Raw genomic sequence first — 487,587 nt, forward strand, 5'->3', positions numbered from 1 at the left:
TCTGGTGAACTGGGAATAATTTGAAAAGAACAAAGGAGCCACTTCCAGACTCCACCTCGTCAATACCCCACAACTCTTGCGTATGCAATATGGGTTAGAAGTGGGATTTTTGAGTCTGAATTAAAGGTTTGCACACTCTTCTAGACTTTATGTGTGTCCATAACCAGCAAACAGGAAAAGTGGTTTAATAATCGACCCTACCAGCACTTCCTTCCGATTTTAAGGGGTAATGCTAAGTAAGGGAAACTAATTTCAATTTATCTTGTTTAGCCTAATCAGTCTAAGGGGAAACATGAACAGCCTGATTTTCTTCTCTCCATATGGAATATCGAGTCTTCCCAGAAAGATGTTAATCCTCTGCCAGAGTCCAGCTATTTCAGAGAAAATATATCAATATAATCATTTCAGGGGTTTTAAGATACAGGTTCAGAGGAAGCACTAATTCCAGAATAATGAGAGGCAGCCCTTGGAACAACGAAGGATTTGGAGAAGCAAGGATTCAGAGTTTATGAGTTGTGATACATTTTTTGTTGGCTACAGAGAATTAAAGATATTCCCTGGGGTAAATTTCCCTCTCCCTGAGTGTGTGCTGATAGTAACACTGCAGGAAGGAGGAATTTTGGCTGGGATGTGTCACACAGATAATGTGCAGGATTATAACAGGATAGAAACAGAAACCTCTGGAGCTCCTCCATGAACCACAATTATAAATAAGAAACTGTACTGGGACCCAAAAGGAACGATTGCAATCGCAGCTGAGACTTGAGAGTGAGACAAACTGGGTAATCCATTCAACTGATTCTCCCTTTAAATAGGCAATTTGGTCTAATATGAAGACTGACAGGTCCTGCAGATTAATTGTAGACGTGGGAAGCTAAATGAGCTTGTGCCAACTGCAGGTGTCCTGGGCCTGGTATTACTTCTAATATTAGGATGGTATTTTAAATCTTGATTGGATGAGATTGCTGATCAGGAAAATGCATGCTTTTACTTTTTTCTAACTGCATTTATTTTTTGAGTAGATAATTTAGTCACAAATTTCAAAATTCAAAACACACACAAGGACATAGAATGAAAACTGTCCCTCGGACCCCCGTCCCCCAGCCACCCTTTTTCTATGACCACTCATGTTATCAGTTTCTCACATATCTCATCACAGATGTTTTTTCCTCATATGAACAAATATTTGTTAGTTTCAGCCCTTTTTTGCATAAATGGTCGTATACTACACACACTGCTTGGCATCTTGCTTTAATAATATATGTATCCTAAAAATCATTTCATTTCACCACATAAAAAAGTTCTCCATGAATGTACCATTCTATAGTTCATTGCTTTCAGACTGACTGATGTTTAAGTTGCTTCCAGTCTTTTGCCTTTACAGTTATCATGCTTTAATGCATATTCTTCTATACATGTCATTTTGCACAGTGCAAGTACATCTGTAAAATAAATTCCTAGAAAGGGAAATGCTAGGTCATAGCATAAGTGCATTTGTAATTTTGATAGCTACTGTCAAATAACATTTCATAGAAGTTGTGACAATTTATAGTCCCTCCCTCATTAACATAATGTTATTAAATGTTTTGATATTGCTGGTCTTGTATATGAAAAACAGCATCTCAGTTTGGTTGTAATTTGCATTTCTCTTATTATAAATGAGGTTTGTATCTTTTCATATGTATACTAATACCTGTATGTCTATTGCTGGGACATATTATGCCACCCAGATAAAAAATAAATTTGTATATTATTCTCATTCAGGTTACAGGATCACTTTTCTGGTTATGCAGCCACCATTAGTAGTTTTATGCAGAATGTTGTTCAAATATACAGGATCCCTGGTCCCAAAATATCTGCTTCGGGAGCAAATTTTACAACAAAAATTGTCTATAAGTGGGTGTATTATAAGAATATAAAATTCAACTTTTACCTTGTTTTCACCTTCAAGCAATGGATAGAATGGAACTATGGAAGAGATTACAAAAATTCCACATCAAAATCCCCACCACTCTGAAATGTTAGTAGGTTTGGGTCTATTATTGGAAAATTCCCTCTTGGGACTGGTCTTAATGGACTAGCCATTATGGTGCTATCTCCCGGGTTATCTGCGTCCTAGCAGATAAGACCAAGGGACAGGGAAAAATAAAGTGAAGGAAATAAATTTGATTAATAAATCATACCACTGTCCCATTCCAGCTATGTTTTGTCATAATCACCATGAAGGTCCTACAAATAAAAGACTTGAACATTTCTTTGTTGAAGCCAAGTGAAGAAAAAAAGTAAATCTTGCTTGTTAACTGAATTTTTACAAAAAAAAATATATGATTCATGAAAATAGAAGCTAAAAATCAATGTAATAATATAAATATATAAAAAATAATATAAAATAATGAGATTTCCCACTTATTAAACCAGATCAAGGACTTATGACTTTATGATCCACCAAAAATATTATGTAAAAATGACAATTTCCTTTGACCAAATAGGAGGCAAGTTATGGGTTAATTATGAAAGAATTAATGCTTGAGAACCCAAGAAAAGCTTATGTGGAACTGAACAAGTATAAGAAAAATATAATTTTAACACCCCCAATTTATTTAATATTAAGAAGTTTTATGTGATAAAAGTTTTACCTCTCCAGTCTGGGTCCCCAGTCCTATTCATTCTGATGATAAGCTACTCTTGATCATGGCTGTCATTTTGATTTAATTTACCCAAATTTCTCTGATCACAAGTATACATGGGGTCTGGAAAGCAGCCATCTTTATTTAGAGCTTATCTGGAAAGCACTCATGAGGCTCTCTAAAAAAAAAACAACCCTCAGTTTCCACACCAGAGACCAGCTACAGACACCCTTAAATATTAATTACATCTAATCACACATCTGGATGGCATCTGTAGGTGGAGACAGCTTTGCGGGAGGGGAAAGACTGTTCCACCATGGTTACTGGGAAATCGAATCTATGAAGAAAAACAAATGTTAATGATAATTGACATGCATAAAGCTTAAGTCGGTCTCGAGGTGCCTGGTATCAGGACTGAGTTTTAAAGTACACTGATTTTATCTAACAAAGCCTAACGATAAATGTTTCTATTAACGCGCAAAATATTCAGTAAGCATTTGCTGGTACTATGAGTGGTGGAGATCTCAAAATAAATTTCATTTTTAAAAACCTCAAGTGAAATAAAGAATCAGTCTAATATAATTAAAATAACAAATGGAGAAGTACATAGAAATATTAAGAATCAAACCCTGCTGGGTATGCACAGGAGATTAGGCTGTTTTAAGACTTTACATGGAACGGAATCATATTTGAATATAAAATTTGCCTGGATTTCACTGGGGTCATCCAAACTTTAAAAATTCCATGGAATAAAGAACTAGGTCAAATTGAATAAGAATCAGCTTGGCTTCAGGGGCAGGGAGACTACGTAAATGAACGAGCAATGCTATAATGTGGTTTGAAACGGGTAAGTCTGTCAACATTTCATCGTGGGTCAGACTTGGCCCACATTCAAAAGGCTGAGGTTGTTGATTGGTTAGAATAGCAAAGGAGTGAAACTTGATTTAATGGACAAACGGAAGTAGGAAATTTCTCAAAATAAATTATTAAGACCCCACCACCTAAAAAAAAAAAAAAGAGACCCCACCACCCAAGACTGTGTGTTTAGTTCTGGAGTATGATTTTTTTCCTTTTTTATTAAAGTATAGCTTATTTACAGAAAAGTGCACAAATTAGAAATATACACTTAGATGAGTTATCATGAAAGGAACATATCTATGTAACTACCACTTAGGTCAAGGAATAAAATATGACTACCATCCCTGGAGGCCACCTCATGATCTTTCCAATTTTAGCCTTTGCCTCCTGTGGAAAGACAAACTTCTAACACTGTAGATTAATGTCACCTGGCTTTGTACTTTATAAATGAAATTATACGCATGTATTCTTTTGTATCTGGCTTCGTTTGTTCAATATTATGTTTGTTGAGTTTCCTCCATCTTTCCTCCATGAAACTACAAGAGTTTCATGTTCTTGTAGTTTGTTGATTTCATTTTAGGGTGTAATCTTATCGATAGCACCTCAAATGTGTATAAAGTGAGATTTGCTGAGAATGGTACAATAGCCACTTGTGAGCCTCAGGAGTGCCAGTTCATTTTTGATCTTCCAATCAATAAACTGTCCCACCTGCCGGCACTATGCTTATATATCCACTAGTGCTCAGTGGGTTGTTTTACTCCTCTGGGTCGGGAGTCTAAAATCATAGTCACTGCAGCAGAAATAGGAAAATCTGGCTCTGTTCTAAGAGGCTGTTATTACATATTCAACTATTCCTCTATCTACGGGAAAAGACTTAGCAATTCTAACAATTGCTCAAGAAATCACTGGCAACTTAATTAGAGCATCCAATGTTTATATCAGTAACCCTCACAGGACCCTAATTAATAGTGTAACTTTTATAACTACAGGAAATGTTAATTTTCAGAATAAAGTTAGAGCGTTTGGATAGAAACCACTGAGTGCCAGTAGTGTCATTCTTGAACTCAATGGACTGAGCAAAAAGGGCCTGTTTCAGTGCGTAAATCATCTTAATCTGTATCTTAGGTTAATATAAAATAAAGAGGTTTTGATTTGCATTTCTCTGATAATTAGCAATGTTGAACATCAATGAGATTATCACCTCACACCAGTCAGAATGGCTACCATCAAAAAATCCACAAACAATAAATGCTGGAGAGGGTGTGGAGAGAAGGGAACCCTCCTACACTGTTGGTGGGAATGTAAATTGGTGCAGCCACTATGGAGAACAGTATGGAGGTTCCTTAAGAAACTAAAAATAGATACCATATGATCCTGCAATCCCCCTCCTGGGCATATACCCAGAGAAAAATATGTTCCAAAAGGATACATGCACCCCAATGTTCACTGCAGCATTATTTTTCAATAGCCAGGACATGGAAGCAACCTAAATGTCCATTAACAGAGGAGTAGATAGAGAAGATGTGGTATATATATATATACAATGGAATATTACTCAGCCATTAAAAAGAATGAAATAATGCCATTTGCAGCAACATGGATGGACCTAGAGATTGTCATACTGAGTGAAGTTAGACAGAGAAAGGCAAATATCGTATGACATTGCTTATATGCGGAATCTAAAAAAAAGATAAAAATGAACTTATTTACAAAACAGAAACAGGCTCACAGATTTAGAGAACAAATTTATGGTTACCGGGGGAAGGGTGGGGGAAGGATAGTGAGGGAGTTTGGGATTGACATGTACACACTGCTATATTTGAAATGGATAACCAACAAAGACCTGCTGTATATCACAGGGAACTCTGCTCAATATTATGTAACAAACTAAATGGGAAAAGAATTTGAAAAAGAATAGATACACGTATATGTAAATATATATATATATATATATATATATATGAGGCCATAGAGGTGGATGTTAAATGAGCGCAATGATGAAACAAATAAATCTGACAAATTAGTAGGCAATTTAAAACTTGTGAATGGAGGACCCTAAGCTGCTGAGGAAAATGCCTTCTTGCCTAGCAACTCGCAGCCTTGCTATGTTTGGGCTGGGTACCTATTTTTAGTTGTCTTCTGTTACTGAGCCATGTGAATGCCGCCCCCTTCTTTCATTTAGCTTTGGATAATGGCCAAACACCAGGATTTACTATGCCTTAAATAGTATAGCTCCCATCTGTTCACAATCAATAGGAAAAAAAATGCGATGTGGAATACGCCATCGCCTCTTGGCCATTCTTGCCACATCAGACTGACAGAGGTTTAAGCTATTGGTCATGTGACTTTGCTTTCTTCTTTTTTGAACTTATGGCATTGGTAAACCACCATGAAGGGGGTATGGTATGGCAGTGCTTAATCCAGGTTTTCTCCAGGAACTAAGTTATCTAAGTCATAACAAGGGAAATAAAATAAAAGCATCGGATATTTTTAAGTATTTGTCTTGCACAATATCCTGAGAATGTTTGCATGTAGCTCTTTCGGGCTCTCTCTATTAGAGAATAGAAGAAGACTGCCTCTGTGCCCCAAGTGAGAGAGGAAAAATAGTCATTGGCTATAGTGTAGTCAGCTTCCACTGTATTATGCTAGGGCAAACAATCCAAAAATATATGTGGCTCACGATAACAAAGTCTATTTCTTGTCCATATTGCATGTTGCCTGGAGGTCAGCTGTGGCTCTGCTCTATGTGTCTTCCCTGTTCGAAGTTCTAGAATAAAGGAGCAGCCCCTACCTGGAATATGCCATTATCATGGCAGAGGGAAATGAACAATGACAGAACCTTGAAATGGTTCTTAAATTTTCTGCTCACGCTGGCTTATATCCCCTGGGCTCACATTCTCTTGGCTAAAGGAAGGAATGGCAAGTTGGACAGCCACTGGGCAGGAAGGCTACTGCTCTTCCAAGGAGGAATATCAGGGAGAAGCCTGGTGAACAAGGGTCTGATAGAAAGAGTCACCAATATTTTGGAAAAAAATAATACAATTCACTAGAGCCAACATCACTGTCAGTTAATCATCTTGGGTATAAAAGAAAAAGACTTTATCTCAAGAGGGAGATGCCATGGTGGGAACTATTTGTGGAATTTAACTGGAAAAGATCCTTTCTGATCTAACCTCTCCTTCTGAAACAGGTGATTGACGAGACAGTGAGGATATTTTAACTGATTGAATCTTTAAAACAAGGAGAATGAGCTCACAAGTAGAATCCTGAGAAGCCAGTGAAAGAACAATCAAATTATTAACGTATTTTTACTTGAGAAGAAAATAAAGGAGCTTGGCTGGAAAACGCTTCAGACTGATAACTATCTTTTAGTATGCTCAACCTTTCACTCGTTTCCTTGTTGGAATAACTTTGAAATTAATTTGGACTCTCATAAGAAACAAACACCTGCTCCTCCATTTTTAACAATCCCTTTATATAATACTCCCGTTGACAGAATATTTGCACAACCACAACTTCCGGACTTTACTCTTAGAACTACAAATTCCAGGGAAGAAATTGATCTTATGCTCTCTTTAATCCCAAGTCCCTTGGAAAGGATTCATTCATCCAACCTGATGCCTATGTCTGCTCATAAACCAATCACCAATGCCTAGGGATGGGGAAGGGGTCAGAGTAGTGATAGATAGATAGATAGATAGACAGACAGACAGACAGACAGACAGACAGACAGATAGATAATTTCCATGGACTTATGTGAGTAGCTAGGGAGTGGTAACCCCAAATAAAGCTGAGAAGATAATCCCACAGATGATGAACACAACCACTCCTGCCTGTGGACTCGTGCTTGCCCCTGGCCTTCCAGCTTCCCTCTTGGCTCTTTTTAAAGAACTTTATAAAAATAAGTAAAATATAAAAATGAGGGAACGGTTAAGAAAATAGTGATATATTAATTAGATGGAATATTATGTACTTGTTAAAATGATATACATGAATATGGGTAACATTTCTGTTAAGTGGAAAAACCAGTATACAAAATGATCAAATCACTGTGATGAATATTATTTAAAATTTGATATATAACCCAAATTGAAAGGCAAAAAATCACAAAAAGGGTTATCATTAATATGTTCAATCATAATATATTTAATTATATTGTCCCCTTAAGTGACATTTTGTGAAACATCAAGTCATTAATATGTAGGTTTCAGGTATATTTATATTTGTATATAAAATTTATGTCCACACAAAAACCTGGACACACACGTTTATAGCAGCTTTATTCCTAATTGCTAAAACTTGGACATAATTAAGGTGTCCTTTCAGCAGGTAAATGGATGAACAAAATGTGTTACATTCATAAAATGAAATATTATTTAGCAATATAAAGAACTGAGCTATCTAACCATGAAAAAAAATAGAGGAAACTTAAATGCCTCTTGCTAAGTGAAAGAAACCAATCTGAAAAGGCTACCTACTGTACAATGCCAACTGCATGACATTCTGGAAAAGTCAAAAAGACAAAAGATTAGTGGTAGCCAGTGTTTGAAGTAAGGAGGGAAGGATGAATACGTGGGGCTGAACACAGGGGATGGTGTATAGGGCAGTGAAACTCTTCTGTATGATACTGTAATAGTAGATACATGTCACATTATACACGTGCCAAAATCCATAGACTACACGACACAAACTATGGACTGTAGTTAATAATAATGTAACAATATTGGTTTCTCAGGGAATTCCCTGGCTGTCCAGTGGTTAGGACTCTGAGCTTTCACTGCTGAGGGCACAGGTTCAATTCCTGGTTGAGGAACTAAGATCCCACAAGCCAAGTGGTACATCCAAAAGCAAAAAGCAAACAAAAACAAATAAACAGCAATAAAACCACAATACTGGTTCATCAGTTGTAACAAATGTACCACTAAAGCAAGAACTTAATAGGGGAAACTGTGTGAGAAGGAGGGAAAGGATGTGAGGATATATAGGAATTCTCTGTATTTTCTGCTCAATTTTATGTAAACCTAAACAGCTCTTAAAAATTGAGTTTATTAATTTTTAAAAATGGAATGAAGATAGTTTGACTCATAAGCTCTGAGTCTGTTTCTTAAAAGGTCAGTTAAATGTTTCCCATAGTCCATTTTATACTTTCTTTAATAGACAATATAGTAGTCCCCCCTTATCTGTGGTGTTTAGGGTCCAACCCCTACCAGTGGATGTCTGAAACGAAATATAGTACCAAACATATATGTGTATATATACATATATTATATATATATATACACACACACACACTATTTGTTTGCCCATGATGAAGTTTAATTTATAAATTAGGCACAATAAGAGATTAACAACAATAACTGATAATAAAATAGGACAATTATAACAATATACTATAATAAAAGTAATGTGACTGTGGTCTCTCGCTCTCAGATTATCTTATGGTACAAATCTAATGCCTTTTCCATCTTAACTAAGCACTTACCATACACTGTGGACTTAACTTTTGCAACTTGAGGTACAACAGCAAAACTAGCATGAATTTTTTTTTCCTTGTTCACAGTTTCAAGGATAGCAGATTCATTCCTCCCATGGATCTTAGCTACCTCAGCATACGATTTCTTTTCTTTCCTTATTAAGCAGAGAACTTTCACCTTTTCACTTAAAGGAAGCACTTTATGGCTTCTCTTTGGCATATCCAAATTGCCAGCATCACTACTCTTGTGCTGTAGGGCCAATATTAAGTAAAATAAGGGTGACTTGAACACAATCACTGTGCTACTGCAACTGTAGATCTGATAACTGATAAAGCTACTAAGTGACTAACAGGCAGGATACCCTGGACAAAGGGATGATTCACCTCCCAGGCAGGACAGAGCGGGATGGCACGAGATTTCATCACTACTCAGAAAGGTGCAAATTTAAAAATTCTGAATTGTTTATTTCTGGAATTTTCCATTTAATATTTTTGGATCACAGTTTACCACAGGTAACTGAAACCATGGAAAGTGAAACCGTAGATAAGGTACTACTACTATATTTTTCCCCCAGATTTGTCTGAGCAAATTCTGTAGGGAATGAATAAAGGAGATGTCACTTTGGTCACCAGAGCCTGGATAAGGAGACTCCCCTTGAAAACATCTTGGAAAAAATTAAAAGGAAAGTATACTTTTTGATATGAAGTAATATCAAAATATAAGGTAAAAATTATAACTAAAATTACTATGTAGGAAATGAAAACCTCTTTTGAATTTAACATTAGTTGTACAGAGCTAAGCAAAATCAAACCTGTTAAATGAGTCTGTGGCTGTAAACAGTAGGATTTAATGAAGTATTATCATTGCTGTTCCCTTAAAAAAAAAAAAGTCTTATTTTGGAAGACTCTGTCTTTATTAATGCTGAAATTTGGTCCAAAATCGATATTCTCATGTTTGCTGCTGCTTCTAATTAAAGTGTGGAATTTCTGTTAATCAAATCTGAGTGAATTTCCTCAATTGTAGATTTTCTCACTAACAAGGAGTGTAGGAAGGAGACTTTTATTTCTCTGATTAATGCATTTGGCACCAATAATTTAATATCTTACAGGGACAATCTGAGTGTATTGTTTGCAAAGTTTGCCCTCTCCTCAATTCTAATCTGAAATTCAACTGCTGGAGTAGAAAGGAAAGTTCAGACTGCTTGCATTCTTGGTGATAACTCCCTGAGTGCCTGCAATATGCCTATTCCTATCTTTTCATGTGTATTTATTTGACTTGATCCTTCAGATTCTAAACTCTTCCAGGGCTGTTTCTTATATGCTTTTGTACCTAAGCTTAAGTACCTAAGAACAGTATGTGCTTAATAAATATATGTTATTAATAATGATATTATTCAAACTTTTGAATTCTAAGAAATATACTCCCAAAGTATTTTAAGTGTTGATATTACTATTTAAAGAAATGAATTCTTTGATTCACTGAGGAATCCTGGTATCTTTAGGGCATTGAGTCTTCAGGACACTAGAATCTCTAAGAACTAGTTCCTAAAAATTAAATATTAACTAGGTCATAATCTGTTACATTAACATGTAGAATCAAGAGGCTCAGGAGCAGCAATTAAAATTCCAAGAAATTCATCTTAGAATTGAATTCTTAGATTTAATTCATTTTCGTGTTGATAATGGTATAGTAATGTCACCATTTATTTGCACTTGCTGAGAATCAGACAATGTGCTACTATGTTTGTTACGTGCTATATATTATATAACGATCACTATGAAAAGTTACCTTTAACTTTTAATAGATTCTTCTTTTACTTACAATAAAATCCATGATCTCCTAGACCTTCCTCAATCTCATCTCATGTCACCCTTCCCTTGCTCTTTATTTGTTAGCTAAGTGGCCTTTTTAAGGCTCTTTCTAACTCCTGAGCCTTTGCCCATGCTGTTCCCTGTGCTTTTCTGTTCTTTACTAGCAAACTTCATTCTTTACCTTTCAGTTTACCAGTCATTTCTCTGGAGAGACCTTCACTGACACCTTCCCAAATCTAAATTTGGTCCCCCTTTTTATTCTTTCTCATGCTGTACCCATTCTTGTCCTCTATTATCATTCATTAAAATTTGTGATTATCTGTTTAGTTACATATTTGTATTTAAATACCTATCTCCCTCACTAAGAGGCTCCAAGAGGGCAGGGAACACTCTAATTTGTGAAAGACACTTATTATATTTATTGAGTGAATGAATGAATTCACCAGAAAGGAATTAGAGTTATAGTGTTGAAGCATGGTAATTTCTAAACTGTGATATTAAATTACTTTATTTTATTTGGTGGCTTTTTTCCAGTTTGATCCTGCTGGGTTTTTTTTTTATTATTGAGACATAATTGACTTATAAGTTTAAGATGTACAACATATAGATTTGATCAATTTATATTGCAATATGATTGCCATTGTAGTGACAGTTAGCACCTCTATCATGTCACATAATTATCATTTCCTAGTGATGGGAACAATTAAGATCTAGTCTCTTAGAAAGTTTAATGTATACAGTACAGTTTTGTTGTCTGTAATTACTATTTTGTGCATTAGATCTCTAGGACCTATTTATATACTAGCTTCAGGTACGTACCTTTAAACATCTCTCCCATTCCCCCACCAGCCAGCATCTAGTAACTACCATCCACTCTGTTTTTTCAAATTTGGTTTTTTTGTTTGTTTGTTTTTGTTTTTTGTTTGTTTGTTTTGAGCTCCACATATAAGGGATATCAAACACTATGAGTCTTTCTCTGACTTATCTCACTTAACATAATGTCCTTTAGGTCCATCTACTTTGTCACAAATGGCAGGATTTCCTATTTTCTCATTGCTGAATAGTCTTCCATTGTGAGTGTGTGTGTGTGTATCATATCTTCATTATACATTCATCCACTGATGGACACTTAGGTTGTTTCATTACTTGGCTATTGTGAATAATGCTACAATAAACACAGGAGTGATATAGCTCTTCGACAAATTGTTTTCTTTCCTTTGTATATACACCCAGAAGTGGGATGGCTAGAACTTATAATAGTGGAAATAGCTTAATTTTAAAATAGTTATCCCCAAAATATTACTAAAAAGTTATTATGTGTCTAAATACAATATCCTCTTGCTTTTTTTGTAACTTCGATAAACATTTAAAAAAATAATCCCTTATTTTATGGTTAAAGTGATGATTATTTTCCCACAGAATTAAAAGCCATCTTAACTCTGAAACAACCCTTTGATTTTGTCATAAGGGAGATTGAATAAAATATTCAGAATATCAAACATGGAATACTTCAAAACATCAAGCTTAAAACAGAAAACAGAAATAGCCTTATGGGATCATTTTACCAAAAGCATCCTTTCGTGGATGGTTAGATTTCAGTTAGTTCCAAAAAGCCTTCTCCAAATATCCCTACACTAAGATCTCCAGTTTTCCACACCATTTATAGCACTCATATTTTTCAATTAATTATATATACATAACTTTGAATTGATATTTTGCTGTTTTATTTCTTATCTACCCAAATAGATGTAATGCTTCTTCTAGAAAGTAGAGACTGTTTCTTAAATTTCTTTATACTATCCCCATCACAGTCCAATGTACATGGATTGCATTTGCTAAATAATTCCTAATTATTTTATTGCAATGACGAATCCAATGCAATGACCAGCAAATAGTTTTGACTCTGCTGCTTTCACTATGAGTAGGAGCCATTGCAAAAAAGTTCATGGAGATTGCACAGAAAGGGAGCATTTTCCATCTGAGCTTAATATTTATGGAATGTCCATTATGTCCCAGGGTTTTAATAGATACTTTTCTCATTTGATTCTTCCAAAAACGTGTAAGATTGTTATTTGATATTATTCTGCCATTGGAGAAACAAAGTCTAAGTTAATTTTGAAGACCAGCTAGCTAATAGGAGTTCAAATCTAGATCTATTTGATTGCAAGATAACTCTTTCCACTAACCCATCATACCTTTGGAGAACAGAAGGAACTACACAATGGTGGGTGTGAATTGAAAGAGAGAAAGGAAATAAAAAGGGAAGAAGTAAAGAAGCCTAAGTTTAGAAGTTGAAATGGTGATCTGGAGAGAAAGAAGCTGAGACTTTTCCTCTCACTTCTGCTGAAACTAAAATTACGTGTTCAGCAGATATTACAGTAATTCAAGGAACCAAACAATTGCTGAGACCATGCACCAATTGATGGGGCTGCCTGTGTGCATCTGTTTTACTAGAGACCAGGAAGAAATTCCCACAGTGAGATCCCAGAGATGACAAGGCAGAGTGACATATCAGTGGCACACAAAGATGATGGCTGACCGGCTGGACAGGACACAGGATGGCAATGTTCTCTCCCTCTTGGGCTGTTGTGAACCAAGGGAGGGACTCCCTGAATATTAGGATATCAAAGATAAGAACAGTTCGGAGTTTTCTTTTGTCTTTCATATACCATTCATTGTCTTGAAGCTTTTTAAAAATATTATTTTATATTTCTTTAAAACTTTTTAAACATAGTAGTAAGGCCACAAGAAGATTGTAAGTACCTGTACTATAGTTCAGATATCTTCAGCTCAGGGGAAGAAGAGGAAATTATGCTAGAACAAATGCATAGAAATGATTATTTTTGAATTCACAAGAAGTATGCTAATAAAAATTTCTCTCATATATATGTCATTCCATATGAATAGTGAATATATGAATAAATGAAGCGTGAAGTAAAATTCTGAGAAAGTACAACTATCTGGCAGGAAGGTCTATATTTGCAAAGATGCTAAAATAATCCTAACTTTAAAAAAAATCTAACTCTTAAAAATTATTTGGTAAATATTCTTTCTGAGTTTCAGTGTGAAATTTCAGCAAGATATTTATCTGACTTATTCCAAAAATCATTAGAAGTTTAAAGTGGCAGTTCTCTCTACACACACTGGTTGTGAAATTCTTCAGAACGTACTTTAGAGACCATGATGTCACCACAGATCACCTTCATGATTTCCAATAAGTTGCAAATAATTAAAGTACATTGTTCCTAAAATTCATAAGTCTTTTTGAAATTTTCATTTCTTTCTCTTTAAAAAATTCTTGGTGACTTCAAACTTCTAAAAGTATGTATTGTCTTACAAGACTTTTTCTAAATTGCTATGAGCTATTAGAGTGTGACATTTTGATAATGACTTTTTTATATGGAACTTTGAGCTGGCAGGAAACAAGAAAATGGAGTGGTTGAAGCTGGAGGTACAGAATTTACCTACTTGCTAGAGACTCCAAAGGTCAGGGCCAAAAGGAAACAAGCGTGTCGCCATCCGTAATTCTTCTCACTTCCTGAAGGCCTTGCAGTAATCTGTTGCCACAAAGTGTTCTAAGGAACAATACTTCCGTAAGAGGTTCACTACCAAAATTTGGTGATAAAATAAGTTAGGGAAATGGTTCACATTAGATCCACCCTCATGTAGACCCATGGGGGTCTTTATGCATGTTAGCTTAGTGGAGTCTTCAAAGAGTGCTGAAGTAAAGAAGCTTCTTTGTCTTGTAATGCCTGATGTTTCCTAAACTTATTAGACATTGGAAAACTTTCCTCTTCCAGAGAGAATGTAGTAGTTTCCTTCAGACCTCAGAGTCCAGGGAATAGACTGTGGAAAATTGTTATATAGGGTTTGTATTAGTGGGGTCTGCAGAGAATATGTATGTATGTATGTATGTATACACACACACACACACACACACACACACACACACCCACACACACCCACACACACACACACATGATGGGGGGGTTAGGGTTAGAGAGAGAGAGGGGGGCACTGAGATTTATTATGAGGAAGTGGCTCATGCAATGATGAAGGCTGAGAAGTCTCATGATCTGCAAGTGGGAGACCCCAAAAAGCCAGTGGTGTAATTCACTCAAAGTCCAAAGGCCTGAGAACCAGAGGAGCTGATGATGTAAATCCCAGTCTAAGGGCAGGAGACGATGAGATGTTCCAGTTCAGTCAGTGAGACAGGAAGAAGGGCTGAATTCTTCCTTCCTCCACCTTTGTGTTCTGTTTAGGCCTCCCTGGATTGAATGATGCTCAACCACTTTGGGGAGGGCAGACTACTTTACAGAGTCCAAGGATTCAAATGTTAATCTCATCCAGAAACACCTCACAGATACACCCAGAACAATGTTTATCTAGGCACTCTTGTTGCTTGCCCAAATTGACACAACATTAACCATCACAGGGTTTAATGCAAAGACTACAACATGAACAACCAAAACAGAAATCAGGGCAATAAAAGGTTAAAACCACAATAACACAAACTCCATTTAAAACCCATGTATGGTTCAAATATTTGCATGATGTCGTGTACAAAAACTATTTATACTGTTTGGAAAGAAAACAAGTCCCCCAAATGTGAAAAACTACAAGTTATTCTAAGTGAGCTTATCTTGATTCATTATTAAAAACTGCACTGTCAGCATGAAGCTATGCTGTAGCTTTAATGGGTGCCCCAGCTATGTTTTCATATAGGCATAATTGGGTTTCATAGTATGTGATTTTCATAGGTGCAAAGAGAGACTCATGGTGTAGAGGAGTGTTTTCTTTCCAGGTATCAATTTTGCTCGATTCTACTTATTCTCATCAAGCTTTTGACAAATTTTCACACTAGTGGAAAAACACATAGCACAGTCAGTATCATCTGAGAGGAGTGAGCAAACAATCACTTCAGCTGTCCTACCCCTTCATCATTACAAAGCAAAACGAATTTTGACCTCACCTTTCACACTCTGTTCCACCCTCCACTTCCATGATGTCAGTCAGGCTCTGAACATCCAAACAGATACAATAATTGACATGTGGCTATCCACAGTGACTCTAACAAAGGAGAAAGCCAAGGGAAGTAAGGTATTCTACCTTTAAGACTATGGCCCTAAAGAACCTCTATCATGAAAGTATTTATAAAAAGGTAGATAATTGTTTTTACTTAAATGTGGGTAATTGGGTAATTAATCTAGCTGAAGGGAGAAAAACCTGCAGAAGTGGATGTGTCCATGATAAATGTTTTAACCAATGGAATTTGAAGATCTTTGTGAATGGATAGCCCAAATCTAATCTGTCATGAAACAATCAGATCACACTGATTGAGCTCTAAACATAAAACCAAGTGACCTGGCAGCGTGGGGAATAAGCACCATGGTTTTTGTCTTGCTGCACACTTTGAGGCTGTTCCTTTTTCAGGTAGCACTCAGACTAGATAAGCCAGTATATAAAAGCTAGTATATTTTAGACATAACTCTCCATTGGTTTTTTTTTTTTTATGTTGAGCCTTCTTTTAATGTATTTATTTTTATTTTTGGCTGTGTTGGGTCTTCGTTTCTGTGTGAGGGCTTTCTCTAGTTGTGGCAAGCGGGGGGCCACTCTTCATTGCTGTGCGTGGGCCTCTCACTATCGCAGCCTCTCTTGTTGCGGAGCACAGGCTCCAGACGCTCAGGCTCAGTAGTTGTGGCTCAGGGGCTCTAGAGCACAAGCTAGTAGTTGTGGCTCACGGGCCTAGTTGCTCTGCGGCATGTGGGATCTTCCTAGACCAGGACTCGAACCTGTGTCCCCTTCATTGGCAGGCAGATTCTCAACCACTGTGCCACCAGGGAAGCCCTCTCCATTGGTTTTGACCTTGTTGCTGTTGTTCAATGAAGAGAAAGAGGAGTAAAAAAGGAAGGGAAGAAGTAAAAAGAGGAAGAGAAGGAGGAAAGGAGGAGGAGGGGACGGAGAGAGAGGAGGGTTCCCTTCTGGGAACAAAGTAATAGTAACAAAACCAAGTTTTAATGATTCCACACCATGTTCTAAAAAGAAAGAGTGTTTCTTCTGGAGGCTTATGCTTAAAAAGGGGGAAACATCTTTTCAGAAAACCCAGGAAATCCTTCCTCACATCTCAGTGAGGTCTCATGCCTTTCGGTGAGGACATTTATGTCAGTTCCTCTGTTGCCAAGGAAGCAGTCAGCTTCCTTTGAGGTACCGGGACACTATTGGAGAGATGAGCATATGGGAACAAAATTCTGGGTATTATCATGAAGGAAGGAATCAGGAAAGGGATGCTGGCAACCAGTATTTTCCCCTACTCGATGATTTTCTTAAAAGAGAAATTTTTATTTTGTAATACAGTACTAATTTTATATTCCTTTGTATTGTTAAATTAATTAAACAAGGAGGCCTCTTAGACTGAGGTGTCTCTCATGCTGTGGTGATCCACGAAAACAAACCTCAGTCTAAGCTTGTAAATGCCTCAAAGTCAGAAAGTGAAACCCAAGGACAACCAATTTGAGCTTTGCTCAAATAAACAAAAATTTTAATATGCCTCAGTTTATCTTTTAACAGTTTCATTTCCTTTCATTTTCTTATTTTTTTTTAAAGACTCAGTTGGCTTCAGCTGTGCTAAAGACACACAATCGAGTTTTGCTTGTTTTTTAAAAAATATACTCTAACCAGAGTGTCAAAGAAGGAAGTGTGCAGAGCCAGAAAGATGACTGCAGTGACTGGGGGACAGTCACGACTGCTTAGTCAGATGCTGTCCCCCCCGGACCTGGAGTTTCCCCTTGGTAATGGCAGAGAGTGTGTTCCTGCTGCCCCACCATTCAGTCAGCCTTCTGCTAGTCACAGCACCCTGGTTTTCCTGCTGAACAACCTCTCTCAGTTCTCAGACTGAGGGGTACTTTGGGGCTGACCCCATTCTCAGGCTCTAAGGGCGCACACATAATGCAGACTTGGTCAAAGAACCACCTTCCCCGGGCCGTAGTAATTGGCTTAGGGATAGGCAAAACCCACGTTTTGTCAAAAAGGACCCAAACAAGCAGCACATACATCTTTCCCACTGTACCTGATTACCTGGCTGCATATAGCTTAGAATAACCAGCAGCCATTATGACCACTGTGTAAAGAGCTTCCCTGAATTGAAAGCTAATACAAAAGAAAGCACAGTTAACAGGTTGAGAGAGATGACATCAGGTGAGCCTGATGACATTGTTTGAGCACCTGTATCCAGTTATGCGTGAAGTTAACATTCCTCTGGGCTTTACGGTTTTATGGCCCAAGGCATTGCCTTTATTAAGCTACAGCTGAGCTTCTCTCTTGCAGCAAAATTCACCGATTCACCTTTCCATTGCTAAATTTTGGAGGTAAAAGTTTTATTCCATTACATTTATTTCCTTGTACTTATCCTTTGGCATTTCTTAGCCTTCACTGAATTTGTTTTCCATGACAAAATACCAATTTACAATGAAAGGAGAAATAGACAACTACCTCCTACATGCAGGCTTTCTGGATTTTTGCAGCTAGAAATAATCTCCGCTTCCTTTAAACTCCCATGAGACTTTATTTCTCTAATATTTCACTTTTTTCTAACATTTTTGTTCTTTATTCAACATGTAATGCTTCTTAAGACATAGTCTACATCTGATTCAATTTTGTACCCACACAGCATCTAATGCATTTCCTTTATTAAATTCTTACCTAAAATTGGAAGAATAAACAAATGTAGTCAGTGCAAACACTATCTTAGTACCACTCTAAGCCTTTTGTTGTCTTTTAAAATTCAAATAGGGTTTCTTTTGCATTTTAGGAGTGAAGAATTTTCAGAAACTTGCTTTATGTTGTGGAAAAGAACTAAATGAATCCAATAAGTAAACAAGTACAAAAAGCTAGTTATAAAGTGCTAGCCTTTAATATTATTGTCTTACCAACACTTGATCCCTTAGCTCTGCCTCCAAAACGGCTTTCAAATTACCTCCCAAGCTCCTTTGGAGAGCACAGTCCTGAACTCTGCCGGACAACACTTCCAGGGTAATTTCTAAAGGCAAGAAGAGCAAAGCTATTTGTCCTGGGCAAGCACACGCAAAGTCAGGAGGGGAAAATGAAGGGTAGCAAAGGGCAGCTGACCATTTGGAATGGAATGGAAAACACCAAAAGATATTAAAGTTAGGTTATGAGCAGAAGTCAAAGTCAAGAAATGGTAGAAGCAACTCATATGTTAGGCAGAGGGCACTGCAAAGAACTTTGCTAGTTTCAAAAGGCTCTCCCCAAAGCTCCTCGGGTACTGCCTCTTGGTATCTGATATACACCCAAAGAGAGGAAAACGTATAGACAAATCCCAAACCTCGAAATATGATTCATAAACTAGTTTCTCTTTTACTTTATATTCAAGAAAGCATTTTAAAATTCCAAATATGTACTTTCTATATTACAGACTCTGCAACCATTGTAGTACCTCTTCTTTCCCTCACAACAATCCTGGGAACTTGATGCTATTCTTTTCCTCTTCTTACTAATGAGGAAACTGAAACACAGAGTAGCTGTCACTTCTATAACATCACTTGTCTAGGAAGAGAAGTGAGAATTAGAACCCGAGTCTTTTGACACAAAACCTGTGATGTCCAGGGAGAAAGCTTCTTTCAGCTCACGACAGTGAAGCATATTTCAATATAAATTTAGTATACACTGTTCATGTGTTCTTGAGCTCTTGAAAATAGGAAATGTTAAGAATCAATGTCTGCTTTAAAATTATCACAGTGAGTCATAAGAAAAGTGAGCATAAGGAAATATTTGGGGGAAAGAAAGGGGTTAAATGGCTTTCTCTGTGTTTCATTCCAATCTTCTGATATTAGAGGATTGTGAATAGTTATATATTTCCTTATTCTTTGTCTTCCTCTACATTTTTTTTCTCTGGTGGATTAAAAAGACAGACACTGAGGTGACTAGAAAAGCTAGATGAGATTATGCTGTACTGGACAAACTAGCTTGTTTAGGAAAGACTTAGGTTCCTTTCATTAAAGAAGGCACATTTAGAGAAGAAAGAAGTAGGCATAAAATTGACAACTCAGAGGATGAAATGAGAGAGCAAGCCAACTGTGTTGTGGTATCGCTTTACTTTTTAACAAGGGGGTGTTCTTGAGAAACCTTGAAAAGGACAGAGTTTTACTGAAATAATTCAGAACTGTAATTTATAAGATTTATACTCACTAGAACATAATAGAACTAAATTCTGTTGTGAATTTAGTTCACATCTCTCTTCCTCTACCTGAAAGAACATTTAACACATCTGTCTACCTGACATTTCAAAATTCTGATTTGCCTCGTGAGAAAAACGAAATCTCTCTGACATACCCAATGAGTAAACTGTGTAGGAAGGAGGAAATCTGTCTGCCTCCATGTGGGGGAAAAGACTGAGGATACTGACTGAGGACATGAGGCGGGGGGAAAAGCCCAGATAAAGGAGGGAGAAGTAAAACGATGTAGAAAAGATTTAAAGACATGCGAAAGAGAGGACAATAAAACCAGGATCACCAGTTTGTACTTAAGCTATGCATTGGCTCTCTCTGGCTGATTATTTATCCATATGGGTGGTGTATCTTCCCAACTGGGCTGTGAGCTCCTTTCAACTCCAGCACCTAGCTAAAAGTTTTTCTCTGCCACTAACTGCCAAAAATCTTTGGCTGTCTACTCATCAGAAAGAACAAAATGGAGATTTTTTTTTTTTTTTTAATGTCCAAAGACAAAATCTCTTCCTATTTTGTGAAAACCTTAACTGAAAAGAGAATTATCCCACAAGGGAAAAGGAAGAGAGGTAAGTGCTTTGAGGGAGTTGAGGGAAAGAGCAGAGAGAGGACGAGCTCCTTCTAGCCCAGTGAGCAGAAGAGAACCATACTTTTTTTTTTTTTTTTTTGCGGTACGCGGGCCTCTCACTGTGGTGGCCTCTCCGTTGTGGAGCACAGGCTCTGGACGCGCAGGCTCAGCGGCCATGGCTCACGGGCCCAGACGCTCCGCGGCATGTGTGATCTTCCCGGACTGGGGCACGAACCCGGGTCCCCTGCATCAGCAGGCAGACTCTCAACCACTGCGCCACCAGGGAAGCCCGAGAACCATAAATTTTATGAAGGGCAGGACCTCAAGAAAATGGCAAAGTTTCTTACATGCTAGGTGGCAAGATAGTGAGAGCTCTTTGACCTTCAAGGACCCAGATCTTCCTGGACACCAGCTAGTTGAGCAGTAACCAGTGTAGATCAATGAAAAGTAGGACCTTCAGATGATGGGTTGCCAATACAACATTCAGGGCTGTTGCAGAGTTCTGTTGTAGGGAGAGTTCAAGGTGTATCTAAGGCTACAATTCCCATTAGCCCTGCAGGCTGGGAGATTTGGTTGGATTAAGTTGACTCAAAGGAAACATCTCCTGCACAGATGCATTTTTGGAATAAAAATCATAGCGGCTACATATTTCAAGTGCTTTGAGTCTTTCACGGCATCAAAAAGGAAATATAATTTTATAGTAAAGTTTTTCTTATTGTTTTAAAAAATATAGAAAATTATAATGAGATAAATGAGACATAACTTCACCATCCAGAGATCGCCACTTCAGAATTCTGGTTTGTTATGCGTTCATTCTTTCCATTATCTCTCTGAAAGACCAAAATGTCCTAAATGCTCTTTCATAGAAAATGGAACATTTATATAATTGTAATCTCTGTCATCTATTTCTGCTACATGTTGTATCTTCCTGGTAAAAAACACATTTAAAATTAACTTTGTAACCATATGTAGAACAACTACCTAGAGTTAGCTCTATATATCTAAATAGTTTTAATGCCAACATTTTGTGACTAAAATTTCATCATTCTTGAGGGATTATTTTTCCTAGTCATCATTCTTTTGTTCCATAGCACATCTTCAAGTAGATTACGTAGGCAATGTTGGCAACCAGTTAGTTTTCTAGGAAGCAGCACAGTATGGTGGTTTTTAAAAAATACGCATTGGCCTTAGGTCACACAGCTTAGGCTTTGAATTTCTACAATAAGTGATCTTGTGACTTTAGGATATTTATTTAACATTTCTGAGACATAAAAGTAACTACCTCCTAAGGTAACTGTAAGGATTAGATAAAACCATCTCCTCTGTTAGCCACTGAACTAGACTGGAAACTCATACATTTTCAGTGACTAATAGGCGTTATTAATATTATTCCAGGAGAAACTATTCCACTATAGCCTCTGTTGAAGAGTTAGATCCAGATTTCAAAAGCTCGATCAATGTATTTCACAATTCATAATACATTTTTAATACTGACAAAATATCATACTACATGATATGTTTGATGGTATACCTAAGGCTATACTCTATTTGATTGAGAAAAGGCAAGCATGTCTTCTATTCATCACTGTAATTCAATTTCTAGCCACAGCATTAAGGAAAGAAAAAAAAAAAAGACGTGCATTGGAAAGAAAGAAGTAAAACTGTCTATTTGCAGATGACAGGATATTCTACATATAAAATCCTTAGTAATCTATTAAAAGGCTACTAAGAACTAATAAGTTAGCTTATAGGATACAAGATTAATATACAAAAGAAGCTGCATCTCTATATACTTGCTACAAACAATTGAAAACAAAATTAAAATAGCAATGCTATTTACAATATTAAAAAATATAGGGCCTTAGAGTCTTGGGGCAGACAGGACATAAAAAGTACCAACCCTAAAAGAAAAAAAAAAAGGTTTTTTAACAACCTCTGGAAGTGGAGGAAAGAACTTGATTATTCTATAGCTACAACAGGGAATGCCTTCAAAAACCCTCTCACTGCACTCCTTCCTCTCTTGTACAAGAGTTTGCACTACAGTCAAAATACAAGGCTTTCTCCTGGTGCTGAATGGGTCCTCAGAAGAAAGTATAAGTCCAGGATATGGGCCTTTTAACTTCATGGTCAATCCTCACCTCCACATTTGCTTCTCTGAATTAAAAATATCATCAAGATCAGTTCCTCCTCCCTCAAATCTGGGACAATGCTCTGTAGAGAGAGTGTCCTTGTTCATTCAATCCATATTTACTGGAGGCTACTTTGTGCCTAGGCACTGTGCAAGTGTTGGAGGTATTATCTGAAACAAGATATACCCCTTCTCTCAATTAGGGTATCAGATGAGAAATTAGTCAACGGCAACCATGAAGTATTAGAGAGGAATGAGTAGGATAGGATAAATTGAGAGTATTTAGGAAGAGCATCCAGTCCACCTCTGAGTGGTGGGGATGGGGTATTAGTGATTCCAGAAAGATGATGGGAGGTGGGTAGGCGAAGCAAATGCATCTGAACTGCAGTAGCAAAATATGGCGTGTAAGTGAGCCATTCCTGGTTTCCTGTGTAGATTTTTCTCTGTTAGCATAACAGGGAAATAGCGTATTTGTTATTGAGGAAGGAGTCTCTTCTCATTCCATCTTACCCTAGAAGCTTCAAATCAACACAATTTTAATTTTAACAGTAAAAACCAAAAATTTTCACCAACCATTATTTGGATAAGCCAAAAACATTACATATTTCCCTCCTTAATGACGTCTTTAAAAATTTGATATAAAATAGTGTCTTACTGATGTTTCATTTTTTCTTCTTTCTTTTGTTCCCTTGACCTCCTGTCTTATTAAATATGCATCATTTTGGTGTTTCACAAACTGTTTGCTCAATAGTAAGTGGTAAAACGAACAACAAATACACAAAAGAATATCATAATTGCCCTATGTGACCAGTATCTTCTTAGCATCTCTTTAAGTAAGTAATTATTCTGTCCTTTTTCATAAATGGAAATTCTTTCAAACACAAGTCACTGAGATGTAAGGACATTTATAATGTTTATTACCTATTCCAAACCATGCTTCATCCTCCGAATGATTTCACATCCAATCTTGTTTTAGCACAATTCAAAACCTTTCTGAATTATAATGTCTAGCAGTAAAAACTTCATCTCTAGCTGAAGAAGATAGCTGTTATAAAATTCTCACTATTCTTTACGAGAGGGTGTGCATTAAAGAACATATCTATCCATTGAACATTCATTTATTCTAGGTGCCAAGATTGTGCTGGGAATATGGTGATCAACAAGGTAGACACAATCCTTACTCTCTTGGAACGTACATTCTAGTCAAGAGGAGCAACATTAAATAAATAACTGGATAATAAGTACATATATCCATAAATACATACTTCCATATATGGAATTTTTATCTGAATCTTAACTCCCTATCTCCCGGATGTCTTATCAAGGCAACTAGTACACCTCCTATTTTCTGATCACCAGATCCCACTAGGAGAGTGTCATCAGTGTAGTTGTCCAGCGTGAAACCTGGGGGATGATGACGTAGTCAAGGGACCTCTGGATTATATGTTATGGTGCAGAACCAGAGAGTTGATCTTGCCCTGAGACAAGACAGTAAATTGTCCTGCTTTTCTATCAAATAAAGAAATTGAATACCTTCTGCAGTTTTGTGTTTATAGAGACAATGAAAAACACATCTGGCCAATACATAGATGCATACCAGGTGTCAGGGGCTGTCTTGAGTTGTTCCAGTAATGACGTCACCTTTGAAAAATCAACTGCAGTTGGTGCAATCACCTAATTAAGCTTTTGAGAATCCTTTTTCCAGTATCCATAGAGCTTGTGCATAAATTAAACAGGTGAGTTAAATGGGGGATGTGATTGCAGTCACTACCCTTGCAACCTTCAAGTGTTGGCTGGTAACACTTTTCTCTATGAGTCCTCTAGCCACGTGATGTTGCTTTGGCTCACTTCTTATTACTTTGCTAGGGAGGTTAAGGTCTAGGTCTTTGGGGAGTATTTTGGTTTGTTTGTGTGTTTTGAGGGGTGATTTTCTGCCTTGAAAGCCTGCATGGTAAAGTCAGAGAGTTAATAACATTTGCTGAGTATACGTATTCTAACTCTTCACTCAGGAAGGGGAAAATTAAGTACAGAATGGGTTTGCAGAACCACAGCGCCCCTTGTGACACTGATTAAGAACAGAATTTCTATTTATCCCCTGCCAGTGGACCACAGTGCGCTCTGGGCTAGAATTAGAATGCAACAGTCCCCAGAAAGATCTGGGTATTTCCCTTTTCCTATGATAGTCACTCTGGTAAATAATTGCAGGTCCTTTGGGGAAAAATGAGGAGAAAGAATTAAGCACTTGTGATGGAGGATCCCTCTCTGAGTGTACCCAGACTCCAGTGTTCTAACTCAGGTCTGGAAATTAAGTGAAGAGCCATGATTTTTCTACTGTGATTTAAGTCAAGTCCATTTTCACCATGACAGAAATTACCTGTAGATTAAGTAGGACCTTAGTGTGATACCCAAGTATCCAGTCCAAAAGAGACCATGACTTTTTAGCCAATTCCAAAGATCGCTGTGTGTCCCACTTTCTATGACCATTTCAGCCTTATCATCCACTATGAAAATCACCCACCTTGACTCCGGTGGTTAAGTTGCTACCTGCCTCCTCCACCTTGATAATACTTTATTTCCATTAAATCCTAGGAACCATTTCAATGTCAACATCTCCTACCTTCATTTGTGGCCAAAGAGGAGAGACAATGCATCAGTCAGTGTCTTGATGGAAGAATACTCTTCTCAGGGACCAGTAGGGAGTAGGTAAGCCAATTCTCCTTGATAATGTCATTCTAATATCCCTAGCTCCATAACCTCTCACATACCCTTTATATTATACACAGGAACTTCTAGCATCTCAACTTCATTCAGTATAGTACCTGTCAAGACCAGGATTTAGATAAGCAAGTGAACAAATCATTAGAACATTTCCCACCTATTCAAGCTTATACATCAAACGCAGACTCTCTGATAATTACCCCTACATTGATAAATCATGTCCCTCTTTCTTCCCTGGGCTAGCAACCACACACACACACACACACACACACACACACACACACACACACACACACACACACACACACACACACACACACTTTCCTTCCCCTGGATCTTGCTGATATAATTTTATAATAGCCAAATATTGTATTATGTAGGCATGTGGCTCGTTACTATTAACTAAACTCTAGATCCAATTAATTTTTTCATTAATTTCCTCTTTTTGTTCCTGGGTACAACTAGCTGTCATATCTCCTTGGTCTCCTTTGGTATGTGACGGTTTCTTAACCTTTCCTTGTTTTTTATGACTGTCAGTTTTGAGGAATACCATTCTGGTACTTTACAGAATGCCACTCATTTTGAGTTTGATATTTTGTAGAATTGTAACTTTGGGGAAATAATTCTACAGAGATGAGTGCCCTTCTTATCACATTGTATCAGGAGGTAAAAAGAAATCCACATGACATCACTGGTGACGTTAACCTTCATCACTTGGTTAAGGCGGTATCCACTAGAAGGTTGCTACTTTCCCGTTTCCATATTCTATTCTATGGAAGCAAGTCACTAAGTTCGCTGGGAATTTTAAAGCTAAAACAAGTGGAGTAGATTCAATATATATTTAAAGGAGGGATCCTTGGACTATGCAGGTTGTAAGGAAGGCTGTCTGCAAGGTGGGTAATAAAGCTGACACAGGAGAGAGAAGTTGATGAGAAATGGACAGCATCATGATAGTATTTCCACACCCTGAGGTTCAGAGAAGCCCCCTGCCTTCTGGGGGGCACCACTATTGCACCACTATTGTGCCAGAAAATCTCCCTTTTCACCTAAACTAGTTTAGGTTGGATTTCTATGTGTACAATTAAAAAGATGCCAAGTAACATACTACCTCACTGGATGGCTATGAGAATTAAATGATAAAAAGTATGCAAAGTGAGTGCCTACTGGAGAATGAGACATAGAAATACCGGTAAATGTTGGATATTATTATTATTAACTGATGCAGGTTAGTATTTTGTATCTATTATATTCAAATGTATTATGGAAATAAATTAATGGTCATGAATTTCTTGACAATACTTGAAAATCTGAGATCACATGTTAAGAATATTTATTATGGTAGCATTGGACTCAATGAGAAGTGAAAAGTGTTGCAGCTATAACAAGACCTTGCTGCTTGTTCAATAACTAAGTCATGTTTGTGTTAGAATTAGAGGCAAGAAAAGAGCAGCCTGATATTTGAAGTGCATAATTATCCACATTCTTTTTCCCAGAGGAAAGGGCCATCAGAGCTAAGTCTTTTAGTCAAGAAGTATCTTTGATTCACATATACTATGAGCATCCTTAATGTCCCATGACTATTACCTAGAGCAGTTTTAGCCTTGAAGTGCAGAGAGAGGGGGAAATGCACATTTATATCTTTAGTGCATATCGCTAGTTGATCTGTTATGACATTTATCTGTGGTCATGAAATGAAAGAATAATTTGGGCATTAATGACTTTGATTACTCCCATTTAATTCTCCATTTCATACATTTTTTTCACAATGGGAAAATAACAGGTATCAAAAAGACAAGCTTTTAATAGCTCTTCAATGAAGCCATCATGATATTTCCATTTCTCTTAAAGAACTCAATTATGAATGACTTCACATTCCTAATTTAGTTCTGATTTTCTAAAAGCAAATTTAGTATGAAAGAAGTGCAAGGGAGAGGCAGCCCAGTGTCCAAGTGTCTAAAATGGGCTCTCTCTATGTAATAGAGGCAGAATATGCTCAGTGGTCAGTGTCAATATTGGGAAAATTAGAGATGCTTGGCAGTGTGGCACAGATCATACTGAAGGCATTCCAACTTCAAGTTACCAAGAAGTTTGGTAAGAAAACATCAAGGAGGGAAGAAGGGGCTATCCTGAGCTATCCCCAGACAAAATGGTGAGACAGGCAAAGCCTACATGCCATGGCATCCTACCCCCAGCATCAGCCCCCTCCATCCTTTCTCCAGTTCATGAAACTGGGGACTTCGTGCTTAGACCCATTGTTTCAGATCTAAACATTCACCTCCCTTTACAATCCATTAATGCATCAGCGAACATCTATCGAACAATGAAGAAGATAAAAATACACACATATATAAATTTGCCATAGTTTCAATCCTCCATGAACTTGTGTTTCAGTGGGGGAGGAAAAACAAGTATATAGATAATGAAAGCAAATGGGAGAGGGGTGTAAGAGAAGGACAAAGAACTGCACTGGTGGGATAAAGGAGAACTAGGAAAAGAGGAATAATCAGAAGTGTGGATTAAGAAGGTGTGGTGTCTGGTCAGAATGGCCATCATCAAAAAATCTACAAACATGCTAACACATATATATGGAATCTAAAAAAAAAAATGGTTCTGAAGAACCTAGGGGCAGAACAGGAATAAAGATGCAGATGTAGAGGATGGACTTGAGGACATGGGGAGGGGGAAGGGTAAGCTGGGGCAAAGTGAGAGAGTGGCATGGACATATATACACTACCAAATGTAAAATAGATAGCTAGTGGGAAGCAGCCGCATAGCACAGGGAGATCAGCTTGGTGCTTTCTGACCACGTAGAGGGGTGGGATAGGGAGGGTGGGAGGGAGATGCAAGAGGGAGGAGATACGGGGATATATATATATATATATATATATATATATGTATAGCGGATTCACTTTGTTATAAAGCAGAAACTAACACACCATTGTAAAGCAATTATATTCCCATAAAGTTGTTTAAAAAAATATCCACAAACAATAAATGCTGGAGAGGGTGTGGAGAAAAGGGAACCCTCTTGCACTGTTGGTGGGAATGTAAATTGATACAGTCACTATGGAGAACAGTATGGAGGTTCCTTAAAAAACTAAAAATAGAACTACCATATGACCCAGCAATCCCACTACTGGGCATATACCCTTAAAAGACCATAATTCAAAAAGAGTCATGTACCACAATGTTCATTGTAGCTCTATTTACAATAGCCAGGACATGGAAGCAACCTAAGTGTCCATCGACAGATGAATGGATAAAGAAGATGTGGCACGTATATACAATGGAATATTACTCAGTCATATAAAGAAATGAAATTGAGTTATTTGTAGTGAGGTGGATGGACCTAGAGTCTGTCATACAGAGTGAAGTAAGTCAGAAAGAAAATCAAATACCGTATGCTAACACATATATATGGAATCTAAAAAGAAAAAAAGGTTCTGAAGAACCTAGGGGCAGGACAGGAATAAAGATGCACATGTAGAGAATGGACTTGAGGACACGGAGAGGGGGACGGGTAAGCTGGGACGAAGTGAGAGAGTGGCATGGACATATATATACTACCAAATGTAAAATAGATAGCTAGTGGGAAGCAGCCACATAGCACAGGGAGATCAGCTCTGTGCTTTGTGACCACGTAGAGGGGTGGGATAGGGAGGGTGGGAGGGAGATGCAAGAGGGAGGGGATATGGGGATATATGTATTCGTATAGCTGATTTACTTTGTTATACAGCAGCAACTAACACAACAATGTAAAGCAATTATACTCCAATAAAGATGTTAAAAAAATAAAAATAAAAGGTGTGGTGTGAGAAATGCTGAGTGAAGAGTCCTTAGAAGACCATGTGCAAAGAAGTCAATGAGGAAGATTAAGGAAAAGGTATGGATTTGATGATTTTAATATAACTATAAAATGCAGTTTGAATGAAGTGATTCATCGATTGCATTCATTTATGCATAAACAAATACTAAAAAGGGGAAGAAGCGAATTGCAGTGATCCACATGAAGACATAATACATTTACTATAAGAAGGTCAACATTTCTCTTCTATGTGTTCAGGATTGGAGGCAAAAGAGAAGTATCTCACTTTTTATTGTCAAATGGTTTACATAATTATCAGGCATGTTAAATCAAAAAAGAAAGAAGGGGCTTTAAGAATATGGAAAATGTCCTTTTCCCATAGAGACAGATTATCTACTGGAGGCCTCAGCTGACTGAAGGCTCATTAGAAGACTTTAACGAGTGGCATCACCTTGGAAGTATCTATGGCCCCGAAATCAAGATGAAAAGGCAACAAAGAGGGACTAACTGCTACCCTTAGGCAGGCAAATCAAAGCACCTCTTCCTAAAAAGAGATAGGAAAAATCACTTCTAAGCATCATTATCCTTTTGCTCTTTTCTGAATAACTCAAATCAACCGATATCCCACCACGGGCTTGCTGTCCTTTTTGTTCTATGGGGAAACCTGCCTGTGGTGGATACCTATTATTTCTATCTTGCAAGCATCCCTTATCCCTTCTTCCGCTGACTGGATACTTTATTTCCTTTTGAGAGGTTTCTTCCCCTAGAGGATGCACAAGGCTAGCCAACCAGGCTCCTTTGACAAAGACTGATCTGCTCATCAGAACACAAGGTTTGCTCTCTTTGTAAGATCTCAAACTTTGTCATCTGTGTAGGGCTGGAACTGCACTCTGGACACAGTCTGATGGAGAATGAAGCCAAACCAGAAAGCAATGCTGAGAGCAAGTGAGAGAGAGAGAAACACATTCTAGCTGACGTTGTTAAGCCTCGGATAAGCCCAACGACCCCTTGTACTTCTGAGTTACATGGCCCAGGGAATTTCCTTTTTTTGCCTAAGTTAGTTAGAGTTGAGTTTCTGTCACTTGCTATGAAGAATCCTGGATGCAATATGTTTTTGAACTACACCTTTGGGTAGGAAATCATAGTCTTTACTGTGAAATCAAAATCTGCCCGTCTCATGATTATGCTTAGTATGCATGCTATAGCATGAAGATGTTCAGATAATCATACCCACCTTAAGATTAATTACTGAGAAAGGAAGAAGAAAGACAACCGGGATGAAGACAAAGTATATTTTTCATTTTCTTTCACTACCTACAGAAAGGAATGGGTGAGTTGTGCTGATACTCCAAGGGAAATTCCATTTTGATTTTCCCAATGAATTGCTCATGGAAAATTAGGAAAATGGTGTTGTCATGACAAAGTGGCTCTAGTCCTGGAGAAGACATCTATCGGAGGCACACACTAAAGAAAGAAGGAGTCAAGAAGCTGGAGACTAGCAAGTAAAAGGTCAGACATTAACTAATCAACTATTTTGGGCTAGACATGGCACTAAATTTAAGTGGGGAGGGAAGGAGGAAACTTAAGAGGGAGGACAACTTGGTCCAGATAGACACATACCACTCAGTTCTGTGAAAAAGCACAACTACGTTACTGAGTAGGGTTAGCAAAACCGCATTAATTTGTAACAATGGCAAACGAAAGTAGGCTTACAAAGAATCTGAACTGTGAGATATAAAATACATCCCCAGTGACTGCATTGTTCTTAGAAGATTCCCAGTAAATTCTCTCTGAATGAATGAATAAAAACGAAACACACCACTTTTAATAGAATATACACAATCTAAGCTGTGAATGTTGAGGAAGAAATTAGGGGTAAAATAATGGAGAACAAAATTCATATTTGGCATTTTCCTATTCTGAGCACTCCACAGAGAAAAATCTATTTTTTTTCTGCCCTTATCAGGTAAAGCTATTGATTCAGGGGAATAGGTTATGCGGAAACCATGGAAGTTTCTAGTCAGGCGGACTCTGGGTTCAACACTATCACTCCAGGCAAGAGATGAGTGTCTCTGAACTTCAACGTCCTCTTCTGTCAAATGGGAATAATAATGATTCTCTTACGGGATGGTTGTGAGGGGTGAGTTAAATAAAGACAGGAATTTGACCTAGGAAACTTTTGTAACTCTCATTTTAAGGGAGGAAAATTTTCAAAAGTAGATTATCAGGAATTAAGGTAGAATACACTGAAAATGAATAGCGGGCATAGTTTGTTTGCAGGTGAGGCGGCTCTGAGACCTCGAGGCTGAAAGAGCCTGATGCTCAGGACACCTAGGACGCTTCCTGGCCCGACGTGGCAAGAGGACCGACCCCTCTCTGCGCAGGGTCACCAAATGGCCCGGCTCCAGCTTAGGTGTCAGAATCCGTTCATCTTCAGTTTGCGTCCTTTTCTTTTTGCAATTTAAAGTCGGACTGGAGGCGCAAGGATGGAGGTAAAACGTGCGTTAAAAAAATTACAGTTCAGATTACAAGGACAACAAAATCACCAAGGTCAGGGTAGGTGTCCGTGAACTATGCAAAACCCTGCGGAATGAGGAGTCATAAACGCTCTGAAAAGAATTCTACATTTTAATTTTAGAAGCTCTTTCCAAAGTCCCCTACAGCCTGCCGCTTGCCACCCTTTGGCCCCCTCTCCCGGCTATTGATCATCACCCTCCTTTCCTCTTTTTTCCTTCCAGTAAAAGTAAGTATCCAAAAAACTTTAATTCTTCTCCAGAAGTCCTAAGCCAATTTCGCAGTCGCGGAGCTTTTTCATTGCTTTAACCCAACTTTCTTTCGTTTCTTTGGCGAGTACCTGAAATTAGGGTTGCCCGATAGTCTGGAGCCCTAAATCAGGGAAGCGTGGGGCTTAGTTCCGGCGAAACCCTCTGGTGCCTGTGCGGGAAGCTCATTTTCCCCCCGGGGTGGGGTTCAGACTGCCGGCAGGGACCTAGCAGGACGCTCGCTCAGGTTCCGAGCCCAAGTCCCTGGCGGCGGGGACGTGCGCGCGGCGTGGGTGGGCGCTTTAAGCCCGAGCGGCGGTTTCAGCACTAGCTATTTTTAGCTGCGCGTCGCCCCCCTTCCTCCCGGCCTCCGGCTTGGTAGCCTCCGGCGGGCGGCCGCCGCTCCGCGGCTCCCTCCTGTCTCCCCCCACAGTCACTCGCTCTTGGTAGCGTCCACGCGGGCAGGTCTGGAAACTGAGCATGTCTGGAAGCGCTCGGCGGCCTCGGCGGCAGCGGTGGCAGAGCCAGGCTGCGTCAGGCTGAGCCCGTTCACCGCGCGGCCGCAGGAGCGCAGCGCCGACGCCGCGCCGCCCAGCCCAGCCGAGAGGGGCGCACTAGCCGCCGCGGGGCCCGCCGCCGCTCACCGCAGCCCCCTCCTGGCGACCCGCAAGTAAGTTTGTGAGGCGGCTGGGCGGTGGGGCGACGGCTTGGCGGCCCGGGGAAGCCCACGCTGGCAGGCGGGAGGCACGGCTGGCGCTCCGGAGAACCGGCTGGCCGCTGCCCCAGGTGCCCGGCGCCTCGGCGAGCCTCTTGGCCAGTTTGAAAGTGGTGGCCTCTGGGGTGTTCTAGTGGGGGGCGGGGCGGGGGCGGCAAAGCAGGAAGTCTGAACTGACTCCGGCGGAGGCCGAGGGGGCCGACTGGGGCAGAGGGAAGGACCGCGCAGCGAGAGAGCGGGCTGGTGCGGGATGGGTTTGGGATGCGGGCTCCCGGCAGAGAACAGCCGCAGAGGGAAAGCCGGGTGTCTCCGGGGGACAGGATTGAGAGCGCCGTGTGGGAGGCATAGTAGAGGGTGAGCGTGTCCTGGCCGGAGGGGCGGGAGGGAAGATGGATGGAAAGTGGGGCGCGTGGAAAGCGGATTTGAACCAGCGCTTAGGACGGCGGTGGAGGGGGCCGTGGGCCCCGGGAAACGAGTGGACTCGAATAATTTGGGGAGTCTGTACCAGGTCAGGGTGATATGATGATGGAGAGGGACAGGCTTGGATGGAGGTCTTCGAAGCGAATACGCGAGGCCAAATGTTGGGAACTGGCTGGACAGAGGATGGAGGCAGAAAGTGGCCTGGAAGGGCCAGTAGGAAAATCGCTGAGGGATTTGGGTAAAGGGGAGGAGGGGAGTGGTGCAGAGATCGAGCGGAGGAACGGGGCTGCTGTTGGGGCTCAAAGGCTCAGGAAAGGCTTGGAGGCTACTCTACGTGCGGTCCCCCTGACTAGTGAATTAGTAGCGGTTCTCTGAGGTTTACTTGCACGCCAGGCTCCTCCTTCATCTTCTACCTCGCTTGTTAACAGGGCAGCTCGCTTTAGGCAAGCTTGTAGATTTGGACAGATTAAGCAACCGGGAAGGTAGTCATTTGCAGGGGAGCTGCCAGTGCTTCCCTTGAGTGGTTCCCGGCACCCTCAGGGTGCAATGTAGGGTCTGAATGTGTGTGTTTCAGGGGATGGTGGAGGGTGATTTCTGCTCTAGGCCACAGGAATCCGGGAGGTACGGTGTTTGGGGCCGGGAAGTCAGACAGAAGTCTGCAGTGTGCAACTCGCGGCGGGGCGTGTGAGTATGCGTGTGTGCGCGCCTGTGCGCGTGTTGCCCGCCCGGGGTCGCGTGTGTTGCTGCAGTCTGTCTCCATGACGAGGAGATCCAGGGCTCCACAGGCGGCACGGGGAGGGGATTAAAGGAAACGTGCTTTCCTGCCTCTCTTCTGCCTCCTTTCCCTAGGGTCGCATTCTTTGCTCGTCCAATGATGCTCTTCTCTAACCTCTTCCCCCGACTTCTGCACGTCCCAAACCTGACGCCGGTCTTGTCCTCTGATTCGGTACCCCGGAGGACGCTGCTGTCCCTCCTCTGCCAGAGGGAATCCGAGGAGTCCCGCTGGTTAGAGGGGCTCCCGAATCCACCAGTCTTTCCCTGGGGCGTCACTCCGGGGGTCCTCAGTTCACTCTGCTGCCCCTGCAGGTGACGCAGTGATGTTGCCCCGCGGACCCCAGTGATGGCTCCAAATAGCCAGCACTTACTGGTTCTCGCGAGGTGGGTCTCCCCAGAGTTTCCCACAGGTAATTGTAACTTAAAAAGAAAAAGACCAGGTTAGTAGAAAAAACAAGCCCTGAGGGCAAAAAGCTTTATGCAAAAGCGCCTCTTAGACTAACAAATATTTTACCCACCAACCACAAGAAGGGAAGAAGCTTCTTCAGCGTACGCATCTGAAACTGGAGGGGAGGGGGCGGCAGAGCGGGAGTTGTCACCATGTCCACGGTTTCTTAGACTCCATCCAGCTTGCTATTTCCTGTCCTCCGTGCCATATTTTAAGCGAGACTTTACCAAATACAGGAAATGAGGGTGAAGGAGACTCTGGAAACCTGTGCCATCTGTGGAAGGACTCAGAGAAGGGAGAGCGAGAGCTGTGCTTACTGTCTGCCAGATATCTCAGAGGGCTGGGCTCTGAGATTGTGTGTTCAGACATCAGAAATAATTCTGAACATCCAAATTGCAGGGGGGAGACTCAGATGAAGGGAAGTGAGAAGCTCTGAAAAAGTGATGAGGACCATAGTATGGGGTTGTCTTGCAAGGTGATCACTGACCTGTGGAGGGACACAGCAGAAGAACAGCAAGCTTCTAATGGCCAGGGGCATGTTGTCTTATTCCATAGGACAGTGGCTGGCCCAGTTTCTAGTACAGTAACTATTGAAAAATACCTTTTGAAGTATGGCCATGATTCTGGATATCTGAAAAGTTTGAATACAAAGACATATACTGTCATTTTCTGCTTCTATTACTATGTTTTTTTCATTGATTATTATTAGAACATGTGGTGAAGGTAAAATAAATTATTATCTTACCCATTAATACTGCTCTCCCCAGAGTGCTGCTCAAATAGATATAACCAAATATGTTTGCCTGTTTTTTTTGTTTTGGGAGTCATGGAGGAAGGAGAGTTGGGCAAATTGATTAGGATGTCAAATAAAGGTAGAGTTTAGGCACCTGAAGATCTTTTGCCTGTGTGGAGGTGAAAGCTTCATTTATATAATGCTAAATTCAGTGCAAAATGAGAAAACCCTTCTGTCTCCACTCCTTACCTCGTGCATTTGAAATACAAAGGATTGTACCCTTGGGCTGGTTCTTAGTCCTCTGAAGGCTAGCTTAATAATTTTCCCAGAGGATTGTTCCCTAAATTCAGGTACACTTTAGGAAATAATCAATGGACTCCCTGCAACCCTAAGGTAAAGTCATTAAAAAAAAAAGTGGTGAAATGGTTTGATGAAGCAGAATAATGAGTGAGAGAAATATTAACCAAAACGTAAGAAGAGAAATCACTTTCTCTTGCCCCAGGGTTAGATCTTACTGATAGGCTTAGAACAGTGGTTCTCAACAGGGACAGTTTTGCCCCCCAGGGGACACTGGCAATGTCTGGAGATGTTTTTGGTTGTTACAACTGGGTGGGGAGGGGTGCTACTGGCATCCCGTGAGCAGAGGCCAGGGATGTTGCTAATATTCTACAAGGCATTGGGTTGTCCCCCATAACAAAGAGTTATCCAACCCCACATGTCAGCAGTGCTGAAGATGAGGAACCCTGGCTTAGAGCTAGGTATGATTATAATGAAAAGCGGCTCCTGTCAGGATGCTTTCACGTATTCCTATTGGAAGTCTATCTTGAAAATCAAGAGTAGTTAATATTAAGAGACTTTCTTTGCAAATGGCCCCATATTCAAAAACAGTCGCTTTAAGGAAATTAAAGAGGTTTCCTTTTAGCAGAACTTCTTTTCAGCCTTCAAAAAAAAAAAGTCCTCAAGTAGATTGGGAATGTCTGAAAAGACATATATAGTATGCATAGGAACTGAGTAAACATTTTTTTGATGAAAACAAGTTAAAACTGGTTCTGCCACTGTATTTTTCACTGTACTTGTTTGGTAATTGCTTTTAAAAATACATAGTTTTAAAATTAATATTAATTTAATTTAAATTACAACTAATAAATTCTTCATGTAGTGAGGGATTGAACCGAATCAGGCAAAAATGTTAGCTGAACACTTATTAGAAGCCTCATGAAGTGTTCCAAAATGAAACCTTAGTATTTGTAGACATCTGCCCAGGAAGGTAAGAACCTGTATAATTTTCGTGCATTTAGTTTCAGTTTTAAATCGACAGCAAGGCATGTATTGAGAAGCAAACCTTTCCGACTTGCAGTACAATACACTGCTTGGAGAGGGGAAACAATAGCTTACACTCTTGGATGTAATAAGATCAGGGAAGTGTTCTAAGAACACCTGTGTGCAGGAACTCAGAAGCTTGCTTGATAAAACCTTTGTCATGATCACACTGAGGCCTGGAGAAACTAAACAGATTTAGTTAGTCTCCCTTCCGTCTCCCTCCACCTGCCAGCACTTTTATTGGTGGGTTGGTTTCAGAATTCATTCTAAAGGGATCCTCATTAGGGCTGCTTACTTCCCTTCTTGTTCTAATAACCATTCCCTCCATCCTTGGCCGTCACCATCCCTCAGTCCTTCAGGAATTCATGCAGCAGAAGAGTCTCCTGCTTAGTTTCTGGGGCACCCGGTAACCTCTCCTTTTCTCCTGTGTGTACAAACACAAACAGCTCTTTCCAGCTTCTGAGAGAAACAGAGATTTGCGTCTCTCTTGGAAAAAGGCAGTGGGGAGAGTCCTTGTTTTCCACAGAGGCAACCTCAGTTTCTCTGCTTGCACCCTTGAATGTCTTGTTCAATTGTTTGTTCAGTTGCATATTCTTGATTTTAGGAAGGCTTCCTCTTTCCAAAGACAGAGTGAAAGAACTGAGGAGGATAGAACTTCACTGTGAGCCGCACTGTTGTTGATAGAGGGCACCTCTCATGGGCTGTATGAAGCCTCAAGGATATGATTTGAACCAATGATAATCCTATTTGTAAAGTCAACAAGCATTTGTAAGTTCAACAGTAGCAGGTTCTGTTCTAGACACTGGGACTCTGCATTTGCAATGCTGAGCTGCATTGTGCCTTGCAGCCGGTTTGCAAAACCAAGTTCATTTAGAGTAATATACATATATTTCACGTATGTCTCAAAGTCTATCTATAAAAAGAAATACAGGATGGGTATTTGTTTTCATTAAAGTTGGAGAGGCTATAGAGCCTTATTCTTAAAAATACTTCAGAACACATTGTTGATATGCAGAAGGCAAAAGAAACCATTAGGGGGGAAACAGTTACATGTGTTTCTCTATAGATCAGACAAGGAGGGAGTGAGCAATCTGAGGTGAAAGGGGTCAGTTCTTATCTCCCTTTTCCTTTCTTTAGGACATAGTTATTGATTTTGTTTGACATTTGAGGAAAGAGAGATGATTTCCTTCCCCACAGATACTTGTTGAATGGGTCTGTGCCCTTTTATACTTCTGATAGCCATAGTAGGAGGCAGTGGGCTGGCTGATATGATAGTTAGAGTGAAGCAGAATTTCAAATCAATTTTGTCAATAATGTTTGTGACAAAGGCTCACTTTCAAAAGCTGAGCATACCATGTCACTATTTTGATGAGACTAATATAAAGATTACAGAGCTGAACATCTCTGCTGATTTGGCTACTAGGTACTGCCTATGCTTTAAACTATCAGAGTGCATGTATTGGGAGTGGGGAATGAAATGATATGTCAGCTTCTCTTACCTATGAACAAACTTGCGGGTCACTGTGGCAGGTCAGTTATTGTCCAGCTGGAAGAAGGGTAGTGTCAAGGCTGGGAATTTTATTGAACAGTGTATGCTGTCCTTGCTGAGTTTAAGAACGAGAAAAAGAACAACAAAAGCAGGAATTTGAAATTTATGCTACAGCAGAGGCAAAGAGACTTTCTGCTTTTAATTTCATTTTAGCTTATTATTGTTAAGGACAAGCAGCAGTAATGCATGAAAAAGGTAACCTTGCCTGTGGAAGGTTTTACTTTTGTTCATAAATGCTTGTTCATCTTCAGAAGCAAATAGCCTAGAACGTATCCTGAGGCTTTCAGCCTTCAGTATAAATAGTGTGTCTCTTCTATCTCTAGAATATTCATTATGTGATATCATTCGGAATCTGAATACTGGGCTAAATTGGCTGATGCAGTCCCTTCTAATTTAGGGATTTAGCGTTGTCTCTGTCCTTTTAAAGAAGGTGAAAGAGATATACTGTTTGTCATTGGGAGCACAGTTATGGGTGCTGGAAGCAGCCTCTTTTACACACAGACATGCCTGGTACTTGACATTGGTCTGGGACTCCACTGACCAAAACATAGATCTCAGTCTTCTGGATTATGAAGCCTGATTTTAGCAATTTTGATTGGAACCAGAGCTGCGACCAGGCTTGTGAATCAATTGACGTTTTCGGAAAAGACCAAATGATGAGCCAGAATACTCGCCACCCATTGCCAGGAAAGAGGGACAGCAGTTTAAGGAGGATCAAGAGATTTGCAGGGCTTCCCTGGTGGCGCAGTGGTTGAGAGTCTGCCTGACGATGCAGGGGACGCGGGTTCGTGCCCCGTTCCGGGAAGATCCCACATGCCGCGGAGTGGCTGGGCCCGTGAGCCATGGCCGCCGAGCCTGCGCGTCCGGAGCCTGTGCTCCGCAACGGGAGAGACCATGACAGTGAGAGGCCCGCGTACCGCAAAAAAGAAAAAAAAAAGAGATTTGCAGTCAGATCTGGCACTCTTACTTAGTAGTTCTGTGGCTTTAGATGAGGGTTTTTTTTTTCTTTTTTAACTTCATGGAGCTCCAATTTCCTCATCTTTGAAATGGAGATTTTTTTTTTTTCCCTGTAGAGTTCACTATAGGATTAGAGGAAATATTTTCAAAGCAAAAGTGCGTATTAATAGTGTTGGTGATGGTGGTGCTTATATGTCCTTCTAGTGCTGGAATTTAAATAGTTACTGTCTAGGAAGTGGAAGTAGTGGGGCCATTGGTGAGCAAGATGAGATGGAAAAGGACAATGGGAGTGGATCATAGGAAGGGGTTTTGGAGGTGAAGTAGTCTGATGTCCTCTTTTGACTGATGGGGCCTTGGGGACTCAGGATTATGGTGTGATTTGCCCAAGGTTATGCTGCATCATTTCAGCTGAGTCTATAATTTTTCAAAGTCTCCATCCTAACATTCTCCACCTTAAGAGCACACTTATTTTCTTGGTTAAATCCATGTTTCTTCTGTTTATCTAAAAATGGTTATTCAGCTCAAGAACCTCTCTTTTCAGTTGTTACATTCCAGGTCTTTTATAGGCAACTAAAGAAGGCATCAATGGATCTCTAATTGAATTTGTATAGGAGTTCAACTCAGCTCTTCACTTAAGTGATCAAGATGATCAAGTACATGTTTATGTTTTCCTAATTGGGGTGAACATTAGTAGAGTTTTATCTAAAAACAAAAAAAACGCCACTATGGATAATGTTCTTCAAATAGGTTATTGCTGTTAATGACAAGAAAATTGAAGATTGGCCCTTGTTGATGGTTCTGTTGCTAAATTAATAGTTTGGTTTTTGTTTTAAATCAGTGCTGTTGCCATTGTGGTTTCTTGAAGAGTTTCAGATTCAATGAAAATGTTAAAACCTACATGTGTTGGAAGTACTTTGTGAGTTGTAAAGTATATTATGTCTGTTGTCTTATTTGTAATTTATGGTAAAGATATATTATCAGTTACAGTAATGAAAGACTTAAAATTGAAAGCCAGGACAGAAAAAACATTCCCTTTCGAATCAGACAGACTTGAATTCAAATCTCCATTTTTAAGTCACTAGCTGTGAAAACTTGGACAAATTACTTGACTTTCCAGCTTCTCCTGTCTTTTGCGAATCACACCCACCAGATTACAGGTATGATTCTTGTGATGATTAAGTACGATAAGCAAGTAAAGATCTTAGCATGGTGCCTGGCACCCTTCTTTGTCCTTGTACACTGCTAATTCGCCGTACTTCAGCTACGCCTCTAAAGTAATTATTTATACTTGAATTAGTTCAGAGTTTTTCACTGTGAAGAATCAGAAAACCTGATTTTAAGTGACTTGAGGGGAAGTAAAAAAGAGAGAGAGACTTCATGAATGTGTAACTCAGTAAAATAGGGGAGTATATCTGGCTCCAGGTAGGACCTAATTTAAGGCTCAAACCATGTGACTAGTTCATTGTTAATGGGAGTGAGAATAAAAAGGTTGTTAGTAGTCCAGTTGGAAACTATGCATTAATTTCTTTTAAGTCTTCCAATAGCTTCTTCTTGGACAGAAGCACACAGCCTTGCTAAAACAATAATAAATCCATTATAGATAGCTGTATGTAGAAGAGTTTTGAGCTGCTTCCATAGATTATTTTGTGGGAGGGAATGGAGTGAAGCTGAAATTTCAGTGGAACCTACTAATAGTGGTAAGTCAAAATAAGATAGGCGGTAAAACACAGCAGAACAAAATTCAAAGCTTCAGTTTTGTAATTTATCAGACTTCCTTAACTGAATTAAATAGAAACTGGTTCTGGGCAATTTAAGCAGAAAGGAATTCATCATATGGTCATGAAGTAGTTCATGGAATCGAAGGAAATGCTGAAGAAGAAGACCTTGGAAAGGGTACCCCGCTGTCGGGTTGAGTCAACTCTAACTGTTTTCCGTCATTGTGTCACTGTGCCCAAGACGCAGAATTCTGAGAGAGAAAGAGAGAGTCAGTTCAGAGAAAAAACAGGGCATCTTGACCGGCAGTCCACCAACATTGTGTTTCATGGGCCCAAGGGGCTACCAAGGCATAATCTCTAATCTGCTCCTACCAGAAGGAGGGGAATAGATGATACCGGGCAGGCATACTCAACTCATGTCCACTACATAGATTCGGATGGGAAAAACTTGCTTCAGTGATGATGAATTACTAGAAGGGAAAAAAGGAAAACAAAACGACAGCAACAAATAAAATGAGTGTATTATCTAAACAGAACCCATGTGGGAGGCAAAAATACTTGGTCGGTTTCCTAAGGCTACTCTTACAAATTATCACCCACTGGGTGACTAAAAACAACAGAAATTTATTCTGTCACAGTTCTGGAAGATAGAAGTCTGCAATCAAGGTGTTGACTGGGCCATTCTCTCTTTGAAGGTTCTAGGGGGAGAATCTGTTCCATGCCTTTCTCTTAGCTCCTGGTGCCGCCAGTAATTGTTGGCGTTCCTCTGTTTACAGAGGCATCACTCTAATCTCTGCCTGCATCATCACATGGTGTTCTTTCTCCCCTGTGTTGAATCTGTGTCTCTTCTTTTCTGATAAGAACCCTGGTCATATTGGATTAAGGGCCCATACTGTTCTTGTATGACCTCATCTTAATGTAAGCAATTACATCTATAATGACCCAATTCCAAATGAGGTCACATTCTGATGAGATTCTGGGAAGGACATGAGATTTGGGGAGACACTATCCAACCTAGTACTGATATAATGTGGATAAAATAAACAACAATGCCCGTAGCTAGGTCTAAAGAGTGGGAAGGGGGTACTATCCTTTTATTCTGTTATAAAACTCTATCTGAAGTATCGTGCCTGGTTTAGGCACCCCTTTTCAGATGATCATGTGTCCCCTGGAGAACTAGTGGAAAAACAGTTTGCTTTGTAAGGGCAGTTTTTTGGAACTACGGACCATAAACTTGGCAAAGAGGAGTTCAAGATAAATATGAGCTTCCAGTTGTCGAAAGGAAGAAAGATTGAATCTTTATCGCTCGCTTAAGAGCTAAGACCTATGGCCGGGAATTTCAGAGAAGCCGATTTTCGCTCACTGTAAGCGAGAACAATCTTATGTAAGTGTGGTTCAGGAGTCCCCATCTCTGGAAGCACTCAGCAGGAGCTCGTCATCCATATTTGTTACGGATGATGTAGAAGAGATTTCTGAATATCCAGGGAGCTTAGATGAGATAACTGCCCAACGTTCCATGTTTAAGATTCTCTTCTAGGAACACATAGGCCGTTAGTGATCCCCCAAACATTTATTAAGCATGAAGCGTGGTATTGTATGTTGGTGGAAACAGTAGTAAACATGGCATGCATAGTCTCTGGTTATTACGTAGATAAATATTTCAGTGGTCTACTATGGTAGTGATAGTACATATCCAGGAACCTGTAAAGTATCTGGCACAAAGCACAAGATTAGTAATTACTTGTTGAGTGAATTTGTTGTTTAATCGGAGTCTACTTTACAAATATATGTTCACGTTGTTTACCTGGAGTACTTGACCTGATAGGTATCAGCACGGTCATATTCCTTCATACGATTTCTCCATGGCCTTCTGGCTCTATAGGATTACCTTGTTCATATATCATCCCTCTCTTTGTTTCATTTTTACCATCTTAAAAATAGGGGTGGAGTTGGGGAGTGATTTTCCTCCTTAATCTCTTTCCGCCTCTGGGCTGTCTTTGCCAACAGAGGCAGCCCTGAACCTCTGAAGTTCATGTGTTACTGTGAAGACTGGAGGGGACTTTGGCTAAAGCAGTGTTTCTCAGAGTGGGGGACACTATGACTGATTTTATACGAGATGACTTTGGGTGGTGTATGGATATGTATTGAACTGAATTGAAAGGATTTTGTATTTGTTCTCTTCCAATGTTTCTTATCAAGGCAAGGAGGAAGTTTCAATTTGGTGCTAGTGTTAAACATGTATTCAAGATACTAGTTTTAGCTCCCTTTTTAAGAGTAGGCTTCAGTTGCCAAGCTTTCAAAAGTCCAGTAAAACTATTTTGTTTCCATTCTATTCATTTTTTTATTTTCTTTCATGCTCAGTGCTAGTTTCCATATAAAATAATGACACAAAGCTTCCTTTAAAAATTCATGCAGTTAAATTTTCTAATGGTATGATATTTTTAAAAAATCAAGACGGTAATATATATATAGATGATTGAGACTCGGAAATTTCTATGTCAGAGTTCTCCTGATGATTCATGTGTCTGGACTTTCTTCCTTGCTGTTTCTGGCACTCCTTTGCACTGTGGACACCTGAAAGCAGCTGTTCTGTGTAAGAGTCCTCCCTTTCTGTGTTGGTTCACAAGATACCTGTTGGCCCAGAGAAAGGGAACTTTGTGCATATAAATACGGCTTTGCGTTGCTTATGGTGCCTAGGTACTATGTATTTCTGAACTATCCTTTAAAAGCAACTCAAAATTGCTTTTCTGGCTTTTAAGGTAGATTTGTACATTGATAGAAAATGTTGAATTAATTTTAATTTATGTAATTCTTTCTCCATTGTATTTGTTTTTGTTTTCCTTTCTTTTTGTGATAGGGCCCAGACTTCATAAAGAAGAAGGAGATTTTCTTTTTACAGGTTTTTTTTTTTTTTTTTTTTTACATTTTACTACCTCAGGGAATCAGTTATAATACTGAAGGAATTTTTAAAATTTTCAGCCAGTTTTATACATGAGCATGTTTAAAAAGTCAAAATTTTCTACAAGGCATATGATATAGACTAGTAGTTTCTTCCTCCACTGCTCACTATCTCCAATTCCTTATTCATAGGAAGCAACCACTTTTTTTCTGGTGTTTATTTCTGTATCCCTAAATACATAGAGTTCTAGATCTTGATATTTGCTCTTATCTGGTAACTTCCTAGATTAGAAGATATGGAAGATGAGTATTATTATCTCTTTCACCAACTTCCTTCCATCTTGTTCTTCCTCCATCTTCCCACTCCTCCCAACAGTATTTCTTTCTTTTCTTTTCATTTGTTTATTTTTGATGAAATAAAGTTCAGAAGTTTGGTTTCCATGTAAGGTGGAGAAATTCACAAGAAATCACTCCCACTATCACAATGACAAAAAGCTGGATTTTGTATATTATATAAAGTCATAACTTGTCTTGGGCCCATCAAGAGCTGAGGTCACAAGATAAGCAAGTGAACTGAAGTCCAAAAAAGGACAAGTCCTTCTAAGGAGATATGGGACATGAACCCTTTTACCTGTGCCAGCTCATAGGAAGAAGAAATAATGTACACAAAAGTGAATAAGAAGAGTACACCCATGTTCATAGCAGCATTAGTCACAGTAGACATGGTGTAGAAACAACCCAAGTGTCTATCGATGGATGAATGGATAAACAAAATGTGGCATATACATATACAATAGAATATTATTCAGCCTTAAAAAGGAAGGGAATTCTGACACATGCTGTAACATGGATGAACCTTGAAGACATTATGTAGGTGAAAGAAACCAGTCACAAAAAGACAGATTCTTATATGATTCCACTTTGTAAGGTACCCTGAATAGTCAAACTCATGGAGATGAAAATGTGGTGGCTGGGGCTTCCCTGGTGGTGCAGAGGTTGGGAGTCTGCCTACCGATGCAGGGGACACGGGTTCGTGCCCTGGTCCGGGAGGATCCCACATGCCGCAGAGCGGCTGGGCCTGTGAGCCATGGCCACTGAGCCTGTGTGTCCGGAGCCTGTGCTCCGCAACGGGAGAGGCCACAACAGTGAGAGGCCCACGTACCGCAAAAAAAAAAAAAAAAAAAAAAAAAGTGGTGGCTGTCACGGGCTATAGGGAGGGGGAAATGGGGAGCTCTTGGCTAATGGATACAGAGTTTCAGCTTTACAAGATGAAAAGGTTCTGGAGATGGACGGTGGTGATGGTTGCTCAACAATGTGGATGGACTTAATGCCATTGAACTGTACACTTAAAATGGTAAAGATAATAAATTTTATGTATGTTTTACCACAACTAAAGATAAAAATATTTTAGAAAGCGAATAAGAAGAAAGATTTAAAATCTTTAAAAAATTCTTGAAAGTCAAGTGAGGACTTAGCAGGATACCTGAGAATACCTGGGAGCGTAGATGCAAGGGGAGTCTGCACTCTCTCACAAGTTCTTTCTTTCTTTTTTTTTTTTAATAAATTTATTTATTTATTTTTGGCTGTGTTGCGTCTTCGTTTCTGTGCGAGGGCTTTCTCCAGTTGTGGAGAGCGGGGGCCACTCTTCATCGCGGTGTGCGGGCCTCTCACTGGCACAGCCTCTCCCATTGTGGAGCACAGGCTCCAGACATGCAGGCTCAGTAGTTGTGGCTCATGGGCTTAGTTGCTCTGCGACATGTGGGATCTTCCCAGACCAGGGCTCAAACCCGTGTCCCCTGAATTGGCAGGCAGATTCTCAACCACTGCGCCACCAGGAAGGCCCCCTTTCTTTTTTTTTTAATTGAAGTATAGTTGATTTACAATGTGTGTTAGTTTCTGGTATATAACAAAGTGATTCAGTTATGCATATATATATTCCTTTTCATATTCTTTTCCATTATGATTTATTACAGGATATCGAGTATAGTTCCCTGTGCTATACAGTAGGACCTTGTTTATCTATTTTATATATAGTAATTTGAATTTGCTAATCCCAAACTGCTAATTTATCCCTCTCCCTCCCATGGTAACCATACATTTGTTTTCCATGTCTCTGACTTTGTTTTGTTTTGTAACTAAGTTCATTTGTATCATATTTTAGATTCCACATATAAGTGGACAAGTTCTTTCCCATGGGTCTCTGCTCAGTGCTTACCAGAGAGTTTGGGGGCAAGGAGGTTAACCAGAGAGAGAAACCCCATTGGTTCCACAGGTGTGCACATAGTGAGAGGCTGCCCCTGGAAACAGGTGTAAAATCCCACCTCCAAGCCCAGATTCTTCTCTTACTGGCAAAAGCCTTTTGCCACTGGGGAAGGGGCAGAAACCCCACTGAGCCCAGCATCCTGCCCTGGTACAAAGTGGAGATCTGTAGAAAAGTTGAGGAAAAGCCAGCCTAAGGCCCAGGTTCATAGCACCTAAGAGTGAGGGAAGACCCAGAGAACTCAAACGTTTATGTAGCAGCTGTATTCATAATTGCTAAATATTGGAAACATCGCAGAGGTCCATCAGTTGGGGAATGGATAAACAAATTGTGCTGGTATTCCATAGAATAGAATTCTACAGGGCAATAAAAAGGAATAAAAGGAAAGTGCTGACTTCACCACTGTGCCAGTGTTCACTGAGAGTAACCATCAGGGAGACAGCCATGAATATTTCATGAAAAACATGGCACTTTAGAAAATGCAAAGGTTGGGAAGGAGATCAAGACAATTATGTAGAAAGCAGGAGTGCTTAGAGGGGCTGATTGTGAGGCTAGGAGAGACTTAGAGGTCATAATTTGCTCAGCAAGAAGACAGTCCTATATATGATCTGAGGGTTTTTTTCATTATGATACATAAAATACTATTGATTTATAAACTACTCTCCTTTTGAACCTCAAAGCCCCCTGTAAATACATAAACAGGTTTTTCACTACCCTAAACGTATGTCAAGTTGGTCATAGATTCTTCAAAGTTAAAGCGTCTTTAGAATTCATCTAATATCCTTCTGAACTGGGGTTCTTAACCTGTAGTTCACAGGCATGGATAGAATTCAGCTAGTACACAAACTTGGGTAAGGAAAAATGACATCTTTATTGTTATTAACCTCTAATTGAAATTTAGCATTGTCCTTCATTATAGGTGTAGGTTACCAACCACAGTGGCATCAGCAGTACCTGTGACTATCACCAATGGAAGTCACAGATAATATCATATCCCATTACAGTTGTTGGCAGATATTTAAAAAAATCATCTAAGGAAACACTCCCATTTACCATTGCAACAAAAAGAATAAAATACCTAGAAATAAACCTACCTAAGGCGACAAAAGACCTGTATGCAGAAAACTATAAGACACTCATGAAGGAAATTAAAGACGATACAAACAGATGGAGAGATATACCATGTTCTTGGATTGGAAGAGTCAACATTGTGAAAATGACTATGCTACCCAAAGCAATCTACAGATTCAATGCAATCCCTATTAAACTACCAATGGCATTTTTCACAGAACTAGAACAAAAAATTTCACAATTTGCATGGAAACACAAAAGACCCCAAATAGCCAAAGCAATCTTGAGAAAGAAAAACGGAGCTGGAGGAATCAGGCTCCCAGACTTCAGAGTATACTACAAAGCTACAGTAATCAAGACAGTATGTTACTGGCACAAAAACAGAAATATAGACCAATGGAACAGGATAGAAAGCCCAGAGATAAACCCACGCACATATGGTCACCTTAGTTTTGGTAAAGAAGGCAAGAATATACAATGGAGAAAAGACAGCCTCTTCAATAAGTGGTGCTGGGAAAACTGGACAGCTACATGTAAAACAATGAAATTAGAACACTCCCTAATACCATACATAAAAATAAACTCAAAATGGATTAAAGACCTAAATGTAAGGCCAGACACTCTAAAACTCTTAGAGGAAAACATAGGCAGAACACTCTATGACATAAATCACAGCAAGATCCTTTTTGACCCACCTCCTAGAGAAATGGAAATAAAAACAAAAATAAACAAATGGGACCTAATGAAACTTAAAAGCATTTGCACAGCAAAGGAAACCATAAACAAGACAAAAAAGACAACCCTCAGAATGGGAGAAGATATTTGCAAATGAAGCAACTGACAAAGGATTAATCTCCAGTATTTACAAGCAGCTCATACAGCTCAATATCAAAAGAAAAAACCCAATCCAAAAATGGGCAGAAGACCTAAATAGACATTTCTCCAAAGATATACAGATTGCCAACAAACACATGAAAGGATGCTCAACATCACTAATCATTAGGGAAATGCAAATCAAAACTACAATGAGGTATCACCTCACACCTGTCAGAATCGCCATCATCAAAAAATCTACAAACAATAAATGCTGGAGAGGGTGTGGAGAAAAGGGAACCCTCTTACACTGTCGGTGGGAATGTATATTGATACAGCCACTGTGGAGAACAGTATGGAGGTTCCTTAAAAAACTAAAAATAGAACTACCATATGACCCAGCAATCCCACTACTGGGCATATACCCTGAGAAAACCATAATTCAAAAAGAGTCATGTACCACACTATTCATTGAAACCCTATTTACAATAGCCAGGACATGGAAGCAACCTAAATGTCCATGGACAGATGAATGGATAAAGAAGATGTGGCACATATATACAATGGAATATCACTCAGCCATAAGAAGAAACAAAATTGAGTTATTTGTAGTGAGGTGGATGGACCTAGAGTCTGTCATACAGAGTGAAGTAAGTCAGAAAGAGAAAAGTAAATACCGTATGCTAACACATATATATGGAATCTAAAAAGAAAAAAAACAAAAAAAAAAACAGTTCTGAAGAACCTAGGGACAGGACAGGAATAAAGACGCAGACGTAGAGAATGGACTTGAGGACACAGGGAAGGGGAAGGGGAAGCTGGGACGAAGTGAGGGAGTGGCATGGACGTATATACACTACCAAATGTAAAATAGCTAGCTAGTGGGAAGCAGCCACATAGCACAGGGAGATCAGCTCGGTGCTTTGTGAGAACGTAGAGGGGTGGGATAGGGAGGGTGGGAGGGAGGGAGATGCAAGAGGGAGGAGATATGGGGACATATGTATATGTATAACTGATTCACTTTGTTATAAAGCAGAAACTAACACACCATTGTAAAGCAATTATACTCCAATAAAGATGTTTAAAAAATATCATCTATGCTCATTGCTACTTTGAAAGTTTGGTTATTATTAGATCTGCTGTTAGATCTTTTTATTTAGAGTATTAGAAAAAGAAACACGTATACCATGTCACGAATTCATTCTTTTATAATTTGATAACTGTTTCATTGTATTTCATTTCCTTTGTATTCCTGTGTATCTCATTCTTAGAAGAGGTCATAGGCTTTCACAGACTCCTAGAGGGATTCACAGCATCACAGAAGAACCTGGAACCTCTCTTGGTCTGTCAGCAGTAAATTCCATTCAGCACAGATGGCTTGGTCCAGAAAGCCGGAGCTGTTGAGTGCGTTCCCACACTCTGCACGTGTTCTTGATCTGCCGGATGCCATCTGTGCCATTCCGTAGGGAACAGTGGTTCTAGCAGGTTTTCTGTCAATGGTGAGGGCAATGAGCATGTTTCTGAGCATGTGTAGATTCTCGGTGGCTTCTTTAAGAAGCCTCTCCTATAGTGGGGCCTTAGAAGTAAGGACCTGGTGTCATGCACCTTGCCTATTAGAGGCCTAGGTTTTAGAGCACCATCCCATGTTCATGGCTCTGGGCCTTTGGAATCCTTGGTGGGGAGACACGCAACTCTAACAGAGTCAGTCTTGTGGGTTCCACTTACATGTTTGTGAATTCCAGGAGGACTGATGTCTAACTTCAGAGCCATAGGTCAGGGCTCTTTTTCTAGTATTGATTCAGTTCCCTGGCAGGTAGTGTAAGATTTAAATGAACACATCTCCCTTGCCAAGATTTTTTTTTTTTTTTTTTGCCAAGATTTTTATATTTTTACTTTTATTGTCTTTTAAACTTTATTTTAAATGCTGTCATGCCAGAGCGGACCATTTGGGTGACTTAAATGCCGGTAGTGATATTGGGCAAATGGGCATCCACCTGGACGCCCGAGGAATGGGAGAATTGCTTCCCTGTGGGTTATACTTTGCAGCTAGATACATATCCGTTATGAAGGTAAGTTTTCTACATATCTCAGGATAGCTTTTTTCATTTTTGACAACCCTGACAGGAAGTTTTGCCTCTTTTGGAATAAAATCTGCTTTTGTTTAACTTCTATCACTGACCTAGGTTTGGTCTGTAAAACCTCACAATTAAATTTCCTGAAGTTACTGCAGTGCTCTTACTGTGACCTTCCTGATGTGTTCAAAGAATGCAGATCATTGTGAAATCTGCCAAAGTATATTTTGACTGAAATATACTTTCTGGGAGACATTAATCTTAGGCTGCAATGGAACATTTTTCTAACAAATGTTTGGGATCTTAATATGTGTCAGGCACTCAGCTGAACACAGATGGTATATAAAATAAGGGGCAGAGCAGATGTGTCCCTGCCCCTGTGGGTGTTAGCTGTAGTGTTAGCTGTAGTGCCGGAAGGAACTCGGCACACCAAGTAGGTGGGGTGGGAGGCTGTACAGCAGAGTGAAATGACCCTGCTAAAAGAGGGGCTCCCTAATCGGGGGCCGCATAGGTGGAGCTGCGGGCAGGAATAGGGGCGTGTCCCAAGCAGAGGAAACAGCTTGGCCTTTATGAGGCAATGCAAGGTGATCGGTGTGGCTGAGTCAAGGGTGAGGGTAGGACCAGATGGAGGTGGAAAGGTAAGCTAGCATCAGACATACAGGATTTTCTTGGCCAGGCTGAGGATTTTGGTCTTTGAAACAGAGAGTGACATAATCAACCATTCTTTATTGACACAATGACCCAAAGGTAATGCTGTTTCTTTTCCAAGAGAACAGATACCATTAGCAGAAGCAGAATGCCTTTCAACTTAAGAAAAAAAAGTTGGCTATTTAAATACAGTGGACGTGACACATGCACCATAATACACGTACATTATTACAGATATTCCTTCACCTCCAGTAGCAAGCTTTTGGTATCAGTTTTAAGATTAAATTACTAGTTTCTTTGAGGTTCTGAGCTGAGGGAATTCTAAACCACTCGCCTTTGTCATTTGCCTTTGAAGACTTCTTCGTAAAGTTTCCATTATGAAAGCTATTGTAACATTGTCTTCAGTCTTTAGAAAAAAAGGGCTATTAAAATCACTCAGGTATCTGCTTGCGATTTTAGCTGCCATTGTTTACCTGTTTATTTGGACCTCATTATAAAAGGCTGGAGGTATTATTGTATAATTGAATTGAACTGACTTGCAATTTTTAGGGATGGTTATCTCCGCTACATTTACATTTGTAGACTAATTTTGAATTTTCCATTTGATTAGAAAATATGGCCCATAGTAGTATTGAACACTGGTGTCTATGTGGCCTTCTTAACCACTTCTCTGAATTAAAAATTCTTGCAATATGTAGATCATTTGAGTAAGAATGTAAAACACAGTTTTTATTTCATGTGTATACTTTTTGAAATGGCAACATTTTGTCCAGAAGTTAATTGGAGCAGCTCTGCCTCATTTTAATGTTAGCTACCAGTGGGGATGAATTAGTTACCAGATGATTGTATCATTCTTGTGGAGGCATTGGACATGAACTTCTTCCCTTTAAAGCTGCCAAACCAAGATCTGTGTGTCCCCTTACGTGCGATTTCTGCAACGGTTCACATGAAACTAAGGCAGCATGTGCTGAAACGGCCAGCATCCACCTGTACTTAAGTGGCTCATTATTAATGCCCCAGTTCTTTTTACCTAGTACACAGAAGATCTAGGAGGATACTTATTGGTTCTACACCGTGAAGGACCTTGAAAGGACCTTGAGACAAGGCTATTCAGAGGAGGTGACTAAAGCAGTTACAGAGAATTATTTCTTTGTGTGTTTGGCATCTTTACACATGATGTCAACAAGAGCCTCAGAGCGTAACCATAACATCGAAGGGCTTTGTTCTGTATTTTAGATTCTTCATTTGAAAATGTGCTCCCGTGAAAATGTGTCTTTTATCTGTGCAGCTTTCCTGTGTGGACTGCTCCCACCCCTAGAATCAACGCTTTCAGTCCTGCAGTTGGTGAGGAGCTAGCCTGTCTTCTTTGCTCCTGTTCACCTAGGGTGAGCATGTGACCCAGCCAGCCAAAGGGCCCCCACCTGCAGCCACAGTGATTTGTTCAAGGATGGGTGTGTGATCTCAGCCGGCAGGATGATGAGAGCACTCCCTGGGATTTTGACAGAACACGGAAATGACGCTCTCTTTCTCGTGGGGCTCACAGACTTGCTAGGATTTGTACCTAGAGCTGCTGGTGGCCATCTTTGTTATCAAATGGAGAAAGCCTGCCTGAAAATGAAGCTAGTCCAAGGAAAATAGAAACGAGATGAGATGAAAAGGCACAGTTCAGCCTATTGATCTCCCCACACCCGAAATCAGTGAGATTACCAAGTATTTCAGTTGCATGAGCCCATTTTTTTCACTTCCATTTAAACTAACTTAAGTTAGGTTTTTGTTACTTTTATTTTATTTTAATATTTATTTATTTATTTGGCTGCTCCGGGTCTTAGTTACAGCACGCAGGATCATCATTGCCGTTTGCGGGATCTTTAGTTGTGGCATGTGAATTCTTAGTTGTAGCATGTGGGATCTAGTTCCCCGACCAGGGATCGAACCCGGGCCCCCTGCATTGGGAGCACGGAGTCTTAGCCACTGGACCACCAGAGAAGTCCCGGTTTTTGTTACTTTTAAATAAAATAATTAAAGCATAAAAGCAGCCCATAAACTGGCCCTATACAAAGTGACAGCAGGAAGGGAGAGGTCTGAAGACGTCATCTGGTGTGGAGTGAAGGATTTGAAAATCTCCATTGCCCTGAGCCAGAAAGTTAGTAAGAGAGACCAAAGGATGTGCTAACTTTCCCCTCCTGATGCCATTTCCTTTAAATAGCACTGGATCTTTTAAACTAGATTCTGAGGTAGTAGCATCCTAGTCTTTCTCAAATGTAGAAACGGGAGACTTAGTGTTGCTGTGTATTACAGAAACAAACATTAATGGTGGCTGGCTGATTCCTAGTTACAGCCTTGCCATCTGAAAGACATGGATACATTTATCTGTTGTGCGTTTGCTTTTACCATAAGGCATTCTAAGGTCTATTGTTCAACAAACAAGATATTACAACGCCAGTAATAGTCTCTAACGTGAATAGCAAGGTAAGAAGGACAAGCAGTGACAATAATAAAAGACAAATTATCCTCTAGTTCTAGTAACTCAGCATTTGGACATTAAATAACTAGAAAATATGAGTCAGTCGTTTTGGACGCACAGTTCTGCAACAGCGTCATTCCATTTGGCATCCTAGGTATTGGTTTCTTACAGCCATTTCCTTTTAAAGACAGGTAAGAACAAATACACAGTATGGTAATGAAAAAGAGCGTTTCAAGTGTCCTGTGAACCTAAAGTGGAAAGCAGAAAAGCAGAGGATCTATAATGACATTTCTGATACAAGTTTATGCTAGTGGCTTATTTTTTCATTATTTCTTTCTGAAGAGATACATGAAACATCTATAACTTAGGATTGTTCGTGGCTTAAAGGAGGCTAGGGGAATCAGAGGCATTATTAAGACCTTCATTTTACATTGATGCTTGTCTCATGGATAATAATTTGTGCTAGGAAGGGTTATAACACAAGCCCTTTAGCTAATAATAGAACCTGGTTACTAAGCTATAAGAAGAGGTACTCTGCATATCATAATTCAGTGACCAGAAAACATTGTCTTCCAAGTTAATGGCCTGGATGGTCTCCAAATATGTAAAGAAACATCTTGGTTTAGCTTGCTCTCTTCCATTTAGAAGAGAAAATACAACAAACACCAGTTTTCCATTAGATATCATAGAATATACTGGTCTTTATCATCCCTTGTGCTCCTGCAATAGAAAAAAATAGATTTCTCCTTCCCAGGTAATTTAATGGGGAAAAACATCACATTTTCAAAAGACAAATGCTGCACAAGAGAGAGTAGCGTGAGGGTAATGAAACTCTGTTGTGCTGTGTTTAGTGAACCGATGGCTTAATAAACTATCTCCTTGGTGACAAAAAAACAAGAACTAAAACAGTTCTCACCTTTGTATCCATAGGAGATTGATTAATAAACACAAATTAGCACACACATCTAAATTTGCCTCCAAGTATTCAGTTTGTTATCAGTCATCGTATCTGTAAGTATATATAGCTGAGAGAACAGAGCCCCCTGGGGGCGGTTCCAGCTAGATGGATGCTTTGTAGGCTCACACAGAAAGTCGCTGGAATGCACACTTCAGTGCAGTGGAGTTTCCTGTGCATTTGACTCTCAGTCTGCATGTTCTTCTAACCAAAAGGGGTGAGGTACGAAGCACATCCTGTTGCCCTGGCCGTGCCCGTGTAGAACGCAGAGGCTGCTCGCTGAGACCTATAGCTGCAGCCCAGGGACAGATGGGCCATGCAGACAGATGGGGTTCCTGGGCAATGAAAATTCATTTGCGGCAGGCAGAGTGTATTGGAAGATGAGGAGACTCCTTCGGTTTTGTGAAATTAAGACAGGGAAGAGCTAGGTCTACAGAAGTTCAAGTGGCGACTCTGAATATATGGACCTTGCACTTGGTACCATTGCTGACAGAAAACCTGAGCATTCTCTGCTGTTTTCAGTACAGCCCCTGACACAGGGAAGGGACTGTTCCAGTGCAGAACAGCATAAGTCACAGAGGAGCAGCATCTGGGTGACGAAAGTACAGGGAAAGTCCAGGCGTTTCCTACAGCCCGGCATGAATGAGCATCTGATTGGAGTTGATGTGTAGGAACCCCCCTCTCCAAATACATATTTTTGCATAATATACTTCAGCTAACTGTATAATAAACTGATGGTAGTTTTCATTTTATATTAATTTTGAGGAGTCCCAACTCATTTATTCATTCTTTCATTCAATACGTAAATTGATCGCTTACTCTTTGCCAAACATAGAAAAAAAGTGGTGAATAAATCCAAAGAAATCGCTGCTTTCACAGACATTACATTCTAGTTTGTGGAAACAATCAACAGTTAAGCACGCACATAGGTAAAGGCTTTGAAGAAAAGATATTTGAATAATGTGGATAATATGAAAGAGTATGACAAGTCTGGAGGTTGAGGAACAATAAAAGTACATAGATTAAATATAGGAGGGATCTGAGGACTGGCTCAGGGTAGAGAATTTAGAGAATGGGAAGCAAAGGAGGAAAAAGCAAGGTGCCTGGGGAACAGCAGCCAGTGAGGTAGCAGGAGAACCAGGGAAGCAGTCTTTAGAGAGTGTTTCAGTCATTTGTTAAGCCCAACAGTGACCTGACCCAACTGATGATTTTAGAAGTTTCATCCTAGCTGCCAAGGAGGCAGGATTATCACAGGACAGGGACAGAAGAAGAGAAACCGTTTAGTGGGCGGCTGCACTAATGGATGTGAGAAATAAGGATCGTTTGGACTATGACTATCGTGGTAGAAGTGGTCAAAGAAGCTACATTTGGGATACGCACAAAATATGGTGGAAGGTAGGATACAAAACATGCTCATACACATATGGCCTAGAGTTGGATTCGATATTGGGTGTGAGGGAAGGAGAACTGTCCTATCTGGGTGGTCTTCATTTAGATCAGTGCTACTCAAAGTACTGGGGTGCAGACTTGGTCGTCACTGGTCTGTGACGACATAAGCTTGTCCCAGAATGTAAAGCAGCTGAATTCTTTTGCATAGCTCGGTTTTCTCAAGGCAGGGAGCAGCGCATTGATTTAAATCCTAGCACGAGCTCCTTCTTTTGCCATGGACCAGAAAGAGTTTCCAGACCCGACTCCTCTGTGGCCCTCACTCTGAGGAGCCTTGCTTAGACAGAGTCACCAGTGAAAACCTTTATGACCCGGTTCTCAGGGTTATCCAGGTATGGCCCGTTCTTGAACTGCTGATTTTGTAGTTGTACACGTGTGCTGTGCTGTGGTTGCCAAAGTTAACGGAACTGCACACAGATAAGTTATAAAATACTTTGTGGAGCAATACCTTCTTAAAGTTGTGGTTTCTAGATTTTCATTAGCTTTGTTTGACTTTGTTTTTTTGATTAGTAGGCAAGTGTAAGAAAATAGGCTTAGGAGAGCATTCTTTTAAAATAACAAATTAACTCATATTTATGAAGTAGGGTCACAGGGCAACTGAAGCTATACCATACTTGTTCTTCAAAACTTAGCTTAGCACCATCTTTTAGGCAGCCTTGCAGATCATCTGACCATTCGGATATCTGTCTTTTTTATGTGTTTTCACAGCACTGTGTGGGCTTTACCTTTGTCATAGCGCTATTATAAATCAAGAATGGTTGACTGACTTTTCCCTGCCTCCCCGCAAACTAAGGAAGTAGAAGGAAGGGCTGTGTCTTATAACTCCAGTAGCAAGTAGAATGTGTGGAACGTTGTAGATATCCAATTAAACTGTATACACTATGTAGCATGATCATAGTTTCAGAGAACAAAAGGATACTGTGTACATTGCTGGGCATAAGAGTTAGCATCCAAGTTTGGGGTAGCTACCAAAGCAAAGACTTCTCTAAGCTAACCAAAATTTGAGGTGAATGATATCAGTTGTAGCCTCAAATATATAAAAGAGTTTTTAATAGTTAAATGAGCTTTGCACATTGGACTTGTCAACTATATCTATTAAAAGAGAGCAATTGGCATGAGTGATATCATTTCAGATATAAAGGACACTTCTGTATATATATTATAATAATCTCACTGTAGAGGGAATGACTCATTATACCACAAACAATGTCACAATCAAATTTGAGGTGGTGGGATCTAGCAACAGCAATTTCTCTTTCTTTCTTTGTTAGCTGGAGTTCAGATGTGATGTTTGGCAAAATCCCTTGAAAATCTTAAGGTCTGATTACAGTTTACAAGTGAGCTGGTCATCCCCATCCAGGGACTCTAGGTTTTGTAACCAATCCGAATACTTGGAGCTAAAATTTTTAAACATTTGTCTTCATTCAACAGATTTTTTGAGCATCTAGCGTGTACAAAAAGTACCAGGTGCCGTTAAAGTACTAGGTGCTGTGGGGGAATAGAAAGATGAATCAGACATGGATTTTGTCCTTAAGGAGGAGTAAAATGAGATATCGTCAATCTTTTTGCTGCACATATTTCTAGGTGTTATAAAATAACACAAACTGAACCCCTTTCCCTGGAGAGTAAGTCGTGCTCTCTTGGTGGAGATCACAGAGCCTGAAGGTCTTCTAACCTGACCCTGTCTGCTCTTCCCAGAGCTTGCTCCCCGAGGTGGTGCTTCCATCGGTGCTCGCGATCGTTGTTCCCTTGGGTGTTCCACTCATCAGGAAGATCTCAGCCGTGGCAGCAATTTGCAGAGCCAGTGTTGCTCTCAGTCTCCTGCTGGTTGCTCCAGCCTGCAGCTCTTATAGGGTCTAATGGGTTTAGCATCAATTTGCATTGTACCCCACCCCTTTCATTTCCTTGTTTTGCTCTGAGGCAATCAATGGTTCTATCAACTCTCACTTGACTATAGGTGAGCTGCCTAAGGATATTCTTCCTATTGCTATTCCTAAAAGCACGTATAAAAATGACTTAGTCACTCTCCCAGCTTCAATCGTAAAGTTCCAGGGAAAGTTTCGAACGGGCCATATCGATTCCCTCAACTCTCAGCTAACCACTGTGACTGGAAGGAACAGAGGCTCTTATTGGCTCAGCTCAGGCCACGTGTTCAGGCCTATGCGTAGAAACTGGGAAACCCTCATGGCTTGAGTGAAAAAGAATAATTCCTCAAAACGGGGGGAACTGTTGCCAGAAAAATGGTGAAATGGTTTTGGCAAGTTAAAAAAAACACAAAAAACAAAGATGGCTACCACATTTTCTACTATTTTCATGAATTTCTATACATATGTGTGTGTATTTATATATCACCCTTGCTCGTACATACATACTCACAAACACACACATCACTATTACCATGTATCTTTCTCTTTTTAGTTAATAATAGATGATGATGATTATTATAGATGAGTCCCTGACCCAGGTGGTTTGTAGACATTTTCTCATTTTTTCTTTATGAAAACTCCAGAAGGAAAGTATCATTATTATGTCCATTTTGCAGATGAGTAACCGAGGCAAAGAGAAGTAGCTTGACCATCACCCTCCTCAGTTCCTACCACCAGATAGGAGCCACCTACAAAAGGAGCCTCAGACAGAGCTCTGGTTCTCCCATTAGCTTCTGTGATTGGCTAAACTCTAGTGATGCCCTGGATTGTGTTGATGAGCAGTGGTGAGGCCAGTGTACATATTGTGGACTAAATATAATCTCTGGCTCTCATTCTGTCCTTGGACAGGCAGTGAGTATTTGTCTGCATGGTCCCCAGAGTTGGGTCAAAGACCAAGGCAGGTTCAAGAGGGAAATGATAAAGCCGGGGCAAGAGTAATCTTAGACCTTAGCACTTAATTTCTAACCCGTGCTGGTACAGTTTTCCTAAACCTTGGCTTATGATTTCCATTATTTAGTTTGACGTGACCTGGTAATAGATGCTGTGTTGCCAACTGGTTTGCCCTAAAAACATTATTCTTCACCTGCCAGGCGAGTCCCAGCACACCCTAAACCTGTGATGTTGGCTCCACTCGATGTCATCACCACTCATATTTAGGGGCATTTACTCTGAAACTGCCACCTACTTCATGTGCATTGTCTCATTTAATCCTCATAACAAATTTTAAGAGGTTGATTCCACTGCATTATCCGTACAGCATTCCCAAAGCTGATAACTGCATCTCTCATTTACTGTCAAAGTAAAGTGATTTGCATGATTGCAATATCTTAGGCAAATGGACTCTAAGATATTTTATTTTATTTTGTCTTGGGTTGTATAATTTTATTGTGTCTTAAAGTAGATATATTCTTTTGTCTATTTTGTCTTGAATTACATAATTTTCTTAAGGGGAGGGATACTACCACTTATTAGGTATCTGCTAAATGCTAAGCTAACTGTTTGCATACAGGTTCTTACTTTTACCAATCTTTTGGTTCTGTGTAAATACTCATTGAGAGTGTTTTCTCACAGATATACAAATCTCTGTCCAAGAACACCTTGGGAAAGTAGTAGCGAGAAATCTACAAGGTAAAGGAAATAAACAAAAGTTGGTGAGGGTACTTCATGAATACAGCACAGATGCTTGACATGGAGATCCGATTTTTGATGGCAGGCTGTGGCCCTGGCAGATACATAAAATTTATCACTGCAGGAGGCGGTGATCCTGCAAAGGAATATTGTGAAAAAACCCGGTAGATAAAATCTACCGGCGATAAAATCTTCTCTTATGTGCTCTTCTGCCTTCTCTGTCAGATTTGCTGCTGCTCATCGATGCATATCAAGTAGGGATTAGGAGAGAATAAATCCTGACAATCGGTCATTCATGATGAGTGCTGTCTCCATCTCTATGATACCTATTTTTTATGCAGTGTTTTATAAAGATGAGTGGAATAGAATAGAATAGAGTGGAATTGAGTAGAAAATGATGCAAAGGCGGATAATCAGAACCAGAGCTATACAAAGATGGAATATGCACATAGCTGATTTGATATGGAGTATCAGATGGTATTTATGTTTATTGTTTTATTGAGGGGAGACCCTTCTGGGGGAGAAAATATAACAAAAGCAACTTTGTTTATTGGCAGAAGAATAAGAACCTTACTAATCTGTCCATACTGACATACCTTTCTCTCCCCTCTAGTGACTGTGAAACCCCTGAAAGTCAAAACATGAGAAAAGCATGTTTACCCACATATGTGTGTACTTTGTGTATGTATGTGTTTATATGTGCTACACAGCTTATGTAATCCCACATATATATACACACGTATAATGAATTGGGATAACCTAGGCTATGGTGTGTTAACAATCAACCCCCAAATCTTAGTGGTGTAGACCACAAAAGTGTGTCACTCATGCTGCATGGCCATTGCAAGTCAGCTGCAGCTCTCCTGTACTCAGTCTTACTCTGGAGTCAGGCTGACAGCTCAGCCTATATCTGGAATATTGCTTATCTCATAACAGAGAGAAAAAAATAACATGGCAGACCTTATAATAGATCCAAGAGCTTCTGCCCACATGCGTCAATTCTTCCCACGTGTCATTGGTCAAAGAAAGTCATGCTGAAGCCTGATATCAGCATGGAATGAGTACAGATGATCCTCCTGCAATGATATTTTTGAATGATAATGTAAGTGACTACAATATGATAACCCAATATACTGATACACAAACTAATTCTGTATTTGTTGGGGGAGTATTGGTGTACCGTGAATGCACTATAATCTTCAGAATGTAACTGTACCCACAGGAATTGGTACATCTACTCCTAGGTGTTTTTCCCAGGTGGTTGGGGAGATAGTAATAGATAAGAACAGAACATTGCTTTATGGCTTTAACTTCATTTATCCTCATATTCTCTCCCACTCTCCCCCCCAAAAAATACCCTTTCATATTTCCATTCATTCTATTATTAAGGACATTAAGTCACTATTTCTATATTATAAACTTCACTCTGAATATTTTTCAATCAAATATCTATTGAGAACGTCCTCTGTGCTAGGTACACTACCATGTGCTTGATCACACCTTGATCTCATTCAGAAATGCTGTTTCTTAGTGATTTAAAGCCTGGAGGAAATAGTATTTCATTAAAAAATGTATATTAAGTAAGCATTGTTGTCAGTCAATGAAACTAGAACACAGTCTTGTGGAAAAGACCTGTTGAAGGAGAGTTTACCAAGTGCTTTGGAACATGGAGAAGAGAAAGGTAGATTCTTGGGGAATGGAATCATTACATGGCACTGTAGATGAGATCCGTCCTGTCCTGAGAAAGTTGGATAGGAGTTTGTTAAAAGTCAAGGAAGAAGTGGCGTGAAAGCCTTCTAGGCAAAGTAACTAGCATAAACAAAAGCAGAGACACAGGGGAAAAAATGTAAAACAGTTTTGAAAAATACAAGTAGTTCTTTATAGTTAGGGTATAGAGTTTGGGGAAAGCATAGTTAAGACTGGGTCTATAGATTAAGATAAATGGTGGATTTATTTGATAGAATTTATCATATCTACCTAGAAAGATTAGCCTTTCTGAACCTCTCAGTGTTCTCTCTGGCCCCGATAGTGGAGACTTTTCTGTTATTTTCACTCCCCTTTTCAGTTGAGCAATGTCCCAGTCGAGTCCCAGGGTTTCTTTGCATCCATTACCTTTGATTAATTTGGGCCCCTGATCTTTCCCTTTTTCCATGTCTAAGATTTGCATTTAAGCCTCTTTGTTTTATGGCTTATTCCATTTGCATAGAGTGAGCTTGTCCTAGTGAGTCACCTAAAACATTTCTCTCCTCTAAATTAATTCCGTATGTGGATTTCCATATTTTTGTTCAACATATACAATTTTCCCTTTTATACATGGATCCCTCAGTTAATGTGTTTAGAAAAATGAATTAATGAGTCATTTGCATCATGAAATGCGCCATGAATCATTGTTTTTATGATGTTCTACAAATATTCAACCCAAGGCATGCAATGCCTCATCTGTGGCATAAGGACTGTGTTGTACAGACATTTCAGAGACTGATCAAAATGTAACCTGCTAGGAAAACCATCAGCACTTCAGTTCCTTTTTCATAAAAGGCAGAGGGACAGATATTGAAAAATGACTTCTTCTGATTACCTTTTTGAAGGTAATTGAGTGGGGAACACTATACGTTTGAATTGAGGTGGGGAACACTATACGTTAATGCTGTGCTTTCCACCAGGGAGAAGGAATCTCTTCATACCGTGCCTTTCAGGGTATCTCTGCCGAAACCCTGTTGGATAATTTCTTTTGGATGATTTCATTCTTTTTCCTCACGCTTCTTTTTCTTCTTTATATCTGGGTTAGAGAACGGATAGTTTGGGTTTAGAACCAGAATATTTCAAAATGATTCAAACCCTTATGTTGTAAAGTGTGACAATTTTCGGTCCCAAAATACGAAGTGATAAAAACTCAAGTCATATGAAAGCTGAGATCTAAAGTCAGGATTCTTGACTTTCATTATAGTGTTTGGGCATAACTGTAACATTGCCCCAGATTAGGGATGATGAATGTTACCTGGAGGCAAATGATTTGAGGAAGGAGTGTTTGTTACTGATAGGATGTTGTTTATAAATTTTATAACCACTGTATATTTTAGCTATTACTTATGTATTGATTTCACTACTTAGAAAGTTGAACCATATAATTTGAGTTGAGGTGTCTTCGTGTTATACATATAGAATATCTATTTAAAATTTTCTTGTATTAATTTATTTTTTATGTTTTGGAGGATTGATTTCAGTACTCAATCAGTAGGAATATAAAAATGTAGTCAGGCTTTGAAATATACAGGGGCTGGGAACTCAATCAGATGTTGAACTCCGGGTATAGATCCATCTAGCCATTGTAATGCCATTGTGTAGGGGAGCAAGGGGGTTTGGATTGAACAAACCAGTTGGGGTCCAGATCCCTGCCGTAATGCTCTTCTTACTGAATTTCATCAAATGAAGACACCGTTGATTTTAAATAGTATCCTGTTTTCATGGATGCATTCGAGTGAAACAAGCCCATCTTAGAACCTAGTAATCACAGTCGCTGTGTGATTTGGGGCACGTTAAGTAAGAACCTCTTTGAACTTTAATTTCGTTATCTGTTAAAAGGGTGAATGAATAACAGTAACTTCCTTAGAAAGGTTTAGAAATTTGCAGAGATATTCTAAGAATTACATGAGAGAACATGTACAAATTTTGAGCCTTATTTTAAGGATTCAGTAAGTGCCTCAGTTATTCAAGATAACTTGTTTACATTTCAGGTAAATCTTAGGAAGCAGAAATTAAAATATAGTTTCGGCATATTTTTCTTCTAAGAGAGAACCAAAGTCTCTATCACATGAGAGAATTAAAAGCAGAGTAGACAAACATAAAAATCAACTTTGTTAAATTACTGATGGTAGGGATAAGAAAGAAATAACTAAAGAAGGACCTACCTACATATGGCCAGATTGACATTACGTGGGAATGTTAGCATCGTAACTTTATAAAGAGTTCATGGCCACCTGCTCCTTTTCCCTAGTTTATTGTCTGTCTTCTTTGTCCCAAGTTCTAGAATCATTCTTCGGGCAGACGAAGTTCTGACTATATTCGAATTCAGCAATTTGTTTCTCTATAATATTAAGTTTACTAAATTTCATAGTCGAGGGTGAGCCTATGCCTTAAAGAACATGGAGAATCATTTAGAAACTATGACATAAATATGACAGTATAGTATAACTAGGGGAAAAAAGCTATAGATTGAATATTTTGAGAGAAGAAGGGAAAAAGGAATGCATACCTGTCTTTTCTAAATTAAAAACATGAAAAGGAAAGCCCTAAGTTAGCCTAATACTTTAATTTTCTATACTGACTTCTCTGAATTTGTCTTTGATTTAAGTGTACACATTTCACATCTATAGCGAAAGGAATAAACTTTATTGGATGCTTACTCTGCCATTAACTTGGAAATTTGTGTACATTACTCCCTTACTTCATTCAAGTAAACCTACTGGATAGATTGAAAACCAGGATTCAGTCACTGTGGCATTTTTAGTACTTATGGTTCACCTGCTCAAAACCACAAATATCTATTTAATGAAATATCTTAATATATATTAGAATAAAATCTGTATAATACATAAACTTGTTTTAATTAAAATTTTAACTAAATATTTTAAAACTGGTATATTTTCCCTTTCGATACCTGTCAGGTAAATATATTTGAGTATGTAGCTCACCTTTCATAACTGTAATATCTACTAGTAGTTTAACAAGTATGTATTTCACTTATCTTGGTAAAAACAATGGAAATAAATAGCATTATTTGTCTCTTTTTAGCTGTGCAAATTACTGAAAGATTTTTCTATAATAGTAAGAATCACTACTATAAAATGCCTTATGTGTTTCATTAAATGAAATTGGCTACATTAGTACATATTATTTTTAATTACTTTTTCAGGAAAATTGATTCAGTCAAGTCTTTCTGCTAGTGATTGAAATCCTGATTAAATCTGAGTTGTTTTAAATCACATCCTCTCTAATTTAGTTCTAATCTCTAAATAGTAACAACTTCTTTGGTAACCCAAAATATTTAGTCATCACCGACATGCCTAAATACTTCATGTACTTCTTTTAAAAGGCAAACGACTGGACTTTTTCCATCCTATTTTATATTCTGTGTCTTTTGCTTGAAGACACATTTTCTTGGTTAAGTATTTTGAGTTTGGTCTTTCCTGCTGTCTAAATTCTAAGCCTAGAATTATGCCTGTTTATTAAACTGTAAGAACCAACTTGTTAGTCCCCCAAAATACTGGACTTAATAGTTGTGCATTTTAATTTGAAGAAAGTCAAATGAATCCATAGCCTTTAAAACCTATCAGAACCAGACCCTCTGTTTTCGTTTTCTTTTGAAGAATTCAGACCAGAGCTATCTAGTAGAAATGTAATGTGAGCTATGTATGTAATTTTAAATTTCCTGGTAGTAATATTAAAAAAGTAAAAAGAAACAGGTGAGGGGCTTCCCTGATGGTGCAGTGGTTGAGAGTCCACCTGCCGATGCAGGGGACACGGGTTCGTGCCCCGGTCCGGGAAGATCCCACATGCCACGGAGCGGCTGGGCCTGTGAGCCATGGCCGCTGAGCCTGCGCGTCCGGAGCCTGTGCTCCGCAACGGGAGAGGCCACAACAATGAGAGAGGCCCGTGTACCGCAAAAAAGAAAAAAAAAAAAAAAGATAGCCAGAAGAGTTTATATATATTTCCAGCCTAAGATTCAACATGTGTAAAAGAACATGCTTTCAAATATTATCTACTTCAGAAAGTCAGATTTAGCAAATATACTTTTAAGTGTTAATAGCTCTGGGTAAGGAAACCACTCCAATTAAATAAATTTCAATTTGTTTAGGAGGTAGCTTTAAGTAATTTTTTTCATGATTTCGCTAATAGTTCTTTTTTTCACTATCATAAAGATGATCTTAGATTTATTTACATTTACTGAAGAAATATTCAATTAAAGTAATATTTAATGATTTTTTTAGCTATGTAGATAATAATTTGCAAAGTCTGTTTTTACCTTCAGACATCCCCTCAACACCCATCCTGTTTCCTGCTATGGCTGCTACTCATGTTTTTCTTTTTATCTGCCAGGGAACCACTTGATTTCTCTAAACCCAATATCTATTCTTAGCAGCGACGGTGTCTCAGATTCATTCTTTTCTATATATTTGCTCCATCGCCATTTGTTTAACTATGTCAGTTGGATTTTCCTTCTGTTTTGCTCCTACCTATAACTGATAGAGAGAGGTTTTTATTGCCGTTTCTCACTCGAAGCCACAGTTTGTATTCCAAAGCAAAAACTAAAGGATTTTTTGCTGATCTACTTAAATACCTCAGGAGAGGGTAAAGTATTGTCCAAAGGGCTTAGATTTTAGGAAGCGAAGTGGGTTTTTTCCTACTTTTTAGGCTACCTTCATTGTGTATTTTGCCCCATACCTTCAAAGCTCTTTTTTTTTTTTTCATTAAAATTCAGTATGAACTGATTCTCTAGATTTTGAAGAGCTACTGATACTATTATACAATTTAGTTTTTAAAATTTCCTTGTGCTAAATGTTTCTTCTTTGGGGAATCACAGGAATGATTTTCTTTAATGGCTCCTAAATTGCAATATGAGACATAGGTGTTCAGATTTCATCTTCAAGTGAGATTCAACAATTTCAGATTTACAAAGCACGGATGTATAAATCCTTAAAGTTAATAACTTTATTTCATCTTTACTCATAATAAATTGGGATTTAAAGCTGTGGGAATCCATTATCACTGTGTCTCAGACATACAGCTAGCCTATGACTAGGTCAAGATATTTATTCCAAACAGATGGAAAGCTTTGTTTACAGAAATAGTTGTACATGTTCAGAGTAACTTTAATTGTAATAGCTAAAAACTGGAAAAATCCCAAATGTTCACCAACAAGAGAATGGCTAAACAAATTGTGGTGTATTCATACAATAGAATACTAGTTAGCAGTATAGAGAAAAATGAAGTACTGATACACACTCAAACATGGACGTCTCTACAACTTTATGTTGTGTGAAAGAATAGTATTGTATTGTGGAATATTGTATGATTCGTTTTATGACTTTCTGGGATAGGCAAAACTAATCTGGGTGATAGCAGAAGAGGGGCTGCCTATGGGGGTTGAGAAATGACTACTCTACAAGGGAAAGTGAGAGAACTTTTGGGGATAATAGAGATGTGCTGTAGCTTGATTAGGGTGTTGGGTACAGGGGTGTATACAATTGCTAACACTTATCCAATTGTACACTTAGTATCTGTGCATTTCACTCTAGGTACATTTTATGGAGATTTTCCAAATAGAATGTAGGTATTAACAAATTTGCAGTAGTAAAAGGAAAATGTTAGCCAGCCAAAGGGAAGAGATGTAAAAAGCATCCAAAGATGGAAGGCAGCTGTGCTACCCGCTATACTGCCAACACCTCCCAAAGATGGACAGAGGAGAAGAAGCGCTTGTAGGTTCAGCTTACACAGCAGGATGAGGAGACACTGATCCTATATTTAAATTTACTTAAAAATGGGTATTTTTGTCTTTAGGGTAACATTCAAAACCTTTATCTTTCACGGGCTGGCACCCACTTACCTCTCCAGCCTCATCTTTTATCAGCCTTCTCCCTTTTTTACATTCCTCATCCACCCATAATCTTCCAGTTTCCAAATGTATCTTACTCCCTTTCATTCTGGGCTTTTATACATGCAGTTCCCTCAGTTTCAAGTACTCCTTCCACAAGATTTGTGGCTCAGACTTCTTGGGTCTCATGCTCACTTGCTCCAGGATTTTTTTTTTTTTTCTCGATACGTGGGCCTCTCATTGTCGTGGCCTCTCCCGTTGCGGAGCACAGGCTCCGGACGCGCAGGCTCAGTGGCCATGGCTCACGGGCCCAGCTGCTCGGCAGCTTGTGGGATCTTCCCGGACCGGGGCACGAACCCGTGTCCCCTGCATCGGCAGGTGGACTCTCAACCACTGCACCACCAGGGAAGCCCTAAAGCTCCTTTTTTAATGCTAGAATGCATTTAGAAACTCTCTCGTATGAAATACTGTGTGGTACTGAAAGATCTATACAAAGTAAAATTGAAAGCCAGATAAATGTATTACCAGGAAAATACTTAATATTTACCTGCTTATTACCCTTATTATTTATAAATTATTGGCAAAGAAGAACATCTATATTTCTCAGTTTGATGTAGTCAATATGTGATTTCAATTGTATGACCTGAAAAGCTTTAGAGATCTGGTTACAGAAAGTATTTACAAGATGGTCTCATACAAGAAAGGATTACTTGAATTGATTACTAAACGATGCAATATCTGCTTCTCGTATAAAATCTATTCTCAATCTATTTGGAAATAAAACTATTTTCTTGGCTAGTAAAATGTAAATGTATTCAAGAAATCTCTAATTATTCTGTAATATATTCTTTCTTAAAGCTTATTGGGTTCGTCATCAAGGAAGTCAGTATACTTAATTGGAAAACAAATGATGAGTAACCTCTGGAACTAAAAACTTCAAAATTTAGAATATGTGTATTTTTCCAAAATCTACATGTTCATTTAAATATTTAGCCATGTTCTTTATTCAAAATAATACTCATAAAAATCTATAACTTACAGATATGTGTTAAGTTGAAGTTCTCATAATAAGTGAAACATTTCAGAAAAATAAATAGAAAAATTGTCTTTCTAGTTCCTACCTCCAAGTTGTAAATAATTTCTCTCTCTATATAGATATATAGAATAACTTAGATAGGTAGTCTCTCTCAATGAGAGTTACATGGGAGGTAACCTCTCAACTCTGCATACATTCATTCATTTAGTATTTATTAAGCAACTTACGTGGTAGAGACACTCTTCTGGGCATTGGGGATACAGCAGAAAATAATACCTGCCCTCATGGAACTTACACTTGTGTGCTACTTGTTACTCACTGTACAATGAAACCTTGACATTTGAGAGAGATGCCTAACTTCTTTGAAAGTCTGTACTCACTTAATGCCTACCACTAGAGCATATACCTTACTTATAAATCAGATATATTATAACAAGTCAAGTGCTACAAAACACTGTTGGATTGGCAATGTTGGGTATACTTATCCATTACTGTGCATTAAATTATCCCACAAGTTAATAGTTGTCCATTATCATTCAACAAATCACCCCACAATCTAATAGCTTAAAGATACAATAAATACTTGGCATCTCACACAGTTTCTATGGGTCAAGGCTTTAGAAGCAGCTGAGCTGGATTCTCTGACTGGGTTTGTCACGAGATTGAGTCAGTTTGCCAGACAAGGTTGCAGTCATCTGAAAGCTTGACTTGGGGTGGCTTCCAAGATGTTTCATTCACACAGTGCTAGTGGTTGGCAAGAGGCCTTAGTTCTTTCCCTTCTGGACCTCTCTATGCTTGACTGTCCTCACAATGTGATGCCTGGCTCTGTCAGAGCAAGTAAGTCAAGAAAGCAAGGCAGAAGCCACAAAATAATCTATGACCTTGCCTGAGATGCCATACTGCTTCATTTCCTCAGCATTCTATGAGTTAAAGAGGTCAGCTAGCTCTGTTCTTTGTGGGAGAGGATGCACTGCCAGTCATACTGGAGAATCACTGCCAGTCATACTGGAAGTTGGCTACCACACTGGATATTTATCCAGCTCCCTTCCTGGTTAAATTGCTCTCTGTCTTCATCTATAATGGCTGCTAAAACAATACCATAGACTTGGTGTCTTATAAACAATAGAATGTATATCTCACAGTTCTGGAGGCTGGGAAGTCTAAGATCAAGGCACCAACAGACTCAGTGTTGGGTGAGGTACCACTTCCTGGTTCATAGATGGCACTCTTCTTGCCATGTCCTCACCTGGCAGAAGGGACGAGGGAGCTCTCTGGGGTCTCTTTTATAAGAGCACCAGTTCCATTTGTTATAGATCTGCCCTCATGATCTAATCACCTTCCAAAGGCCCCTACCTCCAAATACCATCACATTAGTAACTAAGTTTCAACACATATAAATTTTGGGAGTGGACACAAGCATTCAGTCTATAATACTCTCAAGCTTGAGTGACTCAGATTGGTACACTGAGATGCACTAAATTTTATGGTGTTACCTGTGAAGAATCAAAATAAAATTGTTTATTTCTTGAAAGCCATTTACAAAGCTTAGATTAATCCATCAACCTGTACAATTTGTTATATAATGTGAATTTGGTTGTCAGCTAACACAGGACTCAATGGGTTGAACTTAAAATTACTCCTTCAGATGTTAATAAAGGGTGCCTACATTGTGTGTAGATCTGGTGTTTCATGGTGATTATCTAGGCAAGACAGTCAGATGTCAGATCACACCAAAATAGAGACTTCTGTTTGAAAGAGCAAATCCTTTGAACTGCATAGACTATTTCAGAGGTATTTTCTTATTTAAAAAAGTGGTCGTTAGAAACATGTGGTAATAAAGAACATCAGAGACCACTAGGCAAGGTGAAATTTAAGAAGGGTATATAGGATCTTCATTTTTTTTTCTTCAGTATACATTTGTATTTCTATGCTAATACTCTGAGTAGTCATGATGCTGTGAAATATTATTTCAAGATGGTGGAATATTGGTCTCTCCCTTGTTAAAAATAATTGCTATTATCGTGACTGCCTTCAAGATTGGTGAAAATTTACTCTCACCTTACATCGTGTTGTCAGAGCTGTAGTTTCATTCTTGAAACTTTTAAAATTCCCTAAGTACATACAGTTTTTTTAAGAAAGTTGTAATTTAAATCCACTGGAAACCAATATAATTAGGGTACAGCATTTTCTGTCTTGCAGTAGTTTTCAGAAACATGCAAATAAAGCATATTGTTTTCTACGGTTGTTTGATTTTCATTTGGGTGTTTTGAATTTAAGGAGATTTTCCTAAATGGGTGACCAATAAGCTCACACCATGTTTTACTGTGGAATTTTTTTTTTCTCTCAGCAAGCACAGTTATGAATTGCTAGATTGGTATTCTGTGATGATGAAGAATCTCTAGTCCAATGTAATTCTTTTTGTTGTTTCCTCTTCCTGGGACAAAATGAATTCTTCCAGTCATATCACAGCCTAAAGATATATTTTTTGTGTGGCAGGAATCCATTGCCAAATTAAATCATAAAGCTTTTTATGGAACTAAAACAGTTAATATGAAGTATAAGACTCACTGCCCTATGCTATTCTCATCCTGGAGCCCTCCATACTAAAAAAGGTGAACTTTTAACATGTAACTCCATGCCTCTGTAGCAGAATTTTTCTGAAAATTGAAGAGGAAATCCATAATGCTATTGCTTTAACAAAAAATTAAAGAAGAGTGTTTTGGTGAACTTTCCAGTGATGTCTCTTGAACCCCGGACTATCTTTCCATAGAACTTGGTTTAATAGGTGTTATGTGGAGAGAAAAAAATTCTGTGATCATACAAATGCAGGAAATTATAAATTTGTAGCGTTAAACAGGCTTCCTTACCATAGGTGGTCACAGAGCACTTGATCATCATCCGTGACCAGAAGGGAATATTTTATACAGTAGGAATCCAAAGTTGCAGGGGGCTCTTTTCCCTTTAGGAGTATGTCATGAGATCAGTATATATGGAACAAATTCTGGGAAACTCATCTTTAGGTATTTCTCATTCATTGCAAACTGAAGTTCACCTTGGTTCTTGATGTTTTGATCAAGGTGTGACCTCTAAACCTGTGTACTGTGGACCACTGTGGAATTTTCACCAGTGCTTCTCCAATTCTAAAGGGAAGGCAGTGATTGATTGTTAATTATTGAAGGAACTGAATATGATATGCCTGAGTCTAAAATTAGGTTTAATTACTTCTGTATGTAAGACACTGAGTGCACTGCGTAAGCTGAAGTTAAATGTACTGAGATTTTGAATTTCCTTTCATAGGCTTTATACCTCAGTAACACTTAAAATATTTTTGGAAAGAATCACCTGGGCTTACTCTGTGCTAAGTGGGCTCAGAGCTTTATGAACATGAACTCTTAAATGATGATGACGTTGTGGCTTAAAGAAGCTCAGTAAGTGGTCCGGAGTCCCACAGCTAGTAACATGGTGAAGCAGGGGCTCAAAACCTGCCCAGCCTGGCTTCACACAAGCTCCTAACTACCTCTGGCAAATACAGGCATGGATATCATATCATATAACTCATATCATATCATATTCAGATCATATCCATACCGTTTCCTCTATCATATCCAGCACAAAGCAAGACATTGGCAGCTGGACATCAAATTAGGACCTAAAGATATTCTGTATGTGTACTTTTAATGGAATTACACATTTTAGAAGCTATTCGCTTTAAAAATTAATATTTATTATGTTACCAGCCTTTGTAAATACTTTCTTGGGCGACTTTTGGAAAGTTTACTTATGGTAAGAACTTGGAGTATACCGAAGGTATATGAATTCATTCTTAGTGTGCATGTGTGCGAGCATGCATGCGTTTGTGTGTATGCATGTATGTTTTTCTTTATGTTTGAAAATACTGAATATGTTAACTTGAAAAAACAATACAGGCATGGATAGAATGTGAGTAATCCGTTGTTTAGTCTCATTAAAGAAAGAGTATCCTGATATATGTGAAAATAATGGGGTCTTAACTGAATTTTAGAAAAGATGATTTAATTAGACTGTAACAGTATAGTCACTCAGAATTATCTCCAGGGGATGACACTGGTTTTAGGGTTAGTGGTTAGAGAGTAAATATCCCTGAAGAATTAGGTTGAGATGATATGAAAGGTACCTTTCTCAGCAAATTGTTTTAAGCATATGAAAGTTTCTTTTAGCAGAGATTTTGTTTTTTTGTAAACTTGTCATCTTGGCATTTCTTGGAGAGGCATTATAGTAGAAAGGGTCTTATGCTTTTTGACTTGCCGTTCTGCCACTTACTAAATCTCCTACCTTGGTCAAGCTTTTGTTGTTGTTGCTGCTTAACCCCTTTGGAGCCTGAGTTTTCTTCCATGTAAAATGGGAAGGATATTATGTATTTCATAGGATTGTTGTAAATATTAAATGAAAGGACTCATACAGCACATACATAACACAAGTAGCCAGTATCAAATAAATGGTATTTTCTTCCCCTTTTCCCTATGCTGGTAATATTTAATAAGTTTGTTATTGAAATTAACTTATGTATTTTTTTAAACACAAGATAAAACATATGAGACTTTCTACATCTGGATAGCATCCTCTTGACATACTGATTTATAGTTGGAGATCTTTAAAGCCTGGCTGAAAATTACTTTTGAAAAATCCTTTTATTTTGATTCTAAGATTCATGTTTTTACTCATTTAACATTTCAGAAACGACGTTCAGAAAAGCTGTTACTAATTCACTAGTGATACTTAAAATCAATGACACCTTAGAATCAAAGAAATACCATAGAAAACATAATGGGTAAGGTAACAAAGAGAAGTATTGCAACTGCTCAAATATGCAAATGTTACTTTCTACATCTCATTAAAAGGAAACCTAAGCTCAAAAGCCCACAGAGCAGTGGGTATAGAAAGGACTTCTGATTCCATTCTATTTAACACTAGTCCTTAATTCCACAAAGAATAACTCCAGATGAGCCAAATTGGAAACAAGAGGCACGTAGAGTAGATCGGAAAAAAACCCTTTTTTTTTATGTATATTATTTTTAAACTTTGATGTGAACTGAAGAAGAATCATGAAATGCATTTCTCAAAGGCCTTTAGAAATGGATAATATGTAGGATAGACCATTTGGAGAGGCAGCTGGTCTTGAAAGGTTGGTGTGACATGATGGTAATTTGTGTCAAATAAAAAGCTGTAGTAAATCTACAGTACATTTGTATCATTGAAGTAACAGGGTGTGTAAAGGAAAATCTGACCATTGGAGAAACATAGACGCCTATATTGGATAATTATATTCTAATGCAAACTTATCTGTTGTTTGGTTATATAAGGGTGGATTTATAAAGTACATGATTCAAAGCTTCTTTTTTTCTGTGTCAGGTATACACAAACGAAGGCTAATAAAAATCGCTAGGGAGGAGTTTAACCACCCAGGATGGGATATCTGAAGAATAATGACGTACATTTTGCCTTGAAGGCTACAATCAATCTTTATTGAAAAGAATGTAGACTAAAGACAGGCAGGACTTTTTGGACAATCCTGCCTCATTACATTTTGCATTTATCTGCCATCTTTCTACCTCTCTTGGTCATTTGAGGGTTATAACCATTTACTTACAGTGATTTTTTATTTTTACAAAAGAAGATAAATGAACCTACAATATTAAATCACATCCTTGTTTCTTTATTTTATTTAGCTCCTTGTAAAGATTCAGTGTTGAACTTCTCTCCCTTCAAAACTTAAGTAAAACATTAGGCTAGGAAAGGGTAGTGGCTTGATGTATTTGTTTTCTTCTTGAAAAGACAGAGTAAAATCTTTTTTTTTTATTTATTGGAGTACAGCTGCTTTACAATATTGTGTTAGTTTATAGTGTACAGCAAAGTGAATCAGCTATATGTATACATATATCACCTCTTTTTTGGATTTCTTTCTCATTTAGGTCACCAGCGAGCACTGAGTAGTTCCCTGTGCTCTAGGTTCTCATTAGTTATCTGTTTTATACACAGTACCAGTAGTGTATATATGTCAATCCCAATCTCCCAATCCATCCTATCCCCCTTCCCCCTTGGTGTCCATATGCTCGTTCTCTACGTCTGTGTCTCTATTTCTGCTTTGTAAATAAGATCATCTATACTAATTTTTCAGATTCCACATATATGCATTAATATACAATATTTTTTTTCTCTAACTTACTTCACTCTCATGACAGTCTCTAGGTCCATCCATGTCTCTACAAATGACCTAATTTCATTCCTTTTTATGGCTGAGTAATATTCCATTGTATGTATATACCACATCTTCTTTATCCATTCCTCTGTTGATGGACATTTAGTTTGCTTCCATGTCCTGGCTATTGTAAATAGTGCTGCAATGAACATTGGGGTGCATATGCCTTTTTGAATTATGGTTTCCTCAGGGTATATGCCCAGTAGTGGGATTGCTGGGTCATATGGTAGTTCTGTTTTTAGTTTTTTAAGGAACCTCCGTCCTGTTCTCCATAGTGGTTGTATCAATTTACATTCCCACCAATAGTGCAAGAGGGTTCCATTTTCTCCACACCTTCTCCAGCATTTGTTGTTTGTAGATTTTTTGATGATGGTCATTCTGACCAGTGTGAAGTGATACCTCATTGTAGTTTTGATTAGCATTTCTCTAATAATTAGTGATGTTGAGCAGCTTTTCATGTGTTTCTTGGCCATTTGTTTGTTTTCTTTGGAGAAATGTCTCTTTAGGTCTTCTGCCCATTTTTGGATTGGGTTGTTTGTTTTTTTTGCTATTGAGCTTCATGAGCTGTTTGTATATTTTGGAGATTAATCCTTTGTCAGTTGCTTCATTTGCAACGATTTTCTCCCATTCTGAGGGTTGTCTTTTTGTCTTGTTTATGGTTTCCTTTTCTGTGCAAAGGCTTTTAAGTTTCATTAGGCCCCATTTGTTTATTTCTGTTTTTATTTTCATTACTCTAGGAGGTGGGTCAAAAAAGATCTTGCTGCTATTTATGTCAAAGAATATTCTGCCTATGTTTTCCTCTAAGAGTTTTATAGTGTCTGGCCTTACATTTAGTTAGGTCTTTAATCCATTTTCAGTTTATTTTTGTGTATGGTGTTAGGGACTGTTCTAATTTCTAATTCTTTTACATGTAGCTGTCCAGTTTTCCTAGCACCACTTATTGAAGAGGGTATCTTTGCTCCATTGTATATTCTGGCCTTCTTTGTCATAGATTAGGTGACCGTAGGTGCGTGGGTTTATCTCTGGGCTTTCTATCCTGTTCCATTGGTCTATATTTCTGTTTTAGTGCCAGTACCATACTGTCTTGATTACTGTTATCTGCAGTATGTTAACTGCAATATGTGACCAAGTTTGCAACATACCTTAGTAGTTTTAATATTAAAGTGTATATATATATATATTTATATACACACACACACACATATATAAATTTTTGAGCAAGTGAACATTCTAAGGTTAAGGTCTGATTTTAAATGTTGATTATATTAATGCATTTTTCATAAAGTCTGACCTTAATGTGTATTTTCCTTTGGCTCATGCCCCCAGATGACCTTCTAGCTAGGACACCATTGGAGCAAGGCAGTTAAAAAATTGAGAACTTCTCTCCCATTACACAGCACAGTGCTTCCGGATATTTCCTATTTGGAGCAGCTGTAGGATCTAACTGACACAGCACGATGCCTCAGAATACCTTTCTGTAGAACTCTCTCTCACTCTTTCTCTCCCCACCCCACTTTTTTCATCTTTTCCAAATAACAAAAAAAGGGAGTTGGAGAGTTTGTATCATTTTTCTAAAAATTAACACTTAGTAAAAACTTTTCTTTTTGCGGCCAGCCACAATAAAGTACATTGACATTCTAAACTTTAATTCCTCATGAAAGAGGATACAAAGGAAAGATTAACAAATAAAATAAACCTGTTGTGTAAGGAATAATATTAAATGTGAAAAGATAAAATTAATATAGTCCAAACAACCTTGACAAGTAATAATGATTACATCATTAAATTCCAATCCCTCTTACATAAATTTTATGAATACTAAGTGTACGTGATACTTAATACACAAAGGCATTGTAAATAAAGACCCAAATTTGAGAATTACAACAAAATTGATAAATTTTAAAAGTATCTATTGTAGAGGGCAGAGAGCAGAAGCAAAAAGAACTACAGTCCTGCAGCCTGTGGAACAAAAACCACAATCACAGAAAGATAGACAAGGTGAAAAGGCAGAGTGCATGTGCCAGATGAAGGAACAAGATAAAACCCCAGAAAAACAACTAAATGAAGTGGAGATAGGCAACCTTCCAGAAAAAGAATTCAGAATAATGATAGTGAAGATGATCCAGGCCCTTGGAAAATTAATTGGAGGCAAAGATCGAGAAGATGCAAGAAATGTTTAACAAAGACCTAGAAAAATTAAAGAACAAACAAACAGAGATGAACAATACAATAACTGAAATGAAAAGTACACTAGAAGAAATCAATAGCAGAATAACTGAGACAGAAGAACGGATAAGTGACCTGGAAGACAGAATGGTGGAATTCACTGCTGCGGAACAGAATAAAGAAAGAAGAATGAAAAGAAATGAAGACAGCCTAGGAGACCTCCGGGACAACATTAAATGCACAACATTCACATTATAGGGGTCCCAGAAGGAGAAGAGAGAGAGAAAGGACCCAAGAAAATATTTGAAGAGATTATAGTCGAAAACTTCCCTAACATGGGAAAGGAAATAGCCACCCAAGTCCAGGAAGCGCAGAGAGTCCCATACAGGATAAACCCAAGGAGAAACATGCTGAGGCACATAGTAATCAAATTGGCAAAAATTAAAGACAAAGAAAAATTATTGAAAGCAGCAAGGGAAAACCAACAAATAATACACAAGAGAACTCCCATAAGATTAACAACTGATTTCTCAGCAGAAGCTCTACAAGCCAGAAGGGAGTGGCATGATATACTTAAAGTGAATGAAAGGGAAGAACCTACAACCAAGATTACTCTACCCGGCAAGGATCTCATTCAGATTCAATGGAGAAATCAAAACCTTTACAGACAAGCAAAAGCTAAGAGAATTCAGCACCACCAAACCAACTCTACAACAAATGATAAAGGAACTTCTCTAAGTGGGAAACACAAGAGAAGAAAAGGACCTACAAAAGCAAACCCAAAACAATTAAGAAAATGGTCATAGGGACATATCGATAATTACCTTAAACATGAATAGATTAAATGCTCCAACCAAAAGACACAGGCTGACTGAATGGATACAAAAACAAGACCCATATATATGCTATCTACAAGAGACCCACTTCAGACCTAGAGACAAATACAGACTGAAAGTGAGGGGATGGAAAAAGATATTCCATGCAAATGGAAATCAAAAGAAACCTGGAGTAGCAATACTCATATAAGATAAAGCAGACTTTAAAATAAAGAATGTTACAAGAGACAAGGAAGGACACTACATAATGATCAAGGGATCAATCCAAGAAGAACATATAACAATTATAAATGTATACGCACCCACCCAACATAGGAGCACCTCAATACATAAGGCAACTGCTAACAGCTGTAAAAGAGGAAATCAACAGTAAGACAGTAATACTGGGGAACTTTAACACCTCACTTACACCAATGGACAGATCATCCAAAATGAAAATTAATAAGGAAACAGAAGCTTTAAATGACACAATAGACCAGATATATTTAATTGATATTTATAGGACATTCCATCCAAAAACAGCAGATTACACTTTCTTCTCAAGTGCGCACGGAACATTCTCCAGGATAGATCACATCTTGGGTCACAAATCAAGCCTCAGTAAAGTTAACAAAATTGAAATCATATCAAGCATGTTTTCTGACCACAATTCTATGAGATTAGAAATGAATTACAGGGAAAAAAACGTGAAAAACACAAACACATGGAGGCTAAACAATAAGTTACTAAATAACCAAGAGATCACTGATTAAATCAGAGGAAATCAAAAAATACCTAGAGACAAATGACAATGAAAACACGATGATCCAAAACCTATGGGATGCAGAAAAGGCAGTTCTAAGAGGGAAGTTTATAGCTATACAAGCCTACCTCAAGAAACAAGAAAAATCTCAAACAATCTAACCTTACACCTAAAGGAACTAGAGAAAGAAGAACAAACAAAACCCAAAGTTAGCAGAAGGAAAGAAATCATAAAGATCAGAGCAGAAATAAATGAAATAGAAACAAAGAAAAAAATAGCAAAGATCAATAAAACTAAGAGCTGGTTCTTTGAGAAGATAAAATTGATAAACCATTAGCCAGACTTATCAAGAAAAAGAGGGAGAGGACTCAAATCACTAAAATTAGAAATGCAGAAGGAGAAGTTACAACAGACACTGTGGAAATACAAAGCATCCTAAGAGACTACTACAAGCAACTCTGTGCCAATAAATTGGAAAACCTAGAAGAAATGGACAAGTTCTTATAAAGGTATAACCTTCCAAGACTGAACCAGGAAGAAATAGAAAATATGAACAGACTAATCACAAGTAATGAAATTGAAACTGTGATTAAAAATCTTCCAACAAACGAAAGTCCAGGACCAGATGGCTTCACAGGTGAATTGTATCAAACATTTAGAGAAGAGCTAACACCCATCCTTCTCAAACTCTTCCAAAAAGTTGCAGAGGAAGGAACACTCCCAAACTCATTCTATAAGGCCACCATCACCCTGATACCAAAACCAGACAAAGGTACTACAAAAAAAGAAAATTACAGACCCATATCACTGATGAATATAGATGCAAAAATCCTCAAAAAAATACTAGCAAACAGAATCCAACGACATATTAAAAGGATCATCCACCGTGATCAAGTGGGATTTATCCCAGGGATGCAAGGATTCTTCAATCTACGCAAATCAATCAATGTGATAGACCATATTAACAACTTGAAGAAGAAAAACCATATGATAATCTCAATAGATGCAGAAAAATCTTTTGACAAAATTCAACACCCATTTATGATAAAAACTCTCCAGAAAGTGGGCATAGAGGGAACCTACCTCAACATAATAAAGGCCATATACAACAAACCCACAGCAAACATCATTCTCAATGGTGAAAAACTGAAAGCATTTCCTCTAAGATCAGGAACAAGACAAGGATGTCCACTCTCACCACTATTATTCAACATAGTTTTGGAAGTTCTAGCCACGGCAGTCAGAGAAGAAAAAGAAATAAAAGCAATCCAAATTGGGAAAGAAGTAAAACTGTCACAGTTTGCAGATGACATGATACTATACATAGAGAATCCTAAAGATGCCACCTGAAAACTACTAGAGCTAATCAATGAATTTGGTAAAGTTGCAGGATACAAAATTAATGCACAGAAATCTCTTGCATTCCTATACACTAATGATGAAAAATCTGAAAGAGAAATTAGGGAAACACTCCCATTTACCACTGCAACAAAAAGAATAAAATACCTCGGAATAAACCTACCTAGGGAGACAAAAGACCTGTATGCAGAAAACTATAAGACACTGATGAAAGAAATTAGGGATGATACCAAGAGATGGAGCGATATACCATGTTCTTGGATTAGAAGAATCAATATTGTGAAAATGACTATTCTACCCAAAGCAATCTACAGATTCAATGCAATCCCTATCAAATTACCAATGGCATATTTTATGGAACTAGAACAAAAAGTCTTAAAATTTGTATGGAGACACAGAAGACCCCTAGTAGCCAAAGCAGTCTTGTGGGAAAAAAAAGCAGCTGGAGCAATCAGACTCCCTGACTTCAGAGTATACTACAAAGCTACAGTAATCAAGACAATATGGTACTGGCACAAAAATAGAAACATAGATCAATGGAACAAGGTAGAAAGCCCAGAGATAAACCCACGCACCTATGGTCAACTAATCTATGACAAAGGAGGCAAGGGTATACAATGGAGAAAAGACAATCTCTTCAGTAAGTGGTGCTGGGAAAACTGGGCAGCTACGTGTAAAAGAATGAAATTAGAACACTCCCTAACAACATACACAAAAATAAACTCAAAATGGATTTGAGACCTAATTGTAAGACTGGACACTCTAAAACTCTTAGAGGAAAACATAGGAAGAACACTCTTTGACATAAATCACAGCAAGATCTTTTTTGATTCACCTCCTAGAGTAATGGAAATAAAACCAAAAATAAACAAATGGGACCGAATGAAACTTCAAAGTTTTTGCACAGCAAAGGAAACTATAAAGAAGATGAAAAGACAACCCTCAGAATGGGAGAAAATATTTGCAAACAAATCAACGGACAAAGGATTAATATCCAAAATATATAAACAGCTCATGCAGCTCAATATTAAAGAAACAGTCCAATCCAAAAATGGGCAGAAGACCTAAACAGACATTTCTCCAAAGACAACATACAGATGGCCAAGAGGCACATGAAAAGCTGCTCAACATCATTAATTATTAGAGAAATGCAAGTCAAAACTACATGAGGTATCACCTCACACCTGTTAGAATGGGCATCATCAGAAAATCTACAAACAACAAATGCTGGAGAGGGTGTGGAGAAAAGGGAACCCTCTTGCACTGTTGGTGGGAATGTAAATTGATACAGTCACTATGGAGAACAGTATGGAGGTTCCTTAAAAAAGTAAAAATAGAATTACCATATGACCCAGCAATCCCACTACTGGGCATATACCCAGAGAAAACCATAATTCAAAAGGACACATGCACCCCAATGTTCATTGCAGCACTGTTTACAATAGCCAGGTCATGGAAGCAACCTAAATGCCCATCGACAGACAAATGGATAAAGAAGATGTGGTACATATATGCAATGGAGTATCACTCAGCCATAAAAAGGAATGAAATTGAGTCATTCGTTGAGACGTGGATGGATCTAGAGACTGTCATACAGAGTGATGTAAGTCAGAAAGAGAAAAACAAATATCGTATATGAACACATATATGTGGAACCTAGAAAAATGGTACAGATGGACCGGTTTGCAGGGCAGAAGTTGAGACACAGATGTAGAGAACCAACGTATGGACACCAAGGGGGAAAAGCCGTGGTGGGGTGGGGATGGTGGTGTGATGAATTGGGCGATTGGGATTGACATGTATATACTGATGTGTATGAAATTGATGACTAATGAGAGCCTGCTGTATAAAAAAATAAAATTCAAAAATTAAAAAAAAGTATTGTTTTGTTGTCAGTGTAAACACACTCAGAAAATGGAAAATATGAAGTAATTGGTTAGGATTTCTTCTCTGTTCCCACCCTAGAACTGATTAACTAAAATCTAGGTGTAAGAAATATTTTTTAAACACTATGTTGTATAATGTTTATTTCAATTATCATTTGTCTCAGTGGTAATCTTTCTGGCCAGTAGTTTTGTTTGTGGGTTTTTCCTTGCTTAGAAATCTTGAACATCTCCTCGGAGCCTCAAAGAAAGTTTTAAATTTTTGTATGGTATTCAAGGCCTTACAGAAACCTAGCTTGTGAGCCACTTCTCCTACCCTTTCACCTTGCTTCCTATGCTCACTGAGCTCTCTGCCTTTCCTCAAATGTGATATAGACTTTCAGTCTGAAATGCCCCCTCATCACTTAACTGCCTAGCAAATTCTGATTACTCTCAAAGCTCAGCTCAAATTTCCCCTCAAGTGAAGTCTTCCTGCATCTTTCTTTCGTCTCCTGGCCAGATTATTTACTTCCTCCTCTGCCTTCCTTTTCTTTCTTTATTCACATCACAAGTGTGGCATATATTACACTGTTATTATAGGATGCTTGCTCTTCTGCTAGTTTCTTAATCTTTTGGAGAGCAGATACAATATATTGTTTATCTTTTCATCACTAGAGCCTGGCATGGTGAAAGAGGTAAATAAATGAATTGGATCACGGATCTTTTTACAGTTGTCAACAGCCATTTAATAAATGAGAGAATATCCAAAATGTCTTTTTCTTTTATATGAGTGTATTAATCTTAATGTTTAAGTGGATGGATTCTTTGAATAGTTGGTATTTCTAGTAGCCTGTATATTCCCAAGGTAATTTACATTGCTCCCACTTTTTTCCATAGCTTAAAGTCCAACCTGTGGGCTTCCTGAAGATTCCTTACAAAATTAATGTAACTAGCTAAAATATATCATAAAATTTTCTTGAAACTTATTACTTTACAGGCTCTTGTTTCCCTAAGATCTTCCAGAAGAAATAATTTAAGGTTGGTGTCTATCCAAAAGCCTTCTGTATAGCTGATGGCATTGAAGTGGAGCCAGAGAAAAAGATAAAGAAGCAGGCTAACTGCTCCTTTGCCAAGGAGCTAGAAGGACAAGCTGAAAAGTGACTTTCTCTTGACTAAAGAAAACCACATTCCACTAAAGGCAGCACATTTTCAGACTGGTGATTGGCCAACTTTATGTCCAGAAGAAAAGCTATTTAATAGAGGAGTGGCCTTTCAGAGAATTAAACTTTTTTGTCTAGGTCTGGACTGTAGAAACAGGGCCTGTCTTGGCCATCCTGAAGTAGGGCAGTTAAAGCTCTTTTGGTCTATAAGAGAAAATCAAACTCCCAGGGAATTTTAAAAGGCCTTTTGCTTGTGAAATATGACAGTTTGCAGAGCCTTTTCTTCTTCCATTTACCCTTTCAATGAGGAGACTTATTTTCCTGACCAAAAAAATGCATTAAGCAGCAGCTGCAGCCATTTCCCCTTAGGCAACATGCTGGGGGAATATTTGAGAGACTAACTCCCCGAAGATAAATGGATTCCTCAGTAGCCTTGGGCAGGGGGAATCAGGGTGAATCCTTTATTTTTATACTCTGGGCACTTCTGTGGATTGGCTGGTTAGCCCAATTTAAAACTCAGCCAAACTCTTTTTTTTTTTTTTTTTTTTAATTATTTTTGCTGTGTTGGGTCTGCATTTCTGTGTGAGGGCTTTCTCTAGTTGTGGCAAGTGGGGGCCACTCTTCATCGCGGCGCCTCTCGTTGTGGAGCACAGGCTCCAGACGCGCAGGCTCAGTAGTTGTGGCTCAGGGTCTTAGTTGCTCCGCGGCATGTGGGATCCTCCCAGACCAGGGCTCACACCTGTGTCCCCTGCATTAGCAGGCAGATTCTCAACCACTGCGCCACCAGGGAAACCCCAACCAAACTCTTGATAAGGAATAGTGTTTCATGTCCCAGTCGTTGAAGTTTTGCAGGGGATCCCTGTGCCTGGTTAAGGTGCTTTTCTCTATTTCCAAGTTTGAGGCAGTTTGAGTGGCGACCTCTTGTGGTCTGGAGTGAGGTTGAGAAGCTGAGCGAAGTTCCTCTTTGTCAGGAAATTGTCTCTCAGGCTGCAGGGCTTGGAGCGATAGTGACTATTATTGAAATGTAATGACGCGGTCATATCGCACATCACATAAAATCCTCTCTCTGAGACTGTACGTAGGTGCTCAAATCTCTCCTCCTCATTTTCTGGGACTCTTCTCTTCCCTGTTCCTCACTTCTTTGCCCTACTCTCCCCACAGATGTTGTCTTCTCTCCTTGCCCACGTCTGCCTTCAGGATCTCCTTGTCATAGACTTAGATTTCTGAAAATATTTGTTTGTACCCTGTACCTCTGATTAGCCGACAACGACAAGATAGCAGAAATCCTCCTCAGAAGGGGAGAAGTGGGAATGGTTATGAAAACTAACATTTTAGCCTATCCCGTGATTCTGCTGCCTTGTGCTACAATGATGCTAATTGGATATGCCCTTTCATTTAGGATTTAGGGCAAAATAGATAATATTTTATCAGCTGAGAATTTACTGAGCATCTACTTCTTTCCACAGGTACTTTCTTGGTGATAATTATGAAATCACTGTGTTTGTAACTCTCATTCTTTCTGTCTCTCTCTCTTTCTTTTTTCTTTCTCTCTTCTCTCCTGTCATCCTTGACAACTGTTTTTACTTGCTTATGGCTTTTGACAACTGGAAGTATTGATTAATAATGCATAAGATTTAGTAACACAAGTCTATAGTACTTCACGTGACAGGAATGAAATTTCTTCAAGTCTAGGATTCATTTTACCTCTTCAGATTATGTGTTGAAAATAATCATTTTTAGGTAAAATGGCCTTTGGAATCACAGTTTACAAAAACAGAGCTTTGTGAACAATTTTATCTGTTGAGAGAAGGACCAGTGGATTTAAATACATCTTTCCCATATTAAATGTTTTGAATTGATAATTCATGTTTCAAAAAGAAAATATAATAGATCTGATAGTTCGATTGTTATTTTTTAGCATATTTTTTTTTCTCCCTCAGTTAATGAAATGAAGTGTTTATAGTGAGGAGGGTCCTCTGGCAGTGGGCCTGTGACCAACAATAGTGTTTGTAGCAGGAGCAGGTGAGAAGCAGAAGTTGGAGGTGAATGCTGAGGTTGTGGGGTGGCGGCCTTGGGAAAGGTACAGATTAACCGAGCAAACCTAGATGTTACTCAGTACAAAGCAGAACCTTTTCCCACTTCTAAATGGCATCAAGACTGCTTTGAAAGGATGTTAGGTGAGCAGTGAGAAGTAAGAGCGATGAGGTAGAAGAGGAAATGAGAGCGCAGCCTCTCCTTCACACGCAGGCTTTCCCCTCAACCAAAGGCAGACCCCAGATTCTACCCCAGAGTTTGTTTGAAATGAGGTTAGAAGTTGCCTTCAGCTTCCGTGACAAGGGTTATATTCTAGAATGATGATTTACGCTACCATTGTGAGATAACCAGCTCTCTAATTGGGAGCTACCAAATATCTCTCGTGCTTGATGTTTAGAGGTTCACATTTTGTTGAGAAGGCCCTAGATTATTACTTGGAAAACAAATTTGTTAGAGTACCTCTGTATACAACTTGATTTATCTTTATTATGCAAATAAAAATTGAGCAATAACAAAACTTTATTTTATGAAGGAACAGTATGTGATACAAGGAAAGGGCCAAAGGCTGTGAGCCGGTATGCCTGAATCCTAGCTTGGCCATCCCCATTCCCAGCGAGAATGGCATCGTTTTTACTCATTTTGTGTATCGAGTTTCAATGTAATATTTTATTTGAAAGAAGGTGTTGTACCGAACAAGAGAAAAAAAGCGTTAGAAATCCCTGCTGATACAGGTGCCGCATCCTGGGTTTGTCCTTGGGTGCAGCGATGATTCCTTTCTGTTTTCAGAGCACCTGGTGCCCTCCGCTGACATCAGCCACCCTCTGCCCCCCATGCTGAGCTCACATGTACTGAGTGATGATCCCCATGGGCCAGACGCTCTGAGTGTTTTACCTGTGGGCTATCTTCATTAGCGGGTAAACTTTTTCTGTAAAGGACCAGATGGTAAATGTTTTAGGCATTTTGGGCCATAAGGGCTCTGTCACATTTACTCATCTCTGCTGATGTAGTGCAAAAGAAGCCATAAGACAGTATGTATTGTGTTTGGATAAAACGCACACAATACAAGGTAAAAGAATTAGAAATATAATCCACATCCTTTAACTTCAAATCTTGTATTTTTTCCATAATTCCTGCTAGCAGAATGGCCCCCTGAAATATAAAGGAAATTTTCTAGGTAAAAACAAAAACGCATTTATCATCTCTAAGTGAATAACAGACCTTTAGGAAAAGAATAAAAGTAATAAAAGACAAAAGAGGAAGGAAACCTTGGAAAGAATTAATTTTTTTTATTTCATAGAAATTCCCCCCCCCAATAGAGCAATGCATTGTCATAATATTGTTTGGTTGACTGTTAACGTATAGTAAGTCCCCTACATACGAACCTTCAAGTTGCGAACTTTCAAAGATGTGAACATGCGTTCGTATGTCCAGTCACGTAAGTTAGTTCGTATGTCTGGCGTACATTGTCACCTGCACACACCCTCTACAAGTGGTTGTGCTTTTGTGTACTTTACAGTACTATATAGAGTACAGTAAGTACAGTATCTTTATTTCAAGCCCAGGACGTCTGGAAGCGAGGGTAAAAGCAGCGGTGATGTAGCTGGTACAGTGCTACCCAGACATCACTGGATCGTTTTTTCAAGAGGGTAGATAGAATTGAATCCAGAAAGGAACCAGAACCTGTGCCATCAGCGTCAGGCGTGAGTGAAATTGCAGCTTGCCCTCCGTCTCCTATTGCTGAGGATCCTTCAGCTCTACCATTTCCCACCTCCTCTCTCTCCTCCAGTCAGTAAGTCTTCTTGCCTGTTCACTCGATGCCAGCCCCTGTATGCCAGCTGTTGTACTATTGTACTTTTCAAGGTACTGTACTGTAAGCTTAGAAATGCTTTCTATATTTTTAGTGTTTGTTTTTTATGTATTATCTGTGTGAAAAGTATTATAAACCTGTTACAGTACAGTACTGTATAGCCAATTGTGTTATTTGGGCACCTAGGCTAACTTTGTTGGACTTAGGAACAAACTGGACTCCCGCATTTGCTCTCGGGACGGAACGCGTTCATATGTAGGGGACTTACTGTATTGTTATGTAACATATCTGCTAATAACGTAAAGAAACATTAGTATCTTTGCTTCATTAATATTCTCTCTGAATCTACACATTTTCCCTTCAGAAGTAATCTGCCTGTGTTTTCCTTTGTTTATTTGCATATTTTTCTTTTTTCTTTGGCCACGTGTGCAGCTTGGTGGATCCCTGACCAGGGATTGAACCTGGGCCACAGCAGTGAAAGCACTGAATCCGAACCACTAGACCACCAGGGAACTCCCTATCTGCATATTTTTCTTACAAAAGACCTACTGCCTGTAGGAGACAGTATGGTATAATGGTGCAATGGTTAAGAGCCCTAGAGCTAGGATCAGATTTCCTGGTTTTGACCTCCAGCTCTGGCATTTACTTTTTTCAAATAACTGCACTTATCTATTCCTTAGTTTTCTCAACTGTACAGTGGGTACAATAATAGTGTCTATGACATAGGGTTGCTGTGAAGATTGTATGAGCTAATACATGACAGCACCCACTGCATATGTGCTGGTCTGTTATCACTCTTGTTATTAATACACATCAACTCTTGAATCACCCTGAAATTTGCCAATCACATTTATTTTTCTTGATTTATATTTTTCACTTGGATCTGAATGTTTTATGAAGTTGTCCATACAGAAAAAACCTCAAAATGTATTTTACATTTACATTTCTATGGAAATATACACAGACTATTTTGATTTTAATTGCTCTGTAAAAATACCGTTTTTTATTGTTTGCTACAACATAAAATTTTCTTTAAAGGTGAAAGCATTTGTATATGAGGGTCTGTAGAAGAATAAGTTTAGATGATGTCATCTGTCACAATTCCTTTGTGTTGCTTATAAAATAAAAGTAGAGAGGAGATGTGTGCACAGCCAGTGGTCATCATCAATGCCATTGACTTTTTAGAGCTTGGGATACCAACTGTGGTAAGTCAGTTGTTTTGGCATCTTTGGAATTATAACAGGTTTGGAGGAATTTTGACTATAACTGCTGATAAGTATAATATTTGGTGAGAATGTGCCATCTTTGTTGACATCCTCTGTCAGGAGTTCAGTTTATCCACATGTCTCCCTCCATCTCTCACCTTTCCAAGCAGCATTCCCAAGGTGAACCAGTCTCACTAATAGAAGAATGTCCTTCTAGTGTGTTGGAAGGAAAATGACAACCACTATTGTGAAGTGCATTTAGATGAGGAACTGGGGTACTTCCTAGGGAAAAGACATCACCCTTTCACTAACAGTTTAACCCAGTAGCAAAGCCGGGAGTCATTTTTCTGGAATGAGTAGCCCAGATAGAGTCTAGACAAAAACATAGTAAAAATTAAAGTATATAGTTTGCCAAAAGGTGGTAAAAGGAAAGAGAAAATGAAGTAGAGCGGGGTAAGGGGAGCTGGCAGGTATTTTAGGGCAATTTAAAATAGAGTGGTCAAGGTAGGCCTTCTTGAGAAAATTGAACAAAGTCTTGAAGGACGAGTGAGCCATGTGAATATCAGGCCAAAGAGCATTCAAGGCATATGGAGCAGCTCATGCAAGGTTGGAACAGGCCTGGAGCGTTAGGAAAGCCAGTGGGGCTGGAGCAGAGTGAGAAGAGGAAAGCAGTAGGGAATCAAGTCAGGAAGGTGGTGGGCCAGAATGAGGGACATCGTGAGAGGTTTATAGGATTTTTAGGAGATAGTGCCATTTTAATTATTTCTCTGCTTGGAACTTTCTATTTTATAAAATAGTGACTATTTTGTAAAAGAAATTAATTTATAATTAATATAGAATACTTTACCATAGAAATCATTACATTATTTTAACTTTTAGGAACATTCATACACATACCCATATAATCATTTCAGTTTCCCATTTATGATGAAAATATTTGCCTATAGTAATTTCAACAATGAAGTGTCCTTTATAAAAGTTTTCTCCTATATCTAACCACCAGATTATTTTTTAATGTGCTATATTCAGTTTCATTGCGGGCCTACATTGATCGACTCACTATTCTCTATATTTTTATGATATATTTAGTTCATTCACATTCGAACTACTTGTGGAGAATAAAAATATAGAGAGCAATTTTATGTCCTCTTAAAAATTATAGCTGGAACCAGAAGGAGGTTACTTCTTGCTCCTGCTCTTTGATTTCATTTTAATTTCAAAACTAATTTCATGCTTTTGAATGTTAAATCACTATAAGGGTTTTCAACTTCCTGTCTTTAATTCTAGCATTATCTTTTATCTACCATGCTAATTTCTTTCCTGATTAATTGGGAGTACAACAGACACCAGCACAGAAATAGCAGAGGTCAGAATGCTTACCAAGTGAGGTTCTGATATAATGCATAATTCATGAAATATATTCACTCGTGTTTTCCACTGTGCTCAGTTGAAAATGTGCCCTGCTAAATGCAGCTCCCCACATTGTTTTAAATGTTGTTGAAATCTACAGATTCCTACCGTTTTTATACTTTTGAGAAAGTCTCTTTTAGTCTTTGTCATTGGCTTTCTTTATAAATGGTTCTTCTAAAAAGAATCCTCTTTGGTTTTGTCCCTCAAGGTTCTCTGAAGTTGGTTACTCAGTGCCAAAGGAATTATAAGTACCAGCTCATAATTCCTTGAGAACCAGTTAGTTCTTAAGTTAATCTCCTGATAAGCAAAGTTGAGTTTATTTCATTATATAATGTAGCTGTTTTTAACCAATATTCTATTATCTTGTGTTTTCAAAGAGAAAATTTATTGCTGTTCTTGCTTTGGGAATCAGGACTCTTTCAGCTGCAAGTGGCAGAAATTCAATTCAAATTAGGTTAATTGAAAAAGGAATGGAAGGACAAAGGATGTAGGGTTGATTCAAACAGTACATCCAGGGCTTCGTGTGGTAGCCTAGGATTCTAGATGTATGTGTGTCTCTCTTACCTTTACTAACTTCTTACTTTGGCATGATTTTTGAGTAACAGGTGGCAACAAAGATGGTCAGCTGCCAGTCCCAGGCCTCACAGTTAACATTTCCAAAGAAAACCATGATTCTCTTCCCCCTAATGTTTATAATTTGTTCAGAAGGGTTACATTTGGCCATTCTCGCCATGTTCATACCCCTGGATAAATTTTCATCCTGAGGGAGGGATGAGAAGCTCTGATTAATATGAGTTGAGTGCCTTACTGAGGTGGGGAAGGTGAAATGGCCTGGTTAAGGGACGGGAGGTTCTCACACAGGAGAAGCAAGTCAAGCAGCGATAACAAACTCCCATGTCCAATTCAGGTCTTTTTGACGCCGAGTGTCAGGCCAAGGGTCTCTCTACTAACAACACTTCTTTAGGTTAGTTACTTAAATTTTAGAACTTCTTCAAAGCGATCTTCTAAATCTCTGGAAACCATAAACAGCTCAGATACAAAGACTCTCAAAATGTAGCAGCATGTTTTTTCCCTCCATTTAAATCACTGTCTCCACCGTTAACTATCCTGGGTATACAGAGCTCCTAGAGAAATATAAGCAAACTACATTGTAGTAAAGTGTGTATTGTGTTTGTGTTCTATCAGGTAGCATTCTTTAAAGTGTTAAAGTACTAAGGGATCAAAGTGCAAGATGTGAATCATAAGATAGCGTCCTGATATGAGTAGTTTGGGGCCCTTTTGAATTTGGGAGGTAGAAGGAGCACTGATGTTTGTAGAGTAGCCTCATTTGTTTCATAATAATAAGGGGTAAGGTTATGATGACATGTTTATTATTTGCTTGTTTTTGCTCTGATCTAGTGAAATCCTCTTTTGGATTAAAAAAATCCCACGTTAAAAATTAAAAATAAATGTAATAAGCAAAGGAGGCACAACTGTTCTCTTGGATGTGTCTGAAAGGCCGCGTAGTGAAACGTAAACACAACCATGCCGGCCTCTGATTGTAGGGGAGATGTTACAGTTCAGTGTTGGTCAGCCTGCTTTCTGAGATTCACATATCAAAAGCGTGACAATTTTGTTTCAGAGCCAAGAATAAAAGATAAAAAAGGAAGAAAGTAATAGGAGAAAAGAAAAGCTCTGAGCAGGAATAGTACTGTAACAGGATTCCTAACCACCTGTCACCCTTTCAGACCAGGACATTGAATGACTCGGGATTATCAAGAGCATATTTCTCATTTCAGAGTCATTATTTAGAAATTTAAATATATCTAATTGAATCAGTGCTCCAGTAGAGCCATTGCTTCTTTTCATTTCTGCTGCCAAAATTCATAACTTCGTCATCTCCAGCCTGGATTACCACTTTGGCCCCCTGGGTACCTGCCTGCTCCATGGTCTGTCCCCTGTAGTTCATGCTCAACTTTGGGGTCAGGGTCACCATTCTCTGGAGTCAAACTAATTGTGCTACTTATCTTTGTAAGACTCATCCATGACACCTTTTCATCTACAAGGAAAAAGCGAAACTTGTTTTTCTACACAAGACCCTTTATATTAGGCGTAGACTCTGGAATCTGGGAGCTGCAATCAAATCCCAGTTCTCCTGCTTATTAGCTGGGTAGCGTAGGTATCAGTTTACGTACCTTCTTTATATCTGAGCCTCCTCATCTATAATGGGGTGATCAAAATAAGATCTGCCTTACAAACTTGTTTTGTAAGGACTAAATGAGAAAAAAGTATGTAACGTATTTACCACAGCAGCTGACATATAGTTAATTTTTTATTGAGGTGCAATTGACATACAATATTATATTAGTTTCAGGTGTACAACATAGTGGTTTGACATTTGTATAATATATGTTGTGAGATAATCACCACAATAAGTCTAGATACCATCTGTCACCATACAAAGTTAATACAATGTTATTGACTATATTCCCCATGCCGTAGTTTATATTCCCATGACTTACTTATTTTATAGCTGGGAGTGTGTACCTCTTAATCCTCTGCATCCATTCCACCCCCCCACCATTCCCCTCCCTTCTGGCATCCACCAGTCTGTTCTCTGTATCTATGAGTTTGGGTTTTGTTTTATTTTGTTTGTTTTGTTTTGTTTTTTAGATTCTACTTATAAGTGAAATCATGCAGTATTTGTCCTTCTCTGATTTATTTCACTTAGCATGATACCCTCAAATTCCACCCCTGTAGTCCAAAATGCCAAGATTTCATTCTTTTTTGTGACAGAGTAGTATTCCATTGTGTGTATTCCACATCTTCTTTATACGTTCATCCATTGATAGACAGGTTGTTTCCATATCTTGGCTATTGTAAATAATGCTGCAGTGAACATAGGGGTGCATATATCTTTTTGAGTTAGTGTTTTCACTTTCTTCAGATAGATACCCAGTAGTGGAATTGCTGGATCATTTGGTAAGTCTATTTTTAATTCTTTGAAGAACCTCCATATTGTGTTCTATGTGTCTTCACCAAGCTATTATCAAAAAAGACAAGAAGTAACAAATGTTGGCAAGGATATGGGGAAAAGGGAACCCTTGTGCACTGTTGGCATATAGTTAGTTCTTAATAAATACTGGCTACACTGTGAATTCTCTCTCTCTTCTTAGCCCCATCCATGGCCATTCCCCTATATCTGCCCTGTGATTTAGCCACGAGCTTCTTGGTTCTTGAATTGCCATTCTGTTTTATATTTCTTGGCCTTTATACATTCTGCTTCCTCTGTTTCCCCCACTAGATTGAATGGTTTAAGCTCAGTAATTATATATCACTTGTCTTTACTGTTCTTAACACAATGCCAGGCACCTTGTTGAAGACTTGTAAGAAATAATGTTGAATGAGAACAGCTGTTCATTCCTCAAAATAAAATTGGCTTCTTCAAGTATTTGCTTTTAGTTTGGCGTTATAGTGGGGTAATGTAGAAGCCTCACTGGAAAAAACTACTTCACGCTAGGGTCCTGGGTATCCAGGTGTTGTGGAATAGGTTCTTTGGGCTAAATCAGTGAATTTTTTTCACAACCCTTTTCAGTCGTCTCTGACCAGACCATCTATTACAACAGACAGAAGCTCGATTTAACATTAGATATTTTGAAAAAGGAAAATATGCTCATTCATGGAATTAAAAGAGAAAAGAAGAAAATCGTTGCACAGGCAGAAGTTTCTCCGGGCGTGTTTTGTTTTCCTGATGCATAGGGTTAAGACTGCTGGGTTTTAAGAATTACTCCTTGATTATGGCTCGTTCTCTCAAGACCCCATCTTTCCTGCATGGGAGAGAACCAGCATGATTCAATATAAGTGCAGGTCACTGCTGTTGAGTTCGTCCAGCTGTGTCATCAAGGTGTGAAGAGCTAGTGGCACTTTAATTTGGATCAGTTTTGAAGCATTCAACCAAAGTGATTGGACCACAGTAAAATACATTAGGAACATTTCTACTACAAAAACGTATAGCTTTTTCTCAGCAACTTTTTCTAAGGACTCAGAAAAAATAATTCTTCTCTGATCTCCAGAAGCTAGTTTTGTTAAGGGGTGACCAGCTAGTTTTGTTAAGGGGTGACCAGCTAGTTTTAAAAATGTAGTTAAGAAGGGAAAAGTATGAAGTGCTAAGAGGAGCTAAGGTTCATTGTAAACATTTCTTAGACTTTGGAGTTGCTCTATTTGCATATTGCAGTGATTCAGTGTTGGTGGGTTGCCCAGAATCACAGAAGTACAATAAATGACTGTCTTGTTCAAGATCTACTCGTTATTTGTTTATGAACTACTACTCCAATATTGTTTGCCCTACTTTATAAATATTTAAGTTGACGTTAACTTTAATCCTCAAGTAAACAAACATTTCATCCAGTGACAAAAAAGAGTAGTATATTCTAATTGTATAATATCGACAAAATATTTTAAAATTAACTTATGCAAATATGGTTGGATGTTTGCCATTTGTTGATTGAAATGAAATATTTGAAAAATTGCTTCAAATGTTTTTCACAATTAAAATTTTTGCTACCATAGATTAATTTGTCATGGAAACACTTATACAAATACATTCTTCTTTATGAATTCATTACAATTACAGAGTCTTAGATGTGTCTTAGAAATAAATTATAAAATTACTTTAAACAGATATTGTATTAGCTTTTTAGTAAAAATAAAATGTAATAAGCGATGGCTTGGAAGTTATTTGTGAGAATTGCAGAAGGAAATTCTGTAAATCTCATTTTGACAGATTTTTTATTCTTTGTAATTTGTGATGGGAAACACTACATAAATATCTTTAATGGTATGCTTTTGGCACCATTTGTTACATTTATCTCTTAGGATAGGGTGTGTGTGTGTGTATGTGTGTGTGTATGTGTGTATGTACATCTACTCTCCTTCCACCCAACTCCCCACACATTAGTTTTTCTTTTTTTCAATAAAATAAGTGATAACATTTTTTGGATTTGGGAATTTATAAAACCAAGTCATGTGTTGAGGAATTGGGAAGCAACTATGGGAGGGTATCAAGGGAAAATGTGGGCTAACACGATAAATTAACAGCTTCAAAATTTGAGCTGTGCATATACTGTTTTAAGAATCTGTTTTTGCTGTATTTCTTCATCTAGTTGGATCTTCTTCCAGTTGGATCTCCACTTTTATAAATATTATTGAAGAAAAGCTGACACTTAAGATCTTGCCATGTATATTTAAGAAACTTGCCATGCTTATCATAATGAATTAATGTTTTACATTCTGGTACAACCTCCTGTCTCACTGCAGACTGGTAACTAACATTTCATCAACTGCAGAGATCCATGAATCATACTGGGGAGTAGCACTACTCGAAGTCACCTCCTGGGTCTTTAATTCATGTCTACTCGATATTTAACACTTTCTACGTGCAACATCAGAGTTTCTGTGCTCTTTCCCATTCTGCAGTGTATTGGAATTAATGTATATCTTGTTTTCTGGATATTACTCAGTCTTCTTATAAAAAAGAAACAATTTACAATACTTATAACGAATTAGATTTTTACTGATTCCTACATAACTTGTTGGTCGGAAGGAATGCATTTATAGTACAAAGGCTGATCATGGGAAAAACTAAGAAAGATAAAATTGGGTTTTGGAGACTTGTACCTTATAATTGAGACTCAGGCCTACTATGTTATGTCTGTAGAGTTTGCATTTCCTTTGGCAACACATTAAATTTTTTTTTAATCAAAATGAAATACGCATGCCATAAAATTCACCCTTTTAAAGTGAACAATTCAGTGTTTTTTTTAATATATTCAAAAAACTATGCAACCATCACTGCTAATTCCAGAACATTTCCATCATTCCCGAAAGAAATTCCATACCTCTTGGCAGTCACTTTCTTCTCCTCCCTCTCTTGGCCCTTGGTAACCATAACCTACTTCCTGTCTCTGTGGATTTGCCTATTCTGGACATTTCCTATCAATTGAATTGTACAATATGTGACCTTTTCTGTCTTTATTCTTTTACTCAGCCTAACGTTTTCAAGGTCCATCTGTGTTGTAGCATGTATCAGTACTTCCTTCCTTTTTATGGCTGAATAGTATTCCATTGTATGGTTGTATGGGTATCCTACATTTTGTTTACCCACTTATCAGTTGATGGACATTTAACTTACTTACACTTTTGGCTATTATGAAAACAGTTCTGTGCACATTTATGTATGTTTTTGTGTGAATACATGCTTTCAACACTTGTATAAATACCTAGGAGTGGAATTGCTGGCTCATGTAGTAACACCACGTTTAAATTTTGGAGTAACTGTCAAACTGTTTTCCACACTTTTACATTCTCATCAGCAAGATACGAGAGCTCCACTTTCTAAACATCCTAGCCAATATTTAAATGTGGTAATTGCCCACATTTTCACTGGGTTCGTTTTCTTTTGTGAATGCTAAAGTCTTGACAGATATACTTGGCAAATATTTCCTCCCACTCTGTGGATTGTCTTTTCACTTTCTTTATAGTGTCATTTGACATGCAAAAGTTTTTCAATTTTGAAAAATTCCAATTTATTTTTGTTTTGCTTGCTTGTGTTTTAGGTGTTACATCTAAAAAAGGTTGCCTAACATCTTTTTTTGTTTGTTTGTTTGTTTGTTTTGCGGTACTCGGGCCTCTCACTGCTGTGGCCTCTCCCGTTGCGGAGCACAGGCTCTGGATGCGCAGGCTCAGCGGCCATGGCTCACGGGCCCAGCTGCTCCACGGCATGTGGGATCTTCCTGGACCGGGGCACGAACCCATGTCCCCTGAATCGGCAGGTGGACTCTCAACCACTGCGCCACCAGGGGAGCCCTGCCTAACATCTTTTTTGAAACATCAGACCTACCTTTCCTGTTTCAGCTCATGTCCTACCCCAAATACATACACACACCCACACACAGACACACACACACCCTTTACGCCTTAGCCATTCCTATTCCTAACCATGTCAGCATGCCATGGTCTCTCTGTGGCCTTGGCGTATGTTTCCTCCCTCACTCAAAGTGCCTCAGTTGGCAGTTTTTAAAAACTCTGGCATGAACTTCTTTAGGAAGCTCACCCAGTTCTGCCTTCCCTTGCCCTGATCCATGGCTTTATATCCGCCACTTTCCTCTTCTAATCCCCAGGCATACAATTGTGTGTTATGTTAATTGCTCATTTTCATCTCTGTCACCCACCCTGCACCTTGAGCTCCTTGAGAGCAGGTCTTTCTTTGATTTCTGGATGTCCCAAACTGAACAGTGGTCTGCAGTAAATGCTGAAAAATATTTGAACGGATGTCTACTGTTGTCCTCAGACTGCCTTCTTTGCCATCCATAATTAAAGGCTGCATGTTGCTTATACTTTTTTCCATGAGAGGACATGACAATTTGGACCTTCAACGTCTCTTCTCCCTCTCTCAGCCCATCATACCCAGTTGGCTATAGTCACTATAGTACTCTATTCACTGAAGTAAAATCAGAGCAAGTAACTTGAGCTAAATGATTCCTGGATTATTTAGGTCCTAATATGATTAAACACTAATTCTCTGGGTCAAGAATTAGAACCAGGTTCAGGGGCTTTGATTTTTCTCTGAAAGAGTGAGTTTTTACCCAGATAATGCAGACTGACAAGATATGAATAGAAAAGTTGACTTGAATACCAATCTCATTTTCCTTAGACCCACTGGCAAGAAGGGAGAGGCGAGGAAGGCTAGTCAAAAAGCAGATTAAAGGATCACAGTTTATGCAGGTGGGGCAAAGTGCAGACTGACAGTGTAGAAAAGGAGCAGGCATTATCTGACGTGTATCCCTTGGATTTCCAAGGATACTGAGGTTTTCACTGTGTGCTGTTGGGAAGAATAGCAATTGAGAGGCGAGCATTCAGCAGCTCCAGTGGCAGAGTCAGAGGCTGGGTGTGTTTCTTCAGGCTGCCCTGAATGATGGCCTATGAGTCGCTCCCTAGGGGAGCAAGGGACCTGGCTCTAGTCATTAAGGGATTGGGTTTCCCAGGCATAACTAACCCACTGATCCCTTTGTAATATATTGCTACCTCACTTTCACATTTCACATGTAAACTTGTGCCTAAATTCAAACTGATGCATTGAAATTGCATCCACCAGCTTTAAATAAGTTAGAGCCCAGGTTTTTGCATTCCCGTCCCCACCACCAGGTGTCATTACTAACTGGATGTGGGGAGGGACGCTGGCAAGGCCCACTACATCGACTTCACCTTCCTCTTCTGAAAGTATTTTATTCTTGTTGAACTCTTCTACAGCTGTTCTTAGGGGATGAAAACCAAATTGGAGGATTTGGGTCACTGTGACAGGTTGAAAAAACTTCCTATTACTTCAGCATAAACATTGGACCAGAATGACTCCGTAATGACCTGGGAGTGTTGACATAAACCAATGGCTTATGCCAGCAAGAGTCATTTCGGCAAAGAGCTTAATTCACATGTTGTTAGGCAAATGTCTATAACACGATGATAAGATATTATAAAGCCTTCATGAATAAAACTGTATTTGTATTTTACAAATGTGTTTAAATTTAACATCAAGAAGCTATGCTTAGTCAGTTTTCTAATTGGGAAATATCTCTGAGTTATAAAGCATGGCTTAAAATATTTAGTTTTGTAATTAACATAGAAGTACAAAGATAATTCATGAATATTCTTGTTGTTTCCTGATGAGATTTTAGTTATGATTTTTTAAGTCCAAAATACCTCTATCAGATAGCATATTTAATGAATAAAAACAGTTTGGAAGAAATTATTACTATAAGAAAATAATTTTATAGTCTAGATGTATTCTGCACATGCTATCGGCTTATTGACTAAAATAAGAAAACTGAAAGTAAGATCTTATGTAAAATGTGACAGTAGCATAAACTGAGAAATACAGAGGGAATAAAAGTAAATGAAGAAAAATTAAAATTTCTTTCTCAATTATTTAATGTGTATTTCAGCTACATATGCCAACATTTGTGGAAATTAGTTTATCATAAAAATCAGAGAATTTTCTAAATATAGACTGTCACTGAAACATAGGACATACCTAGTAGAATATTAAAGACTTGATTTACTAATTTTTCTAAAAATAGGGAAGGAATATATTTATATGTGTGTGTGGAAAGAGAGAGAGAGAAAGAGAGAGACAGAAACAGAGAAAGACAGAAAAAGAGATACAGAGTAAACCAGGTTATTATTAAAGTGTGACTTGTGACCAAGGCATTTTAAATAATTAAATATCTGATAAACAGATTGTTATATACCTAATAACTAGAATACAACAAAATACATTTAATGTTAATATTATATGGAATACAATTTCATATTTGGGGATTTAAAATTTATTAATTTTTCCAAAGAGCATTATAGCACAATTCTAGAATCTTAAAGCGTGTTAACTTAGGTAACAATGGTAATAAATAATAAAGATTATTGGAATAGTGCTTGACATTTTATGAAATATTTCAGGCAGGTGATGTAGTTCAACTTCCTTGTTTTACAGATAGAGACCGATACAAGTTCCTAAGTGTTTCAAAGTTCCAAACATAAATGTTCTTTTGTTAAAAAAAATTTTTATTGGAGTATAGTTGCTTCACAATGTTGTGTGATTGTACAGCAAAGTGAATCAACTATATGTATACATATATCCCCTCTTTTTTGGATTTCCTTCTCATTTAGGTCACCACAGAGCACTGAGTGGAGTTCCCTGTGCTGTACAGTAGGTTCTCATTAATTATCTATTTTATACATAGTATCAATAGTATATAAATGTCAATCCCAATCTCCCAATTCATCCCACCCACCCCTTTCCCCCTTGGTATCCATATGTTGGATATGGATACCATATCTATTTATCTATCTATCTCTACGCCTGTGTCTCTGTTTCTGCTTTGTAAGTATGATTGTCTATACCAGCTTTTTCAGAGTCCACATATATGTGTTAATATATTTGTTTTTATCTTTCCAACTTACTTCACTCTGTATGACAGTCTCTAGGTCCATCCACATCTTTACAAATGACCCAATTTCATTCCTTTTTATGGCTGAGTAATATTCTACCACAGGCCAATATCAGTGATGAACATAGACACAGAAATCCTCAACCAGCATAAATGTTCTTGAAATCATACCTTTTCCATCAAGTTGCAAGGGACAAAATAAAATATTCCTGCAAGGAAGGGAGTGGAAGTATAAAGTCTCAGTTGGAAATTTAGTTAATCACCTTTATCTTATGTTGAAGTATGAACAAAACTCCACATCATGTTTGGCTTTAAGTACTCTCAGAAGCATTTGTATTTCAATATTTAAAATTGTACAGAAAGAAGACATAAAGTTGTAATAACTATCTCAAAAACTAATTTGGCTTTTTATAGCTTTAGGGGAACAAATCCTGATCTCTTCAGTGGGAAATCTCAGAGTTTTCAGTGTAAATTGTTATGTCTGAAATGATTTACAAGTATAATTCATGAAATGTCAATATATCCTGAACCATCCATGCTTTATAACTTGGAGTTCTCTAAAACATTTTTTATTCTTCTTGAAATCTATTCAAAGATTGACTATTTAGAAAGGAAGTATGTGCTTTCTGTTATCATACTGCTTCTCTCTGTCTCTTTCTCTCTTCCTCTTGCTCTCTCTCTTTTAACTTCCTATCCGGTCTTGATCTGACTTTTTAGCAAATAGGGCTGTCAGTACTCTCTGTCCTCTCAAGTTACCCTCATCCTCAAAAGAAGGAATTTACACACAGCATAGAAATAAACAAAAGTGATTGCTTTTATCGGTTTTCTATTAGTTAAAGCTGTTTCTCTTCTTAAAGGGAGATTCATATTTTGGATTTCATGTTTCTCTGTAAGAACAGAGGTACGTTTTCTGTTTCCATGTCAGGAAATTTATTTGAAATCTTGCTATTTGGGAGTTCCCCCCTCATTGCATGTGTTCAGCTGTAGGCATTGACTTTAACTTTAACAAAGGATAAAACAGATACAACAGATAACCAATAATATTCTGGCAAATAGCACATACTGCTATTTAGATATACGTACTGAATAAGCCATACTGGCCTTTTCCTCTGCCTCGAGCACAATAAGTTCATTTCTGTCTCAGAGTCTTTATATGTTATTCTATCTTCCTTCTGATAAAAAAAATTAATTCTTTCTCTGCTAAATGTAATATGTAGGGAATCATAAATTCATCAGTAAAATTCTGAAGAAGGTACTACTTTTCTCCCCATATTATAGACAGAAAAACTGAGAGAGCGTGCTTAGCTTTTGAAGGAGGAATTGAGATAAAGTGCTTAGAACAACGTCTGAAATAGAGTAAGCACTTAATAAATATTAGCTTTTGTGATCTCATATGTAAATCACCTTTTGTGTTTATATGTTCCTTTTCTCAGAGTCGGTTTGTAAGACAATTCTCAGAGCTAATGAAGGAACTTCTGTAAGTCTACAAGCAAAACCTCTTCTGTAGGCAAGCTTAAAACCATTAGTCAGAATATTTTAACTGTTTTCACTGAGTCCTTTTAACCATAGCTCTGAATTTTCATACCATAGCGATTAGCAGCAGTCAACAGATAGGTTGTGATTGGAGCAGCTGTCAGTGGGGGAAAGGAAAGAAAAGCTTCTGATTTAGATGGATCATAATAATGATCTGCCACCCAAGTCACCAATAAATTTTCTTTGTTTTATTCTATTTAAGAAAGCAAAGGTAAGTGTAATACTATAGTTTTACCTGAGCTGCTGAATCCCCTACTTCTATTTTTGATACAACTTTAAAAAAATTCGTAAAAATACATCAGTACTTTAGAAAGGAGATTAAATCATTCCCTTTTATATTTTTTGTACAAATATCACCTCCTTAGATGGGTCTTCCCTGACCACCATATCTAAAATAGTGGCCCCATCACCCACTGGCCCCTTGCCTTGCTTTTCTTTTCTTCATAGCATTTATCATTTCTTGATATTATATATATATATATATATCCCTTTACTATTTTGTTCCTGTAGCTTTTTTCCTATAGTATGATATAGGCCACACGAGGACAGCAGCTCTTTCCTTATTTTCTTGCTATGTTCCTAGCACATAGAACAATGCCTCTCATGTGACAGTCATTTAAATATGGACCAAAGAATCAGTGAATGGATGAATTAATAAAGGATATAAAAGCACCAAGGAACACAGCAGGGAGCAAAGACTTAAACTGCTATAAAGTTATATTGCCTGCTACAATCTTAGAAATCTCAAACTTTTTCTCTTAAAGCCTGTTTTATTCAACCTTTACTGATATTTGCAAAACGTTTGTAGCAAATCTTACTGTAATCTCAAAGATACTTTAGATAAACTTGCATTATCCATACTGCAGAAATAAGCAAACATAAACTGTGAATAAAGATATTAAGTGATAGACCTAAGCTTAGGTAGTTTATCTGACTCAAGAGCATTGAAAATATTCAACTGTTAGGCTGAAAGTTTTGTTCTACATATCCTATAAAAAAGCAGGGAGGGATTCCAGTATTTATGTCATCTATGTGTATATAATCTCTTTTATAACCAGCACCTTTACTTAAAATTATTATCTTGGGACTAAGGTGACTTTTCCCCAAATACATGCTCTCTTGTCTGCAACAACAACAGATACCTTAAATATGATATTTAAATTCAGGTTAATGGGTTTTGCATGAGATTGAGAAATAAATAATATTTAAAATAGTACATCCTTTTAGAAATACCTACGTATTTTTCCATGTTTATTTGATCATCCAGTCTACCTATGCCTACCTATCAACAAATGGTAGTGTTAAAACAAAACTAAAAGAGCTAGGATATATGTCAGGGAAACAAAGATAAGTAAGTTGCTTTTATTTCTCTAGGGGGACTCCAGTGTAGTGGGGGAAGATAGATAGGAACATCAAATATATGCATGCACACATACACATATATTTATTTAGTACTTGCCCCTGATCACCCTCTGCTACCATTCCCCACATGAGCTCTTCTATCTTGACTGCCCAGTGCCACCTGATTGTTAGCTTCCTACTTTTCAAAGGGATTGGAAACTCTGAACTGTCTTAGTCTTAAGTATCACAATTTCCCATTCCTATACCTAAAAATGTTCCTCTATCTATAGCCAACCTCACCTCCTTTTGTCAAGGCTCAGATGAAGTTTTCTATTTTTCTGTACTGGCTTCATCCTTCCATCTATTATTCACCTGATCTCTTCAAGAATTTTCTTCAGTGCTTCTCTTTCCATTTTTTATATATTGTGTTAACTTTCCCCCATCTGCTAGCTCTTTCTCCACAATTTGTAGCCAATATCCAGATTATTTGCCAGCCCACACCAGCATGGCTCCCGAGCTGATCGTGAGCATCCCTTCCCAGCTCTGCTTTCAATAATGCCACATTGGTAGACTGAAATCACCCCCTTGTAGTGGAATTATTTATATGATAAAAATTTGGCAGATGTTCCCCCTCTGTTTTTTAAACATTTACAGGCAATAATAGGGGCTCTTAACTGGCAGCAATTAATTCTGTCTAGAGCTAGGAGGAATGAGTTGGGCAATGTTTCTTACTCTAGGATTTTAAATTAGAAACTATTAAACACATATATTCCTGCAAAGCAGATAGCCCTCACTATCTGGACTCTTGCTATCCAAATATTTGCTATAACATTGTATGAAATTTTCACCCAAAATTTACTATCCAAATAGAAATTCAACTAACAAGTGTATATAGTACAAAAATGGAAGTGTTTTAAGTTGTAGGTAAGTCCACGTAGGAGAATGTATTCTTCCATCGTAGCTTAGCTGTTCTCTTTATAGGGTCATTTCAGGGTCTTCTAAGGAAATGGAAAAGCCTTTGAAGAAAGTTAGTGAGCACAAAAGGTCTAGGAAATCCCACTCATTAGAAGGAACATTGGAAGTGTACTGAGAGGGGTGAACACAAGATATAAGCCTGGTCATGTGTATGTCTCCATCTATAACGCATAGGCTTTTTTCTAGCTTTGAAACATCTATCACAGTGCTATATTATGATTATTGGTTTTGGAAAGCTTCACTGTGTCACTCAAGCATAATATGGTATGTTTGAAAAGCTAGAAATTTGTCTCATGCAGTGTAGATCATCATAATCTTTGAAACCAGGTAGATGCTACTGAAGGTACTACACACCTTTGAAGATCTGAAGAAGAAGATGAAAGAGATTGATCATCTGGTAAGAAGAAGTCAAGTTTCAACGTCAAGCCTAAAATGGTACAAACGATTTTAAAACTATGCAAGACAGCATCATTTGAAGATCACAGAGGAAGCAGCTTCTTGGTAATGAGGTTGTAGCAGTTTTTCCCAGTAAACTACAGAAAACAGTTGACAAAAGGAGCTAACAAATTTTCATAAATACTAATTTTCTTGATAAAATTTGGCATTTTAAAAGGATAAGAAAAAAATATCGGGGCATTAAATATCCAAAGATAAACTGGCATACCTTTTAAGTGAGAATTTAAAGTAATGTTTAAAAGCAAACAATTCAACAAACAACAACCTTATGTATTTGTATAACTCTGAATACCCCAAGGAAATGTTGAAGAGTAAATTGCCTCTTCTATGGTTCTCAAATCATAAAACTTTGGCTGACAAAGGAGGCATTCAGTCATTATTCAAGGAGTCATAATTTCTGACAGTTCATTTCTTAAGGGTATGAATTCTTAGAACAACATAAAGAATTGGGGTTGAGACTTGAGTTAATTTTTATTTAATAGTTGGTGAAGAGGTTGTTGAGTAAGCGCTGCTGTGAAGAAAAAGAATTTGGATGATATGCTAACAAAATCCTCTTTTTGTTTCCATCTCAGAAGTATATCTGAACTATTTTTCCATTGCTAATTCATTTCACCAGTGGTGACATCATCCCTCTGTAAAGGTGACTGTGTACTTCATTGAACCTTCTGTGATACTCTCTGATGTTTAGAGACACTTTCTGTTCAGCTCCAAAAGATGGAAGCTCCTCAGTTTAAGGAAGTCAATCTCTGCAAAATGAAAGTCAAAGGCTATTAGAGAAAAGTCAGTTCTTCTCCAGGCTTATCGAAAGGACTTGTTTAAAGAAATGAATTGATTTGTGATGATGTTAGGTATTTTCAAATAATGTCCAAAAGAAGAAAACATTTGCCTTAGCGAAGAATGACATGCAAATATTTTTCTTGTAATCCGTATCTGAGAAAAATGCCTCACTCTAAGATGTTATATTCCTTAAGAAATAGGTATTGCCTACATGTAGGGGCTGACTAGTGGTTATCAGCAGAGGTCTTAACATTTAACATATCAGCAGAGCAGGTCTTAACATTTAAGATTTCTTCTCTTGGAAGTAGGCTGTTTTTCCTTATATCTATTATTTGAGTCTCTGATATGCAGATGAGTTCACTGTCAAACAAAAGGAAAAACAAAAGAAAAATAAGAAAGAAAAGTCAATAATTTGCATGACCATAATAATAAAGCAACTCAATTAAGATGAATTTAACAGATACTTATTGATTGTTCCTTCTAGATAATAAACCAGGCTAAGTAGTACAAGAATGAAGAAAAAAAAAGATATAATTATTTCTCTTAAGGAAATAGTATGACTCAGATAGGTGCATAACTACTGGATTGCTTTGGCTTTGGTAGTTTTTCTAAAATACCTACAAATATATTTTAAATAAATATTACTATATCTCCTCTCTGGTTGTCTGTCCATTTGTTGTAACACAGGGTGCTCCCCATACCCATGGCTAGAAACTTCAAAGTCCATGTTTCTTAACTAGTTCTTAGGTAGTTAAATAATACCATATTATTAACATGCAATGCTCACCTTTAACAGACAGGTAAACCATAACACTAGTGAAATGTGATAACTATTGCAGTAGAAATACGTATATCATGAGAAGGGTACAAATATGAAGGGGTCATCATTCTACTAGGTTTTAAATAACAGGGCTATTGATATTTGAGCTGCACTTTGCAGGACAAATACATCTTCAGGACCAGGAGGAGAGACATTCCCAGAAGTGGGAACGTAATGACCAGTCTGTTAGTTCTGAAACCTATAGGCATGAAAGTGTTCAGTTTACTCAGGAACGAACGAAGCCCGGTGTTGCCAGGCCTTAGGGGGTGGGCAGGGTTGGGGGAGCTTGAGACGAGGATCAACAAGGTGACCTGAGCTGAACCATAAAGAGCCTTGAAGCCATGCCTGGCAAGTCTTCAGGGGAAAATCAACAACTATATATTACATTCCTAGACTGCATTGTGCTCCCGGGCTGGTTTTCCCCAGTTCTCCTAAGTTAATTCTGAATACTAAAATGCTTATTTTCTGAGACTACAGGAAGATTCGTTAAGTGTGCCTAAGATATTTTTTCACTTGAAAGATTTATTTAGAAAAAAATTCTGCTGCTTTGTTTCTTTCTGTTTTTAATTAAACTGAGTTTTGGCAGTCCTTTCTACTAGGCAATCCACATTAGATTGAACCTTTAGTGACTCATCAAAATGTATTGTAAATTCTAAAAACTTTAGGCAGTTTCGATGTAGCATACTTTTTAAAAGACTTATTTAGTGCTACCCTTGAGTACAATAATGTACACCGGAAAATTTTGAGTTTTGAACTGAGAATTCAGTGTAGTATTTTTGACTAGTTCCAGTGTGTATAGAGTTCTGTGATAGGCCTACAGCAGAGGGTGAAAACAAATTCACTGAACAATGGTAATCAAACATGAGTGAAGACAAGCCAGAAAATAGAGGATAGACAATATGGGAGAAGATCTCAAGGTGGTAGGGAATCATTCGAGGTTTCCTAAACAAGGCATTTGTGTACATAAGTGCTTTGCCTTAATAAAGTTAATTTCTAATATGGATTGAGGGTGAGAGACAAGTTCACAGCCAACACAACCATTTCCGACCAGTGATTTGAAAACTATGTATCAGAGAAGACTAGCGCTCAGGGGAGAGTCTTCAAGTGTTTTCCAGAAAATGACATGTTCCTCATCAAACACTAAACTGTCCAAAGAACATTTTTTTTTAACTCTGTTTTTCAATTAGAATACTGGTGCACCTTAAGATTTTAAATATGCTTTATTATTTATTTGCTGATATGTTTTTAGATGCTTTAAAATATCTGAAAAAAAAGATGGTTAAGACAAAAGATAATAAGAGCTTGAACTTGGGTGGTGGTAGGAGGAAAAAAAAGTAAACAATGACTTGATACTATTAAGTAGTAAAACAACAATAACGACAACAACAACACAAGATCTGGCAACTGTTTAATTAATAAGCAGAAAAATGATTCTGGAAGTCTATGGAATAAAGATCAGATCCATAGGCAGAACTTTGTGAATTATCTACTGGGAAGGTCACATTGGACAAAACTTTGAAGAATTTTGACATAAAAGGAAACGGAGGAATCATGATAGATTAGTAGAGAACAGAGAGGATTAGGAGAGCCTGGATGTTTCAGCGTCCTGGAAGTCAAAGAAAGAGAGTTCAGGACAAGTGAACAGTGAGAGTGGCACCTGACAGAAGGCTATTGGAATTGAATATTGGCTAGTTGACTGGTGATGAGAATATTGGAGCAGAAACCAGAAAGCAAAAGAGGGTGATGAAAAAGAGAAGACAGTGAATGTAGGTAATATTTTGTGGAGTTTGTCAGTAAAGGGAAGAAATAAGAAAAAGGAATAGTTTGAACTCACAACAAGGAAAGAGTTAAAGAATCAGGGACACAGAATAGAACTAGGAAGAGATGGAGTTGGAAGATGTAGGCAACAGAGAAGCTTATGACTACATAATGATTCGAGAGAAGATGAGATCAAAGCGTGAAAGCACAGGTGGAAAAGCCATCCTTATAGTTCGTATAAGAGTAAAATGAATTTTCCTCAGAAAATTCTAACAATGTCTGGTACGGTCATTTATTCTGAAGAAAATAATCTCAAACAGTTTTAAGGGGATCTTTGTTTCGTGTGTTAAATTTATTTAAAAATTACTCTAAGACACATAACCCTTTATTTCTCTGCCTATGATAAGTGCTTCCTATAATTTGAACATAGGGATTATTTTAGAAGTGGGTACTTATGATAATCATAAATATAGCCAAGTCTCTCTGATGAATGCTTTTAGACCAATTACTGACATGCTCAGTTGAATACTAATACCTCCCATGAAATGGCTCTAATACAAGTAAAATGACAGCTGCGCTGCAGCGAAAGAACACATAAAACTTTGCATTAGCTTGTCTCCAAGGTTACCATCCATGCTAATCTGAAGTTTCAACGTGTGGGATTTCTCAACCCTCTGCAAAGACTGTATTTTTGGGCTAGGTATCAGTCGGGTATAAAAACAACTTGGAAGGTAATCAGTGTCTCCTCTTTCTTCTTCTTCTTCCTCATCATTATCATCATCATTACCATTATCATTTTTTCATCTCTTACTATGTGCCAGACAATATTAAGTCCTTTTATGTGTTATTATTTTAATTCTCACCATAATCTTATGAGAAAAAGACTATTAATGCTCCTATTTTAAAAATAAAGAAAACCAAGAGAATGTACTTAATTTTCCTGAGATCATAAGTTACAAGGAGCACAGATGGAAATCATACCCAGATTGTCTGGCATCATCATCTCTGCTTCTGTATTCTCTACTGCTCTTATGTAGAAAATGAGTGCCTTCCATGAAGACCACTCAGCCCATAGTGTGCTGCGGGAGAATGTTTTGCATGAAGGCTAAACTAGAAAGGGGACCTAGTTATGAAGTCATTGTTATTATTCAGGCATGAGAAGACAGTGGACAGAGGTGGTATGAATGGAGAAGAATGGACATGTTCCAAAGATATTTCAAAAGTAGAATCAACCAGGCTTAGGGATTAATTGGTTGTGTGGAACAGTATTTCTGTTTTGAACAATGAATACACTTCAAGAAGTGTATTTGTAAAATCTACCAGGTTTATTGGTACACTAAGGAGCAGTAGTGTCAGAAAGATTAAACTTATACACTGCCTGTAGGAGTGCAAATTGGTACAACTTCTATGAAAGGCAATATACCTGTATCTTTCAGAAGTAAAAATATGCGTCGGTTTGACCCAGAAACCTTACTTCCAGGTATTTATCCACAAATATGTATCTGCGTTGTAATATAGATAGCTGGATAGATAGATAGATAGATTGATAGATATAGATATAGATATACACTGCAGCATTGTTTGTAATTGCAGAATATCAGATGCAAACTGAATCTCCTTCAGTATGAGACAGGCTAATAAGTTAGAGTAAATCCATTCAATGAAATGCTTTATAATCCTTAAAGGCAATGAGGCATCTCTATATGTGAATTGATAAGGAAATATTGTATATAGACATATAATTATGTACATATGTGAAAAAGCAAGGTGCAGAAAAAGTGTGTACATATAATTATGTACATATGTGAAAAAGCAAGGTACAGGAAAAAAGTGTGTATGTAGGCTACCTATAGTAGATAGGTAGAGAGAAAGAGTTTGATATAAGGAGAAATCCATAGGATATCTCTTTAAGGGTAAAGATTAACTTATATTCTCCTGAAGTCCTGGAGGTCCTGAAATTAGTAATACAAATAAGAGAATAAAATAAGAAAAAAAGTTAATGTTCGAACTGTTATTTTTCAGTCATTCAAATCATATTGCTGCTAAGGCATTGCATTTTGTCCACTAGTTTATTAACACCTGGAGAATACTTGATACTTTTATACATAAAAGGCAATTCCTGACCTTTGCAAAATTATGGTCTATTTAAGCAAGTAAAAATAACATATACATGAAAAGTTATGTATACATTTTAATGCTCAATATATTTTAATTGCTAAATTGGATGTAGGTTAGTTCAGAAAGAGGGGAAGAGGGGAGATCAGAGATACCTGAAACTGAGACAAGAATTCACAGGATATGTGGGCCTTGTATTGATTCTTGAAGAATTTGGATACATGCAACTAGAGGGGAAAGAAAACATCAGGCCACGGAGAAGAATCGTAGCTTTGTAGTACAGTCAGGGCTTAGGAATGAGCACAGTAAGCAAAGAAGCTCAACCAGAGGTAGGGAATCTAGGTTTGGAAATATCAGTGTTAGTTTATAGGGGGACCAGAAAGCAAGGAAAAGGCGTTTGATTTGATGTGGTAATAAAGAGGAAACCATTCTGTAAAACTCAAAATATTCTAATATCTTCTTGATCATTCTCTTTGCTAACATTTATTTTGAATCTTTGGCATAAAAATGTTCTTTCTATCCTTAATGCATTTTATTCTTCACTTTATGCCTATTATTTCTTATAATGCCTTTAGTGGAATTAGAGTATATGTGTACCTCATTACCTGCACAATACATCATTTAAACAAAATCCAATGGTCTCACCCAGTTTGAAATTATCCTATAATGTTTAGTATCACCTTTGAGCTCCAAGCTCTCTTTTCTGTAGGCAAAGCAATGTGATTCACTTATGTACACGCAATAGTGTTTATGGTCAAAAACGCTTAATCGTTTTCCTTTCCTATTCCAAGTATTTTTTATAGGTTTACTGTCTTAAGTATGGGATATATAAGAACATACTTTTATTGTATGGTAGATTGCTTAAACGGATATTCATGGAATTTTAACATCTTAAAGATACAAAAGTATCTATTTATGGACTAGGTTATGAAAACACTTCTTTTGCTTAAGTCAAATCACTTTACAAAAATTCTTTAATGCTATATAACTAAATGACAAAGTAATTTCAACTAAATGAATGTATGAGAATATAGTATTCCTTTCAGCTGGATTTGAAGCCTAGAATCTTATTCATGAATAAAATGATTAAAAGAATTATTTTGTTAAAGTATAATCCCAATAATCCACTGTTTTGTTCAAGTATTATTCACTTTTTTTTTTTTTTTTTTTTTTGCGATACGCGGGCCTCTCACTGCTGTGGCCTCTCCCGTTGCGGAGCACAGGCTCCGGACGCGCAGGCTCAGTGGCCATGGCTCATGGGCCTAACCGCTCTGCAGCATGTGGGATCTTCCCGGACCGGGGCATAAACCCATGTCCCCTGCATCGGCAGGCAGACTCTCAACCACTGTGCCACCAGGGAAGCCCTATTCACATTTTTAATGAATCTGCCAAGGGAAGGGTCTTGTATTGAATTCACATGCCATTTTCCCTAACATTGTGCTAAAAGAGTAACCTAAAGAGTACAGTTGTGCATTTGCTTATAACTTACAATCCTGGCTGGGCATTCAGGGAAGGTCAAATCATTCCATATATTTTGAAACATTTCTATAGCCATGAAGACATACTCTTTTTCCCTTTTGACAAAAGGGCAGAATGTGGCTCTTAGTAATGCTAGAATTTTGCCTGAAAGCTATAAATTCATACTTCAGTGTGGAGACTGATACTGGGATTAGTATAAAGATTGTGAATTATCACAATAAACAGAAAATTTAAACTTGCCTGAAGATCATAAAGATATTTCCTCTGGAACGTTTGCACTGATAAGCAATGAATTGTTTAAATGTCACTTAAGAGAATAACAAGCCCACTAACAAGGCCTTTGAAAAACTCTGCATCATAAAAATGCAAACAGAGACTTCCCTGTGGCGCAGTGGTTAAGAATCTGCCTGCCAGTGCAGGGGACACGGGTTTGATCCCTGGTCTGGGAGGATCCCACATGCCGCAGAGCAACTAAGCCTGTGGGCCACAACTACTGAGCCTGCACTCTAGAGCCCGTGCTGCAACTACTGAAGCCTGAGCACCTAGGGCCCGTGCTCTGCAAGAAGAGAAGCCACCGCAATGAGAAGCCCAAGCACTGCAACAAAGAGTAGCGCCTGCTCAACGCGACTAGAGAAAGCCTGCACAGGAAGGAAGACCCAATGCAGCCATAAATAAATAAATAAATAAAATTAAAAAAAAATACAAACATAGCAGGCTTTTTTTGTGTGCATTTTCCAACTCAGTAAACTTTACTGAGTACCTCAAGGTGCATATCCTTGAAGAAATAAGTAAGATAGTTATAAGATGCAAATAAAAATAAAAGATGCCAGAATACCGAAATGAATGTCAGAGTGATTATTGTAATTTTGAGTGGTCACTATGAATTTTTTTGTGTTCAAATATTTTATTTTTATAAACATCTAGGTTTAAAGTCAGAAAAATTCAACTCTTTTTTTTTTTTTTTTACAAATCCACATTTAATATAAGCTTATTAAAATCCAAGTTGATAGTGATTGCAGGTAAAGTACATTAAGAAAAGATTATGCTTTTTAACAATATTGCCAGCACCTTAGGAAATTTTTCTGGACTTTAAGGACTAAAAACAAGACTCTCTCAAAGACAGACTTCCCTGGTGGTGCAGTGGTTAAGAATCCACCTGCCAATGCAGGGGACACGGGTTCGAGCCCTGGTCCGGGAAGACCCCACATGCCGCAGAGCAACTAAGCCCATGCACCACAACTACTGAGCCTGTGCTGTAGAGCCCTCAAGCTACAACTACTGAGTCTGTGTACCACAACTACTGAAGCCTGCGCGCCTAGAGTCTGTGCTCTGCAACAAGCGAAGCCACCAAAACGAGAAGCCTGCACACTGCAAAGAAGAGTAGACCCAGCTCACTGCAACTAGGGGAAGCCCACACGCAGCAACGAAGACCCAATGCAGCCATAAATAAATAGATAGATAGATAGATAGATAGATAGATAGATAGATGAAAAAAACAAGAACAAAAAAAAACTCTCTCAAAGAAAAATGAACCAGACAGAGTTAATTCAAGACTATTGCAATAGGGAAGAGAGACTGAACTCAACTCTGCTGAAACAAAAGTCAGGAAGGTTTTTAAGTGCTGGGATGAGCTAGTAGAAAAATACTGGAAGATATTAGGGGGAGGTTGGTCAATGTGATTAGGCATCTGTCTTTGCTGATTGGTACATATGGAAGTTAGGCTCCTGTCCTCCCACAGAGAGTGGGCAATAGAGTGCTATCTCCCTTTACATTTACATTTCAAAGGGATGGCTCTCAGGTCCTGGAGAAGAACATTCCTGGGTTGTAAAACTGGCCAGAGGCTGGAAGAAGGGCAGAGAGTGAATTTACGATGGCAGTTTTTCTAAGGTGAATGCTCTAAGAAAGGGGATGTCAGCGGCCCACAGTCAAGAAAAAGCCTGTCTAAAGTTTAGTCAGGCTGAATGGAATGATAAGAGGCTGTCTTGGTCGACTCTTCACTTACATTAAGTAGTACCATGTACACTGACAATATTTGACCATTTTTGACCTACAAAAACAACAGTTTCATATGGCTTGATCAAAGATCCTGGATCAAATTTCTTTGCTTGTTATTTCCTAATTTTGCAGAAGCAAACATATCTGGAACTGTGGTCTTTGTTATGCCCTTTCTCACTCTAAAACAGAGTTGGGGATGGTTTTATATGTATTTACATAAATATAGTGTGTATACGTGTGTGTGTTTATCAAAAAGAGGTTAAAGATTAAAGTTGGCAAAAAATGCAAAAATGGATTAGCACTAAAAAAGCAGACCTCAAGGCCTTATATAGTTCTTAAGGAAATATCATAAATTTGTTTCAAAGCTTCCCATAAGTTAAAGCAAGGAAATAAGCAGAAGTTGCAATAATGCACCCCTGTTGTTGAATAGGGTTCAAGCAAACCAGATTGAAGCAAACCAGACATTTAGGACAATGGTTTTCCCGATGTTGAGATCTGGCACATTTTTCCACTGAGTACTTGTGAGGGCAATATTTTTGTGTTGGCTAATGTTTCACCTAATAGCTGATAGCTATTAGCTGATACCTAATAGCTTATATCACAGGCCTGGTTTTTGCTTGTTTACTTATTATTTTCTTCAGTGATGTCCCTCAGTGCAAACTCTTGGCCAAACACCAAAGTATAATTCAGTAAAAGTAATTTAGTTAGATATTAAAATAATAACATCCAGACATACGTTTCTCTAAAGATAGAATTAAGAACATCTAGAAGGATGAATTGTGTCAGACAGTATTACATACTTTTGAGGGGGGAGGAGAGGGGTGGTAACCAAACCCTTGATAAGAATCAGGTAATACAGATTGTGAGAGTTTGCAGTTACCAGTTTGGGGAGCAGAATTTGGGGTTCCCATATCCTTAATAGATGTAAGCCCATATGTGTTAACAATTACCCAAGGGCAGGATGGACTTGAAAGCTTCTTGGACTGTAAGATGCTTTAAGATACGGACTTTCTAGCTGCTTACGCCACAAGCAGGCAGGGTCTATTAAAATTAGAATCCATTAGAATTATGGTACTTTCTCTATTCCCCTATAGCTTCTTGTATGCCTTTGAACGTACACAACGATTTTCAGCATGCATTTTATTTTGTTTTATTTTTTACGTGATGGCATCTGTGTTAGACAGTGAATTCTTTGTGAGCAAAGGCTATGTTTTATTCATCTTTGTGTCCTTAGTACTTAGTTAGGGCCTTGTAAGTAGTGGGGAACAAAAAACATTTTGTTGATTCTAGGAATGACTTAAGAAAACTGAAGAAGTTTGATATTTAAAATTACATATCAAATATGTAAAATTACCAGTGAACAATGGATCAATTCCACTTCCCCTCTGTCCCATGTTGTCACTTTGCAGTAGGTGCAGCATCATAAAATATTGGGGGTAAAGGTCACAGAGTCTCAATCATGATGGCAGACAGCGCTAGTTTTCTCACAAGACCCACTTCCCCCCTCTTCCTTTCTAATAGGCACCTTGGTTTTTGGTTGGACAGATGGCTGCCTGGGATAATGACTGCATTTTCCAGTCTCCCTTAGAATAGGAGTGGTCATGTGGCTACACTCCAGTGAATGAAATGAAAGTAGAAATTTCATGCGTCAATTTTAGGGTGCGTCCTTCTTTCCCTCTTCCTATTTTCTGCTGGCTGGATGCAGACACACTTCCTGGACTCAGCAGCTGCTTGGAGCATGATGGGGAACCACTTGTTGAGATTGATGAGACAACAGAAAAGGAGCCTACATCTCTGGTGTCCGCGGAGTTGCTATATGCACCTTGGACTTGTTAAGACTCAAGATTTGTTTTTGAAACTTGCAGCCAAACCTAGTGGTAGTAGTGTGGGGCATGTTTTCTTTAGAAATCCTTCCCAAATCTCTTGAATGGGTTGGAAGCCCCTCTTCTGTGCTCCCATGTACTCTGTGTAAACCTTTCTTATCCTATTTCATTACAAGTATCTTTTTTACATAAAACTTTTTTTGAGGGCAGGAACAATGTCTTATTCATGTGCCATTTATCTTTATCCCTGAGCTGTACCTAGGACAGACTAAATGCACATAGTGTATGTTCAATGAATGTTTGTTAACACTACTGGATTAATGACCTGAACTAATGAAAGTGCCTAAAATAGTATCATGGAATTGATTGCACCCTCAGAAAACTTGTGGTTCAAGATCCTAGAACACTGTACACAGTATATGCTGCAAAAAAGTGTGTGGAACTGTTTGTTATGTAAAGACACACTGCTTATCTCCCATGTGTTCCTCATTATAAATTTTCATTTGCTCGGATGTAGTAATGAATGATTTTTTATTAAAGCTTTGGATAGGACAACAGTTTGTGCCAAGGAGCTTTTTTTTTTCCAGTATCTGCTACTGACTAATCAAGATGTTGATCTGATCTTTTTATCACAAGTATATAAAACTGATTTAGAAAGCATAATTGATTGACCCTATGGGGAAAAAGTTCAGTGCCTCTAAAAAATATATTCTCTTCCCTCCTTGTATTCTCTACTTCAGGGAATTAACATTTTATTAACCTTTCAATTTATTTTCAAGAAAAAGCATTCAGCTCATCACAAACTTGATTTAATTTTCTTTGGTTTATGACATGTCTTATATTTTAAGAAAAAAATTCATATTTTCTTTTGTGTGACTTATACCATGACAAAACTATTGACCTGGATGAAATAAATCTGTGAAAAGTTATATAGATCAGGTACTAAAGATATCATTTTCTTCCTTTTCTTTCCAGGTCTTCTCAGACTGTGAGTAACTTAGTGGTTTGTGCATCGTTGCGGTAGCCAAGCTAAAATTCCTGGTGGCCTTGTCCGCTTGATCTACTCATTCCCTACTCTGAAACCAAGAGAAGACTGTGCCACAAGAGTCCTCCAGAAATTGCTACAATGTCTGTATCTAATTTATCATGGTAAGTGAATGACTTCCTAACTTTAAATGCAAATACACGTATATCATGAAGCAATATTTTATAAGTTGTATGGTCAGAACTAAAACAGGGAGAGAACTTAAAAATCTGTTTTCAAGAAATTGTTGTCCTATGTTAGGGTGAGGAAGGCAACCTAGAATTAAAAGTTTGGCCCTTTCAGTGGTGTCTGGGGACTCTGGAAGGGGTTCAAGCCTCCCACTGAATCCGCATGATATCCACTGCCTTTCTTTTCAGCACATTCTGGGAGAGAGAGGGATAGGAATATAATATCCTTTCAACATTCATATCCTCTGTGATGTGCCCAGATTCAGGACTAACAAGCTGTAAGCGTGGCTCTAAGGGTAGGATAGACATTTTCTCATCAATACTTTTCTTCAGACTTCCTATTTCAACAGACCTACCCAAATTAAACTGAGTAGAACTCAAATATGGAAGAGAAATTTCCTTTATAGATTGATACCTCTAAACAGCTGGCATTCTGAATAATCTCTGACTTACACTTCATGTTTAAAAGCTGTTCGTGGTTTTAAAAACATGAAGATATTTTTCTGGCAAATAATCAACAACTTTTCCTTGGCAATGAAGAGCAGTACTAGCAGGGATGAATTTTAAGCCATTTTATTGAACCTTGGATTTTTTTCTGTATATAAAGAGCTGAACAAGTGATATTATACAAATTCACGGTATTCAATATGTGAATGTCAGAAAAACCTGGTAATCTTTTCTGTTTCCTTAAGAGCCCATCTTATCCTTGTCTTCAGTTTGTACTGGAACCATAGATAGCATCAGATTAAAGACGAGTTTCTGCAGTGTAATTCCATGCATTTAGTTTTAGTTAAGTAAACAATTTCTTTAGGGCAGAGGATGGAATCATCTGTTTAGATTTAGAGTAGTATTTCTGAGGGACCCATTTTTATGGATGCCTTAGACTATATCCTTGGGTCCCTACTGGGTGCTAAGGATCTCAGTTTGGAAAAAAAAAAATAATTGAAGAAGCTGAAATATATTCTGTAAAAATAAATGAAAAAAAAATTAAGTTATGAATTATTACTGCAAAATGTTTCCTTTTATATTATTATGAAAATAAAATTATCGTTAAAATTTAAAAACTAAACTATTTCTGTAAAACTTGTGAACCCATTCAAACCCCTAAAAGAATTATACGCCTGGCAGACGTGTGTGTTGGAGGTGAATCCTCAAAAGGAAGACTGCATACCAAAGAAGAAAAAGAAAGAGAAGGAGGAAGGGGAGGGGACAGAAGAGGAGAAGAAAGAGGAGGGGGAGGGGGAGGGAGAGGGTTGGGGGAAGAGAAGATGAGTAAGAAGCAGGAGAGGGAGAGGGAGATTAAAACACACGTGATTGCCGTAGCTCAAGGTAGGCTGTGGTGTGGCCTGGTTCACAGAGTGAGGACAAAGCTGACACAGGAACCTGTCCTTGGTTTGTACCTCAATGAACAGATACCTTGATGTGAGTGAACACCACACAAAGAGAAAGATTGTATCTTGTGGTTCCAGTCCAATTGTCCAGCCTGGCTCTTAGAATTTAGTGGATGTTCTATAAACTTGTGCTGTGTGAATGAGTGAAAAAAAATGCAAAGCAGGTAATTCAATGGGAAATTAATGTTTTTACTCGAGAAGAGAATTAAAAGTTAAAAAGTAAAAATTATGAGAGTATCTTATAGATTTCATATATCTTAAATTTGTTAGAATTCTTTCCATGTTAAAGGTTCAGATTTTACAGAGATAATTCTTGGATATTTTCATTCGATGGTATCCTTAATTCTGGCCACAACTGATGTTCCATGTTAGATTTCCACATAGGGAGCTCTTGGTTTGTTTGACCAGTGTCATCCCTTCATACAACTGTGTGCCATTTGGCACTTCCATTCTCCCTCTTAGAATTTGGGCTCCCCACATACCGGCAAGAACGAAGTATAGAAAGGAAATCTAAGATATGCAAAACAAATCATTGATTTATTTCACTTACACCCAGTTTGGAAATCATTAATCTTCTTTCTTCACATTAACCTTTGTAATTCTTCTTTATTTCCTAACATTTCTCATCTACAATTTGGGAAACATTATCTTATAAATATTTGAATACAGATGCATGGTAACTCATCAATTCTCTGTGAGAATTTCTCACAGATCTACATTAATTTAGTGAAATTATTATAGTCTAGGGTCTGGCTCTCTGTTTTGAAATCCAGAAACTAAGATGTGAAAATAGTGACATTGGAAAATAAACTGGGTTGCCAGACTACTAATTTAAATAAAATATGTAGGTAATTTTTAAGTTTGCAGGATGCTTGCTTTGGCCTGACCAGTGCATCCTCTAACTGTTACAGAAAACTATCTGAGAATCTAAATCAGAAGTTTGGCTGATGTCACGTTGTCATGGCAAGGAGAGTTATACGCTTCCAGAGTTCAAAGGAAACAGGATAGGCTGCGCCTGGCAGGATTACCTGTCAATAAGGGATGTATCTGCCACATACCACCATCTGTTTCTCAGGGCAGCTTCTTCATGGCTAGGAGTTAGAGGAACACTGTCAGTGTTTGTCACTCTGATTCTTCTGTTCCATGTCTGCCAGACTCTCCTCAGCTTGGCTTTCTCATTAATGTTAGCACCGCCTTTATAGTCAAAACTTACTTCAATCTGTGAATAGTTTGCTCTGCCTACCATGATTTTGTACATACCTGACCATAACCGTGTGTTGATTTTAAAATTTAACTCTGAGGCTTAATGGGAGAAGGAATGCCTAATTGTGATCCCTACGCATAACCTAGGAATTTAGAAAATATAAGTTAAGATACTTACATTCATATTTACAACTATCCAAGCAATCCTCCCAGCTTTGAAATACCGGTATAAGAAAATTGTCTTTTTACATATTAAAACCAAAAAAACTTCTTGCTCTAGAAGTTATGTGTATGACCCCTGAAAAAGTATAAAATAACTTGGCCCTTTCATGCAGAATCTCAAAAAGAAATACAATCTAGGAAAGTTCCAAATTTCTGGGAAATTATGAAGTGTCAATCAGGTAAGGAGGTTGGTGGGAATTGATTACGAGTCACGCAGGGACACAAAACGGGTGTTTCATGAATCTTTGTCTTTAGTAAACAATTACCAGAGGGAGACAATGATTGAGTTGACGTTGGTTAAGATAGAGACAGAGGGATGTACAGAATCCATTGCAGACGTCCACAGACAGGTGAGAGGTTCGAGGCTATGATCTGAGGGAAAGAATGGTTGCTGGTAGCAGAGATAATTAGCAGGGGACATGAGGAGGTACAAAGAGTTGAGAAAGGATCCTGTGTCTATAGCACAAAGAGGGAAAAGCGATGATGCCGAGAAGCGCTTGGAAGAAATTTCAGTGCTTCCTTTTCTGATAATCATCCTCAATCCCTCCTTTTAAAAATGTTTTTATAAGATGTATATGTACATATATAATATATATAAACATTTTATATGTACATATATGTAATGTTTTAAAATATACACTTTTTGCAACATGCAATCTAAGTAAATATTATCAAGAGTGAACATTTACATGGCATTTACCATGTACTAGGCACTTTATTTTAGATACTTTGTCCATATACTCCTCACAACAACCTTCTTAGGAATGTAATATTGTTATTTGCATTTCCACAAATGGAAAAGTTAGGCGCAGAAAGTTAAGTAATTTGCCCAATATGATACAGCCACTGAGCAGAGAGTTAGGAAATGAAGGCCGCCAGCCATTTAGTGCTCCTAACCACTAAACTACCCCTGTGAAACCAAAAACTCTCGGTGTGAAAACAATATCCCTGCTCTGCGCGTGTGGCTTCAAAGCAAGCGCCCTAGTTCCCATTTCCAACCAGAATGCTTCCCTTAATTTCCTCCAATAGGGATATCCTGGCATCTGTCCTGGAAGGAAGGGAGTGTGCGGACCAGGAACCCTAGCAGGCATCAGCAAGGCAGGATGTGGAATGAGCCCCCTGATTTCTGAGGGGCGGTAAGGAGGTTGTTGCTAGCAGAAACTTAGTTCCAAAATTCCATAAAGTGAGCTAACTACTAAACTACTAAATATACTACTAAATGTAAATCTTAGTTCCACTTGTTATGTTACAGGGTAGAAATTGTCAGGTTTTCAGCGTAATACCAAAGAAGCACACCAGAGAGATGCCAGCTCTTTGCTGTAGTTCAGCTGAAGTGGCTCTTCAAGTGCGCGTCTCATAGAGACCCTCCACTGCTAAATCCAGTACTTTCTGCCTCCCCAGACCATCTTGCACCCTCAGCTTCCATTATTTTAGTGTTACTGTACATATGTAGGTCAGCATTTAGAGAGAGATTCTAGTAGTGGCTCAACTTACTTTGCCAAATGACATCTCTTTGACCCCAAATTATTTTTCATTGTGATATCTGCACACACTTCAGCTTTTGCCCTATGGTGTCTTAAAGACATTATGGCACCTGACAGAGGTGAAGGTAATTCAACTAGAGCCAGGTAGGGGAGGAAGAGGATAGTGGATGAAAGCAAGAAGCCAAACAGGCAGTCAAAATCAGTTGAGCATCTGTAATGTGCCATGTGCTAAACACAGAGCGGTGTTGGTGGAAAGTAGTAACTGCTCTTTTAGGAGCTTATAGTTTGGCTGGGAAGACTAAGTGAGGTTGACCCTTGAACAACGTGGGTTTTAACTGCACAGGTTCGCTTATATGGGAATTTTTTTCAATAAATACAGTTGGCCCTCAGTATCTGCATAGGTGGAAACTGTACTGGACTCGAGCTTGGTGGATTTTGATATCCTTGGCAGGTCCTGGAATCAGTCCCCTGCAGATAGCGAGGGAGATGACTGTAATCAAATAACTGATTTAATGTGATAAGCGCTCTAAGAGGATGTCCAGGGTGTTTTGAAAATCAAAATGGATATTTGTTTTTTCTGCTTGGGAAGAAATGCTTTATTTTTCAGAAATACAAATGCACCTCTTGCATTTGTTTCTAAAAATTAAGAAATATGCTAGTTACAAAGAGTTAAACGCTCTACAATTATAAAGCAGAAATAAAAAATGAACGAAATCCTGTCATTCATAGAAAGCCACTGTTATAAATGTGAGATATATTCTTTTCTACATATACTCACATCTTTTTGCAAAAATGGACTCAAACCATGCATGATAATTTGCCATCTTCTGTTTTCACTGAACAGTTTCTACAGCCATCTCTCTATTTGAAGGGTATAAAGTGACATCATCACGTGTAAAGTCTGGTGACACTGTATGGCAGTACTGTTATTTATTTCAGCCATCCAGATTGGACCTTCTTATGTTTTCTAATTTTTGTTTTTACTATTGTAAATATTGATACTTCTCGTGAGATGAAAAATTTTCAAACATTGCTGGGTCACAAGGTACTGTGCCATTCAGAGTACCTGGCAAGGCCCTATCTTGTTGCAGCTCCTGGAATTGCAGACATCAAGGCTCTGGAGAAAATATGGGATTTCTGAGAAAGTGTCTTGTCAACTCATCTCCTTTTTTATTTTAGAAAAGGACCCATCATGTATGCTAACCCTTTCACCAGATGTTTAACCTCACTAACATTGAAAATGTGCTGATAATTGTCAAAGAAATATTTTCTTATATTTGACGAATAGAATTTTATCAAAAGTCAACAAAATATTCTATCACGCATGCCCATAGGTTGGAAATATAACAAAAGTCTGAATTCTGTAAGTTATTGAGATATTGACTAAATTTAGAAGCAGTGAATGGTTTTTATTGAATATGCCTGTAGTATAAAATGCTATTATGAATGTGGGGAAGTTCAGTAATGCTGTAATAGGAGATTAAAACTAATTTGAATTATCTTCTTTATCCAAATATAGTGTGTTAGAATCCTAGAATTGAAAAAGATGCAAAATTTGGTTTGTCAGATTATTCACATTATTTATAATATTTTTATCTTAAGTTCTCTTTAATGAATAAATGAAGAAATGTATCATTCCATATCATTCTTTGGCACCTGCATTTAGGAGAAAAAAAAAATTCTGGAGAGATGGAGCAGCCTGTTTATTCTAAGGAAGGGGGAGAAGGGGAAGAATCAGGATCTTTCCTCAAATTGGGAGATTGGGATTGACACATATATACTATTGATACTATGTGTAAAATAGACAACTGCTGGGAACATACTGCATAGCACAGGGAACTCTACTTAATGCACTGTAGTGTCCTAAATGGAGGGGATATATATATATATATATATATGTATGGCTGATTCATTTTGCTGTGTAGTGGAAGCTAACACAACATTGTAAAGCAACTATACTCTGATAAAAATTAATTAAAAAAAGAAGTAAATATTAAAAAAATTGCCTTAGCCACTCTACTGCAAACTACTTGTCCTATTTACACTGTTAAATAGTAGGCTCTCAGGGACAGGATCTGCAGTGGCAGAGGAAGCAGAGATTTGAATTGTCTCTATTTCTGGAGGGATCAGAACCCACAGGGGGGAAAAATGTGGTTGAGTAGAGATTGCAAGGGGAGTTTTGATCCTGAGTTTTACAGTAAAGGTTAAAAGTCAATTGTCAACAGCCTACTATTGGAGAAGAGGGAAAAAATAAAAAGGTTACCCATAAATATAAAGCTAACACTTTGAACTGAAAAAAAGATGAGAGCTTCTGAGTGATAGGACAGGCTTAGCTGGTTAGGTACTGTGAGTATTTCTCAGTGTGGTGAGTGCATGTTGAATGAATGACTAGTATATTAAGGTACTGGGAAGAGAGAGTATATGTATGTGTGTGTATATATATATATATACACACACACACACACACACACACACATATATATATATACACACACACATTCTTTTTCATATTCTTTTCCATTATGCTTTATCACAGGATATTGAATACAGTTCCCTGTGATATACAGTAGGACTTTGTTGTTTATCCATTCTATATATAATGCATCTGCTCATCCCAAACTCCCAGCCCTTCCCTCCCCCAACCGCCCACTCCCCACAACCATAAATTTGTTCTCTCTGTGAGTCTGTTTCTGTTTCTTAGATAAGTTCATTTGTGTCATGTTTTAGATTCCACATATAAGTGATATAGTATGGTATTTGTCTTTCTCTTTCTGACTTACTTCACTTAGTAGGATAATCTCTAGGTCCATCCATGTTGCTGCAAATGGCATTATTTCATTCTTTTGTATGGCTGAGTAGTATTCCATTGTATATAGGTACATCTTCTTTATCCACTCCTCTGTCGATGGACATTTAGGTTGTTTCCATGTCTTGGCTATTGTGAGTGGTGGAGTTCAGCTTGATTTTAAAACTATTCCAGTTCAACTGAGAAAAAAAAAATCACTTTTCAGGTCAATTGGATTGTCATTAAAAGAGTTAGATTTATTCATTTATACTTGTTTTTATGTTTTTTTCTAAAGAATAGGTTTATTGCTATGAGTTGTATAGGAATCTAAAAATAATTCCTGTACAGAGAGTAATTAGTATATTTTAATTGCATTATTTTTATGTAAATTAGAATTTTTTATGGTTATATTCATGCATTTCTTCATTCAACAAATATTTTGAGTGCCTACAATGTGCAATTTTCAGTGCTGTGGATAGAATAATAAATGAAACAAGCCCCTACTCTCATTAAAATTACATTCTAGTGCTGAAGACAAATAAACAAATTAACAAATATGTTTTATAATATCAGATAGTGGTAAGGATTTTTTTTTGATTTGTATGTGTTTTATTCTATATTAGTCTCTTAAATAGAAAACAAAAAGTGGAGCTACAAACCTAAATTACGATAGTACTAGCTTTTCTCATTGCCTGTCTATCTACTTTTACCAGAGGTCTTTATTTCTTCATAAGGCTTTGAGTTACTGTCCAGGGTCCTTGACTCCAACCTGAAGAACTCCCTGTGGCAGGCAGGTCTGGTGGTTAAGAACTCTCTCGACTCTTGATTAACTGGGAATGTCTTGATTTCTCCCTCATTTTCAAAGGAAAGTTTTGCTAGATACAGGATTCTTGGTTGGCGGTTTCTTTCCTTCAACCCTTCAAGTACATTGAGCCGTGCCATCTGGCCTCCGAGGCTCCTGATGAGAAATCTGCTCACGACCTTCCTGGCAAATCTTCTCTCAGCTTCATAGACTTTCATAATGTACCTTATCGTGTCTTATGCAACAGAACATTCTGTATAGTATCGTGAAGTCAGTTCAGTTGTAACATTATTTTGAGACCAGAATTTAAGGAAAAGGAATTGAATATTTCAAGTGTAGACATTATGAGGTCTTCAAAACTATTACACATTTTCAAACTAGAAATAAAAAGGCCACTGAAGTATCCTACAGATTTTAATTTATAACAAAAGTGAATACCGATATCTAATAACACACGTACAGAAAAATTTCTTTGGGATCCTTTTTCCTAAGTGTAAAGGGGCCTTGAACTCAAAAAGTGAGAAAACCACTGGGGTTTATCCCCAGCGGTGATGGGTCCATTTCTTGCTCTGACCTCAGAATGCCCCACTGTGATGTAATTCACAAGAACCCAGCTAGGCAGGTATTTAGTCCTTAGAGCCCGGGAAGCTGCTTTTGGTGACCTGACGGCCTTGGACCCACAGTTAGCTTGTTTTTTCCTTGTTTCTGCCATTTTGTTGATTTTTTTTTACTCTTTTCTCTACCCTTTTTTATTTTTCTCATTTTTCTTTGTTCTTTGCCTTTTTCTCATTTTTATTTTTCTCTCTTTATCATTTCTTTTAGTTTTAAATTTGTTCTTCTCAATATTTTGGTGTTTCCTTTCCATTTCTTCTGCTTTCCTTTGTTCCTTTGTTCTTTTTCTCATTTTTATCTTAATTTTAGTTAGTATTGCCAGATTAGTACAGTTAGCATAGTCAGTATTGTTGGTATAGTTAGCATAGTTGGTATAGTTAATACTTTATTAGCATAGGTAGTGTAGTTAGTACTAGTTAGCGCTGTTGGTACAGTTAGCATACTTAGCATTGTTAGTACAGTTAGCATTGTTAGTTAGCATAGTTAGCATTTCTAGTTAGTGCCGTCAGTCAGTGTAGTTAGCAGGTCACCATGATGGAGGGCCTCACAGCCAGCTTTGCTGACAAGGAGGCTCATATTGATGATTACGAGATCCTCCACACCATTGGTGAAGGCACCTTCGCTAAAGTGAAGCTGGCCCGGCACATTCTGACCGGGACACAGGTGGCTGTCAAGGTCATTAAGAAAAGGCGTCAGAGCTTATCAACTTTCCAGGAACATTTCCGGGAAGTGCGCAACCTGAAGGCTCTGAATCACCCCAATATTGTAAAACTGCTGGGGGTGATTGACACGGAGGAGACATTGTTCCTTGTGATGGAGTACCTCAGTGGGGGGGATATGTTCAGCTATTTAGTGAACCATGGCCGTATGACAGAGGCGGAGGCCCGAGGCCCGTTCCAGCAGCTGGTCTCCGCCCTGCAGCACTGCCACGAGAGGGGCATCGTGCACCGGGACCTGAAGCCACCGAATATCCTCTTTGATTCTAACATGAATCTAAAACTGACAGACTTTGGCTTCAGCAACAAGTTTGATGACACTGCCAAACTGGACACGATCTGCGGCACACTCCCGTATGCTGCCCCAGAACTCTTGCTGGGGCAGAGCTACAGCGGCCCTGCGTTGGACGTGTGGAGCCTGGGAGTAGTGCTCTACACCATGGTAACTGCATGCCGGCCCTTTGTGGGAAAAGACGCCCACGAGCTGCGGAAGCGAATCCTACAAGGGCAGTACCCCATCCCACCTTACCTGTCTTTGGAGATAAGGGGTCTATTACAAAAAATGATTGCCCTCAACCCCAGTGACAGAGGCACCTTACCTGACCTCATGAGACACCCATGGGTGAACATGGGCCAGAAGGAGCCACTCCAGCCACCCTGTGAAGAGGACCCAGAGGTGACAATGGTGAGGACTCTGGGCATGGCTCGCGATCAGGTCCAGGACCCAGGAACAGGCAGTGTGAGCTCCATGAAACAAATGGTGGGGTCCTCCATCATAACTGTGAGGCCCTTGCCTTCCAGGGACCTCAGTGACAGTGAACGTGAGCCTTCTTCAAGCTCTGAGTTGTCCAGCCTGATAATCAGATGGCTCAACCAGGGAGAAAATCTGCAGCTGCAGGAAGACCAGCAGGCAGGGCAGAAGACCAGTGAGCCTGCCTGGCCCCCTCCCAGCCTGCAGTCGACGACTGCCACCCCCAGCCTGCAGTCGATGACTGCCACCCCCAGCTCAGCCCACCAGTGTGGCCCTGGGACATCCCTCTCCACCAGCAGCAGGATTGGAGCCCTAGAAGGAACCAGCTGCCCCCCGGGGGTGTCCAACACTGGAAGGTCCTCCCACGCTGAGCAGCCTGAGAGTATGTCCTCATCCACTCCCTCTGGCCACAGCCAGAAAAAGCAAGGGGTGGCTAGGAGAATCTGGAAGTTTACATTAAAACGCCTTTGTTGCAAGCTACCCTGCGAGGTGTGTTATAATAAAGTGAGCCCATCTGAACCCCTTGAATGACCGAGGCAGAAGGTCAGGCCACCACGCTCCCTGGGACCCAGTCCAGTGGAAGATTAGTGTGTTCTCTGCGCGGCCTTCAGAACCATCGTATCCAAGACCCTGACCACTCAGAGGATGGTCCGGAGCAGCCCAGGCGACTGAAAGAGAGACCACCGTGGCTGCAGGTCCACCCCTCAATCCCCACCTGCTTGAAACTTAAGAGAATGGACTGTCATTCCTGGGGCACGTCTCCCCTCCCCCACTCTTCTGTCTTCTGTGTTGGTGGGGGAGGGGGATAGTTCTTGTTCGAAGAACTCCTTGGTTCTTCCAATTCTAGTTAATAAACTTGATGCTCCAGAAAGATGTATCGCACTGTGCTTTGCATCGTCCCTGCACAGAATTGGGGCTGTGCATTTTCCAGTTAGACAAGCGTGTAGCCATGTAGTGCTTGGAGTTAATCAGAACAACTGAAGGGAAAAATGACCTAAGAGAATTAGCACAATGACTCCCAGCAGCAACAACTGCTGCACTGCAGGGCAGAAATGCAGGAAGTGTGAAGTACCTTCCTGCACTAACATTACCGAACATTTTCAGAAGGGCCGAGGGGAACTTTTGGTCCCTGCAGCCTGTGTTAATTACAACAGAGAGGCCCATGAAAAGATAAGAAGGTCCCGTGAACCAGCCTGTGCGCGGTGTGGTAAGGTCCCTGTGCAGCTGAGTTTCATGACTGTCGTGCAGCAGTTGGGCTCTCCTCTTCCCCCGTGCGGAAGGACCCTGATGCATGGGTTTATTTTTTTGATGTACACCATTTTAAAAGTCTTTATTGAATTTGTTACAATATTCCTTACGTTTTATGTTTTGGTTTTTTTGGCCGCGAGGCACGTGGGATCTTGGTCCCTGACAAGGAATCCAACCCGCACCCCCTGCACTGGAAGGCAAAGTCTTCACCACCTGACCGCCAGGGAAGTCTCTTTTTTAATTTCATTGTTTTGATGCATGGGTTGGACCACGGGGACTGGATGATTATACTAGATGATCATACTCTCAAAACACTAGATTTGTCAGCGTTACCTGGTTCCCTGGTTCAATAAGCCCTTGAACACACGGGTGACTGGAGCAGGGGCTTCTTCCCAGAGGCCTCTCTCTGGGGGCACATGCTCTCAGAGGCATCACCTGCACAGTCCCATTGGCTCTCGTCTGCTTACAGGTCACTTGCCGACTGCGGAATCCTTCACCACAAGACACAGAGCACTCTGACCACGTGCCCATGAACCACCTAAGTACAGATACTCGAGGGGCAGTCCCAGATGTTACAGGGCTGGACCCAGCCATTGGCTTCTGGAGGTGCTCACAGAAGGCCTCACTCATTTCCTGCCTGTTGGCCATTACGCACTGGGGTCTCTGAACTCGGGCTCCCAAGTGGCCGCAAGTGGCACAACAATGTGTCCAGCGACCAAGCTCCCAGAAAGTCTCCAAAGCTCCACCCATCTATTGCACTTGTAAATACCACATTTCCCTGGTCTGGAGAGAAGTAAAGGTGGGAATCACCCGTGTCCTTTAAGCCAGTGCTCCAGTCATACACTTGCTCTCCTTGCTCAGAATTTGGATTCACTTGGGATTCAGTCTCTCTCTCTGCTCTTTCTTCTAGCACTTTAGAAGTAAAAAGAGTTCCCGTGAGTGCATTAATCTTTTGCATAATGTAGTGAAATGGCACTGGATTTCATAGTGATCCCTCGGACCTGTTCATCCTCTCTGCTGTCCATGTACCTTAACTTGCGTGCCAGGCGGCTGGAGATGATGCCATTGCTAGATATAAGACAGTCAGCCAGAGTAGCTTTTCCATGGTCAACATGAGCCAAAACACAGATATTCCTGTTTCTTCAGGGAGGCAGATCTTGTTCTCCCATCTCCTTGCTCAGCTGCCTTACGAATAAACCCTCTCTTTGCTGCAGACCTCGGGGTCTCACTGTTTTGACTTGCTGTGCATCTCGACTTCTTTGTTCTTCTCTTTGTTTCTGCCCATTGAACTTCTCCCATTGCTGGCCGTCTCCCGGGTGGGGATTACGGAAATCTGGTGGAGGAGCATACTGGCAGGGCTGCGGGTGGCCAGTTCCTGACTGGATGCCTTCTCTCTTCACTCGCCTTGAGGGGCCCACCTGCACAATTGTTCATATCCTGGCTTTGCCAAGCTCAGTTGAAATACAGCAGTGTCTTGTTTAATCCCAGCAGAACATCTGAGGACATTGTCTCAGAACTCCTCGTGGGTACATTTCCTCTGGGAGGGAGCTGTGAAGGAGGAAAGGTTTGCACACACTAGGAAGCCCCTTCGCGGGCGGAGACTGCGGGTGGCGGAGGGGGAGAGCTTCGAAGCCGCGGAGGAGAGCACAGCAACAGGGGTGCGGAGGGCAAAGCGGAGAGATTCCCGCACGGAGGATCGGTGCCGACTGGCACTCACCAGCCCGAGAGGCTTGTCTGCTCACCCGCCGGGGCGGGCGGGGCTGCGAGCTGAGGTTCGGGCTCCTGCAGGGGTTAGTGAACCACGGCTAGCCGGGAGGGAGTCCGGGAAAAAGTCAGGACCCGCCAAAGAGGCAAGAGACTTTTTCTTCCCTCTTTGTTTCCTGGTGCGCGAGGAGAGGGGATTAAGAGCGCTGCTTAAAGGAGCTCCATAGACGGGTGCGAGCTGCGGCTAAAAGCGCGGACCCCAGAGACGGGCATGAGACGCTAAGGCTGCTGCTGCCGCCACCAAGAAGCCTGTGTGCGAGCACAGGTCACTATCCACACCTCCCTTCCGGGGAGCCTGTGCAGCCCGCCACTGCCAGGGTCTCGGGATCCAGGGACACCTTCCCCCAGTGGTAAGGATTTTGAAGAATAATCAGCAGAGTGAAAATATAGAGTGATGGCAGGCATGGGGAATTGGTGAAGAAAAGCCTCTCTGACAGGTGGCACTTAAGTAGAAAGGGAATGAGCTATACAGCTTCCAGAGGAAAGCCATTTCAGGCAGAGAAACAGAAGGACAAAGGCTCTGAGATGGAAATGTACCTGGTGTGTTTGAGGAATCATCAAGGAAGCTAGTTTGGTGGAAACAACCAATAGAGGGGAGAGTCCTAGGAACTGACTGAGCTTGGAGAGGTAGCAGGGACCATGTAGGTCACCAGAAAGACTGAATTATATTCTAAGTGTGATGGAAAACCTTGCCCTCACTTATCACATTATAGGCAAAAGTTCATATAAAATATAAATTTAGAGAAATTCAGTGTTGGGAAGAATTGAGTGTTGAAACCAGAGTCTTAATCTGATTTCTATTTAAAAGGACCTCTCTGTGATCTACAGATTTTATTAAAAGAGTTTATATTATGTTCTGAATATAAACATACAGCAGATATGATTAATGAGATGTAATAATGAAAGGTTTTGAATGAAAAACCTTTTTTCAGGAAAATAGCCTGTGTCTCCTTACTATCCATGTCAAAAGATCCAACAAATCTGATACATCTGCGTAATTAGGGCCATGATATAAAAGAGATTTCATCTACAGAAATATTCTATCTTGCATTAAGGAGCCTATCAGAAGAAGGTGAATGAATGCTTTGGTAAATTGTGGAAATTGAGAATATACTATCAATTATCGGACCTTTGGGTTCAAGATGGCGGAGTAGAAGGACGCGCACTCACTCGCTCTTGCAAGAGCACCAGAATCACAACTAACTGCTGAACAGTCATCGAAAGGAAGACACTGGAACTCACCAAAAAACACACCCCACATCCAAAGACAAAGGAGAAGCCACAGTGAGACGGTAGGAGGGGCGCAATCACTATAAAATCAAATCCCATAACCACTGTGACTCACAAACTGGAGAACAATTATACTACAAAAGTCCACCCACTGGAGTGAAGGCTCTGAGCCCCACGTCAGGCCTCCCAACCTGGGGGTCCGGCAACAGGAGGAGAAATTTCCAGAGAATCAGACTTTGAAGGCTAGCGGGATTTGATTGAAGAGCTTCAACAGGACTGGGGGGAAACAGAGACTCCACTCTTGGCGGGCACACACAAAGTAGTGTGTGCATCAGGACCCAGCGGGGAAGGAGCAGTGACCCCACAGGATACTGAACCAGACCTACCTGCTAGTGTTGGAGGGTCTCCTGCAGAGGCAGGGGGTGGCTGTGGCTCACCATGGGGACAAGGACACTGGCAGCAGAAGTTCTGGGAAGTACTCCTTGGCATCAGCCCTCCCAGAGTCCACCACCAAAGAGCCTGTAGCCTCCACTGCTGGGGCGCCTCAGGCCAAACAACCAACAGGGAGGGAACCCAGCCCCACCCATCAGCAGACAAGCAGATTAAAGTTTTACTGAGCTCTGCCCACCAGAGCAACACCCAGCTCTACCCAACACCAGTCCCTCCCATCAGGAAGCTTGCACAAGCCTCTTAGAAAGCCTCATCCACCAGAGGGCAGACAGCAGAAGCTAGAAGAACTACAATCCTGCAGCATGTGGAACGAAAACCACATTCACAGAGAGATAGACAAAATGAAAATGCAGAAGGCTATGTACCAGATGAAGGAAAAAGATAAAACCCCAGAAGAACAATTAAATGAAGTGGAGATAGGCAACCTTCCAGAAAAAGAATTCAGAATAATGATAGTGAAGATGATACAGGACCTTGGAAAAAGAACGGAGGCAAAGATCGAGAAGACGCAAGAAATGTTTAACAAAGACCTACAAGAATTAAAGAACAAACACCTAGAAGAATTAAAGAACAAGCAAACAGAGATGAACAACACAATAACTGAAATGAAAAATACACTGGAAGGAATCAATAGCAGAATAACTGAGGCAGAAGAAAGGATAATTGACCTGGAAGACAGAATGGTGGAATTCACTGCTGTGGAACAGAATAAAGAAAGAAGAATGAAAAGAAATGAAGACAGCCTAAGAGACCTCTGGGACAACATTAAATGCACCAACATTCGCATTAGAGGGGTCCCAGAAGGAGAGGAGAAAGGACGCGAGAAAATATTTGAAGATTACAGTCAAAAACTTTCCTAACATGGGAAAGGAAATAGCCACCCACGTACAGGAAGCGCGGAGAGTCCCAGGCAGGATAAACACAAGGAGAAACACACCAAGACACATAGTAATCAAATTGACAGAAATTAAAGACAAAGAAAAATTATTAAAAGCAACAAGGGAAAAACGACAATAACATACAAAGGAACTCTAATAAGGATAACAGCTGATTCCTCAGCAGAATCTGTACAAGCCAAAAGGGAGTGGCATGATATATTTAAACGAAAGAATCTACAACCAAGATTACTCTACCCGGCAAGGATCTCATTCAGCTTTCATGGAGAAATCAAAAGCTTTACAGATAAGCAAAAGCTAAGAGAATTCAGCACCACAAAACCAGCTCTACAACGAATGTTAAAGGAACTTCTCTAAGTGGGAAACACAAGAGAAGAAAAGGACCTACAAAAACAAACCCAAAACAATTATGAAAATGGTAATAGGCACCTACCTATTGATAATTACCTTAAATGTGAATGGATTAAATGCTGCAACCAAAAGACACAGGCTGGCTGAATGGATACAAAAACAAGACGCACATATATGCAGTCTACAGCAGACCCACTTCAGACCTAGGGACATATACAGACTGAAAGCGGGGGGATGGAAAAAGATATTCCATGCAAATCGAAATCAAAAGAAAGCTAGAGTAGCAATACTCATATCAGATAAAATAGACTTTAAAATAAAGAATGTTACAAGAGACAAGGAAGGACACTACATAATGTTCAAGGGATCAATCCAAGAAGAAGATATAACAATTATAAATACATATGCACCCAACATAAGAGCACCTCAATACATAAGGTAAATGCTAACAGCTATAAAGGAGGAAATGGACAGTAACACAATAGTAGTGGGGGACTTTAACACCTCACTTACACCAATGGACAGATCATCCAGGCAGAAAATTAATAAGGAAACACAAGCTTTAAATGACACAATAGACCAGATAGATTTAATTGATATTTATAGGACATGACATCTGAAAACAGCAGATTACACTCTCAAGTGCGCATGGAACATTCTCCAGGATACATCATATCCTGGGTCACAAATCAAGCCTCGGTAAATTTAAGAAAATCGAAATCGTATCAAGCATTTTTTCCAACTACAATGCTATGAGATTAGAAATAAATTACAGGGAAAAAAATGTAAAAATATGCTGGAGGAGGGCTTCCCTGGTGGCGCAGTGGTTGAGAGTCCGCCTGCCGATGCAGGGGACACGGGTTCGTGCCCCGGTCTGGGAAGACCCCACATGCTGCGAAGCAGCTGGGCCCGTGAGCCATGGCCGCTGAGCCTGTGCGTCCGGAGCCTGTGTTCTGCAACGGGAGAGGCCACAACAGTGAGAGGCCCGCGTACCGCAAAAAAAAAAAAAAAAAATTACATTTTCTTTATCAAAGAACATTAAAGTTTTCCTACTGCTGGTTCCACAAATCATTTTTTATTATGAACAAAATCAATTAGTTCATCGCTCAATGCTACTTAACTTATTAATGCTACTCCCAAGTAATAAGAAATATCTATATTTCATAATAACTAGACTTGAACTTGTGAATGTGTTTTGAGTCTCCAGAATTGTAAAGTTAACTGCTCTCACATTCACATTGACAGAGGTCACATAAATGATATCTGGTGAACTGAAACTATTAATTATGGAAACCACGTTCAATTCAAGTGAACATTTTCCTTTGATCTAGGTCTGCTTAGATAAAATGGTGCATGATTTTACAACTTCCGTGCTAAATATTCAGGCCAGCTCAGCGACAGTAGCAGAGAGAGAATAACCTCCTCTGACAGATGATTTCTAAAGAGCCGGCCGCACCAGGCCTCCCTTGTTCAGTTGAGAGCTCGTGGTAGAAAGTGCAAGTTCTGACACTCCACCGTCTTTTCTGACAGGGACATTTCACGCAGGAGAGATGCTCTTGTTCCAGATGGTTTTTCAGCTTTCTGCACACTAGCTTTGTGGACTCCTGCTGTAACTGAAAATTGGTTTTACGCCAACATTTGACAAAGAAATTAGATTAGGTTAACTACTCTTTGGTTTTAGATTACTGATATAAAGTGCTTTCATGAATATGACAGAAGAAATTGAAATTCAAGTTAAGTGATGTCCCCAGGTAAATTTTCATTTAGACATTTTCCCTGAGGTTTTTATAGTATCATAAACCTACATTCAGATACAGAATTTGCATAGAATCAGGCTCATTGAAATTTTGATGATCTTTTTCAATCTATAATATTCTTTTTAGTGTTTTTATGGAAAACTAGCTAGATATTTGAAGTGACTGTAAAGATGATGATATGAAAAGATTTGAAAGGCATCTATTAATTCATCTGCATGGTGAAAGCATTCATTATGTTTATTACTTCTGGGTTCTCATGAACTGAGTAAGAGAAAGTCATTTTCTTGAAGTGAGGATTTGCTTGATATCCCTCCATAATTTTTCCAAGTTCTAAGCATTTGGAGAATAAAACAGACATATCAAGTACATACTGTATTTGGCAAGTTGTAAATGTGATTGACTGAAGCATTGAGCTATAGCTGTTACCAGAACATATATTATGAGATGTCTGAAACTTCAGCTTCCCAGTTAGCATGTATCTGGACAGCCAACTGCTAGGACAGAGATGAGGTCATCTTGCACATTGCTGGCACCTGGTACTCACCAGATGCTTTGCACTCATAACTAGCTGAACGTTCACCAGAGCATTCAGTCTAATTCCCCAGGCACTGTAATGGACAGGATATATATAGTATGGGTGGAAAATCTTGTTTAAAAAAAAGTCCAACATTGGAACAGCAGGTAAAGTGATTTGACTGTCATAAAGCTAGTCTGTGTCTAATGTATGATAATGTGAGAACATTCCTGATATTTGAGAAAATAAAACAGCTCTGTTCCCATCCTGTGATCTTGATTTTTAACCTCTACGCTCCGGAGAAATTTCCTCAGATCCGTGTTCTGTCATCTTCTGCCTTTCCTGACTATCTCTTAGCCTTTTCACATCACCATAAATTATTGGCTGGCACTGGCACAGTATTTGCCTAAAATCATAGACCATTTTTGAGAAGGAAGCTGTGAGGTCACGTAGGGCATTGGTTACAGAGTTGGGGTTCATGGACACAGGGCAGTCAGTGACGAACCATCTTGTTACCAAATGAGAAAAATAAAGATAATATCAGACTAATTTTGCTAAATTTCTTTTTTTATCTGAAATGATTATTTGGTATTAAAATGGTCTTTTATGCAAAGAAGGTGATAATAAATAATAATCATTGTCCCTAATTAAGAAAAGCAGAAGTATTTAGCCTAAAATACTAAGTGGATGTCCAATTTTAATTTTCAGATTTATGGTTCTATGAATCTAAGAGTCTGGGAACTACTGACCTAGTTCAGATAATTACCCAAGCCATAGATCCCATCAACAGAAATCCTAAGTAGTGATAATCCAGCCTTTTCTCAGCACCCTTCCTGTGAGTCCCCAGCCTAATGGGCTGCTCATATGAATTTGGGCTTTCTAATTATTACAAGTTTTCCTCTACATTGGCTCTAAGTCTACTACTCTAATTACTAGTTCATCATTTTACCTAAAGCCATATGTGCTGTGTCTAATACAACACTTTCCCAAATATCTTCTAAAGACCAGTAATACCAAGGTATGTGTTAATAGGTATCATGAGGAGGAGGGGGGACCACAGACAGATTATTTGGGGAAGCAATAGTTCAAACCAGTAGATTGATTAATTTCAGTACTTCACAAATTCTTTACTGGGCTAATTCATTTAACAAATATTTATTGGACATCCACTACATGGCAGACAGTGTTCTATATTCTAATCTATACTGGAGATATTTAAGAGGAAGATATAATAATCTGAGTTTTCCAAATTTGGACTGCGGTACCTTTTTTTTCTTTCTTGTAGCTGGTGTTCTTAGGGGCAGCACTAAAATCATTAGATAAAAGCTATTTTTTCTCCTTCTCTGCCTTTCTTTAAAGATTCACAAACTAAACACGTTGATTCCTTTAACTCAGTTACATGATTTCCAGTCCCTTCTGCTGTACCCCGGACATGCCTTAACTTGTCTTTAGCTTCTGTTAAAAAATATGGCTAATAACTGAACACAAAAACCAGGTTTGGCTTGACCTCGTGCAATATGGGACTGCTGTCTTCTTTTTCTGGGTGTATATTCCTATAAGTGCAAGAGGAGCTCATTTTTGTTTAGTTTTGCTGTGCCTTGTTTTTGCCATATTTATCATGTGCTTGTTAAATATGAGCTCTGAGCCGATCACGAGCGCACATCTCTATCAAGCATCACCTTGTTAGAGCTGGCCCATCAACCTGTCACCTTAAGATCTTTCTGGAAATGTGTTCATTAGGCTTTTGAGGAAAGCTACCCACTGAAGTCTGTTCTAAGTAGGGACAGGTTATTGAAGGAATGAGTCTGGAATAATGAAGACAGGTATCTCATCTACACAGCTTGCTGTACTGCAGGAACAGTGACACAAGAAAGTGTCAGGGGAACACTGAGACAACGGGACCGTTGGGCCTCACAAAATTGAGAATGTGTTTCAAGAATTGAAGGCCGGGCTTCCCTGATGGCGCAGTGGTTAAGAATCTGCCTGCCAATGCACGGGACACGGGTTTGAGCCCTGGTCCGGGAGCCCATGCCACGGAGCCACTGAGCCCACAGGCCACAACTACTGAAGCCCGCGCATCTAGAGCCTGCGCTCCACAACAAGAGAAGCCACCGCAATGAGAAGCCCGCGCACCACAACAAAGAGTAGCCCCCCACTCACTGCAACTAGAGAAAGCCCACGTGCAGCAATGAAGACCCGATGCAGCCAATAAATAAACAAACAAATAACTAATTTTTTAAAAAAGAACTGAAGGCCAATTAGGATGCGCTGATGCCCTAGTGACTGTCATCTCGTTGCACCAAGGAGCAAAACTTTACTGATCTCTCTTCTAGTTCTTTTGTATTCATCTAATTTAACAATGCCTGACTTTCCTTGTGACCTTCTGATTCTGTACCTGCTACCACTGCTTAAGTCTCCCCATATATTTCAAGCTGAAATGGTGGCCCTATGAGTGCACTGCTATCTTATTTCAATAATTTTCTCTCAATCAAGCAATTCTTCTACTATGGCAGTTCTAATCTATCATATGGCTCATGTAACAGGTTTGATTTTTGATAACTATCTTTGAGATAAGTTAGTCCTAAGTAAGACCACAAGTAAACTAAATAGATTAGTGTAGAATAGTGGGTGGTTATTAAAATGTGGTCCCTGGGCTAGCAGAATTAGCATCACCTGGGAACTTGTTCCAGGCTCCAGCCCAACCCTACTGAATCAGAAAATCTGGACCTGGGATCCAGCAATCTGTAGTTTATCGAGCCCTCCAGGTGATTCTGGTGCATGCTCAAGTTTAAGAACAGATGGGTATAAAATTGTCTCTCTAGAGTCTAGATTTACAGTGTGACTGCCAAAAATAATGACTTTGGGCATAATTGATATGCAAAAGATCCTTCTGATAATATTTAACTAACAGTTTCAGCTGTTTTTTTAAAGTTGTTTTTTGACTGGAGGAGAGCATTGTCAGCATATAAGATCATGCTTCTTTTCCTGTTAGCTGCGGCATCCAATTGATGCAAATTTCGGAGCAATATTTTGGTACACATGTTAAAAGCAACAATTCTGATTTCTGAATGTTTAAAACATTCAGAGAGGAATGTGTGTTGCTGGAGGTTTTCATGGTATTGATATTTAAAACATGTATAACAGCTTTATTGAGATAGAATTCATATGTCATATAATTCACTCATTTAAAATGTACAATTCATTAACTTTTAGTATATTCAGTGTTGTGCAACCATCACCCCAATTAATACATTTTCCTCACCCCCCCAAAAGAACCCCCGTATCCATTAGCAGCCACCCCCCACCCTTACCTAATACCAATCCCATACCTAACTCCCCCCTCAGTCATAGACAACCACTAATCTCCTTTCTGTCTCTATAAATTTGCCTCTTCTGGACATTTCATATAAATGGCATCATACAGTATATGGTCTTTTATCACTGGCTTCTCTGACAGCATAATGTTTTTAAGGTTCATCCATGTTGTACCGTGCATCAGTAATTCAGTCCTTTTCATTATTTCAAATCATTCCAAATAATGGCCCATTGAATATATCTAAATATAGATGGTATTTTAAATATAAATAGATATACATTTTATTTATCCATTCATCGGCTTATGGACACGGGTTGTTTCCACATTTTAGGATAAATAATGCCACTGTGAACACTCATGGTACAGGTTTTTGTGTGGACATTATTTTCATTTATCTTGGGTAGGAATTAGGACTAGAATTGCTAGTTCATATGGTAACTCTGTATTTAATTTCTCTAGGAACTGCCAGACTATTTAAGTGGCTACATCATTTTGCATTCCCATCAGCAATGTATGAGTGTTCCAGTTTCTCCATATCCTTGCCAGCACATATTATCTGTCTTTTTAAAAATTAATTAATTTTTATTTTTGGCTGCATTGGGTCTTGCTGCATGCGGGCTTTCTCTAGTTGCAGCAAGTGGGGGCTACTCCTCATTGCGGTGCACGGGCTCCTTATTGCGGTGGCTTCTCTTGTTGCGGAGCACAGGCTCTAGGTGCGCGGGCTCCAGTAGTTGTGGCACGTGGGCTCAGTAGTTGTGCTTCACGGGCTCAGTTGCTCGTGGCATGTGGGATCTTCCCAGACCAGGGCTTAAACCCATGTCCCCTGCATTGGCAGGTGGATTCTTAACCACTGCACCACCAGGGAAGTCCATTATCTGTCTTTTGATTCTAACCATCTTAGTGGGTATGAGTAGTATCTCATTGTTTTGATTTGTACTTCCCTAATGATTAATGATGTTGATGTTAAGCCTCTTTTTATATGCTTTTTGTCCACTTCTTCGGAGAAATGCTATTCAGATCCTTTGCCCATAGTTTAATTGAGTTATTTGACTTTTCAGTATTGAATTATAAAAAATTCTTTATATATCTTTATATATCCTAGATGCAGGTCCTTCTCAGGTATATGACTCGTGGTATTTTTTTTTTTTTGATAAAGGCTTGAAGGACTAGATGTGATTTCTATATATGGAGTTGGAGATTAATGAGAGATTTGAAAAAGTACATTTTCTTTTCAATGAAACAGAGTAGCAATGGTCACTGCTATGATAATTCAACATCAACTTCACGTGTTACTTATCTAGGATATTTAATTGAGGGATTTTACTTCAAATTTGTTGAGGCGAAAACCAATGCAGAGTTTTAAGGGAAAGAGAGTTTCCGTAAGGGGTGGATAACCAAATAATGAAGAGTTCAAACAGAATGAGAACTAAATATAAGCTGTGGAAATTAGGATCCTGGTTATTTGTGACACAAGAGAACAGTTTCTCTGGAATGATGGGGCAAGAACCATAATATACTCAGCTTATGTGTAAGGGAAAAGGAGGACATGGTGGCAGTGTGCATGTGCCTTTACTAAATTGGCATGTGATGAGTAGGAGAGAGGAGGCTGGTCATGAAGTGGAATCAGGAACAAGGAAGAGAAGGGTCTTTCGATTGGAGAGATTTGAGCATGTTTGAGGCAATGGATAGAAAGTGTGTGGAGAGGGAACAATTGTTTGACCATAAAGGAGAGGGTGGTTGCAAAGTCTCAGCGAGGTAGGGCGGGGCAGAATAGAAAACATAAGGGGAGTAGTTCCTTATTGGCCGTCAGGCCGCCTCTCTGAGCTCCACAACCATTCTCAGATGTGGGACCCAAACAAACAGGCTGTACCTTTACTGTTCGCGTCATTTTCTGTTGGTCTCAATGAGATTTCTAACTCTCATCGCATTCCCTCCTCATAATATGTTCATCTGAAGCTTCTATCAAATCATCAGTGTTGATTTGTTCATGAAGAAATGTTTCTTATTATAGAATATTCTGTGTTACTGAGTTTTTTTACAGTGACAATCTGTTTGAGGCAAGCTTTTAATTGAAAAATTCACCTGATATCCCTTACAGTTCAATATTTTAACGGCCTAAATATACCTCTAGTTACCCCACAAATCCAGGTGCCTACGGATCTTTGAAATGGTTACTAATTTTAATCTCTTAGCTAAAGCAAAACTAATAAATAATCTACACTGTTCTAAATGTTAGATGCTTAACAAACAATAATCTAAACATTTCTTTCTAAATTACAAGCTTCCTTCAGATGATTTTCTTTTTGTTTTTATGTTTTATATATGAAGCTTTCCCATCGACCGAATATCAATATCTGGAGAATAAGTGTACAGAAATCAGACTTTTAACTGACTAAAAACCAGGAGACCCAACTTTAAGTCCCTCTGCAGTAACTAACTGTCTCCTTCGGTAAATCACAATCTGGACACCTTATTTCTTCCTGGGAAAATTACGAGGTCAAAATGAAATCGAAAGTGGCCTCCAGATTTGTTACTTTGTGAGTCTTTATGTAAATTTGGAGTTGCATTTTCTCTCTTTGTTTGCTAATCCAGATCTCCAAGTTAATATATGTATACCATTCTGATTTAAAGATATAATGCAACATACTATCTTATTTTCTCATTGATGATTTTTTTTTTAAATTGATTGCAAATCCTTCAAACCGAAATCCTGATGTTTCCTTCCTGTCCTGAATCTTTTCATGTAATGTTCATTGAGAGCCGCTTGCCAGGCTGGCCCAGTCTCAGGCCTCCTGAACAGCATTTATACATGTGCTGGACCTCCTTCTCCATGTGAACCACATTTGTGATGACTGCACTCTCGCCCCACAGCCCAGCCATACCAGAGGGTCCCAGCAATCTGGTATTTTCTTCTCTGCTCCAAATTCTCCTATCCAGGTCTGTGAACTACAGTGAGTTTGTTTGTTTGTTTTGTTTTGTGGGGATGTAGATGGGGGACTGTGGGCACGTTTTCCATACTAAGCACTGTGCTAGGTACTCTGTCATGTAATTTCAATAATTTTTTTTTCTTTTTTCTTTTGGCCACACTGCATGGCTTGCGGTATCTTAGTTCCCCGACCAGGGATTGAACTCAGGCCCCGGCAGTGAAAGCGCTGAGTCCTAACCACTGGACCGCCAGGGAATTCCCTTTAATCTCAATACATTTTTATGCCTTTCCTGGAAATTGGGTCATCACCAATTTATACATGAGGAAACTAAGACTAATTCAGGTTAAAGAACTTACCCAAGTAAGTGGAGGGAGGTTGGCTGAACCTCTGACAGCTTACTTCCAAAGTCTTTGCTCTTTGCTACTCTGTTTTTGTACATCTAGAGTATCCATGGGGAGGAAGAATACTGGGCTTACCTAGGAGGAAGAACTTTAATGCTCTTTTCACTTTCTTTTTTTCCCCTGGATGCCTCGAAGGGTGGGGAGGAAAGAGACTTGAAGTATATGGGGAAGGAAAGATTGATACACATATCTCTGGAGAGCGTGCTCATTTCATTTCAAGGTGTCTATTTTAATGGAAATCATGTTTTCCCATTGTTAATAATAAATGATCATAAAAGCAGTTGTCATCCCTTGAGTTGCTCGTGTAATGAGGCAAGAACACTATTGATCAGTGTTTTAATTAGGTTATAGCATCAAAGGTATTTTTAAATTTCTCTATGTAAAACTCCACTGCATTTTACATAGTTGGTGTCTTTACATCTAAATTTATTTTCAGTACCTGTAATATGCCATGTTGTGTTAGTTTGGAAATGTATTATCGGTGACAGGTATTACATCCTCTAGGCAGCCACAAGATTGCAGTAAAATGAAGCATTTGTTGTAAACCAGATGTATGCCCTGTCATTGCATCATTTGAAATACCGTATTATGTAGAAATTGAGGCAGTGTTCACAAATCTATCAGGATTATCTTGCACATGGTTGATAAAAACAAAGGGAGCAGATCATTACTGTAGAGGTTGGCAGTTCATCATGTATTGAGTGCACACTTTTGACCAAAAAATAAACAGATGATCAAGACTGAATCTTAGGCTTCATCTAGCTAATACTCCGGTAGAGGAGCCAGAGAGATGATTGGATTTTCAGCACCATGGGAATCATCTTTATTTTGTTTATCTTATTTACCAAAATGGTCTTTGCCCATAAATCACACAAACCAAGTCAAAGCTTTCCCTAAGCAGAATTCTTTTATCATATAGCACTTTGGATAAAAAAAAAAAAAAATCACTCATAAAACCGTAGTATGAGAAACAGTTGGCATAATAGCTCCTCGGGAAAAAGACCTAAGGATTTTATTTGTCCATAAAGTCAGTGTAAACCAGAGTTGTGATGAGCTCCCATACCCGTTATAATAGGTGGCATTAATAGAAGCAGAGAGCGAACACAAATGGGCAAGGGAGAAGACTTCATCTGTCTGCTGTACTAATTAAATCACCCGCAGAGGGTAGTGCACATTTCCAACAATCACACAGTGGAGGAGACTGACAAAATGAATCTGTCTATTAAAGGTAGATAAAAATAGAACTACATCTCATAAAGATGCTTTCATTAGAAAATGTTAGATAACGCTGAGGCCGATATGGAGTCTGTGATGGTGGCGATGAGGATATCATTAATGATAACTCCTGCTTATTACATTCTCTTATTTAATGTTCTCACAATCCAGTGAGGTAAGGATACTTATTATCACCCATTTTGCAGAGAATAAAATGGGCACAGAGAAGTTCATGCAGCTCCTTGAGATCACACAGTCAGGAAGAGGGACACCTGAGTCCATGTCCTTAATGATATTGCCACGTGTTACCACTTGTAAATAGCTGCCTGTCCTTGAAAGCGCTGTCCTGGGACTACAGCGCTTTGCATGAGGAGAGAGTGATTTTATACAGTGCCAGGGTGTGGAACTAGCCAGTGGGTTAAATTTGGCAGACAGATTCTCAAACCTTTGTGTGAAAGAGTTTTCTAATAAGCAGAGGTGCTCAAGAAGTGGCAGGGGAGCTGTTTTAGGTATATGCAAAATCAAGAGCGGCTCTTTCCTTTGGTCTGGCCCTAATGGAATGGAGATTTCCATTTACCTAAGATACTAAAAGTTGTCAAAAGTTTTCGTTGTTGCTGTTTTACTGTCTTTAAATAATTGACTCAAAAAATTATTAAGGAGCATTTTGTTATTTCCCATGCTAGTTCCAGTCTGGATTCCCTTTTTGTTTTTTTCAGGGATAGAAATAGGGAGTTCTGTTCAGAACTCAAAGTAAACACACTGGGGCAGGGTTTTTCCTTCAAAGAAAGGTATACGAAAGCTTTCATTACCTTCCCTGGGACAGCAGTCATAGGCTATGACAATTACCTAATTTGAGGCAGGTTAATAACAGATTTCTTTCCATCCTTTCACAGCAATATTACAAAAAGCTGGCAAAAAGTCTCGGGAGAAAATTTTCATTGGTACTTTGCAGGTATCATATGTTCCATTTGTTGCAATTCATGTAAACTGTCTTCTGATAAAGACGCACACAGATCTTAGTTCAGCTTCCGTAAATTCAAAAAAAGCCACAATTTCATAGAAATAGTTATAATGAACATTAATTGAGCACTTAGTATGTGAGAGGCAGTGTTTCAAGCACTTTACATTTTAATGCCCTTAATCGTTATACTGATCAGGGGAGTGAAGAATTACAAATATCTCCTTTATAGACAAAATAAATGCATAGAAATAATATGTGATTGCCCAAGATCACACAGATGGTGTCTGAGATGTGATTTGTACCTCAGCAGTCTCAGTCCAGGGCCTACTCTCTTAATCAAGTCTCTGCACAGCCTCATTATCCAGTTTGTTATCCATAAGAGAAGCAAACTCATTCGTTGTATGGTGAGTGCATGGGGAGGATGCTGCAGATTGGCTCATCTGATACCCACTCTACTCCTCTTCTAGCATATCTTCCTGTGCTATAGAGCCTGGAAACTCAAAGAGCACCTTGTCAAGGCTCCCTGGCAGCTAGAGCTTTACTCGTGCTCCGGGCTCTGCCAAGCAGATTCTGTTGACTAAGACTTGGGGTGTGTGGAAGCGAGGTGCAGAAAAGGCAGCAAAGGCATTTGTTCTCCTGTAGTTACTGGTCTGGTCTTTGACATCATAGCTGTTGAGCAGGGGGTTGGCAGCAACAGCGAGAATTCCTCCATGAAATTCTTGTCATGTGGTTGGGAACTTCTGTAACTACTTACTACCCTGTAGTAAAATACTTTCTACTTAAGCAAGCTAGATTACATTCCCCGTGAACAAGAACCCTGATTAATGCAGAGGTCGTCAAGTCTATGAAGGGATATTATCCAAGCATCTCTTTGACCCTTGGTGTCCCTCCAGTACTGGAAAGTTGACTAGAGGCAATGCATTCCTTCAATATTAGAAAGTTGGACTGGAAGGCTCATTTCAAGTTTAAAATTCTATGATTTTTGAGCTCAAGGACCAGAACAGAGCAGAGAGGAGAGACTTCATACGTTTGCTTAAGCCAGTTTTTCAATAGAGTTTAACTCTTCCTTCGCTGAGTTAGCCATCTCACAAAAAGCACTGCATTTCTGGGAGATAATGTGTCTGGAAAAAAAGTAACAGACACTGTCCTGAGGAATAATAAACCTACATGATTAAGAAGGGCCCCCACCAAAAGCATTGCTTGTTACGTTGATACCCTCAGTTGTGGAGAAGCAATAATGGAGATTTTTCTTATATCTCTCTTGCCTGTACACTGTTTTCCTTCTCCTGGCCTCCCCACCAAGTCAAGATGAAGTTTGGAATTGTACTTGGTCTTAAAGGAGGTTGGATAGGAGGCATCTCTGGAGGTGAACAACCATTGAGAAGGGTGGAGTGACACTGAGACAGTGAGTCTGCAGGTTTAGCTGAGGTTAAGGGAAGGACAGAGAAACAGATAAGGTTGGAGATAAGAACTTAGAACTAAGGAAATAATCTTCTATTATGTGGATTGCCTGTTGTTTTTAGCAGATTTAAAAAAAATTTTATTTTATATTGGAGTATAGTTGGTTAACAATGTTGTGTTCATTTCAGGTATACAGTAAAGTGACTCAGTTATACATATACATGTGCCTATTCTTTTTCAAATTATTTTCCCTTTTAGGTTGTTCCAGAATATTGAGCAGAGTCCCCTGTGCTATATAGTAGGTCCTTGTTGGTTATCTATTTTAAATACAGTAGTGTGTATATGTCAATCCCAAACTCCCAGTTTATCCCTCCTCCCTGCCTTTCCCCTTTGTTAACCATAAGTTGTTTTCTAAGTCTGTGTCTGTTTCTGTTTTGTAAATAAGTTCATTTATATCACTTTTTTTTAGATTCCACATATAAGCAATATCATATGATATTTGTCTTTGTCTGACTTACTTCACTTAGTATGATAATCTCCATGTCCATCCATGTTGTCACACATGGCATTATTTCATTCTTTATAATGACTGAGTAATATTTCATTGTATACATGTACCACATCTTCTTTATCCATTCATCTGTTGATGGACATTTAGGTTGCTTCTGTGTCTTGGCTATTGTGAATAGTGCTACTCTGACCATTGGAATGCATGTATCCTTTTGAACCATGGTTTTCTTCAGATATATGCCTAGGAGTGAGATTGCTGGATCATATGGTAGCTCCATTTTAAAAAAGGCTCTTTTAAGAAGGTTAATATAAGATTGGTAAGTTGGGTGATTGGAGGTAGGAAAGAAATACAGTAAGTTACTGGCGAAAGAAAAAGTAGTACTTTCATATTCTTTAGATAATTTTACCTATTTCAGTTCAAAATACATTTTAAGAAAGTAGTAGAACATATATTTTAGGAAAATAGTAGAAAATCATTTTTAATGGAATCTCTACCTAAAAAAGCAGACCATAATTATTCTAAAGATTAGATGAATAGATGATTCATCCATTAGATGATTAAATAACCAATGACAGGGCATTTGAGACACAATATTTTAGTCTAAGAGTTGAGGGTGGAAGGGACATATTTCTAAGCAATTGACACACAGCCACCCACAAATCATGACAAGTTTGCTAGCTTTGAAAAATGAAATGTTTAAAATTAGAGAACATTTTAAAAGGATATGTTTACTGCTACATACCTTTTGGAATGGCAAAAAAATAAAAAATAAAGTAAAATAAAAGATAAAAGAAAACAGTTGCTTACAAAATTAATCATACACTTGACATATGACCCAACAACCCCACTCCTAGATAATTACTCAAGAGAAATTAAAACCAATATTCACCTGTATGAGGATTTTCATAATAACTTTATTCATAATCACTGAAAATTGGAAACAACTTGAATATCCTTCAACTGGTTAACAGATGAGCCAATGTCATATAGCCATACAATGGAATACTATTCAGCAGTAAAAAAAGGAAGGAACTATTGATATTAGCAACACCATGGATGAATTGTAACTATATTTTGTTAAGTGAAGAAGCTGAAGAAAAAGACTGAAGAAACTACATATTGCATGGTTCCATTTGTTTGACATTCTAGAAAAGTTATAGGGATGGGGAACAGATCAGTGGTTGTCTGAATTTTGAGGAGGGGACAGTGGTTGAATAAAATGGGGGTGCACAAGGAATTCTTAGGGTGATGAACTGTTCTGTATTCTAGTCCAGTGACAGATATAGGACACTATGCATTTATCACAATCCATAGAAATGTATATCACAAACGTGAACTTCAATGTATGTATATACATTTTTTTAAAAGATCAACCGCGATGTTGGGGGATCCCAGGGCATAGAATGCAGACAGAAAACTAAATCTAACCTTGTTACAAATGTATGACATAAGCTTAGTGATCGTAATGGGGAAAAAGTAGTTTACCTAAATAATTAGAAAACACTGTTTTGACTGGAAGCTATCAAGCTGGAGACAGAAAAGAACTATGCATGAACATTGTATTCTAATTGGTAAATTTGTTTCTCCCAGGAGTACCCAGTAGCAATTCTGAAATTACTTCAGATGTGTATGTATATATGTAAATTGCATATAACTGGAGCCAGATTTATCACTATCAGAGAAATAAGTTACAAATAAGCAAGAGGGCATTCTGTATTTTCAGAAATATAGAAACTCCTCAGTAACCTGTTTTCATTTCCTTTGCATAATGGATTGCTGGATTGTATGGTAGTTCTATTTTTAATTTTTTGAGGACCCTCCAAACTGTTTGTTCCCCATAGTGGCTGCACCAGTTTACAATACCATCAGCCGGGCACAAGTGTTCCCTTTTCTCCACATCCTTGCCAACACTTACCTCTTGTCTTCTTGATGATTGCCATTCTCACAGGTCTGAAATGGTATCTCATTGTGGTTTTGATCTGCATCTCCCTGATTGATTAGTGATGTTGAGTACCTTTTCATGTACCTCTTGGCTATTTGGATGTCTTTTTTGGGAAAATGTCTATTTCATTCCTCTGCCTATTTTTTAACTGATGTTGTTGTTGTTGTTATTGAGTTATAATATTAGATATGTGAGTGTTAACATAGCTTCTTTTCTTTATTGATGCAGCTTTGCTTTACTAGTTCTTATTGTTCTGTAAAAATATTCCTTGTACATGCACATCTGGGAATTTTTTTCTCATTTTCTCTAGGATTTCAGTTTAATCCTCCTCTCCCCCCACCCACTAAACAGTCTCATCCAAATTGGAATACTGAATCTTTAACTTTTGTCTCCATTGTCTTTATTTATTTGCACCAGCCATAATGATTTTGATGCCCCAAAGGCCACTTGAAAATACTAAAATGTTGAAAATACTAAAAGGTTTTGAAGTTTAAATGGAAGCAACTACCAGTTAGATTTTAAACCTCCTAAATAATCCTGAGTCAGTTTCCCCATCTCTGACATTGATATAGTAATTTCATAATTATGTCAGTACACTCATTCTGTTTGTGTGGAGATTAAATTAATAAAGATAGTAAAGAGGGCTTGGGAAATATAAAATACTCTAGCTCAGTAGTTTTTATTGTATTCAGTGATATAGCTGTGAAAATAGCAATCCTAGCATTTTATTATCATTATTTCATCTAAGCTCTCAGCTGTTTACCTGGCTGGGAACAATTGGAATGAAAATGAGTTGTTATAGCTCATCTTGGGCTTTATAATCTGAGCCTGTATATCATTTTTTTAAACTCATAATTCAGAAAAGAGTGCTAGAGCCATAGATGTGAATAATTAAAGAACATTATTTAAAATATCATTTCACTATCCCAAAAGAAGCCTTTCTGAAGGCTTCTACTAGGCACTCAGACTGTGATTAGAAGCCCTGTTTTTCTTCTTTTCCTAGTATTTCGTTGGATTCAGGAAAAAGGAAAAGAAAAATAAATAACCCAATTAAAATGGAATAAAAATGAAATGAGTGATACCATTTCTTGTTAGGAGTACAAATATATACAGTGTTTTACATAATGTAGACATGAAACACTAAATAGTGAAACAGAGTGTATATAGTGATGTGAGTGGGTAATTGCCAAATCCCTGTGTAATACAGCAGAGAGGACTAATAAAAATTAATGAATCATGCTCCTTTTTATAATTCTTTCAGTTATGTATAATTTTCTCTATCCTAGTTAGGACATACCTGTTTCGATTATATGTTAGTTCAGGAAAGTTTGAGTGTTGCCCTGCTGTGAAATAAGAGGTAAATTGCAATACATTTCCATTAACTTATAGGCATTTATGACTAAAGAAGTCTGAGTAGTTTTTTATATTAAGTATATACCTGACTTTGAAGTGAAAATATAAACAGAACTCCATTATTTAATTTTCTATTCTTTTTTCTAATATGTATGTTATCAGGATTTTCAGTTATGCTAAAATTTCTGTGGTCAAACATGTCTACTAGTTTAATGACCTGGCATGCCATCTGTGTGTTTTCTCTCAACATGCTGGAAAGTGCACATTACCCCTAATATGATACCCTGTAAATGAAGTGCCTATTTTTCATATTATTGCATTTCAAATAAGGTATTCATTACCTCTACATTAACTTATTTCAAGAGTAATTAGGAAATCAACAGGTCTTATGTATGGGAATCATAGAACACTGGTATTATTTTTAACAAGAACAAATTCAGAGAATTTAAAATTTTCTTTTTGTTTATGTGTTTTCTTAGACCTTGAGATCTAGAGAAAAAATAATAATATTGGTCACCCATTTACTAAGTGCCTAATAATATGCCAGACAGTGTGCAAATATTATTGTGTTATTTCATAAATCTTTATGAAAGTTCTTGTAGGGTGGTGTTATTCCCATTTTACTTTCGAGGCAAATTAGGATTAGATGTGTTAAGACCTTAGCTCAAAAGCACACAAGAGTGGGGCTTCCCTGGTGGCGCAGTGGTTGAGAGTCTGCCTTGCCGATGCAGGGGACATGGGTTCGTGCCCCGGTCCGGGAAAGGTCCCACGTGCCGCGGAGCAGCTGGGTCGCTGAGCCTGCGCGTCCGGAGCCTGTGCTCCGCAACAGGAGGGGCCACAACAGTGAGAGGCCCGCGTACCGCAAAAAAAAAATCACGCAAGAGGGAACCAAGTCAGGGATCACATGCAGATTTTTCTAGTTACCAGAACCCCAGAATTTTTCCCCTATGTCAGAATGTTACTTTTTCATGTCACTTTATAGCTTCTTTTGCCCAGGAAATGTGAACAACCATCAGTAACAATGGTGTTCCTTAGAACAGAACCTCTCAGAATCTCTAGTAAGATATGAGATTGTCAGGCCACAGTACAATTTGGAACGGAATTAATTAAGACAAACTAGGGGGAAAGAACAATATTAGACCCACTTTCCAACAATGATAATTGTAGTCATGGGAGTTAATTTCCTTTACATATGGTTTACCATTTACATCTCATCATAGTATTCACTAACTCCTCTATATGGAGAGTGTGTATCTCACAGGGCATTTGTGAAGATTACATGAAATAATCTATTCAAAAGACCTAGACTAGTACCTGCACATAGAAGGCGCTCAGTAGGTATTAGCTATTATTCTGTCAGAAGTTCTTACCTGATTGTTTCATTTGTGTATCTCTCACCATATCATGATGTATCAGAATTCCTCTGTCCTTGTTACCCCAAATGGTGTTTGTCATAGAGAGTATTGCATTTTGTCATCCTTCTCCTTCACAGACTTTTAAAATTTCTTCCTCAATTGCCTAACACTAATTTATTAGAGATTATTTTGTTTAACAAATACTTACATAAGTATTTACTATATGCTAGAAACTGTTTCAAGCATTTTACAAATATTAACTCATATAATATTCATATTCAAAGCTCTATGAGAAAGAGTCTCAGTAAACATTTGTTCAGGAGATCAGTCACAATAAGTTTATGGCATAAAGTGTTTATTAAAAGAATTAGATCAATTGTGGGAGGAGCTGGGGACATGAAGGTCCAGAAGAGGAAATTAGAGGATCAGAGAAGTCACATGCCTATCAATCTGAGAAGCCAGGTACATCCAGAAACTGAAATGACAATAGCAAGGGGAGCTTACAAAGAGAAGCTGTGGTTTCTTTGTAACTTCTGCCTCCGTGGGTCCTCAGTCAAGAGCCTGCTGGCAGCTCTGAGTCTGCTCTTGGTCAGCAGCATGACAAGTAAGGAAGAACCTCTGAATGGGGCAGTGAGGGAAAGTTAGGACAAGCTCTGCATCTGTCCATCATCACATGTGACCACAAAGCCATTCAGAGATTAAATGACCACTGCTTCATTTCCACTCTGCACATCTCCGGCAAGCTTTCTTTTGATAAGAATAACCCAGCAACGTACAGGGGAGGGGTTCTGGGAAATGTAATTCCTACCTTAACCAAGTTGGCATGACACAGTCCAACATATAAGCAGGCGCATTTATTTTCCTTGCCTTACAAATGAGGAAGCTGAGGCACAAAGCCAAGTAAGTTGCCCAAGGTCACCCGGCTCCTGAGTGGCAGAATCAGGTTTGGATCCAGGCAGTCTGATTCCAGATTGCAAGCTCTTAACTCCTGTGCTTTTCTGCCTCTGCAGTAAAGTAGGGTTCTATAGACAATCTCAGTGTATTTTTCCTTATTTCAAGTCTCCTTGTGTCTGGTTAAGAAAATTCATCACCAGGCCGTTATGTAAAGCAATGATATGAGTTATCTTCATTCTCTTCTATTTTTGTCAACATCCCTAACTTACTTTAGTTTTTCTCATAATCTGTGTTTTGCCCTTCCAAGACTCACTATTTTTTCAAAATAAATTCTTGATTATTAGCTTTCCAACTATTTTGATTTTTTTTAACTCTGTCTTTTAGCAGTTGCATATCTTACACTATTTTAATGATCATTTGAATGTCTGTTCTCTGTATGTAGTCTTACATCATTAATGTCCACACCTGTCATATTCTCAAGCATACTCCAACATTCTTAAATCAGGAATACTACCTTCTTTTCCTTTGTGTCACCACCAAAGTGTGCCTAGTAGATGCTCACAAGTACTTTCTATTAAATGCCAAATCTTCCTGCTGTAAATAAAGGAAGTTTCATTTGAATAACTGGAAATCATGTTCGTATTGAATAAAAGCACTTTCTGTATATGTATAGCAAAGTGATCTCTTTCAACTCTGGGTTTTTAACTCTGGGTTTTCTTCCTCTGGTTTAATGGCTACCTTCTTAAAAATACCCTCAAAAGAGAATGACGTAGCATGAACATTTTTGGACTGAAAGAATCCCAGCATTTCTCTAACATTAACAAAAATATTCCTTTCAAATCAGTTTCTTCTTTTTCCAAGAGTAGTAAAAGATTCACTATAATTTTTAAAACCTTTTTAAGATTAACATAAATTGGTCTTGTATTATGATTTTATAGCCAGAGTTGGCAGATTATTTGAGTGACTGAAATACTGAGTTATGACATCCAATTTGGATTATGAAAATAAACAAGTTTTAAATTTGTTTCATTACAAAAGGAAACATCTGTAATAAAATATCTCCATAACAAGGTTCCATTATGAATCACACTTAGAGACAGAATATCTAATTTTGATATGGAAACAAAGCATGCTCAAAGGTATCATGATCCTGCTGAATGGATTTATGACAGATAGATACAAGTAGGTATGTGTTTTGGAGGATTAAATGATCCTTTTGACTTCATAATTTAAGTTAGATGCTATTAAAAAATTTGAGTAGCTACTACTCAAAAATTTCAATGTGTTATCAAGTACTCTAGTGAATACTAAGTTTAAGAAAATGAAAAGTTAAAGACAGATAGAAAGCTAAGCATTTAAAAATTGTTTTACTTGAAACTATTTAGCAAATGAGAATTTGATGATTGCTTTTGTTCTTGTCAATAAAGATGGGAAAAAAGGCATTCATTAGTATAAAAATAAAAGCTAATCAAAAATAGCTCCATGATCTTTCTATGTACTCAGAAGTGTACTTAAAGAAATGATTTAATGATGAATTATTTGAGGAGGAAGGGCAGTTTATCTCATTTTCCCAAACTGGGCAATAATTGTGTTTCTTATAGTGAGGTAAAGTTCCCTTATAACAGATAGTAATGATAATAGAATAGTAAGCAAGGAAAGCCATCACTGAATGCTTTCTGTGTGCCAGGCAGTATGCTTACACTCATAATAATACTATAAGGTAGTTACCATTATTATCCCCATTTTACAGATAAGGCGATTTAGGGTTAAAGAGATCATTACTAATCAGCTAGTGAATGACAAAGCTGGGTTTTGAGCTTCAGTGGCTGATTTCCAGAGCTCAGAATTTAAACCACAGTGTTGTTCTGCTAGTCTAATAACCCACATGTAGCAGATTGCAAAAAAAAAAAATTCCATAATTCTTCACTTTTTCCTAATCCATGCCCTGCACAAAGTGACTTTTCAGCTTCTCCCATCAAGAAGCGAAGTCTGTTTCCCCTTCCCTTGAATCTGAGTAGGCCTGTGACTTGCTTCAGCCAATAGAATCCCACAGAAGTGACACTGTGGAAGTTCAGAGCCTAGCCTGCAAGAGCCCTTGCATGCTTCCACTCCCTTGGAACCCTACCCAGACATCATGTGAACAATCACATGCTAACCTGCTGGAGGATGAGAGAATATGGGCCAGAGCTGTGTCAGCTCAGCTGTCTCAGCCACAGTCACAGAGATGTGAGAGAGTATAAAACAGATCAGCAATGCCAAGTTGCACATGATGGCAGATGATGAGGGAGGCCAGTTGAGAAAAAGAACCACCCAGATGAGTCCAGCCAGAATTGTTTATCCAGAGAATCATAAGTTAAATAAGTGGTTGTTTTTAGCCACCACATTTCAGGGTGGTTTGTTACACAGTAGTAGCTAACCAATACATCAGAGGAGTTATTTAACAGAACAACAGACTAAATAGTAAATATGGTGTTAAAACTCTCTCCTATATATTCATATACAGTGAACTCTGAAACTTCTGAAGTCAATCTCTTGTCCCTCCTAAGGAACTAGTAAACATTTACAATTTGCACAGTTGGAAGAACATATTTAGAATCCTCCTCTCTGTACCTTACATTGATCTAATCTTGTCTTGGGGCCTGCTTGTCTTACTGTTGCTTTTGCACTTGTATGAGTACTTGGAAAACAGTCTTTAATTATTACCCCAAGAATAGCTGTTATTTCTGGTTCTCTAACATAACTGCTCAGTTTACTCAGAAACATGTAAGTTAGAAGTTTACTCAATACAAGTTGAATTATTTTTGAGTCAAGAATATAAGCTTTGATACCCATTTCGGCTTTGCTTATTCATATACATAAACCACAATTTAAAGAGTATCTGACTATGTTCATGCAAAACATGCACACAGAGCAAACTATTATCTCACTGGTGGCAACTGTATTTCAGCAAATTAACTTTACATTTTCTTCAGTTTTCGCTAGGTAAGGTGCATGCAGGTGTTAGTATGACTTAGTTGAGGGAAAACAGAAAGCAGTTAGAATAGGTCAAGATCATTTATTCTGTGGTGAGGTTTTGGTGGAAGCTGATAGGGAGAGCAGGAGGGGAAGTTGGCCTTTCAAGAGAGATTTAACCAAGGGGTCCTACAGGAAAAGTTTCCATCACTGCAGTGGTATTTAATTGTGTAATAGATTCATTTTCTCCCCTGGACTATGAAACCTTTGAGCTTTTCTCTCTAGTGCCTAGCATGCCTCATGCATACAATGATATACTGATACTACACACAGAGAGGGAAAATGCATTACTTTCCCCATGATAATTAGCTTTTCCTGAATCGCTTCTGGAGGTCAATTTTGCAAAAGCAGAGAAATCAGAAGCATCATTGGGCTTTTCTCAGATAAAAGAAAGGAAAGATTATTTTACTGTTAAACACAACAAAAATCTATGTTTTGGTACAGCCATGTTTCCTTGTCTGTAACTGTCTAATTCTTAGAAAATGATTATTTGGCCTGGGAAGGAGTCAAAATTGAGAAAATGGTTTCTTTCCAAAGAAATTAAATTAAGTTTTATCTTCCTTAAGAAATAGTAGGCTTTTAAATGTACTTGGCACACAAACCAATGAAATTATGAAAGTAATGAATACAGAACTTGAAACACGTAGAGTAACTTGAAGTAAAGCTCACAGGGGTTACATTTACGGAAATTAATTCACAACTCCTGGAGAATATTTAAGAATATTTGTGGTTCACTCACTAGCTTCATACAGCAGGCTGATATAGTTGTATTGTATGAAAGGCTTAGAGTTGGGCTTAATGATAGAAAAAGAATTAGATAGCCTTTCTTTTCTTGGAATATACAAAACAACTAAATCTCATCTTTAAATTGAGCTTAGTGAATTAGATGGGGTGTTTTTGTATATACTTCTTAATCTTTCTCCTTTCTCAGAGAGTCATCTTGAAAATATTTTACCTCGGAGAGGATGCAGCAAGGTCTCATCCCACTAAGGAGCAAACTGAAGAATTTCTTCTTTGATCAGTTGGGATTGGTTTTTTTAAATGCCTGTAGGAGATAACACACACACACACACACACACAAGTGTGAACTTTTTCAAAACTACCAATAAAATGCAATCCAAAAACCACCAATGAAGATATAATTTCCTATTATTTCAGTAACAATCTAAGGTCTAGATGGCTGAAAAAGTTTTGAGTTTGCATTTGCACTCAGCCTCATTTATTTCTAGGAGGAAAAGGAATAATAAATACCAGTTTTTCTGTAGATTGAATAACAGTTTTGATTCTCTGTAAGCATCTTTCTAGTTTTAATATTCCATTTGTCAATGAAGGGAATTTGTCAGAGAAGAGAGAACTAAATGAAGTTGATTTAGCTTGAAAGTTAAAAATCCTGTTACTTTCTTGTTTTTCTAATCAAATCCAATGATAATATATTAAATCTCTTTTGTATTTGGAACAATGGTAGATGTTGGCTGTTAGTGACATCCTTAGAAGAAAGATGTGACTCTTTCTTTATTCAGTAAATCAATTCATTAGTACAAAATCAACCCAGAACCTTCTTTCAAAAAGAGCCCTGCACCTTCAGAAGGAGGCTTGGCCTCTTAGAACATTGAATTAATTCCAAGGTGATTCCTGCAAACAGGTGCTGAGCCTAGAGGGGACGCAAGTGTTTATAGACATAGCAACGAGGTTATCAAAGCTTCTGACTTTAAAACCTAAGATGTGGATAACCTGATATGGGATATAGCTCAAAAAATATGAAAGCATTATATGGATGACTGATTGGTGTAAGCAAAAGAAGAGTAATGGAATGTGTACAACAACCAACTTTACCATGAGTGTCTCAGAGAAAAGGGCAATCATTTCTAATAACTTTATTTTGTACTAAATTCTAAGCTTCCCAGTACTTATCAATTTAACTGCATCTGTGGTCCTCCAGAAATGATTAAATCATTATATGTTTGTTCCAGAAAGGATTCATTTCTTCAGAAATGCTTATTAATCCACTTATTCATTCATTTATTCATTTAATAAGTCACTATTGAGCATCTACCAAGTATCAGATACTATGTTAGATGCTGAGATTATAGCAGCAAGTAAGACTTACACTGTTTTTGCCCTTTTGCAATTAATTACATAAATAAGTGTTTAATTATATTTGAGGAAAGTGTTAAGAAGGAAAAGTATCTTATGAGATGAGAATGATTTATAGGGAGTTTTCACCTGACCTAGTATACAGAAGAGAGAAGATTTCTGTATGAAAGTGACACTTAAGCTGACAGCTGCATGTGGGCAAACTTCCTGTGTTGGGAAAGTACTGATGTCGTCAAGAATGATAAGAAGTGAGGGAAGAGAATGGTGTGACACGAGGCAAGGGCAGAGCATGCACAGCACTTTGGCAGGTTAAACGTGCTGACTTTCATCCAGTGGATACCCATTATGTCCTACACCCTGAAGGCACTGTGTAGTATACAGCTGCCACAAAATAGACACATGATGGTACATGATTGGCACCATGAAGGACATGAAAGTGTGAAAGTTATAGTTGGTTCGTTCAAGAAGTCCTCAGTGTCATAAAGGAGACATATGCATGATGCTTCTTCTCCCATGTGAATTTTCTGGGACAGAGTCTCCCTTACTTTTCATTTTATCCCCTGTCTCTAATGCAACAGATTTGTGCTCAGTAGTAAATATATGGTCATTGCATAATTTTTTATAAATATCCTTAGTGCAGTGATAAGGCTTTGCTTATCCAAGGTCCCTGATTTCTGTACAACCCTGAGTCTTAGAACATTGGCCTTTTGGCATCTAAAGAGTTTAAGGCTTCAGGCTACTTCTGCCGTTGATCCTTTATGGTTAAACTATATAATCTTAGATTTAGTGTCACCGAGGGGGCCTGTATTATGTTCAGAACAGTTAAAGTGCTGGACTGTAAAAGGCACTCTGCATACTACCTATTACTCTAATAGTATGGGAATTGAACACTTTGGAGCCAAACTGTTTAGGAGGCAGTAGTGACTCTGCTACTCACTGTGACATTTTAATTTTCTTGTCCTCAGTTTCTCAGCAGTAAAATGGAGAGAAAAGCAGAACCTACTTCATACGATTACTGTGAGGATTGACCATAAACATTTCTATAAATTTCTTAGTATACTCTCAATACATATTAATATTAAACACTCAAAAATGTTCCCTTTGTTGTTATTGTTGTTATATTAGGTAATTCTCAAAATTCTTCTGAGATACTAGTAATTCTAGCATTTGAACCTAGATTTTTTTTTTTTTTTGTGACAACTTTCACTCTTGACTATATCAGCCTCTCTCAGGCTTTTTGTGTCTCTCAGGAAATTTCCTTAGCCATATCCAATAGCATACAAATCAATCCCTAGCATCCCAGAAGGCATCCTGTCCTTCAAATGCCAGGATGGGGAAAAAGGTGTTTCTGGGACCAAAAGTGAGCTACATCTCACCTCTCAAACTGAGTTGTAAATATGAAAGCTATTTAAGGCCCAGCGCTGGAAACAGTTTCCAGACCTCTTTAAAATTGTCCCCATACATAACAGTGTGCCTCTTAACAGCATTAAAACCAAACAGACCTTTGGGCTATGAGCAATTCCTACATAAGTGTTCTTATCAATTCCCATTACCTAGTTTATTTTGGCACAGAAAGTTCCTCAACAAATATTATCATTTTCAAGGTGAAGTACACAAGGAGTCAGGAGGTTTTAGACCTAAAACTCTGTCCTGAAATAGAATTATGCTAATGATCAAGTCAGGCAATGTGAGCCTCTGTTTTTATTGGTTAACTAGTAGATTGAACTTTAATTCTTTATATGTAATGGGGTGATTTTTCTTTTATTTTGGTGTTTTCCTAAATTTTCTAGAAGTTTTATAATACAGGTATATTATTTATATTATCAGTTAAATCATTTTCTTTTAAAAAAAGATATATATATTTCATCACAGGATGATGATGTATATATTTATCTCTTCTGTAATCCTATTTGTTTGTATTGCCCTATAAAGGGGGGAATACTTACGCTCAACATGTTATAGAAATTCAGTGATAGACGGTAACTTGCATTATTCTGAAAGCTAATCTTGATAAATACCATGTGAGTTTTCATTGCTTGCCAGGGAATCCATTTGGTTGTCTACGACTGACTTAGAACATTTTTTGACAAATAACTAAGGAAAAATTTGTTTTAGACAAGGCTAAGCTTTGCCTTCATTTAGTTTTCTTTTTTTTTAAATATATACCTTATTTTTCTAGGGCTGCTACTGATCTATTGTATTCATCATATATAAAGCCTGTTTTTAGTATTTTCATTCTATGATAATGTTTAACTTTGGATTTGACTTTGATCTAACACTGCTTTTAAATACATGGTCATTTAATATTAGGCCAAAACATGTATTCAGTGCACATGCAGGTACCTGATCCCAGAAATCCTATTGTACTCTCCAAGCACTCTTCTCAGAATTAAATATCTTTCCAGTACTCACTGTGATTTATTAATGTATGCACTAATAATTGTAGAAAGACATCAATGTCTGTCGAGCTTCTGGTTAAGCTCTAAAACCTTAAATTTTCAGGTCTCCTAGACATAGTGATTATTAGACATTGTTAAATTGAATAAGAGCTAATCAAGACAAATTTTCAGTAACACTGAAAAGAGTTTTAACAGGTTGGTTAAGGGTCAATAATTAGATTTTATTTTTGTTTTATTCAATAACTCCATGCTATCTAGAAAATATTCTTAATTAGATGTTTTCTAATTTTCAAAGTAGACCCAGTTCTCACTGCATACACGGTGGTTAGCAGAATAGGATGAAAATATAGCTAATGCTGTATCTACTTTTGGTTGAATATCTTGTAATTATTTTGTTGTTAGAACTGCACAGTGCTTTTTTTTCTTAACCAATAATATTTTTTTTCTAAATAAGGAGTTAAGAGGCTGTGTTAAATTTCTGAATTTGACAAACTGATTTATGATATTTGGGACTTTGTTTTCTGGAATTGATGGGTTTTGATTTGTAAATGTGCCATCAGTGATTTATCACTGATGACAAGGCACATATTTCCTATGTGACAAGTGCTAAGAGATCATGAACAACTCCCAGGTGACACAGTTGGAGTGTTTTCTGTCATATGTAACTCAAAGCGAGAAGAGCCCATACCGAATTGGTGAGATCAGGGAAAGGAAAGCCAGTGTATATAGATTTTCTACCATGTGCCAGACACTATAACAGGATTGTTACATGTGGGATCTCATTTAACCTCCTCAAGCTCATCAGCAAGTAGAAAAAAATTAGAATTCAGAATCCAATCTATCTCATTGAAATGTGACACTTTTCGCACTTATACCACTTACATTCTTTAATAGACAGGGTATTTTTGAGATACATCAGGAAAGCTTGAAAAGCTGTGGCCGTATAGAGGGATGGGTGGGCATGGGATGTTAAAAATGGGAAGGAGAAAGAGCAGTCTGGTCAGAACCTCATGGGTAAAGAATAGATATCAGAAAGGGTGGGTGAGAAACAAGAAGTTGTTTAGTTGGACCAGACCAGAACAACCTTTGGAGTGGTGGAAATACAGACTGGAAAGGAAGGCTAGCAACATATTGTAAAGGACTTTGAAATGCCAAGACAAGGAGTATGGACTTAATTAGGAAGGCAGCAGGGAGCCACTGAAGGTTTTGTGTGGAGGAGCAATATGATTACAGCTGACAGCAGTCTTAATAAAGCTTAATAAATAGTCCAGTTTATAACCGTAGGCCAACTGCTGAGCGGAAGCCAAAAGCTGTGCTGCAGAATTAGCAAACTAATTACTGTGAGGGTTGATGGCCTGAATTTAATCTGAGTCATCCTTTATAGTAGAGTATGAGCCCCTAGAATTGTAAACAGATATCTGAAGTGACAGGTGACATGTCTCCTCGGAGTCTCCTCTTTTTATTTGACACAACAGTGGCACACTGTTAAAATGCCTTAACAGGACCATGATTTACTTTTCACCATTTTTGCAACCTCTCTTCCTTGTCAATATTCAGTGTATTTTTATGGCTTTTCAGCAGGCCTAAAATCTATTGCCATCTGTCTTATTACTTATAATAATGCTTTGCCATCTTTTATTGGTATTCATGTGCTTTGCCAAAAGGGAAGGCATCATTATGTTATCTGCAGTTTGAATTAACAGCTGATGTTGACTAGAAGACAATATTCAAATTTCAGTTCTAGCAACCGGGATAATTTTTTTTTTTTTTTTATTTTGGAAGTAGGCTACGTAAGAATCTTTATGTAAGGTAAAGTTTCCTTTATCTTTTGGGTAAGAGGCTTTTAATGTGTTTTGTGTGTGTATGTATTTGTGTGTTTACATGTGTTGTGTGTGTGTGTGTGCGTGCGTGCATGCGTGCATGCACGTGAGAGCAAGGGGGTGAGAGTGAGAGAGACCATGCATATGACTATGTAGAGAAAGGACTAGATGTTTATCATATTGCTTCCTTCTGTGGAATAACTCCTGGCAAACAAAAAAGTTGCATAATTAAGTTTCTTATAAAACACTTTCTCTTTAATACATTGTGGTGATTACTCTCACCCTTAATAGTGAGAAAGTTTTGCTCCCTTGTCAGCAATCCAATATTATTTTGAACTTATGCAATTTTATATATTATATTATGGTGAGTTTTTTGCCCTTTTTCCCCGCAGTAGATTGTGTGTCTCTGGAGGACAACATATTTATACATTTGGTGCAAAGCATGGCACCTGGCTCATCGTATATCTTCAAATAGTTATCCCCATACTGTTGGAGCTTTCCTATCTTAGGACAGTCTTGCCTGGGCGTTCATTCACTCAACAGATTTTGAGACGCTCCTAAGTACTTTGAACAGAATACAGTCCCCTCTCTTTAAAAACTTGCAGACAAATGATCAGATGATTACAATATAATCTGTAAGTGTTGTGATTGCTGTAGGTATAGTGTAGAAACAACCTTGGGGTAAGGGAATGGCTTACTAGAGGGGATGACCTTTTATCTGAGTTTTAATACAATTTAAAAAGGGAAGGCATAAGGGTGAGAAAGCAGGAGAGAGTTAGAATGTACATGGGCCTGAGTGTGAAACATGGGCCTGGTGGGATGACATTGCTGCTAACGTAGTATGACCATGGGAGGAGAGGAAATCGGAAACGCTGGAGCCAGATCCTGAAGGTATTTTTGGTAACACCCCAAATCAGGTCACTCAATCACTAAGATTTCTATGTCGTAATTCGAAGCTACATTTTAAAAGTAACTGGGTGCTAATTCTAAGGAATTCCATTACTGTGGCTACCCATTGCCATTTCTTTTAAAGAAGAAATGGTTGTTTGGTTTGAAATGGCACGATTTTGTCATTTTTGACTTTATAGGCACATTTAGAACACATATAGAATTAGAGTTCTAGTATCTATGTAAGAATAATAATAATAGTACCTACTTCTAAGGGCTGTGAACTTTCAATGAGCTAATGCAAAGTGACTACATGGCAAATATAAAAACTCAATATGTATTATGGGTGTGTATTATGACATGTTCTCTCTTGTATTTGTGGGAAAGACCCAAAGCATGAAGTACATCAGGGCTGGTAGCAATGCATAAATCTGGCCAACATTCTCTTGAAGCCTAATTTTTGTGTCTACTATTTTTTAAGTACTATTTACCATTTGGGCCAAAGTGCTACTTATTTAGCCATTTCTTATCTCCAGATTTAAACTCAAAGTAGCAGCTTTGAAGATTTTGCTTTATTGGGTGGCTTAGACATTTGTGGCTGGTAAGACTTGGAAGGGGCCTTGACTTAGGGTTTTTCGAGTTTTCTCTTAACTTAGAATGTTAATTAGCATTACAAAGAAACAAGGTTGATGCATAGGAAGGAAGAGTGTTATAAAAAGACTAACAGAAAAAAAAAGACTAATAGGAATAGTATGCATCAAATATATTTCTGTGTGCTGAATGAATCATTTTTAGTGTCTTATACTTAACAGTGTTTAAAAATGTCAAGTTCCACCTTTGCCTTATACCAGCTATGTGACCTCATCTGAAAAAAAAATGATGTTAATAGTATACCTATGTCATAAAATCATTGGAGAATTATACAGTAATTTATATAATATACTTAACATGGTGGCTGTCAGTTATTAAATATTCCAATAGTGTTAGCTATTGAAACTCTACTGTTATGTAAACATGACATGATTGTGCAAATCAGACAACCTGTAAAAATAAGAGAGAATGTGTACTACTTAAAATTATGGACTTATCACTCAGATCTGAGCAAGGTTTACTACAATATGTTATGTATAGTCTTTACTCTCAGGTACAATTCTTTCTAGCTAATTCTTTTTCACTTCACTCTGTGAGACCGAGGAAATTCTTCTGTTTAAAGCGTGATTGGAAAACACCTAATAGTCTCAGTAAATTTCAAATGTGTCTGTGAGTCCAATGAGCTCAGTTATCAAATTGTCTCTTCCTAATATAATACATAGAGCTGCTATCTATAAAACTATTACTGTTTACAGAAGAAATTTTTAAGTTTCCTCGTCAGCCAAATTTTGTGACGTGAAAATTTTGATGTAAAAAAAGGACCCACGAGGAGTTCCAACTATTACCGTATAGCATCAGTATTATTGTAGTGTCTTTATGCCTATGGAATACGTATGGTTTAGTCAGGGTGTTGTCTAGAAACAATGGCACGCTCAGAGTGTGTAATTTGAGAAGACTTTAATGAAGGGATGACTTACAAAGGGTTAACCAGCATGTAGGGAGCCACTAGGGAGAGCACAGTAACCTCCAGGGACTAGGGACAGTGGTGGTGAGAGGGGGCTTTATCACTCCTAGGCATGAAGTGACCAGGGATGATGGAGACAGAGGGCTTTGTGAAAAGGGCTGCTTCACTCTAGCTGCGGCCGTCTCTGGTGGGTCCAGCTGTCCACTCAGTATCAAGTGGCCAGCTTAGTAAAGGAACACTTTAAATTTTAACTTTTGACAAAAATGGCAGCTTACAGAATGTGATTACAAGGAAGTTAAAAAGAAAAGACAGTAAATCAATGGGGAGGAGGTTCATTTGAGGCTGTGAATAAATGATGCAAATTTGGGATTTTGTAATCTTTAGTGTTTATTTCATTTTTTTTTACATCTTTATTGGAGTATAATTGCTTTACAATGGTGTGTTAGTTTCTGCTTCATAACAAAGTGAATCAGTTATTCATATACATATGTTCCCATATCTCTTCCCTCTTGCGTCTCCCTCCCTCCCACCCTCCCTATATTTCATTTTGTAAATGGACTACTGAGTATATATATATATATATATATATATATATATATATATATATATGATATACAAGATTCATTTGAAAATATACTAATGTGTTCATCTCTTCACACCATCTTTCTCTATATTCCATGTCCTTCTCTCTCGTAATGTCTCTGTCATAACCTGATCCTTTGTTCATAACGAACTGTCTGATATTTTGAAATGGTGCTAAACTTCCCTTCTGTTGTTTGTTGGTGGCTTGTTTTTCAGAATAAAACAGTGTATCCTTGCCATGGAGCACAACACAGCAGCCATCGAAAATTGTGCTATTAATCTGTTTATTTATGGAAGAGGAATAGATGTCCACAACAACTGGGCAAAAAGCAGGTTGCAAAATAGCACACACTTAGATAGGTTGCAGGCTATTTCTTATCCTCTATTTGCAGAAAGGGAACTTTGAAGAGCCGAGTGGTGTATTGATTGGCTTGATTGTGGTCACATGGTGAGTATCAGCAGCTCTTCCAAGAACATCCCAGTCCCTAGAGCGTGGATCCAGTCAATAGCCTGTTAGTTCAAAAGCTAAATAGGTGACAGATGAGCTCGTTATGTGGCTAAAGGCATGAAAAGCTGAAATCCACGGAGTCTGTGAGGAGACTAGTTCTGCTGCATTATGTCCCACTCCTTGGTGGGGCTGCAGAGGGTCCCCCTTCAGGACAGGCTGGGGCACTGCACCCCTCAGCTTTGCATCTGTCTGGATTGCTGTATTGTTGGGGGCAATCTCTTAGCTGCCCTCTGGTTCTTTGTTTCTTATTTGGGCAATAATTCAACGGATTTTAATAATTTGGACCTTTTATTTGCCAGTCCAACTGCAGTAGTGTAGAGTGGCAGATTTATTTCATTTTATGGAATTAGATATAACTCAAATCACTATGGAACTCAATATGCAAATCAGACTTTACACTTACGCTATTTTTTTTTTTCAGAAAGAATACGACTCAACCTGAATAAACACATACAGACTATTCCACCTTCTTTTAAAGGGTTAAAACTGAGCTCTCAGGAAAATCGGTAGCCCAGAATATTTAAGTCTCTGGGGCAGAAAAGAAGGAAAGCATTTTTATGTGAAGGGGAGGAAAATCACTTGTGTTTTAAAAATACCTTTAAATATGAATGTATATGAATTTGGCAGAATGATCTAAGAGGAAAAGAAAAATACATGTGGTAGCATTATGAGAATTTAATATATAAGAAAGCCATACTGAAGCAAAGTTGACAGTTTTAAATTACTCTCCTTTTAAAGATATAGACCAATTGTAAAATTGGTTATGAATTGAAGGTCATACATCTTTTTTCGTTAATTTGTAGAATTTACGTTCTAACATTTATCTTTACTCTCTGAAGTCATGAAGAATATATCTTTTTTATAAATTTCTTTATATCTGAGAAATAAATATATCATTCGTTACTAGTTTACTAATAGATATATTTGTAATTTTAGTTCCAATAAAGGAGTTATTTGGGGGTTTATGTGATTAGCTAAATTAGCTGTATTTTAAAATCACTGTAAACCATTAATATGTGCAATCTCTTATGAAATCAAAACTCCTAAATCTTTATACTCATTAAAACAATTGTGTCTTCTTGTAAATATTTTGTAGTAAAACTATTATATATCTAAATTTTACATCTAAAATACCTTATATCTGAAAATATTTTATATCCAAAATATTAATATGATATCACACTAAATTGGTATGGCCAATTAAAATGTTACTATTTGAGGAATGGTCTCAAGCTAAAGAGACTGTGCTGTGTTTTCCCCTGCAGCTGTTCTATACACTGACCATATGTTAAAAAAAGAAGCCACTATACAGTCACTACCTTTATTTTTCATTTTCCTTTAATAGAATACTAATAATTTTAAAAAATACTTAAAATTGCATCATATTCAGAAGAGAAGAGTGACACCTAGCCAATGAGTGTGCCTTCATTTTGTTTCTGAAGAGATGACCCACCGTGGAAGCCCACACTAGATAACAAAATTACCAAATGTAAGCAGTCAAGGTCAGTGGCCTCTGGACTTTTTTGAGGGTGCATACCTATTGATAAAACATGTGCCTCCAATACATATGCACATATTTATTAATAAATTATATCTATGAGCTATGATAATAATATACTCTGTACATGATAAAACATATTTCCCAACTAGAGTTCTTCACACAATTAGAAATCTTAACATCTTTCGTACCCTTCCCAAACAGATGATTCTGTGGAACATCTGGGTGTGTGCCACCGTCCCCCACACACAAACATACACACTTTGGAGAACATTATTATAGAAGTCTGCTCTTCCTTAGACCTCTTTAAATAATTCTGAGTTGTATAATAGGAAGCTAAAATTGGAAGACTTTTTACTAATTTACAGGTATATCAGTTATCTATCACCAAAACAATACCAGGTAACAACCTGCACCCAAACATAGTAGTTTAAAACAATAAGCATTTATCATTATTCCTGTGTCTGTAGGTCAGCTGGAGGGTTCTTCTGGGCTCAGCTGGGCTCACCCTATGTCTGTGGTTAGCTGTAGGGTGGGGAGGCGGTTTTGCTGATCTTGGCTGGGTTCCCTCACGTGTCTAGCTGTGGACTGCGCTAGGATCGCCTCAGCTGGGACACCTGGGCTCCCTTCCACATGCTTCGCTATTACCTTCCTTCAGAAGGCAAGACTGGGTGTGTTCTCTCCATGATTTCAGAGAAGCAAGATTGGAAGCAAATGACCAAATGACCAAATGCTTTTTCAAGCCTCTGCTTCCGTCAGTTTTGCTTCTGTCTCACTGGCTAAAGCAAACGCTGATCGGGCTCAGCATCAGATTGGGAAGGCAATACACAATTAAAGAGTAAAAGGCATGGGTGTGAGAGGTGGGGCCATTAATGCTGTCAATCTACAGCATCAACACAAAGTCTCTTCTCTGTCTGATACATGCAAATGGACTGATAATTTCTAGATAGAGTAGCCTGTGCCAAATATACCTCAGTCTTCTGATTATTTCAGTGTTTAGGGTAATTTTCTGGCCATAGAGGTTATAGATGTTTCATTTTTGTAATTCAGCTCATTGGAAGTTGAAGTTAAATTTTAAGATTGTATTTCCAAAGGGTTTCGTCATTAATGTCTTGGGTAGTCTCAGCTCTAAGGAAGCAGGAAAAGTGTAATTGTGACTGTTGTAATTATGTACTCACTTGTTTTGCATATGGAAAGTTAAGCCTCTTTTCATGAAGTGTTGGTCTAAAACTAAACGGGAAATGTGATAAAATTCTATCATTTAAGTTAGAAATGGATAATTCCTCAAAAAATACACAGTAAAAGTCTGTATCCTGTAATGTATGTCACACACACATATTATTTAAAGAACAAGTACCCCCCAAAGTAGAAAAAAAATGAGAACACCTCTCTTCAATGAAAAAAGAAGTTAATTCTGAATGGCAAGGTTGTATCTGGTTTTGAGGTAACTTATAAATGTCCCAGATTCTGTTATTGTCTTACAAAAACATTTGCTTATTTAAATCATTATTGGAATTCCCTGGCGGTCTAGTGGTTGAGACTCTGCGCTTACACTGCAGGGGGCGTGCGTCCCATCCCTGGTCGGGCAACTAGGATCCTACATGCCATGTGGAGCTGCCAAAAATAAATAAATAAAAAAAATAAAACATCATAAAATAGTAAAAAGATAAATAGTAATAATATGTTCATTTTAAGTCACATTTTATGATTTTCCGTGTGTTTTCCACCTGTATGATTTCAAATATAAAAGCTGAATGGCTTCTCAGAGTGCGTATTCACCCTTATGGTGATTAACTACCATTGTTGGAGCACTCATTTTGTGCCACATTAGAGCATTCATTTAGTGCTCACAGCTCAGTGAGGTAGCTATGTTTACAGATTAATAAAAGATTTAGAAAGGCTAAGTAACTTGCCCAAGGTCACAATCAATCAGTGTCAGAAGAATCAGAACTTGAAATCATTTCTTTCTGACACCAAATTCTACGCTCTATATTCTTAATTTTATTCTTAATCATTACACTGTAAAGCACTTAATATTAATGGGTTTTTAATATTATAGAGATCTTTTAAGAGGTGAGTGATCTAAATGGTGCCTACAGAGGGGGTCAAAATGGCTCTTGGTATTGCCCAGGAGAGAGGTTCCCCCTGGCTGGTTAGCATAAATATCCAGCATTTCCCTAGGGTTCTAGAAGCCTCTGACTTTCAGAGCTCAAAACCCGTTAGTCATATTATTGACCCAACCCTGATTGTGTTTTCACTGTTTCATTGTTATTTCCCCCCACAAGGAATCAATAAGTAGTCAGGCCCTGTGGGAGTGTGATTTCTTATTATAATTGATTAGATTAGCATCTAGTTGAATAAAAATTAACAAAGTAAAACACTTTAAGAGGGACCGTGGCTCTTATCACTGTAGACTCAGTCTTTCAAAAAACGATATATGCCACCTTCAAAGTGCACCCAACGAGTACCCTCAGATTTAAGGTCCGTCCTAGAGCACAGTTGTCAGCTATCCTTTTGACCATCCTTACTTTATTGGTAAAGCAATTTTAGGCGTTCAGTTTTGAAACCGTCATTCAAATTAAGTGACTGGGCTTTATTTAAGGAGCTATTTCTATATTTCTGGGACTATGGCTAGGATAAACTCCCGAAGCAGTTTGAGAGAATAAATTGCCTCAATTCTGGCAGGTAAATTAGTTATTCTCAAGATGCTTCTAAATTACGTTTACTTTCTAAGCCTCTGTTATGCTAATTTAGCTCACCTGAACAGTTGTTTATTTAGTGGATTAAATAAAAGCAAAGAGGTCAAGGGCCAGACCACAAAAGGCCTGAAAGGTCAACAGTGGAGCAGTTGCCTGGAACTGCCACCTACTATCTCCCTGACCATCTCTGTGACTCAGCTGCTTCACCTGTACATGGGACAATAACACCTCCCTCACTGGGATGTTGTGAGGATAAAATGTGGTGTTACAACCGAGATGCTCAGAATAAGGCCTGGCACTTTAAGCGTTCAGTAGCTTTTTGATATTAGTATTTTTAAAAATTTTTATTAGAGTATAGTTGATTTACAATGTTGCGTTAGTTTCTGCTGTACAGCAAAGTGTATCAGTTATACATATGCATATATCCACTCTTTTTTAGATTCTTTTCCCATATAGGTCATTACAGAATATTGAGGATATTATTATTTTTTAAATTGCTACACAGATTCTACAGACCTCTAATTTCTGGCAAATCTATTCTACTTTTCTTCTTTTATATGTGTTCTTTTATACACTCTTATAAAATAATTGAAGATCATGCCTCAATCTAAAGTAACTCTGTGTGTTAGAAAATATTCATTTTCATAATTGTTTTCTGGGGAGTTCCCTGGTGGCCTGGAGGTCAGGATCCCAGGCTTTCACTGCCGTGGCCTGGGTTCAATACCTGGTCAGGGAACTAAGATCCCACAAGTCACGTGTCATGGCCAAAAATAATAATAATAATTGCTGTTTTTTGTTCTTCAAGAAGAAGGGGTATAAGTGATGGAGAAAAATTTCAGTGTGGTCTTAGACTTCTTCTGGAGGATCTCAGTACCCGGATGAAAAGTGATATTCTCTTCGTAACGTCACTGAACAATTCTTGATTTATTTCTGTAGGAACATGATCAATTTAAAAGAATATAGTGACTAAGAGGAAGACCCTGGAGACAGATTTTTGTGGGTCTGAATCTGAGTTTCACCATGTACTCAGTTGCGTGACCTTGGGCAAGTTTTTAAAAACTCTTTGCGCCTCAGTCTCTTTATCTATACAATTAGGATGATAACAGCACCTATCTCAGAGTACATTTGCGAGGATTAAAGTTTATGAACATTACTTGCAGTACTGCATGGCTCATAGTAAATACTAAATAAATATTAGATACTATTATTATAATCACCATTTTGTGACTTACAAGTACATAAGCTGAAATTGGAATTAATACTTTAGGAAATTTGTCAGAAATATTTTTGAAATTTTTATCATCTGCCCCTCTTTTGCTATAACAAAGTTAAAATTGCAAGACATTGCCTCATCAGGTATTCTTCCCATTGATTCGAATTCTGTGATATGCCTCTATGTTTGGTAGACTGATTCGTGATTGTATTTATTGAAGCCCGATCAAAGACTGCAGGGCACAGCCTCAAACAGTCACGCTTGCAGCTATGGGTAACTCTGTGGTCTCAGATTCAGCGCTCGTTCTGTAATACTTTTTAAGAGAATAAAAGAGACTGCTATATTCTGAAAGGGCCAAGAGCTACCACTGGAAAGATAGCCATATATTGAGGCCAATTGCTTCAACTTGGCAAATGCTGTTACTGTGACATTATTGTGGCTTTCCTCTCTTCCTGAAATATTAGCACAGGAATATTAATTTTCTTAATTCTGCCATTATCTCTAGGGAGAGTACTTGATTATTTGGAGCTATGTGAAGAATATGTTCTGACAGACCAATCTCATCCTCTAAGAAGTGTGAGAAATCTCTTGGATGAAAGGCTAGTGATAAATCAATGTGTGATATTTCAATATGGAATAAACAATCAAGTACCTGGGGGCATATAGGCTTAGCTGAGAGACAGGGACTGAAATGTTTCTGCCCTTAGCTTAGTGATGAAAATATTAGCCTCCGTAACATTTACAGTATATTTGGCTACAAATAACAACATTTTCTCCAGTGTTATTTAAGTAGAAATTTCTGTGATGATGGAAATGTTCTATAATTGCACTGTCCAGCACTGTGGAACCAAATGTGTTATCTTATTTAATTTTAATTTATTAAAATTTTAAAGCCACATGTGGCCAGGGGCTATGATATTGAAGAGCACAGCTATAAATGATGTCTTGAATAAGTACTAGGTCTATTTCTCATATAAGAAGAAATCTGGAACTAGGAGATGCAGGGATGATGTGGGTGCTGACAGGTGTCATTAAGGAAATGAGCTCCTTCAGTGTTCTGCCTCAGCAGCTCTACATTCACAGCCCTTTCATCCTCATGGTCACAAGATGGCTGTACCCCAAAGCATGTCATCTGTATTCAAAACAGCAAGAAGGAAGTTGGGTAGAAGGTTAGGCCTTCACTTTAGGAGGCCCTTCTGCATTATTCCCAAGACTTTCACCCACCTCTAATTGGCTAGAACTTGTCACATGCCCACCCCGCCTGCAATAGAGGTAGGGAGTCCATGTATTTCTCTTACCAGCATCTACTGCAGAGAAAGCAAAAAGAGGAGAAGGTTGGAAAGGATATGGAGTGTACTGGTCTACAATGTTGCCATAGCAGACATTTAGCTACTTATCCTATGGAATTCCATATCCTATGGAATGCCACAATTATGGGCTTGGAGTAGTCAATATCTTTTTCAAAAATCTAGGTGACAAACTGTAGATGACACTAGACTTTGGCTTCAAGACTGTTTAGTACTGTAGAGTATAGGACTAGGACTTTGATGTATTGGAGTGATGAAGAGAACAGAGTGTCACATTTAAGGAAAACTGACTAATATAAGTGGTCTTTTAAGTATTGAAAACAACTTAGCATGTTACCAAGGAAATAAAGATATTAGAGTTAGAAATTCAAATGTCAACATATGTAGGCATCTCATGGTTATGGGACGTGTGGGACGCATGGTTTGGTGCCATATGTGCCCATGGGTCACCCTGGAAGACCCCCCTCCCCAAATGAATACTTATCCTCTCAACCATGGGCAGCTATTTAAAACCTCCTTTTACAAAATAGGAACTTGAGGCTTGGAGCAATTAAAGTACTTGTCTACAACTTTGTAACCACTGTGTGGCAGAGTCGGGATTCAGATCAATCTGAATTGACAACAAGCCAGAGTTCTCCACAGTAGGATGCAGTGAAGACTGTCAGTCACTCAGCCCTGGGCTCACAATCTGTTTTCTTCACTTACTGTGTGACTTTCTGAGATCTGTTTCTCCTCGTGTTTGTTCCCTGCTGGAAATTCGTTAATAATGACTGCCCTTAGATAAAAATTGGCCCCTAGCCTAAATCTCCACCCTCTATCCCTCAATGGTGGAGGCAAGGCTACCTGCCCAAGACTTTGAGCTCCTCTAGAATTAAGAATTTCTTCTAATTATCTTTAAGTTTCAGCAGAACATCTGGCACATAGTAGAGGTTTAAGAAATAATTACTTTATCAAACAATCTATGATAGAGATCAATATATCTCCCATTTTTGGAGGACTATGAGATTATATATATATGTTTTCTCTCTGGTTGAGTTTTTTCCAAACTGCTTTGGACTTCTCAGTTTTGCTAAGAAAATATAATTGTGAAATGTAGGTAAGATTGTGAATGTCTTCCAGTATTTTATTCAGTATATTTAAAGCTTATGCATGTTCAGTGTAAATATTTTCCAGTAATTTCTGTAATAATGTCTCTCTTTGAATTGATGGTTTTAGAGATTTATGTTCCCTTAAAATGGAAACTAAGCATAGAAGGATTTCTGTAGCCTCTTCTGTGTGTGTGGATAGAACTTCAGTGATTTCATTTACGTAATAGGTTGGTATCTTTTGTTTTCTTTAAGCATTTTTCGTTAAGTCATAATCCCTTATAAAATGAATGCATTTTTCAAACATCCAAAGGCCTATTGCAAAGAATTGAAAGGAACTTTATGTGTTATATAAACCAATGGACCAATTTAGTTTGCTTAGTCTTAAAAGGGAACCGATGGGATGAAGTTAGTTAGCATTTAAAAAATACAATTGTATACAGCACAGAGGGGAATGAAAGTTACGTTTATCCCATACTTTCTTCAAATGTAGATTGTGCTCTTTACCTATCTGACTTCATTTCAGAGCTAAGTAAAGGAACATTTATTATTATGTTCAAAATACCTTGGTTTTAACAGCCACCTCAGGAAGAAAGTATTTATTGATTTATTTACTGATTTATTGAAAGTTTATTGATTTTATAATCCTAAGAATCAAGAATTCACTTACCTATCTCGTCCCTCTTCTAAAAACCTGCCAGGTGTAAAATGATACTCTCTACCTTTACCATAACAAAGCTGCTACCTACTTTATAGAGGTTATAAAACTCTGGGAACTAAGACAGATGCACAGAGTCTGGATTATCTTAGATGTGGTATTTTAGCTTATCTTCCTATCATGGTCTTTCCAAGAGAAGATAATAGCGCCTTGTTATGACTATCCCACTCTTCCAGTCCTAGTGGATTTCAAGGATTTCCTTGACTCTCCTCATCTCAGAGGAAAGTGGTTTTGGAGTCTTTCTGTTCCTTCTCCGTAAGCCTAGAGGAACAAATCCATCTTAGAGGTCCTGTCAGGTACTAGTTAACCCCTTGAACAACACAGGTTTGAACTGCATGGGTTCACTTAATACAGATTTTTTCAATAGTAATTATTACATTGCTACAGTGTACAGGGGGTTGGTTGAATCCATGGATGTGGAACCGCAGATACAGAGCAACCATGGATACGGAGGGCAGACTATAAGTTATAAACAGATTTGTGACTGCACAGAGGGTTGGTGTCCCTAAACCCTGCATTGCTGTGGACAGTTTCTATACATCATTTGCTCTCCTTACAACTCTCTGAGGATCTATTGCTCCATTTTTTTAGAGTTAATTAATGCATCTCTAAATAAAGTAATTTGCTGTGGTAGATTCAATTCCTTGCTACTCCTCCCATTGAGAGGTGGAGTTTAATTCCTTTCTCTTTAGTTTGGGATGGCTTCAGTGGCCTGCTTGACCAACAGTATGTGACATAAGTGATGTTCTAGGACTTCTGAGGCTACGTCATAAGAAACTCGGCAGCTTCTGCCCGCAACTTCAAGGATGGTTGTTCTTGGAGCCCTGAGCTGACATAGCAGTCCGGCTGGAGCCACCGTATTATAAGGAAGCCCAAGATATGCTGAACCAGCCTACAGTTGTTTCAGCCCCAGACGTTTGAGCCATCCCTGCTAAAATTCCAGTATCATGAAACAGAGATAAGCTGTCCACGCTCCACCCAGACCAAATTCCTGACCCACAAAATTCATGAGATAAAATAATAATAATAAGGTGACGATGGTGATAAATTGTTGTTTTAATCCAGAGCAGGTAACTGGAAGACTTACCAACTTCTAACACAGGGGTTCTCACTCTAAAGTCTGTGCTCTTAACCTCCCTGTAAACGTCAGCTGCCTGTGTTCCTGTTATGCTTCATTAAATTTATAACCACAGGAATAAAACTGAATAAGTTAGATTTCTCTTATAAGAAAACAAAGCTAGAACCAATTTAAAGTAACTCTGCCATCATGCTTCATTTTTATTCATTTGCCATGATCCAAAATGGCCTAATATTATATATGTTTCTTCAACTGTCTGCATTCTTCCCCAGAATATAAACTTCACGAGGACTTTGTTTTTTACTTTATAGCTTCCATAGCGCCTGCAACCAGAGTCTGGCGTGAGTAGTTGCTCAAGGAATATTTGTTGAATAAAGGAATGAATCAATGATTCACAGTGAAAAAAAGGCATAGATATTATTCTTTCTGTATAGAATGTAATTCTTCTGGAAAAATAAGAAAGCCAGAATATTATAAAGATACTATAGTAAATATCTGGGTACCCTAAACCAGGAATTAACAGATGTTCAGATTATACCATGTTCACATCAGAGTTTTCTTTTTCTCTAAAGGAAATAAAATATTAGAGAGAAAGTCGAATCTGCCTATGTTTTCCTATTCGCCTTTCTCCTCTCCTAGACGCAATACTATCACTATTCAACACGTAAATTCTTATGCTCTTACTATATATCACTGTGTGCAAAACAATATATCTGCTCGGCTCTGCCTTCAAAATGAAGTATATCATAGTCCCAAGCCCCGTTCACCTGTTCCTGCTACTTACCTAGTCCACCTCCTGTCATCTTTCATCAGGGTTGCTGCAACATCTTCCTAACTGCTCTTTGCTTTCTCTCTCACAGCGTCATCCCAACATGCTCCATTTCTTCTTCTCCTAGCAGCTAGATTGATCCTTCAAAAGCATTCCCTCCTCCTAGCCCACGGGGGCTCCACTGCCACTGGAATAAAATCCATGGTCCTTGCCCTGTTCACCAGGCCCTGTTTGATCCGCCCTCCAGCCTCCAGGCCTCCCGCTCTCTCCCTTGCCCCCCTGTGCTGCAGGAGTACTGGCCTTCTTGCTGTTGAGGGAGCACATCGAGCACATTTCCATCTCTGGGCTTTTGCGTTTGCTCGTCCTTCACTCTGGATGGCCCTCCCACAGGCCTGTCTCTTGAGGCTCCAGCAGATCACTGCCTGTGTTCAGGTTTTGTCCAAAAGTCATCTCCTGATGAGGTAGGGAGACCATTCAATCTATAGTTGAATTGCCCTCATGGTCTCTTACCAGGTTTTATTTTTCTCCATAAAATGTACCACGACCTGACAGAATTTGCACATGGATGTATGTATATATGCATGCATTGATCTGTTTTTGCTGTCTATTCCTTCAGTAGATTATAAGCTTTTGTAAGGCCAGGGACCTTCTTTTTTTTTAAGATGTTGGGGGTAGGAGTTTATTCATTTATTTTATTTATTTTTGCTATGTTGGGTCTTCGTTTCTGTGCCAGGGCTTTCTCTAGTTGTGGCAAGTGGGGGCCACTCTTCATCGCGGTGCGCGGGCCTCTCACTATCGCGGCCTCTCTTGTTGCGGAGCACAGGCTCCAGACGCGCAGGCTCAGTAGTTGTGGCTCACGGGCCCAGTTGCTCCGTGGCATGTGGGATCCTCCCAGACCAGGGCTCAAACCCGTGTCCCCTGCATTAGCAGGCAGATTCTCAACCACTGCGCCACCAGGGAAGCCCAGGGCCCTTCTTTGATTCCATCTTTTTTGGGCTTAGAATGATGGCTGACATAAAGTAGGTGCCCCCAAAATGTGTTGAATGAAGAAATATAGGAATATAGTGTTCTGTGTATATAATATATATGTATTTATATATATATATTTATATATAATTTCTATACACAGAACACTATATTCCATCCATCTATCTAGTTCAATCATTTTAACTGTGGTATGTTATTCCATACATTTTATTTATCTATTCCCCTATTTTTAGATTGTGATTACTTTTAGTTTTCACTTTTCTAAACAATGCTGAAAGAAACATTCTTTAGAATATACTTTTCTTGTTTGTTTTTCCTTGTAGGTGCATAACAGAATAAACATTTCTGAGTTTTTTCACCTAGCAGTTAAATTCATCTATAAAAGTAATTCCACAGAAATTAGTTTTTTGCTTACAGGATTCGTCTGTCATCCACCAAATGTTCCTGTGCAAACGTAAAAGTCATTTTAGGAGTGGGGAGAAAAACAATGTCACCAAACTTTTTTTTAAAGAACAAGTTTAATATTCTATTTACCTTTTAAATCTCATACTTTTCTGACATCGTGCCCTAATGATGTATATGTTCTGCTGTTAAAACTAGAATATAATGTTACCTCTGATTAAATTATTTCATTTTGATGTTATGTGCCTGCACCTTTGTGTGGTTGTGTGTGTGTGTGTGTGTGTGTGTGTATATATATATGATCATTTGAATTACTGTGTTCCCAGTAGTTTAAGCAATGCTAATATTCCACTAAATCAGAGAGAAACTATTCAGAGAGTTTTGTGTTTTGCTTGCTAAAGTTAAAAAAAAAAGCCAATTTTGTTACAAAATTGTGAACTTTGTTAAACTGAAGAGGTGATGAGAAAAAACAGCGAAAAACTCATTAAGAGCGTTAATACTAAGATATAATATAGACAATTTCCAAAAGAACTGGAGCTTTCAATATGCTTTGAAACAGCATATTTTACTGGATATCATACATTTTGACTGTGAAGCTATGAATGCAACTAAAACAGATAAGAAAAAATTGCTTTTTGGGGGTGATCATTTCGCCTTGCTCCTTGTTAAATCATTCCAGAAAGGAAAAAAAGCTGAGTTCTATTTACTTAATTTGTAATTTGTAACAATTTGGAGAGAAGTTAATCTAAATGTCAACATTTTAAAAAGTTTATCTGTGCTAAGAAAAATTATCAAGTAACTAGTGTTAGGGTTGAATGGCAATTATACCTCAGTAAACCTGGGAAAAAAGTTGGATTCAGGAAATATAATTTATTCATTTAGCAGTTATTTATTGAGGGCCTACTAGGAGTCAGGTGCTATTCCAGATACTCAGGATACAATTATGGATAAAATACTTGAGGTCTTTACTCCTTTGAGCTTACTAGTAGTAGGAGAGATAATAAACAAGGAAACTCATACTTAAATGAGATGATGCCCCACTATGAACTTACTCCTGCCGTGAAGCCCATAACACAGGGCAGTGTGATTGAAAGTGAGTGCATCTGGGGGACAGAGAGGGGGTCAAAATTGCCTTAGCTCTGGTGTCCTGGGGGCACCTCTGAGGGGGTAACAGTTGAGCTAAGAGCTGCATGAGGCATCAATTATGCAGACATCCAGTGAAAGACTCTGCAGTCAAAGGAACAGCAAGTGAGAACAAGTTTGCTGTGTGTGAAGACTGCAGAGGTCTGTGTCACTGAGGAAGTGAGGGAGAGAGGGGCAGAAAATATGGTAGGTGGGACAGCGAGGAGCCTTGGAGGCTTGGTAAGGAGCTGGATTTTAAGCTAGGGATTCCTAGGTATTCTAGGAAGCCCCTGAAAAGGTTTGGCAGGGGAGTGGCATGGCAGATTTATGTGTGTGTGTGTGTTATACTAGACATACGTAATACATATTATATTATTATTAACAATTATTGACATACTAATTATAATAATATTGTAAGGAAGGCACCATTTCACCTCTCCCCTCTTAGGGTTTTTCAGCTCGGTCTCATAAATAAACTGACATCAGATAGATTAACAGGAGAAAACTTGTGAGTTTTACCTGACATGGGAGCCCTCGTGAGGAAATGAAGACCCAAAGAAGTGGCAAAACCTAAATGCTTTATACCAGCTTGAACAAAGAGAGGCGATTGTGGAGAAGCACCTAAAATATACAGGGAGGCTAAGAGAAGATAAGAATGATTTTTACAAGGTCTGTTTGCACAGAGTTCTCTCAGCTTTGACTCCTGGTTGAAGAATGTTTCTTTTCTCTCTTGGTACAGGGAGGGGATCTTTCCCACGGGAGTTTTTATGTCCTGTTTTCGGGAAGAAAAGGGGAAATTGGAATATCCTTCTTGCATCGGCTCTTTCTAAAGTGCCCCCAGCCCCAAACCATCCCTACACCAATGCGGCCCACCTGGGGGTGGCGCACTCTGCCATCCTCCAATATAATGAATAGTATAATATATAACATTTATTATATATAATATAATATGTATATCTTTTTTAACATCTTTATTGGAGTATAATTGCTTTACAATTTTGTGTTAGTTTCTGCTGTATAACAAAGTGAATCAGCTATATGCATACATATATCCCCATATTCCCTCCCTCTTACATCTCCCTCCCACCCTCCCTATCCCACCCCTCTAGGTGGTCACAAAGCACCGAGCTGATCTCCCTGTGCTATGTGGCCGCTTCCCACTAGCTATCTGTTTTACTTTTGGTAGTGTATATATGTCCATGCCACTCTCTCACTTCGTCCCAGCTTACCCTTCCCCCTCCCCGTGTACTCAAGTCCATTCTCTACATCTGCGTCTTTATATATATGTTATGTATTTCTATATTTTAATGACCATTCTGGCTCCTACCTGGAGAATGGATTGTAAGGGGCCACCTAGTGGGTGAGGGTAACCACTGAGCACGGGCAGGGTTGCTAGAAGTCCAGAAGAAAAAAGTGCACTAGTGGATTAGATGAGGGCAGAATTTCTCAACCCAGGCACTATTGGCATCTTGGGGCAACCACACAAGAGTGGGTGTGCTGTGCACTGTAGGATATTTAGCAACGTCTTTGGCCTCTTCTCACTAGATATCAGTGTCATTGCCCACCTCCCTGCCCCAGGTGTTACCAAAAATATCTCCATCCATTGCCAAATGTCCCGGGGGGGGGGGAACAAAATTGGCCCCAATTGAGAACTGAGAAGGCGATAGTATTGGAGATGGGGGACAGAAGCCATATTTAATATATATCTGGTGGTAGAGCATACGTGACCTACTGACTGATTAGAAATTTCAGGAAAAAGAAGACATTGGTTCTTGTATATGACCCCCATCTGCCTGTAAATAATATTCTCATTGCAAATGATATTTATCTACAGTTTATTAATGCAGAACCTGAAGGGCTTTGTTTGGCAATGACGTCTTACTTGCTGGTTTTGTTGCTATTTACAGAGTCTACTTGAATATAGAATGTAAAATTACTTACTAATCTGGGCTTGTCAGTTATTCAGTCAGGTCTTCTTCTTAATCACCCTCAATCATGAGGATTTGTGATACTGTAAAAGGAAAGTACCTGTTCCTGATAAATACCAGTACATCTGCTTAATCATTTATAAAGGCCTGAATTATTCATGTATGTATGTGTGACTATAAGCACGTTGGGGACTTGTGGGTATGACTTCATGTCCCAGATGAAAAGCTAGTACTTCTTCTATATGTAGGATGTGGAGGAAGCAGGGGTAATTATAGAACTATGGAAAGTAGATACATTTTGACTCCAAATAATGGAAACTTTCTCCCCATTCTTTCACTTCTCTGTCTGGTCCTCTGGAACCATCCCCTCTTAGCCACTGGGATATGTGCCCCTATCAAATACCCTCTGTCTTCCATACACTCCGCAGCCCCAGATATGACAGCCACTCTCCATGTGACACACCTCCTCACCCTTCAGTGCTCTGATTACTGACTGCTTTGTAGGATGCCGTTAGGCACATCTGCATGACCAACCACATCCAGTGGTTGGTCCTAAACGTGAAATTAAGCTCCAAAATCAGTCAGATGGAGAAAGAGTAAAGTGGGGCTTTACTTTGCTTATTCTGGATGTTACATCCATTTTCACTGTTCACGATCCCACTGGCTTTTTTTTTTTTTTTTTTTTTTTTTTTTTTGCGGTATGCGGGCCTCTCACTGCTGTGGCCTCTCCCGTTGCAGAGCACAGGCTCCGGATACACAGGCTCAGCGGCCATGGCTCACGGGCCCAGCCACTCCGCGGCATGTGGGATCTTCCCGGACCGGGGCACGAACCCGTGTCCCCTGCATCGGCAGGCGGACTCTCAACCACTGCGCCACCAGGGAAGCCCCACATTGGCTTTTTTGAAATGCACATGGCATTTTTTTTTCTCTCTCCAAGGAAAGAGTAAAAATAGTTATGGCTTTTTGGCTAAAAACTAAAACAGATACTATTTATAATGCTCTTGACATAAAATATATTAAAGTTAGTAATTATTGAAATTGGTAATAGCAAAACAAACAGCCACCATTTCATGGCTGCTGGTCATGTACCAGGCAGTGAGCTAGGCCCTTGCATAGGTTATTTCCAAATGGTATGATGTTTCTCTCAAATGCATATTATTATCCCCAGTTTACAGATTTGGAAACTGGAACTGAGAGGTTCTGCAGTCTTGCTCAAATTTGCCTTGCAGGTTAGTAGCACTTCCAGGTTTCAAACATAATCTCTTTGGCTCAGGAGCTCAAATTCTCAACCATCTCACGCTCTACCCTTTTTAAAATAAAAATAGCACCATTGACTATTTGCATCCCACTCTCTTTCAGGGACTTCGTGAATATAATCTCAATTACTCCTCCCCACAGCCTAATAAAATGGGTGTCTTGTGCCTGTTTCATCACTAAGAAAAATGAGGTTGAGCGAAGTTTCATAACTTACAGTTTTATCAGGACCTTACAATTTCAAGAGACAGAAAACCTAGGTATTAATAATTCATGTAAAGCTGAGGGGCAGAACTGGCTTCCGTTATGCCTGAGCCCAGAGGATGCAATCTCCCTCTCTCCACGTCTTTGCTGTGCTTTTCCTCTCTGTCGGCTATTTTCACACACAGCCTTCCCTGTTGAGGCGGCTGATGACTGCCAGCTGCTGAAGGCTCACATCCTCTCTGCTTCCCAGTCCTCAGCAGCCCAGCCATGCCTCTTTCCCTGAACTTCCTGCACATTTCTGGAATTGCATAGCATGTTCCTTGTTTGGCTGGGTCTGATAACCCTCCTTCCCCTGGGGCAGGGAAGTAGGCTCAACACAACCCAAATCCACAGAGAAGCAGTCCATTGTACCTTCACCCCCAGAAAGGGGGGATGACTGTGGGGTGAGCAAAACAAAACAACCAAATAACATCTGTCCATTACATGTACCTGTGTTCCAGTAGTGCTTAGTGACATATATAGGACTCAGATTCAGATCTGTAAGGCTCCAAAGCACTTTCTCTTACCCTTTACCCTGAGCTTCATCTCCAGATAATTGTCTTTAAAAATCCATTGTGAGGGCTTCCCTGGTGGCGCAGTGGTTGAGAGTCCGCCTGCCGATGCAGGGGACACGGGTTCGTGCCCCAGTCCGGGAAGATCCCACATGCCGCGGAGCGGCTGGGCCCGTGAGCCATGGCCGCTGAGCCTGCGCGCCCGGAGCCTGTGCTCCGCAACGGGAGAGGCCACGACAGTGAGAGGCCCGCGTACCGCAAAAAAAAAAAAAAATCCATTGTGAGATAATTTCAAAATCTCCTGTACTTCTGTTAAAAAAAAAAAAAGCCAGTTTTTAAAGGAAATGATGTTTAAAAGCACCAGCATACTTGTGATATATCTCTTAAAAATAAGTCTGTCAACATAAGGGAAATATTTTTTCTAGAAACTAGAGATTCTCTAAAGTTTAGATTAAAAAAATGCAATGATTTAGTGTCTAATTTCATGACAGTTTTTGCATTGAATAAAATGTCCCTCATCACATCTCCAAAATAAAGGATATTTGGCATAGAATGGACTTTCTCCTCATCTTTCATTTTAAGGCTGCACTACTATTTTCTGTCTTTCCCAACAACACAAAGAGTCTTTATCATCATTTCAGCAATCTTTATTTCAGTGTTTTTGACCTCACACTTTGAGGACAGTACTCTCCCCTTGGGAAAAATTAAGTAGAAAAGTGTAGGCAGAAATAAATAATGTAACCCAGTGGAAAGAGTACAGGATTAGGAATCAGGAATGAGGGACAGCAAATTAGTTCCTCACTTTCTGAGATGATCTCCTATAACCCTCTTACATAATCTCATTAATGGCTGTATTTTCACACTGGGTACAGTAGAGCTTTTCAAATTGGCCAGTAAATCAAAATTCGTTCACTCAGACAAAAATGAATTGAGAGTCTGTGGCACAGTACTGTGGTAGATACGGTGAAAGTTACAAGATGGTTCTTCAAGGGAATCTGTTGTCATTCCCTAAAATGCATTGATTATCTAATAGATACATGACACTGTGCTAGAAGAGGGGATCTTAAAGATATACAGAAAAGCTCTAAGGGGCTTCTAGTCTACATGGAGAGATATGGGCAAAAAGAAAGATAAATATACAAGGCAGCATATACAGTGTGCCATGTGAATAGAAGTGCTTTATGCGTTTAACTTCTGGTGAGCAGTTCAGACCATTAGGGACTGTCCACACATACCTTGTAATATGGGTGAATCTGATTATTTCCATGAATATCAGCATAAAGGTAGATGCAGGCAGTCAAGGTAGGTACACAAGGACCAGATTGTTGACCAAGTATATCCAAATCCAGAGTGGATTATATAAGGAAAGGAAAGGGGGAATCCACCACAAACAAAGGAATGATCATAACATTCATGTGTTATAATATACAGGAGGCACTAATTTATATCAACATGTGTTATAAATGAAAAATACATGTTGATTCAATATGCAAAAAAACAGAATGAAAAATATATCTCATTAATAATTTTTATACTTTGAAATGATATATTTTGGATACATTGGGTAAAATATTAGTTATTTTGATGTGGCCTTTAGGAAATTTAAATATATATGGCTTACATTATATGGCTATTGGAGAGCAGTACTTAATTTGACCAGATCAGGAACTGAGGATGCTTTTTACAAATCCCATTTTCTACCAGTTCTCAATTCCAAGTTGTAAGCAAGCTCTAGATACCTTTATTCTAAAGCCTGGTCACTGATTACAAAATGTGTTGGGGGAATTGTGTGAGAAAACTAATACTTATTGAGCACCTACTCTTTTCTGGGCTGCCGTATGAAGTTGGAGTTTTTATTCTCCATTCAAAGGAAGCTCATTCAGATGAAGTAACTTGTCCTGGGTCCAGAGAGCACAAATAGAATCAAACTCAGGACTTTCTCATTCCAAAATAGATGCTTGTCTATATACTATGTTGTATGCCCCAAGTGCTGCTACCAAACCAGTGCTGCCTGAGTACTAGAGTGTTAGGAAGTCACCAAGGTATTTACAGAGACAAAGAGTAAGGGCTTTGGAGTCCAACCTGGGATTCTAAGCCTGAGTCTGCTGCTTTGTAGCTGGGCAAATTATTTAACTACCTTGAGATTCAGTTTTATCATCTGTAAAGTACAGATGAGAGTAACGCTGTTCTCACAGGTTTGTTCTAAATGTTAAACCAAATTATATTTATTGAGTACTTAGTGCCCATCCCACAATTAGGATTCAGTAAATGATGGCAGTATGTTTAAGATACAGGGCCAGGGATGAGCATGTTGGTTCAGGCCCTATAGCTTGTCTGATAGGTATGAAATTAGATTAGCACTGCTCTGGTGCCCTTAACTTGCCAGCCATGTGACCTTGGGCCAGTTACATCTCTGTGCCTCAGTCCCCACCTACATATGAATTGGGTTTAATAAGGGTCCCATCCCCATTGTTGTTGGGATGATTAAATGAGATAATGCACGAAAATTGCTTAGAACCCCACCTGGAGCAAAATAATGGAAAATGATAGTTGCATTGTTGTTTTTACTGTTGTTAATATTCAGGAGACATATGTTTTTCAAAATTGTATTTATATATATATATTTATTCTTTTAGCTTTTTAACTGTTTTTGTTCTATTTCCTGATATTTGCTTTTAAATTTAGGGGTCCTAAACCACTGTGCTTTCTGAATTTATTCCTTTTAGACTCTTCCCATGCAGCTAAGGGATGCATGTGCTAGCCTTTAATAGTCACTACCCACCCCACCTCAACCAGCTTCTTACTTTCCATGCAAACATTGTGGGTTTTTTCTTGGAAATCCCACTGGCAGAGGGGAGAAATCACTTTTTTTTTCCCACCGCTGAATCCTCAGAACCTAGCAAAATGCCACATTCAATAAATTTGTCAAATGAATGAGAAACCAGGTAGCCATGTCTATTAGATTAATAATAAAAATAACGATTTAGATAGAGTTCTAATTAGGTTCTGCACATAGAATTCTCCTATGAATGACGTCTTTGAGAATTTGTGAATCTGTAAATCATCGATTATGTTCTGGACAGTTGAAAACGCTGGCTAAGTGAGGTTTTACTGTGGCTGATATTATTTGGGGGCATGAATAAAATTTAACTTATTTTAAATAAGTTGACCTTTTAATTTCATCTTCAATAAAATGGAGAAAAGATCTGCTGTCTCTGTCATAGAGGGGATTCGTAGCAGTGCCCCTCATCAATGGAACTGCATTTTCAAAGTGGACAACAGTTTTAGAAACTTCAGTGTATTGTCTGGATTATAGATTTATAACTTATTGGTTTATTCTTATATGCTCACCCTCCAAAAGCTGGTTGAATAGGTTCTGCTCTGAAGATAGGAGTGCAACATTTCCTGACCAGCTGTGCTCAGCCATGCCATATGGACCACTGCACAACTTGTCCTTAATAAATGTCCTTAATAACTGTCACAACCCCCAATTAAAGTGATTTTTTTTTCTTTACATGCTGAAATCACTGCTGATTTCAATAATGAATAATTATACAGAATGTAGTTAGGAGTAAAAGAGCATTCTTTTCTAGTTCTGGGTGGTAGAACAACTTCCAACTCATTAAAATTTTACTGTTAAATTTTGAGGCATGTACCTAAAAAATATCGGGCCACTGATGAATAGATTACATTCTATCCACAGTTTCTGCTCTCATTTGTTTCTTTTCAAGGAGGCACAGGATTTGCTTTGTAGTTTTTACCTCTCTGGATAAAGGCAGATAAAAAATAATATTGAAAAGAATATCTGGCAGTTGGAATTTTTAAATAATATAAATAAATAATCATATAATATAATATAATCAAAGTTTATGTTTCATCTTAGAAAAACATAGTAAAATAGAAAGCAGTGCCAAATTGAAATGAAAATATCAAGTACAACATGTTAACCTAGATGATCAGAATTTTTCACCAGTTGATATTCTCAGGTTAAATGTATAAAGGTAGTTAGTACTCTCCCATTCATAACATTTTTCCAGTGTGACTGTCAACTGTTGTTTATTTTTATAGCTGAGCTTGGACTTATAAACATTTGTTAAATACATTCATTCCTTGTTTGAATTTTTTAAAAAGAAAGTATTATCTGAAAATGTAATTCCAAAATTCTTGTAGAAAATTTATGTATACACACACACACACACACACACACACACACACACACACAGACACTCACACCATCTATACTTATCACACAGATGTTAGAATTAGGATAATTTAATATAAATCACAGTATTTCAGAACAAATATAAAATACTTTAGATATGACCTTGGGCAGTAGCCATTAAGAATTCAAGGAGAGTTCTTTTTCTGCTGTTTCTAAATCCTTTGTCTTAATGAGTCTACCAACAGAGCCCTTTATTTATAGGGAATTAAACGGAAACCACTAAAGCAGTCCTGATAATATCCACCTGCTTTCCTATTATGAAAGAGCCTTACAGCACAGTGGAGTAGACAAACACCCTAATCTCACCTGTTTTATTTCTAGTATAACGTCATGGGCTCGTGACAAGTTTGTAGTCACTTAAGAGGCTTATTTAGGCACTCGATACCCGAGTAAGTGAACCCTGAATACCACGAGGCCTAACTGCTAAATTATGGGTCCGTCCAAATGTGAGCATTTTCTAGTGCCAGGCAAATCCATTGGCAGGATACTCAGCCCAGCAGCCTGCTGCCCATAGTTTGGGAACCGCTCATTATTAACTGGTCATGTTTCAGGGCAGCCCCCCCTCCCCCCCGATGGCATCACATCCAGCCTGTGCTAAAAGACCAGCCTTATTGCTGTGCCTGGTCCTTATGTGCCCTCTCCCCATTTTTGCCACCTTCATTTCTGTCCATGTCCATTATGCATTGCCTTGTTTTAGACTTTAGTTACCTTTTAAGTTTACCCTAGATGTCCACTTAATCAGATCTTACCTGAATAAAGATGTTAGGGACAGAAAGAAAAGATACACATGCTTATTAGTTCACAGCTTAGCACTACTCACATTGCAAAGGCTCGGGAAGAATTACTAGCTGTGGCAAGTCATCTCTTACTATTTCTCTGAAAGTACAATAAAAATGTAGCTCCTCCTGAAAAGGAGTGGCAAAAATAGGCTGTTGGCTGGGTTCAGTTCTACCTTAAAAGCAAGTTGGCCTTAATTTCTCCTGGGGTGTGGGTGTTAGTGAACGAGGTGATCTTGGGTGGCCTCGACCTGCAGCGGCTTGAAGCAGGACTTCAGTTCCCAGCCAGAGACTGAAGTTGGGTAGCAGCAGTGAGAGTGCTGAATCCTAGACACCAGACCACCAGGGACCAGTGGCCAGTGACAAGGTCGTGGCCTGTCAGCTTTGTAGAAATGAATTTCCACAGAGAGATGGAAAGTAGTGAAGCAAGTAAAGTGTTTATTAGGAGGAACAAGAGTACAGTATGTATGGAAAGACACACGGGAGGGCTCAGAGACAGTCTCACCCTCGTGGTAGTTTGAATCACTTTTTTGGGGCATTTCTTCCAGGTTTCCTTTGCCTGGTTCTGAGTCTGTATTTGGTATATTTCAGGGTCCTCCCCTGTGTGCATGCGCATCTCTTAGCCAAGGTGGATTCTAGCGAAGAGGCCTATGGGTAGTTGACATCACTTACTATGGGGTGACGCCCCCTCCCTTTTGATCTCCAAGGAGACTTTCTGTGCATGTGTAGTCGGGAAGGTCTCCTTGACTTTGAGAATAAGAAATATGTGGTCCTTTGTCTCTTATCTGGGCAGGGCCCAGCCTCCTCTCTTAGAGGATGGCTTTGTGACAGTCTTCTGCAGCCCAAGCAGGTGGATACAAGTGAAAAGCGTGAGTGTGATGCGAGGTGGCTGTCTCCCCTTCACCGTTACCCTCGAGAAACTGGCAAGGTGGACACCTTCGTGTGTCCAAATGTGGTTCCTTAAGAGATTGGTTTGTCATCTGAGGAAGCTGCTCTAACTCATTTCTACTTCTCTTCACAAGTCTGGGTGTCGCAATGCCCTGGGGCTTTCCTATGTCCTGGCTTCCCTGAATCCACAGGGAGCTTCTTCACATAGAGATTGAATTTTTACAGTGATCTCTGGCAGCAGCAGTCTAAGGTTTCATCCCATCCCCAACATATCCTTTAAATAACATACGTTTGACTCTTTCTGCTACTTCTATCTGTTAGGATGCTAGGTAATTTACACCTAAGGACTGTGTTTACAGATTTTTGATATATTATTTGATATATTTGATATATCAAATATTTGATTATTTGATATATTATTGATATATTATCATCATCAAGATTTTGAAGAAACATTAAATGTTTCTTTGAAGGCATTTTAAACTTTTTTAGGGTATTAATTTGACAGTAATTGAGGCTTATCTTTGGTAATGCTGCACATTAAATGACAAAATCTACCTTATCTAAGTATTTCTCTTTTAATACTGAGGAAGAACGTTCTGGTGGTATGAAGGGCTTTACCTAAAGTAATGTAATAAAGTGAGGGAAATGGGATAAAGGTCAGTGTTTGGAGTCTTTAAGGACAGAGTTCAAATCCCATGTCTGCCATTTACTAGCTATTTGACCTTGAGCAAATTCCACGACCTTGCCAATTTCCCATTCTTTCTTCTGTTAAGTGGAAATATGAATAGTAGCTACCTCACAGGCACCACTGTGAGAGTAAGTAATGCATTTAGGGCATTTGCCACAATGCCTAGAGCATAGTAAGAACACAATGAATTAAAGTGAAAGCCGTGTCCACGTCAGTATTATTGCATTCTTTGAGGGTTGAAAGTCTGATATGGACACTATCTCTAAATCGCTTGTTCGTTTGTTTTGTATGCTACGACGAAATTTCACCTGAGCACCTCTGTCATTTACTAACACATCCTATTGTGTAGTTTAAATAATATGCCACAAAGAAAAATACACTTATGGAAGCATATTTCTCATATACATAACCGAAGAGCAATTGCGTTTAAACCCGCCTTCTTTGTACTCACTGAATGGCATGTTCTTTAGGGAATAACAGCTTGCTCTGTGGACTTTAGGGTCTTCTTTTTCCTCGGATGCTTTTCCGCATGCCAGCCCCTCCCCCCAACAGCCGGGCCCCTGGTGGAGGTGTGGGCGGAGTTTGCGAGACACCAAGTACCGGGCTCACAGGTAACACAACGCTCATCCGATCCGCCTGGGCTCCCACACAGCTATAAGGTTGCCTGCTCTCCCGCACTGAAATGACGAAGGACCAAAACAGCCCGGGGTAGGTGAGATCTACTAGCTCCATCTGTTGTTGCTTCCTCTGTTATTAAGAAGAAAACGTTTCCTAGTTCCATTAGCAAATGAAATCAGATCTCTGATTTCTGTGCAAGTGGGAAATCAAATCTTTGTGTTTATGGGACCAAACAGATGGATTCTGTGGCTGTTTCCTGGCAAAATGGGACCATGAGCAAGGCAGGCAGCCAAAGGCATAGGTATTAAAGAAAGGGAAAACCTTCTGACATGCTTGGTTTGCTGTATCCATTACTTCTGATCCCTTTCAAAACCATAGTGCTTTGTAATTTTTTAATGCTATTTTCTAATTTTACCTTAGCACTACCAGTCATTGACTAGCACCTCTTATTGACGGATTAAACGCTTTTAAATGGCGTGGGGAGATAATCATACTTTTTGTTCTCCATTAAAAGTATCTTAAGCATTTATTATATATTTTAGTATGTTGTATTTAGCTTAATACATTATTTAAAATCATTTTTAAATAATTGCTTGAGAAAACGAGTCATGAAAAATTGTATTTTTCTGAGAATAATAGTTTTTCAAACACTTTGTATTTTAAACTAACAGTGGTGTCGGTCTAGCAACATGGAATATCTTTTGAATAGTCTCAATTTTCAACTGTTTACGGGCCGTGGTAGATGCCCATGTGATCTTTTACAACATCTGACATAGCAAAGGTACAGAAACTTGTCTTTCACCCCGAGAAATAAACTAACTCCCTTTACTCACTAATCCTTTTTTTAACGTCTTTATTTAATTTGTTACAATATTGCTTCTTTTTTTTTTTTTTTTTATGTTTTGGTGTTTTGGCCGCGAGGCACATGGGACCCTAGCTCCCCGACCAGGGATCAAACCTGCACCCCCCACATTGGAAAGCAAAGTCTTAACCACTGGACCGCAAGGGAAGTCCCTAATCCCTTTTTTAAACTATAAGATTATGTTTCCTTTTTCTTTGTTTCTGTAAGATGTGGACTACAGCATTAGTAGTTTTTAACATCATTCAGATATCAAAATTATATTATTTTATGTAATTAAAGCTGTTTTTTCCTTCTGATATGGAGTTTACAGATGGGTAGGTGGGAAAAAACATAATTTTTGAAACTTGAGTATTTACCCAGATTACTTAATTAGCACTTTGCTGTCTGGTTTGACAATTAAAGTTGACCACGAATTTGCATCTTGGAAGCAAGAAAACCACAATTTTCTGGAAACTTAATTAAAAATATATAGATTTTTGCCTGCACTGTAGAAATATTTTAGGGGTTGAAATTTCCTAATTAAGAATTAACCTGCTTCAACAGATGTTTCCCTTTTGACCAATTTCACTCTTTGTTTAATAATGAGAAAAACTAACAGTTCTTCTTGCCTTCTTTCCATCAATATTTAAATGAGGAAAACCATCCAAAGTTCTGAGGCAAAAGCAGGCACAGCTACATAGAATGCTTTAGTTGCAAAACCAACAGAGATATTCAGAAACCTTAACAAAATTATTTCTTTAGAAATAACCCCAGAGGTACCACCACTTATACTAGAAAATGATGTTCATCGTTTAATAAGGGCCACTATTCCGTGTGCCCTACATGTATTAACACAATTATCACAACCACTCCTGTGAGATTGGTGTTGTTATTATTCCTGTTGTACTGATTAGGATACTGAAATAAAAAAAGTAAATAAGTTTCTCAGCATCACACATTTACTAATGGTGGCAGTAGAGTCCATAGTAGCTTGGTAATAGATTTTTAAAAAATTAAAACAAATCCAATTCAAGACTATTTTTTTAAAATTCCACTTATATTTTCTTCATTAGGTATTCAAATTACAAAATATGTGCTTATGGATACAAATCAGATAGCACAAAAATGTACAAAGAAAACAATTCTGCCACGTCCCCTTTCTGAACCTACTCTCCTGACAGTAGAGAATATCTCTCTGCATTTTTCTTCATGCTTAAGCAACAGACACGTGCACTCTCCCACATGCGTGCATGTTTTTAAACAAACATAAAAACCTCCAAACATTACTTTGAAATTTGCTATTTCACCAAGTTACACGTCACGGTAGAGTCATGCTTCATGCCACTAGAGTTACAGCTCAGCTTTACGATGGTGCATAATATTTCGTGGGATGAATGAACCATAATTTATTCATGTTATGATGGATATTCAGATAAATGAATGATCAATTGCCTAAGTGTTTGAAGTAGACACCTGACAGAAAGAGTGAGATGAGCCAGGTGCTTTAACCAAAGGTAAGGTTTGATTATGAGAACATTTTTCATAATACTGCAAGTTCTTAGTGATTACTTGATCAAAATTATGCCTGGCTATATCCCAAGTCCACACTTCTTAAAATGCTCCCCATTGCCTTAAAGACTATAATTGATCTCATTATCTTTGTCTCTATGTAGTATCTTAGTTTAGATTCTTTGAAGCAAACCAGAAGGACTTAGGACATGGGAAAATTGAAATGTCTATACCTCTTAAATTTTTGCTGATGGGAAAAGTAAAAACACTAATTCATTGCAGTTCTAAATTTTGGTTTGAAAAGAAAAAAACAAAAGCAATCAATCAAAACAATAAAGAAGGATAGGCAGCTCTGAAATAAACACATTGCCTGGGATATTCTCCATAAGAATATGCTTTCCATGGCCGACTGAACAGCAGTACACTGTATACAACAACCCTTTAAGGTCCTTGTCTCCTGTGGCGCCAGTATTTCTTGTAGAATGAAATAGGCATCTTTAAGCCACCTGAGTACCTCTTGAGCATAGGAGAGTTATTCCTTAAATACTTTTATGTCTCCATTTTATAGATCCCTGAAAGAGATTCTTTTTTCCTCTTTGAGTTTGAAAACAAAGCAAATCTTCTACAATGATTAGTACTTCCTTTTTGTGCCTCAGAAAAATAATTCCTCATTTCTTATTTCTCAAGAACAAGCAGCTCATCAAGTTATCTGCTTGACTTTTCCTGCTTCTGGAACTGAAGCAAGTTTGCTTATCTAGCAGTATTCTGTAAAGCAGCAAAGAGTGACATTCAGTACCGTCCCCATCATAAATTGGGAAACAAGAGAGACTATAACACACTCTTTGTGCTCCTGTGGAACCCATCAAAGCTAGAGATGTGGAGCCTGACTCAATTCACATCTTAAATGTCTGAAAGAAATTTTGCATTGTGTTTATTTGCTCAGGGTTTAGTGCAAAAAATATATACATGCCCTTGAGGTGATGACAGGAACGCAGTCATCTGAGAATGGGAGTTTTCACGTTGATACTCTGAGCGTTCTGTTCAGGACCATGTGGAATCTAGGGCTACATCTGAGTGCATGATACTGGAAATCTTACAAGTACTTACACTGGCTCTAATATATATATCATTCACACACATGAATTCTACCCACTTAGAAACAAAAACTTATCCAGAAACTGCATCATGGTAGTTGTTCTTTAAATATACACTATTCAGAATAAAGGATTTGTTCTTATAATTTTGACCTTTTGAGAAATTATGTGTATAGTTATTCCCTTCAAAGCCAGTTCAGTTTCAAAGCAATTTATATGATTGTTTTTATTTCAGAATAATAGGAATTTTTTCTTTTTGTTTTTTACATATTGGTTTTGATGATGATGATGTATGCTGGTTGGAATATTAATGATTTAAAAATAGCACAAAGAGACAAAGCTTTATATACTATAAAATTTTAATTGTTTTCCAGAAGTGCTCATATCTGTTGAGACTAGCAATAAAAATTTTAAATATTGTACATATATCTGTAATTTAGTTCAACATACATTTCTTTAGCTTTTATTTTTTGCAAGGCATTTGACTTTTTGTTATAAGAAGATTCAAAAATGAATAAAACTCAATTCTAGCTCTCCAGATTTTCCTGGTTAGTGGGTGAAACTCAGAGTTAAATGTGTAAATATTAATATGGTATAACATCAGGAAGGCTGCTATGTGCTCAAACAGTGGGGCGTTAAAAACACGAGGTTGGGGCTTCCCTGGTGGCGCAGTGGTTGAGAGTCCGCCTGCCGATGCAGGGGACACGGGTTCGTGCCCCGGTCCGGGAAGATCCCACATGCCGCGGAGCGGCTGGGTCCGTGAGCCATGGCCGCTGAGCCTGCGCGTCCGGAGCCTGTGCTCCGTAACGGGAGAGGCCACAACAGTGAAAGGCCCGCGTACCGCAAAAAAAAAACAAAAAAAAAAAAAACAAAAAAAACCCCACGAGGCCATGAGATGATTTCAGGAAAGAGAGCATACTTGACTGAATGCCCACTGTGTACTCATTTCGGGGTCCCAGAGTCTGGCAAATATTTCAAAACGTTTCATGTGTAAAAAACAAACCAAAGTCTAGCTCCTTACTCCATCTGCATTTGGTTTCTTTCTAGTAGGGTCATGTGTGTAATGAAAAACACAGGAAAAGGATGTGGCTTATTCTTCAATGGTAATTTTAAAATGGTAGAAGATGGGTGCTGAACCCCACTGATATTCAAAAGAAGCGTGATATTAGTTGAATTTTTTATTCTCTTGCGGCTTCTTAAATTTTTGAAATGCATGTAAATATGAACTTAAAGACAGCAGTGTTTTAAATCTACTCTATAAACATGACAGCAAACCAAAATGTTGATGTTAAATTAACTATTCATTTATATACATGTTTATATATTATTTATAGTTACTGTGTATATATATTTAAATATACTATGCTCATAAATATAAAAGAGAAACTTTTAATTCATCGGAAAATTTTTCCACATTTTGTTATCTTTACAGAAAAGAATATTTAGGCCACTCAGTATCTATAGACACCTTTTCTTTCTATTACATCCAAGTACATCATGGAATAATTCTGAAAACACTGCCATGCCTCTACTTGATATTGGACTTGTTCTTTTAAATTGGTCAACAATTTACTGCTCATGGCATTTCACTTTTTGAGAAGCATTTTAAATTAATTGCCTACTTTAATGGGGACATATTAGCAATCTCTTCCCTTGCTTTTTATTGTTTATTTTGAAACTTAATGAAAACCCTTTTTGGGCTTGTTTTTATGTGTAATCCAGTTTAGAGTGATAAAAATTTTGAAGGCCTGTTTAAATAACATAAACTGAAATATAGGTAATCCTTTAGTGAGTCTACAGTGCTCTAGGGTTAAATTGAAACCTTTTAATGTGATGTAAAGCCCCCTGGGTTACATGCACCCTAATCTCTCCCTCCTGTCCATAGCCATACCCATATACTGAAAATTGCTTCAAATGTGTTTTTCTCTTTCTCAGCTCTGTGTTTTTGCACAGGCTTACCTCTGCCCAGAATGCCCTTTCTTGGACTGTCCACTTTGTGGCTTTTTAGTACTTCTTCAAGTATCTGGTAAATGTGACTCCCCCTTGGAGGTCCTTCCCATCTCCAGGCAGTGCTGCAGTGCTGTTCAGTTTGAGCTGTCCCAGGCCGAGTTTGCCCTTCTATCGCTGCACGGAATCACATTGGTATAATCACCTCATCTTTCCGTCTCTCTCTCCCATTCACCTAGGAAGACTCAATTCTTCTTTGTATTCCCAGGGCTCAGCATGGTACCTTGCCCTCCGTGTTGGGTGATCTAAGGCTACAGTATATGCACCATTTTGAAAGTGATCATCTTTTTGATGATCAAACAGCTCTCAGATGCTATACTGTTCTTCCATCAATGTGAAGGCATTTTAAATTGAGTGCTGATTTTCTTTGATTATGAACCATGAGCAGGGAATCATGTTGTTTAAATCCTCTTCTTTCTTAGTCCAGTCTTTCATTCAGGCCCTCATTATATCTCATACAAACGATTTCAGGATCTTCCTAACTAGTCTTCCCTACCATCAGTCCCCTTCTCTGTCATCCAGCCTATATATCATTGCGAGAGCTAACTTCCTGAAAACATATCTGATCCTTCCTGTTCTTAAAACCCCCTGGGCACACCCTATCATAATACATAATCTAGGTCCAGCATCTAAGACTGTAGCCTGGCAACAGTATGAGATCTGGGACACATTGTGTTTTGTTCAACATTATACCCCAGCACCTAGCACAGTGATTGGCATGTCTTACAATGCATGTGCTATCTTAGGATAACCTATGACATCAAATCTAAGACGTCAGTGATCACAAAACACAACGTTATTTTATGTACCACTAAGGGAAAAGAAATCTGCAAATTCTAGTGTGGCACAACTGTTTCTTTCTTATATGCTTTTGAATTTTTATTTTATTCTTCCTGAAAGACATTTGAGACTTCTTCAGGTAAAAGCAGGTTTTTATTATTTCTCACTCTGGTGCATAAATAAAAAGCAAAATATAAGCAAAATAAATGGGCTAAGTTTATTCTTACAACTTTGCAATGAAAGCCTGACGTTTCTGCATCTCTTGCCTCCTCAGAGTCATTGACATTTGTGTTCTGTTCCACATAATATCGTTCTCTGTTTCATCAAGAGTATTAGTGATGAAGCATGTCTTGGAAGAGTTATTTTATTCCACCCACTTTGCATTCATAGGTAGCCATAACTTCCAGCTGTCCAGCTACATCCTGATATCAGAGGTGTTAAAAGGTTAAAACGGTAAGGTACGTCTCAGAATTGATGAACAAAGTGAATTATGCATGGGCTGAATGCATGCTATTATTATAATGCTCCCAACCTACCCTTTCAGTTTCCTCTCCCCACATTTCAATCCCACACACTATTTCTCTGAACTGAGAGACTTTGTGAATGGGAGGAGATCCTTTTGCAACTCTGTGTTATTGCGTTCATTCCTATTCACTCAGCATGAAATTGACTTCTCTTCTCTGTTCTCAAACTCAGACTAGCTCTTCATGATCCAATTTAAATGCCATCTCCAAGCCTACCTTCCTCACTACCCCAGATAGACTTTGTTTCTGCCTCTCCAATACCTTCTGAGCATTTTGTATACACTAATTTGAACACTTCTCACATTTTTTTCTGATGACATGGTTAAGGATAAAGACCAAACATGTGGTATTTTTCCTTGTCTTCTTGCTGTTGGCACACAGTTATTTTTTCAATGAAACTTGAATAAATATAGTTTGGTATATCTCATTCCTTTATTTGACTGTGGAATGGTGTGAAGTGAGAGAACGTTTTTCCAAAGTTTCCCTGGGAGGACTTGTGATACCAATGCTCTTATATGACTGGTATCCTTGGTCCAGTATTTTGCTTTAGATAGAATATCTAAATTCTGCATTGGTCAAGACTTACATTTTACAAAACAAACAAAAGCTCACTAATCCGATATTTGTGTACATTTCATCAGCATTGTACAACCTATTTGTTAAACATCATTTATACATTCACAATTTTTATACTACAATTAACCAGAGATCAGAGTCTGAAAAAGACAACTAGAAACAATTTTAGAAACTTTAAGAGCAAATTTAAATTCTCAGTTGAAACGTTGTATATTGATTAAAAAAAAACATTAGCCAAGGTCCAATGCCTGTTCTTTAAAAGTATCTCCTCATTTCATTAACAAGTGTCAAAACAAAGAGTGTATGTCCAAATCCCTATGCTAGCCATGAGTCATTCTACAATATATATATAGATGTTAACGTGACTCAAAGAGATACTGACAAAGGAACAGGTGATGATCTTCTGGAACAGTGTTACTGAAAATATTGTCTGTTCCAGCCTGCATCAGTCACATACTGGATAGAAATGCAGTAGGGGGCCTCAGCTTCTGATTCCCTAGATTCTGGGTAATTTTTATAGGCACAGAAGCTTGAGAATATGTGATTTTAGATTCTGATCCATTGAATCTGATACCACAGAAGATATATTTAGTGTTTTCCTGGTAATCCTAGACTAATTCCCAAATTCCAATAGGGACTTTTTCTTCTGGGCTGTACAAGTCAGCACTCTTAGGTTCCATAATTCAAAAACTTTGAAAAATATTTTCTAGAATATTTTCATCATTAGCCTTTCACTATGAAATGCTGTAAACATAATGGCATTTCACTTCACTCTATATACATGGGGAGTTAGTAACTCACTGTGAATACAGATGGAAGAAAGAACTAAAAAAGATCATTTTGTACTGTATGCTTTCCAGAGGAAATGATCTGCGATATAGAATTAAACAGAAAGCTTTTAAAACAATTCTGAATCACTGCACACACGTAGAAAGAGATCTGAGTCATCATAGGTCACCCAGAGGATGGAGCCTAACTGGGAATAAAATGTACTTGTTGTCCTCCATACCTTACCTACTTCCTCCTTGCTCTGATGATTCTTTTTTTTTTTTTAACATCTTTATTGGAGTATATATAATTGCTTTACAATGGTGTGTTAGTTTCTGCTTTATAACAAAGTGAATCAGTTATACATATACATATGTTCCCATATCTCTTCCCTCTTGCGTCTCCCTCCCTCCCACCCTCCCTATCCCACCCCTCTAGGTGGTCACAAAGCACCGAGCTGATCTCCCTGTGCTATGTGGCTGCTTCCCACTAGCTATCTATTCTACATTTGGTAGTGTATATATGTCCATGCCACTCTCTTACTTCGTCCCAGCTTAGCCTTCCCCCTCCCCATATCCTCAAGTCCATTCTCTAGTAGGTCTGTGTCTTTATTCCCGTCTTACCCCTAGGTTCATCAGTACCAATTTCTTTTTTAGATTCCATATATATGTGTTAGCATATGGTATTTGTTTTTCTCTTTCTGACTCACTTCACTCTGTATGACAGACTCTAGGTCCATCCACCTCATTAGAAATAGCTCAATTTCGTTTCTTTTTATGGCTGAGTAATATTCCGTTGTATATATGTGCCACATCTTCTTTATCCTCTGATGATTCTTAATCTAGTCATGCATCATACGATCATGCTTCTGTGAAACAATGTGAACAGCTTTTCATTAAGGATTTTCTGGCTTCTTCTAGTATATTCAGGAGAAGCAAAATAAGCATTACTTACTAAAAAAAAAAAGACATTGGGTTATTTACACAATAGGAACTTGAAAAACTAAATACTTGAATTTGAACACATCCAGCACTATTGTCTGACTTTATTTCTGTTGATAGGATAATTATGTTGGAGATGGTTTTATAGCATCACATTGTAGTTTGGAGGAAAGAGACAAATTGAATCCATCTCGATGCGGTATTGTGAGGTTTTTTTTCCTCCTCATTACAATTTCACCTGCATTTTTTCCCTCCACACCACAATTTCACCTGCATTCTTCTTTGCATTTACATCTGTATCCATCATAAACTCCATAACAATAATTTAGTCAGCGTTTGATTACCTCTGGAGCCTACTTAACCCCTCTGCCCAGCCGCTCCTTTACTTGTATTCTTAGCAGAGTCCCATGTCAACCAGGGATGGCAGATAAATGGAGACTCAAGGATCCGAGAGACCCCAGAAATAAATGTTGTGAGTGTGTGTGTGTGTGTGTTCTTCCTGTAAATTGCAGTTATATTTATTGTAAGCATTTTATATAAAAATGCATCTTTAAACTGACCCCTAATTAAGTGGCTAAGACAACTGACTGGGTATCATTGTTATATTTTAGGCAGTTCCCATCTAAATTTTCAGTCTTTCTCCACCTTTGAAGCTAGGATTTACTCATTTCACATCTACTTACTGATTACACACATGTCCTAAATCCCTCCGGTGTGCCAGGCACGGTGCTCGGCAGTGGGACTCAGGCGAGCAAGATACTTACTTCCAACCAGCTTGCTTTTCTACGGCTATAGCTTGGGCTTCTGGCAGCACTTGTTAGGAATAATTGTCTCTCTTCCTGTTCCGATCTATAATAAATGAACCACTTTCTGACCTATACAGGAGCCTTTCACTAGGGAGAAGGTGGGTCAATATCTTGAAAAGCCCAGGACCTAGCATATCTGCTGTTCATTTAGCTTAATATGTCTGTAATGACATGGCCTCATTAATACATGCCAGGTTTTCCCTGTTGCAGCAGTTGCCACCATGTGTCCTTCTTACTTCACTAAAACAATCTTTTAATTTAACAAAAGACAATCTTTGTGATACACTGAAGCCTGTCAGAGAAATGATGTCATTGTTAACCGTCATTATTCACCCAGTGTCACAAGCCAGCTGGGCTGCATGAGCTGAAGTCAGGAGGGGGCGGAGCATTCGGAGGTGTCTCTTTTCCTCTAGCTGTAGAGCTAGCTGACTGTCAGCTCACCACAGACATTCACTCATTTATTCATTCATTCCTTTTAAAATAAATGGCATGTTGAGTGCTTGCTTGTGGCAGGCATAGTTCTGGGTACAAGAGATGCAGTGGTTGATGAGGCAGAGATGGTCCCAGCCTTGTGGATTCCAGTCTGTCACTTGCAGCTTACTTTAAATTTACTTTTGACACCAGTGCTCTAAATCAGTGCCTTCACAAGTTGACAGTAATCCAGAGAATCACTGAGAATCTCTTTACACCTGGAAATATCACCAAGAATCTCTCTACACCTGGAAATATTTGCAAAGACTTTCAGTACACTCTCTGAGGCTGCCCTGTCCTTCAAGAGCTGCCACTGTCAGTTTCCAAGTGCAGAATTAAATGCCATCATCATCTTTCTATGTATAAGAAATGTGACTTGCAATACCCTGTGAATGCTTCCAGTTATCTTGGAATTGCATGGAAGGCAGCATGGGGGAATTTGGGTTGTTTCTTACATGCCATTTCCTGGCATTTTGAAAACGTTTGTACCAAGTCAAGTGATAGGGCCATGCACTGCCTTGGTTTCAGAAGCATTTCTAGTGGTAGCTAAAGGGCTTTAAAGCAGTCTCTAAAAGTAATCTAATCTCTGTGCCTCATGCCTGGGCCAAATCAGGTCTACTGCTGGTGAAACAATTTGTGTAATCATCATCATTTTATAAAAGTAAGTTAATAAGCAGGTACTGTGCTGGGATGTTTGGAATATGTTCCCGTTAATATGTCTTATTAAGGAAAAGACTTTCTGTAAGGCAGAATCTCCCTATACTCAGAATGTGCCAACCATGAACACTTGCCTAAGACAGGTGATTAGCAGATGAACCAAAATTATCCCCAAAGAAATTCAGATCTTTCCCAGGTACAGGTGTATGATATTTGTACTGGGCAGATATAGTCAGAAAGGCTAACCCCCCTCCCCTTGTCTTTCAGGGCTGTGATTTTAGACTGCCCCTGGGCTGTCACTTTTTGCCTCTTTTGAATTTATCCCCTCCTCCCATACACACTATGGCCAGGATTGTTGTACAGACATAAACTAAAGTTTTAACCATGGAGCCACCAACAGTCTTGCAAAGAATATGCCACTAACTCTGATTAAACATCTTTTATTATTCCACATTCTCTGAGGCTCAGCCTGTCTAAACTCTGTCCCTACCAAGGAACCACCAAAAAGTAACTGAGATATCTTGTTGATATTTACTCTGCAAATAAAATATCTGAGAGTGACATCAAATTATTGAGCATATTAAATGTATGTGTGTATATAGTCGTGACCTTGGGAAAAATACTTAACTGTTTTCTTTACTGTTTCTTCTGTGAAAAAGGAAGAGGATCCATAGTGTTCCTAGTTTTATAGAAGTCTATTTAGGTGCCTCTACCATTACTGATGAGCAAACAATTATTATAGTCATTTCTAAACTGTAAATTTAGAAACGTGAAAAAGAAGAGTATAAATTATCTTTAATGGGGCATTGAGGAATTTTACTTAAAGCATGTTATTATCATAACGTCTTAAAAGGAATTCTACTTAAAAACAAGTTATTTCTCCAGAACTTATTAACAATAATCTATAACAATAATAAAATCAGTAATAAATTCTAAGGAAAAATATGGCAGGGCACAGTTAAAAAGATTTTCTCAGTTATCCAAGAGCAAACTTAGCATTGTATAGATGAACTCCACTAGTAATCCTGTTACTGAACCAACCTGGGATGCACTCGCGCCAGTGTGCAGTAACGCCAATCTACTGACACCGGGTTATGGTGAAGGAAAGTGCAATGTTTATTGCAGGGCACCAAGCAAGGAGTTCAAGATGCTTAGTGCTCATAAATCTGGAACTCCCTGATGGGGTTTAGCAAAACATTTTTAAAGGAAAGGTGAGGGAAGGGCATCCCAGGGTACATGATCAGCTCGTGGACAGTTCTCTGACTGGTTGTAGATGAGGTACAGGATGGTGTCACAGGGGTTAACATTATCAATCCTTAGGTGCCAGTAGTTCTGTGGGCTGGTGAGCTCATGATCATCAAGTAGTTAATTTCTTCCGTTTGGTGGTCGTTTTAGCATCTGTAAAACAACTCAGGGGCTTCCCTGGTGGCTCAGTGGTTGAGAATCCGTCTGCCGATGCAGGGGACACGGGTTCGTGCCCCGGTCTGGGAAGATCCCACATGCCGCGGAGCGGCTAGGCCCGTGAGCCATGGCCGCTGAGCCTGTGCTCCGCAACGGGAGAGGCCACAACAGTGAGAGGCCTGCGTACCGGAAAAAAAAACCAAAAACAACAACTCAGGAAATGTGCATCAGATACTATCATCTAGGTACTTCAGAGAGGAGTTAAAGCAGAGGATACGGGGGAGGGGTCTGTCACAGGAAGGCCCCATAGCATCCTGCTGGGCTACAATCCCCAAGTGTATCTTGATTTACTCTTTTAAGGCACTTCTCCCAGAGAAGGATTCTGAAGTCATAGATCCATACTCAACATTCATTTCAGTGATCTCTTAGCAATGCCTGCCATGGACAAGGGAACAGAAATTGTAGCATGTGTGACCTGTAACATATATGTAGGTTATGTGACAATCCTATAAATTCCTACTACACTTATAATTAGTACCAGATTATGGAATGTTAATTTTACTTGAATTAGTCCATATACTTTTAAAATTAGATAAATCCAACTGGACTATAAATTGATTGAGAAAAGTTCCCATATGTTATACCACTTTATTTTTTTCTGTAGATGCTGTTCAGATTTGGGGTACACAGTAATTACTCAAACATGTATTGACTTGGTAAAACAATGCAGTCGAATGACATTCAAGTTTACCTCCATAGGCTTGTATAAAATCTCACAGAGAAATGCAGTATTTGGGGCCTATGTATATAGATTTATATTAAAATGTTTATATGTATTTATATATATACATATGTAATTGTATAATATACTGTATATTAATATATTACATATTTATTACATGTAAAATGAGATACCAATTTAATACGTAAGTATATTAAATTAATATAAGATATGTATTAGTTATATATTTTATATTATATTTACTTAAGACACAAAGAAGAGTTAAACAAGCAGAATGTTTAGCCTGAAGGAAAAAACAATAGGGGGCCATTAATAGCCAAGCACATATGTTTAAAAATCTGTTTATCCAAGAATGCTTAGCTTTGTCCTAAGTGTCCTTAACGGTAAGCTAGGGCCAGTGGTTTGAGATTATGTGAACAGATTTTAGTAAGGAAAAATTTTCCCAAATCGAGATCTGGCGAAGGTAAGAGTCATCCCCTTTGGGAAATGATGAGTTCCCTTCACTAGATGTATTGACGTATAAAGTAGGAATTTTAGAGGGGCGTCAAGCTTTGGGTGTATGGTTCAAATAGGTGGCTTTCACAGTTATTTTAAACCCAAAAATATAGACTTCTTGCTGATTCTAAGTTTCCTTATTTGTAAATAATAATACCTGCCTTTCCCCTCACAGATTATTGTGCAGAGGAGAATAGATGACACAGCTGACCCTTGAACAGTTTGAACTGCATGGGTCCACTTATGTGCAGATTTTTTTTCCATAAATATAGCACCTGTGTTTTCATTTTACAGATCTTTAAGTGTAAGGGAAAAGTCTGTGTTTGATTAGAGATCACAATACATGGAATCAGAACTAGGGTTTTGAGGCCTGATTCTATACAAACTGTCTCAGCTTCCTGCCCTTGGGTGAATGATTTATCGATTGCTTTGTTTTTGAGGCAGAGATAGCAGAACACAGATTTTCAACTGTGGGTGTGTGGGGGGGGTAGATCGGCACCCTTAACCCTTGCCCTAAACTCTCGCATTGTTCAAGGGTCAACCATATATGCAAAGTGTTGCAAAAAATATAAAGAATAAGTAATTCTGTTGCGTGAAAGGAAGTTACTCATTAATGAGTGTGAATCAGATCTGACTAATACCACAGTTATTCATTAGCATCTGTAAGAAACATCCAAATTAAAACACCTAAAGATAATACATGAACTTGTGATTTTCAGACTTATGTTTAGAGAAAGGTGTACTGACTCACTTTACAGGGACTTGGATAAAGATGGATTTATTTCCCTTTCACATTAATTTTTAGTTGTATTAATGTATTATTTTTCTATTATATAGAAGATCTTGGGTGATCTTACCGACAGGTTTTTGTCTGTTGGTTAGTCTATTGGACTATTTTGTGTGTCTCAAAGAAGTTTTGGAAAAGGATAATAATCTGTTCCAGAAAAGTATACCTCTGCGAATAATTTAGCCGAATTAAAATCATTTCAGAGAAATGAATTTAGATTTCTCAGCTTTATATATTCACATTCCTACAGTAGTCTTTATTAACCTTTAAAGGACACAAGGTTTGTCTGATTGTTATGCTTTAGGCAGCATGTAAAGGTGTAAGTAGGATATTGTGTGGAACTTCTTAATCGCTGTTTCTGCATTGAATGTGCTAGTTTGTTTTTCCACCTCTGTTTCAATCACTATCCATTCACAGACTCTTCAGTTCCTGTGGGGAGCTTTGGGAGAACACACTGCTTCTCTGAATAAATAGCAAATGCAATCCAAAACCTTGGATAAACTATTTAAAAGTATAATAAGAGCCCATGAACTAGGTTTTCATGAGATTGAGAAACGCATAATGGAAGGCGAGGGAGTCTCGCTCTGCTTAGAGAAGTGGCATAGAGGTTGAGAACATAGCAAGGCTGTCAGCCTGCCTTGGTTGAACTAGGATTCAAATCCTAGTTCAGCCATTTCTGAGCTGTGTGACTTTGTTAAATTACCTAATTTTTGCTTGTCTCAACTAGCCTATCAGGGAATCAGGGATTATAAGAGCACCAGTGTCATTGTATTATTCATATAAAATACTTAGGGCAATACTGGCATATAGTAAGAGCTCAATAAATGCTTATAGCTATACTTTAGAGTCCTGGATTAGACCGGGAAAACCTGAGCTCTAAGCCTGAGTCATCTGGGTAGCATATAGTCGGTTTTTGCTGATAGCAATATCAGTTTCTTCATCGATATATAATATAATTGATTTTATTCAAAACCACAGGTGCTTCTGCATTGTAGAATGTAATTTCAGGGCCTCACCTATTTATCATCACACTTAAGTGAACCTATCTATCTTTTTTTCTGTTATGTATGTGTTTATTACATTTTAACGTAATATTTTCTAAAACTCCCTGATTGTACTCTCATTGTTTGTTTGATTGTAGCCTGTTGAGTTGAACCTAGAATCTTCATAGAAAAGTACTGTCTTCCACAAATGTTTCCTCTGGAATGATAATAGCACTTGATATTTTACAGAACATTTTCAAGCACAGTGTTGCACTAATCCTTAAAACATCTTGTGATGTAGGTATTTTTATTCTTATTTTGTGATGAGAGAACTGATAGCAAAGTTAATGGAGTAAAATTAAGCTAAGTTGTTTATTCAAGCTGATTATTTCTAGACCACACAAATTAATGGATTATATATGTGCCTTTGTGGGAAGAGTGGAGGCTTGTCCCTGTGCAGTGTTTTGTACAAAAAAGAATGCAAAAGGGCTTCCCTGGTGGCGCAGTGGTTGAGAGTCCGCCTGCCGATGCAGGGGACACGGGTTCGTGCCCCGGTCTGGGAAGATCCCACATGCCGCGGAGCGGCTGGGCCCGTGAGCCATGGCCACTGAGCCTGCGCGTCCGGAGCCCGTGCTCCGCAACAGGAGAGGCCACAGGAGTGAGAGGCCCGCGTACCGCAAAAAAAAAAAAAAAAAAAAATGCAAAAGTTGAAAAACTAAAAAAAAGACATAAAGAAGGAATCATTCATTACTTGACTTCTATTATTCCTTTTTTCTCTTTTTCATAGAGTGGAGGAAGTTTTTTTTTTTTCTCTTGGCCACACTGCACTGCTTGTGGGATCTTAGTTCCCTGACCGGGGACCTCAGCAGTGAGAGTGTTGAGTCTTAACCACTGGACCACCAGGGAATTCCCGAGAGGAGGAACTTTTGATATGGCAACTGTCAGCCTGCTGCTGTCACCCTTAGATGTCCCCAGGTTCCTTGACATTAGCACAGTGTAAGTGTCAGTGAGAGAGACTCTTAGCAGTGCATCTATCGGCCTTTTTTGATGTTGACTTCATAGTTGATAAATGGCAGGTCTCATTTATCCTGCAGCTGGAAGAAATCTCCTTATGTTATTTTTTATTTATTTATTCAACAAATATTTATAGGACACCTAGGATATGTCAGGCAGGGAGGTGCCTCTTTATACAGTAACCATGGATAGATTGTCATCTCTTATCTGGTTCCCTTTTCTGCATCACTGAACATGGGCTTGTTCTTTGTTGTCATGACATCTACACTCATTTATTCATTCAATGAGTATTTATTGAGTAGCTACTATAAAGGCACTAGGGATAAAGTAGTAGAGAAAAAGTATAAAAGTCATTGCCCTCATGAAGCCCACATGGAAAGGAGGGGGCAGACAGAAAAGCAGGATACTTGAATGAAATACATAGTATGTTAAGTTTTTTTCAGTATTAATGATAATAAGATAGACAAGGGGATAGGGAATGTTGGGTGGGTGAAATTTTAGATGATTTGGGCATGGAAAGCCTCACTGTGAGGATGATTGTTGGATCAATACTGGAAAGAAGTGAGGGGGCCAGCTGTGGATGTCAGTGGAAGGAAAAATAAGTATAAGGCCTGCCTAAGGTGGGAGCATGCCCAGTGTGTTTGACAAATATTGAAGAGGAAAATGCAGTTGAAATGAAGTCATCAAGGGAGTAGATGGGGGCAAGGGAGAGTAGTGGGAGATGAAGTCAGAAAGGCAAAAAGAGGCCAAACCATGTAGAGCCTTGTAGGTCATTGTGAGGACTTTGGCTTTAACTCTAAGTGAGATGGGAAGCCACAGGAGGGTACAGAGCAGATGAATGATGTGATCTGATTGACTTTTTTTTTTTTTTTTTTGCGGTACGCGGGCCTCTCACCATTGTGGCCTCTCCCGTCGCGGAGCACAGGCTCCAGACACGCAGGCTCAGCGGCCATGGCTCACGGACCCAGCCGCTCCGCGGCATGTGGGATCTTCCCAGACCGGGGCACGAACCCGTGTCCCCTGCATCGGCAGGCGGACTCTCAAACACTGAGCCACCAGGGAAGCCCCTGATTGACGTTTTAACAGAATCACTTTGGCTGTTATGTTAAGAATAGACGAAGGCATAGCAGAGAAACCAGATGAGGGAATCTTGGCTTGGACCAGAGTAGTGGCGATGGGAGGATGAGAAGTGGTCAAACTATGGATATATTTTGAAAGTACCTCCTGCATAACTTGCCGATGGACCAGTTGTAGAATGTGAGAGAAAGAGAAGGATCAGGATGATATCAGAGTTTTTGACTTGAGCACCTAGAAGATTCGAGCTGTCATTAACAATTTGAGGAACATCATTACCTATCATTATTCTCTCTCCCATAGATTAAGAATAGAAAACTTCAACTACTTGAACATAGTGACAGGATACCATATAGTTATGGTACTTGATTGTACTTTATTCAAGAGACAGTTTGGGGACTCGAGTTCTATTCTTGAATATTCCATAAACTAGCCCCGTGATGTAGGTTAAGCCACTTTAAGTCTCAAACTTACTTTATTCTTAAATGAAACTGACTCAGGCATCTCTAAGAAGCCTTCTCTAATGTCATTGTCTAAAAAATATTAATCAATTTCTCCACTGCCCTACTTTATACCTGTAAAAACTTCTGCTATTCTATGTGTTTATATTTTATATGTTGCCATATCTGTTGTCCTTACTAGAACATGTGCTCCTCAATTGAGAGAAAAACTGATATCTTACGAATTCTTATCTTATGAATAATTTTGATACTGCACTATAACAGTTTAGACACATAACTGCTTATTTTACTTGCTTTTCTAATTTAATAAAAAGATGAACATTCATCATTTTTTCATGAAATTGAATCTTCAAAGTATAAGCTTGGAATATATTATAGGAATAGGAAGGGAGCATTAATATTATTGGTTTGCAAAATTGAGCCACATTTTTGGGAGGGGGAGGGTGGCAAGGAAAAGGAAATTTTCTTTCAAAGACTATTATTTTAACCCAAATAACTTATTCAGCCATAGTATAATTTTTTTTTTTCTTTTGCGGTACGCGGGCCTCTCACTGTTGTAGCCTCTCCTGTTGCAGAGCACAGGCTCTGGACGTGCAAGCCCAGCAGCCATGGCTCACGGGCCCAGCCGCTCCACGGCATGTGGGATCTTCCCAGACCAGGGCACGAACCCGTGTCCCCTGCATCGGCAGGCGGACTCTCAACCACTGCGCCACCAGGGAAGCCCCATAGTATAATTTGATCATGTTCTTGATTATTCTTTGGAAGCTAAAACTTTAACTTAGAAATGACATGATTACCTTTCAATTTTGTTGCTTTCAATTCAGTTACTTTCATCCATATAAATTTCATTTATTAGATATAATTTACTTCCAATTCAATTTATATTTACTAATATTTTCCCCAAATGAAATACATTTCTGTACTAAATATAAAGGGGTAAATGTAGATATAGCAGAATAATGAAGAAGGGATGAAACCCTGCCACTGAGGACGTCTACAGCTTGATTCAAATAATTTAGTTAGCCTTGGTGATTAAGCTACAGCCCACACTTACTGGATCACATTGTAGCTTGCTCCCGGTGCTGAAGATTCTTCAGGGGCCCACATGAATAAAGCAGACTACCAAGCTAGGGACTCTGATTTTAAAATAATGAGTGCTTTTTTGTTTTAAAAATTTGCTCTAAAGGCAGTTCTGGGAGATAAATTCCAATAATAGCATATTATTATTTGAAGAAATAACAGCATGTAGGCTATATATAAGCTACTTTGAAGGGGAAAATACTCTTTTTTTTTTACTGTTTTATTTTGAAATAATTTTAGACTTAGAGGAAAGCTGCAAAAATAGTGAGCAGGTTCCCATATGCCCTTCACCCGGCTTCCCCTAATGTTAATTTCTTACATTATCATATTTTGATTATTGAGACCTGAAAATGGGTATATATAGCATTCTATTAACTAATCTACAGACCCTATTAGAATTCTATCAGTTTTCCACTACTGTCCTTTTTCTGGCTTGGGATCCAATGCAGGATCCCTTGTTGTATTCCATTGTTATGTCCCGTCGTATCCCCAATCTGTGTCAGTCTTATCTGCCATGACCTTGTCACTTTTGAAGAGTAATGGTCAGTTATTTTGTAGAGTGTTTGAATGATGTTTCCTGATGTTTGGATTCAGGATATGCAGGAAAATACTCTGTTGAATATATAAGCCTAGGATGCATTTGTTCAAAAAGTGGTAATATGTCATATATAAACATAAATGATCTTAAAGGCTGTGTTTTGAACAGTCTTGGGCTGATACTTTTTCCCCAATTCAGATCTACTGAGGATTTCCCATTCACAAATAAAAGGGTGAGTCAGTAACTCAAACAGAAAAATTCTGAAAATATGCAGTAAAAATATACTGTTAGATGCCCTGGAAAATGCAAAGAAATACAAGCCATAATCCTTTACCTCAAATACTATACAATCAGGTTAAGGTGGCAAGATATAGAGAGTTTGTTCACTATTTGATTGACTTTGTTCACTATTAAAATGTATATGCACAAAAGATTAAATAAAGAGCATATTAAAACAACATATTAAAGGAGGATTATGCTATCATTTAAGTCATTGAATCAATTGATTCTTTTTAATGTTTAATTAAAATGTTTAATGTTTAATGTTCTTTTTAATGTTTATTGGCTTGTATAGGCTGAAAAGCCCATATCTCAAGATGTTCTGGATTCAAGGCTTTAAAAATATCATCAGGGCTTCCCTGGTGGTGCAGTGGTTGGGAGTCCGCCTACCGATGCGTGGGATGCGGGTTCGTGCCCCGGTCTGGGAGGATCCCACATGCCGCGGAGCATCTGGGCCCGTGAGCCATGGCTAATGAGCCTGCGCATCCGGAGCCTGTGCTCCGCAACGGGAGAGACCACAGCAGTGAGAGGCCGGCGTACTGCAAAAAAAAAAAATATATATATATATATATATATATATATCATCAATACTTTGTTCTTTTCCATCTCCTGTCAACTGTCTCTATCTTCTTGGTTTTTAGGGACAATGGAAAAGAAGAATCACTTTCTCAGAAACAATAGCATATATCTTCCCGTATCTTGTTTGGTCTAAGTCACATGCCCATTACTGAACCAATAGTTCTGGCTAAGGGAAAAACGATGGTAGCGTTGGCTTAGGCTTGGATCACAGAGCAGGTTTCACTGGAGGCACGTGACTAAGGGGGAGAAGGGTTGTTCCTCAGAGGGAAATATAGGAATGCGGTTACAGGAAGGAGGGTAAGTGAATGCTAAATGTAAAAAAAAAAACCCAGATATTTACTATAACCCTCAAATTTGAATTGGTTTAAATTTAGAGGGTAAATGCTTCTCAACATATGAGACAGATTGATTGCTGTAGTAAAGAGTACTCCCATGCTTAGATCATGTGAGAGACTTACACAATTAAATTATATTAATTAAATCATCACTCCATGGTGATGTATCTTCTTTTCTTCTAAAGTTAATATCCACATTTGCCTGTCATCTAAATATCAGTGTCCAGTGCTTATATTTCTCAGGAATTGCTCCTTGTTAAGCCAGAGTAATCAGTAGTCTCACTCCGTATGTTCTTCCGGTCTAGGCTGCACATGCCCAAATTTTTGGAGCTGTTCTTAACTTTGTACTCTGAGGTTTTTGTTTGTTTTTTTTGTTTTTTCCTAGCAGGAAGCCATGTTAAAAATTGCCTAACCAGGCTAGGCAATGTGTTTTTCTGTGATTTTTTTTGTAGCACTACTCAAGTTATACATCACTGGTATGTCCTATGAAATCTGCTTTTTCACTGATTTTCAGTTGACTTTGTTATGAAATTGATTGACAGGGAAGGTTATAAAGATTCTGTTTATACCAACTGGAAGAAGAAAGAATACTGTCTCTGAATAGTTTAGTGTATTCTTGGTTGGAAGATCATGTTGGATAAAATGACCCCTCAGGTTTTCTTCCAGCCCTAAGGCAGGATGGAACTTAATGCCGCAGCAGAAATAAGCTGCTGCCACAACTGGGCACCAGATAAATGCCTTTTGATGAAGGTGATTAAATAAAGGTCCTAATGGTAGTCATCACACAGTATCAGCCTTTCTCCCAGTGCCTTTGAAAACACCACTTGAAAAGACTATAAAAAAATATGCGTTCTGTTTAGGCAGCAGATGCTCTCATTAGGCATCTCAAGGTTTCTTGAGAAAAATAAAACACATGTTAGGGTTCTGAGTAGTAGATTGTTAGGTTTAAAAGAAAACTAAATGTAACCTTTTGTAATGTAAAATAATAAACTGCTAAGATAACCATAAAGGCTTTCTTTTAACACAAAGTGTATGTCTTTCTGTTTTCTAGAGGGCTCTAAAAAGAGCCACATGCTATGACCACATATCTACAGGGGAAAAAACAGACACTTTAATAAAGTAGAAGTTAGCAGTGCTTAATTTCTAGTGGAAAGTGAAGAGATTAATAAAGAGGATTGTTTCTGTTCTTTAGGGGGTAAGCTTGAGTATTATAAAAAATTATTGCAATACTTTTAAAACAACTGCTTACCAAATTGTTTCTATACATTTAATATCTGGGGTCTCATCAGAGGGAGAAGTTTCAGTCTTGTCTATTCAATACTCTAAGAAAAATCAGACGAGAAGCCCCTGTTTTCTTTCATATTGACTGTGCCTTTCCTTGCCACTGACATGAGACTTACAGCTGCCAGTGGAAGGCAGAAAGGTTGTCCAATTTGAAAGCAAAACTTTGATTACTTATTTGTACTTTGCTATCATGAATTCAGTAAGAAATATATATGTATTTTATATTTCATGTGAATTTCAGACCAGTGTTCCCTTAGGACTGACGATGTTATGGACTACGTAATCTAGAGAATTTTTCTATTTACCAGGTAAAGTGGCACCCCCATGTGTCAGGAAATGATTGTTACCCAAAGTGTTCTTGGAAGGTGTAAGCTTTTCAACACCTGATTATGGACAGCAGCATACAATTTGATGCGTGGCTTTCAGACTAGGAAGGCTTATGGTAATCTAAAGAAGTGAATTTTTACAAGATCCTTATGTACCTTCTGCAAGGGTTGAGTGTGATTGAAGGAGCTCCTCATTTTTGCACTTATACTGTTATTTCACATAGCACACCATCCTTAATTTATTAAAAGTAAATAAATAAAAGGATGAGCCCCTAACCAAAATGTAATTAATTTAAAGTTATTTGAGTCCAAGTAAATTACTTTATTTATCTTTTGGTTGCGATTTTGTCTTTGTTGCTGTGCGTGGCCTTTCTCTAGTTGCGGTGAGCGGGGGCTACTCTTCGTTGTGGTGCATGGGCTTCTCATTGTGGTGGCTTGTCTTATTGTGGAGCAAGGGCTCTAGGAGCGCAGGCTTCAGTAGTTCTGGCATGTGGGCTCAGTAGTTGTGGTGCACAGGCTTAGTTGCTCCGCAGCATGTGGGATCTTCCTGGACTAGGGCTCTAACCCGTGTCTCCTGCATTGGCAGGCGGATTCTAAACCACTGCGCCACCAGGGGAATCCTGAGTAAATTACTTTTTACTGTGTTCTATACTTTAGGCCACCTCAAATCACCAAAAGTTGGTGCTTGGGGAAAAAAAAGTTAATTCACACTTGCAAAGCAGAATAAAAGGACAATACAAATAGCTCATAGTTGAATTCTTTCATGTCTGAACAGTAAGAAAATTCTTGACAGAAAGAGCACCTATTTAAAAAAAAGATGGGGGCTTCCCTGGTGGCGTAGTGATTGAGAGTCTGACTGCCGGTGCGGGGGATGAGGGTTCGAGCCCTGGTCTGGGGGGATCCCACATGCCGCGGAGCGACTGGGCCCGTGAACCACAACTACTGAGCCTGCGCGTCTGGAGCCTGTGCTCCGCAACAAGAGGGGCCACGATAGTGAGAGGCCCGCGCACCGCGATGAAGAGTGGCCCCTGCTTGCCAAAACTGGAGAAAGCCCTCGCACAGAAATGAAGATCCCAAATGAAGACCCTAGTCAAAAAATAAATAAATAAATTTTAAAAAAAGATGAAGTGCAGTAATTGGTTGAAAGAGACTCTTTGTTTAGAGATGAACACTGGACTTACTAAATCCAGAAAAAGAATAGTTTAGGATAAGGGTGGGTGTGATAGCATGAGAAGTTAGTCAGTCAGTGGTCCCTGGTGCCTTGGAGCTAGTTAATAGTTAAATTTAACATAATCTATGTGATTAATTCTAAAAAATAATTTGATTATAGGAGAGAGCTGTTATGTAATTTTTCCTACTATTTTTTGTTGTAAAACCATTGTAACTTTTATCAGTAAGAAAAATTTTTCTTTCAAGTGAGAGTTAAAGATTAGAATTGGTTTCTAAGAAAAGTTGAAGAATGTATGTGTTATGTATATGTGAGTGTGTGTATACTTCTAAAGTAAGAAATTAAATTCAACTGCATTTAAATAATATATGACAGTTTAAATTCCGTATCTAATTTCAGTCCTATACTTTTGATAATTCCTAGATATTCTTTATTGAGTACTATAGCAATTCAATACCCACCTCCTCAGAAGAGGAGAAAAAGGGTGACTTTTCTCTAGATGAATCACTTTTACAGCTCTATCCTAACTTAATATTACACTACCTTTAAAAATATATATTATCAATAATTAGCTTTTTGGTCTAAATATTTAGTGTATTCTCTGAATAGTACTATATCAGTATCTATTTTATATTGTCTATTTCTCTAGGACTGTACTTGTTTAAATTATTTTTGTATATTGATACTAACCATATGCTGCCGAGGACTTATGCATGCTACCATACCGCTATGCCTTATGGAATCAAAAACCAGAATCTTTCATTCACTTCCCATTGACGTTCTCTGCAATGTCTTATCTACCTAGTAAGTTTCTATTACCCTCTCCAGTATCACTTTAGATTTTCTCATCACGTTTTCTCAACTGCTAGTTGGAAGCAATTGCTTAAAGTAAATTCGCTTACAGGGCTGCCACATTACATAATTGCAGGGGGCACCATTGTCTCCCTGGGGTTGTGTAGTGCACAGCCTGCGTGGCAGCCATTTACCGTCATTACCCAAACATAGAGGACTTCAATTTTGGATATTTATATTTAGTATTTAGAGCTGGCCAATTACTTTACATAAACTAGCTTTTGCGTAAAGATCCAGGATTTACTTGCATGACTCAGTTGCTTTAAATTTAATCAGTATTCACATTTGAATACAGAAAAAACCGTAGCTTTATAGTTATTCCTGAACTACAAGAAGCACTTGAGGATGTAAAGATTTGTACTCTAGAATTTAATCACAAAAGATTAAAGTTTCTAACTTGATTTAAAGAACAAACTTAAGAGACTTTACTGGGAATGTAAATATTTTTGGTTTATTTACAGTGCAGTGTTTTCAGTTGTGAAGTTGGCTAGTTATGTAGGCGGAAGGTGTAGGAGTTGTGATAGTCAGTATTTTACAACAATTTTGCCACTTCTTGACTTCTCTATATTCTTAACAACTGTAGTAGCAATGCCTAAATTTCTGGAATGCTCTTCCCCCACAGTAGTTTCCAAAGAACTAATTTTTGTTCATTAATTATCAAGCACAATTGTTTATTGTGATAAACAATTGAGAAGGGATGGGAAGAAGATGAAGAAAAAGAGAAACCCGAAAGGTCACCTTGACTTTGTTAGCATTACCCCCGATATGCAGAGCCAGCCAGATATTTCGCTTCTCTGCATTGTGTTATTTCTCAAATCATCTTGCTTGTAAAATTCAAACCTAGTATAGCTATTTCACTTTCTGCATTTTTTCTGAATTCCTTTTAGTAAAGTACTGATAGAAATAGGTTTTACATTAATTAGGCTTATGAAGAAATAATAACTTCTCTGAGTATTCTAATGCCTTTTTTCTTAAAATTCTATTTCTTTTGTCCTATTGATGCACTTTGGTGGGTGGACTGGATATTAGCTGATAATAAACTATAGAAATATTTCAGTCCCAAACGTTTTGAGTGATAGTATTGCTTAATTCCTCCCTGTGTTTCTTATTTCCTGATCTAGACAGTGAGTGTTGGGAATGGATGTGTGTACATGGTAAGCCCTCGGTAAACACTTGTGATGTAGCACAGTAATATGTGCTGCAGCACTGGAGGATGGACCTGGCCTTGTGTGTCTGCTCTGTCAGTCACTAGCTGTGTAAATTTTCATAGTCCCTTAAACTTTCTGAACCTTAGATTGCTCATAGGAATATAAAGTTCCTGCCTTGCCTATCTTACAAAGGGTTATGTGGATTAAATTATTTAATATACGTGAGCAAACTTAGACCAATACAGTGCCATATGAATTTAAGGAAGAGAGTGATTGAATACTTCTAACTAAATTAAGGCGATAGTTATTGTTCAAAAGCTCCCTTGTTTCAGGTCACTGAGTGAAATAAATTGGTATCTCTGGGAATCTTACATAATCATCTCCATCAGTGTTAAGGCAGCTTACCAAGTAAATGAAGATAACGAGGAGGCCGTGGCTAGAACTAAGTAAGAATGTTGAGGTGGATGACAGTAGCCTCTCATTTCTTTGAAAATTTTTTATTGTGCTGATCCTAAGACAGGCAAATGGTTTAGCAAAACATGGTTGGATCTTGGAGTCTTAAACACCTGGGCCATGTGTGGCACACAGGATGAGTAAGGTTAAAGACTGAACACTGAATGTTTTCTTGGAAGGCCCTATACTGACGTTATGTAACGGTTTCCTGCTACCTCCTTAATTCTACATGATAGATTAAACTAGGAGACTTCTAGAAAATTGCATTAAAGACTTCCAACAATAGGGAGAGGCTGGATACCAGAAACATAACCAGATACAGAAGGTTTAGAATATTGATCCTTGTATAAACATAAATAAAACTTTCTTAGGCAATATTGCATAGCTCTCCAATGAACTGTTTTGGTAGCTCTAGTAAGAATATATGACTGGCTTCTTTTGAAGTGAACTAGAAATTGAGGAAAAATATGAAGTGTCTTTAGGTTAGAGAACCAGAAGAATAAATTCTTAAGAAGAGCCATGGGAGGAAAGAGTACATCCAAATAGCTTTTGAGAAAGGAAGGTATAAATCATTCTTACATGGAGCAACTCAATTTGCCACATTTTAACCTGTTTTATTTTATTTTGAAAAATATATCTTAAACATGCCCTTGATGGATTCATAGTATGATTTCTATTAAGTTAATATCTGTCTTCATGCTAATCTTATTCTGTGTCATCTTCCTTCTAATTGCCGTGCGTGTGAATTATGGGTAGGTTAAGTAATTAACTCTGTTTTTCCTGGATGCTTATGATGCTTTTAGGCTTCCAGGAGTAGGATATACAGGATGAGAAATTTGAGGTACTGTTGTCAGAAAATTAGGGAGAGGATAATGGGGCAAGTAAAAATAACATGCACGTAACATTCATGGATGCCTTCATTCATTCATTAAACAAATGAATGTGTCAAATTTGATACAGACACCATACTGACTTACCTTTAAGTGAATCATGGCTATTTCATGGGGAAAAGATACACAACTGCGAAACAAACAACAAATTTAGAGTAAGATCAGAGTACTCCCATGGCTTCTCTATATTACTGCATTTTGGTGGATGGAGTGTTAGTTATGGGGGCTCTGAAAGACTATTCTATGGGCATGCATACTCTGAGCCCCCAAATTATCTGGAAGACAAGAGCACAGAGCAGAAATTAAACTCCTTCTCAAGGGTTCCAACCAAGTAAATCATTCAACAATGAGTGGATAAGATGTTGAGGCAGTGTAGAATACTGGCAAGAATAAGAGTTAGGAATCAGTGGAAACTGGGCACAAATCCCATCTGTAGCCCCTGCAAGCTCAGTGACATTTAGAAGGCTACAGAAATTCCCTGAACAACTTTGTATTTTAAAGTAGAGATAAAAATACCTACTTCTCAAGCTCATTATATAATGTCCTGCATAGTTCCTGGTACATGGTAGACAATTAATAAATATTCATTTCCTTATTACTAGATACTTCGATGGGTATTCAATTTGTCATATATCCATAGACTCAAATAGCAGAGAAAGTACTAAAGTCTTCTTCTTTATCTCTGTTATTAACTAGAATTTGTTTTGTTCACTCATTTGGATTTCACTTCATTATGGATGTTTTTTCCAGGCTTCAAAGATTCTTTCAAATGAGCTGTGGCTTTATACATGTCAGAATGTGAAGACATTTAGACCAATTATTTTAGTAATGAGCAGAATGTGCCTCGCTGGTTTCCTTAATGTTTGGTTGTTGGGGCCTGAAATCACTATGAAGGTAAAATCTTCATAGCTAATGAAACAGAATAGGTGAAAGTAAATAGAGAACTGTCCAGCAATAAAACTGTCACTTGGTCATCTGACACCTGTAGGAAAACTTGACAGCAACAGGCAGTTCCAGTCACTGGGGACTAGGAAATAAAGAAATAATATTGCTTTCTGGCTGATGAATTGTATGAGCACAGTCAACTGAGAAAGATTCATGCAGCAAGATTTGACTTGAAGGTATTGGCATTTCTATTAAAAAAAGGAAGGAAAGAAGGAAGGAAGGAAACAAGAAATAGAAGTGCTAGCAACTGAAAATAAAAATTGGTGACTTAGTGAGTGAATGCTTGATAGCACCTCTAGCCCCATCCTGAGGGGGTGGTGATATGACACCTGAACATGATCTCTTCTTTAAATATTATATACCAGTAATACCATGAAAGTAGCCATTAAAATCATCTGCTTATCTTTATCCTCATCAGGAAGCTTCCAGTTATAATTTGGTTATGAATTATTAGCTTGCATATAGGCCAATGGAGTATCTGGTCCACCTGAAAACATTTCTGGTTATAAATTCATGGCTTGGCATTGTGATTTTAATGTGTTAGTCTCTTGGAAATCTGATTACCTGTAGACTTTCTTGCATGGATGAATAATTAAATTTCCAAGCCCACAAGCTGAGGACCAGATTCTGGGAAATGGTGATGTCATCACAAGCTAAGGGGGCCAGTTTCTCTGGAGAGCCAGCCAGCCTTCCCCAAACATCTTCGCTAACACCTTTCCATTCAAAATGAAGCCATCCTATGCTGGACTCAACTATAATGACTGAATTTACATTTGATTTTCAAGGGATCAGATCAAGAGATTTGGTTTGGCTTTAGCCTCTTACTCTATTTATTAAAAATACATAGAGACTTCCTTGGCAGTCCAGTGGTTAAAGAATTCGTCTTCCAGTTCAGGGGGTGTAGGTTTAATCCCTGGTTGGGGAGCTAAGATCCCACATGGCTTGTGGCCAAAAAGCCAAAACATAAAACGGAAGCAATATAGCAACAAATTCAATAAAGACCTTCAAATAAAATGGTCCACATTAAAAAAAAAATACATAGCTAGAAAATCTATTTGACATTGAATTTGGCAATGACTTTTTAGTTAGAACACCAAAGGCACAATTTATGAGAGAAAGAATTGATCAGCTGGACTTCATTAAAATTAAAAATTTCTCCTCTGCAAAAGACACTGTCAAAAGAATGAAAAGTCTCCCAGAGACTGGGAGAAAATAATTGCAAATGAAATATCTGATAAAGGACTGTTATCCAAAATATATGAAGAACTCTTAAAACTCAACAATAGGAAAACAAACAGTTCAATTAAAAAATGAGCCAGAGACCTTAATGGATACCTCGCCAAAGAAGATATACAGATGGCAAATAGGCATATGAAAAGATGCCCCAGTTTAGACATCATCAGGGAAATGCAATTTAAAACTACAGTGAGATGCCACTATACATCTTTTAGAATGGTCAAAATCCAGAACGCTGACAGCACTAAATGCTGACAAGGATACGAAGCAACAGTAATTCTCATTCATGGCTGGCAGGAATGCAAAATGGTACAGCCACTTTGGAAGACAGTTTGATGGTTTCTTATAAAACTAAACATACTCTTACCATGTGATGTAGCAATCACATTCCTTGGTATTTACCCAGAGCAGCTGAAGACTTATGTCTACACAAAAACGTGCACATGGATGTTTATATCAGCTTTATTTGTAATTGCCAAAACTTGGAGGTAATCAAGATGTCCTTCAGTAGGTGAATGGGTAAATAAACTGCGGTACTTCCATACAATGGAACATTACTCTGCACTTAAAAGAAATATATATCAGCCAAAAAAAGATAGGGATAAACCTTAAATTCATATTGCTAAGTGAAAGAAGCCAATCTGAAAAAAACTCCATACCGTATGATTCCAACTCTGTGACATTCTGGAAAAAGCAAGACTATGAAAACAGTAAAAAGATTAGTGGGTGCCAGTGACTGGGGAGAGGGAAGGATAAATAGGCACAGAGGACTTTTAGGGCAGTGAAACTACTCTGTATGATACTCCAGTGTTTGTCCAAACTCATAGAATGCACAACACCAAGAGTGAACCCTAATGTAAACTGTGGACTTTGGGTGATAATGACATGTCAGTTTAGGTTCACCAGTTGTAACAAATGCACCCCTCTGGTGGAGGATGTTGATAATGGGGGAGGCTGCAGTGAGGGGATGCAAGGAGTAGAGGGGAGTATCTATTCCTTCTGCTCCATTTTTCTGTGAACATACAATTAAAGTTAATTTTAAAAGGTATGACTAATTTTAAAAGCACAAAATTTCAACTGTTAAATTATCAATTAATTCATCATTGGGTTGTACTAATTTATTGATTTAAATGTCATTTTAGTTGGCTTGCTTGCTTTTGGCAAAGATTTGCCCAAATAACTGGATTTACGTCGTGTTGAAAGTTACTAACATTGTTTTATCAAGGAAAATGCTTGATCTTGTTGCAAGAATGCAAAGCGCCTCCTGGCTCATAAACTGAATGATTTGGTTCAAAAACATTGCCTGTCTAACTGGATTTGAAGTCAGGAGTTTTTTTCCTCAATCACTCTAAATTTCAATCCCATTTTTTAATGCTTTTGATAGACTCAAATTCCTTCTTCTAAGTAATCTAAACATATGAAATAAAATCATCAATTTAGTGGTGGACTCTGTTCCAATGTCAACATGGGTAAATAATCTTTAAAAAAATTATATATCTATTTTATATATAGATAACAGGCAATGCTGTTTTTTAAGACTATTTAAGGTCATTCTCCTTTATATCCCTGTCCTTCCTAACATAGCATGTTCTTCGATAGATTCTCAGGTTTCTTATGGTACCTATGAGATCGAAATTTAAAGATACTTATTAACCGTGTGGTATGTGTATATATATATATATATATGTGTATATATATGTGTGTGTATATATATATATATATTTATAATGTTATTCGCCCTTTAAAAAGAAGGAAATCCTGCCATTTGTGACAACATGGATGGAGCTGGAGGACATTATGCTAAGTGAAATAAGCCAGACACGGAAAAAGCAAATACTGTGTGATCTCACTTATTCTTCTACTCCTTGCAGAGTCTAAAATAGTTCAACCTCAGAGAAGCAGAGAGTAGAATGATGGTTGGCAGGGCTGGAGCGGGGGAGAAGTGGGGAGATGTTGGTCAGAAGGGCACAAAGGTTCAGTTATTCATGATAAATAAGTTCTGGAGATTTAATAGACAGCATGGCGCCTAGAGTTAATAATATGGAACCGTATACTTGAAATTTGCTAATAGGGTAAATCTTAAGTGTTCTTACCACAAAAAGAAAGGAAGGAAGAAGGAATAGTGGGAGGGAGGGAGGGAAGGAAGGAAGGAAGGGGGAGGGAGGGAAGGAAAGGAAAAGAAAAGAAAAAAGAAAGAAGAGTAAGTGAGGTGATAGGTATGTTAATTAGCTTGTCTTTGGTGATCTTTTCACAATGTATATGAATATAAAAGGTCAAACTGTACACCTTAAATATATACCATTTTTGGTCAGTTATACCTCAGTAAAATCTAGCAGTCTCACGTAAGGTCGCCTTGACTTGTGCAGTGACTTTGCTCTGTGCATTAAGTAGTTTCCTGCAGCATTTCTTCCTCCTGGCGTTATTGTAATAAGTAGAGTGTGTCTCTTTCCCTAAGCACTAACTTCAGCTGTCACGGTAACTAAAATCTAGTTTCCAAAGCAGTGGGTAATGAATGCACTGTAGTCAAGTGAAGCAACAAATCTTTAACAATTGAAGGACTGCGAACAATTCTATTTACACGGCATCTCTTGCTAAAAATGCAGATAAGAGCAACAAGGGCACTACATTCCTGCCCTGGGAAGGGGATTGAGTGGGCTTATTGCGGGGACACTCTGTATGCTTCCTTCCACAGGGAGTGAGTTGAGGGAGAAGCCTCAGGAGCATGGCACCCTTGGGTTCTCTGACCGGCATGGAGTGTTCTGGTCAGCCAGAGGACAAGAGCCTATGTGAGGGATAGGGGAGGGTGGGGAGGGGTGTCAGTCATTTTCCAGAAGAAAATGGAGAGACAAGGAGGGGAACAACCACTGTCGGTTTAGAGGATAATGAGAGGGACCTTGTTATATTTGCTCAACATTAGGAATGCACTCAAGAGAGTGAATACAGAAAGTACGGTCTTAGAGACGCCGCATACACAGAGCCAACCACCTGTTGCAAGTTTCCATTTGGACACAGTATATATCCAACCAGCCTAGCCATATCCCCTTCTCTCTCCTTCCCGCAAGTCCTGCTCAGCTGCTCCTGTTGTGGCAGTGCTCCCCACTCCAATCTCAGGAAATGGAACCATGTAGGGTGCAAAGAATTTGCAGGGTGCCAAGCAAGGAGTTCAGGACAGCTAGTGCTCAAAATACCTGAATTCCCTGATGGGTTTCAGCAAAGCATTTTTAAAGGCAAGGTGAGGGAGGGGCATCCCAGGGTTGTGATCAGCTTGTACACAATTCTGATTGGTTGATGGTGAGGTAACAGGGTGGTGTCCTAGGGGTTAACATTATCAATCCTCAGGCTCCAGTAGGTCTGGGCGATGTGCTTATGGTCACCAAGTAGTTAACTTCTTCCATTTGATGGAGGTTTTAGCATCTGTAAAACAGCTCAGGAAATGTGCATGAGATACTGTTATCTAGGTACTTCAGGGAGGAACTAAAGATTCTGTGACTGCCATATGGTTGATTTACTGTTTAAATTGTTACCAGTTCTCCTGGCCCAAGTGCTACTTTTGTCACTACATGTTCACATCCTTTCAATCATTAATTCTTGAGCCAGGCTTTTGTGACGCAGGGGAAGCCTGGGACTACAGCTTTTCTACAAGCAAGAGGCAGGCAGAGGACATGGGGGGAAGGGTCTGTCCCAGGAAGGTCCCATGGGGTCCTGCTTGGCTACACTATGGGAGAATCTGTTTCTCGCCTTTTCATTTCCAGAGGCCAGTCACATTCTTTGGCTCATGTTCTCTCTCCTCCATGTTCAAAGCCACCAATCTCTGTTTCACTGTTGGTCATTTTCTCCTGTTCTGCTGTGCTCATATATCCCCCGGATGCGCCTCGTCTGCCTGCCTCTTCCACTTTTAAAGACACTTTTCATTACATCGGGCCCACTTAGATCCAGCATAATTTCCCCCATCTGAAGATACTTGACCACATATGCAAAGTCCCTTTTGCTGTGCAAGGTAGTCTGTTTACAGGTTCAAGAGATGACGATTTGGACACCTTTGGGGGCTATATTCTGCCCACCACACTCCTGTTATCCTTTTCCTCACCTTCATAATCGCCTCCATGTAGTTGAGAGCATAGACTTTTTTTTTTTTTTTTTTTGGCGGTACGCAGGCCTCTTACTGTTGTGGCCTCTCCCGTTGCGGAGCACAGGCTCCAGACGCGCAGGCTCAGCGGCCATGGCTCACGGGCCCAGCCGCTCCGCGGCATGTGGGATCTTCCCGGACCGGGGCACGAACCCGTGTCCCCTGCATCAGCAGGCGGACTCTCAACCACTGCGCCACCAGGGAAGCCCGAGAGCATTGACTTTTAATTCTCGCTTTATCAGATTTTACCTGAGTGATGTTGTATAAGTACTGAACCTCTCTGAGTTCTGGGTTTCTCATCTGTAAATGAGTTGCCCTCTTACTTAACATATTGCATAGATTGTAGTACGCATTCAACACATTACAGCATTTCTGATAACAGCATTGCCATCGTTATCATCATGATAATTGTCTGTTTCCTTACCTCCCCCTATATCTTTAAGCCTGGTTAGCAGAACCGCCATACCTTCTTCATATTATTTGTTTTGTAGTGTCTGGGATGGGGCCCCACCATAAGCGCTCAACTCAATAAATGTTTTTGAGTTCATTCAATAAACGGCTTTTGAATAAATTAATCAAGTAAAAGAAAACTGTCCACCTATTTCAGACTGTTGGTCTAAGAACACCTATTTTACATGCTTCAAAGAAATGTCGCCACAACAACCCTCTAATTGCCTCTGCTTTCATGTTCTATGTTTAGCTCATGTCACTGGAGCTTCACATTGGTTTTCTTTTAGCCAATTGTGCATGTATACATTCTCTCAGATATGACCTTCTAGATCTCTGAGCCAACTATGTCAAGAATTAAGATATATTAAGAAACTGGATCTTGGTAAAAAAGTTTCTCAAATCCTGCCTGTCTTTCCTAAATTTGTATAATCATACAGAATGAATTAGAGACAAATACTGATAGTTTTGTGCTTTTTTAAAAAAAAAAAAAACAGTGCTGTTCTCCCTTTCCTTTTCAATTACGTATATAATAAAATGTATGTTTATATATTAATTTCCTGGACCTGTAGGAAATAAGCCTATTTTGTTTATATTAAAAGTTTTTGAGACTTCTCATGGTTTCACATTTTATTTGTATGCCTGTTTAGTACATAAAATGAGACTTTTCATCTTGTCTTTTATCATCTGGGAAGAAGTAGAATTTGTAGATTCCCAGTCTAATACTGCAGTTAAATTTGTATGCATAATTGCTTATTGAAGTGACCAGATAGAGGTTATTATATTATAATAAATATGCATAATTGCTTATTGAAGTGACCAGATAGAGGTTATTATATTATAATAAGTTATAATTACTATATAATGTTTTCAATGTCAATATAATTTTTAACCTAAAAGTTCTTGAAGTTCAAGTAAACAGCAGCTTTGGGTCACATTGAGTAAATATCTCAAGTATTATGCAACCTTCCTGAATATGAATCCAGGTTCTCTTGTGCTGGTGTGTGACTTGGAGTCAGAATGAAGGGTGCAGAGGGAGCCCTGGGGACCCACTCCAATGCAGCACCGTTCCTGGGGTGACTTTGGGCAGTTGCCAGAAAAACCCTTCATTGCAGATTTTCCTGGGAGATAGATTTCCTTTCATAATTAAGTCTATGTGCAATAAGTATTTGCATTTTATGTTAGTGTATCTGACATATTATTTACTATCTTCTGTATAGTAAACACTAGGTAAATATTTATTGGTAGCTTGATTTTGAGGTTTGAGGATTGGTATTGTTAGTTGGTAATATTAAATAAACCAGTGATGATGTAGCCAACACAAAACATTATTTAGATATATCAGGAGAGTTGTTATGACATGGTTATACAGAATAATAATTTCAAAAATGTTCTAATTATTAACGATAAAATGTGTTTCATCAAGCTGTCTTCTGTACTTAAGATGTTTAGTTTTATGAAAGATGCTTGCCTCTTGTTGATTTAGGATTATGTCCTCGATTATGTACTAATCATACGCTCTGTGATTTTGAGGAACTAATTTAACCTTTCCTACAACATATTTTCCTCACCTATCAGTTTTTTTTCCTGTAACTAGGGTGACCATATAATTTGTGTCCAAATTGAAACACTTGAGAGAGAATAAGGTTACCATTAATAACTATGCCAGGACAATTGGCTTAAACTAGACTGTTCCAGGCTAGTTGAATGTGTGATCACTCTACCAGTAGCCCTGTTTTCATTAAACACAACTAATACTTCCTGAGGACTATTACATGCGAGACATTTTTCTTTGAACCAAAGAAACAAAAGAAGGAATACATTTTCCTTTCACCAGCCTTTGTCTTCACCACCAACCAGCTGTGTTCTGCTTTGATGAATTTTATTTATTTTCACATAAACAATGTATTACCTTACTTAAAATGCTTGCAAACCACCAAAAGAGTAGAGTAGAAGAATAAGTTCAGTGTCATGAGGAAGATTTAGAATGCTGTGAGGTGCAGAGTTAAAGAAAGCGTGTCTTATGCGAGGTAGGAGGATGCAGTATTTAAAAAGCGCGTTCCTCCTGAAGGTGAGCCTGGCGGGTGGTTAAAAGAACTGAAGACAGAAATGTAAAGCGGGAGATTCCCTGGGGCAGTTTCCCTGACTGAGAGGAAGTCTTCTGTCATCTTGGATTGAAGAGGCACAGGGGCAGAATGAGTTGGATTTGGCAGGTTTAGCCCATGTGTGGAGGAGCTGATGCCATATGGCATGATGGAGGGCTTTGTATGCCAACCTGAGGAATGTATGTTTAATGTGATGTGTTTATTATTAAACAAATGATAGTCCCAGCCCCTTCTCTTGTCCTGGCTGTCCTCTCTGCCTTTATACTGGCCAAATGTCTCAATCTGGGTTATTCATTTTTCTCCCTTCCTTTCATGTCTGCTCTCCTGGTGAATGTGCTCAATATATAAGCATCCTGATTTTTACCGATTGTAAATACAATACCAACAGACTTGCTCTGCCTCGTACCCTCGGGAAGGAATTATTCTTTTGCCCAACCTTGCCTAGATAACTGGCCTTAATTTTCTTTTCATTCCTTTCTTTCCCTTCCTCGCCCCAGTTTATTTTTGCTGTCTTTTATGGGGTTTTCCCCTCATTTCCTAGTTAGTATTTTATTTTGGTTAATAGAACTGAAATCCATATGTGTGTGTAGACAAACAGTCATTTGCACACAGACACACGCACACACACAAACAGCAGTATGAGTACACTGATTTTCCTTGACCCACAAACACTTTTTTTCCCACGTATTAACTAATCTAAACAGAATATATATTGTAACCAGTACATACAATTAATGTGATGATGTAGCTTTTCTTCCCACACCCCCAAAAAGCTCCTAAAGAAATCTGTGACATTTTAGAAGTGTGAAAATATCGGTAGTGTGAAATTTCCGGTTTTCAAGCCTGTGAAAGAGAGCAGAGGCTTGTTGAATTAACTCCATGTCACACTGTTTTCTATGCTCCCAGCCTGCGATGAGCAGCAGTGTCGTGGTGACAAGGGCTAGCTCCACAGACACACCTACTGCCTGCTCTGAATGTGTGTGACCTCAAGCGAGTCAACCTCTTCTCCTCATTCCTTACCTGTAAAATGAGGCCAAGAAGAACAAACTTTCCAGGATTGATTGGAATGGTTTGCATGAATATTTAGATCAATGCTTAGCACATCCTAAGGTATCTACGTGGTCATCCTTTTGTTTGTTTGTTTCCTCTAGATTTAACAATGAAAAAGCAAATATTTAAAAAAGTGGAAATGGTATAAAATACTATCTGGTTATATTTCATGAGATGCACCAGAGGTTCTCAAACTTCCTGGGTTCACTCTAATCTCAGGCTTTTCTCATGATGCCCCTAGACTGAAATAAATACCTAATAGTTTGTTAATTAATTAAGTCCAAACCATGGAAAGGTAGCCATTTGTGTTGACTGAAAAAAAAAAAAAAGCACAACCTAAAAGTTGAGAATTATGTTTTATTCCTTAGATATACTGAGGACATAAGCCCAGGAGACAGGCTCTCAGATGGCTCTGAGGGACTATTCCGAAGAGGTAAGGGAGGAGCCAGGATAGATAGGAAATTTGGCAACAAAACAGAGGTAGACAGAACATCAAAAAATTACTGTTAATTAAGGAAAACGCAGATATCTCAAGGTAATGACTTTAGCGCTTTTCTATGTATGGGAAGATGCAAGAGTCTGGGCTCATTTATATCATTCCTTTGATAGGCACCTTAACTGTCTGGGGCCAGCATCCTGTTTTTCTCTGTCCTGAATGCCCTCAGGGTGCATAGGTGGGGGCGGCTGTTAGGGGGCGTAGGGGGGCAGCTGTGGTGGCTGATGGCTTGCTGGCTACGGCATCCTTTGCTTACTGACAAGACAGGCTGTGGTCTTTGTCTACATTTGCATGATATCCACCAGTTGTCGATGTGTTTTCCCTGAAAATTTTAAATCCCTCCCAACCTCCACGCGTACCCCCTGTGAGTTTGCTGCAGCCCCTGAGGTATTTGGGGGCACAATTCGGAAATGATAAGGGTACTTACTTGTTTAGCTCTTACCCCTGCCTGTTATTTCATAATCATTCAGCAAGTGCTCTGTGATGCTGATTCATGACTTCCCCCTCTCCAAAACCTTTAATCTGTCTCTACACAGAGTTAGCTCAGAAAGCCCTCAGAGGAAAACCTAAAAAAGGAAGCTGGGGCTTCATGTAAAGTGTTGCTGTGTGCCTGAGGGCCTCGGAGAATCTAAAGCAAAACGAAAAGGAAAAAGAGACTCAGTTCTCCAGTGTGTTCACTGTGTCAATCACAGTTGCCCTTAAAACCTAGGAATACATGCTTTTATGGTTCCCTGGAGCTCCTCTGCAGGTGTGCCAAGCAGAAGTTACCCGAAGGTCACCTGCACAATGATGTAGGTAAAAGGAAAGCCTGATGTTTACTGTTCCACCCCCCAGGCTCTGGAAACCGGCAGCAATACAGCAGTGTCCACTCACCTGTCTTCCAGATGGCTCCATATGTTTCCAGTTGCCGCCCGCAGGTATTTGGGCTGGTTGTAAAAAGCTAACTAAGTCTTTGGAGAAAGGAAACACTGCCTCACCAGACCTGTAAGCTCCCAGGCCAATTAACCCATCATGCATTATATATTATATTATATGTTAATGTTTACCAAACTGTGTTGCCAATGATTTAACAAAACTTCACCAGTCCGGACTCCTAAACAGTAAAATCTAGGTTTCTGAAGAGCTGGAGGATACATAGAGACAAGAGCTTTTCCATATGAATTGATGTTAAAAAGAATTTTTAAAAAAGTGCCTCATACATTTTTCCTACATTCTGGAAAGATACAGTTACATATACTGAAGGAGCTGGAGTGGACCTTGAGGCCAAGTTACTTTTTACATGAAACTAGAATTAAAAATAAATCTTTCTAAAATGCATTACAGATTGTTCGGCAACATTATATGCTGTAGCTATAGATAGGCGTGCGGTCAGGGAGGAGCTTTAAGGTCCTGTGTTGCCACTACTTTACAGATGAGGGCACAGCCCCTCCAGCCTGCAGGACTGTCAAGCTGGCACACATTTATTTCATCGCATGCTGTCTCGATTAGGTTCAAATGAGTGCTGATCGCATCTGCACTGCCTGTGTGCCCCACGTAGGTTCCCTGCCCCCGGAGTCCTCTTCAGTCATCTCCTCTCACTCTCTCCCCTCTGCCCATTTCACACACTCTTTGTAATCACCATAGCCACATATCTGGGGACTCTGCACTCAAATGCACTGTCCTCCCTTCCAGGGATGTCATTATCTTCCTGACCTGTGCTTATTGCTTCTGGGGACTCAGGATCTGCTGATGGAATACCAAGACCGTTGTTTTTTTTTTTTTTTTTTTTTTTACATCCTATGTTAATGTTTGCAGTCATTATAGGAGAGGAGATTGAAAGAAAAATGGAAGTAGGAATAAAGGTCAGTATAGCATTACATTACCAAAACCAGCCCATGAGGCAGTATGAGCTAAAGGTAAGAACACGCTCTTTGAAGTCTGTCCTCTGTACCTGCTGTCAGACTCCAGCTCTCCCGTGTAGTGTTCATAAGATCTGGATTAAGACACTCAGCCACTCTAAGCCTCAGTCCCTCATCTCTAGAAAGGGCATGATGATACCCACCTTAAATAGTTGTTATGAGAAATTATGAATCAGAATATGTTGAAAGAGTTTAGATCTCTGAAAATAATAAACACTGATTGGTTATCATTAGCCCATTTTACAGAAGGGGCAGTTGAGGATAGAAGTAAGGGACTTGTTGCAGACCATGGTTTGTAAATAGAAGGAGCAGAAGACACCTTCGTCCCCCATCTGCCTCATTCCTTCTTCCTATTAGATATTCGGAGGCTGTCTAGAAGCTGGGGGTTCTGAAGCATCAGATTTTTTCAGTCTTAGGATTTCAGTGCTGCCTCCCTCCTGCTTCTCCCCCGCCCCACCACTAGCACTTAGTGAAACTTCAAGCTGAATAAATTGTTCATGGTCTCACTGTAAACAATGACTTTCTCCCATGGAGGGGAAAAAAAAATTGTGTTTGATGACCTTTCACTGCACATAGTCAGTGTGCACTGGGAGGAACAAAATGAGCCCTGAAGATAATTTAATTTTCTTTAGAGCCTGAAGACAGGAATCTGTAAGCCATAATGCTCTCCAGCTTTAATCAGTATCCTGATTTGTCAACCTGTGACTATAGCATGCCAGTCAGTTTAATGAATACTCACTGCCCCAAATGAATGAATATTGAGTACCTACTATGCGCTGCTATGTAGTCACAAAACAATGCTTCTCACACCTTAACATACACACACATCACGTGGGATTTATTAAAATGTCAAGTCTGGTTCACTCGGTCTAGGATGGGACTTGAGACTGCATTTCTAACAAGCTCCCAGGTGACACCAGCGCTGCCAGTCCATGGACCAGGAGGTGATTCTTAGACACATTAAAGTTCTAGAAGCACTAAGGTATCCCATTCTTCTTTTAATTCTCTAACACTTTTTGGTATTTACTATTCTTTTATTATTTTACATATTGCTTATATTCTCCAATAGAATTAAAGTTCTGTGAGAGCACAGACCTTTCTACTTTGATCATCACCGTATTCCCGGCTCCTAGAGTAGCGCCTAACACATGTGGGTGAGCTGCAGCCGAAAGCCCATCTCCTCACACACCAGTACTCAGTAATATTTGTGATTCAATAAATGACTAGATGAATACAGGTAATGGTAATATACATACACACATAATATTTAGATATTGTGTATATTATCCTAATAGGAACATTCAGACGAATATATTATCAACCTCAAGTTGTAAATATACAATAATACATGTCAAATTAGTGTTATGGACAACTACAATAAAACTTCTTGAAATTGGGCAAATATTGAAAGTTTCAGAAAAGAAATAAAATTTAAACTAGTTTTAAGTGAAGACAAACACTTTTATAAATATAGAAAGAGAAGGAGAGGAAGGTAATTCATGTAGATGGAATTTGGTAGGATAATTATTTGAGATTTAACCTTAAGTTTTATTCCCCTTGAAGCCTTCCCCCAGTTTCCATGCAGTTATCCGGTTCCCTAGTTTTCCTATCATAGAGAATTTTGCAGTGCAAAAAACAGAAGTTGCTGAAAGTCTGCTGTTTCTTTTATAAAATCCTAAACTTGAAGAGATTATGCTCTGTATCGTGGGGTAGGGTAGAAGAGAGAAGAGTTCTTTTGAGGACAGCTAAAGCAACAAGAATTTTTCCCAAGGCAAAAGAATTCAGTCTAAGCTGAGAAGATGATGCTGTAGGTATTATTCATTTTTTTCTATGCCATGGTCCCCTCCAGTAGTTTGGTGGGAATTACAGACAAAGCCTATTATATTGGAATTCATTTATCAAAACACTTTTTAAGATTGAGATATAGTAATATATATGTTTATTTATTAATGTATAAAATAATAAGGTCTGGAAGCATAACTAATAATTACCTTGATTTCGATATAGTGATGAGCATGGATTTTTAGCTATGAAGTGATACAAAATATCTCTACTTTTTATTCATGATGGATTTATAGGTACTGCTAATATCAATACTCTTGTAGTTTATTGCCTACATTTGTAATAGGAGGAAATGGTACATTTTCACTTGGAAGTTAATGAAAATAAAGATGTAAACATTCTCCCATCCAAGTCTATGGAACCCTTTGGTGTGGTCTCCAGGTTCAAAGGAAGGACTGAGCGTCACTCCCAGGTAGCGCTTATCAGTCAGGAGAGTCTAGGTCAGTGGTTCTCAGTGTCTTGTCCCTGAACCAGTAGCATAAGCATCACCTAGGAACTTGTTAGGACTGGAAATTCTCAGGTCTTATCCCGGTCCAGCTGAATAGAAACTCTGGAAACAGGGTCAGAAATCTGTTTTTACAAGCCCTCCAGGTGATTCTGATGCATGCCAAGCTGGAGAAGCACTAAACTAAATTATACTTTAGTAACAAACTAGCCCTAAATCTCAGTAGTATCCATATAAAACAGTATGATTTTTGACTTCATTCAAGTTGAACTTCCATCATGGTTAGGCTGGGTTCATTCTACTCCATGTCTGCTCACTTGGGATCCGGGTGACAGAACAGCCACCATCTCCAACATTATTAGTACTGTGCCAGAGGAGAAAGAAGAATGGAGGGTCTCACACTGGTGATTAATGGACCAACAGTGATGCGTGGCACTTCCACTAACCACTAATTGGCCAGAACTAATCACGAGGCTCTACCCAATGGCTGGGGGACAGGAAGTGCCCAGAAGCCAGGGAGCTAGGGATGACTAACACATTATCGAGATACAGTGAGATCTCAGAGAGTATGACCCACTAACACCCCACAGCCACTCCAATGATTCCCATGTTTGTAGCAGGCACAGGAAAAGCAGAATCACAGGCCCTGAGGAAGCCATGCAGCCTGGTCCAGCGGGTGGACCAATGTGAACCAATGTGACCACGAAATCTATGACAAAGTAGACCAGTGACTGGGATGGGCCAAAGGAGGGGGCACTTCGTTTTATTTTGGTGATGCTTAAGACCCAGGGACTTTTGCACAACTCTGGGCAAGGAAGGAAAATACAAGAGTGACTGAGATTGCACTTCCTGTTTCTGACACACCTGAGATTGTAGGGTAAGCTTCATATCCACCAGAGCTGTTGTCTGTGTAAAGTGCACTCGTTCAGCACTTAATGCAGGACATTTTAAAGGGTGATTTCTTAAATGCTTTTGATGATGATAAAATAAACTCTTTGGATACTTCAGCACTGACTAAATTGACATATTGACTTAGAAAGATTATAGGTTTGAGGTTTTTCTAAATTCATATTGGGACTCAGTTAATGGAACAATGAGTCACTGGTACTTAATCATTTCTTTGTGATTGTGACAGGTAATTCTTTTTCATCAGTTATAAAATCTTACATTCAGCTGGCATTTTTCTACAATGTTCTCTACTTGCCCTGCGTTTGCCTCAAAATAAAGAGAAGTTGGGCTTCCCTGGTGGCGCAGTGGTTGAGGGTCCGCCTGCCGATGCAGGGGATACGGGTTCATGCCCCGGTCTGGGAGGATCCCACATGCCGCGGAGCGGCTGGGCCCGTGAGCCATGGCCGCTGAGCCTGCGCGTCCGGAGCCTGTGTTCCACAACGGGAGAGGCCACAAAAGTGAGAGGCCCGTGTACCACAAAAAAATAATAATAATAAATAAATAAATAAAGAGAAGTTATTAGCCATGTAATGATGAGAAAGTAGTCACGGTAAAAGTTGATCTAATACGGTCTTGTTAAAAAAAAGCCTGGCTCATCTGGTGAAGATTTTATTACTTGACCCTCTTGGAAATATCTTAGCCACTATGTGACCATAAATGTGCATTTGATGAAGATTGAAATCTACAATTAAATGCTACATTTGTATTTAGTAACCACCAATTTTTTCTGTTGCATTGTAATGTACCAGTAGGTGATTAAGCCCTCGCCAATGGAGAAAAAGCTTCTGTAGAAGAATTTATGTGGTCACAATATATTTTTTGAGGGGGTATCTTTATTGAATGTCTGAGAATGAGGTATGACATATATGTTGGTAGAGAATATTTCACCTTCTCACTATGAAATGTACACATTATAATATCTGCCCACTTTGTCGCCCTATTTTTCCCCAGGGGGAAAACATGTGTGTATTGCCCAGGAAAACGCTATGGGATTAGTTAGTATACTTTTAACTGAGTTCAAATGTCCTGGCTTATCTCTGACTTTTGTACATATGACTTGTGTCTTCTTATTGTAGTTCCCTGTTAGAAATTAGCTGATAATTGTCCTTAAGCAATAGCTACCAGTTCTTATAGACACTCCTGGAAGTTGGCCTATATTGTTTGCTATGAATTCCATTTTGCAAAATTGTAATAAAATACAATTTTTAAGAAAATGGTACAAGTATATGAACATCAGGTTTTACATTTATTGAAACATTTTTCTCAATGTAGTTTTGATGTTTGCTGCCTAGATAATAAATCCACGCATGGACTATTCCTTTAAACATATCCCAACACAATCTGTCTTATGAACAAATCAATCAACAGAGTATTTCAGATATAATTTTAAAAAATGCTATCTGCAGAAATAATAAAATTTTTGCTTACTAACAAATTTCATGAGACAGTTTGGAGCCCATATATTTTAGCTTCAATCAAATAAACTTTGGATGAAATCCAGAAACTTTTAAATAGCAACATAGACCATAGGAATGCAGTTTATTTAAGTCAGACTTTAAGACTGTTGTTTTAAATCATGATTGCGTCTCTAGTTTCCATTCTACTCACATCTTAAGGGGTGTGTGTGTGTGTGTGTGTGTGTGTGTGTAAATTAGACAGTGCATCTTGGGATTCATTGTAGTATGTCACTTGAAAAACTTTTTCAAAAATGCTTGGAGTTGATTTTTTCTCCAAGACAATTTCATTTGGCATTAGTTCACCTTGATCATCTTATATGGCAAGAAACCAACTGATGCAGGTTTTACCTCTTTGGCTAAAGAATGAGTAGTTTTTTTTGTTTTTTTTTTTTTTTTTTGCGGTACGCGGGCCTCTCACTGTTGTGGCCTCTCCCGTTGTGGAGCACAGGCTCCGGACGCGCAGGCCCAGTGGCCATGGCTACGGGCCCAGGCGCTCCACGGCACGTGGGACCCTCCCGGACCGGGGCACGAACCCGCGTCCCCTGCATCGGCAGGCAGACTCCCAATCACTGCGCCACCAGGGAAGCCCATGAGTAGATATTTTTTAAGTATGTAGTGTCCTGTTTTCTTTGACAACTGTAATTGCCCAGGAGGTAATTACCAGGTTAACTGCTTGTTAATTACTACTTTTGCTTTGGGCTCATACTTATTGTCATGAAAAATGTTATTATTTCTGGTGGCCTCCATGAGGGTCATCTTACATCAGGGGAAGAAAAGCGTGTGTTTAATATGAAATATATTCATTTTAATATCTTCACCTTCTGTGGCCCAAACCTTTGTGTAGCATGGTTTTGCTTTTTCTATTCTGTGTTGTCAGCACTAAAGTAACAAAATAGATTCTGCTCTGTGTGCCTAGAGGATTGTTTTCCCCAAAACCTGTATGGTATTTGCTTCCACTGTGCAGGAAAGATTACAACATGCAATGGACCTATCACTGTCTCCAAAATTGCTGCTGCCCTTAATCAACTAAATGCATGACAAGAATTATGAACATGTTTCACAATTTTCCTTCTTCTTCCTTGATTCTTGAGTAGCACATAGAATCTTATTCAACATTTCCTGTTGGAGTAGAAAGGAAACATAGAAATATAATTACAGTAGTTTGATATATGTAGTGAGATAAAGCAATATTTGGGTTCTAACTCCAACAATACCCGTGAAGTTAAATAGGAGAATATGTGGTAGAAAAAGAATTGTTCTTCCCCTAAAACTGACCTTCTCGTCACTGTCTCAGCAGTGACTTGCCATTTTAAAGCTTTGTCTGAATAATAAGGCAGTATTTTTTTGCCTGTGAAGTGAGAAATGAATGTTAAAAATGTAGTCACTGAGCTTTCCTTTGCTTACTGTGACAAAACCAATGACCCAGTAATCATAAATGACCACTAATGTCTAGCTGCTGGCTGTAGTGCTCTATGGATTTTTGTGGTGCAAATTGTCATTGTGTGTAGACTACTTAATCGAGTTCCTGAGAAATTACCAAAGAATTTCTTTAAAAAGAAAAAGTACAATCATCAAGGAAAAACACAGCAGATACTATACATGAAGTGCTACATTTAAGATGTCAGTCTTTTTCCTGTATATGTAAAAACCTCTGTAGAGAAGTTGTCATTTTTAAATGATGGAAAGCATATAACGTTTCCTTCTAGTTAAAAATCTCTGCAGGTAAACTGTCATTTTTAAATGAATGTGTCTAGTGTTTCCTTCTTAGTTAATGCAGAATGAAGTATTTGAGTTGTGACACAATTGCTCTACTGTCTAAAATTCTGTTCTAAGCACTGGAAATCTGTCAGTGAACAAGGCAGGTGAGCTTTCAGCTCTCACATCATTAATGAAGCAGTTCGGGACCACAGATCATTCACAAGAAAATATATCTACGATAAATAGTCTGAAGAAAATACCAGTAAAATAGGGTGATGGGAGGAATTGACAACTTCAGGTTGGGTAGTAAAGAAGGTCTTTCTCTAAAGAGGCTTTTGAGTTGAGACCTGGATGACAAGGAACCAGACGTGAATTTCTAGGGAAGGTGCGTTTCAAGCAGGGGGAGCTTCTAGTACAAAAGCTTTGAGACTAGTAAAGTGTCTAGGAACAGAAAAAAGTGTGGACACAACAGTAAGGAGGAGCATAGAGATGAGGACAGGGAAATAGGCAGGGGCCATGTCATGAAGGGTCCTGCAGGATTTGGTAAGTGGTTTAAAATCTATTCAGTGAAGATAAGAAGCCCTATTGGAAGGACTGACTTGATCTGAATTATGTTTTTAAAACAGCAGTTTGCTCTATGTGTGGAAAATGGATTGAATGAGAGGAAAGAGCAGAAGCAGTAGGAGGCCGTAGTGGCATCCAAAGAAGGAATAATGGTGGGTCAGCCAGAACATTCGTCCCAGGACTCTCCAAATTATCCTTGCTCTGAAATGCCTCTTACCTCTGCAAAATAAAAATGTTATCCATCTAAACACTTTCTGCTTCAATGCAAAAAAGGGAAGGATAGCATACTCTCCGCAGCTGTTTCGCATCCCAGAGCTGTATCCCATCTCAGTATCCTTTTCTCCACATGGAGATTATTTTGAACCATCCAGGTGGTTTTGATCAAATTGTATACATGTAGAATATTATTCTTAAGCTCCAGTACAACCCCACAGACACAAAGATTAACTTAAGCTGACTAAGGACATTTCAACTGCCAGGAGGTTAAGACAGTATTTAAATTCATAATCTGCAGTACCTTGGGTTTGAGCTATGACCTGCAAGATACGATTTACTGACCAATAAGAAAGACTTCATCAAGCTGGACTGTCATTCTAGAAGTGTTTCCTTATACACGATTCCTAGGTGCTGAAGCATCATTTTTAAAAAGCTCTGCTTTGGGAAATCAATGTGAGGGATTGTGTTAGGCAACACAGGCAGATCCAGCTTTACGGGTGTGTGCCCTGTGCAGCTAGCTGTGCAGGGCCTGTGCCTGTCCACACTTGGTTTTATGCTCTGCAGTCACTATCTTGAATTCTTACTACATTTTTAAACAAGGAACCTCTCATTTTCATTTTGCACGGGGAACCACAAATTATGTAGCTGGCCCTGATCACAGAGCTTGGAAAACTGTATGAAAATCTATCCCTCTGCTGTCAGGCATGGAGAGGTAGAGGAAGGAGGGGAGCAGGTTTGAATAAAGGGATTCTCTGGCAAAGGAAATTCATTGCCTGTCGAATCTGAGATAATCTAGTCCAGTGGTTTTCAAGTGCCTGTGTTCAGTCCACGCCTACCTGATTTTTACCTCTCTGTGGAAAAATAAGAACATTGGACGAGGATGCCCTCAGTTTTTTGTAAAGGTAAATTTGTTCAGCTGAGAGGTCTGCTCTTTATTCTGAAATTAGATTAATCTTGCCACTTTTGGTCTAACATGTTTTCTGTTTTGTAACATATTGGTAGCAGGTAGGAACTTTTTATTTTAAAGCACTTCTGTAAAATAAAACTTGACCACTTCATTTCAGCCTAATGCTTCTTGACAAGAAACAAACAAACAAAACGCTCCATCCTATCCCTGTCTTCTGCTTTACCTTTACCTCTTTTTTTCTAATCCCAACCTCAGTTTTCTCTTATTCTAATTATTCCCAATAGCAATGACACACAGTTCACAAATACTTGAACCTAATTTCTTAAGGTTGAGTAAAAGGTAATCAGAAATAAATTCACATGAATATTAGAACTTGTAGATAAATCCAAAGTGGAGGAGAGATTATCCTCCTGTAACCAGAGTACTTATAATTCTGTTTTATAAATCCATCCCCTTTTGTGTCCTAAAGGAGAGCAACAGTTTTTATCTTGGTAACCCCAACACTTAGCATCGTGCATTAGGTTCAATAAGCCTTCAATTGAATATATTGAAAATAAATTTTTAAAAAATATATATATATATTATATTATATTGTATTGTGTTATATTTAACTGGAAATGTCCCTGAAATGGAGGGATGTCTCCATTCTATCACCACCTTCTTTGGTGGTTCCAGCCCTTCTTGAGCCAAAGAGCAATGACCTTAAGAAGGGTTAATAAAGGTGCATTGCATCTGTAGCAGGAAGTGGAAATTAGACATTTTCTCTGGTTCAGCTGGATCTAAGACACCCGATACTCACACATTTTGAAATGAGGTGTGGAACCGCCAGATCGAGACTTGAGAAGCTGATGGTCAGGGACTGTTCTGTGACTCTTAGCTGAGCACCCACCGCCAGCTGATACAACAGTTTAGAGATTAGAGCAGGATTTTTAGAGAGAGCTGCTGGCATTCTGGGAATCTTGTCCTATCCCAACCCCCACCCTCACCTTAAATCTATGTATGGGGCTTCATTGGGACAACCCAGAGAGCTTGGGGAAACAATGGGTTAGACTTTGACTCAACCATGAGAAATCAAAGAGTAGGGAGAATCTGACACAGGGATACAAAGAGCTGCTATCGCGCGAGTGTGCTGAAACCTACAGGTCAAGGAATGTTCGTTTCTTGTTGGCAAAATGTGGCAGAGAGAGAGAGAGGGAGACCTGGCCTGAAAGGTCAGGTCTTAGATCTTGTCGAGGAGGGCTGTTTGGGGGAAATAACATGGCAGTGTATGTGAGGGCTGGTATAGGAGCTACTAGGGCCCAGTGAGAAGATTTGCATTCACTCGAAAAGAGGAAACTGCAGAGGAGGGATCTCCAGTCAGGTGTGGACTACAAAGAACCTATAAAATATCCCACCTGACAAGAGAAAGAGGTGGCTTTAAACACCTAACAAAATGCAGAGTGCTGGTGCCCACAGCTAAGACCCCTGGAGCATAGTACAGTGCCTTGAACATAGATGGGGATCAGTGGATACTTGGTGAACACAAAGAATGTAGACTTGCTAGGCAGATATCACAGGGGTGATATCCAGCATGGTACAGACGAGAATGATGAGGTTCAGGTTAAGTGTGTTAAGTCAGGTTTATTCCTAGTTATGGCAGAATCTAGTCGAGAGCACTGTTCTGAATAGGTGCTCAGAACAGCACTGTATGGCCATTACCAGGTTTGTGAGATAAAGCAACTAAGAGTTCATAAGAAGACTCCAAGGCAGTCTTTCCTGGGGTGCTTGTATGTACCTGGTTATTCAGTTTATCCTTAGCCTTTAATGGTGGCTACTGTGTGCCCGGCAGGATACAGGGCGCTGGTGGTTCAAATATAAATAAGACAATCCCTGACCTCAGGTAGCTTATGGTGTACAGATGAAAGGCCGTAATAGGTCATTTACTTAATCTATAGCATGAGCCCAAGAAATGTTAGTTCCAGTAATGCCACTGTGAAGTCAGGTGGTTGAACTCAGCTTCCCTGCAGATTGCAAGGGCCCTCCAAACTACAATTAAGTATAGATTGCTACTTTTTGCCATCATCAGATTTTATTTCTTATTCTTTAACGATGATTGACTGAATATACTATTTTTAATAGAGTTATGTAGGTATTTCTATCAGTCTTTAATGTAATTAGAAATTGACATATATGGATATATTTTTTTCTACTGCCCTTTTCTTCCTGGCTTGTTAATATGTAATATTTTGCTCCTGTGCATTCAACCTCCATTTGATTTTTCTCCTAATGTGATTTACTACCTGCAGAAATATGACACCCGGAAAATACAGGAGTGAAATGCCCATTAGCATAATGCCAGTATATCAACACATGTTTTAAAGGGTCTTCTAGCCCAAGCCTATTCCTTAGATGATGCATTCAACCATAATTTTCAGCCTTTAAAATTAGTCCTTCTCATAGATCTGGAGACAGCTCTCTTTTCACACAACTGTTATGAATATTGTGGTTTTCTAACCAAAGAGATGTGACAGTAATTTCTTAAGAAAGATTTGGGACATTGTGACCGGTCCAAACTAAAAATGAAAGAAGAGGGAGAGGATAAACATAACCTCATGCCCTGTACATTGTGACTGGTCCAAACTAAAAATGAAAGAAGAGGGAGAGGATAAACATAACCTCATGCCCTGTACATTGTAACTGGTCCAAACTAAAAATGAAAGAAGAGGGAGAGGATAAACATAACCTCATGCCCTGTACATTGTGACTGGTCCAAACTAAAAATGAAAGAAGAGGGAGAGGATAAACATAACCTCATGCCCTGTAAGTCTTCTGAGTGAAGACATGTCTGGAATTTACGCAGAGGGATAATTTACTTATTTCTTCATCGATTCACTTATTCATGTAGTAAATATTTTTGGTGTGCACATACTGTGCAAGGCACTTGGTAGATGGATAAAGGAGATGTGCTTCCAGGCCCACCAGAGTGAACAGCAAAGTGAGAGAGACAGAAGAGAAAAAAGTAAACATGAACAAATGTATCATTAGACTTGGTGATAAATACCCTGAGAAGCAGATGAGCAGAGCGCTAAAGCACAGCTTGAGTGGGGCCGGGAGGTAGGAGATGGGAGACAACCTACTTAGAATCATGGGGGATGGGGTTTCTGAGGAGAGTTAAAAAATGAGAAGCAGCCAGCAACTCAAAGAGTCAGAGGAAATAGCATGTGCAAAGGCCCTGAGGAAAGCGAGAGCTCGGCGTGTTTGAGAACCTTGAAGGACACCAAGGACTCTGGCACATGAGCGAGAAGAAGAGCCCAGGATGAAGTAGGAGATGGAGAGATGCAGGGACTTACAGCCCATGGAAAGCAGTTGAGAAATTCATCAGGTCACACTGGGGAGGCGTTCAGTTCTTTGGAGCAAGAGAGTAGCCTATCTCCTTTAGGCTTAAAATGCTTGTTACGGCTGCTGCAAGAACAGGTAGGAAAAAAGGAAAGTCTAACAGGGAGACCAATATGGAGGCTGTGGCAGTAATCCAGTGGGCTGGTGACTAGGGAGGTGGGCGTGGAGATGGAGAGAAGTGGAGAGGCTGAAGGTATAATTTGGGAAGGCAGAATGGAGAGAATGTGTTGATGAATTAGAATTGGAGAGTGTTGGAAAGGGAGGGAACAAATATAACTTCGAGTTTTCCGGCTTGAATAACCGTAGGTGTTGGTGCCATTTGCAAAGATGGAGAAGACAGGAAGGAAGGTTGAGGCAAATTTAGGAACCAAGAATTTGTTTAGGAACATGGTGAGTTTAAGATGTACCACAGGTAATCGATAATGCCAAGTAGCTAGTTGTATATTTAAGTCTGCCGTTCTGGGGAAAGTTTGAGCTGGAGGTATAAATGTGGGAGTTTTTAGCATATAAATATTTCTTCCCAAGGGAATGGATGAGAACATCTAGGGAGATAGTGAACGTAAAGCGAAGGGAGGCCCAGCTCCGTTAGGCCCCTGGATATTCCAGAATTTAGGGTTGAAAGGGAAAAAAAGGAACTCTTAAGGAATAGTGGGAAAAAAAGGAATATTAGAAGTATTGTGTGTCAGGGGCTCTAAGCTAGGATGTTTCAACATAGAGGGGCCATTAAAAAAAAGTTGAGGACTTATATGTACCAGTGCACATCATGCTGAATATTTATATGGATGACGTTATGTTATCCTTTTAATAACGCTTCAAGGTAAGTAGAGTTATTAAACTCGTTTTACAAGTGAGTAAACTGTAGAGAGATGAAGCAATTTGCCCAAATTTGGGACACAGGCTTCTAACTCCAGAGTCTTACCCTTTGTGCCATCCACCTCTACAAACACATCCTGTGACTCAAAGACTAAAAAAGAGATGAAAACCAAAAAAAGTAACTTCGTGTGAAATGATTGAAAACCTAAATGAGTTGTTTTGCGAGAGTGGTATTGGAGAGGGTTGTGCAGTGATGAAGAGATGAAGCCGAGTGCTGTGAAACAGAGAAGGGAACTCAAGAAAGGGGATGGTAGCCTTAGGAAGAAAACAGCTTCTTGAAGGGATGAGAGATTTTAGCACCTGGTGGAATGCTGGTGGGAATGGCTTAGCAAAGAGGGGGAGATTCATGACCACGTTGGAAGCAGATAACCTAGGAGTAACGTTGAGAAAGTGATGTAGGAGGAGCACCGTCTGCCTTGCCGGCATCCCTTCCTGTGTGTGTAAAATAGAACCTTCCTTCCTTTGTGAAGGATTTAGAAGAGACCTTTGGCTCTCTGTGTCTGTGCCTCTCCAAAGGAAGGAGAGCAACTTCTCAAACTGTGAAAGGGACTGCAGAGGTCTGGCCCCACCTCCTCTGCCTTCTGTCTTTGGGATGTGGTGCCCACAGCATCTTTGTGATGTTCTCTGAGCATGGAGCAGCCTCACCAGGATACTGCTTCTCCAAGCTGCCAGCTTGTAACGGGGTCCTTGACTCCTGTCTTTATTTCTCAGTTGGTTCAGGATTTACAGAGGGAAGAGAGTAGTTAGTCCATTAAAACCTCAGGTATAGAGAGAGGATGCTGTTGGATTCAGAGAACACATGGAGAGATTAACTTTAACAAGAGGAGGACCATACCCTTTTCTGTAATAGGAAAAATGTTTTAAATAATAGGGAAAGAAATGTAGGTTTATAGAGTTGCCACTGGGAAGAAGACAGTGACTTCTTTAATGTAATTTTAAACATTTTATAGTATGTTTACCTGAAGAAAGTCTAAAATCCAACTTTGCTGTATTGGGGGCACACTTCGTAGACCTCATGTGTTAAAGCACTATTATCTGAACAGAAGAAAACTATAACAGGTTCCCCAGTGATCTTCAAACTGGGAGAGGGCACATGGTTGCCCTATTCTAGGGTAGCTACTTAGAGTCTACATAGGACAGTTTAAAAAAATTCCTTTTCCATCAGGAATACCCTCAATAATGCAATCTTACACTTAAAAACAACAAGACATCATTTTCATTTGAAAATATTTAGGATGACAATAGGATGGGCTGGTTTAAAGAGGTAAAGAAACAATGGATTAAATGAAGTGATGTTTTCCATCAAGCTCCTGAATTAATATGTAAATAAGAGACCTATATTTTTGAACTTCTTTTCCTGTGTCTCATGTATTCATTTGGGGAAATTAAGACGGGAGATTTTTGTGCTACATTGGTATTTTAACTATAAACCATTGCGCTTTGGCCCAGAGTGTTATTACCTGCAGAAGCTATCTTGATTAAGTTTGGAGTTGCCTTGTGTTGTGCGTAAGCAAAACTACATTTTAATCAGCTAGTCCACATGCTTTATACAGATAGTTTGTAATAGGCCCTGTTAAACATAGATTCCTTTAATCAGCAATGTTGGATAGAAGCCTATAGTCTTAAAATAGTCTTCTTTATTCTGATTTCCTTCTCCCTAAGATGAATAAACAGAATGCAGTCGATGTGGCAATAGCTGTTACAAATCATTTCATCAAAGGTAATAAAATTAAATTCCATCTCTGTGAGTTATTACAGAAGACTGTGGAACATTTACAAGAATTTGACTTCCAAATCCTTCAAGCCCTAATCTTTGGATTTGCATAATGTGTTTCTACTTTCAGGATTTTCCAGTCGAAAGGCTTTGAAGTTCCAAGGCAAAAACTGAAATAAATTGGAAATCTGTGTAATTTCAAAGTGAATGCTTACAATATAATGGTATAATTGGAAAGTACATGGAAGGGGAAACATAAAATTTTACTACTATTGACTTAATTTTTGGAAACTTGATAGTAGAAAGATAATAGGCAAAATTCTTCATGAGTGATCAAAAATATAAAGTAGAACTTTCAAATCAATAACATTATTTAATATTAGATTACTTTAAAACAGTAGATCCTGAACTTGAACCCCAGTTTTTGATTCCAGAGTCCTTGCTTTTTTCACTTCTTCATGCCACCACTGAAATTTTTTGCATGGGGATGTCAATTTATCAAGACTACAGAGTGTATTTTTAGAAATTACAAAGCTGAATTTAGTGAAAAAAGAAGTGAAATACTGTTCAGCTTTATCATACTACTGATAATGGAGGTGGAATAATTTCCTTTGTGTAAGCTTCAAAACATTACCATGATCGGATGGGAAAGAGGCTATATTACGTGAATGTACTAAATTGATGATTATATCTGCTCCCAAACTGTCCAAAGTTACTTATTCTCTTAGTTTGTTTTCATGGATTTTATACATGAACTTGCTTGCATTTTTGTGTTATCTCTTGTGGATTTTTCCCATGATGAAACCACTCATTCATTTAACTATTTATGACGTGCCTTCTATATGCCAAGAAATATGCTAAGTCCTAGGAATGAAATGGTGAACAGACTGAATTTCTGTGAATGCAGGAATTCAGTTGATCTGGTGGTGAGTATTCCTGATGAAAAATGCTTCTCTCCAACCTCTTTTCTCTGGGCTGGCATAAGCATGGGGATATAAATAAACCAGCTGGCAAACTTCAAGGACTTGGATGTCTTTTTCATGAAAGGTCAATAAGAAAGGCTAACCTTTTACATTAGGATTTATTGAACTCTGTAGAGGCAGATCGGTTTTGGATTTAATTTCTAGTATTTTTGTTACAAAATTAGGTATGATAGTAATGAATTCATGTGTGCTTCTATATGACTGATATTATGTACACTGGCCTTGCTTGCTCTTCACAGAGTTGAATTCAATTGCATTTAACAAGAGAATTTCTAGCAAACCATTTCTACATATCATTGCACCTGTGGCTCAATTCTTGAATTTTCTGTGCTCTGAATCTCCAAGATAGGAAAGTATAAATCTCTTAGAATGAATACAGGGCTAGAAACATCTTATAACAAGGTCTCTAGTTTTGGTGTCCCATTAACTGTTCCACTACCAGTTTGTACTCCCCAATGATAATTCTGTTGAAACTTTTTGCATTGGTTTGGAATTTTAAAAGAAGACTGTGTAATTCCTGATCCCATGTTAATGATATTTTCTGTCTTAATCCTTGTGTTTAGGAGCAGAAAGAATAGATTGGCCACAGCAATTATAGAGCAGGCTGTAATTGGCATACCCCATACCAAGAAAACAAGGGATTGTTTTCTTGTTTTAATGCATAGGTTTCCAATCTGTCATTTCTTCTGCTTGGACTTCTGAATATGCTTGTTTTTTGATGGTTTTGTGGTTTGTTTTTAGCTGCTGATTTTTAGTCAAACTTTACAGCAGGGGTAACAAAAGCCCTTAATTTTGCAGTGTGAAAATTCTTTAGGCATTCACTCTCAAAAGCTCTTTTTGAGTGACTTGACATTTTTGCAGCGCACAGTATCCAACTTCGAAAATCTACATTCTCAGCAGCTTTACTACTTTAAAAAATATCCTTACATTAGCTCTTTTAGGAAGCAAGGAGACAGCTTTGCTAACAGTAATGAGTTGTGCAAATCACAGATGGTCTTCTGGTTGGAAATTACTGGAAAGGACTACAAGCATTGAGTCTTTGGGGCATAGCCATTCACATGCATCCATGTATGTATGTGTACATGTACATTTGTGTAAGTATACAACAAATAAATGGGGCAAAGAGGGAATTTGTGTAGCTGCTACTGGTACTGCAGAGTTCTGTGGAATTTTACCAAGTACTTTCATTGAAATTAACACATTTTCTGTTCACAGCAACTCTCTTGGGTCAAGTAGGTAGATAGCCTGAATGCCACCATTGTGGGTAAGAAAGTAGAGACCCAGACAGTCCAAGTTCTTGTCCACAGTCACATGACTGATGAGTGTCAGAGCTGAAATTTATCTCTGTCTCCTAATTCTGAAGTATGGCTTTTTGGTCAAAATGTCCTGGTTGGATTCCAGCTTTCCTAATTTTTAGCCTCCCAACCAAACTTTTCCTATGCCCTAGGGAATATTCCCCTTATACTGTAGTAGATTTTCCCAACTGTTGCTATTATTGCTATGGGCATCCCAATACTATATAGTAAATGATTAATAGAAGGTCCATTTTTTCCCCAGATAGCTACAGAGCTCAGGAACATATCCAATTAGTTATAAAAAATGTACGATTTAAATTCACTTGATGGGAGAAGTAATTCCAGTTAAGAACTCAGGTTAAATGAATTTTTTTTTCTTATGTATTTAAGTCATACCAGGGTTTAGTTTAGGCTTAAGGTAGAGTTCTATTATGCAGTATTCAAACAAGTTAACAAAACTGTTAAAAGATGCAGAGCATGACAGGCAAAGAAAGATGAAAAGCATTGCTTAGCTATGACTTGGAGGGAAGATGATTGAAGGGTGGAGATAGTGGGAAGGTGAAAATCCCCACAGTGTGAGGGGGAAAGGGAAGGTAAGACCAAAAGAGTATGACAGGTAATAAACCAGAGTAATAAACATCTAAATGTGAAGATGCTTAGGAAAAGCTTCTCCATAGTGAAAGCCATTGAAATAGAGGGTTGACCCGCATCTTGCGGAGAAGTCCTGTGTGGTGAGCAGCCTAAAGCCACGTTCACTCACTGTCGGCACAAGTTCTGGGCTCCAGATGTCCATTATATCCTTTAACACAGAAGATTCATGTATTCTACTCCGTGATTTTGAAAATGAGTGGAAGATTTCTTATGTTTCTGGTAAAGTCGAAATAAGTTAGGCAAGAATAAAATTTAGCTGATGACTATGAGATTAATTCTGTTTACATTGGCTAGAATTGAAAGTTTTCTGCCATTCCTTTTTTTTCTCTAGCTCCTGTGACCTCACATTTCATCATCCTCCGCCTACAGGGCTTCTCCTGCTCCTTGGAGAACTGGTTGAAATCGGCATGAACCCTATTTTTACAGAGTAGGAGAGGCAAAAACCCTCCTCACGCTTGCTTTCTTGGTCTTGTCCTTACTTCCTCCTGATTCCCTGGTCTCTACCTCTGCTTACGAGTTTGCTAATTTAGGTCAACTCCACACAGATTAAAAATATGTATAACTCAAGTGAACTAGTCAATGGATTCGGTTGTTTTCCAAAAGATTTGGGGGCTCTCACAGGAAAAATACCATATTACGCACCACCCAAAGGACTCCCATTTAGCATGTCTCTTCTTGTTATCTTCCACTCCTTCACCAAAATCCACACTCCAGAAAAGGTGAAGCCCCCTACAAAATGTAATGTAATCCCTATAGGCTCAATGTTTAAAGTTGTGCAGCAGGGAAGGATCCTAAGAAACTGATATAATTTCCTCAGCATTCATAGAAGTTTGAACAAAATTATATCCCCTTACATCATCATAAAGAGATTGGAACTTGCATCCTGTGCAGGTGCTATGCTAGGTACTTTCCCATAGGATGTTGACTTAGTTCTCAGAACCTTCCTGGGTATGTTTTATCCCCATTTTATAGATGAGGAAACAGTCTCAGAGAAGTGTCCAACATTGTTCCCATGCAGAAAGGAGGTAGTGGGATATATGTTTGGAGGAGTAGGAAGAATTCTTTTTTGTTCAAGAACAGAGGAACAAGAAAAGGCAAAGATTATGAAACACCAGACGGTCTGCCTATCAGAGCCATGCCAAGAGGGATGGCTCCTTCTAGTCATGTCTTTGGAAATGCAAAGCACACTAAACAAAGATCCTTTCAGTGCCTATTAAGGGATTATTTTTGTCTCTATTTGTAGTGCTTCATTTATCATCAATGGGTATTTTATCTCATGTACAACTACATAGGCCATTATGCTATATTTACATTTGTTTAACACATTTAATTAAGAACATTGTTAAAAAATGTAAAAAAGACTTCCCCTTTCATGAAATTTGGAAATCAAAGGTAGCATTTAGCAGGTTTCCTTGTCAACCACAGTAGTCATCTTCAGAATCTTTAAAGGAGTAATTCAGTTACCCACACAGTTCTGCTTTCTAAGATCGTGCAAATGGAAGTCTTTTCTTAAGCAAGCCCACAAAGCTACTAGCAGTATTCCCGACTCCAGCAACAACACGAAAACATGATACCTTTCAAGTCTTGATTGGGAAGAGTGTCTGCTGGGGAAGGGCAGAAAGAAGAGGGGAAATACAGAAAGGCTATTGGCTGCTTGCCTTTGTCCTTTGCTCATTCCAAAGAGGCTATAAAAGGAGTTGTGGGACACTTAGGTGTTTGAAGTGTTGGAGAACTTCCTTACTTATAGTATCTAGCCCTTTATCAAACATAAGATCCATTGTTGATATCCTCCCATGGGATACATAACTTTAGCAACTCTGGTCAATTCTAAAACAGACCAACATAAGATATAAACAATTTCTGGTGATGAAATAATCTGCTATGTGAATTGGAAATAAAATCTGTCACATTTACATTTTGAAAAGAATCTTTGTTGAGAACTAGAGAGCAGTTGAATTTCTTTCAGGAAAATTTAGCACTTTTCCTTTCGATCCCTACTCCTCTGCACCCCCCTCCCCCCAGAAAACTTGCTTTATACTGAAACTCAAATTTAATTTTGAAATACAGTTTATAGGATGAACTCTAGAAAAATTAACCTTTTTGTAAGTGAAAATGGTCAAATATTGGTGATTTCTTAGAGTTTGTAGGGTTCACTGTAATGTTTTTAGTATAGTCTAAGTCTTTGTGTCTTAAGTGCAGTTTTCGGAAAGCCACGTTGGGACAAATTAACGTTGCTGCTTTGGTGGCCCCCAGCTTATTTCTTAACTTCTTATTAATCTTAATGCCGTCTTAAGCTGCATATAGTACTACCATAACTTTTAGTTCCAGTCTACAAACTCCAGACTAAGACAAGAATGATGTTATTGGAAGACCAAGGCATTAATAAATACATAACCCTGTACAAAGTAAACCCTTGTTTCCTTAAGTATGTTGAACATTACGACATACTTGGTTGTATGTTGATTTGTATGTTGTAGGTGATTTTCGGTGGTGATTCCTTGAAGGACATTGCGTGCAGTTTGCTTAAGTTGGAAATACAGCCTTCAACCTAATTTCAACAAAGCAACCAAAGTGATTCTTTTAAAATACAGTCATCGTGCCATTTCTCCTTTGCTCACATCCTCTCCAGGCCTCATTCTTGAATGACCTTGAAGCTCTGTATAATCTGTCCTCTTTCCCCTGCTCCCCAGCACCATCTTGTTGACTTCATCTCCTGTTTCTCTTCCCCTCCCTTTTTCTGTTCCAGCCACTTTGTTCCTCTAACACAAAAAAAACTGGTTCCCCATTTGCTGAAATGCTGCTCCCCAAATATGCTCATGGCTCCTTCTTTCAGGTCTCTCCTCAAAAGTCTGATGGTGTGAGAGCACTACCTTGACTCTCCTTTATATAATAGTATGCCTGTACACCTCTGTCTGCTATCCCTTTTACTCTGCTTTGTTTTAATCCACAGTACTTTTTGCCACCTGATTTGTTATCTATTGGTTTCTTACTTTGCTTATTACTCATCTCCCTCTATAAGAATGAGGATTCCATGATGGCAGGTGTTTTGCCTCTTTTGCTCACTGTGTATCCGTGGTGCCCAGTAGAGCGCCTGGTGCAGAGTAGCCATTCAAGGAATGAATGAATAGTCCCTTTCAGTTCATGAAAAGCAGGGGGATAGGGGATAGGGAATAGCCATCCCCAGCGAGGAAAGGATCCGTCTTTAGATTCACTCTACTCTGGCCATCTTTGGGAGTCTAGAGGCCAAGACTTTCATTCTATTTCTTTCTACTGTCACCTTTTTGTAGCAAGCAGCCATTCAGTAACTATATGTAATCTTCATTGTAAATGAATAAGTTAAAAATTCAGTCAGTTTCAGATGAAGACTTTTTTTTTTTTTTTTTTTTGCGGTATGCGGGCCTCTCACTGTTGTGGCCTCTCCCGTTGCGGAGCACAGGCTCCGGACGCGCAGGCTCAGCGGCCGTGGCTCACGGGCCCAGCCACTCTGCGGCCTGTGAGATCTTCCCAGACTGGGGCACGAACCCGTGTCCCCTGCATCGGCAGGCGGACTCTCAACCACTGCGCCACCAGGGAAGCCCTCAGATGGAGACTTTTTATTGGAGTATATGGTATACTCAGAAAAGATGCAGAAACCATACATCATTAGATTTTCACAAAGTAAATACATAGAACCCAGATTAGGAAACAAAATAGTACCAGAATCCCAGAAAGCCCTTCATGTCTCTATCAATGTAATAACTCCCCCAGCAGTTATCCTACGCACACTTTTAATATCATAGATTGTTTTGCTTCTATCTGAACTTTATACAAATGGAATCCTACAGCATGTGCCTTTATGTATCTGTCTCCTTTTCTCAACATTATTTTTATGAAAACCATCCATGTTGTTGCAAGTAGTTATAGTTTGTTCATTTCCGTTGCTGTATAAAATTCCACTATGTAAGTATCATCATAACTCACTTATGCATTTCTACTGTTGGTAAGACTTTTGGGCTGTTTTTGATATTTGTGTGTTACAGATAGTGCTTCTGTGAATACTCTCAACTGGGTCTTTGGGTGAACACGCCTATATTTGTGTAGGATAAATTCTAAGAATAGAATTGGTGAGTCAAAAGATGCATGCCTTCAGCTAAGCAGGCATTTGCCCAAAGTAGTCTCCACCATCAGTGTCCCAGAATTCCAATTGCTGCTTATCACCATACTTCATGCCATGTCTTTGACATTTTAGCCCTTTTGGTAGATCTGTTCATGAGTGCAGTGTGGTCTTAGTTTGTATTTCTCATGACTAGTGCTGTTGAGCACTTGTTAATATATTTGTTGGCAATTTGGATAAAGCGAGTCAATTTTCATGAATATTAAGTAGGTAACATAGGTGGTATGTGAAGATGGCAGATATCCTACAGGTGATAATTCAATGACTAAAATTCAGTAAACACTGCTTTCATTAAAGAATCTTCTACTAATTGATATATTTTATTTCTTTAACAGAGCTTTTGCTCTGGTAAATTCAATTTAATAAACGCTTATTGAGAGCTCATTATGAATAACCTCCTATGCAGAATGGTGTCAGGCCACCAAGGTCTATGTCATTGAAAGCTGTCCAGAGGAGACCACATCTAAGCCAAGTCTAGAAGCAGGAGCAGGGGTCTGACTGTGGGGCAAAAAGTGGGAGCTAATGTACTGGAAAGGCTTGAATAAAACCTGTAGGTGTGAAGGTGTATGAAACTTTCAGGAAATTCCAAATTTGCAGGTGTGACTACCATAACTGATAAAGAAAACTGCCAACTCGCCTTCTGTAGGGAATTAAGACTTGAAAAATGACACTTAACATTAGCCTCCAGAAGAACCAAAGGCCTAGAGTAAGCTGGGCTTAGGGTTCAGTTGCATTACAAATATCAAGTTGTGTAGCTTGAAGTATTTGAATTTAACTCATATCATTTACCAATTATTTTTATACCAAGAGAAATATTCTCGTGCTTACGTGGCCTTTTGCTTTCCATGTTAGGCCTGATGTCAGCTCTCTAAAATGCAGGAGTGAGCAATACATTTATTGTCATTGAGAGTATCTGGAGAAACAGTATAAACGCTATAATTTTTCCAGCTAAGATGCTGTTACCGATGAAACAGAAAAGCACTGGCAGCCTCTAGTTATACAGATAGGCATTTCATTATTCTTTTCTGGGTTGCAATTATTTATTTCTAACTAATGTTTTGCATTAGCATTAAAAAACACTCCTTTCAAAAGTACAAGCAATAGTCAAATGCATTGTCTTTGTCTGAAGTTACATTTTATTTGCTATTCAAAAAATAAAGGTCTTCTTTTTATCACCTTACATTTTAATATATTTTAATGAAACCTTTCAGAATGATTAGACAGAAGATTTTCTTCCCCACTAGTTTCAAGAATATTTGAAGAATTTAAAATACTGTAGGGAAGGTCTGTAATTTCTGAACATACCTTGTTCTCTTTCAAGGCCAAGTATAACTCAGTTGTTGAAAGCAATTATGGTGGAGATAAATATGAAGAAAGTGTGTCTTTCTCTAGAGTCAGTAATTACAGCATGCGGTATTCTTTACCTGTAGGTTGAAGAAAAAGTCCCAGTCGGTGGATATTACTGCTCCAGGGTTCAACCCTTTGGCTGGTGCAGGAAAGCAAATGCCACAAGCCAGTAAACCCACCACACCCAAGACGTCCATCATTGAAGAAGAGCAGAACAACGCAGCAAATTCCCAGAAGCATCCTTCCCGAAGGAGTGAGCTGAAGAGGTTCTACACCATTGGTGAGCACCACGATTTATGCAAGTGAATAGATGGGGTCTATCCAAACAGCACAGTGAATGTGTGGGGCTGTGGTTAAATGTCCCTTGTTTATATAACGTGTACAGTCCTCCCTCAGTATCCACTGGTTCCAGGACCCTTCAGGGACACCAAAATCCAAGGATGCTCAAGCCCCTTATATAAAACGGCATAGTATTTGCATATAACCTACACACATCCTCCCATATACTTTAAATCATCTCTAGGTTACTTGTAATACCGAATGTAATGTAAATGCTATGTAAATAGTACTGGATCTGCAGAAAATTCAAGTTTTGCTTTTTTGGAACTTGCTGGATATTTCCCCCCAAATATCTTCAATCCTTGGTTGGTTGAATACGTGGATGTGGAACCTGCAGATACAGAGGGCCGACTGTATATCTTTCTGATGGTTTATGGTGGACATCTCATACAGTCTGAACGTGGAGTTGGAAAAATACTGCACACCTTCAGCAAAGTTAAATAATAGAGTAGGCCTGAGGACCTTCTATATCCTGCCTAAGAGAAGTAAATTACATATATATGGTTTTCCAAGTTTTAAGCTTATGTGCTACTATTTTCATTTCTGCCAGTCTTTAGCCGGGCGCCGTTTTTGTTTTTGGTTTTCGGTTTTTGCTCTTTTCATTCTCCCTCCAGGCTTTCAAGTGGCTGACCCTGTTCTGTCAGGTTGTTGAGACAGTGGTTGATGTCAGCCTGTAACTAACAAAGCCACTAAGAAAATAGAAAATTATTACGTTCTGAGGAAGGACAGATTATGTTGTAGGTCCGTTTTTACCTTGCACATTACTTCACATTGGAGAGATTGAATCACGTCCATATCCCAATGTATGACATGGTAGTAGGCTGTGGATAGGGTCTTGCAGACATTATGCCGCCTTTTTCCCAGGTAGAATAATATCCTGTAATTTTGAACGTTAACACTTAATTGGAGTGTTAGAGGTAATCAATTCAAATAAGTCGAATTACCAAATTTTATGTACCAGTATTTGTTCATCATGTCATTGGCCTTGATTTTTAACTCACAATAACAATTTTCAGTGTTTTAGGTCTAACTGAGACACAAGTTGCTAAACATATGTATGGTAGAGGTGATGTGTAGGGGAGATGACTCTACCAGGAAGAAGACGGATGCTTCGGTGTTGCTTATTATTTCATTTGGAGAGATTTGGTCATCACCAAAATCCTTAATAGTAGACACTGTTGGCTTAATGCCTTTACTAAAGTTACATCAAAGGGGTCATGTTTTTCTTGGTATCCAGCACCCCACCACCCCATTATGGGATGTTTGGAATTTTTTCTCAGATATTTTAGTGTCTCTATCTAGAAATGTAATCAGATCAGATTTCTACCATTTCCTACCATTTTATATCTTCTTCCTATATCTACTCTCAGGTTTCCTTTTTTTCCACATGAAGATGTTAAAGTCTTATTTTTTAATAGACAACAAGCATGGTGTCTTTGAGGATGTCAGTGGTCAGCGATAATGAGAATTGATATACGAGAGTGTAGACAGGTACATATTTCCATTTTTAAAACTTATGATAGCAGAGTTCTAAAAATCAATCAACTAGAAAAGCCCGTGACGTTTACACAACTGCTTCTCTCTCCATTTTCCAATGTCCTCTCCTCCCACCCTTCAACATGTCCACTACCATCTACTGCTTTTCTGATTTACTATTAACTGGATAAGAAGACAATATTTTGCCTTCAGAAAATAAAGCTTATCTTATAAACTCAATATTCCTTAAAGATGAGAAAATGAGGGTAAAACATTGACCCCCAGCTTGGCCAATGTAAATAAACAACTAAGCCTGAAAAATAGAATTCTAAATGGTGAGTTTGGATTGCAGAAAGATGAACTATCAGTTATTTTAAATAGTCCTACAGCTAGTGAATGTTTATTTTTGGATTTGCAACAGTTTGATTCATAAGCAATGTCAGTGGCATGTCTGTATGTTAAAATAGACCTGGAGACATTTTCAAGGCTGAAATATTAGCAACCACGTAATCACCTATAGTGAAAGATCATTTCACAAAACAAGCCTATTTCAGTATCCCTTAGTAAATGTATTGGTAATAAAGACAACAACAATTATAACTGCCATTTATTGGTAAGTCCAAATACTAGGCACACATTAAGCTCCTTTCTTCTCTCTCAGTTGATCCTCACAACTCTTGTAAGTATTATACTCTCTATTTTTTTAGATGAGGGATAGAACCTTAAAGAAATTAAAGAAAAAACTGTGAGCCAGAGATAGCCAACTCTGTGAATGAAATTAACCTTCTTGTGACATTTTAGAGTCTGCCTTTTATGTCACTCGGAAGGATACCATCCCCGTCTAGAGAGGTGAGCCCGAGGAGTTTCTTTGAGTGATACAGTGGAGTGATATTTTTACTGCAATCCCCAGAAAATTTCACTTAAGGAAACCATGCCAACTAACCCATCCACCAGCCAACATGCCCTTTCATTTAAAGATATCTTTCATGTCTCAATTTATAGCTCACACAACTGGAAAAACCTGGGAGCCCTCTTGTGGCCAAGTTGCTACTACATTTAAGTTTAGCAATGAAGTGCAGTACTATATTTAAGTAATCATTCTAGGAATTGAAGACTTTTTAAATTAAAAAAAAGAACTAGAAAATTTTGGACTTATTTAAATGTCTCCTAGTGGCTAATGAGTGGCTACAGTAGCTTCTCTAGAAATTTCTTTTGATCTCACAGCTTTTATCCCTCATGCATTTATGTATAGGATCTACTTCCTGTTGAGAGAACTCTAGGAAATAGAAATGATTGCCTCCTTGTATAGACAATAGATTTAGGTCCTTAATTATTCCTAATAACAGAAACATGTTAAAACAATTACAGCAGCAAAAAAAAAATGGCACGGCATAAACTCATTACTTTTTATAGGAAAACAATCCATCTTATAAGAAGTATAATAAAATTTCATTGTTTTGATATAAGCAGAGGAAAAGCTGTTCTCTATTGGTGTGAGATATATGAATCTTCAGCTAAATTAAAAGGAGAGTAACCACTATAGCAGGACTGTGGCTAAAGAAAGAGTCTGTTCTGTGCTGCTTTTGTTACCAACTGTATAATCTTGCACAGTTACTTACCATCACTTGACCTTAACCTTCTCATCTGGACAGTGACAGATTTAGACCAAATCAGTCTTTCTGAGTATTTTTTCTTGCTCGCTTTTTATTATACATTTGACCATATGAAGTACTGTATATGTTTTCTATTGCTGTGAAACAAATTACCACAAACTTAGCTGTTTAAAACAACACCCATTTATCAGCTCACAGCTGTGTAGGTCAGAAATCCACAAAACATGACTATACTTTCTGCTCGGGGTATCTACAAGGCTAAAATCAAGGTGTTAGCTGGGCTGAGTTCTTGTCTGGAGGTGGGTTCAGCTCGGGAAATGTATGCTTCCAAGTTCATTCCTTTTGTTGGCAGAATTCAGTTCCTTGAAGTGGTAGGTCTGAGGTCCCCATTTCCTGGTTGGCCGTCAGCTGGGGCTCACTCTCAGCTTTCAGAGGCTACTCTCTTCCCTTGCCACGTGGCCTCTTCCATCTTCAAGCCAGTAACTGCATGTCAAATCCTTCTCTTATGAATCTCTAGTTTCCTCTCCTTGGGCTAGCCAAGAAAGCGCTCTACTTTAAACGACTTATGTAATTAGGTCAGGGCCACCCAGATGATCTTCCTGTTTCAAAGTCAGTAAAACCTAATCATGGGAGTAATGTCCATCATATTCACAGGCCTGGGGATCACACACGTGTGTACCTTACAGGGGTGAGGCATCTTGGGGACCATCTTAGAATTCTGCCTAACACATTGTACACCACTTACCCAGTGCACACTCAACCACCAACATAGCTGAAAAAAATTTCCTGAGAACATTTCCTTACTATCTATTCTGATCGTTATTTTCATTTTTTTAAATGCAATCTCAACACACGAAATTGACTACATGGTCTGTTAATGAGTTGTGACTTACAACTGACTAGATATTTGAAGTCCTTCAGGTACTTACAATTCTATTATTATTTTTAAATAAAAGTGTTAATTAGAACTAGAATAATATAATATTAAATTAGTGGACTGGCTCTAATGGGTAAACAGATGAAAACAGAATAGAATTGTTCCCTACTCCAGTTTTTGTTTGTGCTCAGTAAAACTACTTGAGTTTAACAACGTATATAAGAAACCTATATCCTTCAAAAACATAGTCCCTACTTAAAGATGGAAAATGAAACCAAATAGCAGACTCACATTTTTAATACTCCATGTATTCTCTACATTTAATTTAGAGAACTACATGTAAGGACTTCTGAAAAGAGTTGTAAAGCAGATGTAGAGATAGTGAAGAAGACTCGGCATGCAGAATCCAGAAGCGTCCCAGCACTCCCTAAGCTGGGCTTGTAAATCCGTGTAATATTCATTCCTTGATTCAGAATCTAAAGCCAGAGTTCGTACATCTCTCTCCAGCATCTGTGACTATTAGTAAAATGTGCTGATGTCTTTCCATTCTGAGACTTTTTTTGCTTGACAGTTAGGAAGTGGGACAGGTCTTGAATAGATGTCTCCATAATCAGAGTCATTCAGTGACACACCAAATGCTGATTAGTCCTCGATCAGACCCAGCTGTGTGAAGGCCTCATCGAAGATGCTGCTCAGAATAAGAAGAAGGGTAAAACAGAGATCCCTGCTCTTGAGGTGTTCATCACGTGTCGGTGGGGGAGGGCGTGCTTGGTTAAAATAGGCACACCAGTGAGTAGAATACAAGACAGATGCTCTCGATGCCATGGGTGGGGCCAGAGGTAGGGGAGATGAGTGAGGAGTAGCGGAGGGCAGGGGAGGTTCACTCAAAGTGCTGTGGAATCCAGAAGATGGAGAAATCACATCAGACCTTAAAGGCACTCCGGGGCTCTTTATTGGCTTCATAGATCTAGGCACTGTTCATCACCCTCCGTTCTCGCTGCCTTGACATCTAGCCCTTAGCTGTCTTCCTTATCTTCTTGTGTTAGCATGTCTCCATACCAAATCTCAATTCTTATGAGTAGGAAAGGATGGCATTAATGTCATTAATCCTAACACTGAGTACAGTGTAAGGCACACAGTAAGTGCTAAATAAACTTTGGGGGCGGCAAAGAGGAGGGAGGGGGGTTGCTGGTGGAGGTAGTGGAGATGAACCTTGCCCTTTTCAGTGGAGGAGGAGGGAGGAAATGGGCCAAGAGCTTAGTGTAAAGAAGAGCTTTGAATACTTCCAGGCATGAGAGAAGGATTGGAACCCCTGCTGTGGAGAACAATGAATAAGATCTACAACTTTTAAATCTGTTAGAAATTAGAAAAAGGTTAGATTTAGCAAAACCCTTTTTAAATTTTTTTATTTAGTTATTTATTATTTTGCGGTACGCGGGCCTCTCACTGTTGTGGCCCCTCCCGCTGCGGAGCACAGGCTCCGGACGCGCAGGCTCAGCAGCCGTGGCTCACGGGGCCTAGCCGCTCCGCGGCACGTGGGATCTTCCCGGACCGGGGCACGAACCTGTGTCCCCTGCATCGGCAGGCGGACTCTCAACCACTGCGCCACCAGGGAAGCCCTTAATTTATTTTTTTAATTGAAGTATAATTGATTTACAGTGTTGTGATAATTTCTGTTGTACAGGAAAGTGACTCAGTTACATTACATACATATATATACATATGTGTGTGTGTGTGTGTGTGTGTGTGTATATATATATATATATTCTTTTTCAGATTCTTTTCCATTATAGGTTATTATAAGATATTGAATATAGCTCCCTATACTATACAGTAGGTCCTTATTTTATTTGTAGTAATTTGTATCTGTTAATCCCAAATTCCCAATTTATCCCTCCCCCCTTTCCCCTTTGGTAACCATAGGTTTGTTTTCTACGTCTACAAGTCTATTTTTGTTTTGTAAATAAGTTCATTTGTACCATTTTTTTAGGTTCCACATATAAGTGATATCATAAGATATTTGCCTTTCTCTGTCTGACCTATTTCACTTAGTATGATAATCTCTACGTTCATCCATGTTGCTGCAAATGGCATTATTTCATTTTTATGGCTGAGTAATATTCCATTTTCTGTGTGTGTGTGTGTGTGTGTATGTGTATGTACACATCTTTATATCATCTTCTTTATCCATTCATCTGGGTTTTTTTTTTAATATTTATTTATTTTTGGCTGTGTCATGTCAGTTGCGGCATGTGGGATCTTTCGTTGCGGTGCACAGGCTCTTCGCTGGGGCACGTGGGCTTCTCTCTAGTTGTGGCGCACGGGTTCCAGAGTACGTGGCCTCTATATTTGCGGCACACAGGCTCTCTAGTTGTGGCATGCGGGCTCAGTGATGCGCGGGCTTAGTTACCCCGCAGCATGTGGGATCTTAGTCCCCTGTCCAGGGGTTGAACCTGCATCCCCTGCATTGGAAGGCGGATTCTTAACCACTGGACCACCAGGGAAGTCCCTCCGTTCATCTGTTGATGGACATTTAGGTTGCTTCCATGTCTTGACTATTGTAGACAGTGCTGCTGTGAACATTGGGGTGCATGTATGTTTTCAAATTAGAGCTTTTGTCTCTTCCAGATATATGCCCATGAGTGGGATTGCTGGGTCGTATGGTAGTTCTATTTGTAGTTTCTTAAGGAACCTCCATACTGTTCTCCATAGTAGCTGTACCAATTTACATTCCCACCAACAGTGTAGGAGCATTCCCTTTTCTCCACACCCTCTCCAGCATTTATTGTTTGTAAACTTTGTGATGATGGCCATTCTGACTGGTGTGAAATGATACCTCATTGTAGTTTTGATTTGCATTTCTCTAATAATTAACAGTGTTGAGCATCTTTTCAATGTGGCTGTTGGCCATCTGTATGTCTTCTTTGGAGAAATGTCCATTTAGATCTTCTGCCCATTTTTTTGATTGGGTTGTTTGCCTTTTTGATAATGAGCTGTATGAGCTGTTTGTATATTTTGGAAATTAAGCCCTTGTCGGTCGCATAATTTGCAAATATTTTCTCCCATTCCTTAGGTTGTCTTTTTGTTTTGTTTATGGTTTCCTTTGCTGTGCAAAAGCTTATAAGATTGATTAGGTCCCATTTGTTTATTTTTGCTTTTATTTCTTTTGCCTTGGGAGACTGACCTAAGAAAACATTGCTGCGATTTATGTCAGAGAACATTTTGCCTGTGTTCTCTTCTAGGAGTTTAATGGTGTCATGTATTACATTTAAAGCTCCCTTTAATTATGCTATTTATTTATTTATTTATTTACTTATTTATTATAAGAAAGGTCAGTAGTAATATACCTTTGTTTATTTTTTAATTTAGTAATTTAAGTATTCTCATTTTTCTTTTTTTTTTTAACATCTTTATTGGGGTATAATTGCTTTACAATGGTGTGTTAGTTTCTGCTTTATAACAAAGTGAATCAGCTATACATATACATATGTTCCCATATCTCTTCCCTCTTGCGTCTCCCTCCCTCCCACCCTCCCTATCCCACCGCTCTAGGTGGTCACAAAGCACCAAGCTGATCTCCCGGTTCTATGCGGCTGCTTCCCACTAGCTATCTACCTTACGTTTGGTAGTGTATATATGTCCATGCCTCTCTCTCGCTTTGTCACAGCTCACCCTTCCCCCTCCCCATATCCTCAAGTCTGTTCTCCAGTAGGTCTGTGTCTTTATTCCTGTCTTACCCCTAGGTTCTTCATGACATTTCTTTTCTTAAATTCCATATATATGTGTTAGTATACGGTATTTGTCTTTCTCTTTCTGACTTACTTCACTCTGTATGACAGACTCTAGGTCTATCCACCTCATTACAAATAGCTCTATTTCGTTTCTTTTTGTGGCTGAGTAATATTCCATTGTATATATGTGCCATGTCTTCTTTATCCATTCATCGGATGATGGGCACTTAGGTTGTTTCCATCTCCAGGCTATTGTTAATAGAGCTGCAATGAACATTGTGGTACATGTCTCTTTTTGAATTATGGTTTTCTCAGGGTATATGCCCAGTAGTGGGATTGCTGGGTCATATGGTAGTTCTATTTGTAGTTTTTTAAGGAACCTCCATACTGTTCTCCATAGTGGCTGAACCAATTCACATTTATTATGCTATTTAAATGCTCTCTGCAAGTTCAAAGACAAGGCAGAAAAGGGTTGAAGTTAGCCTTCCTTGGTTCTTGGCTCAGCAGGGCTTCCAAACAGGGCCAGTAGGAGGCTCCTTGAATAACAGGTGTCTGTATAATACTTCTGGAACTTTCCTTCAGTTGAGACTTCCGTGCAGGTCCTCACCTTGTCAAGCGAACTCACAGTCTGCTCACGCCTTTTAATCTCTTGTTTGCCCTCGTGGATCAGTCTCTACCTTTTGTCCTTTCTATATTAATCTCACTGTATCACCTTCTCTTTGTTGAATACCATGTATGATGAATCAGTCAGTGTTCTCTACACAGTAATTTCCAGTTATATTCAGATAAACAAATTCTGGGTTTATTTGGTGGATGTGTTTGACTCAAACTTTCTCATATATGAAAATATGTTCCTTCACTTATTAACCTATTCACTTATTAATTAAATAAATGTTTATTAAATGCCTACTACAAACCAGGCCTTGTTCAAAGTGCCACTAATACAAGAGAAAATAAGGCCAAGTCCAGGCACTCAGGTGCTTATGCTCTAGTGGGAAAAACAGGGAATAAATAAGCAACTGGTTATTCATTGTCAATGAATAGTAAGTTTTTAAAGAAAAATAAAACAGGTTAATGGAGGAGGGCGATAGAAAAGTTACTCTGTAAAATGTGTTTAAACCTTATACAATTTTTATAAACATTCTAGCAGATAAATGATACAGTTCTGAGAAATCAGTTGGGCTGGTTTCAATTACAGGACATTCGATACATTAATAATAGATTTTTCAAAGAGTTGTTTTTCGCTTGTCATAGAATTAATTTATGAAAAGACTAATGGAATTGATATTTGCAGCATGAAGAAGAAAATGATTGAGGGAAAATTTAATGATCCTCAGGCTTCCCAGCATTGTTTGGAAAAGGAGGTGCCCAGATGTTCTTCATTTCTACCAAGGAAAGAATAAGTTGTAGCAAAGAATATAAAAATTAAATACTGGGGGAATGTAACAACTTGAGCACCGTTACTGGGGAAGTTTGGGTCGTGTTTTCTAAAGTACAGCCGTTATGTCTTTAGAGTGGTTTAGGCATCAACTTGCCTGGAAAAGTGCTCCGATCCGCTCTCCAAGATCCTGAATGGTTTTGATCAGTGGCAGGAAGGCGGAAGGGTAGTCATTCATCCCACTGCGTTTACTGAGCTCCTTTTTTTGGTCCCAGAGGCAGGATGGATCAAGGGTGAGGAACTTGGCCTCTGGAATCTGGTGTCTAAGTTGGAATCCCATTCCCCCTGCTAGTTATGTGACCATAAACAAGGCACTTAGAATCTCAAAGCTCAGTGTCTTCACTTATAAAAGGAAATAAAACTGATGCTTCCTGAAAGGGCCGTTGTAAGGAGTAAATGAAGTAGTCTATGTAAAGTGCTTATAATAGTGCCTAGAACATGGAAGTTCTCCATGAATATTAGTGAGCTTGTTATTGTCGTTGTGCATTAAAGATGTGGCATGAATGAGGCGTCATGATCGCTGCCCACCTGCTATGTGAAGCTAGCCTCCTGCCCTGATCCTTGTGGATATGCTCACTTATCCCCTGGTTTTTAGCAGGTGGTTCCCTCACTCCCCACAAGATAAGGTTGTCTGTTGCTCTGTAGACCTTTCATGCTCTGCCCCAGTTTACTCTCCAGCTTAGTCTCAGACCCCAGCCCCACACTCTAGCCATGCTCATTGTGGTTTCCCAAAGGTGTCCTTCCGTATGATGTATGATGGGCTTTATGGAAGTGTTTCCTTCTGCCTAGAACAGTGTTAGGATTCCATCCAAATTCCCCTCATACTTGGCCACACCTTCCCCAGATTTGATCAACATGAAAAGATTCAAAGCATTTTAACATATGCATTGTCAGTTTTTTAGGTGACTAAAAAATACATGTTAAATTCAGTGAATGCTTATAACCTTCCTAAAAGATGAGTAGGATACTTATTATGGCCACCATATAGCATTCTTGGGAATTGAGTCTCTGAAAGTTGAATGACTTTTTCATGATCACACTGGAAATGGTGGCAAAGTCAAGGAAAGAATAAGTAGATTGATAACTAATGGTAAACAGTTTGTCTTCTGCATGTTTTCAGGTCAATTCTCTTCTCAAAAACAAAAACAAAAATGAAATTTGATCATTGACAGAGATCTCAGTAAGTGGTTTCGCAAGCACTAGTCCATACCTTTTATGGTGAAACAGATGCCTTAAAAAAAGAATACTAGTTTTTCATGAAATTACATTTATTCGATTAAAGTGACCATCTTTTCCTTCTTTTGCTCATCCTTCCTTCTTTCTTTCCTTCTTCCCCTCCTCTCTTTTCTTCTTTTCTCACCTCCTTCCTCGTGTTAAAATGGACTGCCTTCTGTGAAATGATGGCATAGTATATATATTGCTTTTGTAGAATTTTTTAATAAGATGTGGTTTTTTTGTTTTGTTTTGCGGTACGCGGGCCTCTCACCACTGTGGCCTCTCCCGCGGCGGAGCACAGGCTCCGGACACGCAGGCTCAGTGGCCATGGCTCACGGGCCCAGCCGCTCCACGGCATGTGGGCTCTTCCCGGACCGGGACACGAACCCGCGTCCTCCGCATCGGCAGGCGGACTCCCAACCACTGCGCCACCAGGGAAGACCTAAGATGTGTTATTTTTAAATCTCCTCACTTGTCAAAATTAAGTTAGGAAATGTCCCCCAAATATTCTTTTGAAATATTACTCTTCTGTGAAATTGTAAAAGTCTGACATCCACTGATCTTGTCCTTTGCCCTGCCTTCGGAATAGAATATCTTTAACATTCCAAACTTAATGAAGCACAGATAAATACAGATTTGTATCTTACTAACCCCAGGCTGCTTACATATTGAAAAGAGAGCCTACAGAATTAGGGGTTCCCTGGGAATTCTTCTGAGTAGTTGGCAAAATTAAAACAGTAATAACTAGTTTGGAAACTCTGAAAAGGGAAAAGCAAGACACGTATTTAACTATTTTTTAATTGCAATACACCAGGCATTTAAAAATATCACCACAAAACTTATATTCCTCTCCTTCTGAATCCAGACTTTTTAATTATAAGAATAAAAAAGATCGACTCTAAAATGAAAATATTGTAGCAGGAAAGAGAAAGAAAAAAAAGGAAAAGACTAATCTCGCTGGAGGTGACACATTCTGCAGCATGAAACTAGGTCACCGCTGAACCAGAACCTTCTCTCCACGCTAGAAGATTCTTCATGTAAAAGCAGGAAGTCTCTGATTTAATCAGAACCAACTTGGCACACAAGTCACTGTCTGTAAGCACAGAAACTAAAATGGGTAACTGCTCTGAGGGTTCAGATTAAATTATGTTCTTGAGAAAAATGACTTTGTTTTGAATTGATGTTTGTTTGATGACTTCTTATACTTTCTGGGTCACAAGATTATTTAAGGAAAATTATTCTGTTGCTGAGGTTCCTTGTTATACGTGGAATCTGGACTTCCCTAAATGGACCTGGGCTTTTCACAGATTTCAAAGACTGCTGCACATGTAGAAGTGCGTTTTCTTTTTGACCCACATTGCATTAGATTGGGCCATTTGTATTAAGATAATGGAATTTGAAGATATTGAAAATCCAAGTTCAATTTTTTTGTTTACTTGTGGGGTAAGCAGACCTTGGGATTCGGTGTATGAGAATCTGCATCTGTGTGTATGTGCTGGAGGGGTATTTGAATGGGTTTTTATTTCATGTCATTTAAAAAATTCCATTTAAAATCCACTTTAAAACATGAGGCCTAGGAAAACCACAAATGAAAACTTCTTTTCCAGTCTAGACTAAATATGAACACTTTATTTCTTTCAAGAGAAATTAGATTTTTTAACTAAGCATTTATACAATTTTAACTAAATTTTACTAAGCAGTAGAGGTGTACTCAGAAAGAAGAAAAAGATGTTTGTTTGATACCCCTATAGATTGGTAATGTTTGTAACATGCTAGATAAGCTTGCCAGCTGTAATTTACAAAGTTACCACCATATTTTGTACATTTGCCATATTCTCTTTTGCCCTGATTCTGTTATTGTTCTCTGTCAGAGGTAATCAACCCAGGATCGAGAAACACAGCTTAATCATGGCTGTGATAAATGGATTAAGAAATGTCAATACCCCAGGGTTTCCTTGAGCTACTGGTGTTGGTTTGGTATTTGAGTTGCAGCATAACTTATAACTTATTAGAAACAAATTATACCTGTCAATTTATTTAATGATTTCTAAGCAGCCTAATTGAAGCTATACTGGTTAAAATTGTGTAATAATTTAAACAGACATTGTTTCATGGTGGAGAAATAATCATGATCTTATTTGAAATTTGCTAAATCCCTATGACAATAAATCCGTCAGCACTGCCAGCCATCAGAACTTGCCCTTTCCCCCTGCCAACGCTTGTAGGAACGTTCCTTTCCACTGAACCATGGCTAGGGGAAGAAAATGACAGATTATTAAGAAATACCTGCTTTGTTTTAAACATTAAGGGATAGAATTAATGGCATTTTGAACAGTGAAATATGTTCAAATTTCCCCCGTATTTCCATTTTTTTAAAAAAGCATCAATTTAAAGAGTTTCTAGGATCTTGCAAATATTCAGAAATAAAGCTATTGATAGCCCCTTGTTATGTTGCACACCTGAAACTAATATAATGTCTATGTCAATTATACCTCGATGAAAAATATATTTAAAAAAGCAATTGATATCTCCTGATTTTTTAGGATATGGCTTTTCTTCCTACTTCATATCTAAAGACATTTTTCACACATTAAAAAAACCTGCAAGATTCATGCTCCTCAACAAAATTTTGACCATGTTCACACTCTGACCAAAAGAATATTACTGAGAAGAATGTGAAAATAGTTGAAAGTGAGACACAATTGAGGGAAATGCTTCTATTGGCTATTTCTGCCAGAGGTTTTGAAATGACTTTGACTATAGTTAATTACTTTGAACAGCCCAATTATAAATGTTTCGGTGACCATTCCTAATAGATTCACTATAAATCATGTGCACATGTACATGCAAGCAAGCTTTTAGTGAGCTATTTTAAAACTTCACTAATTCACAGCTTGAATCATCTGGACAGACTATGACCTAAAAAGCCTTTGTGTCAGTATAATCTATGAATAAAAGGCTATGTGAATTCTTAATGGAAACATGATTTCAGAATACAGAAAATATTATGTTCAGCAAATTAGCTTAACAGCCTCTTAGTAGGTAAAAATACCTGCTAAGAGAAATTCATGTAATGGTTTTGAAGTAATGTTATCTAATACTTAACCTATTTCATGTTACTATGTATGTTTGAAGATAACAAAGTTAAATACCTTCAAAATATTATCTGAATAAGTCTTTAGCTATTTAGATGGATGTTTCCTGGAGGAGAAGGCCTATGTTGTCTGTGTAATCATAGCCGACACATCTTAGCATCCCATTTCCTCCATTCTCCTTGGTCATTTATTTGGTCAGCCTGTTTCATGAGTTGGAATCTTAAGTCTTCTGGTACATTCAGTCTTATGGACATTAAATATTAAGATGTTACACATTAAGTATATGGACGATAGTCCATCACAGAGAAATCAGTAAGTCTTTAAACAGTGCCTGCCTACCTGCTGCATCACAATATTTTTTATTTGCTAGGATTTGCACTCAAGAATCCTTGGACTTAATTTTGTTGCTTAAATTTTAATATGTCGATAGAAAGGACATTGATTTCCTCCCCTAGTTCTCTGAGCCAAAGGAGGCAAAAATTATCATCAGTAGTATATTGGAAATAAAATATCATAGGTGCCCACAGGGAGTTTTACCTTGTGACTCTGTTTATTGAGTGTCTCATAAACCAGTTCAAAACAATTTCCTTTTTAATTAGGTAATTTTAGTGTCTTTGAGGTCTTTTTCAAGTATTATTTCAAGTGAGTCATTGTATAGCAGAACAGCAGAATACTGTTTACTCTAACTAAAGAAACAGGGTATCTGGTGTGCTATTTGAGGCTACAAAGTTTCACTTCCTACTTTAAATAATTCTCTCAAATTACAGATCTTTCTTGATATGAGAAACATTCTTGTAAATAAACATAGGGTGAGTGGGATGGGATAGGGATAGCCAAAAAGTCGCACTAAAATAAGGAAAAGAGGAATATCAATAGTAATTCCCTGTCTCCATGCTCTCATTTATTTTTTTCACCTCTACCCCTAAATAAGCCTATCTAAATCTTAGTTCAGTGGTCAGTTTTAAGAATGCTTATTCATTCATTTAATAAATGAATGACCACTGTTGACAATTGGCAGTTGGAGATGAGGCTTGAGAAAGAAGAGGGGCCAGATAATGGGGCGTCTTGTGGGCTGTACTATAGAATTTGGACTTAATCATGACACCTTGGGAATTGTTGAAGGTTTTTGCCTAGGGGAGTACCTTGATAAGGTTGCTTTATAGAGAGATGTTTTGAGCATCATATGGAGAATGGGTTGGGGCTATACATGCCTAGAGACAGAATAATCTTTTAGATGTATAAGTGTCAGGGCTAATTAGATATTATGCTGTACGGCTTAAGCGCTTTGGCTCTGGAATTACACAGATCTAGTTTTGGATACCCGCACAGCCATTCTAAGTAGCTCTGTGACCTTGGACAAGTCACTTAACCTCACTGATTTTCCTTTGGGAAGTGAGAATATTACCCTGTACCACTCAGGTTTGTAATAAGGTTTATATGAGGTAATGTGTACAAATTGCTTACTAGATCCTGGCACAGTGTAACACACAGTAGAAGTTAAATAAAAAGTAAAGTATCAAAATAATATTAATGGAGAGTGACAAAGTCCTAATCTAGGGCAGAGGCAATATGAGAGGAGAGAATTACAGAGAGGTGATGGATATAAATGGGGAGGAACTGGTGACCAGCTGGAAATGAAAAAGAAGAAGATTTTCCAATCAGTTCTATGATTTCAAGTTTTGAATGCTTGAAGCAATGATAGCTGACATTTTTCCATTAAGGTATATCTCCTTTTCTAAACCAAACATATCTCTATGGGCCAGAAAAGGGGTAGAAACACATAGCAATAAAGGATCATGGAACCCACAGTCAAGAACAGCTCAAGAGGACATGGTATCTAAATGTAATGTGGTATCCTGGATGGGATCCTGGAACAGAAAAGGGACATTAAGTCAAAATGTAAGGAAGTCTGGATAAAGTATGGACTTTAGTTAATAGTAATGTATCAGTATTAGCTTATTAATTATAACAAATGTAACTAATCAATATAAGAGGTTAATAATAGGGGAAACTGGGTATGGGATATATGAGAACTCTGTACTATCTTAGCAATTTTTCGATAAATCTAAAAACTTTTCTCAAATAGAAAATTATTAAAAAAAAAAATGGGTACCATGCACATTAGAAGAACAAAGCCCCACTTACTTCTTCAAATTTAGCAGCTGAGCAGGGATTCCCAACCATGAAAGGCTGGAAAAAGCTGTGATTACTGCCCACCCTGGGTTGTGGCTCAGCGTAAGCTTCAGAGGCCAGAGGAAACAGAGAGGCTTGGAACCTGGACCTAGGAGAAGCCACCCCTCCATTCCACAGCCGAATCGATTTTCTCGCCATGAGCCACCAATACAAGACCTTGTTCTGGAATGGAAGTCTCGGGGGCAAGTTGAGCTAAGAGGAAAATGGCTAGAGGAAGTGAAGGCACTAGAGAGAGGAAAAGAAATGTGAAACCTAAAAGCTCGCTCTCAAGAGGAGTCCGAAACTAAAATTGAAGTACACGAGGAAAGCTAAAACTGAGAAAGTCAACAAAATCAACAACTGGGTGAGGAATTCACTAGAGAAAATGAAAAAAAAAAAAAAAACTGTTAGTTTTTAAATTGACTTTATGATTTGTGTGAGGCTTCTAGGATAACTGTTGAGTTTCTGATTTGAACACCTAGGTGCATGGGGTTAGCATTCACAAAGATGGGAAATGCTCAGGGGATAGCTATTGAAATGGGATATTGAGTTCGATTGTGGGTCCGTTGAGCTTTGAGATTCCTGGGGGGATAGGCAGTTGGATCTGCAGTTCTGGTGCACAGGAGGTAGGTTTAGGATGAAGACGTCTCTCCAAATCAGCATGTAAGTATAACGGAGTTTCTTAAGAAGAGTGAATAAAGTGATAAAGAAAAGAGTCCTCCCCAAAATTTAAGGGGTAGGACCAGACCAACAGGCTGCAAAGGAAACTGAGAAAGGACGAACAGGGACGTAGGAGGAATCTTTGTGGTTTCCTCAAGCTCTATAATCCTATAAATTATCCCCTTGTTGCCTCTGCTAGTTATTTAGGAAAGAAATGAAACTATGCCATTCACATGACCAAACATGCAAAAGATTATCATGATGAGGCCTTGACATCCTAGTATTCAGGAATAAATGTGTTCAAGAAAGCCATGTTGGAAGAGGGGCAGGGGGAATGTTCTTTGTCAAAGAGAGAGGGAACAGCAACTTCTCTTTGGTTCCCTTCTTTGGTCATCCCCTGTGATTTAAGTCTACTGGAGTAATAAAATCTGTCAAGAAAAATGGGATGAACTGGGATTGATGTCTTAAGTATCACATCAGAAACCTTTTGATGTTAAAGGCAAATGGTTTCTATCTGATGTAGAGGAATGTCAATGCATCCGAAAACATCTCTTTCCAGTATTGAATCAGTATTCATGAGTCTGTTCTCTTAGCGTAAATCACACTTGTGATTCATTCTCTTTAAACACCCTACTTATTGCAGAGTCATGTCACATCACACAGGCTGAGAACTTTCTCCTCCCTTATTTGGGGACTTGTAGAAAACTTCAGGATAAGCAGCAGACAGCAAATGACTCAGGGGTTCAAGGCGGTTCTGTGATACACTCCCTGAAGAGGGGAAAGGCTTGTTTTTTTTTTTTTTAATCTGTCTTTCCCCAATTGTTTTTATTTATTTATTTATTTATTTTTAACATCTTTATTGGAGTATAATTGCTTTACAATGGTGTGTTAGTTTCTGCTTTATAACAAAGTGAATCAGTTATACATATACATATGTTCCCATATCTCTTCCCTCTTGCGTCTCCCTCCCTCCCACCCTCCCTATCCCACCCCTCCAGGCGGTCACAAAGCACCGAGCTGATCTCCCTGTGCTGTGCGGCTGCTTCCCACTAGCTATCTACCTTACTTTTCAACAGCAGCACCCAGAAAGGAAAGCTTTAAAGCCTTCAGACTATTCTAAAGAATCCCTTCTTAAATGGGAGAATCTTATAAAAATGCAGAGGCTGACTCAGTAGGCCTGGGGTGGGACCCACCATTTCGCATTTGTAACAACAATCCAGGTGCTGCTGGTCCATGAATAGCAAGACTGGTCTATAGAGCCTGCAGGCATCTTCACGAGGAAACACATATAAAATATTTTTCAGTATTTGGACCCAAGTTATCATCCTGGACTAAAAATATATCTTGAAGACTTAATGTTCCTTTCTTGAAACAGACTACTGCTACTCCAAGCCCTTAATACCTATGCTATTAGAAACTTTCAGAGTAAGAATAAGAACGTGGATGCACCCACACATGCATACACATAGTTTTCATACTATCAGATACACAAATTACCCTAAAGTAGTAATAGATAAAATTGTTTTGTTAAGATTAGAGAATTTGCCACGTGTTAGCAGCTTCTGAATTTGATTAGTCGAGGGTGCTGATTGGGACATTATCATGTAATTTAGTGCAGAGCAGGAGAAACAACTAGGTTCTGAAACAAAAGAGACAGGTTAGAATTTAGCAATTCACTGGCTGTTTTAGCTCTGCTATTCACCAGTTGTATGGGTCAAGTTTGTTGATCAGTTTTTTTCAACTATTCAATGGGAATAAAAACTTTCTTCATAGGCTTTTTGTGAGTATTAAATAAAACAATGCATGTAAAGCTCTTAGTACTGAATCTGGTTAGTAAATTCTTAACAGATAGTTCCTCTTTCATTAAAGAAGGAGAATGAAAATGGAAAGATGTCAATGGGCAAGTAATAGCCATCAGTAATAATCAATAATAAGTAGTCTTACTTGGGGAAAATCCGTTATTGCTATATTTTAATGTCTATATATATTAATTTTGTCCTGAAAGCAAACATGAGGTTTCTGCATCAGACTTAAGATTACCTACAGCAATAACAGCACTGATTCCCCTTCCCTGGCAGCAGCTTGATGAAGGGCAATGTCAACCCTGCTTGTAGGAGTTTGTACTGCAGGGAGCCTGAAATATCAATCTGGACATTTATACAGGAGCTGGACAGCTGCCCTGCTCCCCTCTGGAAAAAGGGAGAGAAATCTTTGTCCGTAATATGTATGAATCTTCTCTGGTCCCTAAATTTTTATAACCCTTGGCACAACAAACAAGAAAGCTCAGGGTTTTAGCCTCCTTTGAAATATAAACACATAGATCCAGGGAGATAAATCTCTGTCTCCAGAGCTCTTCATTTATTCAGCCATCGTTTTACCTAGATGCCAATTTTTTTGCTAAATCTGGACCTTCCGATGGCCCCTCCTCCCCTCCCATCCCCTCCCCATGACTCCTGAACTTTCAGTACAGTTTATACAAATTAAGACATTTTTGTCTGTGATAGGATTTCCTGTGGAAACGGATGGAAAGACTAAGTTCCTTGTCCTGGTTGAATTGGCAGAAATAGGTAGAACTGACAGACCCATAGGATAGAGAGACCCACCCCTGACATTAGGGTCAGACAGATCATCGTTAATAGTGGAAAGAGGCGACTCAAAAATCAGATAACTTTGAAACTGTTCCCACATTTACTGCTAATCAAAGGTGTGGTCCTGGACCTGGGTCACTTATCCTCCCAGAATTCTAACTCCTACTTGAAAAACTAGGGAATTTGCGATCCACATGATCAGGAAAACCCCTCTGAGCCTTTAATACATGGATTTTAATATTTTTAACTGTGGTGCCTTTTATTAGCGTTCCCTTCAAACAAAGTTATTTTGAGCATTGACTTTTTTTGGCATAACCCCTATCTAAATACAAAACAACATTTGTTCTTAAAAACAGCTGCAGTTACTTGTACCTTGTCCTTTCTGTCATTTTTAGTATTCTTTCATGAGAGTTGTTTGTTCAAAACCTAGGCTAGGCTCTTTTACCAAAACGTACAAGTCTCAGGTTGGAACTGCTTATTTCCTGTTTGTGATTCCAACCATTCATCATGATTTGTCCTTTTACAGCCTCCTAAACTCCTTTTATTTAGCGTAATTGTTTTGCTGCGTTAAAAGAAGCAATCTTTATACTAATTAAATCATTTACAGAAAGGAACCTTTTCTCAGTGGTTATGTTCTTTGCTTTGGTTTCATGACCCCAGATAGTTCTCACAAACTCAACAATTCTGAATAGCCTGGAAATAGGTGTTTTGAGTGCAATAAAGCATAGCTAAAGTTAAGCATGCAAAAATGCATGTGGAGCTAGCTTCTGCAAAGTGGGGAAGACGAAGGAGAAAAAAATCCCAACAGTTATAAGTACATGTGTGTGCTGGACACTATGCATTATCATTTCATTTAATTATCATAAAAATTTTGTGATAGGTTTTTTTTTTTGGTCCTATGTGTACATGTATACATGAGATTCAAAGATATCGCATGGTCTTCCCAAGGTCGTCCAACTCGTAAGGGGTAGAACAAAGATTTAAATCCACGTTGGACTCCAAAACCTATCTATCTTCTTTCCATTAAATTTCACTTTCTCCAGAGTTCTACTCTTTCATAGCAACCTGTTTAACACATGAGATGATGCCTGTATAAGCTCTGCATAAACTGTAAAGTGCTGTACAACTGTGACTTATTACCACTATAATTGATAAAACTGGATAAGTCATTTTAGGTTCCTAAGAACAATCATAAATAACAGATAAGCGCAATTATGCACTTAGTCTTGCTCATGTAATTTTACTTCTCATATGTGTATTTGAAATAGCATTTTATAATTAATGTATTGTTCCCACTGAAGCACTATACATGCCCTTTTCATATTTTCTCAATGAAAGCAGAATACTGGCAATATTTGAAAACTCATTGTATCATTCAACTTGGGACTTCTTACGGAGTGTGTGTGTGTATGTGTGTAGAGTTTTTAGTAAAATCTAAACTGAACTTCTGTTTGTTTTCATGCTCTAGTATATTGTGAACTGATAAAATTACAATATTTTTTGACAGGAACCAAAACTAAGTTCACCAAACATATTGCTAAAAAACGGTAAATTAATTTAAAATGTCATGCAATGGAATTGGCTATGCGTTTTTTAAGAATGACTCATGTCAAACAAACCTTTTCTTTTTAAATAGAAGATTTAAGAATTAGGAAAATGTCATAGTGAAAATATCTTGATTTCAGCAGAGCCATCTGACAAATTTCTTATGATGGTCAGTTAAACAGAGAGAGAAATAAACATGAGATGATTCTGTGGATAGCTTTGAGGATGACTAATAATGAGGGGTCAGCTTAGAGAATGGTTTCCTAGTACTGGGCCATAAGGCCTGAATTTTAAGACTTTGTCTCATTCACATTTCACCGTCGTCTTGGCCCATATACAGATAAGCTCTAAATTGACACAATGCTAAGTGAAATCAAAATATGACAAGATAAGTTCACCTTAAATGATTGACTCAAATTGAAAAATTAACATTTAATAAGTTTAAATGTTAATTTTTCTCTGCTTGAAAAAGTCACCTGTACATGTACAGATTTCAGAAAACCTGATTAAACAGCAATTTGGATAAAAAGAGATCCACAGATTTTAGTTTTAGAAGTGGACTTTCAGCAATGTGACATTGCAAGCCGAAAAAGGGAATCCAGTCTTGAATGGTCAGGATCTCAGGGATACCTGCTAGCTGTTTTCTACCTTAGGGAAGACGGATCATCTACATGGCTCCCAAGGATAGCTCTAAAACCAGTAGGTGGAAGTTCCAAGACCACTGTTTAGCTTAATATAAAGAAGGACCATATGAAAATATGACTGCAAAAAGAAGGGATTCTAAGGCAACTCCTCCCAACAGTTAATCTGTTTTGTTTTTTAAAATAATACATTCATATTTCATTTTTGCATAAAACCATGGTAATGTCTGTACTGTTCCATTTTTTAGACTATGCAATGCCACAGTCAAATTCTGTTTGCATTTTAATAGACTTCTGAATGATTTCCTTTTTCTTGTAGTACTTCAGCATTACTGCCCTCAATTAGGAGGGCCCCGTAGTAAGAGGCAGTGTAGAAGAGGGTAAAAGCCTTCGCTATAAAGCCGAACATAGCCTGACTTAAATCTAGGCTCTACTAGTTACTATGTGACACTGGGAAGTTTGCTTAATTTCTCTGAACCTCTGTTTCTACATCTCTAAAAAGATGTTGTCTACATCACTAGGCTGTTCTAAGCATTAAATGTAGATAATGTGTTTTTTAAATTAGTAATTTCAAATAAAATATGATAAGTGCTTAACAAATACCCATTAATAATAATTTACAAGAGTATGATAATTCATGTTTTTAAAACAATTAGAAATGTGTCAGACACGTAGTAAGTAGTAGATAAATAAAAGCGAATGATTATTATGTTAGTGTGAAACAAATTGGTATAATGGTGCTCCTGGGATGCAGCACAAATCATTTATTGGGAGATACAGTGGTGAAGAAATGAAGAAAAGGAGGTTCATTCATTGTTGCCAAAGCAGGCTGCGTGAGTCGAGGGCTATCATAAAGCCACGTCTAACCCCAAATATTTTCTCTTTCGGTTTGATCCCAAAGCCCCCCTATGAAAATCACCCACAAGTTATAAAACAAAGAGATGACTTTTTCCAGGGAATCGCTGATCCACCTGTGAAGAAGAAAGGGAATACTTTTGATTCTTGCTTATTAGCACTTTGGCAAAACTGAATTTAGCAGATTGGTGTTCGCTATCTCAGAAGCACAGAAGCGGTTTCCTGAGGTGTGAAGAGCTATGGAAACAGCTGATTTCAGCAAGCCTAAGAGAAGCAGGGCAGGGATTAACACTGAGTGATTGAAAGGCAGAGCAGTCCCTGAGGGATCCCAGGGAGTGAATAGAGATCTCAAAGGCGATAGAGAAGAAACACGTTATACCAAGTGGGGCTAAGATACCAACATCTCATCTAGGCCCTAAGTTGATTGTTGTATTGGCCCTTGGCTCTTATATGTATCATTCTGTATTATCTTGAGCATATCCTATGAGTTATGTATTTTTATCTCCATTTAACCAATGAGCAAGTTAGGGCTCAGATAGGTTAAGTAGCTTGCCTGAGATCCCACAGTTAGTAACCAATGAACCAAGGAATTGAGCCTGCCTTTTGTACAAGAGCAGAAATCTGTTTACTCTCTGTCACTGAATGAATAAAATGAGCCTCTCTTTTACAAACACAGCAAACTTATTTCACCATTGAAATAGGGACACAGGTGATCTTCCTAAGCCCTTTGGAAAGAATTCTTTAACTTGACAGAGATTGTCTAGCAGCTAAGATTATATAATAATTGGAGATTACTATGAATATTACCCAACCTGAAATCCTAATGAAATAAGTTCACAAGAAAACACACAGACTGTAAGTAGCCTAAAACAAGTGTTTACTAAATGGGTGGAGCATCTGATAGGGGGAAATATATTCTCCAATTCTAGGAAGTTTTGGAGGCAAAGCTTCCAAAACTTTCGGTTCGTATTCAGAACTTAAAAAGATCACAAAAACAACTTATTTCTTCTTCCCAATCTGTAGTTCTGCCAAGGTTTATTGAGAAAATGTTACACATTCATGTGTTCACATATATACAACCATAAAATTATTTCCTCTTACTAAATTTCCACTGTGAGTTAGGCTTTTTTGTGTGTGTTTTAATTTCCATTCCCTTCAATAAAACTGTGGTAGCGTTACTGCATATAAATAGATTCAGTTTAAGTAAATGTCTCAAATATATCATGCTGTTAGCAATAGCCAGAAAGTGATATCACTACAAGAAACTAAATTTGACATTGGCTTGAGGTCTAAGGTCATGAGAAAAAAAAAATAATGAAACTGTGTGTAAATTGGTTCTGGTAGCTCAGAAGATTTGTCCTTTTTTTTTTTTTTTTTTTTTTAGCAAACCATCAAGCTCTGCTTTGTTGTTGTTGTTTTTCATAAATGGATACAGTTTGTGTCAACAATTCCCCCAAAAGTGTTGAGGATATGGTAAATTCCTTTTTTCCTGTCGATTGATCTCAGATATGGCTCGTAAGTCTGTTAGCTTTTGACTTAAGACTCACAAGTCTGAAGTCCCATTTTTATGACTTTTTTATGGTAAGTGGGCTACACCTGCAGAAATTTGCAACTTCTTTTTGCACTGTAAGCATAAAGAAGAGGCTTCCTACCTGTCTGTGCTTCTTGGCAAATCCTCAGTGACTGGCTCCAAATATAGACATTGGGGGATTCTACAGAGCAGGATGGGGAAAAGGAGAAGGAGGCAATCTAATGGGCATGACACTCATTCACAGAATTTCATAAAAGGCTTATTGGTCAAGTACCCTACCTTGAAATTACTTCAATTTAACTAGTTTAAGCTACGTCATGCCTGTCCCATCCCATATGGTCATTCCTTTGTTTTTATACCCATTTTTTTTAAACATCCCCACCTGAGATGCAGTCAGTTTATCTTTGTTTTTCTTCTGGGTTTTATGTTGATGGATTGTTTCATTTTTGAGGACTCGTGTGTGGGGATGAGAGGTTGATTAATGATTCACATGAGAGAAGGTAATGAACATTGTATATACTTGAAACAAAAGAAAAGACCAAAAAAAAAAGGAACTCTGTAGAAATTATGTAATTCTTAGCCACAAGTGATTTCTTTAAAAATGTATGAAAAGCTACTGCCTTCCTTAGACAGGATTTTATTTCTTCAGACACAAGTAGGTACATTTCTCCCTACAGATACTCATTAGTCAGCTGATACTATAGACTGTCAGCTAAGGTTTGCTTAGGAAAACAGACCACTCTAGGTATTTGAGCAAGAAAGGACTTAATACAAGGAATTAATGCCTACAAAGCTATGGGAAAGGTTGGGAGAGAAGGGCAGACAGCACTTTCTGGCTTTGAAAAACCTGGAGTGCCAATTTGACAGGAAGCAAGCTCTCAGCTGTCTACAGCACTGAAATAAATGATTTTAGAGACATGGGAGAAGCCTTTGAAAATTTCACATTGCCATCCACCCATAAGTCTACGTTGGCCACTAACAGAGGAAAGAAAAGTCGCCTTATCTTCTCCTTTCCAAGTCTTTATGAATACCTCTCATCGATGGAATCTAAATAGAAAACTTACAGGAGAATAGAAAAAAAATCTAGTTTTTAGGCTTCAAGCCCTTTGGGTCACTGTACTTAAAAGGTCAGGGATGGGACTGCATTGATATCTCTATAACAAGAGAGCACTGTCAGTTCATATAAGTCATAGGTGGAATTTTGTGTTCTCTCCAGAGGACTAGCTTGAGTAATGTTGAGTGAGTTAGCATTCTAAATGTTTACATATCCTTTCTTATCCTGCCTCTTAATTGCAGAGAGGACAAGCTTTTTACTTCCATTTACAAGATGGTGTGCTTGTCAAACTGTATAATCCAAAAGGAGACAGATATGTGCAACATACAGGTAATAAGGAAGTTACCTAGCAACCAACAATATTGGCAAAATCAGCTTTCCTTAGCCTTTTATGAGCATTTTGGTTAGCAGATTGGATCACATTAAAAGCTGAAGCAAGCAGGAACGTTTTTCAATATTTTCAACTGTATCTTGTTTTAGAAGGTAAAAGTTTATCCCCATGATGGAAATGCTCCTTCAGGTGTATCTGATTTGTTTTCAGTTGATGAGAGCATTAAGCATATATGTATTACTGGTTGGAAGGAGCCTCACAGAAATGAGCGCTGCTTTTCTTGTGGTGTCAGGGTCTTTTCGACTGGCATGAAAGTATGTAAAAGTATTCTGTGTTCCTCTGCAAATAAAAATAATGGGGGCAAAAAGCTGATTCAGCAGCACCCCTAGTCTCTACCCACTGGGTACTAGTAGCACAGCCCACCCACAGTTGTGACAACCAAAAATGTCACCAGACATTGACAGATATCCCATGGGAGAAGAGTCCCCTATGGTTGAGAAGCACTCTTCTAGACAGTTCAATATAATACAAAATAGAAATTAGAAACAGCTACTGAAAGGGAGACAATTATTATTTTAGATGATTGTTTACCTGGTAAAACCAAGACATTCAATTGAGAAGTTATTTGAACAAAAGACTTCAATAAACTAGTCAAAACTACATATATATATATATATATATACACACACACACACATATATATATATACACACATACAAAAATCAATAACCATCAGAAACAAGTTAGGAAATGCAATATAGTGTCCCTTTTGTAATGGGCAGCAAACACACAACAAAAACCTATGAAAACCACAAGCAAGAAATGTACGGACATTATAAAAAGAAAGGAATGAAAATATTTTTGCTAAAGCATCCCTTATACCTATAATAATCAAAACAGTGGTACACTGACACGGTATCTAACAAACAGAGCACTAGTACAGAATAAATGGCCTCAAAATGACCTAATTTACATTAAAAAAATTAGTTTTGAAAGGTAGCATCACAAATTAGAAGGTAAAGGAGGGAAATTTATTTTTATTTTATTTTTTAAATTTACTTATTTAATTTATTTTTGGCTGCGTTGGGTCTTCGTTGCTGCGCACGGGCTTTCTCTAGTTGCGGCCAGAGGGGGCTTTTCTTGGTTGCGGTGCGCAGGCTTCTCGTTGCGGAGCATGGGCTCTAGGTGCACAGGCTTCAGTAGTTGTGGCTCACAGGCTTCCGTAGTCGTGGCTCGCGGGCTCTAGAGCGCAGGCTCAGTGGTCATGGCGTATGGGCACAGTTGCTCCGAGGCATGTGGGATCTTCCCGGACCAGGGCTCAAACCCGTGTCTCCTGCATTGTCAGGCAGATTCTTAACCACTGCGCCACCAGGGAAGCCAAGGAGGGAAATTTTATTGAATGATTCTGGTACAGTTGGTTAACCATCTGAAAGAAAAATGTTAAATCCTTCACACTTTACATTTCAACAAAATAGGTGATGACTCTTCCATGCCATTCTGTGGGTTATCCTTCTACCCAAGGGCCTGTTCTTTCTCCCTCACCAGCACACTTGACATTCACCCCTGACGTACCAGGGCCATTCCTCCCCTGACTTCTGCTGTCTCTGTTAATTCCGCTCTTACATAATTCCACACCAGGATGGGCTTAGCTTTTATCGTGAGTTTCTGTTTACTTAGCTCTCTTCTCTGCTAAACAGTTCACTCTTTGAGACTTTTTTTTTTTTTTTTTTTTTCGGTACGCGGGCCTCTCACTGTTGTGGCCTCTCCCGCTGCGGAGCACAGGCTCCAGACGCACAGGCTCAGTGGCCATGGCTCATGGGCCCAGCCGCTCCGCTGCATGTGGGATCTTCCCGGACAGGGGCACGAACCCGTGTCCCCTGCATCGGCAGGCGGACTCTCAACCACTGCGCCACCAGGGAAGCCCACTCTTTGAGACTTTTATCACAGCATTCCCAGGCTCTAGCCCAGTGGACTTGTTATTTGTAAAGTATACTTATATTTTTTAAAATTGTGATAAAATACCCATAACATAAAAATTACCATTTTAACCATTTTTAAGTGTACGTCTCAGTGACATTGAGTACATCATACTGTATGCAACCATCACCCCCATTCATCTCCAGAACACTTTACATCTTGCAAAACTGTAACTCTGGGCTTCCCTGGTGGCGCAGTGGTTGAGAGTCCGCCTCCCAATGCAGGGGACACGGGTTCGTGCCCCGGTCCGGGAAGATCCCACATGCCGCGGAGCGGCTGGGCCCGTGAGCCATGGCTGCTGAGCCTGCGCGTCTGGAGCCTGTGCTCCGCAACGGGAAAGACCACAACAGTGAGAGGCCCACGTACAGAAAAAAAAAACAAAACCAAAGAACAAAAAACTGTAACTCTATGCCAATTAAACAGTAATTCCCTATTCCCTGCTTCCCCAGCACCTAGCAACCACCATTCACTGTACTTTCTGTCTCTGAATTTGACAACTCTAGGTACCTCATGTAAGTACCTACAGTATTTATCCTTTCGTGAATGGCTTATTTCATTTAGCATGATGTCTTCAAGGTTCAGCCATGTTGTAAAATTTATCAGAATGTCCTTCCTTTTTAGGACTGAATGATATTTTAATGTATGCATTTACCATGTTTTGTTTATCCATTCATCAACTGATGGACAGTGGATTGCTTCCACCTTTTGGCCATTGTGAATAAGCTGCTGTAAACATGTATGTACAACTGTTTCTGTTCCTGCCTTCAGTTCTTCTGAGTATGTACTCAGAGGTGAAATTGCTGCATCATACAATAATTCTATTTTTAATTTTTTGAGGAACCACCATAGTTTTTTTCATAGCGGCTGTACAATTTTATATTCCTACCAGCAATGCACATGGGTTCCAATTTCTCCACATCCTCTGCCGGCGCTTGTTTTCATCTGTTGTTTTTTTTTTATAATAGGCATCCTAATGGGTATGAAGTGGCATGAATCATTCATTTTTATATCTTAGCAGTTATCTGATTTGACTCACTCATTTTGTCATAAGCAGACATTGAGTCAGAGAATTCCTGGGACTTACCTCAGGTTAAGTGGCTACCTAACTTGTTTCCTGACTCCTGGTCTGTTGCTTCTTCACCAAGCCATCATGTTCCTCTGGTTACACAAGTAGACACAAAGAGGGACCTACCAGAAACTTTCCACTTTAATTTCACCTTTGCCTCTCTCCTGCTTTACGGCTAAACATTTTCTAATCTTTCACTATAAAAAAGAGAGATAGCAGGAAAATTATGAGACTGTGGAGGAAATAGCTATAAAAATGTGCCTATAGGTAACAATACTGTACTGTGCACCTAAAGTTTTGCTAAGAGGGTAGATGTCCTGAGAAGTGTTACCACAATAAAAATGTTATATAAAAAGCTGAGTAAGAAACATGAACAAATGTTGTTTTCTCCACAAACCAGTAAAGAATGGTGAATTAAAAAGTAATTTACACTCTGGTCTCAACAATGAATTGATAACCAGCTGAAGAGGTTTTAATCTATTAGTATACTATGTATTTGGGGCCTCAAAGAAGTAGTTCTCAGGAAATTGCTATGTGCAGAAGAGAACTGAGTATATTCATAGGATGTATATTGCCTGCTGCTTTGTCATTTTCTATTAATATGAAGAGATTTGGATTTGATTTTTAGAGTTCTCAAAATATTTCGTGATTCAGAGGTAATGTAGTCTGTGAATATTATAAAATGTGCCATTTTCTGGCAGCCTAAAACCAGCTGCAGAAAAAGAACTACTTGTGTAAACATCCAATCACAGAGTCCTTCCCCCTCACTGGAATCACAACACAAAAATAACCCCAGCACATTCATGAATATATTAAAGCAACATAAAGCAGCAGTGCAGAATACACCTGCCTCAAAGTCGCTGTCACTGAGAGAACCAGCAGCAGTGATGTAAATCTCAGCTATGGGTGCCCATCGCCTCCAGGGAACTGGAACAGCCTGCATAGAATCAATGCTCTGTGAAGCAAAGGAGATGGTGATGTCACCAACCTGACGGCAGAACTCCCAGAGCACCCTGGATTTTCCCACCATAAGACCCATCAAACATTTTTGAAGTGACTTTCATCCTTATCTAGACCATACTCTCCAGGACATCAGGAGTCCAGGCTGCTTGGTTCATCATTGTCTCCCCTGAACTTTGCTCAGGGCTAGACACATAGGAAACACTCAATGAACATTTGCTGACTTTGTGAGTAAACGAATGTTAGCAAATGTGTATGAGCATGATTGGGAAAGTTCTAATCTTTTTGAACTCTAGAGTTTTATTTCTGCACATGACACCAAGGGTTCTTTCTTACTAACTCCCCATTATATCTGTTTGTAAAATGGTGTGATCGCCCAGATGAAAGGCTGAAGGTATAAATGATAAGGGTCAACCATTTACTATCCACGTGGGAGATCCTCCTGTGTCCTGTTACTACTGCCGTTGGGAAGAACATAGTGTAGCATGGTCACCCTGAATAAAAATAAGTGGTATTTCTGAGTTCTTACCATTTGCCCGGCATCATGCTAACAAGCTTTCCCTAGGTATCTAATTTAATCCTTTTAAGAATGCTGTACGACAAGCTTGATGTTGCCATTATTCCTATACTACATATGAGAAAACCTTGGCTTAAATTGATTAAATATCTACCCAAAGTCAGAATGCTACAAAGGAAGTGGGACTTGGAAATTGTGCTGTTAGTAAAACTGTGCTGTTAATCCTGGGTTCTGGTGCTAATATGGTAGACTCAAACTGCTCACTGTCTCTAAGGAGAGGATTCCAGTGCAGAAAGATACTGTAGTTGCAGCTCTCAAAACACTCAGATTACACTGTAGACAGAGAACAAGGGCCAAAATCATAGTATATAAATAACAAAGTTCCATATTCTCATTAGTAAGTCTTCAGAAGCCTCACCCATCTGGATTTCACTCATGATGGAAGTACATCCACCTGCCTACAACACTTGATAAGCCAAACAGTGAAGTTGCCCAATCAGAGGAGCAAACAGCTATCACCACATTTAAGCACTCAGTTGTTTCTTTATCCGAGAATGATCCTCTCTTCTAACCCTCGGGTAATTAGTAGCCTTTTAATGCTCTCAAACTTAATTCAAATGCTACCTCTCCTGTGAAACCTTCTCCCAGTCCCCAAAGGAATCTTCCCTTTCTCTCTGCCCCCATTCCGTTGTACCTTTGCTTACTCATTTAATTGGAGTAATGAAATTCAGGTAGTGTACGATCAAGAGCAGTTACATTTTAAAGTAAGTATGTAAATTATCCGGAAAATTCACTCATCCCAGAGTACTATACTTATTTTAGGAAATAGTTCAACATAGTATCCAGCCAACTACCAGTTATGTACTGTTCAATAACTGCTGTAATTAGGGAAGACTTCTTGTTGAAATAAGCAAAATTAAGTGGAAGCGTAACAGTTAAAAGAAATGAGCCCCAGGAAAACCACTCTAAAGTCCTCTTCTATTCGTGCACGTTTGGGTACAAAAGTGGTTTTGTATTTTTTAAGTGCAAAAATATAAAAACAGTTAATTCGTTATTTGCTTAGCATTGGGTTCACTTTTTGGCCCGTAGAGGCTAAAATGAAATGCCCATCAGCTACTTGAATTCTGGTTTGCTTTTGTGATAACAGCTCAGTTTAGAATGCTGAGGTCACATCTGAGTTCAGTGCCTTAGAGAGTGAGAGGGGAATCTTTGTACCAGGGGAATCACTCATACTAGGGGAATCACTCATACTAGGGGAATCGAAGTGTTCAGACGGCAGAAAGGATTTATATATCGTTTGAGATGCTAAAGCTTTATTTTTGGTGAAAAAATTGCTGCGCCTTTTAGTGCTTGCCTGTAGGCAGAGTGCATGGCTGAACTCCATGACGGAAGAGTTGCAGCTGAGATGAGGAACCAGACGGTGCTTTCTTTCGTGAATCTATTCTGAGTAGTCCCATTTCTGTTTATCAAGCAAATAAATTTTGATCATATCTCCCAAGCTCCATATGAGTGTTCTGTGTGGGCTGCTCTGTTCTCAGTTCTTAGGCAGTGTAAATATGTGGACTTCAGGCTGAAACTATTGTTGCATTTAAAACTCAAAATTGAGTCAGTATATTCATTCCTCCTAGAAATCCATAGGGACTTTACACATTCAGTATTAAGCCTTCCTGATAGATAGGATTCTGTAAATTTAGCTGCTAATTGGCCAGATATATTTGTGAAAAACCAGAAAGTAAAAGTGCATTGTGATTCCACTTACTCTCTGTGTCTTCCTGAGAGAGGATTCAGTGACTCTTGCATTTGCAAAAAATAAAACACATAACTTTTCCAGGGCATGGAGGTAACAGAGACTATATTTAAGCTTGGATTTTCAGATATGAAATTCATTTGAAATGCACTAAGTTCATTAGTATGAATATTTCATTTCTCTTAACAGTAGTGACATTGGTGGGTTCTCAAGTTTTTTTTAGTTCCACAGAGTTTCTGTAAACCTGAGTGCAGACATGGGTGGTGGATCATTTGAACTTCTGTCTCCAAATAAATAGTAGCATCCTGGGTGTCAGACTGTTTTATTCTCCTCTTAATCGCCCCTCAGCATTGATCAGTATGCTGGGTGTGTAGTTAGTGTTTCATAAGCATTTGCTGGCATCTTAGGAAAGAAAATGTTTCTAAACCCAAAGGGAGAAAAACTTTTTATAAAAATAGTTAGAAAGGTATTCTTAGAGAAAAATAACCCTAAAGTCTTGCACATTAAAAAACACAACCCAAGCTAAACTTTTAATGCCATTTTATTCTGTTGCAATTTATTTTCTTGTATTATATATATTTTTAAATTATATAAACAGTAAAATGTATATGGGCGCTCCTGCCATACCCCACCTGTATACCTTGCTGTTCTTGCCTACAGTTCTTTATTCATGAAGTTCCTCTTTTGCCCAAAGGCTATTCTCATCTTTCATCAGTTAACTTTAACTTTTCTTTTAAGATTCAATTCAAGTAGCATCACTTCCAGAAAGCCATCATAATACCTCTGTATTAGAATTTGATATTTTATGCTAAAAATATTTTCTTCCCCATTACCTTAAGCTCCCTAAGGGCTAAGTTTATGTTCTATTTATTTTTGTTTCCCAATACCTGGCATGTAGTGAACACTCAGTAAAAAATTTTAAGCCTAAATGCCAGTTATTCATATTTATATTATTTATATCTCCATTTATATTTGTATCACCAGTTTTCAGTATCTGGGAATTTTTTTTTCTTGTTTTCCTCTCTGTAATATCTATATCCCAGGATTTATCAAGTTACCATAGATTCTGGAGACATTATAATCTCTTCTGTGTTAATAATGGTTCTCAAACTTGATTGCATATTGGAATCACCTGAGGAGTTTTAAAACATACTCATGCTCATAGTAAGTCGTATTAATATCCTGTACACCCAGTATGATGTATTAAGGTGGGCTGTAGTATTACCTCTGTGGTATGCATCTGGAAAGGGTATAACCCAGTCTAATCATGAGAAAATGCCAGGCAGATCCACTTGAGTGGTATTCTATGAAATGATTGGCTGGCATGCTTCAACATGCTTAAATTTATGTTACGAATTTCACCTTTATTTTCATGATCTAATGCAGGGTCCTCTGAACCAGAAAATGGACATTAGTAGGAAAACTGGTAATATTTGAAAAAGACATAGATTAGTTAAAATATTCCATCATTGTTAATCTTCTGATTATGATAACTGCACTATGGTTATATAAGGTGTTAATATTAGAGAAAGCTGGGTGAAGGCTGTATGGTAATCCTGTGTACCATTATCACAACTTGACTGTAAATCTACAATTACTTAAAAATAAAAAGTCACTTATGTCACTCCCAGGTGTTCTGATTTAAATTGTCTGGGTTGAGACCTTGAAACTGGGACGTTAAAAATCTCCCCGGGTGATTCCAATGAACAGATAAGTTGAGAACCAATGCTCTAAACCAAACGTACTTGAATTTGGCTGTCCATTAGAATCACCTGGGAAGGTTTTTTACACTCCCAATGCTCAGTCTTTACCCCAAATTAAGTTAGAATATCTAGGGCTTGGACAAAGGCATTGATATTTTTTAAAAGCTCTTGAAGTAATTCTATGCAAAACATGGTTGAAAATTGCTGCTCTAAGCTAATGTTCCCCAATGTGCATGATTATAATAAGCAAATCCTGGAATGTTCCATGATCATGACAATGGTCCATGAAAATTTTAACATAGACGTCCCCACTCCAAACCTACTGAATCAATATTCAGAGGAGATAAGAATTTTTAACATTCAGCCAAAGTGAATTTTATGATCAGAAAAGTTTGGGAAACATTACAAGTTATCTAGAAATACTGAAGTTGGTCTAGGTTCTGGCAGTGAAGGCTGAGGCCCTGCAGAGAGAGACTTCCTTATTGTACCAGCAGGAAAAGGAGGGGTATAAACGATGGGCTCAGAGGAAATCCATGGACGATAAATCCCCCGGCCTGGATAAAACATGTTTGGCCATTATTTATTCAATAGTGATTTACTAGGGAAAGAGTAATGGAAAGGCAAGTACCTGACCTCACAAAACTTGCATTCCAGTGGTAGAGGGACACACATGATAAACAAGTAAATTCATAAGTGAACATGGTATTTCAGATAAATTCCTCTTTAAAATAATTTTAAAACAGTCCAAATGTCCATCACCAGATGAATGGATAAACAAACTGTGGTATATAAATTCAATGGAATATTATTCAGCCATAAAAAGGAATGAAATATTGATACGTGCTACAATGTGGATGACCCTCGAAAACCGTATGTTAAGTGAAATAAGCCAGACACAAAAGGTCGCATATTGTATGGCTCCATTTATATTAAATGTGCAGAAAAGGTCAGTCCCTAGAGACAGAACACACACTGTTGATTGCCAGGGGCTGGGGTAGGTGAAACGGGGAGCAACTACTTATGCATGTGGCATTTCCTTTTGGAGTTATGAAAATATTTCGGAAGTCGATAGAGGTTAGTTGCACAACATTGCAAATGCACTAAATGCCACTGAATTGTTCGCTTTAAAGTAGTTAATTTTATGTTATGTGAACTATAGCTCAATAAAAATAGTAATGAGGTTTAAAAACTTAATATGGCAACATCATAGAGAAAGGTAGGTGGTGGATGGATACTCCAGATTGGGCCACCAGGGAAAGCATTGCCCAAGGAGTTACTTTTGAAATAAGACCTAAGTGATAGAAGAAGCCAGTCCTGTAAACATCAAGGGTTAGAGAATCCCAAATGCAGGGAATAGCAAGTGCAAAGACCCTAAGGTGGGAATGAGCTGCACGTGTTGTAGGAAGGGAATAAGGCCAGCATAGTGAGGGAGGGGAAGAGTGAGTGAAGTTATAAGGGACAATTGGGGTAGGTCGTATGGGAGCTTATAGAGTTTTAACAGCCATCATCTGAACCTAACTAACTAACTAACTATATATATATATATATATATATATATATATATATATATATATATACACACACACACACACATATATGTGTGTATATATACGTATGTATATACATACATATATACGTATATATATATAATTAAAATATATATGCATGTATGTTTATATTTTTAAGTTAGCGTATGTAAAAATTGGATTTTTGGAGACAAGGGTGGAAGCAGAAGGACCAGCTAAGATGCTGTTTCAGTGTAGCAGGGAAGATAGTAACTTGGAGTCCAGTGACAGTCACAGAGAGAGAAGTAAATGGGTTCAGAATCTCTTTTGAAGGGCATGTTGATGGAATAGAGGTAGAGATGTGAGGGTAGGAAAGAGGAACAGGTTGGGGGGTTGGTGTTATCTGAGCATGTTTGTTTTCCCGTTTCGGATAGGGCTGAATTTTCGGATAGGAGGGGAATTTTGAGGGAGAATACATATGTTTAATACCTCTCAAGCTCCTATCTTGGTGGCCCTAGAGAATTTTGTCTTATCTTGATCAATGTCAAGGGTATCTTAGGCATTGAATTATTAAATGTTGACGATGAGTACCTGTTTCAATTACTAGTCATGACTGGCTTTGTTCCTAGGGCTGAGATAGTGTCTTGTGTAATTTAAATTAAATTTAATTAAAATTTAATTAATTTAAATTAATTTTTTTTTAATTTACAAAAAAGTGTCTTTTATTTCTGGCTTGCAGCCATTTGGGAATTAGAATCAAGCTGAATATTTACAAAAAAGATTCTTTATGGGTGTTGAATTCTTATGCACAAATGCATGGAGTTAGAGTAGAAATAAATAACTGAGATAAACATCAATGCTCTTCCGTAGACATCACTCAGAACAGGTCCACTGGTGGCCGTCCCCCTGCCTCTTGCAGATCCTGTGAACATCTGGTTGTGAACACCTGTTTCTTCATTAAGAGCTCATTAGATAACACCCCTGCAGAGGCATCACTGACCCCTTCCTTGAAGGACAAGTCCTTTATTCTCCCCCCCACCACTGAACTTCAGTGACTGATGATCTGCAAATCCTTGGGGAGGAAAGCCTGGCGGTTCCTAGGATAAGAAAGGCCATGTGTTCCCCACCACTTTTCCTCCCCTTTACTCTTTCAATAGCAATACTTTCATTGAGGAAGTGGTATCATAGAGCTTCCCTTCTAAGAATGCCTCCTGCCAGCTACCCTTACTAGTAACAGCATCTAGGAAGAAGCACAGCTGTAACTACACTTCCCTGAGTTGTCATTTTGTAACAGCTGCAAATCTGATCAGGAATCTTTACAAAGGAGGAGCATGGCTCCTCCATCCTTATTAAAATATATTCGTTCTTACCATTGGTGTTTAAAATGAAAACTGCGTGAAAACAAGTTTGGCATGTTATTTGAGGGAATTTGTGATTTCCATATTCAGTGGAAATAATTTTCCAGTCTCTTTCCTTTGAAAAACAACCAGCACTATGCTGATAAATATGGAATAATAAGTATCCTTGTCAGAAAGTGGTCTAATCTGATACTTTTCTACCTTTTGTGCAGAGAAAATAAACTCTGCTCAGACAAACTATGTATTAAACTAACATATTATGTCTAGATTCATTCCTGTATCTGTTAAACAGAAACATTTTGCCAGTATGTGTTGTTTAATGTCCCCATAACCTGAGAAAATAATTTATATCTATATCCATATCTATATTTTATCTATATTCATCTATCCATTTATTATCTATCTCCATTCTTGGTTTATGTAATCATGATACAATTTGAGTAAAATAAACTCTGAGAACTAAACATACTGAGTAAATTTCCTTTTGCAAAACGGTGGCTTACCATATAATGCTCTAGAACTGGAATTTTGCTACAGAGTAGCTGATGCCCTGAAAAAAAATTAATTGCCCTCATAAAAGTAAGTCTTTTACTTCAAGCGCACATTTTACTAAAGCAGCTTTTTGATGGGATCAGTGCTAATGTGAATGTAATGAATATGCTGATCATAATAATAAATGGGTCTTAGGCTCAGTTTTCTCAAATGATGCTAAGGAGGTTTTCCCCAAAGTTTCAATTAAGTGTGAACTGAAGACTTTCTAGCCTCTGCTTATGATCAGCTTAATAAAATACCTTAGGACAAATTCTGACCTTAACTCTGTGTTCTGTTTTGAAATAAAGTTTTGCCACAGAGTAAGAGTTGACTTGCTTGTTTCCTCAGTGGAAATATTGAGGAAGTTGGGGATGAGTAGGACTGATGGCATGCTGTAGACATAATATATTTGAATGTTACATTTGCTTATCTAACAGGATATTGAATAGAGACTGACATTGTATAATTTTTCCCTTCTACTTAAGGCAGTTCTAAATTATTATTTACTTTGGCCTAAGTTTTACAAGGCCCTCATCTTACTGGTATATTGGTATGGTTCATGTATGGATGAATTTTTTCCTTTGGAGATATATATATATATATATATATATATATGATATAAATCAATGTATCATTCCTAAAACTGGATGATTAGCCATGGAATGGAAAACATTCTTTTTCTTTGCTCTTGGGACTCCCTCAGACTAGACTTCAAGCCACCTGCTATGTTGGAAAACTACATGAGTAGAGTCTTCTAGGAAAAAGATGAAATTAGCTATAACATGAAGTAGTCCACACATCTGTTTAAGCCAAGACTTTGCCTCTGAGGAAAATTTGCAGTGTCCATTTGGAAAGTAAGTTCTATTCCACTGTAGGGTTAATAAAGAACAAAAAGAGAGCAGTGGAAGTTCTCTGAGTTTGGCTGGAGATTGTAATGAGAAAAAAAGGTTTGGGGAAATGTTCACAGTTGCAGCAGGGGTTAATTCCCCAAAGATACCAACTCTCTAAGCCTTGCAGGAGAGTGCATATTCTCAGCACGGGAAGTATCTGAGAACTCTGCAAAACAAGGTATTAGGCATAACCTTTGCCTAGCCACGAGAGCTATCTTGTTAATAATAGAATTTGTAAAGCCCAGAGAAGAGTACAAGTAGGCTGGGGACGTGGGAAGAAGCAGATTTAAGCCCCAGCATTCCAGGCCCTTGTGACTTGACTGTGGGTGCAACGAAGAAGGCTAGGGAGTAATGAGGAGGCATCACAAACCTGTTCTGTATTGTGCTTTCATTTAAGACTCTGGATTTAGGCATTTGCAGGAAGAACAAACCAGTGTTCTGCAGTGTTGAAGAATATACGTTTTTATGTTTAAGATTATGTTGTTATCTCAATATCAGAAGCTGTAGAGCTCTGACGAGCATAAGCGTTCATATCAAATGACAGAATCTGTGTTCACATCCTGGTTCTGCCTTTATTTTCTTTGTGAGCTGGGCTGAATACTTAATATCTCTCCCTTCATTTATTTCATCTGTAAAGCAGGGTAATTCCTAATTCATAGATTCTTATAATTAAATGAGATCATGCATCAACAGCTGAGTATAGTAGGACATCAAATTGTCCTTGAAAAGCAAGAGACACAAAAAACTGACTGCAGCAAAGGCTGCCCAGAAGCCCCTTGTTATGCAAGATGACCGTCTAATGCCAGGCCTGTGTTTTATGTAATCTGTCCTCACTGATTAAGCAACGTCTCTGCTGTTGTTCCCTCAGTCACTTGACTGTGTGTGTGCTTCACTGCTAAATGTTCTTTGTAACTCACTGTGTTTCCTAACAGCTAGTCTGATCTTTCCTTCCATAGCTTCAGGCCACAGCTTCCTGTTCTCTCGTCTGAAACTGAGCAATTCCCTTCCCTCATGAATTTTGTAACCTTGAAGCTATTGAAGCAGTCTGAGCAAAAACCCACCTGCAGTTTTCTTTTTTTTTCTAAACTCATACGAATAGAATTCTTTCCTTTTCTTTTCACACATGCACGGAAACCTGAATTCCTTTCTCTCTTAGTGTTGGCTCTAACTGTAGTTAATGAAACGTTTTCTATATGGAGCCCTTCCAATTAATTAAGACTTTTTCTAATGAAGAAGGCATAACCCATTACCTGAAAAGCAGATCAGTAGGATTTAAAGAAACTTCCCCCTTTATGGTCCTTAAAACCATTTTAAGTTATTGCCATAATAAGGTAGCTGAAGCATGGGAAATAAATCCATACGTAGCGGCACACCAGCACTCGGTTTAAAATGCAACTTCAGACATATAAAGCATACAGTTAAGGGCTATGTTACCCACAGAGGCTGTTGTGCTGGCCTGGGTTTCTTCTAAATGATGATCACTTGGCATTGACAACAAAGTCAAATGATTAATATTTCCTGGACATGTTTATCTGAGGCACAGAATTAGCAGATACCAAAACTCTCAATAAAACTATGGTTTGTGGAATTCTGCTTATTTATTGGGAACTACCTTATTACAGGTAGCTCCCAAGAAGAGAAAGAAGCAGGTATTTCCCCTAGATTCCACTTATTGAATTTATCACATAGGATCCTTTGGAACTCAGCATTTATCCTCCATCTCTGCAGGCAACTAAGGCTGAGCTAAGCTAAAATGTGGAAAGAATAAACACTTACAGTCCTGAAGTAGAGCTACTGTTCTGTGTACTTGTCAAGTTGAACGCCACTCATGTTGGTTTCAGACCCTCCTATCTGAAGTGGGGACTTTGGTGGACTCCTCTTATTTGTCTTAATAAAGAATGAAGAATCAATAAGGAGTAATTTAAGTGTAACTAAGAAGCTGAATTGAAAATTGAAGACACAACAGCAAACTAAACTATATTGCACATTACTACAGATGTTCACCTCAGTGATTTGAAGTCAGATGTAACTGACTTTGAATTCTGGCTTTACCACTGATGAGATTTTGTAACTGGTGAAGAAGTCATTTCATGTGTCTAAAAGCCCATTTTCTCACATTCAGAGTGGAAATGACAGTCACTTCATAGAGTTACTGTCAAAATTATATGAGATATGAGCTCCCATTTCTAGGACATGCGCTAGGGAAAAACTAGCTTCCTTCTTGAAGCTTCCTACTTCCTACTCTTGGAAGTTAAAGCCAGAGCCCTCTTGTATCAGTTAGCCACTGATGCTTAACAAACCAACCCCAAAGCCAGTAGCTTAAAACAACAACCGTTTATCGAAGTTACTTCTTCCAGTTTAGGTAACACTGAGCTGGGTGATTATTCAGGCCTCATCTGGGCTCTCCTGCTTCTCATGCTTCTGCAGTTGGCTCAATCAAAATAATTGATTTTTATGAATGTTTATATATTTTAGCCCTTTTCAAAATAGTGATATTCAAAATATTTAGCAATCACTTTGGCAGCAGCTCAGCCCAGTCAAGTGCAATTGCAGGGCTGGATGACCCCTGCAAGGCAATTGTTAATCACTTAGTTCCTGGATGATCCGTTGGTCTGAGGGGCCAAGTTGGGGAGCCTGGACAGTGCGGGAGAGGGCTGTCTGGGGGATTGGTGCAGCAGCTATAGATCAGCCAATACAAAAGTGTTTCTGATACAAACTGGCTGAATGTTAGCCTTGCCCCATCCATATTATAATCTTCTTCCTGTCCACGTTGCCCCAAGGCTCTTGATATCTTATCACTAATATACTGTACCTTGCAGTTAGCACTAGTGCCCCCTTCATCTTAGTACCAAGGATACTGCTTACATCCATGTGTCTCTCCATCCCACCTCTCCCAAATTCCAATAAACCCACATCAATAGCAAGCACAAGTTTTATACATGCTTCTTAGAAATAGGGCAATGATTCTTAACTGGGGAAAAGATGGCAGTAATGGGCTTGGAAAAAAATATTGTTTTCCAATATTATAATAACCATATTTGTCAAGTGGGACACAAAAAGTCCAATTATTTTTCATCATAATAGATAATAAAAGTTGGTAGAGATTTGCCCAAACACACAATGCTCAAAACAGGAAGAGACCCACACCCTATTTCAAAAGGCACCATGGATTAAAAACATTGAGAAACATAAAACTTAAAGGTAATACGGAGAAAGCCAGAATCTCTAGGGTGAAACCCAGGATCTGATTTTAAACAGATCATTCTTACTGACACTAAAGTTGGAAAATCATTGGCTCCAATGGTCTGCTGTATTGAGGAAACGCAGTTGTAAAAGGGCATTAACCTTAGTAAAACACAGGGATGTCAGCTTACTAAGGCAAGTTTGAGCTATGTGCTGGGTATGGAATTCTGTCCCATAAACTGGTTAGGGTCTTTCTTCTGAGCTCTTCTTGCATAGTCCCATCCTTAAACCTGACCTGATAGCACTGATGCTCCCAAGTGATTCGTTTTACCTCTTTGGGAATTGTATAAAGCTGGCCAAGATTGCTCGTAGCAGGCATCCAGAGGTAGTTCCTGTCCTGAACCTTGACAGATAACCTGTCGGGGCTCCACTGAAGTTCCTGCATGCCTTGGAAGTCCCATCTGCTAAGCAGGGGTATCAGCCTGAATGCCTTGGGCTCCAGATTCTGTTAAAGTCACTGGCCACTTGCTAAGAGCCATGATAAGTAGAGCCCACCCTCTAATCAGCCCATCACATTGTTATTCAATTTGCTGCAACAAACTTGACTTAAGAACTTGCATATCTTACCTCTCATGAGATTATTTTGTTTTCACACTCTGTATCTCATTAGGTGTAGGAAGAAGAGGCAAGAAGGGATTTTATCTTTTATAAATGCTTGTTATGCATATAGAGATATCTGGGATGTTGAATTTATTTAGATTCAAGACAGGTAGACCAGACACTTCAGGTAAGTTTCTCAGGTTTTAAAAAGATTACTCATGGCTTCACCAGATGCTCTGCAATTTCATCAGCACTGCATGCTGTATAAAGATGCTGCCTCGAAAAGGAGAGATACTTAGTTTGATGCCGTGGCTTTCTTTTTGTGCTTAACTCAGTGAGGAAAGAGTTCAAATACATTTTTTAGCCTCATCTGTTTACACTGTTTTCTATGAGCCCATTACCGGATAATTACCCAAATAAGGAGTTACTTCTCTGAAGTTGGTCTGCCAAAATTCATTGCAATACCAAATAAAAATGCTGTTAAAATGGGTAATATTTAGAAAGTCTTGTTAGTCTGTCACAAAAGTAAATATATTGCATAATTTGAAAGCCATGACTATTATGCATTCTTTCAAAACACAAAGTATTCAGGAAGAGTTGATAAAGGTAATGAAATCTAAATAAAGGTAATGAAAACAAAATAATTTTTGTGACCTTCCATTCCAGTTGCTAATAAACACAGAATATCTTCAATTAAAATGTAAATGGAATTCACTGCATGAAGCTACCTGGATGATGTGTGATCACTGAATAATTTGCAAACAGCCACTGAATAATGGCCAAAAGAAAGTAGAATTATTGCTTCATGACTCACATTTGGATATTTTATGATCATTTCTCTCTAGTGCTGGGGCTTTGTGACCCTGGACAAGGTTCTTAGCCTCCCAGAGTCTCTGCCTTTCCATCTCTAATATGAGGAAATTGAAACCCACGATCTACAAGATCCTTTCCTGTTCTAAAATTCTGTGGGTTTTTAGGTCTTTGGCTTTATCATAGCTTGTTTTCTTCTGCCCTGCCTAATGAGTTAATGAAAGAAGGACTGATTTTGGACCCAGATATGAATTCAAATCTTGTCTCCTCACTTCCTAACTGTGTGAACATGAACAAGATACCTTTTCCAAGATTTTTGATGTGTAACAAATGGAGAACACCTACCTGGTGGAATGATGATAAATAAGTAAGGAAGTAAAAAGCTCCAAGTACAGAATCCTCCACTTATAACTCGTCAGGTTCACCATCAACTGTATTCCTTTTCTTATCCTGCATCATTTTGGAACTCTCAAATCTGCCTTTTCCATGAAATCTTCTGGCCTCTGACCTCTGGTCCCTACAGAAAAAGTTATAATCCTGGAGACTGTACTAGAAGGATGGTAAAATATAGAACCATGGCAGACAAGACCTAAAAGATGATTTGGTTTTTCTCCTGCGTTGTCTTGGTGAAAAAAAGAATGACGTCTATTGAAAACAGTTGTCCTGCCTGACATTTCTTTTTCTTTTGGTCTATGAAGTCGTACTGGCCTTATTTTTTGTAAATGAGATATATCTGAATCATGTGAAAGTGGCATGCTTCCTAAATGACAGATAATCTTTTCTTTTTTTAAAAATTTATTTTATTGAAGTATAGTTGATTTATAATGTTGTGCTAATTTCTCCTGTACAGAAAAGAGACTCAGTTATACATATATGTACATTCTTTTTCATATTCTTTTCCATTATGGTTTATCACAGGATATTAAATATAGTTCCCTGTGCTATACAGTGGGACACCTTGTTGTTTATCCATCCTATATATACTAGTTTGCATCTGCTAATCCCAGACTCCCAGTCCATCCCTCCCTTACCCTCTCCCTTGGCAACCACAAGTCTGTTCTCTATGTCTGTGAATTTGTTTCTGTTTCGTAGGCAAGTTCATTTGTCTCATATTTTATTTTATTTTTTAATTTTTTTAAATTTTATTTACTTATTCTTTTTTATTTTGAATTTTATTTTATTTATTTTTTTATACAGAGGGTTCTTATTAGTCATCAGTTTTATACACATCAGTGTATACATGTCAATCCCAATTGCCCAATTCATCCCACCACCACCCCCACTCCCCCGCGGCTTTCCCCCCTTGGTGTCCATAAGTTTGTTCTCTACATCTGTGTCTCAGTTTCTGCCCTGCAAACCACTTCATCTCTACCCTTTTTCTAGGTTCCACATATATGCGTTAATATACGATATTTGTTTTTCTCTTTCTGACTTACTTCACTCTGTATGACAGTCTCTAGAGTCATCCATTCCTCTACAAATGACCCAACTTCATTCCTTTTTCTGGCTGAGTAATTTTCCATTGTATATATGTACCATATCTTCTTTATCTATTCATCTGTTGATGGGCATTTGGGTTGCTTCCATGACCTGGCTATTGTAAATAGTGCTGCAATGAACCTTGGGGTGCATGTGTCTTTTTGAATTATGGTTTTCTCTGGGTATATGCCCAGTAGTGGGATTGCTGGGTCATATGGTAATTCTATTTTTAGTTTTTTAAGGAACCTCCATACTGTTCTCCATAGTGGCTGTACCAATTTATATCCCCACCAATAGTGCAAGAGGGTTCCCTTTTCTCCACACCCTCTCCAGCATTTGTTGTTTGTAGATTTTCTGATGATGCCCATTCTAACCAGTGTGAGGTGATACCTCACTGTAGTTTTGATTTGCATTTCTCTAATAATTAGTGATGTTGAGCATCTTTTCATGTGCCTCTTGGCCATCTGTATGTCTTGATGTGATTTCAATTTTTTAAAATTTACTGAGGCTTGATTTGTGACCCAAGATGTGATCTATCCTGGAGAATGTTTTGTGTGCACTTGAGAAGAAAGTGTAATCTGCTGTTTTTGGATGGAATGTCCTATAAATATCAATTAAATCTATCTGGTCTATTGTGTCATTTAAAGCTTGTGTTTCTTTATCAATTTTCTGTTTGGATGATCTGTCCATTGGTGTAAGTGAGGTGTTAAAGTCCCCCCCCCACACTATTATTGTGTTACTGTCCATTTCCTCTTTTATAGCTGTTAGCAGTTGCCTTATGTATTGAGGTGCTCCTATGTTGGGTGCATATATATTTATAATTGTTACATCTTCTTCTTGGATTGATCCCTTGATCATTATGTAGTGTACTTCCTTGTCTCTTGTAACATTCTTTATTTTAAAGTCTATTTTATCTGATATGAGTATTGCTACTCCAGCTTTCTTTTGATTTCCATTTGTATGGAATATCTTTTTCCATCCCCTCACTTTCAGTCTGTATGTGTCCCTAGGTCTGAAGTGGGTCTCTTGTAGACAGCATATATATGGGTCTTGTTTTTGTATCCATTTAGCGAACCTGTGTCTTTTGGTTGGAGCATTTAATCCATTCACGTTTAAGGTAATTATCGAAATGTATGTTCCTATTACCATTTTCTTAATTGTTTTGGGTTTGTTTTTGTAGGTCCTTTTTTTCTCTTGTGTTTCCCACTTAGGGAAGTTCCTTTAGCATTTGTTGTAGAGCTGGTTTGGTGGTGCTGAATTCTCTTAGCTTTTGCTTGTCTGTAAAGCTTTTGATTTCTCCATCGAATCTGAATGAGATCCTTGCCGGGTAGAGTAATCTTGGTTGTAGGTTCTTCCCTTTCATCACTTTAAGTATATCATGCCACTCCCTTCTGGCTTGTAGAATTTCTGCTGAGAAATCAGCTGTTAACCTTATGGCATTTCCCTTGTATGTTATTTGTTGTTATTCCCTTGGTGCTTTCAATAATTTTTCTTTGCCTTTAATTTTTGCCAATTTGATTACTATGTGTCTCAGTGTGTTTCTCCTTGGGTTTATCCTGTATAGGACTCTCTCCACTTCCTGGACTTGGGTGACTATTTCCTTTCCCATGTTAGGGAATTTTTGACAATAATCTCTTCAAATATTTTCTCGGGTCCTTTCTCTTTCTCTTCTCCTTCTGGGACCCCTATAATGCGAATGTTGTTGCGTTTAATGTTGTCCCGAGGTCTCTTAGGCTGTCTTCATTTCTTTTCATTCTTTTTTCTTTATTCTGTTCCACAGCAGTGAATTCCACCATTCTGTCTTCAGGCCACTCATTCATTCTTCTGTCTCAGTTATTCTGCTATTGATTCCTTCTAATGTATTTTTCATTTCAGTTATTGTGTTGTTCATCTCTGTTTGTTTTTTAATTCTTTTAGGTCTTTGTTAAACATTTCTTGCATCTTCTCGATCTTTGCCTCCATTCTTTTTCTGAGGTCCTGAATCTATCACTATCATTATTCTGAATTCTTTTTCTGGAGGGTTGCCTATCTCATTTCATTTAGTTGTTTTTCTGGGGTTTTATCTTGTTCCTTCATCTGGTACATAGCCCTCTGCCTTTTCATCTTGTCTATCTTTCTGTGAATGTGGTTTTTGATCCACAGGCTGCAGGATTGTAGTTCTTCTTGCTTCTGCTGTCTGCCGTCTGTGTGTCATAGTTTAGCTTACACGTATAAGTGATTTCATATGGTATTTGTCTTTCTCTTTCTGACTTACTTCACTTAGTATGTAATCTCTAGGTCCATCCATACTGCTGTCGAGAACCTTCTCTCATTGCTCCTTTTCACCAGTTTTTTGTTATTGCTGGCTGTTGTATATCCTGATTTTTTTTTTTTTTTTTTTTTGCTGTACGCGGGCCTCTCACTGTTGTGGCCTCTCCCGTTGCGGAGCACAGGCTCCGGACGCGCAGGCTCAGCGGCCATGGCTCACGGGCCCAGCCGCTCCGCGGCATGTGGGATCCTCCCGGACCGGGGCACGAACCCGCGTCCCCTGCATTGGCAGGCGGACTCCCAACCACTGCGCCACCAGGGAAGCCCCTATCCTGATTTTTTAAATTAAAAATAACTTATGATTATTTGTTCATTATACAAAGTACCAGACAATATGAACAAATAGAAGAAATGAAGCATAAACACAGTCTCCAGAGAGAACTACTTTGTATAATTTGTCAGATTTTCTAACTACATGTAAACTGTGTTTACACATTAACAAAATCGGTTGATATTATATGGTTCTAAGGTAAGCACCAGTATATGTGCTCTGTAAGAGCTGGGATGTGCTTGGATTTGTTCACTGCTCTTGTTCAAGCATCTAGAACATGCCAGTCACAGAGTATATACCCAATACTCTTTTTAACTACTATATTCCTATATATCTTTTTGTGCCAATGAGTATGATTCTGCAGCATCATTTTAAATGATTATATAGTATACTGCAGTACAGATATACCACAACTTAATTAGATTCTCTGTTATTGGACTTGTCAGATTTTGTTTCTTCGTGTTTACCTATAACAGTATTTTAATCAAAATCTATGCAAATAAACCTATGCCTTTCTTCTTTATGACTTTGTTAGGATAAATTTGTAAAGGTGGGAATCACCAAGTTCAAGTCATCCACTCACAATTTTAGAAAATGATTACATGTTGCCAAATTGCCCTCCAAAAGATTGTGTCAGTTCACAATCCAGCCAACGGAGACTGACTCTTTCCCTTCACTCTCACAGGTTATTAGGAATTATGTTGAAAAAAATTAAAAATCAGTTTAAAAAGTAGATCACTGCATACTAAATGTTGAGAATATTTATTCCTGCATGCTATGTTACCAGCCCAGGACATCTTTCCAAATACTTTCTCTGAGATACAAGATCCTATAACCCAGAAAGGATAAAATCTTCCTAAAACAGTGTCAGGAAAGTTCTGTTTTGTTTGTTTCACTGATTTGGTTAATTGGGAGAAATGACAAGAAAGTTCCCATAAATATTCCATTGATATTCATATCAATACTTTCACTTTGACATGCCACCGTTCTACATTAAAATCATTTTCAGTAAATCATTTTTCACATTTGTATAGTTTGACAGTGCCCGTTTAAATCAATCCCAAACTGTTATGAAACCCAGAAACGGTGTAAAACTTTGTGAAATATTTGTAACCTGTGCAGTGTTCTCCCCTCATGAAATCAAATGTGAAAAATCTGTGTGGGAGCTGTTTTTCCAAGGTAAATAGATTATTTTTTATACCTCTAGGTGCAAATACTTTGAAACAACCAGAACACATTACAGCTGAATGTGGTCTTACAAAATTTTCACAGCTACTGCATTCTTGTCAGTACGCTGTCGTGGTGCAGCTTTGATGGTTTATCTGAGTTTACCCCTAGCCATGATTGTTGCTCACAATTTTATTATACACCCTTATGTGAACAACAAATATGACAATATCCAGTTCTGCTTCCTTGTATGCTCAGACTTTGACATTCAGAAAAATCATTAATGCCGCTGCCACTGTGTCTGTGTCTCCAGATGTGAGATTTTTTTCCCCCTTGAAGATATTTCCAGACTACATAGTCTTGCAAGTACAGAGCCAATGGCTTTGTACTTTCTGTATTGCATAGAGCTCAGTTTGATATGGTCAGTTAATGATTACCAAAAGGTTTAGACATGACTTTGCTATTTAAGAAGCAGCTCAAAGAGAGAGAATTGACAACATTAATAATCAGGAAAGAGGTTGGGTGATATTGTGAAGATTTAGAGAAAGGAGAGGCATGAGCATTTAAAAAGAAGAGTTAAACAGGATATTGAGAGAAAAAATGGGAAACTTGAACTTCAGTGCCTCCTAGAAAGAGATGGTATAAAGTAGACAAAGAAGCTGGCCTCTACCTGCAAGGGAAGAAGGTTATTGTGGAAAAGAAAGTTGCCAAGAAATCAAAGGAAAAATTACAGTAAGAAAGTAGAAGAATGGCCAAGAATCCTACTTTAACAATAGAGATAGATTTGAACTGTGGGACTCTGGGTAGCTTAGAGAGATGGGGAAGAACTCTGAAAATTGCTCTTTGATAATCATTTGAGACACGTGTGCCTTCTGATGATAAAGATTGAGGGGAAATGGTTACTAGTTGCCAGACTGTTCAAACTGGCACATTCATGTTTTTCTCTTTTTAAGAGTCAGTGAGATCTGCCTTGTTTTGACATTGAAGTTATCTCTAAATGGTCTGGAAAATTCTCAATTTTTCCAAAACAAAATTTTAAGTCTTCAAACTTTATACAAATTTAAAGAGGTAGGCGGTGGCCAATGTTTCAAAAACTCACATATGAAAGGGTATCTCAATGTTTCTATTTGTTTGGAATTTATTACTTATCTAAAGCAACCTAGTATAATAGGAAGAAACTGAGGGGGACTTCCCTGGCAGTCCAGTGGTTAAGACTTCACCTTCCAATGCAGGGGGTGAGGGTTCAGTCCCTGGTCGGGGAGCTAAGATCCCACATGTGTCGTGGCCAAAGAACCAAAACATAAAAACAGAAGCAATATTGTAACAAATTCAATAAAGACTTTAAACATGGTCCACATCAAAAAAAAAAAAAAAAAACTTAAAAAAAAAAGAAAGAGACTGAGCTTTGGAGATTCAGCTCCCAGCAGCTGGATTAACTGCTGTGTGACCTTGGGGATCTTCTCTGAACCTCATTTTCTGTATCTATTAATGGAGACCCTACCTTCTCAGTTTTGAGAATTAAATAAAATAGTATACGTTGAATGCCCGACTCAAAGTAGGCAGAGAACGAATAAAGATTTCTTTCCCACCACCTTCCCACACAATGTGGGGAAGGTCTGCAGAGGTTTATGGAAGTAAACATATTGTAAATAGTGTAGTTAAGTTAAACAACCAAGGACCACCTTTAAGAGAGGGGATTGGCATTATCAGGAATGTGAGATGAAATTAGTGTTGCAGTTAAGCCCTGAATTTGTCTCAATTTCTCGCTGTCTCTACCAGGATGCTTTTAGTTACAAGCAACAGCAAACCTATCACAAACTGATTTAAACATAAAAGAAATTCATAGGCATGTGTGACTGAGATCTGGAGGTAAAATGACTTGAGACCAGGCCTGACCTGTCTACTTAAATGACAGAAGGACCCATTTTTATGCCCTCTCCGTTTCTTGACTCCACTTCTTTAGTGCTAACTCCATTCTGTGCAAGCTTCCCACCTCAGTCCCAAGATGACTATTTTGTTCACATTCAGGTTTCTTTACGGCTAAGGCGTCAGATCTGCATTAGCTAACAGTCTATTGTGAATGGTTGCAAACTTGAACTTGAATCTCATATATGCTAATCTCATTCTCATTCAGCAAAGAGTACAGGTTTCCTACTCTCAAACAAAATCCCGGGCTTTAGCCTAAATTAATCAGCTTAGAGCACTTGCCCACCCTTAGCTCAATACATGTGGCTGGATCTAGGTTAGGCGAATTGCTTTAGGCCTGAGTCATAGATTCTACTTTCAATTTGGAGGTCAAGCCAGTTACCCTTGAAGCACATGGGCTGTATTGGAGAGGAGTAGAACCAGTACAAGAATGGGAGTGCTTTCACCAAGGGTCACAGGAATATATGCTGGTAGGCTAAAGGGAAGATATCCCCCAGAGTAGCTGTGAAGGGGAAACTTTGGGTTTTATATATGTATATATTAAAAAAAGAAAAAAATATATATGTATATTTGAAAAAAGGAAATGAATTTCATCTTATACTTCCAAAAATGAAATTGGAGGAAGAGTTTATTGAATTGAGTATTGTCTAAAAAAGAACTATTTAACAGAGACAGTGTATTCAGTAATAATTCTGCTAGATTAGGTAAGAAACACCAGTCGAGTACTAAACTTTTATATACATATTTTGTTTTTTCATGTTTTAACTTAATTGGAGACATGATTTGGAGAATCTAGAATAGATTTCTAGTATATCCATTAGTCTTTCAAATAAAGCCATTTAAAATGCTTGAGCAGTATTCAGTTGCTGTCAATTCATGATTCAGTTCTCTGAGAAGGGACAGCATCTAAGATATGAAATAAAGCAAGGTTTCTTTATGCTTAAGATGTCAGATCTGAAGTGCCTGACATTCTGTTGTGAACAGTTGAGAAACTGACTCTCATTTCAGCACTGGTGTCAAAAGTCATGTGACCTGAAAATGCTCCCAACAGTATCCCAATAAATACTTTGAATTTTCTCCAGCAACTGAGTCTGAGCCAAATGGCATATGATGAGTGACTTTTTTTTTTTTTTTTTTGCGGTACGCGGGCCTCTCACTGTTGTGGCCTCTCCCGTTGCACAGCACAGGCTCCGGACACGCAGGCTCAGCGGCCATGGCTCACGGACCCAGCCGCTCCGCAGCATGTGGGATCCTCCCGGACCGGGGCACAAACCCGTGTCCCCTGCATCGGTAGGCGGACTCTCAACCACCGTGCCACCAGGGAAGCCCGATGAGTGACTTTTAATATAAAAAAAAAAAGGCATTAATTCTTTGAAGGACCTTAGATGGCTTCTGGGACATCTGGTTTCAAGTAGCATGCCACTCTGAACCCTCAAATAGCTGTATTAATTGGCCTACAGAATGGGTTATTTAAGATGAGCTCTTTAAATGTTGGGGAATGGGTACTAAATATAGTGATTTTAGTTTTGGTGTAATTAATGGTGAACTAATCTTCTAAAAGTAATCAGTAAGTCCAGCTGCTTCTGACAGATAGAAGCAGCACTAGTTAAGATACTCATTTGGCTGCTGCTATAATAAAGGCCCAGAGATTTAATTTTTGTCCCATACAACAGCCTGAGGGTAAGGAGTCCTGGGCAGGTTTTTAGTGTCAAGAGTAGAGACTCATTCTAGTTCCTCTGGCATATTAATGTTCATCTTCCATCTCTTGGTCTAAAAAGGCTTCTCTAGTGTGCACTCCAGCATCTGCATTTCAGCCAGTGAAGAGATGAAATAGAAAGATGGGACAAAACCCTTACTTGTAGGAGCGTGACCCCAAAGTTGCCACATCACTGCTTCTGTTCATTTCTCACTGGCCAGAAACTAGTCATGTGGTCACCCCTAGAGCCAAGGAAGGCTGGGAGACAAAGTCTTTTGCTGGATAGCCTAGTGCCCAGTTAAACCCAGTGTCTCTATAGAAGACAAGCACAGATATTAGGGAGAAAACTAGCAGGCTCTGTCACAGAGTCTCTGAAGAAAGGAGGCTGCATAACTCCCTATCCACCCAAGCTAAGTTACATCTGTCCAGTTCTCCCAGTTAGTGCACCAGCTTGTCCAAATATGAACTATAATGGACAGAATATAAGATTTTTGTACACTAAAATAGTTTCTACCTCAGTTACCATGGGTTACAGAATCCAGCCTTTAAAATCATTATAACATGTACCTTTTGTTTCTGATTTTTTTAAATGCATATTTTTGAAAGTTTGGAAAATACAGAAAAATGTAAAGAAGGTAACAATCAACCATAATTCCATTAGGCGGCAATAACCATTGCTAAGATTTTGGCACATTTACTTTATGGCTTTTCTCCATGAGATTCTTCTCTTTATGTAGATAATTAGACACAGTTTTGCAACCAGATAATATACATTATTATCACATCTTTGAAATATTAAATGATTCTAAATATTTTTTATGTTTGCATTAACTTAACCTGTAGAAGTACCAGAATTTATTCAACATGTCGCCAATATCAAATACTTAGAGTTTTAGGTCTTTGTTGATATTAAGAATGTTACTGTGAACATCTTCATGCATTAATGTTTGCCTGCATTTTGAATGATTAGAATAGAGTCTTAAAATAAAGTTGGATCACAAGGTAAGAACATTTTAAAGGCTCTAGATTTATATTGCCGAATCACTTTCCGCAAAGGGTCATGAAAATTTCTCCTATTAGTTCTGTTAATCTCTTTCATATCACTCTTACTAGCATTATTATAATTAAATAAATTTGTCTCACTCAGTTACTTGAAAAAGGACATTCACAGTCCCTTGATGACGGATGAGCCTGAGTGTAGTTTCACATGTACCAGCAATGTTTTCATGTCTACATTAAATTCTATTATATTGATCTTTTATTCATCCTTTGTTTTAATGCAAATATAAACTATCATGTGCCCAACTGTGTTAGTCACTAAAGCAGGTACGAAGTGAATGTATGATATCTCATTTAATGATACCAACCAACTTGATTTAGCCAAGAATCCTGAAGAGCATATTTTTAAAAAGAGAGAGAGGGAGAGTAGGTATTGAATTGCTAAAATAAATGCCACCTCATTTATGTGCCAAAGTTCATGAAATTTTCTCAGAGGGGAGACTTCAAATCCTCATTTCAAAGCACATTAACTCTGAAGTTAGATAAAATCCTGACACTTTTGATTATGTGATTTCCAAGTCAATAGCAGATTAAAAACAGATTAGAAAAGAGCAGCAGACACATTAACAACAAATAATGGTAGCTAAGAGGTTGACAATGAGGAGGGAGAGAGAGACAGAGGGATCTTGTGTTGTTTATAACACAAACACACACAACAATGTGAAATTCTGCTTTTTAAAATTGTAGCTTTTTAACAAAACTAGTGTTTAAGTAAACTATAGCTCACCTATTGAAAGTATGTTAAGAAGGCCTTACATATTATTTTTATGGCTTTAAGATAACAGAAAAATACCATTTATAATAAGAAAAAGCTGGATATAACTTTGAACATAAAATTTGATCACAGACATTTTAAAAATTGAAAAGGGACATATTGGAAGTAAATGCACTGTAATATGAACTCTGATTTTTCTTGGGGTGGTAAGATAAGTTTTCCTACTTTTTTCTGTATCTTCTAAATTTTCTAAAAAATATATGTATTACTCTAATAAAGAGAATTAAATTTATGTTATTTTGGAATAATATTCCAGAAAATTTAAGAATAGAAATTCTTGTACTTATTGATAACATATAGAATTATACAATAATTTGTGCTTACAGTGGTAGCCAAGTTAACAAGAAAAGATCAAATTTGGTTCCACAGACTTTACCGCAGAAGACCTGAAAAATATAATCTCTTTTCGAAAGATTTTTATCCAGAGTAAAAATAAACATGAAGTATTTGTAATATATAAAATGTAAACTGATGAGATGCAAAACACATAATTAGTAGTGATGTAAAAAACATCATTATTTAGTCAGTAGTCTTTTGAGGTTGTCTCTTGGATACTATTTAAATTATTTGTTCTATGAAGTAATGATCATAAATTATGATGTTAGAAAGGAAATTCTTAAGTTAGATAAGTCAAGCATCATTATATATTTAGACAGAGTGCTCTTGCTATATAAGTAATATTGCAGACATTTGACAAATTAAAATTGTTTCAGGCATAAGTAAAACTTCAACAATTTAAACCATAAAGTGTGTTTAAATTTTTTACATATACACTCATCTTGCACATAGGAGTAGAATGTTTATTTAAATTGTTTCTGTAGCATTCTTCGGTGTAAATTATTTTTCTTTGTATTTAGGGAGAGTAACTTTTACTACTTTTACTTAGAAGAATTCATAGTATTTTCTAGAAAATTACTAAATGTATGAAATATTTCCTTTAATATAATAGCTTGAAATTGATCATCTGCAGATTTTCTAAACTAATCACATGAACAATGTAATTACATGATTTCCTTTATTAAATTATGTTACATTGAACATATTTCTACATGTACCAGTTTTTAAGTAAGTTGTTGTCTCTCAGATCCAAACCCACTCTTCTGGGCTCAGCTCCGTTATGGCTATAGCTGGGTCTCTGTGAACCAAGTTTCTCCTCTGCCCATAGGGGGCGCCAGAGGGAGACAGCAAGGCTGAAGCAGGGAGATGAACTCTTTCCTGGCTGATTGCTACTGCTATGAGTAGCTACCCAGCTACCCTTAACTTTGGCAACCAGGGTTCATTCCAATAACAACCCTTCTCTAAGTTCCTTTGTTTTAAAAGTATCAACCACTTCTTTTTGCTCCCCAGCCCAAGGTAGTAGCCGCTTTCTGCAATTGCTTTCTTTGTGATAGCTTAGTGTTATCTACTTCATACCTAAACTGTTCCTTGCATTCTGTTCTGTCTCCTGGCTACACTAACTGAGACAGCGTAATTTCCTAAAGCAGAAATACTGGAATTGATAAGATAATTTTCCTACTAGTTAATAAATTAACGTGGGTACATATGGTAACTCTGATAGAGGCTATCAGAACTTTGTCTACTTTGCAAAGAAATGAGTTCATATACAGGATATAAGTAGTTTTTTATGGTTCAGGAATACAAACCAGTCAGTTCTTCTCATGTGCCAGCATAGCTTCCTTGTCAACATTTTAAGGAATTAAAAATTTACCATATATACTCTTTGTGTGTATGTATATAATTGCATATATGTGTATATATGTATATATGCATATATGTGTGTGTGTGTTTATGTATATTGTAAAAATGTGACAGGAAGGAAAAACTTACAAATTTAACGTGGTTGTAAAATAGGTCAATTGTTAATTTGTAACATGCGTTAAGTTTCATTGTACCACTTGTATCTGAGGTCTGGACTCTGAGTACTAAATTCATTAGTTAGCAAAATACTTAACACATCTGGTTACATATTCATCAGTTCAAAAGTGTTTACATGGTGTTCGTATTGTTCTTATCAACAAGGTTGTCTCAGATTTCCCATTGACTCTCTTCCTGGTTCCTGCCATTATCTGAACTCAACTACTACTATAATGGCACTTTTGACCTTAGTTACTACCCAGATAATCTTCTCGGTCTTTTTCTTGCATAGAAAGAAAATATACCAAAACGTCCTGAAATAAATGCTACCTCTTTTATTGCTGACTTGGACTGACCCCTCCTAGCTCCTGAAATTCTTGACTCCCTACTCCTTTGCCTGTCTCTAGCTGTGACTGTGGATTTCAGAATTTTTGTGCTGACTCTGGGTTCCTGGCTTGCCCCAGACCACATTTCTGGCTTGCTGCTTGGCTTTTGCTGTAATTCTGTTTATGGCTGCGGTTGGTTATACAGTGACCACTTGAAACTCATCCCTTCCTGTCTGACATCCTGTAATTGCTGTCCCTTGAAACTCCTCACCTCTGATTCGCCCCACACTTCTGGTTCTCCTGTATGTCCTTTCATCTTACCTGAGGCCAGGGTTAGCCCTAGCCTTGCTGATTCCTGGGCCTGCCAGCCTCTAGCTAAATAAACTGAGCAGGGAACCTAAGTCAAAGTGGGAGAAGTGAGTGACTATTTTTGCACCTCTGCTCATCTCAGGGTATTTGGGGAAGGATGTTGGAAAGCCTCGTGGCTGAGTTTGCTGGCACTGGAGTCAGAAGGACTGAGCTCACACAACTAGTTCAACCATTTACTAGTTGTGTGACCTTAGGCAAGTTTCTTTACCTCCCTATACCTCAGTTTCCTTATGTATAGTATAAATAGAACATATCTGCCTCAAAAATCATTGTAAAGATTAACTTAAGTAAAGCATGCAAATTGCTCAGAAATGTCCAGCACAGAAAAAGCACTGAAATGTTAGCCTTTGTTGTATTATTCCTCTATCGTGATACTTGATGATTTTGTTGATATCTAAAATTGAATATCATGTCTAAATGACTACTCTCCTGACTTATCAATCATTGAGAGGATGGTTGAATACATATAACTTCCCTTACACAATTATTGAACCCTCCATTTTTATGTGGCATCTATTTCGGTAAATGAAGAAGGGAGAAAGATCACTATTAATAAAATCTTTCTTTCAGTCTGTGTTTGAAGGGCCCAAAGATTGTAGGAACCTGGAAGAAGCAGTGACTAGAATGGAAACCTTAGAACAGCCTGTTCCAGCCAAGTTGCTGGGTTAAGCAATTAACAGTCTAGCTTAGTTTACACTTGGGTCTATGTACGAGACAAAGATACTATTTTCATCTGTCAAGGCAAACCTGCGTGTAATTGGCTAACTTTTTTTTTTGCCCTGTGCAGTGACTCTACAATGAACAGTTACTAATAATATACATCCTATATATATTTGATTCTTAATCCATATATTTTAATTATCAAATAATTCTAAAGAACTTATTACATTTGTACAGTATTAGGGTTTACAGAGTTTTTTGGTAAGCATGATTACAATTGATCACATTTAACCTACTTTCAAGGTTTTAATAGAAATTAATCTAATTTTCCATATGAAGATATTGACACAAAATGTAAAGTTTACACATGTATCCAGTGTAACTTAGCTAGTAGTCAAGAGCATATCTACCCCTTCATATGGTTACTCCAAATTTACTGTTCTTTCTGTTACCTCAAGGTGATGCCAGAACTCTCTTACTACTTCAAAGGATGTCATAGAGTTTGAAAGTAACAGTGGTAAAAATTAATACTATTAATATTTGAATATTTAATACCTTAGTATTTGAAGGAACCAAGTAATCTACAGAATCAAAGTAATTATAAAGCCTGGTTTCAGAGACTCAGTAAAACAGTTTGATTCATTTTCTCACTCAGAATATTGAGCAGAAAACCTCTAGCTTCAAGTATCTTCTCCAAAAAAGAAAAAGTTGTAATGATAGCCAAGATTTAAGTGTTACGTGCCAGGCATTTCATTGGATGCACTGCTCCTGAGAGCCTCACAAAGTACTTACAACTTTTTTTTTACCCCTCAGATGAGAGAAAGCAAGCTTACAGCTCAGAAAAGCTAAGAATTTCCAAAGTCGTCCATACAGCCTCTAAGCAGGGAAGTTAGGATTCAGACTCAGACAGGCTGAGTTCTGAGCCCATATCCTTAATCACTATGCTATCTATGTGCTTGATTTTGTAAAATGTAGCCTTCATGAGCTGCACGATTCTTTAATTCAGTGGTTTGGTGTAGTAGTAACGAATGGTTAAAACTCCAAAAAGTGTCACTAGTCTCCTAGCAGCAGCCCCGATGCTGTTGTCATGCCAGGCTCATAGCAGAAGTGTGTGCATTCTGAATGACCCCACGCTTCCAGCCAGCTGCCTGAAATCATTATTCATGATTTAGCTTGGAAAACATATCCTAATGACCAGCATTTTCTTCCTGTGTGACTGACCAGCCACTGTGATTTCAAATGCACAGAATGATAGTCAGAGAGCAATTTAAATAAGAAGCCTTTCAAACATATCTTTCTCCTTACCATCTTAACCACTTTTAGGTGTACAGTTCAGTAGCATTAAGTATATTCACATTTTTGTGAAACAGATCTCCAGAGCTTTTTCATCTTGCATATCGGAAACTCTATAACCATAAAACTTGTTTTTTCCCCTTTCCCCTCCCCCTTAGCCCTTGTTAACCACCCTTCTACTTTCTGTTTTTATGAATTTGACTACTTTAGATACCTCACGTAAGTGCAATCATAAAAAAGCTGTCTTTCTGTGACTGGTTTATTTCACTCAGCATGAAGTTCTTGAGGTCCCTCTGTATTGTGGCATGTGACAGGATTTCCTTCCTTATTAAGGCTGAATGATATTCCGTTATATGTAAACACTGCATTTTGTTTGTCCATTCATCCACTGATGGACATTTAGGTTGCTTCCAACTCTTGGCCATTGTGAATACTGCTGTTATAAACGTGGGTATGCAAATATTTCTTCGAGACCCTGCTTTCCATTCTTTTGGATATATATCCAGAAGTAGTATTGCTGGATCCTATGGAAGTTCTATTTTTAATTTTTTGAGAAACTTACGTACTGTTTTCCATGGTGGTTGCACCATTTTACAGTCCTACCAACAGTGCCCTAGGGTTCTAATATCTCCACATTCTCACCAACACTTGTTATTTCCTGTTATCTTTTGCATGTTTTGATGAAGAAATATACTTTGTATTTCAGAAAATATAATATTACTGAAGCTAATACTTTGTGAGAAACAATTTGGGGCTAACATATTTAAATGTTTTCTAGCCCTCTAAAATGTGTTTAATCTAAGAAGCTAAATACTTCCCAGAACATTTCTTGAGTAAATGAATAACTTGCTCTTGTGAACCTAAAACACATATTTGTTTCTTCATTCCTTTGGCTGCCACTGTCTTACCCAACTTTAAAATCTTCTTAAAAATAGTCAGAGGAAGACAAGTGGGAAGGTATAGACTTCTCACTTCAATATTCTCTAAAGATGGAGAAAAAATGGTGCTATTCAAAGGCATTCTGTACTTGGAGATTTAGAATTTGGGATGGAAATAAACCCAATGAAATAGCAAGAATGTTTGAAAGACAACTCGCCAGCGCACTACTGCAGAAGGCTGAATTCCAGAAAAATATGCCCAGTATTCATGAAGTGGAGAAGTAAGTTTCTGAAATCATGCCTGTTTTTTTAATTTCTCATTTATTTGAAATGGCAGTCATAGTTGGGGAAAGCAGAATCCTGCTACTGAAGCATTTGGTTAATGGAAATTAACCAAATGGTAGAATCTTATGCAAATAAGAACGGATTTGGATATTTGCATAGTGGCCCTTCTATGGCATAAGCACCAGAAATTGCTAACCTTGGACTTTAAGGGCAGTAGTTATGTTAGCTGTCTGTAATATTTTGATTCTGTGATATAGGTTAAAAAATATTTAAAACATTTATCTTATTTCTATTAATATTGTTTGATTTTTCTTGTTTCCATTTCTCATTTCATTAGTAGAAATGTCTAGAAGCAAATATCTTTTTTCAGTCTAAACATGAGAACAGGTGAATAAAATAAAATTATAATAATTTAACCTCACATTTATTTACTATAAGATGACGGTATTTAGATCCTCAAAAGAATTGCTAGTATGGAAGAAAAATCAGAATATTTAACATTTTCCAGCCAGTGACTGATAAATTTTCTAATACTATCAGATAAGTGATAAAAAAAACACAGCGAGACAAATAGACTTTTATAATGTATTGAAAAACAAATATTGCTCAAAACTCAAGATAGTTTACTTAGAAATAAAAATAACAAAGACCTAGTAGATAAGACAAAATTATGTGGAAGTGTGAAAGTTAATGATGAGCCAAAAACAAGGCATTTGTTCTGTGTGGCAGCTAAAAATAGCAAACCTGGGGACAGTGAAATTTTCTTTCGTATATTTATTCTTTGTTACGGTTGTCTAGCATGAGGAACAAAACAGAAATGCCCTGTCATTATAGAGCTTACTGTATATTCTTTCTCAAGGGTAAGTGTTCAACAATGGAGAGCATTACATAAAAAGTCTTCTACAACACTTTAACTTCGCCTTTGCTAACCTTATAAAGCCAAATTCCTTACTGAGTTTATGAGTAAAGCTTAATAAGAACAAAGTTAGAGGGAAAACACCACATGTTATAAAGTAGAGACAATAACTTACAAAGCAACAGCAGTGTTCTAGTTCCTGTTTTAAGAAAATAACTAAAGCTTATCACTTGACCAGCAGGCTTAATTTATGAAGGAATCACTAATATATTAAACAATGAGACTATGGAGGCCATGGACTTAGTCACAAAGTGGTTGCAGAGCAAATAGATTTCTTAGAGAAAATAGGCGTAAAAGAGAAAAAAATAAAGGCCTTTGACTTTTATAGGGATATTTTTAATAATAGTTGGAGGTAGTAAGTAATGTCCAGCCATAGTTATAACAATATTTTTTTTCTTTCTAGTCTATCAAAGTCTTTTGCCAATGAAATAACAACATAGCACTATTATCTAATGGGTCCTAATTAACAGACCCAACAAGCTATTCGACTGACTTTGTTACAATACTCCTTTCAGGTAGTGGATATACTTATTCTCTGGAGTTCTATGTAATTACGCCAGAGGATGTCTAACTACATACAGTTACTCCAAACTGCCAGCCCCTCAGACGTTCCCTGAGGTTCCCTTTCACTCCTTAGGTGTCCCTCTTCTTTGAGGGACATTAACAATCAACAATCAAACAATTCCAGGGAATTAGCTACCATGATATCTTGGTAATTACTTATCATGGCATCTGGTTTCCAGAAGATAGACCGCTTTGCTCTGCCATTGGTGGAAATACAGACCAATGCCTACACAGTCTTCTCTACTTTCTCTGGCCAGCCAGCTGCAGCCAGGTTCTCTAAAGGCACCCTGAAGTCTTTCACTTGGTTTGACATGAGGAAGAAGCTTTCCTAGCCCTTTTCCCACACCAGATGGGGGTGGGAGTGGGGGGGTGGTGGAAGCACAATATACTGACCACTTTCTCCAAAGAAGTTCTCTTTCAGTGACATCCATAGCAACTGTTTTATACCCTTCAGGTGCGTGATGGGCCAAACCAACGTTATAGTCTCTGCATCACTTTCAGGATATGGAGATATTTGATACCCACTCCACAATATTCAGCCTTAGGATCCTCAACCAAAACTGAAACAAAGTTTCATTTCCATAGCTTCTACACTTCTGTGACATGATGTACTTATACTATTTTTCATTTATTTAAAAAACACTTTATTGAGGTATGATTGATATACAAAAAGTTGTACATATGTACTGTCTACAGCTTGATGAGTTTGTTGTGGTGATCATTTTGAAACGTATTTTTTAAAAAATCATCATGTGTAACAGGAACTAATACAGCGTTGCAGGTCAAATATACTTCAAAAACAAACAAACACATGTACAAACAACTCATAGAAAAAGAGATCAGATTTGTTGTTACCAGAGGTGGGGGACGGAGGGAGGGTCCGTCATCAATTGGATGATGGCAATCAAAAGATACAAGCCTCAGTTATAAGTAAGTACTAGGGATGTAATGTACAACACGGTAAGTACAATTACCGCTGCTGTATGTTACATAGGAAAGTTGTTAAGAGAGCAAATCCTAAGAGCTCTCATCACAAATCATTTTTTCTGTTTCTTTAATTCTGTGTCTATATGAGGTGATGAATGTGCACTAAACTTATTTTGATAATTTCATAATGTATGTAAGTCAAATCATTATGCTGTATACCTCAAATGTATTCAGTGCTGTATGTCAGTTATACCTCAATAAAACTGAAAGAAAAAAGAGATGCACAAGAGGCAGGTGGTACCAATGGATACATCCCTGCTCACTCTGTGAACATAGCAAACAAGTTTACATCCAATATCTTATCAGTGAGGAAGTCTTTTAACCCCCAAACTGCCATCGTTTGGGGCACTCCTTTGGAGAGAATGACTAAGGAGCTGGCTATTGTCAGGTGTTCAGAATCAAATCTGTAGACCTAAACCTGCATTTAAAAAAAAGAAAAAACTGTACACATTTAATGTATACAACTTGATGGGTTTGGAGATAGGTATGCACCCACGAAAGCAACAGCACAATCTATGCCATAAACATCCATCACCTCCAGAAGTTTTCTCCCACCTTCTTTATTTATTTTTTATGATAAGAACAGTTAACATAAGCTCTACCCCCTTAGAAAAAAATTTTGGTATATAATACACTGTTGTTAACTATAGGTTATATGTTGACCAGTAGGTTTCTAGGTCTTATTCATCTTGCATAACTAAAACTTTGTACCCTTTGACTATTACTTCCTCATAGGTCCTAGTAACCACCAATTTACTCTCTGCTTTTATGGGTTTGACTATTTTAGATTCCTCATGTGAGTGGGATCATCTAGTATTTATTCTTCTGTATCTGGCTTATTTGACCTAGCATAATGTCCTTCAGGTTCATCAACAAGGTTTTCAGTTGGGAGGAAGGGTAGTCTTTTGTGAAAAAGGCTTTTTAAAGTTATTTGTGTTTAAATAAATAACTTTCATAAACTAAATATTAATTAGAAAGCATAATTTTTCCTTAAGATTTAAGCACAATTCATAAGTCTGTTTTTTATAAAACTGTAGTCACTTCATTCCATTAAGTCATAAATTTAACAGATTAAGTTCACCTGAAATTTACTGTCATTCACAAATCTAGTTAAATAAGCTTCTTTAAACATTTTAAACTACACTTACAAATGATTTTTAACAAATCATGATTTTTATGTCATTTTTAACAAACATTATAAATGCTTAATGGGACAAATTAAAATGTAATAAGCCAATACTTTCTAAGTACTCAACTCCTGTAAAACTAATGATCAGATCTATAAATGTAATACATTGGTATAGCCACTGTGGAAAACCGTATGGAGGGTCCTCAAAAAACTAAAAATAGAACTACTATGTGATTCAGGGTAAATATCCGAAGAGATTTATTTGCACTCCTAGTAAAATATCTGAAGAAAACGAAAACACTAATTCAAAGAAATACATGCACTCCAATGTTCATAGCAGAATTATTTACAATAGCCAAGATATGGAAGCAACCTAAGTGTCCATCAACAGATGAATGGATAAAGAAGACGTGAGGTATATATATATGTATACACACACACACACACACACACACACACACACACACACTGGAATACTACTCAGCCATAAAAAAGAATGAAATAATGCCATTTGCAGCAACATGGACAGACTTTCAGAGTATTATGCTTAGTGAAATATGACAGAGAAATAAAAATACTGTATGTTATCACTTATATGTGGAATCTGAAAGTAAACTAGAGAATATAACCAAAAAAGAAACAAATTCATGGATATAGAAAACAAACTAGAGTTTACCAGTGGACCAGGGGGAAGGAGTAGGGGCAATATAAGGGTAGGGGATTAATGGTAGGGGATTAAGAGATAAAAACTACTATATATAAAATAAATAAGCTACAAGGATATATTGTACAGCATGGGGAATATAGCCAATATTTTATATTAACGAAAAATGGAGTATAATTTTTAAAAATTGTGAATCACTGTGTTGTACACCTGAAACTTACATAATATTTGTGAATCAACTATACCTCAATTTCTAAAAATAGTAACTTACATTAAAAAAAAACAAGCAATAAGATGCTCCTAAGTATTTCAAACATCTTAAAGTCATGACTGGAAGCAAGACTTCCAGTTAAAAGATGGCAGATTAAACACAGCCATTAAGGTTTGTTCCTTTTTGATGCTCAACTGAAATGACAGTAAAGTGATTTTTTTCTTTTTTAAGAAGGCACTATAGGTTAAAAGGAATATAGAGAGGAAATAACAGTTAAAATATTTCAGAAGTTGGAAAGCAGATGGCTTAGCAGACTCAAGAAAGCTAAGGCTAACTTTGGGAAAAGTGAGAAGCACAAAATTTATAGTGCAGAACTCCTGAAATGCAGTTGGTGATATTGAGTATTTCAGAAAGTAGGAATAAAGGTAGAATTAAAATAATATCTGTTTAAAAAGTAGATTGACCCAGGAGAAAAGACCTCATTAGTGATATTAAGAATCCTCCTAGGAATCAGCTCAACTAGAGCATCTTACAGTGAACAATGCAACTAACCAAGCCCCACTTCCAATCAGCTTTTTTGGTGTCCCACTGTTAAATAGGAAAGCTATTGAGGTATGTTTCTTAATTTAAGCAGCCTTAAATTAAGAAAGTTTTTAAGGGAATTCCCTGGTTGTCCAGGACTCCATGCTTTCACTACCCGGGTTCAATCCCTGGTCAGGGAACTAAGATCCCACAAGACAAGCCATGCGGGGTGCAGCCAAAAAAAAAATTTTTTTTTTTAATATGAGAGCACTGACCAAACCAAACACACAGGAAAAGAATTGTAAAGAATGTAAAATATACAGGAAGAGAGAAAAACCTCTAAAGACATCAATAATATTCTCTAAAGGGTAAGATACATTGTATCCATGAAACCAAAATAGGGAGATACAAAAAGGAATATTTAGAAAACAAGACAAAACAAAAAGGCTCTAAGAGATTAAAGATACAATGGCATGAATTAAAAACTCAGTAAAAGCTTTGAAGGACATCTTCCCAAAAGTAAGATAATAGGATAAAGGATGAAAATAAAAGGAAAAAAAAAAAAGGGAAATTAGAGGACCAGTCATGGAAGTCCATCATCCAAACAGGAGTTCCAGAAAGAGATACAAAAGGAAAAATAGAGTGGAGAAAAGTCAGAGAAATAACTCAAAATTTCCCATGACTGAAAGACATTAGTTTCCAAACTGAAAGATCCTAGTACCAAGAACAGTAAATAAAAATAGGCCCACACATAGACATATTATCGTGAAACTTGAGAAAGCTGGTAATAAGGAAAAGATCCTCAAGTCTTCAAGGTGACATATGTAGTCAATGGATCAAGAATCAGAGTGGTATAGGACTTCTGTTTTCAAAGTTCTAATGTAAATTATTTCCTACCAGAAATTCTACTCAAATTATAAATAATATGTGAGAGTAGAATAAAGCCATTTTCGTAATGCACATTTTTAACATTTCCCTCCCACGTCCCCTTTCTTGGGTGTGCCATCATTATTAGAAAATAAAACAAGAAAAAAAAAATTATGGCGTTCAGAAAGCAGGATATATCCATACATAAGGGAGAAGTGAAGGAATCTTCCGAAGGACAGTTCCACTAAGAGCTGTCCTAGATAACAACAGTCCAGGCCGGAGCAGGTCCGAATTAAAAGAGTTCAGAGTGATTGGCTCTAGGGAGTAGAAAAAGGAAGGGATTGGAAGAACTGCTTTATTTTATAAGAAGCCCAGGAGAACTAAGTATGGGCTCCTTTAGTTCATGTGGAACTTTGGTAAAAATTAAAACTAAACTTACAAAGTATAATCAAATCATCATGTTGATTAGAAAATTCACAAGTTTCTATAAACCCAACTTGAGCAATATTCATTTCTTCAGCATCTCTCCACTTTTTCGGATGTACTTTCCTCATGTTAAAAGTTAGCCGTTCAACCAAAGAGACTTATCATCATCTCCACCGTACTACAGCAACTGTGGTCATTGATTTTGGTTGTGGATGGTGATTCTTGGACTTCTCAGGGCTACTTCTAGGAAAATTCTGTCCAAATACAGGTTGACAAGCCAAGTCCCTTCTTTTAATGTCACTTTTAAAGCCCATCCCTTTTCTTACCACCTAGTGAGTCACATCTTGCCTTGTTCACTTATTTCCTATCACCTCAGGCAGCTTTTGTCTAAACTAATTTACTAGGTATATACCTGTTACCCAGTTTGCAGTTATCTTTTTTGCCTGATTGAATTTAATACTTTAAAAAAAACTTGTACATTATCTCATTATTTACCATTCTATATACTACAGTAATTCAGTTTCTCATGGAGCATATATATCAGTAGAGAAAGGCAAAAAAATGAATGAACATAGTAAATAAGTAAATTGTATAGTAAATTAAGTGAAAGAGCTAATGAGTAAATTAAATGTCATATTAGGTAAAGGAGATCAGGAGTGCCAGGGAAGGGGGTGTGTTGCGATTTTCTTTAATGGTAGTAGGCCTCATTGAGAAGATGGCAAAGATGAGCAAGGACTTTAAGGAATTGAGGAGTTAGCAAAGCAGATACTTGGGGAAGTAGAATTCCAGGAAGAAGGGAAGAAAGGCCCCAGGGCAGGAGCTTGCTTTGTATGTCTCAAGAACATCCAAGTCAGTGTGATTGGAAAGAAGTGAGCAAGGGAAGAATAAATGGGAGATGTGTTTGGAGAGATAATGGACCAGATCATATGACATCTTAGAAACTTCTATTCTGGGTTAATGGACTACAGCTCTTACTCAGAGTGAAATGAAGCATTATTAATGATTTTGAGAAAAGATGTGACAAGATCTGACTTACATTTTGAATGACTCATTCTAAATGGAATGTGGAGAATAGACTGGTGGACCACCAAGGGCGGAAGCAGAGACACCACTTAGGAAGTTGTTGCTCTGATTAGGTGGGAAATGATGGTCCTTCAGACCAAGATGGCAGTGATGGCAGTTGTGAGAAGTGGTCACATTCTGGATATATTTTAAATGTAGAGCCAACAGATTCTCTTGATGGTTAGAATATGAAGTGTGAAAGAACAGAGAGAAAGTAAAAAACAAACAAAATAAGGAGTCAAGTATTCTGCTAAGGTTTTTGGCCAAAGCAAATGAAAGGATTTTCCCTCATGTAAGGTGGGAAAGACATGGGTGGAGCAGGTTTGCAGAGAATTCATGCGTTTATTTCTGAACATGTTACATCTGAGAGGTTATCTAGGCTTCCAAGTGGGAAATCAGGAAGTTGGCTCTATGAATCTGGAGTTGGGGAAAAACATCTATGCTGGAAATATTAATTTGGGAATTTTCAACATAGATGTAACAAAAGCCATAGATGAGCTCACCAAAAGAGTAAGCATTGACAGATGACCAAGAAGTGAGGCCTGAGGTCTCCAGTGTTGGAAGAAGAAATCTGACAGAAGAGATGGAAGGAGGAACCAGCTCAGTGGGAGGACAACCAGGAGATGGTGATGTCATGGAGCCCAGTGGAGAAGGAGGTAGAGGTCACTGTGTTGAGTGAGAACTGAGATGGCCGTTGGTTTTCTCAAGGTGAAGGTCATTGATAACTTTAACAAGACCAGTGCAGCGGTGAGCCTGCCACCACTGTTGGAGTGGATTTAGGAGAGAACATGGGAAAGGAGAAGTTAGAAATGGTGAATATGGAAAAATTCAAGTTTTTTTTTTTTTTTTCAGCCTAGGGAGCAGCAGAAAGGGGTGCTCATCCATGGAGTAAAGTGGGTCAAGAGAAGGCTTTGTTAAAATGGGAGAAATAGCATCATGGTTTTATGTGAATGAGAGTGGTCCAGCAGAGAGGGAAACAATTGACAGAGGAGAGTGGAGAGTTTCAGAAGGTTTGTCTTCGAATAAGTAGTAGGGGAGGGAGATAAATGAGCTTAAGGTAGGAGCAGATGAGAGGTTGAGTGGGTGGGTGCAGATGCTGGGAGGTGGGTCCGTGTGATACTGAGGGTCTGTGGAAGTCCTCCTCAGAATGCTTCACTGTTTCAGTAAATTAGGTAGCAAGATCATCATCTGAGGATACGGATGGAGGAAGAGTTTCTTCGGGCTGTTAGGAAAGAGGAAATGGTGTGAAGTCATCATCTAGGAGAGTGGGAGAGTGAATAACTAGGAAAATGTAGTACAAATGCCAGGCAGCACTATGGGTCAACTTGAAGTTCACAGTAATAGCTCTAGAAGCTTGCTTTTCGCGACTGTATTGTTGGGTTTGAAAATCCAACAACCTTTATGGTTGTTCTTTTAAGATGGATTTTGAATAAAGAATGTTCTCAAAGAATAGGCTAGATTTCTCATAGAAGTCCAAAGAGGTCAAAGTATAATCATCCGTGAGTTTCTCTTTGACACGTGTGCACACGTGGCCATGGCTGTGCCCACGTAAACATTACGACCTGGCTTTTCTCCTTCCTCTCTTGAAACCTTTCTGTATCCCCTTTCCGCATGTTTTCCCTTTCTTGTTGGCATGTATTTCCTTTGCTTATGGCATTTCTAGATGGAAATTTTAATGTTTGAACTGGTGTGTATTAGCATTATTTTTGAGCTTGGGAAAAGGAAAAACAGAAACCAAAAAGGTAATAGAATGCCTGAGAACAGAGAAGGGAAAGTTACAGATTTAGATAAGAAATTACTCAGGATAGACCCATGAAGGTAAGGCCAGCTGAACGATGATCTAAATATTAAAAAAAAAAAAAAAAAAAGTAGGATGATCGTGTGGAAATTTAATCTGTCTCAAAAGGAGTCTCAAATTATCTTCAGTTATTGGTAGATCTGCCAGGTATTGAATTAACTGAATATTGAACCTCTTATTTAATGATTTAATTTTTCAAGCAAGGAAGAAAATTTTTCTTGCTTCTTAGTTTTCATTTATTTGCAAGAAATTCATATAGTCCCTTGTTTACTTTTAAACCAAGCAAATTCTTATAATATAACATAATAGTTAACAGCTTTCTCGTAGGGCTTGTATATCTCAGCTGCATGATTTTAGGCAGATGACTTAATCTCTCACTGTTTGGTGTTTTAATATCTAGCTCGTAGGGTTGGCCTGAGAATTGAATAGTATTATTATAGATAAGTTATCATTAGCTACTTATTCCCAACATTCCGAAGGCCATACAGCTAGTAAAAGGTAGAATTGAAAGTATCACCTACCATCACCCCAATCCTTAAATCCAATTCTAATGCGTCCCATGACTAACTGCTTGCCACGTGGAAATAAAATCAGAAGAGTGAGTTTTTCTTGATCCTTGAATTGAAAACAGTTTTTACAGAAAGAAAAGACAGTTTACACATCATTTCTCTCAAGATATCAATTCTTTCCTTATCTCACAGGTTGTAATGACTTGATGGAATATTTAAATACAAGTTACTCAGCTCGAGGGAAAACACAGGATACCTGGACTAGAGCTGCAGATGCATTTTTTGGTGCACTGCTGCCCCCTGCTGCCTAATACATAATTGTACCTTTTCACACGTGGAACCCTTATACAATTAACAAAACTGTATCCCATATTACAGAATCTCACTAAGGTGCCCCAAAAGTGACCAAGATGACACAGATGGTAGAAGATTCAGGTTTAGGCTACTGAAAAGTCACTTCTCCCTGCTTTGTCATATTGCCTCTCCCCCATTAAATTGAAAGTCAACAAATTATTTATGGGGTGCCTACTATGAGCCTGATACTGTCAGAAGCACTGAAGATGGAGAAGAGAAAACCAAGATTTCTTCGCTGACAGAATTCATATTCTTGCACGAGTAAACAGACAAAAAAATGGGGAAAATATCAATAAATAAAATAATTTAAGGTTATGATAGATGCATTAAACAACAGTGATGATAATTGATATTTGTGGGTCATGGTGAATACAGAAAGTTAAAGGCACTGTTCAGTTAAAGGCTTTCTGTGATTTGATTCTCACGGCAACTCCAAGTAGCTACTTCACTTTACAGCTGAAGATACTGAGGTAAGGCCAGAACGATCCTAAGAGGTGGAACCAGAATTTGAAACAAAACCACTTCTGACTCCAGGAATGCTTAGGGTCAGCTTCTCTGGGGAGATGACACTGAAATGAGGAGGAGAAGCCGAGCTTTTGAAGATCTAGGGGAAAGCAAGCCAGGCAGAAGTAATAGCAGGTGCAAAGGCCAGGAGATGGAAGTGAGTCTGGAATGTCAACGTACAAAAAAAAAAGACCCTATGTTAGAGCAGCCTGCAGAGAAAGTAACAGAGGCCAGTTCACGCTGAGGAGCTTGGATTTTATTCTAAAGTGCAAGAGGGAGCCATTGGAGAATGGTAATCAGAGGAGTAATCTTATTCCTGACCTAAGGAGCTCACTCTGGATATTGAAAGGACAACAGACTATAGGAAAACAAGAGCTGGTAAAGGGCAACTAGTTAGGAGATTGGTAACTTCTGTCCCATCTGGGCCTCCTCTTCAGGAGACCTAACATTCCGAATTCTCCAGCCCTTCTTCTCACCATAGCCTTCAGCCTTGTTGTTTTCTGATGTTCTCTGGTTTGCCAGTATCCCCTTTACACTCAGCACTGGGCAGGCTACTCCAGATCTCATCAGACAATGGAACAGTCACCTCCCTCAATCATGTGTCATGTCATCAAATGCAACTGGAAGCTCCCTCTAATTTCCTTCTTCATGTGACCCATTTGGGAATGAGATTGGATTTATGGCCAACTGAATCCCTGTGTCCTTAGCTTGATCCTTACAGCACCTAGAATCCCACATAATGTAGTTAGCAACAGATTTCTTTTGATACCTCTTTTTAGAGAAATAGGAAGACCAACTCTCATGTTTCTAATTAGAAAATCCTTTTCTGTTCCTAAGCTCTCTTCCCAGCAATAAGGTAGGGTACTTTTAATTTTACATACTTACGATTTCCTGTTAGTTTAAAATTTTTTCTCCTTGCCCAAACTTTGCATAAATTGTTCTAAAACCCTTTACCTACTTTATATCAACTTTATCTGGATTAGTACTTTATGAGAGGACAAAACCCTTCGTTCCATAAATACAGCAGAATGTCTATAATGGAATGATAGAGGATCCCCAACCTTGTTTCCATAAGTTGTGGATATCAGTGAAAACAATTATAGCAATCAGAACTAATTTTTTCATTATGTCAGTGAAAATATATATAATATTTGTATCAAAAAGGAGGTACATTTAGATGGTGGTAACAGAGACACAACTACAATATTTAGTCAGACTAAACCTTTATACTCATGCAGAATGACCAAAGATAGGCAGTTCAGGTTCCACAAAGTCACTGGGCTCTGTCTTTCTGTTCTGCCTTCCTTAGCACGTGGCTTTCATCTTTCACATGGCTGCTAGCATTCCAGCCATCATGCCTCCTGCATATCTTCACCTGAACATTCCTTTGGTCCCTCAAGCTCAACTATCCCTGGAAACGTGTTCCACCCTTTTCCACATATTTTTCTGTAGTACTACCATTCTGCTGAGCACCCAACTTTAAACCTTATGTTATCAACACTCTCTCCTGAACATCCAGTTTCTAAGTCTGAAATATTCCTCTGAAATGTCAGTCAGACAAGCTTTCTCCTTTCCACTTCCACTACCACTTCAGGTCCTCATTGCCTCTCACCTGAACAATGCAATAGTCCTTCTATCCTTGTCTCCATTTTCACTCATTTTACCCACTATTGCCAAAACATAGCTCTGACTTGTCGAAGGAGAACACTTATGTTTAGGGACTTTGTAATCGTAAAGGGGCTTGACTCCAGCTCTCCCATTTATTTGCCTACTAAGCCATGGGAACATTAATCTTTCTAAGCTCAGTTTTCCAATTTGCAAAATTAGAGGTAATAGCAGTACATATTCCACAGGATTGTCATGAGAGTTAAATGAGATAATGCATGCCAAGAGTTCGGCAAAATGCCTTCTTTATCACTAACTTTATTCTGCTCAAGAACATCTGAGACAGTGGTTAATGAATTAAAAGCAGAATCCTCAGTTTGGCCTTCAGTGCCTTCCCAATGATGGACCCAATGTATTATTAAAGCATCACCACCCATTCCCACCATTTATGTAAATGTTACACATCACCACCCGTTTCCACCATTTATATAAACGTTACACACACCCTAGAAATACTGAACCACTTCATGTTTCCTAAATAGTCCCCCATGTTCCCCTGTCCTATTCATTTTTCAGGGTTTTTTTCTACCTAGAATTCCCCCTTGAACCCTCTCCTCCTTTCCATTGCAACCTTTTTTAAGATTTCTTTTGTGAAGCTTTTTTTGATCCCTCAACTGTATAATAATTCCATCCTTTGAACTCTGTAGTATTCCAGGTATAGTTTTCCTGTGTTAACCTCTATTCTAGGATATGCATTAAGTACCTGTCTCATTGACTGTTAGATTATAATCTTTTTTTTTTTTTTTTTCTTTTTGTGGTACGCGGGCCTCTCACTGTGTGGCCTCTCCCGTTGCGGAGCACAGGTTCCGGACACACAGGCTCAGCAGCCATGGCTCACGGGCCCAGCCGCTCTGTGGCATGTGGGATCTTCCCGGACCGGGGCACGAACCCGTGTCCCCTGCATCGGCAGGCAGACTCTCAACCACTGTGCCACCAGGGAAGCCCTCGATTATAATCTTGAGATCAAGGACTTGGACTTTCAGGGCCACCAGGTATGAGGGCGTATGCTGACCCCTTCACAAGGGCACCCAACCAACACTGTGATTCATAGCTAAAATCCAACTGAGTTCTCCTTACTAAACTGAGCCCCATGGCAGAGGACTGCATCCACCAAGAAGGCTTCCTTTTTTGTCTAATTTGCATAAAGATGCCATGTAGAGTAGTGGGTCCAGCACTGATTTCACTCATCTTTGCATCCCAAACAGCACCAAGTACCTAGCACAGGAGCATCTACATAGTAAGTGCCTGATCGACCTGGTTTAGTTGATTCTGATTTAACTAAGTCCAGTTGTGGAAAATAAGACCACAGATTGAAGATTTAGAGTCTGTGTTGGTTATTTGCCAAGGCTGAGTGCAGAAAGGAATACAGTTGGGTGTCCTCCCCAGCCCCAGGGAGCAGCCACCATATCTCAGTCTCAAAGGGAAGTAAAGGACAAGTGTCTGTTAAACTGCTGAGGATTTAGTTTTTTCTCTAACTGGCCATTTATAGGGCGTATGGCTCTATTCTGAGGGCTGGTTTCTTCTCTGTTCCCTATAAAGTGAAGCCCTCACAGGGGCACGCCAGCATCAATATTGCTATGTAAGAGAAAATCTCATCATCTCTTAAATTAATTAAAAATTAAATTAATTCATCATCCAGTTTATCTATCAGTCTGTAAAAGTGGTCCTCTTTGTTACATACAAGTATGGAAGAATGATGTGAGCCTCCACAGAAGCCTTGGAAACCTCTTCCACACCACCCTTCCTAACTACTGCCTAGTTGTCTGCTATTTCATTTTGAGAACTTAATGATGCATCTGTGTTGTAGCTCTTGTTTGGAGACTTCTTGAAGTTCTCATCTGTCTTTGCCTTCAATATGAATGAGTTCAAAATCTCGAAGATCAAGTTTAGTTTAAAAGAACAAAAATCGGGGCTTCCCTGGTGGTGCAGTGGTTGAGAGTCCGCCTGCCAATGCAGGGGACATGGGTTTGTGCCCTGGTCCGGGAGGATCCCACATGCCGCGGAGCGGCTGGGCTTGTGAGCCATGCATGGCCGCTAAGCCTGTGCGTCCAGAGCCTGTGGTCCGCAGCGGGAGAGGCCACAACAGTGAGAGGCCCGCGTACTAAAAAAAAAAAAAAAAAAAGTTTTGAAACTTATAGTCAAAACCATACTCTTCTGTGTGAGGGCCAGATGTGGCCTGTGGACCACCATTTTGCAACCCTTCCTTTAAAATTATAATAGGCTCCTGGTCCCTGGACTCTGAAAACAGAGCATGCACAGAACTAGCTTTTTGCTTTATAACAACCAGTTGCATCATTACATTATCTGTTCAAACAGAGGCATTATGTCCTTTAAGAACACCAACACTGTACCTCATGGGGTAAAAAAAGTAAGAAAGACAGCATTTGTCTTGTTTTTATGGTCACTTTACCTATGTAATAATGATAGAAGTGGCTTTTTCCTCCTTGCTTGTAAACAAGCCAACAGGCATAGTAGGAACAAGACATAGTCAATAAAGGTGGCAAATAAAACTCCTAGAGAAGTAGTTGAATTCTCAATAACCTACTGAAATTAGAATTCAATACGTGCTCTGGAAATGTGATCTATGGCATATCTAGCTACTGGCTGTTATGAGATCCAGGTCAGAGGAGACTAGTTAACAGAAACCTTTGTAAACCAGAGTGTTGAAGAGGCTTTAGATTTTGAAAATGCATTCCAAATGTTTCTTCTTAATTTTGTAAATTCTACGTACTGTAATTACTTTGAAAATGTACATTTTAGCAACAATTTCTACTGAACTTCCCTTTCTTCTAGTTATTTATTCAATTAGTTCAGTATTTGTTGAGCACCTACTAGTGCCAAGCACCCTTCGAGGTACAAGGGATCCATCATTTAACAAAACAGATGAAAATCCTGCTCTCAAGGAGCTTATATTTCACAACTAATAAATAATAAATGTCCTGGTATGTTAGAAGGAAATAAGTGCAATGGAAAAAGTAAAAGTAGGGCAGGCTAAGAGGGACCGGGGATGGGGGTGTACACATTGTATTTTTAAATAGGCAGCTCAGGGAGGGCCTTATGTGACTTTTGGGCAATAAAGAGAGGAGACAGGTGTTCTTTACTGTTTACCACTCTTTTTTTCCATTTATCAAAGCAGTGTAAGCTAAGTGATAAAGAACTGGCACATTGTGTGTATACTGATGGAATTCATATCTTTAATGCAAAGAAGAGAAGACAGATTTAATATAAACAGTTCTACAAACTGAGGGAAGGGAATAATATTACAATATATTTTTATAAAGCTTTACAGTATACAAAGGTCTTTTCATACATTTTTATTTGATATTCATTATAACTTATTGGGACAGGTGGGATGATTTCTATTTTTTTTTAGGTAAAGTAATGAAGCTTAAAGATTTGCTTAATTTCCTCACCCCTCAGCGGTTCCTCGTTGCCTCCCTCTGATTCCCCATTCCGCTGATCTTTGTTCACAAGACCCTTCATGATCTGGCTTCTGCTTACCTTTTCACGCCATCTCTTGCCAATTTCCCTTTCACTGTCCACATTCCAGCCATACCGAGCTACTTCCTTTTCCCCATTTGCCAAGCCCTCTTGCCTCTGGACCTTTGCACATGCGGTTCCCCATCACCTTCTCTGGCTACCCTCAGATGGTTCTCCTGGTCTCTACTTGGGCATCACTTCTTCTGGTGAGCCTTCCCTGATTCCACCAAAGCTGAATTTTGTACCCCAGCAATTATGTGTTTCCCCAGCACCATGCTTATCCTTATCATAGTACTAACTGCTTCTTCTGTAATTGCTTGTCTGGTGAGCTCCTGGAGGGCAGAGACTATGTCTTCTCCATCACTGTATCCCCAGTGGTTAGCACAGTTTATGGTCCATATGGGTCTTTGTTTTTTTTTTTTTTTTTTTTTTTTTGTATAAATCCTCCCCTTCTTTGGTTTTTTCCTTCATTCATCCATTCGTTAATTTTTTTTTTATTGGAGTGTAATTGCTTTACAATGGTGTGTTAGTTTCTGCTGTACAACGAAGTGAATCAGCTAAATATATATATATGTCCCCTCCCTTGTGGCCCTCACTCCCACCCCACCCCCAATCCCACCCATCTATGTCGTCACAGAGCACCGACCGAGCTGAGCTCCCTGTGGTACACAGCAGGTTCCCACTAGCTAGCTATTTTACACGTGGGGTCTTTCAACTGATGAATGAACAACATGATTAATCAATTGTTCAGACCACGTAGGAAGCTGCAGTTCTGGAAAGCTGCAGTTCATGCAAAATCTTCTAGGTCAGGGGCCTTCAATAGCTTTCTCCTGGTCACTGTCATTTGTCTCCACTTCCTCTTCAGAGCCCTACACAATGATCCTCAGCCTTCATCAAAACCTTTTAAACTTATTCCAGAGGTGTCCTGCAGCTTGGATATGGTGAAATCCATGATCTGACTAGATCAAACTTTCCCTCCCTCTTTCTATACTTTTTCTTGCCCTTCCGCACGTGCCTCCTCTGCAAGCATAATGCTTCATCAGGGTCCTCCTTCTGGCTCCCCGCTTCTGCTAATAACTTCAGTTTCCTTCTGCCAAGTGATTCCTGTCCTTGTCACAGCTCGGTCACTACAGAAATAAAGATAACTCCTTCCTCTCTGGCTCTAGGCCTCTCTAGAACTCTAGTTGTCATAATTACTTACCAACCTCTGGCACTTTCCCAGTCCTACTCCGACTGCCTTCCTTTCACTCCATGGAAGTAAACTGTGCTCCCTGGAGTTTGATTCCTGCTTTCAGAGTTACCTGCTGCTTCATCTTCTCTTTGCTAAGCACTGATCTTGCATATGGGTGGAAAATGTCCACAGTCGTCTTGTTTATCTGAGTGGCTGAGACTTCCTTGGTCACAACAATTAGCAGTAGGCATCATTAACTCAAAGGGAGATCGTAGAGGTCATTGGCATCATCGTGCCGTTCACCTGCCATATATGTTTGGCTCAGAATGTACCAACATTCCCCAGTTATTTCCATTTTTCACTCACAGCAGAAATACAACTTTGGGAACTTCTTATGCTTGATCACCCGCTCCAAGTATAATAGTGGCAGTTTGCTGGCTGCCGTGGGGGGGAAAAATACACCAGAGTATTTTAATTTGAAAATTCGACTGTTAATATATCAGGTTTCCTTAAGGGCCTTCAAGTAGACAAAGCCCTCTGACCCACATTGTCTCATCTGGTTTCCACAAAACCGTGAGGCCTATTTTACAGATGAGGCATAAGAGGCTTAGAAAAGTCATCGTCTTTTAAGCCCAAGGTCACACAGGAGTAGCAGAAACAGGACGTCAGCCCAGGTGCTTCCCCTGTTAAATCAAACCACCTCTTATTAGCTCTTGTTTATATACAGTTCATGGCCGTGGAGAACTTGTCCTCTTTTTAATGCCAGGTTCATTGCATGGGACCAGAGCCTGTCCAGTAGAGAGTTCCTTCATGCATTACTCTGCTTAGTCCTTTTCTTTATTGTGAGTTTTTAAAGCATTCTGATTTGGGCCCAAACTCCTTAAATTCTCATAAATAATCTTAGGAAAACTTTCAATTAACCAGAACGTACAGATAATTTTGCTTAACTGGATTTTCAGAACAACAAATGCAATTCAGAGAAGTAGAGTGGAAAGAGGCAATTTCCAGCTACTACTCTGTGCCTGGGTTTTCTTATGTAGAAATGTAACTACTTGAAATGCAGTGAAGGAAAAAACTAAAAGCAAAACTTTTTTTTTTATAATGCAGCAAGAGCCAGCAATATATAAATATTCAATCTAATCATAAATAAAATTTGCTCCAAAGAAAAATATTGTCGTACAGCGTGATGTTAGTGATTCATAGATGTATATGCTGTGTTGGAGTCCTTACTGTATGTGCTTTTTAATCTCTTAATTTTAGACCACTTTCTAAAAATAATCAGGTACCTCGGCAAGTCTGCTTTCCTTCAAGTCTATGATACTTAGAGTTCACATAATTATTAATGTGTGAAATTACAATACATCCCTGGCAACTCAAATGCATCCCATGAAACAAAAATTGTTCATGAATATCGGGTTGTATTTTAATTTTGACTTATGTTTAACATTTTGTGTTAAGTGAACCAAAAGGTTGCAGAATTCAAAAGGCAACCATTTTTAAGGTATATGTTACATAGCTGTACAGTAATTTCAACTAGTACCTTCTAGTATTTTTGGAAAGCATAAAAATATCTATCAAAACAAAACTCATGAGCAGAACCATTGCTAATTTTGAAGTGCTTAATATTCATATTTACATAATCCAGATGGAATACATTCAGGATGAAGTTCTAGTATAAATTTTGCCCTTGAAATAGTCTTTGAAAATTTAATCTCACAACTATGTAATATCTTGCAGGTGGCTTATGTTTTATAAATACGATCACCTTAAACTGAGGCTGAATTTGTGAAGAATACATCTTTCCCTGCAAAATGCTATACTGTTTGGGTTAGTATCAATTATGGATTATGGATCACTAATTGACAGGCTAATTGACTGTAGTCATATTGGATCAAGTTTACAATATGATTTTTGAAGTTCATTCATCCTCCAAGATTGCCACTAGTTTCAGCCGTTCCTCAAGACAGTTTTTGCCTGTAGCCTCTGTTCTTGTACTCAGCATACTCAATTCCCATGCAGCCCAGGAAGGCACAAGGGTGAACACTTCTCTGCATGAGCACACACAGGTCTCAAGGTAACATTTCCTGTCTTGCAAGGAGCCATGGGGGTAAGACAACTTGGCAGACTCTGCAGAATCACAAGGTCTCCCACTTGACCCCATGACAGGAGAAAATCTAAGAATTATCAGAGGCAACTTCATGATGTCCCCTCCACACCTGGGGCTTTGGAGTATTGTGAAGAAAGTGCCTTCATTATAACTAATACTTAACTATAATTTAACTAAGAGAGAAGTTAATTTCCACCATCAGAGTTTGATGTTGGTGGGAGACCAAGGGTATCTCTGGACTTACTTAACTAGATGTAAAAAGCAATGTAATAGTACAACTAAAATAAAGACTTATTAACTCACCAAAATGAAAACCTATACTCTACTAGACCTCAGGAAAACTGGTATGAAAGACTACCATGTGCTTTGGGGTATGTTCAGATGTGGTAAATTAAAGCCACTACTAGGCAACTATTACAAAGTTTTACAACCAACCTCCTGAAATATAATAGAAACACAACCTATGAAAATAAAATTTTGGTTATCTGTTTCATTACTTACTCTGTAACCAAAATGTAGATGATGATGTTTTCTGTTGGCTCAAAGAAGTTGACCAATGCCACAAAAATTTCAAACATTCAGGCCTGTTATTCAGTATTTAAAACACTGTTTTTCCAGAAAAAATATGAGTTTAGATTTAATACCACTTAAACGGTATTGAGGCAGTTAAAGATTATAGGCTAGTTGGGCTTCAAGTACAAGTAATATCCTAAATTACTTTTTTACTTTATATAAATAGCATTGTTGTTTCCTTTTCCCTAATATTAAGGTGATAGACTATTTCTGTAATAACAAGAAGCTGAGTTGTTTGTTCTGACTGTTCAGTGGCCCAAGTACTAATTGGCTAAATGACACCATGAGCTTAAAAGAATTAACATAACGCCTTAGTGTTTAAGTTTTTCAAGTAGTCATTGATCACTCTTAGGCTCGCATCAATGAAATAAATGCCAAGTACAGGTTTATTAATCTGAGAGTTTTAGTGTAAATTTTATTATATTGTACAAAAAAATTATTTTTATGTCCTCAATTTAAAAAAAATTTTTTTCCAGTTTTCATATGATAAAACTTGGGAAACTGACACAAAATATGGATTTTTTTTTTTGTGAAGAAAATGATAAACAAATGAGAAAGAGGGGACTTTGAATCAAGTTCAGTGGCTTCACTTAGTAGACCATATTCCATTTAAGGAGGCTAGTTGACAGGCAGATTAGAGGATAGTGTTACCTCCTCGCACTCAGTGAACACTTTTCTTTCTTCCTAGTTGCTGTTTATTACTGAAAGGAGAAAATGTCAGCATTCCCTTTATCAGATACTAGTTCAGCATCTCAAACAGTAAAAATCGGTGGTAGGACACGAAGTTGGTCCCCCACAGTGGTTTACAACGTGCACTGATAAAATCACATACAGTTGCAACTCAATGACCTGAAATCAAAAAGAACATTGAGCCTGAATTCAATATTTACATGATTAGAGAGACTTGTTACTTTCCATATCTTCCTTCAAATATCTGAACTGGGTCATATTTATTCTTCAACCAGGAACAAAAAGATTAATTTACTTTTGGTCCACAGATGTGTTGGATTGTTATCAAGTTTCTTATGGGAAAGGTTAAGTTAATATTTTGATAACAGACAAAATCTTCGAAGTGAGCCACAGGCTTATGTAATGAGAGTTGGATTTCATAGGCTAGAATATCAAGGATAAAGAGTAGAGAAAGGATTTGCAAGTCACACAGTGATGATTATTTTTAGTGTAAAGTTTATATCCCTCCCTCCCAACAACTCTCTTAACATGTCACTTTGTCCTTTATAATCAAGTGTTGAAACAGACCTTAGAGAATCCGAGAGCAGAAAACTCACAGGCTTGTTTGGGGTCAAGCAGCTACTATAAATAAGTATATACATCATTTGCAAATAATAAGAGTGATGGAAACCATGGGAATTCGAGAGTGTATGCCCTATCTAAAGATATTCAAACCAACTTAAAAATAAATATTGTTTGCCTTCCAAACAAGCCCATCCACAAAACAAACATGGCCTATGGATCTCCAATTTACTACCCTCGTGATTTAGCCCAACCTAAACAGCAGTTTCTTCCAACCTCTTACCCAAGGCTCACATCCCTTCTTGAACATTTTTGCGAAGTGGCCATTCACTTCTCTTAGAACAATTTCAGTGATAAGAACTCATCAACTTCTGAAGCTGCCAAGTTTGTTTTGTGATTGTCACTTGAAAGTCTGTCACTGTTGAGGGTTTTAACACTTGCTTCATAGATGGTACATATAGTTCCTTAACTGCAAAAAGGTCCTCGTGTTTTCTGTATTATTCCATGTTCATTTATATGGCTCATGTCATATAGGCTGATCTTAGAAAGGCCCATTTGCCATTAGCATTTGTTCATCCCATCACATACTTACCGAGCAATTTCTTGGCGCTAGGCACTGAGCTAGGAACTGGGATACAATGGAAAAAAGACACAAAGGGCTGTGCTTTCCTTAGTCTTACAGTCTAGTCAGGGAAACAGACGAAAAGCAAGATAATTAATTTTCTCTGATATAGTTCCTGAAATTATGTCTAGAATCAGATGCTCTCCTCATTCTCAATTAGCTTTCCTCTAAAAACACAGAGTGTAAAATACTTTTTTGTTTCTTTGTTTTGTTTTACGCGGGCCTCTCACTGTTGTGGCCTCTCCCGTTGCGGAGCACAGGCTCCGGACGTGCAGGCTCAGCGGCCATGGCTCACGGGCCCAGCCGCTCCGCGGCATGTGGAATCTTCCCAGACCGGGGCACAAACCCGTGTCTCCTGCATCGGCAGGCGGACTCTCAAACACTGCGCCACCAGGGAAGCCCTAAAATACTTTTTATACAGTTTCTCCATATAAAAGAAAGAACAAAAAATGTCTTTAACATTTTTCATCCTGTTTTTCTATATTTTTAAAATAATATATGGTAGATAATACTACCATATTATCCTTCTGAGCTAAAACTATCAGTTAAAACATCTATAATATATCTCAAGAATCAGTAATTTAAAATGTATTCCATGTATGAGGGTGTATATTATTTAATAGTGTTCCCTATGGGTGATGGGCTTATGATGAGTGTTTTATTTTTATTTTTTTTCTGTATTGCCCAGATGTTTAATATTGAACATGTAATTTTCTCTAAAAATAAAGATTTGAATAGAACTTCAAATTTTAATTTTAAAAAAAACCCTAAGATGTCTTAGAAAGCAATTCCTTGAAACTGCTTTAAAAATCAAGAATAAACAGAAGCAACCTAAACACTTGAAGGGGTTAAATGAAAAAACTCTGGAAAATGCAGGCTTGTACGGTGTAATTGTATGCCAGAACCCCTGACCTCAAACCAACAATTATACTTTTGTTAAAACCTAAACCACCCTTTAAATATATATATTTTAAACACCTTTTAAAAATGGGTTAGGGGGACTTCCCTGGTGGTGCAGTGGTTAAGAATCCGCATGCCAATGCAGGGGATATGGGTTCGAGCCCTGGTCCGGGAAGATCCCACATGCCGCGGAGCAACTAAGCCTGTACACCACAACTACTGAGCCTGCACTCTAGAGCCCGCAAGCCACAACTACTGAGTCCACGTGCCACAACTACTGAAGCCCGCGTGCCTAGAGCCCGTGCTCTGCAACAAGAGAAGCCACTGCATTGGGAAGCCCACGCATCGCAATGAAGAGGAGCCCCCCTCTCGCCGCAACTAGAGAAGGCCCACGTGCAGCAACAAAGACCCAACGCAGCCAAAAATAAATAAATAAATACATTTATTAAAAAAAAAAGAAAAAATGGGTCAGGGGAAAAAAAGACTGCCGAAAGGGCTAGGAGTCCCTTTTGTTGAAGGGATAAGCCAGGGTGCTGTGAAATCAGGAAGCTTGACTTTCAGAAGAAAAGAAAGCCTTTTACAGCTCAGCATCAAGCACATATATCAGTTATTAAATGGCGTTTGGAAACCACGTTAAAAGACCTACAGGCTTCTCTTTGTTAATGATGACAATATCTTTTGTTTGAGTTTTTTCTGTACGCTGGGTAGTCTGCTCTGTGCTTTACATGCACTCGATTTTTGAGGACTTTACAGAATTTTTTTATAAGTTGACTGATTTTATAAATGAAGAAATCATGTTCAGAGAGATAGCTTGCCCAACATCCCCCCTTGGTAAACAGAGAGGGTAAGATTTAACCTCGGGATTGTCTTACTCCTAATTCTTGCTCTTAGCTATTACTTGTAATCCTTAGCCTACTGTCTATCTAAACTGTTTTTCTTCCAAGTATATAAGCAATTTAACCTCTACTGCTTCAAGACTGGCTGTCTTTGAGTCAGACTATGTGCAACTTACTTCTCTGCCATTATCACCTCTGATCATTGCTGTCCACTGAGGCACTTGGTGGGTGCAGAACCTCACTCTCTGCCCAGTTTGCTTCAAGCTGGAAACCCACGCTTTCTTCCTTCGGCTCCCAAGGCACAACTAAAACAACATTAAGAGTGTGACACACTTGATTGGAGATTGGAGGTGGGGAGAGAAGTGGCGAAGGTGTTTCCTGCAAAGAGCAGGAAACAACTAAAATTCAGTATCAGACACCACTGTCCCTGGGAATTTACCAGCAATTCCTCACCACAGGTTACTTCTTTCTCAGACTCAGGCCTCTGGACACATTGCTGGACCCTCTGCCTTTCTTCTGCAGTTGTTTCTATAACCCGCACCTGGCTTCCCAACTCTCCAGTACTCCCTCAAACCGGGAAGATCACACAGCTATTTAACTCTCCATCCCTCGCCAGTCTAGGCTCTGGTCCTGTGTTCGTATTTCAATAACTCAGTAAGATAGTCTGCTAAGCCAAGTGCCATCCACTCAGGATCTCCCGCCACCTTTACAAAGGACTGCCTGAAGATTTTAAACTACGGTTTCTTCCTTAACGCCTCCAAAGTCAAATTCTCCCACCCTCAACAACCTCAGCAAACCCTAAGTATCAGGGTTCTCCAGAGAAACAGAATCAACAGGAAACACACACACGCACAATTTAAAAATACATAATCTATCCAACTCTCTGTTTATCTAGAGAGATTTATTTTAAAGAATTGGCTTATACAATTGTGGGAGCTGGCGCATTCAAATCTGAAAGCAAGCTGGCAGGGTAGAAATTCAGGCAACAGTTGATGTTGCAGTCTTTAATCCTAATTCTGCAGGACAAGACAGGAAGGCTGGAAACTCAGGCAGGGGCTCTGTGTTGTAGTCTTGAGGCCTAATTCCTTCTTCAGGAAATCTGTCTTTTCTTTTTTTAATTTTTTTTGAAGTATAGTTGATATGTGATATTTTATGTTACAGGTGTGCAATATAGTGATTCACAATTTTTAAAGGTTATACTCCATTTATAGTTATTATAAAATATTGGCTATATTCCCTGTGTTCTACAATATATTTCTGTAGCTTATTTCATACATAGCAGTTTGTACCTCTTAATCCCCTATCCCTATACTGCCCCTCCCCACTACCCTCTTCCCACCGGTAACCACTAGTTCTCTATATCTGTGAGTCTGCTTCTTTTTTGTTATGTTTGCTAGTTTGTTGTATTTTTTAGATACCATATATAAGTGATATCTTACAGTATTTCTCTTTCTCTGACTTATTTCACTTAGTGGTATATCCTCCAAGTCCATCCATGTTGTTGCAAATGGCAAAATTTCATTCTTTTTTATGGCTGAGTAGTATTCCATTGTATATATATACATACCACATGTTCTTTATCCATTTCATCTGTTTATGGACACTTAGATTGCTTCCATGTCTTGATGATTGTAAGTAATGCTGCTATGAACATTGGGGTGTGTGTATCTTTTCAAATTAGCGTTTTTGGTATTTTTTCGGATATATACCCGGGAGTAGAATTGCTGGGTCATATGGTAGTTCTATTTTTAGCTTTTTGAGAAACGTCCATAATGTTTTACACATTGGCTACACCAATTTACATTCCCATCAACAGTGTAGGAGGGTTCCCTTTTTTCCACATCCCTGCCAACATTTGTTTTTTGTGTTCTTTTTGGTGATAGCCAAGTAACATCTCACTGTTGTTTTGATTTGCATTTCTCTGATGATTAATAATGTTAAGTATCTTTTCATGTGCCTGTTGGCCATCTGCATAACCTGTCTTTTATTTTAAGGCCTTCAGCTGATATGGCCTGTCTACATTACGAAGGCGCTTTACTTAAAGTACATTGATTTAAATGTTAATAACGTTCAGTGTGCTTAAGGATTAGTTGAAAAGCTTATGATTCTTTAAAATAGCCTTTACTTTCAGAATCCACTTTGCCATTATGCCCCCAACACCTGTATGCAGTACTATCAGATTTACAGAATTAGGATAAGGGCTAAAACCTCCAGTGACAAGTTTGGCACCGTTGTGTTAGGGGTGAGAGAGCTCCACCATTCTACAGAAATTCTGGGCATGGTGTCAGTTATTAGGAAAACAAGGACATTTATGAACATGGACAAATTTTGTTAGGAAATTTCTGCTGGGAAGAAACTGTCTGGGCATGATGGTGGTGGTTGGATGGAATAATGGAGATGGACAGTCCCGAATTGAAAATCCCAGTGTTGGACAAAGCTCTACAGTGTTGAACAAAACCTACCTATTTCCTTTTTATTGCCTATAAAATAGGAGTGGTATTTTTCAGAGCTTTCGTAAGGGTCAAATGAGAAAACTGTATAAATTTTTCCAGCAGAATGTTTCATACTCTTTAAATAGTAGTGTTCTTTCTAGTCAAGGCTGAGTCATAAGAAGTTACAATTATCCAATCCTACTAGATAGAGATGGTAATGATTGGGCAAACAATGACATCCACAGTCCAGGCTTTGTAAACATAGGACTTGGTCCTAGAAAATCACGAGCCAAGGTTGTCTCTCTCTTCCCCTGCTTCCCCAAGGTCTTTGACTTCCATTTTTCTGTGCAAGTCTTTTCCATTCTCCTGTGTATAGACTAGTTTCCCTCCTTATCCATTAGCTTACAGATGGCTTTTGTCATTATGACTTCAGTTAGGCTCTAAGAACATGGTCTTTGAGCTCCAGAATTCATCTCTCAGTTCCAATTTGAGAGAGTATCTGACTGCCCAGACTGTCTGCCCATGGAAGAACAGCCCTTGAGTCAAGTGTCAAGTGGAGACCTCATTATCCAGTCAGCTCAAGTAAATGGTCATGGAGAACCGTATGCCGACATGGGTCCACTCTTCAACAAGAGGAAAGTGTAGACTTTGGTGATATCCCTAGACATGTCTACCACTTGCAGCTGCAGTGGAATCATACCACCTTGAACTTATTCAAGGACTTCAGACCCAAAACCCACATAAAGTGTGGAATGTGCCTCCATTATTGTCATCTAAACCTCATGATAAATCTATTAAAATTATAGAGCTTAATATGAATAACAGAACTAAAAAGCAGTATACCAACAAGCAAACAGAAACACTTTGTAATCCCCCATCCATACCCCATTCACCACTAGGGTTTCATAGTTATCTTAAAGACAATATGGTTTGAATGTCCAAACATCTGCATATAGACATTCCTTTTGTTCTTCCTTTAAACATGCTTTAGTGTGCTTAAGAATTTCTCTACATGTGGTATATACACAAAACCGTGCATACCATATAGGGGATTTAATGATTTTTTTCAATCATAAATTTGACAATACATGTTTTTGAGCTCTTCCCCATAGGCTTATAAATTACCGCCATGTAAGCTGGTCCTCCATGTGGTAACACTTTCATTGGTCACTCCAAATGGAATACAGCTATTTTGAGTTATGGATGGTGCTGATTAATATTTGATCTCATTAGTTAATTATATTGCTAAATAGATGTTAGAACAGCAAGAGTTCTTACTAAGTTTAATTTAAAAGACTTCCCTAAGGTTTATGCAACCAGTTAGTTTTAGAGCCAAAATACTTGGACTTCTATTCTTGCTCTTTCTCTCCCCAGTTATTTATCTGTAAGGTTTGTTGTGTTCCACAGTCATGAACTGCTGAGTTATTTGAAAAACACCAGCTGTTAATAGCCGAGAACTGCAGAACAGGAAAACACGGCTGTATCGGGACAAGGCCATTGCTATTAACGGAAAGAGAGTGCAAAACTTGTTTCCTGTGTTCATGGTTTTGTTTTTTTTTTTTGCGGTACGCGGGCCTCTCACTGCTGTGGCCTCTCCCGTTGCGGAGCAACAGGCTCCGGACGCGCAGGCTCAGCGGCCATGGCTCACAGGTCCAGCCATTCCGCGGCATGTGGGATCTTCCCGGACCAGGGCACGAACCCGTGTCCCCTGCATCGGCAGGCAGACTCTCAACCACTGCGTCACCAGGGAAGCCCTGGTACCATCTTTTAACAGGGAACAAACACAAAATACATAATTTGTTGGACAAATATGCATATTTATGTGAATTTTAAAAACATGCCACCATCTTTCCCCTTTCTGTCATATACAATATTGTTGACATCCTCTAAATTAGGTATGATATTGGTTTTCAGCTTTTTGTAAATTTCTATGGGTATTGCTCTTACTAAGAAGATTTAACAGCATTAAAACTCATTGCTTCTGAACTCATCCATTTGTTTTCTGTGGACAGATGCAGTAACAAAGCTCAGTTGCTTTAGTGAAGTGTCGGATTACATGATTTTAAACCAGGGCAAAGAGAGGAAGAGCTTTATTGAATAAAACTGTTTACTGCCTTTCCAGTACCCAGCTGATTAACAAATGGTTGTACAGCTGTTTGCAATAAGATACAGGCAGTCCCTACCTTTAGATAATTGTTACATAAGCTTTTCTTATTTATTCTCAGAGAGTGGTTTTCAAAAAGTTTATGTATTATGATTGAGGTAAGTGTTTCAGAAATGATTTAGGCAGCTCATGTTTGTGTACAAGATGTGCGTGTATTTGTGTGCCCTGTGCACACGTGTGTGCATGTGACTCGCACATCTCTTTGCACAAAGGATTTGAGGTAGTACAGGATGTCATTCTGGTTAAAAAGCCACATCAGGTTACAGTCAGTTAATAGACCAGAGGCTGCATCATGCGCTCTTCAGCTTAGATTTCTTGAAATGTTACAAGATGAAGGAGGTGAGATTCTGGGACTTTTGATTTGCACTAGGGCGAAATCATTCCTTTGTGCTGAAGGGGAGTGAGGAAAAAGATTTCATGGGAAAGGCAAGCTTTTAGAAACGTTTACTGTATAAGGTAATTCATAAAGATAAAAACTCCATACTATCTTGCACTTGAAAACTAAAGTTTTTTAAAAGGAATTGTTTATCAAAATTACAACTACAGGAATTAAATTAAAACACAAGGCTAGGGTATGGCCGGCTGTCAGCATTGCCGATCTGGTTTCTGTCTGCGGTCTATTTGTACAGGTCAGATGTTCTTCCTTCTTCTCCGGCAAGCCTCAGCCTAGGCTTACCTAATGGCCTGCTTTAATCGAGCCAGCCGCCTTCTGGAGGGGAGGAGCCAGAACAGAAATAGCTAGAATTTAATGTGAACAAGGGCATTGCTAAAGACCTCAAGTCAGAGAGCTCCTACTTCTCATTGATGTTGAAACAGCGTAAACACTAAGCTTCAAGGAGTGGGAATTCGCTATTTGTGACAAGGCACTTCTTACATTCCTGGTTGAAAGCAACTAGTACAAAGTCATCCTAACGAGGAGACAGTCATACTGTTTTTATTGGGTGCAATTATAATCCATTCTTGTCCCATTATAATATGACGTAGTTGTCTTTAGATGAGTAGAGCTATGTTGAGGAATTTTGTAAAAAACGAAAGCTGATGACTTGAGGCTCCTCGCTAGATGTTGGGCGGGCCAAAAAGTTCGTTTGGGTTTTCCGAAAGTCTTATGGAAAAACCCAAATGAACTTATTGGCCAACCCAATATTCTGGAAGAATTTGGAGGGGGAAACGTAGTGACTAAGAGCACAGGCTTTGGTTGCAGACCAAGGTATGACTTCTCTTCATTTTAATTCTCTGTAAATTGGGGGTAATAATAGGTCTTACCTCAAGTAAGGTATGTGAACTATTTACCAGATGTATTAGTTTCCTGTTGCAATTGTAACAAATTATCAAAAAGTGAGTGGCTTAAAACAACACAAATTTATTATCTTACGGTTCTGGTGGTCTGAAGTCCAAAATGCATCTCACTAGGCTAGTCAGTATGTATGGAGGCTACATTTCTTTCTGAAGGCTCTAGGGGAGGATCTCTTTTCCTGCCTTTTCTAGCTTCTAGAGCCTTTTAGAGGTTTCTGGCTACAGCCCTTGGCTGGTGGCCCACTGCCATCTTCAGGGCCAGCGATGGCTGATCAAGTCTTTCTCACATGCATCACACAGGCACTGACCCTCCTGGCTCCCTCTTCCACTTAGGAGGACTCTTGTGATTACACTGGGCCCACCAGGTTAATTTCCCATCTCAAGGCCAACTGATTAGCAACCTTCATTCATTTCATCTGCATCTCAGTTCCGTCTACAACCTTAATTCCCCTTTGCTACTTAAGGTAACATATTCACAGGTTTGGGGGATTAGGACAAGGGCGCTTTTAGGGGTCATTATTCTACCTACCACACCAGAGTACCTGCCACAAAGCAACACAGGGGATGTTAGTTTTTGCTATTCTTGATCCCCCATAAAGAAAGAAACCCTCTCTGAATGTTTTTTGTGGTTTAAATAAGAAGGCGCCAACTGACCAATGTCCCAGAAACCAGGTGAGTGTAGAACCTCCCACACTATGTTTCAACACCTTCTACAAACATAGTTTTGGCACTCTGCCTTTAAAGCTGAAAAATGAAGAACAGGATTGTGACGTCTGACCTAAATACACATGGTCTAGAGCTTTCCTGTTCTCTTCTTTCTCTACACTTTTTCCTTTCTTGAGGATATTTTCTGCGGTGGTATCAACTCACCTATATGTAGCTGACTCCCCCAAAATAGAACTTGGGTGCTAACCTTTCTGTTAAGCTTAAGGCACCACACGTCCAGCTGGAGCTGAGCGACTGCCCCCTAAGAGTCTGTGGGTCCCTGGAAACACCTGAGAATTCAAATGACCTTTTTTTTTTTTTTTTTTTTTGCGGTACGCGGGCCTCTCACTGTTGTGGCCTCTCCCGTTGCGGAGCACAGGCTCTGGACGCGCAGGCTCAGCGGCCATGGCTCACGGGCCCAGCCGCTCCGCGGCACGCGGGACCGTCCCGGGCCGGTGCACGAACCCGTGTCCCCTGCATCGGCAGGCGGACCCTCAACCACTGCGCCACCAGGGAAGCCCTCAAATGACCATTTTTGACTCAAGCCATCTCTTCCTGCCCGCTGGGTGCAAGGGCAGCATCACTCTCTCTGCCACGCAGACGTGAACATTGGGAGTCACATGACTCTTGTGCCCCCTAACACTCTCACAAGTCCTCTCCAGTCGTCTTCCTCACTGGTGCTATCCAAGTTCGAGCTTCTTGTGCCCTCGTCTAGACCATGACATAGCCGCCTGTCTCCTGCTTTCCTTCCTTCACTGATTTATGTCACCGCCTCCAGGAAGACTCGGGTCCCTCCTCTCCACCTCTTCTGCCTTAAATCAATCCTTCTGCCTTGAATCAGGCCTTCTGCTTTGTAGTAAATCAGTCCTTGTCAGCATGCTGAAGGGCTCAGGGAATTATTTTTAAGCACCTACCATATGGTAGATATTGTACTTAGACATGTCACATATGTTATCTCATTTAATCCTCATTTAATACCCTGGCAGGTACGTGCTATCGCTCCCTTGTTACTATCGAGGCAACTGGGGGATAGAGAGCTTTATGTAATTCAGCCAAAGCAACAGAGTAAGCAGCAGAGAGAGAATTCAAACTCAGATGTGTCTGATTTCAAAGCCCCTAATTTTACAGCTTTATACTGGAGCCCCACCATTTGATTTTGTTTTTAAGGTTCTAAAACAGATACCTTATGAAGGTACACCCAAGTTCACGTACTTTTGGGGCAAATCTTCCAGTAGCCTAATGACAAACGTATCATGGTTTGGTCATCTTGGTGGTGGTTTCCGAGGGCAGCTAAGGACTGCTATGTGTACTATTTTTTATCAGAGATTTAAGACATATCAAACCTTTGCCTTTGACGTGGCTTGCAGATTAACCCAGGTCCATTTCTCATATCTAAAAAAAGAGGGATGGGAAGCGAGGAAGCCATTTGCACAGCTATGGGTGGCTTTGAACAAGGTGAAGTCAGGACTCTTTTGGAGGTAAATAATTCTGATAAATCTGTTTCTTTTCCATTAAAGATCAACATTCAGTGACAAGCCAAAACAGGCTTCTCTTCTTTGACCAAAGCACCCACAAAGGAAACAGAAACCAGTTTAGCAACTTTGCAAGTGGGTGCGAAAGGATTCCTATAAATAAAGCCTCCCATTGTGCAGCTCTGGTCCTGTTAGGTTTGGAATGCTGATGGTTTATATCGTCCTACTTTGAGCTCTTACTGACAACCTACTGAATTTAGCTCTAGCTGATGCTTCGGTGCGTTACATTTTTTAGAATTATAATTTTGATACTTCTTAAAGGTGACTTTAATCATAAAGTCTACTTTACAGACTGGACTTTGTCTCCTTCCACCACTACCCTCCATCCTTTCCTTATCAATTACTTTCCTAAAGGGAGAAAAAAAATAATATAACTCAAATTAGCTGATCTTGGGAATTCCCTGGCTGTCCAGTGTTTAGGACTCTGCGCTCTCACTGCCGAGGGCCCAGGTTCAATCCTTAGTCCATGGAACTAAGATCCCACAAGCCAGGAGGCCAAAAAAAACAAAAAGCAAAAGAGAAACAGACAAAAATTAGGTGATCTTAAGAACAGGAAGAATGTTCCCTGGGGGCTTAAGAAGCTTTATTGCTCATAAAAAAGCATCAAAGCAAATACTATACAGAGGAGGTCAGTTGGGCAACTCTATTTTATTCATGTGATAGCTTTACCCTTATGTAGATGATAGAACTCATAGAATTAAAAAAAAAAAAAAGCTGCAGGAGATGGATTTCAGTAACATAAAGAAATATACTTTCAAACCTTATTACTTCTTTTATAGGAAGGAAAATGCAAACAAAATCAACTACTTAACGTGACTCTTAGACTTCTGTGTAATTGTGAAAGCCAAACTTAGCAGAAGAAATCAACCTTAACTTGAGAATTAAAAATGCTGTCCGGAGTCATTATTGGGTCAGTAGTCAAAACTGGACTGCAGACAACAGTCATATAAAAATATTCTGGCAATGTGAAATTGACTAAATTGAAAAGTGCATCTTCATGGGTAGGCACGAATATCCATATTCATAGGAAGTATACACTTGAGTATTTGGGGCCAAAGCCATGATGCATGTAACTTACCCTCAGATGGTTCAACAAATATATACATCATGTGCGTGTGTATGTATACATATATGTCAGAGAGAGAAGACAGAGGGAGAGCACAAATGTAAAACCAATGGGATAAAATATTAACAATGGCTGAATCTAGGTAAAGAATATATGAGAATATGTTTGTCCTAAGCAATATTAATTCACATCCATGAGCAGATGATGTTCGAATCTAAATTTCCAGCTGAGAAGATTATCATAAACTTTAGACCTACAACTGTTTACTAGACATCTCCCAGGATATTCCACAGGTATTTCAAAACCAACCTTTCCGTAGCTGGTTTTCTAATGCCCCCCTTTAAAGCTGAGTTCCCGTCAGTATTCTCTGGTACCCAAATAGGTTCTTTCTTCTACCACCCCAAGCACATCTCCCCCATCAGAGCAGCTATAATCACTCTAGAAATCCTAGCTATTCTAACCCGTAAAGTGTCTTCGACTGATTCACTTCTTTCAGTCCCTACTGTCGTTATTTAGCTTCATATATCACATGGATTATAATCATCACCTCCTAAGACCATTCTTACATTCAGGATATGTCCCCCTCCAGTCCGTCTCCTGTACTGGGGCTAATTTTTAGAGTTCAAGTCTGATCTTATTAATGCTCTCCCTATTGCCCTCAGATTAAAATCTAAATTCTCAGTGTAATTTACAGGGCACATGAAGGCCCTGGTTCCTGCTTATTTCCCTAATCTCATATCTCTCCTCTCTCTGTACCATAATTTATCATGTCTTCTCCTATAGCATGCTTCTGTCACACTGGACTTCTTGCAGTTGAAGCTTCCTCACCAGGCCTTTTCCCCTGTAGTCTCTCTGCCTTGAGTACTTTCCCTTTCCCCTGTTCCCACCTACCTTTTCAACACATGATCCTGTTTGCCTAATTTATTTCTCTCTTTAAATCTCAATTTAGACAACATTACTCTAGGAAAGACTCATGACACCCCAAGTCTGAGCAAATCAGTAATTAGAAGCAAATTTAAAATAAAATAGCAATAGAATTATTATTATGAATACATATTTTTAATCTAGCATAAAGCATGTACACATTCATTCAGTCTAAACCTTAATAGGTTTTCCACAAGTACTCATTGGACATCTGTGATATGCCCAGCAACTTCTAGTTGGGCCATTGAATGGATATTACTTGGTCTCCTACAATGTTCCAGACATTGTTTTGGTTGTGGGGAACTATAGCAATGAACATTCTTAGAGCTGAAATTCTAGTAGGGGGGACTATGCAGAAACATATAAAGGTATAATATCAGTTAGTGATGTGTCAGGAAGGAAAAAACATGTAAGGGGCTGCTTCCCTGGATACTGTAGTGAGAAAAGACCTCTCTAAGGAAGAGCTATGTGAACAGGGACTTAAATAGAATGAGGCAGCAAGGTCAGGCCAATATCTGGGGAGAGCATTCTAAGAAAAGGGGAACCACAAGTACAAAAGTGTTAGGACAGGAGCATGCTTGGTATGTTCAAAGAACAGCAAAGAAGCCTGCATATGTTAAACTCAGTGAGCAAGAGGGGGTGATGGTGGAAAGGAGTTCTTAGGCCGGATCCTGTGAGTAGTGAATCCACTCTGTCAGGTCTGATTTTGTCTGAGCATTGATTTCAGTTGTCCTCATGGTTTTCTACTTGGACTGAGAACACAAACTGGACTGCATTTTGTGGGGAAGAAAGGATATTGGGGACCAAGGACAATGGGAGGAGAGTCCCATCTAGTTCAAAGATGTTGCCCTGAGAATTAAAGAGCCAGAATTGGACAGACCCTGGAGAACTGTAAGGGTGATGTCAAAAGGTGCTCTGCTTAAAAGCCTAAGTACCTCCCTATTGCCCTCAGATGAAAATCCAAATCCTCAGTATAATTTACAAGGCACAAGAAGATTCTTTCAAGCTGGTGGAGCAAAGCTTTGTTCCATATAAAGTAGCAGTGCTGGGCAGACAGCCTGGACGTCCCAGATATCTTCCTTTTGCTGTTTCGCATCCCCATTCTTTCCTGACTATTCCAAAATTAACTTAGTCAAATCTAGGCTTTTTTTTTTTTTTTTTTCCCCAGCCATTAAATGGTGATGGAGAGTACTTTTGCTTTTGAACTATAGAAATGACTTTTTTCAGGAAGTGTAATAGATTGTTTTATAAAATAAAATAATGAATTCCAGTTTTTACATCAATTTCCAGCCACACAGTCTAAATAGATCAAATATAGTATAATTTTAATTTCTACACTACATTTGGTTAACATATGTGAAAACAAAAGCTAAAAGGTCATTCTGATTTTCAAGAGGACTAACTTGTTTCTGACCAATGTGACTGAGAGATCTTGAATTATTTTCTTAAATGATATCTATTCCATTTTCTTTTCTTATTAATCAGTCACTAATCATTTCATTGTTTTTCTCTTTTATAATCTTCTGCTTGATCTTTGTTGTTTCCACTTCTCAATGTCCATAATCTTAATGATTGTCTCCCTTTTGTTGAAAAAAAATTATATGGCATATAATTCATATCTGGGGAAATTTTTTAAATTAATAATTATAATAAAGTAAAAGTTTAAGATATACACTATTAGACAATGTCCAAGGCACCATTGATTTGTTTTTAATATTTATTTATTTATTGATCGATCGATCTATTTATTTATTTATTTTTGGCTGTGTTGGGTCTTCGTCGCTGTGCACAGGCTTTCTCTAGTTGCCGTGAGCGGGGGCTACTCTTCATTGTGGTGCATGGGCTTCTCATTGTGGTGGCTTCTCTTGTTGCGGAGCACGGGCCCTAGGCGCCGTGGGCTTCAGTAGTTGTGGCACACGGGCTCAGTAGTTGTGGCTCACTGGCTCTAGAGCACAGGCTCAGTAGTTGTGGCGCACGGGCTTAGTTGCTCCACAGCATGTGGGATCCTCCTGGACCAGGGCTCGAACCCATGTCCCCTGCATTGGCAGGCTGATTCTTAACCACTGCACCACCAGGTAAGCCCCAAGGCACCATTGATTGACATAACTATTTTAATCAAACACTAACTTTAACATAATTCTTTTAGGCTATAATAATTTTCAGGGACTGTGTAAATTTTTATGTGTGGAATCATTCATTTTCTTAGTTAGACTTTACTATAGGAGCTTGAAATCAAGCTTAAAACTCATTTGTCATTATGAACTGAGGGGTTTTTTCCTTTATTTCCTTTCTGCATCTCTTTTCTTGTGACAATTTTGAAATTTCAAAATCAGACAGTTAAGGAAAGCTTTGTTTTGAAGAGTTCATCCTAATAAATTTCTGTATTTTAAAGAATGTTGTATTAACATGGCTTATCTTGATATGGCTGGCAATATGTGAAATACCTACACCTACTTTTATAGCTTTGTCTTTATAATGATAATTTAACAAGCTAGCATTTATTGAGTACTTATTCCATGCCAAGTACTATTCTGAGTTTCTCGTATGTATTAAAGCACTTAATCCTCATAGCAGCCCTATGAGGTAGGAAGTATTAAAATCCTAGTTTCACAGGTGAGAAAACCGAGAGGCAGAGAGGTTAATAATTTACCCCAGGCCTCATGGCTGGAAAGTGGAGGCTGGAACCCAGGCAGACTGCCTCCAGAGTCTTAACTGTTGCTCACTCTGCAATATTTACGTTAGCTGATACAGCCCAGGGAAAGGAGACAAGCTGACTGTTTAGTGCGGATTGCTGAGAAATATAACAGGAGGGAAAAATAGAACAGAAATTGTGCTCCCTGCTCAATAGGAGACATTATTCCCAAGGGAAAAACACAGAACTTGGGGCTTTTTTCCCTTCATTCAGAAAGTATGTTCACAAGGAGAAAGAAGAAAATTAAAAAGACCGTGTATATCAGGTTACTGAATCGCCACTGTAACTCCAGTGTTTGGCAAAGGCTTCCCTCAAACACTAGCTGCTCAGTAAACAGCATTAATTTTGTTACGTGCTACCTGATCTGGTTTGGTGAAAGCTCTTTTAGGCAAACTAAACTTATAGGAATTTTGTGAGACATTTATTACCATGAAGACTAGTACACTTGAAATACCCTACGTATACCCAGCAATAATCGCTACTGTAAGCAGTTCAAACTTTCTTTTAAAAATCACTCTTAAACACCCTTTCTCTTCTAAAAGAAAATTAAATGCTTGATAAGTAGCCTTTCTCATAGAGAAGTGGATGTTTTCTCCCCACCAGGGAACATCGCCTCTCCTTGCATTCATCCCCTGGAAAACCTTTGTTTTAGAACTGACACCGCTGATCACTCAGCATCTTAACCACATTTGTTTGCCACTTCACCTGAGGAGGAAAGTGTTCTTTTTCTTTTCTGTAGCATGCATTTTGATAAGGGTGCAGGCTACAAGTAAAATTCACATCTCAAGTTAAGGTTGTATCCTTGGCATTGTAACGTGTTATTAGCAAAAGTGCTTTTATAATCCTACCTGCCAACAATTAACATCTATAAATAGGAAGACCACAAGATTCTGAAATTACCCAAGTATTGGAAAGACTATTTTTTCATAAATTTTCCTTTAGCAAAGGGTCCTATCCCTACCATCTTCAAAAAAAAGTTCAGTTTGAACAAGTCCTAATTGTGTAATCAAGCAGATTTATCCATCGCATAGAAATAAAACAACAAATTTTTACATTTAAAGTCACATTATTTGCTGGAGAGGGTGTGGAGAAAAAGGAACCCTCCTACACTGTTGGTGGGAATGTAAATTGGTGCAGCCACTGTGGAGAACAGTATGGAGGTTCCTTAAAAAACCAAAAATAAAACTGCCGTATGATCCAGCAATCCCACTCCTGGGCATGTATACAGAGAAAACGTAATTTGAAAAGATATATGCACCCCAATGTTCATAGCAGCACTATTTACAATAGCCAAGTCATGGAAGCAACCTAAATGTCCATTGACAGTTGAATGGATAAAGAAGATGTGGTATATATATATACAATGGAATATTACTCAGCCATAGAAAAGAATGAAATTTTGCCTTTTGCAGCTACATGGATGGACCTAGAGATTATCATACTAAGTGAAGTAAGTCAGAAAGAGAAAAACGAGTATCATATGATAACACTTGTATGTGGAATCTTTAAAAAATGATACAAGTGAACTTATTTACAATACAGAAATAGACCCACAGCCATAGAAAACAAACTTATGGTTACCAAAGGGGAAAGGGAGGGAGGCATAAATTGGGAGTTTGGGATTAACATATACACACCACTGTATATAAAGAAACAACAAGGACTTACTGTATAGCACAGAGAACTAAATTCACTATCTTGTAATAACCTATAGTGGAAAAGAATCTGAAAAGGAATATATATGTGTGTGTATATATATATAGCTGAATAACTTTGCTGTATATTTGAAACTAACACAACTTTGTAAATCAACTATACTTTAATAAAAAATAAAAGAAAATAATAAGGAAAAAAGTCACATTATAATGAACAATAATGTACTGCATGCAAAATTTTGCATGTTAACATGTTAAGTGTTGGAATTCAAATAAGAGACACACATATATCAAACACACTTGTGAAATGGTCATATGAAAAGTACCTATGTAAACAAATATCTATATATGTGTCATATCTGCACAAAATACGTATGTCCCGGTATGTTGTCATGTGCTCTTTCTTATTTGCTCACATTAGGAATCTGATAAGAACTAGACTGTGTGGTAAGAACGTTATGTTCTTACCACAATAAAATTGAAGAAAAAAAAAAAAACCTTTCAATGAAATAAAATGTCTCGTTATCACGAATTGATCAAACTACATGATGTAACATATATAATATAAGGCAAATCAATCAAGAAGTAAGATAGGAAATACATTTTAAAAAAACTGGAAAGAGAATCTAGAATAAAAACCAGAGGTTATGTAGAAGCAGTGGCATTCCTGACCACAGCACTAAAAATATTTTAAAAACAGAGCTTCTTAGCAGCCTGGATCCCAAAGTTGAAGGACAGCTAAGAGGAAGCAATGCCCAAGAGCCAGTATTTATTCTTTGGAAACTATGTCATCAGATGCCTAATGGCCGGTTCTAAGCACAATTAAAAGATTGACTAGGTCTTACAAAACCTTGAAAGAACTACACTTAGCTGACAAGTGACTCAAATCTAGTTCCTATCAGATTCCTAGTGAAAGCAAATAAGAAAGAGCAAATGACAAAATACTGGGAAATATGTGTCTTGTGTAGATATGAAATGTATATAGCTATGGATATTTGTTTATACAAGTACTTTCCATATGACCAGTTTATAAGTGTATTTGTTATGTGTGTACGTTCTTTATACTTCTATTATTTGAATTCAAACACAATGCAGATACAGATAGCATTACCATCTATGTGAGATGTAAATATATAAAAGCCACCCTTTTGCATTTTCTGCAGATCCTGAAAACCATATGTTTATGTTTTGTCTAGGGTTTTTTGTGTGTGAGTCTCTTCTTCTAATTTAAAGTCTTGATTTAAAGAAAGAGCCAGTTCATTCCTGCTTTCTACCTGCTTGCTGTCGTTTCCAGGAGTCTGCAGCTATGTGAAATTATTTGAAGGTGAACATTAGAGCAACTTCAAAACACTTCTGGCCTCTCTTTTTGTTCACCATATAAAGCTGCCAGGATACATTGTCATTAAGTTTCTATACCTAGCTAACTCCACAAAACTTTGAGAATAAGCAACATTTCCCAGGGTGGTTGTGTGTATAACTAGAGAATATTAGTTGAAGCACTTTGTAAATGATAAAGCCTTACCTACATGTAAGGCATTGTTTAGCATTAGCATTGCTCTTATGTAGAATGGTATCTAGGACTGGAATAAGCCAGTCATATGATTAAGGAATGGAATAGAAATTGATAGCTGTTAAAACACTTATAGCGGAGTGCCAGGAACTTTACCAGAAGTTTTACATAGGTTGTCTTATTTAATTAATAGCATTCATATGGAATGCTGCTGGAACCCTTAAAGGAGCCAAATAGTTTGTGGTGGATACAACGGTAGCTCCATAGAGAAGATTAGATCTCATAAATTTTCATTTGAGAATGAATTATATTGCCAGTTTATACCATTTTCCTCTGAAATCATGTTGGTTTGATCCGGTTCTGTACTAGCCAATAAATAGCTTATTACGGAACTGTCAGAACTTGGCAAAGGCCATAAGTTCTGTACTGCACGCAAAATCTTGGTCTTATTGTATTGCGTAGAGATGCCAGTGTCATGAACTGGTGGTAATATGAACTCCGTTTTCTTTATAAGCATTGTCAGTCCATCACAGTGTACTGCACACAGTTTTCAATGACTTGTATATTTTTTTAACTTGCCCCTGGAGCCCGCCTATTTTGGCAGACAGCAGACCTTGGACTTGCAAAGGATTTTTATCTACTGAGTTGACATTTTCTCTTCCTGATGATAATAAACCCTACCCAGCAAATAAAATACAGTATTATCATATGTTTATATCTCAGTGAGCTGCCACTGAAGGATTCCATAAAAATGTGATGACCGGGGAGAATAAAAGGGAAACATCCACCAAGGTCTTCTCCAGGATTCTGAAGTTTAAGTATATTGACAGGGAGTCAAATAGAGCCAGGCTGTGGATGGTGCCATTTGCTTTTAAAGGACTAACACAGAATGTGAATTAAGGGGAGGTGGGGGGCAGGTAGGAAGAGGGAGTTATTATGACTCATTCATTCATTCAGTTACTAAGTTTCCACACTATTGTAGGTGCTGTAATGTACTCCCTCCTTGTCCTAACAGGGAAAAAATACAGAAGGAAATAACTGTAATGCAAAGTAGTGTGTAGTATATCATGACAATGCAGATGGAGGTTCTGGAGAAAAAGAAATCAAACTTATGTTTGGACAATGAGCTAACAGCATCTAAATATCTGTAAAGGTATAAAACACCAATCAGGTTAGGACCCAGCCTTATCAGGTCGGCTGAGTCTCAGTGCTGTTAGGAGTACATAATAGAGATTTGTTAAAGGTGGCTGAGCCATTGATTCACTTTAAGATAAGAAACGTACAGAAGTTAGATACTGAGTTCTGTTATCTCACTCCATGATAGACTTAGAGGGTCCACTTAGTAGTGTATTGTGTAGAGCATGCTGGCACTGTTTCGAGAATGTTCAGTGAAACAAGAGGGAGGCTTACGCAGCCAGGAGGCGATACAGTGGTTTTACCGAGTGCAGAAACAGAAACCTTTGAGACTCAAACACTGCCACCAGAGGTCAGGGCCGGGAGTAGAGGGCACTCTCCCAGAAAGGAAGTGTTGTATTACCCGGGGAAGCACAGGAACCAAAATCCCCGTCCTGTCTTCCTGAGAGCAGCACTTTGCTGGCTGAGTAGGGGTTGAAGGGAGGACCTCAGAAATGTTCTGCGCACGTAAAGGTATGTGTAAGTGCTCTCAGCTTTAAACAAGTCATTTTAGACGGTCAGAGAAAGGTGACTTTGTTACATTTTCAAAATCCAGATGACCTATATGGATCTGTTGGTTACTACCTCCAGGAAGGGAATGTTTGCTGGGGGCAGTCAGGAGGGAGTGACTCTGTTGAAATACTAATCTGAATATAGGATATGAAAAAGACTTTCCGTGCAACTACATTATTTGTCTATGATTTGCTGTAGGTGCAGCTGCTGTGATTCTATATGGAGGCCCTACCAGAAATAGATTCAAACGTAGTGATTTTGGGTCTGTTTTCATGTCCAGTGGCCATTTATATGTCATTAGTGACTTTTTTCATTCATTCATAGGAAATGAAATTTGCCAGTAAGGTTTGCATATTGCCTTATCTTGCCCGTAACTGAAAGGTTGTGCACAGCTAGGGTAATGATAGTGATTAAGTCACACGCTTATGCGTGTTCTCTGGGTTTCAAAGACTGGTAATGCATTTCATTAGGCTCTCCTAACCATCCTCTTAAAAGTTTGCTTAAATGCCTTTGTTTTCCTTTGGCATTTTATTGAAATAAGTCCTTTAGGCTCCACAGAAATGCGGAGGGAAATCAATAGGAGGTTTTTGTCTTTCCTTTTTTTTTTTTTCTTTTTTTGCGATACGCTGGCCTCTCACTGCTGTGGCCTCTCCCGTTGTGGAGCACAGGCTCCGGACGCACAGGCTCAGCAGCCATGGCTCACGGGCCCAGCCGCTCCGCGACATGTGGGATCCTCCCGGACCGGGGCACGAACCCGCGTCCCCTGCATCGGCAGGCGGACCCCCAACCACTGCGCCACCAGGGAAGCCCGTCTTTTTCTTTCTTTATGTTTTGGTCAAACAAGTCAAAATAACATTATCATTGATGGGTCGACCTATACTTCTAAATGGAAGGCATAAAGATATAAAAAGGTCTGAGGCACGCACGTAAGTAACCTCTTTGATTTTTAATGGCATGCAGCAGATGGAATTCATTATTGACTTTTAAAAATGAAATTGCTCTGCATTATTATTTATTTATAGTTTTTCCTTTTAAAAGAAGTAATTACCATTACTAGGTTAGATTTTCCTCAATCACAAGCAACTATGTAACAGTATCAGAATGTCTAATGTAGTTTATCACTTAGTCATGAAGCTTAATGATGCTACAGGATATTATCCCTTTCAAATTAGCAATAAATTTATGAGCATAATGCACGGCTAAAAGGTTGAGTATCTTTTCTTCTTACTTGGTTAATTGCAAAAGCAATTATTTCACATTACAGGGTAATTTATTTATGAAAATCTCACTGCAGAAACAGAAATGTTTTTAATTAGAAATAAACAATCTAATTTCATTTTTCCAGTTCAGCACACAGATTGTGTGCTGATAATCATAAAAATATGCAAAATGCCCAAGTTAAATATTTAGATGATTGGTTTCAACCCAAACAACTTTTTAACTTTAATCACAGAATCTAAAACTTTTAAGTCATCAAGAATGTTGAAAACCAGTCATAACAAAATTTAATTTCCAAGCAATGTCCAATGTTTAAGCAGCTACATTTAGCTCAAATTTGAGAGGTATCAAAAGTGTCTAAGTCTTCAGTCTTTGTGATTTAAACAATATACAAGAATGGAAAAATCATCAGGGTTAGACTATAGACGTTACAAAAATGTTTGAAGCCCTTTTTCAAAGCTGTTGTTTCAAAGAATCATTTCACATACAGCCCAGCAATTAATAGGATCAGGAGATCTGTGTGCACAGGATTCAGACCACGCATGAATTTCAGTGAAGCTCCTGGACAGGTTAGACCCCTCCCTCCATTCTTCCTACCTGTCCTCCAAGCTACCCTCCCCTCCCCCAACTGCTTTCTCCTCTTTATTCCCCTCTCTCCTACTCCTTCCTATACCTCATAACCCCCTGGCACTTGCACACCCAGACATCTTTTTTGCACAGGCAGATTTGTTTTCTCCAACCAGTGGTCATCACTGTGAAACTGAAGGATAGCAATTAATATTTCATATGTAGCACTTAAGCCTCTTCAACTAGATTATGCATTTTGCTTCTTCATACCCATCCATAGGCACTTAATAAACGCTTACTGATTGTCTAGTTAGGTTATATTGACTGATTTTGAGAATTCCCATACCCTCCGCAGTTACCAGTACTATATTTCCTGGATTCTAAGACGTACCTTTTTTCACATTTTGACTTATTAAAATCTCAAAATATCTTATGATCAATGGTGTATCATGGTTTAATTGACAGGGTTTCGTTGTTTTTTCTCTTGGTGGTGCATCTTATAATAAATGCAGTCTTGATGAAATATGGCAGTAAAAATTATAGATAAATGCATTACTTGTATAATGTGCTAAATGCTGTGCATTTCACATTCAAACTCTGTAAGAGTATTCTCCTTCTGTTCTGTAGCTTATCCAGGGTCAATTTTGGTCTCTTCTCAGTACCTTCCTCCACCCTAATTCCCTTGCACTGTGATTCTCCCTGTTCTTGGGCAACTGTCTTGACTGAAAACCTCTGGAAAATACTCAGAGAATTTTTAGTAATATAATTACCAATATTTAACTGTAATGAAATGGAAAGGGTACAGTTTTTTAAAAATTAAAGACGTGGTTCAAGTTATGGTTCTGCTCCTTTAAACTATATGTACTTAGTGATCCAGAATTGTTCTCAGAGTTTCAAATTACATATCTAAAGAATAGAAATCATATGAATAATTTCTTCATCATGATATTGTTAGGACGATTTGTAAAAAATATTGGGCCCGTAAAAATATTGAATACGAAATGTATTTGAGAGCACTTGATAAACCATGAAGTACTGTTCAGCTATCAATTTTAGCATCAACATTGAACAAAACTTTAGACGGTTGGGAAGAGGAAAGAAGGAGACATTATAGAATTTATCCCAAATTAAAGAGAGTACATTCTGCATTTTAATTATCATTGGAGATGATGATCTGACCCATTAACTCACTGCCTGAATTTAAAGGAGAACTGTGACATCTATCTTCAGAGAACTTCCAACTTGCAGCGTTCAAGCTATTTTAAGTCCCAGTGCTGAATGCGCGCTAGTCTCAGAACTTGTATCCTTTACTGAATTAGCAGAACTACAGCCCACAGCACCTCTGTGGCATTAAAAATAAAAGGTTACTTAGATTCCCCAATTCTTTTCCTGTCTTTGTTCCTTCCATTTAAGAGCCATACCGATCTGTAAATTACAGTAAGGCTTTGGGAAAAATAACATAAGCGTGTTTAACGGTGGATTTCGGAATCAGCATATGACAAAGAGTTTTGTCTAACTCCTCACCTTCAGAGGAAAACACGGTGGGAGGGGGTGGAGTGGGGTTTCCAGCAGTTATTGTTCTTTCTGTGTTTGTTTTAGTTGCTTGGTCTGGTCGAAGCAGCCAAACCTTATTGTCTATTTACTGGGCCCCCAGTGTTATTTATTTACCAGGCCCTGTTATACATAAAGACTTAAACTGAAATAGAATCGGCATATGAGCATACATTTTAATAGAGTCATACTTCCTACGGAAGGAGAGTTACAGGTATAAGCTAATGCCCACTGGGGAAAAAAAGTACTGTTAAGTCATAATAGTGATTATGGAAGGACCCTACTCCCTGATCCCAGATATTCACAAAGGAGAAATGAAGTGATGCAAAGTTAATTGAATCAAATGGAATCAGTCACATAATTATTTCCATAGCCAGGACCCTTTTTCTGCCAACAGGAAGATTCCAGATATTTTTAGCTTGAAATGTCATCTTACAATTTGCCAGTGAAAAATGAATTCTATAGAAGAACATAGAAACCAAACCTTTGCATAGAAACCAAAAGTGCTTTAAAAAAAAAAAGCTGGTTAGGATATCTGTATGTATTTGAGCATTCTCTAATACTTACATTTCATTGTATTGGCTTTCACAGTTTCAAGAACATAAAATAACAATAAAAAATAAATGTCATCGTTGTATCTTCAAAATACAAGTACTTCCATGGTACTTAAACTAGTATTGTTGAATGTAAATTCCATTGCTATAGTGAGTATAAAACACAAAGATTTTTTTTTTTGGAAGGTTAATATGTTTTGTGCATGTGTTATTTTTTGAAGTTATGGATACTTTCAAGAGGTAGGAGTAAAAAAAGAGAAAAATACTGTATTAAAGGCACGTGCAGGTGAAAAGGGGGAATTGAAGGAGAGGGAATTGTGGTCCTTACTTGAAAATCCTGTTTATCTCCTATACTTTAACATCCAACGGAGAGTCTTTCAGTATCTCATTTCAGTCACTTTATTTCCAAAGACCAAAAGTTTTAACTCTACTGTGAACATTTTCCCATCTAATAATATTCTGGGGGTTAATACATTTCCCATCTCAATTTGTTAGTAGTTGACAGCAAACACCTATATTGGGCTGACTTGGTACTAAGTACTAGACTAAGTGCTTTACATATATATATATATATATATATATATATTTTTTTTTTTTTTTTTGGAGTATAATTGCCTTACAATTTTGTGTTACTTTCTGCTGTACAAGTGAATCAGCTATATGTACGCCTATATCCCCTCCCTCTTAGACCTCCCTCCACCCCCATCCCTCCCATCTAGGTCATCACAGAGCACCGAGCTGAGCCTCCTGTGCTATACAGCAGGTTCCCAGTAGCTATCTGTTTTACACATGGTAGTGTATGTATGTCAATCCTAATCTCCCGATTCATCCCACCCTCCCCTCCTCCCACTGTGTCCACACGTCTGTTGTCTACATCTGCGTCTCTATTCCTGCCCAGCAAGTAGGTTCATCTGTACCATTTATTAACTCATTAACAGGTTCCATTTATTAACTCATTAACAGGTTAACACATTTTAGCAAAATTACATAAGTCATGCATTGAGCATTTATTAGTATTTCAGTTCATGGAAGCACCCTTTTTCTAGTCGTTCAGGCCAGAAACGTTGCTACTCTTCCTTTTCCTCTTCCACTCTATATCTGATCAGCCCAGAGATTCTGCTAGCTCTATTCTCAAAATAAATCCAGAATCTGCCCAGCTCTTAACCACCTGTACTACTTCCTTCTAGGTCCAAACACCATCATCTTTCAACTGCATTATGGCAATAGGTCTCCCTGCCTCTGCCCTTGCTTTCCCCCATCGCCCCTCTACCAGTCAGCTTTCAGTAAGGCACCTGGAGGAATGCAGTTAAAACCTGAATCTCATTGTGTCTTTCCTGTGTGCACAAACCTCTTCAAGGGCTCTTCTCTCTCAGAGTAAAAGCCAAGCTGAAGTTCTCATCGTGGTGCACAGGGCCCTACCTGACACCCCAACACGAGTACACACACACACACACACACACAACTTCCTACAATTCACTGCACTCCAACTACACTGGGCTTTTTGCTGTCCCTTGAACACATCAGACAAGCTTCTTTCTTCCTCAAGGCTTTTACAAGTACTGTTCCATCTGCCTCAGAGGCTCCTCCCATAGCGACTGGCGTGGCCAGCTTCCTTGCTTTCTTCAGTCTTTTTTCAGTACTTTTCAGTGTGAACTTCCCTGGTCACCTTATCTAAAACTTTAAATCCCTCCAGCCCCATCACAGTTCATACTTTTCTTTGTTTATTTTTTTTTTTCCTTAGCACTTATCACTAACATATGTATGTGTGTTTATATTTATTTTGCTAACTGGAATGCAAACCCTGTGAAGAAGGATTTTTTTGTCTTTTTTTTCATATTCTATCCCTTGTACCAAGAGCAGAGCCTGGTATATAACATGTCCTGAATAAATATTTGTTGACCGTATCCTTGTATCAACCCTATTCATTGGGTACAATTATTTTTTACATTTTACAAAGGAGGAACTTAAAATGCAGGTAGATTAAGAAATTTGCCTGAAGTCAAACAAGCTAAGCTAAGGGTCAGAATCAGGATTCAAACCCAAGACCTGGCTCCGGGAATCTGTGTTCAGACCACTCCATGTCCTTAATTAAGTGACTAAGTAGATTAATTGGGAAAATAGAACTATATGTAGATTCAGCTATTCTCTGGGGTTTTCTTCAATTAATTAATTTTCTTCAATTAATCAATTAATTAATTTCTTCAATTTTCTTCCACTTAAGTGAAAAATTGAGAGTTGCCTGGCTTAGCACAGCCAGGACACAGTGAAGCCTCTTTCCTCCATCACTTTTCGAATTTTTTTTCTGAAAAGAAGGTATGAGTTTTTAACATAGAAAAATGTACAAACAAATGACCCCAATTCCACTCATGTTGACATTCAAATAGTAATAATAAAGTAACGTATGGACAATGGTTAAAAGAAGAAAGGCAACACTGTAGAAAAAAATAAAATGAAAGCATTTATTGAATGTCTACTATATTCTGTAATAAGTAAGTGCAGGGACTCCATATTTGGTAATGCAAGTAGAATTTAACGAGAGGGACAGACACATATGCAGACAGTTATAATTATGCATTTCGTTAAGTGTCATGGTTGGGTTATGTATAATTCTGAATTGGAATTTAGAAGAAGAAACAGCAAATAGAGATCTGCTGACAGCTGAAAGCAGGGCCTTGTAGAGTGAGTCGTGGGGCAAGTATGTAAATAGTGAGTGGAAAGGGATTAAACGCCTCAAGAAACACTGTTTGAAAGAGGAGGCTGGGGAATGTCAGCAATAAATGTGACATGTCACAATTTTGCTTTCGGTGATGGGACTCAGTGAGAGAGGGTATTTTAAAATAGCATTACATATGCTATAGAATAGAAATTACAGGCAAATCAGTTATCTGAAGGATGTGTAAATACATATTGAATTTAATTAGTAAAAGGATATCATTACTTATCCAAATGCATCATATGGAAAATTGTCAATTTCACATCCTTCCCTACCCACCTTGTTCCTCTGGAAAGTCTGATTTCCAGCTGGCCACGTCTCTCATTTGGCAAGGTCACTATGAACTTCCTGCCATCCAAAGTGTTGGCAGTCTGATCTAGCTTAGTGACAGACTGCTTGGTTGTTACTAAGGTCCTCTGTAAAAAGGACACTGTGCCCTTACATGGTGGTGATTTCTCCACAAACAAGTCAAAAAGAAATAAGGTATTTAAATAATAAATGTTAAGAAGAAACTAATGTAGAGTTATGTGGTCACATGAGACTGGAGTGGGGTGGGCAGAGATACAGTTAGCTTGCATAATGATGGGGATGTATCTCTGAGAATGTGTCATTAGAGTTGAGACCCAAATGATGAGAAGCCATACAAGGAACCAGGAGAATAGCTAACCAGATAGAGAGATAGTAAGTGCAGAGGTTGGGAGGCGAAAACGAATTTGGTTTGTTCACAGAACAGAAAGAACACGACTAGACAGAGTAGTAGTACAAGATGAGGTCTCAGAGTTTGCCAGTGACATGATGTACAGTCATAATTAACCTTCATTTATGCCTAAGAGCATTGGAATTGTTTTTCTTCTTTAAGTGTGTCTCAAGTGTAAATCTACTACTGTTTCTAGTAGAGAATAACTTGAATTTGCTCTGTACTGCATAATTTATAAAAACCTTTACATGCATTCTCATTTTACTTAAAATTCCTTAACATCCCCACGAAATAGACAGGGCTAACTTTATTTCCATTTTACAGGGAAGGAAACTGTGGTATAAAAATGTTACATAACTTGCCTACAAAGATGTCTACAAAGCAACCCTTCCCCCATCTACAGACATTCATGTCATCTGATGCCACCTGCATCATCAATATTGTCCAAGAGTCAAAACTGTCTTTTAACCCAGATTTGAAATGAACTTGGGGCTTTGGTATATCTAAAGGCTGCTCATTGCTGAAAAAAAGAGAAACAAAAAAGAGTTGCTACAATGAATAAAAGAAGAGGTTTCCTCTAATAGCAGGTGTGTGTGTGTGTGTGTGTGTGTGTGTGTGTGTGTGTGTGTGTGTTTTATAGCATAAATTCTTTCAAGGCAAAAAAATATTTTAAAAACTGAATAAACAATCTGGACATATTAGAAATATCTCAGGGCTGCAGATATTAAGTTTGCTTATTAGAAGCAAGTCAAGGTTATGCAGTTAACCACATATTCTTTTTTTAAATTTTTTAAAATTAAATTATATAGAGGTATGATATTTACTGTCTCAGCCTATTAGCTAAGAAAACCCTTTTTCCCTTTTGTAGATTTGATGATTACATTTTTAACTAGTATTTCCTCTTTCTTGCTTATTATATTTATATTTTCAGTTGTATTCCTACAAATGTCATTTTCTGTATGACATGGCCTTGGTTGAAGTTTGACAGCTTTTCTCTTTTAATTAAGTCCTTTTTCATATTTTTAAATTAATTTGTTTATTTCTCCTTTGGTCTTGTGGTTTCTTAACACCTTATCTGTCTGGATGATTAAATCTTGGTTATAATTTTTTTTTTACTTTAAAAGTATCTCATTTTCTTAGTTTTTTAAAACTCACACACTTTTTTAAAACTTGAGATAAGTGTTTCATTTAAGGATATCTTTTTTTCCCTTCTGCTTTATCTTCCAAGTTAAGGCTGATTTCCTCATTTAACATTGTAGATCCTTGTAATAATCAAAACAACCGCCACCACCAAGTCTTAAACTTGAAGAAAAGATCTCAAAGTTATTATTCACTATTGTTGTGATAACGTTTTCTCAGCTTCAAACACATTAAATTAATACTCCATGGTTTCAAAAAATTTTTAGGATATTTACAGTTTCTAATTATCATGTAAATATTTCAAGCCAATTTTTAAATATATGTAATAATTAACATATTTCAGATGCAACATGATTTTTAATGTACTCAGTAACTTAAGGGCTAGCACACATATTTTCTTTTATTATTTCAAAATTGCAACTCCTGAAAAATAGAAAATGCTCAGACGCTTTTTTTCCCTCTAGGTCTTGACTCTTTTCTCCAGCTGGTTATGTCTCACATCAGCAACAGCGTTTATCTCAAAGTACATGTACATGTTATGCAAACAACTGAAATCAAGGCAACTCTGATAAAGCATGTCTTGTTAATCAAAACTGGATCAGAGCACATGCAGAAAGGGGAGACTTCAGGATAGAAAAGATGGTATTTCAAAACTTGGTTTCTCGTACGTTTCTCTAGGTATATATTCAGATGCTGGTCCCTAATCAAGAGAGCAGTCCTGAATTACCTAGCTTCTGTTTTTTTTGAGAGAAAAGTGGCCATCCAACTGTTTTAAACTTCCCTTGCATTCCTTTCTCTTTCAAAGCATACATTTTACTGTTGATAATCTTAAACAAAAATAGTGGGAGGGGACTACTGTTTTATAGCAGAAATATTAAATGCTGGGATAAGGAAAATTGGCTTTCTGAAATAGAAAAAGATGAAAAACTAGGTATGTGGTGGTAAATTAATGTAAAGTGAGATATTCTGTTTGCATTTTATATCAGCTCTACTACTGTGTATGATTTACTGCTTTGAGTAGATTGATGAAGATGACAAAAGTGATAAAGGTAGCAATCTACCCAAATGATTTTAGAGCTTTTGCTTTCTACTTCTCCCCTACAGCCAAGGAACAATCACACTGACACTGAATTCTTCCAGTGCCAGCAAGGGACTTACTTGCTGCCTTTTCAGAGATGATTAAAACCTCATGCCCCTTGGTAACAGAGACAACCAATCTGAAAAGACTGTCAGTGCTGGTGCAAGCCAAAGCTGAAAACATTAGCCTTCAGGCAAGTCCTAAAGCTTCTGCCATGACAGGATAGAGGAAGAGGTGGAGGTTGGAGGGGCAGGGGATCTGCCAGCCATTTTTTCGAAAGGTCTGTAGTGTTGCATTTAGAATTTCCCATACTATTATTACTCAGAGTGATTTACTACAAGGAATTCCTAACTGGACTTCTAACCTTCCTTCTTTCTTCATGCCCTTCCAACCCATTATCCACACTGCCATCTTAATGATCTTTCGAAAACAAAGAACTGATTGGTTCTCTCTTTCAAAAATCCTCTTAGATTTTCCATTGGCTGCTACCTGTATGCCAACTCCTTATTATGGCGCACACAGTCTTTCGTGGTTTGGAACCCGTCTTCCTAGCATCTCCTGTCTATATATCCTCTTCGTGTTGACCTGATTTTAGGAATGCCTGTCCACTGGATTGTTGCAAGATATCAGTGAGAAACTGTATATAGAGCACTCAATAATAACTAGTATTTACTGAACACTTACCATCTTGCCAGGTGCCAAAGACTGGGCTGAGTGCTTATGTGTATTAATCTTCATCCAACCTTATGAGGTATAGATACTTTTATACAACCTTATGAGGTATAGATACTTCTATAATCTCCCTTCTCTAAATGAAGAAACAGATTTTGAGAGGTCAGGCAGCTTGCCCAAGGTCACACCAGTAGCCGGAAATGGAGTTGTAATTTTATCTCTCCGACTCCAAAACTGATGTTTTTATAGATTTTACTGCCACCTGGTACATTGCCTGGTGTGCAATTCAGCTTGATTAAATATTCATTTTTTTAAACCCATTACTATAAAACGTACAGTGTCTGGAAAACGACCTTTTTTTCTTGCTTCCATTGCCTACCAAGGTTAACGGATAAACCACTTTTTTGACTCTTTATAGATGCTCCAGTCTCCTCTATGCTGTCCTCTTTCACTTCACACTCAGCGTACTGTGGTGTAATAATTGTTTACATATCTACTGCCTCTCATCTGTGGGCTGTTCCTTGGGTCAGATACCACATCTTCACTGTCTTTGTGTCCTTGGAGCTGAGCATAACGTGTGCAACATTCAGCAAGTGGTGAGCAAATGGAAGGAGTGAAGCAAGCTCTGAAGAGAATTTTGAAATATGTGAGGCTTTCTCCTTTCTCAAAAATGAGGAATTCCTCCTTTCATTTAATGTGTAACTGCACTAACCCTTCAAATAACACTCAACCGGGTCATTATGGAAGAGCAGAATCAGACTTATGAGGTCCAAGAGGGTGAAGGGAAGATGAACCCTCCTTTTTCTTCATTCCCCTTTTCCCTCCAAATGAGAGAGAGGCAAGATTGAAGGAGAGAAGATAATATTTAGAAATAGTGAAATGACATTTAAATTCTTTTAAAAAGATACTAGTTATACCTCATGCTAAGATGACTAAGACTCAAGTCTTAAGCTTTCCCCGCCTTGATCCTTTTTCCATTTTTCCAAAACAGTTATACCTCCATTCACACATTTCTCAAGGTTAGTGAATTAGAAAATACCCCTAAATTTTAAGATCTCAGAATTTAGAGGAGATCAACTGGTAGACACATGGTCACAGAGTGAGTCAGTGCAAGTCCCAGGAATAAAGTTTAGATCATCTGACTACTAGTGGAGGGTTCTACGCATCCAACTACTGCCATGTCCCCTGAAGGATTTGGTAAAAATAGAAGATGGTACAGTTGGGGAAAGAAATCACTGTCATTGCCAGTGCCCATATTCTATTTTTCCCTGCTTAATAGAATAATAATTTTTAACTCATAAATGCATATGTTCTGTTGATTAGCATGTAATATTATGTCAAGAATACCAACAAAGATATATGTCTAAAATTTATATTATCCCCTAAAATATAGAGAGCCAACATATATCAGCACAAAAGCATTTCTTAAATTATAAAACAAGGAAGTATTCATTGACCATCATTATTCTGTGCGAAGAAAAGGGTAAACGTTATTTTTAATAAACTACTACTTTCCTTGTTCTTTTTAACTTGTGTGGTGGGATCCTCCATCCCTAAGTGATATTCAACAACTATAAGGTCTAAAGCAGATTTGTTATCCTGGGGGAAAATAGTAATAATTTCCCTTAGCCAGTGTGATCTAATACAGTATGTATATCTACACATTACAATCCCATGTCTTAAGAGAGTGAAACCCCTGCCTCTGTCTAGGAACTTGTAGGTGACCCTTAACATCTCACTCATCTGACCTCCCTTGTCTCCTCTTTGTATAGGAAAATGGTGGCTTACCTTTCTCTGCAGATGTAAAAGTCAGCTAATACCTGGGTTTAGTTCCTTGCACTGCTACCTGCCAGGTGTGCAACAGTAGACAAAGTCATTGAACCCCTTTTACCCCTCATTTCTTCATCTGCAACATGGGGATAACATTTTCCTCCTTCCCTACAAGGTTCTTGCAAAGATTAATGACATATGTGTAAACATGGGCTTCAATCATAGAATCCTGAAAAGGACCTTACCAAAGTGAATCTACCTCACCATTTTTCAACTAAGAAATCGGAGGCAGAGGCATGGTAAATGCTGTGTCCAAGACCAGTAGCCTGTGAGTTGTACATCTGAGGCTAGAAACCAAGTCATTTGCTTGAGTGTGCTTTGTTCTTGCTTCCTTTTTTTTTTCACTTGATAGAACTGATAGACACAAGGAAGGCATGTAAAGACTATGATAGACTGATCTTAAAGAGGAAGTAGGTTTTTAACGCCAAGTGACATGACAGCAAATGAGAAAAGAGGAAGGTACAGGAAGAATATTTATTAGAGGGTTTATAGCATGCCAAACATACATTAAAACATGAAAAACGTTTAATTACCCAATTCGTATTACATAGTTAAAATAGCTACAAAGGATATTTTTTTAACTTACAGAATTATCAAAAACACATTTCTTGCCTTCCCTGTTTCTAGCGCTCTTCTAGGACTTAGCAGATCTTAACAGTGTACACGAAATCTCTGCTTTATGCTGTGTTGCCACCTGTGCTGGCTGTGGGCGGAGGGTGTATGAGGAAGTTCAAGGGGCTGAGCTGGGGAGAGGAGTAGCTGCTTGGTTTAGATGAAGGTACCAGGGAAACCTCTCACTCACAAATGACTCTTCGGTGCTTTCCAGTTTTAGAAGTTCAGCTGGATTTTCAAGTCCCTCTTATGAAATGCAAATATTCTCTTAAAATGATACTTACATCCCCATAAATTACCCTTGACAGTAAGTCTACATTTCTCCTCTAATCACATCAGCTTTGATTGGTGATGGAGAGGTGGAAGAGAGTGTAACTGAGAGCTTAAAGCCCTGAGGAAAGGGCAGACCTAGATAGGAGTTGAATGGTAGATACCAAAGGTTACTACTGAGTGCCAGGAGGCAAAAGAAGCTCATGAAAAAAAAATTGGTGAGAAACGGGAAAAACAGCCTTTGGCTGCTTTGCTTTTTTGCTTAGGGCTGCAGAGGTAACCAATTAAAATCCAAGATATGACACTACCCTTTTTTTCATGCCTTAAACTGGATATTGAATGCTGTATTTCACGGTGCTAGGAATAAGAACAAGTCAAATTTATAGTCTTGGATTAGCAGACACCATAATCTCGAAGAGACAATGGAAAGATTACAGAGCTGGAAACTGCGAACCTAAATTCAAATTCCTACTCTGATAGCAAGGAGTTGCATTTGTCTGTGAGTAAAGACTCCTGATGCCACTTATCTAAACACATAAAGCTTTAGTTTTCTCCTGTGCAAAGAAGTCCAGAAATAGGTAATCACTGGTATACGTTCAGGATGTCAAGGCTGGGGTCTCTGAAATTTTCTTAGCTTTTTCCTCATGGTTCTAAGAGATCTGCTATAGCTCTTGCCATCACATCCATCTTCCAGACAGGAGGAAGGTAGAGGCAGAAAGGAGGGGCACATATATCAGTGAAGAACTTCTAGCAGACTTCAGCTCATGTCTCAGTGTCCAGAACTGTGTCACAGAGCTACTTGAAAAAGAATGTGAAAAATTAGCTTTTTTGCTAAACATACTGTCATTCCAAATAGAATCAGGAAGGAAGGAGGGAAGAATGGATATCTGGTAGTTGCAGTCTTGGACAGAGCAGCATTGATTAGGGGAAAATAAATGAGAGTTTCAGCAAATTGAAAAGCAAAATGGAATATATAAATATAAGGTAGTTTTATTAAGAAGGTAATAGAAGGGAAGGAGTTTTATGCTTTAGAAGAAGGAGACTCTAATGCATGCCTTTCCACTTCTCTGGTCATCGGTGAGAGTAAAATAAGCATAAATTATTTAAAAATCCATGGTGGGCATTTTAAAAATATACCAATAGGTGATAAAAATTTAACCTTAAAATATACCAGCTGCAAACCATTCTTACATCCATGAGCTCCATGAACTTTTGCCATTCGACCAGTCATGGTGCAACCCAAATGTGGTCTCAGAGTGTCTTGAAAGTTGGGTCAGATGTGCCTGGTGTAGGACAAGGCAGTTAAAATATTTCTATCTGGAAATCCCTAATGTGGATAGCTAGCTTTAAAAAAATTTTTTTTTTTCTCAAACAAAGGAGTGGGAGTGGGGGACTGAATTTTAAAAGTAAACCGAATGGTATTTTTTTGTATTCAAGATTACAAGAACTTCACACTTTTCTAGTGAAGCAACATTTATCCTTTGTCAGGCTGACAATGGTCTACATTGAAATGTATCTTTCAATGGAATCGTGTTAAATTTTAGTTTCAAGAGTATTGCTGTGTAATCAAAATTAGAATTAAAGTTAAACGTCAGAGATCAACTAATTGTCCTGAAGGCACCCATGCATTAACCTTCTCATACAGATCCAGATTCGGAAATAGCCAGTTTATCAGTGAAAGATATCAGGAACAGTAGAACACTATAGTTCTACACTCTATAGTTCAACACTACTAACTAATTGAAACAACCGGACCCTTAAGAGCTAGGATAGATCTAAGAGTAGTAAAGACACTTATTTCGCTGAAAGATTTGAAATCACTACCCAGAAGTTTTCTTTTGTTTTTAACTTCCTGGACTGTTTTATTTTACTCAGGAGCTATCTTATGACCCTGGGGCAGCGTGGAGAGGGGTGGAGAGCCATAGGCCTCTTGCTTGTACATGGATCACAGCTGAGCCAGTATTCAGTAAGTGGACAGGACAGTTAAATGAAAATTTCTCAAGTAATCTGTAGCATTATGCTCAAGAAAAGATTAGCCCAGTTCCCTCTGGAGGATTTTCTTCTGGCCTTTTGCTGTATGAAATGGGACCTGACCTCAAGTGTGAAACCTGAAGGAATACACCATGAGGTCAAGAGAGCAAGGGAGATGCTTCTGGATCAAAGGAAATTGTTGTCAGGCATGGAAACCATGGGAGGAGGAGAAAATACTGATTAAATATCTCCAATACAGGTTCAACAATGAAAGGTAGGGAAGATCAACGTGTGAGTGGTAAGAGATGAAGGGCAGGAAAGAGAGCTGGGGGATTGTGGAAATGTTTGAAGCTTTTTAGACTGAAGTCTACACATACACAATTACAACCTGTAGTTTTCTAAAATCTTAAAACTATCTGATAATGATTCTTGACAGCGTTATGTGAGAATGTTAACAACTGTTATTTTTATAAGTATGGATAGAACATGAAATTAAGACAAATTAAGTGTATTTAGAAATAGTCACCCTGGAATTGTTATGCATCTTGTTTTGCATTTATCTATCTCTTTTTTGGGCACACACACAAAAAATATATCAAAATATCTTTGTGGCTTTAATTTTAAGTAGTTATAAGTTGAATTGTAAAAGGTAGACTATTTCATGACTATGAGTCTAGATTGAGAGCATTTAGTGAACATGTAATATGCTTTCATTGTGCTCTATTGGTACTTATTAACTTAATTCAAATATTTATTGAATGGCTACTAGGTGCCAGTAATGAGCTAGATCATGTCATAGAAGATCATAATCAGTCTACTAAGAAAGATTTGATCTTAATAAGAACATATAAATATTCAATAATTTTCAGCACACATTTACTTGGAACATATTACTGATACAGTGATTTAATCACCAACTGAAAAGAATTCCTTAAGTAAAGTTTTAGTTCTCTGTTCTGAGAAGATTGCTATGTCTGCTGTTTATTATAACACTTTATATAATACTATGCCTCTCATCAGGATACAGTACCAAAAAAATATGCTAAAGACTTGCAGTTTGGAAAATGAAATAAAATCAGAGGCACTGGGATATTTTAGTTCATATCCTAGACAAGAAGACAGAAAATATCTACCCTCATTGAGAAAATGTTATTGATATGGTCCCTAAACCTAAATACAGTTTGCGAAGGCAGAAGGTTTCCTAGGAGATGTAGATCTTGCAAATATTAACAGTGAAGAAAGATCCAACATGATCCGATTAGGCCTACCCTTCAGATTTTAGTAAAAGGTTGTGGGAGAATACGAGTGTCCTTCATGCTTAATTTGGAAACAGATATCACCTTCAGGTGTGATCATATAAGTACATACCTAGCTTTGCAGTGTCATTCATTGTTGGAGTGATTGCTCACATAACACATCTTCTGTGCCTTTTATCTTTATAGGGGTGATTTGGAAAACTGCTGTGGCCTAAATTCTAAATATGTTTATAAAATGCAACTTTGTTTCTAAGTGGTCTTATTCCATCTAATTCCTTTTTGTGTTTGGCTTTTAATCAATAATTTCAGGCTAAATGCAATCAAATGTCTGAAAATGGAAGAAGTTGTCCAGTAAAATACTCTATTATCTGATAATAGATGGGTTGTCATTGTTGGCTAATGCTCATACTATATTGATCTGGTTTAGGTGTTACGTGTATATCTGTGTATGTATATGTAACACGTGGTTTAGGTGCTATATGTGTATGTGTATATATTGCTACAGAAAAAGGGGGGGACACTTTTTATATACCACCCTTTTTTTCATTTAAATTTTTGCTGTGTTTTGTTAAGTTAGACATAATTATATAGTCTACCGTACAATTTCTAGTTATTCTTTACTTCCATTACATGTAAATGCTGATTCCAAAACACTGCATAATTATAAAATTATGGTAATATCACTACTCATCTATTACCATATGGCTGTCTTGCAAATAACTCTCCAAAAGTAATTGACTTTCAAAATATTCTCTTCAGTTATTTTGCTTTGCTGCTACTACTCTTTGCCAATTCTACCTTCCTATCTTACTCTCCATATCATTAAACTAAGAGAATACATCTCTGAAACAAATATATTCATTGTCTCATAGGAAAGACATCTGAGAAAATCAGACTCAAAAGGAAAAGAAAAAAGAGCAAAGTGTAGAACAATATTGGGCCCATTGCCAAATTTATTTTTGGCCCTGATCATCTGGGCTAGCGCTTGCTTGCTATGAAAGATGACTCTAAGTGACTCTGTGCTGATGGAATTTATTATAAGGAAAGGAATAATTTACTAGTCACGGCTTCAACTTACAATTGCAGACTTCTTGTCCATATAAATCATGTGTTATGTTCATACAGTCAGTCATAAAAAAAATTCAGAATGTACTGTGCTGTTCTGGATTGACCTAGGCTTCCTTCCCTAGCTTCTTAGATTTCCCAAAGTATCAAGTTTAATTTGGGAATTCTCTCCAAACTTCACAAGCTAAAAGAACGATAAGGAAATATCGGAGTGTCTCGTCAGCTCAACTTCAGTAATCTTGAAGATTTACTCTCTGACTAAACCCTAGTCCTAGTATCAAAACATTTCTTACTGGTAACACACTAAAAAGCTCTATAATTTATATAGGATTTATATGAATGAACAACAAGTTTCCTTAGTTTTGCAGCATCCACTTAAGAAGGTTGATTTGGAACATTTCATATTATACAATTTTATTACCTAAATTTCTATTGTGAACTGCCAAGAACTGATGCTTTTGAAAGGCTTACTCGGATGAGTTGATAGAAGATTTTTAAAAGGCTTATTTGTAGGCTTTGTAAGCCATGATACCATGAAAAAGAAATTAAAGCATGAAAAGGAAATCCTCCAAAAACTAATAATATTCTCTCCCTTAGGGTCCTTCCTAGTTCTGTAGTCTGCACCATACAAAAGAAGACAAAAGCCATAGCTGATTTATACAGGAGCCTAAAAATGAACAAAGAGCTGAAAAGTTAGTTTTAGGACTTAGAAGAAAAATCCCAGAAACTAAAATATTTTAACTTGGAGTAAAAAGATTACAAAATCAATAACAATAATAACAGCTTGCACTTATCGAGCAATTGTCATGTGCCATTCTTCACAGTTACTCTATAAGAGGGTAGTATTATTATACCCATTTTACCGATGAGAAAACTGTGGCTTGGAGAAAATTACCATGTCCAAAGTCATATAAACAGTAACTGATGGAGGTGAAGTTGAATCATAGAAATCTGACTCTGGAGCCAGCTTTTTAACACAACAGTCACCATAAAGTATATGATATTCATGCAGATTGAACAGTGATTTGAATCAGAGAATACTCCTTAAGATATTCGTATGAAAAGAGGTGAGCTTGAACCTATTCCAGTTTTAGAGAGAACATTATTTACAGAAAGTAATGGTAATGGAAGAGGAACAGGTTAAATAATATCACATGAAAACAAACATGGAAATTCAGACCATGGGACATAGCCCAGTATCACTGACCTGTTTCTGCAACAAGCCAATGGCATGCAAAAAACAAACAAACAAAAACCAGTGGAGTCTTTGCTTAGATCTTACACTTTAAATGTGGCCCATTTTGAGTCCAGCAACACTGACACCACCTGGGAGATTGTTAGACAGATAGTATCTCAGGTCCTGCCCCAAGTCCTACTGAATCTTAAGATCCCTAAGTGATTCATTTGCACATTAGAGTTTGAGCAGCACTGGTCTAGATGACTAGAGATTTAACTAATTGTAATAGGTAGAACTTGTTTGGATCATGATTCAACAAGCCAACTGCAAAAAGACATTTTCACCTACTGGGGAAATTGGGCACGGACTAGTCCTTGGATTCTAAGCTCTAATTTTATTAGGTATGATAATAGTACCTAATGGTTAATGATGAATGTCCAAATCATTTAAAATTTAGGCACGTATACCAAGATATGTAGGGGTGAAATAATATGGCTGGAATTTGCTTTAAAATGTCGTGGTAGGGTTCCCCTGGTGGCGCAGTGGTTGGGAGTCCGCCTGCCGATGCAGGGGACGCGGGTTCGTGCCCCGGTCCAGGAGGATCCCACATGCCGCAGGGCGGCTGGGCCCGTGAGCCATGGCCGCTGGGCGTGCGCGTCCGGAGCCTATGCTCTGCAACGGGAGAGGCCACAGCGGTGAGAGGCCAAAAAAATGTCTTGGTAAATACAGTAGCAGTAAGTGATACAAATGTGGCAAAATCTTGAAAATTGTTGTATCTGTCATTCTGCTCTTCTATCTGCTTTTGAATGTTAGAATATTTCATAAATTTATAAAAAAATATCAAAATAGGGACTTCTCTGGTGGTCCAGTGGTTAAGAATCTGCCTTCCAATGCAGGGGACGCAGGTTCGATACCTGGTTGGGGAACTAAGACCTCACGTGCTGCGGGCCAAGTAAGCCCGTGCGCCACAACTAGGGAAAAGCCTGCATGCTGCAACTAAGACCCAACGCAGCCAAATAAATATAAATAAATAAATATTTTTAAAAAATCAATATAAATGGACTTATGCCCTAGAAATTGTAGAAATAACTAAAAGAAGTCTCTTATAGTAGAAAGGGTTAATCATTTCACAGAATGTGAAAGAATCTTTCTCCAAAGGATTTAAATAATAGCACACATTTTTTGGTCTATGGGCAATTTTAGCTATAGTCTTGGTAAAAACCAGAAGACGTAAAAAAATCTGCCAGGCTGCCTTTCTCAAAAATGATTCTGTGGTAGATGTTATACTTTGTGAATACTTCGGGCCATTGGTCTTAGATTTAATGCCTTAGCTGTGTTTAAAAACAAGAAAAAGCAGTTGGAGATGCCTCTGTTCTAGCCCTGTGTTTCCTCTCTTGTGGCATTCTTCACTTTAATGGTTGACTGATGGAATGTTGAGCAACATAGTCATCCAAATCCAGCATTTAATAGAGAGTCCTGTACTGATCTCATGCTGTTGAGAGTCTATGCCTGTAAGTGCAGACTAAGGCCTTTTGATGTTATGTGATCAATAGGAAACCCTTTAAGCTGGTATGTATTTGTCATATAGAAAGGCATTCCTTTCAACATCATATAAATCCTTGATGTACTTAACCACTGCAAAGCATATCATTTTTTGTTTCTTCAAAGGGGTGCAAAAGAGAATTCCACAGGCTATTAAAAAGAGGAACCAAGTACTTTTGCAACCAAGTACTTTGGCAGTATTTGTGGTAATGTTTTCTATTTTCTGGTTCCTTCCTATAGATACCTAAGAATGGTTCTCAGAGACTAAATAATAAACTCTGCCAACAGCCCCAGATGTAGACATTATACTGTTTACAGGTGAACAGCTGACCCTGACTGGTTTAGTAGGTGCCTTGTGTTTAGGGAGTGAGTCAGTGGATGAGCAAGAATTTGCTTCCAGAAACCTTCCCATTTGAACCACAAGTAGTTTTCCCTACATGGCACTATATTTTGGTCTATTGGTTTGGATTTTATGGAATAACCTAGAGCATCTAAGGTTTTCCTTTGATGAATATGTATTTGGAGGAATGAATGAGTAATGGGGTAATGGAGGGAATTTTGGTTCTGACTCTGAATCAGGGTGACTGACACTCAGGTGCCGCTCCTCAAGCTTCTCTAATTTAGGTTGTGCCCCGAGAGGCTCCCTATTTATAGGAAGCTGCTTTGTTAGATGTGTGTGGTTTTTGACTTTTTAGACACAAGTTCTTTTCTCTCTCTCTTCCTATTCTTCCTGGTAGATGCCCAATCAGCTAGTATTTCTTGCTCTGTTCTTTTCAGGAGAGCAGCCTCTGCATGAAATTTTATATATTGCTCATTAGCCTTCAGTACAAACAAAAACCTGTTAGTCAAACCATGATCATTTTTCTTTTCTTTATTGAAGTATAGCTGACTTACAGTGTTTGTACAACAAAGTGATTCAGTTATATATTCTTTATATATTCTTTTTCAAATTCTTTTCCATTATAGTTTATTAAAAGATATTGAATATAGTTCCCAGTGGTATACAGTAGGACCTTTTTGTTTATCTATTTTATATATAGTAGTTTGTATCTGCTAATCCCAAACTCCTAATTTATCCCCCCTACCACCTTTTCCCTTTGGTAACCATAAGTTTGTTTTCTATGTCTGTGAGTCTGTTTTTGTTCTGTAAATAAGTTCATTTGTGTCATATTTTAGATTCCACATGTAACTGATATCATATGGTATTTGTGTTTCTCTTTCTCACTTACTTCACTTAATATCATAATCTCTAGGTTCCATCCATGTTGCTGCAAATGACATTATTTCATTCTTTTTTATGGTTGAGTAGTATTCCATTGTGTATATATACCACATCTTCTTTATCCATTCATCACGGACATTTAGGTTGCTTCTATATCTTGGCTATTGTAAATAGTGGTGCTATGAACATTGGGGTGCATGTATCTTTTCGAATTAGAGTTTTCATCTTTTCTGGACATATGCCCAGGAGTGGGATTGCTGGATCATATGGCAACTCTAGTTTTTTAAGGAACCTCCATACTGTTTTCCATAGTGTCTGTACCAGTTTACATTCCCAGCAATGGTGTAGGAGGCTTCCCTTTTCTCCACACCCTCTCCAGCACTTACTATTTGTAGACTTTCTGATGATGGCCATTGTGACCAGTGTGAGGTGATACCTCATTACAGTTTTGATTTGCATTTCTCTAATAATTAGTGATGTTGAGCATCTTTTCATGTCCCTCTTGGCCATCTGTATGTCTTCTTTGGAGAAATGTCTATTTAGGTCTTCTGCCCATTTTTGGATTGGCAAACTGTGATTTTTTGGCATTCTGCAAACATGTTCCACACACCTCTGTACCCTTCAGCTTGTTTGTTCTGCTACAGCACAATATTATAATCTTTGGCTGGAGAATTGTAATTAGAACAACTTGTTGTTTTTCCTAACCTTATTGCCACTGTTAAAATTGTTTATTATTATAAAATATAACAATATTTCCAAAGCTCTAAAGTACCTTTATTACTGTAGATGAACTTTATAGGAAGCATGATGCAAAGTTTCATAGCCCAAAGAATTAATAAATATATCAAAAATAGTATATCCTTTTGCTATCTTAAAAGAATATCATTATATTTTAAAAAAAACTTTGATGTGTGTGTCTATGCATGTGTGTATATCCCAAATAGGTTCTATTAGAGAAATAAGATGGTCAGAGGATAATTTTCCCCAAAAAAAGGTAACATCAAGACAGATATAAAAATTAACACATTAAATATTTTATTTAACTCATTAATTAAGGAAGCAGTGAGATGTTACAACCAATTTAAAGGAGAATCCAAACAGACATAGAACAGGCTTATTGGAAAGAATGTTTACATGGGGACACATTCTTTCACTGTTGGTGAAGAAAGTCAATTCAAAGTCAATTCAAAGTTGGATGGAATTTGCATAAACAAGAATGTCTTTGTTTATAGACAAGAATAATTTTGCATAGCTCTCAGCTTTTACACTTTATAGAGTTGTAAATCAGGTTCCAGAGAATCAAAAGCAGATAACCCAGAAGAGTGTACTCTAGACACTGCATAGTTTTTCCACTGAAGCACAGGATTATTTTTCCCTTACAATACTGTATCCCTAAGTGCACTGTTACTATCAGTGACCCTCTGCTATGGACACAAAAAAGTCCAAATTCCTTAGACATTCACAATTTAGCTTCAGCCGCTTTCCAATTTCTGTTCTCCAGCTCAACACCCTTAAACCCTACTTTCTTCAGCCAAAGTTAACTACATTCTACTAATTCTACTAATCCTTCAAGTCGCAATTGTCACTTCCTCCAAAAAGCCATGTTGTACTTTATCTATTTTAACTAGGAATTACCATACCTCCACTTGAGACTCATCACACTTTTTTCTGTACTCTTCCTGTGTATTGACCGTCTGCTGTGACCTACAGTAGTTCTCAAACCTAAGAGTACATCAGGATTACCTGGAGAGCTAGTTAAAATGTGGATTTCTGGGCTCTGCCCATCCTCTGATTCAGTGGAGCTGAGCTTGAGCCTGAGAATTTGTATTTCTTACAAGATCCCAGATGATGCTGATGATGCTGGTCTGAAAATAACACTTTGGTAACCACCTGCCCAGAAGAACCCTGTAGTAAAACTGCAGATAACATTAATGAGACATAGATAGCCCTTTAGGAATTCATAATCTAATGGAAATGTCAAAAGCTGGCTCCCCTAAGACTACCTTTTGGTAAGACAAAACTGAGTTTATTGAGGTAGAGAGAATACCACCTCAACAGAGCCTTTTAAGTGCCTTGTGTTGGGGGTGGGGAGAAGTCAGGGGAAGTAATAGCTGAGATTTTTGAGATTTTCAAGTTTGTTTGAAAGCAGGTCTTCCAGGGTAACAACTTGGTTAGGACTGGGTAAGAATCATGGTATGATAGTTTAGAATTGATAGAATAAGATGAGGATTTTGAGGCAAGGGGTTCAAAGAGCTCTGGTGTGAAAACTATCAGTTGATGCTTTCTGTTGAAGAGCTGATGACTTCGTTCAGGATGTTCCTGAAATGAACCAGAGCACAGTAGAGTAGTAAAGTCATATTAACGTAGACAGTCAACTAATAGTTTCAGAGACAGACACATAAAGTGTGTCTGGAAATACCAAGTACATGTCTCATAAACATTCAAAATTTTGGAGGAGTGGAAAAGAATGCATATTTATTAAGAACCAATTATATTACACATACAGTGAAGTGCATGTGTGTGTACGTGTGTGTGTGTATATTTCAACTAACTGTATATGTATATTAGATTTTTGTGATAATTATGATTATCCCTAGCTAATGCAGATAATCCTTATTGGGACCTTAGGATAAGAGGACCTTTGGATAGAGCTCTTTTTATATTATCCAAAACTCAGGGTCTCTTCTTTTTGGGAGAGATAAGTAGTGAGTATGATGATTTTAAAACACAGTAAATTCTCTATATAGAAATAATAGAAATAAGTATATATTTTTAAAAGCCTGATTGGCAAGTGAGCTTTATTTTGGGAAATAACTCAAGCTCTAACCTTTCGTGGAATAAAATTGACATCTGTTACCTTGCAAATCAATTTTTAGGAACACCCTAAGGTGAGTGTATTAAAGTTACACCTGAAAAAGACAAATTAAATCTTTTGAAATTCAAATTCTGGCACATGATTCAATGTTTAAGCTCTTGAAGAAATAGTTAAAACTTTGTACCAAATACACTCTATGTTCGGTCACAATACTTGAAAGAATACCCAGCATGCTTTTTACAGATTCCAAAATCAAACTAGAATATATGCATAATATAAAATAAACTGACTTAGATTTATTCATGACAGGCTCATAATGCATGTTCTATAAAATCACTGAGGTGAAATTCATTTCAATGTTCTTTTGCTAAAGTTTTGAGAAAACATCTGAAGGTAGCACACCTGTAGAAGTTATCAAATACTTCCATTCATGCTAATGGTATTCACAGCATAAAAATTTGCTATCTTCAGAAGCATCATTCTATTAGCAATAAACTATTTTGCATGCAGCTGTTTTCTCCCTTTGCCATCTGGGCTTTTATGACACCTTCCAGTCACAGATTTCTCTGTGCTAATTGCAGCTAAGTCAAATTGGTGCAAACAGGACTTCAGAGAGTAGGATGTCTTAACCGGGACCACATAGATTTTGAAACAATAAGTGCAAATGTGGGGCTGAAAGAGAAAGCAAAGAAAGATATTGCAGTAAGTGGCCATAGCCTGCCCCACATCGTCTCTGTAATGAGATGGAGAGGTATCAGGATCAAGAGAAACATGCTATCTCCGTGCACAACATACTAAAGTGCAAATGTAAAAGAAGATTAAATATTACTTTAGCTAGGCGGAGGATGAAGTAAGGCTGTTTGAGGACAAACTATAGAAGTTGCCAGAGGCATAATGCAGTTATCTTTCCCAGCATCTACTAGATCTGGGTTTCTCCACCTGGGGGCTATTGGCATTTGAAGCTGGATAACTCTTTGTCTTGGGAGCTGTCCTGAGCACTGTAAGATCTTAAGCAGCACCCTTGGCCTCAACCTACTATATGTCAGTAGCACACCCTCAGTCTGACAACCCAAAATATCTCCAAACATTGCTAAATGTTCCCTTGGGGTAGGGTTGCCAGATTTAGCAAGTAAAATTAGAGGACCCCGAGGTAAATTTGAATTTCTGATAAACAGCACATAACTTTTTGGTATAAGTATGTCCCATGCAACATTTGGTGTAGAATTGTACTAAAAATTTATTCATTGTTTATCTGAAATTCAAATTTAACTGGGAGTCCTATATTTTATTTAGTAACCCTACTGGGAGGCAAAATTGCCCATGATTGAAAACCCCTGCGCTGTAGATCCCACTAAATTAAGAGCAGACACCCAAGAGACTCAACTGACTTGACTGACAGTGTTGCTTTCCTTTACCTCTCTGAGGTTACCAGTAACCTTGTTTACAAAGGGAGGGTTCATTAACTTTCCCCTCAGGGTTGACATGAGATCTAAAGGAAATAATGTATGAAAAATTCTTAGTACAATGCCTGGCATAGGAAGCAGTTGATAATATGTTCATTATTATTACCTTAGGATCCCTCACAAGATGGTGTCATAATAGTTACTGGTCTCTGGACTTAATTTTCACTAACAGGAAAGACTATTACAGAAACAACAGGAGCCCAGCAGTGATTCTCAATCTTGGCTACACAATGAAATCACCTGGGCAGTGTCCTCCCTGATGTCTGTATCCTACCTCTAAGAGATTTGGATTTCATTGATCAGGAAGGTGGCCTGAGCACTGGGATTTCAGAAGATCCAGAGGTCCTAAAATGTGTAGCTAAGGCTGAGATCCACAATGGGAACCACAAAAATGGGTTGGGATCCAATCTAGAGAAAAGGTGGACATGATTTCCTACATTCATTCGTTCAACAGATACAATACCTGAGTGCCTACGATGTGCCAGGCCATATTCTAAGCAGTGAAGGGAGTCCCTGTACTTGCTGAATGCTAGTACGGAGAGACAGACAATAAATAAGACATTTTAATCTAATTTCAAAGATTAAAACTGAAGCCTACATGAGAGATGATAGCATTCCAAACAATCAAAGTCATCAATACTCTTACTGAGAAAGCAAAATGGGGAGAAAGCAGTGTGACTTAACATGTTCTCTGAGTTTAGTTCCTAGAAGAGGTAAAAGTAGGAAGGGCATATTAACCAGGACAAGTAAAAGGATGGCATAAAACTGTAAAGAGTGTTAGAAAGGTCAAAACACAGAGCGAGGTTTCAGAAACACTAAAGGAACCAGCCAACTAGGATCATTCTGTGAAAAGGGAAGTCTTTGAATAAAGGAGAATAAGAAGCTGGTATAAGGCTCTCTTCTTGAGGAAGATGTACATTGTTGAACCGATGATTAAGACAGAACAACTGTGCCTATTTTGCTTTTTCTCAATTAAGAATGAATGAGCTACATGTCAATTTAATAATCTAGCCAGAAGAACCTAGAAGGGTAGAGGAAAGTTTTCTTCCTCCCCAACAGAGCACTGATCGTATGTCAGGCTTGTGTCAAATGTCATGAACTTACACTGTTTTCATTAAACACTAGGTCACCATTGCTACCCCAGTGTGATAGCTGAGGAAACTGAGGCTAGGCAGTGTTCACTGAGTTATTCACGAATACAAATCAGGAAGCACTAGAGGCAGAAGGCTGTCTGTCTGGTTTAGCATCTCCCTGGTGCCTAGTCAGGGCCCCACATCTGTTGACTGATTGAATCAATAAACAAACCCCTGAGCATTATTAAAAAAACAAAAATGAATGAGCTACTAGAAAATACAAAACAAAAACTGTGACATGGAGATTTATAGGCTAAGGTAGGTGAGGATATAGTGAAAGACCACCTACATCCACTTTGCATAACTTGTAACCTCTTTGTCCAGAAAACTTGATTATCAGGATATTTTGATATGTGGTCACAGACCCTTTGGTAGTAATAGTATGAGAATGATAGTGTATTTGTGAAAATTATATTCCCTTTTGTACCAAACAAACCTCAAATATATATAATGACTTAAATACAAGAGAAATTTGTTTCTTGTTCAAGTCCAAAATTGGTGTTCCTGAATGGTGGGTGGCTCCCCTCTAAGAGTAGATTCAGGGACCCAGGTTCCTTCTATCTTGTGGCTCTACCATCTTTAACAAATGGCTTCTTGGGTCTTCCTGCCTATCTGCTTCCAGGCTGTGAAAGGGAAAGACCGTGAAGGGTCATCAGTGGGATGCTCTTGTGGGCCAGGCCTGGAAGTAGCACACATCACTTTTGCAATCCTTCCATTGGCTAGAACTCAGTCACTTGGGCACCGTGATCAAAAAGAAAGCTGGGAAATATAGTATGCCCAGGAAGAATAATCAGATTTGTTGACAGATAACCAGTCTTTACCAGGATAACAGGAGATCTGCCAGAAAACTATAGTTAGATGAATAATTCAAATTTCAAAGGATGGGGCTGAAATGGAGTTGAAGGATACAGAAACAACAAAGGTTTGAAACCCATTGGGAGGGGATAAACAGTGATCGGAGTCTGTACCTCATCTTCTTCTGTCCATTAGAAAGGCATTTAACAAATATATGACATAGTTGATAAATGAAAACTGGGTGATGGTATCATTTAGTGGATTCATACTTCTTCAGATAAGTGTGTCCAGCGAGTGGTAATCATTGTCAACCATGAAGGCACTCTCCTGTGCTGTGCCCTGGGACTCTCCTTGCCCATGTCCCAAATATTTTTAGGAACAACTTGAATAGAGATAAATTTGTGGCTGAGTCAGGGAAAGAGATAATTGAACGATACTTCAGTGAAAGGATCAAGAGTAGTTTCAAAATGATCTCAGAAATCTAGAACATGGGTCAGCAGAATTTTTCTGAAAACAGCATGGAAGTAAATATTTGGGGCTTTTGGGTCATAAGGTCTCTGTCACAACTAGTCATCTCTGCTGTTGTAGCATAAAAGCAGCTATAGACAATACATAGATGAACTGGTGTGGCTGTGTTCCAGTAAGACTGAATTGATAAAAACAGGTACCAGGCCAGATTTGATCCATAAGCCATACTTTGTTGAACCCTGATCTAGAAGTATAGGCTGAAATTTGAAGGCAATAAATCTAAATTTGTTTACTTAAGGCCAAGGGACAATGGGTCTAACACTGAACATGTGTGATATCCTTTCTAATCAAAATAGAGCTGCAAGATAGGTATTATTTGCTCTTATTTTACAGATAAGAAAGCTATATCTCAAAAGTAAATACTTTGACCCAGCTTTCACATCTGGAAAACACGTTATGGGACGTCCTGCCACTTTAACAAATGTTTGGGTGAATCGAGAGTCACAACTCATTACTCAAGTCAAAGATGGAGCATTTCGTGTGGCAGCACTCCCTGTAGAAAAGCCCTGGGTTCTTCTGGCTCTGCTCTTATCCAAGTGTGTGACCTTGAGAGATTCGCTTGACTTCTCTGGGTCTTAGCTAACAAATCAACAAATATGAGAGGCTCAAACAGATAAGCACCAAGGTCTCTCTCAGATCTAACAGGGTTGCTATTACTAAATTAAGGGCAGCATGTGAAAGAGAACTGAGACTTACTCTTTATAGCTCTAAAAGCAATTCTTTTTAAACTTCTTCTAATATAGTTTTACCTAAAACCAATATATAGAACATAAAAATGGCATTTTATGAGCATACATTTGTTTTACAAGTTCAAATTTATAATATTTTCTGATCATAAAGACATTTATTGAGAGAATTAGGCTGATGTGAATGAAACTGAAGTTTTAAACTGGGAGTGATGGATGATTGATGGGTTCTTAGCATCAGCACCTCAGCATTCTACTCATTGTGTTTTGGTTTGTTTGCTTTTGGTTGTGAAATGTCAAGAAAATTCTTATTCACATACATCATTTAGATGGTAAATTAATAAATATTCTTGGAATCTGAGAATACTCGTCAGAATATAGAAATGGCAAGAGAGGCCTGAAAAACAAAACGCATGAATTTGACAACATAAATCAGGAAGTCTTTTGTATACTAACTTGGAATATATGATAAAACTCAATGTAAATTAAGCATTTGTAAACCCTTGTATCAGTCAGGGTTGGCTAAGCTTCTGCTATGGTGCCCAATGAACCCCTAAACCTCAGTGGCTTACTGTAATAGTGTTTATTTCTTTCTTTATTTCTCGCTCATATTACATGTCCAATTCAGATTGAAGTTGCGGGGAGGGACTCTGATCCACGTAGTTTCTCAGGGATCCGGGCTATTGGAGATGGCTCCACCATCTCATAGCTGTGCCACCTGAAGCAGGTGGTATCCTTGGTTGCTGAGGCAGGGGCAGGGGCATATGGAGTGTAGAACGTTGGCTGCTTTAAAAAGAGGCTGTTTCTTTACACATGGGAGTGTAAAACACATCACTTTTGCTCAGTGTTTGTCAAAACTAGCCTTGTGGCCCTATTCAGAAGTAAATGTGTGATTTGTGTGAACTAAATATGCAAAGCACTTAGAAGAACTGTAAAGGAGCAGATCTCAAACACGGCTCATCATCAAAAACTGAGGTTCCTGAGCCCCACCCTACAACCCTGGAATCAGGATCTCTGGGGTATAGTAGGGAAATCTGTATTTTTTTTAAATGTTCCACAGCTGATTCTCATTAACTGCAGGATGTTGCTGCTGGAACAGGAATGTTTTTAAAGTGGAGGAAAGGCAACAGTTAGATCTATGGATTTGAGATTACCCAGCTGCAGTGTTGGAGATGATTAAAGAGGGGAGAAACTAAAAGCTGGGAGATTTCATGTCACACAACACATAGGGTTTAATGACCAAACATAAGTACATGTGTTTATGTATCATGCAGCCTAACAATGCTGTTGTATCTTTCTCTGTATGTTTTAAGAATCTCCTCCCCACACCTTTCTTCCTTAACTCCAGAAAATTAGTAGAGTAGGCACAAAGTGGCTTCCAACCAGTCTTTGTTCACTTCATTCATTACATGTTTTTCATGCCACTGCTGCTCATGGTGTTGGTTGTAGAGCCAGCTTAGTTCCCATAAGAGGCCCTGGGTAGGGAGTGCAGAGTGGGGTAGGTGGGCTTAGTCTGCTTCTCTCTTGAGAGGTAGCTGGAAGTGGTCAAACTTTTCTTCATGCCTGTCAGAACAGCACAGAATCTGGTTCTATTGATGTTTCTGTTGCCTTGTGAGAGCTAAGAGTAGATCTGCAGTGGGAGAGAATGGCCAGTGCATGACTCTTTTGAAAATCAAACCTATCTGGCTAGTGCTGGATTGACCATCCAGGTTTGGGTTTCTCTTCCTATATGCAGTCTGGATTTTGGCTAATTTACCTGGTATTATTAGCATCTTTCCCAAATGTTGTTTGGGATGGGGAGGTGGGGAGTCAAGGAACCCCCATACACTTTAAGAAGAGGAGTAGATTCTCTTCCTTTCAAATATTATGCTCAGCACTTACCAGTCTTCTGCTCATGCACCCTGGCTGAAACAAGTGGAATATTGATAAGAACTTGGCATTGCTGCCCAGAACTTTGTCTAAGAGAGATGGATGGACTTGTAGGCAGGTTCTATTTTTATTGCCATGCTTCATTTTGTCTTGTATTGATAGACCCCAAAGTTCAATTCCCCCATAGCCTCTCCAACAAGAAAAAATAAAAATAATAGTATCTAATTACCAGCTACAGACTGAAGCTGGAAACTGGCATTTTGGTATAAAAATAATAGCTAGCAACAGGCTTAGGTTTCTCCAAAGTTGTTTTGCTCTTTCTTTTCCTTTTTGCATTTCCATTTTTCTAATACCTTTTAAAAAAATACAGAGCAGAGATATGGAAATTATTTCTAATACGGTCTAAACTAAAACAACTGATAACATACAAATGTAAACGTTCATAAGAGACTACTATGCACAATTACATGCCAATAAATTGGATAACTTAGGAAAAATGGATAAATTTCAAGAAAAATACAACCCAAAACTGAATCATAAAGTAATAGAAAATCTGAACAGATCAATAATTAGTAAGATGTATGGATCTGTAATCAAAACATCCCCAAAAAGAAAGGCCCAGGACCGGATGGTTTCACTGGTGAATTCTACCAAACATTTAAAGAAGAATTAACACCAAAAAAAACTACAGGACACTTATCTCTGATGAATATAGATGCAAAAATTCTTAACAAAATACTAGCAAACAGTGGGATTTATTCCTGGGATGCAAGAATGATTCAACATATGTAAATCAATAAGTGTTATATACCACATTATTAAAATGAAAAATAAAACTAATATGATCATCTCAGTAGATACAGAAAAAGCATTTGGCAAAACTCAGTATCCTTCCATGACAAAAACTCTCAATAAATTGGGTACAGAAGGAATGTACCTCAAAATAATAAAGGCCATATATATGATAAGCCCACAGCTAAAATCACACTCAGCAATGAAAGGCTGAAACCTTTTCTTCTAAGATCAGGAAGAAGACTAGGGTGCCCACTGTCACCACTTTTATTCAACATAGTACTGGAAGTTCCAGCCAGAGCACTTAGGCGAGACAGAGAAAAGGCATCCAGATTGGAAAGGAAGAGGTAAAGTTACAGATGATATGATCTTGTATATAGAAAAATCCTAAAGACTCCATAAAAGTACTGTTAGAACGAATAAATAATTTCATAAAGTTGCAGGATACAAATTGACAGAGAAAGTCAGTTTGTTGCATTCATATATGCTAAGAACTATCTGAAAAAGAAATAAAGAACACAATCCCATTTACAATGGCATCAAAAACAATAAAATACTTAGCAATAAATTTAACCAAGGAGGTGAAAGATCTCTACTTTGAAAACTGTAAGACACTGATGAAAGAAATTGAATAAGACACAAATAATGGAAAGGTATCCTGTGTTCATGAGTTGGAAGAATATTGTTAAAATGTCCATACTACCCAAAGTGTTCTACATATTCAATGTGATCCCTATCAAAATTCCGATGGCATTTTTCATAGAAATAGGACAGACAATGCTAAGATTCATACGGAGTTGCAGAAGACCCCAAACCGCCAAAGCAATCCTGAGAAAGAGGAACAAAGCTGATGCATCACACTTGCTGATTTCAAATTTATTACAAAGTCATAGTAATCAAAACAGTGGGGTACTGGCATAAAAACAGACACATAGATCAACGGAACAGAATCAAGAACCCAGAAATAAATCATGCAGATACCATCAACTATAATGGAGCCAAGAATACAGTTTCTTTAATAAATGTTGCTGGGAAAACTGGATAGTCACATGCAGAAGAACGAAATTCGACCCCTATCTTACAACATACACAAAAATTAACTTGAAACAAGTTAAAGACTCAAATGTGAGACCTAAAACCATAAAACTAAAAGAAAACAGGGAAAATCTTCCTTGACATTGGTCTTGGCAATAAATTTTTGGATATGACTCCAAAAGCACAGGCAACAGAAACGAAAATAAACCAGTGGGACTACATCACAGTAAAAGAAACAATCAACAAAATAAAAAGCAAACCTAAGGAATGGCAGGAAATATTTGCAAACCACTTATCTGATAAGGGGTTAATATCCAAAATATATATGGAACTCATAAAACTCAATAGCAAAAAACCAACAATTGAATTAAAAACTGGGCAGAGGATCTGAATAGACATTTTTCCAAAGAAGACATACAGATGGCCAAGAGTTACGTGAAAAGATGTTCAGCATCACTAATCATCAGGCAAATGCAAATCAAAACCACAGTGAGATATCACTTCACACCTGTCAGAATGGCTGTTATTACAAAGGTAGGAGATAAGTGTTAGCAAGGATGTGGAGAAAAGGGAACCCTCATGCACTGTTGGTGGGGATGTAAATTGGTACAGCCACTATGGAAAACAGTATGGAGGTTCCACAAAAAATTAAAATGAGAACTACTGTATGATCCATCAATTCTACTTCTGGGTATATATCCATAGGAAATGTAATCACTATCTCGAAGAGATATCTGCACCCCCATGTTCACTGCAGCTTTATTCACAATAGCTAAGACATGGAAACAACCTAAATATCCATCAATGGATGAATGGATGAATAAGATGTGATATAGATACACAATGGAATATTATTCAGCCATAAAAAGGAAATACTACTATTTGCAACAACATGGATGGACCTTGAGGGTATTATGTTAAGTGAAATAAGTCAGACAAAGACACATACTGTATGATCTCACTTACATGTGGAATCTAAAAAAACTGAACTCATAGAAACAGAGAGTAGAATCGTGGTTGCTGGGGTCTGGAGGTTGGCGGAAATGGTGAGATGTTGCTCAAATGGTATAAATTTCCAATTTTAAGTTGAATAACTCGTGGGGATCTAACATATAACCTGGTGACTATAGCTAACAATATTGTATAGTTGAAAGTTGCTAAGAGAGTAGATCTTAAACATTCTCATAGCACATATACCAAAAAGATAACTATACGAGTTTATAGAAATGTTAATTAACTCTACTGCAGTAATCATTTTGCAATATATACTCCTATCAAATCATCACATTATATACCTTAAACTTAGAATATGTTTTATACCAAAAAAATAAATCCAGCAATTCAACTTCTGGGTATAGAGAGAAATGAAAACATATGTCCACAAAATAATTGGTACATAGATGTTCATAGCAACATTACTCATAATAGCCAAAAAGTGGGAATAATACAAATATCCATCAACTTATAAATGGATTAATAAAATACGATATATCCCTATAATATTATTTGGCAATAAAAAGGAATGACATACTAATACCTGCTACAACATGAATAAGCCTCAGAAACATTAGGCTAAGTGAAAGAAGTCAGACACCAAAGACCAGATATTGTATGATTCCATTTATGTGAAATGTTTATAAAAGGCAAATCCATAGAGACAAAAAGTAGATTAGTGGTGGTCTATGCCTGTGGTGGAAATGGGGAGTACTAGAAATGGACAAGAAGTTTCTTTGGTGGGTAATAGAAATGTCCAAAAATTAGATTTGGGTGATGGTTTAACAACTGTGTAAATATACTAACAACCATTGAATTGTATACTTTTAACAGATGAATTATGTGGTTTGTAAGATCATATGTCAATAAAGTTATTTTAAAAATAAGGCAAAGGGGGCTTCCCTGGTGGCACAGTGGTTGAGAGTCCGCCTGCCAATGCAGGGTACGCGTGTTCGTGCCCGGTCCGGGAAGATCCCACGTGCCGCGGAGCGGCTGGGCCCGTGAGCCATGGCTGCTGAGCCTGCGCGTCTGGAGCCTGTGCTCCGCAACGGGAGAGGCCACAGCAGTGAGAGGCCCGCGTACCGCAAAAAAAAATAAATAAAAAATAATAAAAAAATAAATAAATAAAAATAAGGCAAAGGTTTGCTGGAGGAGGCATGCACGATATATAAAGACACTTTTTTTTTTTCTTAAAGGATGAGAGGAATATATGTGGTGATATGGCATGATAAGGAGGAAGGAACCAGAGTGGAGAGAGAAAAAATAATAAAACGCAAAGGAATAATAAGGCTGACAAGTCATAGACAACACACACCAGACTAAGGTCAAGAATTAATTTGGAGAACGAGAGGCATGGACGTGTAAGGACTTCCTTCCTTCTGAGGCAATATATGGAGATGAGCTTGTAGATTAAAAAGGAAAGGGGAAGAAAAGTGAGAGTGTTTATATTTCATGGCCTATGATTTTAAGTCATTTAGAAGACCAAGTAACATGTTTGCGTAATGAATTTGGTAACTTCAGGAGGATGGTGATGGGTCAGACAACAAATGGGAAGAATAAAAAGGAAAGATGACGAAATGAGTAAAACGATTTTAGAGACATTAGGGCTTAGCTGAGTTTAAATAAAAACTTGTAAAGCACTTAATCATCAAAGTTATACATTTTTATCCAGCAGCTCTAGCTTTCCATGAAACAGAAGCAGAAAAAATTGATGGGTTAACTGCTTGTAAACCTGTATTTGAACTGGTAGAGTACAGGTTCCTACTAAGGTTAGATGTAAAAGTGCAGATTTAATCAGGTATAAAATACTCAACCACTATTTTGGATATGATTATCACAAACTAATGGCAGATTTGAAGATGTAAAATATATTTTAGAAAAAGGATTTCACTGTAGTTAATCAGGATTAGACTTAAGTCATTGAAATTCAATTTGTAAAGCTTACTGAGCCTCTCTGAGATCTTGGAAGTGGTGCTAAGCTTGGTAATGCTTCCTTCCTTATGAAATGGAAATCGCAGAAAAACTGGGATCCACTTACCACTCTACCAAATGGGTTCCAAGGAGGTACAGAAGGAAGTCTGGAGCAGTGCTTTCCTAAGCAGCACATCTGAACACAGGGATGGTTGCTGAATATGCATATTCCTGGGTCCTTACTCAGAAACACTGTGAAATCACACTCTGGGGGTACAGCCCAGACAGTCTATACATTTAACCAAGTATAAAAGTGATGCTGATGTTAGAATGGTGAAGTTTGTCCAACCTATTAAGAATTTAAGCTGAAAATGGTGATGATGGGAAAAAGATCAGTCAAATAATTTAAAAGGGGGGGGCAGGGCGGAGGATAATCTTTAATGGTTTGGCAAAATGCTTAAGTTCCTCAAAGATGTTTTCTGGACTCCACTGTTCGGTATGATTAGCTCTTCAACTTCCTAGTTCAAACCTTTTCTTCAAATGCATTAATAATCTGGTAATTCCAAGAAAGTTTATTTACCGCATGGGAAAAACTAAAACAGCTATGAACAGATGTGAAAGGAAGAGAATAACCAGATCTCACAGGAAACGAAATCGGGTAGTAAATGTCTGTCAAATGTCGTTGCTCCTTCTCTGCTTAAAGGAGGATAAAGTTGCACACTGAAGCCCTAATTACCTTGCCTTACAGGACCAGAGTCATGGAATGTCAAACTCTAACATCAGTTCATAATGCCACGGCGAACTTCGAACGTGACGATTAATGCTTTATTTTACAAAGATGGTCTCATAAGGCTTCCTAGGAAGCATTTTATCTGGGTTGTTTTATGTTAACTACGACTTTAGTTTTACCTTAAAACTAACATTCTCTCCTTCCTCTCACCCACCCCGCCCACCAAAATTTCAAACTGCAAAAGTTTCCTGTGGATTGTGCCCCTCCCCCTAACACACAGAGACTCACAGAAACTTTTGGACACACAGAAACTTTTGGACACTGCTGTCCTAGGCCCCCAAACTCTCCGCAAATCCAGCGAAGCCTCCCCAGGGCCATCCTTATACCCTTATAGCCTTATACCCGGCTCTACCCTCGGGTCCCGAGGCTCGGCCTCCTCCCCTTTCTCCAGCAGTCCCGAAAGTCCGGTCGGGTCGGGACTGGGCGGGGTAGGGCGGGGCAGGCCTGCTCCATTGGAGCCAGGCACGTGGGGGGAAGCGGATAGGTTCGGTTCGGCTTGCTAAAAGGCCGCCGCGTTTCGACGCTGCCTCTGTTCCAGGAAGTATATATCTACTTCACAAGCTAAGTTTGGCCCGAACTGGCGTTTGGAAGCAACAAGAAAAACTTTTCAAAACTTTTGTCCAGCTTCTTTTCCCCCGACGCCTAGTTCCCTGATGGTCCGCCCCGGGGCCAAGTTCCGGACGTCCCCTCCCCTTTTCCCTCCCAGCCTCCGGTGAGGCGTGCGGAGCCACCGCCCCCAGTGTCGGCTCGGACGCGTGGGTGGGCGAGCACAGAGTCTCGGCGGAAACCGTTGGCCTCCTCGGCGCCTGCCCGGCGGCAGCATGGACTACCTGACCACGTTCACGGGGAAGAGCGGGCGCCTTCTACGAGGCACAGCCAACCGCCTGCGGGGGTTCGGGGGTGGCGGCGTAGCCCGGCAGGTGCGCTTCGAGGATTACCTGAGGGAGCCCGCCCAGGGGGACCCCGGGTGCGGGTCCCCGCCCCACCGGCCCCCGGCGCCGTCCAGCCCGGAGGGACCCGGTGAGCCCAGCCTTCCTTCGCGTCCCGCGCGGCCGACCCGGGCTGAGGGCGGGGGGCAGGCGGAGGTGTGGGCGCTGCGCTGGGGGCGCGGCCCCGCGGGCCGCCGGCGTGAACGGGGTGGGCGTGGGGCGCGGGCCGGGCGTTGGCAGGTGTGCCGGGCCGGGATGGCGGCGGGACCGGGGCGAGGAGCGGAGGGCTCGCTCTGCTCTGGGGACGGAAGACTTGCTCGTGTCTGCGTCGTAGCTTTTCCTGCTCTGCTCTTCCTGCTTTCTTCACCTATGCTCGACTTTCCTTACCCCGCCAACTATTTCAAGGGTAGGATCCCTTCGTTTTTCCCTCCCCGTGAGAGGTGAATATTGAACCAATTGTGACGCTCATGTTTTCCCTCTTAGAAATCATTAAGAACGCTGTGCTTGACTTGGGTTTGGATTGGATCATCGTTTTTATTTGATATTTGCCAACTGTTAGAATTCACATAAGCACTTAATACGGCTTTGGAAAAGAAAATGTTTAGCGTCCACGGGAACCCAGTGGATTTTTGTGTCGTGTATTTTGAAAGGCTGCGTGTTGTCTTGAGGTGGCAGAACCTGGAAACTTTCCCCAGTTATCATTTCTACTGCCTGTTCAGTTTTCTTTTGTCATAGTGGGGTTGTACTGCCCTTTAAAAAAATCAGTCATAATGACAGGACATTGATATCTTACGGAATTTTTAAAAGCACTTGCTGAAGCGGTATTTGCATCATGCATATGGTAACTTGTCCAATGTCGTTGGCTTTCCCTGAGTTAATAAGTGGCAGACCTCTCCTAATCATATTTTATTCTTGTTATCTGTTTTAATATGCATTCTGGTGTTATGAGAGTAAATTATGTGAGTATTAGTTTAGAAAATAGAGAAAAGTACAAAGAATATAAAATCTATCCATGACCCACATCCTAACATTCATTTTAAAGCACTGAAACTGTGAGGATATCTATTGATTGTGTGTGTGTGTGTGTGTGTGTGTGTGTGTGTAATTTAAGCTTTGAAGAAACTTGAATATTAAAATGTAATTTTATCATGGTCTCTTTTATTAATTTTTCTTCACTTTACATAATATTTTTTCTTCACCATCCTTGTTTATGGAATTAGAAAAATGAAAAAGGGGATACTTGGTTTCTGCTTTGAAGGACATTAATCAGATGCAGAATCCTCTTAAAGGTGGGACCAGGGATGAGGACCAGAACTTTAAAGTGTTTGAATAAAGGATTTTTTTTTTTAATGAGACCTCAGTTGATTAATTGAAAACAGTTGAAATGTGACCAGCCTCTAGGTAGATGAAGAACTGAGAAATATGTGGTGTAACTTAACCTGGAAAGGGATATGATGAATAATTTAACAAATTTGCCCAAATATATACATCTGATTCATTGATTCAGAAACATGTATTGAGCACACTGCTATATCAAACACTGTCCTTCAGAGTTACAGCTTCAAAATACTATACCGATTCCTCTTCTGTTGAAGCTGCCTTATGAACTCATGGCACTTTCTTTAATATTCATCGTGCCCCCAAATCTCTTGACACAAGTTAGAAAGGCCTTGTGATGTCAGTTTATGACCAAGGTCAGTGGACAGGTACTTCTAGCATTAACTAGCTGAAAGAATTTGTATAAATTACTTAATCTCTCTGGGTGTATATTTTCTCATTTTAAATGAGGTTGATTGGATGATCTCAAAGGTTCTCAACTCTGGAGCTCTTTTTTCATTTGGAACAGAATTAGTGAACATGATAGATGGTAAAGCTACAAATTAAATAGCATTTGGGGTTAAAAACATTGTAAGTCTATAAAGTTATGCCTACAGAGTTCTGAAGGTAGTTCAAAAGATGAATGCCCCAGCAATAACTTGATTACCCCTTCCCACTCTTAGAATAAGTATAGCTTCCTCAGTTGACTCCTTTGAGAGGCAACATGTACACATACAGGTAAAAAATAAATGGTTCTTCATTAATTTCTAGGCAGCCTTTGCTTAAAATGAGAGATCTTTTCTTGGCAGCTGCCTACCAGATAGGTTTCGGGTATAGGGTTTTTCTTTACATTTGTGTCCTTTGGAATGAGTATTTGTTAGTCTGTTTAAAGGATTTCTTCTACTCTTTCTGCTTGTGACTACCTTTATTTTAGATTTTTATAACAGCTGCTTAAGTTCCCTGTTATTTGTCACCCTTCCTTCAGTTCTTTCAAATGTCCTGTGTGTTGTAGCAGTATATCTTGTGCAGACACTTCTACACTTGTAGATCGGCTACACTCCAGGACTCCATTTGTTGTTTGTGATCTTACCCCTCACCATTTCATGTTCAGTAAAGGTGCTGATAAAATAGTTTTACCATTGACAGTTTAAGGATGCACCAGATAAAACTTTGGTCATATGTTTCTGATTTTAACTCTTTCTGTAAACAAACTGCTTACCTGACAGTGTTAACTGATGCCTTCACTCCTCTCCAAGCTTTTGCTTTTACCAGTTTTCAGTGTTTGCTGATTCCAACATTATAGTCCCCTCAGGAACATCTAATTGGGACTTAGACACATTAAGGAGCTTATCACACCATTGCTCTAGTTAATAACAATTACAAAGAAGACACACTATGACACAATTTTTGCTCCTGGTTAAAGAGTAAATTATGTTCTGATTCAAAAAAATTTTTAGACCTTAAGTATAGATCAGGTTTGGAGGCATCACCATAAACCTGTATTGGGTAACCTTTAAAAGTAGTCAGTTACTAGATCACATGGTAATAAATAAAAAAATTTAACACATTTAGAGTTTCAACTTAATTGTAGCATAGTTTTTATCATAAACTTCCTTGTTATGTCAACTCTGCTCTCCCACTTGGTGACAGTATACTTTAAATACATCTCACTCCTATTTGAAGTTTCTTTTCATTTACTTTTACCAATTAAAACAGTATCTTTTGGGGAAATGACAAGAATAAGAGTGGCTAAGAACATTTTCTATGGAGCAGGCACTAGCAGATACTTTTATTTAATCCTAATAAAAACTCTGTGAGATAGGTACTATTATTATCCCATTTTCCTGACAAAGAATCTGGGCCAGGCAAAGAAATAAGGGATATAGAATCCATTTGAGAGTTATCTTCCTATTTCTAAGAGTTATGTCAGACAGGAAAAAATGTGAGAAGAATGCAAAATTCTATCATGTGTGATGTTAAAGTTAAAACAAGTTAAATTAGGTAAAGGATAGGATGGATAGCCACTGAAATTTATTTAGAATCAGAAGGATATTAAAATGAGATGAAAACGTAAAATCCAAGGAAGGTGTAAGAAAACTTAGATATATTTTAGGTTGGAAATTGCAGATGCAGATTGTCAGGAAGAGTTAGATAATAGTTTATCTTGAACCCAGAGAAGACCAAGTACCTGTATAGGATTTGGAGTACCAGTTGTTACTATTAAAAAAACAACTCATGGTGCTGGTCACTCATGGAAGAGGATAACCCTAGATGTCGCCAGTCTTAGTCTCATTTCCTAAGGTGAGGGGGAGAAGAATCTCTTCTTGATAAACAACCTCAATCTGCTCTGATGGTAACTCCAACTAAGTTTGAGGTCTTAATATTGTTTCCTTTGTCCATTGGTTCTCAAGCATGAAGTAGATTTGCCCATTTTAGAATTGCTGCTCACCTCACAGGATGGCTGAACTCAAGGCTTTTACATTATCTGTGTTTTAGGACAAAACTGCCTCTGAGTAGTTGAGGCTACAGTAAAGCAATGAGTCTCAGACTTTAATGTGCCTCAGAATCACCCAAAGACTTGTTAAAACAATAAATGCTGGAGAGGGTGTGGAGAAAAGGGAACACTCTTGCACTGCTGGTGGGAATGTGAATTGGTTCAGACACTATGGAGAACAGTATGGAGGTTCCTTAAAAAACTACAAATAGAACTACCATACGACCCAGCAATCCCACTACTGGGCATATACCCTGAGAAAACCAAAATTCAAAAAGAGTCATGTACCAAAATGTTCATTGCAGCTCTATTTACAGTAGCCAGGAGATGGAAACAACCTAAGTGCCCATCATCGGATGAATGGATAAAGAAGATGTGGCACATATATATACAATGGAATATTACTCAGCCATAAAAAGAAACGAAATTGAGCTATTTGTAATGAGGTGGATAGACCTAGAGTCTGTCCTGCAGAGTGAAGTAAGTCAGAAAGAGAAAGACAAATACCGTATGCTAATACATATATATGGAATTTAAGAAAAAAAATGTCATGAAGAACCTAGGGGTAAGACAGGAATAAAGACACAGACCTACTGGAGAATGGACTTGAGGATATGGGGAGGGGGAAGGGTGAGCTGTGACAGGGCGAGAGAGAGGCATGGACATATATACACTAACAAACGTAAGGTAGATAGCTAGTGGGAAGCAGCCGCATGGCACAGGGAGATCAGCTTGCTGCTTTGTGACCACCTAGAGGGGTGGGATAGGGAGGGTGGGAGGGAGAGAGATGCAAGAGGGAAGAGATATGGGAACATATGTATATGTATAAAAAAAAAAATGTTGGACCCCTCCTCTAGAGTTTCTGATGAGCCAGGACCCATTATTTGCATTTCTAACAACTTCTAAAGTAATGCCAATGCTGCTGATCTGGGGACCACACTTTGAGAATCACTGCTTTCTTTAGTGGGTAAGTCTTTTACCCTTGTTAAGGTTAGAAGTAAATATGGAAATGATGAAATTTGTTAAATGCTTAGTATTTTTGTATTAAGTTTAGGAATAATCAGTGTATTTGGTCTTTAAAATATTTGTTATATTTCAGAGAATTAGGCCTATTAGAGTGCATACAAATTAGTCTAAGAATCTAATTGAAGATGAATACTTATGTAATTGTTTTTTGAGTGATTTTAAGTTAAAAGCTGCAAGTATTTGGCTAAATTTTGAAACTATTGGAATGTTTAAGAGAACTTAACATTCATTATATTTAAAACTTTATTGCAATGTATTTACTAGAGTTAAGTTTTTAGAAAGGTTTTCTTGTTAGAGGCAATTAAAGTGTTTACGATAGTAGATGTATAAATACAATTTAGTATATATATGTGAGAGAATTTAATTACTCGTTTGTATTTAAGGATATTTAGTTTGTTTTCTGTTTGAGTTGATCAACTATCAAAAGCACCTTAGAAAGTGTGTTAAATGTACTAGTTTTATAAATAGAATACACTTACAGTTGAAGGCTTAAAGGAAAACTAGATTTTTATATTTGTACTTCAATAAATCAAACATTAATCAAAAAATAAAGTAACTGCAAATAGTTTTTTTCTGTGTTTATAAAGACTCCCTAATGGCCATCAGCAAACTTACATTAAGAGACTCTTGATACATTTTTTTGAATGAATGAATATTAGTACAAAAAAGGGGCATGTTTTAAGACCAAATTAATGTATTAGAGAAAGGCCAGAAATTAGCCTTTGTTTTCTAGCAATCAGTGAAAAAGGGAAATGTGATCAGACATAAATCACAGTGTCACTAAAATAAAGATAAACCCGTTGCTTAGGCGGGTAAGAAAAATGCAACTTTTCCTGATAGAATAAAGAGAAAAAATTCTCATGGAATTCTAATATAGCAAAAAGTGTCCTCATCATCTTTATAGTAAATACAGATTCTAATTTCAAAAAGCTATTTTTTAACACCGTTCTTTAATGTAGTTCAGTGGTGTGACAACAAAATGCAAGGTAGTAAAAACAGTTCTATACAGAATGAAAACAATTAACCCAAATATGCAGTTATCTGATGGTTTGTCTTAACTGAGGGGTAGGTGCTAGATTATAAACTTTGGTAAAACTAATGCATGCTAACTATGAAGAAGTCATGCATAACAAATATTAAAGCTTAAAAGCCACCTCCAATCCAACTATATAGTGATGTCATTAATGTTAGGGTAGGCATTATTGTTAAGATCTGTTTTATGAATATATACGTATAAAATGATGGATAGATGGTTAGAGGGAAAGAGTGACTGAAAGATATTTGTTTGCCTTAAGAAAGTATTTCTTAAATGGTGTGTCTAAAGTTAAGCAGAATCTGCAAAAATATTAAGAGATTGGTATTATTGTTACATTCTTCTTTCAGTTTTAGGTGGGGTTTCTTTAACTCTTTGAGGTAACATGAGCAGTGTCATCTCCCATATTTCTTCTCCCCACCTCCTGATATTCATTACATCATATTTGCAATTCTCATACTTACATAGCGCTGTCATACTTATACCAGTCACAGATAGTTTTTCCACTACATAATTGTTCAGTGCTCCCTGCTACTCCTTTGATTATTCCTAGAGTTTTTATTTTGATAATTTCGTATAATTTCATTCTTGTGGCATTGAATAATGTTTCAGTAAGAGGTCTTAAGCAAGCTAGACTGTTTTCTTTTTCTTCTAGTAGGTGATTTGCTTCTTATGCATGAATTCCTGAAGAACTTTTATTTTCCAAGCATTTTAATTTAATCAGGAGCAGAAACAGGAATGACTAGATGTGTGTGCACAGGTATGTGTATGTGTAATAGCCTTTTAGGGAGTAGTCACTATATGGAACAGCCCTGGTCTTGAGATAGAAGGAAAAAAGACCTTAGAAGTTTAATGTTGGGTCTTAACACTTCTACCTGAAAGACTCATGGTTTCTGTTCACGTTTCCTTGGGAAAAACAAGTCACATAGCCAAGTCTGACATCAGTGGGATGGTACAGTGTATTTTATATTCCTCCCCAGGGAGGAATACAGAGTATTTAGTAACTGTAAGGTAGTCTATCACAATGACTACCTTAGAAAACAATTCGTTTGACAGAGATTTGAAGATGCTAGTGTTACTGTCACGGGTAGGGAGTTGTATAAAGAAGCCTGTTTCTTCTGTCAGTTATTCAGTCTGCAAGTTTAATCCTTTCAAAAGCTCTACTAACAGTCCTTCTCAAATTTATTGTGGATGCAACGGTGAATCAGTTCTGGAGTGAAACGCGAGATCCTGCCGTCACAGTAAGCTCCCAAGTGATGCCAATGCTGCTGGTCCTTGGAACACAGTTTTAAATAGCAAGGCTCTATAGCACTCTGTATCATGGATCTTTTCACTTAGAAGTGAGCCACACACAACACAAAAATTCCTTGGCTGGGTAGAGGAAAGGAGCATTAAAGGGGAACAAACAACAGGTTAGAGACCAAGGAGTGTGAGATGTTACCAAATGAAAGGAAAGGTGAGCATTGATAAGGAATTAGTTGGGTGCTTCATAAAGTTCAAATAAAATAAAAATGAAAAAGACTATCAAATTTGCCCTTTAGTTTATTCTCCTTTGCAGGTTTAGGGAACTGGGAAGACAGAAGACATTGCAGTACATTGTGGAATCAGTAGGAGGTGATGGAGTAAAGACGGTGAAAGTAGACTCTTATTTCCAAAAATTCGACTATGAAAAGAAGCAGAAACATAGGCTGATATCTAGAGGAGGATGGTTACAAAGTTCAAGAAAAATTGAGGGATATTTTTAAAAGTTTATTTCTGTTTTGACTATGGATAAGCAGTCAATAGCAAGTGAAAGGTTGAAAGTACAGGCATTTTTTCCTGTACTACTTCACTATAGATGGGATCAGTTAATTAGAAAAACAGTAATCAGCATATTTTTTTAGTTTAGAAGATGCTTTTAAAAGTTTAAAATCTATATTATTGAGTTTGAAAATATTGACTCCCAGCTCAATATTTATATTTTTATTTTATTTTATTTTTTTAACATCTTTATTGGAGTATAATTGCTTTACAATGGTGTGTTAGTTTCTGCTTTATAACAAAGTGAATCAGCTATACATATGCATACATCCCCATACCTCCTCCATCTTACGTCTCCCTCCCACCCTCCCTATTCCACCCCTCTAGGTGGTCACAAAGCACAGAGTTGATCACCCCGTGCTATGCGGCTGCTTCCCACTACCTATCTGTTTTACATTTGGTATTATATATAAGTCCATGTCACTCTCTCACTTCATCCCAGCTTACCTTTCCCCCTCCCCATGTTCTCAAGTCCATTCTCTACATCTGCATCTTTATTCTTGTCCTGCTCCTAGTTTCTTCAGAACCATTTTAAAATTTTTTTTAGATTCATATATATGTGTTAGCATACGGTATATGTTTCTCTCTTTCTGACTGACTTCACTCTGTATGACAGACTCTAGGTCCATCCACTTCACTACAAATAACTCAATTTTGTTTCTTTTTATGGCTGAGTAATATTCCATTGTATATATGCGCCACATCTTCTTTATCCATTCATCTGTCGATGGACACTTAGGTTGCTTCCGTGTCCTGGCTATTGTAAATAGAGCTGCAGTGAGCATTGTGGTATATGACTCTTTATGAATTATGGTTTTCTCAGGGTATATGCCCAGTACTGGGATTGCTGGGTATTATGGTAGTTCTATTTGTAGCTTTTTAAGGAACCTCCATACTGTTCTCCATAGTGACTGTATCAATTTACATTCCCACCAGCAGTGCAAGAGGGTTGCCTTTTCTCCACACTCTCTCCAGCATTTATTGTTTCTGGATTTCTTGATGATGGCCATTCTGACTGGTGTGAGGTGATACCTCATTGTGGTTTTGCTTTGCATTTCTCTAATGATTAGTGATGTTGAGCATCCTTTCATGTGTTTGTTGGCAATCTGTATATCTTCTTTGGAGAAATGTCTGTTTAGGTCTACTGCCCATTTTTGGATTGGGTTGTTTGTTTTTTTGATATTGAGTTGCATGAGCTGCTTGTACATTTTGGAGATTAATCATCTGTCAGTTGCTTCATTTGCAAATATTTTCTCCCATTCTGAGGGCCGTCTTTTCGTCTCGTTTATGGTTTTCTTTGCTGTGCAAAAGCTTTTAAGTTTCATTAGGTCCCATTTGTTTATTTGTGTTTCTATTTCCATTTCTCTAGGAAGTGGGTCAAAAAGGATCCTGCTGTGATTTATGTCATAAAGTGTTCTGCCTATGTTTTCCTCTGTGAGTTTTATAGTGTCTGGCCTTACATTTAGGTGTTTAATCCATTCTGAGTCTATTTTTGTGTATGGTGTTAGGGAGTGTTCTAATTTCATTCTTTTACATGTAGCTGTACAGTTTTCCCAGCACCACTTATTGAAGAGGCTGTCTTTTCTCCATTATATATTCTTGCCTCCTTTATCAAAAATAAGGTGACCATGTGTGTGTGTTGGGCTTATCTCTGGGGTTTCTATCGTGTTCCATTGATCTATATTTCTGTTTTTGTGCCAGTAACATACTGTCTTGATTACTGTAGCTTTGTAGTATACTCTGAAGTCTGGGAGCCTGATTCCTCCAGCTCTGTTTTTCTTTCTCAAGATTGCTTTGGCTATTCGGGGTCTTTTGTGTTTCCATACAAACTGTGAAATACTTTGTTCTAGTTCAGTGAAAAATGCCATTGGTAGTTTGATAGGAATTGAATTGAATCTGTATATTGCTTTGGGTACTATAGTCATTTTTACAATGTGGATTCTTCCAATCCAAGAACATGGTATATCTCTCCATCTGTTTGTATCATCTTTAATTTCTTTCATCAGTGTCTTAAAGTTTTCTGCATACAGGTCTTTTATCTCTTTAGGTAGGTTTATTCCTAGGTATTTTATTCTTTTTGTTGCAGTGGTAAGTGGGAGTGTTTCCTTAATTTCTGTTTCAGATTTTTCATCATTAGTGTATAGGAATGCAAGAGATTTCTGTGCATTCATTTTGAATCCTGCTCCTTTAGCAAATTCATTGATTAGCTCTAGAGTTTTCCGGTAGAGTCTTTAGGATTCTTTATGTATAGTGTCATGTCATCTGCAAACAGTGACAGCTTTACATCTTCTTTTCCAAGTTGGATTCCTTTTATTTCTTTTTCTTCTCTGATTGCTGTGGCTAAAACCTCCAAAACTGTATTGAATAAGAGTGGTGAGAGTGGGCAACCTTGTCTTGTTCCTGATCTTAGTGAAAATTATTTCAGTTTTTCAGCATTGAGAATGATGTTGGCTGTGGGTTTATCATATATGGCCTTTATTATGTTGAGGTAAGCTCCCTCTATGCCTACTTTCTGGAGGGTTTTTATCATAAATGGGTGTTGAATTTTGTCAGAAGTTTTTTCTGCATCTGTTGAGATGGTCATATGGTTTTTATCCTTCAATTTGTTAATATGGTGTATTACATTGATTGAATTGCGTATACTGAGGAATCCTTGCATTCCTGTGATAAACCCCACTTGATCATGGTGTATGATCCTTTAAATGTGCTGTTGGATTCTGTTTCCTAGTATTTTGTTGAGGATTTTTGCATCGATGTTCATCAGTGATAATTGGCCTGTAGTTTTCTTTTTTTGTGACATCTTTGTCTGGTTTTTGGTATCAGGGTGATGGTGGCCTCGTAGAATGAGTTTGGGAGTGTTCCTCCCTCTGCTATATTCTGGAAGAGTTTGAGAAGAATAGGTGTTAGCTCTTCTCTAAATGTTTGATAGAACTCACCTGTGAAGCCGTCTGGTTCTGGGCTTTTGTTTGTTGGAAGATTTTTAATCTCATTCTCAACTTCAGTGCTCGTGATTGGTCTGTTTATGTTTTCTATTCCTTCCTGGTTCAGTCTTGGAAGGTTATACCTTTCTAAGAATTTGTCCATTTCTTCCAGGTTGTCCATTTTATTGGCATAGAGTTGCTTGTAGTAATCTCTCATAATCCTTTGTGTTTCTGCAGTGTCAGTTGTTACTTCTCCTTTTTCATTTCTAATTCTATTGATTCGAGTCTTCTACCTTTTTATCTTGATGAGTCTGGCTAAAGGTTTATCAATTTTGTTTATCTTGTCAAAGAACCAGCTTTTAGTTTTATTGATTTTTGCTATTGTTTCCTTCATTTCTTTTTCATTTATTTCTGATCTGATCTTTATAATTTCTTTCCTTCTGCTAACTTTGGAAGGTTTTTGTTCTTCTTTCTCTAATTGCTTTAGGTGTAAGGTTAGGTTGTTTATGTGAGATTTTTCTTGTTTCTTGACATAGGATTGTATTGCTATAGACTTCCCTCTTAGAACTGCTTTTGCTGCATCACATAGATTTTGGGTCATCGTGTTTTCATTGTCATTTGTTCCTAGGTATTTTTTGATTTCCTCTTTGATTTCTTCAGTGACCTCTTGGTTATTAAGTAATGTATTGTATAGCCTCCATGTGTTCGTATTTTTCACAGATTTTTTTCCTGTAATTGGCATCTAGTCTCATAGCGTTGTGGCCGGAAAAGATACTTGATACGATTTCTGTTTTCTTAAATTTACCAAGGCTTGATTTCTGACCCGGGATGTGGTCTGTCCTGGAGAATGTTCCATGAGCCAAAAGTGTATTCTGTTGATTTTGGGTGGAATGTCCTTTATCAGTTAAGTTCCATCTTATTTAATGTATCATTTAAAGCTTGTGCTTCCTTATTTATTTTCATTTTGGATGATGTGTCCTTTGGTGAAAGTGGGGTGTTAAAAGTGCCTTACTATGATTGTGTTACTGTCGATTTCCCCTTTAATGGCTGTTAGTATTTGCCTTATGTATTGAGGTGCTCCTATATTGGGTGCATAAATATTTACAATTGTTATATCTTCTTCTTGGATTGATCCCTTGATCATTATGTAATGTCCTTCTTTGTCTCATGTCATAGTCTTTGTTTTAAAGTCTATTTTGTCTGATATGAGAATTGCTACTCCAGCTTTCTTTTGATTTCCATTTGCATGGAATATCTTTTTCCATCCCCTTCACTTTCAGTCTGTAAGTTTGTATATGAAAGAGTATCTTAATCTACTTCATGGTATATGTAAGGAATTCAGTAATTTAATACAAAAGACGACTCTGTCTTTTACTATGATTGTAGAAGTAGAGACACTGTGAAGATTAATGTTACATATTTCAGACTTGGTTTGGTTAATAATAATAATCTTCAAATATAGTTTTATTATAATCAGGTTAGATGTGTTGAAAGATATGGCCCTTAACTTACTTTTTAATACCTTCCTTTCAGCTGACAGTTACGTAGGTTTTGAATTGACTTCCAGTTAGGTTTTGAATTGACTTCCAGTTATTAATAGTGTTTCATACTGGTCAGTTCGTAAAGCAAGCAGGAAGGAAGTACATTTACTTATTTTGATACTCGGTTGTATTTTAGAGTAGAGAATCCTACGTAGAAAGCTGTATTACTGGTGAATCCAGTAGATATCTGCCCAGTGAGCTCTATTTAGCGGTCCTTGACATTACTGTGAAAGGAAAATGAATTTAATAGAGTTTTGCATCATTTTTTTTTTTCAGACACTGGCCAAAAGAAGACCCTAGACAAGAAAGATGGGAGGAGAATGTCTTTTCAGAAACCCAAAGGGACTACTGAATATACTGTAAGTTATTTGTTTTGAAAAAGCTGATATCTCTTTGTGATAGTCTTATTTGAGACATTCTTTGTTTACGCTGTAAATAAGACAGAGGTTCCTAATTGCCTTATTTTAAAAATCTGTACACCACTTTCGATAACTGCTTTACTAATAATAATGATACTTCAGTTCTTAACTGTATTTTAGGATTTTTTTTCCTTAAAGGAAAATTTTATTAAGTGTGATATAACGATAATTATTCTAGCAAATTTAACAAAATGATAATTTACTTGGAGTTAAAGTTCCTGTGGTACAATAATTTTTTATTAGGTTAGACTTTTAAGGAAATATTTACGTTTTTAGAAATGTGATCTTCATTATATTCCCAGCAGTGCTAACGGTAATGAAAATGGCAGATAGAATACGGAAAAAACAAGTTGCTATTAATTTTCCAGAATAACCTCTCACATTAGATTATTTACACTGATTTATGGCTAAGTTTCTATGTTCTTGAAATGACCCTCAAATTTCCTTGCAGTCAGCTTTTCATATTTCTGGTTACTATGGAAAACTGAAGTGAGAAATGTACTTTAGTCTGTGATATGCTGCTTCTTTGATTGAATGTAAATGTTGTTAGATAATTTTAACATGTTAAAAATCTGTTATTTTAACTGAGCTTAATTTTGTGTTATTTTGTGTTTTTCTAATATGTTATTGTAACTGTATTAAGAAGAAAATAGCAAGTTGAAACAATTTATACATTTGTGTCATCATGAAGTCTTCCAATCTTGGTTTGAGTCTTGATTATTTTTCATAAATTCTAAAAATTGAACCAATTATCAAAACCTTGAGTTATACTTTATTTTCATATACTGTATAATTGACAATTTGAGATTTTAAGTATTTTAAAAAGGTTTGAAACCAGATAATTTAAGGTAGAATTATATTTACTACTATCAAAAGAATCTCCTCTTAAGCATATTATAAACTCGAGTGTGCTTGTACCTTCTCTGCATGATTGAGAAATTGAGAATATAAATTCAGACAGTAAAATATTGAGTAATGTAGTTTGATGTATTCATTAGTGTTTATTAAGACTTAAGACTGTAGGCGTAAGGCATAAGATGTTATCTACATATGTAATCCTGTGGTTTTGAAGAACTACAAAAGTTTAGTTGGTTTTGAATTCAGGAGTTTACCAATTTTTTTCTTGTAATTCAATAAAACTTGTGTTATCGGTAGCAAATTTAAATTAAGAACCATTATTTTGGGCAAAGGTTAATTGAAACTTGGCCATTTGTATCCTTGGGTTCTGCATCAATGGATTCAACCAACCATGGATAGAAATATTTGGGGAAAAAAAATTCCAGAAAGTTCCAAAAAGCAAAACTTGAATTTCCCTTACTGGCCACTATTTACATACATTGTATTAGGTATTATAAGTAATCTAGAGATGATTTAATGTATATGGAGGATGTGTGTAGGTTATATGCAAATAACTATGCCATTTTATATAAGGGACTTAAGCACCCATGGATTTTGATATCTGCGGGGATCCTGGAACAAATCCCCTGGGATACTGAGGAATTACTGTATATTTTTTCTTATGTTATAAATGACCTTTGGGAAATAATCAGTTACTGATAAGAAAAGTTATAAAACATCCTCTAGGAGATCTTTGTTTTCATTTTTTATCCCTTTGTTTATTCCCGATGCCATATCCTAAAGATAGAAACACATGTGTTTCTAAAACTAAGATATTACTGTCTTCTATTCTTACTATAATTTGTAAAATCTTCATATAATATCTTTATATAAGGTACATAACATGATTTTTGTATTTGGGAAAAATATATTTTTCTATATTTCTTTTGAAATCTTTCAATATTACAGTGTACTCTCAACATTTACTTATTCTAAAATATTTATGGTTTAGCTTAAATGTATTTTCGGACCACCTAAATATAGTATAAATTAGTCATTGTACCTTAGGAAGCTTTATAGTTAGAATCATACATAAAAAAAAATCATACATATGTATTACGTATGTGTTTATATATGCACATACATGCACAGTTTTTAACTATAAAATTACTTTCAGTAGGATCAACAAGTAGACCTTGAAAATGCCATACATAACCATTTTCTTCCTAGTTAATTTAATATCCCTGTACCATTCTATCGAAAGCCTTGTCTAAGGTCACTAATGATTTTCTAATTATCAAACCTGGTGGCTTTTTCTTTGTTGTTGCATACCACTCACTGTTCCTTCTTTCTTGTTTTACTTTCCTTCTCAATGTTCTTTAATGTATCTTTCAGTGAGGATCTGTGAATGGATAATCAGGCAGTGTCTGAAAAGTCTTCATTGCACCCTCATTCCTGGTAGTTGAGCTGCCTATAGATTATTAGGTTAACAGTTATTTTCTGTCAGCACTTTTTTTTTTTTTTTTTCCCCCGGATGCGCAGGCTCAGCGGCCATGGCTCACAGGCCCAGCCGCTCTGCGGCATGTGGGATCTTCCCGGACCGGGGCACGAACCCGTGTCCCATGCATCGGCAGGCGGACTCTCAACCACTGAGCCACCAGGGAAGCCCTCTGTCAGCACTTTGAATGTAGTTATCTATTATCTTATGCCCTTCTGTTGCCTTTTTATTTTTGTTCATTTCTAGGCAGTCTTCTTTTTTTAGATTGTTTTTTGAAGTTTACTTCTTGTCCTTACAGTTCTATAGTGCCACTGTGATAAGTCTAGATTCAGACAAATTTTTATCTTATTGTGTTTCTTCACTCTAAGGAATCATGCCATTCATAAATTCTGGAAAATTATCAGCCATTATTTCTTTGATTATATACTCTCCTTTCTCAATTTATTCTTGAAACTAATTGTACTACATTTTGCTATCATTATGCTTCATTGCCCTGTTCTTGCTAACATTTTGACTGTATCTTACACCTCTTTCACTGGTTGTTCTGCTCTTGTTGATTCCAAATGTGAGTGGTTCCTTGTATCTTTTCACTTTCCCATTTACATTCTGCAACTTGGAGAACTTAAGAACTTTACTATATGAAGTAAGACCCAAACTTTTTTCTATTTCTGCCTTTCTAGATGCTTACATTTCCTGTCACCACTTCATATTTAACAAATTATAGCAAACCTTTCACCAATTTTTTTCTTCATTCTTGCCTAATGCTTTATTTTCTTGTTTCCATTTTCCTTCAATCTGTTGTTCATCCAGGTTGGAATTTTTGGATTTAGCATCAGTTGATCATTAATGTTTGCACCTCTGACGTAATACAACTACTGCTCTATTACAACTTCATTCAATCCATTCCTGTTTTCTCTTGAGTCTTATCTGAAAATCTTATACCTTTATCTCTTTCTTTATATTTGTATGACCTTAAGGATGATCTCCTGCTGTAGTATTACATTGGTTTTTCTGCATCCATTCTCTTGTGTCATTAATCATAGACCTGTAGCCATTAATCTAAGATGCCACTCGGCCATGTAACTTCCTTGCTTCATATTGGTGTTTTTATTACTTTCATTACCACAACTGATAGGATCATTGTGAAGATGAAATGTGTGTTAATTAATAAGAACTTTGTAAACTTCCAGATGTTTCTGCAAAGTAAAATTGGTTTATAGAGAGCTTTTACATACATTATCTCAATAAGGTAGGTGACACACCATCTCATTTCATAGATGAGAAAGTTTGCGTGGAAGAAGAGAGCAGGGCTAGATTATTAGTCTGTGTCTTTGGCATCAATTTGGTTTTACAAAACCATTAAAGAAAAAATATATATTTATTGTTGTTTTTTTTTTTTTTTTTACCCCCAAATACATATCTACTTTTCCTGATTTTCGAAGTCTTTTACAGTCTAATTCAAAATGCCTAATTCAGTCTCATCCTTTTTTTGAGATTTGGCTCTACTTACCTTCCTAAAATCCTAAATGCATGAGTGTACCCTGGATGGTTTAGGAGGAAGAGATAGTATCCCACAAATGTGTTTTGTTCTTTTCTGTCTCCTAATATGTCAGTTCTATTCTCTTCATTTTGAATGTTCTTCCCTACTCTCTACTTCTCAAATTCCTACCCGTTCTTCAAGATAGCTTTAAATCTTTTCCATAAAGTCTTTCTTGGACAATTTGGAGCAAATATGTTGCTCTGTCTGCTCAGAGCTTCTTTTGCATTTGTTGTTTCACTTAAATTGCTCTTTATCTTTTATATAACCTTTTTTGTCTTTCTTATTTTCTAACTAGATTGTAAATCCCATATGCACTAAAACCACTTCATTGGACTTCATCATTCTCTACAGAGATGCTTTATGTATAGAGAACTCTAAAGGAATACATTGATCAAATGACTTTCTTTCAGGATAATTGACAATTAATTCCCATGATTTAAGATCTCTATAAATATGATCATTAAAATATACTAATTCAAAAACATATTCCTCAGCTTTGGTTCAAATATATTTTCTAATTTATCTATTTAAATGGAAGATTATGTAAAGATCATTAGAAACAGCACTTTAAGTTTAATACAGGCATACTTTGCTAAAGTAAAATTAGCTTCTAGAAGTTACATATGTTTTACAAACTATTTATATTGTTTTAAAATCTTTGTAAAATAAAAATCACTTGTTTGTGTTTTGAAAATTATATTTTGTATTTTGAAATTGCTTGAAGTAGAGGCCTACATGTAATTGTGATGTATTATGATAAAGCATATACTCTGTATCATAATAGGTTGAGATCAGTTGCTAACAAACACAAAATTTGTCAAGTTATCCTGTCTCTAAAGATGGAAATACCAGTTATTAGTCAAATGTAAAATTGGTCCATAGACATATTAATGATCATTAAACCTCATCGTTTAGTTTTTCTGTTTTAACAAATTATTTTTTTTTTCTCTTAAACAGGTTGAATCAAGGGATTCTTTGAATAGTATAGCCCTGAAATTTGATACAACGCCCAACGAACTTGTTCAGCTAAATAAGTTATTCTCCCGAGCAGTTGTTACTGGACAGGTATCTTTTTTTTAATGCATTGATGGTTAGAAGCATCAGTTTTAAGACAGAAAGTATCCATTGCAATACAGTTAATTTAAGAAGAGTAATTTTATGCACACTTTGAACAAATCACATTGGTTCTAGAAGAGAAAATTAAATGTCACTTATATCCATGTGAATTTTTCTTAATACATATTGAAAATAACTGTTGTCTTTTCAAATATAGTTTTAAAGAGCTTTAAAAAATATTCAAAGCAGTACATGTACCTGATAAAAAATTCAAACTTTTTTAAAGGTAGTTTATCTCAGACTTACAGTTTCCTTTTCCAGAAGCAACCACAGTTACCAATATGTATCCCCTTCCAAAAATATTCTAGCCTTTCTTTCTTCTTTAAAAAAAATAAATAACTTTGATTCTGGAAAAATGTTCTGTTGAAGCATAACTCAATCTCAGACTTTTTCATGTATGTAAAGTATTGCACTCTATTAATATATAGGCATGCCTTGGAAATATTGTGGATTTGGTTCCAGACCACTGCAGTAAAGCAGATATCACAATAAAGCGAGTCATAGAATTATTTGGTTTCCTAGTGTGTATGAAAGTTATATTTACACTACACTGTAGTCCGCTAAGTGTGCAATAGCATTATGTCTAAAAAAAGTACATACCTTGGGTTTCCCTTGTGGCGCAGCGGTTGAGAGTCCGCCTGCTGATGCAGGGGACACGGGTTCGTGCCCCGGTCCGGGAGGATCCCACATGCCACGGAGCGGCTGGGCCCGTGAGCCATGGCCGCTGAGCCTGCGCGTCCGGAGCCTGTGCTCCGCAACGGGAGAGGCCACAACAGTGAGAGGCCCGCGTACCGCAAAAAAAAAAAAAAGTACATACCTTAATTTAAAAGTACTTTATTGCTAAAAAATGGTAACCATCATCTGAGCTTTCAGAGAGTCATAATCTTTTTGCAGCAGTCACTGATCACAGATCACCATAACAAATATAATAATAATGAAAAGTTTGAAATATTGGAAGAATCACCAAAATGTAACCCAGAGACAGGAAGTGAGCAAATGCAGTCGAAAAATGGCACTGATAGACTTGCTTGACACAGGGCTGCCACAATCTTTCAGTTTGTGAAATACGCAATATCTGCGAAGTCCAATAAGGTGACACAGTAGAACGAGGTGTGCCTGTATTATGGTTTAACCAAGCACAGTAGGCTTTAGACTTTCTACTCTTTTGCTATGTAAACATTGCTCTAGGAAACATTCTTGTTTGTTTCTCTTTTTCTTTATATGCACGTATATCTATAAAGTCAAGTCCTAGAAGTAAAATGGCTCAGTTAAAGGATATGTGCATTTTAAGCTTTGCTGGCTGTTGACAAATTGTCCTTTAAGGGGAACACCCATAATTTTTAAGAATTACTGTTTCCCCTCACTGTTGCCCACAGTTTGTGTTATCAAACTTATCTAAATTAAATATCTTTTTTAAAATTTTGTTACAGTTATTTCGGTAATAAACATTCTTTTAATCTGAAGGTTTTAATTTTTAAAATTTATTTCTGAAGGTCATTGTTAATGGTGCTCGCTTAGAGAATACCATCTGATTATTAATATTTTAGTTTGACTAAATCTTTATGTGAATATTTTGTTCCAGGTTTTATATGTTCCTGATCCTGAATATGTCTCCAGTGTTGAGAGCTCCCCGTCTCTAAGCCCCATAAGTCCTTTGTCACCAACATCATCTGAGGCTGAACTTGATAAGACCACTGTAAGTTTCCCTTCTTTTCAAAGCTATCAAGAAATGTCACTGTATTTGTATATATCACCATTTTTTTAATCCTACTTTGCCTATGGCTTGAACGAAATTTTACCTTTTTAGGTTGTTAATTAAATTTGTAAATCCCGGTTTTTAAAGTGAAACATTCTTATTAAATCAGACAGTTTAAATTGATTATTGTTGGTGGTAGTAGTAATCCAAAGATATTCATCAGCCGTTTTATGAATATCATATAATAATTTAACTAAGAAAGGAATTTTACTTAACAAACATGAGTATATCATGATAGGAAGTCCATGTCCAATTTGATTTTTTTTTTTTTTTTTTTGCGGTACGTGGGCCTCTCACTGTTGTGGGGCTCCGGACGCGCAGGCTCAGCGGCCATGGCTCACGGGCCCAGCCGCTCCACGGCATGTGGGATCTTCCCGGACCGGGGCACGAACTCGTGTCCCCTGCATCGGCAGGCAGACTCTCAACCACTGTGCCACGAGGGAAGCCCCCAATTTGATTTTTATTTGAGTTTCTGTGAATGTTTATATAATACTTAAAACTCTCGAGTTCATTATTGGCACACTTTAAAAAAATAATTTATGGGGACTTCCCTGGCAATCCAGTGGTTAAGACTATGCACTTCCACTGCAGGGGGCGTGGGTTCGATCCCTGATTGGGGAACTAAGATCCCACATGCTGCACAGCACTGCCAAAGGAAAAAAAAAATTATTATCTTAGTTGTTCTTCAGAATATTAATTTGGAGTAACTAATAGTATATTAATTTATCTAGCATTTTAAAGGAATAGATGTTCTATATGTTACATTTTACAAATGAATTCCAAGGAAAAAAACTTTAATAATTTTGATTAAAATTCCTCCGACAGGAATTATGTTTTTTGTGCCTTTCCTGTGTAAATGAATACTAATCATAATTTCCCATTTTCATAATGACCCAGTGATTATGTTTACATGTAAAAGGTTATTTCTCCATTAACTGGCTAGACTCCTGTGAGAGATTCTTCTGTGTTGCTATGCTGATTTTAGGAGACATCCTTTTCTCTGCCCCAATTTGCACTCAAAGTTTAGGATACCAAATGGCATACTGGTAACAAAACACAAATTATTAATGTTAATTTGCCTATAAATTATTAGGAATTATTAGTTTCTAAGCTGTAGTATTAGACTAGTTCCACTTCTCTCATGGAGTAAAGGACATGATATTATTAATAAGTATTTGTCTCCTTGCCTAGGGACTTTTTTCTGTGTGTTTGTGGTGAGAGAGAGAGAGAGGGAGGGAGGGAGAAAGGGGGTCTTTTTCAAATGTTTTATTTGCTGGCTATCTTGTAAAAATGACAACTACTTTAGAATACAGCTACATGAAAGGAATGTATTACATTTATTCTCATCATTGACGAAAATGGAAGTCAGTTTCTAATGATACTGGACCAAACAGTTACTGGACCTTTTTGAACATGGCCATGCCATTGTCCCATGGGACTTAACAGATATATTCATAAGGGGCAGTGACAAAGGAGAGCAGTGTAGCCTTCAGTTAATTTAGCTTGTGTTCCATACCCTAAAGCAAAATTGTGAAAAGCTAGACTACTTACCTGAATTAGGATTCCAGCGCGGATAGTCTGAGTCCAGAGCCCATGGTTTTTTACTAGCACTTTATAGCTGGAAATTGATAGCTCAGAAACTACTATCGATCAGTAAATAATTGGACCCAACCCAAAAAGATAAGTAATATTCAATCATTGTGAGTGTAGTAAAACCTGTCACTTTTGCACTATCATTTTGTAAAATTTTTTTAATCTAACATTCTTTTGTAAATATAAAAACCTCTTTTGTTTATCTCCTTTGATTTCTCCTCTCTGCATCTTAAATTTATTTATTATGCTAATGCCATTTTCGGCTAGAACTACTAGTGTGATATATTTAGGATGGAATTCAGAGGAAAAAGAATTTTAAATAAATAATATGGAAAAGTGAAATGGTTTTAAATAGTTTTTAATTTCGGCTTATGTTACTATACTCCACTGAAAGATGGGCTAGCAGATAGTTGTATTCTCTTTAATATAAAACACTCTTTAGTATACTCTAATAAATCTAAAAGATAATAAGAAAAGTAGAGTACTTATAATGTGGTAAGAAAATATAATTTTGAAATTATATTTCATGGTAGGAAGAAAATATAATTTTGAAAAAAATACTACTAAGAGATTCTATGGAAGGCCTAGAAGGTCTTACAGGAGAAAATATATAAAGCATTAATAGAGTTTAGGCACATTAAAAGCTTCTTTTTAAGCATAGGCAATTATTCTGCTACAGTTACTATTAACATTTAAAAAGTACTTACTATGCATTTATTAATGAGGAAACTAAGGCATAGAGAGAATGAGTAATGTACACAAGGTCACATACTTGATGAGTGGTAGAGCTGAGATTTAAACCCTGACAGTCTACATCCAGGTTTTGTGTTATATTCTTAACCACTTTTTGAACTAATTGATGAAAGGGTAAGGATTAGCAGTACAGATTCTCTGTGACTGAGACATACAATCTAAAACTAAAATATATGTGTCCTAAATTGTAGAAACTAGAAAGTTTGTAGTAAAGAGCTATGTGGAAGTAATGTAGCAAATTTTTGCTTACCAAAGCAAAAATAAAAGTAAAGCAGATAATCGGAAGTATTGCTTAAAATGATTAAAAGGTGAACAAAAGCATTGCTTTTTTTCCCTCAATATTTAAGATTATCTGGACTTTTAAATATGTTGTTCTTCTGTTTATGTAACTTAAAAAATTATTATTTGCCTGTATTAATTTCCTGGGATTGCTGTAACAAAGGATTACAGAATGGGTGGTCTAAATCAGAAACTTACCACACAGTTCTGGAGGCTAGATGTCTGGAATCAAGATGTTGGCAAGCACCTTGTGGGGGAGGATCCTTCCTTGCCTCTTCTAGCATCGGGTGTTGGCCCACAATCCTTGTCATTCCTTGTCTTGTTGGACAGATTACTCCAGTTTCTGCCTTTGTAGTCACATGGCTGTCTTCTCCTTGTGTGTTTGTGTCTTCACATAGTGGTCTCCTCTTCAGATAAGGAAACCAATTAAATTGGATTAAGGGTCCACTCTACTCCTCCTGTGTGACTTCAGCTTAACTCACTTCATCTGTGAAAAGCTGATTTCCAAATAAGGTTGCATTCTGAGGTAGGGGTTAGGACTTCAGCATATCTTCTTGGGTGACACAGTGAAGTGTCATAATGTTGCCTTTTATAAAATTTCAAGAGAACCACATTGTTTAGTCAGGGAACTTTAGAAGGTTTTCTAACTCTAGTCAAATAAGATTTTTTTAAAAAAGACATTCAGTGACTATTCTCTTTACATACAGATGAGAAAATGTATAAAAGAGTGATGTTAATTTCTTACAGGGTTTTGGGGATCTTGAGAATATTTGTGAAATCTAATAAAATAAACCTCCCTCTATTTTAATTATACTAATCACATAATTCATTGACATCCTGAACTTATATACCTGAAAACAGACATTAAAGTAATAGCACACATGCAAGAAGTTAAAAAAATTTTAGTTAGAAATATCAATATAGTTTGAAGAGATTAAATATAGCATATGCTTCAAAAATTGTTCTCACATATGCCATCCTTAAACTAGTCACAAGCATTCCTCTCCCCTCTTTCCCTTCTTCCTTACTTCCACCTCCTTCCTCTCTCTCTCTGTGTATAATATTATATATTTAAACTTAAAATAAATTTAAAATCACTAAAATATATAATATATAAAATATATTTTATGATATATAATATATAAATTATGATTTTAAATTTCATGCTTTTAAACCTAAATTTTCATATGTAAGTATATATACTTTATTATATAATAAACATAAGTTTATATATTACATATTATATTAAAATAAAGTTAAACAACTATAAATGCCGTATGTATAAATAACACATGAATTATATGTTACCTATATATTGTATAATATAATTTAGCTTTGGTGCTTTTAAACTTAAATACCAACAGTTTATTAGGGAATTATAATTTTTTAATATGTACTTTTTAAATGGTGGTGCTATAATTATACCTTAGTCTTACATTCTTAGAACAAAATTTTATATTTGAAATATGTGAAAACATAAAACGTCATAGTACGACTTTGTATTTATATAGATTTTTAGGAAAGCATTTCTTTATATAGAAGAAATCTCTGTATTTGTAATATCACAAATAAATAGTTAAATTACTGGGTGAGAGTTTTCTTCTAGATTCTGAAAGCAAGCATTGTTCTCATAATTAGAATTTAAAAATTGATCCTTCTTTGCTTTTTAACCTGGTTGCTAAAAAGCTCAGTGCCAGGTCCAAAACTCCAAGTACAACACTTAAAATTGCATTTTATTTTTTCTTCACTCTGATATTTTTATTTGTATTGTATTTTATTCTGTATGTTTGTTTTAAGAGCCTCAAATTCTTAAGTGGAGTTTAAATAAATTCTGAGAGTGATAGTTAAACATAACAATTTATAGGAAGTAAATGGTACCCATCATATTTATTGGATTGAGTGAAGAAACATAATATTCACTACTTTAAAAATAAACATTTATTTTAGATTATATATTATATATGTTTGTATGAAATAAATATAAATGTTGGTATTTCTGTGCCTGTATGGTTTTTCCTTTTCAAATTTTGTATGCCTTACCTACATGTTACCAGAGAACATTTCTACATATTTTCAATCACTAAAGAACAAAAACTCCATAAAGCCAAGGCAACATGGGAAAAGGAGAGTTTGGAGTTGCTAATTAGCTTATGGTAATGATTTATAATAATACTCTACAAATTATATAATATTTAGTCATATTGTACAAAAAAGATGACCATAAGTCAACTTTTTTGGGTCACTTGCCATAGCATTGCTTTCCTTTTGCACATTTGAACAATTGAGGTGACAATTGAGGCTTGATAAATAAATGTTTATAATCCTGTATTTTTAAGGACCTTTCCATCCCTAGTGGCTAAAACAAAATTGCACAAAGAAGCTTCAGAAAGCACTCAAATAAGCTTATTCAAATCACCTTATTAAGAAACAGAATCTGTAAATTCACAGAGATACGGAGATACTGATACTTTGGATCATGTACATGTATGTAAGTTAAAATGAGGTCTGATTATGATTTCTCTAAACAACTTTGATCTCTTTTAAAGAAATACTCTTTTATGCTATACTTTGAGCATTCGTTAAGCTAATCTCATGTATTCTTTTTAATAGGATTACTTTGACAAGTTGGGATTGCTATTGATACTGAGTTGTAGAATTTGAGGCTTTGAAGGAACCTCAGAGATCTTGTTCTATGAGGTATATGTTTAAGGAAAATATTTGACAATGTACCCTGATACAGTTTCTGTGAATAATATGGTTATTTAGTAGATACTGTTGTCACCTGATTTGGGAGTAACTGAACAGTCATAGACAAAATTTGTGTATTGCTTTGTGCCAGTTTGCAGGGGGCCCTGTGATAGCTCTGTATTGGCTTTTTTTTTCCCCTCTGCACACAATCTTTTAGAAGAATGTTTGAAATGGAAAGCATATAGTAGTGCAGTTAAGCTCACTAGTTCATGTGTTGGCAACATGGGTTTTCATCTCAGCTTCATCTTACTCATTGGGCAAGTTACTGAATTTGGACAAGCATACGTTTCCTTAAAAATTAAGGTAATAGTATATACCTTATGAGTGATTTGAAAGTGAAATGGTCTTTATAATATACTTAAATATAAAGGTATTCATAAATATCAATTAATATTATTAATGTCCCTTATTTAATTATCTGTGCTAAATGAATTTATATATGATATAAAACTCTTAGATACAGTAACTACCAGAGACAACAGGATGAATGTAAAGTTATTAGTTTGTATCACAAAATGAAAAGATTGATAATAATGCTATAACAGTATCATGCAGCTGTTAAAATATAATTCCATTTTAGGTTTTTTAAAAATATAATTATATCAGATGTAGCTGTTTTGCAGTGTTCTGAACTGGTCTACCTTCAAAAAATGTCTGTTGAGTATCTGCCCAAGTGCTTGGGATTCAGCCCTATATTTTAGGAAGGGTATATGAAATTTAGAAAGGAAGTCTACAAATTCTGTCCTATATAGGACAGAATTTAAGGAATTAGATGCATTTATTAGAGTAGAAAAAGTCATGTTAAAATTTGATAGTTCTTTTCAAGTATCTCAAAGTCTGTGAGACTGAAGAGGAAGCAGTCTTGTTTATTATTTCAAAAGGGCAAATAATAACTATTAGGTATTAATTACAGAGTGGCAGATTTTAGTTCAAAGCTCTGAAGAACCTTGCTACTATGAAAACTATTATATAAGGCATTGTGCATTTACTTATAAGGTATGAAATGCCTCTGTGGAGGTATTTAAAACAAAGATTAAAAGGCATCTGTCTAACCTTCCTACATTTGTACAGAATAGTGAACTTTGGGAAAACTATGAGTTCTGTGAACTTGGATAGAAAAAATTTTAAGTGAAATCTAGCATTTTTAAAGATTAAGAATATAAGCAGCAAACTATAGAAAAGCACCAGGGATACCTGTGACTTTGTCTCCAATAGAACTCACATATTTTCAGTTCTTTTTTTTTTTTTTTTTAATGGTACGCGGGCCTCTCACTGTTGTGGCCCCTTCCGCTGCGGAGCACAGGCTCCAGACGCGCAGGCTCAGCGTCCATGGCTCACGGGCCCAGCCGCTCTGCGGCATGTGGGATCTTCCCAGACCGGGGCACGAACCTGTGTCCCCTGCATCGGCAGGCGGACTCTCAACCACTGCGCCACCAGGGAAGCCCTAGAACTCACATATTTTCAAATCCATTTAGAGTTGTTGTAGATATCACAGAATGTTGTTTATGGCCATGTACTTCAAAATTATCGTTATGAGTCATCACTAGATCTTGTTATTTAATGTATTAATAAAGAAGCGTATATATCTATAAATAAAAATATCTCTGATTAAAAAGTGTTTTGATAATTGTTTTGATATAATTGTTTTTCTTTGTAATTCTATATTTTGAGTATTAAAAAAAAACATTCTGAAAAGGAGGTCTATAGGCTTCACTGTGGGAATGGTCCATGGCATCAAAAAAGTTAAAAACCTATGATCTAACTAATTAATACTTTGTAAAATGGTACTGATAAATTCTTTATAGCTTGAGATTTTAACAGGCTCTTCAATGAATGGATTCTGCTGAATTCCTAGGTTTCACAGACAAGCACTCACCTTTTCTCTGCTCCCAGCACCTGAGGGATATATTAAATGATCAGGACCAGTGATTTGATTCAGGAGCAACTGAATGTGTATGTGTGTGTATACACACACACACACACACACAAACACATATGTATTATAACCAGTATATATATATTCCCATTAAAAAAAATAATTGAAAAATGTAAGTTTAAGCTGTATTAGGATCTTTACCAAATGTAAAAGAAGTGACATTCTCTCCCATATTTTTTTTTTTTTTTTTTGCGGTACGCGGGCCTCTCGCTGTTGTGGCCTCTCCCGTTGCGGAGCACAGGCTCCGGACGCGCAGGCTCAGCGGCCATGGCTCACGGGCCCAGCCACTCCGCGGCATGTGGGATCCTCCCGGACCGGGGCACGAACCCGTGTCCCCTGCATCGGCAGGCGGACTCTCAACCACTGCGCCACCAGGGAAGCCATCTTTCCCATATTTTTTTTACATAAAAACGTTTTGAGCTGTTCTACAGAATGTGATGAGAAGGAAGAACACTTACTGGGGAGAGCTATGCATTTGCATTTAACCATGTGCTTAGTTTTATTTAGTTCTCTGAAGTGTCTTTATCTTTTTTTTTTTTTTAAAGAATCCTGATGTAGTCCACCCGAAAGAAGAAACTCTCTCATCTGCTTTTACTGGTATTCGACCTGCACGAGTTGTATCTTCAACTTCTGAGGAGGAAGAAGCATTTACTGAGAAATTTCTTAAAATTAATTGCAGATATATTACCAGTGGCAAGGTAATGGATAAAACTTTAGAAAAAACTTTTAATCATTTTTTATTTATTACTAAAATATGACAGTTTTGCATTTACATTTTTAGTCATCAGCATCAGCACATGATGATCAATTTAAAGTAATCTTGTGAAATAGGCAGTCCTATTCCTTCTTCACAGGAAAAAAAAAAAAAACTTTCAGAAAAGGTTAATGAGTCCAGGGTTTCTCTGTCCTGGCTAGAATTCAAACCCAGTTTGAATCTGTGTTTTATCTACCACAGGTTGCTGCTTTTCTAAAACAGAGAACTTCTAGTCTGCAGAGGGAATTATAGTAAAGTACAGTAGTCAAAATAAACTCCAGGTGTTGCTAAGAAAGTAATTATAGTATGATACCCACTTGAGAAGTCACACGTGGGAACCATTTCTTTATAGTCGTAATTCATAAATTATGGGTATTTGAAATAGGTGTTTAGTGCTATAAATTTCCCTCTATGTACTGTTTTAACTGAATCCACAGTCTTGATATGTTGTATTTTCATTTTCTTTCAGTTCATAATACTTTCTCTTCATTTCTTTTTTGGCCCATGGAATATTTAGAAGTTTCTTAGTTTCCAAATATTTGGTATTTTTCAAGATATCTTTCTGTTACTGATTTCTAATGTTTTTCCATGTGGTTAGAGAACATACTACTATTTGTAGGCTTAACGTTTAATGGTGCAGAATGTATTATATCTTGATACGTGTTACATGTGCACTTGGAAAGAATGTGTATTCTGCTGTTGTTGGGAGAAATAGTTTATAAATGTCAATTAAATCAAGTTGAGTGTTACTATTGATCTTCTGTCTTTTTGTTCTATCAATTATTGACAGAAGGATGTTGAAATACCTCTATAATTGTGGATTTGTCTATTTCCCCTTCTAGTTCTATCAGTTTTTTTGTGTGTATTTTGAAACTCTGTGGTTAGGTATAAAAATGTTTTGGATTCTTATATTGTCTTGATGAATGGACTTGTTTAATTATGAAAGACTATTCTTGGTAAAACTCTTTGCTATGAAGTCTGCTTTGATGGATACAAATGTAGTCACTTAGCTTCTGTTCAGTTAGTGTTAACTTGATTTATCTCTTCCATTTTTTTACTTTGAGACTGTGTCTTACACTTAAAGTGGGTTTCCATAGTTTACATCAGAACTCACTCTTTGTGTCATACACTCTATGGGTTTTGAGAAATGTATGATGACATGTATCCACTATTACAGTATCATGCAAAATAGTTTCATTGTCTCCCAAATCCTCTGTGCTCTGTCTGTTCATCCATCCCTTCCTCTGGACCCCTGGAAACTACTGATCTTTTTTCTGTCTCCATAGTTTTGCCTTTTACAGAGTGTCATGCAGTTAGAATCATAAAGTATGATTGAATGATTTCAGAGTGGTTTCTTTCACTTAGCAGTATGCATTTAAGAGCCTTCCATATCTTTCATGGCTTGACAGCTCATTTGTTTTTATTGCTGTGGATGTACAGTACAACAGTTTATCCATTCACCTACTGAAGGGCATCTTGGTTGCTTCCAAGTTTGGACACTTATGAAGATAGCTGCTGTAAACAATATGCAGGTTTTGTATACGTTTTTATTTCCTTTGGTTGAATACTAAGACATGTGATTGTTAGATCGTGTGGTAAGACTGTGTTTAGCTCTGTAGGAAACTACCAAACTGCCTTCCAAAAGTGGCTGTGTTATTTTCCATTCCTGCCAGCAGTCACTGAGAGTTGCTGTTTCTCCACATCCTCACCAGCATTCACCGTGGTCAGTGTTTTAGATTTTAATTATGCTTATTGGTCTTTAGTGGTAACTCATTTAATTTACATTTCCCTAATGACTTATGATACTGAGCATCTTTTCATTTGCTTATTTGCTATTCATATAGCTTTGGTATTTTCTTTACTTTTTAAAGATATTTTCACTGGGCATAGAATTTTAGGTTGACAGGGTTTTCTTTTCCTTTCAGAACTTTAAAGATGTTTCTTTCAAATCTCTACTGTTTTCTGGCTTGCACTGTTTCTGAAGAGAAGTCTTCTATTACTTTTGTATTTGGTGTGCTGTATAAAATATATTTTTTTCTTTGCATTTAAGATGATGTCTTTATCACTGATTTTGAGCAAGTTGATTTTTTTTTAATTTTATTGTTATTTTTTTACATATATATTCTTTTTTAAATTCTTTTCCCATTTAGGTTATTACAGAATATTGAGCAGAGTTCCCTGTGGCATACAATGTTGGTTATCTATTTTAAATATAGTACAGATCACTTCCAAACTCCCAGTCTATCCCTCCCTCCCCACCTTTCCCCCCTGGTAACCATAAGTTTGTTCTCTGTGTCTGTGAGTCTGTTCTGTTTTGTAAATAAGTTCATTTGTATCTTTTTTTTTTTTTTTAGATTCCGCATACAAGCAATATATATTTGTCTTTCTCTGTCTGACTCACTTCACTTAGTATGATAATATCCTGGTCCATCCATGTTGCTGCAGACGGCATTATTTCATTCTTTTTAATGGCTGAGTAATATTCCATTGTATATATGTACCACATCTTCTTTATCCATTCATCTGTTGATGCACATTTAGGTTGCTTCCATGTCTTGGCTGTTGTAAACAGTGCTGCAGTGATCATTGGAGTGCTGCATGTATCTTTTCAAACCATGTTTTTCTCCAGATATATGCCCAGTAGTGGGATTGCTGGATCATATAGTAGTTCTGTTTTTACTTTTTTAAGGAACCTCCATACTGTTCTCCATAGTGCCAATTTACATTCCCACCAACAGTGTAGGAGGGTTCCCTTTTCTCCATACCCTCTCCAGCATTTACTGTTTGTAGATTTTTTTGATGATGGCCATTCTGACTGGTGTGAGGAGATATCTCACTGTAGTTTTGATTTGCATTTCTCTAATAATTAGCAATGTTGAGCATCTTTTCACGTGCCTTTGGCCATCTCTATGTCTTCTTTGGAGAAATGTCTGTTTAGGTCTTCTGCCCATTTTTTGATTGGGTTGTTTGTTTTTTTGATATTGTTGAGCAGTTTAATTATGATGTGCCTTGGTGTGTGTTTCATATTTGTTTTCCTTGGGGTTCGTTCAGCTTCTTGGATCTGTAGGTTTATAGTTTTCATCAAATTTGAAAAAATTTTGGCCATATTTCTTCAAATGTTTTTTCTCCCCCATTCTCTCCTCTTCTTTGGAAACTCCAGTTATGCATATTTTAGGTTGCTTGATGATGTGCTTCATAGCTTACTGATACTCTGCTCTTTTTTTTCCTCTCTCTCCATTTTGGACAATTTCAATTGCTGTATCTTGAAGTTCAGTAATTAATTTTTCTGCCAAATCTAATCTGGTATTCTATCCAGTGTATTTTTCACCTCTGAGTTTAAACTGGGTCGCTTATATCTTCCACATCCCTACTTAACACGCAAAATCTTTCTTCTATATTCTTGAATACATGGACTATAGTTAAAATAATTGTTCTAATGTCTTTTTCTACCAATTCTTTTCTCTCTTCCACTTTTGGGTTTGTTTCAGTTCATTGATTTTTTGTTATTGCTGTGAGCCATATTTTCCTGTTTGTTTGCATGCCTAGTAATTTTTAATTGGATACCAGATATTATGGATTTTATCTTGTTGGGTGCTGGATATTTTTGTATTTCTATACATATTCTTGCGCATTTTTCTGTGACATGGTTGTTTCTTGGAAACAGCTTCATCCTATCATGGCTTGCTTTTAAGTTTTGTTAGGCATGACCAGAGCAGCTTTTAAGTCTAGCTAGTTTTCCCCTTACTGAGATAATACCCTTCTGAGTATTGAGGTGCTGTAAATTACAAGGGTTTTTGCTCTGGTTGGTGAGAACACAAACTATTTCTGACTCTGTGGACTCTAGGGATTGTTTTCTCAGCTTCTTTTGAGTGCTTTTTTTCTCATCCTTGGATAGCTGCTTTCGCACAGGTGGCAATCAGTCCTCAGCTGGAACCTTGGAAAAGAATCCTCTGTAGATCTCCAAAGCTTTCTCAGTAGGGAGTGTTCTCTCCTTTCCTGTCTCTGTCTGTGGCCAGGAAACTCCACCCAGTGTGCTGGGGCATTTGTAGATCTCATCTTATTTGTTTCCCCTTATTCAGCATTATAGTATCGGAAAAGAGTTATTTCATGTATTTTATGTGTTTTAGTAGCTTTAGGCAGAATTAGTTCTTGGCTAGAAGCAAAATTTTAGTTGGAAGTATTTGAATAACAATTCTGTTTAAGAATCAAAGAAAAGATAAAGTCATTGGCAGGGTTAGGAATGGCTTGCACTGGTGTTCTTGAAACATAATCTCTTGTAAGAAAGTAAGCAGGAAAAGATGCTTTCTCATACAAGTCATCTTCTTTCTTCTTCTTACAGGTTGATTGTAGTAAAGATTATTTATATAAAATTATGGAAATTTATCAACAATTATTGTAATGGTTAAATTACTGTGGACTTAAGACTGAAAAAAAAATCAGTACAAGCTTTTATTTCTCCTGGAATGAGTTCCCAAATCATAATCTTTTATCTTTTAGTATTTACAGAAATATTGAAATATAAGTGGTAACTTTTCTTTTAGAAATAGACTTTATTTTCTAATAGAAATAATTCCTTCTTGGAAGATTAGTCAAGTAATTGCACATAAGGAATTGGAAGTTACTAACACTAAAGGGAAGTAAGTGCTTAAAGTTTCTGAAGGTCATGTGGATTAAGATATGGTAATTGGAAATCTCTTACTTACAGTATGCTCTTGCTCCTGAAAATATGTCTACATTTATGAAACAGTATTTAAAAAGAATGAAGTGTTAATGGTTTAGTATGAGTTTATGATTTCAGATTTGATCTTGGGCAAATGAATTTGAGAGGCTACTTTCTAAAGAGATTTTTGTGAATTTTGTGTTGTAATGTTTCTCATGGCCGTCTCTTTTGATTTATGGAGACACCTGACATCTCACAGAATACCTCAAAGAGCTCCAGCTAAAGGCAGAGGGAAAGAAGCTTGAAGAATATATCAGTGCATCCTTCAGTAGTAGCAAATAAGGGTGAATTCCTGGAATATAACACTAGCAGATTGATCATTCCAGTGTTAAGCTATAGGGCTTCAAGCCCCTTGTAATCCAAGTAGTAGAAGTACGGTTTTGAGAGACCTTTCAAATGGTTTCTATAATTACACTACTAAGATTATAGTATTCATGTGTATAGTGAATTAAAGTATTATTATTACACTGGGCCTTTTCTATAATACCTAGTAATCATTGTCTTTAATGAAAATCCTTTAAAGCAAAAGATGTAGTGTTATGCCAGTGAACCAAATATTATATCATCATTTAAAACTAATGCTCAGATGAAATTTATGAAATCAAGAATGACCTGAAGTCTTTCAGAGAACCTGAAGTTTGCTTTCCTTAATCCTTACTGATTGTTTGGTTTCATTTCTCAAATAACTTGCTTGTAGACGTGGTGAGATAGAGGAAGGTATTAAAGATTGGAAATTTTTCAGCTTTTTTATATTGTATATACTCTACTCTTGATTATTTATTTCTTGGATTATCCCTGGCAGTTGTAAATGTCCCCGCAACATATTTTATCATCACTCATTGATTTCCGTTGGCATGTGATCCAGGAATACGTAATATATATGAATCTGTTTAAAATATTGATCAAGGGGTGGGAGGGAAACGCAAAAGGGAGGGGATATGGGGTTATATGTATACATATAGCTGATTCACTTTGTTATACAGCAGAAACTAACACAACATGGTAAAGCAATTATACTCCAATAAAGATATTAAAAAACAATAAAATAAAATATTGATCAAAAGATGATTAGGCTATGGTTTACATAAAGTTCCTCCTTATTTAGGAGGTCTATGGTCTGAACTAAAAGAAATACTAGTCAGAGTTTGAGATTGATTCCCTTTCCTCCACCAAAATGCACACACACACACACGTATTCTTCTCTCCAGTATTGCATGCAGTTACTGTAAATAATAAGCGTATTTTATAATCTCGAACATTGGCAATAACTTTTTTTCATTTGTGATTGGGTGACCATTTTTAGTAGGATTTTTTTTTTTATTTTTTTGTTTCTAAAGTTAGTGTCTGTCATAACTTAAGTTTTACATTCTTAAAGTTAAATCAGATAAATTCACAGAGCTGAATATGGACTTGGAAGGAGGGTGTGATACCAAATCAAGCAATATTTAAGTTTTTCTATTGGTATCTTCAGAAAAAAAAGACAACTTTGAAGTAATTATTTGGTTTAGTTTTAGAATTCTGTCTGGCTCTTTATTTTTATTCTTACAGGATGTAGTGGAATGGGAGTTTGAAAATGGGATTAAGAAAGAATATACATAACTGAATAACTTTACAGCAAAAATTAACACAACATTGTAAAGTAACTATACTTCAATAAAAATAAATAAAATAATAGGATTAAGGAGTATTTGGTACTTGAGTTGAAGTGATTATTGTTTGTAACTCAGATGTGAAAAGATTATAGTAAAAAGCATGGACTGCTTGGATTTTGGATCTTGGTCCTGCCACTTATTAGTTAGCTATGTTATTTATTATTTAGGACAAATTGCCTAGCCTCTCTCAATTTTAATTTCCCCACCTGTATTCTCATCTCAGAGCTATAATTGAACAATAATATATATAAATGAACAATAATATATATAAAGCATGATACATACAAAGCATTCAAGAAACATTAGCTAACATTAGTGGGATCAGCTTCTTACGTACTTCTGTTTGCTCATTTGTAAGATGAGAGGGTTGGACTCTTTATATTTGTATCACTATTTGTATAAATATATTTAAAATTCCATAGCTTTTCATGATTAAAATAATTACTGTATGCCTTAGAAGTAATCTAATCTAATTAATTTTACAGATGAAGAAACAACCCCAGAGGCTTTGCTTGCCAGAGGTCACATAACTAGGCAGTAGCAGAATCGAGTGAAATGGAGATTTTTTTTTTTAAAGATATTTTAAACAGATTATACTATTTTCCTTTTATAATGGATTGAGTTATCAGCACATTATTTATTAAACCTGCAGTGTGTGCATGAAACCATTTGATACCTGTAGTGACGGAAGAACGCAGGAGGCTGTATGCAAGTTAATGTAAAACATGGCTCATGCCTTGAAGGACTTTACAATCCTTCTTATATTACTGAAGTTATCTTGCTGATATAACTCAGCATTTTACTGAGGCTGCAAATTTTAATTCCTGTTTTGATTGATTGAAGGTGAATATGATATTCTTTGTATTTTGCCTTTGCTAACAAGGAGAATTTACTGGGAAAATTTGGGTGTTATTAAAAACATTTTCATGAGAATGCCATAGTGCTTGACTATACTACTTTTATATGTGGTAGATGGCCTAACATTGGAAATAAAAATACCTAGAATAATTTTGAAAATTTAAACTTCGAAGTTTAAACATTATTTTCTTTTTTCATCTTAGGGCACAGTCAGCGGTGTGTTGCTAGTTACACCAAATAATATAATGTTTGATCCACATAAAACTGACCCCTTGGTTCAAGAGAATGGCTGTGAGGAATATGGCATCATGTGTCCAATGGAAGAGGTGATGTCAGCTGCAATGTACAAAGAAATTTTCGATAGCAAAATAAAGGAATCCTTACCCATGTAAGAGTGATATTTATACTCCTTTGCAATTTTATTTCATCTAGATAGTTGACCCTGGTCTAATAACTCTGAAGTATTTTTTAATAGTTTTATTATAGCTGCTTTTCATTTTATCATTAATGAAACAAATTATATGTAGTATTGAAAAGATTATTCTTACTGCACTAGGTTAGGAATTGTTTTAGATTTATATTTGTGTATTTGGTCAGAGAACCTGATATTTAAAAGTAACCTATAGTACTCATTTAATTCAATGTTTACCAGCCCATTTTATTCAGGTAAATTCAAATTATTTTTATTAGTAATTTAAGGTAACATAAGTAATCAAGGGTAGCTTTCAAATTTTCCTTAGAAGAGCCTGAAGAGTTGGGTGTGGGATTTGGGGGAGGTCACATGAGCAAAGACCTGACATTAATAAAGCCAGAGCAGCTTTGTCATTTATTGATTTATATGTTTGCACCCTTCTCTCAGAAAAGTATAAAACACAGGGAAGAAGACCCACAGATTGCACAAATTTAAAGAGTTAACCTTGGAATATACTGGTTAGGGAATTTGTGTGTTTCAGGTAACATAGATGTGAGGCTACAGGTCAGCATAGCCTTTGAAAGTAATGTGTTTAACTAAAGGAATAACAAAGAAAAGGGAAGGATAAGAAATAAAAGGAGAAGAAAATAAAAGACAGGTATACAAACAAAGGAAGGGAAGGACAAAAGAAGAAAATTGATATGTAATAGAAAAGAACTCCCCCATTCCTCCATACATGACTTTGTCAACAGTTTAAAAACTGGCTTCACTTTAACTGATACTGAGATTTCTATCCCTGTAATAGCCCACAGGGATGATAATGGTTGTTTTAAAATTAACCCCTGTGAGACAGAACTACTTACAAAAGAGACGGAGAGCAAATTATTTTTGTTTCTGAGGCAGACTACATGAATTGTTAGAATACCTGTGGTAGAATAAAATCTTTTATTTAAACAGTCTCCATTATAATGGCCCCCCAGTAGATACTGTTTTGGCTTGGTAAACTCATCCTTAGAGGTGCAGATTATTCCTAGGATTGCCTCTACTGTTAGCTATTTAATATATCATCATCCAAAATCAGTCTCAGCAAGTAAAGATTATTGTGGCAGGTGGAGGGGTAAGACAAAGGTGAAGGAGTGAAGGATTAGATTAAAAGAGAAACAAGAAGAGTATATGTATGTATATGTTGCCAGTCATTGGTGAGATCCATTTTATCTTGCCCTGCTTTTCCATTTGTATTAGGATACTTTGGGATTCTATTATGCTGAATGATCCATAACTATTCTACACAGATGCTATAGGGCTCTTCCTCTTGTAAATCACTGTTTTATCATTCACAACATCACCTGGAAAGACCATCTATTTGATCCAAACCTTTAAAAAAGTTACTCCAAAAGAAATATCTTTCAATGCTGCCTTATGAATTGATTAAAAACAATACTTGGCAACAACTCAGATAATGTCATGTATGGTAAAAATGAGGTGTAAGATTTGATTGGTTTTCTTCTGTCTTACACTGCTTGGGAAGTTAATTGCAAAGGTATTGTTCAGGAACTATATTGAGCAATAGCAGCATCATTGACATAAAAAAATAAGGTTACAACACTTATCTAAATCTATATACTGTTAGGTTTACTTGACTTTATCTCATACCTAAGGGTCTTATTAAATCTACAGGTACAGTTTCTCAAAACTTTTGCCAAGTTCCAAGACCCTATATATGCAGTTTTAGGGGCTCACCAGTAGATGACACTATTACACATTTAATAACACAGATTAGATGCTTACATACATTTCTTAAGGTGAATCACTCAGTACAAGGGAAGCAGAGATAGGAACTGGACTTCAACTAATTAATACTTCTTTAAAAATAAATTTTACCTATCCTATGCACAATGAAAATTATGCATATCATTATAAAAAATATCAAGTACTAGAATAAGAGGAACAGGGTTACCCAACTTCACCATCCAGAGGTAGCCAATAAATTGTGTGTCGGCTTACTTCCAGTCTTTCCTATTCTCAGACTTGCATAAATGTTCATACTTTTTCCAAAGAACTCATGCAATTTCCGTTTATCAGAAACTACTTTTAGCCATCATTTTGAGTTGCTGACTTGCATTTCATGCAGTGTTTACACTGTCTCCTTCCAGAACTTAACTGTCTAACCATTGAACATTAGTGCTTGCATATACAAATGCCATTAAACATGGAAATCTAGAAGTAATGATGAACCATTCAGCTAGCTAATATCTAACCTCTAAGCACTTTTGCCTCAGTTCTATTCAGGTTGGTTTTTAACTTTGCACTTGAGTTATTTATTTTAGTTTAATTTCTATTTAAATGTAAATAAGCACTGTGTGTGTGTGTGTGTGTGTGTGTGTGTGTGTGTGTGTAATATCAGTCAGTGTATTTTTATTTTATTAAGACATTTAAAATTTTAATCAAAATTTTATTTGCATATTTCATCAGTGAATAAATTTTAGTTTAGAATTATAGCTTCACCCAGAACTTGTATCTTCAACTTCTCTTCAGGTAGATCAATTCAGGAAATCTTACACTGATATTTCCCAGATCTTAAGCAATTGATGCAAAACTTGACTTAATTACATGGTCTATAGGAATCAATCAAATTTTTGATATGCTGTTAAGAGATGTATGCTACACCCTTTTAGGAAAGCCTTTTTAGTGATATTAATTCAGTGTTAAGTTTGTGGAAAATAAAATTCTACAATTTAAAAAGTAATAACTTTAAATTTTGTTTACTGACAGAGAGATAGATCAGTTATCAGGAAAGGACTTCTGCCATTTGAAGAAAATGACAAGAAGTAATACTGATGAAATAGACTCAAGAATTCGCGATGCAGGTAATGATAGTGCCAGCACTGCTCCTAGGAGCACCGAGGAGTCTCTTTCTGAAGATGTGTTCACGGAATCAGAACTCTCTCCTATACGAGAGGAGCTTATTTCTTCAGATGAGCTGCGACAAGATAAATCATCTGGTGCGTCATCAGAATCTGTGCAAACCATCAGTCAGAGTGGAGTAGAATGTTTGACAGTCATAACAGAGGCTGCTAGTACTCCTGACCACTTAAAATCCGATTCTGGACATACTACCAATGAAGTTGGGACTCTTTCCCTTAAAACTGATTTAAATAATCTTGAAATGGCTACTAAGGAAGGAGATCAGACTACAGATAATCTTCAAGAAATCTCAGGTCCTAAAGAACAAAGCACAGGTATAAAAGGTAATGCAGACCAGGATTTTCTTCTTAATGAGAATTCATTACACCATGAAGAAGGTGAAAAAGAAAGTATGCCCTGTGGGGAAGCAATAGAATTTAAACATAAGCCAATTGTCAACAAAGGAAAACAAGGAAAGGAACAAAATCAGGACTCAGAGACTGAGGTAGAAGAGCTACGGAAACTCTGGAAAACCCATACAATGCAACAAACTAAACAGCAAAGGGAAAATATTCAACAGGTGTCACAAAAAGAAATTAAGCATAAAATAGCAACAACCAATATAGAAGGTAAGTGTTAAGGAATATATAAAGTTAGTTTATCATATTGCATATTGTCTCCATCTTTCCTCACTGACTCAAAAGCTACTGTATCTTAGGCCACTCTGAAGGATGATCTAGTAGCCCTTGACTGATGTTTCTCTGGGGACAAGTACATAGTCTCTGGTTTCTCCTGTCTTTTCTTATCCCACAGTGGATTGTACACATAATGGGAATCTTTTCCACCATGTTTAAACATTCCTCACACACTGCATTCTGTCTTTAAACAATTTATTTCTTGAAAGTGCTCACAAGTTCCATAATACCTCTGATTTCTCCATTTCTCTTTTAGTTCTTGATATGTTTTATCATTAAAATACCCTTTAAAATTTCATATATAATATCCTAATTGCAATTTGCAATTGCCGAAGTTGTAATCCCATCATTTTTAAAAAGTGCAATTAGACATAAAAATCTATTTCTGAAATTCTTTCAAGTATCCACAAGTTCCATCATTGTCTGATTAAATGTTTTCCTTTAAAAAGCAGTACTAAGGATAAATTAAAACACCATTTTGTTTTTTCATACTATTTACTTATGAAAATTATAGTAATAGTTTGTCTTTTATTTCTAATATACAGTGCTTCCACTTAGTACATTATGGGTTAAAAGGTGTATATAACTCAAGTATCTTAGCTAACATTGCTCATATTCTATTGGAGTATTGATTCTAGATTAATCAATACTAGATTTCAGTCTTTTTAATTAAAAAATTTTAATTGTTAAAATATACATAAAATAAAAATTACCATTTAACCATTTTTAATGTAAAATTTAGTGGCATTAAGTACGTTCAACATTGTTGTACAACCATCGCCACCATCCATTTCCAGAACTTTTTCATCTTCCTGAACTGAAACTCTGTACCCATTAAAAGTAACTTCCATTCTCTTCTCCCTACAATCCCTGACAACCACCATTCTACGTTTTGTCTCTGTGAATTTGTATCTCTACCCTATGTACCTCATATAAGTGGAATTATACCATATTTTCCCTTTTGTGTGTGGCTTATTTCCCTTAGCATAATGCCTTCAAGTTTCATCTGTGTTGTACCGTGTCAGAAATTTCTTCCTATTTAAAACTGAGTAATATTCTACTGTACACAGCACATTTTCTTTATATGTTCATTTGTTGATGGACATTTGGGTTGTTTCCACCTTTTGGCCGTTGTGAATAATGCTGCTATGAACATTGGTGTACAAATAATCTGTTCGATTTCATTCTTTCAATTTTTTGGATATATACCAGAAGTGGATTTGCTGGATCCACTTCTGTGTTTAATATATATATACCAGAAGTGGATTTGCTGGATCCACTTCTGTGTTTAATTCTGTGTTTAATTTTTTGATGAACCATTGAGCTGATTTCCACAGTGGCTGCACCATTTTACATTCCTACCAGCAACACACAAAGGTTTGATTCAGTTTTTAAAAACACTGAATTTTCTTTGCATTGTCTAATTTAGGTATACTGAAGACCTAAGGATTATATTCAGTAGATGTTAAGGAATTCATTTACTCAAAGGAAGTTCTATAAAAGATTGAATATTTTTTCTTTTGTAATTTTTTTCTTTATTCAGAGCTAATGAATGTTCATTAAAGAACATTTGACAAATGTAGGAAGTTTTTAGAAAATTTATAAAAATTACTTTGAGTTCATCACCTAGAAATGATCATTGTTAATATTTGGTATATTTATCTTTGATCTTTAGTGTGTATGTGTATATACATACACAGACACATACAATTTTGCTAGTTTTTGTATGTATCTTTACTTACATGTATTTTTCATATAAAATCAGGATTGTATGTAGTGTTGTTTCTTGCTTTTTTTTACTTAGTATATTATGTAATAAACATTTTCCCATGTCATTATACAGTTGACCTTTGAACGACTCAGGGGTTAAGGGGTGACACACACCCCTCTCCCACATTCGAAAATCTATGTGTAAGTTTACAGTCAGCCCTCCATATCTGTGGTTCTGCATACATGGATTCAACCAACCATGTATTGTAGTGTTATAGTATGTAATATTTGAAGGAGATCTGCATATAAGTGGACCTGTGCAGTTCAAACCTGTGTTGTTCAAGGGTCAACTTGAATCCATATAATTCTTTCATGGTGTTTAATGGCCCTGTAATTTAGCCATTTTTGTATTAAGACATTCAGTTGTTATTAACAATTCATATTATTAAGATATTTCTTTGATGTTTTAAAGAATGCTGGCATAAATATCTTTATTTGATACATTTGTGTCTGATAGTTGTCTTATATTTTGAAACTTTGAAAAAGATAAAATGAGGCATTTCCGTTTGACCCAATAATATAGTAGACTACTTTTATTTTATTGGGTTTGTTTGGGTGCAGGGTTTGATGGGAGGGACATCCCATTATGACAAAATACTAAAAGGAGAAAAATTGGTAAATAGTTTAGATAGGTATTCCTGGATTGTTACCGTTTGGTTTCTTCTTTTTGTACCTGTGTATGGAGGGGGGACAAGAAACTTAGTTTTAAGTAACTAATTTTAAGTAACTTGAGATCCTATAATAGGGAAATATTTAAAGTTTCTGATCTTTAGTGACTTTATAATGTCATAAAACTTATAAAATATAAAATATATAAACTTATAAAATATATAAATATAAAAATGTACAAATATAATTGTGGGAAGAATGGTAAAAGTTCACTCTTTTAACCTGATGCAAATGTTGGGGCTCAGATAGATGAGGTACCTTGTGCAGTATTACACAGAAAAAAAGCCATGACTAGTACCCAGATCTCCTGACTATAACTAAGTGCTTTTTCTTCACAGAATGCCACCTTCGTAAGCTAATTAATGTCTAGATTGCTGAATTGAACCATGTTGTCAGACTCTCAGTGTGTCATATGTCAGCATCTGTGGTTGGACGGGTTAGAGATAATTCAGGCTGTCCAAACTGATGGCTGAATCTAGCATATTGTTTTTATCACACCTTCATATGCATATAAAAGCTTCACAAGATTTTTTACTAAATTTTTGTCTGTAACAACCATATTACAGTAAACCTTTGAAAATTCTACAGACTTATTTAGATATTGTTCTAGAAGGCTGATAAAGAACATGCAGAAAATTGCACATGTGTATGTGATACTTTAGTGCGGGTGTCACAAACAGAAATTTGCCAACAGCTCCTGGATCTTCTGCCTTTTCCCTAACGCTTAGATGTAACGTCAGCTCATACTTTGCCTATTAGTTCATTAGTCCTGCTGTATTTGTCACTTTGCCTCTGATGGGAAAAAATACAAGCTACTTAAGAGAATTCAGTAAGTTGATGTTTTATTCTGTAATTATTTGTCAGAAGTTTGGAGATAAGCATTACTTAATCTAAATTATTTTAAATCATTCAAGCATGGTGTATGAGAATTGAATAAACACTGTTTGTGTCTCAATTCTAGGTTCTGCACTTTTAAAAGAAAAGAGGAGGCATCGATTACATAAGTTCTTATGTCTCAGAGTTGGAAAACCTATGAGGAAAACATTTGTATCTCAAGCAAGTGCAACGATGCAACAGTATGCACAGAGAGATAAGAAACATGAATATTGGTTTGCTGTGCCGCAAGAAAGGTAAAACAACAACAGAATCTTCAAAACATTATTGAGATTCCTTGAACTGAAATTATTTTGTATACTACATCCCACCAGTAGCAAAGTATTGAAATAGTTTTTGATTAAAACCTGACATTAAATCTATTCAAAATCGTTTAGCTCCTCTTTTACACTCTTTAATTTACCCCATTTCTAATTTTAGTCCCTTTCATGGTTTGATGCAAAAAAGGTGAACATATACCTAGTTTTAGTAGTAAAGAAACTTACTTAAAATGTCTTAAATCAAGAAGGTTCATCAAAACACTAACTGGTACAGCCCCTACCTCAAGGCAGGTAATGATGTATAATTTCCTTCTTAAAAATTTCATCAAATGCTTACTGAATGCCTACTATAGAATACATAGCACTAAATTAGCTACTAAAAGGATGTGGTCCTCAAACTATTTTTTATACCCACTACACAGTAAAATTTTTCATCTTAAGTTTAAGCAATTCTAAAGGATGTCTGTCATCACTGCATTGTAAATATTGACATTTTAAGTTAAAACTTGCATTTATACTTTAAATATACTCAGTAGGATCTAAACATTGTTAACAGTTTGCCTTCTACCATTATCCATTTAAACACCACTTGAATGTGCTCTTTAACAGTTAAAATTTGCATCATTACTTTTTCTCTTTGAATTTGTATGTCAATTATACCTCCTCATAGAATCTTACTCTAAGGTACTATATTTTTATTCCCTTTTACATTTTTTGCAACAAATTACCTATACTTACACATTTATCTGTATGTGTGTGTGTGTGTGTACTGGAATTACATTTATTTAAAAATTTTGTGATTATTGTCAAAAGAGTAAAGGGTCTAAGGCTTACCCTACCTTGCTAACAAGTTGGCCTGCCTCAGTTTAATGCATGCTGGCAGAAAACAGAGTGACAATAGCAGCAGTCACAGTACCAGCACTTGTATGAGTTCTTTGAGCTTCAGTCCCCACAGTTGGATGTGAAGAAAGCCAGGTGACAGCTACATGTGCCATGGGTTATGTTAAAGAAGAGGAACCATAAGTTTTGGGAACTTAAACCTTTTATAATATACAGTAAGCATGGTGACCCTTTGCTCCAGAGTAAGGTACTATTTCTGCCTTCTAAAACTATGCTATGCTTTGCTTCCTGTTCTAACATACTTGAAAAGGTAGTGCTGAACAAAGATACACAATGCCTCTGCTCACAATACATGTGGAAATCAAAGAGAAAATTGTCTATCAACAATTGCATTATTCCAAATGTTAATTAAACACAAGAAAATTTTATCATTAAAATTATTACTAATAAACAGCTCATCAAAGCAACATAAATTATAAATTGTCATAATTATTACATATAAAAAAGTAAAATATAGGAAATGCCTTAATAAAATATTTAGGGCTTTCCTCCAATTAGTTTATGTATCCATTGATGAATATTGTTCATTGAAATGATGAGATAGGATTCAGCCCCTCAGTTCTACCCCCTCCCTTTTTTCTTTTTATTACAAGTATTGAGAAGCTTTGTTCATAAAAAAGTCTATGAAAATTTTTATTATAATGTCAATTCTTTAAACATGTTTCTATTTATATTCCAAAATTACTTACGTTTCATCAAAATTATTTTCAGTGACCATTAGTGAACAACTTCATTAAAAACTCCTCCAGTTTTATGGAAATCAGTGAATTAGAAACCACCTGATATGCCAAAGGACTTGTTATCCAGTCTTTTAAAACTTTTCCCCATCTCAGTACCAACTTTGGGCAACGAGGAAGTTTTTACGGTTTATGGCATGTAAAATTCTGGATGACTGATGATAGTGCCTTAGTGAAAGCAGAGAACAGGCAATCTGTAAGATGTCTTGACCACACTGTTCTCAGGCAGCTTAGTATAAGATTAACATATGGAAGCAGAATATAAGATTACTTCCCTTAGGACTATCTTATGTGTCTGTGTACCTCTTGGAAAGTCTTTATATGTTGCTCTGAAGACTGTTGCTTTCAGGAATATAATAATAAAATTCTTCTCTCTCCCCCCTCACCTAAATATACAGTACAGTCTGTGCATTCAACAAACTGTGATTAGAATAATTTAAAAATATGGTATGATTTGCATAATTCATGAGTACATGAAAGGCAAAGAGCCAGATACTCAGATCTGCCAACGATACCAAGATGATTACAATGAAATATTCAACCCTATTATATCTTTAGTTAAAAATAATGTAAGGATTTGTTTTTCTCATTACTGTTGGTTTTATTTTAATTTTTGCATGGAATTTTCCATTTTAATGTTGTCCTTGCACCTTGGCTAATGTTCATTAAAAATTAGTTTTATTAGAATTTTGAACTGTATTGTATCTAAGTAATTTATGAAAAAACAATTGCTTGTTTTCATAGAGGCAAATTATCTGAAAGATGATACTTAATTCCTTTTTTTTTTTACATCTTTATTGGAGTATAATTGCTTTACAATGGTGTGTTAGTTTCTGCTTTATAACAAAGTGAATCAGTTATACATATACATATGTTCCCATATCTCTTCCCTCTTGCGTCTCCCTCCCTCCCACCCTCCCTATCCCACCCCTCTAGGTGGTCACAGAGCACCAAGCTGATCTCCCTGTGCTATGCGGCTGCTTCCCACTAGCTATCTATTTTACATTTGGTAGTGTATATATGTCCACGACCCTCTCTCGCTTTGTCACAGCTTACCCTTCCCCCTCCCCATATCCTCAAGTCCATTCTCTAGTAGGTCTGTGTCTTTATTCCTGTCTTACCCCTAGTTTCTTCATGACATTTTTTTTCTTAAATTGCATATATATGTGTTAGCATACAGTATTTGTCTTTCTCTTTCTGACTTACTTCACTCTGTATGACAGACTCTAGGTCCATCCACCTCATTACAAATAGCTCAATTTCGTTTCTTTTTACGGCTGAGTAATATTCCATTGTATATATGTGCCACATCTTCTTTATCCATTCATCCGATAATGGGCACTTAGGTTGTTTCCATCACCGGGCTATTGTAAATAGAGCTGCAATGAACATTTTGGTACATGACTCTTTTTGAATTATGGTTTTCTCAAGGTATATGCCCAGTAGTGGGATTGCTGGGTCATATGGTAGTTCTATTGGTAGTTTTTTAAGGAACCTCCATACTGTTATCCATAGTGGCTGTATCAATTCACATTCCCACCAGCAGTGCAAGAGGGTTCCCTTTTCTCCACACCCTCTCCAGCATTTATTGTTTCTAGATTTTTTGATGATGGCCATTCTGACCGGTGTGAGATGATATCTCATTGTAGTTTTGGTTTGCATTTCTCTAATGATTAATGATGTTGAGCATTCTTTCATGTGTTTGTTGGCAGTCTGTATATCTTCTTTGGAGAAATGTCTATTTAGGTCTTCTGCCCATTTTTGGATTGGGTTGTTTGTTTTTTTGATATTGAGCTATACCTTTTTAAAGTGTTAGTTGCCACATAAGAAATGACATTATTAAAAAATTTTATTAACTTAGAAACAATTTACAGAACAGTGGTTATTGATTAGTATGTGCTAGCGGAGAGTTTTATAATCACTTTTCAATTATCCATGCTAATTACAGCCAACAAAACATACATGTTTGAAAGGTGTTGCTGACCCTCAAATAATGTTTATCAGGGATTTAGGCTTTACTCTAGTAAACAAAATGGAAAAGGGGAACAAGAGAGTTAAAAGGTTGGATCATCCCTGAACCAATAATACACTGAATGTTCCTGGTATTTAAAAGTTAAACATATGTTTGTTGGCAGTCTGTATATCTTCTTTGGAGAAATGTCTGTTTAGGTCTTCTGCCCATTTTTGGATTGGGTTGTTGTTTTTTTTGTTATTGAGCTTCATGAGCTGCTTGTAAATTTTGGAAATTAATCCTTTGTCAGTTGCTTCATTTGCAAATATTTTCTCCCATTCTGAGGGTTGTCTTTTGGTCTTGTTTATGGTTTCCTTTGCTGTGCAAAAGCTTTGAAGTTTCATTAGGTCCCATTTGTTTATTTTTGTTTTTATTTCCATTTCTCTAGGAGGTGGCTCAAAAAGGATCTTGCTGTGATTTATGTCATAGAGTGCTCTGCCTATGTTTTCCTCTAAGAGTTTGATAGTTTATGGCCAACAAACACATGAAAGAATGTTCAACATCATTAATCATTAGAGAAATGCAAATCAAAACTACAATGAGACATCATCTCACACCAATCAGAATGGCCATCATCAAAATATCTAGAAACAATAAATGCTGGAGAGGGTGTGGAGAAAAGGGAACACTCTTGCACTGCTGGTGGGAATGTGAATTGGTACAGCCACTATGGAGAACAGTATGGAGGTTCCTTAAAAAACTACCAATAGAACTACCATATGACCCAACAATCCCACTACAGGGCATATACCCTGAGAAAACCATAATTCAAAAAGAGTCATGTACCAAAATGTTCATTGCAGCTCTATTTACAATAGCCCGGAGATGGAAACAACCTAACCTAAGTGCCCATCATCGGATGAATGGATAAAGAAGATGTGGCACATATATACAATGGAATGTTAGCCATAAAAAGAAACGAAATAGAGCTATTTGTAATGAGGTGGATGGACCTAGAGTCTGTCATACAGAGTGAAGTAAGTCAGAAAGAGAAAGACAAGTACCGTATGCTAACACATATATATGGAATTTAAGAAAAAAAAAATGTCATGAAGAACCTAGGGATAAGACAGCAATAAAGACACAGACCTACTAGAGAATGGACTTGAGGATATGGGGAGGGGGAAGGGTGAGCTGTGACAAAGCGAGAGAGAGGCATGGACATATATACACTACCAAACGTAAGGTAGATAGCTAGTGGGAAGCAGCCGCATAGCACAGGGAGATCAGCTCCGTGACTGCCTGGAGAGGTGGGATAGTGAGGGTGGGAGGGAGGGAGACGCAAGAGGGAAGAGATATGGGAACATATGTATATGTATAACTGATTCACTTTGTTATAAAGCAGAAACTAACACACCATTGTAAAGCAATTATACCCCAATAAAGATGTTAAAAAAAAGAAAAAAACTCTAGACCACAAAAAAAATAATAAAAATAAAAAAATAAAAGTTAAACATACTAAATTTCTATTAACTTGGAGAAAATCTGTATAATGTCCAGGTTTTAAAATTGGTAATTAGTTAGTTGTTTACTTATATTTTATATAATTAGATCATTGTGTAAATGAGGTCAAAATGGTGGGTTCAGTTTTCCTTTCCATTACTAAGTTTCTTTAAAGAAAAGAAACATTACTGTGGACAGCATCTGAGCATGTCAAAACCATGCTAGAGAAAATCCTAATGTAGATTTCTCAGAGCTTGACAGAACACAGCCAAAAAATTTTAAGTTAATGTCTTCCTGGTAGTGGGCTTTGTTTTATTTTTAAATAAAGCATGGTATATATTTTGTATATTTTAAGTCTTCAAGTTTTGTGAAAATATTTAACAAATATAGTTTTTAAACTCTAGCTAACAGCACAGAATACTAGGTCTATTATTAATAATCGCTTGTTCTAACAGGACAGACCACTTGTATGCCTTCTTCATTCAGTGGAGTCCAGAAATATATGCAGAAGATACTGGTGAATATACCAGAGAACCTGGATTTATAGTAGTAAAAAAGATTGAAGAATCGGAAACAAGTGAGGATTCTACTAATGAAGCAGCAGCTAGAGAATGGGAGGTAAGGGGAAAAATGTGAAGATTTCATTTATCTTTTTGCTTTGTGTGAATTTATAGTTTTATAGTAGTTACAGGCAAAGTGCAAGTGATCTTTGTACAAAAGAGTAATTTTTTAAAGGTTCACTGTCCATGTATATACATGTTTATTGAATAAATCTGATTAGTAACTTTGGTTTATTCCTATTTGTCATTTTCCTTTTCCTTTAAAATACTAGAGAAGCAACCTATAGCAATAAAATGCCTTTTATTGAGTGAACTTTAGAATAATATTAACTGCTGTTATACTAATTTTCATAAAATACTTATTTCAGATCTGATTTGTTTTGTTTTGTTTTGTTTCTGATTTGTTTTAATGTTATCTCCTGCATGGAGGCAGTACAGCAGTTATTTAACTCATTCATGCAAATTAGCACTCCTTTCTAATAAGCTCATAAAGCATTATTTTGACATCAGTTTAGCAGTAGTGCTAGGGAAATAAGCTGATGCTAATTTTACTAAGTAATGAAAGTTTTATGTGCTCAAATTTACTGAGCTTGTCTAAATGATCAGATTAACACTAATCAACTTTTTATAACCCCTCTTAGATCCATCTTTTAATATTACATATTATGTTTTTACATGCTTTGTCTTGTGGGATTGATAGGGTGGGTGACAGTATCCAGTTTCTCTCTTGTTATGGTTGCCTGGATTAATCTCTTTGTGCGTTAGAAAATACAAAGCAGATGCTAAAATGTGATAATAAACTGAATCAAATTTTGTTATCCATGTGGTGTTAATGTTTGCAGTTGTTTATGTGATGAATGTATTGTGTATGTACTTAACATGTATAATGATTGAAGGTATACATGGCATGTCTTTTGTTCAAAATGCAAACCTGATTTTGTATGTGCCTAAGTCCATTCTGTGGTATATACAGCATCAGTTTCTACTGTGACTACAACATAATGGAGGAAAAGAGTTTAACATATTTTGAGCATTTATTTTGAGTTATTTTAATATTTAAACCAACATTATTAATCTTCTTACCAGCTTTATTCACAATAGGCACAAACTGGAAACAACCTGAATACCTAACAGCAGGAGATTGGATAAATAAATTTCAGAATTTTATATAATTCCAAATAATATAGCAATAAAAAGGTTCTATTGGTAACAACAACATGGATGAGTCTCAAAGATAATAGTTTAATAAAAGAAGCCAAGCCAGACATAAAAAACTATATACTGTATAATTCCATTTACATAAAATTCATAAGGGCAAAACTAGTCAAAAGTCCACCAGACTACCTGTTTCTGGGAGTTTGGCTTGGCAAAGGGCAGGAGGGAACTTTATATAGAGTACTGGAGATGGTCTGTATTTTATTCTTGGTGATGAAATGGGTGTTCACATGCACAAAATAATCCCTATGTATTTAAAATTAGCTTTAGGATACTTTTAAAATAGCCCAGGTGATCAAAGGTAGTAACAATAGAAGGTAGAGTGGAAGGGGATAAAATAAAGTTTTTTAAAAATGTATTACCTAGCTAATAAGACAGGATTTAGTGACAATTAGGTAATGGTGAAGTTTCTAACTTGGGTGGCAAGGTGGATGGCAATATTTTCAATCAAGTAAGGGAGTTGAGAGTTTTCTCTCCTTTGGGATTGGAATACTTAACTTTGGAAATAATAGACTTTTATTATTAGTTTTTTGAGTATTGACATTTTGATTCAAAGGAACTGCCTCAGTTCTTGTGGAAGACTCTTCAGGTTATGATTTCTAAAGGAAAAAAAGGTCCCCTCACTTGTTTTCAACTAGAATTGATTCAAATAAAAAGAAGATGGATGATAAAAAATTTAATTTTAAAAACTTTTTTTGCTGCCTTGTCTAGAAACATTTTGTTGCGCTATCTAATATAGTAGCCACTGTTGACATGTGGCTATCGAGTACTTGAAACGTGGCTAATGCAACTAAGGAATTGAAGTTTTAATTCTATTTACTTTTAAATAATTTAAATGTAAAAACCGATACTTGATTTGGTATTGGATGACGTTTAAATATGTTTGAAACAACTTGGATATATGAATCTATTCTTTCAACTATAAATTTCATGAAATCTAAATATGATCTAAGTAAGTTCAGGTATTTCCTATGAAATTTGGTGTCTGCATTGAGATGTAGTTAAAATATACTAATTCCTATAGATACAATAGCCCCTAGCCACTTGTAGCTGTAGAGCACTTGAAATGTGGCTAGTCCAAATAGAGATAATCTGTAAATACAAAATATATACTGGATTTTAAAGATTTAGAATTGAAAGAAAAAAATGTGATTAATTTTTATATTGATTATGTTGAAATGATAATATTTTGGATATATTGGGTGAAGTAAATATATTAAAATTGATTTAACTTTTTTTTTCCTTTTTTCATGTGTCCACTAGAAAATTTGTACTTGCATACGTCTTGCATTGTATTTCTCTTGTATAGTGTTGGTCTAGTGCCTGATAGCTACTAAGTACCTAAAAAGTTGTTGTTGCTTTTTTTTTTTCTATGAGAAGTCTGTTGTTTACCTCAGGCCTCACTCTTGGTGTTGTACATTCTATGGGTTTCAAGAAATGTAAAACGACATAAGAAGTATTTTAATTGTTAAAAGGATGTTTTTTAAAAAAGGAATTTGACTAGAGACATATATAAAATAAGAGTAATTCAAAATTTCTACCTACGGCCGGAGAAGAGGTGACTTAGAATTTAGGATGAATTTATTTCATGCCTAACATGAAATTTATACATTGAGGAAACTTCTGCATATGATAAACTCACCTCCTCTACTACTTCTCTTCTGTTTCCTTCCTGTCCCCCTACCTCTGTAAGTGGCATGAAGACAGGGTTTTATGGGTTTCATACACTATCTGCAGAGCTAAGAACAGTACAGGCATATAATTCATCCTCGATAAATACTTACAGCATTAATGAATAAATTTGGACATAGATTAAAATAAATAATGAAACTTGTACTTATTAAAAATTGATCTGTATCCTAAAATAAGTTCTTATGTCACTTGTAGTAAATATTTTGTCATAAAGCCATAGACTCTGGAAGTTGGAATTAACTGACAGTTCAGCCTCTCTCATTTTACATTTTACACTATTCTTGGTTCTGCTGTAATATATTTAGTGATAAGAAACTTACTACCTCAAAGGGCAGTACTTTTCAGTTTAGGACAGTTCTGTTAGAAAGTTCTTTCTCCTAGTGAGTTTAAAGAAACATACCTTTGTAAGTTTAATACATTTGTCTTTGTTCTTCCTTCCAGTGCACATTAGTAACAACATATTTTTTCTATATACTATGATAATTTATTATCAATCATTAATATTTAAATATAATTAAATATTATTATTTATTATTATTATCTTCCTTTTTAATCCTCTACCAGGATTATTTTCCCTGGTACTTCTGTTTGACTTTAGTAACTCTTCTTTGATCTTACACTATCCTCATCATTACCCTAAAAGGATTCATTAACTGTGGCACCCCAAATTACTAAAATGTGCACCTTTTGTAGCAAGAAAAATTCTACAATACTTGAAACAATTTCAGATCCCAAATGTGCAAATTGAAAGTCAGTTCTGAAGATAATTAGAAAAGGTTGGAATTCAAGAATTAGAAATGATGAGAAAAGGAAAAAAAGGAGAGCAGTATTAGAGATTTGTACAGTGAATTCCAGAGAGAAGTGAGAGCAGCAGAAACCTACCTTTACTAGCAAAGAGAAAAGATAGCTAAATTTTAAGATTGTCAGGAGTAAGAACCCCTTAAGATACATTAGAACTAAGATTCCTGAATATTGAGAGAAAGAATCTAGAAATACTATACATGTAACTCAAGATGTGTAACAGATTGATGTTATTTAATATGTACTCTTTATTGTTCTAGTTTAGTCATTAGTCAATATAAATATAGTTAGCATAAAACATCAGGTTACCTCAACATTGTTTCTTTTTTAACCATACTGTCTTGAGTTTCTTAATTATGAATTCTTCTGCTGTTGGTAGTTTAATAACCCTATCTTGCGACTGAAAAGGAACAATTGTAGAGTCTTCTGGTTTCTGCCAGTATTCAGTGCAAGAAGTCAGTAGAGCATGTTTACTGAGGATAATATTTTATGTGGGCCTTCGCAGTTTTGTGAGAAATATTACTTGCTTTTTTGATGGGGAGTGTTTTTATGGATGTTCACTGAAAAGGAAAATACACTAATGGCATTTCAGCAGTGTCAGGTAAAGGTGGGAAAAGATGCCTATTTTGACCCCTACTGTTTGCTGATGATTGTGCTTTGATTTGATTAATACATAAATACAGAGATTAATAGTATAGTATTTGCATGTGCCACTCAGCTTTCTCAACTTATTTTATCTGTAATCCTTCCTTTTCCCCAGTTCACATTTCTTCAAATGTGATAAAAATGTTTAAAATACACGTAATATGAATGTATTTTTACTGTTTGCTGTTTGAATTGGCATCCAACTAAGGTTTAGATGTTCCGATTAGTTAAAACGTCTCTTAATTCTCTGTAGATGTAGGTTCTCCCTCCATTTGTTTGCCTTGCTTTGCTTTTTTACCTTGTAATTTTAGCTTTTAAGAAATCATATTTTTCCTGTAGAATGTCCCATAGTCTGGATTTTGCTGATCACATCCCCACAGCCTTACTGACATGTTCTTCTGCCTTGAATTTCCTATAAATCAATATTTAGATCTATTGCATCCCACTTAATCATAGACTCTTATCTTTATTTTACAGATAATTTCTCTAAGCTTGTTTCTTAAGCTTAATTTTAGCTAAAATCCTCAAAGTGGTTAATCTGTAATTCAGAGACTAAACTCTTTTACCACACCAAGTTCTCAACCTAGGCAGAACCTTTGAATCATCTGGGGGAGCTTTCAAAAATCTTAATACTCAGGGTCACCTCAGAGCAATTAAATCAGAAGCCCTGGGGTGGGACCTACTTATCAGTGTTCTTTTAAAGCTCCTCAGGTGATTACATTGTACAGTAGAGGTGGAATAACTACTGTACTACCCCAAGCCACCACTTTGGGTGTTGTGTTAAACATATATAATGCTAAGACAAAAGATACTTTCAGACTATATTGGTCATAATATACTTTAATTTTCAGGTGTCTGTCATGCAAGTTACAATGTATAAAACATTTTCAAAATATTCCCCTTATTTTGGTGTTGCATCTGCACACCAAAAACATAAATTTGCTTCACTGTGGAGAAACTTTCTTTAATCATTTTATGCTTTGATTTTTAAAAAGAGTTCTTATCAATAGTAGCAATCCTGACATAGTTACTTCAGGCATAGCTCCCTTACATACCAAAGGACTCCTATCACCTTATGTACTCAGAGGCACTACAAGGAAAGGGAAATCAAGAAATATACCAGGCCTTCCATACTTTTTTTTTCATTGTTCTATGCCTGTTGAACTTATCTATCAAATGCGCTTTAAAGTTTGATGTACTTGACAAGTACCCAAGTGTCCAGTGGTATAGTCTAAAGCAGTGCCTACCACAGTAAGCCTGAAGTAACTTTGAAGCCTGTTTTATTTTTAAGGTTCATGTGAATTTTGCATTTATCTTCTTAATTTATCTGATGTACCTAAAAAACTTTTAAAATTCTTATCATGAAATAAAAATGATGCTACAGTAATACAGATCAGTTTTATCCTATCACCAGGTACCATAGCACATAACTACACCCCTCAGGCTTTATTACCCTCGGCCCCAAATACCAACTTCAGTAGGCACTCTACTAGAATCCTCTGAAAGTTTTAGGTTTCAGCTTGTCACATGTGTTGAGTGTACCAGTCTTGCTGCTTGATGACATGCCTCAAAAGTAGAACTTTTGAAGTTAAAATTGCTTGTTGTACCACTTCCTTTGGGTTGACATTCCACTCCTTTTGGGAAAAGAGCTGGCAGAAAAAGTTTTCAATTTTTTTTCATCTCTAAAGTTAATTTTATACCACTTGTAGTGCAGTATCTCTCATACTCCAGACCTACTAATTAAAACATCCAGTGGTCAAAACAACTAAGAAATTGACTTTATTAAATTAGCTTTAATTGATTTATTTAAAAGTTTACCTCCCAGGCTTATGTTTGTTGGTTAAATTTTAAAATACAAGTTTAGTAAGATTTTATCCCCAGGTTTATCCTTGTTGATTAAATTTTAAAATATGGATTTACTAAAATTACATGCCCATAGTAAATTATATAATGTATTAGTGCTTTTCATTTTTAAAAGCAATGATTGTTATTAGAAGATTACTCTGGTTTACTTCTTACTTCTTACACTTGCCAAAGTATTGATAAAAATATGTTCCATTCAGTGTTTGGTTTCTGATATGACTTGTTCATTTTTAGGTGCTTGACATGACTCACATTTTCTCAAATAATCAAAGCTTTCATTTAAGTGAAAGTGTAAGTGTAAATATATTGGCTGCTTATTAAATAAACCTGTACAAAGGTTTTGTAGTTACTCCAAGTATTTTAGAATCTGCTTTCTGGCGTAGATAATTTTGTAACTCATTTATAGGATCTTCCCATTTTGACATTAATTTTTAATGTTCTCCATTTTAATTATATAAATGTAATATATTTAACCTAATCTTAGCAATTTAGGCTGTAAAATTTACCATATTATATCCTTATTGATTTGGCTTTCCACTAGGATGTGGTAATCATCATGTGGAATCAGTTCTGTTTTCTTAGTTGTCACTAATTAATTAGAGTTATTGCTGTGGTTGTTTATTAGGTTTCTCAGAGAAGACTAACAGTTTGGTATTGCTGCAACTTCTAAGAAGCACCAGTATCAGGAGGCTTCAATTGTTTGATTAATGTTTTACTTCTTAAGCTGCCAGACAATGAGTATTCTGGTGTTCATTTTCTTAAACACATGCGTTGTTTTTTTGTTTCGTTTTGTTTTTTAAATTAAAGCACAAGTAATGCCAAAATTAAAATTGAGTCAATATATAAAACAAAATTCCTGATCTCTTAGCCTAGCCTGAAAAATCCATACAGAATTGATTTTGTTCAAAATGAAAGTAGTCTCTATCTCTGAGTCACTAAGTAGAGGTCACATTTCTCAGATAAAAGCAATTAAAGAAGAATATACTTTTTTTTACATTGATCTAATCACATAGGATTACAAATCATAATGCCAAAGAAATTTAGTAAATATGAAAAATTCATAAATCAAAAGCATTAAAAACAATTAGAATTTATGAGTTAATACAAATTGTCTTATATAATATTTCTATATTGAGTATTTTTTAAACCTCTTTATTGAGGTATGATTGATACACAAAAAGCTGTGCATATTTAATATATACAACTTGATGAGTTTGGAGACAAGTGTATATCCATGCAACCATCACCACAATCTATGCCGTAAACATTCGTCTCCAGAAGTTTCTTCTCACCTCTTTATAGTTATTATTTTGTAATAAGAACACTTAACATAAGATTTACCTTCTTAGCAAATTTTCAAGTATATAGTACAGTATTATTATAGGCACTGTGCTGTAGAGTAGGTCTCTAGTTCTAGGCTATTATGTTTTTTCATATTAGCATTTAGCACCCAGGAGTCATTATGGTCTGCTTTGACTATTACTGATGTTAACTACCTCAGGAAAGTATTGAACCAATGCTTTGCTTTCCCTATTAATAATCTATCTCAGTTACTAGCCAAAAGCTATAGACTATAAAATTTCTATTAAAGCACAAAATGTCTAATTGATATTGTGAGAAGGGATGAATGAATGACAGACTATTTTATGATTTTAAAAATTAAAATATTACTTTAAATATTGAGTAGGTAGATAATGCATTATTGCTTCTAGTAGACCACTCCCAACTTAGAGGATATCAGATATAAGGTAATTCAGTAATTTCAGCCCTGATAAAGTAAAGGAAAAAAATTAAGTTGAATATGTGAATTATGAGAACAGATTATGTTCAACCTTAAGCTGGTTATGTTTTTAAAAGTGCTTCATTTTATAGCCTGTCATTTTACATTTTTAATGCTAAATTGACATCTGCTTCAAGCCCTGGGGTGTCTAGACAAATTTAAATGACCTAGCATTATGTTTTCTGAGTATTATGAAAAAAGAAAGGGCAAGAAGGAGATTTACTGAGCTCATTTTATGTCTGCTAGGTAGGTATTGTATTTATTAAATGGAAGCATTTGGCTTCAAGAAACAGAAAATCACACTTAAAATAGCTTAGACCAGTTGATTTTTCTTTTTCAATTGAGGTATAAATAACATATAACATATTAGTTTCAGGTGTACAGCATTATGATTTGATATTTATATATACTGTGAAATGATCACCACAGTAAGTCTAGTTAATCGTTTTTGTGATAAAGACTTTTAAGATCTATTTATTCTCTTAGCAACTTTCAAATATATAATGCAGTATTATTAATTATATTCACCATGCTATATATTATATCCTCATGACTTATTTTATAATTGGAGGTTTGTACCTTTGAGCCCCCCTTCACTTATTTTGCCCTCCCCAATGCCACCCCCCACCCCCCTGGCAACCACCAATCTGTTTCCTTTATCTATGAGCTTCATTTTTTGTTGTTGTTTTAAATTCCACATATAAATGAGGTCATATGATATTTGTCTTTCTCTGTCTGACTTATTTCACTTAGCTAATGAACTCAGGGTCCATCCATGTTGTCTCAGATGGCAAGATTTCAGTCTTTTCCTGTTTTTGTTTTTTGGTTTTTTTTGCCTACGTAGTATTCCACTGTGTATCTATACCACATTTTCTTCATCCATTCATCCATTGATGGACACTTAAGTTGTTCCCATATCTTGGCTATTGTAAATAATGCTGCAGTGAACATGGCAGTGCATGTATCTTTTAAAATTTATGTTTTCATTCTTCAGATAAATACCCAGGAGTGGAATTGCTAGATCATATGGTAGTTCTATTTTTAATTTTGGGGGGAACCTCAAAAAATATACTGTTTTCCATGGTAGCTACACCTATTTACAATCCCACCAATAGTGCATAAGGGTTTCCCTTTTCTCCTTTTTCTCGCCAATGCTTGTTATATCTTGTCTTTTTGATAATAGCCATTCTGACCAGTGTGAAGTGATATCTCATTGTAGTTTAGTTGTTTTTCAAAGTGTGGTCCCTAGACCACAACCAGCAGCAATAGTATCTCTGAATTCGTTTAAAAAGTACAGGGAATTCCCTGATGGTCCAGTGGTTGGGACTCTCTGCTCAGGGCCCAGGTTCGATCCCTGCTCAGGGAACTAAAATACCACAAGCCGCAGCGCAGCCAAAAAAAAATAAAAATTAAAAAATACACATTCTCAGGCACCATTTCAGTCGGCTTATCAGAAACTGGTTTTGGAGCCCAGTATTCTGTTTTAACAAACGTTCCAAGTGATTCTGGTGTAGGCTAAAATTTGAGACCCACTGGTTTAGATCTTTTTTTTTTTTTTTTTTTTTTTTTTTTTTTTAACATCTTTATTGGGGTATAATTACTTTACAATGGTGTGTTAGTTTCTGCTTTATAACAAAGTGAATCAGTTATACATATACATATGTTCCCATATCTCTTCCCTCTTGCGTCTCCCTCCCTCCCACCCTCCCTATCCCACCCCTCCAGGCTGTCACAGAGCACCGAGCCAATATCCCTGTGCCATGCGGCTGCTTCCCACTAGCTATCTACCTTACTACGTTTGTTAGTGTGTATATGTCCATGACTCTCTCTCGCCCCGTCACAGCTCACCCTTCCCCCTCCCCATAACCTCAAGTCCGTTCTCTAGGAGGTCTGCGTCTTTATTCCTGCCTTACCCCTAGGTTCTTCATGACATTTTTTTTTTTTTCTTAAATTCCATATATATGTGTTAGCATACTGTATTTGTCTTTTTCTTTCTGACTTACTTCACTGTGTATGACAGACTCTAGGTCTATCCACCTCATTACACATAGCTCAATTTCGTTTCTTTTTATGGCTGAGTAATATTCCATTGTATATATGTGCCACATCTTCTTTATCCATTCATCCGATGATGGGCACTTAGGTTGTTTCCATCTCCGGGCTATTGTAAATAGAGCTGCGATGAACATTTTGGTACATGACTCTTTTTGAATTTCGGTTTTCTCAGGGTATATGCCCAGTAGTGGGATTGCTGGGTCATATGGTAGTTCTATTTGTAGTTTTTTAAGGAACCTCCATACTGTTCTCCATAGTGGCTGAACCAATTCACATTCCCACCAGCAGTGCAAGAGGGTTCCCTTTTCTCCACACCCTCTCCAGCATTTATTGTTTCTAGATTTATTGATGATGGCCATTCTGACTGGTGTGAGATGATATCTCATTGTAGTTTTGATTTGCATTTCTCTAATGATTAATGATGTTGAGCATTCTTTCATGTGTTTGTTGGCAGTCTGTATATCTTCTTTGGAGAGATGTCTATTTAGGTCTTCTGCCCATTTTTGGATTGGGTTGTTTGTTTTTTTGTTGTTGAGCTGCATGAGCTGCTTGTAAATTTTGGAGATTAATCCTTTGTCAGTTGCTTCATTTGCAAATATTTTCTCCCATTCTGAGGGTTGTCTTTTGGTCTTGTTTATGGTTTCCTTTGCTGTGCAAAAGCTTTGAAGTTTCATTAGGTCCCATTTGTTTATTTTTGTTTTTATTTCCATTACTCTAGGGGGTGGGTCAGAAAGAATCTTGCTGTGATTTATGTCATAGAGTGTTCTGCCTATGTTTTCCTCTAATAGTTTGATAGTTTCTGGCCTTATATTTAGGTCTTTAATCCATTTTGAGCTTATTTTTGTGTATGGTGTTAGGGAGTGTTCTAATTTCATTCTTTTACATGTACCTGTCCAGTTTTCCCAGCACCATTTATTGAAGAGGCTGTCCTTTTTCCACTGTACATTCCTGCCACCTTTATCAAAGATAAGGTGTCCATATGTGCATGGGTTTATCTCTGGGCTTTCTATCCTGTTCCATTGATCTATCTTTCTGTTTTTGTGCCAGTACCATACTGTCTTGATAACTGTAGCTTTGTAGTATAGTCTGAAGTCAGGGAGCCTGATTCCTCCAGTTCCTTTTTTTGTTCTCAAGATTGCTTTGGCTATTCGGGGTCTTTTGTGTTTCCATACAAATTGCGAAATTTTTTGTTCTAGTTCTGTGAAAAATGCCCATGGTAGTTTGATAGGGATTGCATTGAATCTATAGATTGCTTTGGGTAGTAGAGTCATTTTCACAATGTTGATTCTTCCAATCCAAGAACATGGTATATGTCTCCATCTATTTGTATCATCTTTAATTTCTTTCATCAGTGTCTTATAGTTTTCTGCATACAGGTCTTTTGTCTCCTTAGGTAGGTTTATTCCTAGATATTTTATTCTTTTTGTTGCAATGGTAAATGGGAGTGTTTTCTTGATTTCACTTTCAGATTTTTCATCATTAGTATATAGGAATGCCAGAGATTTCTGTGCATTAATTTTGTATCCTGCTACTTTACCAAATTCATTGATTAGCTCTAGTAGTTTTCTGGTAGCATCTTTAGGATTCTCTATGTATAGGATCATGTCATCTGCAAACAGTGACAGCTTTACTTCTTCTTTTCCGATTTGGATTCCTTTTATTTCCTTCTCTTCTCTGATTGCTGTGGCTAAAACTTCCAAAACTATGTTGAATAAGAGTGGTGAGAGTGGGCACCCTTGTCTTGTTCCTGATCTTAGTGGAAATGCTTTCAGTTTTTCACCATTGAGGATGATGTTTGCTGTGGGCTTGTCGTATATGGCCTTTATTATGTTGAGGAAAGTTCCCTCTATGCCTACTTTCTGCAGGGTTTTTATCATAAATGGGTGTTGAATTTTGTCAAAAGCTTTCTCTGCATCTATTGAGATGATCATATGGTTTTTCTCCTTCAGTTTGTTAATATGGTTTATCACATTGATAGATTTGCGTATATTGAAGAATCCTTGCATTCCTGGAACAAACCCCACCTGATCATGGTGTATGATCCTTTTAATGTGCTGTTGGATTCTGTTTGCTAGTATTTTGTTGAGGATTTTTGCATCTATGTTCATCAGTGATATTGGTCTGTAGTTTTCTTTCTTTGTGACATCCTTGCCTAGTTTTGGTATCAAGGTGATGGTGGCCTCGTAGAATGAGTTTGGGAGTGTTCCTCCCTCTGCTATATTTTGGAAGAGTTTGAGAAGGATAGGTGTTAGCTCTTCTCTAAATGTTTGATAGAATTCGCCTGTGAAGCCATCTGGTCCTGGGCTTTTCTTTGTTGGAAGATTTTTAATCACAGTTTCAATTTCAGTGCTTGTGATTGGTCTGTTCATATTTTCTATTTCTTCCTGATTCAGTCTTGGCAGGTTGTGCATTTCTAAGAATTTGTCCATTTCTTCCAGATTGTCCATTTTATTGGCATAGAGTTGCTTGTAGTAATCTCTCATGATCTCTTTTATTTCTGCAGTGTCAGTTGTTACCACTCCTTTTTCATTTCTAATTCTATTGATTTGAGTCTTCTCCCTTTTTTTCTTGATAAGTCTGGCTAGTGGTTTATCTATTTTGTTTATCTTCTCAAAGAACCAGCTTTTAGTTTCATTGATCTTTGCTATTGTTTCCTTCATTTCTTTTTCATTTATTTCTGATCTGATTTTTATGATTTCTTTCCTTCTGCTAGCTTTGGGGTTTTTTTGTTCTTCTTTCTCTAATTGCTTGAGGTGCAAGGTTAGGTTGTTTATTCTAGATGTTTCCTGCTTCTTAAGGTGGGCTTGTATTGCTATAAACTTCCCCCTTAGAACTGCTTTTGCTGCATCCCACAGGTTTTGGGTCGTTGTGTCTCCATTGTCATTTGTTTCTAGGTATTTTTTGATTTCCTCTTTGATTTCTTCAGTGATCACTTCATTATTAAGTAATGTATTGTTTAGCCTCCATGTGTTTGTATTTTTTACAGATCTTTTCCTGTAATTGATATCTAGTCTCATGGCGTTGTGGTCAGAAAAGATACTTGATACAATTTCAATTTTCTTAAATTTGCCAAGGCTTGATTTGTGACCCAAGATATGATCTATCCTGGAGAATGTTCCGTGAGCACTTGAGAAAAATGTGTATTCTGTTGTTTTTGGATGGAGTGTCCTATAAATATCAATTAAGTCCATCTTGTTTAATGTATCATTTAAAGCTTGTGTTTCCTTATTTATTTTCATTTTGGATGATCTGTCCATGGGTGAAAGTGGGGTGTTTAAGTCCCCTACTATGAATGTGTTACTGTCAATTTCCCCTTTTATGGCTGTTAGTATTTGCCTTATGTATTGAGGTGCTCCTATGTTGGGTGCATAAATATTTACAATTGTTATATCTTCTTCTTGGATCGATCCCTTGATCATTATGTAGTGTCCTTCTTTGTCTCTTTTAATAGTCCTTATTTTAAAGTCTATTTTGTCTGATATGAGAATTGCTACTCCAGCTTTCTTTTGGTTTCCATTTGCATGGAATATCTTTTTCCATCCCCTTACTTTTAGTCTGTATGTGTCTCTAGGTCTGAAGTGGGTCTCTTGTAGACAGCATATGTAAGGGTCTTGTTTTTGTATCCATTCAGCTAGTCTGTGTCTTTTGGTGGGAGCATTTAGTCCATTTACATTTAAGGTAATTATCGATATGTATGTTCCTATTCCCATTTTCTATATTGTTTTGGGTTCGTTATTATAGGTCTTTTCCTTCTCTTGTGTTTCTTGCCTAGAGAAGATCCTTTAGCATTTGTTGTAAAGCTGGTTTGGTGGTGCTGAACTCTCTCAGCTTTTGCTTGTCTGTAAAGGTTTTAATTTCTCCATCAAATCTGAATGAGATCCTTGCTGGGTAGAGTAGTCTTGGTTGCAGGTTTTTCTCCTTCATCACTTTCAGTATGTCCTGCCACTCCCTTCTGGCTTGTAGGGTTTCTGCTGAAAGATCAGCTGTTAACCTTATGGGGATTCCCTTATGTGTTATTTGTTGTTTTTCCCTTGCTGCTTTTAATATGCTTTCTTTGTATTTAATTTTTGACAGTTTGATTAATATGTGTCTTGGCGTATTTCTCCTTGTATTTATCCTGTATGGGACTCTCTGTGCTTCCTGGACTTGATTAACTATTTCCTTTCCCATATTAGGGAAGTTTTCAACTATAATCTCTTCAAATATTTTCTCAGTCCCTTTCTTTTTCTCTTCTTCTTCTGGAACCCCTATAATTCGAATGTTGGTGCGTTTAATGTTGTCCCAGAGGTCTCTGAGACTGTCCTCAGTTCTTTTCATTCTTTTTTCTTTATTCTGCTCTGCAGTAGTTATTTCCACTATTTTATCTTCCAGGTCACTTATCCGTTCTTCTGCCTCAGTTATTCTGCTATTGATCCCATCTAGAGTATTTTTAATTTCATTTATTGTGTTGTTCATCGTTGCTTGTTTCATCTTTAGTTCTTCTAGGTCCTTGTTAACTGATTCTTGCATTTTGTCCATTCTATTGTCCATTCTATCTCCAAGATTTCGGATCAACCTTACTATCATTATTCTGAATTCTTTTTCAGGTAGACTGCCTATTTCCTCTTCATTTGTTAGGTCTGGTGCATTTTTATCTTGCTCCTTTATCTGCTGTGTGTTTTTCTGTTTTCTCATTTTGCTTATCTTACTGTGTTTGGGGTCTCCTTTTTGCAGGCTGCAGGTTCGTAGTTCCTCCTGTTTTTGATGTCTGTCTCCAGTGGCTAAGGTTGGTTCAGTGGGTTGTGTAGGCTTCCTGGTGGAGGGGACTAGTGCCTGTGTTGTGGTGGAAGAGGCTGGATCTTGTCTCTCTAGTGGGCAGGTTCACGTCTGGTGGTGTGTTTTGGGGTGTCTGTGGCCTTATTATGATTTTAGGCAGCCTCTCTGCTAATGGGTGGGGTTGTGTTCCTGTTTTGCTAGTTGTTTGGCACAGGTTGTCCAGCACTGTGGCTTGTTGGTCGTTGAGTGAAGCTGGGTGCTGGTGTTAAGATGGAGGTCTCTGGGAGATTTTCGCCGTTTGATATTATCTGGAGCTGGGAGATCTCTTGTGAACCAGTGTCTTGAAGTTGGCTCTCCTACCTCAGAGGCAGAGCCCTGCCTCCTGGCTGGAGCACCAAGAGCCTTTCATCCACACGGCTCAGAATAAAAGGGAGAAAAAGTAGAGGGAATTAGTAGACGTATGAGGAAAGAAAGAAGGAAAGGAGGGAAGGAAGGAGGGAAGGAAGGAAGGAAGGAAGGAAGAAAGAAAGAAAGAAGCAAAGAAGGAAAAAAGGCAAGAAGGAACGAAAGGAGGGAGGGAGGGAGGGAGGAAGGAAGGAGGAAAAGAAGGAAAAACAAAAAGAAAAAAGATACAGTAAAAATAAAATAAAGTATAATAAAGTTATTGAATTAAAAAATTCTTAATTAGAAAAAAAAAAAAGGACAGATAGAACCTTAGGACAAATGTTGGAAGCAAAGCTGTACAGACAAAGTCTTACACAGAAGCGTACACATACACCCTCACAAAAAGAGGTAAAGGGGGAAAAATCATAAATCTTGCTGTCAGAGACCACCTCCTCAATTTGGGATGATTCGTTGTCTAAAGGAGGGAAGGAAGGAGGGAAGGAAGGAAGGAAGGAAGGAAGAAAGAAAGAAGCAAGGAAGGAAAGAAGGCAAGAAGGAACGAAAGGAGGGAGGGAGGAAGGAAGGAAGGAGGGAAAGAAGGGAAAACAGAAAGAAGATACAGTAAAAATAAAATAGAGTATAATAAAGTTATTGAATTAAAAAAATTCTTAATTAGAAAAAAAAAAAAAAGGGACGGATAGAACCTTAGGACAAATGTTGGAAGCAAAGCTATACAGACAAAGTCTTACACAGAAGCGTACACATACACCCTCACAAAAAGAGGTAAAGGGGGAAAAATCATAAATCTTGCTGTCAGAGACCACCTCCTCAATTTGGGATGATTCGTTGTCTAAAGGAGGGAAGGAAGGAGGGAAGGAAGGAAGGAAGGAAGGAAGAAAGAAAGAAGCAAGGAAGGAAAGAAGGCAAGAAGGAACGAAAGGAGGGAGGGAGGAAGGAAGGAAGGAGGGAAAGAAGGGAAAACAGAAAGAAGATACAGTAAAAATAAAATAGAGTATAATAAAGTTATTGAATTAAAAAAATTCTTAATTAGAAAAAAAAAAAAAAGGGACGGATAGAACCTTAGGACAAATGTTGGAAGCAAAGCTATACAGACAAAGTCTTACACAGAAGCGTACACATACACCCTCACAAAAAGAGGTAAAGGGGGAAAAATCATAAATCTTGCTGTCAGAGACCACCTCCTCAATTTGGTATGATTCGTTGTCTAAAGGAGGGAAGGAAGGAAGGAAAGAAAGAAAGAAAGAAAGGACGAAGGTAAAGTATAATAACGTTCTTAAAATTAAAATTGATTATTAAGAAAAAAAATTTTAAGAAAAAACCATGGACGGATAGAACCTAGGACAAATGGTGGAAGCAAGACTATACAGACAAGATCTCACACAGAAGCATACACATACACATTCACAAAAAGAGGAATAGGGAGAAAAATCATAGATCTTGCTCCCAAAGTCCACCTCCTTAATTTGGGATGATTGGCTGTCTATTCATGTATTCCACAGATGCAGGGTACATAAGTTGATTGTGGAGCTTTAATCCGCTGCTTCTGAGGCTGCTGGGAGAGATTTCCCTTTCTCTTCTTTGTTCTCACAGCTCACAGGGGCTCAGCTTTGGATTTGGCCCTGCCTCTGCGTGTAGGTCGCTGGAGGGCGTCTGTTTTTTGCTCAGACAGGACGGGGTTAAAGGAGCCGCTGATTCGGGGGTTCTGGCGTACGGAGGCCGGCGGCGGGGAGGGAGGGGCACGGAATGCGGGGCGGGCCTGCGGCGGCAAAGTCCGGCCACCAGCCCGAGGCCCGCCGTGCGCTCTCCCGGGGAAGTCGTCCCCGGATCCCGGGAACCCGGCAGTGGCGGGCTGCACAGGCTCCGCGGAAGAGGGGAGTGGAGAGCGACCTGCGCTCGCACACAGGCCCCTTGGTGGCGGCAGCAGCAGCCCCAACGTCTCCCGCCCGCCTTGGGGTCCGCGCCTCCAGCCGCGGCTTGCGCCCGTCTCTGGAGTCAGCGCCCTCAGCCGCGGCTCGCGCCCGTCTCTGGGGTCCGCGCTTTCAGCCGCGGCTCGCGCCCGTCTCTGGGGTCCGCGCTTTCAGCCGCGGCTCGCGCCCGTCTCTGGGGTCCGCGCTTTCAGCCGCGGCTCGCGCCCGTCTCTGGGGTTCGCGCTTTTAGCCGCGGCTCGCGCCCGTCTCTGGAGTTCCTTTAAGCAGCGTTCTTAAACCCCTCTCCTCACGCACCAGGAAACAAAGAGGGAAGAAAAAGTCTCTTGCCTCTTCGGCAGGTGCAGGCTTTTCCCCGGACTCCCTCCCGGCTAGCTGTGGTGCACTAACCCCTTCAGGCTATGTTCAAGCCGCCAACCCCAGTCCTCTCCCTGCGCTCCGTCCGAAACCGAAACCCTAGCCTCAGAGCCTCAGCTCGCAGCCCCGCCCGTCCCGGCGGGTGAGCAGACAAGCCTCTCGGGCTGGTGAGTGCCGGTTGGCACCGATCCTCTGTGCGGGAATCTCCCCGCTTTGCCCTCCGCACCCGTTGCTGTGCACTCCTCCGCGGCTTCGAAGCTCCCCCCTCCGCCTCCCGCAGTCTCCGCCCGCGAAGGGGCTTCCTAGTGTGTGGAAACTTTTCCTCCTTCACAGCTCCCTCCCACTGGTGCAGGTGCCGTCCCTATTCTTTTGTCTCTCTTTATTCTTTTTTCCTTTTGCCCTACCCAGGTACGTGGGGAGTTTCTTGCCTTTTGGGAGGTCTGAGGTCTTCTGCCAGCCTTCAGTAGGTGTTCTGCAGGAGTTGTTCCACGTGTAGATGTATTTCTGGTGTATCTGTGGAGAGGAAGGTGATCTCCGCGTCTTACTCTTCCGCCATCTTCCCCGCCACCTGGTTTAGATCTTTAAGAACCCATCCTGTCTAGGCATGGAGCCAGCCTTCTCAGAAACACATGGCTGAAAAGATACCTTAGCAAAATCAAAACTGTATTAGGAAGAAGGTGTGGAGATGTATGCTGAGTAAGACAACCAATGAAATAGGCTATCCTTTGCATGGTGCATGTGTGTATATTTTTAAAAATCTCATTTAAACCACATTTTGGTATGCATATATTTCTAATTCTAGAAAATTCGGCTGGAAGTAATGATAGGTTTTCAAAAGAGCACCCCACTACCACCAAATTATCTAATGCTGTTGGTGTGTGCAGAGGGAGCGCAGGGATGGGGGTTGGCGACCACAGTTCACTATGTATATAATTGAACTAAAGCTGGTGTGGAGATGGGTATAGTGTGCCTACAAGGGACTGTGGGAGAGAGATCTTAGGGTAAGTGTGGTGGAGCTGGTGGGGGAGTTAGGGGGGTGACTGGTATGAGTGGCACGGCAGGGTGGATATTCATCAGGGGGTGTGCTGTGTCTTGTGCATGCACATGCTGGAATGTGCAGGAAGGAGATGGGGGGGTGTGGGTATGGTGCAGCGTTGTGTATACTAGAAAGGTAGCTGTGTGTGTGTGAAGGGTGGCATTGTGTGCACAGCTTTGTGTGTACACACAACAAGGTAAAGGAGGAGGAGCAGTCTTAGCTTAAAATGGAAGAAATATTCAGTGTATCATATGGCATTGATATTCTAGTTAAAATTGAGGTAATCTAGGTGATTATAGTTTGTAGTCATAATAATATTTAATCTTAAAAATTCACTTATATTCAGGATACCCCTGGTTAGTGAAGTATACATAGGCATAGTAAATATAAGTACTTTTTCAAGAAACTAGATGTTAGAAAATGCAGTTTAAAAATGGACTGTGTTAATACTAAAAGGAATTTTCAGATCACACTGAATATCTGTATAGGCTTTATTTGTAGTAGATTGGCTTCATTTTTACATAGTCATTCTAAAAGTTTGAGGATTGAAGGGTCCTCAAAGGATGTTTTACTGCTTAAAAAATACATGTAAGATGAAATTTTATAGGACTCTTAGATGTAAATAAGGAACAGAATTTTATGACTGTATGAGCAAATGGTAAAATGTTAATTGAAATCATTTGTGTACTTTGGGAGGGACTCTGGAAACTGTACTGATTACTTTTTTATGACTGGGTTATTTTTAGTATATTTCTTAGTGTACTGGTATTTGGAAATACATGCTCTGTATCTTTAAGCTTTTGAATCCTTTCTCTGCACATTTGGGTACAGTGCAACCAAACTTAAACATGGGAAATCCTCTCTTCCCTCCCCAGCTTTACAGTCTCCACTCAGGACTATCTTTGCAATGGATACTACTTAGTGATTAGCTCTCTGTCTTGTCAATCAAATCTTTGTCTCCAGCAAACTGTTTTGTCACTGTAGTAGGGCTCTTGTGCTAGAAATGTATTTTTGACAGAGGAAGAATGCTTTCTAAAACAGTTCTTAGGAGATTTGATGTAACTTAATTTGCCCTGGAAAGGAAATGTCTCGTCTCTGGTATGGGAAAAAGGGGAGAAGGCATCAACCAATTAATCAAAAATATACTCTGGTAAATCTTAGTCGATGATTTCAGTTTCTATATTTATTAGTCTTTGTATGGTGACATTCTGAAAAATTGTATAATTTAAAAGTTTAAGTATAGAGAATATTTATAGAATACAAAATTGTATGATTATAAAAGCATACCTTAATTTAAGCTATTTCTGCTAATCATAAATATCTTCAAAAAGGAAATGAATAAGGGACTGTAATTTTGGTTTGTGGAAGTGTTTTGGTTTTCGTGTTCTACATCAACAGGAAGTTATCAAACCTTTATTACTGCCTTAATTTTTAATTTAACTTTGTAGGAAAATATTTGGAATTTTTGTTTTGCTTAAAAATAAATTTAGTAGAACTATCTTAGTGAATTAACTTTAATTTTTATTGACTGGATCCCAGACTAAATACATTTATAATTTTGTGTTTTAAGACTATTATTTTAGCAATCCAAGAAAAGTCTTTCTCAAGCTATCCAAAAAGTTTCAAGCATTGTTGCCTAATACAGAATGATAATGATACTCTATGATGATAAATGATACTCTAATTAAGAAATATCTAACTCAACCTTACTAATTTTAAGAATCCTAGATATTTTTCAGTATAAGTATGTATGCATTATTTGTTAGAAAGTGTATTGCCAGTTGTTTTTTCTTTGGTAATTTAAGATTATATCTTGCCTTATGAATATTAATTTTATTTTTACTGAGATTATAGATGATTTAAGTGAGACTAGACATATACTTAGAACCGGGAGTGACTTTGGAAGATGCCCCCAAAGCAGCTTGCCACCCTTAAATGTTAAACATGTAAAAATATCAAAATGATTTCCATTGGTGGTGGTGTAATTTGGCTGGAGAGTACTTTTTTATGTCTTTTTATTTTTAAGTTGAATGATTTCAAGTTTTTGTTTATGAAACATCAGCACAGAGTGGTTTAGGCATCTGAAATGATTGGATTTGTTAAAATTCTGATCAGGTTATCAGATTAGCCAATTAACATAGCTTTTTTTTTTTTTAAACCAAGAACAGTGATGCTATGCATGTATTTTTTTGATTTGCAGTTTGAATTAACATTTATCATTAGTTTGCTAATACTGTAATATAGTTTAATTTATTACAAATACAGGCAAAATGTGGATATTTTGAACTTTATAGTTCAAAATATATATGACCAACTTTATATAGAGAGAGAGAGAGAGAGAGAGAGAGAGACCAACTTGATAGGTCATTATAATGTACATCACACACTTACAGTCACCAATTCCTTTTTAACCTCATAGGAAGCTGTTATGTTATTTTTTCAGATATGAGAGTGTGCTTCTCACTGGTCCTCAGCTCTGCGCATAGAGTTTATATATGTTGTTTCACTTAACCTTCACAATAACCTTGCAAAGTCAGTAGTATTACTTCCCATTTTAAAGGTGAAAATTCATATCGAGTGTTTTACTGAACTAAGTTGTCATGGAGCACAGAGACAGCTAGACCCTAGCATATTCATTACCTCGCCAGGATGTCTTTGAGAGTTTTATAAAATGGTACAATACATTATGATGTGTCTTGGTGTGTAGAGAAGCGCAAGTCCCAGTTTTCTAGCTGTTTTCCTTGCTTTGGAGTAGAAATCCTAGAAGCTGTAGGGTAGGAGAAAGGCTTAAGGAAATACAAATTAAAATGATAGCAGTTCTTTTACTTGTTTTGTAGATTGAAATTTCCTCTAAGATTCTGCCAGAGAGGGAGCTCTTCCACTTTAAAACTGAAAATAAAAAATAATTTTTCTAGGAGTATAACAAATATTTTAGAACAAATAAAATTTCTCATTTTTGGACTTCGTATTTTGTAACTTCTTACAGTTCTTCATAACTTTACTCAACTGATTAGTAGAATGGTATTACTTAAGTAATAAATAGTCTTATAGCTAGTATTGATATGGCCATATATTTATGTAAACTAGGACAGTTTTCTAAATGCTCAGTAACTGTGTGTTAATCAGAGATAGATTATTTGCATTTTGTAAATGAATTAAAGTCTCAAAGATAATAGGACTAATAGTTAGAATATGCTCCAAAATATATGGAATAAAGTTAAACCTTTGCCAGTTAGCTTGGGTGAGAACCATGTTGATGAAACATGCTTAACTTTATCTTTTCCTTATGTTTTTTATTGAGGTATAGTTGATTTACAGTATTATATTATTTTCAGGTGTACAACATAGTGATTCAAAATTTTTGTAGATTATAATCCATTGATAATTATTATAAAATACCGGCTATGTTCCCTGTGCTGTACGATATATACTTGTAGCCTATTTATTTTATACATAGTAGTTTCTGCATCCTAAACCCCTACCCCTGTATCACCTCTTTCCACTGATAACCATTAGTTTGTTCTCTATATCTGTGAGTCTGTTTCTTTTTTATTATATTCACTAGTTTATTTTTTAGATTCCACCTATAAGTGATAACATACAGTATTCGTTTGTCTCTAACTTATTTCACTAAGCATAATACCCTCTAGGTTCATCCATGTTGTTGCAAATGGCAAAATTTGGTTTTGTTTTTTATGTTTTTTTGGTTTTTGTTTTTTTATTTTTTTAAAAAAAATTTGTTTTTACTACTACTGAGTAGTAGTCTGTTTTATATGTATATACACCACAGTTTTAGGCATTCATCTGTTGATGGACACTTAGGTGACTTCCATATCTTGGTTAAATTGTAAATAATTGTAAATAATGCTGTTAGGAAAATTGGAGTGCATATATCTTTTCTAAGTGTTTTTGTTTTCTTTGGGTATATACCCAGGAATAGAATTGCAGTTCTCTTTTTAGTTCTCTGAGGAACCTCCATTTTGTTTTCCACAATGGCTGCACCAATTTATATTCCCACCAAAAGTGTGCCAGGGTTCCCTTTTCTCCACATCCTTGCCAGCATTTGTTAATTTGTGTTCTTTTTGACGATACCCATTTTGACAGGTGTGAGGTGATATCTCATTGTGGTTTTGACTTGCATTTCCCTGATGATTAGCAATGTTGAGCATCTTCTCATGTGCCTGTTGGCCATCTCTAGGTCTTCTGTGGAAAAATGTCTATTCTGGACTTCTGTCCATATTTTAATTGGGTTTTTTGATACTGAGCTATATGAGCTGTTCATGTATTTTGGGTATTAACCACTTATCAGTCATATTATTTGCAAGTGTTTTCTCCCATTCAGTAGGCTGTCTTCGTTTTGTCAGTGGTTTCCTCTGCTGTGCCAAAGCTTTAAATTTAGTTAGGTCCTGTGTGTTTATTTTTGCTTTTGTTTCCTTTGCCTGAGGAGATGGATCCAAAAAAATAATTCTAAGATTCATGTCAAATAGTGTTCTGCCTAGTAGTTTTCTTCTAGTAATTTTATGGTTTCTGGTCTTACATTTAGTTCTTTAATCCATTTTGAGTTTATTTTTGTATATGGTGTGAGAAAATGTTCTAATTTCATTCTTTTACATGCAGATATCTAGTTTTCCCAGTACCATTTATTGAAGAGACTGTCTATTCCCCACTGTACATTCTTGCCTTCTTAGTCATAGATAAATTGACCATATGTGGGTTAATATTTGTGTTCTCTGTTCTGTTCCGTTGATCTATGTGTCTGTTTTTGTGCCACTACCATACTGTATTGATTACTATAGCTTTTTAGTATAATCTGAAGTCAGGGAGTGTGACACCGCCAACTTTGTTCTTCTTTCTCAAGATTGTTTTGGCTATTTGGTGTCTTTGGTGTTTCCATACAAATTTTTAAAATATTTGTTCTAGTTCTCTGAAAAATGCCATTGGAATTTTGATAGGAATTGCATTGAATCTGTAGATTGCCTTGGGTAGTATAGTCATTTTAACAATATTAATTCTTTCAATCCATGAACACAGTGTATCTTTCCATCTGTTTGTGTCATCTTCAATTTCTTTCATCAGTGCACTACAGTTTTTCAAGTATAGGACCATTACCTCCTTAGGTAAGGTTATTCCTAAGTATTTTATTATTTTTGATGTGATGGTAAATGAGATTGTTTCCTTAATTTCTCTTTCTGTTAGCTTGTTGTTGGTGTATAGAAATGAAATAGATTGCTGTATATTAATTTAGTATCCTGCAACTTTACCAAATTCCTTGATGATCTATAGTAGTCTTTTGGTGGCATCTTAAGGATTTTCTATGTATAGTATCATACCATCTGCAAATAGTGACAGTTTTACTTCTTCCTTTCCAATGTGTATCTCTTTGTTTTTCCCCTTGTTTAATTGCTATAGTTAAGATTTCCAGTACTGTGTTCAATAAAAGTGGCAAGATTGGGCATCCTTGTCTTATTCCTTATCTTAGAGGAAGTGCTTTCAGCTTTTCACCATTGAGTATAATATTAGCTGTGAGCTTCTCGTACATGGCCTTTATTATGTTGAGGTATGTTCCCTCTATACCCACTGTCTGGAATGTTTTTATCATAAATGGATGTTGAATTTTGTCAAAAGCTTTTTCTGCATCTATCAAAATGGTCATATGGTTTTTATTCTTCAATTTGTTAATGTGGTATATATCACACTGATTGATTTACAGATATTGAGCCATCCTTTCATCCCTGGGATAAATCCCACTTACTCATGGTGTATGATCCTTTTAATGTTTTGTTGGGTTCGGTTTTCTAATATTTTGTTGAGGATTTTTGTACCTATGTTTATCATTGATATTGGCCTGTAATTTTTTTTGTGTGTGATATCTTTGGTTTCAGTATCAGGGTAATGCTGGCCTCATAGAATGAATTCAGAAGTGTTCTTTTCTCTGCAGTGTTTTGGAATACTTTGAGAAGGATGGGTGTTAACTCTTTGCTAAATGTTTGGTACAATTCACCTATTAAGCCGTCTGGTCCTAGACTTTTGTTTGATGGGAACTTTTATTACTAACTCAGTTTCATTACTGGTATTTGGTCTGTTCACATTTTCTCTTTCTTCCCGGTTTATGCTTGGGAGATTGTACATTTGTAGGAATTTGTCCATTTCTTCTAGGTTGTCCATTTTATTGTCATATAGCTGTCCACAGTAATCTGTTATGATTTCTCTTCCTTTTTCATTTCTGATTTTATTGAATTGGGACTTCTCACTTCTTTTCTTGATGAGTCAGGCTAAAGGTTCATCAGTTTTGTTTATCTTTTCAAAGAACCATCTCTTAGTTTCACTACTCTTTTCTATTTTTTTTTTTAGTCTCCATTTCATTTATTTCTGCTTCTATCTTTATGATTTCTTTCCTTCTACTAACTTTGTGTTTTGTTTATTCTTTTTCTAGTTCTTTTAGGTGTAAGGTTAGGTTGTTTATTGGAGATTTTTCTTGTTTCCTGAGGTAAGCTTGTATCGCTATATACTTCCCTCTTTTAACTGCTTTTGCGTCCTTTTGATTTTGGATCATTGTGTTTCATATTCATCTGTCTCCAGGTATTTTTTGATTTCTTCAGTGATCCATTGTTTGTTTAGTAGGATATTGTTTAGCCTCCATATATTTGTATTTTTTTTGCAGCTTTTTTTCTTGTAGTCGATTTCTAGTCTCATATCACTCTGGTCAGATTAGATGCGTGATATGATTTCAATTTTCTTAAATTTACTGAGGCTTGTTTTGTGGCCTAGCATGTGATGTATCTTGGAAAATGTTTCATTTGCACTTGAAAAGAATGTATACTCTGCTGCTTTTGGATGCAGTATTCCATATATATCTATTAACTTCATCTGGTCTGATGTGTCATTTAAGGCCAGTGTTTCCTTATTGATATTCTGTTGGGATGATGTAAGTGGGGTGTTAATGGCCTCTGCTATTATTGTGTTACTGTCAGTTTCTTTCTTTATTTATGTTAATATTTTCTGTGTTAGGTGGTCCTATGTTGGGTGCACATATATTTACAGTTGCTGTATCTTCTTCCTGGATTGATCCCTTTATCATTATGTAAGGCCCTTCTTTGTGTCTTGTAACAGCCTTGTTTTAAAGTATTTTGTCTGATAGAAGTAGTGCTACCCTGACTTTCTTTTGATTTCCTTTTGCATGGCATATGTTTTTCTATCTCCTCATTTTCAGTCTGTGTGTGTCTGACTTCTTAAGACAGCATATATATAGGTCTTGTTTTTGTATGCATTCAACCACTCCATGACTTTCGATTGGAGCATTTAGTCCATTTACATTTAAAGTAATTATTGATCTGTATGTACTTATTGCCATTTTTGTTAATTGTTTTTGCAGTTCTTTTTTGTTCCTTTCTTTTGTTCTCTTCCCTTGTGATTTGATAACTATCTTTAGTGTTACATGCAGATGCCCTTCTCATTTTTGTGTATCTGTTATAGATTTTTGGTTTGTGGTTACCATGAGGTTTTTATACACACACACACACACACACACACACACACACACACACACAGCGAGCAAGCAATCTATATATGTATGTGATTATTTTAAATTGCTGTTCTCTTAATTTCAAATGCATTTCAACAACCCTGCATTTTTACTCTTCTCTCTTCACGTTTACTGTTTTTGACATATTTAACACTTTTTTCTTTTGAGTATCCCTTAAGTGTTTATCATGGATGTAGATGGTTTTACTACTTTTGTCTTTTAACCTTCCTACTAGCTTTTATGCAGTTGATTTACAACCTATTTGCCTTTACCAATGAGCTTTTTTGTTTAGTAATTTTCATGTTTCCAGTTGTGGCCTTTTCTTTTTCACTTAGAGAAGCCCGTTTAACATTTCTTGTAAAGCTGATTTGGTGAACACTTTTACGTTTTGTTTGTCTGTAAAACTTCTAATGTCTCCATCAAATCTGATTGAGAGCCTTGCCAGGTAAAGTATTCTCAGTTGTAGGTTTTTCCCTTTCATCATTTAAAATATATTGTGCTACTTCCTTCTATCCTGCAGTGTTTCTACTAAAAATTCAGCTCATAGTCTTATTGGAGTTCCTTGTATATAAGTTGTTGCTTTTACCTTGCTGCCTTTAATATTCTCTTTATTTAAAATTTTTGCCATTTTAATTACAGTATGTCTTGCTGTGGTCCTCTTTGGGTTGATCATGTTTGGAACTCTGTGTGTCCTAGACCTGGATGTCTGTTTCCTTTCCTAGGTTAGGGAAGTCTTCAGTGATTATGTCTTCAGGTATTTTCTCTGCCCCTTTCTCTCTTCTTCTGTGACTCCTAGAATGTGAACGTTAGCACACTTGATGTTGTCCTAGAGGTCACTTAGTGTCCTCATTTCTTTTTATCCTTTCTCTTTTTTTCTGTTCCACTTCTGTGATTTCCACTACTCTGTCTTCCAGCTCACTTTTCCATTCCTCTGTATCATTTAGTCGAATGTCGATTCCTTCTAGTGTATTTTTCATTTTACTTTCTGGATTCTTCACCTCTGTTTGGTTGCTCTTTTATATTTTCTAACTCTTTGTTAAACACTTAAGATTTCTCACTCTGTTAATCTGTTTTTCTCCTGAGTTCTTTGATCATATCATGATCATTCCCTTGGTCCCAGGTCTAGTGCCTGTGTACTGGTTGGTGGGCCCTCTGGTAGGCTGGGCAATGTACAGGGGAGGCTGTGGGCTCAGGGGTTCTTAAGGCAGCCTGTCTGCTGTTGGGTGGCACTGTGTCCCTGCTCAGTTAGTTGCTTGGCCTGAGGCACCTGGTACTGGTGCCTGTAGGTTGGTGGGCAGGGCTGGGTTCAGGTGCTAATAAGGTAATGGGAAGATTCCAAATGGTACTTGCCAGCATTAATGTCCCCATGGTAGAACAAGCTCCCAAAGATGGCTTCTGCCAGTGTATGTGTCCCCAAGGTAAGCTCCTTTTGCCTCCTGCCTCTCCAGGAGACTCTCCAAGATCAACAGGCAGGTCTAACTGAGGCTCCTTTCAAATTACTGCTTCTGTCCCCAGTCCCAGAGTGTGTACGCCCTCTTAAGAGTGAAGTCTCTATTTCCTACAACCCTCTGGGTCTTCCAAAAGGAAGCCCCACTTGCCTTCAAAGTCAAATATTCTGGGGGCTTGTCTTTCCAGCACAGGACCCTTGGGTTTGGGAGCCTGATGTGGGGCTCAGACTCCTTGGGGAGAACTTCTGCAATAATTATTCTTCTGTTTCTGGTTCACCTACCAGGGGTATGGTCTTGACTGTACCATGACTCCACCCCTGCTGCCCATCTTCATTATATCTATAGTTGTAAAAGATCTTTTCTGATAGGTTCTGGTCTGTTTCACTGATAGTTGTTCTGTAAATAATTGTAATTTTGGTGTGCTCATGTACTCAGGGTCTTTCTGCTCAGCCATCCTGCTATGTTTTCTTTATTTTTAAAGGCTGTTTTAGAGTTTATTCTGATAAATAACCTAAACTTTAATCTCTAATCATTTACTTGAAGCTGTTTATATATTTGATATACCCATATACTATATCCTGCCTTTTTAGTGTCTGTCAGTAAATTGTAATTCATGTGAAGGTTATAAGCTCATTTTATAAGGGTATAAGTTTAATCAGATTAAAGTCACAAAATATTAAATAACATCATTTTTTTCTATCAGTACTTCACTGAATTTTCTCATCTTTTCCTTTTTTTGTTGTTTTTAGGCCCTAATATATGACAAGATGAATTTTTTTTTGTATTTTAGGTCTTTATATTTGAAAACACATGACATGATGAATTACTTTCTGTATAGAAATTAGCTCACAGGTAGAATTTTAAGAACAAATTTAAATGTAAAACTCTTTCCAGGGACCTCAGCTAATGATTATAATACTGATTAAAATATTAATAATTACTTATACTAACACTATACACTTACCATGAGTTTTTTACTTAATCCTCAACCTGTGAAATATTGCTGCTTTCACCTTCATTTTACAAAACAGAGGCATATAACAGCCATACTCTGACCAATAAAGGTCAGAGCTGTGGTTTGAATCCAGGCATTCTATTCTGCCTGTAAGCTGTGCCCTTAAATTCTTTGCTATACGTGCTCTCAAAATCTTCAGACTATAACTAGGAGAAGGAGATTAACATTTATTTTGTACATTTGCTGTATCATTTTCTACTTTATATATATCTTACACATACTATTATTTATTCCTCATAAAGTGCCTAAGATATGATTATTATTTCCATTTGAAAGACCAGAAATTGAGAGATTAAGTACGGTTGCTCAAGTTCACAAATCTAAAATAATCAGACTTCCTTATCTACCAGTTCTGCATTCGATGGTTCTGCGTTCGCAGATTCAACCAACCACAGATTAACAATATTTGGAAAAACAATCCCAGGAAGTTCCAAAAAGCAAAACTTGAAGTTGCCACAATGCTGACAACTATTTACATAGCATTTACATTGTATTAGGTATTATAAGTAATATATAGATGATTTAAGGAGAGGATATGCATAGATTATATGCAAATACTGTGCTGTTTTCTATGAGGGGCCTGAGCATCCATGGGTTTCGGTTTCTGTGAAGGTTTCTGGAAGCAATCCCTCAGGCATATGTAGGAACGACTATTAAACAGAATCAGAATTAAGACAGAGTTCTACAGCTAAACCTACTATACTATGTTGCCTACCTATAGTACATATTCATGGGAAGTTTTTTAACTAGTGTTTATGCTTATTGTATAAAACATCTTACTAATTATGTCACAACATAATTGAAAAAAGGACATATACACATATATTCAGTGTAGAATATTTTTTCTTTATTTATTTGACTTAGTAGTTGAAAAGCATATTTATTACATATGTAAGTTGTGAGACATAATGATAAAATGAATATTTGCGATCACACTCACTCATTCACTACCCAACTTAAGAACTAAAACGTTACCAGTGAAAGTGCATCATCCTATGTGTTCTTTCTCTATCTCACCTCATGTCAACTCCAAATTGGTAACTACCTCCCTGAATTTTGTGTTTGCCTGTTTTTTTCCCCTGTTTTTCTTTAATTAATAGATTTTATTTTTTAGAGATTTTAGATTTACAGAAAAATTGAATGGGAAGTACAGAGAGCTCCCATATACCCCTTTCTCTCCAAACACAGTACCCCTGTTATTTACATCTTGTATTAATGTGGTACATGTTATAATTTATGAGCTAATACATATTATTATCACCCAAAGTCTGTAGTTTACATTAGGGTTCATTCTTTGTGTTACACGTTCTATGGAATGACATGTATCTGCCATTACAGGATGATACAGTGTAGTCTCACTGCCTTCAAAATGCCCTGTGCTCCATCTGTTCATCCCTCCTTCCCTCCACCTGAGAACCACTGATGTTTTTAATCTTTCTATAGTTTTGCCTTTTCCAGAGTATCATCTAGTTGGAATCGTCTCATATGTAGCTTTTTCATATTGGCTTCTTTCAGTTAGTAAAATGCATTTAAGTTTCCTCCCTGTCTTTTCATGGCTTGATAGCTCATTTCTTTTTAGTGCTGACATTTAATATTCCATTTTCTCAGTGTACCACAGTTTGTCTATTCACCTATAGAAGGACATTTTGGTTACTTCCAAGTTTTGACACTAATACTAAATAAAAGGTTGTTATAAACATTCATGTGCAGATTTTATGTGGACCTAAGTTTTCAGCTCATTTAGGTAAATACCAAGGAGTGTGACTGCTAGATTGTATAATAAGAGTATGTTTAGTTTTGTAACAGAAACTGCCAAACTGTTTTCCAAAGTGACTGTACCATTTTGTGCTGTACCAGCAATGAATGAGAGTTCCTGCTGCTCTGCATCCTCACCAGCATTTAATATTGTCAGTGCTTTCATTCTAAATAGGTGCGTAGTGGTATCCCATTGTTATTTTAATTTGCATTTTTCTGATGACATATGGCATAGAGCATCTTTTCATATTCTTACATGTCCAGATCTTTAGTTCATGTTTTGTTTGTTCTCTTGTTGTTTTTTAAGAGTTCTTTGTATATTTTGGATAACATATTTATCAGCAATGTATTTTGCAAAGATTTTCTCCCAGTCTGTGGATTATTTTTTTATTCTCTTGACAGTGTCTGTTACAGAGCAGACGTTTTTAATTATAATGAAATCCAACTTACTAGTTTTTTTTATGGATCATGCTTTTGGTGTTCTATCTAAAAATGCATCTTCAAACCCATGTTCACCTAGATTTTTTTCTGTATTATCTTCTAGTTGTTTTATACTTTTGCATTTTACATTTAGGTTGATGATCCATTTTGAGTTAATTTTTGTGAAAAGTATAAGGACTTTGTCTAGATTAACTTTTTTGTGTGTGGTTGTCCAGTTGTTCCACCACTATTTGGTAGAAGACCATCCATTCTTCATTGCATTATCTTTGCTTCTTTGTCAAAAATCAATTGACTGTACTTGTGTGAGTCTATGTGTAGGTGCTCTCTTCCATTCCACTGATCTGTTTGTTCTTTTGCCAGTATCACAATCTTGATTACTTTATAGCAAGTCTTGAAGTTGAATAGTGTCAGTCATTCAGTTTTGTTCTTTTCCTTCATTACTGTGTTGGCATTGGGATCTTTCTACATAAACTTTAAATAATCAGTTTGCCTATATCCACAAAGTAACTTGGTGGGATTTTTATTGGAATCATGTTGAGTCTATAGACCAAGTTGGGAAAAACTGATCTTGACAGTATTGTCTTCCTATCCATATATATGAACATGGAATATCTCTTCATTTATTTAAATCTTCTTTGATTTCTTTCTTCAAAATTTTGTACTTCATGTATTTCATTTTTTTCTGTACTAATATAAATAGTATGGTTTTACATTTCAGATTCCAGTTACTCATTGCTGATATATAGAAAAGCAGTTGACTTTTGTATATAACCTTACATCCTGCAAGCCTACTATGATTGCTTATTAACTCCAGTAGTTTTTGGATGATTCTTTAGAATTTTCTTAATAAACAATTATGTCATCTGCTAAGAGTTTTATTCCATCCTTTCCAATCTGTATACCTTTTATTTCCTTTTCTTGTTTTACTGCATTAGCTAGGTCTTCCAGTACAATGTTGAATAGGAGTGGGAAAGTATTTCGTTTTTCACCATTATGTATGATGTTGTAGGATTTTTTCGTTAGATGTTCTTTATCAAGTTGCAGGAGTTACCCTCTATTTCTAGGTTGCCGGGAGTTTTTATAATGAATGTTAGATTTTGACTAATGCTTTTTCTGCATCTATTTATGTGTAATGGATTATATCAGTTGATTTTCAAATGTTGAAATCCCTTGCATATCCCTTGCATACCTGGAATTAAATCCCACTTGGTCACTGTATAGATATCTTTTTTATACATTGTTGGATTCAATTTGGTAATATTTTGTTGAGGTTTTTTTGCATGTATGTTCATGAGAGATATTGGTCTGTAGTTTGTCTTTCTTACAATGTCTTTGTTTATTTTTTATTAGGGTAGTGCTGGCCTCATAGAATGAATTGGGAAGTATTTTCTCTGCTTCTGTTTTTCTCGAAGAGATTGTAGAGATTTAGTATAATTTCTTCCTTAAATGTTTAATTGAATTCACTAGTGAATCTATCTGGATTCACTGAAGATGCTCCAGAGCTAGAGATCATACCACTTTGGGTTTCTTTGTAAGTACAAAATCAGCTGCCGTGGTGTATGCATTTTTGCTTTGCAAAAGTCAATATAATTATATTGGCCAGAATGAAAATCTGTTCAGTTTTTCCTTTTTTCTATGATCATGTCTGTCATAGTGCTCAGCAATTTTGCATAGCTTTTCATAGAGTTACCTTGATGTTTACTGGCAGCTAATTCATTTTACTTGGCTAGAACTGGGCCTGGTACTTTCTGTTTTGCAAGGCTATTAATTACTAATTCAATTTATTTAGTAGATATAGGGCTGTTCAGATGATTTGTTTCTTCCGTGTGAGTTTAGTGGTTTGTGTCTTTCAAGGAATTGGTCCATTTCATCTAGGTTTTCAAATTTGTAGGTATAGAGTTGTTTATAATATTCCTTTATTTTCCTTTATTATCAAAAATGATGGCCTGTCTTCATTTATGATATAATTTATTTGTGTGTTCTTTTTATTATTTTAGTTAGCCTGGCTAGAGGTTTATCAATTTTATTGATCTTTCCAAAGAACTGGTTTTTGGTTTTGTTGAGTTTTCTCTATTGATTTTCTGCTTTCTGTTTCACTGATTTCTACTCTGATTTTTTTCTATTATTTCTTTTCTTCGACTTCAGACTTAATTAACTCTTCTTTTTCTAGTTTCCTAAAATGGAAGCTGAGATTATTGATTTTAGATCTTTCTCTTTTCTTACATGTGCATTCAGTGCTATAAATTTTCCTCTTAATTCCTGCTTTCACTGTATCCCAAAATTTTGGTAACTTATATTTTTATTTAGTTCAGAATATTTTAAATTTCTCCCAAGACTTTAATGATTATGTGTTAATTAGCAGTGTGTTGTTCTAAAGTAATTTGGGATTTTCTCACTATTTCTCTGTTACTGATTTCTAGTTTAATTTCATTGTGGTCTGAGAGCATACTTTATGATTTATATTTGTTAAGGTATGTTTAATGTTCCAGAATGTGTTCTGTCTGAGTGAATGTTCCATGTGAGCTTGAGAAGAATATGTATTCAGCTGTTGTTGGATGGAGTATTCTATACATGTCAATTAGATCCAACTAATTGAGAATACAGTTCAGCTATGTCCTTACTGATTTTCTGTCAGATTTGCAAATTACTGATAGAGGAGTTTTGAAGTCTCCAACTATAATAGTGAATTAATATATCTCAAGATTATGTAATGAGTGTTCTTTTCCCCTGATATGCTGTGGGGAAAACAAGATTATTCCCTTTTTGTGAGAGTCACTTCTTACGTTTATTGTTCTATGAGGCTAGTATAATATACACATTTGAGTAGTTAACAGGTTTTTTTTTTTTTTTGACTAAAAGAACAGTGAATATATCTGCCTTCTTATGAAATTCTATGTGAGTCATCTGCAGATATACTTAACAGGATGTAATTTTAAATATAAAAGATTTCTTCAAATCAAAACTTCAGTAATGTGTTCTGTTTTTTATTCATTCGGGATTTAATCCTTTTTTTCCCTCTTAATTCTACTTTCTAGTTACCTAATTTATGATTCTCTATTTGCTCCTTTTATATTTTATTTAAGTCACAGAAGTGTATTTTGAAAACAGTAGTTTTAATTTAAGGCAAAAAGGAGTAAAGTTTTAACATAATCCAGGTCTTATTTTGTGATAAGACTTTGTCATATATTATGAAATATAGAACAGAATGTTATGTAAGTTCAGGATGCTGTTGTATGCCCTTTTTTGTTAGCTACAACAGCTCAACTTTAATTTCCTCCTTTTTAAAAATATTTTTGGATTCCAAAGTAAATATAAATGGCATTGTTAAGTAACATTTTTCTTTCTACCCCATCTTCCTTTACTAAGGAATAAAAGTAAGGCATAAGTGAGAAATAAAAATTGCACATTCACAGATACCTTTTTTAGTCTGCAAGGCACTTGGGGGAAAGGTTTTTGGCTTGTTTATGGTGTAATCTCAGGAGGAAATACTGGAATATCCTGGAAAGAGGACTGTTAGACCAATGTTAGACTGAAGCTCTTTTCTTTCTCGGACAGCATGTTCTTATTCATGGGATTTGCAGCATTTCCTCTATTTTCAGCTTCTGTTCTGGTTGTTGTTGTTATTAGTCTCTTTGTAATAGAGATGGGTAGGTTTATTTCTGCCTTCACATTTGTAATTTGTTGAAAATAAATGCTCTCTTTGTGAGAGTCCTTTGTGAAAAACTGAAGAGACTAGAGAGTAGCACTTAATTCTGCAGAGGGTAGTTCATAGTACTTAGTTTCTGCAGATGGGATTTAGCAGTATAGGCAAACTGCTTTGCTCCTCAGGAAGCAAAAGGTCTTGATTTCCTCAACTGTGTACCTTTAATAATTGGGAGTGTGATACAGGACATTTTGTAGCAATCTGTCCATTTTCCACTTAGGTTTAATCTTTTGGGTAAAGTAATACATTCTGTACATGGAGTATGATTTACCAAGGGGTTAAAAATTAATTTGAGACTAATTCCAGATCCACCATATATACTAGGAATCTATATCTCTTTATTCATTTATTTTGAGAGGAGGAAGTATATTTCTCTAGTTGAGGCAGGAGATAGATGGGCCCCAGGCTGAGCAGCTGGAGTTTATCCCCTGTGGACAGATTCTCCAAGATGAATACAACAGCAGGAGGAAGGAGAAGCTAAGACCTGCCCAGATGAAAGATAAAGGGACCACATATTTCTCGTTCTCAGAGTCAAGGAGACCTTTCCCACTACACATGCGCAGAAAGGCTCCACAGAGGCCAAAAAGGGAGGGGGCGTCACCCCATAGTAAGTGATGTCAACCTACCCATAGGCCTCTTGTCTAGAATTCCATCTCGGCTAAGAGATGCACATGCACACGTGGGAGGACCCTGAGATAAACCAATTAGAGACCCAGAACCAGGCAAAGCAAGATAATTGGCCAAAGGGAACCCAGAAGAAATGTCCCATACAAGTGAGGTAAACTACTACGAGCACACAACTCTCGACTCTGAGTCTGCCCATGTGAGTCTGTTCATACGTACCCTTTTTCCTCCTGATAAATGCTTTACTTTTTTCACTGCTTTTCATCTCTGGGAATTCATTTCTACAAAGCCGACGAGCCAGGGACCTTGTCGCTGGCCACTGTCCCTGGTGGTCTAGTGGCTAGGATTCAGCGCTCTCACTGCCGAGGCCTGACTTAAGTCTCTGGCCGGGGAACCGAAATCCTGCTTGAAGCTGCTGCAGGCTGAGGCCACCCCAAGATCATAGTCATTTGATTTCAAATCCTTTTTCTTTATTAGTTCACCTACTCTTTTGACAATATTGTATATTATCATTCATCACAGCATGAGTAAATATTTAAAGGTAAGGAAGTGGTGAGTTTATAAGTTCCAGAAAGGAATACAGTTCAAAAAAAAAAAAAAAATGAATGAGGAAAGTAGATTTGTGACATTAGAGAAACTATGACTACCAGATGTTATAAGCTTATACTTATGATGCCAGTTTATGGTTCCTTCACTGATGATTCCTACTCTAAGTGATGTTGATACAATTAGATTATAACTGATCCGTTTTGTGAGCAAATTCAATTTTACTTTCATCCAGGAACTGTGTTTTATATGGTAAAAGGAAGAGCTTTCAGTGTAAGATCAGTGTTGAGTAGAGGAATAGAAAGAATGCAGAGGAACAGTTAAGTCATATAATTTGAAAATGCTTGTCTAGGAAACTCGATTAGACTGAATGCCATAGGAAGGAGGAAGAAAGGTATAACTGGTCATTAAATATTTTGTAGAGATTTCTTTTGCTGGTCTTAGAAAAGCAAGCTGTGATTTTAATTTTTTTTACTTTTAGTACCTAATTTTTCTTTCATCTTTATTGAAAATTCTGTTCTTAATTGAAAAACCTTTAATATTTTTAAATTGAACTTTCAAAATAGACAAAATATATAAAATAGTTGAGTTCTTAAAACTGAAATACTTTAATATCAAAAATAAAAACCAAAAATAAATATGGAGACTCTTCAACATTATCCTTCAGTCCTTAGGGTGATCGATGGAAAATTAAGTAAAAGTAGTGTTAACCCCTGTTTAGTCTGTGGTGGGCACTATACTCAATCCTCTATGTGCATTTCATTTCTTCATTTTATTTACACAAAAACCCTATTTAGTATGTACTATTATTATTTCCACTGTTTTATGGAGAAATAGATAAGGAAGGGGGAAAACCTAGGTCCATCTGATTCCCCAGAGCTTGAAATCATAACTACTTTGGGTTTCTTTGTAAGTAGAGAGTCAGCTATCATATTGCAAGCATTCTTGCTTTTCAAAAGTCAATCTAATAATAATGGCCAGAATGGAAAATCTGTTCAGTTTCTTTTCCTTTTTTCTATTCTCATGTCTTTCATTGCTTTCAACAACTTTACAACTCTTCATAGAAGTAGCTAATGCGTTTTAGTTGACTGGAACAAGAACCTTTTAAAACCTAGGTTAGTTTAAAAATCTAAACCTTTTATGGGTCAGTTGGTTTAACTGCATTTTGTGACCAGAACCTCTACACATAATTGATTGATCACAAGAGGAATTTGTCATAGGTCAGGAGAATTCAACACACATTTATAGCACCACCAGAGTTCACTATATTATGCTTACTGTTTTGGGAATTATGTCACGATCTGAAAAAGCTGTAGCTGTTGTGTCAGTCTGAGGAAACTTGTCTGTTTTCATGGGCTTTTTATAATAATATTTATCTGTCAGACATGGCTTTCAAATTCAGCACCGTGCAAGAGACTGGTCTAGACAATTATAGAAGATATAGAATTTCCCTTAGAAATTTAGAATGTAGGAAGGTCATTACATTTTAGTCACAAATAACTGCTACAGTACCAACTACAAAGAGTTACTGTAGAGGAAAGGCAAAAACTTTCAGTTTAGGATCATTTAGAAAGACTAAGTGGACATGCCTGAGAGTGCTATTAGATATGCTTTTAAAAATCTAATTTTCTATTTCTGGAGCTTATTTTTCTTACTGTCTTAGGCTTTAAAATGTACTTCATATCTTTTTCTTGCTCCCCCACTTCTCTGTTCTGATACAGATCATATAGCACGGGTACGTTTGTTACCTTTGCCTAGAAGAAATTTTTCCAGCATTGCCATTAGGATGTAACCTTTGAGTTAAAACTGATTTGAAGGGGAGAGTTGAAACTACCATTTTCTTTGTAAACTGCAAGACAGTTAGATTTTAGATGTTATCTTTGATATTAGCAAAGCATGTTATGTTTTATATAGTGTTTCTTTTATAAAGGACTGTAATTCTATTTATTCAGTCAAATTCTGTCTATATGAAACTTAAGTTGTGTACTAGTAGTTATAAATAAACCTTAAGTTGTGTACTAGTAGTTAGTTGGATGTAGTAGTTAATAAGTTAAATTCATTCATGTGTATGTCACCGTAGTTTAATATATAAATCTCTTGGATTTTCAGCATGGAGTGGGGAAAGAAATCCTGATTACAGTTCTCTTTCCCATTTAAATTTCTCCAATTTTTGTTTTGTTTTGGCTGTTTTTCTCAACTGTCAGTGGAATTATTGTCTTCCTGTCTCCATATTCAGGTAGTGTCAGTGGCTGAGTATCACCGCAGGATCGATGCTCTAAATACTGAAGAACTGCGCACACTCTGCAGACGTCTCCAGGTGCCCCCTTCAGTAGTTTAAACCCCTCCAGAGATTGAATATTCCCTGTTTTCAGTGTCTTTTGTCAGGGCAAATCTCTTTTTTGAAGGATTCGTTTTGACTGCAGCACTAAAATACGCCATCAGAAAATTCCTTTTGTATTAAAGAGTACAGTATTGCCTTGAAGAGCTGTAGGACTTTCTTTTCTGGCATCTTTTCATTTGAAAAATGTTCAGAGGAATTTTCTGTTATTTTAGAACTGTTCTCAGTACTGTATTTCTTAGATTGATGAGGGGTTTTCATTTTACATTGGAAGAATGTCTTGGGTTTGAGGTAGAATCTTTACTAAATGGAATCCGAAAGATGTACTATGGGAAAATGTTTTAAAATTTAACGGATAGCAAGGTTCTCTTCTTTAAGGCTATTTCAGTTGTATCAACCCTACATCACATATCATAATGAGATGAATTGTTTTTCTCCTTAGGTTTTCCTGGTTGGTATTAGAAATACTTTGGAATAGTATAGATTAGGCACTACAACTAGATAAATTGTTTAAAATTCTGTGAAATAATCTTTGTGATTTTTCAGGAATAAGAACTATATATTTGAGCTCATTTTTCAGCTTGGTGTATTATTGTGTGTTTTCCTCTTCTTAATGAGATATGCTTTCATGGCTTTGCTAGAACTCCTGAATTTTTTTCTTTTCTTTTAATGCTTCTCATGCTGCCTTGGATATTTTTTAACCTTTCACATCATCAAAATAAGGGTAAAACATGATGATGATGTGAAAGAATTAATATAGTTTTCATCAAAAAACAATACAGTTCTAGAACATGTATTGGTTGAAAATATATGTTGTTTAGGTTTGGTAAGAAATCTGTTAAAGGAACAAAATTTAGCAAGATTTCATTCCTGCGTGGAATCACAGTCGTCGAGAATTGCTGCATTTTAGTTATCTGCTGCAATAGAATTCTGTTTTCCAAATTAAAAGTTTCATTTCATATATTTTATTTTCTAATATTACTGCATTTTATATATAAAAATAAAATTAATATGAAAAAGTGCCAACAGAATAAATTGTACAGGAATTTAAGTTAATCAACGTTTCTGTCACTTGAAGAATATCACTGTTGTTTCATATATTTTATTTTCTAATATTATTCCATTTTACATATGAAAATAAAATTAATAGGAAAAAGTACCAACAGAATAAATTGTATAAGAATTTGTTTTGATTTAATCAACATTTTATCATTTTAAGAATATAAGTGAGATCATTTCCATCAAGAAAAGCATACATACTTTTTAGTGCATCAAATTGTTCTAATTTAAAAATAGGTTTGTGAAAAAGTTAACTTTTAAATGTATTGTTTGGTTCAGCTAGATAAAAAAATTTCATGTTTAGAAAGTAAAAATTAAAAAGGCATTTCTAAAACTAATGGTAACCATTTCAGTGAAGCAGATAAATTCACATACACATGCACACCAATGAAACATTATCCTTTTTTTTTGTACTATTTTTTAAATTAAAATTTTGGCACCCAGGAAGTTTTCTTAATTACTTTTGGCAAATTTTATGTTAACCGTGAAAAAATATTCTCACATATTTTAAATAGCACAGATAAAAAGCAAGCTAGCTGGCTCATTTTTTGCCCTTGAACAGAAAAATTAAAGTTTCCATGCAACTTACCTCTTTTTACCAGAAATGTGGAGTTTATCATTCAATACCTGTCCTTCCTCATGTAGTAGATGAGAAAAATGTCTGCTTATAAAAAAACTTTTTCTGCATTGGACATGCCATTGTTATTAGATGGAGCATCTTTTGCCTATTCTAAAATCCTAAATTAAAGCTTTAGCCACCTTTTTTAAGGTATAAGGTTTTATTTCTCTCAAAAGGCTAAAATTTTTGAAGGTTGGTTGCCGTTCTGTATTAATATGTTGCTGCTGTTTACTTCTTTAGATTACTACAAGGGAAGATATAAATTCAAAGCAGGTTACTCCAGTGAAAGCAGACCTGGAATCTGAATCTTTTCGACCAAACCTAAGTGATCCCAGTGAACTCTTACTGCCAGATCAAATTGAAAAGGTATGACCTACCCACATATGTGCCTTTCTGAGTATGTGCCATGAGAATAAAATACCCTATTTTCAGTTGTTTTGAAAACTGAAGAAGCAGGGCTGCTGTTCCTAGTCTTAGTCTTCAATGCAGAGAAAGTAAACAAAATATAGCAGCTAGCTGTAATAGAAGATATTAGGAGGTTTGGGTAAGCAGACATTAAAATAAATAACAGTAGCAATTTAGGTGAGACAATATAATGGCCAGTATTTAATTTCTTATTGTGTGCCAGTTACTTGCTTTATATGGGCAATCTAATGTAGTTGTTGCAGCCCCTGTAGGAGTTGGATGCTCTTATTGTCACATTTTGTAAGTGAAGAAACGTGGGTGCAGAGAGGTTACATAAATGTTCAAAGCCATACAGTTATAACATATTGAAGCTTGATTTCCAATTCTGATAGTCTGCCTCTGGATTTGAGAGGTTATTAATAATCAAGCTAACAGTTCATCAAATATTTTTGTTAATTTGATACAGAGGATGCAAACAATAAGTAATCCATGTTTCTTGACTCTATTCTAATCTGTATATTGTTTGGTATGACTGTTTCTTTTCCTAATGAACAATTAATATTTCATACTAAGAAATGTACAGTTAGTCTTCAAGCATCTCAGTATCTTTGACAATGATATTTTCTACTGTTATTTTTGTAGGCTGCATTTTATAAAGTACTATTAAATTCCAACTGGATTAGTATCGTACAGATTAACAATAAGCAACTATTGAGTATGTGTTAACAATTTATTTTTCAAAGCTTACCAAGCATCTTCCACCAAGAACAATTGGCTATCCATGGACTCTTGTTTATGGTACTGGGAAGCATGGTACAAGCTTGAAGACCCTTTATCGAACAATGACAGGTTTAGACACTCCAGTGCTGATGGTGATTAAAGACAGTGATGGGCAGGTATGAAAAATAACAACCTTACCTTTTAAGAGATGGTAGTAACAGTAATGTTAGCATATTCTTTTGATAAAAATTTTCATTAGTACATTTTATTAAGTTTAACTGGTAATTATTGAGTGCTTTTGATATGCAAGGCAATGCTGAGTCCTACAGAGGTATAGATATGAGCATGAATAATTAAACAGTTCCTGCCTTCAAAGGAATTACAGTCTGGTAGAAAAGAATACTAAAGTATGTGAGTATCTCTAAAGCCAAGCAAAATATACCCAGTATAGTTAGAATCTGTAAAAAGTAAAAGGGGTGTTTAGATTGTTCATTCCTATCTGAGGGAGATAAGAATGAGGTTCCAGGAAGTAGTGGAAATTGACAGTCTTGAAATGTGGGTAAATTTTAGAAAGTTAAAGATAATTGTGAGAGATAGCTTCTAGATGGCAGAGGAGTAAGACGTGGAAATCACCTTCCTCCCCACAAATACATCAAAAATACATCTACATGAGGAACAGCTCCTACAGAACACCTACTGAATTCTGGCAGAAGACCTCAGACCTCCCAAAAGGCAAGAAACTCACCAGGTACCTGAGTAGGGCAAAAGAAAAAAAAAAAAACAGAGACCAAAGAATAGGGACGGGACCTGCACCTCTGGGAGGGAGCTGTGAAGGAGGAAAAGTTTCCACACACTAGGAAGCCCCTTCAGTGGCGGAGACGGCAGGTGGGTGGGGGAAGCTTCAGAGACACGGAGGAGAGCACAGCAACAGGGGTGCAGAGGGCACAGCGGAGAGATTCCCGCACAGAGCATTGCGGCCAACCAGCACTCACCAGCCTGAGAGGCTTGTCTGCTCACCGGCCAGGGCGGGTGGGGGCTGGGAGCTGAGGCTCTGGTTTCAGAGGTCAGACCCCAGGGAGAGGACTGGGGTTCGCTGCGTGAACACAGCCTGAAGGGGACTAATGCGCCACAGCTAGCTGGAGGGGAGTCTGGGAAAAAGTCTGGACCTGCCTAAGAGTCAAGAGACCTTGTTTCGGGGTGCACAAGGAGAGGGGATTCAGAACACCGCCTAAACGAGCTCCAGAGATGGGTGCGAGATGCAGCTATCAGCGCAGACCACAGAGACGGGTATGAAATGCTGAGGCTGCTGCTGCAGCCACCAAGAAGCCTGTGTGCAAGCACAGGTCACTATCCACACCTCCTCTCCCGAGAGCCTGTGCAGCCCGCCACTGCCAGGGTCCCGTGATCCAGGGACAACTTCCCCAGGAGAGCACACAGTGTACCTCAGGCTGTTGCATCATGCTGGCCTCTGCCGCCGCAGGCTCGCCCCACATTCCGTACCCTCCCCTCCCCCCTGGCCTGAGTGAGCCAGAGCCCCCTAATCAGCTGCTACTTTAACCCCGTCCTGTCTGAGCGAAGAACAGACGCCCTCCGCCAACCTACACACAGAGGCGGGGCCAAATCCAAAGCTGAACCCCGGGAGCTGTGCGAACAAAGAAGAGAAAGGGAAATCTCTCCATGCAGCCTCAGGAGCAGTGGATTAAAGCTCCACAATCAAATTGATATACCCTGCATTGTGGAATACCTGAATAAGCAATGAATTGTCCCAAAATTGATGAGGTGGACTTTGGGAGCAACTGTAGATTTGGGGTTTGATTTCTGCATCTAATTTGTTTCTGGTTTTATGTTTACCTTAGTTTAGTATTTAGAGCTTATTATCATTGGTAGATTTGTTTATTGATTTGGTGCTCTCTTCCTTTTTTCTTCTTTTATATATATATATATTCTTTCTTCCTTTTCTCCTTTCGTGAGTGTGTATTTATATGCTTCTTTGTGTTATTTTGTCTGTGTAGCTTTGATTTTACCATTTGACCTAGGGGTCTGTCTTTTTTCGCTTTGTTTTGGTTTTTTTTAGTATAGTTTTTAGCACTTGTTATCATTGGTGGATTTCTTTTTTGATTTGGTTGCTCTCTTCTTTCTTTCTTTCTTTCTTTTTAATTACTCTTATTTTTTATTTTTAATAATATATTTTTTATTTTAATAACTTTATTTTTCTTTCTGTCTTTCTCTCTTTCTTTCTTTCTTTCTTTCTCTTTCTTTCTTTCTTTTTTTTCTCCCTTTTCTTCTGAGCCATGTGGCTAACAGGGTCTTGGTCCTCCGGCCAAGTGTCAGGCCTGAGCCTCTGAGGTTAGAGAGCTGAGTTCAGGACATTGGTCCACCAGAGACCTCCCAGCCCCACGTAATATCAGATGGTGAAAGGTCTCCCAGAGATCTCCATCTCAACGTGAAGACCCAGCTCCACTCAATGACCACCAGGCTACAGTGCTGGACACCCTATGCCAAACAACTAGCAAGACAGGAACACAACCCCACCCATTAGCAGAGAGGCTGCCTAAAATAACAAGTTCACAGACACCCCAAAACACACCACCTGATGCGGTCCTGCCCACCAGAAAGACAGGATGCAGCCTCATCCACAAGAACACAGGCATTAGTCCCCTTCACCAGGAAGCCTGCACAACCCACTGAACCAACCTTAGCCACTGGGGACAGACACCAAAAATAACGGGAACTATGAACCTGCAGGCTGCGAAAAGGAGACCTCAAACACAGTAAGTTAAGTAAAATGAGAAGACAGAGAAATATACAGCAGATGAAGCAGCAAGGTAAAACCCCACCAGACCAAAGAAATAAAGAGGAAATAGGCAGTCCACCTGGAAAGGAATTCCGAGTAATGATAGTAAAGATGATCCAAAATCTTGGAAATAGAATGGAGAAAATACAAGAAACGTTTAACAAGGACCCAGAAGAACTAAAGAGCAAACAAACAATGATAAACAAAACAGTAAATGGAATTAAAAATTCTCTAGAAGGAATCAATAGCAGAATAACTGAGGCAGAAGAACGGAGAAGTGACCAGGAAGATAAAACAGAGGAAATAACTACTGCAGAGCAGAATAAAGAAAAAAGAATTAAAAGAATTGAGAACAGTCTCAGAGACTTTTGAGACAATATTAAATGCACCAACATTTGAATTATAGGGGTCCCAGAGAAGAAGAGGGAAAAAAAGGGGCTGAAAAGATACTTAAAGAGATCATACTTGAAAACTTCCCTAATATAGGAAAGGAAACAGTCAAGTCCAGGAAGCGCAGAGAGTCCCATACAGGATAAAACCAAGGAGAAGCACAACAAGACACATATTAATCAAACTATCAAAAATTAAATACAAAGAAAAATATTGAAAGCAGCAAGGGAAAAGCAACAAATAACATACAAGGGAATCCCCATAAGGTTAACAGCTGATCTTTCAGCAGAAAGTCTGCAAGCCAGAAGGGAGTGGCTGGACATATTTAAAGTGATGAAAGGGAAAAACCTACAACCAAGATTACTCTACCCAGCAAGGACTTCATTCAGATTCGATGGAGAAATTAAAACCTTTACAGACAAGCAAAAGCTAAGAGAATTCAGCACCACCAAACCAGCTTTACAACAAATGCTAAAGGAACTTCTTTAGGCAGGAAACACAAGAGAAGGAAAACACCTACAATAACAGACCCAAAACAATTAAGGAAATGGTAATAGGAACATACATATCGATAACTACCTTAAATGTAAATGGATTAAATGCTTCAACCAAAAGACATAGACTGGCTGAACGCATACAAAAACAAAACCCGTATATATGCTGTCTACAAGAGACCCACTTCAGACCTAGGGACACATACAGACTGAAAGTGAGGGGATGGAAAAAGATATTCCATGCAAATGGAAATCAAAAGAAAGCTGGAGTAGCAATTCTCATATCAGACAAAATATACTTTAAAACAAAGACTATGACGAGACAAAGAAGGACACTACATAATGATCAAGGAATCAATCCAAGAAGAAGATATAACAATTGTAAATATTTATGCACCCAACATAGGAGCACCTCAATACATAAGGCAAATGCTAACAGCCATAAAAGGGGTGATCAACAGTAACACAGTCATAGCAAGGGACTTTAACACCTCACTTTCACCAATGGACACGTCATCCAAAATGGAAATAAATAAGGAAGCACAAGCTTTAAATGATACATTAAACAAGATGGACTTAATTGATATTTATAGGACATTCGATCCAAAAACAGCACAATACACTTTCTTCTCAAGTGCTCATGGACATTCTCTAAGATAGATCATATGTTGGGTCACAAATCAAGCCTTGGTAAATTTAAGAAAATTGAAATCGTATCAAGTATCTTTTCTGACCACAACACTATGAGACTAGATATCAGTTACAGACAATAATTGCTGAAGAGGGTGTGGAGAAAAGGGAACTCTCTTGCACTGTTGGTGGGCATGTAAATTGATACAGCCACTATGGAGAACCACATGGAGGTTCCTTAAAAAAACTAAACATAGAGATACCATTACAACCCAGCAATCCCACTACTGGGCATATACCCTGAGAAAACCATAACTCAAGAGACAGGTACCACAATGTTCATTGCAGCTCTGTTTACAATAGCCAGGGCTTGGAAGCAAACTGAGTGTCCATTGACAGATGAATGGATAAAGAAGATGTGGCACATATATACAATGGAATATTACTCAGCCATAAAAAGAAACAAAATTGTGTTATTTGTAGTGAGGTGGAGGGACGTAGAGACTGTCATACAGAGTGAACTAAATCAGAAAGAGAAAAACAAATACCATATGCTAACACATATATACGGAATGTAAAAAAAAAAGAAGAAGAAAAAATGGTTCTGAAGAACCTAGTGGCAGGACAGGAATAAAGATGCAGATGTAGAGAATGGACTTGAGGACACGGGGAGGGGGAAGGGTAGGCTGGGATGAAGTGAGAGAGTGGCATGGACATATACACACTACCAAATGTAAAATAGCTAGCTAGTGGGAAGCAGCCACATAGCACAGGGAGATCAGCTCGGTGCTTTGTGACCACCTAGAGGTGTGGGATACGGAGGGTGGGAAGGAGGGAGATGCAAGAGAGAGGAGATATGGGGATATATGTATATATATAGCTGATTCAATTTGTTATACAGCAGAAACTAACACACCATTGTAAGGCAATTATACTCCAATAAAGATGTTTTTAAAAAAATAGCTAAAAAATAAATAAATAAAATTTATAAAATAAATAAAGATAATTGTGTGAGGATGAGACCAAGAACAAAGTCCCAGATAAGGAAGAGACGGTTTGGTTATTCCTGAAACAGCAAGTTCATAAATGGGCAAAACACGTCTTTGTTATTGTCAGACCTAATAGCTTCATTCTGGGAGGTGGAGGTGGTGGTACAGAGTTTCTGGGGTGCTGGTAATGTCCTGTTTCTAGGTCTGCATGAAGGTTGAATGGAACTTTGCTTTGTGATAATTCCAAATTGATCTGTATGATTGTATTATATATATATATATATGTACATACACACCTTACAATAAGAAAAGTCTATTTTAAAAATTGAGTCTGGAAGTAGAATGTCAGGAGAGATAGTGACTGTAGAGATCATCGAACTCTACTTTGCCATTTCGTGATCTGGAACCTTAGACCCACAACATTGAAATGACTTGTCCAGTCCTCTTGTTCATTTATTCATCCTTTTTTTAGGGTATCTACTGTGTGTCTTGTACTGTGTAAAGGCAAGGCATTACAGGACCAAACAATTCAGACTGAAGTTCTGTCCTCATGGAATTTACTGTCTAATGAAGAGGAAACTGACATGCCTTTTTAGTAGTAGAATGTTTACCCATACTGAGGGGTTTTTGCTGTCGTAAGTGCTACAGTACCACAACAGCATGTTGTCCTCACTGTGTGTACATTGTCATGCTGAAATGTGGCTACCACTTTTTTAGATTATCTTTTTGTTATAATAGACATGTTTTTAGATTTCAAAACTAGGAAAAATCTGGTTTTTTCCCACTGAGAAACTGATATGCTTTGTACCTGACAATAATATGAATTGTGTGACAACTGGTCATGTTTCACTTCTTAAGTACAAGTAGACAAAACTATGCTAGATTAAACTTTTTGCATTTTACTTAAACATATATACTGGGACAGTGCTTACCGAAACAAATTAATAGTCATGTCATTGAACGTGCCTTTTTTATCCTTAGGTTTTTGGTGCATTGGCGTCTGAGCCATTTAAAGTAAGTGATGGCTTTTATGGTACTGGAGAGACCTTTGTTTTTACATTCTGTCCACAATTTGAGGTAAGAACACTTATTCCAATTATATTCAGTTTGTGAAGAGGTGTCATCTTGAATAGAACATTCACTTTGGAGTCCTGCATACTTGCATTTGACTCTCAATCTCTGCCTTTTACTAACTGATAACCAAGCACTTTTTTGACCATTGTGAGCTTCAACTTTCCTGTGGTTAGAATGGGGATCATAAAATGTAACAAGGTTGTTTAAAAATTAAATGAGAATCATATACGTGTAACACTTGGTGTGGTACCAGAAAGACATCATGGACTCAGTAAGGAGTATACGTCATTATTACTGTTTTGTTTATCTTTGTAAAATTTCTAGAAACTTTTAATGACTAAGTTTAATGATGTCAGTCTTGAAAATTTAAAAAACAAATTATTTGGGGTTAAATCAACAGTGATTACCTGATTTCATTTTCTTTATTGTGACTTGACTAAAATTAGATACATTCTAATGCCAATGAGATCTGAAATTTAATACATGCATTTTAGTGAATGTGTAACTGTTTAAAGCATTGAGTGCAATCTCAGAGTCTCTGGTACAGTCAGGTTCAGCATGTCAGACAGTACCTAAGAGATGAAATTATAACCTTGAAAATAGGGATCAACACAGTTGGTTTTTTAAAAAATTGTCTTTAGGAACAGTTTCTATAATGAACAAAATAGGATTTGATAACATAATAGGAGTGAACTCTCTTAACAAATTTGGGTTTAAGTGGCTCACCAGATTAACTAGTGCTTTCCATTCCTTCCATAAAACATATCAACTGATGCCTACAGCTACCTGGAAGCTTGTAGTTGTTACAGATTTTTGAAGTTTCAGTTATACTTGTTTCCAGTCCTTTTTTATGATGCTGTTTCTACCTGGTAACTAATAATGTAATTAAACAAATGTTATATGTATATGAAAAAGTGAGTGCTAAAGTGTATTTTATTGAAAACTGTAATGAATACTTTGGAAAATTTTTATAAAGGTGAGGGGCTATAAATTGATGTTGTATTAGGTTTAGGTAGAACTTGCATGAAAGGTTAAAAATATTTAAGAATATTAACATCTAAAAGTTTTACCCTTGAATGTCTCAAGTGTTTTTATGTTCACTCCTCTTTAAAGAAATTGAAACTGGAAAGCATAAACACGTGCTATAGGCTTCTGTGAGAATAATGATAGGCAAATTCATACCCAAAGAAAAGACCTTGGCCCTATACCAAAATGTTAAAACATTATCAAATTAATGTTCATTTATATTTGATGCTAAAATAAAAGTTAATGACATCTACTCAGTTTTTAACTAATTTTCTACTTTCTTTAACTTTTCTCATTAACCATTGAACTCTTGTAGTCAGAAAAGAGAAATTCACGTAGTGATATTTTCATCTACATATTTAAAGCTTTTGTCATTTTTGTAGGTCTTTAAGTGGACAGGAGATAATATGTTTTTTATCAAAGGAGACATGGATTCACTAGCTTTTGGTGGTGGAGGGTAAGTCTCTTGAACATTTGACTGTGAGATTTTGAAAGAAACTTTAAAAATTCATTTGTGGGGCTTCCCTGGTGGCGCAGTGCTTGAGAGTCCGCCTGCCGATGCTGGGGAAACGGGTTCGTGCCTCGGTCCGGGAGGATCCCACATGCCGCAGAATGGCTGGGCCCGTGAGCCATGGCCACTGAGCCTGTGCGTCCAGAGCCTGTGCTCCGCAACGGGAGAGGCCACAACAGTGAGAGGCCCGCGTACCGAAAAAAAAAAAAAAAAATTCATTTGTGTTATTTATAAAATCAGCTATCTTTGGAAAGTTTTGACATTGGAATCCTAATTTATATATTATGACTAAGAAAGTATAATATTTGCAAGAAGGTGCTTGAGTGTAGTATTTGAAACTCTTGGTAGAATACTACTCATCTCAAAATGCTGTTTAATTGATTCCCCTTTGATTAACCCTTTTGATTAAAACCCTTCTTTTAAAGTCTAGTGACTTCTTGATAGTTGAAAGAGAAATACACTAATCCCTTAGAACTTCTCAGATTTTCAGAAAACCATGGTGATATGTTCTTTCTCTCAATTTATAAAAAAGGTCTAAAATTTTTCATGTTATTCTACCCTGGAGACTATTTGGATTGATATTTTAGACAATAGAAATCTGTTTTCCTGTTAAAAATGTTAGTGACACCCCCACCCCCGATTTTCAGGGCTTGTTTTCTTTTTTTTTTAACAGTATGAGTAATCAGCAGTTTGATTTGATTCTTTTGGCATAGCAAGCATTGTGAGAAACTTTGTTTTTTTGTTCTGGTATTCCAACTTCATTTAGTCTTCATGGTATTTGGGGGTAGCTTGCTCTACTGCCTCCTAGCCTAGACTCCTCAACTAGCCCTTAGCAAACACGACTTCCTTCATTTGTTATTTCTCTCTATCCTTCAGGATCGGAATAATGTATGCTAAATAATTCCTAAATTTATAGACGTGTTACTTGTTTCCCACATTTCAGGATATATAATAATAATTCGTTCAGGTCACAGAATCTTGTTGCCTGAATAGTCATCATCCTGAGTGATTCTAGCACATTCTCTTACAACTTCTCTATAGATAGGTATTTGGAAGACATGATTTCAGTGATTAAAAATTAACCATGGTTATGATAGCCTTCTCTGAAGGACATAACCAGGTAACTAAAAACCATGTTATTTTTAGTTGTTGGAATTCGCTTATAATGTTTATATGTTCCAATTACACCTTTTTTGTTTGGGGAGAAGACAGAGTCATTCGTCCCTACTCCAATGGTGGTCTTACATGTGATTCAGTTAGCTCTCCAGGAAAGCCTCACAAGCAAGTGGCTTATAATGTCAAGCTATTAAGGGTGCCTTTAGTCTTTGAAAGTAATGTACACAATGTCATTAGATATTTGCTGCAACTTAGTGTTAATGATGCAACATGATTCCAGCAGCTAAACTCACCATTGGGTCAGTTGATAACAAATTAGACAAGTTTACAGTCTTTGAAGGTGAGTACAGTCTCAGAAAATGGGAGCTATAAGGACTTGATATTCCAGAATTCCAAACAGGAGCCCCAAAGAAATCAAAATCATGTGATGGACTGAATATAGGCTTTGGAGTCAGATAGACCTGATTCAAATTCCAGCTTCAACATAAATCACATGTGGGACCTTGAACAACTCAAGTCTAAAGTTTCCTCAGCGGTGAGTTAGAGATTGAACCCTTGGGCTTCCCTGGTGGCGCAGTGGTTGAGAGGCTGCCTGCCGATGCAGGGGACACGGGTTCGTGCCCTGGTCCGGGAGGATCCCACGTGCCGCGGAGCGGCTGGGCCCGTGAGCCATGGCCGCTGAGCCTGCGCCTCCGGAGCCTGTGCTCCGCAACGGGAGAGGCCACAACAGTGAGAGGCCCGCGTACCGCAAAGAAAAGAAAAAGAGAGTGAACCGTTAACATTAACCACACATTTTATTTTAGATGATAGGGAGTTTTCATGTCTCTAAGAAACTCATGTTAAATATATTAAAACCAAACAGCAAAGAGAAATTCATAATACCAGGCAAAGAATAACAGAGTAGTACCTGCCTCAAAAGCTAATTCTATAATTTTAGAGGGTTCATCTTACTCCTTGATCTATATGTTAAGTGATTTTATAATGGGATATGAACAAAACAAAGTTGCCTTGTGCCACTTTGTGTGGAAAGGAGTAGGGAATGGTTTTGAAAAAAATTTTTAGAGTTGTTGAATATTGAAATGTCTCATTAAATTAATATTTTACAGCCTCTGCAATTATTCTTTTACAACTTAGGGCATAAGTATTAAAAGATTTTTGTTAGAACTATTTTCTTCTATGTATTACAGGGGAGAATTTGCCCTGTGGCTTGATGGAGATCTCTACCATGGAAGAAGCCATTCTTGTAAAACATTTGGAAATCATACACTTTCTAAGAAGGAAGACTTCTTTATCCAAGACATTGAAATCTGGGCTTTTGAATGAATATAATGCTCTCTCTCTTAGCAGGATAATGGCCCAAACCTGACATGGACAAACAAGCATTGTTTGGAAAGTTCAAGAAGCAATACAATGTAACATGTAACTCATGCTTTAAAAATAGTTCATATCACCATTTCTTACAGCTATAATTTTGGAATTTATTTTTAAAATCATGTTTCTGTACCAGAGGTCTTTAGGGTTAGACCATGGCGTGGGTCCCTGCAGTGTAACAGCTTAGGTTTTGTCAGAATTTTGGTAGCATTTTGATCATAGTGACCACCTCATCTATAATCCATGTTTTCTCAGTCTCCTAATAGGATGGTGCTCTTTTGTTGAACCTATTTTGGTTTATTATTTTTTTAACTATATTGATTGTTTTAGTAGAGTAGTCTAACCTGGGATATTGAGGGAATGAAGACCAGGTACTGCTGTATCTGTGAGGTTGGCACAGGTGACTTTTCGACATGCTCCACTTAGTTATTCTTATAAAGGAAAAAACACATGCCAAAACAATGCATACTTCATAGACCACTGAGTTCTAGTTTTAATTCACAGTACAACATTCTCTTTATTAATTTTGCCTGTATTCTCAATTTCATTTTAATAAAAATGAAATTTGAGGAAAATTCTGATTGTAATAGACCACAGTGCACATGATCTGCGGGTTTGGGCATATGCTTTCATCGTTGAATTATCTGATAAAGAGTTATAAAGTGACAGAGGAGAACGAGAACTTGATGATTCTACTGAATTTAATATATCAAGCAAGAAAATATACTATTTACATATTTGTAGCTTAGCAGGGCATTATCATAACTACAAAAACTAAGAGACAGATGCATATTTTGTCAACATATTGTGTCAGGTATACTGTTTTATAGTTCTGTTGTTTTAGCCTTGTTGCACACCAACTCCGAAAATAAGGTTCCTGTTCAAAAGAAAAAAAAAAAAACCTTGTGATTTTTTTTGAGTGGTATATGTTATTAATCACCATTAGCATTTGCTGTTATAAAAGGGCAATGATTATAGTAGAATATTGTAACTCAGTAGACTTGTTGAATATGCAAACTTACTGTCAAGTGACCTCAAAAAAAGAAAAGATAAAATATATCAGTAGTTCTTATCCTCTTTTGTAGGAAACCAGTAATAAGCCATTGCGGCAATAATTCATCAGTTAATTTCAAAGCTTCATGTAATGCAAAAAAACCTGCCGTTATACATGTGACAGTGACCTTGTGCTGAAATTTCAGCTATTCCAGGTAAACATTGTATATTATCTTGTAAATTAATGTTTAAAGGTAGTTTTGTTCTTATAGAAAGTGTTGATTGCCAGGTTGCTTATAGCACTTTAAATTATTCTAAAAATGAAATTATAAGCCAAATATGTTGGCTTAAGTAGATTTAGTTGTATAGTACTTGGATATATTTAGATCTTTTGAAAGTTTAGATAATTATCTAAAGAAAGCATAATGCTAATGAAAAAGAAAATCTGATAATCTATTTAATATGCTATTGCCGAATATGAATAGAAATACAGGGCATCGTTTCCTTGTTTATGTAAAGCTCTCATTAAAAGTTACTACCAGTGTATAGATTAAATGTTTACAATATAGGGAACTGTAAATAAATATATCAGTTTCTTTCCCCCTTTGGTCTTCCACAGCAGTATTATTGTCTTTGTGGAGTTGACTAATCATAAAAAAATCCTGTATTGGATTTCAATTACAATAAGGTCATAGTGGTGTATACCAAATAAAATTAAATACATAAATATAAATTTGAGTTTGGATTTATTGAATAATCAAGTTATTTTTATATTTAAGAAGTCTGATTAAATGTACTACTGTCTTTTATATGTGAAAAATGGTTCTAGGAGCTATGGTGGTGGTGTGGTGGTGGTAATAGTAATAATGATGGAAGGATGCATTCAAACAGAGGGAACAGCACAGTTTAAAAAATGGGGATGTACTTGGGTACTTGGCACATGAGGAAATGTAAGTCATTTGTTATTTTTAAATTATGTCCCTCGTTTTCTTGGTGGGGAGTGCATAGCAAGGTAAGACTAATTTCATAAAGAGCTCTGTTGTTGTGCAGTGTCAAAAAATTTAGATTTTTTTTAATCTCATAGGAACGATTAAGAAAATTTGAGTGCAAGAATGTTATGATCAGATTTCCACTTTAGAAAGATGTCTGTGAAAAGTAGATTAGTAGAGAAACAAATTAGAGACAAGGACACTAATAAGACTGTTGAAAAGTCCAGAGCGAAAATGTTGAGATCTGAACGAGAATAGTAGCAATAGTGATAAGAAAGGAGGCATGGATTTGAAACAGATTTAGGAATTAGGATTAACAAGATATGGTTATTAATTGGATGTCAGAAAGAGTTAAGGATAGCTCTCAGGTTTTTTTGTTAGGAATATATTATTCATCGAGATGGGTGATGTACAAAGAGTAGAAACAAGCAGCAGATAGGGAAGTTAGGTTAGTTGTGGAACTTATTATAGTATAATATGAGAAACTAGAGAACAGATTGGGGGCAGGGGGAAATTAATATTCTGTTCTGATAGATAAAAAAAATTTTAAATCAACAACATATAGGTAGATGTTGAAGCCATAACCTGTGGCTGAGATGCCCTTGGAGATTATAGACTGAGTGAAAAGAGAATTCTTGAGATAGGTTTTGGGGGTATAGTAATATTAAGTGACAGGCAGAAGAAAAGGCTGTAAGCTTCCATCTCAAGCAGCTAGAAGAACAGTAACAAATTTAACCTAATGAAAATAGAAGGAAAAACGAAATAAAGATGTGAGCAAAAATCAATAAAATTTAAAACAAGCATACAGAACAGAAAATCTGAGAAAAATAAAATTGTAAACCTCCAGCAAGATTAAGAAAAAGATAAATCACTGTTAAGAATTTAAACGGAGACATTACTGGAACCATTGAACCTTAAAGAGATAAGATATTGTGAAGAACTTTGCATCAATAAACTTGACAATGTAAATGAAACAGAAAAATGTTTTGGAAAACAGAATTTATTAAAAAATGATCCAAGAAGAAGTAAAATTTTTGTATTAAAGAAACTGAATCTCTTAATTAAAAAAAAAAAATCCTTCCCACAAAAATCTCAGGTCTGTATGCTTCCACTGGGTAATCCTTTTAAGTATTTAAGGAAAAATAAAGTATCAGTCTTCCATGAACTCTTCCAGGGTACTGAGAAAAGGGAGAACTTACGTTATTGAGGCTAGCACCACCTTGATACCAAAACTTTACAATCCTTACCAAAAAAATTACAGAACAGCATGGTATGAGCATAGATACAAAATCCTATATAAAATATTCACAAATCAAATTTAGCAATGTATGAAAGAATAATATATTACAACCAAATTGAGTTTATTCCAGGAAAGCAAACAGTAGTTATTTTTAAATTGGTATTGTTTTCCACATTTAAAGAAGAAAAATCCATGATCATCTCTACAGAAGCAAAAGAAGCATTTGATCAATTTCAGTGCCTGTTTATGATAAAAACTTAGCAAATTAGAAAAGAAGGGATCTTCCTCAATCTGATAAAAAAATATCCTTGAAAAATGTACAGGAAGCATCATCTTTAATGGTGAATTATTGAAAGTTTCCTCCCAGAAGCAGGAAACGTAACAATAATAACTGCTTTCACCACTTCTATTCAACATTATCCTGGAAGTTCCAACCAGTTCAATAAAGCAAGATAAAAGGCATAAGGACTGGGAAGAAAAGACTTTAAATGTCATTTGTATAGGACACAATCGTGGACATAGAAAATTCCAAAAAGATCAAACTATTGAAATCATTTGATTTACCAAGGTCACTAAAGACAAGTTCAATATTAAAAAAAAGAGTAAAAACCCTTCTTTTTATTCTTTCTAAACCAATAGTTAGAAAATGAAGCTTAAAATACTGTCATTTTGCAATACCATTGAAAAAATCGGATATGTAACAAAAAGATAGACATAAGTAGGAAGGATATACCATGCTCATGACACGAAGACAAAATTGAAAGATGTCAGTTCTCTAAAATCAATCTGTATTGGCAGGGAAAATCTCAGCCAGGTTTATTTGTGGAAATTAAGCTGGTCAATAATTTATATGGAAATGTAAAGGCAAAGAACAGCTGAGGCAACAGTGAAGAATGAGGCTGTGGTCTTAAATACTAGATAATCAGGATCTATTAAAAAGGTGTTTAAAACAATGTGGTATTGGTCAAAGGATATACAAAAGAATGGATTAAAGTCAAGAGTCTAGAAACAGACTGATTTTTTAAAAAGATGCTGCTGCTGCTTAGTGGAGAGAATGGTCTTATCAATAAATGATGCTGGATTAATTGGATGTCTGTATGGAACAAAAAATCTTGACCTATCTCATACCACATACAAAAATTAATTACAGATTGTAGATCTAAATGTTAAAGGTAAAAAAATAATGCTTTTAGTTGAAAAATATAGGAGAATATCATCATGACTTTAGGATACACATACATTGGACAGAAAAGCACTAACTATAAAGGAAAAAATGGTAAATTATACTACATTAAAATGTTAAGAGCTTTTCATCAAAAGACATCATTAAAAATGAAAAGGCAGCCAACAGAGTAGAAGGTTCTTGTAATACACAGATCTACTGAAGGTCTCATATGCACAATATACAAATGACTACGACTCAGACAAAAGATGGAAAAGGCAGAAGACTTTGGCAATTCCTAAAAGTATTAAAACAGCCAATAAGCCCTATTTTAAAAAGGAATGTGAAGTGGAATAACTTTGGAAAACATTTTTTGGCGGTATTCTACTAAAGCTAAATTTGGCCGGCAAATTTCATTCCTTGCTATGTACCCAGCAGTAATTGTGTATATTTGTTTACCAAAATATATGTACTAGAGTGTTTAAAAAAGAACTACTTGCTTTCTTTCTCCTCTCCTGACCATAGCCCTGCTCCCTCCATACATTCACCCATTCACCTGTTTTACCGAGTCTAATTTACTGCTTCCTCTGGCTTGTTCCTGGAAGTAATCAAGCACGTGGGCACTCTTCACTAGCAGAGTCTTGGTTCTTACAGCCAGCCCTCTGGTAAGGCGCACTGGTTTTCAAACCAGCTAAAGGGGCTCATCTTCCCAGTGTCGGACTCCAGGTCTGGGGGTGCCCAATATGTGTCTCGAGCCCCTCACTCCCCAGGCAG

General features: G+C 37.7%; 1 protein-coding gene and 1 long non-coding RNA gene across 7 annotated transcripts; one reads left to right on the plus strand and one right to left on the minus strand.

Annotated features, from left to right (window-relative positions):
• The first annotated feature begins 114,272 nt into the window (after nt 1-114,272).
• On the plus strand, nt 114,273-484,155 carry OXR1 (oxidation resistance 1). 6 transcript variants are annotated; one of them, XM_033842652.2, is made up of 16 exons: nt 114,275-114,443; nt 247,544-247,740; nt 395,873-395,955; nt 400,848-400,955; nt 402,589-402,702; nt 410,617-410,769; nt 418,259-418,443; nt 421,240-422,000; nt 425,467-425,635; nt 431,206-431,368; nt 469,130-469,210; nt 471,150-471,275; nt 472,058-472,210; nt 478,313-478,408; nt 479,815-479,888; nt 482,246-484,155. In XM_033842652.2, the coding sequence occupies exons 1-16, from the start codon at nt 114,421-114,423 to the stop codon at nt 482,379-482,381; spliced, it is 2,622 nt and encodes an 873-aa protein (XP_033698543.1). In that variant the 5' UTR covers nt 114,275-114,420; the 3' UTR covers nt 482,382-484,155. The 6 variants fall into 6 exon arrangements, with proteins under 6 accessions (XP_073650765.1, XP_033698543.1, XP_033698544.1 ...); XM_073794664.1 differs by lacking the exon at nt 479,815-479,888 and having other exon boundaries at nt 114,273-114,443; nt 482,246-482,409; XM_033842653.2 differs by lacking the exon at nt 469,130-469,210.
• LOC141276930 (uncharacterized) lies at nt 368,738-386,037 on the minus strand. Its single transcript, XR_012327313.1, has 2 exons — nt 386,001-386,037; nt 368,738-370,044 (listed from the first exon to the last, which is right to left on the minus strand). It is a non-coding gene; the product is annotated as an uncharacterized lncRNA (long non-coding RNA).
• Nucleotides 484,156-487,587: the final 3,432 nt, after the last annotated feature.

The sequence above is a fragment of the Tursiops truncatus genome, chromosome 17 (assembly GCF_011762595.2).
Source record: "Tursiops truncatus isolate mTurTru1 chromosome 17, mTurTru1.mat.Y, whole genome shotgun sequence".
NCBI classification, from domain to species: domain Eukaryota; kingdom Metazoa; phylum Chordata; class Mammalia; order Artiodactyla; family Delphinidae; genus Tursiops; species Tursiops truncatus.

What these genes read in the sequence shown, in the direction of transcription:
- OXR1 (XM_033842652.2), top strand. Translation starts at nt 114,421, where the DNA reads ATGTCTGTATCTAATTTATCATG. An exon ending in AGCAACAACCAATATAGAAG is followed by an intron (nt 422,001 to 425,466) that starts GTAAGTGTTAAG and finishes TCTCAATTCTAG; the next exon opens with GTTCTGCACTTTTAAAAGAA. An exon ending in CATTCTGTCCACAATTTGAG is followed by an intron (nt 478,409 to 479,814) that starts GTAAGAACACTT and finishes TCATTTTTGTAG; the next exon opens with GTCTTTAAGTGGACAGGAGA.